General features: G+C 43.6%; 1 protein-coding gene, 5 long non-coding RNA genes, 3 other non-coding genes and 2 pseudogenes across 48 annotated transcripts, besides 40 other annotated features; 6 read left to right on the forward strand and 5 right to left on the reverse strand.

Moving 5' to 3' along the window:
* The first annotated feature begins 16987 nt into the window (after window positions 1-16987).
* On the forward strand, window positions 16988-288993 carry MRTFB (myocardin related transcription factor B). Of its 38 annotated transcripts, none has more exons than XM_047434391.1 (19): window positions 93527-93579; window positions 97514-97715; window positions 101504-101568; window positions 114935-115096; window positions 162758-162974; window positions 232457-232522; window positions 234568-234623; window positions 235759-235834; window positions 239340-239501; window positions 241034-241212; window positions 256360-256497; window positions 262451-262698; window positions 267742-267874; window positions 268687-269721; window positions 271140-271295; window positions 274076-274237; window positions 274579-274716; window positions 280315-280375; window positions 283123-288993. In XM_047434391.1, exons 5-19 carry the CDS (start codon window positions 162821-162823, stop codon window positions 283656-283658), a joined length of 3300 nt encoding a protein of 1099 aa, XP_047290347.1. In that variant the 5' UTR covers window positions 93527-93579; window positions 97514-97715; window positions 101504-101568; window positions 114935-115096; window positions 162758-162820; the 3' UTR covers window positions 283659-288993. The 38 variants fall into 38 exon arrangements, with proteins under 38 accessions (XP_047290349.1, XP_047290348.1, XP_016878990.1 ...); XM_047434397.1 differs by lacking the exon at window positions 93527-93579 and adding an exon at window positions 95721-95795; XM_047434393.1 differs by lacking the exons at window positions 93527-93579; window positions 97514-97715 and adding an exon at window positions 16988-17126.
* On the reverse strand, window positions 31490-38232 carry LINC02185 (long intergenic non-protein coding RNA 2185). The gene is made up of 3 exons (NR_110909.1): window positions 38076-38232; window positions 35586-35672; window positions 31490-32011 (listed from the first exon to the last, which is right to left on the reverse strand). It is a non-coding gene; the product is annotated as a long intergenic non-protein coding RNA 2185 (long non-coding RNA).
* LINC02186 (long intergenic non-protein coding RNA 2186) lies at window positions 41094-43291 on the reverse strand. The gene is made up of 3 exons (NR_110915.1): window positions 43147-43291; window positions 42548-42701; window positions 41094-41679 (listed from the first exon to the last, which is right to left on the reverse strand). It is a non-coding gene; the product is annotated as a long intergenic non-protein coding RNA 2186 (long non-coding RNA).
* Window positions 72880-73492: an enhancer, noted in NCBI's record as "H3K27ac hESC enhancer chr16:14144523-14145135 (GRCh37/hg19 assembly coordinates)". NCBI's record gives its function as "activates a minimal SCP1, AML or CMV promoter by ChIP-STARR-seq in naive H9 embryonic stem cells {active_cell/tissue: H9 hESC(naive)}" and the evidence as "EXISTENCE:reporter gene assay evidence [ECO:0000049][PMID:30033119]".
* Window positions 93308-93777: a silencer, noted in NCBI's record as "silent region_7226". NCBI's record gives its function as "represses an Ori minimal core promoter by ATAC-STARR-seq in GM12878 lymphoblastoid cells {active_cell/tissue: GM12878}" and the evidence as "EXISTENCE:reporter gene assay evidence [ECO:0000049][PMID:35858748]".
* Window positions 93918-93997: a silencer, noted in NCBI's record as "silent region_7227". NCBI's record gives its function as "represses an Ori minimal core promoter by ATAC-STARR-seq in GM12878 lymphoblastoid cells {active_cell/tissue: GM12878}" and the evidence as "EXISTENCE:reporter gene assay evidence [ECO:0000049][PMID:35858748]".
* Window positions 215646-215695: an enhancer, noted in NCBI's record as "active region_10489". NCBI's record gives its function as "activates an Ori minimal core promoter by ATAC-STARR-seq in GM12878 lymphoblastoid cells {active_cell/tissue: GM12878}" and the evidence as "EXISTENCE:reporter gene assay evidence [ECO:0000049][PMID:35858748]".
* Window positions 215706-215755: an enhancer, noted in NCBI's record as "active region_10490". NCBI's record gives its function as "activates an Ori minimal core promoter by ATAC-STARR-seq in GM12878 lymphoblastoid cells {active_cell/tissue: GM12878}" and the evidence as "EXISTENCE:reporter gene assay evidence [ECO:0000049][PMID:35858748]".
* On the forward strand, window positions 222580-224333 carry TVP23CP2 (TVP23C pseudogene 2; annotated as a pseudogene).
* On the reverse strand, window positions 226594-226637 carry LOC124903783 (uncharacterized; annotated as a pseudogene).
* Window positions 267373-268572: an enhancer, noted in NCBI's record as "BRD4-independent group 4 enhancer chr16:14339016-14340215 (GRCh37/hg19 assembly coordinates)". NCBI's record gives its function as "activates an origin of replication core promoter dependent on BRD2, P300/CBP, MED14 and CDK7 cofactors, and independent of BRD4, by STARR-seq in HCT116 cells {active_cell/tissue: HCT116}" and the evidence as "EXISTENCE:reporter gene assay evidence [ECO:0000049][PMID:35650434]".
* Window positions 304000-304501: an enhancer, noted in NCBI's record as "H3K4me1 hESC enhancer chr16:14375643-14376144 (GRCh37/hg19 assembly coordinates)". NCBI's record gives its function as "activates a minimal SCP1, AML or CMV promoter by ChIP-STARR-seq in naive H9 embryonic stem cells {active_cell/tissue: H9 hESC(naive)}" and the evidence as "EXISTENCE:reporter gene assay evidence [ECO:0000049][PMID:30033119]".
* Window positions 306046-306694: an enhancer, noted in NCBI's record as "OCT4-NANOG hESC enhancer chr16:14377689-14378337 (GRCh37/hg19 assembly coordinates)". NCBI's record gives its function as "activates a minimal SCP1, AML or CMV promoter by ChIP-STARR-seq in primed H9 embryonic stem cells {active_cell/tissue: H9 hESC(primed)}" and the evidence as "EXISTENCE:reporter gene assay evidence [ECO:0000049][PMID:30033119]".
* Window positions 307376-308373: an enhancer, noted in NCBI's record as "H3K27ac-H3K4me1 hESC enhancer chr16:14379019-14380016 (GRCh37/hg19 assembly coordinates)". NCBI's record gives its function as "activates a minimal SCP1, AML or CMV promoter by ChIP-STARR-seq in naive H9 embryonic stem cells {active_cell/tissue: H9 hESC(naive)}" and the evidence as "EXISTENCE:reporter gene assay evidence [ECO:0000049][PMID:30033119]".
* Window positions 307824-308233: a silencer, noted in NCBI's record as "silent region_7228". NCBI's record gives its function as "represses an Ori minimal core promoter by ATAC-STARR-seq in GM12878 lymphoblastoid cells {active_cell/tissue: GM12878}" and the evidence as "EXISTENCE:reporter gene assay evidence [ECO:0000049][PMID:35858748]".
* On the forward strand, window positions 308107-308178 carry TRT-CGT2-1 (tRNA-Thr (anticodon CGT) 2-1). The gene has a single exon. It is a non-coding gene; the product is annotated as a tRNA-Thr (tRNA).
* Window positions 308404-308523: an enhancer, noted in NCBI's record as "active region_10491". NCBI's record gives its function as "activates an Ori minimal core promoter by ATAC-STARR-seq in GM12878 lymphoblastoid cells {active_cell/tissue: GM12878}" and the evidence as "EXISTENCE:reporter gene assay evidence [ECO:0000049][PMID:35858748]".
* Window positions 311986-312280: a silencer, noted in NCBI's record as "tiled region #5476; HepG2 Repressive non-DNase unmatched - State 12:CtcfO, and K562 Repressive DNase matched - State 12:CtcfO". NCBI's record gives its function as "represses a minimal TATA promoter and a strong SV40 promoter by Sharpr-MPRA in HepG2 and K562 cells {active_cell/tissue: HepG2 | K562}" and the evidence as "EXISTENCE:reporter gene assay evidence [ECO:0000049][PMID:27701403]".
* On the forward strand, window positions 323595-353276 carry MIR193BHG (MIR193b-365a host gene). 3 transcript variants are annotated; one of them, NR_170633.1, is made up of 2 exons: window positions 323595-323745; window positions 348227-353276. It is a non-coding gene; the product is annotated as an MIR193b-365a host gene (long non-coding RNA). The 3 variants fall into 3 exon arrangements; NR_132983.2 differs by lacking the exon at window positions 323595-323745 and adding an exon at window positions 324458-324811; NR_132984.2 differs by lacking the exon at window positions 323595-323745 and adding an exon at window positions 324458-324750.
* Window positions 324239-324728: a silencer, noted in NCBI's record as "silent region_7229". NCBI's record gives its function as "represses an Ori minimal core promoter by ATAC-STARR-seq in GM12878 lymphoblastoid cells {active_cell/tissue: GM12878}" and the evidence as "EXISTENCE:reporter gene assay evidence [ECO:0000049][PMID:35858748]".
* Window positions 325013-325173: a silencer, noted in NCBI's record as "fragment chr16:14396656-14396816 (GRCh37/hg19 assembly coordinates)". NCBI's record gives its function as "represses an EF-1alpha promoter that drives an FKBP-Casp9 reporter gene in an ReSE screen in K562 erythroleukemia cells {active_cell/tissue: K562}" and the evidence as "EXISTENCE:reporter gene assay evidence [ECO:0000049][PMID:32094911]".
* Window positions 325013-325318: a biological region, named in NCBI's record as "ReSE screen-validated silencer GRCh37_chr16:14396656-14396816".
* Window positions 325079-325318: a silencer, noted in NCBI's record as "silent region_7230". NCBI's record gives its function as "represses an Ori minimal core promoter by ATAC-STARR-seq in GM12878 lymphoblastoid cells {active_cell/tissue: GM12878}" and the evidence as "EXISTENCE:reporter gene assay evidence [ECO:0000049][PMID:35858748]".
* On the forward strand, window positions 326181-326263 carry MIR193B (microRNA 193b). Its single transcript, NR_030177.1, has one exon. It is a non-coding gene; the product is annotated as a microRNA 193b (primary transcript).
* Window positions 326272-326321: a silencer, noted in NCBI's record as "silent region_7231". NCBI's record gives its function as "represses an Ori minimal core promoter by ATAC-STARR-seq in GM12878 lymphoblastoid cells {active_cell/tissue: GM12878}" and the evidence as "EXISTENCE:reporter gene assay evidence [ECO:0000049][PMID:35858748]".
* Window positions 328684-329369: an enhancer, noted in NCBI's record as "H3K27ac-H3K4me1 hESC enhancer chr16:14400327-14401012 (GRCh37/hg19 assembly coordinates)". NCBI's record gives its function as "activates a minimal SCP1, AML or CMV promoter by ChIP-STARR-seq in naive and primed H9 embryonic stem cells {active_cell/tissue: H9 hESC(naive and primed)}" and the evidence as "EXISTENCE:reporter gene assay evidence [ECO:0000049][PMID:30033119]".
* Window positions 329370-330054: an enhancer, noted in NCBI's record as "H3K27ac-H3K4me1 hESC enhancer chr16:14401013-14401697 (GRCh37/hg19 assembly coordinates)". NCBI's record gives its function as "activates a minimal SCP1, AML or CMV promoter by ChIP-STARR-seq in naive and primed H9 embryonic stem cells {active_cell/tissue: H9 hESC(naive and primed)}" and the evidence as "EXISTENCE:reporter gene assay evidence [ECO:0000049][PMID:30033119]".
* Window positions 330850-330899: an enhancer, noted in NCBI's record as "active region_10492". NCBI's record gives its function as "activates an Ori minimal core promoter by ATAC-STARR-seq in GM12878 lymphoblastoid cells {active_cell/tissue: GM12878}" and the evidence as "EXISTENCE:reporter gene assay evidence [ECO:0000049][PMID:35858748]".
* On the forward strand, window positions 331499-331585 carry MIR365A (microRNA 365a). Its single transcript, NR_029854.1, has one exon. It is a non-coding gene; the product is annotated as a microRNA 365a (primary transcript).
* Window positions 332666-332960: a silencer, noted in NCBI's record as "tiled region #11785; K562 Repressive non-DNase unmatched - State 5:Enh". NCBI's record gives its function as "represses a minimal TATA promoter and a strong SV40 promoter by Sharpr-MPRA in K562 cells {active_cell/tissue: K562}" and the evidence as "EXISTENCE:reporter gene assay evidence [ECO:0000049][PMID:27701403]".
* Window positions 332666-333080: a biological region, named in NCBI's record as "Sharpr-MPRA regulatory regions 8431 and 11785".
* Window positions 332786-333080: an enhancer, noted in NCBI's record as "tiled region #8431; HepG2 Activating non-DNase unmatched - State 25:Art". NCBI's record gives its function as "activates a minimal TATA promoter and a strong SV40 promoter by Sharpr-MPRA in HepG2 cells {active_cell/tissue: HepG2}" and the evidence as "EXISTENCE:reporter gene assay evidence [ECO:0000049][PMID:27701403]".
* Window positions 332872-332991: an enhancer, noted in NCBI's record as "active region_10493". NCBI's record gives its function as "activates an Ori minimal core promoter by ATAC-STARR-seq in GM12878 lymphoblastoid cells {active_cell/tissue: GM12878}" and the evidence as "EXISTENCE:reporter gene assay evidence [ECO:0000049][PMID:35858748]".
* Window positions 333092-333231: an enhancer, noted in NCBI's record as "active region_10494". NCBI's record gives its function as "activates an Ori minimal core promoter by ATAC-STARR-seq in GM12878 lymphoblastoid cells {active_cell/tissue: GM12878}" and the evidence as "EXISTENCE:reporter gene assay evidence [ECO:0000049][PMID:35858748]".
* Window positions 372902-373011: an enhancer, noted in NCBI's record as "active region_10495". NCBI's record gives its function as "activates an Ori minimal core promoter by ATAC-STARR-seq in GM12878 lymphoblastoid cells {active_cell/tissue: GM12878}" and the evidence as "EXISTENCE:reporter gene assay evidence [ECO:0000049][PMID:35858748]".
* Window positions 375496-376025: an enhancer, noted in NCBI's record as "OCT4-NANOG hESC enhancer chr16:14447139-14447668 (GRCh37/hg19 assembly coordinates)". NCBI's record gives its function as "activates a minimal SCP1, AML or CMV promoter by ChIP-STARR-seq in naive and primed H9 embryonic stem cells {active_cell/tissue: H9 hESC(naive and primed)}" and the evidence as "EXISTENCE:reporter gene assay evidence [ECO:0000049][PMID:30033119]".
* Window positions 376819-376878: a silencer, noted in NCBI's record as "silent region_7232". NCBI's record gives its function as "represses an Ori minimal core promoter by ATAC-STARR-seq in GM12878 lymphoblastoid cells {active_cell/tissue: GM12878}" and the evidence as "EXISTENCE:reporter gene assay evidence [ECO:0000049][PMID:35858748]".
* Window positions 376999-377098: an enhancer, noted in NCBI's record as "active region_10496". NCBI's record gives its function as "activates an Ori minimal core promoter by ATAC-STARR-seq in GM12878 lymphoblastoid cells {active_cell/tissue: GM12878}" and the evidence as "EXISTENCE:reporter gene assay evidence [ECO:0000049][PMID:35858748]".
* Window positions 379415-379464: an enhancer, noted in NCBI's record as "active region_10497". NCBI's record gives its function as "activates an Ori minimal core promoter by ATAC-STARR-seq in GM12878 lymphoblastoid cells {active_cell/tissue: GM12878}" and the evidence as "EXISTENCE:reporter gene assay evidence [ECO:0000049][PMID:35858748]".
* Window positions 385323-392480, reverse strand: LINC02130 (long intergenic non-protein coding RNA 2130). Its single transcript, NR_131191.1, has 2 exons — window positions 392150-392480; window positions 385323-385509 (listed from the first exon to the last, which is right to left on the reverse strand). It is a non-coding gene; the product is annotated as a long intergenic non-protein coding RNA 2130 (long non-coding RNA).
* Window positions 386568-387069: an enhancer, noted in NCBI's record as "H3K4me1 hESC enhancer chr16:14458211-14458712 (GRCh37/hg19 assembly coordinates)". NCBI's record gives its function as "activates a minimal SCP1, AML or CMV promoter by ChIP-STARR-seq in naive H9 embryonic stem cells {active_cell/tissue: H9 hESC(naive)}" and the evidence as "EXISTENCE:reporter gene assay evidence [ECO:0000049][PMID:30033119]".
* Window positions 394877-395453: an enhancer, noted in NCBI's record as "H3K4me1 hESC enhancer chr16:14466520-14467096 (GRCh37/hg19 assembly coordinates)". NCBI's record gives its function as "activates a minimal SCP1, AML or CMV promoter by ChIP-STARR-seq in primed H9 embryonic stem cells {active_cell/tissue: H9 hESC(primed)}" and the evidence as "EXISTENCE:reporter gene assay evidence [ECO:0000049][PMID:30033119]".
* Window positions 396531-396706: a silencer, noted in NCBI's record as "fragment chr16:14468174-14468349 (GRCh37/hg19 assembly coordinates)". NCBI's record gives its function as "represses an EF-1alpha promoter that drives an FKBP-Casp9 reporter gene in an ReSE screen in HepG2 liver carcinoma cells {active_cell/tissue: HepG2}" and the evidence as "EXISTENCE:reporter gene assay evidence [ECO:0000049][PMID:32094911]".
* Window positions 398053-398553: an enhancer, noted in NCBI's record as "H3K4me1 hESC enhancer chr16:14469696-14470196 (GRCh37/hg19 assembly coordinates)". NCBI's record gives its function as "activates a minimal SCP1, AML or CMV promoter by ChIP-STARR-seq in naive H9 embryonic stem cells {active_cell/tissue: H9 hESC(naive)}" and the evidence as "EXISTENCE:reporter gene assay evidence [ECO:0000049][PMID:30033119]".
* Window positions 415552-416051: an enhancer, noted in NCBI's record as "H3K27ac hESC enhancer chr16:14487195-14487694 (GRCh37/hg19 assembly coordinates)". NCBI's record gives its function as "activates a minimal SCP1, AML or CMV promoter by ChIP-STARR-seq in primed H9 embryonic stem cells {active_cell/tissue: H9 hESC(primed)}" and the evidence as "EXISTENCE:reporter gene assay evidence [ECO:0000049][PMID:30033119]".
* Window positions 427914-428415: an enhancer, noted in NCBI's record as "H3K4me1 hESC enhancer chr16:14499557-14500058 (GRCh37/hg19 assembly coordinates)". NCBI's record gives its function as "activates a minimal SCP1, AML or CMV promoter by ChIP-STARR-seq in primed H9 embryonic stem cells {active_cell/tissue: H9 hESC(primed)}" and the evidence as "EXISTENCE:reporter gene assay evidence [ECO:0000049][PMID:30033119]".
* Window positions 427940-428139: a silencer, noted in NCBI's record as "silent region_7233". NCBI's record gives its function as "represses an Ori minimal core promoter by ATAC-STARR-seq in GM12878 lymphoblastoid cells {active_cell/tissue: GM12878}" and the evidence as "EXISTENCE:reporter gene assay evidence [ECO:0000049][PMID:35858748]".
* Window positions 428870-428949: an enhancer, noted in NCBI's record as "active region_10498". NCBI's record gives its function as "activates an Ori minimal core promoter by ATAC-STARR-seq in GM12878 lymphoblastoid cells {active_cell/tissue: GM12878}" and the evidence as "EXISTENCE:reporter gene assay evidence [ECO:0000049][PMID:35858748]".
* Window positions 437546-437840: an enhancer, noted in NCBI's record as "tiled region #5329; K562 Activating DNase matched - State 9:DNaseU". NCBI's record gives its function as "activates a minimal TATA promoter and a strong SV40 promoter by Sharpr-MPRA in K562 cells {active_cell/tissue: K562}" and the evidence as "EXISTENCE:reporter gene assay evidence [ECO:0000049][PMID:27701403]".
* On the reverse strand, window positions 437633-450935 carry LINC03107 (long intergenic non-protein coding RNA 3107). Its single transcript, XR_007065002.1, has 2 exons — window positions 440848-450935; window positions 437633-438008 (listed from the first exon to the last, which is right to left on the reverse strand). It is a non-coding gene; the product is annotated as a long intergenic non-protein coding RNA 3107 (long non-coding RNA).
* Window positions 443006-443300: a silencer, noted in NCBI's record as "tiled region #2182; HepG2 Repressive DNase matched - State 4:PromP, and K562 Repressive non-DNase unmatched - State 7:EnhWF". NCBI's record gives its function as "represses a minimal TATA promoter and a strong SV40 promoter by Sharpr-MPRA in HepG2 and K562 cells {active_cell/tissue: HepG2 | K562}" and the evidence as "EXISTENCE:reporter gene assay evidence [ECO:0000049][PMID:27701403]".

The raw sequence follows: 456608 nt of genomic DNA on the forward strand, positions 1-456608 counted from the left end.
ATCAATATGCTAAATTCAAGTGCCATTTCACTATTTTGATTTGTCACTCTTTTTAAAATTATTATTACTTTTTTTGGAGGCAAGGTCTCGTTCTGTCACCCAGGCTGGAGTGCAGTGACGTGATCGTAGCTCACTGCAACCTCAGCCTCCAGGGCTCAAGTGATCCTCCCATCACAGCCTCCCGAGTAACTGGGCTACAGGTGCGTGCCACCATGCCCAGCTATTTTTTACATTTTTTGTACAGTTGGGGTCCCACTATGTTGCCCAGAATGGTCTCAAGCTCCTGACCTCAAGCCATCCTTTCACCTTGGCCTCCCAAAGTGCTGGGATTACAGGCATGAGCCACCACTCTTGCCTGTATTTGTTCAATTACTGTTGAGATTAGATTTTTCATATGTTGCTTGGCCATTTGTTTGTGTGTTGGAGGGGAAGGGTATGTGTGTGCAAATTGCCCCTTTTATCTATCAAGTGTTCTTTCTCTCATTTATTTTTTTATTTTTATTTTTTGTTTTTTTGAGACTGAGTCTCGCTCGGTTGCCCAGGCTGGAGTGCAGTGGCCCGATCTCAGCTCACTGCAATCTCTGCCTCCCGGGTTCAAACGATTCTCACGCCTCAGCCTCCCAAGTAGCTGGGACTACAGGCGTGCACCACCATGCCTGGCTAATTTTTGTATTTTTAGTAGGACGGGGTTTCACCATGTTGGCCAGGCTGTTCTCATACTCCTGACCTCAAATGAACCACCCCCATCGGCCTCCCAAAGTGCTGGGATTACAGGTGTGAGCCACCGCGCCCGGACACTCATTTATTTTTGAGAACTATATCCACTGAGAGTAGTAAGTTGCAACATAAATGTTGCAAATCCTTTTCTAAATGTCTTTTTTTCTATGCTTTTGCCTTTCAGATTTTAAAAAATGTATATGTTTTTAAATCTTTTGGTATTTAAAAAAATCATTTTGCATTTGAGAATATATAAAATACACCCACATTTTCTTCTGGTATTCTTATTCTTGTTCTGTCTTTTTCATTTAAATCTCTATTCCACTGAAAACTTCTATCAGTATGTGATGTGTGGTATATATCTAACCTTTTTCAAACTGGTGAGCTAGTTATCCAACACCATTTGTTGAAAAGTATTTTATTTACCTTCTGATTTTAATTGGCAGCTTTGTCTTATACTGTATTTGTGTTTACACTTGGATATGTTTCTGTGCTTTTAGTTCTGTTCCTATCTTTGTTTGTTTGCTTGTTTGTTTTTGAGGCAGAGTCTCACTCTGTCTGGAGGCTAAAGTGCAATGCAGTGGCGCGATTTTCCTGTCTCAGCCTCCCGAGTAACTGGGATTACAGGCACCGGCCACCATGCCCAACTAATTTTTGTATTTTTAGTAGAGACAGGGTTTCACCATGTTGGCCAGACTGGTCTCGAACTCCTGACCTCAGGTGATCCACCCACCTTGGCCTCCCAATGTGCTCGGGTTACAGGCGTGAGCCACTGTGCCTGGCCCCTATCATGTCATAATAAATTTCAATAATTTGTTGTACAGATGCCTCTCTATTACTGTGTTCTCTGACATTTTTACTGGCTAACTGGCCATCCTCAATTATTTATTCTTCCAGATGAACATATAAGATTCTTTTGGTCAAGTTTCCAAAGAAAATGATGTTTAGATTTTTATTGGAATTATATTACATTCATTTTACTTTGACAATAAGGGGAATCCTTACAATATTAAGCAAATGTGTATTACCATTTGTGGAAGTCTTCTTTCATTTCCTTCAGTAACACATTGTAGTTTGATTCATATAGGTCCTACACATTTCTTGCCAAGTTAATTCAAAGGTATTTGTTGTTGCTGCAAATTGTGACTGAACTTTCTTCCCTCCCCCAGCCCTGGCCATTCTAACTACATCAACTTTTATGGATTCTATAACTTCCCATCTTATAGAACTTTTATTCATGGTAATAGTTTTTCAGCTGATTCTTTTTGAATAGTGTAGGGAGACCATCTACTTCATGCAAAAATAATAATGATAATTTTTTCCTGTGGTCAATATTTACACCTCTTTTTCTATTTCTTGTCTTATAGCATGGGTTCAAGAATTCAGATGCCCATGAGGCCCAGTCCAGCAACATAAATGAGTAACTCGAGCCAAGAGAGGCCTTTACAGAGATCCCAGGCCTTGTCTAAGGGATCGGTGCTTCTGCTCATCCCAGCCAATTTCTGCCCTTTGGGAAACAGGCCTAGTGTTAACAGATGGTCAGATTTTTTTAAAAACGATATGCCAAAGATCAGGTATTTTAAAATGTTGAATATACAGGTATTTTAAATGTTGGAAATAAATTTGAATTTTTTAAACATCAGGCAAGTCAAATACGGGATATCTGATGGTCATATTCAACCCAGGCTCACAGTATCCTCCACGTTGGCTAGAGGTTCCAGAATTTAAGTATGTATTGGGTTGCAATACTAGGCATTCTTGCCTTATCCTGGTTTAGTCAAAATGCCTCCATTCTTTGCCCAATTAGCTATTTTGTAGGCTCTTGATTTGAAATAAATATATTTTTCAATATTAAGCCTCTGTCTCCAATTTAACAGAAGCATTGTATGAAGAGAGAACTTTAAATTCTATTAGCTGATATGATTTTCTTCTTTGATTTCTGAATGTTATGAATCCATAAATTTTTTAATATTGAACCATCCTTGCCTGTATGATTTGGGGAGTTAAGCTATACTTAATCAAATTATATTACTTTAAATGTAGAGTTGTATTCTCTTTTCTTATTTTTTTCTTTTATTTTTTTGCTTTTGAAGAGTTTGACAATATATCAATTTTCTTAATGTTTTAAGGGTTACAAAATAGGAGAAAATATTTTTTAAGTCAAAACTGATCTATTGCCTCTTTAACTCATGACCACCCTTGTCCTCTACTTTTCTTGGCAAAATATGTGACATGTTGCTTAGAGGGAAGGGAGAGGTCATAAGATTTCACCAGATTTACCCAGACGTACTTGTAGGTCAGTAGATGATTATTTGGTTTCTCTTTTGCTGGGGCAAAGGTTAAAACTGGATTGTTCTCAATAAATAAGTAAATATTGGGTTTTTTGAAGAGACTGAGGAAAGATGGGGAAGGAACTTGGAGGAAGGGACAGGGATGTCTACTAGTTTCTGCTGGGGTTTGTAATGTGGTTCCGTTCTCTGATGTCCCCACAAAGTTATTAATCCATCATCTTCAGTGTGCTGTAGAGGTGGATCTCTTCTTCTTCTTTTTTTTGAGATGGAGTCTTGCCTTGTCACCCAGGCTGGAGTGCAGTGGCTCAATCTCAGCTCACTGCAACCTCCACCTCCCGGATTCAAGTGATTTTCCTGCCTCAGCCTCCTGAGTAGCTGGGATTACAGGCATGCACTACCACACCAGGCTAATTTTTATATTTTTATTACAGACAGGGTGTCACCATGTTGGCCAGACTGGTCTTGAACTCCTGACATCAGGCGATCCACCTGCCTCGGCCTCCCAAAGTGCTGGGATTACAGGTATGAGCTATTGCGCCCAGCCACAAGGTGGATCTCTTTTGTAATGTGACAACCTGCTAAGCAGCAGCCCTTTAGACCAGGCCAGGGCAGCTTCTGCCTTTGCTTTAATGGTCTCTGTTCCTCCTTTGGCCATGATCCTCCCCAGCAGGTGAGGAATCTGCAGGGCCAAGGAGACAGACCCTGCAAGTAGGTTCAGGCCTGTTTAGGTGGAAATTATGGGGTCTGGGTGCTGTGACCTTGTGCCTTTGCCTTCTAGACCATATTCTAGATACCCAAGTCCCCAGAATTCTCTACCTAAATGGTCTTAGTCCGCTTTCAGGGCCTCTTTCCTGGGTCCATCCTCCCAAGAGTAGACCACACTGCTGGTCAGTGTACTCCTAAGCCTGAGGAGTGACAAAAGATGACTGATTGTGTGGGGTGTGGACAAAGCATGGACATTGGGCTGGAGTGCCTATACCTATTCTCATAAGGCCTGTCCTGATGCAGGATGGAAATGGGGGCTATAGGGAAAGGGCACTCAACTCTCTTTGTGTCACTAGATAATAGCTCAGAACTCTGAGGAACCTGGGAGAATTCTAAATTCAAATGTGGCTTGCCACATGGTTATGAAGGCATGTTTGCCAGGTAGAGATAAGAACGGTTGGCCAGGCACAGTGGCTCATGCCTATAATCCCAGCACTTTGGGAGGCCAAGGCGGTTGGATCACAAGGACAGGAGTTCGAGACCAGCCTGGCCAACATGGTGAAACCCCGTCTCTACTAAAAATACAAAAATTAGCTGGGCATGGTGGTGGGCACCTGTAATCCCAGCTACTTGGAAGCCTGAAGCAGGAGAATCATTTGAACCTGGGAGGCAGACGTTGCTGTGAGCCAAGATTGCGCCATTGCACTCCAGCCTGGGCAAGAGGGTGAGACTCCATCTCAAAACAAAAAAACAAAAACAAAAAATATAGTTGTCAGCTTACAGTTTTGAAAGACTTTGGCCATATTGTATATGGGCCCCCCTTTATATTCTTGCCCAAAGCCCACCAAAGGCTTGGGGAAAACCTGTTACAGAGTAAATCCTCTAGGTGGGCATGAGACCGTCTGTGGGAGACTCACAATAGGAAGCAATATTGAGACTTTTGTATCCATTTCCCAGCTGGTAGATACAGCCCATATATTCCTTCCTTTACAAAGTGATTGAAATCACCAAAGCAATAGAAAAATACTTGCATCTCTATCTCCATTAGTTTCTTAGGCCTGCCATAACAACGTACCACAAGCTGGCTTACTTAAAACAACAGAAATGTATTCTGTCACAGTTCTGGAGGCCAGACTGTGAAATCAAGGTCTAGGCTCTAGGCCAGCATACTTCCCTGCCTCTTCCTACCTCCTGGTGGGTCCTTGCAATCCTTGGCATTCTTTGACTTGTGGCTGCATCATTCCGGTCTTTGCTTCCGTCTTCACATGTCCTTCTTTGTGTGAATCTCTGTGTCCTCTCCTATTATTTCCTTTTTAAATTTTTCTTTTTAGGAACAGAGTCTCATTCTGTCACCCAGGCTGGAATGCAGTAGTGCAATCATAGCTCTCTACAATCTCAAACTCCAAGGCCCAAGCAATCCTCCTGCCTCAGCCTCCCAAGTAACTAGGACCACAGGTGCACACCACCACAACTGGCTGATTATTTTTTGTAGAAGTGGGTGGTCTCACTATGTTGCCCAGGCTGGTCTTGAACTCCTGGGCTCAAGTGATCCTCCTGCCTGGGTCTCCCAAAGTGCTTGATTACAGGCATGAGCCACAACACTTGGCCCCTTTCCTTTTCTTTGTTTCTTTCTCTCTTTCTCTCTTTCCTCCCTCCCTCCCTCCCTCTCTCTCTCTCTCTTTCTTTCTTTGACAGAGTCTCACTCTGTTGCCCAGCCTGGAGTGCAGTGGTGCAATTTCAGCTCACTGCAACCTCCACCTCCTGGTTCAAGTGATTCTCCTACCTCAGCCTCTTGAATAGCTGGGACTAGGACTACAGGCACACACCACCATGCCCGGCTAATTTTTTTTTTTTTTTTTTTTTGAGATGGAGTCTTGCTCTGTCGCCCAGGCTGGAGTGCAGTGGTGCGATTTCGGCTCACTGCAAGCTTCGCCTCCCAGGTTCACGCCATTCTCCTGCCTCAGCCTCCCGAGTACCTGGGACTACAGGCGCCCGCCACCACGCCCGGCTAATTTTTTGTATTTTTACAAAAATATTAAATATGTTAGCCAGGATGGTATCGATCTCCCGACCTCGTGATCCGCCTGCCTTGGCCTCCCAAAGTGCTGGGATTACAGGCGTGAGCCACTGCACCTGGCCTAATTTTTGTATTTTTTAGTAGAGACTGAGTTTCACCATATTGGCCAGGCTGGTCTTGAACTCCTGACCTTGTGATCCGCCCACCTCAGCCTCCCAAAGTGCTGGGATTACAGGCATGGGCCACCGCGCCCGGACTCCTTTTCTTACAAGGATACCAGTCATTGGTTTGAGGACCCACCTTAACTCAGTATAATCTCATCTTAATAATTACATCTGCAAAGACAATATTTCCAAATAAGGTCATGTTCTGAGGTTCTGGGTGGACATGCATTTTGTGGGGACACTATTCAACACAGTACACTCTCCCTAAATAATGTGACTATTGCTCATGTTCTTCTCTTTCTCTCTCTCTCCCCGACCCCAACCCTCAGTAGTTGGTTATTGGAGTTGGCTTCATTTTGTAAAATTAATTGAGACACTTTAAAATTTTTTGAAACTCTGGAACCAATTAAATCCTATAGAAATCACCTCTTAATGTTTGGCAGAATTTACCGACCCATCCCTCACCCCCCAAATCATCTGAGCCAGTATGTCTCATCAAAGTAGCAAGGGGTTCTTTTATCAGTTTTTTCCATGACTCGTTGTCTAGTCGGATTTTTCTACGTCCTGTTGAGCAGATTTTATTGTCTTATTTTGGTCCATATTTTATTAGCAGGAATTTAAACACAGTATGCTTTTAACTTTCATCTTCTTCCAAATCTATGTTTCTAGTCTTGCTTTAATTCTAGTGTTATTTATTTGTATTTTCTTTCTTTCTCATGTAACCTTGCCAGAGGTTTGTCTGTTTTATTGGTCTTTTAAAAGAGCTAGCTTTTTTATTTATTTTGATCAATCCTATTGTTTTCTGTTTTCTAATTTGCTTATGTCTGCTTTTATCTTTTACCTTTTCCTTCTGCTGTCCTTTGATTTATTTTATTAGTTTTTGTCTCTGTGTTATAGTTAATTGCTCAGGGTTTTTTTTTTTTTCATTTTATTTAATAACAGAACCATTTAAGCTTTGTCTTTTCTCCAGTGAGTGGCCAGAGAGACGGAAATACAGAAATAACATTGTAGTTAGGAGAGAGGACCTAGAAATAGAAAAGATCAAAAACACATTTCTCTACTGGGGACCTGGCTATGTATCTTAAATGCCAGTTCTTCAGATAATGCTACCACAAGCATCATCTCTTTTGTACGGTTGCTTCCTGCTGATTTTTTAACTAGAGAGCCAAGGCAGTTTCTAGCGAAGGACTGAACTTCATCTTTCTAGCAACGATGGAAAGTGAGACCCTTCCCCACTCATCCCACTTCCAGAATCAATTTAGTCTTATCTGGGGGACCCTGGGGCCTAAGTGGCTCTTGTTTGGAATTGCATCAGCCAGCCTGGGAATGCTATGGCTGTAAATGAAGGACAATCTTATGCACTGAGTGCGTTTCTAACACCCTGTCACGAGAAACAACCCCTACCTGCAACCATAACCTCCTCAGCCATCTCTTCTCTCCTCTTGGCTGTGGTGAGATTGATATAAGGACTTACTAAAGAGCATTAAGGGCTGGACGCGAGGGCTCACGCCTGTAATCCCAGCACTTTAGGAGGCCAAGGCAGGTGGATCACTTGAGGTCAGGAGTTCGAGACCAGCCTGGCCAATGTGGCGAAACCCCCTCTATACCAAAAATATTAAAAATTAGCTGGGTAGGGTGGTGCGCGCCTGTAGTCCCAGCTACTCGGAGGCTGAGACAGGAGAATTGCTTGAACCTGGGAGGTGGAGGTTGCCATGAGCTGAGGTCGTGCCACAGCACTCCACCTGGGCAACAGGGCGAGACTGTGTCTCAAAAATAAAATCAAATCAAATAAAGAGCATTAAGAAGTCAAAAGGGAACGTATGATGAGAGTTGGTTGAAAATATTAATCGTCCTTGTCAGTATTGAGGATAAACCATTATCCTCAAATGGTTTTTCATCCTCAAATGGTTTTGAGTGATCACAGCTCACTGCAGCCTCAATCTCCCGGGCTCAAGCAATCCTCCCACTTCAGCCTCCCAAGTGGCTGGGACCATAGGTGAATGCCACCATGCCTGGCTAATTTTTGTATTTTTTTATAGAGACAGGGTTTCACCATGTTGCCAGGCTGGTCTTGAACTCCTGGGTTCAAGCAATCCTCCCACCTTGGCCTCCCACACATTTCAGCCAAACCAGATTGAGTCTGCTTGTAATATCTCAAAAAGGCTCAATCTCAAGGCATCATGAGAGCTCAAAAAAAATTGCAAGGGACTGGGGCATCCTGATCTGGCTGGTCTCTAACTGGAGCTTGATGCAGGACAATGTACATCTCCACTGGTCTTTTGCATGTGGTGGTCAGAAAAGAAGAAATACAAAATTTGGGGATGGAAGAAGAGTGGTCTCTGCCCATCCCCAACTGCCAGGCCTCCCTTCATTGAATGCAGATCACGCCTAATCAATTCATTACAAGATCTCAACCATAGCATTTCATTCCCAAAATGATTGATAATAACAAACAGTTACTGAGATTTTGCTATGTGCCAAATATTGTACTTAAGTGTTGTTCCAACAGCTTTGCTAGGATACAATTTACATACTGTAAAACTGACCCATTAGAAGTATACAACTTGGCCAGGTGTGGTGGTCCACACCTGTAATCTCAGCACTTTGGGAGGCTGAGGTGGGGAGATCATGAGGTCAGAAGTTCAAGACCAGCCTGGCCAACATGGTGAAACCCTGTCTCTACTAAAAATACAAAAAAGTTAGCCAGGTGCACCTCTAATCCCAGCACACACCTCTAATCCCAGCTACTCGGGAGGCTGAGGCAGGAGAATTGCTTGAACCCGGGAGGTGGAAGTTGTAGTGAGCTGAGATTGTGCCACTGCACTCCAGCCTGGGCAACAGAGTGAGACTCTATCTAAAAAGAAAAAAAAGTATACAACTCAAATATATTCAGAAAATGTATAGGGTTGTATAGCCGTTACCACAATCCAGTTTTAGAATATTCCATCACCTCCAGAAACTCTCTCAAACCTGTTTGCAGTCAATCCCCTATCTCATCCTCAGCCCCAGGCAACAGTGATCTGCTTTCTGGCTATACAAATTTGTCTTTTCTGGAAATTTCATAGCAACTGAATCATGCAATATTCAATTCTTTTGCACCAGGCTTCTTTCACTTAGTATAATGTTTTTGAGATTCGTCTAGGTGGTAGCTTCCTTTTTATTGGTGAATAATATTCCATTATGTGAATATATCACATTTGTATATCCATTCACAAGTTGAGGAACATTTGGATTGTTTCAGCTTTTTAGCTATTATGAATAATGCTGCTGTGAACATTCACCTACAGTTTTTTCTAATGACATACGTTTTCATTTCTTTTTACTTTCTTTTTTTTTTTTTTTTTGAGATAAGAGTCTCACCAGGGTGCAGTGCAATGGTGCGATCTCGGCTCACTGCAACCTCCACCTCCCAGGTTCAAGTGATTCTCCTGCCTCAACCTCCCAAGTAGCTGGGATTACAGGCATGCGCCACCACTCCCAGCTAATTTTTTGTATCTTTAGTAGAGATGGGGTTTCATCATGTTGGCCAGGCTGGTCTTAAACTCCTGACCTTGTGATCCACCTGCCTCGGCCTCCCAAAGTGCTGGGACTACAGGCGCGAGCCACTGCACCCGACCTTTTTTTTTTTTTTTTTTTTTTGAGACAGCGTCTTGCTCTGTCACCCAGGCTGGAGTTGGAGTGCAGTGGCGTGATCTCAGCTCACAGCAACCTCCGCCTCCTGGGTTCAAATGATTCTCCTGCCTCAGCCTCCCAAGTAGCTAGAATTACAGGCACGTGCCACCATGCCCAGCTAATTTTTGTATTTTTAATAGAGACAAGGTTTCACCATGTTGGTCAAGCAGGTCTGCAACTCCTGACCTTGTGATTCACCCACCTCGACCTCCCAAAGTGCTGGGATTACAGGCGTGAGCCACCGCGCCCGGCCATGTTTTCATTTCTTTTGAATGGATACCGAGGAGTGGAGCTGCTGGTTGTATAGGAAACTTACATTTAACTTTTTAGGAAATGGTCAAACTGTTTTCCAAAGTGAGTGTGCCATTTTTTACATTCTCAACAACAACATATGAGGATTCTAGTTTCTCTGCATCCTTGGTAACATTTGGTACCATGTCTTTTTTATTAGAGCCATTCTTTGTATTTTTATTCTTGTATTTATTTATTTATTTATTTATTTTGAGACAGGGTCTTGCTCTGTTGCCTAGGCTGGAGTGCAGTGGCGTGATCACGGCTCACTGTAGCCTCAACCTCCTGGGCTCCAATGATCCTCCGTCTTCAGCCTCCCAAGTAACTAGGACTACAGGTATGCACCACCACACCTGGCTAATTTTTGTATTTTTTTTGTAGAGACAGGGTTTCACCATGTTGCCCAGGCTGGTCTTGAACTGCTGGGTTCAAGCAATCCTCCCACCTTGGCCTCCCAAAATCCTGGGATTATGAGCATGAGCCACTATGCCCAGCCTATTACAGCCATCCTAGTGTCTGTATAAAGGTATCTTAGCTGTACATCATTTTCTATATCTAATCCTCCACACTGTGTTAGTCAGTGTAGACTAGGTTATGCTGTGATAACAAACAATCCCCAAGCATCAGAGGCTTGAAACAACAAAGGTTTACTTCTTACTTCTGCTGCATGTCTAGTGATTATTAGAACTGGGAAGGAGGAACAGCGCTCATCAGAGACACTCAGAAACCCAGCCTAATGGAAACTGCTGAAGTAGGAAAAGGCACACCTCACACCAGCTCTTAAAGCTTCTACCCAGTAGCAAGAAGTTACTTTCATCTTCACTTCACTGGCCAGTGAGTCACATAGTAATACTTAACTTCAGAGTAGGCAAAAACTATAATAATAACTTTATCATGTACCTAAACGGGAAGGGGAATTGGAATATTTGTAAATAATCTATTGACTTTCACAAATACTAAGAGGAAGGTACTATCACCTTTTTGTTTTGCTTTGTTTTGAGACAGGGTCTCGCTCTATCACCCAGGCTGGAGTGTAGTGGCGTGATCTCAGCTCACTGCAACAGTTCAAGACCTGTATTCAAGCGATTCCCCTGCCTCAGCCTCCTGAGCAGCTGGGACTACAGGTGCACGCCACTGCACCCAGCTAATTTTTGTATTTTTAGTAGAGACAGGGTTTCGCCATGTTGGCCAGGATGGTCTCGAACTCCTGACTTCAAGTGATCCGCCTGCCCTGGCCTCCCAAAGTGCTAGGATTACAGGCGGGAGCCACTGCACCCTCTAAATGAAAATGGACCCTCTCCCAGTGTTTTTGCCAATTTCCAGTTAAGAAGCTGACTTGATCAAATCCAATCACATAGGACTCTCAGTGTTTGGAAGATGGTCTTGACTTTTTGAGAGGAAAACCACGGTGCATGAGATGGGGGTGGGCAGAGAAATATGATTTGTAGCTATAAAGGCGATGACAGGAAGAGGGGTCTTCTTACCTTTCAGGAGATCATCAATGGACCCCAGTCTCAGGAAGGCACTAATATTCCATAGAACTTACTAACCATGACATGAGTCTCTCTAGCATGAGCTCTATCCCATTACAGGATCAAGCAAAGCCACCTGCCAAAGTTGTTCTTCTACTCCCCCAGTGGGGATGTCTAAAAAATCCATTAATAATAAACAAGGGCTGAATACAGGGTTCATGCCTGTAATCTCACTTTGAGAGGCTGAGGTGGGAGCATCACATGAGACCAGGAGGTTGAGATTAGTCTGGGCAATATAGTGAGACCCTGTCTCTACCAAACAACAACAAAAAATAGCTGGGCATAGTGGGGTGCCCCTGTGGTCCTAGCTACTCTGGAGACTGAGGTGGGAGGATTGCTTGAGCCCAGGAGGTTAAGGTTGCATCGAGCTATGAATTGTACCACTGCGCTTCAGCCTGGGTGACAGGGAGACTCTCTTAAAATAATAATAATAATGATAATAATAAACAGTATCTCAGCCAGGCGCCGTGGCTCATGCCTGTAATCCCAGCACTTTGGGAGGCCGAGGCAGGCAGATCACCTGAGATCGGGAGTTTGAGATCAACCTGACCAATATGGAGAAACCCCACCTCTACTAAAAACACAAAATTAGCTGGGCGTGGTGGTGCATGCCTATAATCCCAGCTACTTGGGAGGCTGAGGCAGGAGAATCACTTGAACCTGGGAGTCGGAGGTTGCAGTGAGCCCAGATCACGCCATTGCACTCCAGCCTGGGCAACAAGAGTGAAACTTGGTCTCAAAAATAATAATAATAAATAAAAATAAACAGTATCTCAATGAAAACTCTAAGGTAGCTGTTGAGAATGTAGGCCTGGGATTCAAATTGCCTTGGTTCAATTTATTAACAATGTATCCTTGGTCAAGGCACTTCATCTCTGAGCTTCAGTTTCCTAACCCATAAAAAGGTGACAGTAAGTTGGTCTTGGTGGCGCATACCTGTAGTCCCAACTACTTGGGAGGCTGAGGCACGAGAATCGCTTGAACCCTAGAGGTGGCAGTTGCAGTGAGCCGAGTCATGTCACTGCACTCCAGCCTGGGTGACAGAGCAAGACCCTGTCTCAAAACAAAACAAAACAAAACAAGGGTCCATTTTCATGAATACAGCATGGCAGCAGCTAACTCCATGCTGGCTTGGTACCCCAAGAGGAAGGTGGCCATGGGTTTCCAGGTACCATGTTCTGAGTACAGTGTAATGGTGAGGAACACAGGCTCCAGAATATATATATATACACACACAATATATATATGTGCTATATATATACACACAAATATATGTACTATATACATATATACGTATACATACACATATATACATGTATGTATATATACACATATATACGTGTATGTATATATACACATATACATGTATATATACATATATGCACGTATATACATATATGTATATATTTAATATATACATATATATTTAATGTATACATATATATGTATATATTTAATATATACATATATAAATATGTATATATGTATATATTTAATATATACATATATGTATATATTATATATATTATATATATTTTATATATAATAATTATATATATAATATGTAGTATATATTATATATAATAATATATAAAATAATATATAATAATAATATATATAATAATATATAAAATATATAATATATATTTTATATATAGATATATCTATATTCATTTTATAGATATAAAATGTATATACATTTTATAAAATGTAGATAATAAAATGTATATCTATAAAATGTATATCTATAAAATATACATATATAGATATGTATATTATATATTATATATTATTTATTATATATTATATAATATATATAAAATTCAGATTACAGGCATGAATATATAATATATATAATATATAATATATACATATATAGATATATAGATATATAAAATGTATATCTATAAAATATATATACATTTTATATATAGTGTGTGTGTATATATACACACATGCACACAGTATTCCAGCGTTAATGCAATACCACTCAGCCAGAAAAAGGAACATAATAATGGCCTTTGCAGCAACTTTGATGGATTTGGAGGCCATTATTCTAAGTGAAGTAACTCAGGAATGGAAACCCAAACATCATATGTTCTCACCCCTAAGTGGGAGCTAAGCTATGAGGATGCAAAGACATAAGAATGACATAATGGACTTTGGGAACTCGAGGGGAAGGGTGGGAGGTGGGTGAGGGATAAAAGACTACACATTGGGTACAGTGTGTACACTGCTCAGGTGACGGGTGCACCAAAATCTCAGAAATCACCACTAAAGAACTTATCCATGTAATGAAAACACACCTGTTCCCCAAAAACTATTGAAATAAAAATCTAGATAATCATTGAATCTGGCAAGAAAAAAATATGGTGTTGCACCTTGTGGGTATGATCAGGTACCCTGTCGGGGTAATGTTTGGATACCTAGAGAGGCCCCAGTTCTGGGACAGTGTACCTCAGGCCACCCCAGGAATCCCTCCACACCCCCAGGACTCTGGTGGTCCCCTCCAGCCTTTGATGAGGGCTTATTACCCTTCTAAGCCACCCCATAGGACAATATCTAAGATGATCCATCTGCCAAGATGGTCCCTACAAAACATACTCTGCCACAACAAATTTTGGGGGTGCAAGCCAATGTCAGCTTCCTAGCCACAGTCTCTCCCACTCCAGGTGCTCAGGATTGAGTCACACGCAGCCCCCATAGTCACTTCCCTTTCTCTAATCTTAGCTTTAGCTTACGAATGAACCCAAAAAGTATTAGAATCGATTGAATTGGTAATTAGTTTTAATCAAAATAAATGATTTCGACTCATTAGATTATGGCAAACTGATCAAACTCTCCACAGCCTCTCAGAGAAGCTGCTCTCACCAGACTTAAGGTGCAGGAATAGGGGCTAAACACCCCCACCTTTGTGTATGTTTGTTAGTAGGTGAAGGACAGCAAAGTATTTGCAAAAAAAAAGAGAAAACTCCTTATAAATTCTCTCTCTCTTTTTATTTTATTTATTTATTTTTTTGAGATGGAGTCATGCTCTGTCGCCCAGGCTATAGTGCAGCGGCACAGTCTCGGCTCACTGCAACCTCCGCCTCCCTGGTTCAAGCGATTCTGCTGCCTCAGCCTCCCAGGCTAGCTGGGATTACAGGCAACCACCAACATGCCTGGCTATTTTTTTTTTTTTTTTTTTTTCTGGAGTCGGAGTCTCACTTTGTCACCCAGGCTGAAGTGCAGTGGCACAATGTCTGCTCACTGCAAAGTGCTGGGATTATAGGCGTTAGCCACCGTGCCTGGCCTAAAATTTTTAAAACATTTTTTGAGATGGGGTCTTGCTATGTTGACCAGGCTAGTCTCGAACTCCTGGCCTCAAGCAATCCTCCCATCTCTCCCTCCCAGAAGTGCTAGGATTACAGGTGAGCCACTGCATTGGCCAGTGCATGCATTTCTGAACAGCCCAACAGGGCTAGAGAAGCGGGTGAGAATGGACTGTCGTTTTATGGATGGAGCCAGGATGTTAGTTGAGCCAATCAACTTTAACCAGCCTGAAAAGCAGAGGGAAAATATTGGCTCATGAAAGTGCAAAGTTGAAGCCTGGGTTCCAGCACCAGGTCTAGCTGGATTCAGGCTTCAAAGGATGCCACCAAGATCTGTTTTTCAATGCTGCTTCCTCTCAGTACTGATTTCATTCTCAGCCAGGTTCCTGCTGGGGTAGCAAGGTAGCCACGGCACTTCTCAGAGCTGCCTGCTCTCAGTTCAAATCCAGAGGGAAATCCAGTGCGTCTTCATCCTAGCATTCCCAGTTAAAGTCCTGAGACTTCACTGCAATTGCCATATGTATGTCCCATGGCCATGCCTGTAAGACCTGTTGATGGGCAGGTGCAGGCTTGGGTCAAGACTAGTTAGGGCTCCCCTCTAAGACGAGGCACCAGAACCACCCGGCTGAGAGTAGTAAGAGGTGGTCCAGAGACCTGTGATCATCCAGGGAGGGAGGAAGGCTGCCGGACAGGAAAACCAACAGATAGCTACTCTACATGTTTAATTTTTACTATCAGAGACCGGACTCTGGAGCTAAACTGCCTGGCTTCCAAACCTGGCTTCCCAGCTGTGTGGGCTGGCACAAGGCACATCATCTCTTGGTGTCTTGGTTTCTGCATCTGTAGAATAGAAATAATAATAGAGTCCCTACCTCATAGGGGTTTGGAAAGAGTAAATGAGTTTTTATTTTCTTTTATTTTAGTGTTTTGTTTGTTTTTGCCTGAGGCAGGGTCTTGCTTTGTTGCCCAGGTTGGAGTGCAGTGGTGTGGCCATGGCTCACTGCATGTGATCCTCCTGCCTCAGTCTCCTGAGTAGCTGGGACTACAGATGCACACCATCATGCCCAGCTAATTAAAAACAAATTTTTTTTTTTTGAGACAGAGTTTTGCTCTTGTATCCCAGGCTGGAGTGCAATGGCATGATCTTGGCTCACCGCAACCTCTGCCTCCTGGGTTCAAACGATTCTCCTGCCTCAGCCTCCCAAGTAGCTGGGATTACAGGCAGGCATCACCATGCCTGGCTAATTTTGTATTTTCAGTAGAGACGGGGTTTCTCCATGTTGGTCAGGCTGGTCTCAAAGTCCTGACCGCAGGTGATCCATCTGCCTTGCCCTCCCAAAGTGTTGGGATGACAGGCGTGAGCCACCACACCCAGCCTAAATTTTTTTTTTTTTAAGAGATGGGTCTTTCTGTGTTGCCCAGGCTGGTCTTGAACTCCTGAGCTCAAGCGATCCTCCCACCTCAGCCTCCCAAAGTGCCAGGATTCCAGGCATAAACAACAGCACCCAGCCCATAAGTGAGTTTTTACAAAGCACTTAGAATAGTGCCTAGAATTCCCCGTCAAGGGCTGAATCAGTGTTATGGACTCTGGTTATTATGATAGTGAGTTGACCTTGTTGCCCCATGGCTTTGTATTTATTCACAGTTATTCCAGGGGTTTCTGCCCCCGCTCGTCTATCACGGTGATGTGATGACTCCGCCTCCCAATCATGCTCTTCAGCATGATTAAAACCAAAGCCACACCAGGTCTGGAACATGGGCCCATATTGTTTCCCACTGTAAAGATCAGCGTGCATAGCGAGGTCCTTTTAATTCACAGTTCAGGACCCGCCATGGAAACCCTATCCATTCCTGCATTTGGCAGGAACAGGGAAGCCAAGAGGAAATCCTAGTACTTGGTGCCTTCCCATAGGGAGTTTGCAATCTAATCTAAAAGACCAGAACACTCTGTCAATGCAGTCTGAACCAGGATCCATTCCCAGGGGGAGCAGCCAAATTGCTCAGCCAGGTCGTCTTGCAGAGTGGCATCCTTCCTCTGCAGCTCATTCTAACTTAGCATGTGAATGAGCATTTAGAGATGAAGACAGAATCGAACTGAATCCCAAAGTCTGACTCACCTGCTTCTTTCCCCTCTCCTGGACAACACAGGGGAAAAAAAAGTACAACTCTTCCCCCACGTAGTACCAGCAGGGTAACCCGAGAACATCCGTTTAGCACGTCTGTCCCTGCAAAAAGGACCTTCCAGTGACACCAAGCTGAGCGTATCCTCACTCTATTTATAGGTGCTGTTTGTTTAATTTGAGTCCAGTCTCTAAGAATAAGTAATGAACTCATCTTGGGCACCAGCCAGAGCCTACAACTCTGAGACGACCCGTAAACCCCTTTCCCTTTCCTTCTGGTTCTGGAAGGGATTCTGTAGTTCAAAGGTGAGCCACTTTTGTCTGCTGGGCTAGGGTGGGCTTGAAACCCAGACGTGTTTGGAGATTTGGTTTTATGATGGTTTCTCAGTACGGTTTGGGGATTGTTTATTTATTTACTTTTTTTTTTGGTGTTTGGTTTTGGATTGGTGATTGCAGAACAGATCTGTAAACTCTTTGTCATCCACAAATGATTGACAAAGACTGAATATCTCCAGCCCTTCGTTGGTTGATCTTCGGATAAAAAGAGACCTCGTTGGGACTCAGATGTCCCCCAGTAAGGAGGCCATGGCCTTGGAGAAGCAAAATCCATTCCTTTTCAGTATCCTTCTGACTTGGTAGCAGAAACTGGGGTCAGGTTATCTTCTAAGGTCTGATACCATTCCTGAGATGCTGTTTTGTTTTGTTTTTTTCAGGCTATGTGATAAGGACCAGGAGCCATGACCCACTTAAACTTTAAACATCTAACCCCAGAACTGGTTGCACTTGAGTCCAAAGGAGCATTGTCTCTTGCAAACAAGTTCAGTTTGCACTTTAAGCTCCTCCCTTGCTGGTCTGATGGTTTAGTGACCTCAAGAACTGGCCCCATTGATTCTGAAGGGAGTGACCTAAATGCAGCCTTTGGGCTTGGTTCAGTATATTCGTATATTGAAGTGTATCAGTCCTTCCTGACACTACTATAAAGAACTACCTGAGACTGGGTAATTTTTAAAGAAAATAGGTTTAATTGGCTCATGGTTCCACAGGCTGTGCATGAAGCATGGCTGGGGAGGCCTCAGGAAACTTACAATCACAGCAGAAGGTGAAGGGGAAGCAGGCACATCATCCCTGGCTGGAGAAGGAGGAAGAGAGTGAAGGGGGAAGTGCCATGTACTTTTAACCAACTAGATCTAGTGAGAACTCATGAGAACAGCAAGGGGGATGACCGCTCCCATGATCCAATCACCTCCCTCCAGACCCCTCCCTCCATCATCAAGGATTACAATTCCACATGAGATTTGGGTGGGGACACACAGCCAAACCATATCATGTAGCTTCCCCTCATTCTCCCTTTCCATACATTTATCCTTAAGAAGTTAACCAGGCAGCCGGGCACGGTGGCTCATGCCTGTAATCCTATCACTTTGGGAGGCCAAGGTGGGCAGATCACCTGAGGTCCAGAGTCCGAGACCAGCCTGGCCAACATGGTGAAACCCCATCTCTACTAAAAATACAAAAATTAGCCAGGCATGGTAGTACACACTTGTAATTCTAGCTAGTCAGGAGGCTGAGGCATGAGAATCACTTGAACCCAGGAGGCGGAGGTTGCAGTGAGCCAAGATCGTGCCGTTGCACTCCAGCCTGGGTGACAGAGTGATACTCTGTCTCAACAACAACAACAACAACAAAGAAAAAAAAAAAGAAGGTAACCAGGCTTCTCTGAGAAGGCAAAGATCAGTGTCCATTCATTCATTTCTGTCAATATCTGTGGCCCCTCTACTCTATGCCAGATACTACTGTGGGCACAGGAGACACCTTGATGAAAGGGACAAGGTGGTGGTGAGGTGATACCTGACAGAGAAAACATTTAGCCTCCCTTCTTTCTTCCATTCATCCATTCTTCCATTCAAAAAGTATTTATGATGCATGGTCCATGTGTTAGGCACAGGACTGGGTGACAAAATACAGCAGTGAGCAAAAGAGATTGCGCCTTGCCCTTGAGTAGTTTGGAGTCCAATGGGGAAGATGGATATTAATGAAATAATCACCTACATAAAGATAGCATGACAAATGATGGAGAGCTCGTGAGACAAAGGTCAAGGGGCCATGTGAGAGTCTAAGAGAGGGATAGGCCTGGTTGGGTAGGCAGAGAATGGATGAAGACTAGGCATACTTGAGATGCCCCCAGTGGTGTGTTTTCTGTTGAGTACAGGGACAACCGACGGCTCTCTGTAGAAGGTGTGCTTTTGAGTTTCTATTAGCCGCGTGGGGCCATCCACACTCTCACCTGATTGTCTTGAGGACTGTCACAGGCTGATAGGTCTCAGGGAGAGTTCGGCCCACAAATGAGGGTTCCACCTGCGTGATCAGCACATTAGGGTTGTGACCTTGACTTTCGGGTTTGCAGTGGACAGCGTGACAGATAAAAAGACACTCTTCTCATTCTACCTCATTTGGGTAAAGGAGTAAACAAGAGCATCATCCCATGACATCATTTTCAGACGTTTGCCTGTATATGGTGGCTCTATCACCACACTCAGAGACCAGGATAGAAAGATGGCCCCACGTTCCCCTCTGCAGTTTCACGCAGACATGGGGGGCATCTCAAATGTTCACATGCAATGGCTTTGGAAAGAAAATTCTCAAAGAAGCAGTTAGCATCATGTAGTATCTTTCTGTACTAATGTGAGGGCAACTTTGAGCCAATCCCTTCAGCAGAGAGCTTTAGTTTATTGGGCAACTTTGAGCCAATCCCTTCAGCAGAGAGCTTTAGTTTATTTGAAAAAATACTATTGTATTTTGTCTCTTTTATGCCCAGTGTTTTGTAGGCACCAAGTAAAAGCCAAGAAAAATGTAAGAAATTGCCCTGCCCTGAAAAAGTTTACAAGGACATTCAGAAAAGAATTTTCAGCTAGGCGTGGCGGCTCATGCCTTTAATCTTAACACTTTGGGAGGCTGAAGCAAGAGGATTACTTGAGCCCAGGGGTTCAAACCAGCCTGGGTAACACAGTGAGACTCTATCTGTACCAAAAAAAAAAAAATAGCTGGGTATGGTGGCATGTGCCTATAGTCCCAGCTACTTGGAAGGCTGAGATAGGGGGATAGCTTGAGCCCAGGAGGCGGAGGTTGCAGTGAGTCATGTTTGCACCACTGCGCTCCAGCCTGTGTGACAGAGCAAGACCCTATCTCAAAAAAAAAAAAAAAAAAAAGAATTTTCATTCATTTATTCAACAAACATTTGAGTACCTACGTTGTGCTAGACACAGAACCAGGAACCAGGTGAGTAAGACAAGCATGATGCTTGCCTCATGGAGCTTACCGTCTAGAGAAAGGAGGGAGATACTCAAACCATCAACAAACACAATAATTTCAAGTGGTTTTACATGCTAGACTTGTCAGAGACCTCTCAGAGAGCGTGACATTTGAGTAGCAGCTGTGCAAAGATTTAAAGGAAGAGCATTCTAGACACAGGGAAACAGGAAGTAGAAGCCTCTGAGGCGTGCAGCAGGTTGGCTTAATAAATAACAAGAAATGAGTGTGGCTACAACTCAGCAAGGGGGTGAGTCGTAGGCAGGCCAGGTGTAGAGTGCGAATTTTATTTTGAATGCAGAGGAAGCCTTTGGCAGGTGAAAACATGACACTTCAACCTGAACTTATTGATCTACCTCGGGGTAGATCTGTGGCCTCAGTGAAATTTTGGGAGTAACAGACCTGGGATTCTTAGAACTTAGAGCCCCAGGTAAACCTACAGATGGAAAGAAAAGAAATTGGCCAGGCACAGTGGCTCATGCCTATAATCCCAACACTTTGGGAGGCAGGAGAATCTCTTGAGGTCAAGAGTTCAAGACCAGCATGGGCAACATAGCAAGACCCTCTACAAAAATTTTTAAAAATTAGCTGGGCATGAAGTTGCACACCTGTAGTTCCAGCTACTCAGGAGGCCGAGGCAGAAGGATCACTTGAACCCAGGAGTTTGAGGCTGCAGTGAGCTATGATCACACCATTGCATTCCAGCCTGGGCCACAGAATAAGACCCTGTCTCGAAGAAGAAGGGGAAAGAGAAGGTGAAGGAGGAAGAGGAAGAAGAGGAAGAGGGAAGAAGGAAGACAGAAGACAGGAGAAGAAGGAGGAGGAGGAACAAGGAGAAGGAAGAAAAATGATAATAAATTAATATTGGCCTGTTTCTTAAGCCTGGGAGGTTGAGGCTGCAGTGAGCCATGTTCATGCCACTGCACTCCAGCCTGAGTGACAGAGTGAGACTCTGTTTCAAAAAAAAAAAAAAAAAAAAAAAAAAAAAAAAAAAAAAAGGCCGGTCATGGGGGCTCACACCTATAGTCCTAGCACTTTGGGAGGCTGAGGCAGGCAGATTGCCTGAGCTCAGTTCAAGACCACCTTGGGCAACATGGTGAAACCCTGTCTCTACTAAAATACAAAAAATTAGCCAGGCGTGGTAGCATGTGCCTGTAGTCCCAGCTACTCGGGAGGTTGAGGCACGAGAATCACTTGAACACAGGAGGTGGAGGTTGCAGTGAGCTGAGATCTCGTCACTGTACTCTAGCCTGGGAGATAAGAGTAAGACTCTGTCTCCAAAAAAAAAAAAAAAAGAACAGTCACTTCTAACCTCAGAGGCTTTCCTGGGTAGGAGAGGATGAAACTGCAAAATGAATAAACCATATAACAGGTCGCTGCTTGTGGCTCAGCATATTTCTTTCCTTTTGGGGACAATGCCCTTCAGGAAGCCACTGCTTTCCTGTTCTTGGGAATAGGATTTGGCTCAAGCTAGTCAGAAATATTTTTCACTTCCTATCTCCACACCAAAGTGACTGGCTCTGGGATGGGCACAGAACCCAGTCAGAGCCAGTGAAACTCAAGAAGACATCGTCTAGAGCCTTCTGGCAAAAAAAAAAAAAAGAAAGAAAGAAAAAAAAAAGCTTTCTCTCTTTTGCATGGGAGCCATCAGTATAAAGATGCAAAGTTTAGAACCACTGCAGGCATTTGTGACCATGGGGAAGATTCTGGAACTGTTAGGGGCTGTGGGGGAGCATCGCATGGTGCCTGAGGATGAAGCCAACACCACAGAAGGTAGAGCGAGAGATGGAGAACGCTGTGTCCTTGTGAAGCCATTGAGCCCCAGGATCGAGCCTCGCCTGAAGCCAGGCCTATTGCTGGAGGTTTTAGTGGCCTCCACCAGTTAAATGCTCTTTATTATATAAGCCAATGTAAGTGGGGTTTCCTTGCTGCATAAAGAGCCTATATGATAGAAACATTGCAATAGGCACCCAACAACACTGAGGGCCTCCTCTGCACCTTCAGTTTCTAGGAGGAAGTAAGCCTGTTCCAGGACCCAAATAAATGGTCTCGCCTCCCCCTTCTCTATTTCAGTGTTTCCATGCCTCCTGTCACCATAGCACTGTGACTCTCATGGAAAGGCAGAGGAAGCAGAGGAGGAGAGGGTGCCTGTTTCCAGGCTGCGTTGCCACATTGGGGTGGGGGCTGGAGAGACAGAGAGAGAGAGAGGCGGCTCTAAGCCTGACATTTCAGGATAGAGATAACAGGGTAAAAATAAACTCCCAAGCGCCTGTAGCAGCACTCGCTTCTCTGGCTTCACAGTTATCTCTCTCTGCTTCGGGGACAGAAGGGTTCCTTTCGGGTCACCCCTTGGACTGCCCCTTCCCAGCCCCCGGCGGGGGAGGAGGACGCATAGGTCATTGATTTACATCTATCTGTCTACACCTGCTCTTTCACCGCTGGCAAGTCAAGGGATTGATCCCCTCCATCCCGTAGCCCCTCTTTTTATCCTGCAAATCACCTTTCACATCTGATGCTCCAGGAGCTCAGTGAGGTGAGTGAGTCAAGGGCCGGGGTCTCCCCATTTCCCAGTTGGGAAAAGCAGTGGGGCTTGGAAAGATGAAATGATTTTCCCCAAATCACACAGCTTTTTAGTGCTAATGTGTTCTGATCTAAAGCCAGGGCCTTTTCTGCCTTTCCATCTTCAATCAGGAGTAAAAGCAGTTTGATTCCCTCTCTGCAGGGCTTGTGGACAGCCATCCAGGCTGGGTACACACAGCTCCTGGGGGTGGCGTTCACATCACCTGGGACACAAGTATCATTGTGTGTCTCCTGACAACCACACCTCTCTGTCCCCTTTGTCCCCCTTCCCATCACACAGTGTCTGAGTTTTGTATTTGCCAGTGAGCCACCTACTTGCTTACTACAGAAGGGTGGCTGGGACGACACAGTGTCAAGGAACCCAACCCAGCTCTGCCACTGAGGTCCACAGAAGGTCTCTGAGCCTCAGTTTTCTAATCTTTAAAATGGTGATCAAAATAAACCAACGTAGGATTAAATAAACCATTGCATGCCAGGCCCTTGGCCTGTGCCTGATACATGATCATCTAAATGTTGGAGCTTCCTGTGACAATGACAGCTTTTCCTATGCTGGTGTATGGGTATAGCGACTACGTCCCTCACCCATGTCCGCAGTACCTGCCCTTTGAGTTCTTTCTCTCTCAGTGGCCAAGGATTTGCAATGAGCCATTTCATCAGTTAAGACGCTTGTGGTTGCAAGCAACCGAAACACTGATCCTCACTGGATTACATGAAAGGGGAATTTATTGGCTTGGTGGGTAGCTCCAAAGGCGGCCAAGGGTAGAGCCTAGCTTCGGGCACAGCTGGATCCAGGATGGAACCGATACCATCAGGATTGGGTTTCTCGGCTCCATTATCTGCTGTGAGCGCCCTCCTCATAGGGGATACAGGGGTTCTGGCATCTCCCCTTCTTGGGTTCAAAGCCAGTGGGAAAGATCCAGCCCCAGCATTCCCAGAAAAAGCCTCTTTGCATCTCACTACCCATCTAGAACCCATCACCGTACCCAAAGCAACGAAGACAAGCGCGGATGGCCCGAGGTGGGTCCAGTCTGCTCAAACCCAGATCTGAGAGTAGTGAACAATGATCGCCCAGAGCAAAATCAGGTTTGGCCGCCAGAAGCAAAGGTGACTTCAGCAGCCACCCACTCTCCTCAGCCTCGTGTCCCACGGTGAACACTGATGAACTGGCTTCTGTCATCCCAGGGAAGAGACGGGCTTCAAGCAGGCTGCAAAACCAGGCCGGCGGGCTCCGACAACAACTCTCATCCAAAGTTCCCTCGTTGCCATCTGCTGACCAGCTGGACCCACTGACCTCAGACCAGAACCTTCCCCAAGCTTGATCTGCAGCCTGCCACCTGGGGAACCCACTTCGCTGAATAGGAGCTGGAAATCTGGGCTCTTTTTCAGGCCTCTGCCATGAGGCACTGTATCCTTGTTCCAACTCAATTATTACTGATTCATTATTTGTCTTTCCTCTAAAAAGAACCAGCCATAACAAAAAGCCCCTCTCATGGTCTGTAGAAAATAAATACAACCAAAAGCAATACTATGATTAAAAGATAGCTGGTTGCTCTCGCTCGCTGTAAGCCTGAAGACTGGTGCTGTCATGGTTGCTAAAAGGCAAGATTAGGCCAGGCATGGTGGCTCATACCTGTAATCCCAGTACTTTGGGAGGCTGAGATGGGTGGATCACCTGAGGTCAGGAGTTCAAGACCAGCCTGGCCAACATGGTGAAACCCTGTCTCTACTAAAAATACCAAAATTAATTGGCCAAAGTTGGGGGTGCCTGTAATCCCAGCTACTTGGGAGGCTGAGGCAGGAGAATCGCTTGAATCCAGGAGGCGGAGGTTGCAGTGAGCCGAGATGATGCCACTGCACTCCAGCCTGGGTGACAGAGCAAGACTCCGTCCGGGAAAAAAAAAAAAGGCAAGGTTAGCAAGTGTCCGGGAGGTGTTAATGACCTAGGCTAGCACCAACTTGAGACTCGATGAAATTAAAACAACTGAAAACAAATTAGAAAGAGAATAACTTCTACTAGGTGATTCTGCTGCGTTGAATGCTGGAGGGGTACATTTCATGTAAGTTGCCTGCATCATCGACAATTCTCTCACGTACTGGTGAGTCTGCCACTCTAAATGTGTAAATACCGTTTATACTGGTCAACCAGCAACCACAAAGACACTCTTGAAGCTTCCTCTCTCTCCCCTCCTCCCCAAGCCTGCAGGAGAGATGGAAAAGAAGCGGGTAAGAGAACACGAAAGATTTCTTTAAAAATAATTATGGTAATTACGTATGCATTTCCAGGGGGAGATTCTGGGAATTATTCCTAAAAGGCTGGAAAGAATTTCCTCTTTTGATCTCGATTCTGAGCCAGAGAAAATCAAATTAAGAAAGAAAAGCAACAGAGAATTCTCGGTGGGGAGGAAGGAATGGGGTTGGGGCTGTTCGTGAGGTTCTGGGAGAAAGATGGAGAACAGGACTCCGACACCTTTCTCTCTAGATGTTGGTAGACTTAGGAGGAAGAAGTGAGAGAGAGAAAAGATGAGACAGGTGAGGTTGTGTCCTTACATCTTTCTTGCAAGGCTTCACTCCCTCCCCTTGAGGGGCCACAAAGATGGTCCCCCTTGAGCTATTGAGGACGTAGTTTTTTGTAGCTTTTCCCACATCACACGTGGCTGGCCAGGCATCCTCCACAATGGCCCTCCCTTGCAGAGGAGCCCTGTGAATTCCAGCCAACACTCCGAGAGCCGCCACAACAAGATGAGCAAGTGTAGGCGTGTGACGAGTTTTTTGTTTCTTTCTTTTTAATCCTCCCTTTCAGGCACAGGGAGAAATGGTCCTGTCACTTCTCTAAATTTTCTTCCGCGGTTGCTAAGCAGCACGCCTCTGCCCCTTCCACTTCCCTCTGCTCCTGCTTTCTTGTCTCTCTCCACCCTCCACCCCCGCACGCTCACAGTGCTCTTCCCTGCCGTGGTTTGGAAATCAGAGAACAGCCCCCAGGCAGTTTGCTGCTCCCAGAGCCACAGCAGTGCAATGGCAGTTCCCGACAGAGGCGTCTCCCAGCCTGCTCTGCAGAGCATGCACGTAGGTCCTGGCAGGGAAGACCACTGCTTGAGCCCCTCTGCATTCACCAGCAGAGCTGGGGCCGGCCGGCCTGCCTGCCTGCCTGCCTCCCTCCCTCCCTCCCTCCCTCCCTCCCTTCCTTCCTTCCTTCCTCTACACTTCTTTCCTTCTTCCTTCCCTCCCTGCCATGCTACAATAGCCTTTGCCTGGAGACTAGAGGGGGGAAACTCAAAAGTATGCAGGCACCAAACACTGCATTTCATGAGGGAATGAGGCTGGATGTGAGACGATAGGGAATGGTGAGGACTGTTCCCTAAGTACCTGCCTAAGGAGGCCTTGCACTAGCTCCAGCCAACTGGTGTTTCAAGGGAACCTGGGCAACTTCCAGATTTTTAAAAATCTCAATGCAGGACAAGCAAAAACCCATCTGTGGGCCTCCAGTCTGTGGAGGAGAGCCAAGCAGGGTCCATAATGCGGGTTTGTGAGACAGTTGCATTTGAGGGTTCGTTGGGTGGTTTTGGCAGCAGAATGGAGGACTGGTGGGAGGCAGGCAGGGACTGTGGACAGCAAGCCATGAGCCCCAGGAGCTCCTTGGAGAAGCCAGAAGGCTTGGTGGCAGCCCCGGACCTTGATTTCTGTAGGACCTTCATCCAGTGGATGGGAGAATGGCTAGCTGGACCGCAGACAAGTAACCGGGGTGGAGGGAATGGACTGTCACTTTTCCCTTGGTTCCCAAAGCCGCCCATCCTGTTCCATGATGCCAGGCCCTAGGCCAGAAGGACCACAGGTTAATCAGGGTCAGGCACTGAACAGATGGGGCCTCAAGGGATCCCAGAGGTCCACGGGTGAAGCTAGAATGATGTATCGCTTTTCAGCTAAGTTGCAACCGCAGGGAGTCACGGTGGGGTTACTGTGGGTCGGGTGGAAGTGGCGTAAAGAAGGCCTGTGCTCTGACCTCCTTTGGGGACATTCAGGGGCACCATGATCAGGCTCTCCCCCACTGGCCAGGATGGCCAGGACACAGCCCACGGGGCCCCATGGGGCTCTGTCTCCCTGCTCCCTTTCCCATTGGCCACAAAGACTTTGGATGACATTGAGACCTGAGCCAGACACAGGGACTGCAACCTTCCCAAAACAAACCAGCCAAGTCCCAGAGGGAGTGAAGGAATGGCCGAGTGCTGAGCTCTGTGCTGCAACTGACATTTGGAAGAGGAAGCTTCAGGGCCCAAAGCTCAGAGAATGCACTTCCTGGGTTCTGTTCAGTCACTGGAATTACCTCCATGACAGCTTTCTCCAGAAGCTCCTCTGGGCAGTCAGCATTTCCATCTACCCTGGTCAGCATAGAACCAGCTCCCATCTGTCCACCTGGATCTCAGTCTCAGTTTCTGAGGCCCGGTTCTCCCCCAGGGGCTGGGCTGCAATCAGCAGGGACTAAATCTCACTGCCAAGGGCCTGGGCCAAGGCATCCAACTCTCTGTGCTCCAGGAAGGGCTGAAGGAGCCTGCATGACTGGAGGTGGGAAGGCTACATCCAGATCCTCACACACCATCATCCCATTCCTTGGCCCCTGGGGGCTGGCACTGCCCTGTGAGCCTCCAGGAACTGATGAACAACAGCTGAGAACACAAAAACGATCCATGGAGAATGACAGAGCCAGCTTATTTCTACATTTCTTTGTTTTTTAAAGTAATGAAGGGAGCTCTCTTCAGAAGCCTTTGGTTCCCTTGGCTTTTCAAAGTAGTAAGGAAGGGAGGAAGGAAGTTGAGGCTCTTAAAGTCAGTTCTACTCAGGGAGTACTGATTGATGGCCGATCACACACCGTGCAAAGGAATGTAGGGTCCAGTACAACCTGCATCACCCAGAAAGATTCAGCAGAGAGTGAGAGCCTCGTCCTCAGCAGGCAGGGGAAGCCAGGCACCTTGCAAGGGCTTCTGCATTCCATCATCACTAGTTTCAAGGAGCAGGTGGTATGATTCCCATTTAGCAGATGGGAAAGTAAAGCCCAGAGGTATTTAGTAATTGTTGAGAGGCCATGCTGGTAATGAGGGCAGAGCGGGGACTCAAACCAGGGCTGTCTGGATGGTTGCAAAGGCCGTACTATTTTCTGCAGAACACCAACTATGGGAAAGCATGTTCCGGAGATGGTCCCAGAGATTGCTGGATTCAATACAGGAAATGTTTTATTGAGTGTGGGGAACCTGAAAGGGACCAGCTTTTCCAGTCCAGGGCCCCCTTAGGCCAGTCCCCCAATTCATCCATCAAATACACATGTCCAGTTTCTGCAGCATTGGAAAATGCCTGGGAAATTATTTCACAAAGAATTTCAAGCAAACAGAAAAGGTATGTGGGATAATATCATGTTCCACTGCCAAGCTTAAGAATGAATGTTACGGCTGGGTGTGGTGGCTCATGCCTGTAATCCCAGCACTTTGAGAGGCTGAGGCGGGTGGGTCACTTGAGATCAGGAGTTGGAGACCATCCTGGCCAACATGGTGAAACCGCATCTCTGCTAAAAATACAAAAATTAGCCGGGTGTGGTGGCTCACACCTGTAATCCCAGCACTTTAGGAGGCTGAAGCGGGTGGATCACCTGAGATCAAGAGTTCGAGACCAGCCTGACCAACATGATGAAAACTTGTCTCTACTAAATACAGAAAAATTAGCTGGGCGTGGTGGCGCATGCCTATAATCCCAGCTACTTGGGAGGCTGAGGCAGGAGAACCACTTGAAGCCGGGAGGCGGAGGTTGCAGCGAGCCGAGATTGTGTCATTGCACTCCAGCCTGGGCAACAAGAGCAAAACTCGTCTCAAAAGAAAAAAAAAAATACAAAAATTAGCTGGTTGTGGTAGCACGCGCCTGTAATCATGGCTACTCCGGAGGCTGAGGCATAAGAATCGCTTGACCAGAGGCAGAGGTTGCAGTGAGCTGAGATCACGCCACTGCACTCCAGCCTGGGCAGCAGAGTGAGACTCTGTCTCAAAAAAAAAAAAAGAAACGTTAGAATTATAGTTGAAGCAGCCTGTGTCTCTCTCATGCACTAACCATTTGTGCCCTTATAATCCACATGCATGTCTTTCTGCGTTCGCTGCCCTTGTATGTGTTCTAAACAATAGTATTGTTTGCATGTTTCAATATTTTCATATAAATGATATGTTGTATGTATCCATATGCAACTTTTTTTTTTTTAAAGAGCTTTATTAGCTGGGTGTGGTGGCTCATGCCTGTAATTCCAGCAATTTGGAAGGCCAAGGCAAGAGGATTACTTGAGCCAAGGAGTTCAAGACCAGCCTGGGCAACATAGCAAGACCTCATCTCTACAAAAAATAAACAAAATTAGCTGGGTATGGTGGCAAATGCCTATAGTCTCAGCTACTTGGGAGGCTGAGGTGGGGGGATTGCTTGAGCTCAAGAGTTCAAGGCTGCAGTGAGCTATGATCGCACCACTGCACTCCGGCCTGGGCAACAGAGTGAGACCCTGTCTATTAAAATAAAGAAACAAAGAAAAGAAAACCAGCTTTATTGAGATGTAATTCGTACACCGTACAAGTCACCAATTTAAAATGTACAAGTCAATGGCTTTCAGTAAATTCAGAGTTGTACTGCCATCACTACAATCAATTTCAGAACACTTTCGTTACCCCAAAAAGAAACACGGCCACCTTCTCAGCCATCACCCACCAGTCTCCCCATCCTCTCTTGGCAACTCCTAATTTCCTTTCTGTCTCTATAGAAAGGAAGTGTTCCTATTCTAGACGTTCCATATATGGAATTCCACAGATGGAATGCCATTTATAATGGAATCATGGACCTTTGAATCTGACTTCCTTCACTTAACATCATGCTTTTAAGTTCCCCCATGTTGCGGCAGGGATCAGTTCTTCATTATTGACAAAGAATGTTTCATCATATGTATAAAGCACATTTTATTTATTCACTCATCAGTTTACCATTTGGGTGATTTCCACTTTTGGCTATTATGAATAATACGGCTATGAACATTCATGTACAAGTTTTTGTGTGGACATATGTTTTCATTTCTCTTCTATATACCTACGAGGGAAGTTGCTGAGTCATATGGTAACTCTAAGTTTTTGAGAAACTGCCAAACAGTTTTTCAAAGCTCTGTGCTACTTTACATTCCCACCAGCAATGTGTGATGATGGTTCGAATTTCACTACCTCCTTGCCAACAGTTATTACGATCTGTCTTTTTTATTATAGCCACCCTAGTGGGTGTGAAGTGGTATCTCATCATCTCATCATGGTTTTGATTTGCTTTTCCCTGATGGCAAATGATGTTGAGCATCTTTTCAAGTGTTTATCGGCCATTTATTTATCTTCTTTGGAGAAACGTCTATTCAGATCCTTTGCCTGTTTTTAATGGGGTTATTTGTCTTTTTATTATTGAGTGGTAATCATTCTTTATAGATTCTAGGCACAAGTCTCTTATCAGATATACAATTTGTGAAAATTTTCTCTCATTCTGTGGGTTGTCTTCACTTTTTTGACGTCTTTGAAGCACAAAAGTTTTCCATTTTAAAGTCCAATTTAGCTGGGCATGGCGGTACATGTTTGTAGTCCCAGCAACTCAGGAGGCTGAGGTAGGAGGATCACTTGAGCCTAGGATTTCAAGTCCAGCCTGGGCAACATAACAAGACCCCATCTCTTAAAAAAATAAAGTCCAATTTTTCTATTTTTTCTTTTGTTGCTTATGCTTTGGGTATCATATCTTAGAATCCATTGACTAATCCAAGGTCATGAAGATTTCCTCCTATGTTTTCTTCTAAGAGTTTTATAGTTTTAATGCTTGCATTTAGGTCTTTGATCCATTTTGAATTAGTTTTTGTTTATGGTGTGAGTTAAGGGTCTCACTTCATTCTTTTGAATGTAGCTACTCCGTTGTCCTACCACCATATTTAAAACAGAATTGTGTTGGCTGCCTCGTAGAAAATCAATTGATCAGAAATGTGAAGGTTTATTTCTGGACTGTCAAGCCTAGTCAAGTGATCTATATGTCTGTCCTTATGTCAATTTCATAGTATCTGATTACTATAGCTTTGTACTAAGTTTTAGTACTCAGGAAGTATGAACCCTCCAACTTTGTTCTTTTTGAAGGTTAACTGCTCTGATTCTCTTGAATTTCCATATGAATTTTAGGATTGGTTTGTTAACTTCTGCAAAAAAGTTAGCTGGTATTTTGAAAGGATGGCATTGAATCTGTAGATCAATTTGAGAAGTTTTGCTATCTTAATATTAAACTTTTCCATCTATAAACATGGGATGTCTTTCCATTTATTTAGGTCTTCTTTAGTTTCTTTCAACAATGTTATATAGTTTTGCAATGTAAAAAGCCTCATACTTCTTTGGTTAAATGTATTCCTAAGTATTTCATTCTTTTTTAAAATTTTATGTATTTATTTATTTTCATTTAGAGACAGGGTCTCTCTCTCTGACACCCAGGCTGGAGTACAGTGGCCAGATCATAGCTCACTGCAGCCTCAATCTCCTGAGTTCAAGTGATCCTCCCACCTCAACCTCCTGAGTAACTAGGACTGCAGGCATGGCCACTACACCTGGCTAATTTTTTAAAATTTTTGGTAGAGATAGAGTCTTGCCGTGTTGCTCAGGTGGTCTCAAACTCCTGGGCTTGAGTGATCCTCCTTCCTCAGCCTCCCATAGTGCTGGGATTAACTGGCATGAGCCACCATGCCTGGCCTTATTTTTTATCCTTTTTGATGCTCTTGTGAATGAATTTTTCTTAATTTCGTTCTAAATTTTCTTCTTTTCAACATATAGAAGAACTACAGCTGGTTTTTGCATATTGATCTTGTATCCTGCAACCATACTAAACTTGTTTAGTCATTCAAATAGTTTTTGGTAGCTTCTTCATAATCTTCTATGTACAAGGTTATGACAACTGTCAAACAGAGACAGTTTTATTTCTTCCTTTCCAATCTGGATACCTCTTCTTTTCTCTTGCCTACTTGTTCTGCCTAGAATTTTCCAGAACAATGTTGAATAGCAGTGGCAGTAGTAGACATCCTTTTCTTGTTTCTGATTTTAGAGGGAAAGCTTTCAGTCTTTCACGATTAAGTGTGATGTTAGCTCTGGGTTTTTCATAGATGCCCTTTATCTGGTTGAGGAAGTTCCCTCCTATTCCTAGGATACTGAGTGTTTTTATTGTGAAGCATATGTTTTGCTCTTCTCCCCCCAACAACGTGAGTTTTATCCACGTGTCACTGTGGTTTGCAATGTCGACTTTCACTAAAGATGTTGTAGGGCAGATAAAGGAGAAGGTTAAATCACATATCACCCCTCTTCTCTAATTACATCTTCTTTATCTCTCTCAAGCTACCTAGCATTTGCCCCTGCCACGACTCCCCCTTCCACCCCTGCCCCAGGCAAACTCTCTCCTCTTTCATCCACTTGCTCACCAGAGGGCTTTTAGCAAAACAGAAACCCTCTTCCTTTTTCATCCATCTGGAGATAAATAAAGGAGAGTGGGAGTTCCAAAGAAGAATCCCTTCACTCTGCTTGGTGGGGAGAAGGTAGAACAGCAAATCTTCCTGAAGGAGGGTGTGTTTGAGCTTAGATTAGAAGCTGGGTAGGATGCTGCCAGGGAAGGAAGAAATAGCTTGAGCAAAGACATCTCAGGTTGTGCCCTGATGAAAGGGAATTTAGCCCCCAACAAGGTCCAGGCAGTTTAGCCTCAACAGTTCTTACAAGGATCTTCTATTCATATGATAATTACATGGAGTGGATCTCAGTAGACTTGCTATGATATGATTTATTTTCTTTTTTGAGACAGGATCTTGCTCTGTCACCCAGGCTGGGGTGCAATGGCAGGATCATGGCTCACTGCAGCCTCAACTTCAAGCAATCCCCCTGCCTCAGCTTCCCGAGTAGCTGGGGCCACAGGCTCAGGCTACCATAATTTTTTAATTTTTTGTAGAGATGGGGATTTGCCATGTTGCCCAGGCTGGTCTTGAACTCGTGGACTCAAGTGATCCTCCCACTTCAGCTTCCCACAGTGCTGGGATTACAGGTGCGTGCCACCATGCCTGGCTATTTTTATACAGATGAGGTCTCCCTATGTTGCCTAGGCTGGTCTCGAACTCCTGGGCTCAGGCAATCCTCCTGCCTCAGCCTCCCAAAATGCTGGGATTATAGGCATGAGCCACCATGCCTGGCCTTCATTTCTGACCTCTAGAGTTGCCTTGTCCAATATGGTAGGCATTAGCCACATGTGGCCATTCAAGTGTAAATTAAGTAAAATTAAATAGCATTAAACATTTACTTCCTATTTGCACTAGATACATCTCAATAGCCACATGTAGTTAGTGGTTACCGTATTGGATAGCACAGCTATAGAACATTTCTGTTACCACAGAAAGATCTATTGGACAGTGTATTCTAGTATTGGAGGGAAGAAAGCTGTAATGAAGATGACTGAGGGGTCTGAGCCAGACAGGTGGGCCCCAGGCATAAGGTGAAGATGGCCTGGCCTGGGCGTTAGTAGGCTGGGTGCCAGTTCTGGCTCTGCCACCCCTGTTCCTGTCACTTTTGGACAAATCTCTTCCCTTTTCTGGTTTTCCCATTGTTGAGAAAATGAAATTGTTGGGCGATGTCATCCCAGGAGCCCAGGCAATGATTGACAGATTCTGTGGTTGTTTAGCCAGAAAGGGATGTATTCAGCTGTTTCTTCCAGATGTAGAGAAAAGAGCCTTGGACTCAGGAAGAAAGCAGCTGGTTCTGGTGCTACCCAGCTGAGCCATCATGGGCAAGTCACTTCACCTCTCTGAACCCCATTTCCACATCTGTGAAAGTGGGTGAGAGGGTTTTGGGAGGATGAATTGAGAGGAGTTAAAGGAAAGCACTCTGAGAAAAGAAGAGGGATAACATGATGTGGCCAGGTCAGCTCAAGTGGGAAAGTTAGCATAAACAAAGCTAAATGGGTTTATTTGCTACAGGATTTCTCAGAACCCTTAATATGCTAATGTGCACTGTGAATCCCTAAGTATTTCCTAAATTAATAAGAGCACAGAATTCCTTTTAAAATAAAATTATTATTGCCAGGTGTGGTGGCTCACGCCTGTAATCCCAGCACTTTGGGAGGCTGAGGCGGGCAGATCACTTGAGGTCAGCCTGGCCAACATGGTGAAACCCCGTCTCTACTAAAAATACAAAAATTAGCTGGGCGTGGTGGTGGGCGCCTGTAATCCCAACTACTGGGGAGGCTGAAGCAGAAGAATCACTTGAACCCAGAAGGTGGAGGTTGCAGTGAGCCAAGATCATGCCACTGGACTCCAGCCTAAGCAACAGAGTGAGACTCCGTCTCACAAATAATAATAATAATTCTTGCAAGGAATGCTCACAGGCATTCGTTATTGTTACAGGGAACCCACTTGGGAATTGCCCTTGGACAGGGATAGAGCACTTTCCTTGGCCACAGCTTGGACTAATGGCTGTCACCCAGCATTGCCCCTGAAAAATGTCTGGTCTTAGGAAGAATTGGAAAGATCTGGGTTAGATGACATCATGGAGATGGCTTAGAGTGCAGGCAGCCTCCAGAGGAAAGTGGGAGGGAAAAGTGAAAATCTGGAGAAGGTGAGGGTGGCAGCGAGAACGTACTGTTTACTCAACGCAGGTGCAAACTACAGGGCAGGCAACGACCTTGACATTTTCTTTTTCTTTTTTTTCTTTTTTTTTTTTTGAGACAGAGTCTCGGGCAGGCAACAACCTTGACATTTTCTTTTTCTTTCTTTCTTTTTTTTTTTTTTTTTGAGACAGAGTCTCGCTCTGTCACCCAGGCTGGAGTGCAGTGGTGGAATCTCAGCTCACTGCAACCTCTGCCTCCCGGGTTCAAGCGATTCTCCTGCCTCAGCCTCCCAAGTAGCTGGGACTACAGGCACCTGCCACCACGCCTGGCTAATTTTTTGTATTTTTAGTAGAGATGGGGTTTCTCCGTGTTAGCCAGGATGGTCTCGATCTCCTGACCTCGAGATCTGCCCACCTTGGCCTCCCAAAGTGCTGGGATAACAGGCGTGAGCCACCGCGCCCGGCTGACCTTGACATTTTCATAGGCATCATTTCCCATCCTCAGGACAACTCTGAGAAGCAGATGGTGTCATACCCATTTCCCAGATGAGAAAATGGAAGCTCAGGGGGTTAAGCAATGTATGAACGTTTAACATGCAGTAAATGGTAGAACTGGGATTTGAACTCAGGGCTGCCTGAGTCCAAAGCCCATACTCTAACCCCTCTGCCTCAGGGTGCCTAAAATGTCATGGCCCTGGAGCTTTCAGCCTGTAGGGGATGAGAAGGCAAACCGCCTGTGGTTTGTAAATCTAATATTATCATCTGACTTTTTCCTGATATCTTAGTGAGGTCTTTTCAATGGAATAAGCTTAATACGTTATCCTCCCCCAGTCTTCCCAGTTTCCCATCAAATAAAGATGATTCAAGAGGCCCCAAATGCAGAGCTAAAATCAGCCTTTCATCCTTGCCACCTCCCACCTCTCACTCCTCTGGGAATTGCTAGGATTTAGGAGGCCAGTATTGAACTTGAGATTTCAAGAACTGTTTTTGAGTGGCTTACAGCTATGTCCTGAGCGCTCTGAGTGAAGGCAGAGGTGCTGGTTAGCAAGGTGGGAGGCAGAGATACCGAGCTCCCAGGCAGGGATGAGGGGCACAGCATGGAGCAGTGACTTCTGAGAGTGTTGTGTGTCTTCATGGATTGTGCAATCTCTATCCGGAAATTGATCAATTGCAATCAAAAGCAGTGGCACCAATTTATAATCTTTTAGAATCTAACTTCTTAAGGGTATTGAATCTTTACCTCTAAGGCAATCAGGTCCAGATGGCAAAGGGAAACCCTCTTGTCACCAGCTCTTGGGCATTTAAAAACAGCATGGCAGGTTGCGGCCTTGCAAGGAAAGAAGAGGGGAAAACATTGTAAATACTGTGTACCCTGACTGTGTTGGCTGCACTTGAAAACAGGCATCTTCATTTGCAGTTAATTAGATTAACTCAGCTGCGATTACGAATGGAATTCCTTGCTCCAGCAACAGCGAACGTTTGTTGAACATGTGTTGTAATCTTGCCTTTAAATACAACCACATGTATGACATATTTTGTTTTCTCTTGGCCATTGGACTGGAAAACTATTAATACAACATCTGCTTTGCTTTCTGATTGAATCAGGGGCAAAGAGCAGGTCTCTGTAGTGTCCTTCAGATTATGCCTGGGATATCAAGTTACAGCTGCTAACCACTTTCCCACTGCTTAAGAATCCAACCCTGAACGTGACTTTTCTATTGGAAACGCAGGTCTCACTCACTGGAGGACCAAATTACCTCCTGATCTTGCCTCCAGCATGTGAAGTCCACCCTCGCACCTCCCACGCCTGAACAACTCACTATTGTAACCCCTTGTTAGTTTTTTAAACGGTACTCAACCCCATTTCAAATCATTTTATTTTTCGCTTAGTCGTTTGTCTGTCTCCACCATGAAAATATTCCCTCCAGAAGGGCAGGACCCATGTCTATTCCCCATGCCCTCCCCTCCTCTCCCCTAGGGCCAAGAACACTTAGCAGGCAACTGAATAAATATTTGTTAAATAAATCACGGTGTTTCCCAATTGCGTGGAGAATGAAGTAAGAGTGAAGACTGGTGAGAAAGTGACAGTCTTCTTGCAATCATTTCAGTCCTGATAATATCAAGAGTCTCAGTGCCGGGCAAGGTGGCTCATGCCTGTAATCCCAGCACTTTGGGGAGGCTGGGATGGGAGGATCACTTGAGGCCAGGAGTTTGAAACCAACCCAGGCAACATAGTGAGACCTTGTCTCTACAAATTAAAAAAAAATAGTAATAGTTAGCTGGGCATGGTGGCACACGCCTACAGTCCCAGCTATTTGGCAGGCTGAGGCAGGAGAATTGCTTGAACCTGGGAGGCAGAGGCTACAGTGAGCAGTGATTGCGCCACTGCGCTCCAACATGGGCAACATGGTGAGACTCTTGTCTCAAAAAGAAAAAAAAAAGCCAGGCGCAGTGGCTCACGCCTGTAATCTCAGCACTTTGGGAGGCCAAGACAGGTGGATCACCTGAGGTCAGGAGTTCGAGACCAGCCTGGCCAACATGGTGAAACCCCGTCTCTACTAAAAATGCAAAAAAGAAAAAAAGAAAATTAGCCGGGCATGGTGGTGGGTGCCTGTAATCCCAGCTACTCAGGAGGCTGAGGCAGGGAGAATTGCTTGAACCCAGAAGGCGGAGGTTGTAGTGAGCTGAGATCGTGCCACTGCACTCCAGCCTGGCGACAGGGCAAGACTCCATCTCAAAAAAATAAAAAATAAAAAACTCTCAGTTCGGTGTCTAACATCTCTTTTCCTTGCTATTCTCATCCCCCAACACCTCCACACTCCCCACACCCTGCCTCTTTTTTTGTTTAAATAGAAAGTACATCTTGGGGCTCAGAGTGAAGGACAGTTATCGAGGCTAGCTAGGATTTCATACTATTGTTTGGTTTTCTGAGTGTTTAATCCCTTTCAAATAACATTTGCGGCTCTACATGTCTGGTAGTAATATAAAGTTTCCCTGGGAAAGAAATGTAAGTGTAAGTGTATTGCTTTAAAGGGAAACAGCCACAATGCAAGTGAAATGAAACAAAAGGCTTGGAGGTGTCTCTGCATGGCTGAAGTTTGGAAACGAATGCACACAGGCATGCACATTCATCCGTGGGACTATCCGCTTAGAGTTCTGTTTGACCAGTGCCTTGTGCAAGGCAATTCAGCAAAGAGAACTTTATTTTCCTCTCTTCCCCAAATAATTCAGGCCTGTGCTGTTAAGTCCTACCTCCTCATCTCTTCCCCTTCCTCCTCTCCCTGCATCCACCTTTAGGAGTTATCATTACTCAGAAAGAGACCAAGAAATATAGGGGACCTGGGACTCCATGAGACCGGATGTGGAAAGCCCCTCAACACACCGGCAGGAAATACCTGCAGCCGTATTCCTAGCCGAATCCTGAAATTGCAGACAAATTTTGCGCTTTTCTGGAAGGAAGTCTCGCTATCATTCATCAAGTTCTGAAAGGGCCCCGAGAAGAGTTCGAAACTACTGGGCTGGAGGTGGCACCAGGAATGGATCGTTGCCCTGGAGTTCTGACCCTTGGTTTTCTGCCGCACACAGCTGATCGGTTAATAATGCAGCAACTTAATAATTAAAATGAGACTGTGTGATCCTTAAAGATGCAGGCTCACTCCCTCCTGTCTTCACTTGAAGAAGGCTGTTGCCACCAAAATCAGTGGGCTTTCCCAGAAGGTTCTGTACTTACCTGTGCTTACAGGTAAACACAGAGAACAGTCTGCTTTTCTCTCCGGGTCTCCTCCACACTTGGAGCTTATGCATCCAGAGACTAGGCTGGCTGGTTCATCTTTTGCCTTCACAATCCTTCATGTTTAATTGCGTCTACTTCTGCCTCTACCCTATCTAACTTCTCCAAAATATTTCTTGTCAGTACCCCAGGATCAAGATGGGTGGACCCACTGCTCTGTTTGTAAGCTGGGAGGCAGGAAGTTTGGCTTGGCTGTGTGACTGTAAACAAGTTACTTCACTTCTCTGACTCATAGGAATGCTGTTAAATTTAGATCAAATGAAGGAACAGATGTGGGAGCTCTGTAGAAAGTTAGAAGAGTCATCTCGGATGTGAAAGCTCTATTTAGAGAGCAGCAATCAAGTCACCATCTGACCAATAACACCTAGAAGACCCTGGAATAAGGCTCCTCCCAGTCAGAAAAAAAAAAATGACATGGAACTTGCAACTTTTGCAGTGGTTTTAAATATGATTTTTTTTAGGTGGGTCCCACTCAATTCTCCAAGGCATAGTAGATAACCCTCCATCAGTAACTATCGATGATGGATATTTGTGGTCCTTTCATACCTCCCTTAAAGGACTCTGACCTAGGCTGGGCGCGGTGGCTCACGCCTGTAATCCCAGTACTTTGGGAGCCTGAAGTGGGTGGATCACCTGAGGTCGGGAGTTCGAGACCAGCCTGAGCAACATGGAGAAACGCTGTCTCTACTAAAAATACAAAAATTAGCCAGGAGTGGCGGCGCATGCCTGTAATCCCAGGTACTCGGGAGGCTGAGGCAGGAGAATGGCTTGAACCCAGGAGGCGGAGGTTGCGGCGAGCCGAGATCACACCACTGCACTCCATCGTGGGTAACAAGAGGGAAACTCTGCCTCAAAAAAAAAAAAAAAAAAAAAAAAAAGACCCTGACCTATTCCCAGGCCGTATGGTGGTTGGGATGGTATTGATTGGCTCCAGATGTGAACATGTGATTCAGAATTGGCCAATTAGATCATCACATTCCCTTCATCATAAGCAATTGGTTTAACTCTGAGTATGTCATTTAGTTTAGGCCAATGAGATGCAACAAGACTTTTACAAGCATTTCTGAGATGTAATCATATTCCTTTCAAATAGAACCTAGCTTGATATTGGGCCAAAGCTGCTGCAGTCTTCTTCTTTTTTTTTTTTTTTTTTGAGACGGAGTCTCGCTCTGTTGCCCAGGCTGGAGTGCAGTGGAGCAATCTCGGCTCACTACAAGCTCCACCTCCCGGGTTCACACCATTCTCCTGCGTCAGCCTCCCAAGTAGCTGGGACTACAGGCGCCCGCCACCACACCCGGCTAATTTTTTGTATTTTTAATAGAGACGGGGTTTCACCATGTTAGCCAGGATGGTCTCGATCTCCTGACCTTGTGATCCGCCCCCCTCGGCCTCCCAAAATGCTGGGATTACAGGCGTGAGCCACCGCGCCCGGCCTGCTGCAGTCTTCTTAACAGCAGAAAGAGAGAATTGGAGAATGGCCTGCAGCAAAAACTGGAACAAGAGATGAATGGAAACAGAGTTGTGATTTTATTACTTGAGCTCTGGAATCCAGTTGTGCCTGAATTATTGAGCTTTTTCATTATATGAAATGTAAATTGTGTTTGTTCGTGTGAAACCTCTATGGTATGAGTTTTGTGTCCCTTGCAACGAAAAGAGAACTGACTGACTACAGTATATATATATATATATATATATATATATATATATATATATATATATGTATATATGTGTGTGTGTGTGTGTATTTGTGTGTGTGTGTGTGTGTGTATATATATATATATATATATATATTTTTTTTTTTTTTTTTTTTTTTGAGACAGGGTCTCTCTCTTTCTCCCGGGCTAGAGTGCACTGTGTGATCACAGCTCACTGCAACCTCCTCAAACTCCTGGGTTCAAGTGATCCTCCTGCCTCAGCCTCTAAGTAGCTGGGACAATAGGCATGTGCTACCATGTCTGGCTAATTTTTTAAAAACTTTTCTATAGAAATGGGTTCTTGCTATGTTGCCCAGATTGGTCTTGAACTCAAGGCCCCAAGCAATCCTCCTGCCTCGACCTCCCAAAGTGCTGGGGTTACAGGCATGAGTCACTGTACTTGGCCTCCCTTTGAGAACTTTATGAAAGCTTCCTTTCCAAGAAAAACACACTCTTGTATCCACATAAAAACATATATGGAATTTCAGGATTCCATGTGCCTCCTGAAATCCACCCTCAGTCTCTAGGATAATAACCCCTCTTCCTGAGTGTGGAATCCAGAGGGCTTTTCTGGAAGAATCCAAGCTCTGGAACTGCACTGCTTGTTGTAAATCCTGGCTCCACCGCTTATAGCTACATGAACTTGGGCCTCTCTGAGCTTCAGTTTCCCCAATTAGAAAAAAGGGAATAATATCTAACTTTACAGGGTTGCAGTGAAGCCTACATGAGTTCATTTAGGCAAGGCACTTAGAACAGTACTTGGCATATATTAAATACACACGTGTTCATCACCAACCTCTTTATGATTTTAGTTTTATTGTTTATTTTCACTGAGCTCATTAATTCTAGATCCAACATGGTTCTGTATCTGGCTCACAGATATATCTTCTGGACTACGTATTATTCTTAAAGTAAATAAATAAATGCATGTGTAGAAATTAGGAGTTCACATGAAAATCAGGCTGTATGGCTTCTCTTGGGACATCAGGTCTGATAAAACCAGGCCCATTTGCACCTGGCATCATGAGCTGGAGCTGGAAAATTCTCCGGTTCACCACAGCCCCCACCAGTCCCCAGCACTAACACACAGAATCCATAGTCCAGGATCATTGCGCTTTCAAAGTCATCATATCCCTTAAGGCCAATAAATCATTCTTGTACCCATGAAAATGAAAGCTAGACCAAAGAAGCCACATATTTTTTTTTTTAAGAAAGCAGACATTTATTTAAGTAAAAACTCTGCCCATCAGTTTAACATTGCAAATGCCTTCATTTACTTGCTTTATTACCTGGCCCCTGTGGGCATTTGAGTTTTTGATCCTGGCTCTGCACAGTTACTGATCATTGGCTATTCCTTCCTTCTCTTCCTCTCTTAGCCTGTTGACTCAAAGGCATGAAGAGCCCCAAGTGGCGGGGTGGCAGTCTTAACTTCCAGCTCAGTGAAATCATTGTTTTGTCTTCTGGTGGCAGCATTCTTCCCTCTGGAACTAAGACCTCTAGGCCAGCAAAGCATAAAGTCTCAAGAACAGGAAAAAAACATTTTGCTAGTGGGTCGCTAGGGGTGATGGTGACTGGTGCCACTCCCATTTCCACCCCGTTGATTCCTGGATCTGTGAATCCCGGCTAGGGGAGAAATAGCACCATATATTGGATACTAATTCAGAGCATATTCAGCCTTCTGGAGAAACTTGCCCCAGCCCTCCAAGGTATTACTACTTAGCTGGTGCTGTAATTGAGTCTTCAAAGGGCTGTTACAATATTCTATGAAGCCAGCTGCTTCAGCATCATGACGAACATGGTAAGACCAGTGAATTCCATGAGCATGGGCCCATTCCTGCACTTCTTTTGCTCTGAAGCCAAGTCAGGTTGACACATAAAATTAACCATCACAATCTCTATCAAGTTTTTTTTCATATACGAAATTTTTGCAATAATTTTCTACAGATTAACTTCTGGCTCTGTACATCCTCAAACCTTGTTTCTCCTCCATGACCCACATACTTGGGAATATTCAAGCTGCAGTGCAAGCTTCACGTCCTATTTCCAGGTGAGTTGGCCCAGTGAGTAGTAAGCATATTTCTGGAAACCATTTCTACATTAAGCCAGCTAGCAATTACTTAACTCTATAAGGAAGTGACTGCGAACAGCGTTAATCGATCCCGCTGAACCCAAACCACATGTTTGGGTTCAAATTCCCTCAGCTATTATAGATCCAAAAAAGGCTTACAGAAATTCCAATGCTGCCCAACACAGAGGGAGTAAGATGGGACAAATAGAAGGGAAGTGAGGTGGAAGGAAACATCAGTCTTAATTGATTGCGGTTGAACTATCCTATTCTTGCAAATGTTACAGAAACATTGATCACGTGAGACGCTTATTAGGGCGCTATCAGGGCCTTGACAGTACCTAAGCATGTGATAAACCCTTCAGCTTAAGCTTTATGAGCTTTAAAGTATATTCACCCTGTCTATGCAATCCTCATTCTGGCCAAACTGGATTGACACCCACTGACTGGGTACCCCCTCCACTGTCCCATGACCTTGCCTTTGCTTGTGTTAGCTTCCCCTCCCCTGGAACAAATCCCATCTGGGTCAAACACTCTGCCTCCCATGCAAGCATCCTTGACCTTTTCAATGAATCCTCTTCCATCCTGCTCTACACCCTAATAGAATTTCATCCTTTATTTATTTATTTTTTATTGCATTTGTCAAACATTACCTTGTCGTGTAGTCTTTCATTTGCTTAGCAAATATTTGCTAACTGTCCATGGTGTTTCACCCATTGTTGTGGCTCTAGAGATGCTTCAGTAAACAAGCCAGGTCCCAGTATTCTTGAAGCTTATAGCCAAATTTGGGGCAGGAATTATAAATACCTGAAAATTCAAAGACCATCGCAGAGAGTAACAGGGTCATGGAGAAGGGCATCACTTTAGCCAGGTGGTCACGGAAGGCCTTTCTGATAAGCTGACCCTGCATGAAAGAAGGAGCCACCCCCAAGAAAAGCTGAGAGAAAGGCATTCTTGGCACAAGGAACATCAGATGTAAAGGCAGTAAGGCTCTTGGCTGCCAGATGACGGCAGCTCCAGATGAAATTATAATGGAGACCATTCTCCTTCCTGTTGCCAATGAGCCCTTAACCCTTGTATGCTACTCAAGGCCTTGCCTCTTCTGTCTCCTATCTGGAGCTTCCCTTTCAGGGCAGGATCCTCCTCTGTTTGGAACTTCTGGACTCTGCACCAAAATATGGCTCTTCTGTATTTCAGGGTGGGAAACTCCTCTGGTTGCATGGTAATTACTGATAGGCTGCTAATGCCTTACCTCATCTCAGACAGTGTCTGAACTTAACAACAAGACTTTTTGTAGGAAGACACCTTAATTTCAAGGTGTGCCTCTGACAGCAGGAATATCAACCCATGTGGTATGTCAGTGGAGGAGATATTTTTAGACCAAGCCCTGCTATTCACTTGTAGTGCAGTGGCACTAACACCAGCTTAAGATGACACCCGTTTGTTATGTCACAGTTCTGGAGGTCAGAAGCCCATGGATAGCATGTGGCTCAGCTGTGTCCTCTGTTAGAGTCTCACAAGGATAAGATCAATCTGTTGGCAGGACCAGCTCTGGGGGTGAATTAAGTTGTTGGCTGAATTCAGTTCTTCGTGGTTGTAGGACTGAGGTGACTCTTTTCTGCTGGGGGCTGGTCTTTGATCGTAGAGGCAGCCTGCATTCTTTCTTATGCTTCCCATGTGGCTCGCTCCTACAGCAGCAGGACAAATCCCTCTCATGCTTTGAATCTCTATGACTTCTTATTTTAAAAAATATATTTCCATAAGTTTTTGGGGAACAGGTGGTGTTTGGTTACATGAGTAAGTTCTTTAGTGGTGATTTGTGAGATTTTGGTGTGCCCATCAACCAAGCAGTATACACTGCACCCAATTTGTAGTGTTTTATCCCTCATCCCCTTCCCACCCTTTCCCTCTGAGTCCCCAAAGTCCATTGTATCATTCTCATGCTTTTGCATCCTCATAGCTTAGCTCCCACTTATAAGTGAGAACATACAATGTTTGGTTTTCCATTCCTGAGTTACTTTACCTGGAATAATAGTCTCCAATCCCATCCAGGTTGCTGCAAATGCCGTTAATTCATTCCTTTTTATAGCTGAGTAGTATTCCATCGTATATACCACAGTTTCTTTATCCACTCATTGATTGATGGGTATTTGGGCTGGTTCCATATTTTTGCAGTTGCGAATCGTGCTGCTATAGACATGTGTGTGCAAGTATCTTTTTCGTATAATGACTTATTTCCCGCCGGGTAGATACCCAGTAGTGGGACTGCTGGATCAAATGGTAGATTCCTTAAAGAACTAAAAGTAGAACTCTCTGACTTCTTCTGCCACATACCTCTGACTCCAGCCAGAGAAAGTTCTCTGCCTTTAAGGGCTCCTAGGATTATGTTGGGCCCACCAAAAAAAATCCAGGATAATCTCCCTATTTTAAAGGCTATACTTTTAATCACACCTGCAAAATCTCTTTTGCCATGTAACATCACTTACAGGTTCCAGAGGCTAGTAGAGTCTACATGTGTTTGGAGAGCCAGTCTGCCTACCACACTAGAGAAGGAGGTGGAATAACAGGATTTTTACCCTGGCTCCAACACTTACTGTAATTGTGAGCAAATCCCTGAGTTCTAATTCCTATCTCTGCAGAGGAGATAGGAGCCAGGACTTAACAACTCTATCATAATCCCATTTGAGAGTTTCAGCTTAAATAAAATTGTATATGCAAAAAGCATTTCTTTTTTTTTGAGACAGTCTTGCTCTGTCACCAGGCTAGAGTACAGTGGCGCGATCTCCACTCACTGCAACTTCCGCCTCCTGGGTTCAAGTGATTCTCCTGCCTCAGCCTCCTGAGCAGCTGGGACTACAGGCGTATGCCACCACACCCAGCTAATTTTTGTATTTTTAGTAAAGACAGGGTTTCACCATGTTGGCCAGGATGATCAAGATGGTCTCAATCTCTTGACCTTGTGATCCACCCAAAGTGCTGGGATTACAGGCATGAGCCACCATGCCCGGCCATAAAAAACATTTCGTCAGTTCAGCACATACATAGAAGTCATTGCTAATACTGTTCTTTTTTTTTTTTTTTTTTTTTGAGACAAGGTCTCACTCTGTTGCCCAGACTGAAGTGCAGTGGCCTCAGCCTCCCGAGTGGCTGGGATTACAGGCGCCTGCAACCACGCCTGGCTACTTTTTGTATTTTTAGTAGAAGTGAGGTTTCGCCATGTTGACCAGGCTGGTCTCAAACTCCCGACCTCAAGTGACCACCGGCCTCGGCCTCCCAAAGTGCTGAGATTATAGGCGTGAGCCACTGTGCCCAGCCTAATGCTGTTCTTATACCACATGGTGCTATCTCTATTTTTTAATTTTATATTTTTATTTGCTCTTATGTTGTGTGGTTTCCCCTCTGCCACCCTCAGTAATTCTCTAGTGAAAGGGAGCAGCTATTAACCCGCAGAGCTGGTTTACAAATATGGGCTCCAGGACTGGGGACAGTGGCTCACACCTATAACCCCAGCACTTTAGGAGGCCAAGGCAGGAGGTTGCTTGAGCCCAGGAGTTCAAGACCAATCCTGGCAATAAGGCAAGACCCTATCTCTACAAAAAATAAAAATAAAAATAATTAGCCAGGAGTAGTAGTGTGTGCCTGTAGTCCCAGCTATTCAGGAGGCTGAGGTGGGAGAATCATTTGAGCCCAGGAGGTCGAGGCTGCAGTGAGCCATGATTGTGCCACTGCACTCCAGGCTGGGTGACAAAATAAGATCCTGGCTCTGGAGCCTGATGGCCTGTGCTTAAATCCTAGTTTCTCTATTTATTATGTGACCCTGGGCAAGTTTTTAAGCTCTGTGCTTCAGTTTCATCATCCGTAAAATGAAAAGAGTAACAATATCGGCCCCCAAGGGCAGATACACACACACACACACACACACACACACACATACATATACATATACATATACATATACATATACATATACATATTTATGTGTGTGTGTGTGTGTGTCTATATATATATATATACATATTTTATATGTGTGTTGCAAGGAGTGAATAAGTTTACATATGCAAAGCACTTAGAACTGTGCCTGGCACAAGGGCTGGGCGTGGTTGCTCACGCCTGTAATCCCAACACTTTGGGAGGCTGAGGCTGGCAGATAACCTGAGGTCAGGAGTTTAAGACCAGCCTGGCCAACAGGGTGAAACCCTGTCTCTACTAAAAATGCAAAACTTAGCCAGGCATGATGGTGCACACCTGTAATCCCAGCTACTTGGGAGGCTGAGGCAGGAGAGTCACTTGAACCTGGGAGGCAGAGGTTGCAGTGAGCCAAGATCACACCACTGCACTCCAGCCTGGGCATCAGGGTGAGACTCCATCTCAAAAAAAAAAAAGAATGGTGCCTGGTGCATCGTGGCAGCTGCTGTTATCACCATCATCTACCTTATTATCAGCAATCACATTGCCGCCTCCTATTGGTGTTGTTCACAGCCCTTCTTACCATTTGCAATCATAAATTTTGTCTGTGCATTTGCTCAGCATCTATTTTCCCATTAGATCTGAGCTTCATCAGAGCTATTTTGTTGAAGGGAGTTGCTTATGATTAACTTTTCATTACATAAGTCATCAAGCATGCATTTTATAAGCACATTGAAATGTTGAGGATAAAGCTAATGTCTCCTTTGGACACTGTATTTCCTACTGGTCCCTTCTCTCCTTCCCCAGATAGAGGTAGCCAAAGTCTAACAATATCAAGTGTTGCTGTGGCTGTAGAGAAATAGAAATGGCCAGACAATGTAAATTGATATGGCCACTGCAGAGGGCAGCCTGGCAGTAGCTATTAAAATTAAAAACACGCATTTCTCATGACTCAGCAGTTTCACTTCTCAGAAAATGCCTTAGAATTGCATTGGCAATTAGACCCAAGACATCACGAAGAAGGATGGCCATTGCTGCATTCTTCATAATACCAAAAATGGGACAACCTAAACATTCATCAAAAGAGGAATGTTAAATGAAATACAGCACCTCCTGAGAGGTGGTGCAAGAAATAAGTGTAAAACTTCTATCTCTATTTTTTAATTTTACATTTTTATTTGTACCTTACAGGTTTTAATAGGAATAGCAAACTTCCTATGAGTCAGGGTCTGTTTTTGCATGCAATTTTCACAACACTGTCATGAGGTGGCTGCTATTATCTGAATTTTATAGATGAGGAAACAAAGACACAGAGAAGTTATGTAAATTTCCCCAAGGTCCCCAGTGGAGCTCGGATTTGAACTCAGGCAGTTTGATTTCCAAGCAAATGGGATTAATCTTTAGGCCATATAGCTTTTCCTTTTTTTGTAATGTACATAATATAGTAATAGAACAGTTCATGTCTTAATGTGTAAACAAACAATATGCACCAACTGAGGGTTGTTTAAAGTTCAAAACTTCAAAGGGTACTTGATCACAAAAGCTTCAAGATAGACATGGGGCAGTAAACAGCCAGCCATAAGAAGGATGAAATAAATGTTTTCAATTTTTTGAGACAGGGTTTCACTTTGCCTCCCAGGCTGAAGTGCCGTGGTGCAATCATGGCTTATTGTAGCCTCGACCTGTCAGCCTCAAGTGATCCTCCCATCTTAGCCTCCCAAGTAGCTGGGACAATAGGCACGCACCACCAAGTGCAGCTATCAATTTTTTTATTTTTTGTAGAGCTGGGGTCTTCCTATGTTGCTCAGCCTAAGGATGAAGTAGATCTTTATAGGCCAGTTGTATCTTAGTTTGCTTTGTTTACCCAGTGCCTATCAAGGTGCCCACACCTGGTAAGATCTTGTTAGGTATTAGAGAATAAATGAATAACCTTCATGCGGTGCCTGCCCTAGTCTGACTTAAGGTAGGAAAAAGGAGCCCAGTCCTAGGTCATCGTGCTCCTGGCTACTGCTCCTGGGGCCCTGTGGGCCTAGGATCCTGGCTGGGCAGGTGCAAGAAGCTCAGGTTTCCTAGAATAGGGACATGGAAGTCTGTGAGGCTGAGTAAAATAACTGGAGATTGCTGGAAGAGCAATAAGGAATCTAAAAAAACAAAAACAACTCCTGGACTAATAAACAACTATAGCAAGCTAACAGGATGCAAGGGCACCATGCAAAAAAATGTATCATTTTCCCATATATTAGCAATGAACAATTTTGGATGCAAAATGGAAAAACAGAATGTCATTTACAATCACTCAGGGAAAAAAACCCTTAGGATATAAACCTAACAAAACATTTATAGAAAGTATACACTGAAAATTACAAAATATTGAAATAAATCAAGAAGACCTAAATAAATGGGGAGATGCACCATGTTCATGGACTAGAAGATTCAACATAATATAGATGTCAGTTCTCCCCAAATAGATTTATAGGTTTAGCACAATTTCTGTCAGAATCCCACTAGTGGTTTTTTTGTAGATGTAAACAATATGATTACAAAATTTACACAGAAAGGTAAAGAAACTAAAACAGCTAAAATAATATTGAAAAAGAAATTGGGAGATTATAGGTTTACACTGATGTTAAGACTTACTATATAGTTAAAATCATTGTGACTGTGAAGTATAGACACACAGATCAATGGAACAGAATCCAGAATCAAAAACACCCACACAAGTACCCACAACTGATTTTTTACAAAGATACAAAAGCAATAAGATAATCATAGCCAAAAATATAAATTTCAAACCAAGCCTCACAACTTATGCAAAAATTAACTCAGAGCATAGATATAAAACATAAAATTATAAAACTTTTGCAAGAAGATATATGGGGAAATCTTCATCACATAGGGTTAGATGAGGAGTTCTTACACATTACACCAAAAGCACAATCCGTAAAGAAAAAATTCATAATTTGGACTTTATCAAAACTTAGAACTTTAGTTTTAATGAAAGAGCCAGTCAAAAAGATGGAAAGACAGGCACAGATTGTGAGATAATATTTGCAAAACACATATCCAGCAAAAGACTTGAGTCTGGAATATACACAAAGAACTTTAAAAACTCAGTGGTTGAAAATAAGAAATCCAATTAGAAAATGGGCAAAAGGCATGAACAGACATTTCACTGAAGAGGATATATGGTTGGCATACAAGCACATGGAAAGATGTTCAACATCTTTGGCTATTAGGGAATTGCAAAACAAAGCTATGGTGAGCTACAACAACACACGTATTAGTATGGCTCAAATAAAAAAAAATTGACATACCAAGTGCTGGAGAGGATGTAGAACAACTGGATATCTCAGGCATTGCTGATGGGAATGTAAAGTAGTACAGAAACTCTGGGGAAAAAAGTGTAGCAGTTTCTTACACAGTTAAACATGCACTCACCATAGGACCCAGCAATAGTACTCCTGCATATTTATACCAAAGAAATGAAAATGTATGTCTGTACAAAAACCGGTACATGAATATTCACAGCAGCTTTATTCATAATAGTCCCAAACCAGAAACAACCCAAATTTCCATCAACAGACAGATAAGCCAACTGCTACTCAGCCACAAAAAAAGAATGAACTAATGATAGATTCAACAATTTGAGTGAACCTCAAGGATACAACGCTGTGTGAAAAAAAAGACACTGTCAAAGGGCTATGTTCTATATGATTCCATTTATATAATGTCTTCAAACAACAAAATGATAGGAATGGAGAACAGATTGATGGTCGCCAGGGGTTAGGATTGGAGACAGTGCAACTATAACAGGGTCTGAAGAGGGTATTTCTTTGTGGTGATAGAAAAAAAATCTTTATCCTGAGCATGATGGTAGATACAGAAATCTCTACATATGATGAAATTTCAGAGTACTGTATGCTAAAGAAATTAAAATGAATGCATGTAAACACTGGTGCAATCTGAAGAAGGTGTGTAGTTGAGTGAATATTATTGTATCAGTGTCTGTTTCCTGGTTTTGAAAAGTGACTGTGATTGTATAAGATGTTATCATGGGGGAAGCTGGGCGAAGATGGTACATGGGAGCTCTACTATTTTTGCAAGTTCTTGTGAGTCTTAAACTACTTCAAATTTTAAGTTTGTTAACTTTAAAGGGGATTCCTTATGAAAGTTTGGGGACAGTGACAGAGCAGTCACAGCCATGAGAAGGGGTGAAGTATCTCTGTGGACCAGCCCTATCTTATTTGCTATTGTTTCTCCAGCAACTTACCATGGTGTGTAGCAAATAGAAGTTAACAAGCAGCTGTGGGCTGGGTGCAGTGGCTCACACCTGTAATCCCAGCACCTTGGGAGGCTAAGACAGGCAGATGGCTTGAGCTTAGGAATTCAAGACCAGCCTGGCCAATGTGGCGAAATCTTGTCTTTACTAAAAATACAAAAATTAGTCAGGCATGGTGGTGCACACCTGTAGTACCAGCTACTTGGGAGGCTGAGGCATGAGAATAGCTTGAACCCAAGAGGCGGAGGCTACAGCAAGCTGAGATTGTGCCACTACACTCCAGCCTGGGGCACAGAATGAGACTCCATCTCAAAAAACAAAAAAACAAACAAACACAACACAACAAAACAAAACAAAACAAACCAAGTAACTGTGAAATAAAGGAATACCCTAGTGCAATGTTTGCCCTAGTCTGACTCTGAAGGTAGCAAAAAAGAGGCCAGACCCAGGTCTTCCAGCTCGAGTTACCCCTCCCCCAGGTCCCATGGCCTTAGGCTCCTGGATGGGCAGGTGCAGAAAGGCTCGGGTTTCCTGCAGCAGGAAGATGAGTGACAGAGCTGGTGATTCCTGGAAAAGCAACAGGCAGGTGGACAGTGAGCAGCAGTGCTGTGCTAGGACTGGGAAGGGACAGGATCTCCCCACTGTTCTATTCTGGCCATTCGGTTTGGCACATTGCACTGGGGACATGGGGCCCCTTCTCCCACACATCTCTCCTCTCCCACAAGCCTGGGCTAAGAACTGCTTTGAGCTGCCTGCCTGCAACTCGGAATTTTACTGCCCACTTTGGGAGCCTCTTAGGCCTGGGTTGGAGTCCCAACCGCAACTTCCTAGTTGTGCGATCTTGGAACAAGTCACTTCACCTCATGGAGCCTCAGTGTTTCCACCCATAAATTGGGACTAACATCTCCTTAGCTTACTAGACTCGTGTGCAGAAACTGAGAACATTCAGGTCAAGGGCTCAGGGCCAGGCAGATTGTTTGTGCTCAGGGAATATGATCCTTTCACCTTACTCCTCACCATGTGCATCAGGTACCAGTGGAGAAGGTTGGCCCCAGCATCGTGGATGGGTTTGTTCTTCCCACTGATGTCTCCTTTGTATCTAGCTGAAGTGAGTTAAAACAAGCATCCTGGGGAAATCTCAAAGAGGTGTGGATCTTAAACGGTAACCAGAGGACAGGTGCAGTGGCTCATACCTGTAGTCCCAGCACTTCAGGAGGCCAAGGCAGGAGGATCAGGCAGGGCAACATAACAAGACCCTCGTTTCTACAAAAGATAAAATAAAAAAATTAGCCAGGTGTGGTGGCGCACACCTGTGGTCCCAGCTACTTGGGAGGCTCAGGATCCCTCCTGGGATCACTTAAGCCCAGGAGGTCGAAGCTGCAGTGAACTATGATCACACCACTGCACTCTAGCCTGGGTGACAGAGAGAGACTTTATGCGTTAAAAATATGTAAATATTGAACCTGGGAGGCAGAGGTTGTAGTGAGCCAAGATCGAGATATTACACTCCAGCCTGGGTGACGGAGCAAGACTCTGTCTTAAAAAAAAAAAAAAATATATATATATATATATATATATATACACACACACACACATATATATAAACACACACATATGTATATACACATTATATATATACACATATATATACACACACACACACACATATATATATATAGTTAATTTTATATGTTTGTGTGTGGAAAGCCATTAGAATCACGCCAGGTACCCCAGAGGTGCTCACTAATGGCAGGGATATTGTGACCATCATCATTGTCTTCATCGTCACTGTGTACGCACATGCAGGAAACAACATAGAATTTGCAGGTATTTTTAGCTGCTGGAGCTGCCTCCTCCTCCACCCCCCGTGTCTGTCTCTAAGAGTCACTGTCCAGCTCTGAAGGCAGAGGTGAAGCAGCCGCCCTGTGTGTTGCTTCCTGGGCATGGAAGTTCCCATGGGCAGCATCCTCTGGGGATGGCACAGAGACTGGCTATCTGGGTTACCTGCAGCCTCCGCAGGCTCATTCCCTGGAACTGGGCCCCAGCGTTCCAGGCTGAGTGGTTTTGTCAGGGCTGAGATAACATCCTCTGCGTCCTCAGATACCCTGAGAGTTGGGTGGATGCTGGGCATGGGGAGGGGGGAGGGGAGGAGTGAGAGCTGCCTGTGATCAGCCAACAGGCAGACCTCCATGGGCACGATGAGGAGGGGAGCTGGGTGTTCCCAGAGGGTGGGTTTCTGCTGTCTTCGCAGGGCCTGTGGCTGACTTCCCCTCTGGCTCAGTTTTCTGGGTCTCACAGAAGACACAGGTCTTAGGAGTCAGCAGGAGCCTCAGAAAGCGTTCAGTCCAAAGCCTTTATTTTCCAATGAGGACATTGATGCCCACAGCGGGTTAGCAACAGCCCTTTGCACAAACAGGGGCAAAGCAGCCCTGTTCTGCTGACTCCCGGCTCAGTGCTCTCCCCTCTGCCCTCTAACCACACTGCCACGGAGTCAGATATAGCTGGTTCAGGCCCTGGTTCTGCTATTTTCTTGCTGTGGGTGCTAAGGCTGTAGTCATCATTTGTCTATGGCTCCATTCCATCATCTGTGAAATGGAATCATAATATGAACCTCATGGGACCATTCTGGGGGTGAAATAAGACATGCAATATACATGGCTGAATGCAGTAGACAATGCAAGTGTGCAGGGGGTGTTTTAAGTTGACCCTAATTGCTGACTGTGTGCCAAAAACCATTTCGATGCTCTCATTCATCCTCCCAACTGCCTTTCAAGGCAGGTGCTAGTTCAACCTCACTTTACAGACGAGGAAACAAACGCAGAAACTCATTGAGTAAGTCACCCAAGGTGGTGGCAGAGCCGATCCAATCAGGCAGCCTGGATCCTGAGTCTGTGCTTTTACCAGTCCCTAGTGGAACCCGGAGCCACTGGGAATTCAAGCTGATTATCCAAGGTTATGTCATGGTATGCAAGAGGCATTGATCTATCTGTAAAATGTTAAGACTTAGGGAACAGGAATCCTGCAGGTTAGGAACAGGAGACTCCCTAGAAGTGATTCTCAACTGGGGGCTCTGAAAATGGACTTGGGGGCGTAGGTTGTCATGATGGCCGAGGCCCACTACAGGTATATAATAAAAGTTGGGGAATGTCTTGCAATGCACAGGACAAAGAATTATACAAATAATTGTCCTGCCCCATGGCCAGTAGCCCCAAATGAGAGACTTTCCCATTAACAAACATCCAGGGACCAGGTGCGATAGCTCATGCCTGTAATCCCAGCACTTTGGATGGCCAAGGAGGGAGAATCACTTGAGGCCAGGAGTTCAAGGCCAGCCTGATCAACATGGCAAGAGCCCATCTCCACAAAAAATTAAAAATTAGCTGAGCATGATGGCACATGTCTGTAGTCCCAGCTGCTCAGGAGGCTAAGGCAGGAAACCCTCTGGAACCTGGGAGGCGGAGGAGGTTGCAGTGAGCCGAGATTGTGCCACTGCGCCCCAGCCTGGGCGACAGAGTGAGGCTGTCTCAAAAAAAAAAAAAAAAGAATAGGTCAAAGTTTCACAAACTTTGAAAAAACATTTATCATTTTAACAGTTATGTATCTTACTACGTACTAGAAAAATAACTAGCACATCAGATCCATGATTAAATGAGTATTCGTATTGTCCTTTTAGCACATAGAAAATGTTACCTATTAGGACCAAGCGTAAGTGGATTGGATATTGTGACATGATAAGAAATATATATATTTTGGTCTTTCTCCCAGCTCCTGGTCAGAGCCACTAAAACCCTTGTGCTTTCCTAAGTGATAGGAGCAAAAGGAGCATCATGTGTGACAATATTTGTGTTTTTGTCCTCAGGGCCTGAAATAGCCTCAGGGTAATAAAGGTGTCATTCATAACAAGGCCCTTTCATCCATACCTGAGTCTGTGTTCGTGAGGTGACTTTTTTTTATCTTTTTGAGACAGAGTCTCACTCTGTCACCCAGGCTGGAGTTCAGTGGCATGATCTCGGCTCTCTGCAACCTCCGTCTCCCGGGTTCATGCGATTCTCTTGCCTCAGCCTCTCAAATAGCTTGGATTACAGGCCTTCTCCACCATGCCCAGCTAATTTTTATATTTTTAGTAGAGACATAGTTTCGCCATGTTGGCCAGGCTGGTCTTGAACTCCTGACCTCAAGTGATCTGCCCACCTCAGCCTCCTAAAGTGCTAGGATTACAGGTGTGAGCCACTGACCTGGCCTAATGAGGTGACTTTTGAAAAGGCTACAGACTAGGAGACAGCGTCAGGATGGGGGCTGGCTGCCATGGGAACCAATCATGTGATTAGATATTTGGAGCTTTCAGCCTCATCCCTGACCTCAGGGGAGGAGAGGATCCAGAGGTTGGGTTAATCACTAATGGCCAATGCTTTCATCCATCATGCCTACATAATTAAGGCTTCATTAAAACCCCAAAGGACAGGGTTTTGGAGAGCGTCTGGGTTGGTTAACACATGCAAGGTGCTAGGAGAGTGATGTGTTCAGAGAGGGCATGTAAGCTCCACTCCGTTCCCCATATCTTGCCCCATGCATCTCTTGCATTGAAGCATTGGAATTGAACTTGAATCCTTTATCATAAACCAGAAACGTACATAAATGTTTCTCTGCTTTTTTTTCTTTTTGCTGCAAGCGTCAAGTAAATATTTCTTTGAGTTTTGAGAGCTGTCTTAGCAAATTATTGAACCTGAGAAGGGGGATTATGGGAACCTCCAATTTGTCAGACAGAAGTTGTGGGTAACCTGGAGACCCACTACTTGTGATTGGAGGCTGAAGTGGGGGCAGTCTTATGGATCTGGGCCCTTAACCTGTGGGGTCTATATGAACCCCAGGTAGCTACTGCCAGGATTTAACTAAATTATAGGACACCCAGTTGGTGTCTGCAGAGATTTGGAGAATTGCTTGGTGTGGAAAACCCACACTTTTGGTGTCAAAAGTGAGACATGATCTTGCTCTGTCACCCAGGCTGGAATACAGTGGTGCAAACACAGCTCACAACAGCCTTGACCTCCTGGGCTCAAGCAATCCTCCCACCTCAGCCTCCCAAGTAGTTGGAACCACAGACATGCTCTTCTCTGTGGGCATAGAAGAGAAAAAGGTTTGTTTCCCTTTGTAGTTTTTTTTTTAGTAGGTCTGCAAAAATCAGAGAAGGTTATTAGAAAATGACAGATAGCTGGGAAGCTCTAGATCTTGGCTCCCATCAGGCCCTTGCATTCTTAGAACAGACATTAAAAAGCATGTTGTATCCCAGCACTTCGGGAGCCAAGGTGGGAGCATCGCTTGAACTCAGGAGTTTGAAACGAGCCTGGGCAATGTAGCAAGGCCCCATCTCTACAAAAATTTAAAATTAAAAAAAAACATAGGTCGGGTGCAGAGGCTTATGCCTGTAATCCCAGCATTTTGGGAGGCCGAGGCAGGAGGATCCCTAGAAGCCAGGAGTTCAAGACCAGCCTGGGCAATATAGCAAGACCTCATCTCTACAAAAAAATGTATCAATTAGTCAGGTGTGGTGGCACATGCCTGCGGTCTCAGCTGCTTGGGAGGCTGAAGCGGGAGGATTGCTTGAGCCCAGGATATTGCAGTGAGCCGTGTTCGTGCCACTCTTTCCAGCCTGGGTGACAGAGCAAGATCCTGTATCAAAATAATAATAATAGACCAGGTACAGTGGCTCACACCTCTAATCCCAGCACTTTGGGAGGCTGAGGCGTGTGGATCACCTTAAGGTCAGGAGTTTGAAACCAGCCTGGCCTACATGGTGAAACCCCATCTCTACTAAAAATACAAAATTAGCCAGGCATGGTGGCACGCACCTGTAATCCCAGTTACTTGGGAGTCTGAGGCAGGAAATTGCTTGAACCCAGGAGACAGAGGCTGCAGTGTGCTGAGATCGCGCCACTGCACTCCAGCCTGGGCGACAGAGTGAGACTCAGTCTCAAAAAAAAAAAAAAAAAAAGAAGAAGAAGAAGAAATTTTAAACATAGAAATAAAAACTGTGTGGTGAGTGTGGTTCAAAATAAGGAAATCCACCATTTAAGAGGGCTAGGCAATGGAGGAACAAAGCTGAAGGTGCTCCTTATTTCTGCCCGCTGTGTGTGGCTATGAGTGCAGGTCTGTCTTGGCATCATCAGGTTGTCCGCTCCCGCCCTTCTCCCAGAGCTCCTAGGGCTCTGCTAGAGAGAGCTCAGGCCCCAGGCCTTGCTGCTGTTTCTTGGCATTCAGGCTTTGTGTAGTTTGTTAAGGCTGCTGTAACAAGGTACCACCAACTGAGTGCCTTCAACAACAGAAATGTATTGGCTCAGTGTTCTGGAGGCCAGATATCTGAAAGCAAGGTTTTGGTTCCTTCTGGAAGCTGTGAGGGAGAACCTGTCCCCACCTCTCTTCCAGCTTCTGGTAGCCCCAGGTGTCCCTTGGATTATAAATGGCCATCTTTGGCCAGGCATGGTGGCTCACCCTTGTAATCCCAGCACTTTGGGAGGCCAAGGTGGGCGGATCACTTGAGGCCAGGAGTTCAAGACCAGTGTGGCCAACATGGCGAAACCCCGTCTCTACTAAAAATACAAAAATTAGCCAGGCGTGGTGGTGGGCACCTGTAATCCCAGCTAGTTGGGAGGCTGAGGCAGGAGAATCACTTGAACCCAGGAGGCAGAGGTTGCAGTGAGTGGAGATCGTGCCATTGCACTCCAGCCGGAGCAACAAGAGTGAAACTCCATCTCACAAAAAAAAAAAAAAAAAAAGGCCATCTTCTCCCTGTGTCTTTACATTGTCCTTCCTTTCTGTTTGTCTTTCTCTGTGTCCAAATTTCCTCCAAAACACCAGTATTATTGGATTACGGCCCATTCTTGACCCTATCTTGATTTGATCATCTGCAAAGACCCTGTTTCCAAATACCATCCATTCACAGGTACTGGGAGTAAGGACTTCACCATCTCTTGTGAGGACACAATTCGACCCCTAACAGGCCTGTTCAGCAACTAGGAAGGAAGGCCCCACCACCCCAGGCCTGCAGCCAGGACTTCTCCTTGAGTGTCCGGGCCCCTATCTCCTCTACGCTTTCTCTGCTGAGCCAACCCTGCCTTTGGTCCCGGGGAGGGTATGTCTATGTCTTCCTCCACCCCATGGAGACAGAAACATGGTCGGAAAGTACCTGGCCTTGAGCTTTTGGAGATTTCACCTCTGAAGTGGCTTTACTCCATGTTGCGTGCCTGCAAAACCACGAGTAGTGGAAGTCACCAAAGTTGCTCAGTTACATCCTAAACAAATGTAACCCCTGCACCAATGCAAGGAGACTGCATAAGATTGCGATCCTCCCTGAGCCCCTGTGATGATCCCTTTCCTATAAATCAGGGAACAGGAGTGCAGAGGAGTTGTGTAACAACAGAGAGGCACAGCCAGGAGGTGGCAGGTCACCAGGTCCACAGCTCCTCACCCCAAATCTGCTTTTATTCCAACTGATCTGCAGGCAGCACAGCCCGCTTCCTGCCTTCTTCTATCTCAGAAATTTAGCTATTTATTGAATAGGCAATTTATCCGGCCTTGGTGCAAAATGCAGAGCTGCTCTCTTGGCTTTTGATAGGAGTAGAGTGGCAGTCATAAAACTCAGACCAATAAAAATATGAAAACTAATAAGCTTAGATCATGCTTACTAAAATGTGTGCCAGACGCTATTTTAAGCATTTATTATATGTTAATCTTCAATGACTCTATGAGGTATGTGTAATGTCACTTCCCCACTTTCCTGATGAGAAAACTGAGGCTCTGTCATGATTTGCACAAGGCCACACAAACTAGTTCTTTCTTTTAAAAAAAAATGATTTCCATATAATTATTTCCATATAATTCCATTTTGGGGGAACAGGCAGTATTTGGTTACATGAGTAACCAAAGTTCTTTAGTGGTGATTTGTGAGATTTTGGTGCACTCATCACCTAAGCAGTACACACTGAACCCAATTTGTAGTCTTTTATCCCTCACCACCTTCCCACCCTTTCCCTCTGAGTCCCCAAGGCCCACTGTGTCGTTCTTATGCCTTTGCATCCTCATAACTTAGCTCCCACTTATGAGTGAGAACATGCAATGTTTGGTTTCCCATTCCTGAGTCACTTCACTTGGAATAATAGTCTCCAATTCCATGCAGGTTGCTGCAAATGCCATTAATTCATTCCTTTTTATGGCTGAGTAGTATTCCATCATATATATTATATATATAATATATATTATATAAAATATATATTATATATTATATATATAATATATATTATATAAAATATATATTATATATTATATAAAATACATTATATATAATATATTATATAAAATATATATAATATAGTTTATATAATATATGTTATACTATATATTATATATATATAAGATTTATATGTATTTTATATATATTTATATATATATATATATATATATATGATGTCCACCTGCCTCTGGGCAGTTCCATCTGGGTGTCTCCTCAACACTTAAAACCTGCCAAGCTCAAAATAATTATTTATCCTTAAGAATCAGCCCCAGTTAGCCCCAGTTAGACTTATATATATATATTCCACCATATATATGTTGAAATATATATATTCCATCATATATATGTTGAAATATATACATTCCATCATATATATGTTGAAATTATACATTCCATCATTTATATGTTGAAATATATACATTCCATCATATATATGTTGAAATATATACATTCCATCATATATATGTTGAAATATATACATTCCATCATATATATGTTGAAATATATACATTCCATCATATATATAGAAATATATATATAACTACCTATGTCTATCATAGTCCAGGATTTCATAAGCCTGGTGTTTTGGAATCTGGCCTGGGGTAGGATCTCAGCTCCATCATACACTCTTAAAGTTCATGGTGAGTGTGGAGGAAACAAGAGGCATTACTACCACGACCTGGCCCCCAGGGCCAGCCCCCACTGAACCCCAAACACGCTCCAGAGCTGAGTAGCAGCTTTCCCCTTTTCATTATTTCTACTGAGCTCCAAGAAGTTAATTAGCTTGTCAAGTTCACACTGCCAGATCATCTCACTTTTTTTTTTCTAGAGATTCCAGAAATCTGGTTTTTATGTGAAATGTCTTGACTTTTTAATTACTATTTTTTTTAAGCAACAAGAAAAACCATTGTTGAGGCCAAAGAAAACCCATCTGTAGACCAGATGTGGCCGATGGGCCACCGGTTTGCTTTGGAGTTGGGCAGGCTTGGATTTGCATCCCAGCTCTGCCACTTACGAGATGCATGACCATGTCACTGTTGGTGATGTCCTCATCCGTAGAAGGGCAATGACAGTCACTTTGTATGATTGCGTTTAATTGATCGATGGTTCCTGTGAAGGACCTGGCATATTGCTGGCGCTCAATAGATGGTAGATCATGGTTATTGTTATGGCAATGGCATTAAATGAAATCAGGACTATGGTAGGCGGAGGTGTCGGAGGGAGGATGATTATTTTGAGCTTGACAGGTTTTAAGTGTTGAGGAGACACCCAGATGGAGCTGTCCAGAGGCAGCTGGACATGTGGGTGGGGGCTGGAGATTTTCAAATGGGGGAAGGGTGTCTTCCATTGAGAGTTCTTTTTACATGGATGTGAGACTTGTTTTACTCTGTATAACTTTGTGTTTTGAAAGTTCATGGGCTTCTGATCACTGCCTCCGTATTGGGTGCTCTCATGGCTGTGGTCATTGTTTCCTGGAAAAGAGCACAGTTCCCTGGACTGGCTGCTTTTCCATCAGGAGGTAAATCTGCAAAGAAAAGGTCTAACTGGGGCTGATTCTTAAGGAGAAACCTTAAGTGCATGAGGCAGAGAAGGCTGAGGGCAGAGGTTCCTCACTTATCATCATGAACGAGGAACAAGGAGTTCAGCGGATGTCAGCCAGCATTGACTGACATCTCTACCTTCTCTACCTGTGGGGCTTGCTCTCACTTTTTGGAACTCCAATTAGGAGAAAGGAGCTCTCATTTCTGTTCTGCTTTGTATTAAATATTTTCTCTGTGACATTGGCCAAGTCATCTCTACCTTTGGACCTACGGTCGTTATTTGTAAAGCAAGTATGTTGGGTATGTTATGGTATCTCCATACCTGGGCTGTTATTACTTTGCTGGAGATACCATAACAAAAGACTGGGTGACTTAAACAACAGAAACTTATTTTCTCACAGTTCTGGAGGCTAGAAGTTCAAGACCAAGGTATCAGCAGGGTTGGTTTCTTCTGAGGCCTCTGTCCTTGGTAGTAGACGGCCATCTTCTCCTTGTGTCCTCACATGGTCTTCCCTCTGTGTGTGTCTGTGTTCTAACTACCTCTTATTATAAAAACACCAGTCATTTTGGGTTAGGGGCCACCCTAATAATCTCATCTTACCTTAATGACCTCTTTAAATACCCTGTCACCAAATATACTCACATTCTGAAGTGCTATGGGTTAGGATTTCATCATATACATTTAGAGGCAGAGGGGACAAGATTCATTCCATAACAGACCAGATCAGCGTTTCCCAAGGTATGTGCTCCTGTGGTGGTGGGACTGACTTCATATCAAACACAGAAACAGGTCTTGAGGAATAATCAATCTTTCTGATTACATGAGGAAGAAAGTGTTTGATTTAGTACTAATGTGTCTTTAATTCCTTTCTGATACCTACCAGAGCACATGGTGAGTGGGCCTCAGACACAGAGCTTTGGCAGGCAACCATATCTGTACAAGTTACCTATTGCTGCATAACAGTTACCCTCAAACTTAGTGGCTTCAACCAATACACAGTTATTATACCCCAGTTTATATGGGTCAGGAAGTCAGAAGCAACTTGGCTGGCTGGTTCTGGTTCATGGTTGTATTAGTCAGTTCTAACACTGCTGATAAAGACATACCTGAGACAGTGTAATTTATAAAGAAAAAGAGGTTTAATGGACTCACAGTTCCACATGGCTGGGGAGGCCTCACAATCATGGCAGAAGGCAAAAGGCACATCTTACATGGCAGCAGGCAAGATAGAATGAGAACCAACTGAAAGGCGACACCCTTTATAAAACCATCAGATCTCGTGAGACTTATTTGCTACCACGAGAACAGTATGGGGGAAACTGCCCCCATGATTCAGTTATCTCCCACTGGGTCCCTCCCACAACATGTGGGAATTATGGGAGCTACAATCAAAGATGAGATTTGGGTGGGAACACAGCCAAACCATATCAATGGTCTCTTATGAGATTGCAGTGATCTAAAGGCTTGTCTGGGACTAGTGGATCCACCTTTCAGGTGGCTCTAGTAAGTGTTGGCTGTTGGGGGAGCCCTCAGCTCCTTATCATATGGGCCTCTGTACAGACTGCTTGAGTATCCTCACAACATGGCTGGCTTCCTCCAGAACGGGCATTGGAGAAAGCAGGAGAGCAAGGAAAAGGTGTGATGTCTTTTATGTCCTAGTGTTGGAAATCATATGCCATCAATTTCATAGTATCCTACAGGGAGACTGTGGAATGAATAGAGCACAGGTCAGCCCTATTCATTGTGGGAGGGAACAACACAAGGATATGAATACCAGAAGGCAAGGATCACTGAGGGCCATCTCAGGCTGGTACACTAGAAATTAAGAGTTTTATTTCCCGATTAACTATTTTTCTCATTACCTTATCTATATATGCGTGCACAAATATATTTGTACATATATATACATATATGTATATGCATAATTTGGATATACAAATTATATTTGTACTACAAATATAATTTCATATAGCATATTATTAGCATTTCATGCACTTTTAATTTACACTTGTGATATGCTATGTCTATTATCTATTATTGTATAACTTTTTTCACTCAATAATATGTTCTTTTTTTTTTTTTTTTTTTATCTTTTTGCCCAGGCTGGAGTGCAATGACGCAATCTCGGCTCACTGCAACCTCCGCCTCCCGGGTTCAAGTGATTCTCCTGCCTCAGCCTCCCAAGTAGCTGGGATTACAGGCATGCACCACCACGCCTGTCTAATTTTGTATTTTTAGTAGAGATGGGGTTTCTCTATGTTGGTCAGGCTGGTCTTGAACTCCCAACCTCAGGTGATCTGCCCACCTTGGCCTCCCAAAGTGCTGGGATTATAGGCGTGAGCCACCGCGCCCAGCCGATAATATGTTCTTGAGATCTATCTGCATTGATATAAACAGATCTGTCCATTGCTTTAAATTATATAAGGATTAGTAAGTATTAGGTTGGTGCAAAAGTTATTGCAATTTTTAACATTACTTTCAATGGCAAAAGCCACTATTACGTTTGCACCAACCTAATATACGCCATTTGTATTTATCCATTCCTCTACTAATGGCCATTTAGATTATTTCCAATTTTTAGCTTTTATAACAATAATAACTGACCATCCTCTTACATGTCCTAGGATAAATAATAAGAGAAATTGCTGGGTTATAGAATACATGTATTTTATGTTTTGATAGATGGGGCCAGTTGCCCTTTAGAATAGTTATACTGATTTATACTGCCATCCACAAAGTAGGAGTGTTTCCGTTGCTCTATAATATTACTAAATCTTTTTTTTTTTTTTGAGATGGAGTCTGGCTCTGTTGCCCAGGCTGAAGTGCAGTGGCACAATCTCAGCTCACTCCAACCTCCGCCTCCCTGGTTCCAGAGATTCTCCTGCCTCAGCCTCCCGAGTAGCTGGGATTACAGGCACCTGCCACCACAACCGGCTAATTTTTGTATTTTTAGTACAGATGGGGTTTCACCATGTTGGCAGGGCTGGTACTGAACCTCTGACCTCAAGTGATCTACCCACCTTGGCCTCCCAAAGCGCTGGGATTACAGGTGCAAGCCACCGCACCCGGCCTATTACTAACTCCATATTGCCAGATATTTTTATTTTTGCCAATCTGATAGGTAGAAAAATGGTATCTCTGGCTGGGCACAGTGAGTCATGCCTATAATACCAGCGCTTTGGGAGACCAAAGGAGGAGAATCACTTGAACCCAGGAGTTCGAGACCAGCCTGGGCAAGATAGCAAGACCCCATCTCTACAAAAACTTTAAAAACAAATAAAATGAAATAAAATTAGCTGAGCATGGTGGTACACACCTGTAGTCCCAACTACTCAGGAGGTTGAGGCATGAAGATCTTGTGAGCCCAGGAATTTGAGGTTGCAGTGAGCCATGATGACACTGCTGCACTCCTGCCTGGGCAACAGAGCAAAACACTGCCAAGGAAGGAAGGAAGGAGTGGGGGGCGGGGAGAGGAGGGGAGGGGAGGATTTTAAATTGTGGTAAAAACACATAATATAAAATTTACCATCTTGGCCTTTTTTAAGTGTTCAGTTTCATAGTGTGAACTATACTCACATTGTTATCCAGCAGATCTCTAGAACTTTTTCATCTTGCAAAACTGAAAGTCTATACAAATTGAACAACTCTCCATTTCCTCCTAACCCTAGCCCCCGGCAACCGCAATTATTTCTGTTCTCTGAGTTTGACTTCTTTAGATACCTCATATAAGTGGAATCATACAGTATTTGTCTTTTTATGTCTGGCTCATTTCACTCAGCATAATGTTCATCCGTGTTGTAGCATCTCGTTTTCTGAGGCTGAATAACATCCATCATATGTATCTACCACATTTTCTTTATTCATGTATCCATCAATAGACATTTGGGTTGTTTCCATCTCTTGGCTATTGTGAATAATGCTGCTATGAACATGAGTATATAAATTTTAGTTTTTGCCAGGCGTGGTGGCTGACACCTGTAATCCCAGCACTTTGGGAGGTCGGGGCGGGCAGATCACCTCATGTCAGGAGTTTGAGACTAGCCTGGCCAACATGGAGAAACCCCGTCTCTACTAAAAATACAAAATTAGCCAGGCGTGGTGGCACATGCCTGTAATCCCATCTACTTGGGAGGCTGAGGCAGGAGAATAGCTTGAATCCAGGAGGCGGAGGTTGCAGAGAGCCAAGATTGCGCCATTGCACTCGAGCCTGGGCAACAAGAGCTAAACTCTGTCTCAAAAAAAATAAAATAAAATTTAGTTCTTTGGGGTATATATCCAGAAGTGGGTCTGCTGGATCACATGGTAATTCTATTTTTAATTTTTTGAGGAAACTCCATACTGTTTTCCATGATGCTGACCCATCTTGTATTCCCACCAACAGTGCACAAGGGTCCTGATTTCTGCACATCCTCACCAACACGTGTTATTTTCTGGGTTGTTTGTTTGTTTTTGAGATGGAGTTGTGCTCTTGTTGCCCAGGCTGGAGTGCAATGGCGTGATCTCAGCTCACTGCAACTTTAGCCTCCTGGGTTCAAGCAATTCTCCTGCCTCAGCCTCCCAAGTAGCTGGGATTACAGGCACCCGCCACCACGCCGGGCTAAGTTTGTATTTTTAGTAGAGATGGATTTTCACCACGTTGGCCAGACTAGTCTGAACTCCTGACCTCTGGTGATCCGCCCACCTGGGCCTCCTAAAGTGCTGGGACTACAGGTGTGCGCCACCGCACCTGGCCACTGGGTTTGTTTTCTTGTTTTTGATAGTGGCCATTCAACATTTTAATTTTATACCTCCATGAGAACAAGCAGGATTGGACATCTGTAGGCAATCTCACTTGAACCATGGGGAAGTTATGGTTCTGGGAAGTTAAATCAGTTGTCCCAAATCACAGGGCTCATCAGTGAATGAGCTAAATCAGAGACTTGTGTGGTTGTGTGGTTCATAAAGCATGTCCTTCCCCATAAGTTCCCTGGCCTTTAAATTTGCAGTGCTTCTTTAAGAAAAGAAAGGAAGGGGGGAAGAACAGCTCCTTGCTTCTGAATTCCTGCCTGTTACGTTTCAAACAAGGGGGGAATCTACAGAGGATTGTTGTTCTTGGACCCGTAGGCCAAGCAGCGTTTACCTCCACCTAGAAGGAAGCGGTATCCTTGCTAATACCCCAGACGGGAAATGTGTGCCCAGAAGATTAGCTCCATTGTGTGGGCCTGGATGCTTTCCACTGGCTTTGTTTATGGGACAGATTGTTTTTGCTAAGTTGTTTGCTCCGGTGAGTCTCCAAGCTCTTGAGGCCTCCTGGCCCTGGAGAGGGTCAGATTTACGGGTAGCCCGGAGCTTGGGCAGGAAAGGCCCGCAAAGGAACGGGTCCTCTGGGAGACTTCTGGAGACTGTGGGGCTCCTTGGAAAAGCAAACTTGTGGCCTCATTTTATTTTATTTTTAAAATGGGATATGCAATGGGTGTTGCACTGTTCTTCCTTCTTGACTATGGTGCTGATATTTTTGTGTTGCTGTCTACATCTTATGTCTGCTCACCTCTGCGTACTTCCATATGTGTTGCTGGGATTTGGAGGGGACTTTGGGTTTTGTTTTCCCCATTCTTTCTGCCAGAAGCATCATGCATACATGTTAACAGCACAAGCTCTCAAGCACCCATTTGTTCCAAATCAGTTAGCAGATGGGTCCTATAGAATGTGTGGTTAACACTCCCCATTCAGAGGCCACGAGGCATTTCTCCTCGGGTGGTCTCGGTGCTGTGGTCCTGTGTCTGGCATGCACTGTGGATGCCAGCTGCTAGCATGTACTCTTTCTTCATTGTTGCATCTTCCTACCCACGCACCAAGCCAACCAGACCGCCTCAACACCCTGAGGTTTATGCTATTCCCAAACCTCAAGAATCTAGGCCAGGCAGTCTGGCAAAGAAAGATATAGAAACAAGGAAGAAATATCAGGCTGCTTAGCGTCTCTGAGCCTCACCTTTTCTACCTGTACAATGGCATGATGAGGTGGCCCTAGCTCCTGAGGTTATTGAAGGAATCAAGGATATCATAGCTAAAGCACTTAGCCCAGCACCAGGTACCTGAAAGCACTCAATAAATGGCTCCTATGATCTCCTACATGCCCACCTTGGGCCGAACCTTGTGCTAGGCACACGGGGAGAGGAAATGAGACGTAATCTTGCCTCTAAGAACTCACCATCAAGTGAGAAAACCTCAATGGACAGACTAATCCATATAGTGCAGTGATAGGAGCACTCAGTAGTGACTAAACCAGACTGGGAGTATCACGGAAGTCTTCCTGGAGGAGGTGACATCTGAACTGTCACCTTATGAGACTTATGAGACTGAAAAAATGACTTCTGCCATTTAGGTGATCCCACCAAAACACGCTGGAGCCTCACATGACAACACTTGGTGTCTAAGACTCCCGTAGTCCCTAGTAAAGGCCTTGTCATTCATTCATTCAGTCAGTCAGTCAGTCAGTCAGTCTACTAAGTGTCAATAAACACCAACTGGTGACAAGATGATCCTCACCTAGGTTCTCCACAAGCATTAAAATGAGGCCTGTCTCTTTCCTGTCACCAAGCTGCCATTCAGGTCCCAGTTGGCTCTAGGTGTCTCTCATGACAGCGTCCATGGGAAGACAGTGGGGTGGAAGGCAGGGAGAGCCTTACGGTCCCATGTCTAGCATGTGACCTTTGTCATGCTATTCATGGCGCCGATCTTCATTTTACCCTCATAATCCTGGGAGGTGGCCCTTATTATTCCCATTTTAAAAGCAAGGAAATTGAGGCTCAGAGAAGGTAGGTGGTTTTCACAGTGACTTCCAGTTTGCTTGTCTGCTATAATCTGGAGAAAGTAGGAATTCTGTGTACCAGGACTAAACAGTAGCACACGCTCCCTTCACAGCTCAGCTGTGCAAAGCAAAGGTTGCTTCTGGATGTTCCATAACTGCACCAATCTTCCTCCCAAGTTTTGCCCATAAGGTCATCATTGATCTAGAGGAACTAGAACCTGCCAATGAATGATATTGCCATATTATCTTGGTTTGAGAGACTTTGTCATTTCAGATTTCCTTCCCCTCCTCTGTCTCATCAAGGTGGCATTCGGGATATATAGAAGAGAACCCAATGTTTCGGAATACTGCTCAGGAGGCCCTTGCTGACCTCTGTGACAATATGGTCCCTTGCCCCAACACTGTCCCAGCAGGCCACAGTTGCTGGGTCTACAACTGGTAGGCTCCTGGACAGCTGGTGGTCAACTTAGTCCACTCAAGGCATCTTCCCACTGACCAGCCCTACCTTGGCTCTTTCTGGTGCCAAATTTCATCTGGGGTCTGGTTGCCATGAACCTTTTGCCCCTGTCTCATTTCTCGTCACCATGTAGCTCTCAGTTTGAGAGCTACTGCACCCTTCCTACAGCAAGTTCAATCAGTCTCACTTATTATCACCATCAGCACCTTCTATAGATCCCTCCGTAGGCTACCTGGAACATTCTGGAAACTTCTGGATGCAAAATTTGAGCCCTCCCTCTGCCTAACTCTGTTGTAAGCTGATTTTAATGTTGTCTGTTTCCAGAACGTCACATGGAAAATGATGCAAAAGCTGTTCTGCTTTTGACTTTCTCCAAGCCCTAACACTCGCCTCCTAGGAGTTGTGCCTAGATCCCGACACAGCTGACCGCTTCTTGCCTTTCTCTGTCTCTTTTTCTACACTCTCCACTCCACTGGGCTGCAAGACGTTAGCCTTAAAAGTGAAGAGAGAGGTGACTCAGAGAGTGAAGCCAGCAGACAGATTAGAGAACATATATCAGCAGATATTCGAAAACCTTACCTGTTACACCACCTGCCAAGTTCTTGGGAGGGTTAAATTCAAGAATGTTTATATGTGCTGTCTGTACAAATGGGGAAAGACCAAAAGAATAGAAAGAACATAGGTTCCAGAATCCAATTGCTTGGATTCACATTCTACCTTCATCAGTTAGAAGCAATTCATGTACTCTCCAAACCTCAGTCTGCTCCACTGTAAAATGGAAATGACATTAACCTCTGTCTCACTGACTTCTGAGAAATGAATGAAATAGTACCTCTGTGTCCATCAGGGCATACGTTTGGATGCTAATAGTCAAATTGCGGTGCCTGTGCCCTCTGGTGCCACCTGAATAAAAGTGAGGTTTTTTTTGTGAAAGAGAAGAGAGAAATAGATGTTAAGTTCCTAATGAGTGGTATTGGCTGTAGTTGGTAAAGTGGTCTCAGCAGAGTGTCTAGTAAAGAATAGATACCGGAAAATATTAGCTAGTAGCAGTAGTGTTGGTCATGAACTAAGTCATGCGGGATCTGAAATTTGGGGCTGGCGTCTACTTTGTTGCAAGGCAATTAGGAAAGAAAAACTGTGGGGTCCCTTGGAATCACCCAGTGTGACCATTTCAGTTAAGGCACTACTTACTGTTTCTCTGTCAGATCCCTCTCTACATGACACATAGTAGGTTGTTGAATGAGGCCGGGTGTGGTGGTGCATGCTTATAGTCCCAGCTACTCCGGAGGCCGAGATGGGAGGAACGCTTGAGCCCAGGAAGTTGAGGTGGTAGTGATCCGTGATTGTGCCACCGCACTCCAGCCTGGGTGACAGAGTGAGACCCTGTCTCAAAAATATACATATATATTTTGTTGAATGAATGAATGAACCTCTTTGATCCCAGTGGGTTGTAGCCCATCCCCCTACAACAAATGTTGAATCTCCATCCCTATAAACTCCAATTGACCTCTGAGTGGCTTTCATTGGACACCAGTTGCAATGCACGGTTCTGTTCTTCTTCCCACGGTGCACAACAGCAAAACCTCATATTGGGTTTCATTTCCAGCATTTCTTGGCCTGCCCTTTGGAATATGCCAGGCTTTATGCACCCTACCCTTTTGTGTGTCAGCATCTCTCCCCTGCTCCACCGCCCTAAAGGTGCTAATCCTCCAGCTCACTGTAAATGGTGACTTTCTTCCAACTGCCACGATCATGTTTCTTAATCAATAGCCTGACTTGTCAGCACCAAGTAAATACAGCTTTGATTTGAGGAGAAAGAGGAAGCCAGAGAACACGGCTGCAGAAGCACACAGAGAAGGAATCCTTTCTTCCATAAATTAATTACTTCATTAAGTCAACAAATAATAGCAATTCTTTATGCAGTGATTATATACCAGGCACTGCTCTAAGTGCTATATATAATACATATTGACTCATTTAATCCTTACAATCTGTCAAGGTGTTGTGATGATCCCTATTTACATGTAAGGGAACTAGAGAACAGACAGGTTCATAGTTACTGAACTCTATCATAAGTCAGGCCCTGTGCCTAGCGGCTGGAGATGTGGTTGTGAATAAGACAGACGTGAATTCCTGCCTCATAGTGCACAGAGAATACTAAAGGGATATGGATGAAAAACAAACGGGAAATTTACATAGGAATCTCACATAGTATGTCAATTAGGGATGCTTTTGGCTGCAAGTATCAGGCAACCTCACTATAGTGGCTTAAACCCCAGGGCTTTATCTTTCTCTCCGGAGCAGAAAATGAGAGCATGCTGGTGCTGGTTCTATGGCTCAAGGATCTTCATGTGTGTGGTCTTTCCCTTATGGTCATAGGATAGCTGGACAGCTCCAGTCATCACCCTTGTAATTCAGCAGAAAGATGAAGAAAGGGAAGGGGCAGTCCCTGTAACAGGCAGTGATAGCCAATTTCTGCGTCTCTCCTGGGCCAGATGTGGGTCAGATGGCGACCTCTGCCTGGGTGGTCACTAAGGAGAAGGGCACTATATTAGTCCGTTCTTACGCTGCTGTTAAGGACATACCTGAGACTGGGTAATTTATAAAGAAATAGAGGTTTAATGGACTCACAGTTCATGTGGCTGGGGAGGCCTCACAATCATGGCAGAAGGCAAAAGGCATGTCTTACATGGCAGCAGGCAGGAGAGACTGAAAGCCAAGCAAAAGGGGAAACCCCTTATAAAACCATCAGAACTCATGAGACTTATTCACTACCATGAGAACAGTATGGGGGAACCACCCCCATGATTCAGTCATCTCCCACTGGGTCCCTCCCACAACACATGGGAATTATGGGAGCTATAATTCAAGATGAGATTCGGGTGGGGACACAGCCAAAACTTATTACTCTGCTCCCAGCCCCTCCCAAATCTCATGTCCTCACATTTTAAAACTAATCATGCCTTCCCAACCGTCCCCCAAAGTCTTAACTCATTTCAGCATTAATTCAAAAGTTCATAGTCCAAAGTCTCATCTGAGACAAGGCAAGTCCCTTCTGCCTATGAGCCTGTAAAATCAAAAGCAAGTTAATTACTGCCTAGATACAATGGGGGTACAGGCATTGGATAAATACACCCATTCCAAATGGGAGAAATTGGCCAAAATGAAGGGGCTAAATGTTCCATGCAAGTTCAAAATCCAACGGGGCAGTCAAATCTTAAAGCCCCAAAATGATCTCCTTTGACTCCATGTCTCACATCCAGGTCTCACTGATGCAAGAGGTGGGTTCCCATGGTCTTGGGCAGGCACTGATGGTGAAGGTCAGTCAGCCAACCTACAATGTCAACCACAGGAAATACAATGGAAGAAATCAAACAGGATAATGGGATAGAGGGCTCCTGGATATAAAGTGGTTGGTGGAGGTGATGTTTGAACAGAGACCTCGTGACCCAGAGCCAGCTCTGCAAAGACTTGGGACAGAGTATTCCATACAGAGGACATCACAGTGCTAAGACCCTCACTTGGAAGCAAGTGTGGTGAGGCCTTGGGAGAGAGAGAGGTCCAGGGTGGCTGGAGCCTGGGAATAATGGGCAGTGAGGCAAATCCAGACCACAGAGGAAGACACAGGGGCCAGAGTGTGCAGGGCCTTTGAGGTCCTATAAGAAGTTTGGATCTTATTCTAAGTGTGGTGGGAAGTTACTGGAAGCTTTTAATCAGGGGAATCACATGATCTGATTCATGTCTTCAAAGGAATTATTGGGGCAGAAGAGCAGTTGTGAAAGTCACAAGGTTGAGACTTAATTCTGGGTAATGATACAGCTTTTCCCAGCTCCCACCTTTTCTGCCTCTTGTACATCCACCACCCCCTTTTGATTTCAATGGAGATCCTAGAGGGCTGGACTGCGTCCTGCTCATCTGTCTCCCTGGGACCTATGCAGAGCCAGGCATGTGGCAGCACTTGGTAAACATTGGTTGGGTTGAACTGGACAGAGGCTCTACTCCAAGGTTCCCAAGCTCCTGTCAATTACACTCCACTCTTATGGTTTTTGACTATATCAGTGGCTCTTAGCTGGTTGAGTTTGCCTCCCAGGGGACATTTGGCAATGTCTGGAGCCATGTTTGGCCGTCACAACCAGAGAGAGAGAGAGCAGGGGATACTACTGGCGTCTAGTGGGTAGAGGCCAAGGATGCTGCTAAACACCCTACAGCTCATAGGACAGTCCCCACCACACAGAATTATCTGGCCCCAAGTGCCAATAGTGCTGAGGTTGAGAAAACTTGGACTAAATCTACATGCCAGTTCTATGACGTCCTTAATATTTTCCTTTCAATTAACTGACTTTTTAAATGAAAAACATTAAAGAAATCATGTATCACTCCCCTAAATAAGAAGCCAGTGTCACTTGCCATAAATAGATGATAATTGAAACATAAATACTCAGAAAACAAAACTTGATTTTATTCTAGCTGGATATTGTTACTAGTCTGAGGCTCTGAGCCTGAAGCTTGGATTCTCTTTGCTAAAAAGAGTTAGGTCAAGGTCATGAAAGACTGAGGAACTGTTCCAGATTAAATGTGAGTGAAGAAAAATGACAAATAAATGCAATATGATTGCGGATTGGATCCTGGATCAGAAAAAACTAAAATGACTGAAATGACTTCATTGAGACAATTGGCAGACTTTGAATATGGATTGTATATTGGGTAATGGCATGGTACCAATATTAAATTTGCTGAATTTGGTAACTACAGTGCGGTTATGGAAGAGAATGTCCTGTTCTTAGGAGATACATGGAGTATTTAGGATTTTTTCTTGAGACGGAGTGTCACTCTTGTTGCCAGGCTGGAGTGCAATGGCACGATCTCGGCTCACTGCAAGCTCTACCTCCCCAGTTCAAGTGATTCTCCTGCCTCAGCCTCCCGAGTAGGTGGTACTACAGGCATGTATCACCAGGCCTGGCTAATTTTTGTGTTTTTAGTAGAGACGGGGTTTCACCATATTGGCCAGGCTGGTCTCAAACTCCTGACCTCAGGTGATCCATCCGCCTCGGCCTTCCAAAGTGCTGGGATTACAGGCGTGAGCCACCACGCCTGGCCAGGAATTAAAGATCATGATATTGGCAACTGATTCTCAAGTGCTTTTTAAAAAAGTGTGTGTACATGTTGTATGCATATGTATATACACATAGACTTATAGATATGCATATACCCAGAAAGACAGACAGACAGACACACACACACACACACACAGAAATGTGGCAAAAATGTAAACAGAGGTAGAATCTAGATAAAGTGTATATAAGAGATTATTTTACAGTTCTTGCAACTTTTTCTGTAGTCTTGAATTTTTGTAAAATAGAAATTAAAAGCAAGCAAGCAAACAAATAAAAACGCTCCTAAATTTACCTCTAACATGACCAAAGTCTCAATTTTTTTCCTCTTTTTTGATACAAGGTCTCACTCTGTCACCTGGGCTGGAGTGCAGTGGTGTGATCATAGCTCACCACAGCCTTGACCTCCCAGGCTTCAGCAATTCTCCCATCTCCCTTGATGCATGCCTGTAATCCTACTACTCCACAGGCTGAGGCAGGAGGATCTCCTGAGCCCAGGAGTTTGAGTCCAGCTTAAACAGCATAGCAAGAACTCCATCTCTAAAAATTAAATTTAAAAGGATTGAAAGCAAACAGAAAGCAGAATGACTTTCTCACTGTGATTCAGTGTTTTCAGGCAAGGGTCAGTCCAGCCAGAGGCTGCTGCTAGCTCAGCAGTCAGGTCCTCCTCTTCAGTCCAATAAAATAACTAGTTTTCAGACTCGGTTTTCTCAGCTACAAAATGGAGATAACACAGCGTACTCCAGGTGCAGAATGGGGGCGGGTCTCCCTGCTCTTGGAGGTCTCGATAATACTGTCTTGACTCGCCACCTCCACCCACATTCCAGACCCAGGGAAATTCCAATGCCCTTGCAAAGATGTCATCGAATTCCTGGCACCTTACACTCTCACTGTCACCTAGGGCTCTACTTCCTCCTGTCTCGGCCGACTTATTGTTCTCCCTCTGATTCTTATGGCGATTTATTTGTCTTTACCATCACAGGAATTCAATCCTGTGCTGTGATTTCCAACACACACACAAAGACAAAGACACACACAAACACACCTGGACACACACAAACTCACAAACAGAGGCACACAGAGACAAAGACACACTGAAGCAGACAGACACAACAGTACACACAGACTCAGAGACAGAAACATTCACAGAGACAGACACAGACACACAAAGACACACACAGACACAGTCATACAGACACGTACCCATAGACATACAGACACACACGGACACACTCATATAGACACACACCATAGACGTACAGACACATACACACATAGACATTCACAGACACACAGACACATGCATACATACCTATAGGCATACAAACACACAGACACACTCATACAAATACACACAGAGAGACATACAGATGCACTCATACACACCCATGGACATACCAACACAGAAGCACTCATACAAATACACACATACACACATACAGACACAATCAAAGACATAGATACACTCATACAAATATACACCCATGGACTTAAAGACACACACAGACAGTACACTCATACAAATACACACACACACACGCATATGCACTCATACAGAACACACATTCACACACATAGATATACAAACACACTCGTATAGACACACATTCACAGACACACACACAAATACACTCATACAGAACACACATTCACAGACACACCAGGTCTGCCTATGTGGCAGACTTCACAAGGTTCAGGGGCTCTGGAAGGAGTGTTCAACGCACACTTATGAGTATTGGGTATCTTTCTTCAGAATCCCCCAAACATCCTTCCTTTCCAATCTTCTTTTATCTTGCCTCCCAAATATTCTTCTCCACCTTTTTTCTGATCAGAACAATTCATTTCTTTTCAACTCTCTGATTTTGAGCTCTCCCTGGACTTCCCTTTACATGCCTTCCCTCTCGTGAATGTGCTCTGCTGAGACCCAGACCTTCCAATCTGGTCTCTTCCTCTCACATCAAGTTTTGCAAGGGGAAAAGACCAGCAGAGAGACTGATTTCCCCATCCATGTGAAGCGCGCCACCCACCCTTACACAAGCTTAAAATGCAAAGTGGTCATACTTTGTTTTGTTATGACCATTTAGAGAGGGTTTTGCATGGGGGGGTGCTGATGTTTCCTTTGTTCTTTACGTGGTAGGATTGTTGGGAGGATTACATGAAATGAGGGAGGAGGAGTCATGGTGGCAGTGGTGGTATAGACAAGGATTGAGGATTCTATTCTTTTTTAAAAACAATTTTTATTGTTACATAATAATTGTACATATTTATGGGGTACATGTGGCATTTTGATGTGTAGAATGTGTAATGATCACATCGGGGTATTTAAAATATCCATTACCTTGAACACTTATCATTTATCTGTGCTGGGAACATTTCAAATCTTCTCTTCTAGCTATTTTGAAATATACAGGCCGGGCACAGTGGCTCACGCGTGTAATACCAGCACTTTTGGGAGGCCGAGGCAAGCGGATCACTTGAGGTCAGGAGTTTGAGACCAACCTGACCAACATGGTGAAACCCGTCTCTACTAAAAATACAAAAAATTAGCCAGGAACGGTGGCTTATGCCTGTAATCCCAGCTATTCGGCAGTATGAGGCAGGAGAATCTCTTGAAACTGGGAGGCAGAGGTTGCAGTGAGCCGAGATGGTGCCATTGCACTATAGCCTGGGCAACAAGAGCAAAACTCCATCTCAAAAAAAAAAAAAAAAGAAAGAAAGAAATATACAATAAATTGTTGTTAACCACAGTTATCCTGCTGTACTATCAAACACTTGAATTCATTCTTTCTATCTAACTTTATGTTTGTACCCATTAGCCAACCTGTCCTCATCCCCACTCCAACACTTCTGGAAACCACCATTCTACCCTCTGCCTCCATGACAGCACTTTTTTAGCTTCCACATGTAAGAACATATGATATTTGTTTTTCTGTTCCTCGCTTATTTCATTTAACATAATGGCCTCAAGTTCCATCCATGTTGCTGCAAATGCCAGGATTTCATTCTTGTTTATGGCTGACTGACATACAATGGTGTTCCATTGTATATATACATTTTTTTTTAGAGATGGGGTCTCACTACATTGCCCAGGCTGGTCTCAAACTCCTGGCCTCAAGTGATCCTCCCACGTCGACCTCCCAAAGCATTGGAATAATAGGCACAAACCACTGTGCCCAGCCCTCTGTGTGTGTGTATGTGTGTGTGTGTATAAATGGATATATGTAATATCCATTTATATCATGTATATGTACACATTTACATTTTCTTTATCCATTCATTTGTTAGACAGTTAGGTGGAATCCATATCTTGGCTATTGTGAATAGCACTGCAATAAACATTGATGTAGCCGAGGCAACATAGTGAGACCTTGACTCTACAAAAAAAATATTTTTTTAAAAAATTAGGCTGGGCACAGTGGCTCACATCTGTAATCCCAGCACTTTGGGAGGCCAAGGCGGGCATATCATGAGGTCAGGAGTTCGAGACCAGTCTGGCCAACATGGTGAAACCCTGTCTCTACTAAAAATACAAAAATTAGCCGGGCGTGGTGGCGGGCACCTGTAATCCCAGCTACTCAGGAGGCTGAGGCAGCAGAATCACTTGAAAGCGGGAGGCAGAGTTGCAGTGAGCCAAGACTGCACCACTGCACTCCAGCCTGAGTGACAGAGCAGGACTCCATCTCAAAAAAAAAAAAAAAAAATAGTTAGGTGTGGTGGAGGGCATCTGTGGTCCTAGCTACTCAAGAGGCTGAGGCAGGAGGAGCCCAGGAGTTCAAGGTTGCAGTGAGCTATGATTGTGCCACTGCATCCAGCCTGGGAGCCAGAGTGAGGCTGCCTCTAAAATAAATCAATACACACACAAGCAAACATGGGGATGCAGATATTTCTTTGATATATGGATTTCCTTTCCTTTGGATAAATACCCACTAGTGAGATTGTGAGGTCGTGTGCTAGTTCGTTTTCAGTCATTTGAGAAACCTCCTTACTGTTTGACGAGTCTATTCTAAATCAACTTATGGCCTAGTGTTCATGGTGATCTGTGCCACTGCCCTCAAACACACCAAGCTCTTTCCTGACTCAGGGCTTTGCGCGTGCTGTTCCCTCTGCTGGGGTTCTCCTTTTCCCATTCTTGACATATTTAGATCCTTTTCATTTTTTCTTTTTTAATTTTATTTTATTATTATTTTTAAGATGGAGTCTCGCTGTGTCACCCAGGCTGGAGTGCAGTGGTGCAATCTCAGCTCACTGCAACCTCTGCCTCCTGGGTTCAAGCAATTCTCCTGCCCCAGCCTCCCAAGTAGCTGGGATTACAGGCACCTGCCACCACGTCTGGCTAATTTTTGTAATTATAGTAGAGATGGAGTTTTACCATATTGGCCAGGCTGGTCTCCAATTCCTGACCTCAAGTGATCCACCGTCCTCAGCCTTCCAAAGTGCTAGGATTACAGGCATGAGCCACCATGACCGGCCCTTTTCATTCTTTAGCTCTCAGCTTCTATGTCATCACTTCAGGAATTCCTTTCCTGGCCTCCTTATTGATTTCCTTCATGGCATTTGTTACAGCTCACAATGATTTGATTTTATTTTTTGTACTTTGTTTTGGTCTATTTTCTCCCGCTAGCTAGTAAGCTCTCTGAGGACAGGAACCATGTCTGTAGGTTCACCTTTATATCCTCAGAGTCCATCATAGTACTTAATAAGCATTTATTATTGAACGAAGCTCCCCCTTAAAGTTCTCCCCCAAGGAATGGAAGCTCTGAAGGGCCTTACTTCTTATACCAGTTTTAGAACAGAGGGTTTCCAGATTCACATTGCTGCTAGAAAACCCTATCAGCAGTAAACAGGTAAACTGAGCACCTCATTAAAAAGCAAAAAACCTTTTGATCTCAAAATAATTTCAGACTTAAGGAAAAGTTGCAAAAGCAACAGCACATTCCCAAAGACCCTCCACCCAGCTTCTCCTAATATTAGCATGTTTTATAACTATAGAACAATGCAAAATGAACTGAGAAGTTAACATGGAGGCCAGGTGTGGTGGCTCATGTCTATAATCCCAGCACTTTGGGAGGCTGAGGCGGGTGGATCACCTGAGGTCAGGAGTTTGACACCAGCCTGACCAACATGGAGAAACCCCGTCTCTACTAAAAATACAAAATTAGCTGGGCATGGTGGCACATGCCTGTAATCCCAGCTACTAGGGAGGCTGAGGCAGGAGAATCACTTGAACCCGGGAAGCGGAGGTTTCCGTGAGCCGAGATTGCGCCACTGCACTCCAGCCTGGGCAACAAGAGTGAAACTCCGTCTCAAAAGAAGAAGAAGAAGAAGTAGTTAACGTGGGTACAATATTACTAACTAATCTATCGACTGTATTCAGATTTCACCAGGTTTTCCCTCTAATGACCTGTTTCTGTCCAGGAACCCACATTACATTTAGCCATCAGTTCTCCTTAGTCTCTTCCAGCCTCTGACAATTCTTCAGCCTTTTCCTTGTCTTTTATGACTTTGACACTTTTGAAAAATACTGGAGGGACATTTTGTAGATGTCCCTCCATTTGGGTTTGTCTGATGTTTTCTCATGATTAGACGGAGGTTATGGGTTTGGGAGAAGAATAATAGAGGTGAAATGCCATTCTCTTTGAATCATGTCTATCATATCAACATATCAACATGACTTATTACTAGGGATGTTAACTTCAACCACTTGATTAATGTGGTGTCTGCTGGGTTTCCTCACTATAAAGTTACCATTTTTCTTTTTGTCATTAATTAATCTCTCGGGGGAGATACTTCACGACTATCTTGTTTCTCCTCAAATGTTTGCTCACTTAAACTTTAGCAAGCATCCATGGATCTTACCTGCAGAAATTTCTACTGTGGTGTTCTAATGGTGATTTTTTTTATTTCCCTCATTGCTTCTACATTTATTAATTGTTTTGTTTGTTTTGTTTTTGAGACAGAGTCTCACTCTGTCACCCAGGCTAGAGTGCAGTGGCACAATCTCGGCTCACTGCAACCTCTGCCTCCTGGATTCAAGTAACTCTCATGCTTCAGCTTCCCAACAAGCTGGGATTACAGGTGTGCACCACCATGCCCTGGTAATTTTTGTATTTTCAGTAGAGACAGGGTTTCGTCATGTTCGCCAGGCTGGTCTTGAACTCCTGACCTCAAGGGATCCCCCCACCTCGGCTTTCCAAAATTTTGGGATTACAGCCATGAGCCACCATGCCCGGCCTATTAATTGTAATTCTTCTTAAGAAAATACTTCCCTCCTTCTTTCCTCCTTTCCTTCCTTCCTCCTTTTCTTGCTTACTCCTTTTCTTCCTTTCTTATTATTATGGACTCATGGGTATTTATTCTATGACTTATAATCCAATATTACCATTAGTTTGTTGCTCAAATTTTTCCATCTCTGGCCATGAGGAGCTCTACATCCTTCCAATAAACCCCAATTATTTTTTGAGCAATTCCCTATTTTCTGGCATCACAAGGTATTCTACAGGCATTTTGTATTTTCTCCGCTCCAGTTCTGGAAGTAACCACCTCTCCAAGGAGCCCTGGTCTCTCTTTTTTTGGAGAATGGTATTTAGAAACCAAGATCTGAGTGGTAGGTGTGCTCACTGCTAGTGGAGAATCCTTGCTGCTGGAGTCTCTCAGTGTTCAGAGCTTGAGAATATATTATGTATACCAATCCATGCATGCATGGATATATCTATCTATCTATGTATCTATCTGTCTATCTATCTATCCATCCATCTGTCCACCTATACCTATCTCTACATATTAAGAAACCTTTAGTTCATACCAATACTACTGATTTCAATTCATCATCACAGCACTCAGTCTAACATCCCTCTTTCCCCTGTTTGTAACTTTGTTTTTTAATTGAAAGACTGATGCTTAAATCCTGGTAAGCTGTAAAAATATGCTCCCTTCTCACCCTTCCTCTCATCTTTTCTCCTGTGGAAATGGTTGACATAAGGATGCAACACTGAATGCTAGATATTGCAGACAGAGGCTACAGGAAAGAGAGCTGAGCTGACATCACGGTCCTTCCTACTGCAAAAAGCACTAATTACACATTTTATACTTTATCGGCAGTGGGGGTGCAAGAGGGTCGGCCTGGGCTCTGGAATGTAAGCTCACTGTTCCAGCCAAAAAATGAGTCAGTTGAGATGGGAATGCAAATTTATTTGAGCAGTTGTGTGTCAACATATTTCCGGAAAAAAAAAATTGTGTGTGTGCCTGTTTTCTGCTCCAGCCTTCTGGAAAATACTGTCACCCGATGGCCCTCTTACTTTGGCAACAATTCTTGTTCCTGGGGGCACCTTACCTCTTGTCTTTTAACCATCTCATTGATTTCTGTCCCCTTCATCTTCCAACACACATGTTGTTCCCTTTCCTTTTCTTCTGACTTCCCATCTTTATTTTCCTTTTCACAGACCCTGTGAATTTTCACCTCCAAGCAGATCCTAGTGGAAACCTTTCATGGCTGGGTCATCAGAATCTTTTCAATACAAAAAGCCAAGCTTACATTTCCCTTTATTTTGTTGTCTGGGACTTGGTTTTTTCCTTAAGTTCCCTGTTCTTGTAATACTTTGGGTGTGGAGGAATTTTCTGTTTTTCCGTCCTTTCATAACAGTTCAGAGTTGTTCACTATGAAACCCCGAGGAATGCTTCGCTGAAAACCCAAATTTTGCCTACCACACTCTGGATATGCTAAAGATAACTAAGGCAAGGCAAGATTGGCTCACTCTGATGGCAAATGAAGTGCTTGTTATTCAAAACTAAAGAGTCCAACTCTGAGCTCCTCCTGGGAGGAAAGAAAATAAGTGTGTTCCAGGTATTATTCCTTTTAGTGTTATCAACAATTCCAGAGGCCCACGGGCCTGTTTGGGATCCTGCCATTCCCAGAGCCAGGGGTGGGGGCCACCTTCACAGTGACCTGAGCTGACCAGAAATAAACCCAGAATACCCCGGAGCAGGGAGATGTCAAGTCAGTGGGAGGGAGAGCCTACGGAGAGCCCGTATTTTCTTAGCTGTATCCAGGAAGCCTGGATGGAATGGGCTTGGCAGGCACCAACTTCCTGGGGAGCCAACTGGGCAGCTTCCCGGGGGTGCCAGGAGTGCAAAATCACCACTGGGGCACTGAACCATCATAAGACAATGAAGAACTCATTTCGCGAATTCCAAGAACACTATCCGTTCTCGGAAGGAATCTTTAGCAAAGTCACTTAGGGTTGGCGGGAAGGGAGGGAGGATGTGGTGAGTAATCATAAGAATAACTACAAGTAGCTACAAGGGCATGCTCCATAGCTTTAATAATAAAAAGAAGGCAACAATAATAGAAATAATGAAGGCAGCTGGAATTTAGTCCAATTCTTCCTCATGAGCCGGGCAATGTACCCAAGTTTGTTGTACACATCAATCTCATTGAATTCTCACAACGACTGTGTGAGGTAGGTACTGTCTCAGATGTGTCATTTCACATCTGGGAAACAGGTCAAGAAGAATGAAATATGGTGCTTGTAGCTGCAAAACTACAAAGTGGCAAAGACTGGATCAGAACTCTCAACTTGCTTTCTTAAGTATTCTTCTGTGTGGTCTTACTGGAAGGGCTTTTCTTTAAACTAAAACATATTTATTTATTTATTTTTTATTTGTATTTGTTTTTTTTTTTTTTTTTTTTTTTTGAGACGGAGTCTCGCTCTGTCGCCCAGGCTGGAGTGCAGTGGTGAGATTTCAGCTCACTGCAACCTCTGCCTCCTGGATTCAAGAGATTCTCGTGCCTTAGCCTCCCGAGTAGCTGGGATTATGGGTGCGTGCCACCACGCCCAGCTAATTTTTTCTATTTGTAGTAGAGACAGGGTTTTGCCATGTTGGCCAGGCTGGTCTCGAACTCCTGGCCTCAAGTGATCCGCCTGCCTCGGCCTCCCAAAGTGCTGGGATTACAGGCATGAGCCACCGCCCCCGGCCCAAAGTAATACATATTTAATCCTTTGTATAACTCATTATTGACATAATATTTTTTCCTTTTATTTTTATTTGCCACATAATAATTGTTCATATTTATGGGATACAGATATTTTGATACATACAGACAATGCTCAAATCAGTGTAATGATCAAATCAGGGTATTAACATATCTAGCACTTCAAACATTTATCATTTCTTTGTGTTGTAAATATTCAAAATCCTCTCTTCTAGCTTTTTGAAAATATACAATAAAATATGTTAATTATAGTCACCATACAGTACTACAGAAGCCTAGAACTTACTGCTCTCATCTAGCTGTAATTTTGCTAATCCGTTAATCAACCTCTCCCTGCCCCCTCTCCCCGCTACCTGGAAGGGTCTGCCTTGTAAGCTATAGGCTTTGGTTTTGCTGAGCTGAGTATTCAGGTGGTCATGGCTGATATTTTAGTATAAGTGTTAGGATGCTAGTCAGATGACCCAAGGACAGGACGACAAGCTCTGCCCTCCACACAGATGCAATCTAATGACAGAGGCATCCAGTCGGCAGGTGCAAGGCCATTTGCAGGGCCACACTGTGGAAGATGGTGACAGCACATCAAACTGAGTGTCCAAGGATTATGCCTGCAAACCATGAGTGTTCCAGTGTTTAGAGGCAAGGTTGTGAGAAAGGAGGAAAATCATGCTGGACAGAAAGACAGGCGTGAGCCAAAACACAGAGGAAATGGCACAGCATGTGCCTAGAAAGAGAAGCTTGGAGTTGGCTAGAAGATAGGGTCCAAGGTGAAGGGGAAGACAAGAGCTAAAGCTGGAGAGATAAGCAGGGGCCTTGTGCAAACCAGTGGGGCCTCGGACTTTAAATATGGAAGGACCTGGGTCTGAATTCCAATTTAGCCATGTGCTCGCTGTATGATCATGGGCTACATTTCAGAACCCTTCTCAACTTCAATATTCATATCTGGAAAACAGAGAGACATGTAATTTTTTTTTTTTTTTTTTTTTTTTTTTGAGACGGAGTCTCACTCTGTCACCCAGGCTGAAGTGCAGTGGCGCAATCTCAGCTCACTGCAATCTCTGCCTCCTGAGTTCAAGCAGTTCTCATGCCTCGGCTTCCAGAGTAGCTGGGATTACAGGAGCCCGCCACCATGCCCAGCTAATTTTTGTACTTTTAGTAGAGACAGGATTTCACCATGTTGGCCAGGCTGGTCTCGAACTTCTGACCTCAAGTGATCTGCCCGCCTCGGCCTCCCAAAGTGCTGAAATCACAGGTGTGAGCCACTATGCCCGACTGAGACACATAATTTTATGATATATACGTTAGGCTGAGAGCCTATGCACCCAGTCTTGGGTCACACAGTTGATGAATGGATTCGCCAGGAAACACATCTATTTTTATTACAGGTCAAGCTTTATAGTTCATAAAGCTCTCATATATTCTCACTTCATTTCGCAGGTTTCAGGTCTCTTACCCTGTTTGAATTTTCATTTTTCTCTCTCGGCACCAGTCTTCTCCAATCTACGTAGCCCTCAAGGGTAGGGACCACATCCTATTGTTCATCACGAGTGGTCCATGGTAATGCAGGGGTCTCAGGCTTGGCAGTGCAACAGAATCACTGGGAAGCTCCAGAAATCTGCAGAGATCTGGGCCTCATCCAAGGTGTGTTGAACCAGAATCTTTAGAACTGCTGCCTGAGCTTTTTCTCTTATCCAGGTGGGGTTTGGAAACACAGCAGAAATATGTTCAAGGGAATCAGTGAGCAAGTGACCATCCTAGATATATCAGGCGGGATAGGCTAGTGCATGCTATGACAGCCATCAACCAGGAGCTGCTTAAAACAACCAAAGTTTGGCCGGGCGCGGTGGCTCACGCCTGTAATCCCAGCACTTTGGGAGGCCAAGGTGGGCAGATCAGGAGGTCAGGAGATCGAGACCATCCTGGCTAACACAGTGAAACCCTGTCTCTACTAAAAATACAAAAACTTAGCCAGGTGTGGTGGTGGGAGCCTGTAGTCCCAGCTACTCAGGAGGCTGAAGCAGGAGAATGGCGTGAACCTGGGAGGCAGAGCTTGCAGTGAGCCAAGATGGCGCCACTGCACTCCAGCCTGGGCGACAGCGCAAGACTCCGTCTCAAAAAAAAAACAAAAAAAAACACCAAAGTTTGTGTTTTGCTCATTTTGTGCCCACAATGGGTTGGCTGAGGGCTCTTCTCAACAGAGCCAGCGCCATCCTGGGCATTGCTATTTGCCCTGCCAGAGACACAGAGCTCTGGCCCAGAAGAGATACTTACTCTCTCCATTCACACTCCTTGGCCAGAGCTAGTCAGAACACCTCACCCAAGTGGAAAAGGAAGTGGAGCCCTGCATGTGCCCAGAAGCTGGGGAGCCTGAAGTCAGTCATTGGTGAACAGCACAGATAACTACCAGGTTCTATGAAGCTGGCATCACTAACTTCATTTCACAGTGAGACTTAAGAAGCTTGTTCAAGGCCAGACAGCAAATATGGAGCAGGATTTGAGGTCTTTTTTTTTTTTCGGTCTGGCTCAAGGTCATCTTTTTTTTTTTTTTTTTTTTTGGTAACAAAGCTGGATAGTGCAGGGCACTCAATCTAGTGGTTAAAAGCCTGGAATCTGTACTGCCTCCAGACCCTCAGCTCTACCACTTACCAGATGTGTGAGCTAGGCAAGTAATGGAACCACTTTACACCCATCAAAGAGAGAGTCAAAGGAGGGGGAGGGCCAAGGAAGGATGTATTTTCTGGAATGAAGTGTTTGGAACCAGGTAGGACTTGCCTGAGTAGGACTGGTAAGGTGGGGAGGGAATAGATTTTAAAATTGCACAGAATTTAAGGTGGTTCCTGACATAGCCAGGGAAGAGGCATGCTTATTCCCCAGAAATTGCTCCCTTCCTCCCTGTACCAGTGTAAATATTTGGGCTTCAAAGAACAAAGAAGCCAACTGGAGTTGGTCTGACCACATGCATTAGCTCAGGGAAGAGAGTGGCCAGGGCTTTGTGGGTCTGGGGTCAGTCCAGCAGCTTGGTGATGTCATCAAGGACCCAGATTTTGTTTTGTTTTGTTTTGTTTTGTTTTGTTTTTTGAGATAGGGTCTTGCTCTGTCACCCAGGCTGGAGTGCAGTGGCACAATCACAGCTCACTGCAGCCTCAACCTTCCAGACTCAAGCGATCTTCCTGCCTCAGCCTCCTGAGTAGCTGAGACTCCAGGCACCTGCCACCACTCCTGGCTAATTTTTATATTTTTATTTTTTGTAGAGATGAGGGTCTCGCTATGTTGCCTAGGCTGGCTTTGAACTCCAGGCTTCAAGTGATCCCTGTGCTTTAGCTTCCAAAGTACTGAGATTACAGGCGTGAGCCACCCACCCAGCCTCCAGGATCTTTTGGCATCTGTGCCATGCATGCCCTATGTTAAGGCTCATTCCCATCACAGCTGTTGGGAAAGCCATTGGTGGCAACAGAGGTTCCAGGTAAGCAGGGGGAGTGGGCTGGCTTCCTGGGTTCTCCCTTACAGCAGAGAAAGTTTGCCTCCCCACTACCCCCGGTGAGCCCCTGTCCAAGTCTCACAGGCTCTGATTGGTTTTGGCCTGTAAGGGGTCGACGTCCTTGGATGGAAACGCGAGCTGGTTTAAGCAGAATTGGGAATGCAATAGAGGATGTTAGGTATCCCACAGAATCACTGGGAGGGCCAGAGAAAAGAACTTGAGGCTAAGCTTCTAGGAAAAATGCCCCAAACCACACTGCAGGCCTGGCTGGATGAACTAAACTCCACCCTGCTCCTGCGCCATGAAACATCAGTGCCAGGAGCCTGCCCTCACTTTAGCCGCTGCTGCCGTCAGCACGGGGCCCACTATGCCACTGGGAGCTCGACCCTGCAACCACTACCCCCAAAGCCAGCCACTTCTGCCACTGACACTTCAACATTCTCATGGGGTGCCTCCAGGTGACAGGGCCGACATCATACGGCTTGTCTTAGTTGCAAGGAAGGCAGGAGATCTGCATCTTGATATCTTCTCCGGGGTGCCCGGACTTACAATGTGGGATTTCCTCAAAGACAGATAGGTTACAGATACAACGCTGTCTCCTACATCCTGCCCATCCTTGATCCAGCACTGGGTGCGGCAGAGGTGGCAGGATTGAGCTTAGATTGACCAACAGGAACGATGAGTATCTGAGGACCAACGACGTTGCTCACAACACCCTTCTGCTTCTGGTTTGATTTCTTTCTCTCCACTGCCTCCATGTGCTCGGGGTGCACATGTGTCTCAAGATGTCATTAATTTTTTAAAATCACATGTATTATTATATATTATGCCCAAATCACATAATCTATTGTTTTTTAAATTATAGTTTCAGGGGCACATGTGCAGATTGGTTCTATAAATTGCATGTCGACAGGGTTTGGTGTATGTATTATGTCGTCACCCAGGTAATCAGCATGGTATCCAATAGGTAGTTTTTTGATCCTCACTCTCCTCCCCGACTCAACCCTCAAATAAACCCAAGTGTCTATTGTTCCCTTCTTTGTGTCCACATCTGCTCAATGTTTAGCTCCCACTTATAAGTTAGAACATGTGATGTTTGGTTTTCTGTTCCTGCATGAGTTCACTTAGGACAATGGCATCCAGCTCCATCCACCATTCCTGTTGGTCAATCTGAGCTCAGTCCTACCACCTCTGCCGCACCCAGTGCTAGGTCAAGGATGGGCAGGATGTAGCAAACAGCTGTCGTACCTGTAGCCTATCTGTATTGAGATGTCCATGCTGCAAAGGACATGATCTCATTCTTTTTCATGGCTGCATAGTATTCCATGGTGTATAGGTACCACATTTTCTGTATCCAGTATACTGTTGATGTGCATTTAGGTTGATTCTGTGTCTTTGCTATTGTAAACAGTGCTGCAATGAACATACACATGCATGTGTTTTTATGGCAGAATGCTTTATATTCCTTTGGATACATACCCAATAATGGGATTGCTGGGTCCAATGGTAGTTCTGTTTTAAGTTCATTGAGAAATTGTCAAACTGTTTTCCACAGTGGCTGAACTAACTTATATTATCACCAGCAGTGAATAAGCATTCCCTTTTCTCCACAGCCTCGTCAGCATCTGTTATTTTTTGACTTTTTAATAATAGCCATTCTGACTGGTGTGAGATGGTATCTCACTGTGGTTTTGATTCGCATTTTTCTGATGATTAGTGAGGTTGAGCATTTTTTCGTATGCTTGTTGGCTGTATACATGTCGTCTTTTGAAAAGTGTCTGTTCATGTCCATTGCCCACTTTTTAATGGAGTTGTTTTTTGCTTGTTAGTTTAAGTTCCTTATAGATTTTGGAATTAGATCTTTGTAAGATGCTTAGTTTGCAAATATTTTCTCCCATTGTGTGGTTTGTCTGTTTACTCTGTTGATAGTTTCTTATGCTGTGCAGAAGTTCTTTAGTTTAATTAGGTCCCATTTGTTGATTTTTATTGCAATTGTTTTTGGCATCTTCATCATAAAATCTTTGCCAGGGCCTATGTCTAGAATGGTATTTCCTAGGTTTTCTTCAAAAGTTTTTATAGTGAGGTTTTATATTTAAGTCTTTAATCCATCGAGTTGATTTTTGTACATGGTGTAAGGAAGGGGTCCAGTTTCAATCTTCTGCATATGGCTAGCCAGTTATCATGGCACCATTTATTGAAAAGGGAATCCTTTCCCCATTGCTTGTTTTGGTCAACTTTGTCAGAGATCAGATTGTTGTAGATGTGCAACTTTATTTCTGGGGGCTCTATTCTATTCTGTTGGTATATGTATCTATTTTTGTACCAGAACCACGCTGTTTTGGTTACTGTGGCCTTGTAGTATGGTTTGAAGTCAGTAATGTGATGCCTTTGGCTTTGTTCTTTTTGCTTAGGATTGCTTTGGCTATTTGGGTTCTTTTTTGGTTCCGTGTGAATTTTAGAATAGTTTTTTCTAAGTGTGTGCAGAATGTCATTGGTAGTTTGATAGGAATAGCATTGATTCTGTAGGTTGCTTTGGGTAGTATGGCCATTTTAACAATATTGATTCTTCCTGTCCATGAGCGTGGAATGTTTTTCCATTTGTTTGTGTCATCTCTCTTTTCTTTCAGCAGTGTTTTGTAATTCTCATTGCAGAGTTCTTTCCCCTCCCTGGGTAGCCGTATTCTTAGGTATTTTACTCTTTGTGTGGCTATTGCAAATGTGATTGCATTTTTGATTTGGCACTCAGCTTGGATGCTATTGGTGTATGGAAATGCTACTGATTTTTCTACATTGATTTTGTATCCAGAAACTGTGCTGGAGCTGTTAATCAGATCTAGGAGATTTGGGGCTGAGACTAAGGTTTTCTAGGTATAAAATCTCATATTATCTTACAAACAGGGATAGTCTGACTTCCTCTTTTCCTATTTGGATGCTTTTAATTTCTTTCTCTTGCCTGATTGCTTGGCCAGGACTTCCAGTACTATGCTGAATAGGAGTGGTGAGAGTAGGCATCCTTGTCTTGTTCTGGTTTTCAAGGGGAATGCTTCCTGCTTTTGCCCACTCAGTATGATGTTGAAGATGCCTCTTAAAGCCTGGTGTGATGGTGCACCTGTAGTCCGAGCTACTCAGGAGGCTGAGGAAGGGAGACCACTTGAGCCCAGGAGTTCAAGGCTGTAGCATGCTATAATCACACCACTGCACTCCAGCGTGGGCAACATAGCAAGACCCCATCCCTAAAAAAAAATTTTTTTTAATGTATTTTAAGGCTCTGGTCCACCCTGCCCTCCCAGCCACTAACACTTAGCACTTACCTCCTCTTTGCTGATCTCTAGAATGCTCTCCCCTCTCCTTCCTGCCTAGTTCTCTCTGATGCATCCTTCACAACACAGTCCAAGCAAGTTCTTTCCTACCCTTCCATCCAGCCATTTTCTTGTCATTTGCTCCTCTTTTTCATTCTACTTACTACATTGTATTTCAACTTTTATTGGTTTAATTATTTAATTAACACCTCTCTCTTCCTCTAGACCATAAATGCCATGAAAGCATGGACTATACCTGTCTTGCTCATAGTTATTGACATACTAGCTGGCACTTAAGTGCTTAATACATTTTTTATTGAATGAATGTGCATAAAACAAACCCCACTATAGGACTTTATAAAATTCTTCTTGGATCAAAAGACACTTTAATAGTGCTTTTTTTTGGAAACCATACCTTATTTTTTATTTTTAATTTATTTTTATTGATTTTTTTATTTATTTTATTATTATTATTATTTTTTGAGATGGAGTCTCACTCTGTTGCCCAGGCTGGAGTGCAGTCACGCGATCTCGGCTCACTGCAACCTCCGCCTCCTGGGTTCAAGCGATTCTCCTGCCTCAGCCTCCTGAGTACCTGGGATTACAGGTGCATGCCACCACACCTGGCTAATTTTTATATTTTTAGTAGAGATGGGGGTTTCACCATGTTGGTCAGGCTGGTCTTGAACTCCTGACCTTGTGATCTGCCCACCTCGGCCTCCCAAAGTGCTGGGATTATAGGCATGAGCCACCGTGCCCGGCCTATTTTTTTATTTTTTAAAACCTCTTACTTTTAAGCTCTGTTGGACTTGATGGAAACCATACCTTAAACCTTTAGGGGTGTGCATATGAGACTCACCTCTGTGTTTTTGTTTTTTATAGAGATGTGGTCTCTCTCTCATGCCCAGGCTGGAGTGCAGTGGCACGATCACAGCATCCTACAACCCCCAACTCCCTCTCCCTCCCACCTTGGCCTCACCAGTTGCTAGTACTACAGGCACAAACCACCATGCTTAGCTAATTTTTTAATGTTTAATTTTTTGTAGAGACAGGGTATCATTATGTTGCCCAGGCTGGTCTCAAACTCCTGGCCTCATTCAATCCTCTCTCCTTAGTCTCCCAAAGTGCTGGGATTACAGGAGTGGGCCACCATGCCTGGCCAGAATTACCCATTTTGTTTGTTTGTTGTTTTCAAAGAATAACGCCCCGTGGTCTTGTTATGCCCACCCCTTCCCCATGAGGATCACTTCCACAGGTCCACAGGGAGCCGCTCACATTGATGGGAAAGTATGGCACATCTTGTGTCAGGATGGAAACCTAAATTTGGCACAGCAAGGCCTGAGGTTAGTGGCAACTTCAGTTCCTATAAAACGTTCCCTCAAATCATGATGTCACTTTGGTGTTAACCCTCTTTTTTTTTTTTTTTTTTTGAGACAGGGTCTCCCTCTGTTGCCCAGGCTGGAGTGCAGTGGTGTGATCTCTGCTCACTGCCAGCCTCTGCCTCCTGGGTTCAAGTGATTCTTATGCCTCAACCTCCAGAGAAGCTGGGATTATAGGCATGCGCCACCACACCTGACTAATTTTTGTAATTTTAGTAGAGACAGGGTTTCACCATGTTGGCCAGGCTGGTCTTGAACTCCTGACCTCAAGTGATCTGCACGCCTTGGCCTCCCAAAGTGCTGGGATTATAGGTGTGAGCCATGGTGCCCAGCCTGGTGTTAACCCTTAACCACATCAAAATTCTCTTAAGTTTCAGCTCAATTTTTTCTTCGCTTTTATTTTTGCCTATGAAGTGACTTCCAAGTCATATCTTTAAAAATATTTGGGTGGCTTTTCCTATAAAAGCAGAGTCCTTTATAAAGCAGACTGCCCCTCCCTCAGGAAACTGGGAAGAGATTGCTTCAGGAGAGCTGGTATCCTTTCATGACTAGGGGGAAGTACTGGAGTAATTCTGCCCATTTTGAAAATATTTATTGTTCTCAGAATTATTTATTTCATTCAGAAATATAATTAAAAACTAATTTTATTTTTATTATTTTTGAGACAGAGTCTTGCTCTGTCACCCAGGCTGGAGTGCAGTGGTGTAATCTCAGCTCACTGCAACCTCCACCTCCTGGGTTCAAGAGATTCTTGTGCCTCAGCATCCCAAGTAGCTGAGACTACAGCCGCCCGCCACCATGCCTGGGTAATTTTTGTATTTTTAGTAGAGATGGGGATTCAACATGTTGGCCAGGCTGGTGTCGAACTTCTGTCCCCAGGTGATCCTCTCACCTCGGCCTCCCAAACTGCTGGGATTACAGGCATGAGCCACCACAGCTGGCCTAAAAACTAATTTTATTTCTGTATATGAGCCCATCCTCCTACTTGAATTGCTATTTCTACTGGGCAATGAGGAAAGGATAAAATATCACAAAGAATCCACCCATGGTAATAACAGCTTTGATTTACTGAGTGCTTAATCTTGTAAGGCACTTTTCCGTATGCTTCACATATATTAAGTTGGTTAATTTTCCCTACTCATGTTCTTATGTTAGATGAGAACACTGAGGCACTGGCCACCCGGAGGAGAACATAACAGCATCTTACACTGGAGTCCTGACCTCAGGGGATTTGGGGATTTTCTGTTTCATAAAGATAAAGGCTTTTGAGGTAGGGAATAGCCTTGTTGGTCACGAAAGGCAAAGTTTGTGCATTTGGAAACAGGCTGATCTGGGGTGGAACCAACCACTTGCCAACTGTGTGTTGTTGCGTGTTGTTGTGTGTCGTTGCGTGTTGTGTGTGTCGTTGCGTGTTGCTGTGTGTGTTGTTGGGCATGTCCTCTCACCTCTTATGTTCCTGGTTTTCTCATCTGTAAAATGGGGACAACCATAACTTCCACAGGGGATTTGTGACGGTTGATTTTAGGCATCCGTTTGGCTGGATTAAAGGATACCCAGATGGCTGGTAGAGCATTACTTCTGGGTGTGTCTGTGTGGGTGTTGCCAGAAGAGATTGGTGTTTGAATCAGTGACTGAGTAAGGAAGATCTGCCTTCATCGCCATCAGTTGAGGGCCTGGATAGAACAGTAGAAGAAAGACAAATTCTCTCTTTCTCTTCCGGAGCCAGGACACTATCTTCTCCTGTCCCTCGACACCAGAACTCCAGATTCTCCAGCTTTTTTTTTTTTTTTTTTTTTTTTTTTGAGACAGTCTCACTTGATGCCCAGGCTGGAGTTCAATAATGCAATCTCAGCTCAGTGCAACCTCCTCTTCCCAGGTTCAAGCGATTCTCCTGCCTCAGCCTCCCCAGTAGCTGGGATTACAGGCACCCATCACCACACCTGGCTAATTTTTGTATTTGTAGTAGAGAACGGGGTTTCACCATGTTGGCCAGGCTGGTCTTGAACTCCTGACCTCAGGTGATCCACCTGCGTCAGCCTCCCAAAGTGCTGGGATTACAGGCATGAGCCACTGCGCCCAGCCCAGGTTCTCCAGCTTTGGACTCTAGGACTCGCTCCAGTGGCTCCCAAGTTCTCAGGCCTGTAGCCTCGAACTGAGAGTTACACCATCAGATTCCCTGGTTCTCGGGCCACAACTGCGACTGAGCTATGTCACCAGTTTCCCTGGCTTTCCAGTTTGGAGATGGCACATCGTAGGACTTCTCAGCTGCCATCATACATCCCCTCTTATGAATCTATATAGTTTTTTCTTTTTTAGAGACAGGGTCTCACTCTGTTGTCCAGACTGGAGGGCAGTGGCACAGTCAGAGCTCACTGCAGCCTCGACTCCTGGGCTCAAGAGATCCTCTCACATCAGCCTCCAGAGTAACTGGAACTCCAGGCATGTGCCACCATGCCCAATTCTTTTTATTTTTTGTAGAGACGGGGTCTCACTGTGTTACCCAGGCTGGTCTAAAACTCCTAGGCTCAAGTGATCCTCCTGACTGGACCTCCTAAGGTGCTGGGATTACAGGAATGAGCAACCTTGCCCAGCCTACATCTATCTAGAACCTAGTAGCTGTGTTTCTCTGGAGAACCCTAATACAGGGTTGTTGGGAGGGCTAAATAAATTAATAAATAGACAGCACCTGGAGCAGGGCTCAGCACTTTGTAGCTGCCCAGCAGGTGTGATTTTCCTTCTTCACCCACTTCCTCCATCTGGTGAGTTGAGTGAGGTTGAAACATGCAAGGGCACCCACATGCTCTGGCCTGTACACAGCAATTGGTTCCGGGGAGAGTGGACAGGTTTGGAGCATGGGCAGGCCAGCACTTGCTGACATTGATGTGATTATCAGGTGGGCTGGGTAAGCCCATGCAGACGCTGTTGCAGGTGGAAGGCTACCTAGAACCTCCAGGGCTCCTGATCTTACAGCAGCCGGCCCAGATGAGCTAGCTCATGCTCGCTTGCTTGCAGAACAGGACCTACCTACAAGGTAGTGCTGGGCTCCGGACTCAGACCCAGGTTCAAATCCTATTTCACAATGGAAACAGGCTACTTTCTCCACCTCCAGGATTGCAAGAAGATTGGTATGACCTTGATATGCCCGCAATAAATGTTAGCCCTTCCTCTTTACAAACAATTATTATTTCATTAAGACTTACTCCTGGGAAGAAGTCACACTTTTCTGTGTGCTAACATCATGTACATTCTGATTCTCTGTCCTGTGTGCCATTCCATCATGCTCTCTACCAGCAAAACGCCACCAGTCTAAGGAGGAGACAGAACCGCATAAAAATAGTCACACAGTCTTCAGAGCTGCACAGGGAGTGGCACAGGGGCTTCACAGGCCTTGGGAAGTTTGTAAAGTGAGGGAGAAGCACTTTACTGTCGCCAGCTCCATTGAAAACAGATTGTAGCAAATGACTTCCCAGGAGCTCCTCCTCTCACCTTGGTGAATGTTGGGAGAGAATGAAGACTGCGGCTGAGAGGCAGCGCCTTGAGCCTTGAACGGAAAGAGGGACAGGGCCTGGGGGCTGTCACTGAGGTGCAGAAATGGGTTTTGGGCTGGGCATCAGACAACCCCAGATCCCAACACTGGCTCAGCCAATTCCTGGCTGTGTGACATGGAGCCATTACTGTACTTTCCTTGCCAGGCCTCCATTTTTCCTCTCTCTAGAATGGGGAGGCTGGTAATACCCACTTTGGAGGGCAGTGTGAGGACCGAAGGGGGCTGTTAAGTGCTCGGCGCGCAGCGAGCACTCAGGACGGGTGGCAGCGGTCACCTTTGTCGCCACCGTCCAAGCCTTTGCAGAGGCTCAGGGCCGAGCCCCGGACATGCGCATGCGCACGCGCACCCGGCCGGCCAGGTGAGAAGGAGGCGGCCGCCTCGCACCTGGGCTTTAACCCTTCCCAGTCACGGGAGTGGGCGGAGTGCACGCAGGGACGGAGTCGGGGGCGAGCAGCGAGAGAGGCCGGGCTTGACCCTTGAGGCGGGGTGGGCAGCGTCCGGGGAGCGCGCCGAGCCGCTTCTAGCCTGGGGTCCGCGCGCGCCGCGGGGAGGAGGGGGAGTGCCGAGGGGAGCGAAGTCTCGCGAGATCGCGCGGCGGCGGCGGGAGCGGCGGCGGCGGCGGCCGGGGAGGTGAGCGGCGGGCGGTGGCGGCCGTTGGGGGCTGAGGCCGGGTGAGAGCGGCCGAGACCGAGGGCTGGGTGGGGGAGCGGGCCTGGTGAACATCCCGCGTCCCAGGCAGCCATCCCTGTTCGTCCCCGCAGCAGCTGCGGCGCCGTTTGGTCCGCACCGTCCCCGGGACTCGCGCGGGGCGGGGCGGCCGGGGCCGCGGGCCGGTGCCTCCTTCAACCGGTCCTCGCGCCCGGGCGCGACCCCGGGGCCGCCTCAGTGTCCATCTCGACTGCAGAGTTGGCCCTGCTGACAGTGGCAGCGGCGTTTATGGAGCCTCTGCTGTGTGCCGGGCACTTAAGTTGCGCGCTTGCACGCCGGGGCTGCACAGAGAGGTGGAGCGCCCGGGCCAGAGCCACACTGCGAGGAGGCGGTGGGAGGGGACCGGGACCCCTGCGCCCCCTTCCTCTTCCCACCTCCCACTCCCCTCAGCCCTTTTCTCCTGGGGTCCCGACCAGGCTTCAGAGGGGGTGTCTGGGAGCGCCCTGAAGTTGGATGCAGCTTGGTATATGGGTTTCTTGGGAGAGAGTTTTTCCAGGGCTTTTGTCTCGTTCCTAAAAGGGTCCCCGATCCCCAAGTGGTCAAGAACCATTGTTTGGCCCTGCTTGGAAGCAGAGGTGGGCTGAGAGCAGCGGGCGTGTGCTGGTAGTGGGGTGTCAGGCCCAATGAAGTGGAATATTGGAGCCCAGGGCTTGCCTTAGGCAAAGGAAACTCTTCTCTAAAAGTTCGATTTTTGTTTCAGCACGCGATTCCACTCTTGGGAACAGTGGTTCTCAACCTCGTCAGAATCAAGGTCCCTTCTTCCCCTTTGCAGCAAACATGTATAAAGCCCTCTTTACTACCCTGAAATGAAATTCATAAACAATGTGACCTCCCTACACACATCCTTGAAAAGCAGTATGATGGTTTGATTGAAGCGTAAGGGCGAAATAGAGAACAGTATATGACAGATGTTGCTGTACCATTCACATCTAGGACATACTCTTGTGCTGGAAGACAGTATATACTGGGGTGCTTGTGCCAGCTTCTAATGAGTACATTTGTATTGGTTAAAAAAAATTAGGAGGAGCTATTTCAAACAAGAGCAAGCCTGGGCAATATAGCGAGATCCCACCTGTACAAAAAAAGAAAAAATTAGCGTGGTGTGGTGGCGCACACCTGTAGTCTCAGCTGCTTGGGAGGCTGAGGTGAGGGGATCTCTTGAGCCCAGGAGTTAAAGGCTGCAGTGAGCTGTGATTGCACCACTGCCCTCCAGCCTGGGCTACAGAGTGAGGCCGCTACTTCAGGGAAAGAGCAGAGATACAGACGGAGGTTGGGAAAAACACCTAGGTTGGCATAACCTGTTTCTTGCGAATTAAAGAGAGAAACAACCTAGATTGAACTAGGGATAACATGGCAAGACAAATAACAGACTGTCTCAATAAATACGTAAATATTAGCACAAGCCCTCCATGGATCCATATTTTTAAACTATATTGTAGAATTTTTTGTGTCACACACTCGAAGGGACAATACTGGCTTCCTAACAATTACCATTGGTAATAATTAATAAAATATTAACAAGGTTGAAAATTTTTGGTTCAATATCAGTATCTCACTTGTTTGTATATGCTCAGTATTCTGATACTACAATTGTATGTTAACGGTGTGTGGTGTGAGGAAACGATCGCTAATGTTTAGACAGTTTTCCCTTACTCTATTTAAGCTTCCCTTGCTACTTTCTCCTACATTACTGGAGTTTCCCTGCAATTTCTTATAAAAACTTTTAAATATTGTAAAGTAATGCCAGTTTATAGTGGGCTTAATCTGCCCGTTCATTTGAAAGACTCTCGTACCAGGCGAATCTTCATTATACAGATCTGTCCCACCTATGTGTTGTGTGAAGTCTTTTAGATCCAGGCCCCCCAAACCCTAAATGCCAGCGGTGTCCCCCAGTCTCTTTGATAACTAAAAATGTTCCTTGGGGGCAGTTCCAGCTCCTTGGAGAACCACTCCAAACATCAGTGTTATCTAGTCAATTATAATAGGAATTATAAAAGGAAATTTAACAGACAGTTTTTGCTGAGAGTTTTGTCCTGTTTTGTTTTTTCTTTCTTTCAGAAGTGTCTGACGTACAAAAAGCATGCTTTTGGTTAGTGGCGCTTTCATTGATTATTCTAGAATCTCAGATGGGAGGTCAGGTTAGTACCTGTGTCCCTCTGTCTGAAAGATTGGCTGTGTTTAATGGAAATGTTGACAACTAAACACTTGAATCAAGTAGCAGATTGAGGTTAGAATGGAGTTGGGAAGCAACAACAATAATGTGTAGAAATAAGTCTTAGTTAAGTATAATCTAAACTAGTGTAATCACCCTTTAAATAGCTTCTTCTGCTTACTAATATCTATATTAGAGAATTTGGAAAATGCAGATGTATTCAAAGGTAAAACTTAAAATTACCTGTAATCACATATGCCAGTAGTCCTCATGGTGTGATTTGTTAGCAGTTGTCTTTTCATTTCAAACTTTGCTAGTCTTGCTGCATAGGGGAAAATGCAAATCGAGTTAAGAAAGTTCAGCTCAGACCATTTATATGTTACCTACGTATAACATTTATATATGTTACAATGTTACCTACATTGTAACATTATACATTTAACTCTTCTTTTAATAATAGTTTATTTGGCTTTTTTTTGTTGAATAGACGAGTTGCTTCTTGATGTAAGGTGTTTATTATTAGTTGCGTGTTACGTTTGAAAGGTGCTATGGAAACAGACATGTAGGTAATGACTGCTGTCAAAACAGAAGGCTATACTTTAAATTATCTAGAGTTAGAGACATTGAACACTTTGGAGATGGAAATTTATCCAAATTGAGAGTAATGAATTTATATTAATTTGAGCAAGCAGTATCTTGTTCCAGGGTAAAAGAGGTCATTACTGGTTTTTAAAATCAGAACTTTAAAAAATATTCACCTGTATGTAAAAGATGTTGATTGAAAATGTTCCATTTTTCTAGGCATAGGGGATAGATTGTTGAATGGACAAAAGTTCATGCTTTTATGAAGTTTTACATTTGAGAGACACAAATGTTAACTAGAAAATGAATACTATGCACATATCTCTGATTTGTAATTAAGGTGTTTCATTGATTTTTAAGATGCATATGTGAGATAGAATGACATCTTAAAATTAGCATGTGGTTGGCAACTTTTCTTTCTTAGTAGGACATTATATCTTGAAATTGATGGCATCTTAGAGTCAATGAAATAGGGAATATGTAAAAATTATTACATAATTTTACTACATGAATAGGGAATATGAAACAATGATTAATGATTAACACCAAAAACTTGATTCAAAGGGTGACTTGCAAAATGAAGATACACAATATTTCTGGACCCTTCCATTTAAACTAGAATTCTTTACTAAGAAGATTCCTGTAGAGATTTTCCCTTTATGTAAAACAAATGGAGAATCAATGTTTGTAAATATAAGAACCATTTTTTTGAAAATGTTTAAAAGGAAACAAACTGCTTGGTGAATTTTCACGAAGAGCAGATGGTGTGGTTAGTGTGTTTGAGGTAAAGTTAATCAGATAATATAACCAGACAGTTGTATGAATATGGTTTTTTGTGTTTTTTGTTTGTTTCCATTCTGGAAGATCCACTTATAAATGAAAGTTTTCTCAAATGGGACGTCCTTAAATTGGATCTCAGTGAATTATAGTTGTTATTGTTGTTTAAGAAATATATTTGAAAACATACTTACTCTGTGTGAAGTACACAGTTTATATGGGAAGCTAGTTCCGTGGTATACCTTAGCTGGAGACCTGTGTAAGGACTTTTTCTGTCTAATATTGAGTGCAGGTTTCACAGCAAACTCAATCACGTGAAGACCCTTTGCGTACCTTCTTCCTCAGGTGGACTTGTGCTTTGCGTCTTAAAGTGTGGTGCCCACACCATCAGCACGTCAGCAGCATCCTGGAGCTTGTTTGAAATGTAGACTCTGAGCTCCACTCCAGACCAACTGGACCAGAATTTGCATTTTAAAAGATCCCTTCCTGGGCAATGCACGTGAACATATAAAAATCACGGGACCAGATCTGTGGCTGTCAAACTTGAGTATGTATTAAAAGGATTGCTAGCCTCCTCCTCCAGGGTCTCTCTCTGATTCAGTAGGTCTGGGCTGGGCCCATAGAATTTACATTGTTAACAAATTATCAGGTGATGCTGATGCTGCTGGTCCAAGGACCATACTTTGAGAACCATTAGAGTAGAGCTCCTTCTCTTCTCACCTTTTTCTGTTCTCTCTTCTAATTCCTCACCCCGGCTTTTTAAAATAGATTATTATAATCATATACTTTGGCTCGATTGGAGGAAACAAAAGCACTTTGTCTTATAATTTATGGTGATGGCCACACTAAAATTGCTTGTCACCAATTTCAGAGAAAACTTAGACTCTGGTTTGTAGGTGGTTCTCTTTTGCTTCTTTTTGCGAGGTGCTTTTAACATTTACAAATTGTTTTCATGTAGATAAGATGTTCATATGGTTCAAAAATTAAAATGACATAAGACATATTTTGAGAAATCTAAATTCCAATTGTCTTGATTCTCTCCATAAATAACCTTTCATTTGTTTCCTATACATGTCTTTTTTTTGTATAGATGCAGATACAAGCAAATACTAATATACTATATATACTCTTTTTATATAAAATATACATACTATGTGAATATTTTCCTTGCTTTTTTTTTAAAGTTAATATTATCTTGACATACCTTCATATTAGTATATAGGAAACATTTTTCTACACTTCTTTTCTTTTTTTTGAGACAGAATCTCACTCTGTCACCCAGGCTGGAGTGCAGTGGCACCATCTCAGCTCACTGTAACCTCCATCTCTCAGGTTCAAGCGATTCTCCTGCCTCAGCCTCCCAAGTAGCTTGGGACTACAGGTGCATGTGCCACCAGGCCCGGATAATTTTTGTATTTTTAGTAGAGATGGCGTTTCTCCATGTTAGCCAGGCTGGTCTCAAACTCCTGACCTCAGGTTATCCACCTGCATCGGCCTCCCAAAGGGCTGGGATTACAGGCATGAGCTACTGCACCTGGCCCAGAAAACATTTTTCTAAACAACTGTAAAATATACATTGTTTAGCTGTTTAGCCTCCAGTGATCAATATATGAGTTGTTTCCAGTCTGAGACTCACAAATGACGCTGTGCTGAATAACCTTGTGCACATATTATTTTGTATATTTGTAGGCATTATCTGTGGGATACATTCCTAGAGGTGGGATTGCTGGTCAGTGGGCAATGCATTTATAATTGGTGTAAATACTTTCTTCCTCCAGAGTGGCACTTATTTTGAACTTGCCTAAGTAATGTATGAGACTCCTTATTTCTCCGTAACCTCTCCAACAGTTAACCTTTGGATTCGTGTCAGTCTCGTAGATGAAAAATGATAACTCCATGTAGTTTTAATATGCATTGCTTTCATTATGAATCGGGGTGAGCATCTTTTCATGTGCCTAAAGGCTATTTGTATTCCTTTTTCTGTGAGCTATCTGTTCATACCCTTTGCACATTTTTCTTTTGGATTGCTTTTTCTTACTAATTTCTATAAGTGTATAAATTAGAGAGATTAGCCCTTTGTTAGGTTGCAGTTTCCCTCAACTTGTCACTTGTTTTTAAAAATGACTTTCATGTATTTTGGTATAAAGAAGGCTTAAATATGGCTTTCTTTACATTTTATGTACTTAACATTAATCTCTTATGGTATCTGGATTTTACGTCAAAGGCCTCCACGATTTCTGGAATCTGCCCGTGTTTTCTTTTAGTGCTTTTATGGTTTCATTTTAACACCTAAATCTCTGATCCACTTAGGATTTATTCTGGTGTTCAGAGTGATATATAATTCAACTTTTCCTTTTTCCATGTGGCCACCAGTTATCTTTACCGATTTGTTTCAGTTTTCATCTCTGAATCCAGTTGATGGTGGTGTGAGTTTCTGGATGTATTGGGGTACATCTCTGCACTTTCTATTCTATGACATTAGTCTTTCTATTCATATAGCAGTACTACATTGGTTTTATAAAATGTTTTAATATCTTTTAAAACTAGTTTCCCCTTGTTGCTTTTTTTTTTTTTGGCAATTCTTGCTAGTTTATTTTTCCATGTGAACTTTAGAATCGTTTTGTCTAGTTCCAGAAAACACTTTTTAAAGAATCAAGATCATGTTAAGTTTATGAACTTAAAATCTATTTGACTTCTCTGAGCCTCAGTTTTCTAATCTGTAAAAGGAGCAATAGTGCCTGTAAGAATGCTGGAGGGATTAAAAGAGAAAACGTGTGAAACTCATCGCTTAGTGCCCTTGGTCCACTCCCACCTTTGTTGCCAACATGGGCTGAGGTTGCCATTCCCTCATTTTTTTCCCACTGTTACCCATCTCACTTTCAAAAAAGAAAAAAAGAAAGGACCCATAAAGAAAAAGTTACAAGACATTAGAATCCAAGTTAAAACTAAGCTCTTGTTCAGTTTCAGCAGGACAATTAATGTACCTGAAAACCAGAGAACAAATTCAGCCTGGCGTTCAAGGCCCCCTCCTGCTTCTAGCCTTGCTGCCTTAGTCTCTCTTGGATGTACCCTAACAATGGTGCTGCTTATGTTTCCTAGAGGCCCTGTGTTTCCTGGAACCCCATTCCTCCCACCCAGAATATAGTGCTACGTAATTCTGCCAGTTCAGATCTGTTACTGTCCCCCACCCAGTCAAAAACAGTATCTGTCTCTGCATGTAGCTTGTCTGTCATGCAGCTTAACCCTTGATGAACTGTAAACTCTGTAAGGAGAGAAACTGTGTTCATCCTGCACACCAAATAATGCCCTGCACCCAACAAAATACTGGCAAAGATTGGACATTCAGATGTTTGTTAAATGAATGAATAATTGACTTTGATCTTTTTTTTTGCTTTATATTATGTGTCTAGGTAGCTCTTATTTCACTGAGGACACTGTAAGCCCCTGGAATACAAAGCTTATGCCCACCCCTCTCCCCCTTTTTTAGAGACGGGGTCTCTCTCATGCAGGCTGGAGTACATGACACGGGCAGTGGCACAGTTATGGCTTACTGCAGCCTTGAACTCCTAGGCTCAATCAATCATCCTACCTCAGCCTCCCGAGCAGCTGGGACTACAGGGGCACCACCACTCCTGGCAAATTTTTTTTTTTTTTTTTAAAGAGACGGTATTACCATGTTGCCTCAGTCTGGTCTCAAACTTCAGGGCTCAAGCGATTTGCCCACCTTGGCCTCACCAAGCCCGGGAATTACTGGTGTAAGCCACTGTGCCCAGCCAATTAATAATAATTATTATCATCATAAATAATGCTGGTGATGGAGATGGTGAAAGGCAGATTTATTATTATATAATAACATTATAATAAAATAGTATTTATTGAACACATATTTCAGGAACTACTTTAGAGTCCCCAATGTGGATTATTTCATATAATCCTCAGCAGTGCTAAGAATTGGGTACTGTTGTTACACATATGGGAAAACAGGCACACAGAGAAGTTACTTACCCCAGATCACACAGGTAGAAAGTGGTAGAACCGGGATCTAATGCAGATGCTCTGAGCCTAGCACCCGAACTCTTAGCCCGCTGCAGTTCTCCAGGCTTGTTTGTTAAATACAGTTCTTTGAATACAGTCGTGTATAGGTTCTCGAACAATTTAGGAAAAGTTTTAGTTACATTTTCAAATTTTTACTTTCCTTCCTGACCATTCCATTTTAATAACTTCGATTTTGTTATTTCCAGTTTATCTTAGACTTCACATTCTCCAAGAGACACAACCTTGTCTGGCATGTAGTAGGTGCTCAATAAAAAGTAATTTCTGCCTTTTTTTTTCCAGGTTCACAATAAAGGTGCTAAGAAAGAGAATGTAAGACAGGAAAATAATTAAATATTCTTACCGAGGTAAGTTTTTTTATAATTTTTTTTTAACAAAGAAACTGTAATTTCTTTCTTTCTTTTACCTCCTCTTACAGCCTGCTTTCTTGAGGTCTAACAGGGAGATTGTTTTAGGAGTGGTTAAGTTCATAGAACCTAGAGTTCTTAAGGTAGATGCCAGGAATGTGGACTGTTCAAGTAAGTTCATTTGACGTTCTCAACCTCTTCGAATCTAATCTTTATTTTCCTGTTTTCTGATGGTTTTAAAGCATGGTACTGAGAAGGAAATCTAGCAAGTAGAAACCCATAGCTGTTTGGTGGTTATATATACTTGCAACATTCAGTGAATACTTTTTTCTTAAAATAGGGAGTTGAAAGAATTTTAAGCTACTTTTGGTGAGATACGAACACTTAAAATTTTGGGTTTTTTTTTACTATAATAATGAAAAAAATTTCTATCCGTATAAAACAACATAATGATAGAACTTAGCATCCAACTTCTACCACCAAGAAATGACTGCTATTAATATTTTGGTGAACATACTTTTAGAAATCTATCTATGGATATAGAAGAATTTATATACAAAATTTTAAATAAATTGGTTTGCCTGTATATAGTAGTCTTTTTTAATGGAAAAATATGTTTTGTACATCTCTGCGGGAATTGGAAAGATACGCGTAATCCTACATGATCATTTTACTGGCTGCCTAATGTTCCATCTTTTAGAGGCACCATACTTTATGCCTTTGATGACCTTTTAGATTGTTCTAGTTTTCCCTTGTTGATGTATTGATCAGCCTTCTGCTTATATCATTGTATACTTGTTCATTTCTCTTCTTAGATGTGTAACTGCTGGGTCAGAGATTATACACATTTAAAATGTTGAGACATGGCTTACCTGTCCTCTAAAGAGACTACCAGTTTATAACCCCCCTCAGAATCCACAAGAGTCCTGCTTTCCATATCCTTGCCCACACAATTTTGTTAATGTTAATGTATATGTAACTTTTTTCCAAATTTATTTATTTATTTTAAATAGACAAATAAAATTGTATGTATGTATTGTGTACCACATGTTTTGAAGTATGTGTATATTGTGGAATGTTTCAATCTAGCTAATTATGCGTTACCTCACATAGTTACCATTTTTGTGGTGAGAACATTGAACATTTACTCTCTTTGTATTTACTCTATTTTTGGAAGAATACAGTATATCATAATTAACAATAGTCACCATGCTGTACAATAGATCTCTTTGAATTATTCCTTCTATATCTAACTGGAATTTTGTATTCTTTGACTAACATTTCCACACCACCACCCCCACCTGCCCCCGACCTTCTAACGCCTCTGGTAACCATCATTCTACTCTCTTCTTGTATGAGATCAACTTCTTCAGATTCCTTATATGAGTAAGAACATGTAGTATTTGTCTTTCTGTGTCAGGCTTATTTCACTTAAAGAGGTGATGTTCTCCAGGTTCATCCATGTTGTCACAAATGACAGGATTTCCGTTTTTATAGTTGAATAGTACTCCGTTGTGTATATATACCACATTTTCGTTATCCATTCATCTGTTGATGGACACTTAGGTTGCTTCTGTATCTTGGCTATTGTGAATAGTGCTGCAATAAATGTGAGAGTGCAGATTATCTCTTTACTGATTTCATTTCCTTTGCATAAATACCCAGTAGTGGGATTGCTGGATCATATGGTAGTTTCATTTTTAATTTATTTCAGAAACCCCCACACTGTTTTCCATAATGGCAATAATTTACATTCCTCCCAATGGTGTTCAAGGGTTTCTTTGTCTCTACATTTTTGCCAGCATTTGTTACCTTTTATCTTTTTGATAGTAGCCATTCCAACAGGAGTGAGGTGATATCTCACTGTGGTTTTAACTTGCATTTATTAGTGCTGTGTAACACTGTTTTATGTATTTGCTGGCTATTCGTATGCTGCCTTTTTTTTTTTTTTTTTTGAGACAGAGTTTCACTTTTGTTATGCAGGCTGGAATGCAATGCTGTGATCTTGGCTCACTGCAACCTCCGCCTCCCGGATTCAAGCGATTCTCCTGCCTCAGCCTCGCAAGTAGCTGGGATTACAGGCATCCGCCATCATGCCCGGCTAATTTTTGTATTTTTAGTAGAGACGGGGTTTCACCGTGTTGGCCAGGCTCGTCTTGAACTCCTGACCTCCGATGATCCACCCGCCTCGGCCTCCCAAAGTGCTGGGATTCAGGCATGAGCCACTGCACCCGGCCATTTGTATGCTTCTTTTGAGAAATGTCTACCAGGCTAGAGTGCAGTGGTGCAATCACGGCTCACTGCAGCCTTGACCTTCTAGGCTCAAGTGATCCTCCCACTTCAGCCTCCCTAGTAGCTGGGACCACAGGCACATGCCACCACACTCTGCCAAATTTTTTGTATTTTTTGTGTAGACAGTGTCTCGCCATGTTGCCCAGGCTGGTCTCAGACTCTGGGCTCAAGCAGTCCACCCGCCTCGGCTTCCCAAAGTGCTGGGATTATAGGTGTGAGCCACCACCTTTGTCCATTTTTTAATTGGATTTTTTTCCTGCTATTGAGTTGAGTTTCTTACATATTTTGGATGTTAACCCCTTACCAGATGTATAGTTTGCAGATATTTTCTCCCATTCTTTAGGAAGTTTCTTCACTGTGGATTGCTTTCTTTGCTATACAGAAGCTTATTAATTTGGCATAATCCCATTTGTCAGTTTGTGCTTTTATTGCCTGTGTTTTGGGGTTCATATCTAAAAATCATTGTCCAGACCAATGTCATGGAACTTTTCCTCTATGTTTTCTCCTAGGAGCTTAATGTTTTCACATCTTACGTTTAAGTCTTTAATACATTTTGAGTTGATTTTTGTATATGGCGTGAGATAAAGGTCTGATTTCATTCTCCTGCATGTGGGTATCCAGTTTTGCCAACACCATTTAGAAGAGACTGTCCTTTCCCCATTGTTTATTCTTGGCACCTTTGTCAAAAATCAGTTGACTGTAAGTGCATAGATTTATTTCTGGGTTCTTTATTCTATTCCATTCGTCTATGTGTCTGTATTTTAAGCTAGTACCATGCTGTTTGGTTACTATAACTTCATAGTACAATTTGAAACCAGGTAGTGTGATATCTCCAACTTTTTTATTTTATTCAAGATTGTGTCTGGGTGCCGTGGCTCAAATCCCAGCACTTTGGGAGGCCAAGGTGGGAGGATAGTTTGAAAACCAGAAGTTCGAGACCAGCTGGGTGACAAAGTGAGACCCTGTTTCTGCAAAAAATAAAAATTAGCCAGGTGTGGTCATTTGTACCTGTAGTTCCAGTTACTCAGGAGGCTAAGGTGGAAGGATTGCTTGAGCCAGGAGTTCGAGGTTGCAGTGAGCTGTGTGATCGTACCACAGCACTCCAGCCTGGGCAAAGGAACAAGACTGTCTTAATAAAATAATAATATATAAATAAAATAAAGTAAATAAAATGACAAGATTGCTTTGGCTGTTCATATCCTTTGGTAGTTCCATACAAACTTCAGGATTTTTTTTCTATTTCTGTGAAGAATGTTATTGGTATTTTGATAAGGATTGCATTTAATAAGTAGTACACTTTGGGTAGTATGGTCATTTTAAAAGCATTCTTTTGATCCGTGAGCATGGGATATCTTTCCATTTATTTGTGTCTTCAATTTCTTTCACTGATGTTTTATAGTTTTCAGTGTAGAAATCTTTTACCTCCTTGGTTCAATTTATTTCTAAGTATTTTATTTTTTTGGTAACTGTTGTAAATAGGATTGTTTTCTTGATTTTTTTTTCAGATAGTTCGTTGTTAGTATATAGAAGTATTACTGATTTTTCTATTTTGATTTTATATCCTGCAACTTTATTGAATTCATTTATTGGTTCCAACAGTTTTTTTTGGTGGAATCTTTAGGGTTGTCTATATATAAGGTCATGCCATCTGCAAACAGGAACAATTTTACTTCTTCCTTTCCTAATTGGATGCCTGACTCCTGAAGCCACTGAGGGTATGAGAAGCCCAAGCCTGCTGTAGTTGGCTGGCAGTGATGTGGACTGGAAATGGAGTCTGCCTCATAGGGGATACAGGCTTCCACCTGGCTCCAGGACAGGTCTGAAGGCACAGTCCCTGGGTACTGGCCTAGAGTCAGGGGCCATGGAGGTCTTCTGGGTACTGGGTTTTACTGTGTTGGGCCTGGTGTTAGGGTTCAAGGCAAAGTCCTATGCTTACTTCCCTCTGTTTCCCCCATCTGATGGTATCTCTCTCCACGCTGTGCTGCCTAGGGTTGGGGAGTGGGTGACGCGGGTAATGTAAAACTATCCTTTCTACCACCTTCAGCGTGTCTTTTAAAATTTTTGTGCTATAACCAGGTACCGTAATCTGTCGTCTGTTTTTCTTAGCTCTTGTGAAGGTGTTTTTAGGAATGGATAGTTGTTCGAATTGATGTTTCTGCCCTGGGACGAGTACTGGAGAGTCTTGTTCCGCCATCTTGTACCACCTTCTTTTGTATGTAACCTGTTAATCTTTTTAATCTTTGGCAATCCAGTAGGAGACAAAAAATAGTATTTTTTTGAGATAACAAGGTTTCTAATTGGAATATACCTTTTAGGTTTTCAAAGACCTCCAATTTGATATTCTTACTAACGTGAAGAGTTTTCTTATTGAGAAGATACCTGTGGTTCTCATGCATAGATGAAATACTCTTGGACTTTAAATGTGATGAGAGTGTTGAAGTATGTTGAGTTCTTTGTTTTTCAGTCTATTGCCTTCGTTAACTCATTATAAATATTTTTAAACTATAGGTCAACTGACTGTTACTATTTCAAATACTGAAAGTTTTCCTCCATAGAGAACTCTCCCTTTGTTTTTTATTCACTTATAGTGCAGTTTCAAGAAGCTTTAAGACTAGGCACGGTATCTCACAACTGTGATCCCAGCACTTTGGGAGGCTGAGGCAGGTAAACTGCTTGAGCTCAGGAGTTCAAGACTGGCCTGCACAATAACATAGTGAAATCCCATCTCTGCAAAACATGCAAAATTAGCTGGGCATGGTGGCTCACACCTGTAGTCCCAGGTGTTCAGGAGGCTGAGGCAGGAGGATCACTTGAGGCTAGGACGTGGAGGTCTCAGTGAGCCAAGATCATGCCACTGCACTCCAGCCGGGGTGACAGAGTGAGACTCTGTCTTGAAAAAAATTAAAAAGATAAATAAAGAAGCTTTAGAGACCAATTTCTTAACATGCCTCAAACGTAGATATCAATTGTGGAATAGCATATAGAATATGACTTACAAACTTGGGTGATGATATTATTGAGTTATGTGGATTATGTGACTGTGCATTCATATGTAAACCTATGTTTACTGATGTTGAATCTCTTCTGTCTAAAGGATTTTAACAGTTTCTGATATGAGTGTGATCTTTAATTTTATATTTGCCTTAGATTTTATTTTAATCAAATAAGATTTACTTGAGGAAGGTTTCATATGAAGCATATACCAACTTTGTCATTGACCTATGGTTTGTTCTTTAACTTAATAAAAAGCCAATTAACTATCAGGAGCTATTTCAAACAAGAAAATCAGAGAGCCAGCGTAGGCAATATAGTGAGACCCTGTCTCTACAAAAAATATTTAAAATTAAAATAAGAAAAAATTAGCAAGGCATGGTTATAATCCCAGCTACTCAGGAGAGTGAGGTGAGATGATTATTTGAGCCTGGAGTTGGAGACCAGCCTTGACAATATAGCAAGATCTCATCTCTTAAAGAAAAAAAAGCCAATTAAAAGTCACCTTTTTTCTTCAGATAGAAAATACATCTTCTGGCCAGGTGTGGTGGCCCACGCCTGTAATCCCAGCACTTTGGGTGGCTGAGATGAGTGGATCACCAGAAGTCGGGAGTTTGAGACCAGCCTGGCCAACATGGTGGAACCCTGTCTCTACTAAAAATACAAAAAATTAGCCAGGTGTGGTGGCGGGCGCCTGTAATCCCAGCTACTTGGGAGGCTGAGGCAGGAGAATCACTTGAATCCGGGAGGTGGAGGTTGCAGTGAGCCGAGATCGCACCACTGCACTCCAGCCTGGGCAATAAGAGTGAAATTCCATCTCAAAAAAAAAAAAAAAAAAGCGAAAAGGAAAATACAGCATTTAATAATATAGAATGCCTTTAATACTTTAATATTGATGCTTTTCTTTTCACTCCAAGTTAACATTGTTGACCATATACCACCAAGACCAGGGACCAAGTAGTACAACTGGTATTTTATTCACTGGTTTACATCCAGCACCTAATATAATACCTGGCATGCACATGGCAAACACCCACATTGTGTTTGAAGGAATGAATGGTTGGTAAATATTGTCATTGTTAGAATTAGGTTGGAAATGAGAAGGGCCTTAAATTTTAATTTGGATAAGAAAACTAGCATCTGTGATTTTTATACGTACCTAAATCTAAACATAGACAATTATAGTGATACTTGCTACCATAACATTGTGTGACATTTTGTTTGAAATGTTGAATTGGCCTGTATCCCATTTATTTTCCAACTCTGCTTTTTTGTTTGTGTGTTTTTGTTGTTGTCAAGGGAAAAGTAAGTATCTAAACTAGGTAGGAAACTAGATCTTGTTAAATAATCATATTTATGTTTCATAGTATAGACATGGGAAAGTTTTTCATAGTTATGTTATTTGAAGACAAAGCTAAAATGGATGTCCCAAAATATATTTTTAATTATAATGGAGATAAATTGAGCTATATTTTAAGTGTGGCTCCGCATTTCATTAAAAATAGAAGCAGAGAAATTGATTGCCAGCCTTTGAGAAGAATGTATAATAAATCTTTGTCCAGTATCCTGTCTTTTAAGCCTTTCTGACTCCTAACCAATTTTTCACAGCCAAACTAAACAAAGAAGATAGAATAATTAATAGATTCAAGTAGTGTTTTTGCCTCTCTTTCCATATACTTTGTTTCTGTTGGAATATGGGATTCCAAAGAGTTCATGAGCTAGTTTTAATCAGTATTTGAGCAGCAGTTATTTGCATGTATAACGTCTTAAATTGATTAAATAATCCCCTAGCAATTTTTATTTGCACTTTAGTTTGCTTAGCATCCCCTTTCTTAATAAATAATCCAAAATTAAATGTAGGCAGACTTGAAATAATTGAGTCTTCAATAGTAGAGTCTAAATTAATGAAGTTTTTTTAGACTTTAAAACTCTCATATCTTTTTGTGGCTGATGGTATAATCTTGTATTTGTTTTCTAAAATAACCAAATTTCTGGTTTCTTCAATCTCTTTTATGTGGCAATGCAGGAATTTGCTTATACGGTAGTTTTCATTTTACTGATGACTTAATTTATTTAATTGCATGCTTTAAAGCCCTGATTCTAAAAATACTCCTGGAAAGCAAGGAATTACTAGCAGTAGTTAAACAGAAGTCTTAATTAAAATTAAGGCTTTATTATTTATTTATCCTCTTAGCTGCATTTGTAATAATTTTTACATTGTACTTAAACAGAAAGTTTTAAGAATTTTTCAGCATCTTTAATGACTTGGATTTTGTGCATCTGCAACAGTTTCTTCCTATTTTAGGCACAAAGCTTAAAGTTTAGACTGGCAGGGGAAGTAGTCGTTTGATTGGAAAGTTGGGCAGAGGAGAAAAATTTTGTCTTCATATACAGAATTTGTAGCAGTAGAATATTCAGATGGAATTGTATTAAACTCTAACCCTAGGAAAAAAAAATTGAAGTACTTGTATGCAGTACAGAGAATAGATCCCTAGCAAAGCCAACACTCGGGGCTTACTTCTGTAGTATCTGCAGCTGAATTGGTCTCTCCCAAGAGTATTCTCATCTCAAAGTCTTAAGAGTAGAGTTTGGAAAGGGGAGGAGAGAACAGTAGCTTTGGGCCATAAGTTCCATGATGAGCTCAATAGTCAGTGAAACTCTCTAGGTTAAGGATATGTACTGAACCTCTGAATGTCCTATCCCCCTTGAGAAATTTCCTTCCTTCCTAACTCTGGGCACTTTGTTTAGTGTTGCGGCATGCTGGAAATTTATCTTGAGTTGAGGAGAGGGAGTCTGACTGTATTGCTGCAGAGTCTAGGCTACTCTCTTTAAATAGATGTCCAATGTGGGAATATGGCTGAAAACCATCAGTTCCTCCCTTATCATAGTTAGGCAGTGGCAAATATTAGAATTTCATGCAAGCTTTTCCTTCTTCAGTTTGCTCAGAGAGGACGCCTAGTTCAAGGTGAAGATTAAGTGTTTGTGTATGTTAAACTCAGTAAGTTTTATTTTAAATATACTTCAGTCTGCTCTAATGTAACAAAGTTCTTCAGTCTGATTGTTCTAGCAGCTATCACTCAAACATTAATTGCTGTCAGTGTGAAAGGATATCCTCCTACATCTTTTCTGGAGTACTTGAAACCATCCCACTTCCTTTTTCTTTTACCTTAAGAACTGATTACTGACACTTGGGAATTACAATCAGATTGCATCAATCTTTATGGAAAGGTTGCCAATTATTGCACTGCAAAATATGCATTTCCCTCTAATAGTAAGTGTTTCTCTTGGTGTGTCTCTCAGTTCAGTGCTTTTAAATACCTCTTAGGTGAATGAATGCTTTGTGCCATGCCCTGATTTAATATATTTAAAAGACTTAATTCATGGCTTTGTTACCTTCAGGTCTTTGGGAGGTGGAAATGGATGGAGGGGAATAATTTATGTAATACGAAATCTTTGTAGGATCTTTTGATTGATTAGATGTCCTTGGATAGAAGAAGGATGGCCGGTGACTGTTACTTATACTGTGATATAAACTCTCAAATGAGTGTGTTCTTTGAAGAGTTGAGAGCAGTGCGGAATTTTATGGTGGGAATGTACATTGAGCCTTGTGCAATGTCTTTTGTGTGCATTACCTCATTTTGTTTTCACAACAGTTCTGTGAGGATAGATGTAATTACCCCAGTTTTAAAGAGCAGAAGGGCTCAATGAGATTGTGAAATCAGGACTTGGGCATGCAGCTAGTAGGTTAAAAACAAAACAAAACTGTGACTTGAATACGGATCTCTCTGGCTCCAAAATCCATGCTTTCTTCCCTCGGACAGGGAAAGGTGGTGTTAGAATGCTCGAAAGTTCTTAGAATGTTGACATTGTAGACCATGGAAATGCTGAACAGAATGAAGATAACGCTACTTTATGAGCACCCCCAGCATTATTTTCACCATCCTCTATTTCTAATGCTCTTCATCATCAACTCATGAAGCCAAGGAGCCTGCCAGGGTGTCTGGCTCATCATGTTCAATACAGCAGAGACTTGTTTAATTTAGCAGCACTCTGAGATGAAAGGTTCATGACTGCCAAGTACAAACAGACCTTCTGCGGGATGTTAATTTGGTTATAGAAGAGAATGCTTGTTTTTCCTTGCTCTGTGCTAATAAAGAAGCTGGCACATTTTTTCGTGAGGAAAAAGGACTTTGACTTATTAAATCTGTGTAATCAAAGAGAAGCAGTTCTGATAACCATTTTTCTTTGTGCAGTCTTTGGTTAATTCCATTCTGTACCTGCCAGCAAATTGCAAATTGCGTGCTTTTTTGTTCTTTCCTCTTTTTTATTTTGGATTTGGTTTTATGGTTGGTCACTGTAGGGATTTATTGGTAGGAAAATAAATTATTTCCTCATTTGAACAGATTGTGTGTTTTTACAACAGGTTATCTTGTAGCAAGCAGAGTGATTCAACCAGGCCTCTGCACGGAGGTGTTGCTATATGACTTTGACCATTTTAAATAATAACAGCTTTATTGAGATATAATTCATATACCATAAAGTTTACCCTTTTAAAGTGTAGAACTCAATGATTTTTAGTATTCTCACAGAGTTGTACACCCATCACTTCTGACTAATTCCAGGACACTTTCATCACCCCAAAAAGAAATCTCATACCCACTCTCCATTCTCCCCTCTGTCTCTCTCACCTCTAGAAGCCACTCATCTACTTTCTATCTCTTTGGATTTACCTGTTCTGGACATGCCATGTAAATGGAATCATAAAAATATGTGACCTTTTGTGTCTGGCTTTTTTCTATGTTGCAGCATGTATCAGAACTTCATTCCTTTTTATTGCTGAGTAGTATTCTGTTGTGTGGATAATACTACATTTTGCTTATTTCTTCATCAGTTGATGGACATTGTGGTGGTTTCCACTTTTTGGTTATTATGAATCATACTGCTGTGAACATTTGCATATAAATTTTCTAGTGGACACAGGTTTTCATTTCTTTTGGGTATACACCTAGGAGTGGAATTGCTGGGTTATATGGTAACTCTGTATTTAACTTTTTGAGGAAATGCCCAACTGTTTTCCAAAGTGCTTTTGTGTGAAGGTGCACCTTTTTTGTTCTCAGCAACATTTGAGGGTTCCAATTTCTCCAAGTCCTTGGCAACACTTTTCCATGATTGTGTTTTTCGTAGTAGCCATCCTAATGAATGTGAAGTGGTGTCTCATGATTTTGATTTGCATTTCCCTAATCACTAATGATATTGAACATCTTTTCATGTGCTTCTTGGCCACTTGTATATCTTAGAGAAATACCTACTCAAATTATTTGCCCATTTTTAAAATGGACTGTCTTTTTATTGAGTGGTGATAGTTCTTTATATATTTTGTATACACACACACCCCCAAACACCCCCACCCTTATCAGATATATGAATTGTAAGATTTTCTCTCCCATTTTGTGATTGTCTTTTCACTTTCTTCATGTTGTTCTCTGAAGCAAGTGGTGTTTTAATTTTGATGAAGTCCAGTTTTCCAATTTGTTTTGGTTGCTTGTGCCATTCTCTCTCTGTTGGAAATTTTCTTTATTTCTAGACATCTCCCATTTAAAAAATTTGTACAAAATTAGTTTATTAACTATACAATGAGTAAGAGGTATTAAACATCTTTTGTGTTTTCAGGTATTCTCAGCTCATTCAATGTGAGAAAACCAAATCTCCTAACCTTACACCCAATGTGCTTTTTTGTTTTTTAAATCAGAAAGATGTCTTTCATTGTTCTGCGTCGCTTAAAATGCACGCATCATCCCATGAGCATTTATGTGTCTAATACATACTGAGCACTTTGCAGGGCTTGGGGATCCAGAGGTGAGTGGGATGTGGCCCTATCTTTAAGGAACAGGAGCTCACATGCCATGCTAGAAGCTTCCACAGAGGACTGTGGTGGTGCCAGGAGGGGGAAGGGAGCAGTCTCCTCTTTCGGGTGAGAATACTTTATAGAAGAGTTGGTGCTGGTGCTCAGTCTGCAAAGATGGGTGGGTGATCAGAACTTTTTGTTATAGTCTGTGAGTCTCTCTTCTGGTTACTTCCTGCCATGTATGCCAAGTACACTAGCACCAGATATCTCACAACAGCCTATCTAGGATTATTGATATAATAAAATGTAGATAGAGGTGTGACGACTCTGATGCCTAAAAGTGAGCCCAAAGAAAACCACTTTAATTTTTTCAGGTTTTCAAAATCAGTTCAGCATGGTGTGTGTGTGTGTGTGTGTGTGTGTGTGTGTGTGTGTGTGTAGTTCTGTATAGTCACAGCATAAAATAGGAGGCAAGGAGTGACAGTTGCTTGGCTGGAGAGGAAGACTGATTATAGACAGTTGGGTGTGTCCCATTAAGGAATTTAGATTTTGCCCTTAGTGATGGGGAGTCACTGAAGAGTCCAGCAGCGGGGAGGTGATTGGATCACTCTAGTTACTATACCATGGATGCTGGATGCAAGGGGCAGGTCTAGAGACAGGCAACCCATTAGGCTGTTACACGAGTCCAGGTGACAGTTGATGAGGACCTGAACTAGGGCACTGGTGGTAGAGTTGTAGAAGACAGAGGCTGGAAATGTTTAGGAGGTACTAGTCAGGACTCTTGGCTGCAAGTTAACAGAAACCTCACTCAAACTATCTTAAGTTAAAAGGGGAGCTAATTGGAAGATTCCTAGAGAAGGTTGCAAAAGGAATGAAATGCTGCAGAAACCAGCACAATTTCAGGGACCTCAGGGATTAGAAGTGGTACATCATCACAGGGCAGGAGCCATCTTCACAGTCACCAACCAAGAGGAAGGAAACAGCTTTTCCCTCCCAGCTTTGGTTTTAAAATCCCAGGGGCACTCTTGGCCTTGGGAGTTTGTGCTCCCCGGCCAGGCACTGGGGTCTTTGTTGGAAGCTCTCTATCACCATCACACTGAGAGTTCCTGGAAGAAGTGGAGAAGGGTTGTTCTGGCAGAGCCATCTGTGCACGTCCACTCTAGGCATATGGGTTGGACCCAGAGATCGAAACGATCTGAGAATAAGGGAAAGGTCAAGAATGCCTCCCAAAGCCGGGCGTGGTGGCTCACACCTGTAATCCCAGCACTTTGGGAGGCCGAGGCGGGCAGATCACTTGAGGTCAGGAGTTTGAGACCAGCCTAACCAACATGGTAAAACCCCGTCTCTACTAAAAATACAAAAATTAGCCAGGCATGGTGGCAGCTGCCTGTAATCCCAGCTACTCAGGGGGCTGAGGCAGAAGAATTGCTTGAACCCGGGAGGCGGAGGTTGCAGTGAGCCGAGATCATGCCACTGCCCTCCAGCCTGGGCAACAGAGCGAGACTTCATCTCAAAAAAAAAAAAAAAAAAAAAAAAAAAGAATGCCTCCCAAGTTAGTGGCTTTGGTAACCTATGATGGCACCACTTCTGTCCAATAAAAAGGTTCAGGGATATGCAAGCCAAGTACAATGAGCAAAGTTTAGATCAGCTTAGTACCACACTACTCAGAAATTGTGTCTGTGTTACATAGTTTTGTGATTATTTGGTTGACTTGGCTTCCTTCACTATTAGAAACCCTGAGAGGACAGGGACTATTTTTTTTTGCTGCGATTCTCCAGATCCCAGCATACTGTACTTGGCGCATAGTGGGTGTACAGTATATATCTATGTACGAATGAATGAATGCAGGTGACCATGTGCAGTAGGTAGTTAGATTGTTTGATTGGATCTCAGGTAAGGGTGGGAAACAGATTTAGGAGTTATCTGTGTAGGGCTAGATGGTTGACAACTCTTGAAAGTTATTGGGGAAGGGACCTTTATAAAACTTCAGATGTTGTCTAGACCTGTGATTTTTATGTCCAGGTAATGAAATTGTGCCTTTTCTTTCCTTTTTTGTCCTGTTTAGTTTTTAATGCCAGTAATTATCTGCTGACAGTCCTGCCAATGATTTTTTTAAAATTTTGTTACAGATTATGATTAGACTTGTGATAGATAGGAAAATAAAGGTGATAAAGACAGATTCTATTTCCTTTTTAAGAATAACTGACTCATGGGATGAAACTTTGGATATGATTTCAGATCACTCCTGTAAACTCTCACAAGAGATGTTTATAAAACACTTGGAACAATACAGATTGTACTAAGAAAATGTGCTTTGATCAACTGTGGAGATACAAAGCAGGAAACTTAATAAATCAAGTCCTATTTGTGAATGGAAAGGACTGGAAGTTCACCTTAAAAGTAAGAATTCAGCTTACATCCAGACTTAAATTTTGTAGTCTAAATAGCAGATGTTAACTTAGTTTCATCTTTTATATAAAAATAAAATGAATTATAGACTTCATATCTTGGCATCTTGAAATCTGACTCCTGATTCCTCTCTCTTAATGACTATTGGAACACTAGGCTAGACATGGAATTTGACTTTGGTTTTTTTACCCTTTAATTTTTGAAGTCAGTGTGCTTCCAACTCTGTCTTCCCTCTGTAGTCAGGAAAACCAAACCATTGGTAGCTTGGATATGCTATAATTTTTATTATGTAAATATTAGAAAAGCACAGTTGTATTTATATAAAGAGTGATATTCATACTTGAGAGATGGATTTTTTTTTTTTTTACAAATTAAAGCATAAATACAATTGTATTACTTTTATAGGCCAAGCACTCTTGTCCTGCCACCCTTCCATATGACAAGATATTATAGTAAACTGCATATATTTTGTGTTTTTGCATATTGCCTAGATTCCTTTTTTTAAATTTGCAGTACAGATGTGAGCCATTTTTATTTATTTACTTAATTTTTCACTAAAGAACTTTCATTAAATTTGGCTCTGAATGCAGGTCAGTATCTTAGCAAGTTGTAATTTAGTAGAGCATTTCTAAGAACTCAAATCGAGTTACAGCATCTCAGCTCTTTAAATTAATCTAGGGTATATAGATACTATGATCATTTAAAAAAACAGATTTTCATTTGAATTGCAGATTAATGCTTGTTCTTTCAGATAAAGTTTGAACAAATATCTAATAGACTAAAACTTTGTATATTTTGAATTTTACCAAAGTGACTCAAAGACTGGGAAAGTATATTTTAGATTTTAATGATGAGGTCAAAATCCTGGGTTTGAGTTCTGCATAGTTAAGTAATTACATGGAAAATTTCTGTGCCAGGATCCCAGACCCCTGCAAATTGTATCACTTCTAAAATCAGTTACAGAGCTGAAGTTTTTAAAATGTTAATTTCTGGAGGCACCCCTTATCAGCTCCTGGAAAAAAGAATTAAAAATGTATCTAACATAATATAGCTTTTTCTATTTTCTGAAATGATTCTATTTTTTAAGAAGTAGTCAGCTTTGTTCTTTGCTAATTAAGTCTTCAAAGGTAGTGTCATTCAAAGTGGAGAAAAAAGTTACAGTGTAGATGTCAGGGAGAGAGGAAGCAGCTCTTTTAGATGATGGTAAACATGTGGCACCGATGAAAGAAGCCTGAATCCCTTACAGAGTTTGTCTCTGGGCTTGTCCGGCTCACTCCTGTTGCACCATGTAAGATGACAAGATTGCTTTCAGGTATACAGTATTTCCACTCATTTAATTTCCAGTTTTTTTAATGACTGATAAATATAACTCAAAAAGGAGCATTAAATAATAGGGCATTAAATAATCTCTATCTAGATTTAGTTGAATTAAGGGAAGAATTTGTCTGAGTGTAGAAAGTATAAAACAGTTAAAATGCATTTGTTTAAATGTGGGTAGAATTTAGGCTGAAGTGTTGCCTAGCAGATACAATGAATTTGATAATTGATTATAAGTTTTACATATATATGTAAGCAGATGAGATATTTCTAATGTGCTTCATCTGTAGTTTCTATAGTTTTAAGTAGCTGACAAATCTTGTTTATGCTCCCTATTGAATAATCTTTCTTAATGGACAGAGAAAGCAGAAGCTATTCACCTAGTTCTTCTTCCTGTTAATAAAATCTAAGTTTCACCCTGCATCTCAAAGTTAGCAAAATGGCGTACAGAAATTCTAAGAGAGTGGGAATTATGTGGTTTGTAAATTTCTTTAATTAGTGTGTTTTCCGTGAAACTGCAGTATATAATACAGGTAGAATAGGGGTTTTGGTCAGGGAATAGTGGAAAGCAGGGCTGGCGCTCCGCTGCACTCCAGGAGCATCATTCTAAAAGCCAGTGTTCCATGCTGTCATTAATGAATGTGGAGTCTTTTTTGGAGAAACAAAGGATAAATTACCCATCTATCTATCCTTTTTGTTACAGCTTTATGCTAATTATTTGCTTGTATGATAAACACTGACATTTCCTATCAGAATTATTTTAAATATATAAAGCCACTTTAAACATCACCAGGAATAATAATAGCACTGCTGGTTAGGGCACCCCGTAGGTCTAAAATAGTCTTCTTATCTTACCAAAGAGAACTTGCCTGACTTTGTAAGATTATGATAGCAAAGGCTACCTGAAAGGCAGTGCATGGAAGGTAAATTGTTGGGTATACCCAGTCCTGCCACAGTGTTGTTTCTCTCCCATGTTAAGACATACAGTCAGATTACAGTGACTTAGAGAATAATAACCACACTGAGAATAATTAAACATCAAGTGCTTATGGTGAAATGAGTCCACATTATCAGGCAAGTGTGGTTCCACTTGGGGCCTGACTTGGGAGACTCCCTTGTAGAGGATTCAAGATGCCCTCTGTGCTATTAATAATGGGAAATGGCTCTGTGACCTTGGGCAAGTTACTTAAGCTTGTTAACACTCTACCTGCCTGTAAAATGCTCCATTATAGAGTTGTTCTGAGGATGAATGAAGATGCTACATATAAAGTACACATTATAAATTGCCTATAGATGTTAAGCCATGGAACAATATCTTCCTTCAAAAGAAAGGGCAATAATTGGCAGTGCAGGTGTCATGAGAACCACACCTTTGTTCTGAACTTGAGTGAAACTCAAACTACATCAGGCATCATTTCACCATTTTAAAAGTAAATACTGGAAATGAAATGGACAAATTTCATCATTTTAACTATCAGCTGTTGAATGTCTCTGCTTTTGGATACTTTTCTTACCATTTTACCCAAAACAGAACCATCTTCACTTTTCAAAATCTGAAAAACAAAAAAGAGAAGGTAAAATGACTGAATACTGTGGTTTGTTTTTTGATCTTTTGTTTTCATGATTATTGCTTCTCTATCAGAATAAGAATATTTACAAACTGTACTGAATGCACTATTTACAACAGTGCTTACAAGTAGTGTCTAATGTAGATATAAATTGGGTATGATATGTTCAGAACATGTGACAGGGAATCATGTCAGGCAAAATTTACTAAAAGTTTATTGGTTAGTACAGTTGTTCTTTTGAGAACAAGAACATGACAGTTTAGAGGCAAGCTGAAATTTATTTATTTATTTATTTATTTATTTATTTATTTATTTATTTGAGACAAGTCTCGCTCTGTCTTCCAGGCTGCAGTGCAGTGGCGCGATCTTGGCCCACTGCAACCTCCGCCTCCTGGGTTCAAGTAATTCTGCCTCAGCCTTCCGGGTAGCTGGGATTACAGGCATGTCCACCACGCCCAGCTAATTTTTGTATTTCTAGTAGAGACAGGGTTTTACCATGTTGGCCAAGCTGGTCTCAAACTCCTGACCTCAAGTGATCTGCCTGCTTCGGCCTCCCAAAGTGTTGGATTACAGGTGTGACTCACTGTGCCTGGCCGGCAACCTGAGATTTAGAAAAGGAATAACTATTTCTAAGGAATTCTGAAGCACGTGTCACCAGCAGTTAGCTCTAACAAGAGATTTTTATTGATTATATGTCCAGTGTAGGAGTTCATTGGATTCTTTTAGAGAAAAAGTCTAAAAAAGAAGTACTATTGCAGGGGAGAAAAGATAATAAAAGGTTTTCAAATGGATGCCCTCGAGTAGCTGTAAAATAGCCTACATATTGTGGCAAGAGATGTGGACCTTTGGGTTTTATTTGTGATAAGTTCATAAGCTTACATCTTCTGTAAAATGTCACTTTCATACTTGGTCTATAGAATTCTCTAAAATCGACAGTAAAGAATATGCTATGGTACAGAATGTTGTCTTTGATACCAACCTTTAGATAATTTACTTAAAACTTCCTAGTATGTTTTTTAAAAAATCATTTTGGGTCCCTGTTCCTAAGCTTTTTACATTCTTTGGTGTTTGCAAGCCAGAAGGACCTCTTGGAGCTGTCAAGCTCCATTCTTCTTGCTGTACATAGAAGTAGTTTTCTTTATATTTGTCCTGAATTCACTTAGGTTTCAAGACATACCTCTCATTCTAGAATTCTAAGCACTTGGACTACAGTTCTTTAGTCATCATTAGCATTTATTATCTTAACTTTGTATTAGAAGAATCATTGTTTTAGTCTACCTGTAGCCTATTTCCACTGATTTTCTTTAGTTGTGTTATTTAAATGCAATGATTATGACCTTATAAATTATTCTAAGAGGAGATGCAGAGTGGCCTTGCAGTTCAGTACTGACCATTCTGCATGAAATCCAGCACTTACAACAATGCCAGACATAGAGTATATGTGCAATAAACGTTTGAGTTAATGAATCCCTTTAGGGCAGATTGTGGTTGTAATATTTTCAGTATTAAGTGACCAAGCATTCAGTTCTGGTAGTTTAGCTAAACATTCAGGTTTCATTTGAAGCTAATAAACAGACCACTGTGCAATCCAGGAAGACCGGTTTGTTCACTTTCCCATCCAGTAGTAATTAACTTTTGTAGTTGTGTTTATATAGAGTAAAGGTCAAAGGAAAAGGTGTATTTGAAGCAGTTACAGCAATTGGTTTGCAATAGTGAAAGATTTTCAGTATGCTAATTAAAAAGGGACAATTCAAATGGGATATTATAAAATGTAAACTGTTCTTTTTGTAAACAGCTTTATTGAGGTATAATTGGCATCCAGTAAACTGCACATTTAAAGTGTACAATTTAATCAGTTCTGACACGTACACCCATGAAACTTTCACCCCAATAAGGATGATGAACATATCCATCACCCCCCAAAATTTCTTTGTATGGCTTTGTAATCCTTCCTGCATGCTCCTTTGCCCCTGTTTCCAGGCAACCACTGATCTGCTTTCTGTCTCTGTAGATTAGTTTGCTTGTTCGAGGGTTTTGTATAAGTGGAATCATGTTGTATGTACTCTTCTTTGTTTGACTTCTTTCAGTCAGCCTAATTATTTTGAGATTTGTCCATGTTGTTGAGTACATCAATAGTTCATTTCTTCTTAGACATAGTTGGTTGTGTAGATATGCCACAATTTGTATATCTGTTCACTGTTTTTGTTGTTGTTGTTGATGTGTTTACTGTTGATGGCCATTTGGGTATTTCCAGTTTTGGGCTATTACAAATAAAATCAATCTGAACATTTATATGCAAGTCTTCGTATGGACTCTGTTATCTCTTGAGTAAATACCTAGGAGTAGGATGGATGGGTGTCTGTTTAACTTTTTTTTCAGAACTGCCAAACTGTTTCCAAGTTGTCATTTCCTTTTATATTCCCAACTGCAGTACATGAGAATTCCAGTTGCTCTGTGTCTGGAATTTGGTATGGTCAGTCTTTTCACATTATTCATTCTAATAGATGTGTAGAAGTAGCTCATCGTGGTTTTAATTTGCATTTTCCTAATGACTAATGGAGTTGAGCATATTTTCATGTACTTATTTGCCAATAGTTGGTAAAGTATCAAATCTTTTATATGTTTATTGGGTTGTTTGTTTTCTTATTATTACTGAGTTTTGAGAGTTCTTTGTATACTCTGGATATAGATTATCAGATTTATGATTTGCAATATTTTATCTCAGCCTATGACTTATCTTTTCACCCTCTTAACATTCTTTCAAAGAGCAGTTCTTAATTTTGATAAAGTTCAATTTATCAATTTTTTATTTTATGCATTGTGTTTTTGGTGTTAGAACTAGGAGCTCCACCTAACCTGAGGTCAGAGAAGGTATCTCCTTTGTTTTCTTGTAGAATTTTGATAGTTTTGGGTTTACACTTTGGTATATGACCCATTTTGACTTAAATTTTGCAATATGGCCCATTTAGATTTAGTTGTTGCATGTGGTGAAAGATGTAGATCAAAGTTCATATTTCTTGCATATGGCTATTTAGTTGTTCGAGCACCATTTGTTGAAATGACTATTCTCACTTCACTGAGTTGCCTTTGCATCTTTATAAAAAAATCAGTTGTTCATAAATGTGGGCCTATTTTGGCCTCTGTTTTGTTTCATTAATCTATTTGTCTTCACACCAGTACCACACTGTCTTAATTATTGTAGCTTTATAATGAGTCTTGAAATCTAGTAGTGTTAGTCCTCCAACTTTTTAATTTTTTACAAAGTTGTTTGAGCTATTCTGGGTCCTTTGCATATCCATTTGGAGTTTAGAATCAGCTTTTCAAGTTATACAAAACAGCCTGCTGGGATTTTTGACTGAGATATTGATAGTCAGTTTGGAGAGAATTGACTTCTTAACAACATTAAGTCTGGGTCTTCCAAACCAAGAACATGTTATTTCTCTCAATTTATTTATATTTTTTAAAATTTCTCTAGGCAGTGTTTTTAAAGTAGAGATCTTACACATCTTTTGTCAGATTTATTCTAAATATTTTGTATTTTTTGGTGTTATTAAAATAGTATTTTTTAAATTTTCAATATAAAATTACGTGGGTTTTTTTGGTGGGTTTTTTTTTTTTTTTAAGACAGAGGGTCTGTCACCCAGGCTGGAGTGCAGTGGTGTAATCTCAGCTCACTGCAACCTCCGCCTCCTTGGCTCAAGTGGTCCTCCTAAGAAGCTGGAACCACAGGTGCATACCACCATGTCCGGCTAATTTTTTTGTATTTTTTGTAGAGACAGGGTTTCACCCTGTTGGCCTGACTGGTCAAGTGATCTATCTACCTCGGCCTTCCAAAATGCTAGGATTACAAGTGTGAGTCACCATGCCCAGCCGTATTCTGCATCTTTTCTTTTCTTTTTTTTTTTTTTTGAGACAGAGTCTCACTGTGTCGTCCAGGCTGGAGTGCAGTGGCACGATCTCGGCTCACTGCAGCCTCCGCCTCCTTGGTTCCAGCAATTCTCCTGCCTCAGCCTCCCAGGTAGCTGGGATTACAGGCACACACCACCACGCCCAGCTAATTTTTGTATTTTTAGTAGAGATGGGATTTCACTGTGTTGGCCAGGCTGGTCTCGAACTCCTGACCTCAGGTGAACCCACCTCGGACTCCCAAAGTGCTAGGATTACAGGTGTGAGCTGCTGTGCCCAGCCATTCTGCATCTTTTCTATACTCACTACTAGCTTTTTTTGTAGAGTTTATTGGATTTTCATAATCATGTTATTTTTAAACGAAGACAGTTTTACTTCTTCCTTTCTAATCTGAGTGCCTGTTACTTATTTTTCTTGCCTTATTGAACGAGCAGAACCTCTAGCAGAGCCTGTGTAATGTTGAATAGAAATGTAAAAGTGGACATGCTTGTCTTGTTCCTCATATTAAAGGGAAAACACTAAGTCTTATTATTAAGTGTGATGTTAGCTATAGGTTTATTGTGGACTCCTTTATCAGGTTGAGGATGTTCTCTTCTATTCCTAGTTTGCTGAGAGTTTTTAATCAGGAATGGATGTTGGATTTTGTTAGATATTTTTGAGCATCTATTGAGATAATCATATGGTTGTTATTTTTTAATTCGTTAATAGGGTGAATTGTATTGTGTATCGCATGGTAAACCAGCCTTACATTCCTAGGATAAACCCCATTTGGTCATGTACCTTTTCTTATGTGTTGAATTTAATTTGTTAAAATTTTGTTTAGAATTTTTATATCTCTGCTCATGAGGGACATAAGAGCCTCTTCTAGTGTCTTTGGTTTTGGTATCAAGTTAATGCTGGCCTAATAGAACAAGATGGGGAGGATTTTCTCCTGTTCAATTTTATGAAAGAATTTAGATAGAATTGGTATTACATTTTTCCTTAAACATCTGCTAGAATTCACCAGTGAAGCTATTTGGATCTAATGTTTTCTTTGAGAGATTTTAAACTACAAATTCAATTTTTAAAATAGATCTGTGGTTATTCAGGTTATTTATTTCTTCTTGAGTGAGTTTAGTAGTATCTTTCAAGGAATTTGTCCATTTCATCTAAGTTGTTGAATTTATTGGCTTAAAGTTTTTCATAATATTCCCCTATTAGCATAGAATCTATGATGACGTTGCCTCTCTCACTCCTGATATTGGTAATCTGTGTCTTCTCTCTTTTTTCCTGATCAGTCCAACTGGAGGTTTATCAATTTTATTTACCTTCTCAAAGAACCAGCTTTTGGTTTATTGATTTTTCTCGATTTTTTTGTTTTCTGTTTCATTGATTTTTCTGCTCTTTTCTTCACTGCTTTCTCTTTTCTGCTTACTCTCTCTGTGGGTACACATAATTATGTAGGGTTTTTTTTTTTTTTTGCTAAGTTTTTCTGATTTTAAGGGTAAAGTGTAGTTCATTTCAGATGCTGATTTGAGCTGTTTCCTCTCTAAGACATATAAGATATTGAGGCTCAGAGAAGTTAAGACACAAAGTTAAGATATATAGCCTATGTCCTTTTTCTTATAGTGTAATAACTATGGTAGAAGCAAGTAGAGGTGCAGAGGGAATACACAGAATAGTGCTTAGCTTGTGAGGAGTGGCATGAGGAGAGCCCCTTGGAGAAGTTGGTGTCTCAGGTATCGTATTTTGGTGAATTCTATGGATAAATCTATCAGACCAAACCCAAATTATTAGTTCTTAAAGTTTATTTTACATTGACTACACATCTCCTTCTTGGTTGCTGTATTGTGAAAAATGAGTTAGAATATGCCAGGAGTAATTTTGCACACAGCTGATGTTCCTTTGGGTTTGATTGACAAATCTACTTTCAATTTCTATTAACACTGTTTGTGGTGGTCATGGTAACTGTAGCTGTAATAGTTTTGGCAAGTGTTGCTGACAAGATTCTGTTGAAGAGGAGGAAAACTTGGGGGTAGAGTGAGGTGAGATTATTATAAAGATCTACATCAGTATCCCACTGAAAACTTAGGGTCACTTAGTAACAGGTATTTCTCCAATAAACTATTCCTTGTTTAAGACAAGTTCTGAGTTTTTTTAAAAAAGGATTTTCATCATTAAAAAGGCATAGAATTCTATGATTTTTTAAATAAGTGGAGTGAAACCAGCCTAATGTAATAACATCTTCTCAGTGTCCCTATTAGAAAGTTTGAGTTCCTCTCCAATTTAAATCAAGGTACTATATTTAGGTATTTTGAAAAATACATAACAGCTGTTTGCTGAGAGGCACTAATGGGACTGGTGGTCAATTGTAGGGAAGAAACAAAAGGAGAAAAATAGAGGAGTTATTTTCAAATGGCCATGAGGGCAGAGGGTTTGTGTGTATTATTTTAGTTTCTCTTTAAAGAAAAATAAAGTGCAACCTGAGTCTTTTTAAAAAAAAAAAAAGAAATTGTGGTTGAAAGAGCAAGCTGCTCCTTTGATAGTTTGATTTTCAAAGTTAAAACTTAATTTTGTAGAGGAGAAAACAGCAAGTGGGCTAAGCAGCTAGTTTTGTGACAGTGCAAGAACCAGAATCCAGACTCTTGAGTCAGGAAACTGGGTTCTAATCCTGACTCTTAATCACGGGCTTAACGTCGCCTCTTCATTGGTAAAGTGGAGATGATAATGATACCTTTCTTCCAGTTGGGGGTGAAATGACAAAATGTGTTGAGTTATCACTCGTACATGTTTAATATTTTGGGTAGGGAACCATTTTCCCCCCTCTCAAGGACTCAAGAAAATAATTAAGGGTCATATACAGATAAGAAGATATTTACTTTAGAGTTTTTGTGTTTTCTAGAGTAAATTCAACTCACCCACCACATCTACGTTTAGACTTACAGATATTATTTATTCTAATTAAACAAATGCAACTGAATTTCCATGTGTTTATACTTGCTTTAAAAACTGTTAGCTCTTCAGTGTTAAAGATTGGCTCTTTAGTTTCATTTGTTCTCAAACTTTCTGTGTCCAGCAAACAATGCAGTATGTTAAAACATGGTATTATTTCTCTTGTTACATGCCTTGGAGTTTAATAATATTCACATAGTATGTGTGTCTGCCTTTTTCCCTTTCATGGTAGGTACTTTAGAATGTGCAGTTTTCTCTATCTGGGGGCATGCTGTTGCATTAGCTTTAAGGTGAAAGGAGAAGGTGAAGTAGAGCATGTTGAGTGATACAAAGTCTTGGAGTAGAGAGACCATTTGTATATCAGCTCCCTTTGCCAGGAGTGCCCTCTCTTTCTTCCACATCTGCCTCTACTTTACAATCTTATTCTTTGAGACTCAGCTCCAGCACTTACTTCCTCTGGGATCCCTTTGCTGATCCTTGGCCAGTTGTGTTAAAACCCCTCCCTCTGCACACCTCCTTGCTTTCACAGCACTTTGCTCTCATCTAATATTCTTTACCACACTATGTTGTGATGTCTGTTTTCTTGTCTGGCTTCCTTACTTACCTTAAAGTCAGGGAATAGATCTTACTCATCTCCATATCCCAGCACCCAGCAAAACTCCTGATCAAAGGTGCTCAGGGAAATTTTATTGAATAGGAAGCCTTGAGTTCAGCGAATAAAGTTCAGAGAGTGATGAGAATATACAATTTATCCTAACAAGGGTATTTCTTCTTCCATATTTGGAGGGGGGATATGGGGGAGGGTGTTTGTTTGTTTTTTCACTAAGGAAATGTCTGAGCTGTAAGAATGAGTTCAGGGATTTCCTTAGTGCCCTTGACAGCCCTTGTGCCTTTACTCAGTGCTGATTAGATTCAGGGACTTTATGGGACCCTGGAATACACCCATGGATTCCTGTTTCCATTGCTGAAATCAGGAGAAATGGAATCCTGCTGCAGTGTACTACACACTGCAGTTATACACATTGGCCAGTTTGCTACAAATATAGTCTGCTTCTAATGCCTTCGTCAAAGTCAGTCCAGCCAAGGATTGGCATAAATTAGCCCAGTTTGCTACAAATATAGTCTGCTTCTAATGCCTTCGTCCAAGTCAGTCCAGCCAAGGATTGGCATAAATTAGGTGTTGAAATAGAAATTATTGAAATTGAAAGAGTAGCAGTTTTAAAGAGGCAACTGGCCTCTGTTTCTCTATCTTTACTGTAGAGAAATATTAAGAATTTAAGCTCTCTGCAGTCAGATGAATTTGTAACTTCCCTGTGGGAGAAACTCTGCCTGGTTTCTGGCTGCTGAGACATAGAAACCATGATTTAGTATTGGCTGGGATTGAGGAAAAAAATAATGAAATGACATGATAAAGTGACATTTGTACTGAAGTATAATCTCCCTACTTCATAGATGACAGTTTCTTTTCAGAGGGTGCTCTTAACCAGAGTGAAAAAACTTATAAAAATTACAAATGAATTTTGACATGTTATAGAGTGGAGGGTGTGTTTAGGTATGAGGCCAGGCCCTGAACTGAAATTTAGCCAGAAAGACTGAACACTGTGTATTTATTCAGATAGGAAGGACCCCTAAAGGTGTGACTGTCTGGGCTGAGCATAGAATGAGCACTTTCTCTTTCATTACCTTTTCACCATTTCTAAGGGTTTCTGATAGAGACATCAGGGAGCAACATGACATGGTCTCATTTACTCCTGAAATTCATGTTCTCCACAGCAGCAGAAGCACTGGTGAGCAAGTAGACTTTACAAGGAAGCTTATCCAGTAGACTGATGCCTGTACATTTTACACTCAGGCAGGATGACATGGTGCAGTTCTGTGAGTCTCTTCCTGTAGCAGAGCCTTAGCTTTCAGATGTATCAATAAATCTCAGTACTATTTGAAGGCTTCATTATTCAAAGTGTTGGGGTTTCGCTTTATAAACAAAAAGTACCCCATTTGTCATAAGGAATCCAAACAAAAAAATGAGAATTGTTTTCGTTTATATGCAGTTATTTCCAGCAGTAAGTTGTGAGAAAGGTTTTTAAAACATAAGCATGAGAACCTCAGTAAATTTTATATGAAATCTTTTCCTTTAGGATTTACTTAATGCAGGGATGTAGGCACCGCAGTCCATTTTCACGGAATAGCTATTCCATTCATTGGATAGCCCTCCCAATTCGGATGTTTGATTGATCATATCTACATTTTGTTGGCCTGCCATGTTGAAGACATTGTAGCTGAGTAGTTAGAGGACACATGGCACTGAAGCGTATTGACATTTCTGCTTCGTTATCCTTGTTAGAACTTAGGGCTGTCAGGATGCCATCAGTGCCCCTTTCTTGGTCTGATAATTAGGAGTGGAGGGAGTGGATGAAAGTACGAGGCCATCTGTTTAAAAAAAAGTAAGTGAACTGATGCCCAGAACTAATGGAAAATTTAGTGTTATAGAAGTCAGTAAACTCTCAGAAAGTGAGCATTCTAATTAAGAATGAAAAATGGAACCCATTATTTCTTTCCTTTGAGTGAAAATAACTGAGCTGATAGAGGCCTTGGGAAGTTCTCATACTACCCCTTGTACCTCATTGCTGTCTTTTAAATTAGACCAGAGAAGTTTCTCCTTTGTCTCTTTCCTAAATTGTTGATGACATCTTTTATAAAAGGTCATCAGAAAGGAATGATGTTTACTTTAAAAAAAGAAAAGTTGCACTTTGTATAGCTATGCCCTGATTAGATGTATCCTTCTCTTATGATTTTTTTTTTTTTGAGACAGGGTCTCGCTCTGTTGCCCAGGCATCAGTGCGGTGGCATAACCATGGCTCACTGCAGCCTTAAACTCCTGTGCTCAAGTAATCCTCCTGCCTCAGCCTCCCGAGTAGCTGGAACTATAGGCACGTGCTACCGTACCCAGCTAATTTTTAAAATTTTTTGTAAAGATAGGGTCTCACTGTGTTGCCCAGGCTGGTCTCAAACTCCTGGCCTTAAGTGATCCTCTCACCTCAGCCTCCCAAAGTGCTGGGATTACAGGTGTGAGCCACAGCACCTGGACTCTTAAGGGTATTTTAGATTTGTGAATTAATAAGATGCTGTCCTTTTGTCAATGAAAACTCTAGTACTTATGAAAAAATAAGCTTTACTGTCATTATTAAAGTTAAGGTGTTCTTAAAGACGTAAAGTTAAAATGCTGTCATTCTGTCTCTTCACACTAAGAACAAAAAGCAAGTGATTGTGAAGTATTTCAGTGGGTTGAACCTTAAGGTAGAGCTTGCCTTTCCTAGTATTATAAGGAGCACTTTCCCTAGTTGCTATGGAAACAAATATGAATTGTTGAAAGTTATGGTGTAGATTGTGATACAGATCTGCTGTGAAAGATAGATGTTGCAAACTAAGTCTCTTAATGCTACCACAATAATGATTTCAAGAACAGATATTTACTGTACACTTGTGTGTGTGGTAGGTACTGTGCTAGAAACCTGGGAATGGAGGTGAAAAGGCAAGGTTCTCAACCCCATGGAGCTCAGATTCTCCTGGTAAATAATAAACAGACACATGGACTAGAGCAGGAGGTAGATAGAATGGCAGTGAGTGCCAGGTGCAGTGGGAGTGCTGCTGAGGGGAGTTGGGGAGTGCTTGCCGTGACTTTAAGGATGTGTAGCAATTTGCCAGTAGAGAGGTGGGACGAAGGTGGTGTTCCTACAAGGGAAACTGCATAGGTAAGGGCTGAGAGGTGAGGAGTTACTTTAAATCAGTTCTTTCAAATCACTATACTTCTTACCTATACTGTTAAGAAATATTTGGGGGATCTTAAATTTTTGAATTCATGGGCTGATCGAGTGTAGACTGAATCAGCTACGCCACTTGACTGTAACTATGTGAGTGAGTTATTTAGCCTCTCCAAACCTCATGGGGTTGCTGTGAGGATTAAATGGGAGACTCTCTGTAAAGGGTAGAGCTCAAAGTTTGACATTTAGTAAGCTCTAAGTAAACATGAATTGCTTTTTGGCAGTAACAATATTATCTTCTGGTAATTTTGAAGGCTTTTGTAAGAGTGAGGGTATCATGTTTTTAAAACATTTCCCATGCTTGCTGGATGACAAATCTTGTTTGTAGTACCCTATTGAATACCTAGTATGAGGTCAGCATTGGGCTGGGACTCAGTGAGGGGAATTATACATCGCTCCTATCCCTAGGCAGCTTCCAACTTAGTTGAGAATGAAAATGGACAAATAGAAAATAAGAGTAAAATTGTATGTTCAAGTGTGCTAAATGGCTGCATACAGGTTTTCAGTATATCACAGTAGTAGTATTGCTTGTGTGGCCCATTTACTGTTTTCCAGGAGGTCTAGGCGTAGGTTACCAGAGAGAAACAGAACATAGAAATGGCAGTTAAAACCAAAAGAGTTGAAAACTCAGAAAAAAAATTTAATAGAAAAGAGCTTAGCTGGGTATGGTGGCACATGCCAGTAATCTCAGCTACTCGTGCGGCTGAAGCAGCAGAATCACTTGAACCTGAGAGGTGGAGATTACAGTGAGCCGAGACCGTGCCACTGCACTCCATCCTGGGTGACAGAGCAAGACTCTGTCTCAAACAAAAAAACAAAAACGGAGGAAAAAGTCTTTTCTGTGTGGTGGACCTGCTGGCCGTAAGAGAGAAGCAGTTGCCTCTGTGGTGTGATTCTGGGGCTCACGCCTAGAATCTCTCTCCCATTCACGCCTAGAATCTCTCTCCCATGGAATTGAAATTCCATCATTTTGCAGGACCACCAGGAGTAGCCAACCACACATCTGTCATTTTCATTTTAGCACGAAGGGGTTTATCATATTATTTCCAGACAATAGTTTTGGACCAGATACAAGGTTTAAGAACACTAGGCATAGAATAAATGGTGAGCACAGTTGGGGAAGAGGGGTGAATGTACTAGATGACAGACTTCATTTTGGTCTCTAGGACACTCTCCAACAAATAGTTCAAGAACCAATTCTGCATGACTGCCCTGTGCCAGCTACTGTGTTAGAAACTAGGGATAGATGCATAGGTGAAAAGATGAGCTCCTCCACCTCCGTGAGCTTTAGGCTTATGGACAGATGGAAAGATAAAGATAAACAGATAAATGTAATGCACATGGGGAACAGTTGCTGGAGAGGAGGATACAGGGTCAGCATACCCAGTGTGAGGTACACCAAGGAAGAGGGCACAGTAGGTGTTGTTGGGATCTGTAGAAGACATGCCTGCCTTTGGTCTAACACCACTTTATCGTCTTCTCCAAGTGTCTAGTCCCAGGTAAGGACAGGGAGACCTGAACTTTCGTTTCAGATATTGGCCACCCCTGCCTTCTATTCCTATCACTGCGTCTCTACCAGGGACCCCTTTTCTGCAGTGGGTCCAGGCCACAGCAGTGGACTGTGGTTCTTCCAGGGTTGGTGCTTAGAGTAAATTGAGCTAATAATTTCTACCTGGCTTCAGTCTTTAGACCAGGGTCACATGCTTCTGGGAGCCCTGGATCTGAAAGAACTGCTGGGCCCGATGCTAGATGCTGTGAAGGAGTAGTATTGGGGTGGGTTAAAGAACATTCAGGAAATGGAATTATTTACAGTTTTGCATGTCTCTATTGCTCTTTCTTAGACAGAACAAGTATATATGGAGTCCTCTACCACATGTGAATCTTGAATATTTGAATAAGATGAACTTCTAGCGTTCAGGAAAGAACACTGTGAGGACATGAGGTTGAGTTTCATCATAAGCTTAAGTTCATTTAACAACCCTTGATAGAACATTTCTAAATGCATAGTGGTAACATACTGAATTATGCAGGGAGAGAATTTAGAGCCAATGGACAACATAATCATCTGTCTGGCTGTGTACATGTTAGCTGTTAAAGTCAATATGTGAGAGATGGTCAAGTAAGCTAACTGCGGGGGAACTTGGCCACTTTGTAGAAATTTGGAAAGTAACATTTAAGACTCCTACCCCAGGAGGTTACTTCTCTCTCCCCTTGGATTGGAGATTCTGGATGCATTTTATTTTTATTTTTAAAGAGAATACTCAGTTATTTCTCAGAATAGAAAATAATTATTAGAGTTACATTCTGAAAAGCTGTAGTTATTGGTGAACTTATTATGTGTGTGTTCATATGTTTTAATCAAAATGATTTCATGATGATAGCAGCAACTTCACCAACAAAGAAAACCTTTCCCCCATCGTCTCCCCTGCCGAATACAGTAGCTTGATATTTGGGACTTTTAAGGCCAGAAGTGTTAATGTCTGTTATTTACTGGAAGCATATGTGCACCCCTCTGTAGTAATTCGAAAATTGTATAATCCATTTTAAACTTTGTACCCATTTCTATTTTATTTGTCATTTTTTCTATTCCTGGCTTGATTTAAGTAGCAAAATTATTAGAAGAAATTGATCTTTAAAGGATTTAAGGCTTACCTGTCCAAAGGCTTAAATATAATTTCTTCATTGTTTCTTAGCAATTTCTATAAAAATATGGTATTATTTTTATACAGGAAGCTGAAAAAGCAGGCTGTTCCCAAGGAAGCTGTTGTGTAGTTCCTTCCTTTCTAAAGTTTAAGCTGAATGCTTTTCCTCACTCTAAGTTCAAGGGCTTAGTTTACACGCATAAAAATAAACTGAACAGCACCTGCCACTTAGTCACAAAAGAGAATGTCTCGAAGCCACTAAGCAAACGGATGTACTCAGTTTAAGTTTCTGAGATGCTTGAAGTGTGTGGTTAAAAAAAAAATTTAATTTCAAAATGAATAGTATGAGGATATCAAGAAGAAAACATAAACCAAAAGGTGAGGTTTGATACCTGAATTGGGTACATTTTAATTGCAGAATTGTCATCACTGCAGATACTGGTACTTAATACGTTCAAATAGTTCAGTACTGTCCACTCTAAATAGCTATTTTAATATGGACAGCTTGCCAAAGTCCGTGGTACCTTGTTAAAGTCCTTGTTGACACCGATGGAGAAGATGAGATCACCAAGTTGTCCATTTTTATTTAGTATAAGTAATTGTCCCTGGTTACCATAAGAACCGTGGAAGCTATGTTTTTGTAAACTTCTTTCAAAGTTCTGAAGTCAGTAGGAAATTATCTAGAAACTCCTGTTTTATTCATGAATGTTGCCTGTAAAGAAATGTAGAGGCCCTGCTAAAAATTATAGAGTACTTCTTGTTGTCAGTAGAGTACTATGAGCTGACAGTATAAAGAATATCAAATACAAATTCCAGTGTTTGCCAGGGAACCATACACATGGCTCAAGATTTTCATCACAAATCAGCCAAACAGCATCTTAAATTCTGTTCCTGAGTCAGAAAAGGAGAGGAAAAAGGAAACCATAAGGGTCAATATGGTTTGCCCTTTAATCTCAAAATCATTTTAATGATCCTTAGAGTAGAGCTTGTGTCTTATTTACTCTACTACCTTGAAATATGGACTTACTAGAAACATCAAAACAGTGTCTGGAGAAGTCTCAAAGTCTGAGCTGGGCTCCCTATGAAGGGGCAAGGCAAGCTTATCTTCAGGAAAGTCCTGGGGTAAAGCCAGACCAGCAGCCTTGAAGCCCTGGTGGCTGAGAGCTAATCCTCCTGGACCAGATATGTGCAGAGGCCAAAACCACATGGCTGGTTCCCTGGTAGAGTTTTTGACAGTGCGAGTTTAGGCCTTGGGTCAGGGTGGGCAAATAGGAAACTGAGAATGGATCCTATAAGAGGCGGTGGAGTAGTGAAGGAGCTCTGAAGGCAGTCAGGGAGGTAGGGTTCTAGTGCCAGCTTTGTCAGCAACTAGTTTTGTGACATTAGACAAATCTCTTCATGTCTTTGGGCCTCCACTTCCTCATTTATAAACTGGGGGAGCTGAATCCCATAACCTCAGAGGTCCTGGCCCCTTTAAGCTTCAAAGTGCTGTGATTCCAGGCTCTCTACCAGTACAGTGCCATGCCTTCCATTTTGCAGCAGCCACACCACCCTCTCCTGGAATTTCGGCTTGAAACTCATCCACAGCATGCCATCAGTCACCAGGTTCTGTCCATTTTTTCTCTAGGAAATGTCTTGTCTTTTTCCTTTCTCCTCCTCGCTGCTCCACGTGAGACCAGGCTTTAGTTATATTTGTCAGGATGACTACATCATCCTCTTGCCTTCCACCCTTTCTCTGCCCCAAGGCCCCAAACTTGCCCCTATTCCCAGCGTGAATCCCTCCTTTCCCATCCTGTCCCGTCCCATCTCATGCTCTGAATCTCGTCTCCCTTAAACAGTACTTCCATCATGAGCATTTTCTTGCTCAGAAATCATCAACCTGCTCTGTGGTTTTTAAGATCCTCTGTAATCTGATCCCACCCTATCCATCTAACTTTGTTTTCTCTTTCTAACACACCCTGCAGTGTAACAATACCGATTTTTTGCTGTTTATATGAGCATTCCATGTTTTTTCCTACTTCTGTAACTTCCTTTGTTTCTTTCCCCTAAATACCTTAGCCTATAAATTTAAGAAATTGAGAGGTAAAAAGAGATAGGATAACTGAATAAAGTTCTGCAGATTGGAGGTGCAGGTGGTAGAGGGAGAGGTGGGGTTAACCCTGGAAAGAAGAAAATAACATTTGGGAGGCAGCAGGGAAAGACAAGTAGATGTTAAACATGCAGAGATTTTGAGTCAGAGAGAAGGAAGTTTTAAGAAGCTTGCTCACATCAAGTGGCCTTTGCCCTTAATAAAATAGAAGCCAAGCTCATCTGCTCAGTGATGAGGGGGTGGTGCTGGGTCCTGAAGGAGGTAGAAAATCCCCACTTGCTGTGGACATTGAGGTGAACATTCACTAGAGGTGAATAAAGAACTTCAGAAACATTGAGAATCCAGTTGAAGTTGCTTAACGTGAATTTGGTGGACTCATTTCAGTTTTCTGGATGTGCTTGGTGCTTGGCTTCAAGGACCTGCATGGGCAAACTGAGAGTTGGGTATTGGTATTGCTGAAGTGGCTCTATCCCCTCTACCACCCACTGCCAGCTTCTAACCTATATGAAGAGGCAAACAAGAGGGAGGGGCTGACTAACCTGGAAGAGGGAGGTGCTGAAGCCTCAGAGAGGTGTTGTGTCCATTCATCGTTCACTCCCTGGTTCCCCCTTTTTCTCGGTCCTCTGGCGCCTCTTTCTACCTTTCACCCTCAATTGATGGCTTTGCTTCCAAATGCTGAAAACACAGAAGGAATGAGAAGAGAACATCTGCAGACTCCACTGCCACACCCACCTGGGTGTGTGCTTGTGCTCAGCTGTCCCTCCATACGGTGGCTGGGCGCTCTGAGCTCCCGTCCAGGGCGCTCCTTCTTACTGGGTACCATCCCCCCTGATCTCTCAAGGGCATTGCTTCACTGATTTGTGTCCTCCCACCCCATCAGTTCTTCACTGTTCAAGGGCAGTGTGGAGTAGGGGCAGAGTGGGATTTAATCAGTGCTGAAGCTCTGCCGAACAGGTATAAAGAAACAATGGGGTTTAAATGAGTGACCCTGAAGCAGAAAGAGTAAGAGCCCATATCAAGGGAGGTAGGAAAGGAAAAAGGTGGCAGGATCAGTGGTGTGGAGACCCCGGTGGGATTAACGGATTGTTGGATCCAGAATTTGAGAGATAGCTAGGAGGCAGTGGTCAGAGGTAGGTGCGTGAAACTGGGGAGATCACGGAGTGTTCCTGGTTTAGGGAATGATCATGAGGTGAGTGGCTGAGGAAGAGTGGATGACGGGGTTCAAAGGTAGGAAATTCAAAGCTGAGGGCTCCAGAGAGCTGGCAGGAAGAGTGGTTTGGAAACAACAGTGATGAGCTGGCTCGCCTCCAAGCCTAGTAAAGCAGGAGGATTGTGAGAGGCAAAAATCACCACCACTTAAAAGGGCTGCAAAGGAAGCAGTGTCTTCCAGGTGAGAGCCAGGTTTCCCTGCTTCTTCTCTTATTCCACCACAGTCTGTTCTTCACATAGAAGTCTGATGTTTTCATTTCTATCTGTCCAGGCCTGTGTGACCTGACCTCTAGCTGAGTTTGCTGTTTCTGCTCCAGGCACTGGCCTGCTTGGTGTGTTGAGCACACCAGGGATATTTTTGCCTTGGGGGCCGTTTGCACTTGCTATTGCCATCCAACACTGTTCTCCAGGTATCTTTATAGCTTATTCCCTCACCTCCTTCTGGTCTGTGTTCCAGTGTCTCCATGGACAGAAGTGTCAGGGCTTCTCTGGACACCCTATCTGAAATGGCACTCTTCCTGCCAAGCAGTTACAACCCCTTTTCCTGCCTTAGTTTGTTCTTCAGCACCTACCACAATTTGACAGTATATATTTTACTTATTTACTTATTGGTATATTACACGAGGGCAGAAATTTCTGTCTAGGTTATTATGTCTTTATTTTTTAATTTTTATTTATGTATTTATTTTGAGACAGAGTTTCACTCTTGTTGCCTAGGCTGGAGTGCAATGGCGTGATCTCGGCTCACTGCAACCACCGCCTCCCAGGTTCAAGCCATTCTCTCACCTCAACCTCCCAAGTAGCTGGGATTACAGGTGCCTGCCACCACACCCAGCTAATTTTTGTATTTTTAGTAGAGATGGGGTTTCACCAGGATGGCCAGGCTGGTCTCAAACTCCTGACCTCAGGTGATCCACCCGCCTTGGCCTCCCAGAGTGCTGGGATTACAGGCGTGAGCCACCACGCCCAGCCTATGTCTTTATTTTTTTAATTGCTTTTCCCTACACCTAGCAGAGAAATTGCCAAATAGCAGATGTTTATAAATATGAGTTGAATGTAGAATGAATGAACGAATGGATCAGTAAACAGGTACAGGAGGCCTAAAGAAGGAGGAAATGATTTATTCGCAGTAGGTGATTTCAGAATTCAGGATCTAGAGTGGGTGTAGGATGTGATTGTTATTGTGGGAGGTTGAAGTGGAGAGAATGGGATGATTCCTGTTGTTGAGGAAGCTGAGTTACTGGGACATTGGATAATTAGAAGGAATTCCAGCTCCTAGCTCGATGGCGGGAGACAACATGGAGAGAAAAACTACCAGTCAGGCCCATAATCATTAAGGAATTTAGGAGGGGCTGGGTGATCAATAGAGAACTCTAACAAAAATTAGAGAAGGGGGTTGGTTTAAAAAAAGCATATCCACAAAGAAAGTAGCAGTTATGAGGTGTTGCCCTCTCCCTACATCAAGCTTGTTTTGTTTCCTTAAATTTTCCAGGTACATTTAGTTAAATGTAAACTCTTCTGGTTTCATAGGTCTCTTGAATTTTTTTTAGAATAAAAAAATTACATACATAGAACTAATGTGTCAATGCTAGTTTTTAAAAGTCTGTTAACTCTGACATGGGATACCAAGAGCCTGTCAGTAAAAATAGTTGCTATGGATTGCCAGTTCCTTTGGATCTTTAGGGTCAAGTACTAGTATTTGCTTTTCAAACTGTAATAGGTTCAAAATACAGAGTATGATTTATACTGATATATTTGTGGTTGGAAACTTTAATGTTGCCAATGTCTTCCCAATTGACATCTGAATATCTCAATTATGCTTCTGGTAAATTTATTATTTTAAAATGCCCTGCCAGACCATAGTGCTTTACAAAGTTGGCAGCATATTGCTGATGACCTAATTTTTTATTTGGACTCATTGTAAATGTTCTAAATGTTTCAGTATAGAACTATTCATTTTACCCATTTGAAGAGCATTTTAGGTATGTTTTAATACATGGAAGGATTATTTTCTTCTAGCCCAAATAAGCAAAAAACTTTTAAGTATGTATTTTCAATCTCAATTCCCACATTTATTCTATTTTTAGGTTCCAGCTACCTTCCAGAACATCAGAAAGAGTAGTCCAATTTCAAATAGGATTTCTTCTGGGTAAAAGCTCGTTTCCTGCCTGCACTTGAGGCTGCGTTCCACCATGCTTGTGCTGGCTCTGAGTTTTGCCTCCCACCCTCAATTTCAACCATTATTTTATCCTATTCTCTGGTTTGCTTCAGTTCAGTTTCTTCCTCTCTGTAGTTTTTTTGGACCAGTAATTTCTAATTATCCTGTAGGTCTCAGTTTAAATGTTGCATTTTCAGGGACGTCTTTGTAGATTCCTTTCTAGTGCATTGGGTCCCCGCTGCTGTGTATTGTCATCACTGTGCTTTCCCATCATAATATTGTTACACCTTACTGTAATTATATGCTTCCTGTCCAAATCCATAACTTCCAAGGGGCTATCTGGCTACCTTGTCTGTCTTGTTAATCGCTGTATTTTTCAGCACCTACAATAAATAGTGCCTGGCACACAGAAAGCTCTTCATAGGTATTTTTTGAATGAAAGGATGAATGAATGAGAGTGAGTCCTAGGTTATTCCTCCTTGCCACCACAGCCATGGCTAGTGACCACTTAATATAAGTATTTGCAGCACTTGACACAAGTATAGAAAGGTTTGGGTCTCCTCTACTGGGAAAAGTCCAGTGCTAACAGTTATTGGGAGGATGACCTCAAGTCCTTTTCAGCACCACGCTGACACTACTTGGAATTATGCTACTGAGGGGAGGATCTTGTTCTTGCTACACATTGTACCTACTCTTTCTTCTGAGCAGCAATGTCAGGAGGAGGAATTATCAACTAAATAAGTAGATTTTTGTGAAATATGTATTTTTTTAGTTATTTCCCCAAATCCTACTACTTCAAGTCTGCTATGATCACATTGCCAAATTTCTGGGTTTTTAAGGTAGAGTTCCAAAAAATAATCATGTGTTATCTGGATGTTTCATACTGTAAGTAAGCATAGTGACAGATAAATATTTTGAACAAATAATCATTCAGTAACCTAATTTGCCCCAATTAATGTAGTTTGATGAAAGTTTATTCAGCACCTTGTACAGGTCCTCAACACCTTTTCTTAAACTCTGCGGCCCAGCTACATTTTAAATACAGGTTTTTTTGAATTTTAAAAGGATGACATGTACCACCCAGTGAAGTTTGAGGCAGTACCCCATAATCAAACATTAATATTTCTGCCTTGAAATAGTCACACTAAATAGGAAATGCACTACAAATAGCCTCAAATCAGCTCAGATTCTGATTTTGCTGCGTATAATTCTGGTCAGGTTGGGCCACAGGTGAATTATGAAAAAACTCCTGGTTTTAGACTTTTGGGTCTTTGGAGTTACTTGCAGAGAACTGTAATAGGTGCATATTTTGGTGTGATGATTCTACTGTCTGAGTCTCCCTTGAGTGCTTCCCCTCCCCTCCATGCTCTGGGCCACCATTAGGACAAGCCATGACTGTCACCTGGATCACAGGGGCCTCCTCCCACTCCATCTCCTTGCCTCTTGTTCCTTAGCAATCCATTCTGCAGAGTAATTGGCCTAAAACAAGTTTGGTTCATATTGCTGTTCTTTGTAAATCCTTTCATTGGCTTCTTACTGCTCTACAGATGGGGCACGCATTTCTTAATCCATCATTCAAAACTCATTATGATCTGGGCCCATTTTACCTCTCCTGCCCTTCAATAGCCACTCCTCATTTTTTTTTTCTTGCAAACATATTTCTTCTGTTCCATAGTCCTGCTTACCTATTGACTGTACCTTCTGTCTGAAATAGCTTCTTTATCCTGCCTCCATCCTCACGTCCCTTTTCTAACTCATCTATTTTTCAGGTCTTGGATTAGATTTCACTTCCAAGGAAACCTTTCCCCTCCTAGTTCTAGATTAAGTACCCTACCGTTGTGTTTGGGCAATGTCTTATGCTCCTGTTGCATTGTGATATAATTATGTTACTAATTCTCTGGAGCAAGCATCTCAACCTTAGCACTATTAACTTTTTTTTATATGCTTATTTCATGACCTGGTGTTTAACACCCTCCTAAGCCTCTGACACTTGACCTGCTGTGCATCTCACACTTGGCCTCTGACATTTGCCTTGCTTTAGCAGTCAGCTTCTAGACGTGGTTCTAAATAATGCCTACCAGATTTCTCTACCTTAGCACTATTGACATTTTGAACTGGGTAATTCTTTGTTGGTGGGGGCGGTGGGGCGGGGGTGGTCATTGTAAGCACCATTGTAAGGTGTTTAGCAGCATCCCTGGTCTCCACCCACTAGATGCCAGTAACCCTCCTTCCCATTGTGACAACCAAAAATGTCTCCAGACATTGTCAAACATCCTCAGGGGTGGGGAGGCACAGTCACCCCTGGTTGAGATCTACCAGTCTAGAAGGAAGACTCTTTGAGGAAGGGGCTATGCTTAAGGGCATCTTCATATTCCTGCCTTGGTACACATGGGTCACCTTATACATATTGAATTAAATTAATGTGGGAAGGAGGGTACTTGGCAAGGAAAGGGATGGATAGACAGATGAAGAGTCTAGCTCAGCTCTCTCGGGACATGGCATGTGAGAATATATAGCAAATGATTTTCAAGGGATTGAGGTACCATACATAAGGGGATCACACTCTGTTCTTCTCTTTGAATAACTACTCCTTTTGCCTTTGGGCCATCCCCCAAGGAATTATTTCCTGCCTTAGAGTTACAGGCCACAGAATCTCCTGATCTGCTGGAGGCTGCCTTAGAATCAACCAGGAAGCATTTGTTAAACCACTGTACAAATAATGGGCACAGATAGGAATCACAAGCAGTCCTTGCCCTCAAGGCGCTCCCAGCCCAGTGAGAAAGACACTGGTGGGTTTTGCCTCTCTGTCCAGAAGGCCCTTACACCCTTCCTTTCCTGGCACATTCCTACTCCTCCTATCCAGTCTTGATCAGGCCTTCCTAATACATGGTCCCATAGCATCTATTCTTTTCCTTCACAGCATTTTTCACAGTTTTAATTATATAGTTTTTTCTGTGTTTTACTTAAATGTTTCTATTCCTTGAGACTAAGTTCAATGGAGAAAGGGACAATGTCTGTTGTGTTTGTTTATGTTTCTCCAGCTCCTGGCACAATAACTGGCACATTGTAGGCATTTAAAATATAATTTATAGACAAATAAGAATGCTTGTGGCTGTCCCTCCAAGAACTTGGATTCCAGTGGAGGAGATGGTGCCAACTGCAGTGCTCAGTTCTGTACCAAAGGGATAGGAAAGTGCACGGTTGGTTTTGGGAGTGAGATGGAGAATAATCTGGACTAGAAAGAGGTACCTGGGATGACTTTATAGGGAAAAAAAAGTTAGAAAATCAGGAAGACTAGAAAGGAAAAAAGAAAAGCCATTCATAGGTTTAATATAGACAACCATTTTGGTAAATTTCAGCCTCTTCCCCCTTTTTCTCTTTCTTTAAAAATATGTTACTTCATGCTTTAAAGTATTTCATGAATACAGAAAAACATAGAGAATAATATAACCTCCACCTAGCTTAGTCAAATCTTAACATTTTGCTAGCTTTGATTTACATTAAAAGAAAAAATGATATAAAATAGAATAGAACATTGCACATAGAGTTGATGCTCCCCTGTGTGCCTCTCCCAGATGCCATTCCCTCATCTTTTTTTTTTTTTTTCTTTTTCTTTTTTTTTTGTGAGACAGGGTCTCATTCTGTCACCCAGGCTGGAGTGCAGCAGCATGATCTCGACTCACTGCCCCCTCCACCTCCCAGGCTCAAGTCATCCTCCCGCCTCAGTCTCCTGAGTAGCTGGGACTACAGGCACACGCCACCACACCCAGCTAGTTTTTGTATTCTTTTTTTTATAGAGATGGGGTTTTGCCATGTTGCCCAGTCTGGTCTTGAACTCCTGAACTCAAGCGATCTGCCCGCCTCGGCCTCCCAAAGTGCTGGAATTACAGGCGTTAAGCCACTGTGCCAAGCCTCCCCATCTTCTTTCTGCAGAACCACCATCATCCCGAAGTGTGTGTTTGTATCTCCCATGTAGGAAAGATGGGGAGGCCTGGCGTGGTGGCTTAATGCCTGTAATCCCAGCACTTTGGGGAAACTGAGTTGGGCGGATTGCTTGAGCTCAAGAGTTCGAGACCGGTCTGGGCAACATGGCCAAACCCCATCTCTACAAAAAATACAAAAATTAGCCTGGTGTGGTGGTGCATGCCTGTACACACTATTGATATATACATATATATATAGTGTAAGTATTTACATATATATATACACACATATATATACACACACACATATATATATAAACTATATATTGTTTGTATATTATTAAAACTACATTTGGTTTGAAGATTTTGAACTTTGCATAGTATGGTATCATACTGTGTATATATTTCTGTGGCTTGCTTTTTTCATTTAGCCTTTCGTGTGAGATTTAGCCATGTAGATGTGTATAGCAGTAATTCTTTCAGTTTTGTTGTATGATATTTTAGGACTACACTACAGTTTATCCATTCTTCTGTCAATGAGAGGTTTTGGTTATTTTCAACATTGTGGTATGTGTCTCGTGCATGTTTGACAGCTTTTCTAGGGTTTGTACTGTTAAAAGAAAAACCTTAGACAAATTAAATATAATAGAATTTAATTGAATGAAGAACAGTTTGTGAATCGGGCAGCCCCCAAACTAGACCAGGATTAGAGAAGCTAGGATTAGTATAGTCACGTGGTTGAAGATTTATGGACAGAAAAAGAAAGGTGCCATACAGAAAATGGAAGTGAGGTGCAGAAACCGTCGGATTGGTTATAGTTCATTGTTGGTCTTATTTGAATATAGTTTGGCAGTTGGCTGCCTCTGATTGGCTGAAACTAGGTGATTGGCACAAGAGTAGGTTATAGTTTGTTTATGTATTTAGTTAGGTTATAGTTTCTTATGTATAGAGAAACCTTTAAGCTGAATTTAAAATACATAAGGAGGCAGGTTTAGACTAAATTTAATTGAATGGTTTTTCCTTTTTGATCAGTCTCTCAAAATTTCACTTTTGAGAGATTGACCAAAACTTTAGGCATTAATGTCACTTTGGTTTTAAATTTTACTAGGAAATAGTAGACCAGTGGACTTTGCAAGGTGGGAACAAGGACTTCAGATAATTTTTTTGTAAGGGTTAGAGTAGAGGGAACCTTTTTTTGTTGGAATTTTTTGCTTATAGGAGAAAAAATCTGGTCTGTTTTAAACTTATTTTTTTTTAAGTTTTAGTTTGATTATATCATATTTAGTATAAGTGATTGTATTTTGGTTGGTTTGGTCTGTTGGGGCTTAGTGTAGGAGTTTAGTCTAAAATAATGGCCTCGCATAGCAGCTTTAGGCTAAACTGAATTTAACAGCACCTGCAGGTGGAACAGCTGACGTGTAGGGTCCTACATTTCCTCAGCTTCACTGGACGTTGCCAGATCATTCTCCAGAGCAGCTTTGAGGTTTCAGCTCCTGACAGCACTGTCTCAGAATTTCTGTTGCCTCATATTCTTGCCAAGACTTGGTACTGTCAGACTTTCAAATTTTTGCCAATGTGAAATAGTACATTTCCTTCATTTCTAGTGAATTTGGGCATCACTTCTTATGTTTATTTGGCTGTTTCCGTTTCCTCTTTTGGGGCTTGTCAGATTTTCTTTTGTATGTTCTTTTTCTTATGTATGTTTATATCCTTATATATCTCAGATTAACCTTTTGTTGATATTTTGCATTTCCTGTTTTCCATAGTTCACATATGTTCTCCATCATGGCTTATCTTTCCACTTTGTGGTATGCTTTGTTGGGTGCCAGTTTCACATTATAATCAAGTCATACTTGTCAGTCTGTTCATTTATGGTTGGTGCTTTTTACATCATGTTTAATCCCTCCGTTCTCTAAGTACTTTGGGGTCATAAAGAGATCCTACCATGTTTCCTTCTAAAAGTTTGTTCTGTTTTTTTTCAGTGTAGGTCTAATCCATGTGCAATTTATTTCTGTGTGTGCATATAAGATAGAGAAAATTTTCCACGTGAGTAAACTGGTTGCACAAGCCAGTGTCACTGATTGCATAGTCTTATCTTTTTCCCCACTGATTTGTGATGCCACCTTATCACGTATTCAGTTTCCTTAGTATACATGGGCAGCTTCATCGGTTTATAATACATTCTTTTAAAATAATATATGCTTGTGTCACTTCTGCACTATCTTAATCACTGTGGCTTTATATATTGATACATTATGCAAGGCCCTGTTAAGAACCTTGAGTGGATGGTTATGATTGGAACTTAGTGTGTGGGGGATAGAATAGTGGGTGGTTGTGCTAGGAAAGTAGGTGGACTTGATTTTGTGGAGGGCTTTGAGGAGAACTCTGAGGACACAGGTAAGGTCTGTCTGTGGGACCATGGGTCACTGGGTGCTGGTAGATATAGAAGTAGGGCCTGGGCTATAATCTTTCAGCAGCAATGAGTGGTTTTTTTCAAAGAAGATTAAGGGTCTCAAGAAGTTATTTGTGCATTCCACATAAACTCATATATATGTATAGTATATTTTTTCCAGAAGTCTTTTTGATTAACTCTTCTTTAAGCTGTTGCTCTCTTAAAACCTCACCTCAAATTTCTCTTACATCAGAAACTCTTTAAAACTGGTTATTGTGAGTGTTCTTTGCTTTGGTGTTACAGTCTTCATTTGAAAGCTGGTTCTTAGCATTGTCATTTTCTTTTTCAGTTAATATGGCTTTTTTTTTTTTTACATTGAGCTTTAGGCTTATTTTTTCCCCTTTCTACTTTGTACTGAATTGAATCAGAAAAAAAAAGAATGCTATTTTTAAGTGCCATTATTCTTTTGAAGAAAAGCTTCCATTTAAAATGTTTGTCTGAACTGTAAGGGGTTTCTGTCAACCACTTCTGCTTCTGCTGAGAATGAGTAACATGACCTTTTTTTCTGTTTTAAAGAACAAGAGCGATGTCACGATGCTCCAAATGTTTGTTGTATTCCTTATTTTGGTGACATTTGAACTCTTATTAAGTAGAATTGAGTTAGTAAAAATTAAATAAGTTAGAGAAAATTGACTACTACTTAGATTGTTAACCTCTTATGCAAACTCTAGTGCTTCTGTGGTGTTTGAAAAGGAAGTATAAAAAGAGTTGCAGAATGAGGGGAAAAGCCCTGAAAGCGTTTTTGTTTTTGTTTTTTTCAAATTGGAAATGTCTTTATTCTCTTTGCAGACTGTAAAGGTAGCACACGCTCATTATAAAAATTTGACGCAATACCAAAGGGTGTAGAATAGCACTCCCCCATAGAGTTTTCTGCAATGATGGAAATGTTCTATTTTGTACCATCAGTGTAGTAACCATTAACCATATGTGGCCGTCAAGCCCTTAAAATGTGACAGGTGCAATTGTAGAACTGAGTTTTTTAATTTAATTGTAATTGATTTATATTTAAGTAGAACATGTGGTGAGTAGCTACTGTATGGTACACTCAGAGATAGCCGGTTGGGTGTGTACATTCTCTGTCACTCTCTACCAGCCTCCTGACTTTCTTCTCTCTTTTACCTCTGCTCTGTCCCTTTTTTCTCACCTCCTGTCTCTGTTTCTTTGGCATGCAGCCTGCCAGGCTGCCTCCACTCTCCCTGCCTTCCCCGTTCTTTCTCTTGTTCTTTCTATGTAAGTGTTATATATATACACATAGGACATTCTGTTCAGCAGTTAACTTTTTCTATTTAATTATGTATCATGGACATTTTCCCCTTTCAGTACATATGGATCTGTTTTTTTTTTTTCAATAATAGCGTAATTTCAGTGGAATTAATGTACCAACTTTTTTTTTATTATACTTTAAGTTCTGGGGTACATGTGTAGAATATGCAGTTTTGTTACATGTATATACACGTGCCATGGTGGTTTGCTGCACCCATCAGCCGGTCACCTACCTTAGGTATTTCTCCTAATGCTATCCCTCCCCTAGCCCCCTACCCTGCAACAGGCCCTGGTGTGTGATGTTTCCCTCCCTGTGTCCATGTGTTCTTATTATTCAGCTCCCACTTATGAGTGAGAACATGCGGTGTTTGGTTTTCTGTTCTTATGTTAGTTTGCTGAGAGTGATGGTGTCCAGCTTCATCCATGTCCCTGCAAAGGATATGAACTCATCCTTTTTTATGGCTGCATAGTATTCCGTGGTGTATATATGTGCCACATTTATTTTCTTTATCCAGTCTATCATTGACGGACATTTGGGTTGGTTTCAAGTCTTTGCTATTGTGAATAGTGCCACAGTAAACATATGTGTGCATGTGTCTTTATAGTAGAATGATTTATAATCCTTTGGGTATATACACAGTAATGGGATTGCTGGGTCTAATTGTATTTCTAGTTCTAGATCCTTGAGGAATCACCACACTGTCTTCGACAATGGTTGAACTAATTTACACTCCCACCAACAGTGTAAAAGCATTCCTATTTCTCCACATCCTCTCCAGCATCTGTTGTTTCCTGACTTTTTAATGATCACCATTCTTACTGGCGTGAGATGGTATCTCATTGTAGTTTTGATTTGCATTTCTCTAATGACCAGTGATGACGAGCATTTTTTCATATGTTTGTTGGCTGCATAAATATCTTCTTTTGAGAAGTGTCGGTTCACACCCTTTGCTCACTTTTTGATGGGGTTGTTTGTTTTTTTCTTGTAAATTTGTTTAAGTTCTTTGTAGATTCTGGATATTAGCCCTTTGTCAGATGGATAGATTGCAAAAATTTTCTCCCATTCTGTAGGTTGCCTGTTCACTCTGATGATAGTTTCTTTTGCTGTTCACAAGCTCTTTAGTTTAATTAGATGCCATTGGCTTTTGTTGCCGTTGCTTTTGGTGTTTTAGACATGAAGTCCTTGCCATGCCTATGTCCTAAATGGTATTGCCTAGGTTTTCTTCTAGAATTTTTATGGTTTTAGGTCTTACATTTAAGTCTTTAATCTATCTTGAGTTAATTTTTGTATAAGATGTAAGGAAGGGGCCCAGTTTCAGTTTTCTGCATGTGGCTAGCCAGTTTTCCCAACACCATTTATTAAATAGGGAATCCTTTCCCCATTGCTTGTTTGTATAGGTTTGTCAGGTTGTTGATGTATGGTCTTATTTCTGAGGCCTCTGTTCTGTTCCATTGGTCTATATATCTGTTTTGGTACTAGTACCATGCTGTTTTGGTTACTAGCCCTGTCATATAGTTTGAAGTCAGGTAGTGTGATGCCTCCAGCTTTGTTCTTTTTGCTTAGGATTGTCTTGGCTATGAGGGCTCCTTTTGGGTTCCATATGAAGTTTAAAGTAGTTTTTTCCAATTCTGTGAAGAAAGTCAATGGTATCTTGATGGGGATAGCATTGAATCTATAAATTACTTAGGGCAGTGTGGCCATTTTCACGATATTGATTCTTCCTATCCATGAGCATGGAATGTTTTTCCATTTGTTTTTGCCCTCTCTTATTTCCTTGAGCAGTGGTTTCTAGTTCTCCTTGAAGAGATCCCTCACATCCCTTGTAAGTTGTATTCCTAGGTATTTTATTCTTTCAGTAGCAATTGTGAATGGGAGTTCACTCATGATTTGGCTCTCTGTCTGTTATTGGTGTATAAGAATACTTGTGATTTTTGCACATTGATTTTGTATCCTGAGACTTTGCTGAAGTTGCTTATCAGCTTAAGGAGATTTCGGGCTGAGATGATGGGGTTTTCTAAATATATAATCATGTTATCTGCAAACAGAGACAATTTGACTTCCTCTTTTCCTATTCGAATACCCTTTATTTCTTTCTCTTGCCTGATTGCTCTGGCCAGAACTTCCAATACTGTGTTGAATAGGAGTGGTGAGAGAGGGCATCCTTGTCTTGTGCCAGTTTTCAAAGGGAATGCTTCCAGTTTTTGCCCATTCGGTATGATATTGGCTATGGATTTGTCATAAGTAGCTCTTACTATTTTGAGATATGGTCCATCAATACCTAGTTTATTGAGAGTTTTTAGCATGAAGCGGTGTTGAATTTTGTCAAAGGCATTTTCTGCATCTATTGAGATAATCATGTGGTTTTTGTCATTAGTTCTGTTTATATGATGGATTACGTTTATTGATTTGCATATGTTGAACCAGCCTTGCATCCCAGGGATGAAGCCGACTCGTGGTGGATGAGCTTTTTGATGTGCTGCTGGATTCGGTTTGCCAGTATTTTATCGAGGACTTTTGCATCGATATTCATCAGGGATATTGGCCAGAAATTTTCTTTTTTTGTTGTGTCTCTGCCAGGTTTTACGGTATCAGGATGATGCTGGCCTCATAAAATGAGTTAGGAAACATTCTCTCTTTTTCTGTTGTTTGGAACAGTTTCGGAAGGAATGTGTATTAACATGTGTTAACCCTACTGATGGGTAGTAGGTTGTTTTCAGTTTTTTTTCCTATAAAATATTTTTTAACCACTACAGTATTTCCTGTTATATGTTTTCCTTTGTGTTTTCTGCGTACCTTGCTGGTGTATAGGGTTGAATTGTTCAAAACTGAAATCTGCGTTTTCTTTTGTACTTTGATACCTAGTAGAATTCCCTTAGAACTTCAAATAAAGACCCCACTGGAATCCTTGGCTGCAGCCTACAGGTTAAGGTTGGCATATTGTCTTTCACTAGTGCAGTAATAATGGTTCTGATTGCTTGCTGTCCGGTGTGCTAAAGAGAAAGAGACTGGAATGTTACATCAACATGGATGAATGCCCACTGTTGTCTCTCTCAGAGAGGTGGGCTGGCTGCAACTGCCTCTGCCTTTCTTGAGGCCACCTCGGCAAGGGTGTGTGCAAAGGCAGCACTAGGCACACCTGCTGCCAGCCCCTCCAGCAAGGCCATTTCTGTTTCATGGGCAAAATTCCTGGGGGTAAATACTGTGGGCTTGAGGTCTCATCTTAGATTTCAGAGAAAATCTGAATTCGGTTTAATGGCAATCTAGCCTGGCAAACAGATTCTGCTTATGTCAGCTGGAGCGGGCAGCTTGGAGGGGAACCCCCAGAGGTGCTGTGCCTAGCAGTAGGGATGGGTGAGAGTGAGCAGACTCTTCTCTAGCAAGCACCTCTGTTTTTCCAGTTGGTAGTTTTTTACAGTGTCTCCCAGAAATTTTGTAAACATATTGTTTCCACTCACCTGATAAAACCTTCTAAATCTTTTTCTTTTTGGAATAACTTGTTTCATGAAATTGTTGGTAGTAGTTGCTTTTCTTATTTGGCAAATGGGTTTTTGTACTTTACGTCTGTCTGAGGTTTATAATATGCTGAGGTCATTTCCAAGTGATTTTTCAAGTGATGGTTAACATTTTTCATCTTTATCTGAAAAATATTTCTCTTAAGGACAGTGATGTATTTATAGGAAATAATTAAAATAATGCCGCTTGAAAAACAAAGAGTTTGCGGAACACAGAAACCTGAGCTGCCCTCCCTTTCCTTAGTTTAGTCATTTCCAGCACAGAAATTGTAACCCTGAATAATTACTTTCAAGGACTACACTCAAACTTCTTAACTTCTCTGGCTACTCTAAGGAAAAGCTAAAGAGATAATGTGGTAAGGAATAAAAAGTACATGGAGAAATTTATTTTACTGATTGAACTTTAGAAAATAAAGCCTTAGGAAATTCTTAATTCACTAAGATTAGTTTGGTTACCTAGTTTCAAGAAGTAACTTTAGAAACAATACCCACTCTCTAAAAGCCAGAGGGTTTTTTTTTCCTTTTTAAAAAAACCTTAGTTTATATGTATAGCCGTGTTATGTTGCCAGATACCTAGAAATCCAAATGTCTGTTAAATCCCAAATATTGGATTTAACAATGCAAAATATAAATATTAATTTCAACCTCTGTTACTTTAAGAGCTAACCTGTATTATGCCTGGGCTAGGAAAACTTTAAAACCCTATTATCATTTATTCATCAGAATATTTTTCTTTGTGTGTCAGAACAGTTGGTAGAAATAAACTTTTTTTATTTGGAAGTTTGAAGTTTAATTAGAAAGTCAAGACAAGCTAGAAAGGGGGTTAAATTTTTTAAAAATAATAATGTTATACTTTTTATATTATTTCACATAATCGATGCGGGAAACCAAGAATGTGGTAGACAGAATAATAACACTAATTGCTGACATTATTGACATTTACTGATTTATTCATAGCTCTGCTGTGCGCCTCACATCTATTATCTCTTCAATTCTCCCATCAATCCTGTGAAATAAGTACGTTTGTCACCCCCAGCTTTAACTAAAGATGCTGTGGCTTTGAAAGTTTAAGTAACTTGCCCACCAGCTAAAAAATTTCACAGCTGGAATTTGAACCCAAGCAGTCTGACAACAGAGGAGGAAACTTTAACCATCACAGTTCTAATTTGACGAGATCTCTCCTGAAACAGGGGCTAAATACTATGATAGTTAAGTGAATACTTCATCCAGGAAACAACCGTAGCTAAAAATGAAGCCAGTGAGCAATTTTTTAATGGTTTCTCACAGCCAAGTGTAATTCCAAACACCTGACATATAGTATCTCACTTCATTTGCACTCTGCAAGGGATATATTATTTATACTCATTTTTCAAAGAGGCTTAGGGGGTTAACTAACTTGCCCATAGTCACGATTTTTGTAATTTGTGAAGCTGGGATGGTGCAGAATAATTGATTAACATCCATTTATTAAATATTTTTATTAGTTTGTGCAAGGATTGCTTTAGTTCTGTTCAGTTCGGTATTTTAATCAGTTACTAAGATGAATATGCAAAAGGCAAACAAATTTCAGATGACACAAAACGGAGTGAAGGTATTACAAAATGGAACAATATTCAAAAAGATTTTCAGCCTTAAATTGCTTGCTTTTTAAGCATAAACAACACATTCACACATTCAAAGATAACAAGACTAAGGGCCGGGTGCGGTAAGTATCTTTGTCTTACACCAGAGGCGGGTGGATCACGAGGTCAGGAGATAGAGACCATCCTGGCTAACATGGTGAAACCCCGTCTCTACTAAAAATACAAAAAAAATTAGCCAGGCGTGGTGGTGGGCGCCTGTAGTCCCAGCTACTCAGGAGGCTGAAGCAGGAGAATGGCGTGAACCCGGGAGCAGAGGTTGCAGTGAGCCGAGATCATGCCACTGCACTCCAGCCTGGGGGACAGAGCGAGACTCTGTCTCAAAAAAAAAAAAAAAAAATAATGACGAAAATCCCCTCTAGCCTTGGCCAGTGACCACTCCATTGCACCGTCCCACTACTGTTCACACACAGCTGAGAACCACTCTACTCCTTTCCTCTTTCTCCAGGGTGTCATTTTTAGCAAAAGTGAATATATATATATATTTTCTTCTTTTCCCCTTTTCTGATTCACTGGTGTTACTGGCCAGGTCCAAGTCTCTCCTATATCTTTGTCCAGGGTGTAATTTTAGCAAAACTGAATATATATATATATATATATATATATATATTTTTTTTTTTTTTTTTTTTTTCTTTTTTTCCCCTTTTCTAATTCATTGGTGTTACTGGCCAAGTCCAGGTCCATTCTGTCTGCATGCAGTAAGTTTATTACTGTGACTTGGGTTTTGCAAAAGAGAAAAGATTTATTCTCAAGGCTGCCGAGCAAGGAGACAGAAGAACAGCTCTGAAAACCACCTCCCTGAAGATAAGGCTTAGGGATGTTTATGGTTGAGGAAGTGAGGTAGTCTAAGGCATGGGGAAAAATGAAGTAAGAGGTTTATTCTGTGCAAGCGTAGTTGGGTTTCATGCCATTTCATAGGACATATGTGCCAAAAATGGTGTTAGCGTGATCTGAGAGTGGAGTTTTTGGCCTCCCTGACCTCAAAAGGTCACCTCTTAGGTTCTTAACACAGGCCCAGTTGAAGGGTTCGTGGTCTCGACCAGTTGGAACTGGGCAGGAGCTGGCCCACATTCCTGGAAGACAACTGAAATAACCGTTACTTTGATGACCTATGATGTTATCTATAACATAGCCAGTGAAGTTTCAGTGTTTAGCAGTAATGCCTTCACCTACTGCGGCCTTCAGCTTCTTAGAAAAAGGAAAACAACAGCAACAGCAACAAAAAGCAAGTGACCAAAAGCAAGCGGGACAGGCAGACCTGACCAAGTTAACCCCCTGCTTTCATTAGCAACAGATCTTAGATATCTTTCCATATCAGTATCACCTGGAGAGAGCTTCCTCATTCTTCCTTATAACTGCATAGTATTATATTTTATGAATGTACAACAATTTAACCCATCTCCTATTGATCGTGGCTAGAGTTATTTCTAGTCATTTGCTATTAAAAACCATATCGCAATAATCTTGTACAGTATCATTGTTTTAATTATTTGTAATTTGTGTGTCATCAAATTCACCATTTTTGGCATAAGTTCTAGGTTTTGACAAACACACAGAGACATGTAACCACCACAACCAAGATACAGAACAGTTCCATCACCCAAAAATCTCCTTGTTATCAGCTCCACTCCTGGCAGCCACTACTCTGTTCTCTGTCCCGGTAGCTTTGGCTTTTCCAGCATGTCCAAGTATTGAAGCCCTTTGAGTACAACTTCTTTCACTTAGCATAATGCGTTTGAGATTCAGGCATGTTGTTTCACCTATCAGTAGTTCATTCCTCTTATTACTCAGTAGTATTCCATTGGATGCATGTGCCATAGTTGTTTATTCCAATCCATTTAGGTCATTTGGGTAGTTTCCAGTTTGGGACAATTATGAATATAGCTGTTAGGAACATTTGCACACAGATACAAAATATCTTTTTGTAAAGCAGCCTTACTGAGGTGTCATTTGCATACCATAAGATTCACTTATTTAAAGTATAAAATTTGATTTTTTTTGGTAAATTTAGAGTTGTACAGTCATCACTTTTGAGTCTTAAAATTTCATCCGTGTTGTATGATTATTTCTTTTCCATTTTGTTGCTGAATATTATTTCATTAGGATATACCACATTTTGTTTATCCGTTCACTAGTTGATGAACATTTAATGTTTTGGCTCTTTTGAATAATGCTGCTATGAATATTTGCCTGCAAATTTTCAGATGGACATATGTTTTTATTTCTCTTTGGTAGATACGTAGGAGTGGGATTGCTGGATCATATGGTAAAATTATGTTTAACATTTTAAGGTAATGCCAGCCTGTTTTCCAAAGTAGTGTTTTACATTCTCACCAGTGCTGTGCTAGGGTTCCTATTTCTCCACATCTTTGCCAACACTTGCTTTTGTCTGTCTTTTTAGTATCTCACACCCACCAGTAGATTTTAATTGCATTTCCGTAATAACTGATTATATTGAACATTTATTCGTGTCCTCATTAGTCATGCATATGTCTTCTTTAGTGAAATGGTTTTTGTTTGTTTTTTGAGATGGAGTTTCGCTCTGTTGCCCAGGCTGGAGTGCAGTGGCGTGATCTCCCCTCACTGCAACCTCTGCCTCCTGTGTTCAAGCAATTCTCCTGCCTCAGCCTCCTGAGTAGCTGGGAACACAGGCTCGTGCCACCATGGCCAGCTAATTTTTTTGTATTTTTAGTAGAGACGGGATTTTGCTATGTTCACTAGGCTGGTCTTGCACTGCTGGCCTCCAGTGATCTGCCCACCTCGGCCTCCCAAGGTGCTGGGATTACTGGTGTGAGCCATCGCATCCAGCCTAATGAAATGTTTATTCAAATCCTTTGCCCATTTTTAAATTGGGGTTTTTATCTTTTTTTCTTTATATTCTGGATACAAGTCCTTATCAAATAATTGATTTGCAAAATGCCACAGAATCCTTTGTTCTTACTAAGGGGTCAGTAGTTTTGTCTAAAATAAACACTTCTCTTATTTGTTTTATGCCTTTTGTCAATTTCTAGAGTTCTGAAACCATTGTTTTTGACAATTTTGTCCTGTTTTACACTATCCTTGGAAAGAGGATTTGCTACCTGCAATTTCATTTTGAACATATAAATTCCTAGAAAATCAATTCCTGGGTCAAAGGATTAATGCATTTGTAATTTTAATAGATGTTGGCAAATTTTTCTCCATAAAAAGAAAATTTATATTCCTCTAATATGTGAGTTATAGCCCAGACTTGCCAGTGGTGTATGTTATTAAACTGCCAGAATTTTGCCAATACTGTGTACGTGAAAATTCATTTTGATTGGTGAAACCACTATAATAGTAGCTACTTGTAGGTGTACATTTAATCTTTATAATAATCCATGAGTTAGGTACTGTATTAGTTCATTCTCATGCTGCTAATAAAGACATACCCAAGACTGGGTAATTTATAAAGGAAAGAGCATGGCGCTGGGGAGGCCTCAGGAAACTTATACAATCATGGCGGAAGGGGAGCAAACACATCCTTCTTCACGGAACAGCAGGAGAGGGAACAATGAGCAAAGAGGGAAAAACACCTTATAAAATTATCAGATCTCATGAGAAGTCACTAACTATCACAAGAACGGCAGCATGGGGGTAACTGCCCCCATGATTCAGTTACCTTCCACTGGGTCCTTCCCATGACACATGGGGATTATGGGAACTACAATTCAAGGTGAGATTTGGGTGGGGACACAGCCAAACCATATCATGTGCTATGACCCAAGCTTATATATGGGGAATTAAGCTTTATTGAGGTTATACATTGCTCAAGTTCATATAATTTATTAGTGATAGTGCTGGATTTTGTCCCCATATCTAACTCCAAAACATGAACTCTGAACTGATACCCTATACTACACTGTCTCTGTTGTGGAAAAGGATTTCAAAATTCATCTAATATAAATTCAAACCAAATTAGTAAGAGCCTCATCAGTGGGTGAGGCAATCACAATCTCATACTTAAGAGAATGTAGTTAAACTGTTTTTTAGCTAATTTAGGATAGCGTGACCAGAATTGTGAGTAGATGCAAAAGTTCATGGATGTGCATTTGGTGATGGTTTCTTAGGTATGACATCAAAAGTACAAGCAACCAAGGAAAAAAATAGAAAAATTTGACTTATTCAAAATTAAATTTTTTTTGTCTGTCAAAGCACATTATCAAGAAATGAAAAGTCAACCCACAGAATGGGAGAAAATATTTGCAAATCTATAAGGATCTGGTATCCATTAGACTTACATATAATGAAAGAAAAAACTGTTCTAACTCAACAATGAAAACACAAGTCACCCTATATAAAAATGGGTATTTCTGTAAATAAGATATATAAATGGCCAATAAAACATGAAAAGAAATTCAACATCATTAGTCATTAGGGAAATGCAAATCAAAACCACAATGAGTTACCACTTTACATTCACAAGGATAACTATAATTTAAAAAAAAAAAGAGAGAATGTGGAGAAGTTGGAACCCCAACTTTTGCTGGTGGGAATGTAAAATGGTATAGTCACTGTGGACAGCAGTTGGGCATTCTCTCAAATGGTTACACACAGACTTACCCTATGACCCAGCAATTCCACTCTTATGTGTATACCCAAGAGAATGGAAAAAATATATACACACAAAAACGTGTGAACTCATTCCATAGCAACATTCGTAGTAGCCAGAAGGTGGAAACAATCCAAAGTCCATCATCTGATGCATGGGTAAACAAAAGGTGGTAAATTCACGCAATGAAATATTACTCAACCATAAAAAGCAGTAAAATATTGATAATTGGACAGTATAGAGGAATCTTGAAAATATTATGTTAAGTGAAAGAAAATACACACAAAAGGCCACATATTCTATGATTCTATTTATGTGAAATGTCTGGGACAGACAAATCCATAGAGACAGAAAGTAGATTAGTGGTTGCCAGGGTCTGAGGGAGAGATTAAGAAATGACTGCTGTGCTGATGGGTACAGGATTTTTTTTTTTTTTAGATGAGAATGTTCTGGACTTGGATAGTGATGGTTACATACCTTCTGAATATATTAAAAGACGACCAAATTTTGCACTTTAAGATGGTTAAGAACCCAAAAGTATTTTGAAGGACTTTGATAAAATTAGAATAGATGATCTCATGTTTAACTAATAGTGTTAGAAACTTGTATTTCTACTACCTGCTAAAGTGCTTTTGTGAAACTCTGAAGATTAACTTTTATTTGGTATGTGCTCTGAGCTGTTGTCTCAAGAGTACAATATTAACACATTTTACAAGAAGTTAAACAGTAATGAAATATCTTAGTTGTAATTTGTATTAACAGACTCCAGAAAACTTAAAAAGACCCAGGTTGCTGATTTGAGATGCCCCTGGAATTAACGTATTTTTTAAAATGCTTCGTGGCAGAAGCTTTCTTAGCCATCCGCCTCTTGACCAGCTTTCTGGATTACCAACTCTCTCCATTCCCTTTGTTTCAGGACATGCTGAGTGGTTATGGCCAGGAGGTGTGCTAAGGTCTGGTGATGTAGTTCTGTTCTGACTAACTGAGTTGTGTCCTAACCACAAGTCAGCTGTGTTTGTTCCTAAATCTGTTTATGCCAGTCGTAGTAATTTAACTAAATATTATGTAAACTGACAAAATATGAATGCAAAAAAATTTAGATGTTTAGAAACAAAGATATGTTGCTTAAATAATACTACAATATATCAGGTATGGGTGAGAAACTAAAAATATTGGGTTAAATTGTAAAATATAGATGCATTCTGTACTCAAGAGTCTTTTCAATTTTTACTCTACTTTAAAGAAGCAAAAACTCGAAGTCATAGACAGTGGTGGCTTATGCCAGAAGACCAGCACATCTGTAAAGAGACAAGAGATAGCCTTGACCCTGTATCAGAAGGCTGGCAAATGAACTGATATTTATGCACTCGATAATTCAAGAAAAATGTTTTCAGATTTGTGTGTATCATTTTTAATGACTCCTCTTTAAACTTAGTTTTTCAGTTTACCAACGAACTGGCATGATTCGTCAGGATTTCTGACTCTGGCTAATTAAGTGCCAAAGAACAGAATTCCAAATTAGGGGACTCATGGTCCCACTACTGCACTTAGTCATGTCTTAGACAAGTAAATCAAACTACATTTTTTTCATGTATTTTAAACGTAAATTTAAATTCCATTGATTCCTAATAGCAAAAGTTAAACACTGGAAAACAAAGTCTTCCCTTTTTTTAGATTCCCTTTCTCTTTCCCTTTCTTTCGTTCATCTCTTCCCTTTGTCCTCTTCCCTTCTGCTTTTTCTCCTTGCCTTAGAGAACTTGGAAATAGGAGTACAATATATTTTTTATCTGTTAAATAAAATATTTGTTTACTCTGTTTATAAACATTTACTTCTTAGCATTTAAATCATGCTAATTATAATTCAACAAAATTACAGTTTGTTTTTAACCCAATAATTGCCAAATATGGAAATCATCCTTGCTTAAAATTAATCCTCTAATCAATTCTTATTCTCTGAAATTCATTCATTATGAATACACTTAAAAACACAGTTGTTCAAACTGAAAAGACTTGGGTTTTGGCCATTTTACTTGGAGAACAAATAACATTTTCTAATTCCTTGTCTTTTTATGTAGTAATTTAAAAGCTACATGTGTTTGAAACTTTTGCTAGTTCAAATTTTTATAGATGGATCATAATGAATATTTCAAAAAATGGTGTTTACTTAAGTGTTATAGTACTTACTAAGAATGTATCATGTTGGAGGGTTAGTGTGCAGTTTGCTCCATGTTGTGTTCATTTGAAAGTTATTCCTCTAGTGAACAAGTTAAATAAACCCTCACACTGGCATTCTTAGAACTATAATAGCCACTTCCAGCACAGGAATGTTATATAACTTTTTCTATACAGTGTATTGTCAGTATTTGCTATTTTTATAGTATATTTTTTCTGTATACTTAATGGTTACACGTAAAAATCCAACAGCTACAAATAAAAACTCTACTTAGAAGTTATTTATTTGAAAGAATTATAACCTAGCAACAAAAAGATGTCCTGTTTATATGTAGTGCATCTACTACTGTAGATTTCATTTTCTTCCTCTCTGAAGTTTAATTCCAGTCATGCTTTCAGCATTTTGCAAAATGGAACAAGAGGAGAGGGTTTCCTTCATCGGCCATGAAGCTCCTGTTAAGCACTAAAGTGTGGTAACTGCCTGTTTGACTAGGTCTTGCCTCCTTTGAGAGCAGGGATCATGATTGGTTCATCATTGGAAGCCCAGTGCCCAGCACAATGCCTAATAATGTAGGCCTTCAGTACACATGTTAAGGATTTGGACAAATGGATTTTTTTCACAACCTCGTGTCCCTCTTTCCCGTCTCCCATCACCCCACTCCCCAACATCTCTCTCTCCCAATTCTTTGCTCCAATTTATGTGCATTTTGGCACATACATATACCATGTTATCAGGGCAGGAATGTGAGCTCTGAAGTTGGAAACATGGCTTTGATGTTAGTCTCTTAAGTTTGTTTAATCTTTCCAAGCCTTGGCTTTCTCATCTATAAAATGGGAATGTTGATACCCAGAGAGGGGTCATTAAGGCAAAATTAAGGAAAGTCTAGATTAGATTTAGTGTCAAGCTGAGTAAATATTCTTCCCATCTCTTCTTTTCAGTTGTCATTTCCATGTTTTTAAATTAGGAAACTAGGTCTCTAAGAGAGAAATGATTTGCCTGAAGTCAAACGGCTCTCTCTCCAGCCATACCCTTTTTTCAGCGTTCTGGCCTTGGGGACCTGTAGTTTCTCCAAGTGAACACTCTTTGTGAGTAGCCCCTCACTACTTATACCTGCCTTGGTGTTAATGATACCACCAGCCTTTCCAACTGCCCAAATCTGGAAACCTCAGCCATCCTCACCTCTTTAATCTTTACCTTGCAAATGGGCCATCCTCAAGCCTTGACGTTTTGTCTCTTCAATAGTACAATCATGCACCACATAACATTGGTCCCATACAATTATAATGCTTTATTTTTCCTGTACCTTTTCTATGTCTAGAGACACACATACTTACCATTGTGTTACAGTCACCTGTAACAGATGCAGCATTCAGCACAGTAACATGCCGTACAGGTTTTTGTAGCCTACTAGCCATAGGCTATGCCCTGCAGCCTAGGAGTGTAGTAGACTGTACCATCTAGGGTTGTGTAAGTGCACACTGTGGAGCGCACAAAACGAAATCATCTAACAAAGCATTTCTCAGAGTGTATCCCTGTCATTAAGCATGACTATATTTGAATTTATTCCTGTTTCTGCATTTCCACTGTCTTCATTCCTCAGCATTTCAGCATGAGACTTTATCAGTAACTGGTCTCTGTCAGAATTATCTTTTTAAAATACAAAATCAATCATATCACTGGTTTTTAGAGTCCACATTCCTTTACAGTTGTGCTTTACTGCACCAGCCTTATCTTCTACCACTCTGTGTCATGCCCTCTACACTGGCCCCATCCAGCTTTTTGCTGTTAGGTGATCTCTGTTTATGCTGCTTTCCTTTTACTGATGAGAAAAACTCTGTGCCTGGTGAACTCCTACTCATCCTTGAAGACTTCCCTAACTTACCCCAATACAATTAGACATTTAATTCTTTAGGTTCCTAAATAGAGGCCAGGCGCGGTGGCTCATGCCTGTAATTCCAGCACTTTGGGAGGCCGAAGCGGGTGGATCACTTGAGGTCAGGAGTTCGAGACAAGCCTGGCCAACATGGTGAGATCCCTGTCTCTACTAAAAATACAGAAATAATTAGCCGGGCGTGGTGGTGGTGCCTGTAATCCCAACTATTTGGGAGGCTGAGGCACTAGAATCACTTGAACCTGGGAGGTGGAGGCTGCAGTGAGCCAAGATTGTGCCACTGCACTCCAGCCTGGGTGACAGAGCGAGACTCTGTCTCAAAAAAAAAAGAAAAAAAAAGTTCCTAAATAGCACTTTGTACCTACTTATCCTACTTATGTTCTACTACTTTTCACATGTGTATTAATAATTGCCTTTGACCTCTCTTCCCACTCATTGGGCAAATGATTTATCCTCTGTGTAAGATGAGAGGTTCAGCTAGACCATTGATTCTCAATGCTTGGTACACAGTAGGATCACTCTGTCCCAAACCAATTGTAGCAGAATCTCTGGAGATTCCCCACCAACAACCCCTACCCATCAGGGATTTTTTTTTAAACCTCCCCAAATTATTATCATATTGTGAGGAGAGTTGAGAAGCACTTGTGAACACATATTAGCACTGATTTGGGGACTACCTTAGCCCAGTAGCCCAGTATATTTTAAAATATAAGACAATTATTATTGGTTCTATCTTGACTCCATTCAAAAAAATTAGTGAATGAATAGATGAAAAATGAAAGTGTAATGCCTCTTGGGTTTTTTTTTTCCCCCTGTATTTTTTTCCCCTACCTCTGGCATAGTATCTCACAATGAACTGGTTTGTTTTTTGAGAGAAGTTGTATCCCAGGTTGATCTTACAGTATTATGCTGTATTTTTACTTAATGCTGGATAAATGTTGGCTTTGTTTCATTTTGAACTGCAGTTACGTTATTGGGATTTGTAAGATAGTAACTTTCTTCATTCATGCTGTCAGTTCTAGACAAATTAATATTTTATCACAATTTGTCCAGTGAAAGCTAAGTGATTGTTTTACTTTTGTAACTAAATTATGGCCCAATGAGATAATCTGTTCTAGTGCCATTTCTTTAATATGTCAATTATTGACGACTATACAGAGAGTAGTCAATTCTATGTGTGATATTGGATCTTATTTTCAAAAGAAAATCATCAAGTAGTTAAGTAGACCTTAAGGTGACAGCTTGCAAAATGTCAGAGTAGATTAGTCTATACCCTCTCAAAAATGTTCATGAATATTAAGTTAAAATTTTTTGAAAACTTAATCTTTGCCTTTGCTACATTTTATAAAGATTTCCTTAGCTTATAATTTTCATAATTGGGAGAGATGTGTGGGAGTTTAAGGTGAGCATAAAGTCAAGCCATAATAGGTTGAAAAAATTCTTCAGTATGAAGAACAGATTATACTGCATGAAAATATTTTTTTAAATCTATACCTAAAGGATCTTCCAAATCATTAGCACTGATGTTCAGAGCTTGTACATCTTTCAATTATAAGGGCATTATGGTACTTGTATCTTAGAATTAATTTGATGTGAACAGATTTTATTTTGTATGAATAAATAATTTGAAATGAAAATTCAGAGTTTTGAAAAAGTCTAGGAGTTGTATTTTAATATTCCTTAGTGAAATAAGTAATTTGACATGCAGATTCACCTAACATCTTTTTTGAAGTCTACTTTATTTGATATTAATATAGTCATCACAGGCTTCTTGGAATTCCTGTTTGCATGACCCGTCTTTTTTCTATCCATTTTCCACCCTATTTGTGTCTTCATATTTAAAGTATGTCACTTATATGCATACATTTATAGACTTTTAAAAATTTATTCTGTCTCTTTTAATTAGAGCGTTGAGACCATTTACATTTAATGTAATTATTGATAAGGTTGGATTTAGGTCTATTTTGCTATTTGTTTTCTGCTTGTCCCATCTCTTTTTAGTTACTCATCTTTTCCTTCTTTTGGATTAATTGGGTATTTTTAAGAATGTGATGTTTTAGCTGAAACTATTTGTATTTTTTAAATAGTTGTTTTAAGTAGTTGCATAAGATCTTCTCAGTCTACTTAAAGTTAAAATTACACTGTTTTCTTATGATGTATGGGAAAGTAAAGACACTGAAGATATTTACCCCTCTTTCATCTTTTATGCTATAGTTGTCATGTATATTACATCTACATGTAGTGTAAACCTCACAACAGGGTGTTACAATTTTACTTTGAATGATGATAATGTAGAATATATATAGAAATAATATAGAAATTCAGAAGAAAAGCTAGTCTTTAGTTTTTTTATCTACATGTTTACTATTCCTGATGCTTTTCATTTCTGAAATCTAAGTTTTTATCTGGTATCACTTCTCTTTATTCTAAGTAAGTTTTTAAAGAATTTCTTGTAGTGTGGATCTGCTGGTGACAATTTTGCCTTCATTATTAAAGGATATTTCCATTGGATATGTAATTCAGATTGACAGTTGTAGAGACTCTAGATTCTGTTAGGTTTCTTCTTAAGAGTGGTGTTTTGTTAAGAGCAGGCAGTTAAGTTTGCTGAACTCTTGCAAGCTGTCTTTTCTTTGGTGGGCCGCACCAGAGATCTCAGTTCAGTTCTTTTTGCCTTAGCTGGGCTGCATGGAGTCTGCCCTGCATGTGTATAGTTGAGGGATCAGCCAGAGACTTGGAGCACAGTGCATACACCTGCCCCCCACCCCACTTTGCGGCTCGCTCATTTTTGGGAACTAAATAGAAAGTCAAGTAATAGATCTATTTATGCATACTCAGTTGAATTTCAGCAAAGATGCAAAGGCAGCTTAATAAAGACAATCTTGTCAACAAATGATGGTAGAACAATCAAATACACATATGCCAAAAAAACCTGAAAAAAAGTTGATTCGTATTTCACCACATAAATAAAAATTAACTCAAAATGGATCATAGACTTAAATGTAAAACGTGAAACTAGATCTAGAAGAAAACAGGAAGTAATCTTTATTACCTTGAGCTAATCAAAGATTTATTAGCTACAGCAACAAAAACATGATCCATAAAAGAAAAAAAATTGATCATTAGTGGATTTCATCAAATTAAAAATACTCTCCATAAAACACTATTAAGAACATACAAAATAGCCTGGGATAAAATACTTGTAAATCATATATCTGATAAAGCACTTGTATCCAAAATATATTTTTAAAACTCTGAAAACTCAATAATAAGAAAATAAACCACCTAATTTAAAAAAAGAAATATTCGCTCAGATACTTACCTAAAGAAGATATAGGGATGGGATGGCAAATTAAAAGATGCACAGCATCATTAGTCACTCAGGAAATGCAAATTAAAACCACAGTGAGATACTGCTTGCCCATTAAAGTGACTGAAATGGAAAAGACTGACCATATGAAGTACCGAGGATGTGGAACAACTGGAATTCTCATACCCTGCTGGTAAGAATGTAAAGTGGTACAACCACTTTAGAAAACAGTTTGTCAGTTTCTTAAAAATTTAAACATAGAGCTGCCATGTGATCCAGCCATTTCACTCCTGTACAAGTATCTATATGGATACATGCTTTTACTTCTCTTGGGTAAATACAATCTTGGTATTTACCATTTGGATATTTGGTATTTACCCAAGAGAAGGGAAAGCACATGTCCATATAGATACCTGTACGGGAGCATTTGTAGCATCCTTATTTGTAATAGTCAAAAACTGGAAACAACCCAGATGTCCATCAGTAGGTGAAAGGATGAACACACTGTGCTATGAAATGCTACTAAATAAGCAGACAACAAAGAATTTTATCGAATGTTTTGCCACTGCCATAACATGGACTGACCATCCTTCTAGCCTCCAGTAACAGTTTTCTGCTGCCGACTTTGTAGTCCTTAAGCCAGTGTCACATGTTTAGAATTTTTGTTGTATCTTTGGTACTTCTGTTGCTGATTTCCATATCAGTCAGAATGAGCCAGGTTTTACTGTGATAACAACCCCAAATTTCAGTGACTTAAAAGTTTGTTTCTTTGTCATGAACTGTATGTCCATTGTGGGTTAGCTGAAAGTTCTGTTTTCTGTTATTCTCACCCTGAGACTCAGGCTGATAGAAGTCATTGTCTGAAACCTTCCTGGTTGCTGTGAATGTTGACTAATTTAAACTTGCTTGATATATAGGAGTTAAGATGAATTTTCAAGCCAGACTACTTCTTTATTTTCATCAGCATTTGTTGACTGTCTTTTCATTTTAGCATGCATTAAATCTTTAGTGCCACCAATGGCTATGACTTTCTTTAATCTGTGGTATTAAAAAATATACAAAATATATTTCAGCTTTATTTACCTTATAATTGCTTGTTTTTAGGTGGGAAGTATGTTATTCCTGTTAGATAAAGAACCTGAGGTCCAGAGAGGGTAAATGGATTAGTATGACCATACAGCAGTAAAACTGGACTAGAACCCAGGATTCCCGTTTTAATACTTTTGTGCAAATTGGAGAAACATAACTGCACCATCTCTTTACACATTCTTTATTTTGGCAGTGTCTTCAATAGGCCGTGTTTAAGAGGCGTCTTACACTCCCTGTTGCCAGTGGCTGGAACACAATGGATCACACAGGGGCGATAGACACCGAGGATGAAGTGGGACCTTTAGCCCATCTTGCTCCAAGTCCTCAGAGTGAAGCTGTGGCTCATGAATTCCAGGAACTCTCCTTGCAGTCCAGTCAAAACTTACCCCCTCTGAACGAAAGGAAAAATGGTGAGTTCAGCATGTGCAATGGGATCTTTGATTTAAAGATTTCCCCTCTTTGGGAGCCCAGTTTATTCCTGTTTGGTAGTAATATTTTGGTCAGTTCAGCAGTCTGTCATGGAGGAGAACCCTGTAGAGGTACTGGATGGTTTTTAATAACAGGCAGAATTTCACTTTCCATTCAGTTCTTTCATTATTTTCCCAGTAAGTATCTTTGGTAGTGACGTTACCTTTGGAAATAATCTTTAGATTCAGCCATTTTAGCACAAGCAGATGATTTCATGCTGGAATGGCATTGGAAAGTAGGTTCCTGTGCTGATGCCGGGGAAGTACATTGTGGATATGACTGCATTCTCCTCCCACTTTCTCCATCTCCGGTGTGTTGCACCGTAATTTCACAAGTGGCAAAGCTATCTCAGTGATGACTAAGAAGTCAGGAGCTTCTTATTTGAGTATTTATTATATTAATGGGTATTGGATATAGTCATATTCTCAGTCTTTGGCTGCCTCATCTTTGTCTACAAAATGAATATTTTCTATTCATTATCTGTTCAGGAAATTTTCATCGCTCACAGAGATATTCCAGAGTCTCCAGAAGACACAATACTGTCAATTTTTAACATAAACAAATAGAGATAGATGACATATACTTTTAATACTTAAGATACAAAATCTAACAAAGTAATGTTAAAATTTGCAAACACTCTAAGCATGCACATTAAAAAATAGAATTAAGGTTTTTTTCTGGAATTACTATACCTTCCACAGTTCTGATGAGTCCCACACTCACAAGTATATTTGTAAATTTCAGTTTTTTAAAAGCCAGAAGAAATAAAACTGCTTTCCCTGCAGAGTGCCTCATTATGTACCTTGTCACTTACTTTCCTGGGTCCTGAGTGTTTTCCAGTCCTCCTACTTATTAGACTTACCTTATTTAGGAAAGTGGATTAAAAAAACCATACATATACCGTTCTTCTTAGGCCTTTAGTACATGTCTTTGGTATGTACTTGTTCTCCTTCAAATAAAATGTGTTTTGCTTTGTATCTGAATCTTGTTGCTAGGCACAGCCCTTGACCATTTTGATAGGTGTTTTTTTTTTTTTTTGAGACAGAGTCTCACTCTGTCGCCCAGGCTTGAGTGCAGTGGCGTGATCTCTGGTCACTGCAATCTCCGTCTCTTAGGTTCAAGTGATTCTCCTGCCTCAGCCTCCTGAGTAGCTGGGATTACAGGCACGCACCACTATGCCCAGCTAATTTTTTGTATTTTTAGTAGAGATGGGGTTTTCACCATGTTGGTCAGGCTGGTCTCGAATTTCTGACCTTGTGATCCACCCGCCTCGACCTCCCAAAGTGCTGGGATTACAGGCCTGAGTCACAGCACCCGGCCAATTTTGATAGGTTTAAAGCAGCATCTTAGCTTAGGTGCTGTGAAACCTTCAGGATGCTGTGGTTAACTCACTGGTGATGACTTTTAAACCTTCCATCTTTTCTTTCTTTTTTTTTTTTTTTTTTTGAGACGGAGTCTCACTCTGTCGCCCAGGCTGGAGTGCAGTGGCGCGATCTCAGCTCACTGCAGGCTCTGCCTCCTGGGCTCACGCCATTCTCCTGCCTCAGCCTCCCAAGTAGCTGGGACTACAGGCGTCCACCACCACGCCCAGCTAATTTTTTCTAGTTTTAGTAGAGAGACGGGGTTTCACAGTGTTAGCCAGAATGGTTTTGATCTCCTGACCTCGTGATCCACCTACGTCGGCCTCCCAAAGTGCTCGGATTGCAGGCGTGAGCCACCACGCCCAGGTTAAACCTTCCATCTTTTAAGAACCCACATTTACCTTAGACAGTAGCTGAGAGAATATAGCCATATTTACTGAAACATGACTAAGTGTGATCAGATTTACACAGTACACTTGGACCAGTATAATGTCCAAATTATTACCCTAAAAGAAAATAAGAGTTGAACTGTTATAAAATCAGAACACACAGTTGTGCACAATAATGGTCTTCTGTAATGGGGAGGGAAGAGTGAGGAGACTTTATCCTTTATGGTCATTTACAGGAAAAGTTAATATGTATGCCAGAATATAAGGTGGCAAGCCCAAATATAAAGCAGTCTCCCCTTATAAACTTCTAAGGAAATAGATTAAATGGTAAAATTTTAAATTTATTAATGTAGTTACATTTTATGAAGCATTGCAATAATGTAGAAGGATTGCTTTAACCACTCTCATTGTTCATAAAACCATCCTACTCAAAGTCTATATGTGAATCTTTGTGGTCAGTGTTTTTATCAGTAGTAGAACCCCTGTGCATCATCCATCTAGCACTAATTTCCAGGGTACATCTTCATTTCTGTCTCTTTGGTTTGAGTTACAGCAGCTTTGTAACATGTGCATGATTTGGCACTGAACATTTCTTTTTTTTTTTTTTTTTTCATTAGGCAAACATTTATTAAGCACTTAATATGTACAAGGGACAAGGGAGACGCATTTTTTAATGTTGTCTTTCTTTAGTAACAGTCAAAATACCACACAGAAAATAACTTAAAACTTAACCACAGTGTTATTATTGACCAATTGGGTTTAATACGTTTTCTTCAAAAGATGTTTGATATTTTGTAGGAGACAAAATAATTATTTAGCTTATGAGAAGATAGGGCATAATTTTGGAAATCCAGGCCTCTGAAGGATGGAGGTGCATGTTTTAGACACAAATAATCTTCCCGGTATCTTTGAATAAATCCCATATTTGGTAGTACTGATTCTTTTTTTTTTTTTTTTTATACTTTAAGTTTTAGGGTACATGTACACAACGTGCAGGTTAGTTACATATGTATACATGCGCCATGTTGGTGTGCTGCACCCAGTAACTCGTCATTTAACATTAGATATATCTCCAAATGCTATCCCTCCCCCCGGCACTGAAAATTTCATGTCTAAATCACAAGTACCATTCACAAAACAGTTTTTTTTTTTAAATTGTCTTAGTTGTATACTCATAATCTCTATAACATAATACTTGTTTGATTTGTCATTGGTTGTTACATTTTATGGGGTCTAGTTTCTGTTTTAGAATTTGGCTTTTTTTAAGCAGATAATGTATTCATGTGGTTTAAAATGTTATGATTACCTAGTGAAAAGGAGGTTACCCTCCCAATCTTGTCCCTTACCTGCACAGTTACTTTCCCAGAATTAACTGTTACTAGTGTTCTTTCTGAGAGAATAATATTTGACTACGTTTTAAAAAGCAGTTTTTAAAAGGCTACTTTGTAACGACACCCAACACTTTGCATTTTAAGGTTCTAACTGGGAATAATGTATTGGTTTTTTTCTCTTTTCCTTCTTTTTTCTAATTCTGATTAAAATATTTCTGTAAGCCTGAAAGTAGCTTCAAAAGAAGTTGGTTTTTAAGCCAATGTGTTTTCTTCAAGAGTCCTTTTTTGTTCAATACGGAGTAAATGAAAGAACATCTCATTCTGAGAAACTGTGCAAAGACTCCACTATGAGATTGTTCCCTCTTTTCTAATAAATGACTTCAGGAAGTTATTATAGAAGCCTTATTTTATATTCAGACATATAATTTCAGGCTTATGATATATTAACCTAATTTGCATATACATTCCAAGGCATAAAAGGCATCCTTATTTGGCTGTCAGAAATCTAGGTTTTTGGGGAAATGCTGCTCAAAGGATACAAATTTCAGTTAGATAGGAGGAATAAGTTTAAGAGATCTATTGCAAAACATGGTAGCCAAGGTTAATAACAATGTATTGTATTGAAAATTGCTAAGATAGTAGATTTTAAGTGTTGTCACCACGAAAAAAATAGTAAACATTTGAAATAATGATGTGTTAATTCAATTGAGCAATTCCACAGTGCATACATATTTCAAAAAAAAGTACATGATAAATATATATAATTTTTGCCGGGCGCAGTGGCTCAAGCCTGTAATCCCAGCACTTTGGGAGGCCGAGGCAGGCAGATCACAAGGTCAGGAGATCGAGACCATCCTGGCTAACACGGTGAAACCCCGTCTCTACTAAAAATACAAAAAATTAGCCGGGCGTGGTGGCGGGTGCCTGTAGTCTCAGCTACTCCGGAGGCTGAGGCAGGAAAATGGCATGAACCCGGGAGGCGGAGTTTGCAGTGAGTCAAGATTGCACCACTGCACTCCATCCTGGGTGACAGAGCAAGACTCTGTCTCAAAAAAAAAAAAAATAAATAAATATATACATACATATATATATATATGTATATATATATATATAACTTTTGTCAGTTTCAAAATAAAAGCAAATATATTAATTTTTTTTAAATCTAAGTTTTTGACAGTTATGTGAGCAGAGTATGTTCACATCAAGTAATATATAGATGAAAGGACCGTAACATTCTTACTTTAATGATTTTTTTCAGACATGTTGTTCATTTTTTAGGTCTTCTTAATGCAGTGTTTAAGTCATACAAAATGCAGGTGTTGGCATCAAAATTAATCAATACAAAGTATTGTTTAGATATTATGAAATAAATGAATTCAGATTTTTTTGGTGATTGTGTTATTATTCCTAGACATTTGAATTTCACTTATTAGAATTATTTTCTGTTGAGGGAAAAATGGAGATATTTCAGTTTGGGATTAGTGTCTAAAAGGGTAATATATAATAGTTTATAAATACACTTTACAAGGAAAATGAAGTTGACGTTTAATGATTCCAGGATCTTCCCTTGTTTTACATTCATATTCATGTTACTGATGATAGTGGAGCGGCAGGATATTCCCACTATTGGAGCACATAGGAGAGATACTTAGTAAAGAGAAGCTGGGATTTTCCTTTACTCTTGAATGTGACCAAAATAGTACCTCAAAGTAAAGCAGCCATATTTAGGCAATTAACTTTTCCTAACAAGTGAGGCCTTAATGAAGGAAAATGGATATACAGAAACACATGCATAATCTACCTTTACTAAAACAATGCATATACAGGGGATTGAGCTTCATTTTAACATTTTAAATACACGTTAGATCCATCTTTCTCACGATTTGCATTCCTTCACATGAGCAGACTGGGAATAAAAAGGAAACCAGTCAAAGGAATAGGACGTTAGTGTTTAAATTGGAAAAGCTCAGCAAGGAAAGACAAAGTGGGTAGAAACAACATCACTGAAAGAGCTGCAGCCCTTTGCCTGTGCCTACACTCTGAGGGGACCCTGCGGGAGAAGCTGTTCCTTCCTGAGGTCGTGTGCAAGACCGGTAAGCTGACAGGCAGAGCAACCCTCAGGGATGCTGGCTGGTGAATTTAAGGTTTTAAGTCATTGCCAGTATTATTACAGAGTAAGCAGAGAAGTTAATACAGATTTTCATTTTTAAAAACTGTTTGGTATTTTAATACTTTATGGTATGTCTTGAGTCCAGGTACTTTTAAGGTGAGGAGCAGTCATGTTGACATGGTCACAGAAATAGCACAGGCCAGCTGATTTAGACTTTTGTAAAATCAGTATCATCTACCTCCCTCTTCCTGAACTAAAAGGCTTTTTCAAACTCTGTTCACTATGAAGTAGTCAGTGTGTTTTAGGCCTCAATAAAGAGGAATGACATTTGCCGTTCTTATTTTAAACTTCGGTATTACAACGTTACTGCAGTTGTTAGGGTTTTGAGCTTATAGTCCTATCTTGAAATCTTCTAAGATTTTCCATCCATTAAATTTATCATACAGAATAACTTTAGATAATCTCTTTTTCAGTTCTTGAAATGATCACTTACTAGAGAGAAAATAATTTATTCAGAAGTTTGCTGCACACAAGAGAACCCAAGATGGCTCTTTGCTTTGGTTTCAATACATGTATTAATATATTTGCAAACAGTCAGGTGAACTTTGCCTAGCCATGGAACCCAGCCAAAGAAAGCTGCTTGCCTCACACTATAGAAAATGAATGGCATATATTTAGAGCTGGCCTTTTTTGGGGGTTTCACTTTGAAAGCATTTCCCTGCTTCTCATTAACCTGCTAGGCTTACTGTCAGTCCAAGTATCTGGAAATATACAATGGCAATGAACATTTGTCTTGGGCAAAACTGGGTTCTTGAGGCCATAGGTGAGCTGGTATAATGAATGAATGGAGATTGGTGAGGGAGAAAGAGGAAATTTCTACTTTTCTCTGGAGCAGATAGCCAGACAGAAAGCTGTCATAGTGTCATAAACGAGCAGGAAACAAATAGATGCTCAATAGCCAAGACAGAGCTGTGGAATTCTTGCTTTCCCTTTCTATAACTGGAAGTATTAGAAATGAATAAATTTCTCTAAAATCTTGTCGTTGGCTTTGCTGTTAACATATTTAGGATCTGGAGTGTTTCATGTAATTCTCAAGGACATCAATAAACATTCTGATAGTAGCTTGTTTTCCTGCTTTCAGGAGTTAGAGTACTTACACTGAGAAAAGAAGTATATACTCTGTGAATATAATTTTCCTTGGTTGTTTTAAATTAATATTTTTAAAAATTGGGCTTTGGGATTTATAGTAAACACAATTATAGTTTTAAAAGCAAGCTGTAAGCCTCCCGACAACTGCAAATGAAAATGTGGCAGCTCTCATACTTTTTGTTTGTGAAAATCTCTTGAACCCTTCAAAATGAAAAAGAAGCCTTGTAAGTACCTTAAGGGTGAGGTATTCTCTTTCATAATAACCTTTATGATGTCTCCTATTAGTATGTTTTGATTCACAGTGTAAATAAGCACCTGTAACCCTGTCTGCCTTCTATTTTTCTACTCTGAGTGTCTTATTTAGACAGTTTTTGTTGTTACTGAGGATTTTGTTTGCTTCAGTGCATTGCAGAGCACACCCATGCAGTGTGTTTGGAGCGAGGGAGGGGGCTGTGTGTGACTTTACCTTCTCCCGTTTGTAGCTGGCAGTGAGTTTGATCTCCTGCGGGAGTAGCAGCATCAGAATGCTAACATGGGCTTGCTTTAGTTATCAATGAGGGGGTGGATGAAGCTTTGTGCATCAGCAAGACCATGGACCCCATTACAGCACCTCTGAAGCTCATTTTGAGTAATTTATTTAGTCTTTAAATTGTGTCCTCTTGTTGAAATACCTTTGAGGCATCATAATTAACACATTTATTAACAGTAAGATTTAAAACGTAATAGTAATGAGCAGTTTAAACCGATGATGAGACCACATCATCTTAAACTTGTTTACTTGTTTTATGTTTACTTAACATTTTAGACAACTTTTCTATAGTTACTGAAGTCACAGAAGTACATTATTTTCTATATAGATTGAGATAACTTTCATAAAAGTAGAGCCCACCATGTCATTTATATTACACATTGGACCAGTGAATAAACTAAAACAAATTTATTAAGAAATAGTCTTTGCTTTTCCTCAGAAAGCAATTATGAAAGATAATATACATAATATAAATGATCAGTTAAATAAGTATGACTCAGCTATAACCTCCTAGCTACTTAGACCTCACAAGACTTTGTGGAATTAAGTAGTTAGTTCCTCTGCTGGGCTGAGAGACTTAGGAAAATTAAAGTGGGGCTCCGTTTACTTATGTCTGCCACGTAACTCAGTCACAAGGACCTCTTGTAGCTAAAAAAGAGAAAAGATAGTTTTGGACACCTGTTCTCTACCATACCTATAAAAGAGCCTAATGAATACAGGGAATGTACTGGAAAAAAGTGATCCATGACAATTTTTCTTTGTTACTTAGCTTGTATTTTAAGACAGCAATAATAAAGTACTCTTGTGACAGAAAACAGTAAGACTGATATGTTAAAGTAACGTGTTGGAATTTTCTCTTTGGCTTGTAATTAATAATTACCTAGACTAATTAGCAAATATCATGTTTTTCTGACTCCTTTACATTAATCCGTACGTTGGCTCTCCTGCCCTCACCGACTGCCCTCACTATTATTGACAGGAAGTGTAGTCTTTTGGGAGTCAGGACTTCAGTCTCCTCTGCTGACTCAGTCTGTGAGCATGGGTAAGTCTAAGGTGCTCTCTGTGTCACAGCTTGCCCATTATGACATCCGTACAGCAGCCTCCAGCCCATGTGTCTCCCTGGCGGCCCTTCCTCATTACATCATGTGTTCTTATATCTCATTGTCGTGTTTGCCGTGTGCTATTCATTGGGCAGCAGGAACAGAAAGAATGGAAGATAACTTCCATCTCAGCTAACCAATGGACTTTTCCTTAGATACAAATTAGTCGTGTTGCTGTTTAATACAGACCTCACATCTGTATTAGTAAACATACTTGCCAGCTCTCTCAATTAGTCAGACTTTCCTGCCATATTTAAAGAAGAGAGTAATTGACTTGTTTGTTATTCTCAAAAATAATGTGTCTGATTTAGAATATGTAGTTTCTATTGATGGTTTTTAAGGGTTGGCACGTATGCGTTAAGATTTTTATAATAGCATCAAACTGTCAGCTAAAAGATAATTTTCAGCTCTTTTTAAAGCCAAAATTCATATTTTTATGGTATTTATGTTGTTGTTTTCATTAAGAAAATGCTAATCGTTGGGTGTCTATTTCACCAGTTAAATTTTTGATATATGGCCTCTGCGTTTAATGAAGACATAACAAGAAAAGCAAAAAGTCTGATTCACGGCTTGCCTTTGGTTCTTGTAGTCTAAGTTTAAAAACTGACAAGTGTTACAGTTGGTCAGCACTCTGCAGATTTGCGATTCATAGCTACAAAATAGAAGACCCTCTTTGACAGAAGCCTTGATCCTGACATAGCAGTTAAGAAGAATGTTGCTTGGACTGCTTGATCAAACCACTGCCACGTATTATAGGAAGGAAAAGTTCGCTGTATCAGAATACTCCGCTCTCCCAAAGTATTAAAAAATTGATATTTCAAGAATGGAAATGATACTTTTTAAAATTATTGTTAGCAAACATTTATTGAATGATCATTGTGCCTCTTACTCTAAAATAATTCCTAGATTTTTAAGCCTCTAGTACAATGTTGAAAGTTCATGATGTAGTATATTCTCATAAACTTGTTACACAAAGATCTTTAAAAGACATTTCCCTGACTGTATACAGAAAAATGATTGGAGATGATTCTTGTGGATAACTGAAAAAGAAGAACCTAGTTTTAAAGAAGGAGGGCTGTAGAGTTAAGCCTGGCAGGAGCGTGCTCTGTTGCACTAAATGTGTGGTGGCAGGCCCCTCAAAGCCGTGGTTGGAATAATCTTACGTATTCCTTCTAGATTGTTGGGAAGATTGAATGAAATAAAGCATCTAAAGTGACTAGCACACATACGGCACATCTTAGGCTCTCAGTACATGTTTTAATTAACCCAGTCTTGCATGCCTGATGTGAGAATACCATGATGGAGGCACCAACTTTGGAGCCACCCTAAGCCTAGATCTTAGCCACACCATTACTAGCTATGTGAATGTGGACCAATTAGTTACCTTCCCTTTGCCTCAGTGTCCTTATCTGCAAAGTGGGGATCACACTAGTATTTGTTTCATAAGATTGCTCTGAGGGTTAGATCAAGTAATCTAAATCAAGTATAGAGAATAGTGCAAGCACATAATTAGCACTTTATTAGTATGTATATTTTGAGAATGCAGTATCGTTAACCCTTGGACAATGTAGGGGTTGGAGCACTGACCCCCGTGCAGTAAAAAATCCATGTATAACTTTTGGCTGCCTATCTCCTGATAGCCTGCTGTTGACTGGCAGTCTTCCTTTAACATAAACAGTTGATTAACACATATCATATATGTTATATGCGTTATGTACTGTATTCTTACAATAAAGTAAGCTGGAGACAAGAAAATGTTATTAAGAAAAATCATAAGGAGCTGGGTTTAGTGTCTCACCCCTGTAGTGCCAGCTATTCAGGAAGATCTCTTGAGCCTGGAGTTCAAGACCAGCTTGGACAATATATAGCAAGACCTCATCATAAGAAATAAAATAAAGGAAATTATGAGGAACACATATCTACAGTATTTTACTGTATTTATCAATACTGGAAGTTTACACAGTCTGTTTATAAAATGAATCATCTGTCTGAAATGGTGGGCAACTGCAGTTGCAGATCTCAATCTATGGTACATATCAAGCAATTCAACTTTTTCTTCTAATGTCATGACTTTTTTCTGCTTCTTGGGAGCACCTCCAGAATCACTAGTGGCACTTCGTAGGAGTCTCATTATGCAGAGCTTAAGGTACTGCACTACACATGATGAAAAATATGTGAGAACCTCAAGAGATTACTTTTTACTTCTATGTGCAATTTCCTGGAGAGACAACTGCTCACGCGGAGATGATGAACATCACTTGGTGTTTTAAGCAGTACTCGCAGCTCTTGAGCTTCACCACAATAGCAACAGGAGGTGACTACAAAATTGTTACAGTAGTACAATATCCACTACAGTTGATTTATGTTGATTTACATTGCTCATCTATAAATGGTGCCACGTATGGTCTGTATGTGTATGTAAGTTTTGGTAAATTTTAACTTTTTATAATAGATTTGTGTATATTTTATGGTAGTAAATGATAAAAATAGACTAGTTTCCACATATATTTTATACATTCACAACATACCTAACTTTTTCTTAATTCTTTTGATATTTCTAGGCTATGTGGTTCATCTGAGCTTTTTCAAATTTTCACACATCTCCAAAAAATTTTGCAACACATTTATTGAAAAGAATCCAAATATATGTGGACCCATGAAGTTCAAAGTCATGTTGTTCAAGGGTCAACTGTGTTTTAATTTTTACTAAGTCAGTGTGGCTTTTCAGAATTTTCACCATGATGTTTTATAACTTAGCATTTCTTTTGGTCGTCCCAGTAACTTTTGCTCCCATTTTCTACAAGTATTTCTTTTTTAAAAAGGCAAAATGACATTCAGTTTCTTAATGTCTCACCATGTACCTTCATAACATTTGAAGAGCAGCTTATCTGATGAGTGCTGAGAGGGCAAAGGCAGTGGGCACTGATTTCCCATGAAGTTCATCTCTTGTTGGTACTGCCAGTTCCCACAATCCTAGCATTCTCTGGGCATCAGTCAGTGTCTACAAAAAAGGATTTTCAAATATTAAAGCATGTGAAAAGACAAACAGGCCAAAACTCAGAGCTCTCTAGGGACTATGACCTCCAAAACAGACTCCATTCTGACATTTTCACAGGCTACTTGAAGGAATTCCAGCAGGGTTGTTCCATTTGGTAAACTCCTAAACAAACCCTCTGTCATCGAGGACTGATTTATAGAATTTTCTCCTTATGTGCTTGTTCTGAAGAGATTAAGATAGTAGATATGGTTGCTGAGACTCTTTTAAAAGTCATTTGATATATATGATAAGTACTATACAGAAGATTTTTGGTATTTTGAAGTAATAAAACAGTTATTTGTAATGTTTAAAGAGATTTTGTGTTCTGAGTTGTCTTCTAAGTTCTTTTTCTTTTTGATTCCAGGAAATCTATGTCATAATCACATCTCTAAATTAAGTTTTTTTCATTATAAACCCAATCATTTAACAAAGAAATTGAATAAATTCAGAAATTATCTTTGTATAAACAAGTATGTTAAAAACATGTTTATGCATATATATAAATATATACATATGATATACATATATCATATGTTTTACAATGACCTTTAGAATATGTGAAACAGAAACAGTTCGGTTGTTATAGAATATTCTTCTATGAAATCTTGGTGTAATGGCAGCTGTTTAGATGATGCTGTAAGGTCACTAGAGGGGGTGGATCTATAAGTTGTTTTTCAATTAATCTGGATCCTCTTAAAATATTTTATTGTGTATTTTTATGCATTTCTTTTTTTAAAAAGAAGAATATAATGCTAAAAATAAAGGAGAAGGGCAGAACCCAAGAGATTTGGAGCCTGGAGAACTTAAGGAAATGGGTAGTTGGGATTTATTTGGCTTGTAGTTGTCCTTAACTGCTAACAGCCTCATGGTGGTCTCATCTGAAGTCTGTGAGTGGCATGTATGAAATTCCAGGGTGAACGGCATTCCACATTGGGAGGACCAGGTTTGTTGGGGAATTTTTGTATGGTTTGTTTCCTTCTTCGTGTGTTTCTTTTTAATCCTTTAAATGAATTCTTTAACTGAATTAACAGAGTTTTAACTGCTAAATAAAAGTCCTATACAATCAAAAATTTCTTAAGATTTGATATCTGATTCTGTTGTAGGAATGTAATATATTTTGGGAATGAGTTTAAAAATGGGACACAGGCAAGTAAATTGATTTATGATGCTTTCAACCAAGCTTCACAAAATTAGTACTAAAAATAAAATTCATGTTATCATATTCTAATAACCTGTCATAAACCTAGCATATTTTAGGTCTCCTTAGTGGAAAAAAAAGAAAGGAAATGAAAGTGAAATAATAAATTGCTTAATTGGTCAAAATTAGTTATTGAGTTCTTGGCTGTACTAGAGAATTGTGTGGCTCTTAATTGATGTTTAAAATATAAATAAAATGTGTATGCTGAAAAAGATAAATGTGTGTGTTACTGTTTCTCTCAAGCCAAGAATAACAGTGATATTTAACTAGTCATGATCTTAATATGAAAAAGTATTGCTTTTCTAGTATGTTTTCTAACAACTTTTTTATCTCTGTATATTTGTTAGTCTCCATCTTTTTCAGAAAAATGGAATTTGGTTAAATAACAATTTGCTGAACCAATGAAACCTCTGGTTGCATACTTTTGTACTTGTTTGTGCATAGAAATCATGTAGCTGTTTGGATTGCTCAGCGCTTTCTGAACCCTCAAGAGAAGGAAAATGATTGCACCTTCAAAAAGTTGAAGATTTTATTTGAATACCCAAATATTATAATTTGAAGGATTTTCTAGATAATGGAATTTAAACTCATATCAAGTTAGGACTAAAAAAATTTTAATTTGAAGAAATTCAAGAACTGAGTCTTAAATTATAACTGTCAGGGTCCAGTGGTGTTATTACACTGAAACTATTTAAAATAAATTCTCTCATGAAAATACATATATTTCTTAAATGACCCCAAATGTTTCATGTACTTTTGAGGGTTATATAAATGTCAATTAGGTTCAGTTGATTAATAAAGTTGTTCAAGTCTTCTATACCTTTATTGATTTTCTTTTTATTTGTTCTACCAATTAGAGAGTAATGTTGAAAACTCCAACCACCAACATGGATTATTTCTCCTAAAGTCTACTCTGTTTTATATTAATAGCCCCTCTAAGTATCATGTGCTTACAACTACATGAAATATCTTTTTCTCATGCTTTTACCTTTAACCCATCTGCATCTTTATATTTAAAGTGAGTTTCTGGTTGGACATTGTGGCTCATGCCTGTAATTTCAACACTTTGGGAGGCCAAGGTGAGAAGATCGTTTGAACCCAGGAGTTCAAGATCAGCCTGGGCAATAAAGCTAGACCCTGTCTCTACAAAAAAATTTTAAAAATTAGCCAAGCATGATGACACACACCTGTAGTCCCTGCTACTTGCGGGGCTGAGGTGGGAGGATTGCTTGAGCCCAGGAGTTTGAGGCTACAGTGAGCTAGGATCACACTACTGCACTCTAGCCTGGTGACAGAGCGAGACTCATCTCCGTTTTTGAAAAATTTTTTAAATGTTAAGGATAAGCTTGCTGTTAAAGTAGAAATTAAAAAAGAAATTTTAAAAATAAAATGGATTTCTCATAGATAGCATAGAGCCGAATCTTTTTAAAATGTAGTCTGACAATCTCTTACAATTTTAATTGCAATATTTAGATCATTTACATTTAAGGTAATTATTGGTATATGTGGTATAATAGTTATCTATTGCTTTGTAGTGAATTTCTTTAAACCATAACAGCCAAATGCAGCATGCATTTATTATCTCACAGCTTCTGTGGGTCAGGAATTCAGGCATGTCTTAGCTGAGTACCTCTGCCTCAGAGTCTCTCAGGAGTCTGTAATCAGAGTGTCAGCCAAGGCCAGAGTTTCATCTGAAGGTTCAACTAGGGAAGGGTTCATGTCCAAGCTTACTTACTTTGCTTTTAGCAAGATTCAGTTCTTTTAGGACTGTTGGACTCAGAGCCTGAGTTCCTTGCTGACCATTGGCTGGAGGCCACCTGGGTCTCTCTGACATGACAGTTTTCTTTATGAAAGCCAGTAAGAGAGAAGTCTTCTGGCAAGACAGAGTGATAATCTCTTGTAGCATTCCTTAAACTTAACCATATTCGATTGATTAGAAGCAAATTACTCTAAGGGAGAGGATTATACAAGACCATAAATACTAGGAGGCAGGGATCCCTGGGACTACCCTAAAGGCTGCCCATCACAATTGAGTTCAAATCTATCATCCATCATCTTGCTCTATGTATATATATTTTTTTGTCTTATGTGTTCTGTCTCACTTCATTCTTCTTGTCTTACCTTGTTTAATTTTTTCCCATTTTACTTTATTTTTATTTTACAGTGCCTTATTAGATATACCTCTTTTTTTCAAGTATTCCCTGATCTTTTAAAATGCATATCTAATATGCTGTTAATCCCACCCAATAAAAGTTTATTATTTTCCTTTTACCTTTAGAAGTTTTATTTTGTTCTTTTTTTACTGTCCATGTTTCTCCATGTTATATTTATGTTTTAAATACTTGTATATAGTTATAGTAGCTGTTAATAGTTTCATTTATTTTCATCATTCTGGGTCTGTTTTTATTGATGAATTTTCCTCCTATTTAAGAGTTGCATTTTCCTGCTTCCTGGTGTAAGTAGTATAGTAATTTTTCATTGGATATAATTTTGTGAATGTTGCATTACTGAGTGGAATTTGTTTTTGTTGTCTTCAGTTAAAGAAAGTTGGGCTTTGGTTTGGTAGGCAGCTAAGTAACTTTTGGATCACCTTCAAGGCCTTTCTTAAATTTTTTAGGAAAGATCTAGGGTAGCATTCGTGCCAGGGAGACTCCCCTTAAAGGTATCTCTGCTGCATGCCCTGCTAAGTGCCCCAGGGAGGACATTTCACTCAGGCTGGTTGCAGTTCGAACGTTTCCCGACCTTGTATGCACTCTGGGAAGTATTTAGCTTATAGTCCCTGGTCATTTCTTGCCCAAACTTGTGAGATTTTACTCTGTGTACATACAGCTTAGCACTCAGCAAAGACTCCAGGGCACCATTAGGCAGGTTTCTGGAACTCTTTTTCAGCATAGATCCTGTTTTTCACAAATCTTCCCTGAAACTTCAGCTGCCTTAGCCTGCTTAAGCTCTCCTCTCATCTCTGTCTCCTCAGTTCAGCAAGCCTAACAAGCTCCTGTGTGATTTCTCCCTCCTCTTACCCACAGTCTAGAAATTGCCTCCAGGCAGAAAGTTAGGGCAATTATGGGCTCATCTCATTTGTTTCCCTCCTCTCAGGGGCCACAGCCCTGCATTACCTGTTTGCCAATGTGTGAAAGCAATTGTTTCATGTATTTTGCCCAGTTTTCTAGTTTCTTATGGCAGGAAGTTAAGTCCAATGATTGTTATTCCATCATGGCTGGAAAACGAGGGTCTGGAATTGGGATTTTCACATAGGACCTTTGCTTTTCCTGTGACACATGCTTCCTCTCAGTACATATGGATGAACTTTCTGACTAGGACTACAGTAGCAATATCAGTTTATTTTTGGACCCACCCAAACGCTCAGACCTTACTGGAAGTACCAAGTTGCTCTGCTTTTTGATCAGTGGATGAACGAAATTAAATTGTTGGTTAAAGACCAGGCTAATAGTTATGGTTGGTTCTCATGGCAAGTAGCTTTTCACTTTTGCTGTTGATACAGAATGGTCAGCAAGACTGTCATAGAAGATACCGTGCTAGGGCCTCTGGGATTGCTTGGAGATAATGGCATGGTCATTCCATTGGTTCAAGAAGTCATCTCTTTTTTTAAATTTGAAGCCTCAAGGAGGAAAGGTTTCACTGGTTGGCAGAATCCATTGTTCATTAATAAATAATTAATTGTGTATTATTTTCTCTTATAGAAATATTGAAATTTTAAAATATTCTCTTTTCCTCAGTATTTGAATTTGATTCAACTTGGCAAAAGATTCAGCCTTTAAAAGAGACAACTAAAGACTGTATTTTCCTTCTCACATGTATATTAAATGGGAACTTTCTTGTCAGGATAATCTAGGTTATAGTAAGAAAAAAAGCAAGGAATAATAGATCTATCACGGGTGCAGCTAACCATCCTTTTCACACCCTCCCATCATGCGTTCCTCCCATCAACCACTCCCCACTCCCCCATGCAAAGGAAAAGGTCTTGCAATGAAATATATCAAATTATTTTGGAAATTTACATGCATATAAACTATTTTCATCTCTTTTCTATAGTTTGCATTTTTCATAATGTGCACATAGTACTTTTATATCAATGAAGGTAGAAATCTTTTTTAAACAAATGTCATATAATAGGGAATATCAGAGTGACTTGGTAGCTCATGATTATATTGTGATATTGGGAGGATTCTACTTAGAGCTAATTGTCCAGTCAAATCTTCACAACATGTCATAGATTCTCATTCTTTATTGAACACCAGAGCTTTAAAGAAGAATTTAGGTTGATAAAGAGTTTTGAGTGGTAGAATAGAAATAAGATAGAATATCACTGAGGTTATCTGATAATACCACTCAAAAGTACACATCAGCATGATCATGGAAACATAATCTGATCAAAATCTCTGTGGTCTGGCTCCCCAAAGTCTGTACTCCCTACTTTTTAGCCTTGGGCCTAGTGGTTTAAGGTTCCCACCTTGGTTCACAGGGCCACCCCTTACTGCCCACATGAGCTATTGTGTGCCTGTCTCACAGTTGCTGAGAAGCCAGCATGGGAGTTAGGAGACAGGGAACAGATGGGAATCTCTAGTAGTGGGCTTGGTGAGGGAGGCTTCCATGTCAAAACTGGCCACAGAGATGGAGAATAACTGATCTACAGCAGATAGATGCAGCTCCAACAAGGAACTATTGAGTTTGGTTCTCAGGTTCATTTGGTCCAAGTGACCTGCTGATGCTACAGATACTGATACTGATACTACAGATAGAAGCCAAATAAATGAGACATCACTGAATAAAGGAAATGTGGAAAGACTGTGTTTTTGAAAATTAGAATTGTCAATGTATAATTTGTACTTTAGAATATATCATATTCTATTTTTATCAAATGACTTTTATATATAGTTTCATTTTATTGGCCCAAATGTTTGAAAATGTAATTATTTGAATTAATGCATTAATTGGTTTTAATGTGTTATTGCAGAATGTTTTCCAATAGAATTTTTATTTTTAAGCTATATGGTTTTTATAAGGGATAGTTCCCCCACTTTTGCTTTCTTAAGGACTATAATCATGTAAATTAAATACCTAGCACTTCTATTTTGACTTTCTTAGTTACCATGTGTCTTCTCACAAAAACAAACCACTTTTTTTCTCATTCCTTTTGGTAATGTAACCAATCAACACATATTTTTATAGATCCACCTACAAACAAGGCACTGTGTTAGATTTTTCCATGTGTTTCTGCATATTTCCACATTCTTCCTTCTTGCTTACACGGTAGGCCTAGAACCAATTGGTAAATAGCAAGTTAAACTATTAAATTCTGCCAGTAGTGAGAGGATGTCTTCCCTGACTAGGCAAAGATATTTTACCTTTGAAGTAGGTTTTAATTGTTTCCATTTTATAAAACCTATAAATTGAGGGTCAGAGAAATTAAATAATGCAAAACACCCAGCTAGCTAATGAGGTATAAAGTTTTAAAGTATATTGTTGGTTCTAAAGCTACCTGGTTTAGATGGTTATAAATAGTGCTATTACAATAGAAAAAATATAACTTTCACATGAAAGGTAGTTAATTAAAGATATGTTTAAGATTATTAAGATGCTTTTATTTTTTATGTAATGAATATGGCTATAAAAGGTATAAATATAATCATATGCAAAGCTAAAAAGAGTTAAGATTTTACTTGAGGGAATAGTTTTATTTTAAAAGTCTGTTGAAGGTTAAGACATTCTATAGTCAACCATCTACCTTGTTGAACTTGCCTAGATTCCCTTTCATTTAAGTTTATTCATATATAATAGGTGCTATATAAAGTTTATTCATGTGGAGAGCTGGGCACAGAGGCTGACGCCTGTAATCGCAGCCACTTGGGAGTCTCAGCCAGGAGGATCACTTGAGGTTAGGAGTTCAAGATAGCAAGGGCAACTTAGCAAGACCCTGTCTCATAAAGATTAAAAAAAAAAAAAAAAAAAAACTTAGGTGTTGTGACTTATGCCTGTGGTCCCAGCTACTTAGGAGGCTGAGGAGGGAGAACTGCTTGAGCCCAGGAATTGGTGAGCCAGGATCACACCACTGCACTGTAGCCTGGGCAACAGTGTGAGACCTCACTAGGTGTGTTCATGTGGATATTCATACAAAGAAAGAAAAACTCATTCTTCAGTGTTCTCAAGTTGTATTCTTCTTTATACTTTTCTCAGAAAATGTTGCCATGCTAGGAAGAATTACTTTACAACCAAGGACCTTGGTAGTCTAGAACACAGAGCTGTAGTCAATTTTGTGTGTTTTCATTCTAGCTCAGTACTTTTGAAGGTACTCAGCTAAATGAATGAAGAAATTTTAAAAATTTCTCTAGTAGAAGATGTCCAAATAATTTTTTTACCTTTTAAACAAACATTTTCACATTGGCCAGTAAAATTGAAAGCCTGAAAATAGATTATTATGGGAATTTATATCATTTTAGAAACTAAAATAAAAATCTCCCTTTACTAGTTCTGTAAGTCAGTTGTATCTTTTCTGTGGAAAAATGCAAATGGACATTTTCCCCTTAAAGTAGGGCAACAATCTTTATTACATGATCTTTGTAACGCCTGAAGTTAGAGCAATTTATTAACTTTATTTAAGAATCATGGCCGGGCGCGGTGGCTCACGCCTGTAATCCCAGCACTTTGGGAGGCCGAGGCGGGCGGATCACGAGGTCAGGAGATCGAGACCATCCCGGCTAAAACGGTGAAACCCCGTCTCTACTAAAAATACAAAAAAATTAGCCGGGCGTAGTGGCGGGCGCCTGTAGTCCCAGCTACTCGGGAGGCTGAGGCAGGAGAATGGCGTGAACCCGGGAGGCGGAGCTTGCAGTGAGCCGAGATCCCGCCACTGCACTCCAGCCTGGGCGACAGAGCGAGACTCCGTCTCAAAAAAAAAAAAAAAAAAAAAAAGAATCATTTACAAATAAATTACAGGTATGCCCAAATATGTCAGTATGCATCTTTAAGAATAAATACATTCTCCTGTAAACCACAATATAGTTATCAGCCTCAAAAAGTTTAACATTGGCATAGTAATATTATTTAATGCACAGCCCATATTCATATATCCCCACTTTCCCCAAAAATGGCCTTTATTGCTTTTTTAAAAAATCAAGGATCTAGTCAAGTATCACTCATTGCATTTAGTTGTCATATGTCTTATTTAGCATTGCAGAGTTCCTCACCTTTAAAAATTTTTTTTCATGACTTGCCATTTTTGAAGACTCCAGGCCAGTTATTTTGCAGAATGACCCCAATTTGAATTTGTCAGATCAGTCCTAGTGATCAGTTTAGGCTAAATATTGTTGGTGATAACACTAAATAGGTGATGGATCCTCATGGAATCACATCAGAAGATAAATGACAATTTTGTCCCATTGTTGGTGAGATTAAGTTTGATCACTTGGTTAAGGTGGCATTACCCTGTTCCTACTATTTCTCTTATGTAAATGTACTATTTCCATTTGTAATTAATAAGTAATGTGTGGGATAATACCTTGAGACTATAAGACTATTCTGTTTCCCAACCTCCTTTCATCTGTGATTTGAATGATGATTATTCCCTAAATAATTATAAAGGTACTTGCAGAATCATGATGTTTTAATTCTGACATTAGTTCTCTATTCACTAGCACTATTCTGAGGAAAAAAAAAAGCTTTCTTTTCAAAGGGAAGTATCACTATGGACTTACAGATATTTTATTTTTTTAATTGGAAAGAGTCTATCCATTATGGTCATCATTTTTGATGCATAAATTGTCCCAAATTTGGTAACTGTGACCCCTTTCATGGTGGTTTTTGTGTCCTTTTGGCCCATCCCCCTTAATTTTTTAGTACTTTCCTACCTTCTGGCACAAGATATTTCAGAATCATCTTATGCTTTCATTGGCTTCATCTTGGAATTAGCCCTTGCTGTAAGAATTTCTGGTTCCTTTTAGTGAGGAATAATATTTAGGAACCAAGATCTGAGAAATAGACATGTTTTTTGTTAGTTGAGTGTCACTGCTTCTATTCTGTTCTGTTTTAGTAGGTAATGCCAGGACTTTTTTTTTTTTTTTTTTTTTTTTTTGTAATCGTGAGTTCAGGCCATGATTTAGTAGGCAGTGCTAGGATACATTTTTTTAAAAAATCATGAGTTGAGGCCAAGAATAGCCATGCCATCATGAAGTAGGTGAACAAAGCCAGAGGACTTACATTTCCAGATACGAAGACCTGTTATAACATATAGTACTTTAGACAGATAGTCTGACCAATGGAGCAGAATGGAGAGTGAGAAATAGGCAATATTCAGTCACCTGATTCATTACAAAAGTAACACATTTGTGCAATGGAGAAAGCATGGTCTTTTTAAATAAATGGTTCTAGATTAGTTGGATGTCCTGTGGAAAGAAATTCATCTGGATTGAACTCATACACAAAAAATCCAACTATAAAAGATAAGATAGTAAAGTTTTCAGGGGAAAAACATCTACATGATCTTGAAGTGGGCAAAAATTTTTTAAATAGGACACAAATAGCACTACCCATAAAAGAAAAAACCTGATAGATTGCATTATATTTACATTAAGAACTCTTGTGTACCAAAAGACATCACTGAGAGAAAATCAACTCGTCCAGTAAGAAGAGGTAAATCTCAATATATATATTGAACAGAAGACTCTTCTTTAGCATATAGAAGGACTTCTACACGCCAGTATAATCAGTGGACAAGAGCTTTCACAGATACAGATACTTCACAAAAGAGGATATCCAAATCATGCACATATATGTGGATAAAGATGTGTATTCATTAGTACCTCAAAAATGACTAAAATATGAAAAAGAAAAATACCGGATTTTGTCAAGGATTTAGAGCAGTTGGTGGGTACATAAACTGGTATAACCATTTGAGAAACATCTTAAGTATAATTCTACCCTGGGTGTCAGAATTACACTTCTAGATTGATAGTCAACAGAAATGCGTGTATATGTTCATCAAAAGATGATGTTTTGGTCAGGCATGGTGGCTCATGCCTCTAATCCCAGTACTTTGAGAGGCCAAGGTGGGAGTATCACTTGAGCCCAGAAGTTCAAGACCAGCCTGAGCAACATAGGGAGACCCTGTCTCTACAAAAAAAAAAAAAAAAAAAAAATTATTTTTTAATAGCCAAGCATGGTGACACATGCCTGTGGTCCCAGCTGTTCAGGAGGCTGATGCCAGAGGATCACTTGAGCCTGTGATGTCGAGACTGCAGTGAGCCATCATCACATCACTGTTCTCCCCTGGGCAACAGAGCAAGACCCTGTTTCCCCCTCTCTTTCCCCAAAAAGATGATGGGTTTTTTTTAATTATATGACATTACTGTGTTTTGTAGGTACTGTCAGCAATTCTATATGGTTCATTCTACTAGGCTGTTCATAGCAGCACTATTTGTTGTAGAGAAAGACTGTAAACTACCCAAATGCTCATCTGCAGTAGCATGGTTAAATAAATTGTAATACTTCACACAGTGGAGTATAGCATTGAGAATGAACATACTACAACTACTTGCAAGAATGTGCATGAATCTTACGAAAATAAGATTGGGCAAAGGCAGCTAATCACTAAAGAGTATATACTATATGATTCCATTTTCACAAAGTACAAAAACAGGCTGAACTACTACTCTGTGGCGTTAGAAATCAGGATAGTGGTTACACTTGTCAGGAGGAAGTGACTAGAAGGGAAGCTACAAGGCAGGAGCTCTTAGGATGTGGAAAATGTTTGGTTTCCTGATGCCAGTTGTGTGGATGTGATCAGTTTTACAAATTCAGTGAATCGTATACTTATGATGTGTACCTTTCTGCATGTCTATTATACTAAAATAGGTAACAAATAGAAATCCTAAATCTAATTTAAATTTCAATCTAACACCATAGGTTTTTTTCCTTCTGCTTCTCCCAGTTCTTGTTTGTCTATCTTTTTGTCCTATAATGAAAAAGCTTGATTCCCAAAAACATCAACGTATTTATTCATTTGCTCAATTCTATAGTATATAAAATCATTTCAGAATTACACCACCAACAATATTACTACTGCTAACAAATCTATTAAGGTCAAGATTTATTTGCAGTTCTTTTTGTTCTTAGACTATATCTCATTGAGGGTATACAATCAAGACTGCATTCAAAAGCTGCTTTCTTTCATATTAGTTTTTTTTATATTTTTATATCTTTTGGATAGATTTTCTTGGAACCCAATTGGAAATAAGTCAGGTATGACCATTTAAAGAGACTAAAGAAGTGATTCAGTTTCTCATGTAAGGAAAATATTTTAGTTTGTGGGGAGATCAAGTCATTGCAGCCTAGACTGTTAACTATCTTCAACACATTTTCTAATATTGTAGCATTGTCCTATCAATTTATATTACATATAAGCCTCAGCTATGTTTACTGTCCAGTAATATTGCTCACTGGAAGATCAAGGCCACATGAAAGCCATTTTTCCAAATAGTTCACATATATCTATATTGCACTTAACAAACTTTTGGCCGGGCACAGTGGCTCACACCTGTAATCCCAGCACCTTGGGAGGCCGAGGCAGGCGCATCACCTGAGGTCAGGAGTTCAAAAACAGCCTGGCCAACATGATGAAACCCCATCTCTACTAAAAATACAAAAAATTAGCCAGGTGTGGTGGCGGGCACCTGTAATCCCGGCTATTTGGGAGGCTGAGGCAGGAGAATCGCTTGAACCCTAGAGGTGGAGGTTGCAGTGAGCTGAGATCATGCCATTGCACTCCAGCCTGGGCAACAAGAGCGAAACTCTGTCTCAAAAAAAAAAAAAAAGCAGCTTTTATTTATTTTCTCATATTTATGTTCACTAGAAAACATACTAGAGGGAATGGAAAGAATACCTTTTTTGATACATAATACTTGTACATATTTATGGGAGTGGTGTAATATTTCGTTACACGTTGAGAATGTGCAGTTACCAAGTCTGGGTATTTAGGATATCCATCACCTTGAGCATTTATCATTTCTATGTGTTGGGAACATTTCACATCCTCTCTTCTAACTATTTTGAAATATATAATACATTGTTGTTAACTAAGTCACCCTATTCTGCTGTTGAACTTTAGAACTTAATTCCTTCTGTCTACCTGTATGTTTACACCATTAACCAATCTCTCTTCATCCCCAGCACCCGCCCCACACTGCCACACCCTTCTCAGCCGCAGAACTATCATTCCGTTACTCTGTATCTCTATCTCCTTAAGATCAACTTTTTTACCTTCATGTGTGAGTGAGAACGTGCAGTATTTGTCTTTCATGCCTGATTTATTTCACTTAACATAATGACCTCTAGTTCCATCCATATTGCTGCAAATAAAAGGATTTTATTCTTTTTTAATGGTTGAATAGTATTCTGTTGTGTGTTTGCCATGTGTGTGCGGGGGTGGGGGATGGGGGTGTTCACACACTACATTTTCTTTATCCATTCATCTGATGGACACTTAATTTGGATCCATATCTTTGCTATTGTGATTAGTGCTGCCTTAAACATGGCAGTGCAGGTATCCCTTTGATAGACTAGTTTCCTTTCCTTTGGTACCTAATTTTATTAGTGGCTTCACATGTGCCAGGCACTGCACTTGGTGCTTTTTGCATTGTCCCATTTAATCCTCCCAGCAGTTTTGCAAGATGGATAAGAATTATCTTTTATGTTTTACAAATAAGGGACTAATAGGAACTGAAGCTTTGAGAGATTTGGAAACCCAAAGTTACGTGGCTGGAAGTGGCAGACTGGGATTTGTCTGAACCCAGATCTTTATGACACCAAAGCCGATGCTCAATTATGAGCATTTTTGCTTGCTTAAAGTAAAATAATTATCGAGGGTTAGGGTTGACTCTGCATGTAGAAGAAGGAAAAAAAAAGCTGAAGACAAAATTAAAAAAAAAAAAACTACCTGATATTTCTAATCGCATCTTCCTTTCTTTTCAGGTTTCAGATTTAAGATTTTAGCACTTTTTTCCAGGCCAAAAAGGGTCACATGGTTGCTGCTGTCTTGGCTCCTAGAAACAGTTTCCGTGATGAATCTTTTGTTCCAATGCTTAGTTTCCTATCAGATGGGGTTGTATCTAGTATTAGTAGGTTGTAAGTTTAGAGAATTCAGTTGCTTGATATATTGCTGCAAAGTTTAGTCCTCATGACCAGTTGAGGATAGAGCATGTGGTGCATGGATGATCTGAGATGTGACTTCTGATTTGTTCCTTTTTCATGTTTGCTGCCGTGGAGAATTGGAATAGGCTGTTAATTGATCTGTTCCTTTCTAGTCTGATGCTCCTCTGTGCCCCAGAGATGGCTGAGTGATCTTTCTGATGTATGTATTTAGGCATGCCACTCTTGTCTGCAGTTCTTCAGTGACACCAATTTGCCTTTAGGATAAAGACCAAACACCCTGCAGACTGTGTGTCCTGTGATGTCCTGGACTTTGCCTAGCCATGCGGCCGCCTTTGCCTTCTGTACCCTGTGCTCCAGCCCTGCTGCACTACTCACTCTTTGCCATACATTATTCTCTCTTGGGACTTGGTATTTTTGTACATGTTGTTCTCTTTGCCTTCTTGGACATGTTCTCACTGTCCTCCCCTTTCCCCATCTCATCCCTACAACCTTGTTCATGTGACACCATCTTCCAACACTCCTGCTTTCTCCCTGTTCATCCAACTAGATGATTCAGAGTAAATAGTTCTTAGTTTGTCGTTCTGAGCCATAAAATGGTTAATAGCCTTTGCCTTCAGTGTTAAACTTGAATTTGTGATTACTGTTACATGTATCTTTTCAGTTCTGGTATACTTTGTTCTGTAAAATATTTAGCATTCCCTGTTTTTCAGATACTGCTTTGTAATTTAACCCTCTTTGGATGTTTTACTTGAAACGACAAGAGGTATAGCATTTGTGCAGTGAGAGCCATATGTTTCTATTTCTCCTTCCCCATAGTTGAAAGTAAGAAGTAGGACATGATTATTTGAAAGAAGAAATTATAATACTCGCTTTCTATGCAAAATAGAGCAGCCACTTCCAAATGTGCATGTCAATCTTATTGTTTAGCAATTAAGAAGAATGGGATAACATATTACTTTCTAATTACAGAAATTAAAGGATACCTTGTGTGTGGAGGAGGAAACTTTTTTGGTTTTGTGTGGGTTTTCTTTTCTTTTTTTTTTTTTTTTTTGCCAACATCTTATTTTGAAACAATTCAACCATAAAGAGAAGCTGAAAGAATTGTACAATACATATCCATATAATAAACACATAGATTCTATAATTAACCTTTTTTTATACTTCATTTATTACGTATGTATTCTTTTATCCACTTAACAGTCCATCAAAATTATTCATGCATTTCAAAAAAGAATGTCAACATCAGTACACTTTACCTCTAAACAGTTCATAGTGAACATCCTTATGTGAAGTACAAAAGTGGTTTACATTTTTGTTGTTGTTGTTGTTTGCTTAAGTTCCAGGATACATATGCAGGATGTGTCAGTTTGTTACATAGGTAAATGTGCACCATGGTGGTTTGCTGCACCTGTCAACCCATCACCTAGGTATTAAGCCCAGCATGCATTAGCTGTCTTCCTGATGCTCTCCTGCCCACCGCACCCACCCCCGACAGCCCCCAGTGTGTGTTGTTCCCCTCCCTGTGTCCATGTATTGTCATTGTTCAGCTCCCACCTATAAGTGAAAACATGGTATGTTTGATTTTCTGTTCCTGCATTAGTTTGCTGAGGATCACAGCTTCCCCCTGCATCCATGTCCCTGCAAAGGACATGATCTTGTTCCTTTTTATGGCTGCACAGTATTCCATGGTGTGTATGTACCACATTTTCTTTATCCAGTCTATTATTGATGGGCATTTGGGTTGATTCCAAGTCTTTGCTATTGTGAATAGTGCTGCAGTTAACATACATGTGCACATACCTTGATAATAGGATGATTTATGTTCCTTTGGGTGTATACCCAAAATGGGATTGCTAGGTCAAATGGTATTTCTGGTTCTAGGTCTCTGTGAAATTGCCACACTGTCTTCCACAATGGTTGAACTAATTTACATTCCCACCAACAGTGTAAAAGCGTTCCTATTTCTCCGCAGCCTTACCAGCATCTGTTGTTTCTTGACTTTTTAATAATTATTCTGACTGGCATGAGATGGTTTCTCATTGTGGTTTTGATTTGCATTTCTCTAATGATCAGTGATGTTGAGCTTTTTTCCAGATGTTTGTTGTTTGCATAAATGTCTTCTTTTGAGAAATGTCTGTTCATTTCCTGTCCTTTGCCTACTTTTTAATGTTTTTTTTTTCTTGTAAATTTGTTTGAGTTTCTTGTAGACTCTGGATATTAGACCTTTTCCAGATGGATAAATGGCAAAATTTTTTTCCCATTCTGTAGGTTGTCGATTCACTCTGATGATAGTTTATTTAGTTTATTTTGCTCTTTAGTTTAATTAGATCCCATTTGTCAATTTTTGCTTTTGTTACAATTGCTTTTGATGTTTTCATTATGAAATCTTTGCCTGTGCCTATGTCCTGAATGGTATTGCCGAGATTTTCTTCTAGGGTTTTTATAGTTCGGGGTTTTACATATAAGTCTTTAATCTATCTTTTTGTTTCTTTGTTTTTTGTTTTGTTTTGTTTTTGTTTGTTTTTGAGATGGAGTCTTGCTCTGTCGCCCAGGCTGGAGTGCAGTGGCGCGATCTTGGCTCACTGCAAGCTCCGCCTCCCAGGTTCATGCCACTCTCCTGCCTCAGCCTCCCAGTAGCTGGGACTACAAGCGCCCGCCGCGCCCGGCTAATTTTTTGTATTTTTAGTAGAGATGGGGTTTCACCGTGTTAACCAGGATGGTCTCGATCTCCTGACCTCGTGATCTGCCCACCTCAGCCTTCCGGAGTGCTGAGATTACAGGCGTGAGCCACCGCGCCCGGCCAATCTATCTTGAGTTAATTTTTGTATAGGGTGTAAGGAAGGGGCCTAGTTTTAGTTTTCTGCATATGGCTAGCCAGTTCTCCTAACACCATTTATGAAATAGGGAATTCTTTCCTCATTGTTTGCTTTTTATCAGGTTTGTCCAAGATCAGATGGTTGTAGATGTGTGGTCTTACTTCTGAGTTCTGTATTCTGTTCCATTGGTCAGTGGTTTACATTTTTAAAGATAAAATGTGTGTGTGTGTGTGTGTGTGTGTGTATGCTTATCTATATATAACAAAATGCACAAATCTAAGGCACACTGTTGGATGAGTTTTGATATATGCATATGCCTAAGTGCCCGAAACATTTACCAAGATACAGAGCATTGCTATCACCGCAGAAAGTTTCTTTCTGCTCTTTCGCAATCATTTTCTACCCTAGCCCCTCTGAGACAGCTACTGTTGTGGTTTTGTTCACCATTTATCTTTCTTTTTACAGTTTCAAGTTTCATATGAATGGAATCATGCAATGCATGCTCCTGTATAAGGCTTCTTGCATTCAGCATGTTTTTGAGATTCATTAATGTTGTATGTATCAATCCTTCTTTGTTGTTGCTTAGTAGTATTCCAGTGTATGAGTAGATCACAGTTTATTTATCCATTTTCCTTTTAGTGGACTCCTGGACACTTTCCAATCTGAGGCTAGTATTAATAAAGCTGCTATGAATAGTCTTGTACAGGTATTTATTTCTTTGGGTATGTATGTGGGAGAGGAGTTGCTGGGTGAATATTTAGTTTTCTAAGTCTGCATGCCCTTTTCAAAAGTGGCTGCATCATTTTATACTCCCATAAATGTATGAGAGTTCCAGTTGTGCCACATTCTCACCAATATTTGGCAAAGTTAGTCTTCTCCATTTTAACCATTTCTGTGGGTGTGTGTTGATATCTCATTGAAGTTTTGATTTGCATTTTCATGATATCTAATGATATTGAGCACTTTTTAATGTGCTTATGAGCTATTTATGTGAAAGATTTTTTCCAAATCTTTTGCTCATTTTTTCCAACTTTATATTATAGTAATTTTTAAATATATAGGAAGTTAAAGAAGTGTTACAGTGAGCTCTCATGTATACCCCACTTGGATTCTGCCATTAATATTTTAACATGCTTTGTTTTATCTCGTGTACTCTTACCTATCCCCCTCCGACCATCAGTCATTTTTTGACATATTTCAGATATCTGTACACATCTCTCTAAAGACTTCAGCAAATGTATCAACTTCAGTGTTTGCTTAAAATGTCCTTATTTGAGTAGGAACAAATTATCCATGCTTCTCCTTCTTATGTTCTTTCCCCCTAATCCATTCTCTGCTTTTCCTGCCTGTTTGTATTCTGAGATTATTGTCAGTCCCACTCAGGTCCGATTCTGAATATTTCATAAAACATAATAGCATGAAAACACCTTTTTTTAACTTTGCCCATTTTTTAACCTCGTTTTTGTCTTTTAATTATGAAATTTTGGAGTTTTTTATATACCCTTGATTCTAATCATTTGTCAAATACATGTTTTACAAATATATTCTCCTGGTCTGTGGCTTCCGTATTCATTTTCTTGAATTATCTCTCTATGAGCAAAAACTTTAGTTTTAAATAAGTCTAATTTATCATTTTTAAGATCAGTTTTTAGAATTATAATACCTTAAAATTTGTTTAAATGAATTACACACAGGCAGTTACTATGAAGAGACAGTTTGAGTTACCAGTTAAAGAAATTGTAAGCCATGCATGGTGGTGCATGCCTGTAATTGTAGCTACTTGAGAGGCTAGGGCAAGAAGCTTGCATGAGTCAAGGGGTTTGAGACCAGCCTGGGAAATATAGCGAGACTCCATCTCAATAAAAATAAATAAACAAAAATTTTTAATTAAAGAAATTTTAACATACAAAATTGTCATTTTAGGGGTTGGCCTTTTTTCATCATAGATATAACACATGTTCATTATAGACCATTTATAAAATTCAGAGTGACAAAAGGCAAGGAATTTCAATAAGCTATAAGCCCTACCACTAGATAACCACTGTAACATTTTCAAGTATTTTGTCATGATTTTTTCTTTTAATTGGAGACTGTACTGATCATGTTTTTATGGCTTCCTTTTCTCCTGTCACCCTTACAGTGAACATTCCTCCATGTTATTAAATGTTCCTCTCAGCTGGGCATGATGGCTCACACCTGTAATCCCAGCACTTTGGGAGGCTGAGGTGGGAGGATCATTTAAGGCCAGGAGCTCGAGACCAGCCTGCACAACATAGCAAGACTCCTCTACAAAAAATGTTTAAAGTAGCTGGGCGTGGTGATGCACGCCTGTAGTCCCAACTACTCAGAAGGCAAGAGAGAGGTTCCCTTGCAACCACAATCTGGGTGACACAGCCAGATCCTGTCTTTCCCTGTCTGTTAAAAAACAAAAACTTCTGAAATAAAATTACTTTTTACTTCTTTGGCTCATTGTAAGCACTCAATAGTTATTTTTTGATTTTGAAGCCTAATTTCAATGGCTATACAATATCATTATAAATGTGCCATAACTTAAATCACTCCCTGATTAACGTTTAGATCATGCCTAGAATTTACTGCTATAGTTAATGCTGGTGTGAATACCATTGCATATAAACCATTATACATATATATCAGAGTATATATCATGTGTATATATTCCAGAATATTCATTTAGAATAGTCATAGGTATTATAGGGTCAGAGAGTTTAGACCTGTTTCTGGATTCTGGAATACATTTCCATTTGCATTCTAGAAATATATTATTTATACTTTATTGACGGTGTTTGAAAGTATTTTACAGTATTCTGATCTCCTTGAAAAATGTTGTTATTAAATGTGGGTAATTGCTAAGTGGTAATAATTCCATCTTTCCTTACATTTGTTAACAGATGACTTTCTACTTTTAAAAAAAGTTTTTGTTCTTCCTCCTTTTATTAACTTATATGATTATAGAATCATGGAGTCTGTGGGTTATAATCTGTTACTGTTATTTATTTTGATGCTCAAAGTGTCTCAGATTTGGCCACCTCCTTCAAGCTAGCTTCTATGTCCTTTTGACAAGCCCAACATCATTCTCTGAGCATTTGTTTGCATTCTGGCACAACAAAATGTTCTAGGCTCAACTGGAGCTTTTCTTGCCCCAGCCCTGGAGCCAGCCATTTCTTGAAGAAAGTATGGTACCTTTTAGTAGAGTATTTATAAACTAAGACCTGGGAACTACATGTGTTCATTGTTTCTAGATCCTCTTAGTAGACAGAAATAGAAAATATACATAGTCTGGGCATGGTGCTCACGCCTGTAATCCCAGCACTTTGGGAGGCCAAGGCAGCCAGGTGTGGTGGCGGACACCTGTAATCCCAGCTACTCGGGATGCTGAGGCAGAAGACTCTCTTGAACGTGGGAGACAGAGGTTGCAGTGAGTGAGCTGAGATTGTGCCACTTCATTCCAGCCTGGGCGACAGAGTGAGACTCTGTCTCGAAAAAAAAAAAAATACATTTACACACATCTCTGTTTCTGGCACTATCACTGTATATATTAAAAACCAGATATCCTTAATGATAACTCCATTTTCATTCCCACATCACTGGGTTCCTTTAGCCTTTCCCCTTTATGTATTTGTAACTCCACTCTCTGACAGTGAGAACCTAGAACCTGGCTCCCATTATCCACAATATATTTTATGTGTTTAATTCTAGAATACACATAAAGTAGTTTTAGAATTGCTAACCTATTCCACTGTGAAAATAAATGTGTTACATTTAAACATGTGAACTTTATGGTTTGTAAATTATATCTCAGCACATCTGTTTAAAAAATACCTACAAACTGGAGTTCAGTATTTGTTCATATCCTTTTTGGTTTTAGCCTACAGGTATATAGTCAAAATCTGTATTCAAAAGTTGTTAAGGTTGATTCTGTCCTTCCTTCAGCATGTCCATGTTATTTGAAATGCAGTTGCATTCATTTATTTTATGTTCAAATTTGGGTTGTCTTCTATCCTAGCTAATTTTATTCATTTCTGAGTACTGAAATATTAATAAGGTTCTGAAAGTCAAAAATATACAAAAAGATGTCAGTAGAGAAGTGTCACTCCTCACCTTTCTCTCCTATCCCATTCCCATCCCTTCATCCTTTCTACCCTGTGTCCCCACCCAATGAAGGTAATAAATCTCATTGATTTCTAATTTGTCCTTCCTTCCCCGCCTCCCCCCCACAAACAAGCAGCTATATTTTATTTCCTCTTCTTTCTCACACACGAAATAACATATTGACACTATTTTGCAATTTGCTTTTTTCACTCACTGTATTGTGAAAAACACTTCATACCAGTTTGTAGAGATCTTCCTTGTTTTTAACAGCTATATAGTATTCCATTGTATGGTTGTACCATAGTTTTATTCAGCCAGTCTCCTATGTGTGAACATTTTAGTTGTTTCTAAGATTTTCCTGTTACAAACTGCTGCAGTAAATAACTTTTGGCATTTTTTTAATGATGTCAGAGATTTATCTGTCAGGTAAATTCCTAGAGAGAGGGTTGCTGGGTCAAAAGAAAAATGCATGTGTAGTTTTGTTAGACATTGCTTTCCCAGAGGGTTGCATCACTTCGCATTCCAACTAGCACTGTAAGAGAATGTTTATTCCTCCACAGCCTGGAGGAATAAACAGAAAGTGTTGTCAGACATTTTTACCATCTAATGTTTGGTGTAATTTTGATTCAGTTTCTCTAATTATGGGTAAGGGTGAACCTCTTTTCAATATGTTTAAGGACCATTTCAGAATCTTTTGGAGGAGGGAAAGAATGAATTATCTGTTTATTTCTCTGTCAGGTTTTTGAACTTTTCAATTTTTAGAGTTATTTACATATTGGGGTGATTAGCCTTTCCTCTTCAGTATGTTTTTGGGTTTTTCCTTTAATGTGGCCAAAATTTATCAGTCCTGTTTTTATTGCATCTAGATTTTGGGTCACAGTGTGAAAACTTTTCCCTATGTCCAGGTCATAAAAATCCCATCAATATTTATTCAGCATACTCATATGGTTTGATTTGTTTTCTTTTGTTACATTTAGATCCCAGATCTCTGATCCTCTTGGAGTTTTTTTGTTTTTTGTTTTTTCTGGTTAGGCCTCTCCCTCCACATTGCTTTTCTTTTTCTGTGTTTTTCCGGCTTGCCTTGGATGTTTTCATTTTTTCCATATGAACTTGAGTATCAACTTGCCTTAGCTCCATTAAAACGCTTGTTGGTGTTTTTACTGGGATTGCACTAAATTTGTAAATTAACTTAGAGAAACTGACATCTTTATGATGTGTTATCCTATCCAAGACCAAGGACTGTCTTTCTATTTGCCCTACCCTATTTCAGTATTTTTTAGGAGTTTTACACATTTCCTGTTTAGTTTCTTCCTAAGAGTTTTTATCATCTTTATTTGCTATAATTAATGGAGTTTTCTCCACTATTATAATCTCTAACTGCTTATTATTTGTGTATCTGAAGGCTATTGAATTCTGTATGTGTTTGAATTTGCCCTACTTGAAGTTTGCCAGGTTTCTTGAATCTGTAAATTTATGTTTTTCAGATTCAAAGTGTTTTTCAAATTCAGATTCATGGAATTTTCAGGCATTATTTTTGGAAATATGTCTTGTGCCTCATTCTCTCTCTGCCATCCTTCTGGGACTCCACTTGCATGTAAAATAGAACTTTTGATATCATCACATGGGTCACTGAGGCTCTGTTCTTTGTTTTTTAATCTTTTTCCTCTTTGTCATATACTTTATTTTCATTCTTCCATTTTTATTGATGTAATGGTTTACGGATTTGAATTTTTCTCTGATCACTGCTTAAATGCATGGCATAGGTCCTGATATACAAAACAACTATTTTTTTTAGAAATTTTTCTATTTTACTTTGTATTTTTCCTTTTTTATGAGTTAATAGAAGATGTAATTAATTTCAAGGTACACAATCCTTTTTAGTTTTTTATTATATTGGTTTTACATTGAGATCAGAGTTGTTTGTAATTTTTTTACTTTATGGAACTTGTTTTCCCTGTGACTTAATGTATAATTTTTTTTGAGGATTCTATGTATATTTGAGAAGATGTATTCACTATCATCAGTGCAATGATTAGTTCAACATGTATCAATAAGATCTCTTTATTGATTGTGCTATTTTGGCCTTATATATCCTTATTTTTTATCTACATCATCTGTCTTGTACTAAGAGTGGCAGATTAAAGCCTCCTATTAATTGTGTCTATGTCACATTGTATCTGTTGTCCTTTTTGTTTTGTAACAGTGGTTGCTGTGTGTTGTTTTGTGCATGGTCATACTGTTACAGCTTCATTTTGATTATATAGCTTTTAGCATTAAAAAATGTCGCCCTGGCCAGGCACGTTGGCTTACGCTTGTAATCCCAGCACTTTGGGAGGCTGAGGTAGGCGGATCACTTGAGGTGAAGAGTTTGAGACTAGCCTGGCCAACATGGTGAAACCCCGCCTCTACTAAAAATACAAAAATGAGCAGGGCATGGTGGCGCACACCTGTAATCCCAGCTACTCGGGAGGCTGAGGCAAGAGAATCACTTGAGCCCGGGAGGCAGAGGTTGTGGTGAGCCAAAATCACACGACCACACTCCATCCTGGGCCACAGAGTGAAACTTTGCTCCCCACCCCCCAGAAAAAAATGTCTTCCTTTGTCACATACAATTTTTTTTAATTTGAATTTTACATTTTCTGTTTTCGGGATCACCACCCGTTTGCCATCCTGATCTGTAATACACATCAGTTAACCAAAATGGTATAGGCTTGTCAGTCACAGCTCATTGCGTTACACCATCAGTGTGCACTGTAGAAATCATTCTTCAGTTATTACAGGTGGGATTTATTTGAATGGATGAATAGGTTTTGTTGTTTTGGTTTTCTTTATTTCTTTTTTAAGATCCTTTTGAGCAGTTCTGCTGCTCAATCATTTTCATGGTTTAGATGCCCAGGTAAATAAAATTAGATGCCTAATTAGAAATTAGGTAAATTTCTCTTGCATTAAAGTTTTGTAATAGTAAAGACTGTTTCAGGGTTATTGTGTTACGTAAAGGAATTTCTCTGTTCCCACGAGTAACCTTGTGGGTTTAAAAAAAAACATATTTATTGAACTATAATTGACATACAATTAACCACACATATTTAAAGGATTCAAGTTGAAGAATTTTGGCATATGTATGCAACTGTGAAACCATCACCACAATCAAGACAACAAACATTTTCAACACCCTTAGAAATTTCCTCACGCCTGTTTATAATCCATTCCTCTTTCCATCTCAGTCTCTAGGCAACTACTCATGTATAAATGGAATCATACATGGTATGTGTTCTTTTTGTCTGCTTCATTCAGCATAATTTTGAGATTCATCCATGTTGTTTATGTAATTCATTTTTATTTCTGAGTAGCATTCTCCTATATGCATTTACTCATTTATTCATTCATTATGGGCAGATGATTGCAGTTTTTGGCTATTACAAATAAGACTGCCAATACATTTATATTGAAGAAACCACTGTTCCTTTAAAAACTAAGCATACACTTTCTACATGGCCAAGTCTTTACACAAAAGAAATGAGTATAAATATCTACACAAAGATTAATAGACAAATGTTCATAACAGACTTATTCATAGTAGCTCAAAGTTGAAAACTACCCAGATGTTCATCAAACAGATGAATGGATAAACAAAATATGGTATATCCATACAGCGGATTACTCAGTAATAGAAAGGAACCAACCACCGATGAGGTGCAACAATGTGCATGAATCTCAGAGTCACTATGCTAAGGGAAAGAATTTAGACTCAAAAGACCACATACTGTATGATTCCATTCACTTGAAATTCTAGAAAAGATAAACTAATTGATGGTGATAGAAAGCAGATCAGTGATTATCTGGAAACTGCAAAGGGGCAGGATAAATCTTTTAGGAATGATGAAATTATCCTATATCTTAAATGTGACTGTGGTTTCATAGGTGCATGCCTCATCAAAACTCACTATATACTTTAAATGGATGCACCTTATCATCTTTAAATTATATCTCAGCAAAATTGATTTTGAGGTGTCTTTTAGATACAACCAAAAATATATAACAAGTAGTTTTTGTTGTCAGTTGATTGATTATAAGGAAGATGCTTATCAACTAGCCTGGACTGCTAAATACAAGAATTTATTTAATTAAAGAGAAGCTTGACCATGTAAAAATTGCTGAAACACTGGAATAGATCTTATAGGAATAAGATAAATGAGATACAGTTCCAGCTCGCAAAGATTATAAAATTTACGAAGATGGGGTAAGGGGTTTCGGAAATATGAAAAGTATACAGACAAGTGTTGATGTTGAGAGAAAGTATAAAAGGTTAGACACATCCAGCCTTTCTCAGCCCAGAGAATTAAACCCTACAAATGTGATTTCTGTGACTGTTTTCTCAGTTCTCCCAAGAATGACATAGCAAATACCATTTTAGATTCTTAGGAGAGAAGTGAATTTATTATATACAGTGAATGCCTTTGAGTATTAGGGCTTAATTTCCTCACAGAACCCATTGAACAAAGCTAGACTGAAATCATACTAAGTTAAAAAATCTGCTGTTCTGCTTCTTAAAAGCTGTGTAGCTGGACAAGTGACTTAACCTCTCATTGCCTCACTGTAAAATGGAGATAGTAGTAGAGAGAGCTATTGAGTGGAATAAACTGAGTTAATACATGTAAAACACTTAACACCATGCATAAATACAGTGCTGTAAAATGTGAGTGGCATATAAACAGTAACAACTAGCATCATCATCATCTTCATTATTGTCATCACATGGTGTGCTGAGTCCTTTGATGACAGGTATCATGAGTGTTCAGAGTGTGCAGAGGAACAGACCTGACTTTCAGGGGTGGAGAGAGACATCTGGAAGGCTTCTGAAAGAGACTGATACTGGAACTAGTTCTTGAAGATTGTTTAAGTACAGTTTCCGTGGGCAGAGATAGGGAATAGGGAAATCCAGGAAGAAAAAACTTGTACAAAAACAAGGACAACACAGAGTGTATTAGTGAATACCAAGTAGTTCGAATTAGCTGAAGCATAGGGAACATGTAGGGAGTTAATAACGCCGGTCAGGAAGGTGGGAGACAAAGCACTGATGGCTTTGAATGCCAGGCTAACAAAGGTGGACTGACTTAAGGAGATAGAGGAGAGGCATGGAAGAGGTTTGGTCAGTTGAGTGGCATTTGTTTATTCATAGAGGCAGCATTAATTAAGCAGGCATAGTATCCAAGGCATTGGGACTGCAGAGATGAATAAAATAGCATGGCATGGTTTTTAAGTGCATTGTCCAGAGCTGGACCAACCTGAGGTCTAGGCTAACCCATTACTCCCTGTTGAGTGTTTTGGGTTTTGTTTGTTTGTTTTTTAATCTTTGTTTTTTCACCTAGCAAAAGTGTGTCTTAAACTTAGATGATTTAGTCTTAAGTATAGCATATAATCTTAAAATCAAGGATATCTGAACTCCAGAAAGAAAACTCATTTAGGCACTTTGGGAGGCCACAGCAGGAGGATTGCTTCAGCCCAGGAGTTCGAGACCAGCCTGAGCAACATAGCAAGACCTCATCTCTACTAAAAAACAAAATTAACTGGGCATGGTGGCATGAGCCTGTAGACCCAGCTACTGGGGAGGCTGAAGAGGGAAGATTGCTTCAGCCCAGGAGGTCGAGGCTGCAGCGAGTAATAATTGCACCACTGTACTCCAGCCTGGACAACAGAACAAGTCTCTGTCTTGAAAAAAAGAAAAAGAATGAAAAGAAAACTCATTTAGAAACTATTATTTAGAAAGCGAGAAGTACATGAACCAGAGGTAGGGTGTGTGTGTGTGTGTGTGTGTGTGTGTGTGTGCACGCATTGGTGGGTGTTTAGAGTTAATAATTGATGCCAGTACACAGTTTGAAATTATTAGGAGAGATGGTGCAGAAATGGAAAGTCCAAATCTTAGGAGATTAGAAAAGAGGAGTGTGAGGGAAAATGAAAATATCTTGGTATGCACAAAGGATCCTAGTGGAGAGGTGTAATACACTGATCACAGTTTTGTAAGTAGGCAGGAGGGATTACAGACCTAAACAAATTGTCTGGATTCCCTATGGCAAGAAAAAAATTTACTTCTTCCTCAAAGATGGAAGGATGGGAGTGGGAAGGTTCTGTAGCATTTATGTCTGAAGATCTCAATATTGGTAGCGAATCTAGGGGCCCAAGTTACTTGCTGAGAAAGCTATGAGGATAGTAGGGTAGTGTAATCTTGAGGAAAATGAAAATGCTTTGTGGAACAGAGGTGCAGGAGATTCAAAGTCAGTAAGAGATGAAGGAAACATTTTAGAGTTTATATGAGGGCATGGCATGACTTCATACTGGATTTGGTAGTCATCTTGGCTCCTTAACTTCTCAAGCTTTGCTTTTGTTATTCTCTACCTTTGCCGTAACTCCCAAGATAGTAAAATAGGACACTCAGTCAGATTAGGTAAACAAAGGCAAATGCTTAATTCCCACTTTAAGAGAGCGTTGTGTAAGCCAAGAAGTAGGATCTCCTCTCTCCATTTGAGTTATATGGTGGACTAGTGTTTCACAAACTTGAGTAATATACAGACCTTTTAAAAACAGTTTGTAGATGACTTAGTTGGGCTTTTCAGTGTATGGGGGGCAGGGGAGGTTTTTTTTGTTTGTTTTTTTTTCCCTGAGACAAGTTCTCACTTCGTCGACAAGGCTAGGATACAGTGGCCCCATTTCAGCTCACTGCAGCCTCGTCCTCCTGGGCTCAAGCTATCCTCCCACCTCAGCCTCCCAAGTAGCTGGGACCAGAGGTGCACGCCACCACACTTGTCTAATTCTTTTGTAGAGATGGGGTTTCACCATGTTGCCCAGGCTGGCCTTGAACTCCCGAATTCAAGAAATCCACCCACCTTAGCCTCCCAAAGTGCGGGAATTACAGGCATGAGCCACCACACCAGCCAGATGACTTAATTTTTGTTAATATGACATTGTTGGATTATGTACAATTATAAATGAAGTGTAAACTCCTTGTACTTAGTAGCACTTATATGACAAAACTGAAACACTTTGCATATTAATTATAGAAATCCACAATGCTAATGAAATTAAAATAAATATTAACTTACTGTGACATGATGCATTTTTACATAAATGTGATTGCTGCTTGACACCTGACAGTGGTCCTCACTGCTCTAGCACTGGTTTATGCCATCATGACTCATAGATCCCATTCCTTTTCTCTGTTGAAACTATTACAGTCTGGCTATCATTTTGCCTTCTCTAGGCTTAAACATATTCTCACAGTGTCTGGCTTTGTTACTGTGTGGCAACACTTTATAAAATACTCATCCAGGTGATCAAGGAGATTTTTTTTTCCAGGTTAACAAAATGAAAACAAATTGCATACATTTCCGTAAGGAGTTCATGAACACCCAAGAATACATCTTCGGACTCGGGAAATTTATGTCCTAGTGCTTGTTCTACCAAATCCTGAGACTCTGTGATTGACTGCTTGACTAAAATTAGTCATTTGTGGGCAGGGGATAAGCAAGGGGCAATGGCAGAATATCAAGACATTGAAATTCTTTAGTGGTTGAAATAGTTTATCCTAGACTTAACGATAACTAAGGAAGAGAATGCAGGTAAGGCATGAACTAGTAGTCTGGGGAGTGGTCAGAGGACTAGACTGAAGTCGATGAATAGAAAGCAGTGCTAGTCAGCGTGGTCCATATGCTGTACCATCCTACAGGCTTTTCCTTACCATTCTCCTGTGAGGTAACTTGAGAAATCAGGAGTGTTTAGAAACTTTAACGGCAGCACGACACCGGTGAGACGCTCAAGTGCATGATTAGTGGACTCCTCTTGTTGAACAGAGTGCAGATTAGTCTGGTTATTGCCAAACTAATGTGACCCTACTAGCAGTGCATGGTGGGACCACATATTGGTCTACAGCGATTGGAAGTTTTAAAATATTTCTCTTAACCACAGATAATTACAGAAGCACCGGTATAAAGAACATTCTAATAAGAGTAAAAGAATGGAAAAGAGGAGAAAGTGGCAGTCAGAAATAGTTAAAAGCTCTAGACCATATTCCTTAAGAGACAGAGATTGTGTCACACACACACCTAACATGTCCCCAGTGCATAGAATGATCTTAGTAAATGCACATTGGCCTTCAGTGAGTTACATTAATGATGTCTAGACATATTTGTATCAATAAGGTGATGAAATGACATTAAAAGTCTTTCAAATATCCATAGCTAGGGAAGTTATCTCAGAATTTGAGGAAGACTGATCATATCATCTGAGGAAAGTTCTTTGTTGTAAATCTTGTAGTCAGTTGTATTTATATAAGTAACTATAAAGCTTAGAAATGGAGACAGGACTTGAATGACTTTTTCTAAGTTGATGAAAGTGTGTTCTGTCATTTCTTGATTACTCATGCTAATGATTGGAGCAGGAAGAGACAAATGGCCCCAGTCTCTTACACAAGTGTAGTCAGAACACTTGTGTTGCAGGCTGCCGCTGTCATGTGAATGGCTGCCTGAGGAGGAGCCACGCAAGCTGTCCTCTGCCTGTGCTGCCATTCCCTTGTCCCACACAGCACTCTCCCTCAGTCCGAGCACAGGCCTGTCATGGGACCATGCATGGGGAAATTCCAACCCTGAAAAGCCTTCTTTGCCTTTCATGTCCTCAGAGAGGGTGAAGCAAACCTGGAGGGGAGGGAGGTGCTGAATGTGCTGGTGTGCCGGTCTGTTCCAGGGTGGGGGACAACAAGCACAGATGACAAACCAGTGATCAGACTGTTTGGCCCTGTTGTGGTGTTCAATTCTGCTGCAGTGCTTAACTGTGAAACATGGATGATTTCCTTCAAAATCTTATTACCCTAGAAAGGTCAGAAAAATGTATCCTTCCTTATGAAACAGCGGTTTTCATAGGGGCTAATTTGTTAATCTGTTTACATCTGAAGTACTGTATGTTCAGTATATATTTTTAAAGTGATAAAGTGAAGGACTTTTTCAATATATATTTTAAAAGTGATAACCATAAAGAACTTTAAAGACATGCTATCTGATTTAAGAGATAGCACTCTTTAAGTGTTCTTTGTTTAAATAAAAAAAAATTTTTTTTTAATTAACCGTTGGGATTTACCATAACCATTTAGTAACAGTCTAAAGGTATAGTATTTTACGGTGGTGTTTATAATGTTAAAAGCGAGAAAAATATGGATCAAATATGTATTTTACTAAAAATATGGTAGCATTAGGAAAAAAATTTACGTGTACCCTAGACTGAAATTTTCCTTCCTAAATACATCCAATCTCATTATCTGTGTAGATTTTGTAATACTCTGACTCAGCCTGTGTGAAGGAAGTTGCAAAGCTTACTATTATTCACTTGAGTGAATAGCTACTGAGGATCTATTAGCAAGTACTGAGACATAGAAGATGAAGAGAAAAGGTCATCTTTACTCAATCTTTATGTCAAGAATGCTACCAGAAAAGTATGCCTCAATATTTACCCATCTCTTTGCATTTGTTACTAATTATTTTATTCATTACTCTTGAATGTTTTTACATTGTGAAACATTGCCCAGTTGGAAATATTACGAGGTTTTTTTCATAGTGAAGTATAGTATCATCACAGCAATATTCTTTTTATCAGTAGTTTTATAAGCATATATTAACTCTGCCAAGTTTTTGTGTAAGTCCCTTGAGCTGCATTTGTTTGTATTCTGATTCCCTGAAGACTTTCTTGGATTGTTCCTAGTCTCTAAGCCATACAGTTTTTCTCACACTTATTAAATATCTGCCTGGGGTGGTGGGAAAATGGACTTGATTTATGGTCATCTCTTTCATACTAAAAGAGCTCTTTTCAGTGTGCATACACACAAACACCATGGAAGCAGATTTATCATAGCAGAAGTGACTTTCATCACATATTATTTGAAGTTAAATGTTACTCGTGACATTAGAGCCAAATGACAGTGAAGATGATGTACCACATATAGTAGAGGAACAAGGGCAAACCTACTGGAAAGCAATTCAGGTGACAGTGGTGGGGGTTTCTCCTACTGAGGGATACTGCAGGTCTCCTCCATCTCTCCCTAATTCATTCCAAAAGGCATTGTGTGGAGCTGAGCTAGGCAGCTGCCCCGTGGGAGAGGGGGAGGCAGGCCAGTGTAGAGTGAAGAGGCTTCTGCACAGTTTTAGCCACAGCAGTGGCAGTGGTGATGTATACAGGGTGTCCATGAGTGGAGTGGCAGAAGCTATGGGAGACAGGTTTCTCCCTGTAGGAGAAGGGGCCACAAATACAGAAAAAAATGAGAGCGAACCTGTGGCACTGGAATGGAATTGGAGGCATTGGGATGAACTCATGGTTTTCAATACATATAAATAAATACAGACATACGTACTTAAATATAGATGTATATTTACATCCATTCATATATAGAGATATAAATGTTATGTAGATGTGTGTGTATACATCCACACACATATAAACTCAGACATGTTCCTCAGCTCTGTCTGCAGAGAAGGCCTGGGAACAGTGACACCCTTGCAGCAGTGAGCATACCTAGCATTCAGACCTTGGGTTCTAAACAAAGCAGGGAAAAAGTACAACATGAGTCTGGGACATCTTGTGCCGGGAAGTAAGAAGGTAATAAACTGCTCAAAGAATGATAGAATCATGACAATAAGAAACTGGGAGTTCACACTAGCCAAATCTGGGACAATTTGGGCATTAAAATAAATAATGAAAGTCACAGATTATAAGCTATTGCATGAAATAGGAGACTGTAAGTAGGTAACATAAACCATGTAAAGAGAATTTTTTTTTCTTATAGTAGGATGTGCCACTAATAAATGTAGAAGGAATGATGGAGTTTTCAAATTCACCATTTGGCAGCCATCATAGTGATAAATAATTTAGCCAAACACACCAATGGATTGTTCTCAAAGCACCTTCCCACAGAATAATTATATACAAAAAGAATAATTTCGCCATGGAGAAATCTGGCCAGTACCAAGGTGTCAAAATATACATCATCAGTTTTGAGACAATTAATATACTTGAATTTGTGTATTACCTGATAGGATGCAAAGATTGCATCATTATTTCTGGGGTATTCCTGTTGAAAATGTATCACCAGAACCTAATCCTAAGGACAGAACAGACAGACTCAAATTGAGGATAATACTATAAAATAACTGGCCTGTAATCATCAAAATTCAAGGAAAGATAAGTGAAGAAAGACTGAGAGAATGTTAGAGATGGACAAAAACTAAAGAGACTTAATAATTCAAGAACTCAATGTCATATGTGATCCTGGTTTGGATCCTTTTACTATACAGGATATTGTTGGGACAATTGGTGGAACTTGAATGCAGATATATCAATGTTAACTTGTTTCCTCTTTTTATGTGTTTGTTTTTTTTCTTATCAATGTTAATTTGATATATCTATACCGACTAAGCAGTCATCAATATCATCTTGATATTGATTATTATATTTTGGTTCTGTAGGAGAATATCCTTGTTTGTAGGAATTACACACCTGAACACTTAGGGTAAAGAAGTATCATGTTAGAACCTATTCAGAGATGATTCTGGGGGAAATGCTCTGTAAATTTGAAATTATTTCAAAAAATTTTTTTAATAAATGTTCTTTCAGGCACATTCACCACTAGAGAAATTACTTTCTTTGAGAACTACAAAGACACAACTTTTGATATAAACCTACAGCAGAATAATGTGTTTTCTTATTGGGATTTTGAGATCTATTAGATACAAAAATAAGCATGCAGAGGTTTCTTAAGAGATAGCTTTTTAAAAACACATTTAACACACACTGAAGATACATACACACACAGATATGGTAAAGAATTTTAAAGTGGCTGGTGTAGTTGTGCATCTACTGAGATTTATAGGATTGTGACCTAAAAACAGTTGGGCATTTTTCAGGATTTAAAAGCAACATCCTGAAATTTAAAAAAAAAAAAAAAAAAAAAAGTTGGCATTTATTGTTTTCGTTGTTCTTTTTGCAAAGTAATTAAGCATGTAGGCCCCGGAGCCAAGCTGCGTGCTTTGGAATCCTGGCCACCACTTATGAGATATGCCACCTCTGACAAAGTATTTGATTTTTTTTTTTTTTTTTTGAGATGGAGTCTCACTCTGTGGCCCAGGCTGGAGTGCAGTGGCACAATCTCAGCTCACTGTAACCTCTGCCTCCCGGGTTCAAGCGATTGTCTTGCCTCAGCCTCCCGAGCAGCTGGGATTATAGGTATGTGCTACCATGCCCAGCTAATTTTTGTATCTTTAGTAGAGATGGGGTTTGCCATGTTGGCCAGGCTGGTCTCAAACTCCTGACCTCAAGTCATTCGCCCACCTCGGCCTACCAAAGTGCTGGGATTATAGGCGTGACCCACCACTGATTTTTTTAAGCCTCCATTTTCCCATGTGTAGATCAGGAAAATAATGTTGAACTCACAAGTCTTGCAGTAGGATAGCATACAGTAATCACTAAATAAAGTTGGCTGCTATTATTATTTCATGAGTAGTTAAAATGCTTTCATAAAATCATTTTAGTATGATTATGTTAGCTTTCTTTCCTCTCACCAGGAGTAGAATTACCAGGGGGCCATCAAAGTCATGGCTTCTGCTATTAAGCCTGTCTCAGGATGAAATTAAAGCCTGGAGCTGGAGCATATTCTAGAAGACAGAAGGCAGGGCAAGGCCATAGACAGACTTGGGCTTTAGAGAACTAAGACTTTGGTTAAATTCCATACCTGCTACTTAGAAGCTTTGTGACTTGAGTCTTGGCGTGTAAAATGTCTATAGCATACACAATCATAGCGACCACGCCAATTGTGGAGGGTTAAATTAGATAAACCTTGCAAAACAGCTAATTAAGTGACCAACCTAAAGAATGTCCTCAAAGAGCTATGGTTATTTTTATTACTCCTTTAAAAGTGCATGAGTAGTTTCTTCAGAAGAATGTAGGCGTTAGGGTCAGAGATAGTAACAGAACGTTTGAGGGCATTTTTGAGAGTGTGATAAGCTTGTCACTATTTGTTCCTGCAGAGGTTTGGACTGCCGAGGATGGACTTAAATTGCTTCAGAAGGAATTTCAGTTGACAAGAAGCATGTCCTGTGAGATGCTGAAAAAGGATAGATAGCAATCTTTCTAGAACAATATGGGTTTAGTGCACACCAGCCTTGGAACCAGGCACAAAGGACAGAATACTTCATCCAGACCCACCTGTGTTTAAGTGGTGGAAAGAATATTGATTTTTCTGTCTGTAAAAATGTAAGCCTTTATCCCAGAGGAGGGTCTCATCAGGTGCATGATTAAAATGTGTCTGTATATTTTCTTTTGAAGAGAAAATGTGCTTCCTTTAGAGAACTTATTTAGTTGCTCATCTAAAATTAGTGGCTCTTAGTTATTGACCCAGGACTTCTTTAGAATTCTGGGTATTATTAAAGGAAGTTTTCCTGATGCACTGTCTTCTGCTTTAATTCATTCACTCAACCATGCTACAGATGTTTATTGAGAACACCTAATATTCCAAGCACTCTGCTAGAAGTTATTTTGAAAAAAAAAAAAGGACAAAACAGAACCTCATGAAACAGTATTCACAGTCTACTGCTCTTATAACCTCTGATGGGTTTTATGGGAACTCTTTGCAAAGGAACACACTTTGAACCATTTTTAAAAATCAGATTATTTTGGCTACAGAGGTATATATCTGGAGTATTTGGAGACTGGCTTATCTCCACATTTGCCTGGAATTCCTGTATCTAGAGATTTCCTTCCAGCAGTGTCCCTATATGCAGTGAACAGCAGCCTGTGACTTGCAGGAGAGGTGCCCATCCTTGATAGCTCATGTAAAATTAAACTTAGGCTGGTCATTGGTTTACTCTGTTATGAAATAGAAGCTGTCAGTGTTGCCGCTTTTAATGCATGGGGGGAGAATTTTCCTTAAAAAAAATCATGGCAATGTTAACTCTCCCAGCCAACTAGTGGCACTAAGAAAAACTGCTGCTTGGGTCTGAATTGCCAAAGGAAGAAAGCTGCAATTGCAGTACATTTCCCTATTACAAAGAGCATCAGCTTTGCCAGGAAGAGGCACATGCAACACAAAGCACACCACAAAAGAACTTTGGTGGTGAAATGACTCTGTCTTCATTCACATATGCTGGTAGCATGTTTATTCAGTGTGTGCCTCTGCTGAGATAAGAGCCGCTTCCTTCAGATGCCCTAGACTGCCGTTTGTGTAGCTGGAGAACTTAATGAGTAATTGATGTGCTTGTCTGGTCAATATAAAGTATTTCCATAGCCTGTGGCTGTGTTTATAGAGAGCGGGAGAGAGACCACAGGCAGCAATTTGTCTTCTTAGGTATCAGCAAAGTCTTCTCTTTTAACAACTAGAAGATTTATTTTTAACTGCTTGACTCAGTGTTTGTCAGATGATTCGGACCATCAAACTGCAGACTGAAGTCCCCAGCGCGGGGGAAGCTGGAATGGCAAGGGAAAGGGGGCTGGCTGGGAAAAGGGGTGGGATTTTAGAATCGTGCCTGTGTGGCTCTGCCTCCCGATGTGGGAGAGAGTTAAGGGCTTCCAGCGGCATGAGTGTATTTGCAGGTCAAGCTGGGAACTAAAGGGTAATGGCTGCCTTCAGCTGCTTAAAGACATAATTGGCCAGTGATTGGGGTATTGTGGGGAGCAACCAGGGACCCAGGGACCAGAGTGTTCTGCGCACCGCACTTCGCTCTTCTGCAAATTAAGCTTTTCTCCTGCTTGATGCTGCCTGTCTTCAGAAGCCTCTCACCATGATCGATAGCTCCAAGAAGCAGCAACAGGGCTTCCCAGAGATTTTAACTGCTGGGGATTTTGAACCATTAAAAGAAAAGGAATGCCTTGAGGGGAGCAACCAGAAAAGTCTCAAGGAAGGTCAGTCTGTCTGTGGACAGGGGCAAAACTGCCAAATTCATATTCTGGTCAGCCAGCTGAGCGTGTCTGTCTGTTACCATGCTATGTGTCTGCTCTCTCTGTTCACTCATGTACCTTACACATTCTAAGTTCTTTGAAATGAAAGCTTAATGCTGTTCTGGGTAGCTGTTACTAAAGATTCATTAGCTGATGGAACTGTAGGGCTTTTGCAGTAATTCATGCAGTAAGGGGACTTGTACAGCCAGTCCTCATTTTGGTAAAATCTTCCCAGGTTCATTTTGTATATTTTCTTCCTTTTTTTCTCTTCCCTCTGTCTTTTCGGAGAGGCCATTTCCTTTTTTATGTTAGTGAGAACACTGCTTCTTTTAGGTTTCCAAACACATAATTCCAGGAAAATTCATTTTTTCAGTTAAGATGCTTATGATTTTTACTGTTTAAAACCAGGAAGGTAGCTAGCTTTTAAATCCTACAGTGATAGGTTAATTGGTTGTAATGCGCATTGCATCGTTTTTTGTTTTAAAAAGCACATTGCATAGCTTGATTTTGTTTTGTAACAAAGCAAAGAATAAGCTTGAGAATAAATACTGTCGATTATTATTGTTAGTAAACACTGCACAGGCACCTCACTGATTGATTTAAGGAAATAGCCAAACATGTGGACATTGCTGTCCTCTGTCCTGGCATACAGAAGCATGGCAAGACTGGTACACAGCTTGCCTTCCTGTAGCCAGTGTTTAAGAAATTCAGGGTCTACAGAGAATAAGTTTTCCTGAATTTGAGACATGAGGGTCACTCTTCTCAATGCTTGTTTAATTTGAAAATTGGTTTCCTAGTCATCTTTGGAAAGCAAAAACCCACAATCCCCCTTTTTCAGCCTCTGCTTTCAGCTGCTGCCAGCAGCCACCCCCTTGCCTCCCGCTCGCTCTTGCCCGTCTTATAGAGACCCAGAGAGTAAATGTAGAGTTAATTGGTCTAAGTAGTGCTTTGAGCTTCTTCTAAAAGATAAGAAGAAGAAACAAGAGTTAGACTTGCTGGAGTTGAACTACTCTTGGGTATGGGCAGGAAAAACTCCTAGGTCGAAATAAATGACACACAATGAAGTATAAATAGCTGTTGCTAGGAACCAAACAATGGAGTTGCCTCTGCTTGTGCACGGCATGTCTTACTGCCGGTTTTTATAAAAATCGATACCAGTGGAATTTTTAGGATGCATTTCTGGAGACTCATTGAAGGGAACTTAAATTTCTTAAATCATTAATTTCTTAAAAGTTTGAGAATTATCTATCATTTAAGTCAAGTTCAAGTGTCAAGCTCCTAATAATACCATAAATTTAAAACATTTTTGCGTACTTGAGAAACTAGGAAAGTAGAGGAAAACAGAATAGGAGAAATAAAAAGATGTCACAACAGCAATGGGATTAAGGCACATAGAAAGCAAGGATTAAAAATATAAAAACAGAGTAAGAGAATCATCAACAGGAACCACAAAATAGAGTTGTGATGGTTACATAAAGTACAGATTCTTTCCCTAACAATTCTGACTATGCTTTCGATTTATACAGGTGTAATAGTATAATGGCAAAACAGCATAGACCCTGGAGTGAGAAATACTTGAGTTCAAATCCTACATGCACCATTTACCGGGTCTGTGATCCTGGACAAGCTTACTCCTCTGAGCCTTAACTTCCTCATTTGTACAATGAGGAGAAACAATACCTACTTCATAGTGATTTTATTAAGATGCCTTGTTAATGCCAGTTTCTCATCTCTCTTCTTGCTTTTTTCGTATTTCTTTTTCCTTCTGTTTAAATTTAAATTTTAAAATCCTGCATATGTTTACAAAATAGAAGTGTTATATATCTTATTGTTTTGTTAAATTCGTTGATATAAAGAGGTAGAGGAGAGAAACTTTATATTTAAAACACTCCACAGAAATAACTGGATGATAAAATTAATGTCTCACTGTAGTTGCACTGAACTGGGTTTTGCTTTATATCTCAACAGACTAAATATTTCTCCTCATTTAATAGATTCTACTCATCTAATAGATAGGGTTGAGGCTAAAATAATGTATGTAGACATTAAGGACGATTTGCTGCTTCAAAGTTAGTGACATTGAAAGGATTAGATCTGGATTTAATTAGAATGGAAAAAATAAAAATTATAGAAAGGCACTTTTAAAATTTGGAGTCATATAAAAATAACTCGGTTCTCTTTGCAAAATTGAACTCCCAAAATTCAGTATGTCACTGATCCTGCCTGCAGATGAACAACAGTGTTTAGCTCATCAGATTTGTAGAATTTAACTTTGGGACAAGCTCCTGGTTACTTTATCTGCTTTTAAATATTGGGTCCTGCATCGTTTACATGAATCCATGGAAGTTAATTGAGATGGCAGCAGTTGTTCAAATACTTTTGGTTAATGTTTTACTCTAAAATACCCTGGAGTCTAATTAGATTTGTGCTGTTTTGTCAAAAGAGACAAATATATAAATGACTATTAATAATCCCTAATAGTTTATACTTCATGTTTTAAAGGACACTTATTAAAAATATTTATCATATTTTATATCAACAGTGGTTTTCTACTCATTTTTGGAAAACTTGTTTTTGGGTTGTTTGAAAAAGCAACCTTTAGAATTTTTTCAAATGTCTGAATTATAAGTTTCTGGGTAATGAAGGAGGGATAAATTTGGGTTCATTTAACTTTTTAATCACATAGACACAAGCTTGGGCTCTATATGTCTGATACGTGTCCACTCTCAGGGCTTGGAAGGCTACTCTGCTTCTCAAGTAGTTGCTTGCTTGCTTCCTTATATTGGGATGTTTTAGAATCTTGTAATTGTTGACAGTGCTAGTTGGCTGAAATTATTATGAGGGGAAAACAGCCTTTATTAGCAAACGCTGTAGGATTCAAGAATTGACGGGATGCCTTAACAAGAAAATTTAGCAATACCTTTTGAAAATTTAAAAGAGGAAAAAGTTCTAACTGCTGACCACCTGTGAAGAGTTGTCATCACAGTGCAGAGAATTGTGTGGATAATAAAGCATATCATCTCACAGCTTTGTTGATGCTTATATAAGCTTTTTGATAGACACCAGCCAGTATATGTGGTTGGAGAATTTAATTATTTTCTTCTCTAGGAGAGAACAGCAATAAATGTCATGAATTCCCCTGAACAAATTCAAAATAGAAAATTCTCCTTAGACTAGTTTCTTTTGTCAAAGCAGCAACAGGAAATCTCAACTTTTAACTTGTCTACAAACGGCTTCAAACATTCTCTGATTACACTCAACATACATGAGCTTTCAATTTCTGGATCTACAGCTAAGAAGAGTATTACAAACCACTCTGACATGACAACTGAAGAGTTGATAATTATGAATTTTCAGGAAAAATCAAATAAATTGAGATGATTTAATTCAGATAAGTGTTTTAATGTGGGTCATTATTGAGATAAATGAATCATAATTCTAATGCTACTAGCTAGTTATGTTCCATATTTATCACAGGCAAATGGTAGCAAATGGATTTTAAGAGGAAAAAATGATATTTGATATAAAGGACTCTCTAATGGTGAAAAATAAGATACTACAGAAAGAAAACCAAGTTGTGTGTTAATTACTTTGACTAAAACTGCCCTAACAGACAACCCTCAATCGCAGTGTTTTAACCATTCAAAGTGCATTTCTTGCTCAAAACGCAGTCCAGTGTGGGCAGGACAACTATCCCAGGCAGCTGTCCTCCAAGAAGTGACCTGGGGACCTGGGCTCCTGTCATTGTGTGGCTCAACCAGGAGTGTCAACGGAGTGGGGAGGAGTTACAGACTTGGGGGGCCACATTTCCAGTTCTGCCACAGACTGGCTAATAGCCGAGATGAAGTACATGAAAGCTTATGGTAGATGGCCCAGCCAGCAATGCAGTAAATTAACATACTGTACTGGGATGTGTCTATAGTAGCTTTGAGAAGAAAATGAACATTTGTCTGAAATATTATGAATAATCCAACCTGGAAATACATCGAGATTAAATAAATCACTTTACCAAAGCACCAGAGCTTTTTTAAATGATGGAAGTTATGCATACTCTACCTGTACTGTCCACTACGCACATATGGCTGCTTAAATTTAAAATAATTAAAATGAAATAAATTGTTTTAAAAATTCAGCTCCTCAGTCACATTAGCCACATTTCAACTACTCAGCAGCCACATGTGGCTAGTGGCTGCTGCAATGAATGTTTCCATTTCTGCCCTCACAGAAAGCTCTGGACAACGCTACTCAGTGCTTTGCTCCTCTCGCTCCTGCCTTGCAGGCCCTGTCTCTTACAACCCAATTCCTGTGCCATTTTTTAAAGAAAGGCACTTGATCCCATCAGCTAATGATAATTTCTTCTCTCCTGTATATTCCCAGTAACTGTATCTGTACCATTCTATGGCATTTCACCTTATGCTAGTGTAATATAGAGCTGCACTGTCTTTGCTATTAGCCCCATAATATTTCTTGGAGAAAGAATTGTTGTCTGGCCTGTTTGTCCCCCTCATCCCCCAATACCCTGCATCTCATAGACACATTATTATTATGCATAAGTATTTAAAGAGTATTATACCCTTCTCTGCCTTCTTAAACAGAATATAATAATTGGAATTATCACCTTCAGATATAATTTATAATTCCATTATAAATTAATGGCTTACCCCAAATGTAATGCCATGGTGCCCCGAAGGCACTGTTAAGGTATGTAAGATTGTTGTCCATGCACAGAATGATTGCTGGGTCATTACTAGATTACTCAAATTGTTATTTATTGTTTGATTTTTATCATCTGCCACTTCAGGCTGCTCTTCCTTTTCTGATTGCTGCTTCTAACTTTAAAAATAAAATAGACAATTAAAATAAATGGTTAAAACATATAGAAGGTATTACAAAGCACATGAATTTTGCAACGTCTATTTTGATTTCTTTTGGAATGTCTTCTTTGTTTTCTGCCGACATTCTACTAATTAAAAGTGTTGTACAAGTGAGCTGCCACTAAATTAATGTTTTTTAAAGGAGTGGGGCACGGTGGCTCACACCTATAATCCCAGCACTTTTGGGAGTCTGAGGCAGGAGGATCACTTGAGCCCAGGAGTTTAAGACCAGCCTAGGCAACATAGCAAGACTCCGTCTCTACAAAAAAAAAAAAAATAAGCCAGGTGTGCTGGCTTATAAGCCTGTAGGCTTACCTACTTAGGAAGCTGAGATGCAGGGATCCCTTGAACCCAGGAGTTTGAGGCTGCAGTAAGCTGTGATCATGCCACTGCACTCCAGCCTGGGCGACAGAACAAGACCCCTGTATCAAAAAGTAAATTTGAAAAGATACGAGATATGGTTCTTATACAATAGGAATGAAAAAGTAAAAGATATCTCTTCACAGACATTATTCAGTATTTTTAAAAGGTGCATACTACTATTGAGATGAAGTTATATAATTTTTTTATTAGAAATAATTTTATTTAGCAGAAGTTTGAGTGCTTTCACATAGCACAATGCCAGTTATGTTAAACTTCTGTAAGCCCCTACATTCAGGGAGCTGATAGCCTAAAGAATGAGAAACTAAATGATAGTAGAAGTTAAAACACACCCACATACACGAGATAACAGAAAAAAGCTATGTATGCTTTGGTCCAAATAAGCAAGCATTACAGACTGGGGGCTGGGCCTCTCTTGTGCTGCAGACCTGTGCTGCCATCTGCCTCCCTGATGTTTCCAATGGGCCTTTTATTCCTTGCCACCAAACATTCTTCCAGGGTTCCTCATCTCAATAAACAGCACCCCTGTCCACCCAGTGGCTCCTGCCAGGAACCTAGTTGGGAGCAATTCTTGACACCTTCCTTGACCTCCTCAGAACCTGTCACCAAGTCCTGCCGCCAAAGCTGCCAATTCTACCTCAGAAATATTTCATCTGTCCACAGCACTGTATCATCACGGCCAACAGCCCTGTCCAGGTCCCCTTTACTCAGATCACATATTTACGGGCATCTTTACTCCAGCAGAAAGAGCGCAGCCTTGCTGGTTTTCCCTCCCCCTACACACATTCTGGCCCCTTTCATTCCTTCACCCTCCACTGATGTCAGGAGTGATCATTGTATTGCGTCACTGCACTCCAACCTGGGCAACAGTGAGACCCTGTCTCAAAAAAAAAAAAAAAAAAAAAAAAAAAAAGAATGATCATCTTAAAATGTAATCCTATTCCGTTGTGTCACTGGCTCACACCTTGTAATTGATTTCCGTTGTACTTGGGATAAAATCAAAAATCTGTGGGGTAAAAAGCCTTGCCTATGTTTCCAGAAGCCGCTGGACTTGCTCTCCCTCATCTCTCTTCTCTCTAGAATGCCTCCCCTCCCCAGCCCCTGGCCTGAGCACCTGCAGCTCACCCTTTCAGTTTCACTTCAGATGTCGCCTTCTCACACAGGCCCTTCAGTACCACTGCTCCCTCCTCAAACTGACTTAGATCCTTTTAGTCTTTGTATGTATCATCACTATTATTTTATTCAATATCCCTCCCCCCTCTAGACTGTAAGATCTATGAGGATGGCGCTAAGTCTATTTTGTTCACCACTGTGCTTGCACCTGCCGGCCTGTGACATCTGCTACTCACTTGGTAAATACTATTTCACAGGAGGATGTTTATTTCCTGGGATAGAATAACCAGGAAAGTGTTCGTGGGGCTGCTGTGGTTATCCTGATTCCATCACCTAAAGGAAAAAGGCACATCAAAATTACCATTTAAACCATTTTAAGGCCTACATTCAGCGTCAGGGTAGGCCTTGATTAGTATTTCATCATATCAGTCTCACCTCATTAAGGTGATAATAGTCCCTGCTTACAGTGGTTCAACTTAGGATTTTTGACTTTATGATGGGTTTATCAGAGTATTAAATGCATTTTGACTTACAGTTTTCGACTTAAACCCATCCTAAGTGAAGGAGCATCTGTACTATCATAACACCACTCTAATTTATTAAAAGCTTTCAGGAAAAAGTATAGATACGTTTGAAACATTGGGTTTTCCGTTGTTTCCTAAAGATAGCTTTATCAGGGTTTTTTAGCAGGCATCAGAATGGCAAAGAAGATCTTAACATTTCTTTGTGTCTTCCCAGTTGTATTTGTATTGCTTATACTGCAATAACAAAATACCGGTGGACTACCTGGCTTAAACAACAGAAGTTACTTTTCTCACAGTTCTGGAGGCTAGGAAGCCTGGTGAGGCCAGTTAATGGTGGTGGGTCTCTTCCAGGCTTGTAGCCTTCTTGCTGTGCATGCACAGGGAGAGAAAGAAAGAGGGAGGGTGAGCCCTCAGGTGTCTCTTCTCATGAGGACACTAACCCTGTCAGATCAGGGTCCCAACCTCGTGACCTCATTTAACTTTACCTCCGAAAGGCCCTTTTTCCAAATGCAGTCACATTGGGGGTTAGGGCTTCCATGTAGGAATTTGAGAGGGACACAGTTCAGTCTATAACAGCAGTGAATTCTTATTGATGTAAGAACTTTTTCTAGTGGTATTTTAAGGTACAAGATTTCTTATAAAATAGAGATAGTGTGAGCAAAAGCACTGATGAGGTTAATTGGTACAGTGGCCAAAACTTCATAGCATATTAGGAAGTATTTCTTTTTGTATGCTTTTCTTTTTTTTTTTTTTTTTTAATTATCTTGTGGAAAGACTAAATTTTCCTTTTTAATTCTGGCTCTGCTTCTCACTAGCTGTGTGATCTTGGATAAATGCTTAATTCCTTTGTAAAACTCAGTATTGGTACCCGCCATGTAGGGTTGTTATGAGGATTAGATGTGGTGATAGCCGTAAAGCTCCCAGGATGGAGTCTGACAAACAATGAGCCCACATTAAAGCTCCGTTTGACGCACTTGGCCATCCTTCCCAGTGTGGGGCAAAGTAAAACCAATTTCTAGGCTATTGAAGCAGGTGAATGCACACAGGCTGGCAATTTCCCAACTGAATATGATTTCTGAGGAGGTGCAAGTATCCAGTGTCTGCATTCTAGCATGCATGATCATCTGCTAGAGTTGCCCTTTTTCTCGTTTATTTGAATCTAAACAGTAGAGCAAGTAGATTGACTATCTTGGAGTTTAAACACCGAAAACATCCAAACATCAGAACTTTTCTCCACATACTACTGACATTGAAACATGTCACGAAACATGACATTCTAATACCAGAACAATTGGCTTTTGTGCGTGGCAAGGGATAATGTGGCAATCCTCTATGCTGTGCATGGCTGCTTGGTCCATCATCGTCTGGATCATCTCACACAGTTGCTATGATATTAGGATAACACACAAGTTATGGCAGTTCTTAGTTTATGTTTTGCTAGGCACATTGCACATGTGTGTGTATATATATACATAGGTATATGTACAAATGTGTATATGTAAATATATTTGAGTGTGTGTTTGTATCAGCCCCATTCCTGAATCCACAAAATGGAAAGGAAAACCGAGATACTGAGTCTGGATCATCTGACTTCAACAGAGTAGCATGTGCTTACTATTCTGGGAAAAATTGGAGGTAAACAATATTCCACTGTTTCCTGTTTCGTTAATTGTTCTTTTATTCAGAGAGCCCACCTTACGCATTTGTATTAAGAAACATGAGAACATTCTATACAATGTACATTTTTCCATTATAGAGGGATTCAGAAGCAGAGCTTTAGCTTGTAGCACTAGCTCTACCTATAGCTGCACACTGAAATTCTAAACCATGATGGAGTGTAGAATTTTTTATTGCCCTCAAAATAAGAAAAATAAACATTATCTTCTTTGGGAACTGTATAGATAAGGAATTTAGAACTTTAAGGATAGAACCAACATGATCTCACAGGTTAAAAATGAATTGTTTGAAAAATCAAGTATTGTTTTAACCTCTGCATTGTTGGTGATCAATTAAGTGGATGATTAATATCTTTATGTACATCTGTCGCAGGCTAATGTTATCTCTGCCATTCTGTACCAGGCCCCTGGCTTGACAACATACTGTCATATCACAAGAAGCATACTTTAAATTCATTCCAACTTTTGACAAAAAGGAGAAGGGAATTTGTGTGAAGGTATGATGAGTTTAAAGAAACATGCCCCATTTTTAGCTGTCTGTTTCCATGGCAACAGAAGCAGCAGCCAGCCAGAGAGTTATCAAAGCTCCTGTAAATTTCCAAAGCTGAGTGTTGAAACATTGTCTTCCTGACCTCATGCTGCAGATTATCGTAGGAAACCTACAGTGTATTAGTCTGGAATAATGGCGGTCCTGTTAGCATTTTAGTTTTTACTTTAATTTTGCTCTTTAATTTCTAAGAGAAGGTAAATGCTACATTCTAGATTGTGGGACTTCCTTACAGGCAAGGGATGGTGGTTTAGAATTCCGAGGTCTATACCACCTGCCACTTCCCCTCCTTTTCCAATTCTGTATACTTAATAAGAATGCAGTAAACTTTATGTTGAAATCAAAGGCAATATTTCCACTTGGTCTAGAGCCTAACTTTTTTCAAACACTAATTTGAATAGTTTTTCAGTTAACTTGATGTTGTTGCTCCCTTTTTCATCAGAAAATAGTCTTAATATCAAAATTCCTGATCAAAATGCTGTTTGCTCTTTGTAGTGTCTGGGGTTGATATTTATGTGCACACTGTGGAGCTCTGCTTTTGTTTCAGACAGGAAGTGCTGGTGGAAGTTTGCTTACCCAGTGCAGATAGCACAGCTTTTACAGAACAAACCACCATTTTATTTCTGGCCTGTTTGCATTCCACTTTTTAAAATTCCTTGAAGAAGAACCCATTTTATAATTGGCAAATTAGCACCCTTGAAATATAACCCAAAATTTGTGATATTCAGTTACTACTTTTTATCATCTATGAGAGTACTTTAGTGCTTTCTCTTTTTTCTTTTTTTTTTTTTTTTTTTTTTTGAGATGGAGTCTCACTCTGTTGCCCAGACTGGAGTGCAGTGTCGTGATTGCGGCTCACTACAACCTCTGCCTCCCGGGTTCAAGCGATCCCCACCCCACCTCCACCTCAGCCTCCCAAGCAGCTGGGATTACAATCGTGCCCCACCACGCCTGGCTGATCTTTGTATTTTTAATAGGGGTTTCACCATATTGGCCAGGCTGGTCTCGAACTCCTGACCTCAAGTGATCCGCCTGCCTAAGCCTCCCAAAGTGCTGGGATTACAGGCGTGAGCCATCGTGCCTGGCCAGTGCTTTCTCTTCTTTAATGCAGCTTGAATTTCGCATTAATTCTAAGTGGAGAAATCTACCACTTTTTCATGGCCTTCTTTACTTTTTTACTCATAGCCCCTCCTTTTTAGTCTTTTACCCTTCAGAACAACATAATTACATTTTGTCTTCGTTCCTACCATCATCAGCAATTCAAAAATAACTCCAAACTCCAAATTCCCGCAATGAAGTGAAACGGTGTTGGTTTTGCCCCCATGATAATCACTTGCCCATAGAAAATTATTTTGTTAATTTATTCTTAAATGTGACATTGTATTCTGTTTTCTTAGAAAATAGCAACTCAGTTATATGCTCTAAGTATACCATGCAAATTTAAGTAAAACATGTTTATTAAAACTTATATATATGGTAAGCATTGTGGAAGGTGCTAGAAATATAAGGATGAGGTCTAGTAGGGCAAATAGAGGCAAAATATAGATATCTAGCGTGCAGTGTGATGGGGAATATATAATGTAGTTGTTATTGTAGTTACCAAATTGTTAAAAGATCAAATCATTATTAATGGTTAATGGAATTATGGTGGTGAGAGGGGCCAGCCAGGGGTGGGTAGGAAATAAGAAATGTGATTATTGAGAAATTAGTTTCATAATGTCTGTTCTGCTAACTGTTCCTTTTTTTTAATTACTGAAGTGAAATTCACATAACATAAAATTAACGATTAAGCAGTTGCTGTCATGCTCCCTTCCCCGCAATCCCTGGCAACCACCAATCTGCACTCTGTCTCTGAATTTACCAGTTCTGGATATTTCATGTAAATGGGGACTCATACAATATGTGAGCTTTTATATCTGACTTCTTTTCCTTGTAATGTTTTTCAGTTTCATCCACATTGTAGTATGAGTATTTAATTTATTTTTATGACTGAATAATATTCCATTGTATGGATATGCCACAATTTGTTTATCCATTCATCTGTTGATGACATTTGGGCAGTTTCTGCCTCTTGGCTATTGTGAATAGAGTTGCTATGGACATGTGTGTACATGTATTTGTTTGAGTACTTGTTTCCAATTCTTATTTCACCTAGGAGTAGAATTGCTGGGCTGCAATTGTTATAAACTAAAATTATATTCAGTTTAGAAAAGAACTTCTTTAGGAAAGACTTTAGAAAGAACTGCTAAATGTTCTAATTTTGTATCTTATGGTCTTTTCCTCTGATAAAAATGATACCATTTAGAGCCAGTGAATAACTTGCCATGCAGTTTCCTGATTTCTCTCCCCCTGGCTGTTGCCTTTACTAGTTGGAGCATTTCGGTAATGCATAACCATGTTTCTCTTCTTGACTTTCTCTTCACAGTCTACAGTGATTATTCCAAACCTCCTTCACTGGCCTCAAAATTAACTTTCCCTTTACCCATCTCACTTGGAACAGATGACCTTTCTTTCAACTTCTCCAAAAAGTTAAAAGCCATTATCTGGGAACTCCCTAGATGTCCCAGACCAAAGCTGTAAAGCTTCTTGCAGCAGTCGCCAATCCTCATTGCCCTCCTATTATGATAGAGGAAGTGTCTCTTAATAAAGGATGTCTTTGTACATCTGTCCCCTTCCTACTGCCTTCAAGGTACCTGCTATCTCTTATGCTCTTGTTCATTCTCTCATTTGTATTCATTCTTATTTCTTTCTTCTCCCCTTCCCTCTCTTTTGCTCTTCATCAATTATAAACTTGCTCAATTATTTTCCAACTTCAAGTTTCACACCCTCAAGTTTTCACTTTCTCCCTTGCTCTTCCTGGGCAGCATCTTGAAAGCATGCTTACACTCTTGCCTCTCGTTCACACCTGACCTCCTCCAACCTGACTTACATCCATCACTTTACAAAAGTAGCTCCTCCAGGGATTAAAACAGCAGCATTTGACACACTTGATCATGCCTCCTTTAAAAACTCTTACACACACCCTCCTGGTTCCCTCCGCCTTTTTAGGCAGCTTCCTCTGCCTTCCTTTGTTGGATCTTCCTTCCCTATCTGACCTGTAACAGGGCTTCTATTTGTTGGCTTTCTTAAGAGCTCAGTCCCGGGCTTTCTTTTCCTCTCTATTTATATTCTCTACCTCAGCAAACTCCTGTGGCTTCAAATACTACATAAGTGACAACTTCCAAATTCCACTCTCTGCCAAGACCTTCTGAAATCGGGACCCATGTAGCCAACTGCCATTTTAACATCTCCACTTCCTATTCAAACATGCCCAAGACTGCGCTTCCTAATAGCCAGCATGCATTCCTTATCTCAGTAAATGGTCTACCCAGGTGCTTAAGCCTGAAACCCAGGATCATCTTTGTGACCTCTTCCTCCTTCAAACACACTGTCCACTCCCTTGCCATACACTGTTGATTTGATTCTAAATGTATCTCAAATCTATTCATTACATCTCTCAGCCATGATGGAGTTGAAGAAAAAATAAGTCCTGTGCTCAAAGTTTCTATCCTGGAACATCAGAAAATTCTATGAAATTTGGAAATAAATGTTTGGTTTCAAGAGAAAGCTTACCCTGAGCTTTTGAAAACCACGGTAAATATTTCCCCATTGAGTCAGAAACCCAGCCCCATTGTCCTCACTAATTCTTTTTATATCTTACAGTTCTTCACTGCTTATTAGTTATTTATATTATTTGACATGATATCACTAGTACCCTTAGGTGAGAGGAGGTAATCTTTGTTTCTGAATTTAAATTTACCTTAAAACTTAATGTTATACATTGTGGGGAAGGGGAAAAATAAAAAGGTACTATCTTACCTTGTAAGCTGGACTACAGATTGGCACAACCATTTGGAAGGCAAAGTGACCTTATCAAAGTTTTAAGGGCGTGTTCCATTATTAGAAATTTAATTTATAGGTATATCATCAAAGGATGCCCCCAAAATGAATGAGGATATTCATTATAGCATTATTTGTAATAGCAAAAAACCTGGTAGCTTAAGTATATGAATAATACATCCATATGTTAGATACAGCCTTTAAGAAAGAGCTAGATTCTGAGTTCCGACCCGGACCCGTACGCTGCTGCGCTGACGTGGCTCCCGGAAGTAAGGCTGGCGTAGGGCCGCCATGTTGCAGCAGGATAGTAATGATGACACTAAAGATGTTTCACTGTTTGATGCGGAAGAGGAGACGACTAATAGACCAAGAAAAGTCAAAATCAGACATCCAGTAGCATCGTTTTTCCACTTATTCTTTCGAGTCAGTGCAATCATCGTCTGTCTTCTCTGTGAATTGCTCAGCAGCAGCTTTATTACCTGTATGGTAACAATTATCTTGTTGTCATGTGACTTTTGGGCAGTGAAGAATATCACAGGTAGACTAATGGTTGGCCTACGTTGGTGGAATCACGTTGATGAAGATGGAAAGAGCCACTGGGTGTTTGAATCTAGAAAGGAGTCCTCTCAAGAGAATGAAACTGTGTCAGAGGCTGAATCAGGAATCTTTTGGTTGGGACTTGTTGCCTGTCCAGTGCTGTGGGTGATACTTGCCTTCAGTGCACGCTTCTCCTTCAGAGTAAAAAGTGGTTGGCGGTGGTTATCGTGGGTGTGGTGCTACAAGGTGCCAACCTGTATGGTTACCTCAGGTGTAAGGTGGGCAGCAGAAAGAATTTAACCAGCATGGCTACTTTATATTTTGGAAAGCAGTTTTTAAGACAAAACACTGGAGATGATCAGACTTCCTGAAGAGAGAAAGCTTATGTGCTTTGTTACATTGGGGAACAACTGAAGAGATAAGTCTTGACTTTGAACCTTTTAGAGCTTAGTCCATGTTGCAACGAGGAGTGTTGGCTTTGTTTTTCCACTTAAAAACTTTATTTATAAAAAGGAAAAATAGTTTTCGTATTAAGTTTTTATTTCCAGCAGTTGGGGCGAGAAAGTATATGTTGGCACTAGAAACATTGTCAAGATTTATTCTGTGGTGTAGGTATGCACATTCCATAGGTATGCACACGGCCATGTAATATCAGTATATCCCAAGTTAACGAAAGTGTTCATTTACATAGGCAATGGAGACCTTTGCATTGTGATCCATAGAACATAGGAGGATGTTCTTAGTGTGTCTCAAAGCTCTATATGTTTACATATTATTTCTGTAGATTGTTTTCAGGAGAAAGTTTTGCTTCCATGGTAAGAGTGAGCACTTTGGCTTCTGTGTAAGTTAGAAATAATTGTTAGTTTTTAATATGTACTTCCTGGGGAAATTTCTTAGATGTTTGCAAGCAAGTGAAAACAGTTAGGGCCAGTGGTACTAACTACTTTATAAAATTTTATTTTTATTTGTAAGAAGTCATCTACTTAAGGCCCAGTTAATATAAGTGGAATCATCGTAGTTTAAGGAATACCCAGAGATTGCTGCTGTTCTATTTATTTTACAGAAAGGATAGCTAGATTGAAAGCTCTTCAGTGGACCTTGAGCTAATAGAGCTTTTACCACTAAAAGAGCATTATTCTCATGTCATAATGAGAATAATCATTTACATACTTGGCATAATAAATGCCTAAAAGACATTTTATTTTCTGAATCTATCGTTTTCTTGCTATAATGGGGATATTGTAAATTATGCATTTGTATTAATGGTATTTCTTAAAGCAATCTATGTAACTGTAAACTAAACCAATCTACAAACTATTGTAGGCATCTGTAAATTCTGTCGTAGGTATTATAAACCTTGTTGAAGTCTTAATCAGCAGATTATGTTGTGAATGTATTTGTACATTGTTAAAATAGTTTTTAAGATTATTTGTTTAATTGAATAAGTGTCTTATTAGAGTGATAGCTTTGAAGGTGCAAAACTTTATATTTGTATAAAATTCTACTGTTTACAAGGCAAAAAAAAAAAAAAGAGCTAGATTCCTTGATATTCTTTAAGCAAATTACCAAACTATATAAATACTATTATCTGACACATATACTTCCTTTGCATATGTTATATATAACATTGGTGGACAATTCACAAGACATCTTCTCCGAGCCATAGAAATCTAACAGTGGTTACCTCTGGGGAGAATGACTGAAGGTCTGAAGTAGAATGGATTAACTTTCACTTTTCTTTTTAAAATCTCTTTTTATGTGCATGTATACTTTATTTTAACAAATAAAAGAAAAATGTATTATAAAACAGGGATTCTTAAATCAAGATACTAACAGTACACATAGTGTTCTGTTTGAGTCCCGGGCTCAGAAGGAGACCCTTCGTGATTTGACTTTCTCCCCTTTGACTGCAAAATAAACTATTCACAGCAGAGAACTATAAATTTGTGAATCTTTGTGGAACTAAAATTTTTAAAGCCTTATGGTTTTATATTTGGAGAAAAAAAGTGTTATTTTCACCAAGTGTCTAATGTAATAGTAGTGGTAATAATTAGTAATAGCCACCACCATTTTAAACATTTATTTTTAAGAGAAAGGAAAAGTAGTTCATCAGTCTTTTGCCCTTTCAGTACAATTGTTTTCAAGTCCTTACCTGATTAAACAAGTGCAATTCTACATTTGGCCACCACACTGCTATCTGATCAAACACTGAAACAAGTATTGAATGGAATCCAATTAATCCCTCCTGTATCCAAGCTCAAAAGATAATATGAGGAAGCTGGCTTTTCTAAACTGTCTTGTTTTTACAGGATCAGGCCTTCACTTAATACTATTTAAACAATGCATAATAAATGTTTGCCAAAGTCCAACCACTTCATTCTCTTAACTACCCTGACATCTGTTTGAAAAATAAACAACTGAAACTAGGATCTGTTTATTACCTAGTACTGACTTCAGAGTCAATACATAGTCAATTCTAGAGTATTCTTTAGTTTTCCATCTTCAGAGATGGTTCATCTAATCCTCACTTGACTGCTCAGGCTTTTTTTTTTCACTCCTCATGATCCTAAAGTTTATTCTGTCCATTGTCCTGTAATTAAGTAATATACATTGGAGCTTCTCTCTAACTCACAGATAGCTGTTCATCACCTCTCCCCTCTCCCCTTTCCCACCCTCCTTCATACCCATAACTGAAATCCAGCTGTTCGTAAAGAATTTCCAAGACCATGGCTGCCTGCCATTATGCTCCCCAGAAAGTGTCATTTTTGCATTGTTTTGGTAACATACAGTCCTCTATGTCCCACTGAAAACTCAGGGCCAGAGCCATGCTTTGCCTCGGCTTGCTCAACTCAAACTAAACTGCTCTTTGTTATTAATATGCTGCATACAATGTGTTGTTTCCTTTAGGGGGAAAAGGCACTTTAATTACATCATATTAAGACAACATTTCACACTTTGGGAGGCCAACGCGGATGGAACACTTGAGGCCAGGAGTTGGAGACCAGCCTGGTCAACATAGGAAAACCCCGTCTCTATTAAAAATACAACAGATTAGCCGGGCATGGTGGTACACAACTTGTAATCCCAGCTACTCAGGAAGCTGAGGCACAAGAATCACTTGAACCCAGGAGACAGAGGTTGCAGGGAGCTGAGATCAGACCACTGCACTCCAGCCTGGGCGACAGAGGAAGACTCTGTCTCGAAAAAAAAAAAAAAAAAAAAAAAAATTTCAACATTCTACTTACGGAAACAAAAGAGGAAAGACATATCTTGGTTCAAAAAGCATGTGAAATTTTTGAATTAGGGTTATAAGTATCACATGAAAGAAGTTATTGTATTTTAAAGGTTTTGTTTTGTGTGTTTATTTGTTTGTTTGAGACAGAGTTCTTGCTCTATTGCCCAGGCTTGAGTGCCGTGGTACAATCATAGCTCACTGTATAGCCTCGAACTCCTGGGCTCAAGTGATCCTCCTACCTCAGAGCCTCCCAAGTAGCTGGGACTACAGGTGTGTGCTACCATGCCAGCTAATTTTTTTTATTTTTTATTTTTCTTTGGTAGAGACAGGGTCTCACTATGTTGCCCAGGCTGTTCTCAAACTCCTGGTCTCAAGCCATCCTCCCTCTTCAGCCTCCCCAAACACTGGGATTACAGGCATGAAGCACCGAGTTTGGCCTTACAGTTTTTTTATATTGGAAACGAATCTTAAAATTTTGTTCTAAAAGCACTCTAAACCATTTAAGAAGCAGGGGAAAGGAACTAAAAGAAGATACTTTTTTTTATGGAAAACCCGCTAGACAAATTCTAAAAGAGCTGTAACACTTAAGATACTTTATATCTAAACTACCATATTGCTGGGAATGACATTTTCAGTTTATCATTGGATAAGCTACCTTTCATTTTTTTGGAATTGGGATTAAAATCAAATTTTTACTTTTCTTGCATAAAAGTAGAGCAAATTCAAAACACCTCTATTGACATAATATTGTTTTTATCTGTTGTGATAAGGAATAAGGATTAAGTAAAAATTTCAAAATTATACACCCTTTTCTCCTTATTGAAATGTAATAGAAAACTGTAAATGTTAGCCCTAAGAGATGAAAGATCATAATTCAATAAATTTTTTTCTTTAAATGAAATAGCCATCTGTATCCATGTTCACATATGTCTGCTACAATTGCAAAAGACAATGGTTAATACGTGAGGAAATTAGTCTCATTACTTTATGATCATGCTTTATATATATTACATTGGAATAGTCTTCCTTTTAAGAATTCAAATTAAGGGAATAACTGAAATGAAGAATTAACTTTATACACAAAAATTGCACCACAGCATTATTTATAGTTAAAAAATTGGAAACAACCTAAGTGATAAACAGGGACTATTTAGTAAACTATGCCATATCCACCTAACAGAGTATTTTATGTAGCCACTAAAATAATAAGAATATTTATCATTGTAGTTACAGAGTGATCGGAGTATGTAGAAGCAGAGAATCAAAATCTATGCTTAAAGACAGAGGAAATACATGGTAACTCTAGTTGTGTCTCTCTGGATGATGATATTATCGGTGATTTTCTTTTTTAGTTTTTTTATCCTACTGTTTTCTATTTCCATATTTTGTGTAATGAACATATTTGGCTCCTATCATGTGTGAAAAGATTTTTTTTAATAAAAATGCCTGGGACCCAGGCTAGTTAGGAAAGATGGGATACATACAGTAAGTAAATGGATTTATAACCTCATCTCCCTCCATCCGTGAGGGTGCTTTGCCTGCCTCTTGTGAGTTTTGTCATCTGGAAATATACAGCTCTTGTAGAATTGTCAACTTGGGGTAAATGTTTTGCACAGAGAATACAATGCTACCTGTATGAGATATGCTTTTTTATATCTGTCCCCCTTTTTTGATAAAATGAAACAGGTTTACACCTTGTTTTAAACCATGATTCTAAATTTCAGGACTTCTTAGGACCATGTGTTGGATTGTTTAGCCTTTACCTTTTTCAAAAATAATATTCTTTGAAAATGTTCAAATGTGAGCAATTGTAACATGAAGTCTGTTTATCTTTATTACTTATGTCCTTTGTTTCTGAAAGGATGTACACACTCAGTGTTTTGAACTGTTTAGTCCCCTGAGGATTCTATAGTTTGTACGTGTATCCTTTTCTTGCATGATGGCCATGGAAGATACTGTTACTCAACTTACTAAGAAGACGGAGGCTATGATGTCAACCCAATAGTATGGTTCATCTACTCAGCAAGGCACCGGGAGAGAATGCTCTTGGTTTCAGTTTTGACACATGAGGCCATTGCCAGACTGCCTCTGCTGCAGGAAAACAGTACCAGGCCAGTGTCTAGTCTTTGGTTGCAGCTACAGATATGAAATCTTGTCAACACAAGCACAATTTGTCAGGCAGTTGTGCAAGGCTGAGTGACATTCAGTGGTCTAAGCCTTTTTTCCCCTCCATGCAGATATAAACATGGAGGGTAAGCATGGAGGCTGAAAAGGGAGGAAGGAGGTCTCCAGGCTTAATCCATGAAGGTCCCAGGAAAACTTGATAAAGCATTCCTGATCCCACAACCGTGAATGCCTCTCTGATCATTAGAAGAGTCTGGTCCTCTGTTTTCAGGGTCCCTTACCCCTTCCTCAGTCGTGGATAAGCACCAGTACATTCTGCCTGACTTCTGTGTCTCATGACAATTAAGCTGTCTATCATTCAAGCCATGTTCTTCCTGGATGGTCTCTGTCTAAGGTGCAGATATCTGCTGTGACTTATACATTAATTTTGTTAGTAATTTGATGAACAGAAGTTCTGAAAGGAAGTTTGATATCTGCCAAAATTATAAGTCTATACCTATATGATCTGTACTTTTTATAAGTAGTAGTTGCTCTCAGAATAGCCTGTGTCAATTGTGAATGACTGGTTTTAGTTGACATCAACAAGTAATACTGTAATTGTGTGTTTTTGTTTTGAGACAGAGTCTCGCTCTGTTGCCCAGGCTTGAGTGCAATGGCACGATCTCGGCTCACTGGGTTCAAACGATTCTTCTGCCTCAGCCTGCTGAGTAGCTGGGATTACAGGCACCTGCCACCTCGCCTGGCTAGTTTTTATATTTTCAGTGGAGACGGGTTTCACCATGTTGGCCAGGCTAGTCTCAAACTCCTGAGCTCCAATGATCTGCCAGTCTCGTCCCGGCCTCCCAAAGTATAATTGTGTTTTAATACTACCCAAAGTAGCAATGTACCTGATCTCTTGCTAGAACATAGTGCCTCATATTCAATATAATATGTGCAGTAGTGTCCACCTATGGGTGCAGATAAAAGCTAAAAAAAAAAAAAACTGGGTAATCAACATACTTAACAAAATGGCTAGTTACTTGCAATTCTGCCTCCCCTTCCATTCATGTTCTTCCTAACGTCGCTTAAAAAAGATCTTCCTTTCACTGCTACTGCTGCTGCTCTTTCCCATGGATTTGTACCCCATGCAGTACCCAGACACCTAACAGATATGCTCTAAATAAATGAATGTGCCTGGGGGAGGCCGATGGCCACAGCTGCTTTGAATAATACTTGTAGTGGGAGGTTCTTGCTTCTTGGGAAAGTTTTATAGGCAATGATGAGAGCGTTAATTGGGGAAATTATTCTCCTACCTTCAAGCAGTATAAGTAGGGTTGTTTGGTTGCTTGTTTGGCCACATAGAAAATGGGATAGAAAACACAAATGTTTGTGTGTGTTGTTTTATTTTAATAATTGGTGGTTGGTGTCTACGATATTGTGAATATAATTAGAAATGTATATGTGTTCTTTGTCTTGGGTTTCTGGCACAGAACTCCTAAAGTTCTCCTAAATGTCCTGAGTAATAGGAGCATCATTTGTTATACATTTGGTCTTAGTCCCCAGTTCTTGACAAAGAGCTTCTTTCTAAGATCCTTGGACTCTCTGGAGTGATGAGAGTGGTTTTTGTATGCTACTGAGATGACAGGTAGTTGAAGGTCTTTAGGTAGCTTCCAGATAGGGGCTGATCACCAGAAAGACCAAGGCATGGCCAGAGGAAAGGTGGTATACCTAGAGAGGGCATGGGAGCTCTGTGCCCCTTCTCCCATACCATGCCCTATGTGTCTCTTCCATTTGGCTATCCCTGAGTTGTATCCTTTAGAATAAACTACTAATAATAGGTAAAGTGCCTTCCTGAGTTCTGTGAGCTGTTCTAGCAAATTATCAAACCTGGGGAGGGGATTATGGGAACCTCCCAACTTTATAACTCATTGGTCAGAAGTCTGAGTGGCTTGGCCTAACAATTGGCATCTGAAGTGAGGGCAGTCTCTTGGGATGGAGCCCTTTAACTTGTAGGATCTGACACTAACTCCAGGTACCTAGTGTCAGAATTGAATCATTGGACACCCAGTTGGGCATCCAGAATTGGAGAATTGGTTGGTATGAGGGAAAAGCCCACACATCTGGTGTCAGAAGTGTTGGAAATAGAAACAGATCAGAATGACACGCATCCGTGTTGTATGTTACCCTCATGGTAGCAGGTACCTTTCTTTCCATGTTAGCATGAAAGTGTGATTTCTGGTGATAGATGATACAGCTGACAGGACTGCTGTCCTGGTAAATGAAGGCACCTGAAATGACCAATGTACAATCAAGAGATGCTTCCAGGACTAACCAGCTGTTGTCATCAGAGTGTTGGTTTGCAAATCAAGTTGTTGCAGATGTATGCATCATTCAAAGATGCCATTCACCCAAAAAACGTATTGTGTCTGATAGATTTGTCTCACAAATGTGTGCTTTCATTGTTTGGTTTTTGTTTTAAACCAAAAAGGGGGTGGTTGATATTTTCATTACTCTTTCTTTTTTACTCTTTTGAGGATTCCCTTGGGAGAAAGGAAAGATTTTCCTGCTAGAGATTCTCCAACAGACATGGACCACCATGTTCCAGAAGTATCAACCTTTGATCTGGAGAACTGTTCTAACCCTTTTCTCCTCTCAGTTGTCTTTTTCTTGAGATTCTGCTTCTTGAATATGATTATCTTAAATGCAGACAAGCATTTACTTTAGCATTCCTAGAAGAATGTTAAAGTACGCAGGTCTTTGGGTGCTGTAAGATGCACAGGTCAGCTCCTTGGTTATTTTGTTCTTAGTAAAGTACAGTGGGAACATACTATCCTCAATCAACTTAGGGAAAAGATCTTTCTGTTAGCGCACAATTGATTGAAAGTATCACAGAACATCTTAATGTCAGGAATGTGCATATCTTTTTTAAAGAAATTTTATTTCTTTTGCTTTGTGTAGCAGAATCTTGTCAGTTGCTTCAGTTCTAAATAGGCTATCAATGAAGTTTTGTGATCCTGTGGCCCCAAACCAAACAAAAACCCAAACTTATTTCTGTATCTAATAGATGATGACATTCATATCAAACAATGATAAAATATTTTTAAAAGCCATGTGACAGCTTAGATTCTTTCTGAACTTTACCTAAGACTGTGCTCTGCTCTGCAGTCAGCGCAAGACCAACTGAAAAACAAGGGATGGAGGCCACGTGCCTGCGTCTGCAGGCCTCAAGGTTTTATTGCAAGGAGGAGACACCACGTGCACTGCATTTGAGCCTCTCATTCCAGCCATCACCACTCACTAGAAAATTGTGTCTTCTCTTCCCACCATTTAAGTAAGAAAGGCACATAAGTAATTTTTTTAAGCATATTGACAACCATTAAGCAGACTCTTAATCACTCTAATCTTGGTTTTCATCCATGGTTTGAAACAAAAATCAAAATGGCAACTTAAAATCACAGTGGAAACTGGTTTGAATGTAAAGCAAAGCAAGAAAAATATTTTTCAGAGTCACCTCCTGTATTCCCCTTATTTTGAAATAGTCTCATTTTCCAGATAAAAATATGTAGATGCTTATAAAAGGAATCTGCTTGAGAAAACTAGAAAAAAATTAATTTTTTATTAAATTTGGCAAACTGGATGTCTCCATTTCATAATGTATATCTTGTTCTCTGCCAGTTCTAATAATTTACTCTTTTATTAAAATAATAAGGTGTCAACTGATTTGTGACTTTCTTAGAACTTATAGAGTGAGATACATGGTATCATGTTTGTGCAAAGATTACTAAACTTTAAATTCCTAATTTAGAAATTTCCCTTTGAGTCATTAGGAATATCTCATAGGTCTAATTTTTATTATGCAAGCAGCCTTCCTTAAAGCCACTTATAGTCAGTCTTAAAATAAGTTTTTGCTATTAATTTGTTTTTAAAAAACTAAGATGTGTCAAAGAATTTCACGTCTCTTATTTCTATAAATTAGATTTATTAGCAAGTCTTAATATATAAGCCAACTATTTTTATTTTCTTGAGTACTATGAATGTTTTAAACAACAAATACATAGCTTTGGTCATCAAAATAGGATAAACCAAAAAATTTATACTGTGTAAACTTTAGTGTTCACTAAACAGGCAGAAATTACAAAATAATTTTCCTTTTACAACTTACGTGGTGCCAGGTAATATCCTTCTTTTTAATTGTGAAATAGAAGATGCTTGATAAAGCTTAATTGCATCTCCTCTGGAATCACATAAATCGGATCCCACAGTTGCCGATAAACTCCAATGGTGATTATTTCCTTTTCACAGTGCTCCAGCTGAGGCTGCAACAAAGGAGGACGAGAGAACAACTAGTGGACCAGGGCATCATGCCACGTAAGATTTATACCATCACTGCCATCCCTAACGTGACAGAACATGACGGGCGTGTCCAAGAAGAGCCTGCATCTTGCTCTGCTTTCAGTTGTATCCATTTAATCAACAAACAATTACCAAATGAATTTCCAAGGAAAAATCAGGCACCTAAGTGAATCATTTAGAATACATTTTAAAAACCAGATGCAGTTTAAAAGAGGAACTTGAATTTTATATTACACACAGAACACCTTTACACTGTAATTAGGCTAACATTCATTCTTTCTTTAAACTTTAATATTTGTTTTAGTTTTGAAATGACTAAAGTAATCACTATACTAATGGATTTGAAATTCATTAGACTTGCCAAAAAACATAAAATTAATTTACAATTTTTACTTAGACTTATTTAGTTCCAGTTAATTATATTTAATGCTATGCTATGATCTGTGTACAGTAATTAAATGTATCTCAGTTACAGGACTGATAAACATTCCATTTATAATTCATATTTTTGTCTCAAGTACAGTTATTTCCCTTCTATCCCTAGGGTTTGTTCCTTTCAGAAATTTTTGAGAGTTGATTAATTTTAGAATGTTTGTTCTAGTTGTTTCTTTACCTTTAGTCACCAAGTTTGGAGGTGGTTTTATATTTTAGTGGGGAGGAGTGGCTGTTTTGTATAGGCCATTAGGATTGTGTATCTGGATTTTGTGTAAAAATGGACCTTTCCAAGAGGTAACTTATTCAGTTTCAAAACACTAGAAAGAAATTACAGCATTAATTTATGCTTTCCAGTCTTCTGAATCATGGCTATGATAAACTGCTTTCTTGGTTTATGATATGGAATGATTTTTCTCTTTAGTAGATATTTTTCCCAGTAAAACCTTTTTTTTCTGGACTACTATTGAGAATCTAAATATTTTAAATCTAGCATTGTGATAGGCAAAAGGTGCTTTGATAATCTGCCAGATTTCTCCACCACCACCACCACCACATCCCTGACTATGAACCAACTAATCAAAGAGGATCAAATTATGATATTTAAGACACCATTGCTAGGCCAGCTCTAATCTGCTTTCGGGTGCTGGTCCTCAGCCAAACCTGATTGGACTGGGCTCCTGGGAGTCTTTGTGGTGCTTCATGTGCCAGAGCTGAAAATAATGCTGTAAGAGCTGATTGGTCAAGTCTTGCAGGTGACAGCCCAAGGAATCCCAGTCCTCTATCCCATCCACTCATCTGACTGCCCATGCTTGGAAGTGCAGGGTGTTACCAGGCAATAGTGGACATATGCAGACAAGATTTTGCAAAGATAATTGATAGAATACGGTTGTAGGTGACGATTTGGTAAGCACTGCTTACCCTCACACTAGGATTCCAGAATATTGGATTTACCAGCAGGTAGCATATTAAGGAGTCACTGTGTCTTTACTGTGAGTTGCACTGTGGTATGGTAGAAAGAGCATGAACCCTTCAAATTCAAAATTCTAGATTTAAATACCACTTTGACCACCATCTGGTTGTATGGCCTCAAGAATTCACTTAACTTCTTTGAGCCTTTCACCTCCTTGCAAGGTTATTGCAGGGACCAACAGCAACATAGCCATGGTTAAGCACAGAGCCCATTACGGGTTCTAAATAAATGATACCTCAAATCTGTTGGACACAAAGTGCAGTGTGATGTTCAAGGTTACATCACTCCCAAGGACATACGGACTTTTTCTATAGCTTATATGACCATTAAGAGCAAAGACTCATCAAGGAGTCATCAGACAGTCCCCTCGGCAATGGAGATTTGCTATGAGTAGTCAGAACTAGTCTGAACTGATATTTGCATTGTCATTTTGTATACAATCGTGTTTTAAATGTCTACTTTATTTGTGAAATACATAATTTTTATCCTGTAACATTTAAGATTTCAAATTTTGCAGGTCTCCTAATGGAACTGGTAAATTAATGGAACTGTAGTTGTGATCTGTTAATAATAGGGTTATCACCATGGTATACTATAACATTGGACTGAAGTATGAACTCTATTTATACTGTGGAAACCATTTCTTTTCTCACAGCTTTGAAGAGCCCAGCGGCATTCCATGAACAGATAAAAAGCTTGGAACGAGCCAGAGTAAGACATTTCACTTTAAAATGTTCTACTTCTCTCTCCTTCTCTCCTCTCTTCTAAAATACCTGTGTACAAGTAGCAGTGTTACTCCTAAATATGTCAATAGAGAAAAAATAGTGTATTTTCAGGATACATGGCATAGAGAATATTTACTCTGGGATAGTTTGATCTGGAGGTTTGCAGAAAATACATGACATTCAAATTTTGTTCTTTTAAAGCCAGTAACTAGTTTTGTACAAAAAGAACAAATCATACTTCTTCGCTTTCTTGCTCTCAGAGCATAACAACAGTTTTTAGAGGCATAAGAGGGGGTAATTCTGTCATTTGTTACCCCTACAGAGAGACAGCCAAGGATGTGGTGACACCAGATCCTTAGATGATTTCCCTACTGGGTCTTTGTTACCTGTACATTTGACCAACGGTAGGGGAAGATGGCTAAATCAGAAAACGTTGCTACATTCAACTCTGCTTTATTCTTTAAGATGGCACCATCATACTTGCACGTGATAATTGTTAAGATTTTTCTTTAAAAATGCCATTATGAATATTCATTCATTTTGTTTTGGGGAAAATTTCTATCATGCAACATGAAAATAAACATATTCCAAAATTTTCTTAAGAATTTTTCTAGAATGCAATAATGATTTCTTACAGTCTTATAAAACCTGTATGAAGGCTTTCTTCCTTAAGAGTTGAATACATTTCTAATTAAGAAAATCTGATCAAGGATATGAACTTACCAAAGAAAACACATTAAGATTTTTAGGAAATTTGTTATCTAGGTGGATTTTTACTGGACCTGAAGTATAGATTTTATTGAGTTTAGATATTTAAGTGATTTAAATCCTATGTTTATTAAAAAACTATCTTCAAAACACGACCTTTCGATGTTCATAAGTTTTAAAAGTTTATAAATGCTTAGTTTATACCAACATACTCTTCAAGTCTGTGTACAATTTTGAAGGCTACAGTTTAAATCATGTGTTGGATACTAGTTTTTCTAAGTGCTAATTTCTACTCTTCGTCTCAAACACATGACCATAAGCGTATCGTTTATTTAAATGGAATACCTTAAAGAACATTTAAAACCACAATAAATAATAAATGATTTATGGTAAGACTTTTTTTCTTTTTAAAGACTGAAAACTTTTTGAAACACAAGATTCGGAGTCGACCAGATCGTTCTGAACTTGTCAGGATGCACATTTTAGAAGGTAAAGGATTTATTTCTTCTTAATCTGCTGTATTTTTTCAAGAAAAGAAGTGAGAATTTCCACCATTTCTGTTTATTCCCATTTTAATAACTTTTTAACCCACAGCCTTACTTCCTCCAAACTGGATAGCAACATGAAGACCCAAAACTAAAACATGTTAGATACACAGGGAAGGTTTGATTCTTCACATAACCAATTAATGGACTAACACTTCCACACCAGCTGGTACCACAGATGCCTCTACCATACTGTTCCACTAAAAAAATTGGGGTCCAGAGGATTTCTTTATCAGTGAGGGACATGTATCCACTTATTAAGTCATAAAGAATGCAATAGCACAAGTCTAACCCTAGATTTTCAACTACTTGGACCTTGTCTGTGTCTAACTGTACAGTGCCCACACCCAACATTTTCTCTTTATTGCCACTTACCCACAACAAGCCACCTTGAGCTGACCATTAGCACCTCCCATCCACCTCCGCCAAATGATCTCAGTCATCTAACCTCATCACTTACGAGGCTGGTAAGGACAGTTCCATTCCATCTTTGGTTAACACATGGGTCAGGCCAGGATGTTTTTCTCTCTAAAGGCAAAGCATTCTCGAAAGCTTATACCTCCACCATCAACTCCCAAGTTACATTTTCTTTCATTGTTTTGCTTCTCCAACGAATTTATTAAGACTAGGAGCTTGATTCTGTGGTAGTCTTGGGTGTGTTAAGTATTGAGAAGATACAGAAACAATCTGAAAACTTCTCAGACATTGAGAGACAATTGTCAGGTAGAAGGGAGGTTTGTTCTCTGGGCCTAATGATAGGATTAGAGTTAGTATTAAGTTAGGTTGATATTACCAAGTATTAGATTATAACTCAACATAAGAAGTAATATCTTAAAGGTCTGACATGTCCAGAAATGAAATCTTCAGGAGGTGATATGGCTACCATTGTTAGAGGTGTTCCTTCATTGGCCAGTGTGCTAGACTCCAGAGACCCAACAAGTGAGCGAGACAGATGGATGCCTGACTTCACGGAGCTGGCAGTTCTATTTTTGCTAATAAACAAGCAAAACAAGTGAATTACAGATTGTGAGAAGAGCTCTGTGGGGAGTAAACCGACTGCTATGATAGAGAAAAAACTCTCAATATTAAGGATGTGGTAGAGAACTTCGAAGCATCAAGGTGGTCTCTATGACCCCAAGTAGGGGCTCTTCTATTGTAAAGAATCTTTGATTATATGGCTGTCCTCCTCATTCCAGGGGCAGGAGGTGAGAGGTATGTCCCTTTCTCTACTTTGGGTTGTGTTCTCAGAAGTCCGCTGGACTAAAAAGGCTTTTCCAGAACTCCAGTAGTAGGGTAGAGCAGCTACCAGTCAGGGATAAGTGAATCTTCAAAGAAGCAAGTTTACTGGTAAGTAGCCAAGTAAGTGGTTGCTTCTTTGCCTGAAAACATCTTGACCTATAAGGGACATTTTTGTAGTAACAATGCTATCTGTTTCAATTTGCCTTCTAACTGTAACAAGCTTTATTGATATAATTAAAATCAAGGAAAATACATTTAACTCTCAAAATAAATCTTTTTTTAAGACTACCCACCATTTAAAAATTTAACTGTATTTATGAATTAACCATAAGTGATGTTTTTAGGACATCTGTTCTCAAGTTGGGAGTTTTGAAATAAGAAAGAATGTCATTTTATTTTTTGAAGTATCTTAAAACCACCACCACTCCCAACTGTATTTTAACATTAACCCGATTTTGATTGGATTAGATATTTGGCAGGCAAGGGTCTAAGTTACTTCCTGAAGTTCAGCAGCTAAACTTCAGCCTCAGTCATGGAGATAGAGGAATAAGACCAGGAACAGAAACATAACAAAATTCCAGGCTCTACTTACTTACTTACTTGGGAATATTTTCTTTCCATACATATTGCTATCACTTCGGTGATGGTAATGTAAGAGAGGAGAAAGACAGAAGTCTGTCCTACCTAGATCTTAACCAGAGGCATTGAAATATCAACCTGAGAGTAATTCTTATGTTCTGATTCTCCCCAAGTATCATCTTGTATGGTTAGAAGTGTTATCTCAGAAGATTGGGGCCACAGTTGGTTGTATGGGAAAATGATAAAAATGAGATGAACACACATTTTAACTTGTAGATGTCTACATTTATTTACCAATATTCCAACCTTGTGCTAGGGCCTTCTCTTTGGGTAAGACTTTAATGAATGGAGTTCACATCAATCGGAGCTTTAAAATCCTAGATGTTGCAATCTTTTTCTCAAATTTCTTACAGTTGTTAATTGCCCAAACGAATTTGACAGTGATTTTTTAAATGACTCAACCTTTATCAAATCTTTCCAAAGCATTTAAGTTTCCAAGAAATAAACATTTTATTTTTGAAGTTTTATCATTTTCTCATAACATTTAGTTAAATTATGTATTCGCAATAGCGGTCACAACAGATATGAATCATTTTGTGGACAATCAAGGCTCACTTTTGGCAAGCATACAGCTCAGCTGGTGGATAGAGAAGCTACACAGATGTGCTGCAGGGTAACCTCCTAGCCATGTGCTTTCAGTGAGCCTTGGGCTTCACAAGAATAGTCTATTAATACCTACAGACTAAAGAATATCAGTTCATCCTAAGCCGACTTATGGGGAGTTTCATTGAAAGACCTTCTACTGTATAGCTTAAGAGGCAAGCAACTTTCAGCTTGGAATTTTGGGTAGACACCACATCATTATTTTTCATCATTTCTAAACATTTTTTAGAACAATGGAAAAAACATTAACAAGAGTTACCAGAAACACAAGTATGACAGAATAAAGCAGATGGATGAATTATGGTATTTATAGTTTTACATTGGTTGTACCAATTTTATGCATTTGTAAGTAGATGAGTTGATGCCTGTATACAACCATTAATTACTGTATATTATAGTTGAATGTTCCTAACAGACACAAGGATATGTATTCAGAAATAAACCCAAATTCTTAATTATGATGACCGACCGAGACACAGGGGATCAATTCAAGAATATGAATGATAGCTCTTCCCATTGACCTCTGCAGAGAAGCTTATAACCCTAAGAGGCAGTGTCTCCCTTCTAAGAATTGACTTTCCAATGAAGCCAAATCCAGAACTGTCAACTTCTTGAACCATGGGCCACATCCGTCTTGCCCATCCTCTGTATCCCCAATACCTAGTAAATGTGAATTTGACCCTCCTGCCATAAACAAACAATAGCAGTGCCCCACTTTTGGTTTAAGGTCCTGTTAATTTGAGTCTGTGGGCATCCAAATTACATAGACAAAGTAAAGCTATCCAGAACTAAAAAATACAAAATGCATACTGGAGAATTCTTAAACAGTCATTTTCTCTTTCCATAAATATGTCGAGAACACAAAAATGTGTCTAAATCAGTTTAAATTCAGTTTGTTGGCCTGAAATAACATTATGGAATAGAAATAGTAATTCGAGTAATGGTTAAAACTGTGTTTCCTCTTTTAGAAACATTTGCAGAGCCATCCCTGCAGGCTACTCAGATGAAGTTGAAAAGAGCTCGACTAGCAGATGATCTGAATGAAAAGATTGCTCAAAGACCTGGTCCTATGGAGCTGGTAGAGAAAAACATCCTTCCTGTGGACTCCAGTGTTAAAGAAGCAATTATAGGCAAGACTCTAAAAATTTACTATTTGGGGTGAGAAAGAGAAACTTGGAAATTTTAGATAAAACAAATATAATTTAAAGGCTAGCACCGATCGTGAGTATTGTTTTCTGGGTTAATTAGAAATTAACACAGTGATTTGTGTTACTATCATTTCATTATGTATTATAAGTCTAGTATCTGCCGCTGATTAACAGATTCCCTTGTTAGGTCTGAGTTTTAATTCTTAACATTCTGATTTCATCTCACCTTTTGGGGTCCATCTCTTTAGGACTGCATGGAATCATGGTTGATTGTACTGCTTACAGTTCTTGACTACAAATTGCCTAAGCTTTAAAGTCATACCAGTGCAAAATAGGAGGTCCCCAGGGGTGATGAAAACTACAATAGTTTTTAAGATAGGATATTAACTTTTCCAAATTGCTTGCTAAGTAGCATTATTATTGAAATAATTTTCTAAGTTAAACTTATTTAGTTTAATATTTTTACTAACTTTTTATTTCTGTCTACTTCTAGGAAATATAAATAGCATGTTCAGTGTTAGTTCAGGAAGGTGAAGAGCAGATGAGTACAGAATGGTAGTATCTCTCTGTTTTATCCTCGTCTTACCACACTTAGTTACTGATGTTTCTCTTTTTGTTTCTGGCGTAAGCTTTAGCAGAAAAACAGAAAAAATCAGGTGAGATGTCAGTGTAGCTGGGTTGCTCCCTAAAGTGGGAGCGTATCAACATACACCCAGTCATGGCCCCATTTTCCTCCTTGTCACGTTTTTTTGTTTGTTTGTTTTTCTTTTTTGAGACGGAGTCTGGCTCTGTCTCCCAGGCTGGAGTGCAGTGGCACAGTCTTGGCTCACTGTAAACTCTGCCTCCCGGGTTCATGCCATTCTCCTGCCTCAGCCTCCCAAGTAGCTGGGACTACAGGCACCCGCCACATGCCCGGCTAATTTTTTCTATTTTTTAGCAGAGACGGGGTTTCACCGCGCTAGCCAGGATGGTCTCGATCTCCTGACCTCATGATCCACCCGCCTCAGCCTCCCAAAGTGCTGCGATTACAGGCGTGAGCCACCGCACCCAGCCTGTCACGTGTTTTTTTAACAGTTGGATTTCCTGTCAGGATCCAAACAAGGTCCACACGTTGCCTCTGCCTGATATTTCTGTTAAATCTTAATCTATTGGGTGGATCTTTTTTTTTTCTTATTTGTTGAGAAAAAGGCTTGTTTTGTTCTCTAGCATGTCCCACATTCTGGATTTTACTGATTGCATTTGCATCCCCAGGTGTTAAGATTCCTGGCGCTTGTACTTCATGTAACTGGTAGTTGAACCCAAAGTCTTAATCTAATGCAGGTTAGATTTTTCTTTTTCACTCAAGAATACATCATGGTTAGTGGTGTGTTCTTGCACTGGGAGGTACATTGTGTTCAATTTTTTTTTTAAGCAGCTTCATAAATTTTCATAGGAAACAATGTTTTCCTCCTTCACATTAAGCTTGGTATTCCAAAGCCAACATAAGTCAAGTCAAAAATCATTTCTTTCTTTAGGCGTTGGGAAGGAGGACTATCCCCACACTCAGGGCGATTTCTCATTTGATGAAGACAGCAGTGACGCTTTGTCTCCGGACCAGCCTGCGAGTCAGGAGTCACAGGGGTCAGCCGCGTCCCCAAGTGAGCCAAAAGTTAGTGAATCGCCATCTCCTGTGACTACAAACACTCCAGCGCAGGTATTATCTTTCTGGTTTTGACCCCTAAAGAAAGAAAATGCCTTGTTTTTTTTTAATATATTAAGGTAATACACTTTGACCAGAAGAAAATTCTGAATTGAATTTAAATTGATTTATTAAGCAAAAAGCAGGCACTTAACTGCCCTCCAGGAAGGTAATAAAGATTTCCAGCCACTATGTCTTCATCACAAGTAGGTAATACCATTTCCTGAAATCTTGGAGAGTTGAATGTTTTGATCATTGATGGAACTGAATTTGTTTGTTCAACAAATACACATTGAGCACCTATTATGTTTCAAATTTATTGGGAACTGAGAATCTAGTGCATACAAAGGAATGTAAGAAATATTTTGGTAATTGCATTGGAAATTTACATGTCTTTTAATGGGTGTCCATGTTTCCTTTGGCTTTATAATAATTCTTGTGCTGTACATAATTTTTCTCTCCTTATAGTGCTTTTGCCTTACTGAAATTTTAATAGTGTTATTTTAAAGTCAAAACTATTGAACTACTTAATGGGAGTGATCAAGTCAGCAGAAAATGTTCTTGATAAGCCTGGCATCATAGAATTTTTGAGTTAGAAAGGAATTTAGCAATTATCTGCTTTAACCCTTATACAAGAGGCAGTCTGGGTTCACAGAAGTATGGAAGTTTGGGGATTAAAAATGCCCATTTTCTTACAGCATTTCTTCTCATTCATGACCATTGATTTGTTAGGAGCTATGTCTTTCAGCATTATTTTCTTCATTGCATTTATCACCATGATCTGAAATATGTTTATTTGTTTGTTGTCTGTATGCCTGCAGCTAAAATGTGAGCCTATGAGAGGGACTTTGACTGTTAGCAGATAAGAGCTACTTTGGAGAGGGAGGGAAGGGGAGAGAGAGCAAGTATATTTTGAGCATCTAGTACAGGGCTTGGAACAGAAAAGGTGCTTAGTAAATGCTGACTTGAATTCAGCACCTTGAATGCAGACTGACACAATGGTTGTGGAAGCTTGTTTCTCTTCTCCTTCCATGTGAATGTAGAGCCGCTACAGCTTGGACTCATCAGTGGTAGTGTGGATGGCTACAGTTCCGATTGTCCTCTCCAAGTTCACAGGGCAGGGGTGATCCTGGCCTAGAAGTAGTATGAGGGTCAGTGACCAACCCACAGTCTGAGGTTTGAGCAGGCAGAAAGCGAGAGCAAGGGAGACTAAACCCTACTGTGTTCTCACATATTTGCTGCACCCTGGTTTTGAGCTTTAAAAATTCAGTAAAAAGAATGTCAAGTATGCAAGTAGATACCATTAACAAACAGTTACACTTATCCATTTGGGTTGTTTGTTCTCTGCTACTGTTTTGAGTAGGTTAGGATGTCAGACAGCAATTAGCATGGCCTTAACTTTTAGTAATACAGAATGTGTCACAACAGCCATCAGTTGTTTAAATTCCATGATCATTTCACCTGCATGAAAGATTATAATTCTCTTCCTTGTATTGCTGGTACTACTGTGTTTTATTTCCATACTCTTAAAACGTGGTCTCCAGCTAAGTTTTTAATTGAGACGCTTTAACAAGAGGCATTCCCACACAGTGAGCTGACATTCCAGAATTCCTTGAAGGAAAATAGTAATAACAGTGTTTCTTGAAGAATAAATATGGTCTGTTTATTCCCAGTGCAACACACATTAAGCCTTGGGTCATTCCTGAATTTAAGCATTAGTTTTCGTAGTACCTTCAGTGCTGCTGCAGTACAGTTCTGCCTGTTACATGCAGACCACATTAACAGTCAGCTTTTTATCTGTCAACTAGGGCGATGGGAGAAGACCCACTTTACAGGATGTTAACAGTTCCTATGTATACATTCAAGAAAAAAAACCTGGAGTCAGGGTTGGCTCCACTGTAGCTTTGCCTGTTAAATCATTTCTGTCCTATGTGCCTTGAGACCTCTTAAAATTGTGGCCTTCATGAAACCCCCTTGTATTAAGTGTTCTAGTATTTATAAGTAAGGAATCTGACAAAGATTCTTATTATACTTTTATTCATGTAATTAAAGAAGCATGTCCATGGTAACTATGCCATACAGATGTCAAAGAAAGATAATTCTTAAGTAGGATTATTAATACGTTGTAGGTGCTTCGTTTTGGTTTCTTTTTTTAATTAACTACAGAGGCGAACTTTATGATGCTGGTAAAGTCTTGGGGATTTTTATGTCATCTAGAGGTGATAAGTTTTGTTTTGGCAAATTTTATACTTTATTTTCACTGTTATCCAGTGTTTGGTTATAGAATTTGCCCAGGCATCTCACTTGATGTATATAAAATATATTTATCTACCTAAATATACTTACTTTCATATTCGTAGCCCAAGGGGAAAGGACCTTGACACATTGCTTCTCCTTAGACACAAAGTTCCTAGAGGACAGGGATTTATCTTAGTAACCTCATACTCAGCACAGGGGTCCAGCACACAGCAAGTACTTACTTTACTTAACTGATTTAATGCATGACAGATCCTTGGAGACTCTCTCTGCAGTCTGTTTTTTCCTGCTTTAGAATTACCATCATACCACTGCCACAAAGACGAGCTATGACACAATTTACTAAAATGTGCTTGTAAAGCAAGATAATAAAAGAGCAACATACACGTCTTGTCTTTCAGGGGTTCTTTGAGATTCTTAATTTTTAATCTTGAAAATAACTCATTGTAAGAGTTTGATGGTAAATTTCATTGCTGTTGACCAGTCCTCGAATTGGCTGTAGTGGAGGACTAGCTTGATTTTTTTAGATATTTCTTTCCTTTTTTTTTTTTTTTTTTTTTGAGAGGGAGTCTCACTCTGTCACCCAGGCTGGAGTGCAATGGTGTGATCTCAGCTTACTACAACCTCTGCCTCCCGGGTTCAAGCGATTCTCCCGCTTCAGCCTCCCAAGTAGCTGGAATTACAGGCACCCGCCATCATGCCCAGCTAATTTTTGTATTTTTGTAGAGACAGGGCTTCACCATGTTGGCCATGCTGTCTTGAACTTCTGACCTCAGGTGATCTGCCCACCTCGCCCTCCCAAAGTGCTGGGATTACAGGAATGAGCCGCCGCACCTGGCCCATTTAATTTTCGATGCATGTGGACTAATCCTTGTAAAGTACAAGTGGTGGGGTAACATCAAATTTCTATATGACTTTCTAACTGGTCACAGGCAGGTAACAGAGGTCCACAGACCATACTTTGAGTGAAATCTCTGCCTTAGATTTCACTTTCCTTCTTGTTTGCCTGAGCCAAATTTTGTCATGTATTTATTACTCATTTTGTGCTGCATGTTTAATCCTATGGCTTAAAATAAGCTATCCAACCTACAGCCCACAGGCTGCATGCGGCCCAGGACAGCTTTGAACGCAGCCCAACACAAATTCATAAACTTTCTTAAAACATTATGAGTTTTTTTGTGTGATTTTTTTTTTCTTTTAGCTCACCAGCTATCGTTAATGTTAATGTATTTTATATTTGGCCCAAAACAATTCTTCTTCCAGTGTGGCCCAGGGAAGGCAAAAGATTGGACACCCCTGGCTTAAACACATTTTTCTAATTTCCCTGTTTAGGTTTTTTTTTTTATTATTATTATTCCTGACTGAGGCAGGGGGCAGTGGCTCAGGCCTATAATTCCAGCACTTTGAGATGCCAAAGTGAGAGGATCACTTGACCCCAGGAGTTCAAGACCAGCCTGAGCAACATAGCGACACCTTGAACATCAGTGATCATTAAAGAAATGCAAATCAAAACCACAATGAGATACCATCTCATGCCAGTCAGAATAAAAGTCAAGAAACAACAGATGCTGGTGAGGCTGCGGAGAAATAAGAACACTAGAAATAGGGAGAGGTGGCTGTTTTTTCACATGCCAAATTTTCAACAAAAGATACAAAGAAGGCAGGCATGATAGCACACACCTATAATCCCAGCTTACTTGGGAAGCTGAGGCAGGAGGATTACTTAAATCCAACAGTTCAAGTCCAGTCTGGGCAACATAGCAAAATCCCATTTAAAAAAAACAAGGCAGGGTGCAGTGTCTCAGACCTGTAATCCCAGCAGTTTGGGAGGCCAAGGCAGGTGGATTGCTTGAGCTCAGAAGTTCAAGACCAGCCTGGGCATCATAGTGAGACCCCATCTCTACTAAAAATACAAAAAGAAATAGCTGGGCGTGGTAGTGCATACCTGTGGTCCCAGCTGCTCAGGAGGCTGAGGTGGGAGGATCACCTGAGACAAGGGAGCAGAGGTTGCAGTGACCCAAGATCATACCACTATACTCTAGCCTGGATAACAGAGCGAGACCCTACACACACCCCCACAAAAAAGAAAAAGAAAAATATGACCATTCAGGGAACAAAATAAATCTCCAGAAACTATCTTAGAAGAAACACACATATCTGCCCTACTGGACAAAGACTTTAAAGTAATTATCTTAAATATACTCAAAAACTAAAAGAAAGAAAACATGGACAACAAACTAAAGGAAATTAGGAAAACTATATATGAACAAACTGAGAATGTGGTAGAAATTATTTTTTAAACCCAAACAAATTATGTAATTGAAGATATAATGGAATTGAAAAATTCACTAGAGGCTTGAACAGCAGACTCAAACAAGCAGAAGAAAGAATCTGCAAATGGGAAGGCAGATGATTTGAAATTGAGTCTGAAGACAAAAGGAAAAAAGAATGAAGAAAAGTGAACAGAGACTTAAGAGACTTATAGGACACCATCAAGCGATCAATGTATTCACTATGAGAGTTCCAAAAGGAAAGAGAGAAAGGGGCAAATACAGTAATTAAAGAAATAATGGCCCAAAACTTCACAAATAGGAGGAAAGACATGGATATACAAATACAGTCATGCTTTGCTTAACAACAAGGATACATTCTGAGCAAAGCATTTGTAGTAGTCAGTTCTCACACCACTATAAAGAACTACCTGAGACTAGGCAATTTATGAAAAGAGGTTTAATTGACTAACAGTTCCACGGGCTGTACAGGAGGCATGGCTGGGGAGGCCTCATGAAACTTACAGTCACAGTAGAAGGGTGAAGGCAAAGCAAGCATGTCTTCACATGACAGCAGGAGAGAGCGAGCGAGCACAGGGAGAAATGCTACACACTTTCAAACAACCAGATCCCATGAGAACTCATTCACTATCATGAGAACAGAAAGGGGGAAGTCTGCCCCCATGATTCCCACCAGGCCCCTCTTCCAACACTTGGGGATTACAATTTGACATGAGATTTGGTCATGATTCAAATTATATCAGCATTGTTTGACAGTTTTGTTGTTGTGAAACATCATAGAGTATACTTACACAAACCTAGATGGTATGGCCTACTACACCTACTACAGTGTGCCTTTACAGTGTAAATGGTTTTTTTACTACATTTACAGTGTAAATGGTTTTTTAAAATACTACACCTGTATAGAGCAGCTCCATTATAATCTTCTTATGTGCAGCCCATTGTTGACCACAATGCCTGTACAAGAAATTCAATAAACTCCAAAGACACCCGCAGGAACGCACATTATAATCAACTGTCTAGAGTCAAATAAGACAGAATCTTAAAAGCAGCAAGAGAAAAGTGACTGGTCACCTACAAGGAATCCTCAATAAGACTATCAGTGGATTTCTCAGTAGAAGCCTTGAAGACCAGAAGGCAGTGGGATGATATATTTAAAATGGTGAAAGAAGAAAACAGTCACCTGAAAATTGTATATCCAGCAAAATTGTTTTCAAAAATAAAGGAGAAATTAAAACATTCCCAGACAAACAAAAGCAGAGGTAGTTTATTACCACTAGAATTGCTCTACAAGAAATGCTAAAAAGAATCCTTCAATCTGAAGTGAAAGGATGCCAGATAGTAACTCAAAGCCATATGAAAATATAAAATTGGCTGGGCACGGTGGCTTACACCTGTAATCCCAGCACACTTTGGGAGGCCAAAGCGAGCGGATCACCTGAGGTCGGGAGTTCAAGACCAGCCTGACCAACATGGAGAAACCCTGTCTCTACTAAAAATACAAAATTAGCCAGATGTGGTGGCGCGTGCCTGTAATCCCAGCTACTCGGGAGGCTGAGGTAGGAGCATCGCTTGAATCCAGGAGGTGGAGGTTGTGGTGAGCCATGATCGCGCCATTGCACTCCAGCCTGGGCAACAAGAGCAGAATTCTCATCTAAAAAGAAAAAAGAAAAAGATAATACATGGACAAATATTAAAACAGTATTATAATTTTGGTCTGTAACTCTACTTTTTTTCCTACAGGATTTAAAATACACATTCATTAAAAATTACAAATCTATGTTAATGGCCACACAGTATATAACAACGTAGTTTGTGAATGATGTCAGTAACATAGAGGGGGTGAAGCTGTAAAGAAGTAGCATTTTTTTATGTGACTGAAGTTGTTATCAATGTAAGATAGAATGTCGTAATTCTAAGATGTTATTTGTAATTCCTATGGAAACAAACAAAAAATCCGTAGAATCTGTGAACAGGCATATGCAAACCTACCCCCAAAAGCTGAGGAAGCTCAGAGGCCAAAGAAAGAGGCTGACAAACCCAGTTTCTCAGAGAGAAATATTTTATAGGAACTTAAAAACAGAAGCAATGTCTTGGGTGGCTGTCCACACCTGCCATCCAGAAAGCATTCATTCATTCATTCATTCATTCATTCATTCATTCATGCCTGGCTAATTTTGTAGAGACAGGGTTTCGCCATATTGACCAAGCTGGTCTCGAACTCCTGAGCTTAGAGAGTCTGCCCACCTCAGCCTCCCAGAGATATTCTTTATATAGCAAGCTTTTAGGATAAAACATGTGCAGCTGGTCACATCTTCAGACTTTCTTGTCAGGACGTGACCACTGGGGAAGTTTGATAGCATCTTTATGAGGGGTTATCTATGCCATAGGCATTGTGTAAAGACCTTACTGCAGAACACCTTGCTGTGGAGGGGCCAACCACCAGTCATCATGGTAGTTTTGTTTCAAGATGGCATCAGACACTCTTGGCCATGCGACAGGCTATTTTTCAACAATGCAAAAGGAGAGGAGAATGGAATCAAAACAAGGCACTACAAAGCATCAAACACAGACATCCTGTGTTCATGGAAGACTTAATATTGTTAATATGTCAGTGCTACCCCAAACAATCTACAGATTCAGTACAGTTCATATCAAAATCCTAATGTTGATTTTTGCAGAAATAGAAAAATCTTATGGAATCCTGAAAAACCAAAACAGTCTTGAATTTTAAAAAAGTTAGAGGTCTCATGCTTCCTAATTTCGAAACTTACTACAAAGACACAGTAATTAAAACAGTGGTATTGGCATAAGATAAATAGAACAGTGAGCCCAGAAATAAGCCCTTAGATATGGGATCAAATGATCTTCAACAAAGGTGCCAAGACCATCCAGTGGGGAAAGGATAGTCTCGTCAACAAATGGTACTGGGAAAACTGGATATCCACATGCAAAAAAGAATGAAGTTGGACCTTTACCTAACATCGTAGGCAAAAATTGACTCCATAGACAAAGATCTAAATATAATAACTAAAACTATAAAACTCTTAGAAGAAAATGTAGGGGAAAGCTTCATTACACTGGATTGGTTTCTTGGATATGACACCAAGGCAGCAAAAGAAAAAATAATTTGAGGAAAGAAATCTTTCCTCAAAACGTTTTGGCCAGACATGGTGACTCACGCCTGTAATCCCAGCTGTTTGGAAGGTCACAGCAGGAGGATCCCTTGAGGCCAGGAGTTGAAGACCAACCTGGACAACATAGTGAGACCTCATCTCTACAAAAAATAAAAATTAAAAAAATTAGCTGGGCATGGTGGCGTGCACCTATAGTCCTAGCTACTCCAGAAGCTGAGATGAGAGGATGACTGGAGCCCAGGTTTGAGGTTACATTGAGCTATGAAAGCACCACTGCACTCCAGCCTGGGGGACAGAGCGAGAACCTGTCTCTTAAAAAAAAAAGAAACAAGAAAAAAACTTCAGTGCATCAAAGGACATCAACAGAGTAAAAAAGCAATCCAAAAAATGGAAGAAAATATTTGCAAATCATATATCTTATAAGGATTTGCTATGGTTTGGATGTTTGTCTCCTTCAAACCTCATGTCAAAATTTGATCCCCATTGTTAGAGGTAGGGCCTAATGGGATGCATTCGGGTCATGGGGGCAGATCCCTCATGAATAGATTAACAGCCTCCCTTAGAGATAAGTGAATTCTCACTGCATTAGTTCCCGTGAGAGCTTGTTGTTAAAAAAACAAAAACAAAACAAAAAGAAAGAAAGAAAAGCCCAGCCCCTCCCCGCTCTCTCTTGCTTCCTCTTTTCCCCTGTAATGTCTGTACACTGGCTCCATTTCCCCTCCCACCATGAGTGGAAGCAGCCTGAGGCCTTGCCAGATGCACATGCTGGTGCCACGCATCCTGTACAATCTGCAGAATCGTGAGCCAAATAAACCTCTTTTATAAATTATCCAGCCTCAATTTTTTTTTGTTTTGTTTTTTTGAGATGGAGTCTTGCTCTGTTGCCCAGGCTGGAGTGCAGTGGCACAATCACGGCTCACTACAACCTCCACCTCCCAGGTTCAAGGGATTCTCCTGCCTCAGCTTCCTGAGTAGCTGGGATTACAGGCATGCAACACCACGCCCAGCTAATTTTTGTATTTTTAGTAGAGACAGGGTTTCACCATGTTGGTCAGGTTGGTCTCAAACTCCTGACCTCATGATCCAACTGCCTTGGCCTCCCAAAGTGCTGGGATTACAGGAGGGAGCCACCACGCCCTGCCAAATATTTTTTAAAAGCAGTCCAAAACAGACTAAGACAGGACTAATATCTAATGTACAAAAAGAACTCCCACAACTCAACAACAAAAAAACTGTTCAAAAATGGGCAAAGGTTTGAATGTGGTTTTTGTTGCAGTCTATCTTAAAAAAAAAAAAAAAACAGGCAAAGGACTTGAATAGACATCCTTCTTAAGAGGATATGCAATTGGCCAATAAGCATCTAACAAGATACTGGATATCACTAATCATTAAGGAAATGCTAATCAAAACCACAAGATACCACCTCATGCCCATTACAATGGCTACTATCAAAAGAACAAAAAATAAGTTTGGAAGAATGTGGATAAATTGGAACTCTTGTATACTGTTGGTGGGAAAGTGAAATGGTATAGCCACTGTGGACAATGTTCAGTCCTCAAAAAATTAAACTAGAATTGCCAAATGAACCAGCAATTCCACTTCTGGGTATATGCCCAAAAGAAAACAGGGCTGGGCGCAGTGGCTTACACTTGTGATCCCAGCACTTTGGGAGGCCAAGTTGGGCGGATCACAAGGTTAGGAGATCGAGACCATCCTGGCCAACATGGTGAAACCCTGTCTCTACTAAAAATAGAAAAATTAGCTGGGCGTGGTGGTACGTGCCTGTAATCCCAGCTACTCAGGAGGCTGAGGCAGGAGAATTGCTTAGAACCCAGGAGGTGGAGGTTGCAGTGAGCCAAGATTGCGCCACTGCACTCCAGCCTGGGCAACAGAGCTAGACTCCGTCCCAAAAAAAAAAAAATAGAAAACAGAAGTTAGATCAGATATTTGTATATCCCTGTTCATAGCAGCATTATTCACAATAGCCAAAATGTGAAAGCAACCCAAACGTCCACTGCCAGATGAATGGATAAACAAAATGTGCTATATTTATACGTTGGAATAGTATTCAGCCTTTAAAAAGGAAGCAAATTCTGCATTCCGTCATTGATGAAACTCTAGCTCATGTTCAATGAAATTCAGCCAGTCACAAAAAGACAAATACTGTGTGATTCCACTTATATAAGATTCTTAGAGTAGTAAAAATCATAGAGGCAGAAAAGAAAATGATGATTGCCTGGGGGTGAGGGGAATGTGGAACCAGGGGGACATTGTTTAATGGGTATAGTGTATTGCTTGGGAACATGAACAAGTCTGGAGGTTCCGGTAGTGATGGTTGCAGAACAATATAAATGTAATTAATGCCATATACTTAAAAATGGTTAAATAGTAAATTTTGTGTTATATACATTTTAGTATAATTTTTTAAATGCACTTTTAAAGCAGGGATACGTGCAGATCCTCACTACCAATCAGGTCATCAAGTACCCACTGAACGTCCACTAGATTCTGTGCAAGGAAATTCACTTTTAATATTCACTTACTTATTCTAAAAGTGAAATGCTTAAACTTATAGGAACAAATAGTCAGTGCTAGGTGATACATTTTAACAAAGCTAGAGTTTTACGTAAAATATTCATCTATTAAATATGCAATGCGTGATTTTTGTTTTATTCAACTCATTTTTCATTTTATTTGGGGATTAGAATATGAAAACAATATTTAAAGAGTAATTGCATTTTGCCATCTTAGTTAAGAACTCTGCTGCATCCTAAATTAAAAACATTATTGACTTAAAATCTATAATACAAAAAAGCTTTGTTTTTAAATACCTAGTTTCTGTCCCTCAAGACCACATAAAGAAATTCTAATAAAGAGGAACAGTCCGGAAGCAATGACTGGCCCTTGTCCTGTGTACCATATTCTGCAGCAGGAACAGTGCAGACATCTGAAACAGGATAGAGCTTTAATCAGCTGAGAGGTTTGCTCTGACTTCTGTTTTTTTTATATTGTAGCAAAGCTTTCCTGTAGCCATTTCTAGTAGGAGAAAAGTCAGTCTTTATGATCAACAGTGCCTTTTTAGTTTTTTTTTTGAATGCATAAATATCCATTAAAAACCATCTTTCTGACATTTTCTTGTATGGGTTTCTGATGAAAATTAAAGATCTGGCCCTCGTGAGACCTGTAACCTGTAATGGAAACAGTGGTCAGATCCAATAAGACAAAGCAAAGTTTGCAGCTTTTTTTGTTTCTTTGGGGAAACAATTCAATCATTTTGAAATTAAATTTTTGTAGAACATAGGTTGAACTTAGGTCTCGGCAGCAATTTAAACCTATTTATATTTTAAATAATAAAAGTATTCTTTTGGATTCCCTATTTAATAAATGGTGCTGGGAAAACTGGCTAGCCATATGTAGAAAGCTGAAACTGGATCCCTTCCTTACACCTTATACAAAAATTAATTCAAGATGGATTAAAGACTTACATGTTAGACCTAAAACCATAAAAACCCTAGAAGAAAACCTAGGCATTACCATTCAGAACATAGGCATGGGCGAGGACTTCATGTCTAAAACACCAAAAGCAATGGCAACAAAAGCCAAAATTGAGAAATGGGATCTACTTAAACTAAAGAGCTTCTGCACAGCAAAAGAAACTACCATCAGAGTGAACAGGCAACCTACAAAATGGGAGAAAATTTTCGCAACCTACTCATCTGACAAAGGGCTAATACCCAGAATCTGCAATGAACTCAAACAAATTTACAAGAAAAAAACAAACAACCCCATCAAAAAGTGGGCAAAGGACATGAACAGACACTTCTCAAAAGAAGACATTTATGCAGCCAAAAAACACATGAAAAAATGCTCACCATCACTGGCCATCAGAGAAATGCAAATCAAAACCACAATGAGATACCATCTCACACCAGTTAGAATGGCAATTATTAAAAAGTCAGGAAACAACAGGTACTGGAGAGGATGTGGAGAAATAGGAACACTTTTACACTGTTGGTGGGACTGTAAACTAGTTCAACCCTTGTGGAAGTCAGTGTGGTGATTCCTCAGGGATCTAGAACTAGAAATACCATTTGACCCGGCCATCCCATTACCGGGTATATACCCAAAGGACTATAAATCATGCTGCTATAAAGACACATGCACACGTATGTTTATTGAGGCACTATTCACAATAGCAAAGACTTGGAACCAACCCAAATGTCCAACAATGATAGACTGGATTAAGAAAATGTGGCACATATACACCATGGAATACTATGCAGCCATAAAAAATGATGAGTTCATGTCCTTTGTAGGGACATGGATGAAATTGGAAATCATCATTCTCAGTAAACTATCACAAGAACAAAAAACCAAACACCACGTATTCTCACTCATAGGTGGGAATTGAACAATGAGAACACATGGACACAGGAAGGGGAACATCACACTCTGGGGACTGTTGTGGGGTAAGGGGAGGGGGGAGGGATAGCATTAGGAGATACACCTAATGCTAAATGACGAGTTAATGGGTGCAGCACACCAACATGGCACATGTATACATATGTAACTAACCTGCACATTGTGCACATGTACCCTAAAACTTAAAGTATAATAATAATAAAATAAAAAATAAAAATAAATTAAAAAAAGATTCTGACATATTGCTGAATTTACTGTGGAACAAAATAAGTTTAAGTATCTCTTATGGCCTGAATACTTTAACTTTTATTTTAGGTTCACAGGTACTTGTGCAGGTGTGTTATATTCGTAAATTGTGTGTCACAGGGATTTGATGTAGATTCTTTTGTCACCCAGGTACTAAGCCCAATACTCAATAGTTATTTTTTCTGCTCCTCTCCCTCTTTCCATCCTCTACCCTCAAGTAGGCCCCAGTGTGTGTTGTTCCCCTCTATGTGTCCATGTGTTCTCATCATTTAGCTCCCGCTTGTGAGAACATGCAGTATTTGGTTTTCTGTTCCTGCATTCGTTCACTACTGTAATGGCCCCCAGCTCCAGGCCTGGATACTCTTTTAATCCTTTTTGGAATACATCACTTCAAAATTACTCACACTTAGATTCTTCTGCTAACTTTAGCCACTAGGAGCCTGACCCCTTGATACGGTCTAAGTGGGGTTTGGTACGGGAACGGAGGGGCTTTTGTTGTGTTTTGGTCCTTTCTAAAGCACATTAAAATGGCTGGCAAAATTAGAAGTTTTGATATATTTATCTTCAGATTAGGTAGAGTCAACAATCACTGTATTTCAGTTGGGTTATTCTTGTGTTATGCTGGAGTCTGGTTTTCTGAGTAGCAAAGTCACACTGAAATACCAAAAGAGCTAATAAGATAGGCACAGTCTAGAAATTTAGGCAAGACATCATAAATATTACATTTGATACTACATCCATGCTCCTGGGTTATTTTTCATGTGATTAACACTTACTGCTCTCAGATTCATCACACTATCTTCAGTCACTGGGGGCTGGACTGGTAAAATAGCTTGCCAGGTAAGGATTTATATGCAAAGAAATCTATATAGAGATCAGAATTCAAACATTTTAGTCTCTTTCACATACCAGTTACATAATAGCCAAGGAATGTTTTCCCCTCTGTGAACACTGACCCAGAGATAAGTATCCCCATTTCAAAAAAATATGCAAGATGAAAGGAAAACCAACCACGTAAAGTCATATTCAGTAAAGAAGTGATCAGCTAACATCTTCCACTTTATGTATGAGGCTTGGTTGGTCGGAGATTCACTGAGGAGCCAGATGTCTCAGGGCTCTTTGCGGGCAGAAGTCTGCTGGAACACAGGTGTCCATTCTCTTAGATGAGCCCTTTCCCTTCATGTCTGTTTAAAAATGAAATTGAATGCAGCCATCTTTCAAAGTAAGGTCCTTCATATTGTCAACACTCACAGTTACTAATAACTGAAAAGCTGAAATCAGCAGCTGAAACCTCAGGGAGCGAGAGAGCTGACAAGGGCATGCACGATTAATTGCACACTCGCACACCCACGGTCTCAGCGGGGCTTGAGAACGTGACCCAGTGTGAGTAAAGCCAGAAGAAATGCCCATTCATCAATTAAACAAATATTTGTTTGAGTTAACTAGTATGTGCCAAGCTTCATATTTCATGCTGCTAATAGCCCTCCAAGTTTTCAGGTCATTTATTTTAAGGAGGAAAAATACAGTTTGCTATTTTAAAATGCAAATACTTTAACAAGATTTTGATTGTTGGTGTAGTGAATTTAAGAGTTGTTCAGGGAAGTGGAAGTGTTAAAGGAGGACATTTTTCCTTAAGATAAGGGTGGTGTAAGTAAGTCCAAGTAGTAATCAATATGCAAATTTTGACTAGTTTATTACAATAGTAATTGTTCTTTACAATAAAATACTTAAAATCTATGTAAAGTAGATTGCTAGTGAGAATTGATAAAACCTAGTAACGCCTTCTGTAGCTTCCTTTGTTAATAATATGTGACTCCAAACTGAGATTCAGCAATTGTTAATTTTGGCCTGGGTAACAAAGTAGCTTCTTGTTTTAACTATGGAGAGATAATGTTGTCGGTAAAACAGATCAGTCTTACCAAAATATATTCTTCAAATCTTCTGTTGCAAGAAATGGGGGAATATGGTTAATGAGAGTTCTAGTCAGATTTGGAGAGAGGAACAGAGGGTGTAAAGCACATTTATGGACACATGGGTGGCATGGGCATTCGGGAAGGATGCTGCCGGAGGGTAGGTCGAGTGTGATGCAGGGAAGCCTGAAGGTCGTGTTTGGATCAGCCAGGGTCAGCATGACCTGTATAGCAAAGGGACTTTATGAATACCATGTATTGACCAGGCACAGTGGCTCATGGGTGTAATCTCAGCACTTTGGGAGGCCGGGGCAGGTGGATCACTTGAGGTCAGGAGTTCAAGACCCAGCCTGGCCAACGTGGTGAAACCCGCATCTCTACTTAAAATACAAAAACTAGCGGAGTGTGGTGGTACATGCCTGTAGTTCCAGATACTTGGGAGGCCAAAGCTGGAGAATTGCTTGAACCCAGGAGGCAGAGGTTGCAGTGAGCCAAGATCACCCCACTGCATTCCAGCCTGAGTGAGACTCCCTCTCAAAAAAAAAAAAAAAAAAAAAAAGAATGCCATGTATTGTTTTGATCATATATACAAGTGTCTTGGACTTTTCTTTCCCTGCCAATAAAGAGTGGGTTCTGACTGTCTTTTTGAGAAAATACTCCAGTATCGTCAGTCTACCTTACTTGGCTTTAGTTATTCACTGCTCTTAAAGACTAAATGATTGGCTCCACTGAGGCGTAAAGCATGTTATTCCACCATCTGGCCTCAGACATAATCATATATTTTTCCTTTGCTTCTTTTCTAGTGGGCTTAAAAACCAGGTCATTCCCTTGTAATTCTAATTTTTCTGTTTTTATGATCATTAATTTCACAGACTTGTTCCTTTTTGCCTTTTCCACCAGTTTGCTTCAGTGTCCCCAACAGTTCCTGAATTCTTGAAAACTCCTCCAACTGCAGATCAGCCTCCCCCACGGCCTGCAGCTCCTGTCCTCCCCACAAACACTGTGTCCTCAGCAAAGCCTGGCCCAGCACTGGTGAAGGTGGGTACTTTGGATACACCCTGGGTTTGGTGGCTTTATTTGTGACTCTGTCTATAACCCTGTGAATGGAAGACAAAGGCATTTATCCAACTTGCTCAGCCTGCCTTTTAGCCCAAAGTCTTAAAAACTAAGCCATGCAAAGACTTGCTAGACTGGGGTCTTCATGTTTGAAATTGTGCTATAGTCATAGAAAAATGGCACAAATTTTGGTCTACTTAAAACACTAGGGGCTGGATGCAGTGGCTTACCTCTGTAATCCCAGTGCTTTGGAAGGCTGAGGCAGGAGGACGACTTGAGGCCAGGAGTTTAAGAACAGCCTGGGCAACATAGCAAGACACTGTCTCTACAAAAAATTCAAAAAGTTAGCCAGAGGTGGTGGTGCATGCCTATAGTCTCAGCTACTCAGGAGGCTGAGGCAAGAGGATCACTTGAGCCCTGGAGTTTGAGGCTGCAGTGAGCTGTGATCACACCATTGCACTCTAGCTTGGGTGACAGAGCAAGACCCTGTCTCTTTAAAAAAAAACAAAACCAACTACTGGGGCTACGCAGAAAGCCCTGGTTCTGCCACCCAGGCCACTAAGATGAAACAAGAGAAAAACAGATTTAAACTTTTTAGAATTGTGTTTAGAACTTCTAGATATGGTGGGTGAGGAGAATAAAGTGAGGAATAGTTTAGGTGAATATAGATCTCAAACTTTTAAAACTAAAAAAGGATATTACAGTTAGCTAACTTCTCACCACCCTTCAGATGGGGAGACTGAGGCCCAAAGAAGAAATGACAAAGCCAGGAAGGGTCCCAACCTCCCGAATCCAAGTCTAGCTCTCTCCTGCCTCCCCAACCTGTTGCAGAACTCTTCTGAGGCAAGGGAGCATCTTTCAGATGAACACAATGCATATTCCTCACGGCCCTAAGTCGCCGGGACTGTCCCTGTCCTTGACCTTTCTGGAGAGAAGGCCCTTGTCAGCGTGGCCGAGTATTGGTGGCTTCAGGACATACATCAGTGTGTTTCCCCATCTTCTGTTGCTTAGCATTGGAGTCGGAAATTCCAGAGGGTTGCAAGTGGCAACCATCCCCATGAAATCAGTTTTATACCTCCTCTCCCAACATCCCCACGCATGCAACCCCGACGGCACAGAGGGTCTGCGTGCACAGCCCTCCTTCCCTGCCGATCCTCAAACGGGTTCTCTGCCTCTCCCTCTCTCTGAATGTCTGCTCTTCACTGATGTCTTTAAGGAAGGCTTTGGTTCTAGAGGAAGAAGCATTGTTTAAGAATGTGAAATTCAGGGGTTGGTTAGATAATTCTAGGACTATGCCAAGAGAGGAGGGGACAGGAACACATTAGGAAACAGACCAGAATTCTTCCAGTGTTTCTATAAGGAAAGCTGTTTCCCATCCTTCACTTGTGGGGGCTGATAGGTAGTAGCAGATTCCATCTGAGGAACACTAGTTATTATGTTTCTGTGCCCCTCCTCTACAGGTGCCTTCCTGACAGTGGCTGGGACAATTATTTTATCACTCTACAACGATTATACTCGAACCGCATTTTGAGTGTAAATTATCCTAGACCCCGTTCATTCTTATGATCAGTTTTAAAAGACTAAAAATAAAATGTATAGCCAGGTGCAGTGGCTCACGCCTGTAATCCCTGCACTTTGGGAGGCCAAGGCAGGCAGATTGCTTGAGCTCAGGAGTTTGAGCCAGCCTGGGCAACATGGCAAAACCCCATCTCTATAAAGTGTACAAAAAAATTAGTTGGGCATGGTGGCACACACCTATGCTCCCAGCTACTCGGAGGCTGAGGTGGGAGGATCACTTGAGCCCAGGAGGTTAAGGCTGCAGTGAGCTGAGATCATGTGCCTGCACTCCAGCCTACTCCAGCCTGGGTGACAGAGTGAGACCCTGCCTCAAAAGCAAATAAATAAAATGAATTATTGATAACGAAATAAGAAGGTAAATAGCTAATTGATTAATATTGTGGGATTGAAGGAATAAGTGGGGGAAAGTGTTTTCTGACATCGAGGTATATACCTTAAGTGCCTGATAATTAAAGTGATTTCCAATTAGCATGCACATTCACGATTCATTTGTTGAACGGATACTTATTCAAGCACCTTCTATGTGCCAGGCACTGTTCTGGGTACTAGGAATAGATAAAGCAAGGAACAAAAGATCACAAATCCCCACCCTTAGGGTAAACAGACAACCAAATAGAGAGTGTGCCGGGTGGTGATGAATAATGTGATGATGGGGGTGCTGGGGAGATAAGGAGAGACGTGTCTTTTAAATGAGGTGGTCTGGGGATACGCAGATGACATTTGGACAGAGATCTGAAAGAATTGAGGGTGTGAGCCATGAAGATATCTATCTATGGGAAGAAAATTTGACCAAGGCAGCCAGTATCACTCCAACAGCAATGGCCGAGGCAGACAGGGTGTGGCCAGAGACCAGCGTCTGTAGAGCCTTGTAAGAAGTTAGGCTTTGTATTACTGCTAAGGGAAGGAGCTGCTGTAACATTTTTGAGCTGATATGTTAGAAACAGTAGGGCGCAAAGGTAGAAGCAGAGACAGGTAAAATGCACAGCAGGAGACAGTGGCAGCTGGGGAGATAACAGAAGTGGTTGGATTCTGGCTGCATTTGAAGGCTAAGCTGCCAGGATTTGTGGACAAGTTGGATATGTGGTGTGAAGAAGAGGAGTTGTGAACCATCTACTGTTGTGTGTCTAAGTGACTAGCAACTTGCAGTTGCCACGTCCTGTAATGGAAAGGAGTACACCTGGAGTGTGAGGTGCTGTGCAGGCACCGCGTGATGTCCTAGAGGCAGCTGGATAGATGAGTGCAGACCTTAGGAGAGAGGTCTAGGTTGGGAATAGAAATGTGGGTCATCGGTGTATAAATGGCATTTAAAGCCATGAAACCCGGTTAAATTACCTAGGGTCTAAGTACAGGTGAAAAAGCTGTGCAAGAAGTGAGTTCTTGGGAACCTCCAACATTTTAGAGAGGAGAACCAGCAAAGGAGACTCAGCAAAAACAGCTAGCAAGAGTGAGGCAAGGCAGCCCTGAAGCCAGACACGATGTTTCAAGAAGAAGGGAGAGGGCAACTGTATCAAAGGCTGCTGTGCCTCAGTTAAGATGAGTGCTGGGAACTGGCCTCGGTTTAACGTTGAAGCACAGTGACCTTGACAAGAACAGTTTCTGAAAGCTTAGTTGGAGTGGGCACAAGAGAGCCTGAAAGGCAGAGCTGGAGATGGTATTATAGAAAGCTTTTCTTGAGAGCCCACAGAAATGAGTCTGTAGCTTGATTAGACTGTAGGGTCAAGGAAGGCTGTTTGTGATCCAGTGGGAGTGATCCAGGAGAAGAGTGGGGAACCACAGCCAGGTGTGGGCAAGGGAGTACAGAAACCAGTTGAGTAGGGAAGGGCCAGCCTGAGACAGCAACACCAGCAGGAAGGAAAACGCAGAGTCTCGGTGCAGGCAGGCACTCAGCTCTGTGCTGATCACTTATACGTTCTCAATGTTTAGGCAGTGAGGTCATCAGTTGACAGTGAGGATGGGGGTGAAATACTATAGGTTTGGAGAGAGAAGAAAAGATAGACAGTATTCTGTAAGAGTAGGAAAATTAAAGGACCAGAAAAATGTAACAGGATGGCCACGTAGCACTGATGAGCCCTTGAAGTTGGTGGTCACAAGTTTAAAGTGAGACTTGTCAGCATGGTTTTATGTTTTTCCTGTAGCCACTTTCAGTTATATGAGTACAGGCATGAAGTGGACCACTGGTTCTCAGCAGGGGTAAGTTTGCCTCCCACCACAGACATTTGGCAATGTCTGGAGACGTTTCTGGTTGTCACAATGCGGGGGACGAGGTGGGTGGGTGGAGGTTGCTAGGGGTATCTAATGTGTAGTGGCCAAGGATGCCACTGAACATCCAACAGTGCACGGGATGGGCTCCCACAACACAATTACTTAGCTCAAAACATCAGTAGAGACACTGTCGAGAGGCAGAAGGAGACAGAATTAGGTAAAGGTTTTGCCAGGTGTCTATGACAAAGGGGGGGACTGTGCAAGTGAGGGGACCGTGGGATATAGCTTGGTAAGGAGGGAAGTGAGGAACATGTAAAGGTTGTAACAGAAAAGGATTGTAGGTCTCAGTGGCATCAAATAATTGTTGTAGTTGGCATCCTGGATGGAGTGAATTGACAAAATACGTGGTGGGTATCAGAGATTGGGATGCTGGGAAGCGAGGGAGGTTCAAATAATTACAAGATCTAGGCTATCATCACACAGTGACTGGCTGAGAGAGGAGATGAGATACCTGGAAGCAATGAAGTCGAGGAACTAAGAGACCAGAATGTTAGAAGGATTGTACATGTGGATATTAAAATCATCAAGAACAGTCACTAAAGTTATGTTGAAGAAAGTAAAGAGCATTGGGATTGTCATATGTGTCGTAGAAGTCAGTAAAGAACTAGGAGGCCAGGTCCTGATGCTCAAGTCTGAAAGCATGAGATGAGATTAACAACCAATCATTTCCAATACATAATTACTTTTTATAAATTCTTATTTACCAGTGTTTAAAAATAGGCTCCTAGTTAATTGGATTATATTATGTCCAGTAGTATGCCGGTAAATGTTTAATAACTGGCTGGGCTCAGAGGGCAGATTATAGCCTTTGCCAATTCCCATGGTGTAAATATTCCCACAGTGGCCAGTTTCAGGCTACCGGTGTGATATTGCTGAATGCACAATTGGGAGAAACAGCACACGTTTGGTTCTCATGAGTAAGAGCTGGCTCCAGCACCCCGCTGGCTATGTCCGTAAACTGTTATGTAAAAATGGCCATAAAAATCTTGTTGCAGAATCATTCTTTTATACCAGGGATTTAAGAATTCATGACATGTCAGATGAAGAGAGAAAGGCACATTTCTAATAAGCATATATGGTATCATCCCAATTATATTAAAACATATCCAAAGGAAGGATATAAACAAGAATGTTAATAGTCACATTCTATGAATGTTAGAATAGCCTAACATTAGAAATGAGACTATTCCTAACCTGCAGAATGCAGTGAGTTTTGTTTTATTCTTCTTTGGTTGCAGTGTCCTAATTCTTTGGATATGAATATAGATAATGTGATCATATCAATAGCTCCATTTAATTGAGTACTTCTCAAAGTCTTTGTATTAAGTTGGGTATGTTCCCTACAGAAGCTTAGCAATACTTTCGTATATTTTCTTTTTTGTTTGTTTGGATGGGTTTTTTTCAGATGACGCTATCTTAGAATCTGAATACTGAAAAGTATAAAGTGATCTGATAACTTAAAAACTGAGAAGACAACAAGACCTCAGGAAAACATCATCTGATTCCTAATCTTGAGATGAGGGATACATGGTCTCACATCCCAGTTTCAAAGGAAAAATGTAGTATTTGAAAAATTTTCAAATTCATGTTCATATCATTCAGTATTTGTTTTTGTATTATATTGCTTAAAGATAGTTTATATTGTTTTCTTCTCATTGGAAGCATTTTTTCATTTTTACATATTCTCCACAGAATTTTTAGGTATTACATGGTTTTGGTGAAGTATACTTAACCTTTTCCCATTGTATATTTAGCATGCAGCTTGTTTTTTACTAGGAGATTGTATGTGTAAGCACTTGGTAGTGTGTTCACACGGGAGACCCAAGGTCAGCGTGCATTGAGTTTGAACAGCTCATGCTGAGCATCTTGCCCATACCCTGAGGGAACAGTGCAGCAGGAGAAAATTTATTGGTCAAAGTTAATATGCAAACGTTTTCATGGCTTTTGAAACGAATTTAGCATATTGCTTTCCAAAGTGGCTGTACCCGTATCTAAGGTACATTTCTTTTTAATTTCAAATCATTTAGTCACGCAGTACAAAAGATTTTATGTGGTGACATCTCTTTAAATGTTATTTTCTTTTTCTCAAAAATAGCAAAGCCATCCCAAGAATCCAAATGACAAACACCGTAGCAAAAAGTGCAAAGATCCCAAACCACGGGTAAAGAAGTTAAAGTACCACCAATACATTCCACCAGATCAGAAGGGTGAGAAGAATGAGCCGCAGATGGACTCTAACTACGCCCGCCTGCTCCAGCAGCAGCAGCTGTTCCTGCAACTGCAGATCCTGAGTCAGCAGAAGCAGCACTACAACTACCAGACCATCCTGCCTGCACCATTCAAGTACGGCGGGGCCCATGCTATCCTCAACGCGGGGTTTTCTGTGGTTTTTTATGAGGAACTATAAGTTACCAAAAGTTGAATGTTGTCATTTATTTGTGCTCAGTAATGATTTTCATTTCTTTGTTATCAGAGCTTATCACACAGTGTCTGAAGTCCACATGGTGAGAGTGGCCTGCATTCCATTCCAGTTTCTGTCCTCCAAAATAGGTTCTGAATTTTTACAAGTTAGAAATGCCTTTTCACAATTATTCATCCAGATTTGCCTATTATTAGAACACCAAAATAGTACTAGATGCTCTGAGAAAAGCGTAAGTAGTATAATACCTGGCATAAACAGCTAAAAGAAGAGAAGGATGGGCATGAAAGCTGGAGTGGTCAAAGGAAAGCCTGGTGGAAAAGACAGGATCTTTGTATATAGAAGGCTCGAGAAGGGCCTTTCCAGGCACAGGGGAATGCTGTGAGCACTAGTACAGAGGAAGGAATAGAGTAAGTAGTGCCTCTTCATTGGAAGGTGAGAAAAATTGCCTAAACAAAGAATCTGATTAATTTTTAAGTAAAAAGTGGAAGACAAAAATCGAGTACAGCCAATGTCTAAGGGGACTTGAAGCTGGGCAGAAGACCTTACTCAACACAGCAGATAGACAACGGAGTGCTTCAGAGCAGGCTGCTGACGCAGTGAGGCCAAAATATAAGAAAAAACAGCTGGATGCTGGTGTTGAAGGGACGTCTGGAGACAATGAAGAGCTCTGGCAGCAGAGTGAGTGTTTCAGAAGACAGTTAAAGGCCTTGGTGACGAACAACTGCGGAGAAGGAAGGTGTTTTCAAAGTTTGAACCCAACTGTGGGGGACGGAAGGGAGTGAATTCTGACAATTTCTGAAACTGAATTCACAGCAAGACATCAATGGCTAATTTTAATTACGTAATAAAGAAAATTTCTGGATATACATTCCCAATATGCTTTTTCTGGGAAACAGAGATAAAAATGCAAAGATCTTGTCTTCATTTTCCTCACTTTTCATGAAAAAGAAATATTTGCATTTAACTCTAGAAAGAGATGCAAAAGCTCATTATAATGAAAAATTATTAGCCATGATCAGGTTATTCAACTTATGATTATACGACCTGTAGAAACTTCTGCTTTCTACATGTCGCGTAAGCATTCCCTCATAGGTAGCCCCTCTTTTCCCTCTTAAGATTCAAATATCTTGAGGAAGATTAAACCTATTAGTAATTCAGACCTGATTGTGAAGTACTTAAATCTAAAACATCAGGGCATGGAGATGAAGAGAGAAAGAACTTTGTATCCAGTTACTATTTTAAGAGCAGGCAGGCCCGAGTGAGCTATTGACATTGGAAGGGAATCAGGGGATACCAAAGAGAATTGGAAGAGAATCACAGACAAGCTGCTGCTACTTTGCAGCTTTGTCCAGGCCTTAGGGAGGCCTCCTCCACTGCCATCCTCCTTTGGCATTGGGCACCAATAATAATAATAATAATAATAATAATAATAATAATAATAATAATAATGGTAATGATGTCTCACAGTTACTACTTACAATGCGTTGTGCTTAAAACCGTGCATCATCCTCATCCTCGCCTCAAGTCTAGGAGGAATTGCTGTTATTGACCCCATTCCCAGATGAGGACGCTGTTATAAAAAAAAATCCTTTGGGATTTTCACCTTATCTTTGAAACAGTCTTTTCTGTAATGAAAGAATTTGGCTGTGCGACTGGCTTTGTAGATAGGAAGAATCCATCAGAGGTGTGGGCTTGCTGAACTGTTACCAGTTCTTTGTCTTTCCATTAAGGCTTCAATTCCCCTCTCCTCCTCAGACATTCAGCACCTCTACAATAACCAAGCTCACCCAAGAATAGTATCATACAAAAAGACCCAGGATATTAGAAGGAGAAAGAACACTTATTTTTGTGTATTATTTAACCACAAAAAGAATATAAGTCCTGTTCAATTTCCAGATCCTAAAAATGGAGGCCTTGTTTCCTAACGCATTGTTTATATTTATCAAAATTCCATTACAAGAAACTGAATGTGGAAGTCATAGAGTGCCCATAGTGGTGGGAGTTTACCTGAATCATGTAGCCCTTTGCCACCACAAAGGAGCAAGCGCCCAAAGGGACTAGGCTTTAGTCCAGCCCAGCTTGTCTGCACAATGGGAGGTCACTGGAGGTCCCCGAAGGCCACTGCATCCCTCTGAACGCAGGTCTCTCATCTGCCGATCACATTCGTTAGCAACCTCTCTCTTTTTTCTCCCCTCTATTGATTTGGGAGAAAAATAGATTAACATGTTTCTGTTATTTTAAAGATTGAGTAAAATACCAAACTGTTCATTTTAATAGGTAGAGTATTATAGAATCTCAACAGGAAAAAAAAAACATCCTGAGTAGAATAATTACATTCATTTTCAAGGGGGTAATACCACTCACAAGGAAGCAAAAGGTGGCTCAGCAGGGAGACTACTCTTACGTAATAAAGCACAGACTTACCTGCGGTCCATAAACACATGCTTTATCTCTGTGGTGTTGAAACTTCATGGGGAGAGAGATGTGGAGAAAAATGTCTAAAAGGCTCTTTCGGGGGACAATAATGAATGAAAATAAGGTGGAGAAACACTGATTTAAAGAAAATGTTTTCATAACTCTGAGATTTTACAGTTGAATTTTTATAAAGGATAATAATGATGCATAAAATATTTGCCACTTCATCCAATGATAAGAAACTTCATCCCAAAGATTTCAATTATTTAACTTCAACAAAATTCAGCCAGGTTTTAGAAGACCCCAAAATGAATGTCAAGAGTTAGCTAGTGACAAAGCCAGCATTGGCTTCAACCACAGGCTTCCCAGAACTCTTCAGAGAAAGCTCACCCAACTATGGCTGTCACCCCGTAGGCACTGTCACCTCAAATCCCTGTTTCAGAATGTGGAATTCCAAGTCTCTTGGCTTCAGCACCAAGGCTTTGTGTGATAATAAAGCCTGAAGCTGCAATGGAATCGGCTGTACGGTAGCAACCATCCAGAAAGGAAACACCACTGTTACCAAGAGTATCACAGTTGGAAGATGTTAGGTGGGGATCTCGTTTTAATACTGAAAGTTTAGGGAAATTAGTACAAAGCACCTAACTGTAGTAGAATTTGACAAGTGATGCACCAACTTCTTTTAAGTAAGCTTTTTAAATTGAAGTATAACTTACACACAGAAAAGTACGTAAATTATAAGTGAAAATTGATGCAAAAATAAATACACTCCTGTATCCAATACCCAAACCAAGAACATTTTCAGTACCCCAAAAGCCCCCTTTGTCTCCCTTTTCCATGATCATCCTGACTTCTATCCCCAGAGATTAGTTTTGCCTGTTTTGGGTTTTTTTTTTTTTGAGACAGAGTCTCACTCTGTCGCCCAGGCTGGAGTGCAGTGGTGCAATCTCGGCTCACTGCAAGCTCTGCCTCTCGGGTTCACACCACCTCCAGGGTTCACGCCATTCTCCTGCCTCAGCCTCCCGAGTAGCTGGGGCTACAGGCGCCCGCCACCACGCCTGGCTAATTTTTTGTATTTTTAAGTAGAGACGGGGTTTCACCGTGTTAGCCAGGATGGTCTCGATCTCCTGACCTCATGATCTGCCCGCTTCAGCCTCCCAAAGTGCAGTTTTGCCTGTTTTTGAACTTCATATACACGCAATCTTACAGTACACCTACGTGCATCTTTGTTGGTGCTGATAGCAGTTCATTTTTGTTGTTGTTGTTTAATATTTCGTGACTGACTATAACATAATTTAGCCATCCAGCTTACTCTTGATGCGTAGTTGGGTTGCTTCCAGTTGGGGCTATTAGGAATAACCCCACAGTAAATAGTCTGTGTCTTTTGGCATACATACATGTGTCTTTCTGTTAGATGTCTTATCTAGGAATGGAATTGTGGGATCATAGGATAGGCAGATGTTTTCCTTTAGTACTACGAAAGAAAAGTTTCAAAGAAAAGATGTTTTTCTTTAGTACAGTTTTGCAAAGTAGTTGCATCATTCACAGCTCTGCCAGCAGTGTGTGATTGTTCTGGTTGTCCCAGGTACTTGGTATCAGTCTTACTCATTATATCAATTCCACTGAAAATGCAGGGCTATTCTGTTGTGATTTGCAATTTCCACATACCTAATGAGGTTGAATCATCTTTCACTTATTTATTGACCATTGGGATATACATTCTTGTGATACATCTGAGATTTTTCCCCCCACTTTTCCACTGGGTTTTCTGTCTCTTTCTTACTGATTTTAAAGACCTTTTTATATACTCTAGATATGAGGTCTTTGTCAGAAATATGTATTACAGATATGTTGTCCTGCACTGTGGCTTGACTTTTCACTGTCTTAAAGATGTCCCTTTTACTTAGTGCTTTTTATGTGCTGTTTAAGAAATCTTTGTCTACCCAAAGGCCATGAAGATACTATCCTGAGTGTTTTTCTGAAAGCTTTATTTTCATAATTCACATGTAGATTTTGGGAACAAGGTGAGATGGGGCCAGTCAAGAGCCATGTTTTTTTCTGTGTGAATTTCCAACGTAGCATGGCACCATTGAAGTCCCGCCCTCTCTCCACTACATCACAGTGTCCTCTTTTTGGTAACTCAAGGGTCCGGGTATGCAGAGGGCCGTTTCTGGATTTGCTGGGGCTCTCTCATTTGCCTGTTGTTCTGTCCCTGTATCAGCAACATCACACATTAATTACGTGTTGATGTCTGGTGGTGTGACTCTTCCAGCTTTGCTTTTCTTCAAGGATTCATGGCCATTCTTGGTCCTTTGCATTTCCATATAAAGCTTAGAATCGCCTTCTAAATTTCCGTCACGCTAGCAAACAAACAAAACCTGCAGGGATTTCATTGAGATCTAATGTAATTGGCATCTTTACAATATTCAGCCTTCCAATCCATAACCATGGTATTTTTCTCTTCATAAGTTAGTCAAATTGTTAATAGAAGCAATGTCAAATCTAGAAATTATTTTATTATAAACTCTAATTTTTGTTTTCTTTTGAAGGCCACTCAATGACAAAAATAGTAACAGTGGGAATTCAGCTTTGAACAATGCCACACCTAACACACCAAGACAGAATACATCTACTCCTGTGAGAAAGCCAGGACCTCTGCCTTCTAGCCTGGATGACTTAAAGGTGACAATTGCAACTGGAGCTTATTCACCCCTAAGTACCACAAACATGTAAATGATTTGCCAGCGTTGTCTAGCAGACATTAAGTAGTTTTCAGTAGACATTCAACTTTACCAACAATATGATAATCTTTATAAAAGGTATTTTCTTTTTACTTCCACTAAGTTTTCTTGTAAAACAACCAATAACTGTCATTTACTGAGTGTGTACCTTGTGCAGGCACCTACCAGTTCTGCTGGATTCCAGAGGCTGTGATTTTTTTCTTCCCTGCTCAATGCCAAGTTTGGGAAAAGCAGGAAAATGTAACAGTTAAGAATATGAGCTCTAGGGCCAGCCTTTTTAGGTTTCTACCACAGCTCAGCCTTCTATTATCTGTGGTACCTTCAGTGAGTGCTTCAGCCTCTCTCTTCTTTGCCTCCCGATCTGTAAAATGGGAAGAATAATGATACGGACACCTCATGGGGTCGTGTGAAGATGAGTGGAAAGAGTAGAGCATTTCCAAAAGTGTCTTGCACAAGGCAACTACTCAATAAATGCAGCTGTATCATCATCATAATTCCTGGTAGTATCTCTCTGCTTTGACGTAAAAGCGGAATTACCCTCTAAAAACCCTTACCGTATCACTGGCTCCTCAAGTGCTTCTAGTCTGTAGTTATCTGTTTCTGTGTGCTTAAATATAAAACCAGTTCTACTTTCAGGTGTGCCGTAACGCAGAGTTGTCTGACAGACATAGGCACCTTTCCCATCACAAAAGCGTACTGTAGATTTGCCAGAAAGCTCTAATACTAAGATATCTGCTTTGTTTGTACCTCCAGGTATCAGAACTGAAGACAGAACTGAAGTTAAGGGGTCTGCCAGTGTCAGGCACCAAACCGGACCTCATTGAGCGCCTAAAACCCTACCAGGAAGTGAACAGCAGCGGCCTTGCTGCTGGGGGCATCGTGGCAGTGTCATCATCAGCCATTGTCACCAGTAACCCAGAAGTCACTGTGGCCTTGCCGGTTACAACACTACACAACACTGTGACTAGCTCAGTCTCTACTCTCAAGGCAGAATTGCCACCTACAGGAACCAGCAACGCAACCCGTGTGGAAAATGTTCATTCCCCTCTGCCCATTTCACCATCTCCCTCCGAACAGTCCAGTCTCAGTACTGATGACACAAACATGGCAGACACTTTCACCGAGATTATGACCATGATGTCGCCTTCACAGTTCTTGAGTTCATCTCCTTTGAGAATGACAAATAATGAAGACAGTCTGAGTCCCACCAGCAGCACTCTGTCAAACCTGGAACTGGATGCAGCCGAAAAGGATCGCAAGCTTCAGGAGAAAGAGAAGCAAATCGAAGAGCTGAAGAGGAAACTGGAACAAGAGCAGAAGCTCGTGGAAGTGCTGAAAATGCAACTTGAGGTTGAAAAACGAGGGCAGCAGCAGCGGCCCCTGGAAGCCCAGCCCAGTGCCCCAGGTCATTCTGTCAAGTCAGATCAGAAGCACGGCAGCCTTGGCTCCTCCATCAAAGATGAGGCCTCACTCCCTGACTGCTCCAGCTCCAGGCAGCCCATCCCAGTAGCCAGCCACGCTGTAGGCCAGCCCGTCTCTACAGGTGGCCAGACCCTTGTTGCCAAAAAGGCTGTAGTTATCAAGCAAGAGGTCCCTGTGGGCCAGGCAGAGCAGCAGAGTGTCGTCTCGCAGTTTTATGTGAGTTCCCAGGGACAGCCACCGCCTGCTGTTGTTGCTCAGCCCCAGGCTTTACTGACCACGCAGACTGCTCAGCTGCTGCTCCCAGTGTCCATCCAGGGCTCGAGTGTCACCTCAGTGCAACTCCCTGTAGGCAGCCTCAAACTCCAGGTGTGAAGTGTGTCTTCTAACTACTTTGCCTTACAGCATGCATGGAATGCAAACCCTGCTAAGGAAGGCACCATACCTGAGCTCTTCCATAAATGCGTCCAGAGCAGACCCCACGGAGAAAACGTATGCATGTGTGAGAGGGTTATTCAGAAATCTGAATATCTAGCACTGTTTTTATATAGTGAAAAAAACACAGGATGCTTTTCTAGTCCTGTTACCTTTTCCCTTGAATGAACACAGTATCATCCATGCAGACATTTTTTTACACACCAGTGACGTGATCATTGTGATCATAGTCTGCCGCTGAGCACTTTCTGGCAAGGCACAGCATCTAGTACTTTAAATGGCCGGCTTCACTTAATCCTCCCTTCTCCTAGAAGATCTAAGTGATACCACCCATCTCTGGATAAGGACGCTGAGGCCTAGGAGTACTCAGGGAGTTCCCCCAAGGATGGAGCTGGCATTTAAACCCAGGTGTTCTGCCCGCAGAGCCTTTATTCTTATGCCCATTCTTATATTCTGCCTCCCACATTTAGTTCTTGAAAGTCACTGCTTATATGAAGATGTCTAAACTAAGGAAAACATGACCACAAATTTAGGAGTGAGGATGTAATTGAAAGAGATGAGAAAACACTGATGAGCATGAAATTCCCTTTTGTGCGTACATAACCTATGTATTTACCGTGTCATGCAGTTTTGGTAAGTTTTCACCAAACATGGAGCACGAGTGAACAAGAAACCATTTGAAGCAGTGCTCCTCAGCCTCGACACCCAAATACCTGAAACAGGCGAGAGGAATCATCTCGTACCCCTGTGGTTAGGAGGCAGGGCCCACAGACCCTTTGGCAGATGCAAAAATTCTGATTCCTCTGTTTTATCTTTAGGGTATCTGTGAAATTGAAAGTCTATTCCATAATAAATCCTTAAATTTTTTGGTCCAAATCTTCCATTGCTGTAGTAGAAACGAGAACCGTGTTTTTATCCTTGGGTCTGAGGGCGCCCTGGCCCCATTGCTGGCTCTCCCTAGGGAATGCACACACCGCTTGCAAGCAGCAATTGGGACAGTTAGGTCTCACGAGTTGCCTTGCTGTTATTCAAGTATTACAGTACCTGAGCTATTATGTGTAGAACTGCCTTAGGTTCTTATTATTTCCATTTCCATTTTCTCAAAATTTTCAAATGAAAAATCTTAGCTACTTAGGAATAATAAGAGCATGCAGTGACTGGTCTGATGTTTCCCTCTCTGGTTTAGAATCATTAAAGTTCAGATTTCTGTGCAGATGAAGTGTGTATCTGTAACCTTGGTCTTATTTCATTTAGATACAATCCCCAAGTGACCAGTGATTCTACACCTAAGTTCTGATTTCTAACTTTGATTCTGACAATTAAATTGATGTTTTTTTCAATTCACCTCCTAGACTTCACCACAAGCAGGAATGCAGACTCAGCCTCAGATAGCAACTGCTGCACAAATACCAACTGCTGCCTTGGCCTCAGGCTTGGCCCCAACTGTACCTCAGACACAAGACACGTTCCCGCAGCATGTGCTCAGTCAGCCTCAACAAGTCAGAAAGGTTTGTAAATGCCAAGGAGCAATAGAATGTCGCTGATTTTTACCATCCTCCGATCATCCATTCAACAAGCATCTTTGTAAACGCCCTGGGAAGTTCCTGTTCATTCTTTTCTGTGATCCATCTCCCATAGAATGAGCCTTAGGTCAGATGCCATTTGGCTGCAGATTTCCCAGTTATTTGGAATGGAGAAAGACCTTTTCATTACTGAAAGATAGCTCGCCTTCGCAGTTAACCCCTTTTCCAAGGGAAAGTTTCAAAAGTATTTGTTTTCAATCCTCATATATTAAATTTACTGAATTTTAAAATAAATGTTTTCAAATTAAACATACTGTGGAAAAAAAGATATGCTGTTCCCTTGGAAAAGGTATTTGAAGATGAAAAAGATACTCCCAAAATGTTTATGCTGAGTAAGATCTTGAAATACATTTGTAAGACTTTGCCATCTCAGATTAAGAGCCCAGAAGGTCTTATCAATTCCAGTTCACCATTGCCTAGGTGTTTGGCCTCATGCAGAATTCACTTACCTTCTCTGAGAGTCAGTTACCTCATCTTTAAAATGAAGTTGGTGGTCTAGGATTCAGTGTCCTCTACACAAATAACTACCAAAAAAATTCTCCCGCATTCCCCGGTAGCCAGTAGGTGGAGCTATGTGCACATCTCCTTGCCAGAAAAATCTTATGCCTCAAAAATAGGTCTTACTCTTTTAAACCTTGAAAATTATTAATCCCAGAGTTTTACTCTTCAACATGAAAGAACCCAGGTAATGAGTTGTGCCTGTGATCTGCCTCAGGATAGTGTGAACTGTCTGGGTGAAACCAGCTTTGGGGACAGCTGCAGTCACATGTAACACGTGTGCTGCTTCAGAATCTCCTCTGCGAGAGGAATCATGGTTGTATGTTACTGAGTTTGGGGAAAGCTCGAAATACCATTTTAGTGTAATTAAAAGCTTAGTAAATGTTCCAATGTTAAGACAATTTGTTTTAGGGAGGAAAGGAAAAAATAATATGTAGATAGGATAAATAAGGGCTTTTTCACTAAGTCTGTAAACACTAGAATTAGGAATCATTACTTCTAGTTTAAAGGAAGTAATTTTTTACCAAATTTAAGGAAAATTAATTTTTTCAAATAGGAGTATATTTACAGAACTCATCACCATGGAGATTGTACTGTTTGAGGTATATACACATAGACTTTCCTGCTTATGAAATACAGAGGTTTTTTAGAATATTAGTGGTATAGAACGTGTTAAGTATTTTTGAGCAAACCAAGTTCTATGAAATACAGTTACAATATCAGCAGTATGGCCACATATTTGTAAAAGACCCTAAAACTTGTGGCTCTTGATGGAGGTGCTAAACAAAACATTTTGGAGTTCCACAGCAAGAAGTTCTCACCTTTGCCTGTTGGAACAGAAAACAGCCTCTCCAAAGGGGACCAGTTTTACATGGGGCCTTGCTTGTATTTGAAGACATTTTCAAGAAACTGGAAAATTGAGTGTGACCACAGCAGGTTGAGGTTTTAGGTAGGATGGAAAGGGGGCCAGGTAGTAAGAAGCTTACATGCCAGCCAAAGATTAGGGTTTTACCCAAATCAGGAGAGCCAAGGAGTGTGGTAGGGGCCATGCCTTGAGAACACGTTGTGGCAGGGGGTCTATGCCGCAAGGCTGCTGCAGAATCCCTGTGATAGATAGTGAAGGCCAGGCGCAGGACAGCAGAGAGCAGAGGCAGATTCAAGCGGCGTCGCTGAGATGTGTGAACACTGAGGGAGAAAGCAGAGTTGACTGATAGTCCTATTTACCTAAGTTTTAAAAAAAGCAGAACCAAGAATTATTTTCCCTCAGAAGCTGAGAGGCAGGGGGTAATGGGAAAAAGGAGAAAAATCGTTTGGAATATTTTAAATTTGAGATACCTAAGATGATGATGTAAGTGGCTTTGACGCCTGGGAGCAAGGTTGGAAGTAGAGCAGTGGCTTGGGATTATTAGCTTAGTCATGGCCATTGAAGACTTGAGAGTAGGCCGGGCGCGGTGGCTCAAGCCTGTAATCCCAGCACTTTGGGAGGCCGAGGCGGGTGGATCACGAGGTCAGGAGATTGAGACCATCCTGGCTAACAACAGTGAAACCCCGTCTCTACTAAAAATACAAAAAATTAGTTGGGTGTGGTGGCGGGCGCCTGTAGTCCCAGCTACTTGGGAGGCTGAGGCAGGAGAATGGCGTGAACCTGGGAGGCGGAGCTTGCAGTGAGCCGAGATCGCACCACTGCACTCCAGCCTGGGTGACACAGCAAGACTCCGTCTCAAAAAAAAAAAAAAAAAAAAAAAGACTTGAGAGTAGATGAGCCCACCTTAGAGAGGAATAGAAGAAATTCAGCTATCATTTAAGAGGAGAATTATAAAGAGCAAGCACTGTTTTTCCACAAAGCTCTGTCTGTACCACCATCAAAGGCAAGTTACTGCGTAAAGGGACCACATATGCTCGAAAATAGGGGTAAGCAAACCCTGGCCTGTGGGCCAAATCTAACCCACCACCTGTTTGTATGGATAAAGTTTTATTGGCACACAGCCACACCCATTTATCCATGTACTGTCTGTGGCTGCTTTCAGGCTGCAATGGCAGAGCCAAGTGGTAACAACAGAGGCCAGGTGACCCACAAATCATAAGCTATATACTCTGCAGCCCTTTACAGAAAAAGTTTGCTGACCCCTGTCCTAAAACATGGTTTTCTTTACTTCATTAAGAAAAGCCAAAGAACAAATTAATGGAGAAACATTTATTCATTACAGGTTTTCACAAACTCAGCATCATCAAATACAGTTCTTCCATATCAGAGACATCCTGCCCCAGCTGTCCAGCAGCCCTTTATCAATAAGGCCTCCAACAGTGTTCTTCAATCCAGAAATGCTCCGCTTCCATCCCTGCAAAATGGACCTAACACACCCAACAAGGTAACCCTGTGAGGCTTGTGTGTCAGTGACAGTGCCGCAGGGGCATCAAATCATTCCAAAGCCTAGTGCTTTGGGCTTGGAGTGACTAATGTTAATGGGATAAAATTGTTGAAAATACAGTGATAACTTGTGAAGGAGGAGCTCAGCTATTATCACAGTGAAGATGATCGTTCGCACATAAGGTGGCCACCAGTGCTGTCAGCCTCACAGGTGCTTAAAAGAACCTGCTCATGAATTCCCTGATTTGGCCACTACATAGAGAACAGCAGAGCCGAGTCTAGCCAGGAAAAGAGAGGTTTATTGCCAAGAGGTAATGTGCACTCCTCCTTTATTTGACACAGCCTAGTTCACCCCCGCCACCCCAGCAATTTGTCGTCCAGCACTCTCTATTTGGGAGTCCAGTCGCCAAGACAAAAGATCCCCCCCGCTATGAGGAGGCCATCAAGCAGACACGCAGCACACAGGCCCCTCTGCCAGAGGTAAGTGAGGGCACGGTCATGGTGCATAAGGCTATGGTGGATGTGCCCACGTTCAGTCTCGAGCAGACCTATACAGAATCCCTTGTCTGAAACTGACTTGCCTCAATAGAAATACAAAAATAACCTTGTATTTTACATGGTTATTTAAAATCAAAATGTCATTTATCATGAAGACCTTAAACAGCTTTCAGCAGCAGTATAACTGCATTTACTGTTTATTCAGAAATTAAGGGTTTATCTCTTAACTTTTCTTTTGGGGTAGGGGCATCAGTCATGTTAGAGATAGATGTGATTATGACCAGGACACATTTTATACAGGTCCCTTCTTTTCTAAAGCCACCATGTGTCAGGCCAGCATCAAAATGACACATGGTATCACTGTTACACCTGGCTGACATTCAAGGCCACCAGCACCTAAATTGACTTGGTCTCTCTCTGGTCTCCAGCAACCTCTGCCCCCAGCAGGCCAGCCCATCCAAATGACTTTGCTCATACACTGAGCAAATGCACTTGGAGGTAACAGATCTGAGGTTCTCCTGGTTTCACCACACATGGTGACCATGTGGCCTCTGAGCCTTCCTTGTTTGACTGATAAAACAGAAGTAGCCCCAACCATACCAAGCAATGGAAGAAGTTAGGGTTCCTATTTGTAAAAGCATATGGCCCATGGTGGGTGCCCAGTCATGAGAGTACTTGTCATACATTACCCTAAACACTCCTCCAATCTTTCTCTCTAAAGCTTTCTGTCAAAGCTTAAAACTAACCTTTGAGGGAAGAACCCCAGCCTCATAGAGGATTCAAGGAGTGGCCCTGACACCGCTCCATGGGTGCTAAAGGTGGACACCAAGAGACAATATCCAAGCGGTACTGTTTATTATCCACGGCAAACAGCAGGAACATCAGTGCAGTTGTACCAGTTCTCCCGCTCCCGTGTTCCATGGGGTAACTTGTTGGGGCCACATGGTGGCTGTGTATGCAGTGGGTCAAGCTGCACCTAAGGAACGTGGGGCCAAGGGCTCTGTGCTTTTTCTAGCAAGCAGCAAACAAGCCAGTCCCTCACCCAGGGAGTATGCAGTCATGCCTACGCTTCCTTGACCCACTTGGTTGCCTCAGTGAGCATCTACAGAAGCTGCTCAGTCCAGGCGACCTTGTCAGTTTGGCACCCTCACCAAGGACATCCAGGGATGCTCAGGGCCCGTAGGGGGCTGCCTCTTGGAGGAAGTGGAACCTACCACATGCTGCTTTGTATTCCCTGAGTACCGAGGGAACGTAACTTTGAGTTGTAAGATGTCCCTTAGTTACAGACTCAGCAAAGGCCCTTGTCTGTGAGGGAAAAGTCAGATTTCAAAGACGGGTTCAAATATTTGCAATAAGAAGTCAAACAGGTGGTGCTGGACTACACTCCTCCCTCATGGTCCATTCGGAGTGACATCTATTCTCTTCACAGGGGAGCAGAGACGAAGTGAATTGCCAAGAGCTTAACTGCAGTTTTTAAGAAAACAAAAAGATAGTACCCATCCTTTCTAAGTCCTGCTTACTTGATGAATCTTCCACTGTAACCTAAGACAGCTGATTGGAATCTCTGGTATTTACATGTCTCTAGGTTCCTGTTTATAGACTGAGGTTCTACACTGGTTTTTGGTTATTCAAATGAGTAGCCACCTGTAGGTCCTGCTTATATGCCATTGAGCACCAAACTTCGTTTAAATACATTTACTCAGACTTGCAATTCCACGAGTGGCTAAGTAAGGCCCTACCGGTTCAATCTTCCCACAGATAATAGCTATTAATGTGGGTCATAACAAAAAGCAACTACCTGAACGCATTGAAGAGTAAATAGAAGCAGTCATTCTCTGGTGGGGAATCCACACTCAGGAAGGGAGTGATGTGGCATGATTTCCCTCTTTGTGCTGCTTTTACTCTGGGGTCCAGCTAAGTGGCAGGGTTACTGGAGAAAAGCCATAGTCTTTATGGCCTGGAAATCCAGATAACTGAATTGAGAGCAACCAGAGGGAAAAAGCCAGAGAGGAGATCCCCAAATTCTGTGTGCCCACATCTCTGGCTGACCCCTAAGCCATACAGGCGTGGAATGGACGCTTAGCAGCTCAGCTGAAGACAAAAGATCTAAAGTGAGATTGGAACATCTACCCAAGAAACATTTTGAAGTTTTAAGTCTAACCAAGTTAATAGCTTGCTAAAACAATAGAAACCATTCATCTGAGAATAACAGCAGAATTCACAGTTGCCACAATTTAACATCCATAACATTTATCCATAACATGCATCATACAAAGAATTGGGAAAATGTAACCTATCTCAAAGGAAAAAGGCTGAGACCAATCCTGAGCTCATCTCGATGTTAGAACTTGCGGGCAAGGTTTTCAAAGCAACTACTATTACAGCTGTCCTCAGTGATGGAAAAGGAAATATGCTTGTAATAAAAGGGATCCATGTGGATACAGAAATGATTTTTAACAACTAAATGGAAATTTGAGAACTAAAAAAGTACAGTATCTGAAATGAAAAAAATATATAGATGAACTTACCAGAATGGAGATGGCAGGGGAAAAAATGTCATGAACCTGAAGATAGATCATAACTTATCCAATCTGAATAACAGAGATTGTGAAGTGAACACAGCCCAGAATCCTGTTATATAATTCAAACAAAACAGTCTAGCATAGGTAGAAGAGAAGTCCCAGAAGAAGAGAGAAAGAACTGAAGAGGCAAATATTTGAAGAAACAATGGCTGACATGTTCACAAATAGGATGAAAGACAAATTTATAGCTTTGAGATGCTCGATAAACAAGCTGGATAAATCACATCACAGTCAAATTGTTGACAAGACAGAGAAAATCTTAAATGCATCAAGAGAAAAAACACATTTCACACAGAGCAAACAACTAATTGATTAATGTCAACCTTTCATCAAAAACTATGAAAACTGGAAGAGTGCAACAGCACGTTTAGAAGTTTTTAGGGAGGAAGAAGTGGAAGGGATTGTCAACCCAGAATTCTATTATCATGTTAAAATATCCCTTAAGAATGAAAGTGAACTAAAGATATTTTCAGATAAAGAAAAATTGAGTTAGTTCATCACCAAAGATAACACTGTCTTGAGGAGTGTATAGCATGTGTAGACAATACTTAAAATAATTAATAAAGGATGGGGGAGGAAATGAGTGGATCTGTGTGGTTGTAGGATCTCTATGTTTTATTCAGTGTACAACATTAAGTAGCCTATGAGAAGTTAAGGATATGTATTGCATATCTATAGTAACAATTTAAAAGATTCAAGATAGCTTTTAAAAAAAAAAATCAATAGAAAGGCCTGGCATGGCATCTCACGCCTGTAATCTCAACACCTTGGGAGGCGAAGTGGGAGGATTGCTTGAACCTAGGAATTTAAGACCAGCCTGGGCAACATGATAAAACCCCATCATTACAAAAAAGACAAAAATTAGCCAGGTGTGGTGGTGCATACCTGTAGTCCCAGCTACTTGGGAAGCTAAAGTAGGAGTATCACTTGATCTCAGGGGGTTGAGGCTGCAGTGATCTGAGGCTGTGCCACTGCACTCCATCCTGGGTGACAAAGCGAGACTGTCTCAAAAAAAAAAAAAAGAAAGAAAGAAAAATTAGATACAAAAATGTCAAATTTTTTTTTAAGGACAGGAAAGAAAAACAGGATAACAAAAAAAAAAAAAACCCCAGATGGGATGAATAGAAGACAAATATAAAATATAAAATAGTAAACCCAAACTTAACCATGTCAGTAATTATAACACATATGACTAAACAATTCAATTAAAATGCAAAAAATTGTCAGAGTGGATATAAAAGCCAGACTCAACTGTATGCAGTTTTAAGATATGTCTGCAAATTCTTTGACATTCCTCTCTGGGTTGGATTTAGCGACTCACTTCTAACAAACAGAATTGGCAGAGGTGATGGTGTGTGACTCCAGAGACTAAGTCATAAAAGGCATGCCCCTTCTTCCTTGCTCTCCCATGGAGTGCTCACTCTGGAAAAGCCAGCTGTCATGCCATGTGGACATGCCAGCAGCCATCTGGAGAGGCTCACATGGAGGGGCACTGAGGCCTCCCATCAATGGCCAGCACTAACTTGCCAGTCAAGGGCATTCCCCAGCCACACCTAGAGTTGGCGGTAACCTGACCAACATCCTGGCTGCAACCTCATGAAAGACCCGAAGCCAGAACCACCCATCAAAACCATTCCTGACCCACAAAACTGTGACATAATAATTTTAAGCCATTATGTTTTGGAATAATTTATAATATATCAATAGGTAACTAATGCATGTATCTACAAGAGGCATACTTTAAATACAAAGACCACTGAAAGTAAATGGCTGGAAAAAGATAGACCATGCAAACAGACAGCAGAAGAAATCTGCAGTAGCCAGAAGATTTGAACAGATATTTTCCCAAAGAAGATAAATGGATGGCAGATAAGCACTTGAAGAGATGCTCAACATCATTAGTCATTAGGGAAATGCAAATTAAAACCCCTGTGCAATACCGCTACACACCTAATGAAATATCTAAAATTGAAAAGACTGACCCTACAAAGTATTGGTGAGAATGGAGAACAACTAGAAATCTTATACCATATACTGAGGGTGGGAGTGTAAAATGGAACAGTCACTTTGGAAAACAGTTTGGCCATTTCTTCAAAAGTTAAACCTACACCTGTCCTGTGATCCGGTCATTCCACTCCTAATTACCCAAGAGAAGAGAAAACACATGTCTATACAAGGACCTGTACACAAATGTTCACAACAACTTTTTTGTAATAGCCAAAAATTGGAAACCCAAATGTCCATCCACAAGTCAATGAATAAACAAACTGCTGTGTTTCCATACAATGCAATGCTACTCAGCAATAAAAAAATTAACTGTTCCTGAGGTACACACTGTAAGACAGATAAATCTCAGAATAATTATGCTGGGTGAAAGAAGCTAGTCCTTCCCCTACCACCAAGAAACTACACACAGTATGAATCCATTCATATAAAACTAATCTATAGTGAAAGCAAACAGATCCGGGGGTTGCCTACGGATGAGGGGATGAGGGGATGAGGAAACTTTAAGGGCGATGGATATGTTCATTATCTTGATTTTGTTTATGGTTTCATGGGTATATTTATATGTCAAAACATATCAAATTGTATACTTTACATAAGTGCACCTTATTATATGTCAGGTAAATCTCAATAGAACTGAACAAATATGTATAGTGTGATCACCTTTGTACAAATTTTTACCTAAATACAAATGAATAAAGACACTTTTAAAATAAGGTATTAGAGGCCTCTCAAAATGCAATTCAGTGATAGAAAAAAAGGGAAGCATAGAAATCGGTGGAGCTGGGTACTAACTAGCCCTGTTCTTGCTGTGTCAACTAACCAGCTGTACAGCTTGGGTAAATGGCTTAACTTCTCAGGTGACCTCAGTGTTTTCAAAATTATCACGATAGATTAGAACTAAATCATCTAGAAAGTCCCTTAGGACTGCTAATTATATAATGCTTCCAGGTTTGTATGAAAGAAACCTAATTTGTACTCTCCTTCATTGTAGATTTCCAACGCTCACAGTCAGCAGATGGATGACCTCTTTGATATCCTCATTAAGAGTGGAGGTAAGTCAAAAGTCACATCAGATCCTCCCAGGAAGTCATCTCTTAACCCAAGTTCATGAAAGTTTTTCTTAAGCACTCATAGCTTATCTTTAGATACTGAGAAACGTGTTCTTCTAACTGAATTTACTGTTTTAAAATCTGTTAAATTTAGGCCATTAAAAGAACTTATGGCCAGGTGCGGTGGCTCACGTCTATGATCCCAGCACTTTGGGAGTCTGAGCCCAGGAGTTCGAGACCAGCTTGGGAAACATAATGAGACCTCATCTCTACAAAAAATTTTAAAAATTAACAGAGTGTAATGGCACACCCCTGGGGTCCCAGCTACTAGGAAGTTGAGGTAGGAAGATTGCTTGAGCCCAGGAGGTCAAGGCTGCAGTGAACTGTGATAGCTTAAAACAGTAATACAATGTGAGATTTATCCACAGATAGATGCCTGCTAAAAAACAAAGACCAGATAGCAAAGTAGAACCAGATTTAAATTCCATGTTGAATAGCTTCAGAACTTGTTCCATGCGTATGTCATTGTAATGGGATGAAAACATGCCAATACTATCTTAATTATGTTACATCAAGCCACTTAGCATGGGCTCCAGTATCTTTATTAAAATTCAAAGTCAATGCTAAAGCATTTTCTACAATATAATATGAAGTCTTAGATTTATATCATCTTTATTAAAAAGAGACATTAGCCACAAAAAGAATCAAGGATATTGTTGCCTCAGCTTACATATCTTTGAAGTATAAAAATCAATATTTAAAAAAAAATTCCTGGATAGTATTTGCATATTTGGAGTAGTCTTAAAATTACCCTGATGAAAGGAGTTTTATTTGAATTTTCAAATAGTGGTCAGAAGTTCTCCATTTATAGCAGGTATTATTTGACACTGAAGTTGACGTTGACATAGAGAATTGATATTTGACTACAGATCTACACACACAAATAGTATTTTTTGCTAAGAATTATATTGGCCTTACAAAAATAACTTCAGCCGGCCAACCCCCGTGGCTTATGCCTATAATCCCAGCACTTTGGGAGCCCGAGGCAGGTGGATCACTTGAGGTCAGGAGTTCAAGACCAGCCTGGCCAACATGGTGAAACCCCCGTCTCTACTAAAAATACAAAAATTAGCAAAAATTAGCCGGGTGTGGTGGCAGGCACCTTAAACTTGGAAATTAAAATGTGACACAATCAAGCTATTTTCTAAAATGAGATTTTTTTTAATGACAAAGTATCCAGTAAGTATATTATTTCATCTTGTCTACTAATATCAGTAATAACGAGAACCAAGTTTTATATAGTTACAAGACTAGTTACTTGTGACACCGTGCCTTGCCCTGCCTGTAATCCCAGCACTTTGGGAGGCCACGGCAAGCGGATCACCTGAGGTCAGGAGTTCAAGACCAGCCTGGCCAACATGGTGAAACTAAAAATACAACAATTAGCTGGGCATGGTGGAGGGCACCTGTAATCCAGCCACCCAGGAGGCTGAGAGGCAGGAGCATCACCAGAACCCAGGAAGTGGAGGCTGCAATGAGCTGAGATCATGCCACCGCACTCCAGCCAGGCTTGGCAACAGTGCAAGACTCCGTCTCAAAAAAATAAAAATAATAAAAATAAAAAAGACTAGTTACTTAGATGACACTTAAAGCTTTCAAAACAGTTTTAGAGATGACTACTGATAATTAAAAGTAACAAACCATTCAAAAATAAATGCAGTACACACAGTTGACAATTCATTTATAGGAATCAAATTTTAAGTTCCTTCTCTCAGCCATTTGCACATAGCAATCATTGAGCTTTAAGAGGTATTGTTAATTTATTTTTCCTAGTGTATCTGCATATAAATGAAACCAATCATAGCCTCATAAAACTTAAGATACTTCATTCATTTATGTAGTTTAGTGAACGCCAGTATTTATAGAAGATGGTCTGTTAATTTGCTGCCTGATCTGGCAAGGAATAACACATAATGAAGACATTTACCAAATCATCAAAATTTTATATAAGCTCAGAAAACAAGACCAAAAAGTGAAAGAGATAACCAAGTGATCCACCTCACCTTAAAAGAAAAGGATCAAAGGAACCATATGTTAGCTTTAATTCAGAAATGAAATCAAATGTCATTGTATATTTTCAGAACTTTACACAGAATGCACATGGCTAAATTGGGTACCCAGTCCAACTGTAATGATAAAAAAAAAAAAAAGGAAAAAAGAATGTAATTACCTCTTTCATAACATTGAGGATGTACTTCATGTCTCAGCACAAACTCAGGATGTACATTTCAACATTTATATTAGGAGTATCATGTTGCTATAGATAGATTCATAGGATGATATGAGCCCTATCTTAAAACTTTAATGACAAAATAACGACTCAAAGATAAAATAATCTAAAACCATTGATACCTATCTAGTGAGATATAACTGCTTTTAATGCTTAGTCTTACTGAGAAGAATTTAAAGCATATCAGAATGTAATAAACTGGTCTTGGACAGTCTGCTGACTAAATTTACAACAAAAAGGAATGTAATAAACTTTTATGTTTATCTATTTGACTAAAATGATCCATCATCCTAAAGGTTGTCAAGGATTGTACCTGACCAATAGCATTCTCTTCCTACTTCTAAGACGGACGTGCATAGAAGGAATCGCATAATAGCAATGTAACTGTCCTAGTAATTAATAAAAATTTTTAAGTAGTAGTAAATCTTCAGTTACTAATTACTTCATTTATTTTACACAGAGATCTCCCTCCCCATAAAAGAAGAACCTTCTCCTATTTCCAAAATGAGACCAGTGACAGCCAGCATCACCACAATGCCAGTGAATACAGTGGTGTCCCGGCCACCACCCCAAGTCCAAATGGCACCACCTGTATCTTTAGAACCTATGGGCAGTTTATCTGCCAGCTTAGAGAACCAACTAGAAGCTTTCTTGGATGGAACTTTACCCTCAGCCAATGAAATTCCTCCACTACAAAGCAGCAGTGAAGACAGAGAGCCCTTCTCTCTGATCGAGGACCTCCAGAATGATCTGCTGAGTCACTCAGGTATGCTGGACCATTCACACTCACCCATGGAGACTTCCGAGACCCAGTTTGCTGCAGGTACTCCCTGTCTGTCTCTCGACCTGTCAGACTCAAACTTGGACAACATGGAGTGGTTGGACATTACCATGCCCAACTCCTCTTCAGGACTCACTCCTCTCAGCACCACCGCGCCGAGCATGTTCTCTGCTGACTTTCTAGACCCACAGGACCTACCGCTGCCATGGGACTAACGTCACAGATTTCTTTTCTGAGAGTTGATGAGGTTTAAGAACATGAAGATTCTAAAAGGTCAGTTTTTAGAGATAGATCTATAGTTGCATTGTTGCAATCAAAATATGTTGTCACAGAAAGAATAGGTGGAAGGTCATAGCCTGGAACCCAAGTTTGAAAACATTTCATTGTGTTCAGTAGTGAATTTCTACAGTTTAACATAGCACAGGGCCTTCTGAAAATCGCACTTGTCAAAGACGACTCATCTATTTCTCCAGACTTCAGTAAAGAATGAAAAGTACCTTTAGATAAAAACAAAGAAGAGTAATATATGCAGCACAGTGACGTTAGGATTCTGGTAATTAACTACATTTAAATCTCTGGTCACTTTAAGACCCTAAATAAAAGGCAGACAGCTCCACTCAAAAACTAAGGCTGATGTGAGGGAGGTGAGAGGTCACTGCACTTGGTACTTCCTAGAGACGGCCGGAGCCAGGCCCAAGACACAGCAGAGGTCAAAGGCAGTGGAGAGCCTTGGCCAGTTCAGTGACAGCTTCTGGCTGAAGACTTTTGGTTCTATTCAGAAACCTGTGTCGTTTTTTTGGTGTTGTAGTTTATTTTGTGATTTTTTGGAATCGTACTTTATATTTCCAAATTTAAATTTAAATGCAAGATCTTTCAACATAAACAGAAGATACCTACAAAATACTGTCAGAAGTCCAGGTATACTGATAACACTGAAAATTCTATTAGCAACCTTCTGGGTTGGTTAGATTGATTTTAATGTATATATTAGACATTTGTATGTATGCTCTGACATTGTGATTTGTACAGCCTACGCTGGGGTAAGGAAATGGGTATCCAAGGTCCTACTTTTTTAATAGCTCGAATATTTCTAGAGTACTTGAGCCACATGTATTTCTGTATTTAAAGAATTGCTGACTAACTTTCAGGTAACCAGACCCATCTCAAAGAACCAAGAAAAGGCTTTAGCATGAAATATCTTTCTGAGCTGGCGAGTTAGAAGAATGGAAGGTAAGGGGAAGGTCTGTCATCTACCCAGGACATTCCCATGATGAGTACAGGTCAGATTGTGCCACAAGGTGGGCCTCCACGTCCCTGCCCTGGCCCTCTTTCTTCTGTCACTAACCCTGGTTATCATTTTACAGGCTTGTAACTGGATATTCTACCAGAGCTCTCACTATATTGTCAAGCCTAAGATTGAAAAACTGGAGGCTTTATTAGTGTTTTTATATAGAAAACAGTTATTACATATGTGTTAAGTCATTTCTTAAGAATTTTCTAAAATGCCAACTATCACAGGATTATTTCAAGCTAGTCATTGAGGTATATGACAAAATGTAAATAACAAAAAACTGAAATCTACCAAAAGAGCATGGAGATTTTTCTTAAATAATAATATTGTGCTCTCCACCTCACCCTTGTGTAAACCCTCAGGTCAGGTTGGTTCCCCTGGGTCACAAAATGGTAAATGTTCCATACTGACATGCCGGAGGCAGCCTGACCCGTTATTTGGAAAGAATTTGTGAATTATTTCTGGGTTTGTGTTTTGCCTAAGAGCTGATCTTATTTCTGATTTGTGTGTGTGTGGTTTATAAATTTTACTACGTGTAACAAAAGTCTGCTTTTCCAGCATGAGCACACTGGAGCCCTCTGCTCACTGGCACTTCCTGACTCAAAGGCACTAACAGTGCTCATGTGCCTTCCAGACGGTTCAAGGCAGAGGCCACTGTGCTCAGTGTAGTCTGTGATGAATAGTTTAAGTGTTCAGAAATTGGTAAACCAACACACGGGATACAATAACTCTCTGTTAACCAGAACACCGTCATTTGACCAAGCCCTACAAGAGTTTACCACACTAGATGTTCTGTGAATCCTCGAGTCAGTTCCATTGAGAGGGGCCTGTCTCCAGGGCCAGGCTATTTACTTGGGAAAGTATTTTTCTTACAGTTCTTGGCCACAGTTTTTTTGCTGAGGGTTTCTGTCTGGGCCTATCAGGTCCATACTTAGACCCTGAGCATCTTCTTCATTCAGATTTGAATGGCTTATTAAATTAGCACCAAATATCAGTGGGACTGTAGAAGGTAACCGAACACTAGTACCATTGACTCTCGTTGAATAACTTTATATTTCCATAATCCTGAATTGTGTAGATAGTTTTCTAGCTCTCGGGTCCCTTTATTGCTTTTTAAAATAGGGTTTGAAACATGCCACAGGAAGGTTGCTCTCCAAAAATACACAGTGCAGTGCAAGAAAATGCTATCTCATTGGCCTACTCTCCTATGAATTGCTAAAGTGCCCACTTCACATATGTGTTTAAACCTTTATAAACCAGTATTTCACTTTTAAAAAGACAAGGCATCTCTACCCATTAACTCTGCAAGCCACTCCACTTGCACCATTCCGCTTGACCCTCCTCTCTCCTGGCTTGGGTCACCAGCCAGGCACCTGTGACACGAGTGCTGCTCTCCAGGATCTCCACTACATGTTCCAGGTTGGAGTGAGGACGCGCTATGTGCTCACACTCATGTGACATGACCAAAGATGATACTCTGTAAACAAGGCCCTTCTGACCGGACTCAGTGCGTGTGATGGTGAGTGCAATGAGGAAGGGTGGATATTGACTAAAGACTGGTTGTTGTTGTTGTTTAGGTTAGTGTCACAGCCATTACAGCACAAGTCAAAGTCGCCAGTTGAATTTTCATTATGCACGTGTGTGGTTTAAGCAGTGGTACTGTTGTATATCATATTGTAAAGTATCATACTGCCAAGAAAATAACTCCTAGAAAGGCATTATCTCACATCCCCATCTTACTTTCCTACATGTTCTCAAAACACAGTAGTACCAGCCTTACCTTTCTGCTGTATGTAGATAGTCAGATCATCCTACTGGGGGTGGGATGAATTTAAAAGTTATACCAAAATTTCTGTAAAGTCTTTGAAAGTCTAGGAGTAGGTGGTCATCTTGTACATTTCAGCAAAGCATCCACTAGGAAACCTCATAGGACAGTGTTAGTGGTTCACGTTCTAGTGTTTTTCCTGAAATGTGCAATCTACTGTATAGTATTGCCACATAATTGTACATAGATGTATTCTGAATTTGTGGAATTTCTTGCTTAGATACTATTGTGTTTGTTTCATATGAATATTTTTGTAATTCTAAAAGAGATCTTATTTAAATTTCCTTTTTAAAAGCCGCATGGTTCTGTGATCCATGTAACTGACACTTTTTGGCTTTCAGTGCTGTTTAGAAACAGTGGCAAAGGCAGGGTGGTGCTGCCTGCAAGCTGCTGCCTATGGAAGGCAAAGTCATAGTAATGAGATAGCACCTCTGAACTGTGCAGTCAGCATACCCTGAGTGATGGCTCAGGGGCGCACTACCTATTTTGTCACCAGAGCTGACTCAGGCTTCCTGGACCCTCAACCCCAGATCATTCCAGGCAGCATAGCTTTCTTCACAGTCCTTTCAGAATTCCCAGGCTGAAATCAGCCATAGCAGTTGACAAAACAGCTATCCCCACAAGTGATGAGATAGTCCCTTTACTGTCCTCAAATGGACTTGGCCTTAGAGACGTGGTAAAGCACTTTGGCAGGGTTTAAAATATTTGTGAGAAGCCCACATTTCAGTATACATCCTCACTGGCTTCCATGCACCCACCTGACGGTAGCCTCACAGAAGTCCTGGCTGTCACTCAGGTGGGGAGCTCATGGTGCCGCTGGGGACTTTTTAGAGAAATGTAAAGAGAATAGCTATTCAGTGTCTACTAGCAGAGCAACATGTGTCAATTTAACCAAATTCACAAATAACCCTCCATTTTTCAATATCTGCTACTGTAAACATGAATATTGAATACTGACAAGAGAATACCCATACAAATCGTCCCACCGCCCTAGAGGCCACAGAATTAGCCCAAAATTATCAAAGAACATTAACTGGAAGGTCAGGTTTTTCAAGGAACATAGCTTACAAATGCATCAGTGTGTATCTGGAGAGCATCCTAACTGCATTTCAACTCATCTTTTAAGTGATTTCAGTCAAAACTGGAAAACAACTAAGATGTAGTAATTTTTTTTTCCTGGTTCAAACCTTCAATAACTTGCTCATTCAGCAGTCTCTCTGAGCTACATTTTTATTTGTAAAGTGACTCTGTCTGCATGGCAATGAGCAGGTGCGTGTTTTTTCCACATTCGCCCTTTCTTGCAGTATCCAGGGAAACACATCATTACAAAGGGTTTCTACCTGAAATCTTTCATGGAAGGCCTACAATTCGAAAAGCTGCACATGTTTACAGAAGAGCTCTTACCCTCCATGCAAACACTTTGCTCTGTGGTGTCACAGCTTTGTGACAATAAGATGGCAATCTCGGATCTACAAGGTGCTGTCGGGAATCAAATAAAATATGTTATCAGAGATATCATCACATCTATAGTGTTTAACAGAGCTTTATGCCAACTACTAAGACAAAGCTTTAACAAAGTTTATAGAATACTGAAACTCGTAACAATTACCTCTCTACGTGATGCTGTAAGGAATCTTGCTAATTTGGTAGGAAGAGGAAGCATTTAGGAAAGGGTTTAGTATCTACCAAAAGTACTTGACCTCAAGTAACCAATAGTAATGCAAACTTGCTTTAAAGGAACCAAAGGCATTGCCAAGTATTTGCCAAAAGGAGGCACTTTTTATTTAAAATTTGAGACTAATGAGATCTCAAAAATCAGCCCCAAAAAGGTATTATCCATTTAAGGTTATAATTTTCACTAAGATGTAGATATTTCTCTTATTGTTTTCATGTAAAATAGTATAGAGTTGTTTTGTTGGTTTAAGAGTAACATTCAGTAGTAATACAAAGTTTTTTTTCTATGTAGAAATTAGTTTTCTTTTCTTGCTTGCAATAGAAATGCAATGTGATAGGTGTTTCTCTTCTTATTTTCATTGTCACATTATGTCTTAGCATCTCACTTTATGAAAAAAAGGAGAAAGATACCAATCTACAGAGCCCTGCTTGTTGAAGCACTAGTTTAATCAACAAAAAATTATGGCAATCGGGGGTCCATTCATCTATTGCCTTTATGTTGTTTTTTAAAAGAAAAACCATGATGCCTTTGTATTTGCTGTTTGCACCCCTGAAATCAATTCCATATCATGTTTGAATGCCATACATTTTGCACATGTACTGTACATAAGTAATGCATACTGTATTTTTATATGTGTGCACATTTATCATCAGATCTTTTGTACATAGTGGCAGTATTGTAGCTGATCGGGAAATGTTTGATATCTCAGCAATTTTGCATTTTTGTGTCTCAAATAAAAGACATTTTGATGTACTATGATTCTTGCTGTGCAGAGGAAAGACCACTCCCTATGGGTTGGTGGAGCCATTGTAGACTGTGGAACGGGAGTGGATTTATTAGGAGGAGACACTATACCTTTAGCATACAACTCACAACAGAAAGCCAGCAGGCCAAGCCTGTGAACTTGTCACCCTCCCCTGGATCCAAGACCATGAGATACAAAATAGAAACTCACAGGTACGAGCTGAACTTGAATATGTCAAGATTTACACAAAGTGAGTTTCTTTCTTCCACAATGAAAGTTAGAAATATGTAGTTCTCCCTAGGGGGTTGATTTTCACACTCGGCGCGCACACACGCACAATGAAAACTGACTCAATAACATCAATGCACCACCACCACAATTCCTGAAAGACCCACATAATCCTTCAATCTAGCCAAGTTTCAAAAGCAACTATTTATATGAGGTATTTTTATAGACTGTACAAAATGGTCTTTAGAATTCAGTATGCTTTTAGTAAGATGGCATTTCATTTCAACTCAGAAGCCAACATTTAAAACAGAGTTTGGTTAAAATTTTTTTTCTCTTTGCTTTGAAGAAACAAAATAGTAATGAGTAAACTCTAATAACTATACCATATATCAATATTTGATTAAGAAAAAAGGCCCGAGTATCAACCACAGAAAAGGGGAAAAGAAAGATATTGATTACCAAAACACAGCAAAATGTTCATTACACTTAGGGAACCAGAGTGCAGCCTCAACAGACCAGTGAGATGATGCGCAAAGGGTTAAACCATTCATAAAGTATCATATGTTCCAGGCAGAGATCCTGCCCTTGGGGAGAAAATAGACCTCCCTGCTGGTCTGAGAGAAAACTTTGCCAAAGGAAGCATTGCACGTGCCCTGGGAGCCCAAGAGGAGTGAGCAAGGGATGTCACAGGAAACTCTGGGGAAGCTGTCATGGCAGACAGCCCCTTGGGCAAGGTCAGAATTAATTGGAGAAATTGTTTTTTCCTGCAACAGATTTTTTTTTATTTATTAGTTTTGTTGTTTTTTGAGACAGAGTCTCACTCAGTCACCGAGGCTGGAGTGTGGTGGCACAATCTCGGCTCACTGCAACCCTCTGCTGCCTGGGTTCAAGTGATTCTCCTGCCTCAGCCTCAGCCTCCCAAGTAGCTGGGACTACAGGCACGTGCCACCATGCCTGGCCAATTTTTATATTTTTTTAGTAGCTTTGGGGTTTCACCATGTTAGCCAGGCTGGTCTCGAACTCCTGACCTCAGGTGATCCACCCACCTCAGCCTCTCAAAGCACAGGGATCACAGGTGTGAGCCACTGCACCTGGCCAAGTATTACTTCTAATTTAACTTTCAGAAAGAAGTCTCATATTGATGTCCTGTCTTTTCTGTTAATATGCATGACAGGCTAATTAAATTAAACCTATGTTGTGTGATGAGATGAGAAACAAGGGTCCTCATCAACATTTTCTGTGCCCTTTCGTTGGATGCGATTGCGTCACAGATCATTCCACGGGGAAATCCGTGAATGATGGCCCTGTGGGTGCTCACTCTGCAGCGTCCTCCTGCTTGCCATTGGACGTACAACAGACTTGTCAGAAGCATCCAAACCCCAAATTATTTCAATGCTAATACTGTCCAAGCCAAAGCTGAAGTTTGATTAATGGTGAAAAAGGGCTTTTAGTCAGGTTAATTGTTAAGAATTAAAGTGTTTCCCATCCAAGATTCAAATAAAGACCTTTGAGGCCGGGTGCAGTGGCTCACACCTGTAATCCCAGCACTTTGGGAGGCCAAGGCGGGTGGGTCACCTGAGGTCAGTAGTTCAAGACTAGACTGAACAACATGGTGAAACTCCATCTCTACTAAACACACACACAAAAAAACTAGCCAGGCATGGTGGTGCATGCCTGTAGTCCCAGCTACTTGGTAGGCTGAGGCAGGAAAATCCCTTGAACCTAGGAGGTGGAGGTTGCAGTGAGCCGAGATCACGCCATTGCAATCCAGCCTGGGCAACAAGAGTGAAACTCCATCTCAAAAAAAAAAAAAAAAAGGAAGGCAAATGACTTGCCTGAAATCACAAAGGAAACAGCACAGATTTGAGACCAAGCTTCTGAAACCCCAGAACCCAAACCATCTGTCTTAGTCTGTTCAGGGAGCTATAATAAAATACCTCAGACTGGACAATTTACAAACAGCTGAAACATAGTGGTCACAGTTCTAGAGACTGGAAGATCCAACATCAAGGTTCCAGCAGATTCAGTGTCTGGTGAGGTCCAGGTCTCTGCTTGGAAGATGGTGCCTTTTTGCTGCATCCTCACAAAGAGGAAGGGACAGAAAGGCCAAAACACACACACACAACACACACAAACAGGCTGCCTTTTATAAGGGCACTAAATCCCATTCATGAGAGCAGAGCCCTCATCACTTAATCACCTCCTAAAGGTCCAAACTTCTAATACATTGCATGGGGATTAAGATTCAACATGAATTTTAGAGACACAAACATTCAAACCATAGCACCATTCCTGTAGACTCTATATACAACTCTCTGCCTTTGTCCAGATACTTTGTGAATACAATTGAGTACAGCTTAATTCATGTCTATCATGAGGTTCCACTAACTGTCTTGATTAGACCTCCTCAGTCTCTCACATTTTCTAAAGTACCTGCTCACAAATGTTTAATGGCATCCAATGTATGGCTTTTTACTAGATTAAAGCCAGCCAGAACATGGAGTCCAAGACTGGAGCGTTTTAAGTGAACTCTACTGACTGGGCCATGCAAAATGACTTGTTATTAAACACTATCTTGCTGGGGCTTCTGTAACCATTTGAACACATACCAAAGCTCAAGAGCAGTAAGATTTTTAAATACCTAGCAAGGTTGAAGACACACAAACTCTGTGATCCAGCAAATCAATTTTTTGTACACATCCTTGAGAAACACAGACGTACACAGGAAATCACGTGTAAGAATGAACACTAAAGCATTTACAAAGCAAAAATTGCAAGCAACTCCTATGCCTTTCAATTAGAGAACCATTAAACACTGCAATTTACAGGAATGAACTAAATCTAATGTGCCAATGTAAAAGAATCTTGAAACAAAATGCTGAGGGGGAAAAAAGTGCAGAATAAAGCCTGCATAATTCAAGTAACATTTTAAAACAAGGCTGTGTGTTTTATAAAGTATAAAAACATGGGTGGTAAGGACTCAGGTCAGTTTCAAGATTCAGAATATTTCTGGAAAGAAAAAACTAGATTGGGGAACATCTGAAAGGAGGCTTTAACTTTCTAATATTTAATAATTCTATAGCCAATATAGCAAAATACTAATTGTTAACTAGTTGATTTTAACTATCCCTATTTTTTGTGAGTTGGAAATATTTTATGGTAAAAAAGATTAGTAAGAACGATATTTCTGATGTATATAGAAACTAAAGTCCTAAATAAAATACTGGCAAATGAAATCCAGTAATATGCAAAAACTGTTATATAGCATGACCAAGTGGGGTTTATTCCTGGAATGCAAAGTTGGTTTAACCTCTGAAAATCCATTAATGCAAAACACCCTATCCATAGAATAAAGTACAAAAACTACATGATTATCCCAATACACACAGAAAAAGCACTTGACAAAATTCAACACCCCTTCACAATAAAAATGCAATGAACTAGAAATAGAAAGGAACTTTCTCACGTTATAAAGGTCATTTACACAAAACCCACAACTATCATTATACATAGTGGTGAAAGACTGAATGCTTGTCTCCAGTGCTCAGGAAAAAACGGATGTCCACTCTTAGAACTTCTGTTCAACATTGTACTAGAGTTTCTACCCAGGACAATTATACAAGAAAAAGAAATAAAAGGCATCCAGATTGGAAAGGAAGAAATAAAACAATCTCTATTTGTAGATGGCATGATCTTGCCTATAGAGAATCCTAAAGAATTTCCTAAAAATTGATTAGAATAAAATGAATTCATCAAGGTCACAGGATACAAAACTCAATTGCAATTCTGTACAGTAGCAATGAATAAACCACAGATGAAATTAAGAAAACAATGCCATTTATAATAGCATCACAAGCAATACTTAGGAATAAATTTAACAAAAGAAGTATAAGACATACTCTGGGCCGGGCGTGGTGGCTCACACCTGTAATCCCAGCACTTTGGGAGGCCGAGGCAGGCAGATCATGAGGTCAGAAGATCGAGACCATCCTGGCTAACACGGTGAAACCCCATGTCTATTAAAAATACAAAAAAATAGCTGGGCGTGGTGGCAGGCGCCTGTAGTCCCAGCTACTCGGGAGGCTGAGGCAGGAGAATGGCGTGAACCCAGGAGGCAGAGCTTGCAGTGAGCCGAGATTGTACCACTGCACTCCAGCCTGGGCGACAGAGCGAGACTCCATCTCAAAAAAAAAAAAAAAAGACATACTCTGAAAACTTATACTCTGAAAATATTTCTCAAAGACAAATAAATGGAAAGACATCCACGTTCATGGATCTGAAGACTTAATATTGTTAACATGTTAATATTCCCCAAAACTGATCTACAGATTGGACATACTCCCTATCAAAATCTTAGCTGGGTTTTTGCTAGAATGGACAAGCTAATCCTAAAATTCATATGAAATTCAAGGGACCTGGAATATCCAAAATCTTGAAAAAAGAACAAAGTTGGAGGACCCACACATCTCAATTTAAAAACTTACAGCAAAGCTACAATATTCAAAGTGTAGTACTGGCATAAGAATAGACATAAAGATCAATAGGATAGCACTAAGTATACAGAAATAAATTCTCATATTATGGTCAATTGATTTTTCACACACACGAAAAAAAGCCAAAATAATTCAGTGGGGGAAGGAACTGGCTTTTCAACAAACAGTGCTGAGACAACTGGATATCCACATGCAAAAGAATGAATTTGGACTCCCTACCTCATACCATATAAAAATTTAAAATAGATCAAACTAAAAGAAGTAAAACAATAAAACTTGTAGAAGACAACAGAAAATCTGTGTTACCTTGGGTTAGGCAAAACCTTCTTAAATATGACAACAAAAGCATAAGCAATAAAAGAAAAAATAGACTAGTTAGATATCACCAAGGCTAAAAACTTCTGTGCTCCAAATAATACTGCCCAGAAAATTCAATACAACCCACAAAATAGGAGAAAAATTGTGCAAATCATGTATCTGATAAAAGACTTGTATTTGAAATATGTATAAAAGACTATTACAACTCAATAATAAAAAGATAAACAATTTTTAAATGGGTAAAGAATCTGAAGTCACTTCTCCAAAGAAGAGACACAAATGGCCAATACGTGCATGAAAAGATGCTTGACCTCAGACAAATACAAATCAAAACCACGAGATACCACTTGACAGATGCTAGGATGGCCATAATCTAAAAAGGTAGATAATAACAAGCATCAACAAGGATGTGGAGAAACAAACCCATATACACTGCTGGTGGTAGTGTGAAATAGTGTGACTGTTTTGGAAAACCATTTAGCAGTTCTTCAAAAAAGTTTAAAAATAGAGTTGCCACATAACCCAGCAATTCCGCTCCCAGGCATACAACCCAAGAGAATGAAAAACACATGTCCACACAAAAACTTGTACCTGAATGTTTACCACACCATTATTCATAATAGCCAAAAAGTAGAAACAACCCAGATGTCCATCAACTCATGAATGGATAAAATGTGGTATATTCATATAATGGATTATTTGGCAAAAAAAAAAGAAAAATGAACTGACTCATGCTACAACAAGGATGAACCTTTAAAACATTATGCTAAGTAGGCTGGGCACAGTGGCTCTCACACCTGTAATCCCAGCCCTTTGGGAAGCCAAGGCAGGTGGATCACTTGAGATCAAGAGTTCGAGATCAGCCTGGCCAACATGGTGAAATCTCGTCTCTACTAAAAGTACAAAAATTAGCCAGGCGTGGTGATGCCCACCTGTAATCCCAACTACTCGGGAGGCTGAGGCAGGAGAATCACTTGAACCAGGGAGGTGGAGGCTGCAGTGAGCCAAGATTACACCACTGCACTCCAGCCTGGGTGACAAAGTGAGACTCCATCTCAAAACAAATCCAATTTTCTTAGTAAACATCCATTTATTTTAAGCACATTTATTGTGAGAGTGATTTTTTTGTGCCTTCAAATCTAGTCTTCTGGTTATTTACTGATGCATAATAAAGCACTCTAAAACTTAGTACCTCCAAACAATGACACAGAAGACTTCTGCTTTCAAGCAAAATGGAGTAACAGGGGCCAGACTTGACTTCCTACCTGAAACCACCAAGATGGACAAAATATATGAAACCCTTTGGAAAATGCTAGATATCAAATAACAAAAGAGTTATCTCTAAGGGACAGGAAACAAGGTGAACTCTACTGTTGCCCAGGGAAGTCAGGTAGAGCCAGTGGATTCCTAAGTTGGCAGCCAGGGCAATGAATCCAGGAGGCCAAGACAGCTTGAGTTTGTAGCACATAATACTAGAGAAGAGAGCTACATTGAGAAAACTCTGGAAATCTACAGAGGGTCTCCTTTAGTATTCAGCAGAGCACTGACAGGTATATGGGTGTAAACACACTACACATGGCCTGGGAAAGAACAACCCCCAAAATTACAGGTAACAGCTCCCAGTACTCATACAGTGCTGGGAATAGTGCCTGTTGCCACCAGCCAAGCTGAAAACTCATAATGCAAGGGACATTAGAAGTATTCAAGAAAATCCTTCCCCAGCATTGAGGATTATAGACTAATCTCTGCTCCAGATCCATCTAACAAATACAAGCAAAAAATATGACATATTTAATAAGATTAATTAATTAATTATAACCAACCAGGAAGTTGTTTTAAAAAAGAATTATTAAAGGCAGAAGTTGTTTAGAAAAAAAAAAACTGACAGAAATGTCAGTTTGCAGACAAGGACATTAAAACCATTATAACTGAATTCCATATGATCAAAAAGTTAAGTAGAAACAAAAACATAGGAGTTTTTTAATACATTGAACGTCAGATGAAAACTACAATGTCTGGAGATGAAAAATGCACTGACTGAGAATAATGGAAAATGATACATTACAGAAAAAATATGTCTCTGGTGAGAGACATATGGTGACAGAGTAGGCTGTAGCGTATTCTATCAGTAATTTGAGTCCCTTGAGTGGAGAGACAGAAAGACATTTGCAGAATATTAGATCAATATACAAAAGTCAATTGTATTTTTATCTACTAGCAATTAATCAGGAATTGAGATTTTTTAAATAGTGCCATTTATAATAGCATCAAAAATATGAAATATATGGGATAGATCTGACAAAAGATATGAAAGGTCTGTATACTAAAAACTACAAAACACTTTACAGAGAAATTGAAAACCTAAGTAAATAAAGAGATATATAATGTCCAGGCATTGGAAAACTCAATATTGCCAATATGTCAATTCTCCCCAAATTGATCTACAGATTTAACGCAGTTGCAATCGAAATGCCAACATGTTTTTTGTAGAAATTGTCACCAGATACTAAAATTCATATGAAAATGATAAAGAAATAGAATAGTCAAAAAGAGGAACAGGCCAGGCGCCGTGGCTCATATCTGTAATCCCAACACTTTTCAGAGGCCAAGGCAGGCAGATCATGAGGTCAGGAGATCGAGACCATCCTGGCCAACATGGCGAAACCCTGTCTCTACTAAAAATACAAAACAATTAGCTGGGTGTGGTGATGCACAGCTGTAATCCCAGCTACTCGGGAGGCTGAGGCAGAAGAATCCCTTGAACCCGGGAGGCGGAGAATGCAGTGAGCCAAGATCGCACTACTGCACTCCAGCCTGGCGACAGTGAGACTCAAAACAAAAAAAACAAAAAAAAAAGGAGGAACAAAGAATTGGAAGACTAATGCTACCTCATTTCAAGACTTAAGCTACATCGGCCAGGCACGGTGGCTCATGCCTGTAATCCCAGCACTTTGGGAGGCTGAGGCAGGAGGATCACTTGAGGTCAGGAGTTCAAAACCAGCCTGGCCAACATGGTGAAACCCCATCTCTACTAAAAATACAAAACAGCTGGGCATGGTGGCACACGTTTCTAATCCCAGCTACTTGGGAGGCTGAGGCAGGAGAACTGCTTGAAGCCAGGAGGTGGAGGTTGCAGTGAGCCGAGATCACACCACTGCACTCTAGCCTAGCCAACACAGCAAAACTCCGTCTCAGGAAAAAAAAAAAAAAAAAGACAAGCTACATTAAGACAGTAAAGATAGACAAATAGATCAATAGGACAAAATGGAGTCAAGAAAGAGACCCAGGCATATATGGACAACTTATTTTCAACAAAGGTGCAAAGGCAATTCAGTGGAGGAAGTATGGTCTATTCAACAAAAGATACTGAAACAAATGGATATCTATATCCAAAAAGGTGGACTTCAATCCATAACTCATCATATACAAAATTTACTCTGAGTGAGTCATAGACCTAAAATCTAAAACTATAAAATTTGTAGAGGAAAAACATTTGTGACTTTGAGTTAGAGATTTCTTAGCTATAACAAAAAAAGAATGATCCATAAAAGAAAAAGTTAATAATTTGATTTAATCAAAATTTAAAACTTTTGCTCCTTAAAGGACAGTGTTAAAAGATTAAAAAGAGCCACAGACTGGGACAAAATACTTGGAAATCATATCTGATAAAGGATTTATATTCAGAATATATCAAGAATCTCACTGGTCTGAGTGCAATTTACAACCAATTGATCACAACCAGTTATACATTTCTTTGTTCTTCTCCATTTTCACTGCTTCACTTGGCTAACCTTAAAAACAAAAAACAACAAAATTCCACATTTTAATAATTTAAAATCCCAATAAAAAATGCATGGAACAGAAACTTCACCAAAGACAACAAATGAATGCCAAATAAACAAACACATGAAAAAATGCTTAACATCTTAGTACTAGAGAAACACAAATTGGCCAGGCACAGTGGCTCACACCTGTAATCCCAGCACTTTGGGAGGCCTAAGTGGGCAGATCACCTGAGTTCAGGAGTTCAAGACCAGCCTAGCCAACATGGTGAAACCCACTCTCTACTAAAAATACAAAAATTAGCCAGGGGCGCCAGTGGGCACCTGTAATCCCAGCTTCTCAGGAGACTGAGGCAAGAGAAACACTTCAACCCAGGAGGCAGAGGTTGCAGTGAACTGAGATCATGCCACTGCACTCCAGCCTGTGCAACAGAGTGAGACTCCGTCTCAAAAAAAATAGAGAAATGCAAATTAAAATCACAATGCAATACCATTACACGCCTATTAGAATGACCAAAAAGACTGACCACACCAAGTGTTGGCGAGGATATGGGGGAACTGAACTCTCCTCCACTGTTGGTGGAAATGTAAAATGGTGCAGCCACTTGGGGAAACAGTTTGTCAGTTTCTTAAAAAGATAAACATATGACCCATGGATTCTACTCCTGTGTATGTATCTAAAAGCAATGAACACATATGTCTGTTCAAAGGTTTATACACAAATGTTCACAGTAGTTTTGTTTGTAATAGCCAAAAACCAGAAACAACTCAAATGTCCATACCACTCAACAACAACAAGGAATGAATTCTTGGTACACAATAATGTACAATACAGGTAAGTCTCAGTTATGCCGAGGGAAAGAAGCCAGGAAAAAAGAGCACGTACTGTTTGATTCCATTTACATACAATTCCAGGATGTGGGCCAAGTACGGTGGCTCACGCCTGTAATCCCAGCACTTTCAGAGGCCAAGGTGGGCAGATCACCTGATGTCAGGAGTTTGAGAAAGCCTGACCAACATGGTGAAACCCCATCTCTATTAAAAATACAAAAATTAGCCTGGCATGGTGGCTCATGCCCGTAATCTCAGCACCTTGGGAGGCCAAGGCAGGTGGATTACTTGAGGTCAGGAGTTTAAGACCACCCTGGCTAACATGGCAAAATCCCATCTGTACTACAAATATAAAAATTAGTGGGGACCCTGTAATCCCAGCTGCTCAGGAGGCTGAGGCAGGAGAATCACTTGAACCCAGGAGGCAGAGGTTGCAGCAAGCTGAGATCTTGCAGCAAGCTGAGATCTTGCAGCAAGCTGAGATCTTGCAGCAAGCTGAGATCTTGCAGCAAGCTGAGATCTTGCCACTGTACTCCAGCCTGGGTGACAGAGCAAGACTCCGTCCCAAAAAAAATCAAAATTAGTTTGTTAGTGCAAACTAACATATGGTGACAGAAAGCAGAATGGCAGTTGTTAGGGGTGGGAGGGAAGGATGACAAAAGGACATGAAGAAACAATGCAAACAACTCAATTTGAAGAAAAAAAAAAAAAAGAGAGACCACCTAGATTTCTATAGGTTCTTCTACCTGGATGGAAATAGTACCTTGTATTTGAGAAAGGATGAGGTCTGGCTACAGTATTTGTACTTTGTCTAAGTATTTTCCCTTGAGGTTGGTTTTTTTTTTTTTTTTTCCATTTTTTTGAGACAGGGTCTCTCTCTGTCACCCAGTCTGGAGTGCGGTGGCACCATCATGGCTCACTGCAGCCTCGGCCTCCCGGGCTCAAGTGATCCTCCCACCTCAGCCTCCCGAGTAGCTGGGACTACAGGCGCATGCCACCACACCCAGCTAATTTGTGTATTTTTGTAAAGACAAGTTTTCACCACGTTGCCTAGGCTGGTCTCAAACTCCTGGGCTCAAGCGATCCTCCTGCCTTGGCCTCCCAAAGTGCTGGGATTACAGGTGTGAGACACTGTGCCCCACCTATTTTTAAAGATAGCAGAGGATTAAATGATACTAATATACCATAACAAATGGGAAATACGCAGAGGTAAACACCAGAGAAAACCCATTTAGACTTCCAGGGCAATAAACTAGCATCCAACAAACAGCTACAAAGACAGAAAGTGTCGCAAGAATGACAGCATTTTAAGTACCATGAAAAAGAACAATGAGATGTTTCCGAAAAAATGTTATTCACGTTTCCATCAAGAAATTCTAATGTGTCCATAATGGAAAAAGGAAGAACATAAAGGTCACATTTCATGTTTGACACTTTTACACCTGAGTGTTACGTGAACATTTACAGTTTTACAGCACTAAAGCAAAGCTGCAAGAGAAAAACACAAAAGGTATGTTTGGCTCAGTAAGTAAATTCATCACACTTTGCTCTCATTTCCTTCCACCCATTTATCTTTTCAAGTTGCCAAGAACAGCACTGGGAATAATCACCTCCCACACCAAAAGCTGAGGAGATGATAATTGGTGTCTGATGACAGGAGATGACATTTTTAAATAGTCACTTTAAACTTCATAACATAGATCCCATCCTTAACCACATATATACTGCTTGAGTGTGTATCTGGAAGGTGGCCCAAGAGTAAGCATAAGTTCACAAAAACACTGTACTGGTTTAAAAAATTGCACCAGGCCAGGCACAGTGGCTCACACCTATAATCCCAGCACTCTGGGAAGCTGAGGTGGGCAAACCACTTGAGGTCAGGAGTGGGAGACCAGCCTGGCCAACATGGTAAAACCCTGTCTCTACTAAAAATACAAAAATTAGCTGGGCCTGGTGGTGCGCGCCTGTAATCCCCAGCTACTCTGGAGGCTGAGGCAGGAGAATTGCTTGAACCTGGGAAATGGAGATTGCAGTGAGCCAAGCTTGCACCACTGCACTCCAGCCTGGGTGACACAGTGAGACTTCGTCTCTAAAAAAAAAATGCAATCCAGAAGATTGTGTCATTTATGCACCAGGGATCTTAAAATACAAGGTCTAGGAAAAGGTCACTATCAAAATCGCTTCCTGGATAATGTGAGTAAAGGTCTGAGTTTTTGAAATGTATAATATGAATAAACATAAAGAGAAATAAATGATTATTTCCTATTTTGAAAAATGCGTACCATCTATCATTCATCATGTGAGATTCTCCTACTACTTTATAGAAAGTAGCAACATATGTGAAGGAACTAATTTTGGACATTTACATATTATATCTTACAAGCTCATAACACTAAAAAGAACCAAAGGAATTTGGTTTGATACCAGTACACTCCAACCCATAACACACATCTCAAGCAGCTGGGTAAACGTTGGCCACGTTGTTACACAAAGGGTGAGGCTGATTATTTCTACCTCCTCTCAACTAACTCCACACAAAGCTAAAAATGAGAGAGACTTGAGCAAAAGCAAACATCACTCCTGGAGTCCAGTGGGACCAATGGCCAGCTCACTCACCAGTAAGCAGATATTTTTAGTAGATAAGGCTGGTAAAATACAACACAGAGAGGTCATCTTAGGAAAGTAATGGACCTTATATCCATGGCCAAGAGCTCTACATGTGTGCATGAGGGACAAGTGCAACAATGCAAGAGAAGCTGTAATGAAGAAAAATCGGAAACAACCTAGGTGGCCAGCAATAGGGGAATAATAATTATTATTATTTTTATTTGAGATGGAGGTTTACTCTTGTCACCCAGGCTGGAGTGCAGTGGCGTGATCCTGGCTCACCACAACCTCCACCTCCCAGGTGTAGGCGATTCTCCTGCCTCAGCCTCCTAAACAGCTGGGATTACAGGCACGTGCCACCACACCCAGCTAATTTTGTATTTTGAGTAGAGAGACAGGGTTTCACCGTGTTGGACAGGCTGGTCTCAAACTCCTGACCTCAGGTGATCAGCCCACCTCAGCCTCCTAAAGTGCTGGGACTACAGGAGTGAGCTACAGCAACCAGCGGGGAATTATAAAAACTGTGGTGCAGTCACCTAGTAGATTAGAATGGGGCAAATAAGGAATGAGCTAGAGCCACAGGGAATATGGCTAAATAAAGCTCCAGTGGTCTGTAGAATCCAAAATATGTACATTAAAAAATGCATATGGCCGGGCACCGTGGCTCACTCCTGTAATCCAAGCAGGAGGGTAGATCACCTAAGGTCAGGAGTTTGAGACCAGCCTGCCCAACATGGCGAAACCCCGCCTCTACTAAAAACATAAAAATTAGCCAGGCATGGTGGCGCATGCCCGTAATCCCAGCTATTCAGGAGGCTGAGGCAGGGAGAATCACTTGAACCCAGGAGACGGAGGTTGCAGTGAGCCGAGATCTCACCACTGCACTCCAGCCTGGGCGACAGAGCAAGACTCTGTCTCAAAAAAAAAAAAAAAAGTGTATAATATGATACCATTTGTGGGGAGAAAAATCCTCCCCAAAAGTCTTTATTTCCTATGGATAAATAGATATCAACATGAAAGCAAAGGAAAAGATATGTAATGATTCCAAATAAACTCCTAACAGTGGTCAACCTTGAAAAAGAGGAGGACGAAGGAGGGAAGAAGGGAACTTAGAGCTGGGAGGGTGGGGGCCCTCTGTTCCATGCAGGCAGAATGATAAGAGAAATAGCAATTTTGTTCTTTCACTGTCTACTGCTTCTTATATAGATCGACCCATTGTCTACTCTGCATGCTAATGTTGTAGCTCAGATAATCTGGTTGACCTTTTTAGAGCTTATCTAGGGGGAAAAAAAGGAAAGGGAAAAAAGAACAAAACTTTTTATTATTCATAGCTGCCAACTTGATCTTGTTCTGGCTCTGGAACGAACCAATTTAAACAGATACTTTCCAAGGTTAGAGAGGTTCAAAGATTGATTTGATGAGGTGATACCAGGGCATCCTGTACAACTGTAATTTCTGTGCAGGAAAAAAATCTACTTTTCATCCCTATAACATTTTGTGTGTGGTTGCCATTATTTGTTAAGGGTGTTGAAATAATCATCATCACCTCTCTTTTCAAGCCAGAAGATTTTTGGTTACACAGACCACCCATCTTGCTGCATTCTGCCAGGGCTGACACAGTTCCCACATGTGGCAGGGATTTTCACTTGGACAGACTGTTAAAAGGAGGTGAATACAGTTACCATAATCATTCCAACTACTCCTCCACTGAAAAAAAAAATCACAGGAAACTCACATAATTAAATTCCAAAGAAATGAATTCAAAATTAAAGACTCACAGGCATCAGCATCAAACAATGGGGAAATGAAATATTCATGGATAGGAAGATTCCATACTGTTAAGTCATCCATTCCCCCAAATTCATCTGTAGATTCAACGCGTTCCCAATCAAAATCCCAGAAGGCATTTTATAGAAACTGATGAGCCGATTCCAGGAATTATATGGAAATGCAAAGGATCTATTATAGGCAAAACAATTTTGTAAAAGAAAAACAAAGTGGAAGGATTTACAATACTTGATTTTGTACCCACTATAAATATACAATAATCAAGACTGGTGGTAATTGCCATAAAGATGGACATATGGATCAACAGAACAGAATAAAAAGACCAAAAATAGACCACACACAGTTCATTGAATTTTAACCAAGGTACCCAGGCAATTCAATGGGGAGAGGGTAATCATTTCAACAAATGGTGCTGAGGCCCAGCATGGTGGCTCACACCTGTAATCCTAGCACTTTGGGAGACCAAGGCAGGAGGATCACTGGAGCCCAGGAGTTCAAGACCAGCCCAGGCAACATAGCAAGACCCCCCCCCCAACCCCCGACATCTACAAAAGAATTTTAAAATTAGGGCCAGGCGACGTGGCTCAGGCCTGTAATCCCAGCACTTTGGGAGGCTGAGGTGGGCGGATCACTTGAGGTCAGGAGTTCAAGACCAGCGTGGTCAACATGGTGAAACAGCATCTCTATTAGAAATACAAAAATTAGCTGGGCCCACGTGGTGGCACATGCCTGTAATCCCAGCTACCCGGGAGGCTGAGGCAGGAGAATCCTTGAACCTGGGAGGCAGAGTTTGCAAGTGAGCCAAGATCATACCACTGCACTCCAGCCTGTGTGACAGAACAAGACTGCGTCTCGAAAAATAAATAAAAATTAAAAATTAGCCCGGTAGGCATGGTGGCATGTGCCTATAGTCCCAACTACTCTGAAGGCTGAGGCAGGAGGACCAGTTGAGCCAAGGGCTGAATCAGGAGAATCACTTGAGCCCAGGAGTTAGAGGCTGCAGTGAGCTATGATCATGCCATTGCACTCCAGCGTGAGTGACAGAGCAAGACCTTGTCTCTTTAAAAAACAAAAAGAACCCTGCCCATCCCTCACAACACAGGGCCCCTGCCTCAAGGAGCTGGGATACTGTGAGTAGCTAAGTGTGCTTTCTTTAGGTAAAATCTTTATTTAGGGTGTTAGTAAAAAGCCCGCTGTCATGACCTCAGATGACCTAAATATCCAAGCCTGAGGGTTTTTTCTCTTCCACAAGCAAACGAATTTCTCCAGGAATACTTTAAAGCAGTGCTTCCCAAAGTGAGGCCCTGGACCAGCTGCAGCAGCATTAACTGGGAACTTAGAAAGGCAGCTCCGCGGACCCAGCCCAGACTAACTGAATCAGCCTGCATTTTCATGAAATCTGCAGGTGCCACCCAGCCACCACCAAGGCTTACTGAGATAACGCAGGTGCCAGCCCCTCACAGGCCAGGAAGAGCCTCTGTTGCCCACCCTCACTCTGTGGAAGGCAGCAGGCACCAGGCACACAAGGTGAGCCAGGATGGAGGAGCTGGGGGAAGCCCAGGTCCTCCCTGGAGCCAGAAAGTGTCTTGGAGACATTGCCATTGAATTGTTCAGAAACAATTTTTCAGACACCCACAGCTGTAGCTAAACCACTTTAGATAGATATTGTATCTCGGTAGGGCTTAGGTTAATCAGGCACCATCAGGAAGGGAGAGAGGAAGTAAAAAGGCATTCAGCCTTCTAAGACCCTCAGGAGGTCTTTTTGAAAATCTAATAACGGCTGGGCGCGGTGGCTTATGCCTGTAATCCCAGCACATTGGGAGGCTGAGTCAGGTGGATCACGAGGTCAGGAGCTCAAGACTGGCCTAACATGGTGTAACCCCGTCTCTACTAAAAATACAAAAATTAGCCAGGCGTGGTGGCACGCACCTGTAATCTCAGCTACTCAGGAGACTGAGGCAGGAGAATCACTTGAACCCAGGAGGCGGAGGTTGCAGCGAGCTGAGATTGCACCACTGCACTCCAGCCTGGGTGACAGAGCGAGACTGTCTCAAAACAAAAACAAAAACCCCAATAAATTGTGACATCCCTCTTCCAGGAAAACTATATACGCACTTTATATATACTTTTGGGGAAGTCACACGTTTCCTGGGCTTGAGTGCATGGGCTCAGGTTAAGAAATTTTTGAGACAGTCTCACTCCATCTCTGCTCACTGCAACCTCCGCTTCCTGGGTTCAAGTGATTCTCCTGCCTCAGCCTCCGGAGAAGCTAGGACTATAGGCATGTGCCACCACACCCAGCTAACTTTTTGTATTTTAGTAGAGACGTGGTTTCACCATGTTGCCCAGGCTGGTCTTGAACTCCTGAGCTCAGTCTACCCAACTGGGCCTCCCAAAGTTCTAGGATTACAGGCATGAGCCACCTCCGGCCTAAGAATTTCTACTTTACAGACAGGCACAGGGAAATAGAGGTGCCAGAAAAAGCCAAAAAAGATTAAAGACATATATATGTATATATTTTGTTTGTTTCTGAAATAGAAAAGAGTGCCTAAGTTTCAACACAAAGGAAAAGTGGATGCTTATAAATTATTCAGATCTAGGCAACTTAATTATACAGAAGAAACAAAAAGATCAAAAGTATTCCATCATGGCACTTGGCTTTGTCACCAGATCAATTCTGACATTTTCTCACTTAAAACACCGCCTTTCTAGTCCCTTGAAACCACCCTCTGCTTCAGCCAACCCTGGTTTCTCACCCTAGCATTTGGGAGGCCTGGGATTGGGTCACAGTTGTGTGACAACAGAACCTCACCTGGACCACAGACCCTGTCAGGGCACAGGGAATGTTTGCTTAAAGTTTCTCAGTAAGAGTGAACAATGGCCAATTCCTTATGACCGAGAAATGGAAGGTTTTGGCTTGATCACCAAAAGCCTTACTGAAAGTTCAGCACTGGGACATTTGTTGGTACAGTGGTTGGAGAGTCCCCAGAACCACGTGGAAGGGAATCTTACATGTTGGTACCTTCGACAATACTTGTTGAGCACATACCTCGTGCAGACGCCGGGGCCAGGACAGACACATCCACCCTCCAGGTATCTGTGATCTGGGGCTCCTCAGGTCTCCTTTTCACCTGCCAGATAAGTGGACTTATCAGCCCAACACCTGCCACCTGTATGCTCTATTTTAGGCCTCACATAGGGTCAGAGGGCCCCCTGGCCCTGAGGATACAAAGGGCATCCCACGTGCCCATCAAGGTGCATACGCCCCTTTTCATGTGCCTGGGACACCTGAGGCTTTCAACTGCCTCCCTTCCCTCAGAAGACAAAGATTTTTAAAGTACCCATTAAAATCCAATTTCCATTCCACCTGCCCGTTAGTTTTGGACTCAATCCCCACGTGATTTTCCTTCATTTGCTAATTTCTTTTCATAAGCCTCTGCCACTTCTGCACAGTAAGTCTTCAACAACCCAATAAACACCTCCCCTCCCCCCCAAAAAAAGGATGGGGACAGTGGAGCCAGTATTATCATCTGCCATTCAGAAGCAATGCTTGGTAATGCACGTTTTCTGAACATGTTCTCCAAGTCTGTCTTTCTTTTAATTGGGGAGCTACCAGGTCACCTGCACTTAGAGCGCCACAGCACTCCAGGTGCAAGGCCTCAGGGTTCCAGTCCTAATGCCTGGAGGGAAAATTACGCATTTCCCACTCACCTGCCCAAACTTTGACATTTAAAGCATCTCTCTGGTATTTTTCAGCTTCCTATTTGCCTATACACCTGCATGGCAGGCTGTGGACGTTCTTAGTATAGGCCCCTATATACCCTACCGCATCACTGGTACCAGCAGGCAGAGACACACATAACAGAATGTTCTGTGAGCAACACAAATCCTCCAGTCAACCTAATGCCCAGCTCCCAGCAACAGATTAAATCAATTGTAGCACAGCCACTCAATGGAAAACCATGTAGTTACTAGAGACTAAGGTAACCCACCCATGCATAATAATCCCATTAATTATAGTATATACTTTAGTATATATGATTTGCTATATGGTGTTAATATTACACAACACATTCATGAATAATAGAAATTGTTATATTTCTCAAACAATGCTATTAATTTTGATTAAACTGTATTACCTACCAAGAGCCATTGAATTAACACATCATACATTAATTCATGAAAACTCAAAGTGCAGAGAACAGTAAATCAGTCCGTTTGTGTGGAAATCAAAGGGCATGTTTGAATCTATAAATATGAGCGTGCACATTAAACTGTCAGGTGCCTTGGGGCTGACTTAGCCGACAAGTCAGCAGGTCTGGGCGGGAGAGAAGTTGCATTTCTCACAAAATCCCAGGTGCTGCTGCTGGTCTTGGGACCAGGGACACATCCAGGCTAAACAGGTAAACTGGGGGAAGAAGAAACTTTCGGCTTTGTTTGTTTGTTTTTATTTTTTTCTTTTCTTTGAGACAAGGTCTCCCTCTGTCGCTCAGGCTGGTGTGCAGCGGCGCGATCTCGGCTCACTGCAGCCCCGATCTCCTGGGCTCAAGCGATCCTTCAGCCCGGGCCAAAGCGCGGAGCTTCCAGAAGCTTTTATTTTCTAAATCTCACGCCTCCATTCAGCAACCCTGGCTGGGCGTGGGCTCCCTGCAAGGCGGCGGTGGACGGCCCGCAGTCGGGCCGATAAGGAAACCTGCTACCATTCCTTGGCTTCCTGGGTGCCTCACTCTAGAGGGGGAAACTGAGACTCCGAGTCGAGCCGTCCCGAAGCGCTACATCGCTGGCGGGGCTGGGATTCGAACCCGACTTCTGAGATACAGGCCGGTGCCCCGCCCGCGGGACCTGCGGGACCCTCGGGACACCGCTCCAGCCGCGCCCCGACTCCAGAGGTTCTCCAGCCCACTGCAGACGACAGAATCGCCCGCGGGTCCCCGAGCCCCCGAGCCCGCCGGGGCGCGCCCGTTGAAGCCCCGCCCCGCCGGCCGCAGCAGGGAGGGGGACGGTGCGAGCTCGTGCTCGCTGGGCGGGCGCACGGGAGCGGCGCCAGGATAGAGGTTCGCGAGACCGCCATCGCAACGCAGGCGCGGTGGCCAAGTGGTAAGGCGTCGGTCTCGTAAACCGAAGATCACGGGTTCGAACCCCGTCCGTGCCTGATATCCAACCTTCAGCTATAGGGTGGAGACTTTTTAGGAGTGGTCGACTCTTGCCGTACTCTGCGAGTAGATCCTTCCCCCTGGACTGCAGACCCAGCCAACTGTTTTCCTTCAAGGGTTTGGGTTCAAGCTCCCATCCTTCCCTCGCAGAAGGTGGAAGTCTGGGTGGTCCAGCCTCGGCGAGTAAGGTCCGCAAATTTGGCCGGCCCCGGCGATCGGCTCCCTACACACAGCTACCCCTGGGGCGCTTCATCCCCTGGGAGAAGATGGAGGGCTCTGGGGGTGGGGCGGGGCTCGCAAACTCAAAGGGTCCCCTGCAGATCATGGCCTCAGGGAAGCCCCAACACCCTTGGGGCAAGGAGACCTGCAGCTGCTGGAGTTTGGCTTAAGGGCCCATCCACATTCTTCTGCACAGGAAAATCCAATTTTATCCGCTCTAACAAAAGCCCTGCCGTTGCCTGATACAGAGCCCACACCCAGAGTCAGCTGGTGTCTGTCTGGCTTGCTATTTTTGAAAGGAAATCCACTGTAGGCATTGCATTCGAAAGAGAAGCAGCCCTGTCCAGGCTTGGAGCAATTCTGACACGCAAATCTGAAACCTCCGGCTCTGAGCCTCCGCTTGCCCCTCTGTAAAATGGGCGCTTGTGAAGCAGCTGCCAGGAGAGGCTGCTGTGGAGGCGGCCTACGTAGACGGAGCTCCAGTCAGATCGCACAGGTTTTCTTTGCATCACGAAGGATGCACCAAAGGGCTGCTGGAATGCCTTTGAAGACGTCATGCAATGACCCCAACCTCCAGGACCGCCACATCGTGCACTCTGAAAACCAGCTTGAGCGAATTTGGGGAAGGCTGTATCAGTCTGAGATTCCTAACTGGAGGAGGCATTCGTGGAGCGCCTCGTGTGTGCCTGGTGGAACTGGATTCTGGGCGTCCCTCGGTGAACTGGCCAGGCCAGAACGGGCTCTCGGGAGGTGACAGGGAGAGAGGGAGGGAGCAGGAGCTCCCGGGGGTAAGTGTCCCCCTTCTACAGCAGGGGTTCCACACTTGTGAGCGTGGATCAGCCTCCCCTAGAGGGCTTGAGAAACGCAGATTGCTGGGCCCCAGCCCAGGGCTTCCGCATTCAGCAGCTCAAGGCTGGGCCCAGGTCATTTGCATTTCTAACGAGCTCCCAGGAGAAGCTGATGTTGGACCGCACCTCGAGGACCACTGTTCAAACGAAAGCCATATTCTTTTTTTCCTTTTTCTTTTCTTTCTTTCCTTTTTTTTTTTTTTTTTTTTTTTTTTTTTTTTTTTTTGAGACGAGTTTGGCTCAGTTACCCAGGCTGGAGTGCAGTGGCATGATCTTGGCTCACTCGGAGATCTCCGCCTCCCGGGTTCAAGCAATCCTCCTGCCTCAGCCTTCCGAGTAGCTGGGATTACAGGCGTGCGCCACCACACCCGGCTAATTTTTGTATTTTTAGTAGAGACAGGGCTTCACCATGTTGGCCAGGCTGGTCTCAAACTCCTGACCTCAAGTGATCCACCCACCTGGGCTTCACAAAGTGCTGGGTTTACAGGCGTGAGCCCCCATACTCGGCCACGACAGCCATATTCTAAACCCAGGAAGGAGCCTGTGCATAGGCATGTATATAAATAGGTAAGTTAATGATATAAAAATAGAAAATACCAGTGCTTCTTACACTTCCACTTGGGGAAATCTTGCTAAGAAGCAGGTTGTGACTCAGTAGGTCTGGAGTGGGGCCTGAGACGCTGCATTTCTAAGAAGTGTCTTGGGGTGATGCTGGTGCTGCTGGTCTCCAGGAGCGGTACACAAGGGGTGGAAGGGTACACGCCAAAATAGCATCATCCCCTGGGAGGGAAGTAGACTAGGAAAGCTGTTGAAAGGGCTCCTTCACTTCTTACCAGGTAAACGTGTGCTCTACATTGCTTGGGTTTTCTTCAAGATGATTTCTTTGTACTACATATGCAATTTTTTTCCAGAATCACCCTGTCCCTCAAAACCCCTACCCAAACACAAAAACCTTTTGGGACACAGGCAAATTAGAACAATTCAGAATTAAAGCAAATAAATGTTGAATGTTCTCTTGTCTCCACTGGAGCATCTATTCATTTCTTTTTATTTTACTTTCTTTTTTGGAGACAGGGTCTCGCTCTATTGCCCAGGCTGGAGTGCAATGGTGCTGTCATAGCTCACTGCAGCCTCGAACTCCTGGGCTCAAGCAATCATCCCAACTCAGCCTTTCAAGTAGCCAGGACTACAGGCGCTAGCACCACACCTGGCTTTTTTTTTGGGGGGGTGGGCGGTGGGATCGACATTGGTGTCTCCTTATGTTGCTCAGGCTGGTCTCAAACTCCTGGGCTCAAATGATCCTCCCACCTCAGCCTCCTGCCTCAGCCTCCCAAAGTGCTGGGATTACAGGCATGAGCCACTGTGCCTGGCCCATTCGTTTCTTTTTGAATAGGTGCCATAAAAGATCACGTATGGGCCAGGTAAGGTGGCTCACGCCTGTAATCCCAGCACTTTGGGAGGCTAAGGTAGGTGGATCACCTGAGGTCAGGAGTTCAAGACCAGCCTGGCCAACATGGTGAAACCCCGTCTCTACCAAAAATAGAAAAATTAGCCGGGCATGGTAGTGGGTGCTTGTACTCCCGGCTACTCGGGAGGCTGAGGCAGGAGAATCGCTTGAACCCAGGAGGCAGAAGTTGCAGTGAGCCAAGATTGCACCATTGCACTCCAGCCTGGGTGACAGGAGTGAAACTCCATCTCAAAAAACAAAACAAAACAAAAAAACACGGCTCTTGGGCAGGTAGGCCAATATCTTTGAAGAGCATGGAATTGTCCACCCAGATTTCCTGTCCTTGTCTTTCTGTCCCCATCCACAGAGTAGACCAGCACTCCTTCTCTGTGACATCACCCAGGGAGACAGCCCATTCTCATCCATCTCCACCATAGCCTGTCTGTATCAGGTGGAGAATGTATTAGAAAAACACAATTTACAATACTGTAGATACCATTTATGCAAAAAAGTGTGCACAAAATGACTAAGGATATATATATATATTTGTGTATGAAGAAGTGCTTGCTGTTTTGTTTTGTTTTTTATTTTCAAGCCTGAAAGATGACACATAGGTCTCAAAACTGTAACTTCTGCTTGAAATCTGGGGTGCCAGAGCTGCAAAAGCACTTTGGCACGTGCTGCAGTATCGGAAACTAGTGAGCTAAATCCTTGAAGCAGGTTCTGTTTAGACTGAAACGGGCGAAGCTGATCATGTTTCTGAATAAGCAAGACGTGTTGTGTTCATTTAAACCACTTGTGTTCATGAATCTATAAAGCCATGTTTGGATTTCTATAACTTCTGTATGAATTTCATGTGTGAAAGTCACCTTGAAGTCAACTCTTTGTTCTTGCAGATTCAATCCCTCGTCTCTGTTGGAAGTGTAAAAGGAAGATAAGAAGGGCTCTGATGCTGGGGTTGGGGAGGAAAGAGAGGCAGGTAAGACAGAGCCTAGAGAGACGTTTAGGGATCCCAGCACGCAAAATGACCATGCAGGAGGGAAGAGGTAGATTTGCATAAGGAGCCCGTGGCTTTCTGGGAAAGAAGGAATTAAACTCTTCCAACCCACCTTCCTGTTATTCACAGTTAATTAGTGGCAGAATAGGGTTTAACAGAACTTTTCATTTATTTATTTTGTAGAGATTCAGTCTTGCTCTGTTGCCCAGACTGGAGTGCAGTAGCACAATCATAGCTCACTGGAGCCTCAAACTCCTGGGTTCAAACGATCCTCCTGCCTCAGCTTTCCAAGTAGCTGTGCCTACAGGTGTGTACCACCACGCCCAACCTAACAGGACTTCTGAAGCAACAGAAGGGAAGCCAGGTTCCTGTGAGGATCCTAGCTTTAGCAAGGAGGGGCAGTTTGTCAACAGAGGCTGTGCAGGAGCAAGTTCAACAGTGACACCTTGTGGAGGCATGAAGCAAGAGCAGTGCTAGACTCTGCTCTGCCCCTACATCTCTTGGGAACTGGTGGGAGCCTCAGACTAGCCACTTTAACGGCTCCGTGCCTCAGTTTCTCCCGTTGTAAATTCGGAATGACACACATTCACTCGCTTCCTCTGTCATGGAGTTCTTCTGATGACAACATTTTAAACATCCGCCAGCCAGGACGGTTCAGTAAATGCTGACCCATCCATGTCATGATATGGTAGGAAGCCATTTAAAGGAATGATTGATGGATTGATCTGACATGATAATGAATATAGTTAAGTGAGAAAAGTTGATAGTCTGGTTTTTCTGGTTTTTTGTTTTGTTTTGTTTTAAAGGTGTCTGGAGGTATAATTGATAAACCAGAAAACTGCACTTATTTAATGTGTATAATTTGATGCATTTGGACATATGCATGCACCTGCTGATAGTCTCACCACAATCAAGAATCAAGTATTACCTTGTAATCCCAGCACTTAGGGAGGCCGAGGCAGGCTGATCACTTGAGGCAAGGAGTTCAAGACTAGCCTGGCTGAAATGGTGAAACCCCATCTCTACTAAAAATACAAAAATTACCCAGGTATGGTGGCATGCGCCCAAAGTCCCAGCTACTCAGGAGGCTGAGGCATAAGAATCACTTGAACCCAGGAGGTGGAGGTTGCAGTGAGCTGAGACGACACCACTGCATTCCAACCTGAGAAACAGAGCAAGACTCTGTCTCGAAAAAAAAAAAGGTAATAAACATATCTGTCACCTCCAAAACTTTCCATGTGTCCTTTTGTGTATGGTGTAAGAATATTTAACATGGGATCTACCCTCTTAACAAACGTTTATGTGTATGTATCCTACCGTTAGCTATATACAGCAGATCTCAAACTTCCTCATCTTGTATAATTAATTTTTAGTATCTCGTTTTTGCAAAGATAAATACACATTTATCATTACGTATATGTGTATATGTGTGTTGGTTTTGGTTTCTTGGAATGTAGAGAAAGTCCATACCCCTGCGAAGGCTTCGCCACACCTCATGCTGTTGATAATATCTCCAGGTGGGGTGAGAGATGGAGAGGAAATTGCAGAGAAAATTCCAAGTTTTTTCCTGATATCATGGCCTTGGCAAAGAGAGGCTCTATGGCTTTTGGATTCACTATTTTTGCAGCAAAACGTACAAAGTTAACAGAAAAAAGAGAAAATATAAAGAGTAATCGGATCTCTGGGCTCTGGGGAGCAGAAGCGTTAACACGGAGTGGCCACTTACACGGAGACGATGCTAAGTTCCCAGTGCAAAAGCCCTGTCCTGTCATCACGCTGACCCTCTCCAAGGGGAGGCCTCCAGTCCCCCCTGCCCTGTCAGGTTTCCCATATGGGCTGACATCATGTGCTTAGGAAACCTACATTCAAGAATTAAAAATGGAACTCTTAATAAGGGAGCGGGTGGTTTGTAGACGTGCATGGGCTGAGAACCACATTTCAAAACCAGAAGTGTATTTCAGGCGTGAGTAGCACTTAAAAGAAAATATTGTGGCAGGCCCCTGGAAGCAGCAGACGTTGTTTATATCACATCAACTTGAGTTTTGCTGAGCAAATCACCAGGCTGGCGCACAACGAACGTTTCCCACCATTCCGGGGTTTTTTTTTTTGCTTCCACTCTGCCCTTCTAATTCAGGTGAGCAAGCTGATTTTTACTTGCTGTAGGTAAAAAAGAACCCCCAAACTTAGGCCTTGCTAAATGCAAAACCTGTAGCAATTCTCAAAACACGCAAATAACAAGCCCTTCATCTTCCTTTGAGAAGTATGGTAAATAGACTCTAGGATGCCCCCCAAAGTTATCCCTGTCTTCTAAGAATCATGCCTGTCCCCTATTCCTTGGACAGTGATATGAGCAAGAAATAAACATGTATTGTGCTAAGCCACTGAAAGACTGGGGTTGTCTGTAACAGCAGCTAGCATACCCCAACAACAGATATACCACTATTTGGCCCCTGTGGGAACACAGGCTCTCTGCTGCCAAATCTTTTGGATCATCCATTTTTTTTAGAAGCGGCCAGAAATCTGGATTTTTAAAATATGAAATTTCCTGATTTAAAAATGTTGGCCACTAAGTCAAATTTATTATTTTAAATGCTCCACAGGCCAAATGAAACACATCTGTGGGCTCAACTTGGCCTGCAGCCTGCCAAGTGCAACCTCTGGTCAAAACACTTCAAATGCAGCAGCATTTATTTTTAAGTTGGTATTGGTCTGAGAGTTGGTGCCGCAACCCTAGTCATGTGAGTTCCAGAGAAAAGTTCTATGCCGATAGGGAAGTTGATCAATTCTTTCATTTCCACTTGGGTTAGAATTACGTTAGTGTTTTTTGTTTTGTTTTTTTAGACAGAGTCTCCCTCTGTCACCCAGGCTGCCGTGCAGTGGTATGATCATAGCTCACTGCAGCCTCAAACTCCTAGGCTCAAGCAATCCTCCTGCCTCTGCCTTTCAAGTAGCTGGGACCACAGGCACATGCCACCGGGCCCAGCTACTTTAAAAAAAATTTTTTTTAGTAGAGACTAGGTCTTACTATGTTGCCCAGGCTGGTCTTGAAATCTTGCGCTCAAGTGATCCTCCTGCCTTGGCCTCCCAAAGTGCTGGGATTACGGGCATGAACTACCGTGCCTGGCCTTCCTCTAGTTTCTTAACACACTTTGGCCCGTCTGCCAAAACTCTGAGGCTAACTTTTCCTCCCTGGGTGACCAGGTCCAGCGAGACCAGGCTGGCCCAGGATGGCCCACTCACCCAGACCAGTGCCTCCTCCACTTTGATTTCAGTGGACTGAGTGGCAAGGATGAAGCTGAAACCAGGCACAACCAACTATGTCTTAAAGGAGAGAAGAGAGCACTCCTGGCATTTCTAAATCTACTCATAGCATATGCAGGCACAACCGTTTATCACCACATTTAATAGCAAATGATAATTGCTGCAATTTATTGAGTGCTTAGTACACGCCAGACCGTACATGCAGCGATGGGTACCATGCAACTTAACCCTTTCACATCCCCATCATTGCTACCAAAGGATCTGAAACTCAAAAGGGCTAACAATTGATCCCAAGTCACGGCGGCATTTCTGGTACCTCTTTTCATGGTGAAGCCAGGTTCTGAACCAGCCTCTGGAGTGACTGTGGCATCACTGCCTTAGCCGGCGAGGATCTTTTTCCCAGCCCACCAGGAACCATGGACCCTTTTGTAGATCTGGGGCAGTTTGTCTTTCTGTCCACCCAGGGCCTGGAGCTCTTGGCCTCCTGGGAGCCCTGCCATCATCACAGGGGGAAGGTACTGCAATCCCAACCCCATTCCCTCCCTCCCTTCTTTGTGTGTGTGTGTGTGTGTGTGTGTGTGAGACAGAGTCTTGCCCTCTTACCCAGGCTGGAGTGCGGTGGCACGATCTCGGCTCACTGCAACCTCCACCTCCTGGATTCAAGCGATTCTCCTGCCACAGCCTCCCAAGTAGCTGGGATTACAGGTACCCACCACCATACATGGCTAATTTTTTAGTATTTTTTAGTAGAGACACGGTTTCACCATGTCGCCAGGCTGGTTTCCAACTCCTGACCTCAAGTGATCCACCCACCTCAACCTCCCAAAGTGTTAGGGTTGCAGGCGTGAGCCACTGCACCAGGCTTCTTCTTTTATTCATTTTTTTTTTTTTGAGATGGAGGCTGGAGTACAGTGGCATGATCTCAGCTCACTGCAGCCTCTGCCTCCCAGGTTCAAGCAATTCTCCTGCCTCAGCCTCCCAAAGAGCTGGGATTACAGGTGTGTGCTACCACGCCCAGCTAATTTTTATGTTTTTAGTAGAAATGGGGTTTCACCACGTTGGCCAGGCTGATCTCATACTCCTGACCTCAGATGATCTGCCCGCCTTGGCCTCCCAAAGTGCTGGGATTACAGGCATGAGCCACTGCGCCTGGCCTGTCATTCATTTCCTAACACATCTTCATTGTGCCCCACCATGTGCTAGACCTGGCATGGTGCCAGGGCTGCTGGTCACAAGAGATGGGTTGCCTGCCCCAGGGGATTCACAGACAAATGAGAGGGGACTAATGAATGTGATATGAGAAGAAAAGGACAGACACAGGCCGGGAGCAGTGGCTGGAGCCTGTAATCCCAGCACTTCAGGAGGCCAAGGCAGGAGGATCACTTGAGCCCAGGAATTCAAGACCAGCCTGGGCAACAGAGTGAGACCTATCTCTACCAAAAATGAAAAAATCAGCTGGTGGTGGCACGTGTCTGGAGTCCCAGCTGCTAGGGAGACTGAGGTGGGAGGATCACCTGAGCCTGGGAAGTCAAAACTGCAGTGAGGTGAGATCGCATAACCACACTCCAGCCTGGGGGATGGGAGTGAGACCCTGTCTCAAAAAAGGAAAAGAAAAAAGAAAAGGACAGACGCACATGGGCACGAGCAGAGATAGCACTCACCTAACCAAAGCTCCTGGTGGGGCTTGGAAGGCGTGGAGGACGTGCTCGGGGGGTGGGGCCAGGGGGCTAGCAGAAGATGCTCCAGCATAGACCCCAGCATCAAAGACATAGAGGCATCTGTTCAAAAGTGGGGGTACCCGGGCCAAGCGCGGTGGCTCATGCCTGTAATCCCAGCACTTTGGGAGGCCAAGGCGGGTGTATTACCTGAGGTCAGGAGTTCAAGACCAGCCTGGCCAAGATGGTGAAACCCTGTATCTACTAAAAATACGAAAATTAGCCAGGCATGGTGGCACAAACCTGTCATCTCAGCTACTTGGGAGGCTGAGGCAGGAGAATTGCTTGAGCCCAGGAGACGGAGTTTGCAGTGAGCCGAGATTGTGCCACTGCACTCCAGCCTGGCCAACACAGCGACACTCTGTCTCAAACAAAACAAAACAAAACAAAACAAAAAAACATGGGGGTACCCAAAGGGGGACCTTGTGCAAGTCACTTCCTGTCTTTGTCTTCTCTGCTTTTGGAAGCTATTAAGATGCCCCAGGGAGCTGTCAATACCACCCATGGGGCTGAGGATGAGGGGGCTGGCAGCTCGCACTCAGCTTCCCAGCATCCTTCTAGCAGTTTCTGGACTGAGAAGCCTGGGCAAGTGACTGCACTGCTGTGGCCTCAGTTTCCTCATCTGTCAAATAGGAATAAATGACAGTTCCTGCTTTGTAGAGTTGCTTTGATGGGGAAGTGGTCTCAGGTGTAGAAAATGCCAAGCACAGAGTCAGGACATGATAAAAGCTTGGCACTATCATAGGCTCTGCCCCGAAGGCCAACACAGAGCAGAAGCATCTACAGCTCTGACTTTCCCTGTGTTTTTCATTCCACAAAGAAAAGTAAAGCTGAGGTCCACAGGACCTGGAATTTTATTTTATTCTATTATTATTATTATTATCTTTCTTATTTTAAGGAACTAGTGACTCTGTATATCTGATTTTTTTTTTTTTGAGATAGGGTCTCACTCTGTTGCCCAGGCTGGAGTGCAGCGGCGCTATCACAGCTCGCTGCAGGCTCAACCTCCAGGGCTCAAGTGATCCTCCTGCCTCAGTCTCCCGAGTAGCTGGGACTACAGGCATGTGCCACCAAACCCGGCTAGTTGTTTTATTTTTATTTTTGTAGAGACAGGGTCTCACTGCGTTGCCTAGGCTGGTCTTGAATTCCTGGGCTCAAGCAATCCACCTGCTTCGAGCCTCCCAAAGTGCTGGGATTACAGGTGTGAGCTACTGTACCCGGCCTGGAATTTTTTTTTTTTTTTTTTTTTTTTTTAGACTGAGTCTCTCTCTATTGCCCAGGCTGGAGTGCAGTGGTGCCATCTTGGCTCACTGCAACCTCTGCCTCCCAGGTCAAGCGATTCTCATGCCTCAGCCTCCCAAGTAGCTGGGATTACAGGCGCCCGTCAACACTTCCAGCTAATTTTTGTATTTTTAGTAGAGACAGGGTTTCACCATGTTGTCCAGGCTGGTCTCAAACTTCTGACCTCAAGTGACAAGTGATCCACCTGTCTCGGCCTCCCAAAGTCCTGGGATTACAGGCGTGAGCCACTGTGCCTGTGGCCTGGAATTTTTTTTTTTTTTTTTTTGAGACAGAGTCTTACTCTATCACCCAGGCTGGAGTGCAGTGGTGCGAACTCGGCTCACTGCAACCTCCGCCTCCCGGGTTCAAGCGATTCTCCTGTCTCAGCCTCCTGAGTAGCTGGGATTACAGGCACCATGCCCAGCTAATTTTTGTATTTTTAGTAGAGACGGGGTTTCACCATATTGGTCAGGCTGGTCTCAAACTCCCAACCTCATGATCCGCCCACCTCGGCCTCCCAAAGTGCTGGGATTACAGGCATGAGCCACCGTGTCTGGCCTCTGGAATATCTGTATAAGGCCCTGGATAGCTTTAAGGACGGGTAGGCAGCTCTTGTCATCTGACATCTCAGCTCCGAGGGCCTGCGCCACAGAAGGTTGGTTTTACTTCACCGCCCTTGACCCAAATTTCTGCTGTTAATTGCAGAGGGGCAAATACCATCAAGGCAGGCGGGCAAGGGCACAATGGAAGGCCTTCCAGCCGCCCCCTGTCAAGGGTCCGAGGCTGAGGTGGGTGAAGACACTTCTGGTTTCTAGGTAGTTTTACATCTATCTTGTAAGAGCCACTTGACCTGAAATCTTGTATTCAAAACGATTTTTAGACTAGATTCCTTTTTTTAGAGACAAGATATTGCTCTGTCACCCAGGCTGGAGTGCAGTGGCGTGATCATAGCTCACTGCAATCTCAAACTCCTGGGTTCAAGTGATCCTCCAGCCTCAGCCTCACAAGTAGCTCGGACTACAGGTGCCCACCTGCACACCGGGCTTGCTTGCTTTCCTCTTTTCTTTCCTTTCCTTTTCTTTCTTTCTCTCTCTCTCCTTCCTTCCTTCCCTCCTACCTTCCCTCCTTCCTTCCTTCCTTCCCTCCTACCTTCCCTCCTTCCTTCCCTCCTTCCTTCCCTCCTTCCTTCCCTTCCTTCCCTCCTTCCCTCCTACCTTCCCTCCTTCCTTTCCTTCCTTTCTTTTTCCTTCCTTCTTTCTTTTCCTTTTTTCTTTTCCTTCCTTCCCTCCTACCTTCCCTCCTTCCTTCCTTTCCTTCCTTTCTTTCTCTCTTTCTTTCCTTCCTTCTTTCTTTTTCTTTTTTCTTTTCCTACCTTCCCTCCCTCCCTCCCTCCCCTCCTCTCTCTCTCTTTCTTTCTCTCTTTCAACATAGGGGTCTCACCATGTTTCCCAGGCTGATCTTGAGCTCTTGGCCTCAAGTGGTCCTCCTTCCACCAATGCCTGAAGTTCCACCATCATGGGCGTGAGCCACTGCATCAGGCCTAGATTCGTTTCTTAACGTTCTCTCCAGAAGGTATCATAGGGTGGGCACAGCCTCCTTCTGATGGGGTTGAATGAGAAAGTCAGCCATCACACCACTTCAAACGGTGTCCCAAACTGGGCGCAGCGGCTCACGCCTGTAATCCCAGCACTTTGAGAGGCCGAGGCGGGCAGATCACTTGAGGTCAGGAGTTTAAGACCAACCTCACCAACATGGCGAAACCCCGTCTCTACTAAAAATACCAAAAAAAATTAGCCGGGCGTGGTGGCGCACGCCTCTAATCCCAGCTACTTGGGAGGCTGAGGCAGGAGAATTGCTTGAACCCAGGAGGCAGAGGTTGCAGTGAGCTGAGTTCGTGCCACTGCACTCCAGCCTGGGCAACAAGAGCGAAACTCAAAAATAAATAAATAAATAAATAAATAAATAAATAAATAAATAAATAACCACCAAAAAAACAAACTGTTCCAAGGATCCCTCTGGAAGCACCTATATTCCGCCATTGTCCCATGGCTAGCATCACCGTATGGCTATGGACTTGTGTGTCTGTTTTTAACAAGCCTACATTTGTTCAATCCAAGCATTTAAAACCTATTGTACAGGCCGGGTGCGGTGGCTCACGCCTGTAATCCCAGCACTTTGGGAGGCCGAGGCGGGTGGATCACAAGGTCAGGAGATTGAGACCATCCTGGCTAATACAGTGAAACCCCGTCTCCTGTAATCCCAGCATTTTGGGAGGCCGAGGCAGGCGGATAACGAGGTCAGGAGATCGAGACCATCCTGTAATACAGTGAAACCCCGTCTCCACTAAAAAATACAAAAAAATTAGCCGGGCGTGGTGGCAGGCGCCTGTAGTCCCAGCTACTTTGGAGGCTGAGGCAGGAGAATGGCGTGAACCCAGGAGGCGGAGCTTGTAGTGAGCCGAGATTGTGCCACTGCACTCCAGCCTGGGCGACAGTGAGACTCCGTCTCAAAATAATAAATAAATAAGTAAATAAAATAAAAATAAAACCAATTGTACAATACATTCTGTATGTTTGCTTGGGAAGTTTCTCATTGTGGGTATTTTGGGAGGCTCAGGAGGTGGCAGTAACTGGGCGCTGGTACCCTCCTGTCCTCCTTCCCCAGGCCCCAAGGAAAGCGCCCACAGGCGGGCAGGGCAAAGCCTGCGCCCACCCTCTCTGTGCGGGCCTGGGAGCCCAGAGTCCAAGACTTTCCCAGAGGCTGAGCACGGCTGCGGCCCTCCAGGGCTCCTTCTGCCTGGCGTGGCCGCTCCCTAGTTCTGGCTGGGGCCTTGGCATCGCCCTGGGGCTAGAAACCTGGATGCAGGTGGGGCTCCTTCCTGGGAGAAGGCCAGGGTGGGCCTCTGGGGCTTCCGGACCAAGAGCGGGCTGTTTTCCGGAGTCTGGCGGCGCTTCCACTGCTGAACTGGATTTCAGGCCGCCACTCGCTTGAGTCACGGGGAAGCCAAGCCAGGCCTGGCAAGGGCAGGCCTCAGAAGGATCCAGGGGGCACCTCTGAAGGGGATTTCAATTGCAAGATAAAGGTCGGGCCCTGGCTGCCTTTGGTGGCCTGGTTTTTCCTTCTGCACCTGATCCAGGTGTCCCAGAGCCCAGGCAGGGCCTGAACTGGAGAGATGAGGTGAGCTTCCAAAATCTTGTGGCTCAGGGCACAGATGTGGGTGGGGGCAGCACCTGGAGGCCCCCAAGGCAGCACTGCTGCAGCTATTTTAGTTCCCCAGAGGGGCCGGGCCTTTGCACATGCGGTGCCTGCTGCCCCGACTCGATCCCTCCCACCAGCCCTGTGTATTCTTTTTTTGAGACAGAGTCTCGCTCTGTTGCCTGGGCCGGAGTGCAATGGTGCGATCTCGGCTCACTGCAACCTCTTACCTTCTGGGTTCAAGCGATTCTCCCACCTCAGTTTCTGGCGTAGCTGGGATTACAGGCACGCGCCACCACGCCTGGCTAATTTTTGTATTTTTAGTAGAGACGGGGTTTCACCATGTTGGCCAGGCTGGTCTCCAACTCCTGACCTCAGGTGATCCTTGGCCTCCCAAAGTGCTGGGATCACAGGCGTGAGCCACTGTGCCCGGCCCCAGTGTTTTCCTTTTTCACAGTTTCAGCTCAGACATCCCATCCTCCAGGTGACAGCACCAAGCTCACCAATCACTGTTGCCATGTACTCCTACAGGTTGTCTGTCTCAGGCAATCCCGCTAAAAGTCCTATAAGGCAGGCCTTGTGACTCCTACTTTACCAAGGAGGAAACAGAGGCCCAGAGAGGCGAAGCAGTGCCCGGGGTCCCCCGAGCTGGCGACACGCAGCAGGGGGAGACACAGCCGCTCTCTTTCAATGCAGCTTGCAAGAAGAGCCGGTGAGGATACTGCAGGCTGGATGGAGACAACCCCTGCAGGAAGGGCCAGGGTAGGACACCCCCAGCCCAGCCTCGCTCTGTCGCGGTGCCCTGGACCATAACGGCAGCGAAGTGCTCACCTGTTGACTCAAGTCTTTCCCTGAGACGTCTAGTTCCTCAAGGGCAGGGACCTGTGCTGTTTACCACCTTAGCTCTGGGGGCTCTAGCAGCAGCTCTGTGCCTGGCACACAGAGGGCCAGCAGGTGTTAGTTCCATGAACAACTGACCTCTAAGCTTCAGTCTTTTGTTTTATTTTTTATTTTTATTTTTGAGACAGAGTCTCACTTTGTCGCCCAGGCTGGAGTGCAGTGGCACAATCTTGGCTCACTGCAGCCTTCGCCTCCCGGGATCAAGCCACTCTCCTGCCTCAGCTTCCCAAGTAGCTGGGACCACAGGTGCTCACCACCACACCCCATTAACTTTTTTGTATTTTTAGTAGAGACGGGGTTTCACCACGTTGTCCAGGCTGGTCTCAAACTTCTGACCTCAAATGATCCACCCGCCTCAGCCTCCCACAGTGCTGGGATTACAGGCATGAGCCACGGTGCCTGGCCTAGCCTCAGTCTTTCGATCTGGAAAATGGGTAAGTTCAGTAAGTTACTATTCTTCATGTGCTTAGGTCTCGGGGTGGGGGGGAATGGGGACTGTTATTATCAGTGATCAGCTGTTGCCTTTTGTGCTACATTTCCTCTCCAAGTTGCTATTGGAAAAACCATCCCAAGGTCCCCCGTGCCCCACCGACCCCGGGTCCAGAGTGAACACAGCCTTCCTTGCCTCCCCTAGAGCAAGGAAGAAATCCCTCCAGATTTCTGGAATTAAGGCCCAATGAGGAAAAGGGGACATGAGCAAGTCCTGTGCGTCGGCTGCAAGATAAGAAAGATGACCCATAATCCCAGCACTTTGGGAGGCCGAGGCGGGTGGATCACCTGAGGTCGGGGGTTTGAGACCAGCCTGGCCAACATGGTGAAACCCCATCTCTACTAAAAATACACAAATTAGCTGGGCATGGTGGCGCATGCCTGTAATCCCAGTTACTCTGGAGGCTGAGGCAGGAGAATCGCCTACACCTGGGAGATAGAGGTTGCAGTGAGCCGAGATCGCGCCACTGCCCTCCAGTCTGGGCAAGAGGAGTGAAACTCTGTCTCAAACAAAAAAAAAAAAAAGAAAAAGAAAGAAAGAGGATGGAGAGGGCAGGGACACCACAGGCAGAAGGAGAGGAGGCCAGCTCGCTCCCCTTGGCTGGGGTCCCTGGGACCTCCTCTGTGGCATCAGGACTGCCCGCTAAGTTGGGTGGTGTGTTTTATGAGCGTGACCTGTGTTGGCCAACAGAGGACAGCAAAATACATTTTTTATGATCCTGGGAGGTTCAGGCCAGTCACGTTTTCGCGCAGAGAGGCTGGGCGGTGGAGAGGGACAAGTCATGTCTCAGTTATGTGGATTCTCTTTGCGAAAGAGGGGCCACTTCTGCAATGGATTTGGGGGTCCCTGGGCAGGGGTGTGGGGGTGGGGGAAGATTTTAGGAAGGGGATGAGCTGCTGGGGGGGGGCATCTCCCTTACTGCGGGAAATGAAAAGTATTACAGCTATGGCTGGTGAGAGTGTCAGCACCAGAGGCCAGATCTTTGCCAGGTGGAGGGGACACCCTTGTGCCCTACCCCCAAGTTCCAGCACCTCTCCAAGAGCCCTTAGCCCCGGAAGCAGCAACAAAGTGACATTGGACTGGGGAGGAGGAAGCACAACTTTATTTTCTGGCCCGAAGCTGGGTTGGTATTTGGGGGAGTTCTTGGGAACACAGTGTGTCTGTGCAATTTCAACCCTGGGGGATCCAGGGGACTCCAGCCATTCCAGAGGAGGTGAGAGACCGTCATGGGGTGGGTGTAAGAGGCTTGGGGAACCTGCCTGATGCTGCTCCTACTTTTACTGTTTGTTCACGGGGGTTGTGTGTGTTTGTGCGGCGGGGGAAGCGGGGGGTGCTGAAAATTGGGGGAAGGGCCAAAAGCGCCAGCTGGCATTGGCACTGGGTGTTCCCGAAAGAGGGGGACAGACCGGGTCTGAATCTTCAGTGGATGCGCCCCTAGCTCCCGGATACCTCAAGCGCCTTTGGAGGACTCCAGCACGCCCCTCGGGAGGGAAGCCCGGCCTCGGTTCCGTCTGTGGGCTGCGGTGGTACTGGAAGTGGGGACTCTTTCCCCCTCCTCCGTGCCCCCTGTTTGAAGCACCCCGGGCTCTGCCCCCCGCCCCCAGGGTCGAGGCTGACGTCGCCGCCGCATTTCTAGGAATGCCCCTATCCGCTGACTATATTTGGCGAGCGTTTCTAGGAAGGCGCCCCCCCACCCCGGCCCCCGCCCCCACCCCCACCCCCACCCCCACCCCCACCCCCACCCGGGCGGGCGCGCTAGGCTTCCAGGCTCTCGCCCTCTCTGCCTGGCCGGGGAGGAGCCGCCCCGCCGCCTGGGCCGCTGCCGCCGCCGCCTCCCCAGCGCGGCCAACCCCGGGCCGGCCCAGCCCCCGCCCCGGGCCGGCCATAGGGCGCTGGGGGGTTGGGGGGGGCGGGGGCGCGGCTTTGTGGCGGCAGCGGACCGTGGAGGCCGGGTGCAGCCCCGTCGGCTGCGCGCTCTCTGCAGAAAAGGATTTTCTACGCTCCCCGCCCATCACTTGGATCTCGTCTGGGGAGGGGCGGATTTTTTTTCTGGAAGTACCCTTCTTCTCCACGGTGGAGGATTTAAGGCTGGGCTCCAATCGAGGCGGAGGCTGCAGGGCCCGCGGGGCGCCCCCCGCCCGGCGCACGCCTGCCCGGAGCCCGGGAAGGCGCAGCCCTGGGTGGGGGGGCCCGTGCACCCCCGGAGGCGGCAGCGGCGGTGAGTGCTCCCCTTCTTCCCGCCTGGCACCTTCCGCCAGCCAAGGCAGGGATCGCGGCAGGTGGGTGCCCAAGCCCCCAGGGCCGAAGGGGTGTGGGGCGGCTGTCTGCGGGGTGGATGGGAACGGGAGAGGGGAGGTGGCGGCGGGGGAGCGCGCGGTTCTCTCGGGACTCGGCGCGAGACGCTTGTCTGGGCTGCGATTGCCGCCGCTGCCGCCACCCCGGCTCCCCCTCGGACCCCTCCCCCGCTCCCCAGAGGGGCGTGTGAAGCCGGGAGGTAGGAAGGGGGCGAGGCCGCCCCCAGCCTCCCTAGTGCCTGGGCTTGGAAATTGACGAGGCGGTGGAGCGTCCGCGTCCCCGCCCCCACCCCGGAAAGCCCGCTCGGGAAACTGACTCGCTGCGTGACCCCGATCTCAATGCCGCGCGCGGAGCAGGCCGGCCGCGCCCGCCGCTCCACGTGCGCCCGAGCCCCGCTGGCATGGGCGGCGGCGCCTGCGGGGGCCGGGCCCCGGGGATCCCGGACTAGCCGGGAACCACCGTCCCCAGAGAGTTACCGCCGCCCCCTAAAGTTGTCAGCTCCCTCCCCCCGAGAAGCAGGCAGCCCTGGCGCGTTGGCTTTAGCTTCTGCAGGACGGGGGCAAAAAAACTAGGTTCCGGGGTGCGGAGCGGGGTGTCTGTGCCCGAGACAACACCAAGTTAGGAAAAAGAAGTTAGAAAAAAAAAGAAAAAGGCATTTTGATTTGGGGGTGGGGGGAGTGGCGTTTCTGGTTTCTCTTTGCTTCCAATCCCCACCAAGCGGAGCGTTGGAATGCGCCGCTTATGTCCTCTGAGGACACATCCATATTTATAATTTATTTTTAGGAGAAGTTGTGAAAAAGGGAGGGGGGTTAAAATGAGGAGAAAAGGTGCGTGGGGGAGTGGCCTTTCCAGAACCTAGAGGCTAATTAAGCTATTAAAATGGAAATCATTTCCCCCAACTTGGGCGCGCAGCAAATTTGACTTTAATGAGAGACGATTAAGGACACAAATAACCAAACTTTATTTAGCTGGAGATGGGGTGGGGGGAACTGTACGAGGCACCTCGGACACCCGATTTATCCGCTGCTAAGGGACGTTTGGGGCACCCCTCGTGTTGTCCGGGAAGCTTTTAGGCCTGTTTGCTGGGCGAGATTGGTGATTGCTCCGGGAGGGAAGAGACACCCCGGGATCAAGCGATCCTCTTGCCCTCAGCCATGGTGTGGCAAATGTCCCCTCCTCCCACAGCGACCCCCTGGCATTTTGGTGAGATGAACCGCCGCCCTGAGGGAACACCCAGTAACGATTCCTTCAGTGATCCCGGTTCTCCAAACTCTTGCCTCAAAGGCGGCCTGCCCCGGTGCTGTCAGCCGTGAATGGGGACTCACTTCTTGGGAAAAGAGGCTTTTGGAGGCTGTGGTCTCAGAATCGGGGTTTTGAGGGCGAGATGAGTTTATGTTTTATCCAACTGGCCCTCAAAGTCCCGCTTTTGGGGTCATTCTGGACAGCGAGGGACTCAGGCCCCGGCAGTCTCGGGAGGGTGAGGGCAGAGAGCTACCACCCCCAGGGAGCGCGTCCAAAACCCGGCTGGCGGGGGGGCGGGGAAAGAGGGGGAGGTTTGCTACTTTCCATAAAACTAAAAGGTCCCTTCGAGGGCGGTATTCTTATAAGTGTGTGTTCTCAGTTTGCCGAACCTACTGTGTTTTCCAAGGGCTTCTCTCCTTGGGAGGCCGAAAAACGATACAAGGAGGAGAAAGTACATTCCCCCTGACCACCCCCACAGTGGTTTAAGGGACAGTATTGGATTGGAAAGGAATTAGTAGGATGTCAATTGTGGCAAAGTGTTTGAAGCCCCCAAATAAGGCGCTCCTGAAATGATGAATTGTAACGACATTAGATTTGTCTTTACGTTTGCTAAATTAGGAGAAACCAGCTGTTTGCTTCCACCTGGAATTGCAACATTTCTTTGCAACTCTTTGCTGTTGAAGGCGTTCTTTTTGTTCTGTTTTGTTTTGTTTGTTTGTTTGTTTGTTTTTTGGGGACAGAATCTCGCTCTGTCCAGGCTCTGACCAGGCTGGAGTGCAGTGGCGCGATCTTGGCTCACTGCAACCTCTGCTTCCCGGGTTCAGGCGATTCTCCTGCCTCAGCCTCCCGAGTAGCTGGGATTACAGGCGCCCGCCACCACGCCCGGCTAATTTTTTTGTATTTTTAGTAGAGACGGGGTTTCACCGTGTTAGCCAGGATGGTCTCGATCTCCTGACCTCGTGATCCGCCCACCTCAGCCTCCCAAAGTGCTGGGATTACAGGCATGAGCCACTGCACCCAGCCAGGCGTTTTATAGAAGGCTGGATAATACGTTCAGGGGAAGTCTCTAAAGCAAGGGTAGTGTGTATAAATCCCCGTCGCAGAACATTAACCTTCAGTTGTGTGTACACACACACACACACACACCCTATATAGTTGTAACCTATATAGACTTTCACACATCCTAAGTTATTTGCAAGTCTAGATTTAAATTAAGTCTACATAGCAGGGAATAGAAAAGTGAGCTGTACCTGGAAAAAACCTTTGAACACAGCGTTCTTGATACAAGATTTAGGATTTGAAAGACATGGCACATGTACACACAGATGACATTTGTGCTGCCTTGGCAAAAACAGTTCTTTACTTCCAGAGTTCTTTCTCTTTAGTATGGGACACGATGAAACAGCACAATTTTCAGGAGTCCACAATTCCAGCGAGGCGCGTGGATGGGAAATTGTCACGTTGTGAATTGTGTTTGTGCTTTGCTAAATCGCCACCCGGAGCTGACTGTCAAATCCTATTTGCTTTGCTAAATAAGGATATCTCATCAAATTAGCCTTTAATGATACTTCTACAAATAGGGTGTTTTACATGAATTAACGAGGCCGGAACACTGACTGTTTCTCCAAGATACTGAGCTATAATGGAGGCGACGAAGCCGAATGTTAAAATTACTGAATTGTTAAGTGTGCAAAATCAGACAGAATTTAGTGCTAAATGTGAAACAATTTCTGCTTTAATGGTGAGCATTCGCAACAGCACAAGCATTACTTATATTCAGCCGTCTGAAACTGTGCATGTAATTATGAATACATTTAACAAACTTTAACCCCCCTCTGAGTCTGGAAACAGTCTAGTATGGTGAAGAGATTATAAATCAGCATTTTGCAGTGAGAAGTCATCATTAATTCAGCAAAGAATCACAGCTTCTTTTCAGATCCTTCCCACCACCCTCCTACACACCCCCCTCAACCAATAAGGAAAAAAAAAATTCAGCATGGAACTGCTGGATACACTGAATATATTTTGGCTTTTCTCTTTTTGCCTCTGTGTGAGAAACTTCATTAAGCAGTTGCTGTTCCCTCCCCACCCCCGCTAACCCCCAAAGAAGTGTGGATTTAAGAAAAAAAAAAACAAAAAACAAGCAACTTTGAATTTTGTTCTTAGCAATCCCCAAGCCATAGCTGATCTCAGAGAGGCAAAAAAGATGTTTCAATAGAAAAGAATACGGTATGGCCAGGAGTAAAATATTTAGAGGTGGTTCTGCAATGAATATGATACTTCCTTAAAAATAAAATATATGTTGGTGATTCAAACCAATGAAAGTTGGAAAAGTCCCTCCAAGGGAACACTCTCTCTGTTTCCCTTCCCAGCAACCCCCCAACTTAACGTTATGAACAGAAAGATGGAAATTCTTGCCAGATCAACTATAGCCTCCTAACGATCAGCTCACCCTCCTTTAATTTTGATTGTGGAGCAAATACAGCTATTTTAGCCATGAGGATAAAAATGAGTGCAGTGAAAAGTTAAGGCAAACTTGGTACTTAAAATCACTCACCAGAATAAAGTGCGTGTACAAACAAAACATTGCTGATCAGTTACTTTAAGCAGGCATTTTCTTTCTCGCCTGAGCACCCCAAACACAGAAAAATGTAGAGTTCTTTTTGCTTCTTGTATCTGGAGCAGGTGAAAATAAACCCTGACGCTCACAAACATGATATAAACAACATACTTTTCAGGCCTAGTAGCCAAGCCGACTTTTCAGGGAAAGAGATGGACGTTGAAAGAATTTAGGAGTGGACTTGGGGTTCCCTCCATCACCCCATGCCCAGCTGACCCCTTCTGCCCTTCTCATGACCTCTTTTCAAAGCAGCCAGTGTTCAGATGCTGCCTTTCCAGCGTCCCCAGTTGTAGGGGACATATGCACATATTTACCAAGCTTTAAAATAAGGTTTCTGATTTTATATCATCCGTCTGAGTTTACGGAACCACAAAGCAAACTTCTTTCTCCGTGTCCCTGAAATGCTGCCCCACTGCAGCAAAGGGGACTTCGCCTGGGCAGGGAGAGGAGTTAGTGGCTGGTTGCGCCTAAGGTTAGCTGTGCGGTGTGGTATGACAGTTTTCTCAGAGATGTGCAAAAATCTAGGCTCTCTTGCTGGAATCGTGTGAGATCAGTGCTGGGCCTGTTGGCATTGGCATTTGTGCCCAAGACAGCCCAGACCTCTGCCAGCCGAGGCCCAGATGTGGCCTCAGAGCCACTACTGGTGCCCAGACAAGTCCAGACAGGTGCCTGGGGGTCTTTCCTCCCGAGACGAAGCCTGCAGCAGTTCAGCCAGAAGATGGGGTATTTGGCTCTCAAAGTCAGCCTCCCCAGAGACTCTGCAGGGTTTAATAGCCTGGTGACCCTGTGGGCTCTGGCGAGGGCAGAACCCCACTTTGCTTTCCAAATGCTCAAAGGGGAACAGATGAGGCTATCCCACAGGCTCAGAGCAAATCTGTCCTGTGTGAGTGCAAACGTGGTTCTAGAAGATTCAGAGGCAAAGCTGAGCTTTTGCAGCCCAGCCCCAAGCCCTTGCTCTCGAGCACCAGGGCTGCGATCCTTCGACTTGGGGTGGGCCTAGGAGGCGTAGCTCCCAGCCAGCAAGACAACACATAACACATCTGAGTTACCGTGCATGTGTTTGCTGGTCTCTTCTCCAGCTCCGTGAGGCCTCCCACCTGGGAGCTGAGCCTTTTGCTTTGATCAGGCTGGGAGGAAAACCTAGGCCAGGAAGGGCCGGGCTGCAGGCTGGAAGTGGAAAGAAGTGGGCCAGGTGGACAGAAAAAGGGGCCACCAACTAAGCCACCTTGGGGGTCGGCCCAGAGTGAGAACTGGGCTGGCATTCTGGGTTCAAACACACAAGAAAACTGTCTGCAGCCTCTCTGCCCTGGCACCAACATGTGCCTGCTCCAGGAAGTTGCACCCAGCCCTGAGTCAGCCAAACCCGTGGGACTCCCATTTGGCCCCAGTAACTGGACTCCAGGCTACCAAAGGCCTCGTGGGTTCTCGATCGTATCTTAGAATGGCGTTAAAAGGTCCAGACCCGGCACCTGTAGGCCATGCCGTATTTAGCCCTAGGTTCACCCGGAGAATATTTTAGGTGCTACTTGAAAGAAGAGATCTGGGCCCTAGTTGCCGGCTGTCACATGGCAAGGGTAGAATCGCTCCCTCACAGACCTGGCCGAGATGGCCGGGTGCTCACTGGTACAGGTGCCCAGAGTCCCTGCCAGAGCTTCGGGGCCATGCGACGGGTGCCAAGGAGCCAGCTAGCGACTGGGGCGTCGGTTCTGTGTGGGGATGCCTTTTCACCCCGTTCTCAATCTGAAGGCAGTGAATCCACTTCCATTCACAGAACTCACAGAGGCCTCTCCTCTCTGAGATGGCCCAGTGTGATATCCCAGGCTGCGTAGTAAGCTCCTCCTCTGGTGTCAGCCATGTGGAGGGGTTAACCCTTTCCTGGCTCTGAGGGTGCTGGCTGGCACAGGGGGCACCCACCTGCAGGGCCTCAAAGGTTATATGCCTTGGGGAAGACACCCTGAACTCCTTAGTCCTCAGATCTTAGTGGCTGAACCAAGAGATGGCACCTGGGACCTTAGCAGTAAAACCCGTCCCCTTTTTTTTGAGACAGTGTCTTACTCTGTTGCCCAGGCTGGAGTGCAGTGGTGAGCACAGCTCACTGCAGCCTGAACTTCCTAGGCTCAAGCCTCATCCTCCTGAGTAGCTGGGACTACAAGCACACACCACCACACCTGGCTATTTTTTGCAGAGACTTGGGGGGGGTCTCACTGTGTTGCCCAGGCTGTTCTCAAACTCCTGGCCTCAAGCAGTCCTCCCACTTTGGCCTCCCAAAGTGCAGGGATTACAGGCGTGAGCCCCCACGCCAGCCGGTTTGCCCCTTTTGCACCACCAGCGATAACCACTCAGCTCCCCTACCCAAGCCTTAGTCCTTCTGTCCGTGTTGTGGAAACCAGGTATTTTCATCAGCATTTCCAAGGGGACTAAGTTTCTCCCATTCCAGAGGAGGAGGTGTTGAAGGATAACTTAGATCATTAATGAGGGTCTGGAACAGTCATCTGAAGTTTGGGGGAAACGTCACGTCTCCTATGATGCGCCTGGCTTTAGGGAATAATCCTTGTATCCATTTTGGGAACCTGCTCTGGGATTCCAGATCTGTGGTTTTCTGAGCACGTCTGTGTGGAAGCTGCTGCACTGAGACCTATTTAGCCAATTATTGAGAAGATGAGGTCCCTTTCGTGAGTCTGCACGGAGCCGCCGTACACCATGAAAGCGCTCACTTGTTTAAAGTTTGCTCTAACTTTGTACATTTTTTCCTTTTTAGTTTTGGCTCTTGGTGCTCTGAGAGCTACCACTTCCTGCCAGCTGGTTCGTTACCGCAGGGAAAATGAGGGACTTTTGGGGGCAGATGTGTTTCCATTCCACTATCATAATGCCCCTAAAAATCCTTATTGCTCTTGCAGTATTCCTCGGGGGTCCCTGGGCCAGAAAGACATCAGCTCGGAGTTCCTCCAGCAACTCAAAGAAGAGAGAAAGCTGTTCCCCAAACTCTTCCGCTGTAGCGCCTTCTGGGTCCCTGGTAGATGCCTTCTTGTGCTCAAAACCGGTTATCACTGTGAAAAATTGAAAGACGCCATGCGCAGACACTGGTTGCTAAACGTGCTTTTGCCCTCCAGGGGCAGACGCTGAGATCCGGCCTGGGAAGGAGTACAGCTGTGGCTCCCCATCAGCGTCAGCATTTGCTCTGGGGGGTTGTAGGGGGAGGTAGGGAAAGCGGAAAGAAACAAGTGTTACCTGTTTGACGAGGCCTGGTCCTTGCAGCCAGGGCCTCCGGGATCATCGCCTTGGCAGGGGGCCCTGGGGCAGTCCTGGCTTTCCTGCTAGCTCCCTGAGACAGAACACTTTCCCCGCTCGCTGCCTCAGTTTCCCCATACACCAAGGGAGGGGCAGCACCCCCTGCTCTGGCTTCAAAGGGTTCTTGGATGTAGCCAATGTTATATATAAAAAGCTCTAACGTTGTATAAGCTCTGAAGGTGCTTTGAAAATTGGAGAGTCCATGCATTAAACATGGAAGGTAATAATATGAATACACACAGAGGAATTCATGGGTGGGGAGACGGCAGCCCAGCACTGAGCCTGGGTTTCTGGGATCAGCCAGGCCTGCATTCCAGCCCGAGCTCTGCGCCTCTCTTGCTGTGTCACCCGGGACAAGTGAGTCAGTCTCTCTGAGCCACCAGCTCCTCAGGCATGAAACCTGTAACTCAGACTCCCAAGTCTGATTTGCACATCTCTGATTTTAAGCGGCGCCGGCTAAAGGTGAAAATTATTCTAGTAGGTATTCTTTGCACCGCTGATTTGTACTTCAGGCAATTGGTTGGTTTTCCATTTAGGGTCGGGAGACAGGGGCCCTTTTTTTGTCCATCAATTGATGTCAGTTAAACAAAAAAGAGTGGGTGTTTTGGAAGAAAAATATTAAGCAACTACAGCTGCCCTGAGGATGGGACAGAAATCAGAAAGTCGTGTGTAAAGTTTCAGAGGTCCACTTTTAGAGAATTCTTGTTTATCTCAGGGATTTTCCGCACTCCTGTAGTCGGTGTGGGGAGGGGTGGGGGGAGATGGGGGAGTTGCCAGTTCAGATCTGTAGAGGGCTCCAGCATGACAAAACTGGGTGTCACACATCTTCCTTTTGGGGGTCGGGAAACCACCCTTCCCTGCTCACCGACACCACTGGGACCCCTCACCCCCCCACTCCTGCATTGATCCATAGCTCAGATTTCTCTCTCATTTTAGGGTCACGATGACTCAGCACCCTCCTTTCTGGCCAGGGCACCTCCCTTGGCCTCTAGGGGCACTTGCCTGACAGGCCTCACTGTGCCGGACCTGGGAGCCAGCTGCCCACCAGCCCCCTGGGACTCTGGTTTTGCAGGGAAACCATGGGTGATCAGTCCCAGCCGGCAGGGGCCAACTGCGGTTTCACTTTCTGCTGCATCATGGGGTGGGGGGTGGCAGCGGGCCCCCGCTGGCCAGCTAGAGCAGGCACTGAGAGGCCTGCAGACAGCTGCCGGCCCTGCTGCCAGAACGCACCCCCCACCCACCCCCTGCAGCCTGCCAGGATGGGGGCTGGGCTCTCAGGAGCCCCTTAAATCTTTCCACCTGCACAGTGTCGGGGACCTCAAGTGAGAAAAGCCTGGAGCCGATGAGATGGTTTCCTGAGCTGTTGGAGATTCCCCCAAAACAACCTTTTTTTTTTTTTTTTTTTTTTTAATTGAGACAGGGTCTCTCTTTGTCACTCAGGCTGGATTGCAGCGGTGCAGTCAAAGCTCACTGCAGCCTCGAACTCCTGAGCTCAAGCGATCGTCCTGCCTCGGCCTCCCAAAGTGGTTGGGCTACAGGTGCATGCCACCTAGTCCTGCCCAAAACAAGCTTGTAAATCACGCAGGCTAGAAACTCAAGAGAGCTGTGATTGTTGCTTCTGGGTCAGATTGCTGTGGCTAGACACTGCTTCTGCCCTTCCTTCCCTGGATAGATGGCTGCTGAGGCCCTACTGTGTGCGGAGCTGGGTGCCAGGTGCTGGAGGTACAGCAGGGAGCCAGACAGCCCCTGCCCGCATGGGGCTCACAGTTGAGTCAGGGGAGACAGACAAAAGAATCAAAGAAATAATCCAGCCGGGTGCGGTGGCTCACGCCTGTAATCCCAGCACTTTGGGAGGCCAAGGCGGGTGGATCACGAGGTCAGGGGATCGAGACCATCCTGGCTAACATGGTGAAACCCCGTCTCTACTAAAAATACAAAAAAGTTAGCCGGGTGTGGTGGCGGGCGCCTGTAGTCCCAGCTACTCGGGAGGCTGAGGCAGGAGAATGGCGTGAACCCGGGAGGCGGAGCTTGCAGGGAACGGAGATTGAGCCACTGCACTCCAGCCTGGGCAACAGAGCGAGACTCCGTCTCAAAAAAAAAAAAAAAAAAAGAAAGAAAGGAAAAAAAAGAAATAATCCCACGTTACGATGGAAATTTCACGCTGAATACTTGGTGTTAGGATCTCAGGAAGGGATCATGCATACATGTCTGTCATGAGTCAACTCCCAGAACACATAGCATAGGAGGCAAGGGAAGGCTGCCCCTTCACCCGCTAAAAGTTTGCTAAAAATAACTGACAGGCCAGGCATGGTGGCTCACGCCAGTAATCCTAGTACTTTGGGAGGCCGAGGTGGGAGGATCACTTGAGCTCAGGAGTTCAAAATGTTCCTGGGCAACATAGTGAGACCTTGTCCCTATTTTATATTTATTTTTTAAAAGTTTTTACCAAAGAAATGACTGACAACAAGTGGATTAATAGGAGAAAAAAGCATATGAGCCGGGCGTGGTGGCTCATGCCTGTAATGCCAGCACTTTGGGAGGCCGAGGCATGAGGATCACGAGCTCAGGTGATCAAGACCATCCTGGCTAACACGGTGAAACCCCGTCTCTACTAAAAATACAAAAATTAGCCAGGCGAGGTGGTGCACGCCTGTAGTCCCAGCTACTCGGGAGGCTGAGGCAGGAGAGTGGCCTGAACCCGGGGGGCGGGGCTTGCAGTGAGCCGAGATCGCCTCACTGCACTCCAGCCTAGGCGACAAGAGCAAGACACCATCTCAAAAAAAAAAAAAAAAAAGAAAAAGGCATATGAATTTATTCACCATGCATAAACGCCAGGGGAGTGGCGGGAGAATGATTATCCAATAACCCAGTGAAGTCCATCGCTGGGCACAGTGGCTCACACCTGTAATCCTGGCAGTCTGGGAGGCCGAGTCAGGTGGATTGCTTGAGGTCACTAGTTTGAGACCAGCCTGGGAAACATGGTGAAACCCTGTCTCTACCAGAAATACAAAAAAAAAAAAATTAGCCAGCCTTGGTGGTGCACACCTGTGCTCCCAGCTACTCGGGAGGCTGAGGTGGGAGGATCGCTTGAGCCCCGGAAGCAGAGGTTGTAGTGAGCCGAGATCACGCTGCTGCACTCCAGCCTGGGTAACTGAGACCTTGTCTCAAAAAAATATAAAAATATAAATAAATACTTCCGTCATAGAAGGGAGATGGGGGAAATGCGGCCACTCTCAGGGGTAGTAAATGATTTTTAGGAGGAATGAATGGGTCTGATGCTGGGACAACGGTCAGTGAATAATTCCTTTAGGGAGTCGAATGGGATCGGAGGACAGATGATAGTTTGGGATGAAGTCCGTCTGCACTCCAGGTGTGGTGTTTCATTTCATTCTCTTCCTCTGTGATATGAGTTTTCATCTCTGGTTAATGAAATTTCAGTGAAGGAGTCGAAGGCAATTGTGTTCCTCTTTGGCGGGTGTGGTTTCCAGGTAGATAAGGGAACTCCAGATAGCAGGCTCCTCCTATGCTTTGGGACGGACAGAGGATGGAGAAACAGGATTGGGGGTGGGGGCGGGGGGGTGGTGTTGGAGAGACCTTGAGGCTGCTTCAGTTGAGCACATCAAAGAGCCATATTTTGGGGTACCGTTTTCTGAGCCCCAACAATAGGTAGGGTTAAGAATAGAGACCTGGGAGCCAGCTGTCCTGTGTTTGAACTTGACTCTTCTACTGAGTGGTCGGGTGACCTCTGCCAAGATACTTGCCCTCTTTGTGCCTCAGTTCCCCCATCTACAGTTACTAGAATATTAGGGCACAGCATAGGGATGTGGTGAGGATGAAATACATGAACGTCTGTAAAGAACTAAGCACGGCGCCTGACATTGATGATGTGCTATATAAGTCTTAGCTATTATATAAGAATAATAAATGTGAACTATTATTGTAAGATGAAATGCGCCAGCCACAGCAGGCCAGGAACATCAGTAATGTGGCCGAGCCTGTCCTCTGTGCGAAACGCTTTACAGGCCCTCATCTCACCTAATGGCCACAGCCAACCTGCAGGTGAGCCTAATTGACATCTGAGGCTGGGGAAACTGAGGCTCAGGCCGGTGAAGAGAGGTATTTAAGGTTAACCAGCAGGCAAGCAGTGTGACCTCAGATGCAGGGCTGGTTTCCAGGGGCTGGGACCCACGCTTAGTTGACTGCTTTGAGGCCAAGGCATGGGAATTGCTTGAGACCAGGGGTTGCAGACCAGCCTGGGCAACATAGCCACACTCTCATTTCTTTAAAAACAAAAACAAAAAAATGACCCAGGCATGGTGGCACGCCCCGGTAGTCCCAGCTACTCAGGAGGCTGAGGGGGTAGGTTGGCTTGAGCCCAGGATGTCCAGGCTGCAGTGAGCTGTGATAGTGCCACCTTAACAATTTTGCTCCAGCCTTACTAACTTTGGAACAAGGGGCCTCACATTTTCATTTTGCAAATTATGTAGCCAATCCTGCCCTGATCTAAAGTACTCCAGAGCTGTCACTCTTAACTCCTACCAGCCATATATCACACAGCCAGGCCCACAGTCACCTTCCAAGTCATCAGGATGGTGTTTTGTAGTAGGACTGAGATCCTGGGAGAATGTGAAGACTCCTTATGGGGCTGAATTGCCAACATTAAAAGGCAGGCGGGGCAGTTGCTAAGGGCAGAGGGCATCACTCCTTCATTGCTGTATCCTCAGGGCCTGGTCTGTGTTAGATGTTCAGTTAATAGTTTTAACATGAAGCCAGTGAATCGGAGACTGCTCTATCTCCCCGGACCCAACCTACTTAAATGACACCTTCCAGGGAAGCAAGTCAGTGGTGCAGTGTCAGATGTCAATCATCCCGAACACCACCCTCCATCCCCCAGTAGACTTCTGGACAGCCCCTGAGGGTCCCCTAAGACCCTCCCCCTGCCCCAAACCTGTGTGCCCACACCTTGGAGTAGATTCCTGCTTAACGGGCTCTGGTGGGGGGTTCAGAGGTAACACAAGTATTTAAAGGCATGTGGAGGCCAGGCGCGGTGGCTCACACCTGTAATCCCAGCACTTTGGGAGGGCAAGACAGGTGGATCACCTGAGGTCAGGAGTTTGAGACCAGCCTGGCCAACATGGTAAAATGCCGTCTCTAGTAAAAATACAAAAATTAGCCTGGCCTGGTGGCGTGCGCCTGTAATCCCAGCTACTCAGGAGGCTGAGGCATGAGAATCGCTTGAACCTGGTGGCGGAGGTTGCAGTGAGCCGAGATCTCACCACTGCACTCCAGCCTGGGTGACAGTGAGACTCCATCTCAAAATAATTAAATTAAAAATAAAGGCATATGGGCTTGGCTTCTCGAGTGCCTATAGTGGGGAAGAGGCAGAGTATAGCCCAAAGAATACTTGGATGTTAGTTCAGGCAGGTTCAAGACCCAGCCAGGGGTCATGGGTTATGGTCTTCTGAATTGGTTAATGAGAGGGTTTGAAGGAAAGATTCCTTTTCCTCTGAAGTTGGAAGTTTATTGACACTCAAAACTCCTAAATGGTACTAAGAAGCAAAGAATGGTTTCAAAAGCCTAGAAGATATTTATAACAAAACTTTTTTTTTTTTTGAGACAGTGTCTCAGTCTGTTGCCCAGGCTAGAGTGCAGTGGTGCCATCTCAGCTCACTGCAACCTCTGCCTCCAGGGTTCAAGTGATTCTCCCACCTCAGCTTCAGTAGCTGGGATTATAGGCACACACCACCGTGCCCAGCTAATTTGTGTATTTTTAGTAGAGATGGGGTTTCACCATGTTGGCCAGGCTGGTCTCGAACTCCTGACCTCAAATGATCTGCCCGCCTCAGCCTCCCAAACTGCTGGGTTTACAGGCGTGAGCCCCCACACCTGGCCAATATATTTTTATAATGTTCTTTGCCAGCTGTTTGCACAGGTATGATCCATTGTTTCAAATAATGCTGTGAAGCAGAAGCTGTCCTCACTTTCTAAATAACATCATAACCATCGATATGTATTGAATGCTTTGTATGTACTAGGCGCTGCACCTGTATGAAGTCAGTCATTTCAGTTGCATAAGCAACATATAAAAAGGGATTATTGGTATCTCCAGCTTACTGATGAGGAAAGAGAGATGCACTGACGTCCAAGGCCACATACCCGGCATGTGAGGAACTGGGGCTCAGGCCTGGATCTTCCATTCCAAGGGTCAGCAGCCCATTTCTGTAAAAGGCCACATTGTGAAGATTTTAGCCTTTGCAGGCAATACAGTCTCTGTTGCAGCTGCTCAACTCTGCCTTTTTTTTTTGGTTGGGAGGGACGGAATCTTGCTCTGTTGCCCAGGCTGGCGTGTGGTGGCGCAATCTCGGCTCACTGCAACCTACGATTCCCTGGTTCAAGTGATCCTCCTGCCTCAGCCTCCTGAGTAGCTGAGATTACAGGTGCCCGCCACCATGCCCAGCTAATTTTTTTTTTGTCTCAGTGTTTTATTTTTTTATTTATTATTATACTTTAAGTTCTAGGGTACAACGCCCAGCTAATTGTTGTATTTTTAGTAGAGATAGGGGTTTCAGCATGTTGGCCAGGCTGGTCTCCATCTCCTGACCTCGTGATCCACCCCCCTCGGCCTCCCAAAGTGCTGGGATTACAGGTGTGAGCCACCGTGCCCGACCAACTCTGGCATTTTAACTCAAAAGTAGCCACAGATAGTACACAAACAAACGGATGTGGCTGTGTGTTGCAATAAAACTTTATTCACAAAAACAAGGAGTGGGCCAAACTTGGCCCACAGGCCGTATTTCCTGACTCCTGTTCCAGAGCAAAAGCTTATCCTTCAGTTAGAACATCATGAACTTGGCCCTGGCAACGTTCTTTTCTCCCCACCTGTGAGGTGACAGAGTTATGTTTCGGAACAGATGACCACTGTCTCTGGAGAGGTTAGGTTGGCTCCTCCTTCTTTGAGGGAATTCTGCAGCTCTTGGAAATTAGATCTATTAGGATTTCTTGGTGACAGCCACAATAGAATACCCTGGGGATTTCAACATTGTAATTTTAGTAGCTGTCAACTGAGTAACTTTTAAAGAGGAAAGAAAGTGTGGTAGTTCAGAAAAATACCTCAGTGGTTCACTTTGCCTGTGGAAGCCATTCTTTAAACTGAGAATAAAAATCTTTTTTTTTTTTTTTTTTTATAATCAGTGTCTTGCTCTGTTGCCCAAGCTGGAGTGCACTGGTGCCATTATAGCTCACTGCAGCCTTAAACTCCTGAGCTCAGGTGATCCTCCTGCCTCAGCCTCCTGAGTAGCTGGGACTACAGATGAACATCACTCTTGGCTTTTTTTTTTCTTTTTTTTGAGATGGAGTCTCGCTCTGTCGCCCAGGCTGGAATGCAGTGGTGCGATCTCGGCTCACTGCAAGCTCCGCCTCCCGGGTTCACGTCATTCTCCTGCCTCAGCCTCCTGAGTAGCTGGGACTACAGGCGCCCACCACCACGCCTGGCTTTTTTTTTTTTTTTTTTTTTTTTTTTGTATTTTCAATAGAGACGGGGTTTCACTGTGTTAGCCAGGATGGTCTCGATCTCCTGACCTCAGCCTGCCAAAGTGCTGGGATTACAGGCATGAGTCACCGTGCCCGGCCACTCTCGGCTAATTTTTTTATTCTTTTATAGAGTCGGGGTCTCACTACGTTGCCCAGGCTGGTCTTGAACTCCTGGCTTCAAGTGATCCTCCTGCATCAGCCTCACAAAGTGCTGGAATTGCAGGCGTAAGCCGCCATGCCCGGCTGAAAATAGCTTAAGACAGAATGGCAGGGGTGTGTGTGTGTGTGTGTGTGTGTGTGTGTGTGTGTGTAGGGAGAGGGTGGAGAAGAGAAAGGGAATTTCCCAAGAGGGCAGAGAGCTGGAGCCAAAGGATTCCTAGCAGGAGGGTCAGAGAGGAAGGTGTGACTTCTTTTTTTAAACAGCTTTATTGAGAGATTATTCACTTAACGTACACTTCACCCATTTAACATGTATGATTCAATGTCTTTGAGTGTATACACAGAGTTGTACAACCATCACAATCAATGTTAGAACACCATCAACTCAAAAAGAAACCCTGGGCCCAGCACTTTGGGAGGCCAAGGCAGGCGGATCATCTGAGGTCAGGAGTTTGAGACCAGCCTGGCCAACATGGTGAAACCCCGTCTCTACCAAAAGTACAAAAATTAGCCAGACGTGGTGGCGTGTACCTGTAATCCCAGCTACTCAGAAGGCTGAGGCAGAAGAATCGCTTGAACCCCGGAGGCGGAGCTTGCAGTGAGCCGAGATCATACCATTGCACTCCAGCCTGGGCAACAGAGTGAGACTCCATCTCAAAAAAAAAAAAAAAAAAGAAAAGAAACCCAGAACCCTCCCGCATCCTAATCCTCCAACGCCCCCAACCCTGAGCAATCACAAATCTACTTTCTGCCCCTGTGGATTTGTTTATTCTGCACATTTCCTATAAATGGAATCACACAATTAATGCGGTCCTTTGTGACTGGATCCTTTTACTTAGCAGGACGTTCTCAAGGTTCAGCCACACTGTAGCATGGATCAGAACTTCATTCCTTCTTACAGCTGAATCATATTCTGTATTATGGATGGGCCACCATTTTGTTTAACCACTGTCAGTGATGGACATACGGGTTGTTTACACTTTTTGGCTGCTATGAATAATGCAGCAATGAACATTCATGTGTTAGTCTTTGTGTAAACAGATGCTTTCATTTCTCTTAGGCATATAGGTCAGAGTAGAATTGCTGGGCCATAAGGCAACCCTATGTTTATCATTTTGAGGAACTGCCAGGGGCAAGTCTTAATATATTGCCTTTTTATTTTTAATTTTTGTTTTTATTTTCTTGAAACGGGGTCTGGCTCTGTCACTCAGGCTGGAGTGCAGTGGTGCAATCACAGCTCACCACAGCCTTGAACTCCTGAGCTCAGGCCATCTGCCTGCTTCAGCCTCCCGAGTAGCTGGGACCACAGGCACATGCCACTATGCCTGGCTAATTTTTTATCTTTTGTAACAATGAGGTCTTGCCATGTTGCCAGCTGGTCTTGAATTCCTAGGCTCAAGTGATCCTTCCACTTTAGCCTCCCAAAGTGTTGGGATTAGAGGCATGAGCCACTGTGCCTGGCCTTTATTGCCTTTTTTTTTTTTTTTTTTTTTTTGAGATGGACTCTCGCACTGTCGCCCAGGCTGGAGTGCAGTGGCGCCATCTCAGCTCACTGCAAGCTCCACCTCCCAGGTTCACGCCATTCTCCTGCCTCAGCCTCCCGAGTAGCTGGGACTACAGGCGCCCACCACCACGCCCGGCTAATTTTTGGTATTTTTAGTAGTAACGGGGTTTCACCATGTTAGCCAGGATGTTCTCGATCTCCTGACCTTGTGATCCGCCTGCCTCGGCCTCCCAAAGTGCTGGCATTACAGGCGTGAGCCACTGTGCCCGCCTTTTTAAACTTTGTATTATAGAGTTTAAATTGTGAGTGATGGCTCACACCTGTAATCCCAACACTTTGGGAGGCCAAGGCCAGAGGATCACTTGAGCCCAAGAGGATGGGACTACAGTCAGCTATGATCACATCACTGTACTCCAGCCTGGGCAACAGAGCCAAACCCTGTCTGTAAATAAATAAATAAAACCCCACCACTATGTATTATGGAAATTTCCCACCATACCTGAAAGTAGTATGTGGTATGTAACAAGCATCCAGTATTCATCATCCAGGTTCGACACCGCTCGGCTTTTGCCTGTGTTCTTTCCCACTGAGTATTTTAGAGGCAGCATCGCACTTGATGTTGTTTCTTTGTCTGAGAGCTCAACATTTTCTTTTGTCCCAAAGCTTCCAAGTCTCCTGCACCCACATCCTTGTGTGGGATGGGATTTGGGGAGAATGGATGAACTGGGGCAGAATCAATGTGGGGAAGGAAGGGAACAGCCCCTGAGAGGGGCAGGCCTGGCTACCTAATTTGCAGGACCCAGGGCAAAATGAAAACGGGAAGCCCTTTGTTCAAAAATTATTATAAAGTTGAAGACAGCAACAGCATGGGCTTGTGTCACTGCACACGTTCCATGCCTCCGATGGCTATGACGGCTAGCCTTCTCCTGAGGCCAGCAAAAAGGTGCCCAAGCAGAACTGATTAAGGGGACGCAGGAATTTATAGAGCCTCAGGTGTCTGGGTGAGACAGAAGTGCGCCCCTCACCTCCAATCCCTGGAAAGAATCCGAGGATAGTTGGGTCTTCCCTGGCATGTGAGACAAGATTCAAGCCCATTTCGTTTGAATTTCCAAAAATAAGATGACCCCAGCTGACGTGGGTCATGAGCACTTGAAAAAAAAAAATAACCATTTGGCCGGGCGCGGTGGCTCATGCCTGTAATCCCAGCACTTTGGGAGGCCGAGGCGGGTAGATCACGAGGTCAGGAGATCGAGACCATCCTGGCTAACATAGTGAAACCCCGTCTCTACTAAAAATACAAAAAATTAGCCGGGCGTGGTGGCGGGCACCTGTCGTCCCAGCTACTCGGGAGGCTGAGGCAGGAGGATGGCGAGAACCCAGGAGGCAGAGCTTGCAGTGAACCGAAATCACGCCACTACACTCCAGCCTGGGAGACAGCGAGACTCCGTCTCAAAAAAAAAAACACAAAAAAAAACACAAACATTTGTCTTAAGCCTTCTTCCCTTCTTCCCTAAGCGCCCACAGTTGTTTTATTTGGCCCCACCATTTTGTCCTGGATTCTGAGTGTACTGTGATATCCCAGCAGATGACAGGGCTGCAGTCTTAAAAACAGAGGTTCCCTGGTTAGCAAAGGACACAGAGCAAGACCAGGAATGCCCAACATGGCAGGTGGCCACGGGAGACATTGCCAACCACTCACTCATGGCGCCCAGTCCCTCTGAGCTCAGACAGAACTCCATTAGCTTTGCCAAAGGATCATCTTTACTCAAAACACCCAGAGATTCGGAACCTCCAGTGTGTGTTGGGTTGACACCCAGGGACTTATACTAACAGGACCCAAGGTGTACTTACGCTAACAGAGCCTTGTCATGAAGGGTTATAGGGTGACTGGCAAAGGAGAGGAGAGGGTGACAGAAAGGGACTCATTGAGAACAGATGAGAACTGTGCAGCTCCTCCTGTTCTCTGGAGGATGTTCATTCATTTCACTACCTGTGTACCTACTGTTCATAGGCGCTGGGGACTGAGCATGAGCTGTATCGTAATCAAGACAGGTGAGGTTCCGACGCTTATGGGCAGAGGCAACCATAAACCAATGACTAAAAAACCATTTTAAATCTGATCAAAATCGCATAATGACAAAAAAGAACTACAGCAACAGGTCTGAGTAAATCCCATCCGGCAGCTCTGGCGTTTGTAGAAAACCAGAGTGGGAATTTTTTTTTTTTTTTTTTTAAGACAGAGTCTCGCTCTGTCGCCCAGGCTGGAGTGCAGTGGCGCGATCTTGGCTCACTGCAAGCTCCGCCTCCCGGGTTCACGCCATTCTCCTGCCTCAGCCTCCCGAGTAGCTGGGACTACAGGTGCCCGCCACCCCGCCTGGCTAATTTTTTCTATTTTTTAGTAGAGATGGGGTTTCACTGTGTTAGCCAGGATGGTCTCGATCTCCTGACCTCGTGATCCGCCTGCCTTGGCCTCCCAAAGTGCTGGGATTACAGGCGTGAGCCACTGCGCCTGGCCCAGAGTGGGATCTTAAAGCAGAGTCTGGCTCAAGATTGAGACAATTCCCAGCAGAATGAATGGAGCAGTAACACAGTCAGAAGGCCCTGAGGGAGGCAGGTGGCTCTCTCTGTTCCTGCCAGCACTCTCTCCCCCACTTCTGATAACAGACCTGCCGTACCATGGGAAGATGGCCAAAAATGGCCGCCCACGGTACTTGTTCCTCGGCTACAGTAATTGGTCCATGTGTAGGCATGTGACCCATCATGACCAATCATAGCAGCCCACTTCTGAGCGGGGGCACAGCAATTGTTCCAGGTGTAGTCATGTGACTCAAGCAGGGCGAATTCAGGATTGTCTGCAGAGCTTGTGGGGAGGATGTTTCTTTCTCTCCCTCCTCCTCTCTGGCATCCAGGCCTTAAAGAGGTAGACTTGGCACTACCAGTGGCCTCAGACAATAAGGCCAATAAGCAGAGAGGAGGAGAAATGAAACATGAGGTGAGGGGGTTAGGACAGGAAGAGAACCCAGAGCTTCCAGTCCCTGGATCCTAGAGAGCAATACAGCCTCTTCCCTTTCCTCATCGTAGCTACCCAGTGAATAAATCCCTCGTTCTACCTCATTCAGATCAACTTCAGTGCCTGTTGTTTGCAACCCACAGTGTCCCAATTCAGGACTTGGGAACTGTTTTCCTTTTCATGGATTGTGTAGAACTGAAAGGGATACGTCATTCTCAGAACTTATATTCTTGTTCCGATGTGCCAGCTGTACTTAAAAATAAAAGAATCCCAGACCCATCTCCATGTTCACCACCACCCCTCCTGTTAATTTCCTGCTGAATTGCAGCTCAACGCATGTGCTGGGATTTCAAGTCCTGCCCTAATCAATTTACTACCACCTCCCCAACCTTAACCCCAACCTACACGCACCTTCCTACGCTGGCCTGTGCGTGCAGCCTGCCCTGGCCTCTACTGTGACGCCTACCACGTTATATTTGTAATGATTTGTTTATGACTGTCCCCATACTAGGGAAGGCATCGAGCTTGAGGAAGAGGCCCCATTCATCTCCGTACCCCAGGCCCTGGTACACAGCAGGCAGGTAGCAAGTATGGGAGGGAGGTGGGGGAGGAAGAAGGGGGAAAAAAGGGAGTTCCTTCCTATTTTCTCTCTAGTCCAACCAATGTGTCACTCATAGGCTCAAGTTCTGTATTCGTTCCCTATACCTGTCTACCTGTTTTCCTTTTTCCCTTTTTTTTTTTTTAATGGAGTTTCGCTCTTGTTGTCCAGGCTGGAGTGCAATGGCGCGTTCTCAGCTCACTGCAACCTCCGCCTCCTGGGTTCATGCAATTCTCCTGCCTCAGCCTCCCCAGTAGCTGGGATTACAGGCGTGCACCACTATGCCCACCTAATTTTGTGTGTCTGTGTGTGTGTATATATATATATTTTAGATATTATATTATATATGTGTTTTTTATATATTATATATATATATATACTTTTTTTTTTTTTTTTTTACTAGAGATGGGTTTCACCATGGTGATCAGGATGGTCTCGAACTCCTGACCTCAAGTGATCCACCCACCTTGGCCTCCCAAAGTGCTGGGATTACAGGCGTAAGCCACTGTGCCCAGTCCCTATTTTCCTTTTTCTACCTGTCTGCCCTCAGGTAGACACAAACCTCATGCCCTCACCACCTTCAAGCCTCTACTCCAGTCTACTCCAGTACCCCTTCCCTGACCCCCGGGTCCCTCTTTTTTGTTTTCTCACTCTCTGTAGCACCTTCTACCACCATCCACCCTCCTCCGTGTTTTATTTATTTTGTTGATTTCTCCTTCATTGAAATGTCAGCTCCAGGCGGGCACGCATCTTTGTTGTGTTCTCTGCTGACTATATCCTCAGCACCTAGAACTGTGTCTGTCACCTAATAGATGCTCAGTAAGTATCTGGAATGAATGGATTATTTGTGTTTGCCAACATACACAGGTCTACCAAAGTTGTTTTCTCATGTACCTGTGCATTTCATGCTTCTAATAGGTATAAGGGAAGTCTGGTTATATCTTTTCTTCCTGGGACTGCTATAACAAATTATCACAGACTACAGGGCTTAACACAGCAGATTCATTTCAAAGTTCTGGTGGCCAGAAGTTGTAAATCTAGCAGGGCTGCCCTCCCTCCAGGCACACTAGGGAAGATGTGTGTCTTGTCTCTTCCACCTTCTAGTAGCTCTGGCGTTCCTTGGCTTGTGGCCGCATCACTCCGGTCTCTGCCTCCGTCTTCTTACCTTCCTCTTCTCTCTGTCCTGGTCTCTGCTTCTCTCTTTTAAGGATACATGGATTGCATTTAGTTCCCATCTGGATAATCCAGAACAAATGCCTCCTCTCAAGATCCTTAATCAGTCTTTTTCCAGTGATTCAGTTTGAAAGCAGACATACTTACTATCTCTCTGGGGGCTGCCATTTAGCCTACTGCAGGTTATCTGCATAAATAAATCAGAAAAGCAGAGATTCTCACCTCCTCCCAACTCTGTTGTCCTAGCAGGCATGCAATAAAGAGAGTATCATTGCGGTATTATTATTATTACTACAGCTCAGAGTGTGGAAATGATTTTTTAAACACCATTGTATGTTCTTTAATTATCCCAAATTTTAAAAATGAAACTATGCCTATAGTAAGAAAAAATACAAAAGAGAATAAGGTGGAAATAAAGGGGCGATTTGCCTTTTTTAATTTATTGTGTTTAGAGACAGAGTCTCAGTCTGTCACCCAGGCTGGAATGCAGTGGTGTGATCATAGCTCACTGCAGCCATGAACTCCTGGACTCAAGCAATCCTCCCGCCTCAGCCTCCAGAGTAGCTGGGACTACCGGCTCATGCCACCATTTTTATTTAATTATTTTTATTATTATTCATAGAGACAGGGTCTCACTACGTTGCCCAGGCTAGTCTCGAACTCCTAGCCTCAAGTAATCCTCCCACCTCATCCTCTCAAAGTGCTGGGACTATAGGCTTGAGCCACCACGCCTGCCCTGCAATTTTTCTTTAACTCCAACCTCACTTCTTTATAAGACATAACCACCGTGGGCAGTTTGCACAATCTTTATAAATTTTGAAAGCATGCACTTTTTTTGGCTCATAGTGGTAAGAAAGTTGGGGGTATACAATATATCCCGACAGTTCTTAGACCCACCTCATTCTTTCTAATGACTTCTAGCATCGCATCATACTTAACCTGTCTTCTACTGGCCAACTTTGCAGTTAACTCGAGGATTTTGCCTTTATAACATCTATAATCTTTGGCATGTGGCCAAGAATACTTGTAGGATAAATTCCTAGAAGTGGAATTTCTCAGTCAGAGGAGATTTTTTTTTTTTTTTTTTTTTTTTTTTTGAGACAGTCTCGCACTGTTGCCCAGGCTGGAATGCAATGGCACAATCTCGACCCACGGCAACCTCCACCTCCTGGGCTCAAGTGATCCTCCTGCCTCAGCGTCCTAAATAGCTGGGACTACAGGCCTGCACTACCACACCCAGCTAATGTTTTTTGTATTTTTTAGTAGAGACAGGGTCTTACCATGTTGCTCAGGGTGGTCTTGACCTCCCGAGCTCAAGCCATCCTTCAGCCTCCCAAAGTGCTAGGATTACAGATGTGAGCCCCTGCTCCCAGCCAAGAGGTGTGCATTGTAAATTTCTACAGCTATTGCCCAGGGCCTTCAAAAGGTTATCATTCACATGCACATCAAGGGTATACCTGTAGAGGCTGGGCTTGGTGGCTCACGCCTGTAATCCCAGCACTTTGAGAGGCTGAGGCTGGAGGATGGCTTGAGCTCAGGAGTTCAAGACCAGCCTGAGCAACATGGCAAAACCCTGTCTCTATAAAAAATACAAATATTAGCCAGGCATAGTGGCGCATGCCTGTAGTCCCATCTACTTGGGGGGCTGATGCAGGAGGATCGCTTGAGCCCGGGAGGTCGAGGCTACAGTGAGCTGTGATTGTACCGCTATACCCCAGCCTGGGTGACAAAGTAAGACCCTGTCCCTCCCCCACCAAAAAAAACAAGCCTACATTGGTGAGGGTGCTGTTTCTGATACCCTTTTCTACCCCAGCAAGAATGCGGTGTGTCAGGAGAAGCAAATCCCAAATGAGGTAAGTGGATTTTCTATGTGGGCCTGGGTCGGGGCAGACATGGCTTCTGAGGTTGTCCCTGTAGCTGTCTGAGGAGATAAGCTATTAAGAGCTCTTGTTAGTGTGGGTTTTATTAACAAAGACAGAGTTTGGGGAGGTGAGCCAGAACCGTGCGGCAGCGAGAAGCGTTGTGCAAGTCGGTATTTATTTCTTTAGTGCAGTTAGAACTTAAATATGGTCAAAACATACTCTTCTTTTAATTTACACAAACAAATATGTTCCCAGGCTGACACCTCCCGTGCCAAGTTTCTAGGGGAAACAAAATTCTACTGTGAGATTATAAACCACTCGAGAGAAGATGAGAATGGAAAAGCCGCCGAGAGTTAGCTCTCTCTACATGCCCAGAACTGGGCTGCTAAAAGGTGTCTTTTTTTTCATTGCAGATAAACCTGCCAGTAATTTCAGCAAATGAAACGTGGAACACGTCAAGGCCAGAGGATGGAAAAGGCTCCAGTTTTGATAAAAGGAGGCCTGCTTGGCTTGGAATCCTCTCTCCTGCTGGTTGGGAGATGCAAAGATGTTTCCAGAGAGGGGCTGATGAATTGAGGGGAAAGAAATGAGCCCAGTATGAGTCCCCTTTCAGGGCTGAGCGTGTATAAAACCAAACAACTTGGAACCGCTCCAAGAGAGGGGATTAAAGCAACATGTTATTCTGAGTGATTGCTTAATTTATTGAGCTGCGGCTGGATCTGTAATGAAATACAGCCCTTGTAACTGATAACCTCCTGCTGCCATTGAACTTCTACAATTAAGGAATATTTTCTGAGTTTCTCTGGAACGGCTCTGAATTTTTAGCCTCTGTGGTAGGGTGCTTCTGAACATTTGTTTTCCAGGCAATTTTTTTTGAGTATTAGGCTGATGTTAATAAATAAGCAGCATTTTATTGAGTGTTTTGTGGGAACCAGGAACTTTATATACATTGTTTCTAATCCTGACACTAATCCTGTCAATATCCAGTGAAATAACCCCTATTATTCCCTATTTTACAGATGTGAAGCCACGAGACGTTAGGTCATTTTCTAGAGTGGTGCTGTCCAAGACAGTAGCTGTGATGGCTCCTTGTGGCTATTGATGTGTAAATTAGTTAAAATTAAATAAATTTTAACATTTACACCCTAGGTTGCACTAACAATGAGTTCAAGTGCCCAGCAGCCCCGTGTACTGTGGCTGATGGCTACCACATTGGACAGTGCAGATATAGACCATTTGAAGGTTGCACAAGTGCTATTGGTCAGCACTGACTTAGATTTCCTTTTTTTTTTTTTTTTTGAGATGGAGTCTCGCTCTATTGTCCAGGTTGGAGTGCAGTGGTGCAATCTCGGCTCACTGCAACCTCCGCCTCCTGGGTTCAAGTGATTCTCCTGCCCCAGCCTCCTGAGTAGCTGGGACTACAGGTGCATGCCACCACGCCCAGCTAATTTTTGTATTTTTAATAGAGATGGGGTTTCACTGGCCAGGCTGGTCTCGAACTCCTGACCTCAGGGGATCCACCTGCCTCAGCCTCTCAAAGTGTTGGGATTACAGGTGTGAGCCACCACGCCCAGCCAGGTTCAGATTTCATAGCTAGAACCTGGCAGTGCCAGAATTCAAGCCGAAGCTAATGGGCTTTGAAGGCAGAGTTCATCTGCCAGCCTTGTTGCTTCTTTTTCTTCCCTCTGCTGAGAAGCAAGGAACAGAGCAGTGACTGTATCCCCTGGCTACACATTAGAATTACCTGCAATTCTTTTTTTTTTTGAGACGGAGTCTCACTCTGTAACCCAGGCTGGAGTGCAGTGGTGTGATATTGGCTCACTGCAACCTCCACCTCCCAGGTTCAAGCAATTCTCCTGCCTCAGCCTTCCAAGTAGCCGGGATTATAGGCACACACCACAACGCCCAGCTAATTTTTGTATCTTTAGTAGAGATGGGGTTTCGCCATGTTGGCCAGGCTGGTCTCGAACTCCTGACGTCAGGTGATCCACCCTCCTTGACCTCCCAAAGTGTTGGGATTACAAGCATGAGCCACCGCACCCGGCCTACCTACAATTCTTTTTTTTTGAGATGGAGTCTCGCTGTCTCCCAGGCTGGAGTGCAGTGGCGCGATCTCAGCTCACTGCAAGCTCTACATCCCGGGTTCATGTCATTCTCCTGCTTCAGCCTCCCGAGTAGCTGGGACTACAGGCGCCTGCCACCACGCCCAGCTAATTTTTTGTATTTTTAGTAGAGACGGGGTTTCACCATGTTAGCCAGGATGGTCTCAATCTCCTGACCTCCTGATCCTACCACCTCGGCTTCCCAAAGTGCTGGAAGCTGTGAGCTTTTTCCCAAAGTGCTAGAAGCTCTGAGCCGCCACGCCTGGCCCCTGCAATTCTTTAAAAAAAATGATGGTAGGGTCCCAGGCCCAGATAATCTGACTTCACTGTGATTAAGCCGGGTGGGGACAGGCATCAGAGGTTTTTCTACTTCCCCATGTGATGCCACTGTGCAGCCAGCACGTAGAGCAGCTAGGCGTGAGGACCCACACAGAGGATGCTGGAAGCAGCTGGTTCATCTGCCAGGAGAATGCAGTATCTTGTGACCAAGAAGTGGGCTTCTCCCAGGGCCACTTCTAAACCACCTCATCAGAGAGCTCAGGTTCATATCCGAGGGAAGAAACTGAAGTGCTTTCTCACACGCTTCCAGCTTGATGAGAATCACAGTAGGGAGCTTTGCTTTTCCAAACAGGCTTTGTCACATGATCATGGAAGAAAGGAGATGCCCACGTAAGATCACAGAGACAAGGTGAAAAACCCGTAGCCCCGAATTGGAATTGGAAGCATCAGTATGAATTCATGCTATATTTTTGTCTTACAAAGTAAAGCAGGTGTTTGCTAGCTCTGTCAACCATAAAGTTTAGAAATAATGAGCCATCCAATAGCAGTGAACACCCCAGCACCCAGGTTATGGTGTCTAAACGCCACTTCCGACTAGAAATGAGGGCATGAAGAAATAACCAATTCCAGGTCTGAGGCAAGAAAAAAAATTCAAGATGAGCCTGGAACATCTGGTCATTCCTTGCTTCCTTGATAGCAAGGAAGGTGAGGGTCACATTGAAAAGGATGCAGGAGACAACATGGAGTGGCTCCCAATGGGGAGAGTTTGAGCATCATTAACAATAATGGGCCGAGCGCGGTGGCTCACGCCTGTAATCCCAGCACTTTGGGAGGCCGAGGTGGGTGGATCACAAGGTCAGGAGATGGAGACCATCCTGGCTAACACAGTGAAACCCCGTCTCTACTAAAAATACAAAAAATTAGCCGGGTGTGGTGGTGGGGTACCTGTAGTCCCAGCTACTCGGGAGGCCGAGGCAGGAGAATGGCGTGAACCCAGGAGGCGGAGCTTGCAGTAAGCCGAGATCAGGCCACTGCATTCCAGCCTGGGCAACAGATCGAGACTCTGTCTCAGAAAAATAAATAATAATAATAATAATAATAATAATAATAATAATGACTATAGGCCAGGTGCGGTGGCTCACACCTGTAATCCCAGCACTTTGGGAGGCCAAGGTGGGCAGATCACTTGAGGTCAGGAGTTAGAGACCAGCCTGGCCAACATGGTGAAACCCCATCTCTACCAAAAATATAAAAAATTAGCCGGGTGTGGTGGCATACACATGTAATCCCAGCTACTTGGGAGGCTGAGGCAGAAGAATCGCTTGAACCCAGGAGGCGGAAGTTGCAGTGAGCCAAGATTGTGCCACTACACTCCAGCCTAGGTGACAGAGCAAGACGCCCATCTCAAAAAAAAAAAAAAAAAAGAATGACTTTAATGGATTGAAACATGTCATATATGTCCAAATCTATGAGTTGACAATACTTAAAAAAAAAAAAAAAAAGAAAAATTCATTTATCACCATGGGAGGATATTGGAAAACCCAACTCATTTTGAAAACTGTCAAAGAAAGGGAAAGAAGCATTTATCCTTTTTGGTACAAACCATACTTTTTGGTAGCCAAATAGTTGATAAATTGATACCTTTTATAGACATATGTCCACTACCAAAGACAGAATCATAGAATTAGTATGCCACCATGTTGTAATATCTAATGAAATAATGGGCCAGGTGTAGTGGCTCATCCCTGTAATCCCAACACTTTCGGAGGCCGAGATGGGAAGATTGTTTGAGGCCAGAAGTTCAAGACCACCCTGGGCAACACAGACCTGTCTATGCAACAAGATCCTGTCTCTACAAAAAAAAAAGAAAAAAAAAAAATTAGCCAGGTTTGGGCATGTGCCTGTAGTCCCAGCTGTTTGGAAGGCTCAGGTGGGAGGATCCCTTGAGCCCAGGAGGTCAAGGCTGCAGTCAGCTATGATTGCACCACTGCACTCTAACCTATGTGACAGAGCAAGACCCCTCAAAAAAAAAAAAAAAAAAGAAGAAGAAATTGTGGATCTAGACAATGATCATCAACAACAGCTGCTAACATTGCAAAGAGGAACAACCAGATAGTGTGTGCCTTTGAATGGAAGTACAAAACCACCAATAGGAAGTACTCATACAAAAAAAAAAAAATCAAACATCAATCTAAGTTATCTCCTAGGCCTAACTACCAATTTCTAAGAAATATAGCGGGAAGAGGAGCACATGACACTTCTATGGAGATGCTATAACCAAAATTCAGACCACAGGAAACTACAGAACAAACAAGCCAGTTTCTTCAACAAATAAATTGCAAAGGAAGAAAAAGACAAGGGAAGAGAACCTACAGGTTAGGAGAGATACAAAAGCAATCCCAACCGATGGCAACATTCGAACTTTATTTGGATCCTGATTTTAACTAGCTAAAGAAACCCTTTAGCTGGGCGCGGTGGCTCACACCTGTAATCCCAGCACTTTGGGAGGCCAAGCCGGGTGGATCACAAGGTCAGGAGTTCAAGACCAGCCTGGCCAAGATGGTGAAACCCCGTCTCTACTAAAAATACAAAAATTAGCCAGGTGCAGTGGCGTGCACCTGTAATCTCAGCTATTCAGGAGGCTGAGGCAGGAGAATCTCTGAAACCCAGGAGTCAGAGGTTGCAGCGAGCTGATATCATGCCACCGCACTCTAGCCTGGGCAACAGAGCAAGACTCCGTCTCAAAAAAAAAAAAAAGAAACGCTTTATGAGATAACCAGAGAAATCTGAATACTAACTGGGTATTTGCTGATAGTAAAAGCATTACTGTTATTAAATAGTTTTAGGAGGAGTGAAGGTGGCCAAAAAAAATTTTTTGGAGTTATACATTGAAATGTTTGTAAAAGAAATGACTGACGTCTGAAATTTGCTTCAGAGTAATCTGGGATGAGGGAAGGGGAAGAGGGCGTGGATGGAATAAGGTTGGCTGAGACTTGACTGCTGAAGCCAGGCTTATTGTACCACACGCTCCGTTCCTATGTGTGCTTGAAGCTTTTCACAATAAAAAGAAAAAAGAGGTAAAGACCAGCCTTTTCCTTCCTTTCTCTCAATGCTTAGTGTGTCCACCCACTGCTGGCATCTCTGGGACAAGCCTGGGTAGCAGGCTTGAGATAGATCTTCACGCATCCCACCCCCGTCTCCATGGCAACCAGTGGGGAGGGAAAGCTGCATCCACAAAGTTCTGGTCCCCACAGGGGTGAGGCCAGGCCACCAGTGTCATGCCAGGCCCTGTCTTGCTGCTCCCTTGGGAGAATTCCCACCAGAACTGCCTCCCTGCACCCATTCCCCATCCCTCTGGCCCTCCCTGTGTGCCCCCTGAAGAAGTAGGGGCCAGTCAGTGGAGAGAACAGGACTCTCAATCAGATCCAGGTTCAAATTCTGACTTCACCACTTAATGGCAGGATCGGAAACCTCCCTGAGCCTCATTTTTTTTTCATCTATAAAATGGGCATACAGTTTTATTTAATGTTTAAAAAAGGCAGGGGGCACGACTGGGCATGGCTCATGCCTGTAATGTCAGCACTTTGGGAGCCTGAGGCAGAAAGATCACTTGAGCCCAGGAGTTTTAGAACAGCCTGGGCAACATAGTGAGACCTCATCTCTACAAAAATTTTAAAAAATAGGCCGGGCACGGTGGCTCATGCCTGTAACCCCAGCACTTTAGGAGGCTGAGGTGGGCAGACTGCTTAAGCTCAGGAGTTCAAAACCAGCCTGGGCAACATGGCAAAACCTCGTCTCTACTAAAAACACAAAAACTAGCAGGGCATGGGGGGACACGCCTGTAGTCCCAAGTTACTCGGGAGACTAAGGTGGGAGGATCACCTGAACCCTGGAGGTCGAGGCTGCAGTGAGCTGTGATTGCACCACAGCACTCCAGCCTGGAGGACAGAACGAGACCCTGTCTCAAAATAATAATAAAATATATAAAGCTGGTATAATGTGACCTTTGTTGAGTTAGTTGCTCAACACATCTTTACTATGAATGGACAGTGACAAAAAAGGATCTAGTCTCCAACTCATGGAACTCTACTCAGGGGTGAGAGGCAATCTCCATAGGCCACTGCACCTGGCCTCATGTTCCACTTTTTAAAAAAATTAGCAGTCACAACTCCCAGTCATACTTTTCATTAACCAGAACATCTATACTTTTCAACTATGAGTATCTAGTTATGGCAATCACACAGGATCATTTCATTTAATTTAGCGCTCACATTTCTTATTTATTTAATGTATTTAATTTATTGAGATGGAGTCTCGCTCTGTTGCCCAGGCTTGAGTGCAGTGGCATGATCTCGACTCACTGCAACGTTTGCCTCCCGGGTTCAAGTGATTCTCCTGCCTCAGCCTCCTGAGTAGCTGGGATTAAAGACACGCACCACCATGCCCAGCTAACTTTTGTATTTTTAGTAGAGATGGGGTTTTACCATGTCGGCCAGGCTGGTCTTGAACTCCTGGCCTCAAGTGATCCACCCGCCTTCACCTCCCAAACTGCTGGGTTACAGGCGTGAGCCACTGTGCCTGGCCTAGTGCTCACATTTCTATGAGCTAAGTCACATTATTCCCATCCTGTGGAGGGAGAAGCTTAGGCACAGAGAGGTGAGATACCTTGCCAAAGGCCACACTACTGGTGTGGCCTTCTGTGGCCCTGTCTTCTGTGCTCAGCCCTCTGTGCATTGATGAAGCTTTGAAATGCCACAGCAGGGCCAGGAAATCAGTGCTGCCAGAAGACTGAAAAGCTCTCCAGATCATTTTCCAAATGAAGAAACAGTGGCCCAGAGAAGCCAAGTAACTTGACTGGGGCCACATAGCAAATGGGTAGCTGAGCCTGTGTTCACACTGCTTGGGGAGATGGTGCAGGGAAGCCCTATTCAGTGAGGGAAGCCAACTCTTACTGCCCCCATGTAATCCTGTCCTAAAGCAGGGTGGCCAGCCATCCCAGCGTGCCTAGGACTAGGAGGTTTTTGGGACTGGAGACATTAGGTGCTAAAACCAGGAAAGCTCTGGGCCAACTGGGATGAGCTGGGCATTCCATCCCATAGACAGTAAGGTGTCTAAATGGTTATTTCCAGGAAATGAGGCTTTGGGATGGAGCTGGCTGGCAAGAACCATCAAGACCCCGTTGAAAGACTAGGGTTTTATGTCTATGATACCCTGGAGATTCCACCTATGTGTCACCTCAGTGGACTCCGCGGGGGCCCACGGCCTGGCATCCTATTCTGCCCCCAAACAGCTAAAGTGCTCTAAATCCTAAACCTAATTGCCCCATGTCCCAGTATGCAAACCTAAATGGTTTCTCATTTTCCCCCCATTGCCTTAGGACCAACCATAAACTCTGCTGGCCCAGGAGACCCTTGGTGGGCTTGCCTCTGTCCACCTGGTGCTGCCTCTCTCTGCAACCCACCCCACCTCACCCCTACAAAATTCCAAGCAAGGACAGGATAACCAAAGACTTCTCACTTCACCCCCCTTCACCCACGTAACCTTTATCTTAGCATCCTACCCTTTTCTTCCATGACATCAGTGCAATTGTAATTACACAGCTATTTGTATAATTAGCTGATTATTAATATCTAGCCTCCCCCACCCCTGGCTAGACTGTCAGCCCACAGGGGCGGGGGTGGGTGTGTGATGTGCACTGTTTTACAGCCTGACTCAGTGGAGACACATGAATGACACTCAAAAGTCACTGAATGGGCCAGACATGTGGCTCACACCTGTAATCCCAGCACTTTGGGAGGCTGAGGTGGGCAGAATGCCTAAGGTCATGAGTTCGAGACCATCCTGACCAACATGGCAAAACACCATCTCTACTAAAAGTTACAACAATTAGCTGGGTGTGGTTACATGCGCCTGTATAGTCCCAGCTACTCGGGAGGCTGAGGCAGGAGAATTGCTTGGGCCTGGGAGGTGGAGGTTGCAGTGAGCCAAGATCACATCACTGCACTCCAGCCTGGGAGACACAGCGAGACTCCATCTCAAAAAAAATAATAATAAAATGGCTGGGCACGGTGATCCCAGCACTTTGGGAGGCCAAGGCAGTTGGATCACTTGAGGTCATGAGTTCAAGACCAGCCTGGCCAACATGGTGAAACCCCATCTCCACTAAAAATACAAAAAATTAGCTGAGTGTGGTAGTCCATGCCTGTAGTCCCAGCTACTCGGGAGGCTGAGGCACAAGAATTGCTTGAACCCGGGAGACAGAGGTTGCAGTGAGCCGAGATCATGCCACTACACTCCAGCTTGGGTGACAGAGCGAGACTCTGTCTAAAAAAAAAGGAAAAAAAAAAAAAGTCATTGAATGGCCCCACCAAAGACTGCTATCACCTCCAACTGGGCCTCCATCTGAAATCACAGAAACCCTCCATAGCCACCAGGGTCTCCACTTCCCAGGCTGCTATCCATGATGTCACAGGATGGAAAATGATCCCAGAAAAAGACTGGCAAAGGGAGAAGCTCCTGGAGGAGGACGTGGAAGGCAGGATTGGTGTGGTTTTTAATTACTGTACCTGTTCTGACCACATTTTCTTAGCTCTGCTCACATCCCTACTTCAATAGTAGCTTAGGACAACAAAACAAAAACATCAGCCCCAGAGTTTGAGACAAGATATCTCACTGGTTCCCTCTTTGCCGGTAATTAACGCTGAAAAGTTTCAATACTTATCTTGGCAGCAAAGGTAATAATACAAACGCACAGCCAGATTATTTGGCTGCTAATTCTCTTCTTGATGTTTTCCTTCCCCTTTCCTTAAATTAATTCCAGAGTTCTTCCAGATTTCTCGTTGCTAAGCTATAAAGTTCCAGGTTTCCGCAGCATGGCTGCTAATTGGCAGGGAGTTACCAGGCAGCTCCAATCAGAACCAGGTTGTTGAAAGGAGCGTCCACACTACAGCTCGCTCAGAGGTTTTGGAATTTTCTCGCTGACATTATGAACCGCAAAGGTCTTTGCCTAACTCTGCAGAACCTGTTTTCTTGATTTGGCTGTTGGGCGACACCAGACGCCTTGGACTTTCCCTAGGAGGCGTGGGGAGTCCCTGGGTCTCCTGGTTAGGGTCAGTGACAGGGATGCTCAGAGCACATTCATGGCTCACCACAGACAATGTGACCCCCAACACTGCTGCAGAAAGGGTGCCGCAAGCCCCCCAGGACTGACCTCTCACATCCATCTCCCAAGCATGTTGACAGACTATCTGGAGGAGGCTGATGATACCTCTGAACTTAGGATTTTAGGGGTGAAGGTCATATTTGTAAAGGACTTTAAAACACCCAAATGGAGGGCCATTTGGTGATCTACCTCCAGAATCATAATGAAAACCATCACCATGAACTGAGTTTCTACTGTACACCACAAACCATATTCTCATCTGTTCCCATCCTAAAACTCCCACTGGACCAGCTGGGAACCTGACAGCTGCTGCACTGTTGGTTCCACTTGCCTGCTGCCGTCTTCTAGGAGCAGAAAGTCATGTGACCCGGGCCTGGCTACTGTGATTGGCTCTGTGATGAGCACATGACAAAGCTGGGCCAATCAGAATCTTCCCTGAGACTTTTTTTGCCAGATAGGAAAAGACTCCCCAACCCTACCGTTGCTAAGCTGGTGCCCATTGGGAACACATATGGAAGGTGCCTGAGAAATATAAGAAGCCCCCAAAGATATGCAGTCCCTATGACAATGCTTGAGCCTTAGATGCACCTGTAGAGGAAGCCAGATCTACTTCCTGGATTTGACAGTTACAGGAATAGTAAATTCTTTTACTGCTTAAGCCAGTTTACCTTTGTGTCTGTTGCTTCTTGCTGAAGAGTGCTAAGTAATGGGGTTACATAGCTTCTCTGCATGGTGCCTTGGCTCTAAGGCAGGCAGTTTGCTTATATTCCTGCATAGGGTCTTCACAATTACCTGGTGAGGCACTCCATTTTGCACCTGGGGAAACTGAGGCTCAGAAGGGTAAGGGAGGCTTGCCCAGGTAACATGGTCACTGTGTTCTCAGGAGTTCAAACCTGGGCTAATTCTTTAGTGTCTGTGGCTCCTCAAATTCAACTTGTCCAAAACTGAATTCAAGAGCCTCCCCCGAAACTGATTTCCCTCTGAGGTCCCTCATCTGCCACTCTAGAGATGCTAACTAGAAACCAGGTACCAGCCGGGCACGGTGGCTCACTCCTGTAATCCCAGCACTTTGGGAGGCCGAGGTGGGCCTCCCATAATATAACCCTGTCTCTACTAAAAATACAAAAATTAGCTGGGTGTGGTGGCACGCGCCTGTAGTCCCAGCTACTTGAGAGGCTGAGGTGGGAGAATGACTTAAACATGGGAGGCAGGTGTTGCAGTGAGCCGAAACCATGCCATTGCACTCCAGCCTGGGTGACAGAGTGAGACTCCTTCTGAAAAAAAAAAAAAAAAAAAAAAAGACACCAGGTACCATCTCTGACCCCTCCAGTTTCCCTCTCTCCCACATCCCAGCCTCACTAAGTCCTGCCCATCAATTTCCTTGGCAGCCCTCGCAGCAGCTTCTCTCCCCGTCCCATTCATGTCCCCACCCATAACCAGGCCGCCCTCATTCCTCCCTGGCCTTCTAGAAGTGCATCTCTCCTGGTTCTCCTATAGCCACTCTTGCCCCTCTCCTCCAACCTAGCTCCCCACCACACCCAGAGGAACTGTTTCAAAATGTGAATCTGATCACACTGCCTTGCTGGGACAGGTTGGGTTTTATTATTATTATTATTATTATTATTATTATTATTATTATTACTATTAATTTTTTTTTGAGACGGAGTCTCACTCTGTCACCCAGGCTAGAATGCAGTGGCGCAATCTCAGCTGACTGCAAGCTCCACCTCCCGGGTTCATGCCATTCTCCCACCTCAGCCTCCCGAGTAGCTGGGACTACAGGTGCCCACCACAACGCCCAGCTAATTTTTGGTAGAGACGGGATTTCACCGTGTTAGCCAGGATGGTCTTGATCTCCTGACCTCGTGATCTGCCCGCCTCGGCCTCCCAAAGTGCTGGGATTACAGGCATGAGCCACTGCACCTGGCCTATTATTATTTTTTGAGACAGAGTCTTATTTTGTCACCTAGGCTGGAATGGAATGGCACAGTCATAGCTCACTGCAGCCTCAACCCCCTGGGCTCAAGCGATCCTCCTGCCTCAGCTTCCCGAGTAGCTCAGACCACAGGCATGTGCCACTACGCCTGGCTAATTTTTTTATTTTTATTTTTGTAAAGACAAGATCTCGCTCTGCTGCCCAGGCTGGTCTCAAACTTCTGACCTCAAGCGATCCTCCCGCCTTTACCTCCCAAAGTGTTGGGATTACAGGCATGAGCCACTGCGCCCTGCCTGGTTGGGTTTTAGGATATGAAGGCACACATTTGCCTCTGGGGATGTTTGAGAATCCTGCCGTCAGCCCCTTAGTCCCACCCAGCTTTCGGGCACAAAGTCTTCAAGCCCGAGAGCTGGGGAAGACACAGCTCCCCGCGTGCTCAGCCATGCCATCGTTTATTCTGAAAATATTTACTAGTGTCTCCCAGGCACGGTTCCCTATGCTGGGGATACAGAGACGACAAGAGTAGCAAAAAGTGCACATGCTCATAGTGTGTGTGCTGCATGCCAGGCCTGGGCTCTGTGCCTCAGGACCTGGGAGGAGGTGGCCTCTACCGTGCAGGAGCCAGCAGGGCTGCCCCTCACAGCTGCCCACACTGGCCGCACTTGGCCCCAGCCCGTAGGGATGTGTATCGGCAAACTCCTTTTGCTGCTGAACTCTGCAGTGGCAAGCTTGGCTGTTTTTCACAGTTAGAGTCTGGTGACGTTTAACTAAGGCTGTGGAGGAGAGCGCATGTGTGAGTGAGAGGGGTGCTCGCACAAGCTCGCATATTTCCCAAACACAAAGCCTGCAGTAGAACTGCCTGACACTCACCCCCACCGCCGCCCCCGCCACCCCTCTTCCCACACAAACACAGGTGATGAAAAAGTAAACTAAGTGAGAGGTCAGGTCTCTTTAGAAATCAAGGGTGTTTGAACTCAACAGCAGAGAGCTACTGTTTATTCTAAACCCCATGAAATAAGATGACTTATCATTAACAGATAAGTCAGTGGGGCTACATGTTGTTTGAACATCAAAAGCCATTTGTCAATCCATGCATCCATTTGTCTGCCTATCCATCCATCCATTTATCTACCCATCCACCTACCTATTCATCCACCTACCCATTCATCAATCCACCTACCCATCCATCCATCCACTCACCTATCCATCCATCCACTCACCTATCTGTCCATCCATCTACCCCATCCACCCACCTACCCATTCATCCATCCACCCACCTATCCATCCATCCATCTACCCTTCCATCCACCCACCTATCCATTCATCCATCCACCCACCTACCCATCCATCCACCCATCCACCTACCCATCCATCCACCCATCTACCTACCCATCCATCCACCTACCCACCTATCCATCCATCCATCCATCCACCCACCTATCCATCCATCCATCCACACATCCACCCACCTATCCATTCACCCATCCATCAACCCCCAAGCCCATCCATCCATCCACCCATCCACCCACCTATCCATTCATCCATCTATCTACCCCTAAACCCACCCATCCATCCACCCACCTCCCTACTCATCCATCCATCCACCCAGCCTATCCATCCATCTACCTGTCTATCCACCCATCTATCCATCCATCAATTTGCTAAGTTCTCAATATAATTATGACAGTAATATTAATAATAGCAATAATAGCAGTGGTTCCTATCAACTAGGTACTTTCTAAGAAACAGGTTTCTACACTAAGCACTTTGGAAACATCATCTGTTTAATTTTCACAAACAATTCTATGAGATAGATGCCAAAAGACCCAGTTTACAGAGGAAGAAAGTAAGGCACCGAGAGGGTAAGTGGCTGGCCCCAGACTTCACAGCCTACTGTGGTAGATTAAATATGGCCAGAAATTCCCTGTGGCTCCTCTCACAAGGAGGTGAAGTCTATTTCTCCATTCCCCTAAATACAGGCTGTCCTCTTGACTTACTTCAACTGATAGAATATGCCAGAGGTAGTGTTATGCAAGTCCTGAGAACAGGCTTCAGGGAGCCTCGAAGCTTCTTTGTGAACTGACGTGGAATGCTTACCCAAGGCTTCCATGTAAGGAAGCTGGTCTTTCCTGTTGGAAGGCGAGAGGTCACATGAAGGAGAACTGAGGCAACCCAGCCAACAGCCAGAGCCAACGGCCACACATGTGAGGGAGGCCATCTTGGACCCTCTAGCCCAGTAACCCCCAGCTGACTGCAGGCCATGAGTGAAGTCAGAGGAAGCAGCCAGCCTGAAAAATATATTCTTTTTTTTTTTTTGAGACAGAGTCTCACTCTGTCACCAGGCTGGAGTGCGGTGGCACGATCTTGGCTCACTGCAACCTCTGCCTCCTGGGTTCAAGCGATTCTCCTGCCTCAGCCTCCCGAGTAGCTGGGATTACAGGCACCCACCACCATGCCCAGCTAACTTCTGTAGAAAAGTAAGTTATTCTTTTAAGTCACTACATTTTGGGGATTGTTTGTTATGCAGCAAAGATGACCAAACACATTATAAGAGGCCAAGCCAGGATTTTAACCCAGGTCTCCCATCCTAGGATCTGGGCCTCTCAGAGGCAGAGACTGTGGTCACAGAGATGAAGAGGATAGTGTCCCTGATTACCAACAAATACCCTGCCAAGTCATCCATGTGAAGAGAGGTATGTCCCGGGGTGGGTTCCCTAGACACTAACGTCAATGTTTTATTTATACAACAATCAATTGCTGCACACCTACCATGTGACAGTCACCATACAAGGTGTGAGGCATGTGGCAGTGAGCAACAGACATGGTCTGTGATCTCATGAAGCTTGACATTTCAGGAATAAGACAGACAAAAGTAAATCAACAACCAAACAATTACAAAATACACAGAGTATTGAGAAAGAAACCAATAGGTACTGAGGAGAGAAATTTATGAGTAGAATAACTTTAGATCATGTGATCAGGAAAGATTGCTCTAAGAAGACAATGTCTAAGCTGGGTCTACAAGAATGAAACATACAAAGAGTTGCAGGAAAAATATCTGGGTAAAAGGAACTGCACAGGCCATGTCCCCAAGGAAGAACAGAGCCTGAGATTTCTAGGTCTGGCTGCAGCAGAGCGAGTCGGGAGGAAAGTGAGTTAAGACAAAGATGGAAGGAAGGATGGGCCAGGCCAGATCATGCCAGCCTTGGAGGCTACATGAAAGAGTTGGGAATTTTCTCCTAGTATGTTGGGAAAGTAATGGGAAGTTTTGACCAGAAGAGTAACATGGTTTTCTTTTTCATTTATTTTCTTTATTTTTATTTGTATTTACTTTTTACTTTTTAAATTAATTTTTGATTGAGTGGATTCAATTAATTGGATGGAGTGCAGTAGTACAATCATAGCTCACTGCAGCCTCAAACACCTGAGCTCAAAGGATCCTGCCACCTCAGCCTTCCGAGTAGCTGGAACAACAAATGTATGTCACCATGCCCGGCTAACTTTTTTTAGAGACAGGGTCTTACTATGTTGCCCAGGCTGGTCTTAAACTCCTGGCCTCAAGTGATCCTCCTGCCTTGGTCTCCCAAAGGGCTGGGATTACAGGTGTGAGCCACCATGCCTGGCTTATTTTACTTAGATTTTAACAGATACCTTTGCTGTATGGACAACAGATCAAAGAGAGGCAACAATGAAAGGAGGGATATTAATCAAGCTGTTGGTGCAGTTACCTAGGTCAAAGATGGTGGTAGCTTGGGCCAGGGCAATGGCTGTGGAGTTGAGAAACACATTAATTTGAAATGCATTTTGGAAGAATTGATAGGACTTAGAGATTGGATTGGAGGGTGAAAAGAGATATTAGAAATTAGCTTGACCTCTCCCAGAGGTGGACTATAAGACAAGGACTTGAGTGATAGAAATCATTTACATAAGAAGGGACTTGAGGGCTGGGCGCAGTGGCTCATGTCTGTAATCCCAGCACTTGGGGATGCTGAGGTGGGTGGATCACCTGAGGGCAGGAGTTTGAGACCGGCCTGACCGACATGGTGAAATCCCATCTCTACTAAATATAAAAAATTAGCCAGGCATGGTGGCATGCACCTGTATGTAATCCCAGCTACTTGAGAGGCTGAGGCAGGAGAATTGATTGAACCTGGGAGATGGAGATTACAGTGAGCCAACATTGCACCATTGCACTCCAGCCTGGGAAAGAGCAAAACTCCATGTCACACACACACACACACACACACACACACACACACACACACACACACAAAGGGGACTTGAGGAAGCATGGGTAGGAAGTGGGGAAGAGAGTCAAGAAAGGAAGCCCACCCACAGGGGTGTGTTATGAAATGAGTTACCTCTGTGGGCAACTGCAGCTCAGTCTCACTCAGGAACTTTGGGAGATAATGTTGAACATACACTGTTCTCATCTGAGAGGCAAGAGAGCTGGGGTATTTATACTCCAGACCTTGCCAGTCATTGGTTGAAAGCTGCTCCCAGGGAGTGTTAATATGCCTGTATTAGTCCATTTTCACACTGCTGATAAAGACATACCCGAGACTGGGTAATTTACAAAAAAAAAAAAAAAAAAAAAAAAAAGATTTAATGGACTTACAGTTCCATGTGGCTGGGGAAGCCTCACAATCATGGTGGAAGGCAAGGAGGAGCAAGTCACCTCTTACATGGATGGCAGCAGGCAAAGGGAGAGCTTATCAGGGGAACTCCTCTTTATAAAACCATTAGATCTCATGAGACTTATTCAATATCATGAGAACAGGACGAGAAAGACTAGCCCACATGATTCAATTACCTCCCAGTGGGTTCCTCCCACAACAGATGGGAATTCAAGATGAGATTTGGGTGGGGACACAGCCAAACTATATCAATGTCAGTATTCTCTCCTGCTATGCGAAAGGGTTGAATGGGCTCCAGAAGTCAGAAGATGTCCTCGGGCAAAGAAATGCAAGTGCCAAAGTTGGAAGCCAGGCCAGGGACAGGTTGATGGGATACATCTCAGTCACCAACAATGCCTGCCACCATTAGCAATGACTCATGTATTCTGGGTTTGAGCAAGTGAAAGTAAGCTTTTTTTTTCCTTTAAAAAATAATAGAGATGGGGTCTCACCATGTTTTCCAGGGTAGTCTGGAACTCCTGGCCTCAAGCAATTCTCCCCCTCAGCCTCCCAAAGTGCTGAGATTACAGACATGAACCACCATACCCAGCGAATAAGTAAGTTCTACATTCATGGAGTCCTCCATGACATCTTTCCTTTACTTCAGTGGCTCTCTTTTCTCCCATCTCAGCCCTTCTGTTACCAGACTATTTTTTTTTTTTTTTTTTTTGAAATGGGGTCTCACTCTGTCACCCAGGCTGGAGTGCGGTGATGCAATCTCAGCTCACTGCAACCTCTGCCTCTGTGTTCAAGTGATTCTCCTGCCTTAGGTCCCAAATAGCTGGGATTATAGGCGCCCGCCACCACGCCTGGCTAATTTTCGCTCTTGTAGCCCAGGCTGGAGTGCCAATGGCTCAATTTCAGCTCACTGCAACCTTCGCCTCCCAGGTTCAAGCGATTCTCCTACCTCAGCCTTCCAAGTAGCTGGGATTACAGGCGCCTGCCACCATGCCCGGCTAATTTTTGTCTTTTTAGTAGGGATGGGGTTTCACCATGTTGGCCAGGTTGGTCTCAAACTCCTGACCTCAGGTGAACCGCCCACCTTGGCTTCCCAAAGTGCTGGGATGAGCCACTGCACCTGGCCTGAAATGTATGATTTCTGACACTCAGCCCCAACACCCCCTCCTCTCCCAGTCAATGACTCTACTTCCATTCAACTGCTCTAGACCAAAAACCCAGGAGTCATCCACAAAATTCTTCTCTTTCTCACACCCCAACATCCAATTCTATTGACTCTACCTCTGAAATATTCTGAGTTCAACCAAGTTTCTCTGCTTCCATTTCCCTCCTCACCCCAACCACATCTTAACTCCCTGCCCTGATTCTACCTCAGTCCAGAAGCCAAAGTGATCTTTTATGGTAAAACCAGACCACATCATTCCTCTGCTTACAACCCTCAATGGGTGTCCCTCGGAAGACTACGGGAACACTGAAGCTCTCACCCTGGCCCCAGGTACGCAAATCCCTGCCCTGACCGCATCTCCAAGCCCAACCCCGCCATTTTCCTCCAGCTCACAGAGCCCGCACGCTGGCGCCCCATTGATTCCTCAAACACATCAAGCTCTTTCCTGCCCCTAGTCCTTCGCACATGCTATTCCTTCTGCCTGGAACAGCATCTCTCCCAGGTCCCTGCAGGATTGATTCCTGCTGGTCATTTCTAGCTCAACTCAAAAGCCAACATCCTCATTTCTTTATTTCCATGGTGTTTTTTTCCTACCCCCTCCCCCAACCCCAGAACAGAAGCCCCATGATCCAGAGATTCGACTCTCATTCACCTCCACACACCACGGGCAGTGTCTCCAACACGTCTGAGGCGTAGCAGGAGCTCACAAAACATCTGTTGAATGAATGACTGTAGTTGTGACAAAACCTTACTTGCCCACAGGGTTTCTAACCATAGCTACATGTTTCCAGCCATGCTCAATGGTAGCCAGGTTCCGATTTTGTCCCATCTGGAGGTAAGCCTGTTGGCATGGTTCTCATGCATGATCTCAGTCCCCTTAGTGCTGGAAACGTCCAATGTCATTTGCTGAGGCTCTGGAGAGAAATTGAACCTGACGGCCATCACTGGAGCTGAGCCCCCCTCACTGCCCTGCGAGAAGCCACACATCTGTGGTGTGGCCCTCTTGGACAGACCAGAGGCACTGGGACCCTGTGGCTGAATTAAGGTGGGGGAAGAGGGAAGCCAGACCCATAAGCCTTCTTTTTTTTTTTTTTTTTTTTTTTTGACACCGTCCCTCTGTCACCCAGGCTGAAGTGCAGTGGCACGATCACAGCTCACTGCACCCCTGAGCTCCTGTGCTCAAGCGATGCTCCCACCTCAGCCTCCTGAGTAGCTGGGACAGCAGGCACACACCACCACGCCCAGCTGATTTTTTTTTTTTTTTTTTTTTTTTTTTGAGAGAGATGGGAGTCTCACTGTGTTGCCCAGGCTGGTCTTGAACTCCTAGGCTCAAGCAATCCTCCCGCCTCAGCCTCCCAAAGTGCTGGGATTACAGGCGTGAGCCACCGCACCCCCTACGTTGAAAGGGAAGGCTGGGGAAAGTGAAGCCCCAATCAAACATGAACAGCTGGCCATTCCCTTCCCTCCGTGGGTGGGAGCCTCTACACTCACTCAGCACACATCACAAGAGGAGGTGCTGCCACTCAACCCCCGCTAGCTGAGGCTGTTCCTTCATCACCAGCCCTCTGTGCTGCTCCCCGCCCCAACCTGTAACTGGATACTGTGATGTAGGACTCCACCTTCCCCTTCCCTGTCCCCAGACACCAGCTGCGATGCTTGCCAGCTGTGCTTCCTTGGGCAAGTCACTCAACCTCTCTGAGCCTCAGTTTCCCATTCAAAAAATCAAGGTGATGAAAGCGTCCACCCCATGGTGCTCACAGAGTGTCTATTAGCACTGAGAGCAGCTCCAAGCACAGCCAGCACACTCTTAGCACAAAGCCTAGCTCAGTACATTTCTAAAAATATGTTTTATTGGATTTTCCTTCTGAGCTACAGAAGCAATGTATGTTCCTTGAAACAAGCCACACAGCAAAGAGGTGAACAAAGAAAAAGCCAGGTCTCTTTCTTTCCCTTCTCGCTAACCTCGTAACCTCCAGACCCCTTCCCCACCCCCACATTCCCCAGAGGAAGTAACCAGTGCCCATTTTTCCTTTCGCACCTTTCTCTCTGCACAGTCATCCACCTGCATATATGGGCTTTTTGCATTTTTACAAAAATGGGCAAATTCCATACACATCGTCCCAGGCTAATACAATGTGGAAAGATCAATCTCGTTCTTTCTAGCAGCTTGCTAATATTACTCATTGGCAATGACCCTCGATGTATTTTAAGGCACTGACCCCTTTCCCAGTGATGGATATGTGGGCCGTTTCCAGCCCTTCGCTCAACCAGCAGCGCTTTGACCTATCTCCTCGTGTCTATGGAAAGATGCCCAAAGCATGATTATTGGGTCAAAGGGCATGGTTTCCATTTGTGTGTCTGCTTTTTAGAAACAGGGTCTCACTGTCTTGCCCAGGTCTCACTTGTCTTGTCTTGAGTGCAGTGGTGTGATCGTGGCTCACTGCAGCCTTGAACCCCCGGGTTCAAGCAATCCTGCCACCTCAGTCTTCCAAGTAACTTGGACTACAGGTTCGCGCCACCACACCGGGCTTTTTTAATCTGTATTTTTTGTAGACACAGGGATCTCACCATGTTGCCCGAGCTGGTCTTGAACTCCTGGCCTCAAGCAATCCTCCTACCTTGGTCTCCCAAAGTGTTGGGATTATAAGCGTGAGCCACCGCGCCCAGCCCTGTTCTTAGTACTGAGGGCCCTCACTCCCCTTGTCTCTTGTCATTGCCCTATCCCCAGACTTGGCACAGTGCCTAGCATGCATGGTGCCTAGTACGCAATCGGTGCTCAGCATTTGCCACAACCAAAAGAGAAACCATCCCACAGCCGGTTTGAGGACAGAGCCAGGGACTTAGGGCATGACCTCCAGGTCACTGGGTCACCGCGTCCCCACTGCGATGACACAACTCCCTTTGCAGCACATCTCAGAGCGCGGATTGCAATATCCAGGTTGTTTCACTGTTTCCGCCCGCAATCCCCAAAGGCAGACGAGCTGATGGCATGGGGAGGAAGGCCCGTGTGCCCTTGCCTCAGGAAGCCAGGACATTCAACACCAGCTGGGCAGACTTGGAAAGGCCAAGGGGCAGCAAGGCCAGGAACTGGCACCTCTCCAGGTTTCTGTCATTTAAGGTCAGCTTCTCGCTGACCACTGCCCACCACCCATAAGTTGAGCTCCAACCCAGAAAAGCAACTGTCCGGGCCCTGCCCAAGCCAGTCCCCTGCCCTCCCTCATCCCCACACGCCTCACCGCACGCATTCACTTAGCACACAATTATTTATTGAGCATCTACTATATGCCAGGCACCATGCCAGGTCAGGAGATGCAGTGGTGAGCAGATGAAGCTCTGCACTCCCAGCTATCGTGGTTGTGGTTGTAGCTGGCTGAACAACGGTCCCCAAAGATGCACACATCCTAATCTTAGGAACCTGTGAATATGTCACCATATGTAGCACAAGGGACTTGGCAGAGGAGATTAAATAAGACATTTTGAGATGAGGAGATTATACTAGATTATCCAAGTGCACCCAAAATAATCACAAGAGTTCTTACAGCAGGGAGGCAAGAGGGTCAGAGTCAGAAGAGGTAGGGATTGAAGCAGAGGTCGGAGAGAAGAGAAGATGCTATTAATACATCACTGGCTTTGAAAACAGTAAAAAGGGGCCACAAGCCAAAGAGAGCAGGTAGCCTCTGGAAGCTGAAAAGGGCATGGGAGCAGATTCTCCTGAGCCTCCAGAAAGAATGCAGCAGCTGGGCGTAGTGGCTCACACCTGTAATCCCAGCACTTCGGGATGCTGAGATGAGAGGACTGCTGGAGGCCAGGAGTTCGAGACCAGCCTGGGCAACATAGTGAGACCCTGTTCATATGAAAAAAAAAATTTTAATGTTCTGTGCTGGCAGCACCAGCACTTCTGCGCAATCAGGCCAAGAAGAAAATGGGGAGGGGACCCCGAGTGTGTGACAATGACAGGCCCCAGCCTGGGGCTGGGAGATCCCTCGCTGTGAATGGTGATCACATCACCGCACTCCAGCCTGAGTAACAGAGTGAGACCCTGTCTCTAAAAAAAGGCAAACAAAAGAACCCAAAATAAACAGAAAGAATGACGCCTTATGGACCTAATTTAGACTTCTGACCTCCAGAACTGTAAGGTAACAAATGTGAGTTGTTTTAAGCTGCTGATTGTGGAAATTCACCACAGCAGCCATAGGCAACTAATGTGATGGTCTGGCAGGGCAGACAGCCTACAAATCTTATAGGACTGGCCACATGATTTGTTGGGGGGCCCAGTTGAAAATGAAAATGCAGTTTCCTTTGTTCAAAAATTAGCAGCAGCCGGGCACAGTGGCTCACACCTGTAATCTCAGCACTTTGGGAGGCCGAGGTGGGTGGATCATATGAGGTCAGGGGTTCGAGACCAGCCTGAGCAACATCATGAAATCTCATCTCTACTAAAAATACAGAAACTAGCCAGGAGTGGTAGTGTATGCCTGTAATGCCAGCTACTTGGGAGGTCGGGGCAGGAGAATCACTTGAACCTGGGAGGCGGATGTTGCAGTGAGCCAAGATGGCACCACCGCACTCCAGCCTAGGCCAGAGAGAGACTCCGTCTCAAAAAAGAATTAAAAAAAAAAGTTATCATGAGTTTCAAAACAGCAACAGCAGAGCATTCAGCCAAGCACCGGGCCCTTGTTTGAGGCAGGGTCTGGTTCTGTTGCCCACACTGGACTGCAGTGGTGCAATCATGGCTCACTGCAGCCTCAACCTCCTGGTTCAAGTGATCCTCCTGCGTCAGCCTCCCAGGTAGCTGGGACTACAGGGACATGCCACCACGCCGGGCTTTTTTTTTTTCTTCCGGCAGAGACAAGGTCTTGCTATATTGCCCAGGCCGACCTCAAACTCCTGAGTTCAAGCAGTTCTCCAAAATGCTGGGATTACAGGTCTGAGCCACCAATCCCTGCCCTGGGCCCTCCTGAGCACAGGACATACCCGTCAAGCCGGCCCTGACTCCTGCCAGGAACTAGTTGATTACAGTGCTGCGATCAGGCCAAGAAGAAAATAGGGAGGGGTGTGTGACAATGACAGGACCCAGCCTGCGGCTGGGAGATCTCTCTCTGAGGACTGACACTTGCTTTGGGCCAGGTTCCCGGGAGGTGGCGAGGAAGGGCCTGACTCCGACCCCCTCCTTCTGTAAGCAGCGCCTGCGCCCCTCCAAAACTCAGCCTTCCGTCTCCTGTAGGAAGCCTTTAATCTCCCAAGCTGGTTTCAGCGCCTCCCTTACCTGAGGACTTATAACACTCTACCCTCATCCCTTTGAATGTTTCTAAATAAACATTTTATTTTAGAATAATTTTAGATTTACTAGCCGGGCACGGTGGCCCATGCCTTAACCCCAGCACTTTGGGAAGCCAAAGTGGGAGGATCACTTGAGGCCAGGAGCTCGAGACCAGCCTGGGCAACACTGCAAGACCCTATCTCTACAAAAAGAAATAGAAGAGCAATTTTTTCTTTTATTTTTGAAACGGAGTCTTGCTCTGTGGCCCAGGCTGGAGTACAGTGGTGTGATCTCGGCTCACTGCAACCTCCTCCTCCCAGGCTCAAGCAATTCTTCTGCCTCAGCCTCCCGAGTAGCTGGGACTACAGGCACCTGCCACCATACCAGGCTCATTTTTTTTTTTTTTTTTTTTTTTTTTAAGTAGAGGTGGGGTTTCACCATGTTGGCCAGGCTACTCTCAAACTCCTGACCTCAAGTGATCCGCCCATCTAGGCCTCCCAAAGTGCTGGGATTACAGGCGTGAGCCACCGCGCCCGGCCAAGAAGAATTCTAGATTCACAGAAGAGTTGCAAAGATGGTACAGAGAGGTCCTGTGTCCCTTCGCCCAGCTTCTCCAAATGCCAGCATCTTACCTGATCATGCCCAGACAGATGCTAACCTAGGTCATGACTGTGAACTGCCCTCCGGACGCATTCAGATTTCCCTCATTTTCCCCCAATGCCCTTTTTCTGTTTTAGGGCCTGATCCAGGGCACCACAATGCATTTAGCTCCCCCTACAACCTAAAAATGAAACCGTAGATGTTAGGATGTGCCTGTCCCTGTGCCAAGCATGTCACCTGCTTGATCTCACTGAATTCTCACAATCATCACCTGCCCCATTTTGCAGGTGAGGAAACTGAGGCCCAGAGATACTAAGTAACTGCAGGATCCTTGAGTACCCCTTCAAAAATACCTGGTTCCTATCTCACTGCTCCAAAGTCCCCCACGATGCCACTGGCTCTCTATTCCAGAACTCCAATCGTCATTCAACCCCAGAGCTTACCAAACTTGAGTCAGTATCATTTTTCCTCCTGTTCACTTTCTTTGCTTAATATTTTTCTTCTAAAACCACTGGGCTGGGTGCAGTGGCTTACGCCTCTAATCCCCACTCTGGGAGGCTGAGGCGGAGGATCACTTGAGCCCAGGAGTTCAAAACCAGCCCTGAATGAGATTCTCTCTCTATGGGCTCAATCTATCCTCCCATGTCAGTCTCCTGAGTAGCTGGGACTCCAGGCGCTTGCCACCATGCCCAACGTTTGATTTTTTTTTTCTTTGAGACAGAATTTCACTCTTGTCACCCAGGCTGGAGTGCAGTGGCACGATCTTGGCTCACTGCAACTTTTGCCTCCTGGGTTCAAGCAACTCTCCTGCCTCAGCCTCCTGAGTAGCTGGGACTATAGACGCGTGCCACCGGACCTGGCTAATTTTTTATTTTTAGTAGCGACGAGGTTTCGCCATGTTGGCCAAGCTGGTCTCAAATTCCTGACCTCAGGTGATCTGCCTGCCTCGGCCTCCCAAAGTGCTGGAATTACAGGCGTGAGCCACCGTGCCCGGCCTCTTTTTTTTTTTTTTTTTTTTTTTTTTTAAGATACAGGATTTCACTATGTTATCCAGACTGGACTCAAACTCCTTGGGCACAAGCAACCCTCCTGCCTCAGCCACCCCAGCAGGTGGGACTACTGGCACTTCCCACCATACCTGGCTTTCGTCTACCTTTTAATCATCTTTCCAATCAGTTGCCCCAAGTCTCTCCCCAAGATAATCAGAGTGTGACGCTGGGTAGTCAGTTTCCATTTGTTGCACATCCACCTCTAGCGGGCCCAGTGCTGAGCATCTTATAAACACTGACTCATTGAGTCTTCTGACAACCCTCAGCACAGGAGATGTGTGTTTTCCCGGGGTTTACAAAGAAGGCAACTGAGCCACAGAAAGGCAAGGTATCCTGCCCAAGGTCACACAGGCAGAAAACAGCAGGACCATGACTCCAATCCAGACTAGCCAAACCGCTAAGCAAGAGGCCTTAGCCACACACCTGGAGCGCTCAGACGCAGAGACGTTCAGGTTGGGCATGAAAGAGCTTTCGAGAATCTGATGATCCTGGGAGCATCAGGCACTGGTAGCTTTAGGCAAATCGGTGTAGGAAAATATATCTCCCCTCAAAGGTAAATCAGGGAGTGATATTTGACTTGCAAAACGATTCACAAATAAGCCGGTGTTTCAGCATGAAAATCTCATTTTTTTTTTAATCCTCTAGTCATTTTCTCTTTTTCCTTCTTTCTAAGCAAAGAGCCTGCTGCTCCTACTCACTGCCTTCAGGGAGAGGGGCAACGAGTAGGCAGCACCAACACTGTTTGTGCCTTTGGTTTCTGAAACCCTAGATAAGGAGTTGGCACCTATATCCTACAAGCCAAATCCCACCACTGACTTTTTTTTTGAGACTGAGTCTTCGTCTGCTACCCAGGCTGGAGTGCAGTGATGTAATCTCATCTCACGGCAACCTCTACCACACGGGTTCAAGCGATTCTTCTGCCTCAGCCTCCTGAGTAGCTGGGATTACACCACGCCTGGCTGATTTTTGTATTTTTAGTAGAGGTGGAGTTTTGCCATGTTGGCCAGGCAAGTCTCAAACTCTTGACCTCAGATGATCCGCCCACCTCGGCCTCCCAGAGTGCTGGGATTACAGGCGTGACCCACTGTGCCTGGCCCTTCACCACTGACTTAAAAAAAAAAATTCTGGTAAGAACAATTAACTCGAGGTCTACCCTTTTCACAGATTTCTAAGTGTACAATGCAGTACTGTTAATTATAGGCACTATGTTATACAGCAGATCTCTAGAACTTTTTATTTATCTATTTTTTTGAGACAGGGTTTTGCTCTGTCACCCAGGATGGAGTGCAGTGGTGCAATCATGGCTCACTGAAGCCTCGAACTCCTGGCCTCAAGTGATCCTCTCATCTCAGCCTCCCAGGTACTTGGGACTGCAGGCACATGCCACAGTGCCAGGATAATTTTTTAAATTGCTGTGTAGAGACAGGATCTCGTGCTGTTCCTCAGCTGGTCTCAAACTCCTGGCTTCAAGCAATCTTCCCACCTCGGCCTCCCAAAGTGCTGGGATTACAGGTGTGAGCCACTGTGACCGGCCTTAGATTGTATTCATTTTGGCTGGGCGCAGTGGCTCACGCCTGTAATCCCAGCACTTTGGGAGGCTGAGGCGGGTGGATCACGAGGTCAGGAATTTGAGACCAGCCTGGCCAACATGGTAAAACCCCGTCTCTACTAAAAATACAAAAATTAGCTGGGCGTGGTGGCGCGTGCCTGTAATCCCAGCTACTTGGGAGGCTGAGGCAGGAGAATTGCTTGAACCCAGGAGGTGGAGGTTGCAGTGAGCCGAGATGGCGCCACTGCACTCCAGCCTGGGCGACAGAGTGAGACTCTGTCTGGGAAAAAAAAAAATAAGTATTAATCTTTCATAACTGAAATTTTATACCTGTGGAATAGCAACTCCCCATTTACCTCACCCCTCACCTCTGGCAACCACCATTCTACTCTGTTTTTGTGAGTTCGACTGTTGTAGATGCCTCGTATGAGTGGAATCCTGCGGTATTTGTCTTTCTGTGACTGGCTTCTTTCCCTTTCAGCATAAAGTCCTCCAGCTTCATTCATGTCACGCACATGTCAGAGCTTCCTTCTCTGGCCAGGTGCGCTGGCTCATGCCTGTCATCCTAGCACTTTGGGAGGCAAAGGTGGGAGGATCATTTGAGCCCAGGAATTCAAGATCAGCCTAGGCAACCTAGTAAGACCCCTATCTCCACAAAAATCAGTTTAAAAAAATTAGCCAGGTGTGGTGCCGCAAGCCTGTAGTCCCAGCTACTTGCGAGGCTGAAGTGGGAGGATAGCTTGAGCCCGGGAGGTCAAGCCTGCAGTGAGCAGTGATTCGACCACTGCACTCCAGCCTGGGCAACAGAATGAGACCCTGTCTCAAAATAAATAAATTTTTTTAAAAACTTAGAGTTTTCGGCCGGGTGCGGTGGCTCATGCCTGTAATCCCAGCACTTTGGGGGGGCCAAGGCGGGTGGAACACGAGGTCAGGAAATTGAGACCATCCTGGCCAACATGGTGAAACCCTGTCTTTACTAAAAGTACAAAAATTAGCTGCGCGTGGTGGCGTGCACCTGTAGTCCCAGCTACTGAGGAGGCTGAGGCAGGAGAATTGCTTGAACCCGGGAGGCAGAGGTTGCAATGAGCCGAGATTGCACCAGTGCACTCCAGTGTGGTGACAGAGTGAGACTCCGTCTCAAAATAAATAAATAGATAGATAAATAAATAAATAAATAAATAAAATAGTTTTCTTTTTCTTCTTCTTTTTTTTTTTTTTTTTTTTTTTTTGAGAGCGAGTCTCACTCTTGCCCAGGCTGGAGTACAGTGGCAAGATCTTGGGTCACTGCAACCTCTGCCTCCCGGGTTCAAGCAGTTCTCATGCCTCACCTCCCACGTAGCTGGGATCACAGGCACCCACCACCACGCCCGGCTAATTTTTTGTATTTTTAGTAGAGATGAGTTTTCACCATGTTGGCCAGGCTGGTCTAGAACTCCAGAGCTCAGGTGATTCACCTACTTCGGCCTCCAAAGTGCTGGGATTACAGGTGTGAGCCACCACGCCTGGCCTGTTCCCTTTTAAGAGTGAATAATATTCCACTGTATCACTCTACCATGTTTTCTTTATCCACTCATCAGCTTCTGGACATCTGAGTCGCTTCTGTATCTTGGCTATTGTGAGTAGTGCTGCAATGGATATGCAGATCTCTTTCTGAGGTCCTGAATTTGATTCTTTTGGATCCACACCCAGAAGTGGGACTGCTGGATCACGTGGTGGTTCTGTTTCACTTTTCGAGACAACTCCATGCTGTTTTCTATCGTGGCTACACCGTCTTACATTCATTCACACCACAGTGCACAAGGGTTCCTTTTTCTGCCCAACGTTGCCAACATTTGTTGCCTTCTGGGTTTTTATTTTTCATTATTTTTTTTGAGATGGAGTTTCCCTTTTGTCACCCAGGCTGGAGTGCAATGGCCCAATCTCGGCTCATGCAACCTCCGCCTTCTGGGTTCAAGCGATTCTCATGCCTCAGCCTCCTGAGTAGCTGGGATTACAGGTGTCCGCCACAATGCCCGGCTACTTTTTGTATTTTTAGTAGAGACAGGGTTTCACCATGTTGGCCGGGCTAGTCTTGAACTCCTGACCTAGTGACCCACCTGCCTCAGCCTCCCAAAGTGCTGAGATTACAGGCGTGAGCAACCGCGCCTGGCCACCTTCTGTTTGAGAATGGCCACCCTAATAGGTGTGAGGCCATAGCCTACTGTTCTTTGGATTTGCATTTCCCTGCTGAGTGGCGTCAAGCACCTTTTCATATGCCTCTTGACCATTCATTTGTCTTCTTTGGGGAAGAGTCTGCTCAGGTCCTTTGCCCATTTTTGGAGCTATTTGGTTTTTTGCTATTGGGTTGTAGGAGTTCTTTATATATTTTGGATATTAACCAACATATATACAGGGGAAGGTGGGGGAGGCAGGAGGGAGGGAGGGAGGGAAGGTGGGAGGGGAAAAGGCATGGCAGGGAAGGCAGGGAGGAAAGCAGGAGGGACAGAGGGGAGAGTAGTAGAAGGGGGAGGGAGAAAGGGAGAGGGAGGAAGGGGGAGGAAGGAAAGCAGGGGGAGGAAGAAGAGGAGGGAGAAAGTGGGGAGAGGAGGGGGAAAGTGGGGAGAGGAGGGGGAAAGGGGGGAGAGGAGGCAAAGAAAGGGGAGGAGGGGGAGGGAAAGAAAGGGGAGGAGGGGGAGGGAAGGAGGAAGGGGGAGGGGAATGAAAGCAAGGTGGGGGGCAGAGAGGGGAGGGGGAAGGGGAAGAAATGGGAGGAGGGGGAGGGGGAGGGGCAGAGGGAGGAGGGAAGGAGGAAAAGAGGGGGAGGGAAAGAGGAAAAGAGGGGGAGGGAAAGAGGAAAAGAGGGGGAGGGAAAGAGGAAAAGAGGGGGAAGAGGGGAGAGGTAGAGGGAGGAGGAGGAAGGGGGAGGGGGAAGGGGGAAGGAAAGGGGAAGGGGAGGGTAGGAGGGAGGACAGGGAAGGGGAAAGGGGAGGGGGAAGGGAGGAGGGGAGGGGGAAGGGAGGAGGGGAGGGGGAAGGGAGGAGGGGGAGTAGGGGGAGGAGGGAAGCGGAGGAGGGAGAGGAGGGAAGGGGAGGAGGGGGAGGAGGAGAGAGGGACGAGGAGAGGAGGGGAGGGGAGAGGGAGGAGGAGGGGCGGGGAGAGGGAGGAGGAGGGGAGGGGAGAGGGAGGAGGAGGGGAGGGGAGAGGGAGGAGGAGGAGAGAGGGAGGAGGAGGGGAGGGGAGAGGGAGGAGGAGGGGAGAAGGAGGAAGAGGGGAGGGGAGAGGGAGGAGGAGGCGGAGCGGAGAGGGAAGAGGAGGGGATGGGGGAGGGGAGGAGAGGAGGATGGGGAGGAGGGAAGGAGGGAGTAGTTTATTTCATTTACCCATCTGAGTAGCCCAAGGTTGGAACTGCATTCTGTTGATGGGGAAACGGAGCAGTTAAGTAACTTACCCAAGGTCACACAGCTGACAGGCTGAAACAAGATCCAGTGTGACACTCAAACCGAAACCGCTACACTCAAAACATGCTATGCTTTAATGATGTTACATTTTTCTAAGTTTAAGATTTTGAAAAGTTGTGCGTGTACATGCTCACCAAAAGGCAATGAACAAATCTGTGTCCTGCTCTCAACCCCAAGTCCCCTAACCACGAAGTTTCACTTCCACCTCCACAAGTAACATTTCACCATTCAGTGAGTAGCTGTAGTTTATGCAATGTAAGCTCACAGGAATATATTCTCACGTCCTCCCCTTTTTACACAAAGAGGTATACTTGCTTTGTGCATACTTGCTTTTCTTACCTAATAAAGCTTGGAAATGCTTCCTCCCTGGTTTTTCACAGCTGCATAGCATATGCGGTTATACAGATGGTGCCATTTATTTTTAACTAGTGCCCTACTGAAGGGGGTTTAGGTTGTTTCAATCTTTCGCTTTTACAATGTTGCAAAAAATAACCTCAGAGGTAAATAAGGTCTCACAAGCCCCAGTTTATCTGTAGGATTACTGCTGGGCTGCAGACCAGCTGGGACAGAGGATTTCTGCATTGGTAATTTGGACAGATATTGGCCAAGGAGACCAGGTTCATATACAACTCAGCCCAAATTCCAAAGCCAAGAGTGGGGGGGGGGGGCGGGGGGTTGGGTGGCAGCAGAGACCCAGGAGACACAAGGACACACATCCCCTCTCTATCTCCTCCAGTCCTGCCACCATCTCACCGCTGTCAGCTTCCTTTGAGCTTTCCTGTGATCACAGAACAGTGATGACCCCATGTCTTAAACGCACAAGATGAAATAGCACACAACCCTAACAAGTGAGGAAGACAGAAGGAAAAGGGCACCAAGATTCATTAAAAGGGGGCAAAGCGGGGCCGGGCGCAGCAGCTCACGCCTGTAATCTCAGTACTTTGGGAGGCTGAGGTGGGCAGATCATTTGAGGTCAGGAGTTTGAGACCAGCCTGGCCAACATGGTGAAATCCCATCTCTACTAAAAATACAAAAAGTAGCCGGGCATGGTGGCAGGCACCTGTAGTCCCAGATACTTGAGAGGCTGAGGCAAGAGAATCACTTCAGCCCAGGAGGCAGAGGTTGCAGTGAGCTGAGATGACACCACTGCACTCCAGCCTGGGTGACAAAGTGAGACTCCATCTCAAAAAAACAAAATAAATAAAAATTTAAATTTAAATTTAAAAAGTGGGGGAGCAAAACGGGAAAACATGCCAGAGAAGGGCAGCCCCCAGCATCCCTGTCCATCCCGCAGGGATGACAACATGGAACAGGGGAGGGTCTCAGACTTCCCCAAATAAACTGAGCCATGAACCGAGGACCCTGAGGCACCTGGGCCGCTCTCTGGGCATTCCCTAATCAGGAGGGTACTTGAGGCAGCCGGTCCCCTGTGCCAGAGCCCCGTGCATGGGGTTTCATGTGCATTATCCCAGCTAAGCCTCCTGGCCACCCATGAGGTCAGTCCTATTATTACCTCGCCCTCCGGAAGAGGACACAGGTGAGATTCCTGCTGGAGCCACACAAATCACTCCGCAGAAAGACAGTTTGGATAATCAGGACAACATATCATTAGCAGGACATTTGAAGCGGTGCGTAATCGTGCTAAAAATATTAATTTGGAAAGAATCTTGAGGCAGCCAAATTTCCATTCGAATCCTCACCTCCTTTTACAATAGTTTTGGGAGCAGGGAAGGATCTGAGAGGGAATGTGCCATCTCTAGCACTTTTTTAATGACATACATGTATTTTTTATTCCACAAAGTGAATGCAGGCTTATTGCAGACAACTTGGAACATAACGGAGAAAAATGAAATCCATAAACCTACCCCCCAGGGGAGGCCTCTGTTAACCCCATGGTAGGTCGGCTGTTTTCAGCATGTGTGTGCTTTAGAATACGTTGATTGAAATATAACATATGTGCAGAAAAATGCATGGATCATAAATGTATAGCTTGATGGAATTTTCGGGCAAAAACTCCCATGTAATAAGCATCTGGATCAAGAAACGGAACATATGAAAGTGTGTGTTTTTTTGTCTTTCAAATTAAAAAAGTTTTTTAGAAACAGGGTCTCACTCTGTGGCCCAGGCTGGAGTGCAGTGGCACGGGTATGGCTCACTGCAGCCTCCACCTCCTGGGCTCAAGTGATCCTCCTCCTTTAGCCTCCCAAGGAGCTGGGACTACAGGTGCACACCACCAAGCCTGGCTAATTTTTTAATTTTTTGTAGAGACAGGGTCTGGCTATGTTGCCTAGGCTGATTTCGAACCCCTGGACTCAAGAGGATCTCCTGCCTCGGCCTCCCAAAGTGCTGAGATTACAGGCGTGAGTCACTGCACCCAGCCACCAATGTGGTTTTTAAACAAAATCAGGGCCCTATGGTGTTGTGAGCCCAATTATATTCCCCAAAAAGATATGTTGAAATCCTCACCCCAGCTACCTGTGAGTGTACCCAGTGGGCCTGCTGGACAACTTGATTTCTGTCTTCTGGTCTACAGAGCTCTGAGAAAATCCATTTCTGGTGCTTTAAGCTGCCCTGTTTGTGGTGATTTTTTACAACACCCCTAGGAAACTGAAACGCGTGGGTACAGGCAGCTTAATATTTTTTCCTGATTATGAAAGTCACCAAGTTCACCTCTCACCTGGACACACGTACCAGCTCCTGGAGTGATCTAAGAATGTCATCTTGCACAGCCGGTGACTGCTGCAGACACATCAAATGATGTCAGCTCTGCACCATGCCCTGTGGCCTCGGGGACAGCGAGCAGACCATGGGTGTTGGGAAGGAGGGCCTGGGAGGGGGAACAAAGACCCCACTGACAGGAGCAGGGTAAGGGGCCTGGCTCCTGCTATTTCCTGGCCAGGCTGACCCAGTCCTGCCTCCCAGTCTTTGCCCCAGGCTCCTCCTCTGTCCATCACAGGTAGAGCCATTGCTCTAGTGCTGGCTGGGTCCCCTTGGCCCCAATGGGTGGCCCTGCCTTTCCTGGCACCTTGGTCCTGTAGTGGGGGGCACCCCAACCCAGCCCCATCTGCACCCTGGAACCCTCTGAACCTGAGAGGCGGTGGGTTGGTATTTTCACATCCTAAGTGAACAGATATAAGCCCAGGTCATAAGTTTGCTGGTTCAGAGACATGAGAAGGGCTACACAGTGAGGTTAGCAATAACTTTGGCTTTCCCAAGAGCTAAAAAGGCTGCCTTGAGGCTCTGGGACTAGTTGAGAATGGGCTACAAGAAGATCAGTGGGGCTGGGCATTGTGGCTCATGCCTGTAATCCCAGCACTTTGGGAGGCCAAGGTGGGAGGATTGCTTGGGGCCAGGAGTTCAAGATCAACTTGGCCAAAATAGCAAGATCCCATCTTGTAAAAAAATGCTCAGGGGGCAGCACAAATATTTGGCATCTTGTCTGGAAACCCAAAGACCTGAGATGAGGAAGAAGAGCTAATAGATCAGCAGCAGTGGCTGAGGATGGCCCAGAGTTCACATCTGTCCATAGAAAGGCAGCAAGGGGTGATGTTTGAGGCTGGAGCAGGAGGGAGGCAGGTGACCTGGGGAGTGTGTGGCCTTCTGCAGTCTGGGTGCATTTTCTCACCCACTGTCTGCGTAGGTGACGGATATGGTTTGGCTTTGCGTCCTCACTCAAATCTCATCTTGAATTGTAATCCCCACATGTCAAGGGAGAGACCAGGCGGAGGTAATTGGATCATGGGGGCAATTTCCCGGTACTGTTAGGATAGTGAGTTCTCATCAGATTTGATGGTTTTATAAGGGGCTCTTGCCCCCCGTCACTCGGCAGTTCTTCCTGCCACCTTGTGAAGAAGGTGCTTGCTTCCCCTTTGCCTTCCATCATGACTGTAAGTTTCCTGAGGCCTCCCAAGCCATGCTGAACTATGAGTCAATTAAACCTCTTTCCTTTATAAATTACCCAGTCCCAGGCAGTTCTTACAACAGTAGAAAAATGGACTAATACAGTGACACTCTCAAGAGTAGAATGCCAGGGACATTTTCCCAAGCCCAGAGGTGAGGGCCGCCTCCCTCCTAACAAGACCAGGCAGCCCAGGACGGGGAGGAACCCCCGGGGCAAGTCTGTGCCCATTTTGGGCAGGGCCCTGGCAGGGAGTGAGGCAAACCTCAGCCCACATCTGCTCATCACTTCCCCTGCACCTCCCCAGCAAGGCTCTGCCCAGCAGATCTTGGCACATTGTCAGCACTCAACAGATATTTGTTGGATGTGTTGCTGGCTGGATAAATAGGTGGATGGACAGACAGACGGATGGATGGATGGATGGATGGATGGATGGATGGATGGATGGATGGACAGGCAAGCAGAGACATGGAGAAACAGATGATTAGATGGATACACAGGTGGATGCATGGGTGGATAGACAAATGGATAGATGGATGAATGCTTTATAAATAAATGGCTGGATTATATGGATGGATAAGTGGATGGATAGATGACAAATGAAGAGACAGATGAATACATGCATAGATAAATGAATTAATAGATGGATGGGTGAATAGATCAATGAATAGATAATAGATAGCCAGACAGACAAACGGCTGGATGGTTTTGGAAAACTTTAGGACAGAGAAGGACAACTCACTGGTCCAAGGTGCAAACTGGGTGTGGTAGGAGCAGCCCAGTATTAAGGTGAACCTCATCACCCAGCAGGAAGAGCCCTGGGGAGGGGATTTGGGCAATTCACACACCTGCAATTCACACCCCAGCCTTTGCTCATGCTGTTCCCTCTGCTTGGAAGGTCCCCTCTCTACTTCTCTGCCTACCCAGATCCCCTCAATCTCTTACAACTCATCTGGGGTTCCTGTGCCTCCAGGAAGTTCCCTGATCAGCCCTCTTCCACCTAGCCTGGTGTTGGAGGGTGGTCAGGTTCCCTCCTGCAACACCCCTCATTTGCTGTGCACGTCACCCTGGATTGGATGGGCTGTTTACTCCTGATACCCCAGGGGACCATGGGCACCTCTAGGGCTGACGCCCTGCCTGGCTTCTTTCTCCATCCCAGCACTGGGCCTGGCACACAACAGATGCTCAGGAAACATCAAACCAAAGCAAGCGAATGGAGGAAGGGATCCTGTTCCCCACTCCTCCAGCTGTACAGATACTGTAATTTGACTAGAAATACACTTGCCCAGCTAAGCCTTAAAAAACAAAATCAGGGCCAGGCGCAGTGGCTCACGCCTGTAATCCCAGCACTTTGGGAGGCCGAGGTGTGCAGATCACAAGGTCAGGAGTTTGAGACCAGCCTGGCCAATATGGTGAAACCCCGTCTCTATTAAAAATCAGCTGGGTGTAGTGGCGGGTGTCTGTAGTCCCAGCTACTCAGGAGGCTGAGGCAAGAGAATCGCTGGAACCCAGGAGGCAGAGGTTGCAGTGAGCTGAGATCATGCCACTGCACTCCAGCCTGGGTGACAGAGTGAGACCCCGTCTAAAAAAAAAAAAAAAAAAAACATCAGGCTGGATATAGTGGCTCCCACCTGTAATCCCAGAACTTTGGGAGGCAGAGGCAGGCAGATCATTTGAGCCCAGGAGTTTGAGACCAGTCTGAGCAACATAGTTGAGAACCCGGCTCTACAGAAAAATTAAATAAACAACAAAAATCAGAGCCACAAAAAAGAAGCAGACTCAAATAAAAAATACACAGTCCCAAGCTTGTAGCTTGATGAACCAGAAAAGCTTCACACACGTGTAGCACCTCATGATTCACAAAAAGCCGCCTCCTGGGCCAGCTATGCAAACCTGTCAGAAGGGCCATCTTTGCTAAGTGGGAAAGGAGGCCCAGAGCTAAAGCCACTTGTTCTGGGTCACACTGTGTGTAGGGACCAGGGCTGGGGCTAGGGGTACAGGGACCTTACCCACCAGGCTCAACATCCCCCTTCTGACCACTTAGTGTCTTTCGGGTCAACAGAGTATCCACGGCTGGGCCTTCCTGAAATGGAAAAGACTGATTTCCCCTCCTGGAAGAGGTGAGGAGGCTCAGAGAGCCTGAGCCGCCTGCCTGGGCTCACACAGCTAGGAGGGTGAGATGTGACTTAAGGGCAGGCCTGGGACCTCAGGCCAGAGTAGAGGCTTCACCCAAGAGCCGTGGGCAGAGCAGAGCAGAACCATGGGGTTCACACGGAGCTGCTCCAGTGGCTCCTGAGCAGAGTGAGGTCCCTGTTGAAGGGCACCTGGATCCCTGAGGACTCACAGCCAGGCAGCTGGGCAACCTGTGCCTGAGTCCCAGGCTGCCCCATCCTGGGCATGAAAGACAAGCCCTCTCCAGCAGCATTGACAAGACACCCTTCCAGGGCCAGGCACGGTGGCTCACACCTATAACCCCAGCACTTTGGGAGGCCAAGGCAGGCAGCTCACTTGAGGTCAGGAGTTCAAGACCAGTCAACATGGTGAAACCCTGTCTCTACTAAAAATACAAAAAATTAGCCATGTGTGGTGATGCATGCCTATAATCCCAGGTACTCAGGAAGCTGAGGCAGGAGAATCACTTGAACCTGGGAGGCAGAGGTTGCAGTGAGCTGAGATCACGCCACTGTGCACCGGCCTAGGCAACAGAGGGAGACAAACAAACAAACAAACAAACACCCTTCCTAACTGCTTAGCTCAGATTTTGGGGTCGGATGGACATGGTTTCAAATCCCAGCTCTGCCACTTGCGAGCTCGATGAGCCTCATCTAGCTGAGCCCCCCACTGTGTGTCTCTAAAGCAGCAGTAATAACACCTGCTGCAGGGCAGTCATGCCAGTCACGTGAGATCATATACTCAAGCGCCAGCCACTGAGCCCAGCAGAGGGTAGGCATCGCCATCCTCACCACCAATAGCCCCTCACCAGACCAAAACCCCACAAAGAGGGTGCAGACTCAGAGCTTGCTGCAGGGTGGGATGAAGAACAAAGAGTAAGTTTTCTGTGTTACCCCCGCTTCCCAAGACGATGGGGATGCTGGAGGTTCTAGGTGCAGACGGGGCTGGGTAAGGATTCTCCCCCACAGGACTGAGTGCCAGGGAAGACAGATGCACATGTCGAGACCAAGGGGACCCAGGAGCAACAGAACAACAGCTTCCCCTGTGACGGAGAGAGGAGGGACATCAGGCAAAGATCAGGGGGCAGGAGCTGGGTCAGCCTGGCCAGGAGAGAGAAGAAGCCAGGCCCCTTTCTCCCCTCCTGTCAGTGGGGTCTGTATTCCTCATGCCAGGGACTTCCCCCCGACTCCCCTGGTCTATCCACTGTCTCCCCAAAACATTCAGCACCAATTCTTGCCACCCAACAAGGTTGAATATCAACCCCAATGGGGCTATATTTGAATTCTTCTTTTTTTTGAGACAGGGTCGCGCTCTGTCGTCCAGGCTGGAGTGCAGTGGTGCAATTTCAGCTCACTGCAACCTCTGCCTCCCAGGTTCAAGCCATTCTCGTGCCTCAGCCTCCTGAGTAGCTGGGACTACAGGCTTGCACCACCATGCCCGGCTAATTTTTGTATTTTTAGTAGAGACGGGGTTTCACTATGTTGCCCAGGCTGGTCTCCAACTCCTGACCTCCAGTGATCTGCCCGCCTCGGCCTCCCAAAGTGCTGGGATTACAGGCGTGAGCCACTGCGCCCAGCCTGAATTTAAATTTTTTTTTTTTTTTAGACAGAGTCTTGCTCTATTGCCCACTCTGGAATGCAGTGGCAAGATCTCGGCTCACTGCAACCTCCGCCTTCTGGGTCCAAGCAATTCTCGTGCCTCAGCCTCCCGAGTAGCTGGGATTACAGGTGCTTGCCACCACGTCTGGCTAATTTTTGTATTTTTAGTAGAGACGGAGTTTCGCCATGTTGGCCAGGCTGGTCTTGAACTCCTGACCTCAGGTGATCCACCCGCCTCGGCCTCCCAAAGTGCTGGGATTACAGGCGTGAGCCACTGCGCCCGACCTGGATTTGAATTCTGATGCTCCTACTTGCTAGCAGTGGCTTGGGGCCAGTTGCTCAGCCTGCTAACTTTAGTTTTCTCTTCTGTAAAGTGGGGACTAAATATCCTGTAACAGGGGTCACATGCTGTAACAGCACAGCACCCAGGGCACGGTGAGTGCTGCGTAGTGTGAGCCGAACGCGGGCTGCTCAGGGTCACCAGGGCCAGCTCCTTGGGCCCCCAGCAACAAATACTTCACTTTCCGCCCCCCTCTCCCCGACAATGATCCGCCCGCACAGCCGCTCTGGAGAAGAGCTTGTCTGTTTCCTGAAAACTGAATATAAACTTAGACATTTATACAATCACACTCCTGGGCATTTATCCCAGAGAAATGAAAGCTGATGTCCACATGGAAACCTGTAGCAGCTTTATTCATAACAGCTCCAAATTGGAAACAGCGCAGATGCCTCTCGATAGTCGACCGGTTCAGCAAACCGTGGCCCCTCCACACCGCGGAACACCACTGAGCAATAAGACGAATGAGCTGCCGATACTCGCCACTACTTGGATGATCTCAAGGGTGTTTATGCTGCCTGGGGAAAAAAGCCAACCTCAAAAGTCACATCCTGGATGATTCTATTTCTATAGCATTCTCAAATGACAAAGTTACAGAGATGAAGACCAGATTAATGGCTGCTGGGGGGCAGGGACAGTGGGGGAATGGGGTGAGTGTGACTGCCTGGGGATCTTGGTGGTGATAGGGTGATTCTGTTTTTTGTTGCAATGGTGGTTTGTGTGAATCTACACAGACAAAACAGCATAAAACTATACATGCAGGTTGGAGCGGTGGCTCACCCCTGTAATCCCAGCACTTTGGGAGGCCAAAGTGGGCAGAGCACTTGAGGCCAGGAGTTCAAGGCCAGCCTGGCCAACATGGTGAAACCCTATAACTATTAAAAATACAAAAATGAGGCCAGGTGTGGTGGCTCACACCTGTAATCCCAGCACTTTGGGAGGCTGAGGCGGGCAGATCACGAGGTCAGGAGATCAAGACCATCCTGGCTAACACGGTGAAACCCCGTCTCTACTAAAAATACAAAAAAATTATCCAGGCGTGTTGGCAGGTGCCTGCAGTTCCAGCTACTAGAGAGGCTGAGGCAGGAGAATGGCATGAACCCGGGAGGCGGAGCTTGCAGTGAGCCGAGATTGCGCCACTGCACTCCAGCCTGGGTGACAGAGCGAGACTCTGTCCAAAAAAAAAAATACAAAAATGAGCTGGTTGTAGTTGTGGGCGCCTGTAATCCCAGCTACTCTGGAAGCTGAGGCATGAGAATTGCTTGAATCCAGGAGGCAGAGGTTGCAGTGAGCGGAGATTGCACCACTGTACTCCAGCCTGGGTGACAGAGAGAGACTCTGTCTCAAAATAGTAAAAACCAAAAACTATACACGCGCTTTCTATTAATACCAATGTCAATTGCCAAGTTTTGATATGACAGATAATGATATTGGACATTGGATATTGTAGATCATGTGAGATGTAGCCATTGGGGGGAAATAGGTGAGGGGTACACAGGGCCACTGGGTAATCTCTGCAATTTCCTGTGGATCTATTATGATTTCAAAATTTAAAGTTTTAAAAAATGACATGCATGGTATGATGTCGGCAATTCGCTTTGAAATACTCCAGCCAAGAGAGGGAAGAGGCCGGAGAGGGAGCCTGCAAAGAGGTGAAACTAGAGTGGTAAAGTGCTTCTGCTGCCGAAGCAAGGGCGGGGATGCCGGAATGGCGGCTCGGTCTTCTCCACTGTGCATTTTTGAAATTTTCCATAATGAAGATGTAACTCTACCAAGCCGATATGCATGGGTGGGCTCACGTACACCCAGACACCCGCACGCAGGCATGCACCGGAGCGCTGACTCACGCTGCTCAGCCCAGGAATTCTTGCAGACGGCTGTGTGTCCACATGTGCGGTAAAGCAAATAAATAACGCTTAAACACCCTCGTGGAATCTGGCCACGCCAGGTCACATGTGTGTCAGGACACCTGCAGGGCAGGGCGGAAAGGGGTCCAGGGCTGCTTTGAACTTCCTGGAAACTGGGTGGGGTGGAGTTGGGTAATGACTATGATGGCTCACAATGGGACAGGGTCATAGGGAGGGGAAAGCTCCCAAGAAGAGGTGGCATTCGCAGCACAGGCTCCCTGGGCTGCCCCAGAGTCGGGGGCTGGAGAGGAGTGGGCTTCTGGGCCAGGGAAGGCTGGGAGTGGGGACGTCACTGCAGGGGGGCCGAGAGCCCTCAGTGTGGTGAGGGGACGGGAGGGGCTGTGGTGGTCACTCCACCTGAACCCCTTGATGGCGCCATTATTTCAGGATTTTTAAATGATGACTTAACCTCGGGGGAAGCACTTACTTGCTTGGGGCTTCAGTTTTGTCAACTAGAAAATGGGCCTGATGACAACACGAATCTCACAAGGTTGCCTTGACGGTCAGGCGAAGTGGCTATGGCCGTGCCCGGGGCCAACTTGGTGCCAGGCCCTGCGCTAAGGGCTCTATATGCATTAAATCCTTCAATATATGGTGCTGTTACTACCCCCATTTGCCAGATGAGAAACTAAGGTTCGGAGAGATTGATAAACTTTCCCGAGGTTACACAGTCATTAGGTTGAGGAGCTGCCATTTACATCTGCAGGTAAAGCACTTAGTTCAAACCCGCCCCCAGAAAGTGTTATTTTAAAGTTTAAAGTATGTTGAGGCCAGGTGCAGTGACGCATGCCTGTCATCCCAACATTTTGGGCAGCTGAGGCGGGAGCATGGCTTGAGGCGAGGAGTTTGAGAAAAGCCTGGGCAACATCATGAGATCCTGCCTCTCCAAAAAATGTTAAAAATTAGCCACATGTGGTGGCATCTGCCTACAGACTCAGCTTCTCGGGAGGCTGAGGGAGGAGGATGGCTCAAGCCCAGGAGTTTGAGGGTATAGTGGGCTGTGATCACGTCACTGCATTCCAGCCTGGGTGACAGAGCAAGACCCTGTCTCTTTATTTAAAAAAAAAACAAGGCTGGGTGCGGTGGCTCATGCCTGTAATCCCAGTACTTTGGGAGGCCAAGGCGGGTGGATCACCTTAGGTCAGGAGTTGTTTCTTTTTTTTTTTTTTTTTTTTTTTTTTTTTTTGAGACGGAGTCTCGCTCTGTCGCCCAGGCTGGAGTGCAGTGGCGCAATCTTGGCTCACTGCAAGCTCCACCTCCTGAGTTCACACCATTCTCCTGCCTCAGCCTCCTGAGTAGCTGGGACTACAGGCGCCCGCCACCACGCCCAGCTAATTTTTTGTATTTTTAGTAGAGACAGGGTTTCGCCGTGTTAGCCAGGATGGTCTCGATCTCCTAACCTCATGATCTGCCCACCTTGGCCTCCCAAAGTGCTGGGATTACACCAGCCTGGCCAACATGGTGAAACCCCGTCTCTACTAAAAATATGAAATTAGCTGGGCGTGGTGATGGCCACCCAGCTACTTGGGAGGCTGAGGCAGGAGAATCGCTTGAACCCGGGAGGCAGAGGTTGCAGTGAGCCGAGATCATGCCATTGCACTCCAGCCTGGCCAACAAGAGCAAAACTCCATCTCAAAATAAATAAATAAATAACTAAAAAACGAGCAAGCAAAAAAACCCAAAGCATGTTTATAGCTTGAACACTTGCTGGGATGGAAACACAGGGTAGAAAATGGCTATCTGGGGCGGGCATGGTGGCTCGCGCCTGCAATCTCAGCACTTTGGAAGGCTGAGGCAGGCAAATTGCTTAAGACCAGGAGTCTGAGACCAGCCTGGGCAACATGGCAGGACCCTATCTCTACAAAAAATTAAAAATTAGCTGGACATGGTGGTGCGTACCTGTAGCCTCAGCTACCTGGGAGGCTGAGGCGGGAGGATCACTTGAGCCCAGGAGGTCAAGGCTGCAGTGAGCCATTATTGTACCACTGTACTGCAGCCCGGGCAACAGAGTGAGACTCTGTCTCAAAAAGTAAAAAAAAAAAACGTAAGGCAGCATGGCTCATGCTTGTAATCCCAGCACTTTGGGAGGCCAAGGAGGGTGGATCACCTGAAGTCAGCAGTTCGAGATCAGCCTGGTCAACATGGTGAAATCCCGCTATCTCCATTAAAAATACAAAAAATTAGCTGAGCATGGTGGCGGGTGCCTGTAGTCCCAGCTACTTGGGAGGCTGAGGCAGGAGAATCGCTTGAACCCACGAGGCGGAGTTTGCAGTGAGCAGAGATTGCACTATTGCACTCCAGGCTGGCAACAAGAGTGAAACTCTGTCTCAAAAAAAAAGAAGAAAAGAAAAGAAAACAACTGTTTCCACTTAAAGACCTGCTACCAGACTTACCAGCTGAGTCTACAGGCAGATGCCACCACACATGACTAATTTTTAAAATTTTTTGTAGAGATGGGATCTCACGATGTTGGCCAGGCTTATCTCAAACTCCTCGCCTCAAGCCATGCTCCCGCCTCAGCTGCCCAGAATGTTGGGATGACAGGCACGCACCACTGCACCTGGCCTGAACATACTTTACAATTTAAAATAACACTTTCTGGGGGTGGCTTTGAACTATGTGCTTTACCTGCAGATTTAAAGATTTCCTGGAGGAAAGACAGGGACTGGAAGCACCCAGGTACTCCCGCCCCTGACCCCCTTGCCTCCAAGGACAACAGCTCCCACCAAAAACGGCCAGTTGCACCCAGCAAGCTGGGAGCGTGGGTAGCAGAGAGGGAGTCCCAGGCAGCCGAGCCGGTAGTGCCCAGCCCAGCCTACCACAGCTCCTGGCCCTCTGAGCATCAAATGTCACAAGGGGCTCCAGTGCCAGGGAACAGCAGCAGGGGCTCCAGGGCAAAGAGGATGACTCTCAGTCACCAACTTCAGAAGCAGTGCCACCTCACTCAACCCCATGTGACTCAGCCTCAGTTTCTTCCATACCGTGGGGCTGGCCAGGCCTGCCACCCAGGCAGCTGTGAGAACTGATCAGTGCCCACATGTCCCGGTCACCCCTGACTTTCCTTCCCTTCCCTGAAGCACCATCTCTTCACAGAGAAGTAAAAAGGTAGCCACGGCCGGGCGCGGTGGCTCACGCCTGTAATCCCAGCACTTTGGGAGGCCGAGGCGGGCGGATCACGAGGTCAGGAGATCGAGACCATCCCGGCTAAAACGGTGAAACCCCGTCTCTACTAAAACTACAAAAAATAGCCGGGCGTAGTGGCGGGCGCCTGTAGTCCCAGCTACTTGGGAGGCTGAGGCAGGAGAATGGCGTGAACCCGGGAGGCGGAGCTTGCAGTGAGCCGAGATCGCGCCACTGCACTCCAGCCTGGGCGACAGAGCGACACTCCGTCTCAAAAAAAAAAAAAAAAAAAAAAGGTAGCCACACCCCACAAGAACAAAAGGGTGGTGGTATTCAAGGGAGAGATGGGCAGCCCATGGCCCTGCTGGGGTGGCCCCAGAGATGGGCCTGCCCAGGGGGACGTAGGCAGGCAGGGGGTCAGCAGGGGCTGGCATGAGGGCAGCTCTGCTCACAGGGGCCAGCCTCTAGGGGATGGGACCTTCACCCCCAGACCTGGGGAAGAGCTGCCCTTCTGGCTGGGCACCGAACACAGGAATCCCTAAGAGGCTTGGTCTTTTCTTCTTCTGTAGCCCCCAGATGATAACATTCCTTACAGATAAAGTGAGGCACTGAAACACTTCATACAGAAACCAGGGATGTTCCAGGCTTGAGCTGGGGTGGTGGGGGTGGGGGGAGGTACAGTGCCCAGGGCTCCAACAGGGCAGCTCACTCATCTCTGAGCTGGCCCCAGCCTTACCCCATCTGTAAAGAATAAGAGCTTGATGGGCTTCAAGCCACCCAGTTGAGCTGATATCACAGGCTCCTTCATGCCCCAGGGCCTTTGCACAGCCAGCTCCCCCGTCCTGGGACGCCTTCCCTGCTTTATCCCAACACCGACTCCTTTGCAAACATTTTCTCCCTGAAACTTTCCCTGGTCCCTTCCCATTCCTTCTCCCCTGGAAGAATGAGCCCCTAGGACCCAGGGGCAATTCTATCCAGGCACCTCTAAAACTGGAACCCATTCAGCTGCGCACACTTGGCCATGGCCCTCCCTGATGCTTGAAAGGGGTCAGGCTTATCAGCTATCAAGAAGAGATTCTCGCTGGGCACAGTGGCTCACGCCTGTCATCCCAGCAGTTTGGGAGGTTGAGGCAGGAGGATCACTTGAGGTCAGGAGTTCAAGACAAGCCTGGCTAACGTGGTGAAACCCCATGCCTACTAAAAATACAAAAATTAGCCGGGCATGTTGGTGAGCACCTACAGTCCCAGCTACTTAGGAAGCTGAGGCACCAGAATCTTTTGAACCCGGTAGGTGGAAGTTGCAGTGAGCCGAGATCATGCCACTGCACTCCAGCCTGGGTGATAGAGCAGGATCCTGTCTCAGACAATTCTGAGTGAAAGGATAGCACATTTTGCAGGGTGCAAGGGTGACCTGCCAGGCCTTCACGTGTCCCAGACTCTCCTCCTGGCCCTTACCTGGGGACCCGTCCCGTAGAAGAGGTGCCTCAGAGTGAAGCACTAACAACAGTGACTCCCATCTCGCAGCCAGGGCGGATTCTCCTTTCAGACATGCTTGATGCAAAGGTCTCCATCCCATTTCTTGGGCTCCTGGACACCCCACCCCATCACCCTGGCTGGGCACAGGCCAGAGTGAGGAAGGAGCTGAGGATGGGTGGAAACATCATCCTGCCACCTGCCTGTGTCCTCTGCAGACAGCGCCTGCTCTCTCCACACATCCAAAGCCTGACATGACCAGGCACGGTGCCTCATGCCTGTAATCCCAGCACTTTGGGAAGCTGAGGCAGGATGATCATTTTCGGCCAGGAGTTCAAGACCAGCCTTCCCAACATAGCAAGACCCCATTTCCACCAAAAAATTAAAAATTAGCTGGGCGTGGTGGTGCACCTGTAATCCTAGCTCCTCGGGAGGCTGAGGCGAGAGAATTGCTTGAGGCCAGGAGTTCGAGGCTGCGGTGAGCTATGATCGTGCTACTGAACTCCAGCCTGACAGTGACGTGACCCTCTCTCAAAAGAAAAGAGCCTTAGAGCTAGAGTAGAGATGCTCCCAAAATGCAAGTGAATGAAGAATGAGGAATGATGGTGGCCAAGAGCCCAGAGGCTTAACCGCAGCAGCGGCAGGAACATGCACTTACATGGTGCTTCCTGTATGCCACACCCTGCTCCAAGCGCGTTTCTACTTCAGCTTGTTCAATCTGCACAAGGCTTCAGTGAGGCATGGAGGGGAGGTGGCAGAGCTGGGGTCCCCGTTCCCAGTCTTGGCGGTCTGAGCTTTGTGCTGCATTAGATGTACCAGTTGGCTGGGGGGGGCATCTGTGAAATGGGTGTCCAGTTGCACCCCCTCGCCCCCTAGAGTCCCACCAAGAAGCTGTGGCAGGGCAGTGGGGGAGGACTCAGGAGGGGTGTTGCAGACCCGGCTTTGGGGGGTTCCTCAGATGTCGGCAGAGGGAGTGAGCCAGAGCCTGGGAACTCCTGGTCTGGGGAGGAGAGCCCTGAGCCATGTGCAGGCCACAGGGATGGGCCACCGAGGGCCATGGGAGCTGCTGACCAGGCTGGGCGTGGCGCGCCAAGCAGCAGGCACGGCGCCTGCTCCCGGTCACTCTGACCTCCGACGCAGGCCAGCTGGGAGTCACTCTTTCCAAGCCCATCAGCAGAGCTTGCCTGCGGCTGTAACCAGGAAGCTCAGGGTGGAGGAAACTGTGGGCTCTGGCTTCCAGCGGCTTCCACGGAGGCCACATTTGCCAAATTTCATCCCAGGCTCCCAGATCCCTGAGGATTTGCCATCTCCACGCATTTTATCTTCACATTCACTTACCTAATAGCTGCCTTACAAATCTTATAAGAGGGCCTCACAAACAGACATTCATTATTCATTGGAAATGAAAGTACTCTACCACGACCTGGTGAAGCCAAGTTTGATGGGCTACTTATACTTTTTTCCCCCTAAGGCTTTACAGAAAGTAAATAACCACAAAAATAAAACCTGGCTCACCTGTGTCCCACCTAAAATCATCATGCATTTGGCCAGGAGTACTAGTGCCTCATCCTGTCCAGCTTCTGAGAAGGGGGGGGTCTCAGGGTGTCACTCCCTAACCCGCAGACCCAGGAGGGCCCCCTTCCAGGCTTTCACAAAAGAGGGCCATGCTGGGCGTAGTGGCGCATGCCTGTAGTTCCAGCTACTCGGGAGACTGAAGTGGGAGGACTGCTTGAGCCCAGGAGTTCAAGATCAGCCTGGGCAACACAGCAAGACCCTGTCTTTTGAAAAAGTTGGGGGGCGGAGGGGCAGGTTCTGGTGCATTCCCTCGAGCTTGAGTGTAGTAAGTACCAGGGGTGGGGTTACAAAGCTGAAAGTCCCCATATCTTCCCTGGGAAGAGACCTCGGAAGTCAAGTTCAGCTGGGCTGGTGTGGTTAGAAAGAGCCCCTCTGGGATCAGAAGCCAGTAGCCCTAGGTTAGAGCTCAGCCTGCCTGCTAAGTCACCAAGTCACCTGGGCCAGTCATTTCCGCAGCCTGGGCCTCTGTGCGACCAGGAGTGACCCTCCCTAATGGGATTTAGCTGCCGGCACATCTTGGGCCCCATATAAAGAGCAACAATGCTTCACAACCAAGACAGAAGTGACGGGCGACCATATCTCTTGGTTGGTGGGTGTGACAGCAGTGTTCCAGCCCTGTAAAAATCTCAGGCATAAACAGATTAAGAGATGCCAAATAGGCCGGGCGCAGTGGCTCACGCCTGTAATCCTAGCACTTTGGAAGGCCGAGGCGGGCAGTTCACCTGAAGTCAGGAGTTCGAGACCAGCCTGGCCAACATGGTGAAACCCCGTCTCTACTAAAAATAAAAAAAATTAGCCGGGCATTTTTTGTATTTGTATTGGCGCGCACCTGTAATCCCAGCTACCCAGGAGGCTGAGGCAGGAGAATCACTTGAAGCTGAGAGGTGGAGTTTGCAGTAAGCCAAGATTGTACCACTGCACTCCAGCCTGGGCAACAGAGGGAGACTCTGTCTCAAAAAAACGAAAAAAGAAACCATGTACCCATTTCCAGGTCACAGAGTGAGACTCCAACTCCAAAAAAGAAAAAAAGAGAGAGAGAGAGAGAGATGCCAAATAGGTGCTGCTCCGTAATGAGCTGTTCAGTGGCTGGCCACCTTTTTTCCCCAGGTTCCCTGCCTCAGTCCCTCCATCTGCAAAATGGGTGAGACTCCTGGTTAAATAGGGACGAGGAGAGACTGAGAGTCGGTTGTTGCCTGGGCCTATGGACTTTGTGTTCCAGTCAAAGTCTTCCAGGGTGGCCAGGAGAAGGACACACAATAGCTGGTGCCTTCCCAACGGTGGGGGACCAGGGTGGTCTCCCCGGCAACCCTCAGCCCTTCAGTCCAGTGGTTGGGAGGAGGAGTTGACACCCATTACCCCACCCCCTCCCTCAGGATTAACCTGATGGCTTAGACCAGTCCCAGCTCCCCCACATAGTGGCCCAGGCCTGTCATTCAGCCCAGGGCTGGCCAATCAGGACGAAGCTTAGAGCTAGAGTTGCCAGATTTCACAAATAAAAACACAGGATGCCCAGGTAAGTTTGAATTTCAGATCAATAACAAGTAACTTTTTTTTAGCATACATTACTCATTGTTTACCTAGATAACTTCGTGTCTTATATTTTATCTGGCAATCCTACTTGGGATTCTCCTCAGCCAATTATGGAAAGAAACCCTCCCCCACCTGTATCCCAGGGCCTCCAGCAAGAAGCAGGTGGTCCTGCTCCCATCCGCTGCCACCCCCCATCCAGAGGGCGGCAGCTGACAGCAGCAGCCCCACACAAAGGAAGTGCAAGGCCGCCTTGGAGGGCAACGGCTCCCCTGGGCCTCCCCTCCCCTGCCTGCAGGCAGCTCCACTTACTGATTGAGCCCCTGTGGGCCAGGCACTGCCCTAAGTGTGCTTTAAGTACATGTTTTTGGCTGGGCACGGTGGCTCATGCCTGTAATGCCAACGCTTTGGGAGGTCGAGCGGGGGCAGATCACTTGAGGTCAGGAGTTCGAGACCAGCCTGGGCCACATGGTAAAACCTCGTCTCTACTAAAAATACAAAAATTAGCTTGGCATGGTGGCGTGCGCCTGTAATCCAAGCTACTCGCTTGAACCCAGGAGGCGAGGGTTACAGTGAGCCGAGGTCGTGCCACTGCACTCCAGCCTGGGTGACAGGGCAAGACTCAGTCTCAAAAAAAAAGGCTGCATGTTTTTGCATCTTTGCAAGAAAGCAGCACAGATGAGATGCTAAGGCTAAGAGCCACTCGGCAACTGTGAGGCTGGACTGGAAGCCAGATCTCTGTTCCAGCGGAGCAGAGCACTGCCCTTCTGGAAGGTTCCACAGCTCTCATTTTGCCACAGGCAGGTATGGAGTTGGGGAGCAGGGGATTGACTGCTAGCAGTTAATGTGTCTAACCTAAACTTTACAAGTCAGGAAACACAGAGTAGGATGACACCCACTGAGTGCAGGAGAGGAACAGGCGGCTGGGCCACCTGCAACTCCTTGAGATGGACAGCCAGGCCTAGGACGCACACACTGAGCTGGACCCCGTTCCACCAGATTTTGCTCCTTTTAAGCATGAAAGGGCCATGACATCAAATCCCATGGGGTAGGGCAGCCCCCCTGGGGACCGAATCTGTCAAGGAAGGGGCACGGACCACCCAGGGCTAGGGTGGGTGAGAGCCGCGCCTGGGGAAGCCAGGACAAGCCACGATAGCAGCCAGTGAAAATGAGGGTCAGGCACTGGCTGGCCTTGTTCTAGAACCCCGTGAGGGCCGGCTCCAGGCCCACGCCCAACACGGGCAGCAGAGCAAGGAGCCGGGCACGGAGCCCTCCCACCCTGTTCACATCCAGCAGCTCCCTGCCTTCCCCCGTGAACCCTGAGCCCAGCCTGGTGCTGTCCTTGGCCACCTAAGACAAGGAAGAAGCCCACCCGTCCTGAGACCCCAGGCCCAGCTTTCCAAATCCTCAAACCCAGAGCTACTGCAGGAGGAGAAATTTTTTTTCTTTTAAATATGTCAGAAACAGGGTCTCGCTCTGTGGTCCAGGCTGGAGTGCAGTGGCGTGATCATAGCTCACTGTAGCCTCGAACTCCTGGGCTCCAGTCACCCTCCCACCGCAGCACCCCGAGTAGCTGGGACTACAGGCACGTACAACCCCACCCAACTAATTTTTGTAGAGATATGATCTGGCTGTATTGCCCGGGCTGGTCTTAAACTCCTGGGCTCAAGCCTCAAGCCATCCTCCCTCCTCGGCTTCCCAGAGTGTTGGGATTACAGGCATGAGCCACCACGCCCAGCCTAGGAGGGATTGTCATTTCAGCTATTCAGTCCCTGCCGCCCACTCTGCACCAGGCCCAAGGAGGAGCTGGGGACAGAGGTGAATATGGCACACTCTCTGTTCCCAAGGAGCCAAGTCAGCCAGGGGAGACGGAAAAGGACAGCCTTGTGTGACCAGTGCTGGGACCCCAGCCACGCACAGGGGCTGCAGAAATCCATAGGAGAGCATTTTCTCCCGACCTGGAGGAGGTGACACCCTGATTCTCGCCTGATTCTCTTTAACCACAGCTAATGCTTTGAGATGGATTACATCCCACTTTGCAGAAGAGGAAACAGATGCGGAGAGGTAACAGCAATGCCTAGTGAGGGCCAGGGAGGGGATTTGAACCCAGGGCTTCCAACTCCATCATTCCCAGAAAGCACTTTGGGAAATGACTGTTTCTTCTGTCCAGGGAGCCTCTTGTCACACTCAGCCAACTCATGTCAGGCACCAGAGCCAATGTCAGGCCTCCTGCTCAGGCCCCAGTCAACCCCGTCTGCTGGGAGATTTTCTCCCGCAGAGGTCACAAGTTCACAGGACCCAAGCCCAAAGCGGGAGGCACAGACAGCAGCCCTGGGGTTCTCCCAGTAGTCGGAAACGGGCTGGCTGCCTCTGGGCTCACACTGGGATCATCAGAGCAGCAGCTCAGGCTCGGATGGCCAGAATTAGGGTGGGTTGGGGTCATGGAGGGAAGAAGGCCCCGGAGATCTGATGGCTCCTAGCCTGAGGCTCTCTGTGTTTGGGCATGAACCTATGATACAGTTTGTCAGTGTCTCCACCCAAATCCCATCTTGAATTGTAGCTCCCATAACCCAGCGAGAGGTAACTGAATCACGGGGGTGGGTCTTTCCCCTGCTGTTCTCATGAGAGTGAATAAGTCTCATGAGATCTGATGCTTTTATAAAGGGGAGTTCCCATGCACACACTCTCTCGTGCCCGCCACCATGTAAGATGTGACTTTGCTCCTCCTTGGCCTCCCAAACTGCTGGGATTACAGGCGTGAGCCACTGCGCCTGGCCAGCTACATGGTTTCTTTTTGGAGCGATGGAAATGTGTAAGATTAGTTTGGGGTGATGGTTGCAAAATGACATAGATTTACTAAAACTCATAGGATTGAACACTTCAGATGAGGGAATTTTATGGTATGTAAAGTATGTCTCACTAAAGCTGTTGAAATGAAGGCAGCCTCCCAGGGCCCAGAGAGGTATCTAAAGACTCTGGTTATGCCAGCCGCGGTGCCTCACACCCGTAATCCCAGCATTTTGGAAGGCCAAGATGGGAGGATTGCTTGACTCGAAGAGTTCAAGACCGCCCTGGGCAACATAGCAAGACCCTGTTTCTTTATAGTTTAAAAAAAGACAAAAAAATAAGGACCCCGGTTTGAAATGCATTAAAAATTAGAAATAGAAAAAAAATTAAAAATAAAGACTCCCAGCCTGGTGTGGTGGCTCACGTCTGTAATCCCAGCACTCTGGGAGGCCAAGACAGGAGGATCACTTGGGGTCAGAAGTTCAAGACCAGCCTGGCCAACATGGCGAAACCCCGTCTCTACTAAAAATATAAAAATTAGCTGGGTGTGGTGGCACGTGCCTGTAATCCCAGCTACTCGGGAGGCTGAGGCAGGAGAATCACTTGAACCCGGGAGGCGAAGGTTGCAGTGAGCTTTTGCACTGCAGCAGAACAAGACTTCCTCTCAAAAAAAGAGACTCTTCTAGACAGACAGACCCTGCCTGAGCACATGACCTGGCCAGGGGGCCTTCCTACATGTCCTTGTCCTAAAGCAAGCTGTAGGTACCCTCTTCTTGGGGCAGCCGTGGGCAGGACTTTGCCCAGCTATTCCTCCCTCCCCACCAGTCCCTCTGAGGACAGGTCCCCAGAGAGAGGCAGGCAGGAGTTCCAAGGAGGGAAGGGGCCCTGTTGTTCGAGTAATAAGCTCATTCTGATGCTCCAGGAGCCTCCTGGGGATGGCAGCCATGGTTAATCAGCCAGATGGCTTGGGCAACATGAACTGACGTTGGTGCCAGCTGTGTGAGGGGCACAGGGCAGGGGGGCCAGGCGGCTGGCAGTATGCCCCCTTCCCACTTTTTTTCTCCCCTGGGATCAGAGAAAGGAGGCCTCTTGCCATCAACATGGAATCTCCACCCCCAGGTTCTTCAAACAGAGGCAGACCCCTCTACGGCTGAAATATCAGAGGGCAGAGAGCGCCACGTGCACCCCAGGCCCCCACCAGCTCGGGGACAAGGGGCATTGGCAGTGCAGATTCATGGTTACAGTCACAGAGCCTGGAGTCAGGCCACCTGGCTTCAGATCCCAGGTGGGTCACTATGAGGCTGTGTGACATCCAGCAAGTGTTTTTCTTGTTGTTGAGACAGAGTCTCGCTCTGTCGCCCAGGCTGGAGTGCAGTGGTGCGATCTCGACTCACTGCAGCCTCCATCTCCCAGGTTCAAGCGATTCTCCTGCCTCAGCCTCCGGAGTAGCTGGGATTATAGGTGTGCACCACCACACCTGGGTAATTTTTGTTCTTTTAGTAGAGACGGGGTTTTGACATGTTGGCCAGGCTGGTCTCAAACTCCTGCCCGCTAGTGATTCACCCGCCTTGACCTCCCAAAGTGCTGAGCCACCAAGCCCAGCCCCAAGTCTTTTTTTTTTTTTTTTTTGAGATGGAGTCTTGCTCTGTTGCCCAGGTTGCAATGCAGTGGCACAATCTCAGCTCACTGCAGCCTCCATCTCCCAGGTTCAAGCAATTCTCCTGCCTCAGCCTCCTGAGTAGCTGGGATTACAGGCACCCGCCACCATGCCTGGCTAATTTTGTATTTTTAGTAGAGACGGGGTTTCACCATGTTGGCCAGGAGAGTATCGAACTCCTGACCTCGTGATCTGCCCACCTCTACCTCCCAAAGTGCTGGGATTACAGGCCCCAGCAAGTCTTATAATGTCTGAGCCCTCACTTTCTTATCCAAAAAAGTGGCCATAATAATAACAGTGCCCTCCTGGCAGGCTACAGCCAGGATGAAAGCAGTGGGCATAGAACTTTCTGGGATCCTCATCATCCTCCTGAGCTCCTCCCAATAGCGGAACTGGCACGCGGCAGAGCTCAGAGGGTGGATCTCCAGGGTAAAGGGGCCAACAGGTCCCAAGCAATTCGTTAGGCTTCATGGCTGGACGGGCGGCCACTTCTTTTGTTGCAGCTTTTTTCTAAAACCCTGAGATTTCCCCTAACAGGGAAGTAAATGTAGAGAATTCAGAATGAGCCCTCATGTTCAACGTGCAGCATCAATGGAAGACAGCCTGGAGGTCCCTCAAACAAACAAACTTAGAATCACCCTGTGACCCAGCAATTCCACTCCCAGGCATATGCCCAGCAGAATTGAAAACATCTGTGTACACAAAAACTTATGCATGAGAGTTCACAGCAGCATGACTGGTAACAGCCAAAGAGGGGCAACAACCCAGATGTCCAGAGAAGTAACTGGTCTGTCCACACAATGGAGTATTACTCAGCCATTAACAAATGAAGTCCTAGCCATTAATAAACAAACAAAAAAAAGACTTGCTGGGGCTGGGCTTGGTGGCTCAGCACTTTGGGAGGTCAAGGCGGGTGAATCACTAGCGGGCAGGAGTTTGAGACCAGCCTGGCCAACATGTCAAAACCCCGTCTCTACTAAAAGAACAAAAATTACCCAGGTGTGGTGGTGCACACCTATAATCCCAGCTACTCTGGAGGCTGAGGCAGCTACTCTGGAGGCTGAGGTGTGGTGGCTCACACCTGTAATCCCAGCACTTTGGGAGGCCGAGGTGGGCTGATCACTTGAGGTCAGGAGTTTGAGACCAGCCTGGTCAACATGGTGAAACCCTGTCTCTACTAAAAATACAAAAAATTAGCCAGGTGTGGTGGTGCATGCCTGTAATCTCAGCTACTGAGGAGGCTGAGGCAGGAAAATTCCTTGAACCGGGGAGGCGGAGGTTGCAGTGAGCTGTGATTATGCCACTGCATTCCAGCCTGGGCAAAAAGAGCAAAACTCTGTCTCCAGAAAAAAAAAAAAAAAAAATTAAGTACTTATGAACGTACATCTGGCAGGAAAAAAAAAAAGTAGTGCTGACACAGGAATGAGCCTTGAAAACATTATGCTAAATGCAAGATACCAGACACAAAAGTCACATGTTATTTGATCCCATTCATATGAAGAAGAAAAAAAAGGGATCCTGGAATTTGGACATGGGAAAGTCTAACGGGTTCCACTCTGGCCACGGAGATGAGCTTACTGAGGCTGGAAGGGGAAGAGATTTGCCCTGTGTCACTTGGATATCCTGTTACCTGATCGCCTGAAGGAAGGGTGTGGTTGACCAGAGCTGGGCTTACCCTAGGTGGGAGGAGCTGGGGAAACAGAAAGGCCTGTCTCTTGGCTATCAGGGGAGCTTTATGCAGAAGCCCTGGTCTGCACGCTGATCCTTCTAGAAGCCCGAGGTCCTTCATCTTTGCCAAGACCAAGGAGCGGGAGGGAGACATGAGACCATCCCCATCGCTGTGTATTGAAGATGGACCAGATACCAGGCACGCTGCACAATCCCCCCATTTTGCAGTGGAAGAAAGAGATGGGGAGGGGTACACGGGCCCACCTGGCTGAGGCCACAGGGCAGGCAGGACACAGCTTGGGGTGCAGCTGGGTTCATGTGGTCCCAGACGATGAGTTGCCCATTGAGGAAAAGGTTGACTCAGAAAGGGCTCCGCACCCCCAGGGATTCCTGCACTGAGCTGGTTAGTTGAGAAACAGAGTGGCAGGACAGTGAGTCACAAGGCTTCGTGAACCCACGCGGAGTCCCCCAGCCCTCTCCACCTGCCCCAGGCCTTCTGGGAGTTTTTACAACAACCCATGGGATTGGGGGCCCTTTTCCTTCCCGGGCCCAGCTCCTTCCTGGTAGCCAGCCCCGTGATGCCCCACCTCTCCTGTCCACTCCCCTCCTTGAAGCCACTCAGAGGCCTGGGGGCAATCTTGTCTCTGCACTTCTTCTCCCAAGTCCTGGGCAAGTCCCCAGGCTCACTCTCCATGCCTGCCCAGTGAGCCTCCTGGGCCATCGGAAGGAGCCCTCAAGAATGTGCAGTGGGGTTGGACAGCTCTCCTGTCATGCTCCCTCAGCGCCACAAGGGACCAGAGTTACCCGGTCCCCACCCCAACATCTCCATCCCAGGACACACGTCAAGGCCTCGGCCAAGGAGTGAGAAGAAAATGTGAGCTCAAAGCAAGCGGGCATCTTTGAATTGAGCCTGGATCTCTTTTTTTGAGATGGAGTCTCACTTTGTCATCCGGGCTGGAGCATAGTGGCGCAATCCCAGCTCACTGCAACCTCTGCCTCCTGAGTTCCTGGGTTCAGGCGATTTTCCTGCCTCAGCCTCCCGAGTAGGTGCCAGGCACCTGCCACCACGCCTGGCTAATTTTTTTGTATTTTTAGTAAAGACGGGGTTTTACCACGTTGGCCAGGCTGGTCTTGACCTCCTGACCTCAAGTGATCTGCCCTCGACCTCCCAAAGTGCTGGGATTACAGGCAAGCCTGGGTCTTTCTGGAGATCCTGGGAGGGAGGAGGAGAGGGAGGACCTTGGGCCACAGGTAGGACACACCGCCTAATGCATCTATCCAGGGCCAAGGCGGGGTCAGGATGAGAGGGACAGGCCTCCAAACAAATCAGAGTTACCCTTGGCTCTGAATCTAAGTCCAGAGGGACTTGGCGGAGAATGGGGAGGACCTCTCAGACAGACCCTCACTGTCCCTCTAAGTAGCTGCCTCCCCACCCAACCCCCAGGCCCATCTTACCAAACCAGAGCCCACCAGGCTACTCTGCTTCTGTTCATATAAAAGCTTCAGTGGCTTTCCAGTGCTCGGCACTGGGAAAGAGGCCCAGCCCTGCCTCCCTCCCCAAGACCAAAGCTGGGACACTCCTTCACTCCCATCCTTGCTCCAGCCATAGGGAGCTGGCCCTGAGCCCCGTCATGATGCCTCCTAGGTCTGCCACGTTCTGTTCCCCCACTGCCCTTTCTCCTCTGCCCAGAAAATTCTATCCAACCTTCAAAACTCAACTCCAACACTGCAGCAGTCACCCTTGAGAGCCTTAGGGACCAAGCCTTTATCATCTTTCTATTTTTGGCACTGAAAACAGTACCTGGGCAGAAGGTATCGCCCGAACGTGTCTTCTGAACGGCTGGGCCACGGGGTTTGCCTTGAACTAAAACCTTACAAAGGGGGTCGGTCCAACCTCCCAACTCTCCAGTCTGGGGGAATTCAGAGATTCTACAGTGGAGACTGGGCAGGAACTATAACAACGTGAATGGCAGAGGGATAGACTGGAAGAGAGTCCAGAAAGAGACCTGAGCCTCCATGAGAACTCAGTCTGCAGTAAAGGAAGCATATCAAAGTGGGCGGCAAAGGACTTGTCATTCAAAATGGCCAGTGATTTGGAAAATGAGCAGAGTTCGATGCCTACTTCACCTGGAAACAAAAGCCAATGGTTAAATGTTTCAATGCAAAGACACAGAAAAGCAAAAAGAAAAAGTACACAGCACCGGAGACAAGAAACCATGAAGCTCCCTTATGGTAAAATGGGCCACATACGAATCTTACATTCCTGTTCTTTTTAAGGCTGTGTTCAAAAATGAAAGGCAAAGGACAAATTAAAAAAATATTTATAACATTTGATAAAGTGTTATCATTTCTTATCATTTAAAATGGAAAAGACTAGGCACGGTGGCTCATGCCTGTAATCCCACCACTTTGGCAGGCTGAGGCGGGAGGATCACTTTAGGTCAGGAGTTTGAGACCAGCCTGGCCAACATGGTGAAACCCCATCTCTACTAAAAATACAAAAATTAGCCAGGCGTGGTGGGCGCACCTGTAGTCCCAGCTACTCAGGAGGCTGAGGTAGGAGAATTGCTTGAACCCAGGAGGCAGAGGTTGCTGTGAGCTGAGATGGAGCCACTGTACTACAGCCTGGGTGACAGAGCAAGACTCCATCTCAAAACAAAACAAAACAAAACAAAAAACAAACAAAAAAATACAAAAATTAGCCACGCAGGGTGGCATATTTTAAGGACAAAAATAAGTACATAGGCATCGTAAATATCACCCACATTTGTAGTTTTGTTTTTTTTATTGAGGTGAAACTCAGACATGAAATTTGCTGTTTTAAAGTTTACTATTCAGTGGCATTTAGTACATTCAAGATGTGTTGTCCCAGACTGAGGGAGGAGGATCTCTTGAGCCCAGGAAGTAAAGGTTGCAGTCAGCTGAGATTGTACCATTGCACTCCACCCTGGGCAACAGAATGAGACCCTCATCTCAAATAAAAATAGGCCGGATGCAGCGGCTCATGCCTGTAATCCTAGCACTTTGGGAGGCTGAGACAGGCGGATCACCTGAGGTCAGGAGTTTGAGACCAGCCTGACCAACATGGAGAAACCCTATCTCTACTAAAAATACAAAATTAGCCATGTGTGGTGCCACGCACCTGTAATCCCAGCCACTCGGGAGGCTGAGGCAGGAGAAACGCTTGAACCCGGGAGGTAGAGGTTGCACTGAGCTGAGATTGCACCATTGCACTCCAGCCTGGGCAACAAGAGTGAAACTCCATCTCAAAAAATAATAATAATAATAATAAAAAAAAGATAAAAAGCAAATCCCAAAGGTGAATACAATACAGAAACAAGTAACCTAATTGCATATCAAATTGATAACATAATCAAAATGAGAAAACTTATTTATTTATTTATTTTTTGAGATAGAGTCTCACTCTATGGCCCAGGCTGGAGTGCAGTGGCACAATCTCAGCTCACTGCAGCCTTCACCTCCCAGGTTCAAGCGATTCTCCTGCCTCAGCCTCCCGAGTAGCTGGGATTACAGGCGCCTGCCACCACACCTGGTTAATTTTTGTGTTTTTCATAGAGACAGGGTTTCACCATGTTGGCCAGGCTGGTCTCGAACTCCTGAACTCAAGTAATCCGCCCACCTCGGCTTCCAAAGCGCTGAGATTACAGGAGTGAGCCACTGTGCCTGGATGAAAACTTATTTCTGTTAATACTACCTGTTGAACACAGTGATCTTACTGTACCTCCTCAGGGTGATATATATTCAGTGACATATTTTAAGGACAAAAAGAATGACATAGGCATCTTAAATAGCCCCCATGTCTGTGTGTGTGTGTGTGTGTGCAAGCGCGTGTGTGTTTTGAGACGGAGTCTTGCTCTGTCACCCAGCCTGGAGAGCAGTGGTGCGACCTCGGCTCACTGCAACCTCCGCCTCCCGGGTTCAAGCGATTCTCCTGCCTCAGCCTCCCACGTATCTGGGACTATAGGCGCGTGCCACCACGCCCAGCTAATTTTTGTATTTTTAGCAGAGACGAGGTTTCACCATATTAGCCAGGATGGCGTCAATCTCTTGGCCTCGTGATCCACCCGCCTCAGCCTCCCAAAGTGCTGGGATTACAGGCGTGAGCCACCGCGCCTGGCCTGTCTTCTTTTTTTTAATTGAGGTGAAACTCACATGAAATTAATTAAAGTTTTAAAGTGTACAACTCGGTGGCATTTAGGACATTGAAGATGTTGTGCAACTATCACCACTATCTATCATCACTATCTGGAACTTTTTATTGCCTCAAAAGAACACCTCATCCCCATGAATCAGCCACTCCTTACTCCACCCTTCTCCCAGGCCCTGAAAACCACCAATCTGCTTTATATCTTTTGTAGGTTTGTTTTTAGAGGTTGTTGCTATTACAATTTTTGAATAATTGTATACTTAGTGTAGGATAAATACTAATGTTTTTAGGGACCTAGATTTTCAGTGTGTGAAAAAAGAGATATAAATATAAAAGTAGTTATGATGAGGCCAGGTGTGGTGGCTCATGCCTATAATCCCTGCACTTTGGGAGGCTGAGGTGGGAGGATCACTTGAGCCCAGGATTTTGAGACCAGTCCAGGCAACACAGCAAAACCTAGTCTCTACCAAAAAAACAGCCATGGTGATGCACACCTGTATTCCCAGCTACTTGGGAGGCTGAGGTGGGAGGATCTCCTGAGCCCAGGTAGAGGCTGCAGTGAGCTGTGATTGTGCCATTGTACTCTAGCCTGGGCAACAGAGCGAGACCCTATCTCAAAAAATAATAAAAATAAGTGCAGTTAGGATGAACAGCTGAACAGCCATTTTTATACCAATATTCATAAGAGCATCATTCACAATAAGTCAAAAGGTAGAAATAACACCCGTGTCTATTATCAGATGAATGATAAACAAAATATGGTATATAAAGACAATAGAATATTATTTAGCCTCAAAAAAGGAAGGAAATTGGCTGGGCGCGGTGGCTCACGCCTGTAATCCCAGCACTTTGAGAGGCCGAGGCGGGCAGATCGACCACGAGGTCAGGAGATCGAGACTACCCTGGACAACATGGTGAAACCCCGTCTTTACTAAAAACACAAAAAATTAGCCGGACATGGGGGTGGGCACCTGTAGTCCCAGCTACTCGGAAGGCTGAAGCAGGAGAACTGCTTCAACCTGGGAGGCAGAGGTTGCAGTGAGCTGAAATCGCACTACTGCACTCCAGCCTGGGTGACAGAGCAAGACTCTGTCCAAAAAAAAAAAGAAGACAATTCTGACATAGGCTACAATACAGATGATTGTCAAAAACATCATGCTTTGTAAAAGCAGATAGTCATGGCAGGACAGACAGTGTGTGATTCCACATATGAGGTTCCTAGAGTAGTCAGATTTATAGAGACAGAAAATAGAACGGTGTTACCGAGGGCTGGGAAGGGAGATGAGGAGTTTGTATTTAATGGATACTGAATCGTGGTCTGGGAAAATGAAAACATTCTGGAGGTGGATGGTGGCGAGGGCTGCCCAATAATGTGAATGCACTTAATGTCATTGAACTTAAAAAGTTAAGAAGGTCAGGCCAAGTGCAGTGGCTCACACCTGTAATCTCAGCACTTTGGGAGGCCGAGGTGGGCGGATCACCTGAGGTCAGGAGATCACCAGCCTGACCAACATGGTGAAACCCCATCTCTACTAAAAATATAAAAATTAGCTGGGCATAGTGGCACATGCCTGTAATCCCAGCTACTCGGGAGGTTGAGGCAGGAGGATGGCTTGGACCTGGGAGGCGAGGGTTACAGTGAGCCAAGATTGCACCACTACACTCCAGCCTGGGTGACAGAGTGAGACTCCATCTCAATAAAAAAGAAAAATTAAGAAGGTCAATTTATGTTATGTATATTCTAAAAACAATAAAAAAAGTAGTTATGAAAACACTCTTGACATGTGACGTTTACATTGGAACTATCAGTATCCTCTGTTGATATCTCCCTTATCCTTTGTTTCACTTTCCAAGGTTTCAATTTTATATGTATACATATAAGATTTATCAGTATTCATGCATGAGTTTGTTGTTTTGTTGTTTTTGAGAAAAGGTCTTGTCTTGCTCTATCACCCAGGCTGGAGTGCAATGGCAAGATCTTAGCTCACTGCAGCCTCTGCCTCCCAGGCTCAAGTGATCCTCCCACCTCAGCCTCCAAAGTAACTGGGACAACAGGTGTGTGCCACCAAGTGCAGCTAATTTTTGTATTTTTTGTACAGATAGGGTTTCACCATATTGCCCAGGCTGGTCTTGAACTCCAGGGCTCCATCCATCTGCCTGCCTCAGCCTCCCAAAGTGCTGAGATTTATAGGCGTAAGCTACCATGTCCAACCCACGCATAATTTTTTAAAAATACATTTTAGGTCTCTGTCCACTGAAATAGCCTGGGGTAATGACAGCCCAGCAGCAATGAGCACATCTAACACCCAGGTCTGGGATTCTAAACACCATTTCCTCTTAACTAAGAACTGAGGCTCTTTGGAGAAATGGCTGATTCCAGCTGAGCTTACGATATCTTGTATAGAAAATCGAGAAAGCTATCAAAGACAAAAAGAATCACATCAAAGGGACATAGAAGTCAGGTCGAAGGGACATCCGTTGGCCACACAGGGACTTTTAAACATCTAGAAGAATAATGACTATAATGAAGTATAACATATTGAATAATAAATTGGATGAATAAAAATCCATCTGTCCATATTGACAATTATCCTCATTATTCAAGGATCTGATATTTGCAGATATGCCTACTCGCTATAATTTATTTGTAACCCCCAAATCAACAGCACTTGCAACATTTTCATTGTCAATCACAAAGGCAAAGCAGGGAAAAAAATCTTAATCTCCTGACGTGAGTGCTCCCAGGGGAGGTCAAACAAGGTGACACTCTGCCTCCTTTCAGTTCCCATACTGTAAACAAGCGTCCTTTTTGTAGTCGATTTAACCAGATGTGCCACGTTTTCTGTATTTGTGTAGGTGATTTTATCACTTAAAATGGTCCCCGTGTACTGCTAATGTGATGTCCAAAGTTTCTTTTCTTTTTTTTTTTTTTTAGACAGAGTTTCACTCTGTTGCCCAAGCTGGGATGCAGTGGCGCAATCTTGGCGCACTGCAGCCTCCGCCTCCCGGGTTCAAGCAATTCTCCTGCCTCAGCCTCCCGAGTAGCTAGGATTACAGGCATGCACCACCACACCTGGCTATTTTTTGTATTTTTAGTAGAGACGGGGTTTCACCATGTTGGCCAGACTGGTCTCCAACTCCTGACCTCAGGTGATCTACCCGCCTCAGCCTTCCATAGTGCTGGGATTACAGGCGTGAGCCACCGTGCCCAGCCTTAGTGTCCAATGTTTCTAAGCAAGGAAAGCTGTGATGAGCCTCACAGAGAAAATGTGTATGTCAGATAAGCTTCACTCAGAGACAAGTTGTAGTGCTGCTGGCTTTTAGTTCAATGTTAACAAACCAAACATGTATATTAAATAAGGCATCTTCAAACAGAAAGGCAGATAAAACCAGGTTATGTATTCATCAGTTGACAACATGACCAGAGGCTTACAGGAACTAAACCTATATTTCCCCTGGAAGCAAGGGTTCAGCATGCCTTAATTCAATGTTTGCTGTGGCAACTTTAGAAAACATAACTCACTCTAATAAGAATTCACTGAACTTAAAAAATAAAAGTGGGGGAAAGCCTTTTTTTTTTTTTTTTTTTGAGACAGGGTGTCACTGCATCACCCAGGCTGGAATGTAGTGATGCAATCACAGCTCACTGTAGCCTCCAATTCCTGGGCTCAAGCGATCCTCTTGCCTCAGCCTCCCAGATAGCCCCACAAGTGCATGCCACACCATGCTCAGCTAATTTTTAAATGTTTTGTAGAAACGAGGTCTCAATATGTTGCCCTGGCTGGTCCCAAACTTTTGGGCTCAAGCGATCCTCCTGCCTCATCCTCCCAAAGTGTTGGGATTACAGGAATGACCCACCACGCCCAGTCAGAAAAGTTCTTTTCTATAGAAGATTACCAGTTCAAATGTAGCAGTTATGATGGAGTTAGCAAAATCACAGTTTTGCAAACCCCAGTGCAATTGTCGATTCAGGCCAGGGTCATGATGAGATGCCAATGTGCTGGGTAAAAGGTCACTGGGGAGCAGGCTACTCACCCAGAGCCAGGACAGCACCCCACAGACTACCTATGGCAGAGGGACAATGACTTGACAATGGGGACATCAAGCAGTGAACACGTAAATGAAGCAATAAGCTCAGGACCCCTGAGTGGTACAGTCTGCTGGCAGGTGCCCCCGTGATGTGACCCAACATCACGTTACCCCTGGGGCGCTAAAATCTTTCATCTCGCCAGGCGTGGTGGCTCACGCCTGTAATCCCAGCACTTTGGGAGGCCGAGGCAGGCGGATCACAAGGTCAGGAGATCGAGACCATCCTGGCTAACATGGTGAAACCCCATCTCTACTAAAAATACAAAAAATTAGCCAGGCATGGTGGCACGCGCCTGTAGTCCCAGCTACTCCGGAGGCTGAGGCAGGAGAACCACCTGAACCCAGGAGGCGGAGGTTGCAGTGAGCCGAGATCGTGCCATTGCACTCCAGCCTGGCGACAGAGTGAGACCCCATCTCAAAAAAAAAAAAAAAAAAAAATCTTTCATCTAGGCCTAACTTTCCAGGGTGCAGGAAATACATGAGACAGATGAACAAGTTGAACGGCTTCACGAGGGAAAAATTAGGCAAATACAGGCCAGACACGGTGGCTCACTCCTGTAACCCAGCACTTTGGGAGGCCAAGGTGGGCAGATCACTCGAGATCAGGAGTTCGAGAGCACTAGAATTGCTTGAACCCGGGAGGCAGAGGTTGCAGCAGTGAGCCAAGACCGTGCCACTACACTGCAGCCTGGGCAACAGAGCAACACTCCATCTCAAAAAAAAAAAAAAAAAGAATTACACAAATACAGTAGTTCTCCCTTATCCTCAATGTCACTTTCCCAGGTTTCTGTTACTCGTGGTCAACTGTGGTTGGAAAATAGGTGACTGGCCAGGTGCAGTGACTCATGCCTATAATCCTGGCACTTTGGGAGCTCAAGGCAGGTGGATCACCTGAGGTCAGGAGTTCGAGACCAGCCTGGCCAACATAGGGAAACCCTGTCTCTACTAAAAATACAAAAAATTAGCCAGCCATGGTGGCACACTCCTGTAATCTCAGCTACTCAGGAGGCTGAGGCAGGAGAATCGCTTGAACCCGGGAGGCAGAGGTTGCCGTGAGCTGAGATTGCACCATTGCACTCCAGCCTGGGTGACAAGAGCGAAGCTCCATCTCAAAAAGAAATGAAAATCGGTGACTACAGTGTAGCAGGATATTGACAGCCCACATTCATAAAACTCATTACAGTATATTGTTATAATTGTGCCATTTTATCATGAGTCCTTGTCGCTGATTTCTTACTGTGCCTAATTTATAAATTAAACTTTGTCAAGGGTATCTATCTACAGAAAGAGACATAGTATTAATATATATAGGGCTCAGTACTAGCCACAGTTTTAGGCATCAGTGGGGTTATTGGAGTGTACTCCCCTTGGACAAGGGGGGAATGCTGTACAGAATTTAAGATAACCTACAATACAAAAAGAACCTAGACTCTTCTAGAAGTCAGTGTCATGGGTAGGGGGAAATGGCAGGACAAAAAAATAGACCCAAAGATTGAAACAATGCAACCAAATGCAACGTGCAATGCATGCGTGATAGGATCCTGGTTTAAAATCTAAAACGTGTCTGGCCGCGGTGGCTCACGCCTGTAATTAATCCCACTATTTTTGGGAGCCCAAGGCAGGCAGACTGCTTGAGCTCAGGAGTTCAAGACCAGCCTGAGCAACATAGTGAAACCTGATCTCCACTAAAAATAGAAAAATCAGCTGGGCATGGTAGCACGTGCCTGTAGTCCTAGCTACTTGGGAGGCTGAGGGGGAAGGATCACTTGAGCCCATGGTATATTTATGACATATAATAAATTATTATAATTTATTATTTATCAAAATAAAGTATAAAATATATTTTTATTTATTTTGAGACAGAGTCTCACTCTGTCACCAAGGCTGGAGTGCAGTGGTACAATCTTGGCTCACTGCAACCTCTACCTCCCAGGTTCAAGCGATCCTCCTGCCTCAGCCTCCCAAGTAGCTGGGATCACAGGTGCCTGACACCACGCTTGACTATAAAATGTTATTTTTTGTTTGTTTTTGAGATGACATCTCACTCTGTTGCCCAGGCTGGAGTGCAGTGATGCCGTCATGGCTCACTGCAGCATCAACTTCCAGGGCTCAAGTTATTCTCCCACCTCAGGCCCCTGAGTAGCTGGGACTACAGGCATATGCCACCGCGCATGGCTAGTTTTTGTATTTTTTGTAGAGACAGGGTCTCACCGTGTTGCCCAGGCTGGTCTTGGACTCCTGGGCTCAAGTGATCCTCCCACCTTGGCCTCCTAAATTGTTGAGATTACAGGTTTGAGCTACTGTGCATAGCGAAATGTATTTTTACATATTGGGACAACTGAGAATATTTGAATGTGGACAGGCTATTAGATGATGTTGAAATTTGTTAATTGTACTTAGGGGTGAAGTGTTTAAGGTCTAACTTATCTTTAACCTCCACAGAGTGAGATAAAACAAATACAGAAAATAATTACCGAATCGAGGTAGTGGGTAGATAGGTGAGTTTATGTACTATTTTTCCTCCAAGATTTTTGTCTGTATAAAAATATTCACAAAAACAAGTTGGAGAGTGGCCTAAGAAAAATCTAAAATTCTCTTTGCTAATTTTAGATGTAATTTTTATTTAATTTTATTTAACTTTATTTTAATATAGAAGTTCTTAGCCTTGGCTTTGCTTCAGAATCATGGGGGAAGCTTTAACAAAAACCAAAAAACAATGACTGTGCTTGGCACCCACAGGTCTGATTTAATTGGGCTGATGTGGGATCCAGACATACACCTTTTAAAGCTCCCAGGTGACTCTCCCATGCAGCCAGGGCTGAGAATCAGCACCTTGAATGACTCATGGGAATTAGAATCATTCCTGATATGGCTCCTAGATCCCAGGAGGTGCTGGCCAAGGGGAGGAGAAAGGAGAGAGCTGATGCTGGCCCCTGAACCTGCCTGGTAACACCATCATTCACTCAACTGAGGCACCGACTGCTCCAGGTAGGTGCTGTAGCATCCTTTTGTTTTGAGACAGGGTCTTGCTCGTGGCCCAGACTGGAGTGCAGTGGTGCAATCATAGCTCACCAGAGCATCCAACTCCTGAGCTCAAGCGAGCCTCCTGCCTCAGCCTCCTGAGTAGCTGGGACTATAGGCACATGCCATCATACCTGGCTTTTTTTTATTTTTTAAAGATGGGGTCTTACTATGTTGCCCAGGCTGGTCTCAAACTCCCGGCCTCAAGCAATCCTCCCACCTTGGCTTCCCAAAGTGCTGGGATTATTGATGTGAACCACCATGTCTGGCTATAGCATCTATTTTTACTGACCAGAGGTGTTTGTCACTCACCCAAGGTCACAGGGCTGAGAGGGGGACACAGGCACAGAGCCTACACTCTTAGTTCCTGCTCCTGCCTTTGGAAGATTATAAATGTCTTATTCTGGCTGGACCAACGGGCGTGCAAAGGCAGGAGGTAGGGAGATGGGCCACGGAAGCCAATGATCAGAAATGTGCAGAGCTTCAGGCTTTTTTTTCTTTTTTCTTTTTTTGAGATGGAGTTTCGCTCTTGTCGCCCAGGCTGGTGTGCAATGGCACAATCTCAGCTCACTGCAACCTCTGCCTCCCAGATTCAAGCAATTCTCTTCTGCCTCAGCCTCCCGAGTAGCTGGGATTACAGGTGCCCACCACCATGCCCGGGTCATTTTTGTATTTTTAGTAGAGATGGGATTTCATCAAGTTGGCCAAGGCTGGTCTTCAACTCCTGACCTCAGGTGATCCACCTGCCTCAGCCTCCCAAAGTGTTAGGACTACAGGTGTGAGCCACCGCACCCAGCTGCTTCAGGCTTTTTCTAAAGAGAGGACCAACTTGTTTTTCTTGAGCCGGAGCCTCAAACTTGGGGACGCCCTGTGGGTTTGGTTCTGAGTCTGTCTCCATCTCTGGACTGTGCTGTCTGGGAAGCCAGGGCCCTCCTGGCTCATTTTGTGACCTCAGGGGCTGGCAGGTGGCCTCGCATGGCCCAGGTGATCAAGAAACTGTTCTTGAATAAATGAATGACTCAGTGAAGGGCAGGAAGGCAACAGGAAGGACAGTGCTTACCAAGGGGCCAGTCCACAAGAGTGGAGCTGAGGGAAGACTGGCTTGGCAGGACACTGAGACACTGCGTCAGGGACACTGAGAAGCAGGGAGGGGGAGAAACAAGTGCTATGAGGTTGGGAGGCAGGAGAGGGGGCTCTCCCCTCCCCAACGCTTGTGTAGAGCAAGCCCTCCTGGAATTCTGTCTGTCTGTACTCCTTGGCAGATGTCTTTAATTGACTAGTACATGATATTAACAACTAAACGTTCTAATAATGGAAAGAAGGAAAAGGAGAAACAGAAATGCCATCGATTGCATGCTCATCACTTGCTGGGCTCTGGGTTAGGTACATTTATTTATTTATTTATTTATTTATTTATTTATTTATTTATTTATTTTTTGAGATGGAGTTTCACTCTTGTCACCCAGGCTGGAGGGCAACGGTACAATTTCAGCTCACTACAACCTCTGCCTCCCAGGTTCAAGTGGTTCTCCAGCCTCAGCCTCCCGAGTAGCTGGGATTACAGGCGTGCGCCACCTCACCTGGGTAATCTTTGTATTTTTAGTAGAGATGGAGTTTCGTCACGTTGGCCAGGCTGTTCTCAAACTCCCGACCTCAGGTGATCCACCCACCTCGGCCTCCTAAAGTGCTGGGATTACAGGCATGAGCCACTGCGCCCAGCCTGGGTTAAGCACTTACATTCATGACATCATTTAACACACATACCACCTGGGCAGGGAGATACTGACATACAGGGTACCTCAGAGGCTGTCCCCTGTCCGATTACCAGAATGTGACATAGCCATAATTCCAACCCTATTCCATGTGACTGTGAAGCCTTTAACCAACTCTCAGCTGCCCTCCTTCAGTCAGGGGTCCCCACAGGGCAGAGTGCAACCAAAGTGGGAGTGAGACCATTTTCTGTGGTTCACAGACCAGGGCTTTTTCATTTAGAATATCTATTTATTATATATTTAGATATATACATATATTATACTGTGTTGGGGAGAGAGAGAAAGAGAAGGTGGGGGAGAGAGAAAAAGGAGGCAGGGGGACGGAGAGACAGACACACACCAGGACTTGCACTTTACTTATTTATTTATTTATTTTTGAGACGGAGTCTCCCTCTTTTTGCCCAGGCCAGAGTGCAGTGGCGCGATCTCGGCTCACTGCAACCTCCACCTCCCGGGTTCAAGCGATTCCCCTGCCTCGGCCTCCCAAGTAGGTGGGATTACAGGTGCTCATGACCACGCCTGGCTAATTTTTGTATTTTTAGTAGAGATGGGGTTTCACCGTTTTAGCCAGGCTGGTCTTGGACTCCTGACCTCAGGTGATCCATCCACCTTTGCCTCCCAAAGTGTTGAGATTACAGGCATAAGCCACCATGCTCAGCCTTTGTTATTTGTTTTCTTGAGACAGGGTCTTGCTCTGTTGTCCAGGCTAGAGTACAGCGGTGCAATCATACCTCACTACAGCCTCGAGCTCCCGGGCTCAAGCAATTCTCCCACTTCAGCCTCCCAAGTAGCTGGGACTATAGGTGCACACCACCATCCCCGGCTAATTTAAAAAAAAAATTTTTTATAGAGATCATGTCTCGCTATGTTGCACAGGCTGATCTTGAACTCCTGGACTCAAGCAATCCTCCTGCCTTGGCCTCCCAAAGTGCTGGGATTACAGGCGTGAGCCACTGAACTCAGCTATTATACTTTATATGTACATATACATAGTTAAACCAAATACAATTGCTGTGATTATAGCTTGAAAACGGTCAGATGATGATTTCATATGGTCCACCATAGTATTTGTTTACATGTGTGTATTTCTTTGTATTTACAATGACCTTCTTATTCAGGAGTAACAGTGACAACAAACCTTTATTGAGCACTTACTAAAAGCTATACACTGTTCTAAGCATTTTCATACACCAAACACAGCAAAATATTATAATCCCCATTTCAGAGAGGGGAAAATGGAACAATGGCCTTGTTTTATGGCAAGTGATACTGGCTTGTCACTGATGGTGATGGAAAGCCTCCTCTGTAAACAAGTTTACTGTAAGAAGAATGGGGCCGGGGGTCAGCTGAAAGGAGAGCAAGCAGCACCTATGGTGGGGACATGGTGGTGCAGGAGGCTGAGGAGGGACTGCAGTTTGGAATCCCCGTACCTGAGGGGCGAGGCAGCAGTGTTCACATACAGAAGCAGAACCCAGCTTAACCAAGGCCCAAGTTTTGGGAAAGAGTGGGCAGAGCAGAGCAAATTCTGAATGAGGAGTCAGAGGCTGTGGGATCCCATTCTGGGCCCTGGTGAACTCCCCATGGTACAGGCCCCAACCTCAACAGCTGGTCCTCAGGGCGGCTAAGTCAGGAGTGCCCTCGGCCACAAGTCACAGGAAATCCACCTGGCAGTGACTTAAAGCTGCAGACAGTGGCCATATTTGACACGAAGGTTGGAAGTTAGCACTGCAGCTCTTTGGCATCAAGGATCCAAGTTCTGGCTGCGCAGTGGCTGACACCTGTAATCCCAACACCTTGGGAAGCCAAGGTGAGAGGCTCCCTTAAGCCCAGGAGTTCAAGACCACCCTGGGCAACATAGCAAGATCCTGTCTCCACAAAAATAAATTTTTTTAAAAAGCATCCAGGTTCCTCCTGTCTTCTCAGTCTGCCACCCTTGTGTGTTTGCTTTCCATCTCCAGCCTGAATGCTGTCACATCCTAGTTCAAGGCAAAAAGAGACGGAAGAAGTGTCTATCCCTTGCATTGGCCAGAGCTGGATCACATGGCCACTTCTCTTTTGAGACAGGGTCTCCCTCTGTCACCCAGGCTGGAGTACAGTGGCACGATCTCAGCTCACTCCAACCTCTGCCTCCCGAGTTCAAGCAATTCTCCTGCCTCAGCCTCCTGAGTAGTTGGGATTACAGGCATGTGCCACCATACCCGGCTAATTTTTTTTTTTTTTTTTTTTTTTTTGGTAGAGACAGGGTTTCATCATGTTGCTCAGGCTGGTCTCAAACTCCTGACCTCAAATGCTCTGCCCACCTCGGCTTCTCAAAGTGCTGGAATTACAGGCGTGAGCCACGATGCCCAGCCCACATGTCCACTTCTTTTTCTTTTTTTTTTTTTTTGAGACGGAGTCTCGCTCTGGTGCCCAGGCTGGAGTGCAGTGGTGTGATCTCGGCTCACTGCAAGCTCCGCCTCCCGGGTTCAAGCCATTCTCCTGCCTCAGCCTGCCGAGTAGCTGGGACTACAGGCGCCCTCCACCACGCCTGGCTAATTTTTTGTATTTTTGGTAGAGACGGGGTTTCACCGTGTTAGTCAGGATGGTCTTGACCTCCTGACCTCGAGATCCAGCCACCTTGGCCTCCCAAAGTGCTGGGATTACAGGCGTGAGCCACCGCACCCGGCCAACTGCTTCTAACTACAAGAGAAGCTGAGATACTAATGTCCAGGAAAGGGAAAGGGATTGCCACAATGGGGCCAGAACCCTTGTGACGTGGCCCCTGGAGCTGGGCACATGTGGTTCCTCCCTTCTTGGTAGCACTCATCACAGTTGCAATCTGGTCTTCATGTGGACCTGTGGTTGTTCGGTGTTTGTCTCCCATGGACTAGGAGCCCCTTGAGGGCAGGACCTGCTTGTAGATTGTCCTCCATGTCCCAAGTCCTGGATCTGGCACACACAGGGTACTCAGATCACAGATTAACTGAATAAATGAACAAGTGAATGATCTAAAGAAGTCTCCTTCTTGGCCGGTGCAGTGGCTCACACCTGTAATCCCAGAACTTTGGGAGGCCGAGGCGGGCAGATCACTTGAGGTCAGGAGTTGGAAACCAGCCTGGCCAACACGGTAAAACCCCACCTCTACTAAAAATACAAAAATTAGCTGGGCGTGGTGGTACATGTGTATAGTCCCAATTACCTGGGAGGCTGAGTTGGGAGCATTGATTGAGCCCACATGTTCAAGGCTGCAGTGAGCTAGATCATGCCTCAGCAGTTCAGCCTGGGTGATAGAGACTATCTATTAAAAAAAGAAAAAAAAAAGACAAAATGAAGCAAAACAAAAACTCTCCCCACAGTCATCTTCCACGGTGTGGTGGCCTTTGAATCCACACAAGCCTGGGTCCAATCACTGCTCAAAATACACCAGCCTATTAACAACACTCTATGCCAGGCCTGTACCAGGGGTGTTGTGTGCGTGGTGTCTGGTTGCCCAGGTTCGAGTTTTATGTGCTGGCTGTGTGATGATAGGCAGGTTACTTAACCTCTCTGTGTCTTATCTGTAACACAGGGATAATAACAGTACCAAACTCATAGAACCCTTGTGAGGATTAAGTGAGATAAGGCCTTGAAGAGCTTAGCTCAGACAGGCACAAAGCAAGTTCTCAAAAGTGGCATAGATTTTTCTTTTCTTTTTCTTTTTTTTTTTTTTTTTTTTTTTGAGATGGAGTCTCGCTCTGTCACCCAGGCGGGAGTACAGTGGCACAATCTCGGCTCACTGCAAGCTCCACCTCCCAGGTTCATGCCATTCTCCTGCCTCAGCCTGCCGAGTAGCTGGGATTACAGGCGCCCTCCACCACGCCCGGCTAATTTTTTTATTATTTTTAGTAGAGACGGGGTTTCACTGTGTTAACCAGGATGATCTCGATCTCCGGACCTCGTGATCCACCTGCCTCAGCCTCCCAAAGTGCTGGGATTACATGCGTGAGCCACTGCACCCGGCCTTAGAGTTTTCTTATTTGGGCCAGCACAGTGGCTCACGCCTGTAATCCCAGCACTTTAGGAGGCCGAGGCTGGCAGATTACCTGAGGTCAGGAGTTCGAGACAAGCCTGGCCAACATGGTAAAACCCTGTCTCTACTAAAAATACAAAAAAATTAGCCAGGCGTGGTGGCAGGTGCCTGTAATCCCAGTTTCTTGGAAGGCTGAGGCAGGAGAATTGCTTGAATCTGGGATGCAGAGGTTGCAGTGAGCCAGGACTGCACCATTGCACTCCAGCCTGGGCGACAAGAACAAAACTCCATCTCAAAAAAAAAAAGATTTTTCTTATATGTAGAAAAAATCCAAATCACCTTTCCATAGGGTGCTTTCAGCTAATGACTGAGCACAAATTTTTACAGACACAGACTCAATCCCCATTATTTGTGGATTCTGCATTTGCAAGTTCACCTACTTATTAGAATGTATTTGTAACCTCAAAAATCAACACTCGAGGTACTTTCAAGGTCATTCACAGACATGTGCAAGTGGCAAAAAAATTTCCACTGTCTGAGGGGCATGTTCCCAGCTGAGGTTTCAGAAGATCTCACACTGCCTTCCGATCTCAGCTCTCACATCGCAAACAAGTATCCTTTTCATGGTCTACTTAGTGCCAAATTTTTCCCATTTTTGTGCTTTCTGCGGTCGTGTCGATGTTAAGAATGACCCCCGTGTGCAGTGAGAGCAAGGCAGGAGTGACTACGTTACAGAGAAAACACATGTGTTAGAGAGGGTTTGTTCAGGCATGCGTTAGTGCTGTTGCCTATGGACATGTATGTGTTTAATTATTTTTCTTTTCTATTTTTTTTTTTTTTTTGAGACAGAGTCTCACTCTGTTGCCCAGGCTGGGGTGCAGTGGTGTGATCTCGGCTCACTGCAAGCTCCACCTCCCGGGTTCACGCTATTCTCCTGCCTCGGCCTCCAGAGTAGCTGGGACCACAGGCGCCCGCCACCATGCCCGGCTAATTTTTTGTGTTTTTAGTAGAGACGGGGTTTCACTGTGTAAGTTAGCCAGGATGGTCTCGATCTCCTGACCTCGTGATCCGCCCGCCTCAGCCTCCCAAAGTGCTGGGATTACAGGCATGAGCCACTGCGCCTGGCCTATTTTTCTTTTTGACAGAGTCTCACTCTGTCGCCAGGCTGGAGTACAGCAGCACAATCTCGGCTCACTGCAACCTCTGCCTCCCGGGTTCAAGCGATTATCGTGCCTCAGCCTCCCGAGTAGCTGGGATTACAGGCACGCGCCACCACTCCCAGCTAATTTTTGTATTTTTAGTAGAGATGAGGTTTCACTGTGTTGGCCAGGCTGGTCTCAAACTCCTGAGCTCAAGCCATCTGCCCACCTCAGCCTCCCAAAATACTGGGATTACAGGCATGAGCCACTGCGCCCAGCCAACATGTTCGATGTTAATGAATCACTTATATATTAAATAAAGTGTCTACAGAGAAACTCATAAAACCAGGTTAGGTATTGATCTGTTGATGAAAATGTGTGACCAGAGGTTTGTAAGAACTTAACCTGTATTTCTCCCTAGGAGCAATGGCTCCAGATCCGCTAATTCAGTGTTTGCAGAGACTTTACCACAAATAAGAATCCACTATGTGTAATGCGTGTCATCTACCATTCCTATTACGAAGGTGAGAAACAGGCTTGGAAGACTTCCCTGGCTTTCCAAGGTCATAAGGCTAGCTGTCCTCCGACATAGGACTTGAGCCCGAATCTGAGAATGATAGTTCCACAGCTCCTGCCCCAGAGTCCAGGTATCCGGAAGCACTGGTGGTGGGGTTGCTGCTTAACAGCTCTGCCGGGCTGCCTGCCCCACTCTCCAAACACCCATGTGGCAGTAAGGAGCCTCGTCTGTCCCCTGACCTGGCCACTGAACAGGTGCAGGCAGAAGGCAGGGACATGGGTAGAGGGGCAGGCAGGCATGAGATAAGACCACCTTATCCAAGACCATCTGCTAGAGATACAGGGGCAGAAAAGAGCCCAGCAGGTTTCTGGCCACCCTGTTGCTGATTACAGAGGGTGACTCATGGTCAAGGGAGGCACAGAGAGGGTAGGGTCTGAACCCTACCCTGCACCTGCTAGCTGTGACCTCAAGCAAGTCCCTGGATGCCCCAGTCTCTGTTAACTTATCTGTGAGACTGGTGCTAACTCCACCTCTTTTTTTTTTTTTTTTTTTTGAGATGGAGTCTTACTCTGTCGCCCAGGGTGGAGTGCAATGGCGCAATCTCGGCTCACTGCAACCTCCGCCTCCGGGATTCAAGTGATTCTCCTGCCTCAGCCTCCCAAGTAGCTGGGATTACAGGTGCCCGCCACCATGCCCAGCTAATTTTTGTATTTTTAGTAGAGACAGGGTTTCACCATGTTGGCCAGGATGGTCTCGATCTCTTGACCTCGTGATCCACCCGCCTTGGCCTCCCAAAGTGCTGGGATTACAGGCGTGAGCCACCGCTCCCAGCCTAACTCCACCTCTTAGAAGAGCCAAAAGGCACACCTGAGAGAGTTCATCTTGAATTTAGGTGGTTGAGCAAGCACAGCGATTTACTTGAGCCCACGAGCAACCTCTGTGAGAGATGTGAGCCTCATCCCCGTCCATTTCACAGACCAGGAAGCCGGGGCTCAGCACTGGTGCCCACAACGAGCCAGGCCCTCCCCACTGCCCTGCACCTTCCTCCTGGACTGTCGTGTGAGCACGGGGTGGGGGTGAGACAGTGGGGTACCTAGACCCCTGGAGGACAAGGAGGAAGACCAGAGGGGGCCCTGGTCTCTGTCACAACCCCCCCCTCTATTGCCAGTTTCTCACTAAAGTGAAGATACACAAGACTAGGCACAGCGTTGGGTCTGTTCATTCTGCAGATTCTACAAACATTCATCCATCACCCGCTATGGACCAAGCACTAGGTTGAACCAAGTGATACACGGATGCTGGTGCCAAAAAGGTAACAGTACAACATGACTCAGAAAGAGCTACATGTGGGGGCTTGTGAGGCCAAATGCGAACACATCTTCAAGGAACACAGAGCACTGTAGCAGTTTCACTGGCAGAACCAGCACATTGCCTTGGAGGCCACAGTCCATAGGGCCATCAGGGGTCCCAAAGTCACATAGCAGAGGGCAAATGAGGGGAACCAGGGTGTGGAGGAAGGCATCTTCCAGAAGAAGGGTCAACAAATTATAGCCCACAGGCCAAATCTAGCTGCTCCTTGATTTTTTTTTTTTTTTTTTTTTTTTTTTTTGAGACAGAGTCTCGCTCTGTCACCCAGGCTGGAGTGCAGTGGCACAGTCTCCACTCACTGCAAGCTCCACCTCCTGGGTTCACGCCATTGTCCTGCCTCAGCCTCCCAAGTAGCTGGGACTACAGGTGCCCGCTACCACGCCCAGCTAATTATTTGTATTTTTAGTAGAGATGGGGTTTCACTGTGTTAGCCAGGATGGTCTTGATCTCCTGACCTCGTGATCCGCCCGCCTTGGCCTCCCAAAGTGCTGGGATTACAGGCGTGAGCCACCGCACCCGGCCTGATTTTGTAAATAAAGTTTTATTGGCACACAGCCATACCCCCTCATTTACATATTGCATACGGCTGCCTTCCAGCTACAGCTGCAGCCTTAAGAGTTGTCATGGCCCACGAGGCTTAAAATATTTACTATGTGGCCCTTTATGGAGAAAGTATGCCCACACCTGTTCTGGAAGATCAGTTGCATGAGGTTAGAACTTTGTCAGTTTCATGCTCTGCCATCTCCCAAGCACCCGTCACAGTGCCCAGTCCAGAGCAGATGCTTATAAAGTGATGGGAGGCTGCTTGTATCACATTCTAATTCTGTGACCATGAGCTAGTTAAGTACTTATTCGAAAATGCATCCTCCGATCAAGTGGGAAGGAGTCCAGCCCCACCTCCAGCCCTTGACAACACAATGGAGAATAAGGAGGCGCAGCCCTGTACCCCTTTCTGGTCTCCTGGCCCCCGGGTAGCTCATCTCCTGCCCTGCCCTTGGTGTCCTGGGGCTGCCCTGCAAGCCTAGCCAGGCCTGTGAATCATCAGGACTGACTCACTGTCTAAAAATACATATTGTCTCATGTTGGCGGGTGCTGCTTTGATCACTGTTTGCACTCAATCTAGTCTTTTTCTGCTTGACTTTGAGGTCTTTGTGCGCAAGGTCTGGGTTTTCGCCACTCTGAGTCCCCAGGGCCAGGTTCCTGTTGCAGCCTGGAGCCGGAAAAGAATCTGGGAGGAAGAGGTTGGGTGTTGGGGCCAGCAGACTAGGGGACGACAGATCCTGCCCTGCCACTCATTTGCTGTGCAACTCTCAGCAAAGCACCCAACCTCTCCGAGCCCTCGCTTCCCCATCTGTGAAGTGGGGATCATAAGGCCCATCCTGCAAGGTGGTTTCCGCGGTGAAAATAGAAAACGAGGCCTGTTCCTACAGCCTGTGTGTCTTGGGAGGAACTGCTCATCATCTGTGATCCTTTTTTACCTGATTACGGGAAAGGGGAGTGATCTGCTCACTGACCCCCGGCTGGGCTTTTCCCTGCCAGTGAAATCATTTGAAATTGTCCAAGGAAATCAGGAACCTGAGCCGACGCAGAGTCACCGAGCTTGGTGCCAAGCACTGGGGGAGCTCCAGTTACAGAAAACAAGTGGAATCCACAGGCCCCGGGCTGAACGTGGAACTAATTTGGGAGGCAATGAGAAAGAGCGGAACATAACGCGGAGCCCGGGAGGCAGGTCTGCCCTGAGTCAGGACGCCATCCGGGGGGGTATCTGGGGCCCCTTGAAATTTTCAAGGTCCTGCTTCTGAAGTGGGGAGAGCCGGGACATGATGGGGACCCACTTCGGAATCTCAGGATGGCTGTGCAGAGACTCAGGGCACGGGCCTGGGGTCGGAGCAACTGCAATCACATCCTGACTTGCCCCCTCGATGCTGTGTGACCCGGGGCCTGTCGCTTCACCTCTCTGAGCCTCAGCTGCCGCATCTGTGAATGTACGATCTAGGGATCCCTCCCTCAGAGGGCTGCTTCATAGAAGGCTCAGTACCATGCCAGGCACGTAAGCCACTCTCAGGAAATCAGACATGTCGAGACATGACATCGGGGGTTGGGGGCAGCATTAGAGGAGCAAAGACCAGTAACGTCTCCCCCATTCATCTGTTCGTTCAGCAGATACTTAAGAACATGCAACCTGTGCCAGACTGAGGAACACAGGAGGGAACAAGACAGACCTAGCCCCACGCAAAAGGAAACAAATAGTGTGTACCTAATTGCAATCATCGTTTGAAGGATAAGAACAGGGTGCTTGGATAAAAAAATAACTGGGGCGGGCTAGGCATGGTGGCTCACGCCTGTAATCCCAGGACTTTGGGAGGCCGAGGTGGGCGGATCACCTGAGGTCAGGAGCTCGAGACCAGCCTGGCCAACATAGAAAAACCCCATCTCTACTAAAAGATACAAAAATTAGCCAGGCATGGTGGTGGGCACCTGTAGTCCCAGCTACTGGGGAGGCCAAGGTGGGAGGATCGCTTGAACCTGGGAGGTGGAGGTTGCAGTGAGCTGAGACCGTGCCACTGCACTCCAGCCTGGGCAACAGAGTGAGACTCCGTCTCAAAAAAAAAAAAGAAAAGAAAAAGTAAAAGTAAAGAGACAATGCACCCAAAATTTGGATAGATGGAAGGATAGAGGGATGGATATGTGATCACTCAAATTTAGTAAAATGTTAGTGAGTTGATGTTGCTGTTTCAAAATTTTCATAATAAAATGTTGGGGGAAAGTAACAAAACCAAGAAGAAAAAGAGGTAGAAACAAATTCTTTAACAGCTCTCTTTTCCTACGGAACACTGTCCAGGTGCTTAGCCGGGCAGCCAACACACAAATCCTTGCCTCACGCCCCAAACTCACTCTAAGTGTGTAGCCCTGGGCACACCCTCAAACCTCTCCGAGGCTGCAGTCCTGGTCTCGTAGGAAGTGAGAGGCCATCCTCCGGGAGAGGCAAGGCTGAGATGCACACAGTTGTTTTCAGAGCAGCAAGGCCACTTCGGCAACACCCAGAGCTTAGGGAGGACGTGGTCAACCAGCCTTTACTGGGGCCTGGGAGACTCCCCACTGACACAAACTCCCTTCTGGTTTGCACTGGGGACGTTCAGTCCCTTGGGTTATGCATTCACTGGTCCAATAGATATTTTCTGTGTGCCAGGCCCTGCACGGGGCACTGTAGTGTGAAGTCTGTCAGGTTCTTCCCTTTAAAGAACACCCCCAAGACACAGACAGATCCAATCCAGTGAGACACACACTCCGAGGGAGCCAACTCCAGCCTGGATAGACGCCAAGCCCCACAGCCAGGCTTCAGACTGACTCCCGCCTCAGTCCGGAACCTCAGCACAGGAAGGACCCTCGTGTCAGGATATCCAGGCCCCGCCCCAGCCCAATGGCCCCTGCCCCTCCTCTATGAACTAGCTTGAGCTCCCCGCCCTCTGGGGACAGAAGCCCCCCAGTGAGTCTGCTGCAGTCACAACAAAAGGTAATGGGGGCCAGGCGCGGTGGTTCACGCCTGTAATCCCAGCACTTTGAGGTTAAGGCGGGCTTATCACTAGAGGTCAGGAGTTTGAGACCAGCCTGGCCAACATGGTGAAACCCCATCTCTACTGAAAAAACAAAAATTAGCCGGCAGTGGTGGCGTGCACCTGTGATCCCAGCTACTCAGAGGCAGGAGAATCGCTTGGACCCAGGAGGCGGAGGTTGCAGTGAGCCGAGATCACACCACTGCACCCCAGCCTGGGTGAGAGAGGGAGACTCCGTCCCTAAAAAACGCAATGGGGTTGTGGTGTCCACTTGGGAAGAGCTGGGGAGGCAAAGGGAATAGGAATGATCTACTCCCCTGCCAGCCAGGCTGAGGCTGTGATCCAGCACAGATGACCCGAGTCAGGACAGCTTAGAGGGTCCCACCCAGTTTAGAGATCACATTCTCCAATTTGGCCAGAATTACACCTGCGTCCTCCAGCGAGGCATGGACCCAGAAATTATGCTTAGGGTCTCCTTCCAGCTTCACGACAGCCTCAGGAGGTAGATGCTGTCATGACCCCCACTTTGTAGGCGGGGAAACTAAAGTTCAGAGAAGTCACATAACTTGCCCAAGGTCACACACAGCCAGCCATGGCCACTGCCTTTACTTAAACAAGAGCAACAACAATCATGACAGCTGGAGTCACTTTAAGTGCATTATCTCATTTGACCAGAAGTAGGAAAACTTCTTGTCTCCATTTTACAGAGCAGAAAACTCAAGTTCAGAGAGACTCAGTAACTTGCCTGAAACAACTGAATAGGAAGATGGCAGAGCCAGCCTACGACAAACAGGATAACAGTAAGAATGGCAGCTATATTCATTCTGTATTGCTGCTCCAACAAGCTTCCACGAACTTAGTGACTTAAAAAAAGATACATTTATTCTCTTACCGTTCCAGAGGTCCGACGTCTAAAATCAAGGTGTCAGTAGAGCTTGGTTCCTCCAGGGGGTTCTGAGGGAGAATCTGAGTCCTTGTCTTTTCCAGATGCTACAGGACCCCTACAAAGCAGGTGGCTCCACCTTCAAAGCATGCATTCCACCCTCTGCTTCCAGCCTCACATGTCACGTTTCTTCTTGCCCCACCCACCGCCTCTTATAAGGACCACTGTGGGCCAGGTGTGGTGACTCATGCCTGTAATCCCAGCACTTTGAGAGGCCGAGGCCACCTGAGGTCAGGAGTTCGAGACCAGCCTGGGCAACATGGTGACATCCCATCTCTACTAAAAATACAAAAAGTAGCTGGGCATGGTGGTGCACGCCTGTAATTCCAGCTACTCGGGAGGCTGAGGCAGGAGAATCGCTTGAACCCAGGAGGCAGAGGTTGCAGTGAGCCGAGATCAAGCCTGCACTCCAGCCTGGGCAACAGAGTGAGACTCTGTCTCAAAAAAAAAAAAAAAAAAAAAAAAAAAAGACCCTTGTGATTACATCATTTGGCCCCTCAGGGATAATCCAGGTGAATTCCTTCATCTCAGGAGCCTTAATTTGACCACACCTGCAAAGCCCCTTTTACCATGTAAATTAGCACTTTCACGGGTTCTGGGGATTAGGATGTGGACCTCTTTGGGGGACCATGAGTCCATCCACCACATTAGCTAATATTCATGGAGCTCTTGCTAAGTGTCAGGCCTGTGCTGAGCATTCTGCATCATTTTAGACCTGCACAACTCACACTTTTTAAAATTCTGTATTTACATAAATTTATGGGGTACAAATACAATTTCATTACATGCGTAGATTGTGTAATAGTCAGGTCAGGGCTTTTAGGATCTCCATCATCCCGATCACATACATTGTACCCATTCAGTGATTTCTTTTTGTTGTTGTTGCTGCTGTGTTTTTTTGAGACAGAGTCTCGCTCTGTCACCAGGCTAGAGTGCAGGCTCGATCTCGGCTGACTGCAACCTCCACCTCCAGGGTTCAAGCTATTCTCCTGCCTCAGCCTCCTTTGTAGCTGGGATTACAGGCGCCCACCACCATGCCCGGCTAATTTTTGTACTGTTAGTAGAGACGGGGTTTCGCCATGTTGGCCAGGCTGGTCTCGAACTCCTGACCTCAGGTGATCCGCCTGCCTCAGCCTCCTGAAGTGCTGGGATTACAGGCATGGGCCACCGCACCAAGCCTATTTTTGTTTTTTTAAACAGGTTCTCACTTTGTCACCTAGGATGAAGTACAGTGGTGCAATCATGGCTCACTGCAGTCTCTATCTCCCAGGCTCAAACGATCCTCCCATCTCAGCTTCCTGAGTAGCAGGGACTACAGGTTGGTGCCACCATGCCCAGCTAATATTTTGCAATTTTTGTAGAGATGGGGTCTTGCCATGTTGCCCAGGCTGGTCTTGAACTCCTGGGCTCAAGTGATCCTCCTGCTTCGGCCTCCCAAAGTGCTAAGATTACAGGTGTGAGCCACCTCACCTGGCAGCCATTAAACTATTTCTTATGATTCACAGCGGTGGATGAACTGCCAAAATTCACGTTCACTCTTCTGAATCTCCATTATTTATTATTCCACTCTCTGTGGAGCCATGTGTATGCATTTTTTAGCACCCACTTGGGAGTGAGAACATGCAATATTTGTCTTTCTGTATCTGGCTTATTTCACTTAAGATAATGACCTCTAGTTCCATGCGTGTTGCTACAAAAACATCTCACACTTTAATGTACACACAGATCACCTGGGGGTCTTGCTAAAATACAGATTCTGGTTCAGTAGGTCTGGATTTCTAACAGATGTCCAGGTGATACTGAGCTATTGTTCCAGAGACCACTCTTTTTTATTTTATTTTAATTTTATTATTTTTGAGACAAAGTTTCACTCTTGTTGCCCAGGCTGGAGTGCAGTAGCGCCATCTCGGCTCACTGCAACCTCCACCTCCCGGGTTCAAGCGATTCTCCTGCCTCAGCCTCCCAAGTAGCTGGGATTACAGGTGCCCACAACCATGGCGGCTAATTTTTGTATTTTTAGTAGAGACAGGGTTTCCCCATGTTGGCCAGGGCGGTCTTGAACTCCTGACCTCAGGTGATCCACCCACCTTGGCCTCCCAAAATGCTGGGATTACAGGCTTGAGCCACCGCGCCCAGCCCTCAATTTTTTTTTTCATAAAATAAAAATCAAAATGCAAAAATCATTCTTAGTTTAACGTCCATGCAAAAATAGACGGTCAACCAGATCTGGCCTGTGAGCCACAGGATGCGGACCCTTGTTCTACAATGTCAGTTCCAGGAGGGCATGTCTGTCTGTCTGTCTGATTATGTTTCCTGAAGTATCACTTGCGTCTAAAACAGTGCCTGGCATCTAGTAGCTGCTCAAAAAATATTTGCTGAATGAAAGAGCAATTCCTCTTGTTTAATTCTTACAACTGCTTTACCAAGGGGTTACATATATGAATATTGTGTACAGAGGAAGAAATGATGAGAGTAATGTCTCTGGATTTATCGACGGGAAAACAGGCATAGAGATGGCATGTTCCAGCCTGTGCAGCTGGTCTCCTAGAGGAAGCAAAAGCACTGCGATCCTCCTCAGCAGTTCGAGAACCTCCTCCCCAACAGATCGCCCCGTCCCCAGGCGGCTCCAGGCCCCGACCCTGAAGCTTGAGACCCCACCCCCAGAAAGCTCGAGGCCCCGCCCCTTAGGCATGAGGCCCCGCCCCCAGCCGGCCGGAGGCTCCGTCCCCAGACAGCTTGAGGCCCCGCCCCCAAAGAGCCTGAGGCCCCACCCCCAGGCGGCTCGGGGCCCCGCCCCTGCAGCCCGAGGCCCCGCCTCCAAGGGGCTCGAGTCCTCACTGGACCAAGCGACACAGAACTGGGTGCGTCCCCAGCACAGCAGGTCCGGGACCCCTCACGCCAGCCACATCTCGGGCCAGGCCTCGCGGAACTCTCACTGGCAATAAAAAGCAGCCATACGTTCTCTCCTATGTTTGTTGGAAGCAACAAACAGCCCGGCCCAGCCAGCTTGGGCAACCAGGCCTCACTCCACAAGGCGGGGCGCAGGTCAGGGGACACTGTCGAGGATGTTTCCAAAGCCCGGCAGGTCAGGGCCTGGCACACAGATCCCCTTCAGGGGCCAGTCTGGTAACATAGACATGTGAAACGGGTGGAGTTGAAACCACAGGCGCCAAATGGCCGCTACTGCCACAGGCAGTGACACCTGTCCAGTTTCGGGGCTTTTTAAAGCCCTCTGTGGCTGAGGCAACGCGTCAGAGAGACCCACGTGGCTGAAAGCTTGTTGGTTTCACAGAGGGCGCCTCCCACTTCATGGCCTTTGCCCATGCTGTCCCCTCAGCCTGTGATGTTCTTCTTGCAAAACCATTCTTAGTTCCTAATCCCTGCAAAAACACTTGGCCAACAAGATCTGGGCCGTGAGCTGCGTGTGCAGAACCCTGTCGGCCCCATTAGCTAACTCCTTCTCTGACTTCAAGTCTCAGAGAATTCTTCCCCAACACAGGCACCCCGCACCTCCCTTGTCACAGGGCAATTTCACATTTGTTTGCTTACTTGATCAGTGTCTGTCTACCCTTGTATTCCTTTCCCAGGGCTACAGTAACAAATTATCATAAAGCTTAAAACCACAGAATGTATTGTCTCACAGTTGCGGGGAACAGAAGTCCAAAACCAAGGTGTTGGCAGGGTTGGCTCCTTCTGGAGGTTCCCAGGGAGAATCAGATCCATGCCCATCTCCTGGCTGATGGTGACTCCTTGGCTGGTGGCAGCATCACTGCAATCTCTGCCTTTCTCATCACACAGCACTCTCCCTGTATGCATCTGTGTGCCAGGGTCCCTCTTCGTATAAGAACCCCAGTCGTGCCATATAGAGGGCCCATCCTAAAACAGTATGACTTCATCTTATCTTGACAACATCTGCAAAGACTCCATTTCCAAATAAGGTCATATTTGCAGGTTCCAGGTGGATGTGAATTTTCAGAGGACACTGTGCAACCCAGGAGAGCCCCCAAGTGTGGGGGGTCCACTTACACTGTGCCTGGAAGGTGGGGACCCCCTTGCTGAAACCCTTCACTCACTTGCCACCAGTACCCTGGCCTGATCTCTGCTGGGGTGAGAGGGTGACTGTGAACAAGACGGGGAGGAGAGATGGTCCAGGAGTGCACTGGCCAGGGCGGGAGCTGGTGGTGAGGGCACAGTGGGTACTTGATGTCTCAGTCTGTGTGGCCTCCTTTCCTCCTCTGCTTGATGACAGGGCCCAGAGTTTTCTCTGAAGCTTTGCTCCTCCCCAACTCTTGGTTCACGGGGTTTGGGTAGAGATGATGCCATTCCTAGGTCTGGAGATGGCCGTGTGTCCCAGGCCTGGCCAATCAAACAATGCTTCTACCTGACACAGTGACCGGTTCAGGACTGGACAGATGACCCAGTCATTGCCAACGAAGTCTCGTTCTGTTGCCCAGACTGGAGTACAATGACGTGATCTCGTCTCACTGCAACTTCCGCCTGCCAGGTTCAAGTGATTCTCCTGCCTCAGCCTTGCAAGTAGCTGGGATTACAGGCACGTGCCACCACACCCAGCTAATTTTCATGGTTTTTTTTTTTGTTTTGTTTTGTTTTTTTTTAAGTAGAGACAGGGTTTCACTGTGTTGGCCAGGCTGGTCTCGAACTCCTGACCTCAAGTGATCCACCCACCTCGGCCACCCAAAGTGCTGGGATTACAGGTGTGAGCACCAAGCCCGGCCTCAACTTGGGCTTCTGATGGAACTTATCCTTAAGTAGCTGAGCCCGTGGCTATAAGCCTCTTGTCCTGGGCAGCCACCTTGCCACTATGAGGAGGGAACCAGTGCTTGAATGAAACCCCTGCAGAGAAAACTGAAACCAACAGCCAGGAGAGGGACTCCCGATGCCACATGTGAGTGCCTGGATCCAGCCATTCCTGAAGCCACATGTATGCCTACACTTTTTGGTTACATGGCCCAGTGAGTACCCTTTTTGCTTAAGCCAGTTTGAGTTGGTTTTCTGTCAGAGATAACAGAGTGAAGTGACATGTAGTGTGAAAGCCACATTGGATCCCAGGACTGTTATGGAAACTGAGGTTTGCTGTGGCTGGGCCACTTTCATTGAGGTCACAGCTCTGACTTGGCAGCAGGCACTGAACTACACAAAGCAGGATTCCTGTTTAATGGGAGATAAGGAACAATTACAGTGTCAAGAGGTGAGGCCAGTTTGAGCATTTCAGTCCCCAAGCATACCCAGGAGGGCTAGACTCAAGAAGAGAAACTTTAGGATGGCTCTAGATGCCAGAGGGAAGGGTTTGGGGTGAGGTGGGGAGATGGAAGTGGAGGTGCTGATCTGGGTACCGTCCCCAAGGCTGAGAAGGAGCCTGGGACTTGGCAGAGTCCCAAGAAGAGACAGGGGGTATGAGGGCCCTTGGTACTAAAAACAGAACCAGGCACAGTGGGTCATGCCTGTAATCACAGCACTTTGGGAGGCCGAGGCAGAAGAATCGCTTGAGGCCAGGAGTTTGAGACCAGCCTGGGCAACATAGCAAGACCCTGTCTTTACAGAAAATTAAAAATTAAAAATATAAAAATTAGCCAGGTGTGATGGTGCACGCTTGTAGTCCCAGCTACTCAGGAGGCTGAGGTAGGAGGATTGTTTGTACCCAGGAGTTTGAGGTTGCAGTGAGCTATGATCGAACCACTGCACTCTGGCCTGAGCAACAGAGCCAGACTCTGTCTCTACAAAAAAAAAAAAAAAAAAAAAAAAAAACAACTAAGAATAAGGCTCTTTCTGGCTGCTAGGAAGGGCCCCGGTCCCTAAGCTTGGCTCATGAGCAGTGGAGCTGCCACCTTTGAGGGCTCCTGGAGCTTGGAGTCAGGGCACAGAGCAGGCCCAGTGTGGATTTGAGCCTGGAGGGCCTTTCCACACATACCTGACCCAATATGCTCCTGAGACCTTCTCCCAGCTCTGGGGAGCAATGGCAGGGAGCCCTGGTATTAAATAATTGTGGCTAGGTCCAAGCATGGTGGCTCACGCCTGTAATCCTAGCATTTTGGGAGGCTGAGGCAGGTGGATCGCTTGAGGCCAGGAGTTCGAGACCAGCCTGGACAACGTGATGAAACTCCATCTCTACTAAAAATACAAAAATTAGGTGTGGTGGTGCACAGCTGTAATCCCAGCTACTCAGGAGGCTGAGACAGGAGAATTGCTTGAACCCAGGAGGCAGAGGTTACAGTGAGACGAGATCACACCACTGCACTCCAGCCTGGACGCCAGAGCAAGACTCCGTCTCAAAAATAAATAAGTAAATAAAATAAATGATTGTGGTTCACAACACATTCCATTTAATTTAGAAAAAAATAATGGATTATGGCTTAAAAAAAAAACAGAGTCTTGTTCTGTTGCTCAGGCTGGAGTGCAGTAGTATAATCATAGCTCACCACAGCCTTGAACTTCTGGGCTCAAGCAATCTCCCTGCCTCAGCCTCCCAAGTAGCTGGGACTATAGGTGCACACCAACACACCCTGCCTTTTTTTTTTTTTTTTTTTGGTAGGATGGGGGTCTTGCTACGTTGCCCAGGCGGGTCGGGAACTCCTCAAGCAATCCTCCTGCCTCGGCCTTCCAAAGTACTGGTATGATAGGCATGAGTCACTGCGCCTGGCTAGATTGTAATGTTTTTACAACCCATGTTTGTGGAGTGAAACTTATGTGTGTGATTAATGGTCAGGGATTCCACCAGGGAGACTGGGGGCCACTCCCCTGACAGCCTCTGGAAACCCCACCCCTAGACTGTCCTCAGCTACTCAGCTGCATCTCTTAACCCCTGCAAAGCACTTAGAGCAATGCCTTGTGTGTAGCAAGGTTGCATAAGAGCCTGCTCTTACTGCTGCTGTTTTCATTCCATCTAGCACTTTACAAGCTTCAGGCAAGAAGTCCTAGATTCATGAAACACCAGCATGTCCTCCTGGGAAGAAAAGGCTCTTGGAGAGCCGAGCTTATGACAGAAAAGAGACATCAACAAATTCTCCTCCTAATATTTCTTGATTGATTGATTGATTGAGACAGGGTCTCACTCTGTTGCCCAGGCTGGAGTGCAGTGGTGAGATCACAGCTCCCTGTAGCCTCAACTTCTCAGGCTCAAGCAATCCTCCTGCCTCAGCCTCCTGAGTAGCTGGAACCACAGACACCTACCACAATGCCTGGCTAATTTTAAAATTTCTTGTAGAGATGGGGTCTTGACACATTGCCCAGGCTGGTCTCAAACTCCTGAGTTCAAGCAGTCTGCCCATCTTAGCCTTCCAAAGCGCTGGCACTACAGGTGTGAGCCACGGCACCCGGCCTCTTCCTAATGCTTAAAGAGAAAAATGTAAAGATGCATCAGTGAGTCTCAGGACGCTTCCCATCACTAACCTCTCTCTCCTTGGGCCACTGACTTGCTGTCCAAACAGTGCACCCTGGTCATGATTCATGTGCGTTAGCCATATCCAATGGCTACCCAGCTCCTCCTGCAGTCTTGGAGCTGAGGCCTTCCCTTAGGAAGGGAAGGGACCCCTCTTCAGGGGTCCAGATTTTCCCTCCAGCTTCATAGCAAATCCCATGACCCACCAACAAATGACAGCAAGCCCACCCTCCCTCCCACCTGGATTCGCCCATCCAGCGTGAGACACCTGTCCACCCAAGTCCCTGCTAGCTTCCCATTGAGATTGACTCTCCCATTCAGAAAGCGTAAGAGAAGAGGATATTGATGGCTCCCTGCAAACACATGATCGCCGTGGAGATGGAGATGGGCAAGCATGCAGAGCAACGGGGCCGGAGACCTGGCTGAGGGAGGGGAAGCCATCCCGAAATGAATCCTGGAGTGGGTTGGGACCCTGCACGGATACACTGCGACCGATTGCTTGTGTGTAGGCAGCTTCAGCTCCAGGATTACAAGGCCACCAGATGAGGTCTGGAAAGGTGAGGGCTGTGTCGTTGCCGCCAGGTAAATATGGATTCCTGGGTCACAAAACCCAAATAGTAATGTTTCCTGTGGTGGACACTACCTGAAAGGACCCCGATGTTAGTAAACAGGCAACTATAATTCACTATATCTTCTGAGCATATCAAATTCCTAATAGAGAATATAATGGCAGAGTACCATGTTAAGAAAAGCAATCACAGGCCAGGTGTGGTGGCTCACACCTGTAATCCCAGCCCTTTGGGAGGCTGAGGTGGGAGAATCGCTTGAGGCCAGGAGTTTGAGACCAGCCTGGGCAACATAGCGAGACCCCCATCTCTACAAAAATTTAAAAATTAGCCAGGTGTGATGGTGTGCACCTGTGGTCCCAGCTACTTGGGAGGCTGAGGAAGGAGGATGGCTTGAGCCCAGAAGGTTGAAGCTGCAGTAAGCCATGATCACGCCATGGCACTCTATCCTGGATGACAGGGCAGGACACTGTCTCAAAAAAAGAAAAGAAAAAGAAAAACATCTAAGTACCATTTCCATAACTCTATTGCTAAGCTCAATGGTTATCAAATGCTTATCACAAAGATTCAACCTGGACACATACCCAGCTCCTGGCTGCTTCATAAATACTCCTGCTCCTTTTTTTTTTTTTTTTGAGACGGAGTCATGCTCTGTCGCCCAGGCTGGAGTGCAGTGGTGGCGATCTTGGCTCACTGCAACCTCTGCCTCCTGGGTTCAAGTGATTCTCCTGCCTCAGCCTCCCAAGTAGCTGGGATTACAGGAGTGAGCCACTGCGCCTGGCCCTGCTCTTTATCAGAATAAATGGATTCATGGCCTCCTTCACACTCTTCCCCCATCCAAAGCACCCCCCACACACTCACAGATGCGCTCACGCACACACGCACACACACAGTGTTGTCTACTCAGTGTGTTCTCCCAAAAAGAGAGGTGTTCAAACTCCGTGTGCCTCATTTTGTTGTGACAACTTTCTTTTACTTTTTATTTATTTATTTGGAGGCAGGGTCTCATTCTGTGGCCCAGGCTGGAATTCAGTGGAGTGATCTCAGATCACTGAAACTCGAACCCCTGGGCTCAACTAGTCTTCCCACTTGGGCCTCCCAAGTAGCTGGAACTACAGGCACATGCCTGCATGCCTGGCTAATTTTTAAAATTTTTAGTAGAGACGAGGTCTTGTCATGTCGCCCAGGCTGGTCTCAAACTCCTAGGCTCAAGCGATCACCCCACCTCGGCCTCCCAAAGTGCTGGGATTACAGGCATGAGCCACCATGCCCGCCCTGTAGTGACAACTTTCTAAACTCAATGCTCAGTCCTCCATAGCCCTCCAGTTCTTGCTGAACTTTTTTTTTTTTTAAATAGAGACAGGATCGCCCTATGTTGCCCAGGCCTGGAGTACAGTGGCCATTCACGAGCATAATCACCATGCTCTACAGCCTCGAACTGCTGGCCTCAAGTGAACCTCCTGCCTCAGCCTCCCAAGCAACTGGGATTACAGGTGTGCACCACCATGCCTGGCTACACTGGACTTTTTAAGTTAGATACTCACAGGGACATTAGCAATGAATCGACTTCACAAAGCTTCCTCATGGATAGAGTTCCTCTGCATTTTACAGTTAGGACCCAGGTCAGCTTCTGCAACTTCATGCTAAAAATTTATCAATGTCAATTTTTTAAACGTGCAAAAATATGTTAACACAGCATTAAACAAGAAGATAGGACACCACCTACGCATCCATTTTCCCCATATGCACTGATTTTAATGAAATTGCTGCTGTTTATGAAATACAAATGACTGGTAAATTTTTTTTTTTTTGAGACAGAGTCTTGCTCTGTTGCCCAGGCTGGAGTGCAGTGGCACCATCTCAGCTTACTGTAACCTCCATCTCCCGGGTTCAAGTCATCCTCCCCTCTCAGCCTCCTGAGTAGGTGAGATTACAGGCATGCACCACCACACCCGGCTAATGTTTGGTAGAGACGGGGTTTCTCCATGTTGGCCAGGCTGGTCTCGAACTTCTGACCTCAGGTGATCCACCCGCCTTGGCCTCCCAAAGTGCTGGAATTACAGGTGTGAGCCACTGCACCCGGCCACTGGTAAAGATTTTAAATATTGCAGCTGAGCCTTCTGTGAATGTTTTTGTTTGTTTTGTTTTGTTTTGTTTTTCTTTTTTCTTTTTTTTTTTTTTTTTTTTTTGAGACAGAGTCTGTCTCTGTTGCCCAGGCTGAAGTGCAATGGCACGATCTCGGCTCACTGCAACTTCTGCCTCCCGGGTTCAAGTGATTCTCCTGCCTCAGCTTCCCGAGTAGCTGGGATTACAGGTGCCTGCCACCGCGCTCGGCTAATTTTTGTATTTTTAGTAGAGATGGGGTGTCACCATGCCGGCCAGGCTGGTCTCGAACTCCCGACCTCAGGCAATCTGCCCACCTTGGCCTCCCAAAGTGTTGGGATTACAGGCGTGAGCCACCGCCGGCCGCCTTCTGTGAATGTTTTATTAAGTTCCCATATAGCCCAGTTCACTAGCGGAAATAAGCAGCAGGGAGATTGGCACATTGTATCTCCCATTTTTAGATTAATACTTAAAAAAAATCTTAGGACTTTCATTAATTTTTTTTTTCTGCCCAGAACATTTATTTTCACTGAAAGGCTTTGGTCTTAATCTATTCTGAAAACCCGGGGTTTCATTGTAGGTGAACTGATTAGGGAGTCCGCATTCTTCCAGAGTGACATAAATCCTGCACCCGTGGGGAAGGGTGATAATATAGATTGCATTCTTGCCTTAGGTAGGTGGACACATTATCCTGGGACCCCAGGCAGCACTTTCTAGACTTTTCTCCCAGTTATATCCATAAGGGACAGGCTCATGACTGCAAGGACTTCAGCTCCCTGCCACGCCAAAGACACAAGAGGAGGGGCCCCCGAAAGCCTAAAGGGAAACCAGAAGGTTTCCCTTTATGACGCTCATTCACTCAAAAAGCACCGCATGTCCCATAAACCTGACCTCAACTCCTCTCAGGGAGAAAAAGCTGGGTTGAACTGGTGCATATTTATTTTTTTCTATAGGAAACTTTATAGATTTTTTTTTTTTTTTTTTGAGACAGAGTCTTGCTCTGCAGTCCAGGCTGGAGTGCAGTGGCCCAATCTCAGCTCACTGCAGCCTCTGCCTCCCAGGTTCAAGCCAGTCTCCCACCTCAGCTGGCAGTAGCTGGGATTACAGGCACATGCCACCACGCCTGGCTAATTTTTTTGTATTTTCAGTAGACAGGGTTTCGCCATGTTGGCCAGGCTGGTCTCGAACTCCTAACCTCAAGTGATCCACCCGCCTCAGCCTCCCAAAGTGCTTGTATAGGAAACTTTGTAAAATGCTGCACACACCAGCCTCTGCCTGAGCATTAGCAGTTTGGAGAGAGAGAGGAACACAGAGCTAGGTCATCTCTCCAGAGGAGCCAGGTCCCACCCCTGATCGTTGCTTTGTGACTTTGTGAAGTGTCTGGGTTCACAATGGTGAGTGGGGGAACTGAATTAGAAGGGCTCTAGCCCTTTTCCCTCTGAAATCTTACGATTCTGTGAACCCTCCTACTGGGCTTGGGGATCTTCATTTTTGCAGAAGTCGTGACTGTAACGCTGGGTGTGGTGGCTCACACCTGTAATCCCAGCACTTTGGGAGGCGGAGGTGGGCAGATCACCTGAGGTCAGGAGTTCGAGATCAGCCTGGCCAACATGGTGAAACCCCATCTCTCCTAAAAATACAAAAATTAGCCAGGCATGATGGCAGGCACCTGTAACCCCAGCTACTCAGGAGGCTGAGGAAGAAGAATCACTTGAACCTGGCTGCAGTGAGCCGAGATCATGCCACTGCACTCTTGCCTGGGCAACAGAGCAAGACTCCATTTCAAAAAAAAAAAAGAAGAAGAAAAAGAAGGAGTAATCGTACTAATTGGCTGGAGGACATGGGGAATCTGAACTGTCAAAGGGAAGAAGTCAGGAAAAACTGAATGTTAGACATAGCCCACCTTGACTCCTAGAGGAGCTTGGCGAAAAGCTTGGGAAGCAGACACTAGACAGTGGCCCTTCACTAAAAACCACGTCTCTGGCCGGGAGTGGTGGCTCATGCCTGTAATCCCAGCACTTTGGGAGGCCGAGGCGGGCAAATCACCTGGGGTTGGGAGTTCGAGACCAGCCTGACCAACATGGGGAAACCCCATCTCTACTAAAAATATTATAATAATAATAATTTAAAAACCATGTCTCCTTAGTCACTTCCTGGGTGCTGGCAAATTGGATATGGGTACATTACAGATTTACCTCATTCCATCCTTACGACAGCCCTTTGGGGTAGGTACAAGTGGTGTTATTGGCCAGGTGCAGGTGTGTCCTGCCCGCATGCAGTAATCAGTCACTGTGACTATGACGTGGGTTTTGCAAAAGAGAAAAGATTTATTTGCAAGGCCACCAAGCAAGGAGGTAGAACAGCTCTCACATCCTGCTTCCTGAAGATAAGGCTTAGGGATATTTATGGGTTAGGGAAACACGGTGGTGTAAGGCATGGGGAAACGTGATTGGCAGCAGGGAAAAATTAATTGATAGGTTTGTTCTGCACAAGCGTAATAGTCAGAGTTGGTGGCATTTCATAGGACATGTGTACAGAAAGTGGTGGCATTAGCATGATCTGAGGGCGGGATCTTTGGCCCTCTGACATCAAAAGTCCACTTCTTGGGCATTTGGGCAGGCCCATTGAAGAACTGGTGGTCCCAACCTGATTGAACTGGATGGGAGCTGGCCTAAGTTCCTGAAAAACAACTGAAGCAAACATTACCATAGTGACCTGTGAATGTGATCTCTAAAGAAGCTAGTGAAGGGTATATTTCAGTGTTTAATGCATGGTATTCAGCTACCACAGCCTTCAGCTATGACTATCTTCAGCTTCATAGGAAAAAGAGAAAAAGGCCAGGCATGGTGGCTCATGCCTGTAATCCCAGTTTTTTGGGAGGCCAAGGTGGGAGGATCGCTTGAGCCCAGTTTAAGACCAGCCTGGGTAACATAGTGAGACCTTGTCTCTGTTATAATAAAAAAAATTAACACAACAGGCAAGGAAGGAAGGAGGGAGGGAGGTAAGGGAGGAAGGGAGGGAAGGAGGAAGAAGGAAGGAAGGAAGGAAGGAAGGAGAAAGAAAGAGAAAGAAGAGAAAGAAAAAAGGAGAAAAATGAAAGATTAACAAAACAAGCAAGTGACCAAAGCAAGCAGGGCAGCCAGACCTGATCAAATTAACTCCTCAGTTTTGGTGACAGTGACTATTCACTGCTTCCCAATCTCCAGCCCTCCCTTCCTTCTTAGTAGCAGAATCCTAGAAATGTGTCTAGCTAGAAAACTATTGTATTAGTTAGCTATTGCTGCGTAACAAATGAGCACAACGCTTAGCTCCTGAAATCAAAACAAAAAAGTTTGGCATCTCATGTTTTCAGTGGGTCCTCTGACTCGGGTCTCTTGTGAGACTGCATTGAGATTTCCACAAGGGCTGCCATCATCTGAAGGTTAATCTGGGGAAGGATCTTCTTCCCAAGCTCACTCATGATAAGACTGTTGCACCGAGGGCCTCAGGTCCTTGCTAGCTGTTGACCAGAGGCATCAGTTTCTCTTTCTTTTTTTTTTTTTTGAGACAGATTCCTGCTCTGTCGCACCATGATACTGGCTAATTTTTGTATTTTTAGTAGAGACGGGGTTTCATCATGTTAGTCAGGCTGGTCTCAAACTCCTGACCTCAAGTGATCCACCCGCCTTGGCCTCCCAAAGTGCTGGGATTACAGGCATGAGTCACTGCTCCCAGCAGAGACATCAGTTTCTTACCACGTGGGCCTTTCCAGAGAGCACCTCACTACCTGGTGGCTGGTTTTCCTCAGAGCAAGACAGGATGCCCAAGACAGAACTGCCATCTCTTTGAAACCTAATCTCACAAGGGACATCCCATCACTTTTACCATAGATGTTGATATGGCTTGGCTGTGTCCCCACCCAAATCTCAACTTGAATGGTATCTCTCAGAATTCCCCCATGTTGTGGGAGGGACCCGGGGGGAGATAATTGAATCATGGGGGCTGGTCTTTCCCGTGTTATTCTTGTGATAGTGAATAAGTCTCTTGAGATCTGATGGGTTTATCAGGGGTTTCCGCTTTTGCTTCTTCCTCATTTTTCTCTTGCCACCATGACAGAAGTGCCTTTCACCTCCCACCGTGATTCTGAGGCCTCTCCAGCCATATGGAACTGTAAGTCCAATAAAATCCCTTTTTCTTCCCAGTCTCAGGTATGTCATTATCAGCTGCATGAAAACAGACTAATGCAGATGTTATTGCAGCTAGACATGGTTATGTGACTAAATTCTATTCTTCCAGCCATAGTCTATTGCTTAGAAGAAAGTTACTAGATCCAGCCACACTCAAAGCGAGTGGGAATACAAATACAAATACAAATACAAATACAAATACAAATACAAATTTCCCCCCTTCCTCACAAGGGGGAAAATGCTGGAATAAAGGGATTAATGGGGACTTTTGGGGAGTGGAGAAGGGCCTTTTTTTTTTCTTGAGACAGGATCTCACTCTGTAACCCAGGCTGGCATGCAGTGGCATGATCATAGCTTACTGTAGCCTTGAACTCCTGGACTCAAGTGATCCTCCCACCTCAGCCTCCCAAGTATCTGGGACTACAGGTATGCACCACCATGCTCAGCTAATTTTGAAATTTTTGTAGTGACAGGGTTTCACTACGTTGCCCAGGCTTGTCTGGAACTCCTGGGCTCAAGTAATCCTCCTGCCTTGGCCTCCCAAAGTGTGAGCCACTGCATCCAGTGATATTGGGGCCATTTTTGAGGCTACCTACCACAGCTACCTCTCCCAGATGTTCTTGCAGATAGGCATGGCCAAATGTTTTATTTTTTATTTTTTTAGATACAGGGTCTCACTCTGTCACCGAGGCTGGAGTGTAGTGGTGCAATCACAGCTCACTGCAGCCTTAACCTTCTGGGCTCAAGTGTTCCTCCCACCTCAGCCTCCCGAATAGCTGGAATTACAGGCCTGTGCCACCACGCCCGGATAATTTTTATTTTTTTGTAGATGGTATGCCACTATGTTGCCCAGGCTGGTCTTGAACTCGTGGCCTCAAGTGATCTGCCCACCCCATTTCAGTTACTGTATTCAGACCTCTGTTACTCTCAGTTGAACCTAATTGTAAACATTGCAGTATTACTGTCCCCCCTCCATTGTACAGAAGAAAGTCGAAGTTCCAGCCAGGTGCGGTGGCTTGTGCCTGTAATCCTAGCACTTTGGGAGGCTGAGGCGGGTGGATCATTTGAGATCAGAAGTTCGAGACCAGCCTGACTAACATGGCAAAACCCTGTTTCTACTAAAAACACAAAATTTAGCTGGGCCTGGTAGTGCATGCCTGTAGTCCCAGCTACTCTAGAGGCTGAGGCACGAGAATCACTTGAATCCAGGAGGCAGAGGTTGCAGTGAGCCGAGATTGCACCACTGCACTCCAGACTGGGCGACAGAGCAAGACTCCATCTCAAAGAAAAAAAAAAAAAGGAAAAGAAAAGAAAGAAAAGAAAACCGAGGTTCCTAGGTACATAGGACTTACCCAAGGTCAGAAGCAAGTAAGTGGTTGAGGCTGAGCTTGACTTCCAATTTGTTTCACTACAAACCACATCTTTCCTCCAATGCTTCTATTTTATTTTTCTTTTTTGAGACGGCCTCTTCCAATGCTTCTAGAGAGAGATCTATGAGGCGGGGGCAGGGGGGGTGTCAACCAGAGCTCCTGCCTTATCTTTTAGACAATTTTCACTATATGAAGTCAAACGGGAGACAGGAGTGCTATGTGACGGTAGCCTGGCAAAGCAGTCCCTTTGCTAAGGCAGGGAGGTTTTATGACTGGTTTTATTTATCAGGCTGCCTGTCTCTCCTGTGGGGACACTCAGCAAGGGAACATTGTGGACTGGGAAATTGTTGGTTTGGGAAACGTTCCCAATTTCAGCATAAGTGATAGGGAAGGCTGGGCCGAAAGGGCAAAAAGTCGGAAGGACTTTTTGTCTGGGAAGGATCTGGGCTGTGTCTGGGAAGGATCTGGGAAGGATCTGGGCTGTGTCTGAAGCCGGGCAGTGTTGTTGTAGACTGAAGACTTGGCAGGGCAAGGCCAGTAGCAATGCCCTTCTAGAGGAGGGACAGGGAGATTAAAAAGCCCCAACTCACGAGGCCATCTCCTTCTGGAGAAGACCTTAATCAGATCCCCATGGAAGGATGATGGAAGTTGCTTGTTGAGATGGGTCATTCCCTAACCACGGAACTCCAATTCAGTCCCTGGGACCTAACAGACAAGCTCACCTTCCATTGGGGGTGAAACGATGCTTGTCACCTCAACTTCCCTGCAGCCTTTTTCCTGTTTAAAAACTTGCTTCTTTCATTCATTCACCCTAACCTACAGCAGTCCCTTGAGACAGGAACATTAACCTAGTTAATGCACTCACCTGGATGAAAGAAGAGTATCAGCTCACCAATTTGCTGTAAGTTAATGAGCGCCTCTCAAGGATCCAAAAAGGCTTTTGCAGATTAAGCTGGATGTTTCTGTTTCACTCTTTGCACTGGTCTACGATGACTATGCACCAGCAGCCTCTTTTTTCACAGACTGCAGGGTCTTTCCTGTAGCCAAATATTCTCTGTAATCATTTGGGCTTTTATGGTGGCAGGTGTCAGAAATGTAACTCAAACTAGGGTAAGCAAAAGTGAGAGAAGATGTATGGATTTATGGAACAGGAAGGGATGGGGTGGATCTAGCACTGGGCACATATGGAGCCTTCTATAGCTGCTGTCCATATGCTCCCTCAAACTGGGTTGTCCTCCTTCCCTCCTCCTGCAGATGGGTTCCCAGCGTGGACTGGAAGATGGCGGCCAGCAAGCCCACATCCTGTTCTTCCAGCATAGTGGCTATAACAGGCAAGAGGATCTTCCCCATGATTGAGACATCTGGGTCACATGCTCATCCCAGGGCAAGGGAGCTCTCTGATCAACTGGCCTGGGTCCTGTTCCCACCTCCTACAGATGGGAGGGCAGGGTGCTGTGAATGGCAGGCTTCACCAGAATTCATTATTAGAGAAGATCAGCTCAAAGAAATGGGGTGCTTCCAGAAAACAGCGGCTCATTTCTACTTCAGTCCAACATTGCACAGAGGTGGATGAAGGTTTCTCTGTGCATGTTTGCAAAACCAAGTCCCCAGCAGTCGTAGATGGATTTCCCAATGCAGAGCCACTCCTGAATCTGGTGTGGGAATCCTTCCCACCCTTCTTGCCCATCCTGTCTTCTGTCTTCCTGGCCCTCTCCCCTCACTTTCCTGCTTTTGTTTCTTTTTTCTTTTCTTTTCCTTTCCTTTTCGTCTTTCTTTCTTTTCTTTGTCATTCTTTCTTCCTTTTCTTCCTTCCTTCTTTCCTTTCTCCTTCCTTCCTTCTCTTTCTCTCCTTTCTTTCTTCTCTCTCTTTCTTCTTTCTTCCTTTTTTTTTTTTTTTTTTTTTTGAGTCAGGATCTTGCTTTGTCACCCAGGCTGGAGCGCAGTGACACAATCATAGCTAGCCGCAGCCTCAACCTCCTGGGCTCAAGCAGTCCTCCCTCCTCACCCTCCTGGGTAGCTGGGACCATAGGCACACACCACCTGGCTAATTCCTACCGGCTTTTCTGTGGATGAGGATCTTAACCGCTAACTAATAAAGTTCCTGGGACAGACCCTGCTATGCTCCCTCCAGAACATAACCAGGGCTGAGCTTTCTCTGTCGCAGGAGTTCCCTCTCTGGTCCTTGCCTCAGCCCTCTGACAGCTCCCCTCACTGCACTCTGAAGACAGAAGAGCTGCTAGTAAGCTGGGCTGCCAATTCCAGACAACGTTTGACCTTTCAACCTGAGCAGGCTGAGCGGCGGCTGAGTGCAGAGCCACAGCTGGATGTTGACAGTTCTTGGCCACCAAGAGGGAAAGAGAAACGCAGACCCATATTCTGCGGGCGGAAGGGGCAGTCGAATGTGGTCAGTTTGACACCTCCCAGTGCCGGCTGAAGAGACACTGGATGGGTGAGCACCTTACGATTTTGTCTCCAAACTGCTTGGGCCATAAAATAAATCTCCCGCTTGTCAAGGAGTTTGAGCTGCACATCCATGACCCTGCACATCGTGTCTGCTCACAGCAACCTCAGCGTGGCCAGGAGTCCGGGGCAGGAAAATGTGCTGGGGTGACCTGATGACCACCCAGAGGCCTCCAGGCTTGCCTCCACCATGATGGTAGGAAGTTGATCAATATCTTGACCAGTATCTGTGGCTGGGTATTCCTGCTCTCTCCCTGCTGTGGAGGCCAGGACGCTGCTCCTAAGACAGTAGAAGCTTCTGCCTTAGAAGAGGGGTGCCCAACTCCAGGGCTGTGGACCAATAAGCATTCCATGGCCTATTGGGAACCGGCCGCACAGCAGGAGGTGTGCGGCAGGTGAGTGAGCATTACTACCTGAGCCCTGACTCCTGTCAGATCAGTGTGGCATTATATTCCCATAGAAGCACAAACCCTATTGTGGACTGCACGTGCAAGGGATGTAGGTTGGGCACCTCTTACGAGAATCTAACGTCTGATGATCTGAGGTGGAACAGTTTCATCCCGAAACCATCCCCTCCCACCCCCACCCCCCGCCCCCATCCGTGGAAAATTGTCTTCTACAAAACTGGTCCTTGGTGCCAAAAAGATGTGGACTGCTGGCTTAGAGAGAAGCCAAATGAGCCCTCCTAACATACAGAGGCCATTGTATTGTGTTCCAGAATTAGGATGGCCTCAGGAGTCCATCTTGTCCCGTTTCTTTCTACCTTCATCCCTCCTTCCCTCCCTTCTTTCCTTCCTTACTTCCAAGCTGAGGTCTCGCTATGTTGCCCAGTCTGGTCTCCAACTCCTGGCCTCAAGCAATCCTCCCTCTTCACTCAGCCTCCCAAGTAGCTGGTACTACAGACACATGCCACTGTGCTTGGCTAATTTTTTTTTTTTTGAGATGGAGTCTCACTCCGTCACCCAGGCTGGAGTGCAATGGCATGATCTTGGCTTACTGAACCTCCTGAGTTCAAGCGATTTTCCTGCCTCAGCCTACTGAGTAGCTGGGGTTACAGGAGCCTGCCACCACACCCGGCTAATTTTTGTATTTTTAGTAGAGACAGGGTTTCACCCTGTTGGTCAGGCTGGTCTTGAATTCCTGACCTCGTAATCCACCCGCCTTGGCTTCCCAAAGTATTGGGATTACAGGCGTGAGCCACCGTGCCCAGCCATGCTTCGCTAATTTTTAAATTTTTAGTAGAGATGGGGGTCTTGCTACGTTGCTCGGGCTGGTCTCAAACTCCTGGGCTCAAGCAATCTTCCTGCCTTGGCTTCCCAAAGTGCTGGGATTATAGGCGTGAGCCACTGCACCTGGCTTCATTGTCTTCTTTCATGGTGGTGTCCCAAACCCCTGTTATGCTGTCAGCCCGGTATTCTAAAGATGGGTCCCCAGACCCCCTTGGCCACCTTTCTTAGGGGTCCTGTCTGTGATGACCATCACAGTCAAGGCCGTCATTTTCTGTCTAGCCACCCTCACTTCTGCCGCACATGGTGCCCTATTTTCTTAGTCATCTCACTCATTTGAGGCCAAAGGACCTAGTGATGGGGAGTGGGTCCTCAATACTGTGTGTCACCTCCTGGGTCCGTTTGTGTCCAGGTGCTTATTTGAAACCTTCCTTTGCCCTGTGTTTCCACTGGCCCATTTTTGATTTAAGTCATGGATACATTCATAAGTTCTGGTTTTTTGTTTTCTTAAGAGATGGGGTTCTCACTCTGTCACTCAGGCTGGAGTACACTGTCTTGATCATAGCTCACTGCAGCCTCGACCTCCCAGGCTCAAGCAATCTTCCTGCCTTAGTCTCCCAAGTAGCTGAGACTACAGGCATGTGCCACCACACCCAGATAATTTTTGTATTTTTTTGATAGACAGGGTCTTGCCATGTTGTCCAGGCTGGTCCCAAACTCCTAGCCTCAAGTGATCCTCCTGCCTCAGCCTCCCAAAGTGTTGGGACTACAGGTGTGAGCCACTCCACCTGGCCAAGAGTTCTTTTTTAAAAAAATGTTTACCTTTTTTTCTCCCCGTTTTTGGTTCTGGAGTCCAGGGGCAAGAAGAAGAGAGGGGGCAGATCCTTCTAAGTCCCAGTGCAAGCTCTCTTCCCCATGGAGGGGAATTGCTCCCAGAATTGAGCTGCTTCTCAGCACATTGGTCTATTTTTGCAGGAGAGCTGGCTGCCCCATGCCAAGGTTTCTTACCGCAAATAGAACTCCTGGAAGGGCCCACTGGTTTCCTCTGGGCGTTCAGACATCTCTTCACATTTCCTTTGGCTTTCCTGCCGTATCCCCAAAAGGAGATATTTAGAGGCTCTTCTGTTGTATTGCCATTGCAGGTACTTTCTGAGGCTCTCCAGAGGGACTCCTCCTGGGTGGCAGTAAGCCCAGCCTCATTCCTCAGCTCTGGCTCCTGGCACGCCTCTCTGACACACCCAGGAAGCTGAGCTGGAGGCCCCTGGGGTAGCCAGAAGGCCCATCTGAATTCCACATGGTGGGCTCATCCCCCTGAAACAGTAGAACAGACAAACCACCAGTGCCCACTGTCAGCATCCCTGTCCCTCAGACTCCCTGGACTTTTAAGTGCCTCTGGACCCCACCTCTCATTCGGGACAGAATTTGGGAGTTGGGTGTGTGTCACCCTAAGAGCCATGGGCACAGTGATACGCAACCAAGACCCCTACAATGGGATGTCTACAAATCTCAGCGCTCACGGCACAATTCCTAAGAGTCAAATTACAACAGGTTGGGGAAAAAAGACAAGACCACCTCACCAGCTTGATGGGGACTGTCAACCAGGCAAGAGCCACGTGTGCCCAAGACTGGCTTTGATGTGTCAGGGTCCAAGGTTAGGAGGGGCAGGGGAAAGCCATGCCTCACAGCACTCAATACAGAGCTTCAGAAGATTCCAGAACACCACCACACCCAATCATTTGCAGGGCTCCCACCTTACGTAAGTGTCTCAACTCTCTCTCTCAGTCTGTGTGGCCGTTAAAACTCCGTCTCTGGCAGAGAGACTGGGTTTGAGTTTCAGTTCTGCCACTTACTAGCTGTGGGACCTTGGGTTGTTTCTAAACTGCTCTGAGGGCTGCGTGTGGCGGCTCATGCCTGTAATCCCAGCACTTCGGGAGGCTGAGGTGGGCAGATCACAAGGTCAGGAGTTTGAGACCAGCCTGGCTAACACTGTGAAACCCTGTCTCTACTAAAAATACAAAATTTAGCCAGGGGTGGTGGTGGGCACCTGTAATCCCAGCTACTTGGGAGGCTGAGGCAGGAGAACTGCTTGAACCCAGGAGGCAGAGATTGCAGTGAACCAAGATCGCACCACTGTATTCCAGCCTGGGCAACAGAGCGAGACTCCATCTTGGAAAAAAAATAAAATAAAATAAATAAACTGCTCTAAGCCTTCATTTCCCCTCCCGAGGGAACAACAGGGATATTAATAATAACGTGCCTAGCCCATCATAGGCCTCGGTATGAAGAACAACGGTTTGTGAGGGCTAGTCTCCTCAACATGAGGGACAGAGGGACATTTTCCATGTGGTCAAATCATCTGAACTAAAGACACTATTGAGTTAAGAGGCACCAACTCATCATATGAACGAGAGATGGAAGTGACATTTCCCTTGGAGTTGCTCCCAGCTGGCACAGATTTGTGTGTAAACAAGTGTGGTACATTTCCCCTTTCAGTTGATGTAGCTTTCTGCAGACCAGCAGCTCCCAAACTTGCGCAGGCACTAGAATCACCTGGAGGGCTTGTTTCCAGACAGCCAGGCCCTGGCCCTGGAGCTCCTGACTCAGTAGGACTGAAGTGGGGCCCAAGAATGCACATTTCTAGCAAGGTCTCAGGTAAGGCTGATGCTGCTCCACTGGGGCCACACGCTGAGAACAAGGAGTTTCAAAGCCCGGCCAGCAGGTTCCATGTCTGTTTCTTCCTGGGGGTGAAACCCCTTGTCGCTGTGGGCCCCCATATCCCCCTTGTAATTGAATGTTTAAGGCCAGGCGTGGTGACTCACACCTGTCATCCCAGGTGTACCATAAACCCACCTATCTACCCACTACCTAGATTTGGTAATTATTATTTTCTGTATTTGTTTCATCTCACTCTGTGAGGTTAAAGATAAGTTAGACATTAGACATATCACTCCTAAGTACAATTAACAAATTTCAGTATCATCTAATAGCCTGTCCACATTCTAATATTCTCAGTTGTCCCAATATATAAAAATATATTTCACCATGCACAGTGGCTCACACCTGTAATCTCAACACTTTGGGAGGCCAAGGTGGGAGGATCACTTGGGGCCGGGAGTTCAAGACCAGCCTGGGCAACATGGCGTGACCCCCGTCTCTGTGAAAATTTTAAAAATTAGGCCAGGTGCAGTGGCTCATGCCTGTAATCCCAGCACTTTGGGAGGCCAAGGTGGGTGGATCACAAGGTCAGGAGTTCAAGACCAGCCTGGCCAAGATGGTGAAACCCCGTCTCTACTAAAAATAACAAAAAATTAGCAGGCGTGGTGGTGGGCACCTGTAATCCTAGCCACTCGGGAGGCTGAGGCAGAGAATTGCTTGAACCCGGGAGGCAGAGGTTGCAGTGAGCCGAGATCACACCACTGCACTCCAGCCTGGGCGATAGAGTGAGACTCTGTCTCAAAAAATAAAAAAATAAAAAATAACTTACATAAAATAAAAAATTTTTAAAAAATTAAAAGACCGGGCGCAGTGGCTCATGCCTGTAATCCTAGCAATTTGGGAGGCTGAGGCAGGCAGATCACGAGGTGAGGAGATTGAGACCATCCTGGCTAACATGGTGAAACCCCGTCTCTACTAAAAATACAAAAATTAGCCTGGCGTGGTGGTGGGCACCTGTAGTCCCAGCTACTTGGGAGGCTGAGGCAGGAGAATGGCTTGAATCCGGGAGGCAGAGCTTGCAGTGAGCTGAGATCGTGCCACTGCACTCCAGCCTGGGCAACAGAGCAAGACTCTGTCTCAAAAAAAATAAAAATAAAAATATAAAAATAAAAAATAAAAAATTAGCTGGGCGTGGTGGCACGCACCTGTGCTCCCAGATACTTGGGAGGTTGAGAAGGGAGGATTGTTGGAGCCTGGGAGTTCGAGACTGCAGTGAGCTATGATTGTGCCACTGCACTCCAGCCTAGGTAACAGAGCGAGATCTCATCTCTTAAAAAAAAAGAGGCCGGGTCGAGTGGCTCACACCTGTAATCCCAGCACTTTGGGAGGCTGAGGCGGGTGGATCACCTGAGGTCAGAAGTTTGAGACTAGCCTGGCCAACATGGTGAAACCCCGTCTCTACTAAAAATACAAAAATTAACTGAATGTGGTGGCATGCGACTGTAATCCCAGCTACTAGGGAGGCTGAGGCAGGAGAATCGCTTGAGCCTGGGAGGCGGAGGTTGCAGTGAGCCGAGATTGCGCCACTGCACTCCAGCCTGGGTGACAAGAGCGAGAATCCGTCTCAAAAAAAAAAGAAAAAAGAAGCGATTGGCTGGCTTGGGAGGTGGGTGTTTTAAATGCTGCGTTGCAGGATCTGTAGTCCTCTGGCTGATGAGTAAATTGGAAAACAGTTTGGCCACATGTATCAAGAGCCTTTGAAATGTTTCTGCTTCCTGGTGCTGTAATCCCCGTTCCTGGAAGCTCTCTCTTAAGAATAATCTAAGAGATGGACCAAGTGTAATGGCTGCCTGTGGCATGCAGAAAGCGCAAGTTGCAGGTATGTGTGTAACTCTATTTCTAGAGCTATAGACGGACAGAGTGGGAAGGGGGGATTCTGGCCGCAACCAGGTGCACTGACTCCAGAAGGATCCACGCTCTGCACAGATGAGCCGGGTTTATGAAGGGATCCCAGCCACCCTCAGTTGCTGGGCACCCCCACCTCCTTCTATCTTTATCTACCTACCCCGTGATGTCCTTCGTCTGGATGACGGTATCAAATCGTGGTTAGGCACATGGGCGTTGCAGTCGGACATCCTGGGGCTTGAATTCCAGCTCTGCCACTGACCCTGACCTCCAGTGCAGGTTACTGAACCCGCCTGAGCCTCAGTTTATCTTCAAATGGGGATAATCGTGCCTAAACGTCGAGTACAAAATGCTTCCCATAGACTGAGCTCCAATACACAGTCCCTACTGCTATCAGAAAAAAACACACAGTGGCGTGGAGAAGAAAACTCACTTTCAGAAAGCAAGGATGACACACCAGAGGGCAAGTTTGTTTTAAAATGGAAAGTTCTTGAGAGCAGGGGGTGTGTGTTTTCCAGGAGGAGGCTGTGGGTGCTTCCCAGTGTAAGTAAACAATGGCAGGAATCTGGGGAAATGCCTCGGTGAGCACTTACTACCCGTGGGTGCTTTCTATTCTCCCCCTGGTTTAGTCCCGTCTAGTCCCACAGGTGAGGAAACTGAGGCTGGGAGCCGGGACAGCATCCTCGGGCTCACACATCTGGTGAGCAGCACAGCAAGCTCTGAGCTCAGATCTGAGCAATCACCCAGCCCACATGCTGATCAGTGTAGTCCCGCTGCCTCTAATGGGTGGTTTCCTCAACACTGTTACTAATGAAAACTCTTTCAGGGTGCCACTGGCCAAAGTAGGAATGAGCAAATGGAAAAGGGAGACAATGAGGGCTCTGAGGCTCTGCGAGGTGGGTGCTCCCATCACACCACCCAATCAGGATGCGAACCACTTGCTGATTCACACACACGCAGACAATGGGGAATTATGAAGCCTTGTAAAAACAGCAGAAACACCCAACAGACCCTCCATTTTTTCTCTAGTTAGCCCCAGCCTCCAAAACTAGGGCAAAAGCCTAAGCTTTGCTGAGTCACAATCATTTATCAAGGTAATTTGTAGGCACAGCACTCGAGATGCTATGCAATTTTTACCCCATTCAACAAATGCAGGACAACCTGCCGGGGAAGATTAGTCCTTCCTAAGTAACAAGAAGGACTCTAAATTCTCAGATTCTGGGTTATTAAGAATAAGAAGAGGCTGTGCAAACTAGACCACAGCGTGCAGAGAGGAGATGTGTGAAGAGACTTAACTTTCCTCCCTACCCACAGCCACAACTAGGGAACCACATTCAATCTAATTGGGTGTTTTTGGCAGTCTGGCTGTTGCCTGCCCTCCAAGGCCTGCCAGGAACCAAGAATCCACCACCCAGGCTTAGACACCTGCAAGGGCACTTGGGTGGAAGAATCCTGTCCCCCTACCCTTCCTCCTGCAGGAAGAGGACAGCATCAAAAGGCGGGTAGCTGGTTCTCTGGTTGTTATTGGAAATATAGGAAGACGTGTCCATGGAAAAGTTGCATGGGCCTGGCACAGGTGCCTAAGGCTTCCCTTTGCTCAAGTCCACACTTGCACACACAGGTAAGGCTCCCTGGCTTCAAGTTTCTGATTTACCATTTTCCTATGTTTTCAAGCTTAAAAAAAATCACCGTGAGGATTCACTCTTTACTTATGAAACATACTTAAGTTCCCCACCTCACCCTCTAAAACAGAAAAAAAAGGGTGCTTATTTGTTGTCCTTTTTTGACAAGAATTATCTGTCTAAAACTTTTTTTTTTTAACTTTTTTTTTTTTTTTTTTGGTCAGCCAGGCTGGAATGCAGTGGTATGATCTTGGCTCACTGCAACCTCCGCCTCCTGGGTTCAAGTGATTCTCCTGCCTCAGCCTCCCAAGTAGCTGGGATTACAAGCATGCGCCACCACGCCTGGCTAATTTTTGTGTTTTTAGTAGAGACAGGGATTTGCTATGTTGGTTGGCCAGGCTGGTCTCGAACTCCTGACCTTAAGTGATCTGCCCGCCTCGGCCTCCCAAAGTGCTGAGATTACAGGCGTGAGCCAGTCTAAAAAGATTTCCATTTAAAAAGACCCTCAACTTGAACATGTAGCGTTCTCACCAGGCCCAGTCAGCATCAAGCTTTCTCAAGTTCAAGTTCACAGCATGACTAGAAAAAGCAGGCAACTGAAGACAAACGGAACTGCTGTTTGCAGGATCAGGCAACTTGGAGGAGAGGATGGCGCACAACCAGGGGAAACATGATCTGGCCTTCAGGTGTCCTATTTCCCCTCCTCGGCAAAAATCAGACACATTGATTTACTCCATGAATCATTTGGGGGAAAAAGATTTCAGCTGAACTCATGAGATTTTTTAAAAAGTAGCGAAAAAGATTGAACTATTTTTAATACTCACTGGTTTCCCAGGTCTGGAGAGGGTGGTTTGGCCTCGCCTCAGCAGTAACCAAGTGTCATAGCATTTTCTTTTCAACGTCAAGAGGAGTGTTGCAAAATAGTCCAAGTGGGAACACACAGGAACCGTGAGACTCTCTTGGTGTTGCTGTTCAGTAATAATGATGCACACTTTAAAAACACACGCACTCGGCCGGGCACTGTGGCTCAGGCCTGTAATCCCAGCACTTTGGGAGGCCAAGGCTGGTGGATCACGAGGTCAGGAGTTCGAGACCAGCCTGGCCAATATGGTGAAACCCTGTCTCTACTGAAAATACAAAAATTAGCCGGGCGTGGTGGCACATGCCTGTAATCCCAGCTACTCGGGAGGCTAAGGCAGGAGATCGCTTGAACCTGGGAGATGGAGGTTGCAGTGAGCTGAGATTGTGCCACTGCACTCCAGCCTGGGTGATAGAGCGAGACTCCATCTCAAAAACAAACAAACAAAAAACAACAAAACAAAACCACACACACACTCGGGCTGGGCGCGGTGGCTCACGCCTGTAATCCCACTACTTTGGGAGGCCAAGGTGGGTGGATCACTTGAGGGCGGGAGTTCGAGACCAGCCTGGCCAACACAGCCAAACCGCGTCTTTACTAAAAAGTACAAAAATTAGCTGGGCATGGTGGCGGACACCTGTAATCCCAGCTACTTGGGAGGTTGAGGCAGGAGAATTGCTTGGACCCAGGAAGTGGAGGTTGCAGTGAGCTGAGATCATGCCACTGCACTCCAGCCTAGGCAACAGAGTGAGACTGCATCTCAAAAAACAAAACAAAACAAAAATTAGCTGGGTGTAGTGGCATGTGACTGTAACTCCAGCTACTTGGGAGGGTGAAGTGGGAAGATCACTTGAGCACGGGAGGTGGAGGCTGCAGTGAGCTGAGACTGTGCCACTACACTCCAGCCTGGGTGAACCACGGATGTAATGTTTCCACACATATAATGTATAATGATTACATAAGGGTAATTAGCATATCCATCACCTCGTTACATTACATATGTAATTACAATATAACTCTGTCTCAAAATAAATAAATAAATAAATAAATAAATAACACACATTCACGAATGTAAACTAGTATAGCCGCTATGGAGAACAGCATGGAGGCTCCTCAAAACACTACAAATAGCACATCATATGATCCAGGCCAGTCGTGGTAGCTCACGCCTGTAATCCCAGCACTTCTGGAGGCAGGCTGAGGCGGGCAGATCACTTGAGCCCAGGAGTTTGAGACCAGCCTGGGCAACAATGGTGAAACCCCACCTCTACAAAAACAAAACACAAAAAACTAGCCAGGTGTGGTGGCATATGCCTGTGGTCCCATCTACTCAGGAAGCTGAGGTTGGAAGGTTGCTTTAGCCTTGGAGGTCAAGGCTGCAGTGAACTTAGATCATGCCACTGCACTCCAGCCTGGGCAACAAAGCGAGACCCTGTCTCAAAAAACAAACAAACAAAAAATTACTATTACTATTGGCTAGGGGCAGTGGTTCACTCCTGTAATCCCAGCACTCTGGGAGGTTGAGGCAGGCAGATCACTTGAGCCCAGCAGTTCGAGACCAGCCCGGTCAACATGGCGAAACCCTGTCTCTACTAAAAATACAAAAAAATAGCTGGGCATGGTGATGCATGCCTGAAATCCCAGCTACTCAAGAGGCTGAGGCAGGAGAATTGCTTGAACCCGGGAGCTAGAGGTTGCAGTGAGCTAAGATTGGGGCACGGCACGCCAGCCTGGGTGACACAGCAAAACTCTGTCCAAAAAAAAAAAAAGAAACATTACTATGTACTCTATGAGCATGTACAATTATTATTTGTCAATGAAAATAAATAAAATGAAACACACACACCCCCTCAAGATCCATGCTTATAATTAGGTAAACAGAATTTTGACCAAATCACCACAACAATTAAACAAAAAGGTCTTCTCCACAGATGGTTCTGGAATAACTAGACATCCATATGGAATGAAGGAATCTCAACTCTAGTCTCGTACCATCCATAAAAAGTTAATTCAAGATGGATCATAGATTTAAACATAAATGCTAATACTAGAAAGCTCGAAGGAAACACGGATGAATATAACTTGGGGGTTTCTTAGGCAGGACATAGAAAAAGTCTATAAAACAGACTTCATCCTAATTAAAAACTTCTGCCCAGTAAAAGATACTGTTAAGAAAATAAGCAAGCCCGCTGGGCGCGGTGGCTCAAGCCTGTAATCCCAGCACTTTGGGAGGCCAAGGCGGGTGGATCACGAGGTCAGGAGATCAAGACCATCCTGGCTAACACAGTGAAACCCTGTCTCTACTAAAAATACAAAAAATTAGCCAGGCGTGATGGCGGGTGCCTGTAGTCCCAGCTATTCATGAGGCTGAGGCAGGAGAATGGCATGAACCCAGGAGGGAGAGCTTGCAGTGAGCCAAGAGCGCGTCACTGCACTCCAGCTTGGGGCGACAGTGCGACACTCTGTCTAAAAAAAGAAAAAAAGAAAGAAAATAAGCAAGCCATACATTGGGACTAAATATTTGCAAAACAACTATCCGACAGAGGACTGATGTCCAAAGTATGTAATGAACTGCTACGACTTTTTTTTTTTTGAGACAGTCTTGCTCTGTCACCTAGGCTGGAGTGCAGTGGCGTGATCTCAGCTCACTGCAACCTCCGCCTCCCAGGTTCAAGTGATTTTCCTGCCTCAGCCTCCCAAGTAGCTGGGATTACAGGCACAGGTGCCTGCCACCATGCCCAGCTAATTTTTGTATTTTTAGTAGAAACAGGGTTTCACCGTGTTGCCCAGGCTAGTCTCGAACTCCTGACCTCAAGTGATCCTCCCACCTCAGCCTCCCAAAGTGCTGGGATTACAGGCATGACCCACCATGCCTGGCCAACTTCTACAACTTAATGAAGAGACAAACAATCTGATGAAATATGGGCAAGATAATTGAACAGCTAACTCACAAAGGAGGATATACCTGTGGCAAGTACATCATTAGGAGTCATCAGATAAAGGACAATGAAAACTGCAAAGAGATATACTATACGCCCATCAAAATGGCTCAGTTAAAGTCTGACACCACCAAATGTTGCTAAGGAAGGGAGATACTAGAACTCTCATACATTGTTGGTGGCAGTATAAATTATATGATCACTTCGGAAAAAGATCTGGCAGTTTCTAAATAGACCACCTATCCCATGACCCAACAGTTCCACTCCTTGGCATTTACTCCCCCAAATTGAAGATTTTGTTCTCAAAGACTTGTACAAGACTGTTCACAGCAGCCTTATTCATAATGGCCCCAAACTGGAAATAGCCTAGGTGTTCATTAATTGAATAAATAAGCAGTGGTCAAGCCATACTCAGAAATAGAGAGAAAGGAACTACTGATACCTACAAAACATTGACGAATCTCAAAAACATTACGTAGGTTGGGCTCCGTGGCTCACATCTGTCATCCCAGCACTTCGGGAGGCTGAGGTGGGAGGATTGCTCAAGACCAGGAGTTCGAGGCTGCAGTGAGCTATGATCGCGCCACTGTACTCCAGCCTGGGCAACAGAGTGAGACTGTCTCTAAAAAAAAAAAAAAAAAAGAAAGAAAAGATAAATTGATGAATGGAAGGATACGTAATAAAGCAAATAGTCACGTGTCACTTAATGATGGGGATACATTCTGAGAAATGCATCATTAGGTGATTTAAAAAAATTTAATATTCCCAAACGTGGATAGAAGGATTTTTATTTTATTATTTTTAGAGACAGGATCTCGCTCTGTCCCCGGGCTGGAGTGCAGTGGTGTGATCATAGCTCACTGCAGACTTGAACTCAGTCCTCCTGCACTGGCCTCCCAAAACACTGGGATTACAGGTGTGAGCCACCATGCCCAGCCTGCAATGTTATCATTGTATGAACATCATAGTGTTCTTACCCAAACCTAGAGAGTATAGCCTATTGCTCCTGGGCTACAAACCTTTACAACATGTTACTGTACGGAATACTGTAGGCAACTGTAACCCAATGGTATTTGTGTATCTAAACACAGAAAAACTACAATAAAAATACAGTATAAAAATAAAAATGATACACTTGTGTAGAGCACTTACCATGAATGGAGCTTGCAGGGCTGGAAGGCATTCTGGTGAGTGATAGAGAGTGAATGTGAAGGCCTAGGACTCACAGTTACCCTGAATTTAGAAAAAATTTTCCTTTCAAGAATAAAATGACCTTAGCTTACTGTAACTTCTTTACTTAATAAACTTCTAAATTTTTTTCAACTATTTGACCCCTTTGTAACAACACTTAGCTTAAAACACGTATACACTGGAGCTGATAGGAATTTCCCAGCTCTAAGATCATCTAATGGGACCTCCATTGTTGATGGCAAGGCATGACTGTATAACAAAATGGTAATGATGACCTAGGTGGTGTATGCTTGAAAATCTTCATAATAAAATCTCAAGGGGAAAACTGGACAAATACAAAGTTATGAAAATAGACAGAGCCACAGCGCTTGATCTCCATCCCAGCTCCAAAATCAAAGGACTACAGAACTATTTGCAGGGAAACACGGAAGTTCCCACTCTGATGCCTGCCTCCAGATCTGGCTACCATGCTCAAGAAGCCCCCAGACAATAGCCTTGTTGTCATAATATGCCCCTGGGCCTCGGTATCAAAAGGCCAGAAGTACCATCCTAGGATTTTATGCCTAAAAGATATGTCAAGAAAGCCTGGTGTGTGTGTGTGGAGGAGGAAGTGGGTTAGCCCAGCTCACCTGTTTTGTTTTTGACAGGGTCTTGCTCTGACACCCAGGCTGGAAGCACAGTGGTGCAATCACAGCTCACTGCAGCTTCAACCTCCTAGGCTCAAGCAATCCTCCTGCTTCAGCCTCCCGAGTAGCTGAGACAACAGACGAACACCACCACACCCGGCCAATTTTTAAATTTTCTGTAGAGACAGCGTTTCATCATGTTGCCCAGGCTGCTCTTGAACTTCTGGCTCAAGCGATCCACCTGCCTCCACCTCCCAAAG

This window comes from Homo sapiens, chromosome 16 (genome assembly GCF_000001405.40).
Source record: "Homo sapiens chromosome 16, GRCh38.p14 Primary Assembly".
NCBI lineage: Eukaryota > Metazoa > Chordata > Mammalia > Primates > Hominidae > Homo > Homo sapiens.

Coding starts and splice junctions, on each gene's coding strand:
- MRTFB (XM_047434393.1), top strand. CDS start 162,821: ATGGATCACACAGGGGCGATAGACACCGAGGATGAAGTGGGACCTTTA. Junction 269,722..271,139: donor TAGGCAGCCTCAAACTCCAG/GTGTGAAGTGTG, acceptor TTCACCTCCTAG/ACTTCACCACAAGCAGGAAT. Junction 274,717..280,314: donor CACAGGCCCCTCTGCCAGAG/GTAAGTGAGGGC, acceptor CCTTCATTGTAG/ATTTCCAACGCTCACAGTCA.